Here is a 576,716-nt window from a genome sequence, read left to right as displayed (position 1 = left end):
TTATCATTATTATTAGTATTATTTTGCACTACAATTATTTTTATTTTTATTTTTTTAGAGTGGAAAGTAGAGGCTTTTTTAAAGGACAGCAGAAAAGACTTCTCCCGGAGGAAGAAGGGGACCCAAGAGGTGGAATCCGTGGAAGTGCGGTTGTTTCCCCTTTTTATAGTTCTTTCAGTGATGGAATGTAGGTGGGAAGGCCCGAAGGGTGGGGCATAGGTGGGGCAAAGTCTCAGTGTAGAATCTCAGTGGGACCTCCAATATGTTACCGCTGTTAACCGGTGACGAGTCCTTGCTTCCCCAGTGTTGAAGTATAACACCAGAGAAGCACGCCGAGGCAAGGTCAGAGTGGAAAGTAGAGGCTTTATTAAAGGACAGCAGAAAAGACTTCTCCCGGAGGAAGAAGGGGACCCAAGAAGTGGAATCCCCATTACAATTCTTAATACACCTTTATACCACAATTTATCATATCTCTGTTTGTATATAAGGTATGATAGCTGTGAATGGATAATTATGATTGTAATACATTCCACTATTGTCATGTATGTAAAACATAAAAAATAAAAAGATACCTATTGGTATTAAAAAGACATGAAAAATCAAAGTAGCCTGATCATTTAGAGATAAATGCTGAAATTATTTTTTTTGGGGGGTGCACCTTTTTCTGTTTATATAGACCCAAACACATTACAAAATAATGTCATAATATATTATATTTGATGAATTTTTTTCACGTACAATGGATATCTCATGACAAAAAAAGATCTACAACAACATATTGAATACTCATTTTCCATCAATTACATCACCTTATATTCCATACAGTGAACATTTTTATTAGTGAATTTGATGAAAGGGATGATGATCGAATACCTGGGTGACACAAAGCTGAGAAGGATAGCTAATATACTAACTAGATATAAAGAATGAGAGCATAGGGCTGGGGATGTGGTTCAAGCGGTAGCGCGCTCGCCTGGCATGCGTGCGGCCCGGGTTCGATCCTCAGCACCACAAACAAACAAAGATGTTGTGTCCGCTGAAAACTAAAAAATAAATATTAAAAAATTCTCTCTCTCTCTCTTTAAAAAAAATATTTCTTAAAAAAAAGAATCAGAGCATAAACAATTTTTAAGAATGGGAATTATGACCCCAAATTGATAAGAACTTTCATATCAAATGTAAAACTTCAAACAGCATACCTCCAGTGTCACTCAAGTGAGTTACACCCTGACTCTCTGGGAAGAGAGTGAAGGTAGGGCACGCAACTGACCTGTCCAGTCAGGCACCAGGAACAAACAAGTATAGTGAGATTACTGGGACAACATAAACAAAGAAAATTGGAAATGGCCAGCTAGAAATGTGTAAAAGGTCAAACTCAGTATAAACATATTTCCTCAAAAGAGCTTGGTCATCCAGTGTGTTAACAGGCAGTTTCTGAGGCAGAGCAGTCCTGTTGAGACTCTCCTTGGAGAGGGTGCAGAGTTTGGATGGTGGTGCTATCTGGGGCTACCTATCACAGCCTGCAAGCAGAGGCTGGCTGTTCTGTTTGTGGACCAGTCAGGAACAGAGACCTGGAGTGCTGAGGGCCATTACGAAGTAGGAATGACGCATCGAAATTTCCTTGCCAGCGTACCCCATGTTAATTTCGCTGTTGACCTTGCATGTGTGTTTGAGAAAGGTGACCCTGCTCAACGACCAGGGAGGATCCAGGATTAGGGTGTGTCCTGCAGTTTGAGGAAGTATCCCGCTCCTTGGGTTAAGGGCGTTCCCAGTTTAAGACCTTGGATTTTAGGGAAGTTCGATGTTGAGGATTATTGCTGCTGGAATTAGGGCATTCCTGCTGCCTGAGCTCCCGTTGAGCTCTCGTGAGATTCAGAGAGCACTTTTGGGAAGAAAGCCTCGTGGAGTAGGTGAATTGGGTGGGAGCAGAACTGGGATTGCCCGAGAACGTGTGTGGAGGCCGGTGTGAGTTCGGGAATAAAGAATTGCTGTTTGAATCTACAAAGCTGTGTGGTGGCTCGTGATTCTGTGCCCAGCCAAGACTGCGGCACTGGAGGTGGCAGTGCCTTCTATTATTTAGCACATTCTAAAAAATCAACCTAAAGAAAACTCAGGTTTATTATTGCTCACAAATCACTTCTCACACAGAGCTCTGATCTTATTCATTTAAAAAGTGATGGGTTTTTGTTTGTTTAATCTTCAGGTGTTTGGGAACCTGGGTGATATGGTCTCTTGGGTGTGTGTCTGTATGGCTGACAGAGGAAACCTTGCTGTTTTAACGTTGGGATGAGATTTCATATCCCCACTTGGATGTAAGAACAGTTAGAGGTGGACTTTGTGGACCAACAGGAAGGGGACTGTGTGTGTGTGTGTGTGTGTGTGTGTGTGTGTGTTCCTCTGCTTCTAGAATACAGATCTAGGACCAATCCTTCACAAGCCTATTCTTTGTCATTGTCATGTTTAGGCTCTGATGCACTGTCCCTGTTGTTGTCATCTGAGATGGGGTAAAAAGGGCCTACTGAGAGCTAAGCCTTCTGCTTTTGACAGCAACTGACAGGCCCCCTATGAAGGTTCAGTTCATGCTACTGTGGTCAGCCAGGCACTAACAGACAGTGGTACCATTGGTGCCTCTTTTTTGCCATCTTGGAGGATGTTTACCTTATATTTTATTAATTTTACAACTTTTCACTCTCACACTTCAATTACTTGCAGGTGTAATACATGACGGTTCTTCAGACATATACACTCTTCTCACAGAACTCTTCTTCCACATTTTTTATTGGTACATTATAGTTGTACATAATAGTGGGATTTGTTATATTTTCATACATGCACATAAAATAACAATATATTTTGGCCAGCATCACTCCCCAGCACTTTCCTCCTCCCTTCCAACCTCCCATCCCCTTTTCCTCTAGTCTATTGATCTTTCATCTATTTTCATGAGATTCCCCCACCTTTCATTTCCTTTTTCCTCTCGAGCTTCCACATATGAGATAAAACATATGACCCTGGAGTTTGGTTCATTTCACTTAAAATAATTGTCTCAAGTTCCATCTATTTGTCTGCAAATGACATTTCGTTTTTATGGCGGAATAAAACTCTATCATGCATATATACATTTTCTTTATCCATTCATTCACTGATGGACACCTAGGCCGGTTCCAGTTTGGCTATTGTGAATTGTGCTGCTGTAAACATGGATGTGCTTGTTTACGTGTGTGTAATGACTTTCATTCTTTACCATAAATAACAAGGAGTCCCACAGAACTCTTGCTAGAAAGCTTGAGTCAGCAATGATTTTGCCAGTAGATGGGGAAGACCCCTTGCTGGTATTATTTTTAATGAGAAATTCCTCCATCCTGATTGGACTAGAATTTGATGTGTCCTGTTTTTTCCTACATGTAATCTTTTATTCTCTTCCTAATTTACTAGTGGTCCACTAAAATGCATGCTACTTTCCTGTTTGATAAATTGTAAGTTCTGGGACTCTTGGGCCAACATTCTACACACAGTGAGATGCAGGCACAGCCATTCCATCATTGTCATTACTATACTCTTTGTCATCTTCATCGAGCACTCTGATAAGAAAAACCTGAGTGCATGCTATTTCTATTGACCCATAATCCTTTACTCTGAGGACTGAAATCAGTCACAGGCCAAGATACACAAGCTCAATATTGATTTTTCATCCTCATTCCCGGTCTCAGCCCAAAAGGCTTATAAGAAACCTGCACTTAATACCACTGCGTTTCAAGGTCAAGAATAACAATTCATTGATGGATCAGATACAGTGGTTACTCCAATTACAAGGAAGAGAGGGACAGGATTTCTCTGTTTCATCAATGCCATGGATTTATTATCAAGAACCAGAAGGTCATTAATAGACAGCTGATCCTAGCTGTTATTAGCACAAAGAAGGGTCAGGAGTTTCAACTGCAAAACCATCAGCTTCCTAATTTGTTTATATTTTTAAACATATGTGTACTCTTCTCAGTATAAAAAGCTAGAAGTTTTATGAGTGACTTACTGAGATTTGTTTATGAATAAAATAGACATTTGGTTAAAGGAAATTAAATTTTTTCAGGCTAAAATCATTGAAGCTGTACTTTGTGTATCATTTTGTTACAGCAGACATCAATTATCTCTTAAGGAGAAGCTGAACATGCCAGACGGTCCTTTCTTAGCCCATCTCCAATCGGAGGTGCAGCAGCCTTCTGTCCACCATATGTCCTTGTTAGGTATGGTCAGATTTAATAAGAACTTGTCAATCCCTTCCTACCTTGTTTGCTTATTAAAACATATGGCTCTGCATTTAACTGGCAACAGAGATACTCTGTGTTCCAGAAACTTACCTGGATGCTTAATCTTGAAACTCACTGTTGCTCCTTAATAATTGAAAACTGTGGGAAATGAGCACTCTTTGTGAAAAATCACCTGGAGAATAGTAGTGCTCCAGTCAATAGTTTTTAAACTTTTTGTGTGTGGGTTTTGTTTGTTTTATGTTGTTGTTGTTTTGTACCAGAGATTGAACCCAGGGGCACTTAACCAATGAGCAACATCTCTAGCCCTTTTTATTTCTTTTTAAAAAATCAATTAATTAATTAATCTTAATTAAGTATGTATGACAGCAGAATGCACTTTGATTCATTGTACACAATTGCAGCACAGCTTTTCATTTCTCTGGTTGTACATGATGTAGCGTCACACCATGTGTGCAGTCATACACATACCTAGAGTACTGATGTCCATCTCATTCCACCATCTTTCCTGCTCCCATGCCCCCTCCCCAACCCTCCCACCCCTTTGCTCAATTAAAGTTCCTCCATTTTTCCCACCCCATCCCTGTTATGGATCAGCATCCACTTATCAGAAAGAACATTCAGCCTTTGGTTTGGAGGGATTGGCTTACTTCACTTAGCATGATATTCTCCAGCTCCATCCATTTACCTGCAATGCCATAATTTTATTCTCTTTTAATGCTGAGTAATATTCCATTGTGTATATACACCACAGTTTCTTTTTATTCATTCATCTATTGAAGGGCATCTACATTGTGTTGCTTCCATAGCTTATTAGCTATTGTGAATTGAGCTGCTACAAACATTGATGTGGCTGTGTTTCTATAGTATGCTGATTTTAAGTCCTTTGGGTATAGACGGAGGAGTGGAATAGCTGGTCAAATGGTGGTTCCATTCCAAGTTTTCTAAGGAATCTCCAGAAATTTACTTTTTCTTTTTTGAGACAGACTCACTAAGTTGCTGAGGCTTGCTTTGAACTTGTGACCCTCCTGCCTCAGCCCCCTGAGCTACTGATATTACATCACCACGCCCAGCTCAAACTTTGTTTTTAAATAATAGAATCCTTCTTCAAACCATGTTTTACTTAGAAGCCCAGGGTCAGGAAAATGGGATCCTAGGAAGGGATGGGCTCTTCAGAGCACATTTTGGAAACCATTACTGGGTCCTCTAACATCCACCACAGACATGAGAGCAAAAAGCCAGAGTGGCACCACCAGGCAGGACCACTGGGTCCCCACAAAATTGCTTTGCTGCACTGTGCCTTGACTGAGCACCACTACATCTCACTCTGGCATTTATTGTAGTGGAAAAAACTGCAATAGTTACTGTGAGGCTGTTAAAGATTTTTCTCCCCAGGGGGAAAATATTTCCTATTCTTTGTAGAAAAAAAATAATTAAAATTCTTCAGAGTTAATGATTGGTTTTCTGTTGTGAATGACCTGATGCATTCTTTCCCCTCTCTGCCCTTTTCTAGCTATTAGAAAGTTTAAGAACAGCTCTGTAGGCCACACACAGCAAGACCACTCCAAACTCAGCTCCATTCAGCTCTGCTCACCATATTTCCTTTGCCTTCACTCCTGTGCCATGGCGCATCCTTGTGTGTTGTTCTACTGTATAGTTTAAAACCACCCCAATTCTTTCAAAACACTACTAGATGTAAGAAAATTCCGTAATAAGAACCACTACCAACTCAAGTCATGTGCACAGAAAGGGAACCAGAACAATGAAGATCCAGATCCAAAGAGGACTAGGAACAACGTGTGTCTGAGCTAGACACACAAATATTGAGGTGAACATGATAGCTGTTCATGGCTCTCGAAGGTCAAGGAGTGAGTAAATTTCCTCCGTATTACTCCAGAGAATGACCTAAAATCCCTGATGTCGTTACTGAGGCAACTCTCAAACAAGGGCTGGATCTCCCAAAGTGGTGAGTTGCTTGTCAAAAGAGAGTTCAAGTGGAGCCCAATCTCCAAAGCTGGAACTCAGTAGTGAAGTGTGGTGGCCAAATGTGTGTGTGTCCTGGACCTTTTCCCCACCCCTACCACAACTGACTGGACCATGGCCAGACCCTGACCTAGGTGGATTCTCTCTGGGGAGCTGTAAGGTGCAAGAGTGAGAGCTGAGGTGCCCAAAGACGTGCAAAGGAGGATTTGGACCTCTGCTTCTCTCTGTGTCTGGGGCAGACCATCTTCAGCAAGGCTCTTAAGAGAAGCAGAGGTCAGAGACTGCAAAGAGACAGGAACTGCCTGTGGACTTTCCACTCCTGGGAGAGCCAGGTATACTCCCTTCAGTTCCTGCCTCCTGGTCCTTCCTTCACCTCTAAACAACGACAATCCTCTTTATTGAAGCTGTCTTAGAGTTTCTGTGTTTTGCATCCCAGAAACCCCCAACTAAGATCCCAGAGAATCCCCAGTAGCTCCCAAAGCTGGACAATCATCAGACTGCTCTGAGTAAGCTTCCTGGCACCAGGCCCTGAAGACTGAGTTAGGGAAAAATGAAACCCCCAGGAATTTGCATTTTTAAAAGCTGTCCCTCGATTCCCAGTCATTTTGTTTCTTGGCCATTTTAGAAACCACTGAATAAGGTATCAATCAAGGGTCTTTGTTCCAGTAAAATTCCCAAACTTTGGTTTAGAAGTTGATACAAAGCAGCCATCCTAATAATTCTCTTCCTACAGAAAGAAAACTAAAAAATCCAACCCAACCACCACAAATTCAGTTACTAATCAGAGAAAAATGTCAGCCACCCTCCCCAGCCCCCCACTGGTATGCAGTCTCCAGAATGAGTATTAATAAGTCAATATTGATCAGCACACACGACAAACACAGGTCCCAGAGTGCTGTGCCAAGGTATTTTAACATCTGAATCAGCAGCCTAGATAATGAAATGGAAAGTACGCGTATTCAGTTTAAGAGTAAGAATAACTAAGCATGCCTTAGGTGCCTCAGTTTTCCTAAAGGAAGGAGCAAAAGTTTCCTCTTCCTAGTTTACACTTGTTACAAAACATGGCTTTGCCCTGATATATAATTTATTGATTCAAAATATGATACTTTCTAAAATTATTAAAATATTCAATTATTTACCACTAATACATAGTTAAAGAATTCCTCAAGTTTCAAATAGATTCTATGCCTATATAAAAAAGGCTGAATCAATCTGTGATCACTGAGGTGAGGCCTTCCCCAAACAGCAAGTTTCATTCCATCAGGGATAGGAAGGCAGAGGACATGCATTTAACTACAATAGATGGGCTGTCTTAGTGTCCACAGCCGCTCTGTGTGCCACAGACCCTTCCCTCTTCCAGTGCTCACCTCGGGTACAAGGCCCCTCACTTGCCACCTGTTCAGGTACCACCTGTTCTTGTACCCGTTTTGATTCAAATTCCTTTCTCCTTTCCAGTTACAGAGCTCTTCCTTCTTCTGGAGCTTAAAGCTTGTCCTCCTCTTAGTTTGGATCTCTCTAACCCACCAAGCACAATTCCTCTGCCAAACTTTATCCACACAGTCCAAGTCCAATCCCACCTTTGCTGGCTGTCTGCTGTTCTCTTGTTTTTTTTTTTTTTGTTTGTTTTGTTTTTGTAGTGCCAGCAGTTGAACCCAGAGCCTTGAGCATGTGAGGTAAGTGCTCTACCACTGAGCTGCATCCCTAAACCCTGTGTCCTCTATTTTTAAGCCTGGCCATCCCATACCCAATGCCTATGCAATTTAAGACCTGTTGTCTATAGGATGGTGACGATTCTGGGAATAGGAATGCTTATCCACTGTTGGTAGGAATGTAAACTAGTATAGCCACTATGGAAATCAGTATGGAGGTCTGTCAAAAACTAAAAATAGAACTATTACATGATTCAGCTATACCACTCTCTGATATATTACCCAAAGGAACTGAAGTTGGTATATCACAGAGATACCTGCATATCCATGTTTACTGTGCTACAATTTGCAACAGCCAAATGATGGAATCAGCCTAACAGCCCATCGACAGAAGAACGGATAAAGAAAATGAGGCTTATATACACAGTGGAGTATTATTCAGCCATAAAATAGAATGAAATTGTGTCATTGCAGGAAAATGGATAGAACTGGATGGAGATCATCGTATAGAGCAAAATAAGTCAGGCACAGACAAGAATCACATGCTTTCTCATAGTAGAAACAAAAAAGAAAGAAAACAAAAAGAGAACATGAAGGTTTAACGGAAACTATTAAGAGAGAGGGAATTAGGGAATAAAGAAGTGGAGGAAATGACCAAAGTACCTTATATGTACATACAAATATGCCATAATTAAGCCCAATTTCTGTAAAATTAATTTGCACTAATTTTAAATTTATTTTTTACATACATAACAATAGTGGAATGTTTTATTAAAAGGCCAATTTGTTACTCATCTCAGTTCCATTTTTTATTTTATACTGCCCTCTGCTGCTCAACTCATCCAACTGCACTCTGAGTTCACCTGTTAGGAGACCTCCCCGGTTTTTCAGTTAAGTGACAAAGAATCAATACAGGCAGCAAGGAGCTGAGATAATTTGTATCTGTCTTTTGTACTTTTAGTATTTATAATGCTAGTTAATTAAAGTTATGTATATCTTCCACTAGGGGGTACCAACCCATAACTTTGAAACAGGAAGCCTGCTCAATGCAGTTCTTAATGAAAATTGAAGTCCAGGCACACTGAATTTTAAAAAACTTTTCTGAACACATGCTGTAATTTTATGAAGCAATTTAATTTGACTCTTTTTAAATGAAAGCTGCCCCATGGGCAGAGTAATAAGCAACAATCTTCAGCAGTATAAACCTGTATAAGGGAATTTCAATTAAAAACCCAAGTTCTGTTACTGTAAGATAAATAGTCATATATTAAGTGAAATAAGTACAAACACTGAGAACTGCCAGGCAAGTGAAGTTATTTTTACTTTAACAAGAGAAATAGGCATGCTAGACTAAATTTGGCTTTAAAACAAAAGCTTTTAGAAAAACAAAAATAAAGGCAACCCTGATGCTCTAGGTCTCCTTGCCTAAGTAGAACAGAAATCTCCTATCTTATAAGAGGAGAACTGCAATACAAAAATTGGTTTGAGGTTGAAGTCTTTTGAGTTTTTTTTTTTTAGGAGGAAATATGCCAAGGTGGTTTAAAATGAAGGACACTGGAATTAAACTGAATTTTGCATCCTCACTCTGCATACCACTATGAGAACTTGGGCAGCCTCTATTGCATTAGCCTAAACCTTGGTTCGCATCAGTACACTGGGTATGACAACTGAACTGACCTTTTGGTTTGTAATGTGAATTAGATGAGATAAAATATGTCAAGTGCTTAAAGAATGGTTCGTGCCAGGCACAGTGGTGCACACCTGTAATCCCGGCAACTCGGGAGGCTGAGGCAGCAGAATTGCAAGTTTGAGACCAGCCTCAGCAATTCAGCAAGGTCCTAAGCAACTTAGTGAAACTCTATCTCAAAATAAAAAAATAGCAACTTAGTGAAACTCTATCTCAAAATAAAAAATAGCAACTTAGTGAAACTCCATCTCCAAATAAAAAATAAAAAGGGCTAGGGATGTGGTTCAGTGGTAAAGTACCGCTGAGTTCAATCTTCAGTATCAAAAAGAACTTTTTAAATGACCGGCTTACAGAAGGTACTCAATAAATGTTAACTATTCAATGAGTCATTAAAAGGAAGACCCCTTGAGATGACTAAAAACAGAAAGAAGTCTTATATTGAAAGATACATTAACTAAAATTTTGGCAAACACACTCATACAGAAAAGTAATTATGAGATTAGAGAAATTAAGCAATTTGACCAGGGTCACACAATTATTTCTTAAATCTAAAATTTTACCTTCCTTTAATGCAGGACCAGTATTCCCCAATGCTACAGCATTCATCTAGTATCTGATAATTTACTCGCATTGACTAAATATAATTTCTTTGTAAGCAATTGGTTTTTATGGCAAAATTTTGGTGAAAGTAGTATATTCTGTACATTGCTATGGCAGTTTAAAAACTAGTAGTATTTTTAAAGTTTGACTTTTAAGCTCCTTTCCTCCCTACTTTCAGAAGTTTTAACTTAAGGAAAAAAGTCTAAAAGAAAAATTCTAATCATAGAAATGCTCAAAACCACATTTCTTGGAGTACTGAAAAATAGAAAATAATCTACACATTCAGCAATATAACAGCAGTGAAATATGATAGGACCATGAGTTATGGAAGTATTTTATTATAAAGACAGTTTGGGGATGTTGCTCTATGATGGAGCCTTTGCCCAGCAGGCGCAAGGTCCTGGGTTCCGTCCTGAGCACTGAAAAGTAATGTGTGTGTGTGTGTGTGTGTGTGTGTAATAAAAACACAAGAGAAACATGACAAATATTGATTTCATTCCTTATCGTTCCAAAAGTAGGCAATTAGACAAGTAGAATGAAATAATATAATAATTGTATTTTATCATAATTATAGCCAATTAAAAATTAAATATTTATATGGATGAAATTCAAAAGATAAAATTTTAAAACAAAGTGATTTTATGAGCACTTAGTTTAGAAATGTCTTTTTCGTTCCTTTTCCCTGTTAATAATACTGATACAATAAAAAAAATTGTTCAGAATAAATGAATTTGTTTACTTTTTTCTTTTCTTTTTGCATACTGGGGACTGAACCCAGGTCCTCACCCATGCTAGGCAAGCATTCTATCACTGACTACATCTTCAGTCCTTTTAAAAATGTTTATTTTGAGACAAGGTCTCACTAAGTTGCCCAGGCTGGCCTTGAACTTGAGATTCTCCTGCTTTAGCCCTCTGAGTTTCTGGGATAATAGGTGTACACCACCATGCCTGGCTTGTTTCTTTACTTTATTGGTACTGAAAAAGTTTACATGATCCATGGATCCTTTAATAGCATGATAGCATGTATAATAAAATGAAAGACATAAGGTCAAAACCTTCATCATACAATGAACTCTGAGGGACATGACAATATGTATCAGTCTTTAACCTCCCAGAACTTGTGAGTCAGTAGAGGAAATATGAACAGTCATCCCTTGTTCCCTGGGAGGATACCAAAATTTGGAGATGCTCAAGTATCTTATAGAAAATGGTACAGTAACTGCATATAACCTATGCACATTCTCATCTCTAGATTTTTAATAATATCTAATGGAATGCAAATGGTTGGCATACTATATTGTTTAGAGTAATAACAAGATAAAACTATACATGTTCAGTACAGACACAATATTTTTCTTCAAATATTTTCAATCTAAAATTCAATGAATCTGCAGATGTGAATCTGAGAACACACAGGCCTCAGCACTGCTTCACCTCCAAAATCTTTAATATCCCTCTCATACCAGTGCTTTTTCCCTTCCAGCTTTTATGCCCCATGCCCACTCACGTCACCAGTCTACTGGTCCCATTGTTTTCTTCTAAGCCACCAGCTTAGTTTCATTTTCTTTGTCATTGGGTTTATATACTAAGATCTGTCACTTGAGCCATCACTCCACAGGACACAATGTCTTGAAGCTTTATGCTTTCAATCCACCTGCCCTGAAAACCCTTATAAGCTGGGTTTGTTCAGACATTTGCTGTCTCCAGTCTGAGCTGTAGGATTCCCCTAGATCAAATTGCCAGTATCCCTTTATGTATCCCTGGCTGGTTCCTTCTCCCAGTCCTCCTCCTCTCAGTGCTTCCTACAGCCTATGCTTCCTTACCATCATCCCCTCTGCCACACCCTTCAGCCATGATGTGCTTGGACCCAAAGCAATGAAGTTAGTGATCATGGATTGAACTTCTGAAAACCATGAGTCCAGAATAAATTTTCCTCCTCTAAGTTGCTCATGTCAGGTCTTTTAGTCACAGCAATAAAAAGTTGACTAACACTCCTACTCCATCACCCTAAATGCTCCCACAGAAATCAAAGTCAATGGCTCTTTCTTATTTCTTATCTTACTTGAACCCTCAGTTAATGTGCTTAATCCTGTTGACCATTCTCTGTCTTGAAATACTCTCCTCTTTTTTACTTTGGAACTTTGCATTACCCTAATTTGTGGAATGAATAAACTAATGCCTTTAGGTACCAGGGAGAGGAGAAAAGAAAGACAGGCACTGAGCTGGACAGGAAGGCTTATACTTTTAGGGGTGTGGTGGCCATGCAGTTGGTGGACTTAGGATCTGCTAGATAAAGTTGTAAGAATTGAATTCCTTCTTGGAGACTGTATCAGGCAAATTGGCAATTCAATGATATAAGGTGGGTAGAACTGTTCATTATTTTATCTTATTGACAGCAACAACAAAAAAGGTGAAATGGAGAATGAATCATATTATGAGAAATTATTGACAATGTTGGATTTTCTTTCTTAGAGTATAAGAAGTGAGATTCAAGTCACTTGGCTTTCCCTCAGTATTTTCTAGTTGCTAAAGCTTCCAATCTGCACTCATTCAACAAAACAGAATCAATTTTCCATTATTAAAATGATACTAGTTTTTAATTTTAGTGTGACTCATGTAAAGCACAATTTGGCTATATACTTTGATTATACATTGGCTATTGGCTACTTTGATTGTTTCTCACTCCTAAGCAATATATACTTATATTATTTATATACTATCAGGCTGCAAATGCTTTGAGGTCCAGGATCCTTTTCAGTCTAATTCTCTTCTGTCTTCTGCATTGTCCAGCACTGGGAAGATGCATTTAAAAAAAAAAAAATCCTATTGTTTAATGAAGATTTTAACTTTCCAAGTTTCAATGGATTTTGACTGATTCCTGAATGCAATTTATTATGCTAATTATGGAAGTACTATAGAGAAAACATTTAAGTTATTTGAATTTTATGGATTAGAGGAGAAGTATGAACACTTCACTACCTAGGAAAGATGTAACACAAAATGAAATGGCCCCTGACCCCCAAGTGTATGTTGTACCAACCTAGACACAAAAGCCAAAATCCCAGGCAAGCCTCAGAGTTAATTGGAGTTCTTATATATCCATAAATCCTTGTAGTTAGTTCCTCCTTAGGCCAAACATTCCAAACGTCCTTGACTGTGGATAGTGGCTAGGTCCCGTAGGACCTTGGATCAGGCCTTTCTCCAGTCAGGCAAATAATCTGAAAAGAAAAAGAAATCACATGTGGTCCTGCTCATTTTTCTCCCTGGTGGTTTTTCCACCAGCTAGAAAGATATTTAAAGGCTGTGAACCTCTCCAGTCTTTTTCAAGGGTCATTTTATTTTTAGAAAACTTTCCACCTTTCCTAGTTACACAGCCAGATTGGCATCTGGCATCATTTTCCCACAAACAAACAAACAAACAAACAAACAAAAAAAAAAACTAGAATTTGAATGCAGGCGTTGAATGTGAAACAGATTTGCCATAGCTTAATTCCCTGGGCTCTACAATTTGTGGCTGGAAACTGAGTGAAAGGGGGTCGGTAAGTTAACCTACAAAGACATAAGGATCTACAGTCACCCCTCCTCCTAAATATAAAGGGATTACAACCTGAGATCTTCCACCCTCAGGCACCACGGTGCAATCTTTCAGTGCAACTTTCTGCCCGAGGCTGATGCGCTTGTGATTTCGGGAAAACTGGCTCAGGACTTGCAGTCAACCTGAAATGCAGAAGGGAAGGTGATACCTAAGCAAGGTATGAACCACTCAGAAGTAGCCTGAGGCCGCCACTCACCTCTGGAGAGGAGAAGCAGGCGCCGGGACAAAGCTCGACGGAGAGGAAACGCGAGCCTGGGCCAGCCAGGTGGGGTGAGGGACGTCCGCCCGCTCACCTCGGAAGGGGCGGGGCGCGGTTCCCGGTTGCCCGCTGGGGCGGAGCGGGCCCGGAGCACCTGGGGTGCGGCGGAACTGAGAGGTCTGGTCCTGAAACCTGGAACTCAGTCTCACCTGTGTGAGTCTGACGGAGACGGAGGCGGGGCCAAAGCCAAAACTCACCTGAGCAGGCGGGAAACCGGATCGGGCAGTAGCCCTCGGGCTAGCCCAGCGCCGAGAGGGAGGAGCCCCGCGGCTGGCCCCACCTGAGCTACCCTTCTCTGGTCGGTTCGTCGCTCCCTGCGCCGCCGCCATGACCTGGAGCGCCACGGCCCGGGGCGCCCACCAGCCGGACAACACCGCGTTCACGCAGCAGCGCCTCCCCGCCTGGCAGCCGCTGCTGTCCGCCAGCATCACGCTACCGCTCTTCTTTTGCGCGGGCCTGGCCTTCATCGGCCTGGGCCTGGGCCTCTACTACTCTTCCAACGGCATCAAGGAGCTCGAGTACGACTACACTGGCGACCCAGGCACCGGCAACTGCTCTGTGTGCGCTGCCGAAGGCCAGGGCCGCGCGCCGCCGCCTAATTGCTCGTGCGCCTGGTACTTCTCGCTGCCCGAGCTCTTCCCGGGCCCCGTCTACCTCTACTACGAGCTGACCAACTTCTACCAGAACAACCGCCGCTATGGCGTGTCCCGCGACGACGCGCAGCTGAGCGGGCTGCCGAGCGCGTTGCACAACCCGGTCAACGAGTGCGCCCCCTACCAGTTCAGCGCGACTGGCCTGCCCATCGCGCCCTGCGGCGCCATCGCCAATAGCCTCTTCAATGACTCCTTCTCGCTGTGGCACCAGCGCCGGCCAGGCGGGCCCTACGTCGAGGTGCCACTCGATCGCGCCGCCATCGCCTGGTGGACCGACTACCATGTGAAGTTCCACAACCCGCCGCTGGTGAATGGCAGCCTGGCGCTGGCCTTTCGCGGCACCGCGCCTCCGCCCAACTGGCACCGGCCGGTGTACGAGCTCAGCCCAGACCCCAACAACACCGGCTTCATCAACCAGGACTTCGTGGTGTGGATGCGCACCGCGGCGCTGCCCACGTTCCGCAAGCTGTACGCGCGCATCCGCCAGGGCAACTACACCGCAGGGCTGCCCCGGGGCGCCTACCGTGTCAACATCACTTACAACTACCCAGTGCGCGTCTTCGGCGGCCACAAGCTCATCATCTTCAGCAATATCTCGTGGATGGGTGGCAAGAATCCTTTCCTGGGTATCGCCTATCTGGTGGTCGGCTCCCTCTGCATCCTCATGGGTTTTGTCATGCTGGTGGTCTACATTCGCTATCAGGACCAGAATGAGGAGGACGACGACGACGAGTGATGTCTCCTTTCAAAAACCCCTCCTGCTTGCCAAAAGTCTTGTGGGCTGCTTTTGGCCCAATCTCAAGCTCATCTCACCTTGCCACCTGTTGTGGATGAGCGGCGCAGAGAAAGGAATTAACCCTTTTTTCCCCAGGGGCTGCCAGATTCCTGCTGGGGTGTTTGGGCTGCAGAGTGCAAATACTCCTTCATGATTTACTAAGCTGACAGTTCAGGTTCTTAAATTCTCTAGCATTCCAGAGTGGAAAGAACCTCAGACACTCCTTGTCAACCTCTATCAGACCAAGGGATGATATCTAGCGGTATTAAATAAATCATTAAGAGCAGGCAGCCAACAACTGGCTCCTGAGTTGCATCAGTCCGGAGCTTTTGCCACTACAGTACAGGTGGTTTCTTTTTCTTTCTTTCTTTCTTTTTTTTTTTTTTTTTTTTTTTTTTTTTTTTTTTTTGGCAAGGGATCCTGGACGGCTGTAAGGTGGGATAGAGAGTGGGGCCCACTTATATCCTGCAGAGGCAAGGAGGGGTGGGGAGAACATACACGTTATAAATGTAAGTAGATTAGGAGGCTCCAACCCCAGACATTCCAACACAGTAAGACTAGGTTGATCCCCTCCCTTGACGCTGCCTTTTAACAAGCTCCTCAGAAGATTCCTCAATTCCCTCTAATATGGGGGTCATCACACTGAACTAGTTGGGCCTAAAGCGGTCACCTGAGTTCAGTTTTTCAAGAAGTAATTTGTTCCCAGGAGCAGTGACACTCAAAATGTTCAAGTTTGGTCTAGCACACTTGTAAACAGTGGAAGCTCTTGATTTGTGGAATGAATGAACAAAATTACTATCTCTAGAAAATGAGTTGGCATACATATTTACAGGGCAGGAAATGATGTCCACTCATTTACTGTTTGAGTGTAAAAACAAATTGCCATATACTGTGTAGAGACTTCTGTTTGAGTGTAAAAACAAATTGCCATATACTGTGTAGAGACTTGAAAAATGCCCGGCCAGTTTGTACAGCTCAGAGGGGATGTTTTAACCTTAGAATAGGAGAGCTGGAAGGAATATTAGAGGGAAAACAGATTCCCTAAAGTCACATCTGTGTCTCCTGACTTGCTCAGTCCTCTTTGTCATCTGAATTTCTCTTTCCATGCTTAAGGGGGAAAGGGGTGGGGTGCTAAATTTATTTTCTCAAATGAAACTTTTGTTTCTAATAATCATGTTTGGATAGAATGTTGAAGAAAAAATCTTATACGTAAACTAGAATCTTAGGATTAATTTGAACCTTTGAGATCATGCTAAAATCATTCTGTTGACTATTGATTAACTAAAATAAACCAATATGTTTAAATTTATTTTAAAAAGTAGCATATTTTTATTTAAAAATTTTATGGCAAAACAACTTAAACTGGCAAAAGTGATATATCATTAAAGGTTTTATTTGCTGAGAGCAAATAGTTATTTGGCATTTATCAGAACTCTCCAGGGCATGCTCTATTACAGCTATTCTCCAGCCAGTACTGTTCTGATTCCTTCAAGACAGTACAAGATCTTGAAGAATGTATTGTTTTTAGTAGTCAAATATTGAATTGTATTAAATAGTTTACATTGCTTTTATTATACTCTTCTAGTTCTTTGACAATTACTGATGGATGGACAGCATGCATGTATGTCATTGATATCTGCCTTGGATATTCTGTCCCATTATTTTTATATATATACAAGAAATGCTTCAGTAATTCCAATGTGTTAGCTTCCCACCTTCTGAATGTGACACACTTTGATTGTCAAATCAATTATTGTGATTTTAGGCTGTGAAAACGTGTTCTTCTAGTAATTTTTATTTATTATGAATATTTGAGCAGTTCCCTAACCCAGTCCTCCACTATGTTGGATAAGAGAATTTACAATTTTTTTCTGCCAGGTAGTTGAGAGAAAACATGTATTTTGCTTTTTAGAATAGTCTATTACTATACAGGTTTAAATTAGAGCACAAAACTTAAGATATTCTGATTAATGTTAATGAGTATAATTCCATGCCCTATTTTCTGGGTTTTTGAAAGAGAATAAAGGTTATGTTTGTCTTTCCTTTGTTATCAAGTTTGCTTATTTCTGTTGAACTATGATCTTAAAGGTACACACAGTACCAACCATTTTCCCCACTTGTTAATATTGGATTTATATTGCAGCAAGAAAATCATCTTTCAGAATAAAGTTCCAAGTGAACTCAATCTTTCATTGTTAAGGTCCTAAAATAGAATTTGACTTATATCAATATCATGTACATGAATTAGATGATTCTCAATGATTATTTGAATTTGATAAATGTGATTGGCATTTTTAAAAAATATTTATTTTTTAGTTATAGTTGAATACAATACCTTTATTTTATTTATTTTTATGTGGTGCCGAGGATTGAACCCAGGGCTTTGTGCGTGCTAAGCAAGAGCTCTACTACTGAGCCATGACCACCTCAGATGTGAGTGACATTTTAAAAATTTTAGTGTTAGAAGTTATTAAAGAATGTGATAATAGTCTTGCTTCTACATTTTACTCAAATCATGAAATGCAATTTTTTTTTTTTAATGTATTTGGGACTACAAAGCAGCAGAAACTTTAAGAGTACAACAGTCTAGAGGGTTGGGGCTATTACTCAGTGCTAGAGTACCTGTCTAGCACTCATGAAGCCCTGGGATTCATCCCCAGCACTACAAAATAAGTAAATAAATAATTTTTAGAAATGCAGTTATCTCTGTACTGTGTAGCATTTTGTCTGGTACTTCGGGGCTCTGATTGGGATTGAATTTCCATGTTGCCCAGTAAACATTCCCTAGCTACAGGTATGTTTTCTAAGAATGGGTTAGGAAAGAGTGAACTTCACAATTGGACTGGAGATGAGCTTTGTAAAATAAAAGTACAAGTAGAAGAGAGTAAAGTAGTCAGTGAGAAATCCCAAAACAGAATCAGATCAACTAAACAATATGCAGGCTACACAATTGTTAGAAATCAAAGACAGGCTGGTACAGTGAAATACTCCTGTACTTTCAGCAATTTGGGAGACTGAAGCAGGATGATCACAAGTTATAGGCTAGCCTCAGCAACTTACTGAGACCCTGTGTTAAAATAAAAATGTTTTTAAAAGGCCTGAGGATGAAGCTTACTGGTAGAGCACTTCCCTAGCATGTGAGGCCCTGGTTTTAAGCCTCAGTATAAATAAATAAATAAATATCAGCAAATACCACACACACACACACACACACACACACACACACACACACATCCATATATGTGTATATATGGATATACACTCACTTTTCAGTTTGCCCTCTTCCCGTCATTGGTGACCTCAATAATCTTGGATAGCTCTAATAACTTCTCAAGAGAGGTTTGTTGATAGAGCTACAATGTCATCAACCAGTTTCACATAAACCCTTGGGAACAAGTCATCAGTTAATATGATAAAAATAAATTCTCTCTTCCTTTATTTTTATTGGACATTTCTTTGCACCCCAAGTTTATTATATTTTTTCTTTACATAAAAATTTAGTTAATTTTAGATGGTGATTTTTAAAAATTAACTTTATTATTATTTTCTCTAGGAGACTTCTCTTATTTCCCTTCCAACAAAAACAGGGTTGTTTTTAAAGAGTCATTAAAAAGGTCTTAGCAAATCTGACTGAAACATATTAAGGTCCCAAAGAGATCTGACATGACAGCAGCACTTTATAAAGAATTTGCAAAATTTCTAACAATTTTCTAATTATTGATGCTATGTGTACAGGTGTCCTCCATGATTTTCCTGATAAAAATGTGTATTCAGGAAAAAATATTTCCCTGCTGCTTTGCCACCTTGTGTTAGAAGGGCCATTATTAGTAATCCTCATGTCAATTAGGTCATTGGACCAGGCCAGCATTCCTTTATTTAAAGTACCTGGCCAGGTGCAGTGGTGCAGGCCTGTAATCCTAACAGCTCAGGAGGCCAAGGCAGGAGGATCATAGGTTCAAAGTCAGCCTTAGGAATTTAACATGGCCCTAAGCAACTTAGCAAGACCCCTGTCTCACACTAAATAAATAAATAAGGGGCTGGGGGTATAGCTCAGTGATTAAGCACCTCTGAGTTCAATTCCCAGTACCCTCCGCCCCCACCCCCCCAAAAAAAGGTACCTGGCTATCCCAGCTCACATAGGACAGAGAAAAGTCCTGAGGTGATAGAATCAAACATAGGCAGTTTAGACAGTTTAGAGGCTCTAGAGAGAAAGGAGAGGAAGAATAAAAGGGGAAGATGCACAAGGCATTTTTCTAGGCCGAAGGGTACCTAGAAGGTGAGGGATAGGCTGCTAAGGAAACCCATCCCGGAGGGCAGAGCTCACCAGCTGGACTCTGATGAAAAGGCTTTCAGAAATTCAGTAAGTGGATAGTGGCTCACCTCCTTCTGAACCCCTCAGCTTGTCTTTTTGATCAATTCGAGTGTGATTTATCTTTTTCCTTAGAAGCAAAAGGTATTACTGTCAAGAACTTTAGCTAATAGACTTGCCCTCCACATGGATCTCTTAACTAAGTTCCCATTAAAGTGGTGAAACCTTACATTACTGATGAAAACTGTAAATGATGTGTCATTAATAATGGTACTTTGTTCTTCTAAAAGTCCTTTGTTCAGAAAGTCCAAGGTGCTTAACACTATGTGGTCTCATTAATCTTATCCATCAAAACTCATGAGTTTTAGACAGTCCTCAAGACCAGCAAATGAGGTAGAAAGAGATTCCTTCCTATTTTGCTCAACTTTATTCAAAATGCCATAAAAATATGTAGTATTCTAAAAACCAACCAAAAACTTAACTTCTGGATGAAGCAGTGTGTCCTTGAAAAGAAACACTTGAGTATTTTTAAAGGAAGACTGGATTGGTTTCTTGTTATGATTTTAGTAAGTAAAAACACATTTCCCTTTTAAAAAATATTTTTTAATATATTGTTTAGTTGTTGATAGACCTTTATTTTATTTATTTATATGTGGTGCTGAGAATTGAACCCCATGCCTCACACATGCCAGGCAAGTGTGCTACTGCTGAGCCCCAGCCCCAGCCCCACATTTCCCATTTTTGATAAAACACCCAATATGGGAGATGCAACATTTCCTCTTCATATTAAGTGATAGAATGCAAAATATTCTTTTCCTTTCTCCTTTTTTCCTAGTCTTTGAAGATTAAGACTTATGTGTTATTTCAACATAATTTTTTCTAACAACTGAACTATGGAATTTCTCAAATGTTTCTTAATAGAGCAAATTAGCTCATGTACTCATTTTTATGAATCTTTAAAAACATTACTGAATATACATAATAAGTGGCAACTCTTCTTGTCTCCAGCCCTATTGTCTCTTTAAATTCACATTTTCCGGGCTGCAGATGTGGCTCAAGTGGCATGCGTGCAGCCTGGGTTCCATCCTCAGCACCACATACAAACAAAGATGTTGTGTCCACCAAAAACTAAAAAAAATATATATATATATTAAAAAAAATTCTCTCTCTCTCTCTCTCTCTCTCTCTCTCTCTCTCTCCTCACACTCTCTCTTTAAAAATAAATAAATTAGGGCTGGGGATGTGGCTCAAGCGGTAGCACGCTCGCCTGGCATGCATGCGGCCCGGGTTCGATCCTCAGCACCACATACCAACAAAGATGTTGTGTCCGCCGAGAACTAAAAATAAATATTAAAAATTCTCTCTCAAAAAATAAAAAAATAAAAAATAAATAAATAAATAAATTCACATTTTCCAACCACCTCTTGGACACATTTGAATGTCCTGCAGACACCACATATTCTTGGAAGTCAGTACTAATCTCAGTGGCCTCTCCTCCAAATCCATCCTTCCAAGTATGGTACCAGATGCTTAAAATGACTCCTCCTTCCCCGGAATCACTCAAGCCAAAAACCTGAAATGCCTGACTGACTCCTTCCTCTGTTTCTTCCTGCATCCAACTGTTTTGACGTTCTGTTGCTTCAACATTCCAAAACACTTTTAACCAAGTTCCTCTTAATCTCTCTTCTGGCCCAGGGCTTTGTTATTTCTCATTCGAAGGTTGGAGGAGCCTCTTAACTGGGTTCCATTTGATTCTCTAATCAGAGCTACAATGAACTACCAAAACACAAACCTCCCCATGGTACCCCTCTACTTAAAATTACTCATGTCTGTGTTCAGCCTACAGGAGGAAGTCTAGACTCCTGAGCAGGAAGCATGGTCTTTTTCCAAATCTTCATGCATTTTTTCTTTAACACCCCACCAAATTCTAGCCACATTGAATAACTAGATAAGACCAGAACACAATGTCTCCTCATGTCCTTGCTTGCACTGGTCTTGTCCATTCACCTGACCACTCAATTCTACTCATTCATTCATTCTTTTTTTTTTTTAAAGGTCAACAATTTTTCTTTTTTCTTTTTTTTTAAAGAGAGAGAGAGAGAGAGAGAGAGAGAGAGAAATTTTTTTTAAGATTTATTTTTTTAGTTTTCAGTGTACACAACATCTTTGTTTGCATATGGTGCTGAGGATCAAACCCGGGCCGCACGCATGCCAGGCCAGCGCGCTACCGCTTGAGCCACATCCCCAGCCCTCATTCATTCTTTCTTGAGGCTTGGCTCAATGCTCACATCCTCTATGACATCCCTCTGCAAAACCTTCTTGTGTCTTTTACATCCTGTCTTCAGCCTCTTCTATTTCCTGTCCTTAGCCTAGTCCTCCCCAGTGCTTATTTTATTCCTCTCTTAAAGCACTTACCACTCTGCCAAATTGATTATCTATATAACCATCTCCATATTCAGACTGTAAATTCTTCAGGATCTGAGATTTTTCTTTCTCATTCATTTTTATTATTGCCAATACTGAGTGTCATGACTGATGCATGGTCAATCCTCAAACATTTATTGAAAGACAATTAGGAAACTGATGATTCTCTTACTTCCCTACCACTGAAAATCTTGTTTTTCACAGTATAGTTCATTGCATAGGAAAAAATTCAGGAAGCATACAAGAGGTAGAGATGGCACTCTAAATGTTTGAAAATTTTAGAATATGGACTGCTGGGAATGTTCATATATTCTTAACAGCACGGAAACACTAAGCTTAGAGTTTCCATCTGGATAACTAAATGTACAATCATGGTTTCCTCCATAAACTAATTTGCAGAAATGAATAGCAGATGGATTACATTAGTCCATTGATAGTGGGGATAGTTACTTTATGCTCAAAGGTAATCAATGTCTTTCCTATTAAACTGCAGTATGTTAATGGAATGTTTACATTTTTGTGGTGCTTCTTTATAGAGGAGCACTGTACTATTCTATAAAATGTAAATGAACATTGCTTTCCACTGCTGGGTAATTACCCCAGGATCCATTTAAACAAAAATACCATTGTAGAGAAATAACTACAAAGAAAGGCAAAAGTGGATGGAATAGCAGTTTCCCATTTGCTGGCTGGTGTTTGGTTTATAACATTTGGCACATCTTGATATCTACATAATAGTAGTTTTAAAACCATAAATAATATTTTACAGAGGTCACACCATAGTTATTTAAGTTCAGGGGTTTATTTCCCTGAGCACTAAGTAGCTATGAATGAATTATGTTTAGTCTGATCTGCCACAGAAGGACCATAAACCTCCAAGTCATAGCAAACCATGGAATATTGCTTCAATACGTCAGGAAAATTGTACATGTAAAAGAATAATGCATGATAAGGGAAAGGTATTTCTATTTTTTTAGAGTAATATATGTTCCTGGGCAGGAGCTATAAAATTTTGTTATGTTAAACTTTCCTCTGATTCTGGAAAACAAGTTAAGAAATGGCTTTGCATAGTCTTCCCTAAGCCAGCCAAGCAGGCTGTGGAAGCAAAGAAAGAAATCAGGAAGCAGAGTGTGGCCCTGAAAAAGGAATAGCCTCTCCTCCTGAGTTCCCTGAACCTCAAAACCACGAAAACAAAGAAAAGTTGAAAGATCACAGAGTACTTTTACAAATCCCTCATTCCCCCAGCATTCTTTTCCAGGGGCTCCAGAAAAATGTTTTTGTAGATACTAGGAAATGTAGAAACAGTTTTAGCATTAAGATGCAATCCACTTTTAAAATCAAATCTAGTTAAAATGCTTATATAAAATTGTTGAGCACTTACCACATGCCAGACTAAGTGATTTCCCTTGGTTTTCACACTTCCTCTTTACAACAACCTGAATAGTATTCCCATTTTGCAAATGCAGAAATAGGTTTGGAGAGAATCTGGTCCAAGGCTATAGAGCTTGTGGGAGATGGCTGGGATTCCAGTTGGGGGAAGTAAGACTCCAGAAACCTCCAGGGTATTCAGAGTCAGGGGAGACAATGGAAATAGCTGAGGTTTGTCAGGCACTTTTGCAGGCAACCTTCTAAGCATGTTGCCTACATTATCACATTGTAATCCTCACAACAATCCTAAGAAGTAGGTCCTATTATTATCTGCATTTCACAGAGGAGGAAGCTGAGGCTCAGAGAGATTAAATAACTAGCCCAAGGCTGCACAGAAAGTAACTGAAGGCAGGCATTCCAACCAGGTCCCCTGGCTGAGGGGCAAGCTAATAATGTTAACTATGAATTGTCAAGACTAATCCTATGAAAGAACAAGAACAGTCTAGATGGTTGTGGGAAAAAAATGGGGGTTGGGGAGCTCAGAGGTGCAATGGATCCTCTCTTGACCTACCCCAAAGGAAGAATTCCTATAAGGCTTTTGGCCAGAGTGATTTTTATGCAAGGATAGACAACTAGGCCAATGGAACAGAACAGATCCATAAGGAAAAACACAGGAAAGCTGTCATTTAGGAGTATGGTAATCTCTGAGAGAGGAGGACAGAATAGTATTCTATTTCTTAAGCTGGGAGGTGGATACAGTGGTATCTGTTTTGCTATTATTTTAAAATTGTCCATATATTATATGCAGCACTACTAGTACTGAAAAAATACTAACAGCCTGGACATTTTCCTCTGTTACAATCTGTGGTGGGGTTCTGAGACTACATTTCATTACAAGTTTAATTTCTCATTTCTGTACTGTTTTCAGTACTATTACAGACTAAATTTACCCACAAAGTTACAATAACTCATTCTTAAGCATTCATTACCTCGTTGAGGAGATTGGGAATTTTTAAATTTACCATGTTTTTTTAATTTAATAATAAAAATGACATTAGGTAGACTACTGCCCAATACACTTCATTTTAATTCAAAGTTAAAAGGAACAAAGACACGCCTGCTGGTCAGTCCCTTGAAATTCCGGTGAGGCTGGCATACCAGGTTGGTGCAAACACCATCTGAAGGAAGCAAAACTCCGGCCAGCACTAGCGTGGAGAGGTGGCTTTTGTGTTATAGGATGCCGCCAGAGGACCGACACCTTATTGTCTTTCATCAGAGCAGAAAGCAGAAGGAAATCTAATTCCTTTGCATGTCCTAGGACCTCACATTTTTGCTGCACCCGCATGCCCCAGGTTTGAAAGAGAACATTCCCTAAGGCTGGGAAGAGAAAACTTCAATGATGCCAGCTGGTCCCCTGAAGTCACTTCATCGGGGTCTCGCTGACCCTGCGAAGGACTGTGACCCAAGCTTGACTGCAGAGACGGAACGCAGTGTTTGTTTCGCAGGTTGCTGCAGTTCCAATCCGTAATTAAATACTGATGTGCGCTACTGCCCTCTTCTGGACAGAGACAGAATCTTTAATATTTAACTACCATGGGATCTAATCCAAGTGGAAAGAAAAAAGTCTGATTTTAAGAGATTGTGTGTGTATATATATGTGAAATATTAAAGTTCTTAAGAGTAATAAAATATGAATTGGATAATAATTCTGTGAGTTTTAACACATTCCAATTAAACAATTGAATGAGAAACTGGCATGTTTATCTTTAATTTTTATTCAAATATATAATATTTTTCAGTATGATTCTAGTGGTTATTGCTAATTTTGTTTTTCCCCCCATAAAAACTTTTTTCAAAAAAATGTGTTAGTTTTAGAGCTATGTCATAAAGAAAATACTCTTGACTCTAATGTTGGAAAAGTATAGGTCATTCAATTTGTTGCAAGCATAGGAACAAAAAAAAAAAAGAGAAAAGAACTGATAATATTCTTCTTTTAACCAAGTATCTTTGCAAAATAGGCACATATATGTCTTTTTATGTTAGAAATTGCATCTTGCGATATGGTGGCATACACCTGTAATCTCAGTGACTTGGGAGGCTGAGGCAGGAGGATCACAAGTTAGTGAGATCCTGTCTCAAAATTAAAACTATAAAACCATAAAAGGACTGGGTATATGGCTCAGTGGTTAAGCACCACTGGGTTCAAGCCCCAGTACAAAAGAAAAAGAATTGAATTTTTTAAAAATGAAAGACTGATAAATATCAGCAGGTGCCTTTCCCAGGAACTATATAAAATTGCTTCACAGCTTGATGGACTGCGTGATAAACCCTGCCAACAGCCACTCATTTTGCAAAGAAAGTCTTGAGACTCTAGAAGCAAAATAAGTTTGCTCACCTGGAAGTCTGTGAATTGCTTTTACTGAAACAGTCAGTCAGTCTAAGCAAAATGCTTCACATGTGGATGATTTTGCACTTTGCATACTTTTCCAAGGTTGATATTTAATTGGACAAACAGAAAGTTTTGTAAAATATTTATTTTAAGAGATTGTATATGTGTGTGTGTGTGTGTGTGTGTGTGTGTGTGTGTGAAATTTAAATATTTTGTATAGGTGAGTCTAGTACCATGCTTTGATACCCAAACCATATTTTTTCCATTCTAAGTTTCACTTTTTTTTCCCCTTGTATTTTAACATCTCTGAAATCAGGGTGTGTCTCAAATTCTTGGCTTTTTATAATCCATGGCATCTTATAATTGCTGGCTCCCAGGCTCACTGTCAATCAGGTAACAGTCTTGAAACAGTTGTCATTGTACTATACTATCATGTTTTGGGGAAAAGATGGCATTTTATTCAATAAAATGGACATTGAACATTCCGTCTCTAAATGGACTTGGTGACACATACCTGTAATCCCAGCAACTCTGGAAGCCAACACAGGAGGCTTGAAAGTTGAAAGCCAGCCTTAGCAATTTAGCAAGGCCCTAAGCAACTCAGTGAGACTCTCTCTCAAAATAAAAAATAAGAAGGAGATGTGGCTGAGTGGTAAACCCCCCACTGGGTTCAATTGCCAGTACCAAAAGAAAAGAAAGAAAGAAAAAAACAGCTTCTGGAAAACTTGAGCCCATTTATTTTACACCTATTGCCCTTTTCATGACTGCACAAGCACGATACATAAAAATCTATCTAAATAAATTTAGAAGAAACCTTTTAAGCCAGGTGCAGTGTTCATACTATAATCCCAGAGACTCAGGAAGCTTAAACAGGAGGCAAGTTTGAGGCCAGCCTCAGCAACTTAGTAAGACCCTGTCTCAAAACTTAAAAATAAGGTGCTAGAGATATAGTGTAATAGTAGAGTTTTCCTGGCATGCACAAGGCTGTACAAGGCCTTGGATTCAATCCTCAGTAGCGCAATAAATAAATAAATACATAACAGCTGGGCAAGGTAGCCCATGCCTGTAATCCCAGCAGCTGAGAGGCTGAGACAAGAGGATTCAAGTTCAAAGCCAACCTCAGCAACTTAATGAAGCCCTGTCTCAAAATTAATAATGATAATGATGATAATAATAATAATAATAATAAAGGCTAGGAATGTTGCTCAGTGGTTAAGCGACTCTGGGTTCAATCTCTGGTATCAAAATAATAAAGAAAGAAAGAAAGAAAGAAAGAAAGAAAGAAAGAAAGAAAGAAAGAAAGAAAGAAAGAAAGAAAGAAGGAAGATAAAAAGAGCTGGGGGTGTAGCTTGTGGTAGAGACTTCCTGAGTTCAAACCCCAGTTCTGGAGGGTTGGGAGGAGAATAAACCTTTTAGATAAGGAACAAACATGTAAACATAAGAAATGAGCAGGTCATATTTCAATTCACAGCATTTTTTTATTTCTTAGTGGAACATAAAGTAAAGGCATATCTTATGATTGATGGCATCTTAAATTCAACAAATCATATAGTATCTAGCAGGGCAGTGGGAAGAATTCTTCTGAATTCAAAACCAGACTACATAAAATGGAATTAGCTGAAAAGGTATATTCACTCAATTTGTGCTCCCTGTACCATCAATCAATTTTGAGAAGAAAATGGAATCTCTCACTCCTCTGATGTACCTGAATATTAGAAGAATAAAATAATGTGCCAGATGCCAGTGTGGATCAGCCCCTCAGCACTCAGCATCTCACTATAATTATTGGATGCAGGCCAACCAACCTTCTGGATCATGAGAAGGGTAGGTGAGGGGGGCACAGATCAAAGCCAACACGTAGCTCATCTGCAGCCCATGCAACATACCTCACTGGAAGGATGCACAGGGGGATAGAGTGTCAGAGGAGTGAGAATATTGAAGTGTCTCTCTCAGTCCCTGAGGTCTCCTTTGGACCAGGAAGCTTGGCTGGGCAGGCATACATCACTGCTGAGTATTACCTCTCTCTGTGCACTCTCAATACGAGTTGTTTGAGAGTGTGTGAAGTTGATGACCAAATATAAATCAAAGTTATTTCTGTTGACAGGAAATAAAGTTCACCTATCAGACATACTCAGAGCCAATATCTGCTTTCATGTTTTTCAAAGTTATAGGGAAAAGATGTCTTCCATTATTGTAAATGTGTCAGAGCTGAGACTGAGCCAGTTCAGTTCCCTCCCAAGTTTGCTTCTCAGCCAAGAATGGAAACCATACTGTGATAAAACATAGCCGAGGGCAAATTCCAAATAAAAGCCTCCCTGTCTACTTGGACTCAGCTTGGATGAAGACTCCCTTCAGCTCCACCCTCTGCCACCCTGCCCAGGAATCAGGTTTTTGTTTTTTCATCAAAAATTGTTTCTTGTTCCCCACTAACCAACTCCACCTCTTCATCTCCCACCCTAAGCTCCATTTCAGCAAAGCCCAGGGAATCAGATTTTTTTTTTCTTTTTTGTACACAGACTCCTAAGCCAATGTTAAAGCTCTATTAGAATAAAATGTACACACAATTAGGTGAATAGTAGGTTTACAGAGGGCCCAAGCATGTAAAGGCATTTCTAGTTCCACATTCTTGTGAATTCTTTTGGCCCTTCATAAAACTAGTCTTTGCTCTGGACCCACGTGTCAGAGCTGAGTCAAGCCAGTGAGTCAGGAGGCTCATGAAGGCCTCTCTACAGGTCTTCCTGCAATGCATGCCACTGTCCCTCAATGCACCTTGCTTTTGAACACTATCTTGCCTGCTTGCTTTGTGCAGTGTCAGGGTCTGTTGGTCACTGCATACTTCCTGGACCTAGTAATCCTTATTAGTCTTAAGAATTCCTTCCATCTATGGAACATCTCTTTTTCAAGTTCCAGGGGCTCTTATTTGGAGCTCTGTTAGGTCTTAGTCTTCTAAACTCATCTCAACTTGGGCAAACATTATAATACACTCATGTGGCAACACTTGGTTTTAAGTTTTTAAATGATCCTAATTTGGGGGAGAATTAGAGGTGCTCTGAGAGGCAGAATTGTGACATGGACCAGCACTGGTTTGGGAGGTGGTGATTCTGGGAGATGGTCCATTTTCTGACACTGCCTAACACTGTGACCTAGATGAGTTATTTAACATTCTATGCTCCCTCCTCTAAACCCAAGGGGTCAAACCAAACCATTGGTTTCCTTCCCTGTAGTAGAATGCTACAGTTTAGGATTTAGGTGGAAGTTTTTACAGTGGACTGGATATAAGACCTTTTGGATTTATTTAATGTTGAAAGATTACTCATTTCCCCAAAATGTCTTCTGCAGATTATTTCCATTTTCATGTATCGTTTTGCTATAGTGTGGGAAAAGTTCCTGGTCAAACAAATTAAAATAACATTTCTTCCCCCACAAGTTTTCTCAAAGCTCTGAGTGTGATAAGGTGTTTGTGAATCTCCTTGAAGGAGAGCAAGGGTATAGGGCTGTATAAACATATTTGAATAAGTGCCTCTTATTCAGTCTTACACCAATTTCCATCTTGCAGAGTTAGCATTCCACACAAAGGAATGGTGCTCCAGGGATGGTTTCTCGAAAAGAAATGCAATTCTCAAAATTACAAAACCTCACAGCAGAGAATATCCCTGTTATTTTCTACTGAGAATTTGGAAAAGGTAATGTACTGAGGTTTTTATTGGACTTGATTCTTTCCAATGTCAATGTCAACGTCCAACTTTTTCTTTTCTTTTTTAATAGCATGCTTATGCTACTCCACAACATGTGCTAAGAGCAGAGCACTGGATGTCTGTACTTCAATTCCAGCCCAATGCATCCAACTCTTCCCAATGCATCCAATGTCTTCTTATTCTCCTTGAAAACAACACAGACTCCTCTAAAATGCAAACCAAGCCTGTGCCATGGACCCCAACAGGCAAAATCTAAGGAATTCAAGTCTTTATGTTTCATTGCCAGGCACTATTCCAAAGGGTCATAGATCTTTGAGATCTATGGGGGGGGGGGATGGGAAGGGGGTCGAGGGAGTTAAAAGATTCCAGATGGGACCAGAGTAGCCGCTCCAATTTCTTCCACTTCTGTTGCTCATTCAGGGTGTGACCTGTACAGGTCACTAAATCTCTATGTGCTTTCAACTCCCCATTTATAAAATCTGGTCAATACATATTGATTTCTAGGGTATTTTAGAGGTACCAGGATTAAAATCACTACAGAGGGCAAATTTGCAACCTGATTTTTGTGTTGTTATCCGTGAAGACTCTGGACACCACTCAGCCATCAGAAAGTCACAAAAGATGGGAAATTGCTGAAACCAGCCAAGTCAGGCTCTCTTAGCTCTGGAACCCCTGCTACTCCATTCATCTGTACATTCACATGAGAGAATATCCAGTTTATAAAGGCAAATACTCAATTAGCAGACCAGCCATGCTATTCTAACACAGGTAACAAGAACCCAAAGCTTGCAAAGCAAACCCTGTAAATTTAAACTACTGTAAAATTATAAAGTTTAACATAAAAATGGGAAATCTTTAAATAGCTTTTTTTTGTGCAATGTTCTTAACAGACAAGACTGCCACACAATGGAACTGTGTGACTGCTAGCAGCAGGCACTCCAGGAAGATAAAATAAACTGGCTTTATGGACCCAAGGAATTGATTTTTAATGAGATTCTGTTTGGCTGTAATGGCATCCTGAGAGGGTGATCCAGTTTCTGTGGCCTCTGGTACACAGTTATAAGGTGCAGAGCAAGGACTTGGTTAAACAATGCCTGTGCATTGTCCCTTTTAGCATATGAGATTAAATAAAATAAGGATGCTGTTGTGAGACATTCTCCAGAAAGTGCATGTGCACAAATGCACCCTACTCTGTCTTTAAATGCTTTTCCTAAGATATTCTTTGCTTGCACATTCTGAATTTTAGAGAGCTAAATCCTTTTACATTTGCATTTCTCTACCACCTATAAATTATTACATAGACTTGAATTATTCTTTTCTATAATGTGTGTCCCTGCTGACATTTGTGTTTGCATATAAACAGGCATAGCAGCGCATATGGATAGAGATATACACATGGCTACAAATGACAGGTACTATGAATGGAGAAGGCAGGGTAGCATCTTGGTGAAGCTTCAGTTTGGAATCTTGCCTCTGCCCCTTCCTAGCTGTGTGTCCTTGGGCATGTTAATTAGATTCTCTGAGCCCCAGCTGTATCTTCTACAAATGTAGACAATAATATCTGTTTTTCAGGGTTGCAGTGATGATTAAATAATACAGAAACTCAAAAAAATCAGATGAATCTTAGCAATATAATGTTAAAGAGAAAAAGCAAATCCTCAACGATTATGTACAGCACATTTTTTTCATAAAGTTAAGCTAGATAACATGGAATTCTATTTGTTTATGAGACCACAGAGCATTAACAAAATTATACATCAAAAGAAAAGGAATGATAAACACAGGGATCAAGATGATGTCTGGGGAAGAAGGTGAAGAGTGGGAGGAAGAGGGTGAGATAATAGGTTACAGTCAAGGTGTTCACATTTGGGCAGTGGGCTTCTGAGTATATATTATAAACTTAATAATGGATTACACAAAACTAGTCATGCATAAAAATGAGGAAAGTGGGTCATGACCCTAGGAATATGACTAATCCAATTCTGTGCACTGACAAGTCAAAGAAAAACAGAAGAGTAAGCGAGATAACATGTAATAAAGTGACTAGCATAGGGCATGGCCCTTAGTAAGCACTCAATAGCTGGCTGGGTATTCTTACCTATATCCAAATATACTCTCCTTCTTAATTAGCTTAACCGCCCTGGCATCATCAATTTCCCCTATTTCCTGATTTTCTCAGTTTTCATTCCCTATTACACCATCTGTATTTCCCCAATCCTTAACTTTCTTATTTTTAAAAACCTTGGGATATGATTTATATGCAATAAGTTGTACAGATCTTAGTGGTCAGCTTGATGCAGTTTATCAATTGTACTCACAGCCATGACCATCATTTGAAACAAGATATAGAATATTTCCATCACCCCCAAAAGTTTGTATGTCTCCCTCCCAATCAGTTACTCCCCTGCCACAGGAACCTGCTTTCTGACTTCTTTGACTGTCGATTAGTTTTGCCCATGTGTGGACCTCTTAAAAATGAGTCACAGTGCCTCTATTTTTCTATATCCAACTTCCTAAAACCAACATAATGTTTTTGAGATTCTCCATGTTGCTGGGTACCAATGGTTCAGTCCTTTATTCTGATATAGGAATGCAAATTTAATTCTCCTTCCTTTCTCTTTTGGATGCACATTTGGTTTGGTTTTAGTTTTGAGCTATTATGAGTAATGCTGCTATAAGTATTTTTTATGATTATTTTTGTGGACACCATTTTATTTCTCATGGGTGATAAATACCTAGGAGTGGAATCACTGAATTGTAGGGTAGATGTTTGTTCATCTTTATGAGAAACTGCTAGTTTTCCAAAGTGGTTAAATCATTCCAAATCCTTAATTCTATAACATCTAACTCCAGTTAGGAAACCATACCAACAAGGATCCATTTGTATCAGGTCCATTTTTGTTTTTGTTTTTTACCAACTTTAAAAGGAGTCTGAAGCCAGGCAACATAAATTTAAAAAAAATATATGGATGGGCTGGGGTTGTAGCTCAGTGGTTGAGCACTTGCTGAGGTTTGATCCTCAGCACCACATAAACAAATGAAGATAATATATAATATATATTATATATTTATATTTATATACATATAAATAGATAGATAGTCAGATATATGTAAATGGCACCAGATGAATTTAGACTTGTCTGATGGTAGAAAGGTACAAAACCAGAACAGTGAGAAAGCACTTCCCTGCTGATTCAGACCACAAAAATGAATCATTTTTAAGAATACTACTTGGGTGAAGTTCGAGCCTAAATTATATGTTTTCTGGCTGGGTGGATGCCTCTTTCTGCTCTTGAGCTCAACAGCCAGACCCAATAATCTTTTGGGGAAAGGGTGGGTGACCGATGGTAGGGATATTAATTGCTTTCCATTGGCTAGTTGATTTGGTTGTAAAGAGAAATGCCTACCCTAGTCCCAAAGAGCTTACATCTGTTTCTCATACAGCTCAGCCACCCATGCTGCTTCAGCCAGCCCATACTGCTGGTCAGGCTACCTCTTTATTGATTTTTTTCCCCTGCCCTTTTAAAAAAAGATGAAAGTTCCTAAAAGCTTTTTGCATGCAAATGTGTGTGTGTGTGTGTGTGTGTGTGTGTGTGTATCCACGTGTGTGTTGGTGACAGCAATGGCTTTGGTTAACCAATGAAACAGCAGCTAGGTAAGCCATCCTGGGTTGTTCCTGGGTTGTTTTTTGGAATCAGTGGCTCCAGGGGTACATACCTGCAGTGGTAGAGCTGGCAGAAGTATAGCAATTAAAATGTGATGACAACAACTTAAAGATAATTAGTTGACAATGAGATTAGACCTCATGAACCCCTTTAACACCTCATGGTTTGAGATCAGAATGAAATACTTGGAGTTCTCTTTAAAGGGGCATCTTGTCTTATTACCAGAAGCTTAGGTATAGCCAGAATACTTTATATTTCTTTGATGTATATTCCATTGTTTTCTAAACATCAACAATGATACCCCAAAAGGATAGATATTTTTATTTTGTGAAAGTCAATGGATTAAAAGATTTGTGCTTTTATTAACAATCCTATTGTTTTCTTTCCCCCAACAAACTCCCACTCTCACCTGGCCTGTGAGACCGCGACATTCAAACTTTTTCTTTTAAGCCATCCCCTTTGTCCTCACAGATTACATGGATTGATAAAGTTTTCTTGTGATTTTTGTTGAAATTTCACCAACTGAAATTTTAGTGGCTGAAGAATTCCACCATGTGAGTTCACAAGTGCACCTGTATTTGGATGAACCTGGGATATTTCAAAAATCTGCTGGCCTCAGATGCCAGAAACCATATGATAGGTTTTATTTTTCTCAATGGGCCTCACTAAATGTGTAATAGATGGAAAGATTTATGCTGACATTTGTGGTCTTCTAGATTGTATTCAGTCCTGCTCTACCTCCAGAATAGATTCCATTTAAACCACTTGAAGTAAGTCCCAGAGATTCTGTTCTTTGTTCTTAAATGTTACTCAGGACAGAAGTTCAGGTGCTTTTTCTGGGACGCGATCGCACGATGACATATTCAATTCAAATATCAGACAACATCCTGACATTTTAGAAGGGTGGACATTAGCTTTATTTCTATCATAAAACTATAAACATCAGTTGTGTCATTTAGGTATGGAGTCAGTTCACGATTTAGACATTCCAAACACTTATTCGATGGGGAATCTTCATATTTATGAAGCTAAGATTATCAAGTTTATCCACTTTCAGGAAAGTGGTCCTTTCCCTCTTCTGGGACCGAGGTCACAGACCCACTTGAGACGATGGTGAAATCTGTGACCCTTCTGATACAGGCAAGGACTCTAGTCATTGACACACTTATTGAATTTCTGGGGATTTAGGAATTCCAGATTAAAATTCTCGTATCTATAACAGAGTGATAATTTTAATCCTCCTGACATGTCAATGGTTATTCATTTATCAAATAAATGAAAAGAAAATTAACCAGTTATAAATAGTAAACAGATCATATTCAAATTGAAACTTTGTTTTCTTTTTCGTGGTACAGAGGACAGACCCCTAGGAGGTTCTACCACTGAACCATATCCCTAGCCCTTTTAATTTGTTACTTTGAGGCAGGGCCTTACTAAATTGCTGAGGCTGGACTCAAACTTGTGATCTTCCTGCCTCAACCTCCAGAGTATCTAGGATTTCAGGTGTGGGCTATTGCACCTGGCTTAAATTGAAAACTATTTGAAAGAACTTAGTTTCTTAGTTAGAAATCTAAGCAGAGGAAAAAAAATGTTCCTTGTTATAAAGGTCAAGTGTATAAGTGGGCATTTATTGAAAACATTGATTGACCAGAAGCTCTAGGTAAAGTGTCTTTCACAGTAAAACCTAAACAACTCCTTCCACAGAAATCAGCAGAGAAGCTGGTTTAAAATGCTTGTTCCTAGGTCTGCCTTAGCAGACTAAGTCAGTATGTCCTTTGATGAGAGCTGGGTCCCTGCATTTCAGTTTAGCAAGATCTCCAGGTAACTCTAATGCACAGTTAAGTTTGTGAATCCATCTCCTCCACTCTTGGTCTTAACGTTACCTCTTTTGCAAAGCACTTTACTTATATAGGTATCATTAGTCAGTCAATGTAAATGAAGATCTTCCATAAACGCCCAGAAAATGCTTTTGGTAACTCCAATTTGGGTAGTGAATGTCAGCAGAGAGCCCAGTGGAAAGCAGCTGCAAACAATTGTCACTCCACTCCACTTACCATCAGAGGAAGGCCACTTTAGATCGGCCCATCACATCGTTTCATTTTTTGGTACTTAGTCATTTGTTACAATAAAAATTAAGTTACAGGAAAGGAACACTGTGACAGGATAATGGACTCCCACTCAGAAGAAACCAGCCTGCCTCCAATTCATCACGGCATTTATAGTGCATTAGAAGACATTACGGTGACAACATCGTTCCTTTGGGGCAGGAAGAAAAACCAGATTGAGAGGGAAAGAAAAATTTACTTCATGAACTTGGCAAAAAGTGAAATAAAAATAGAATCCAGGAGGGGTTTAAATGGCCATGTTTAGCAAAGGACAAGAAAAGAGCTAACAGTCTCGGAGGCGAACATTCCAGTATGTTGAAAAATTAAGCTTATTTCACCTGGTAACACACGAGTAGCTGGAGGGTTAAAATGAAATGGTTGCTTGAGCAATAACAGCAAGGCATAGAGAAAATGGGCAAAGTTAGGCAATTTAAAATGATTAAAGGCCACAAAATATTTTGCAAATATAAAGTCCTGGAGAGAAGCTTAATAATAATATTTGTCCTATGGACTGGGCCAAAGATATCTATATTGTCTGGGTATTTTAATTGGAGGATTGAAGTATCATTATAAAATCATAAGAAATTGATGTCTGTGTTCTCATAAAGGTAAAAATGGTCATTTGATGTTGGAAAGTAATGTTTTAAAATGAAGGAGCTAAAAGAATGTGGCACTGGGTAGGTATGTCTGCCAATTTAGACCTGGGAATTTAATAACTTTATAGTATTTTTATTACTATACCCTGCACCATGTTAAGCCTGGGAAAAACTGAGGGGCACCAGCATCTTGGTATAATGGGGGAGAAATCTTAATTCTGTGATTTTTTTTAAGGTAACCTTTTTTTCTAAACCAGACTCATATTAAAATAACATTATTTCATAGATCCCAGATAATTGGGGGGGTCCAGTTTTCCCCTTAATAAATCTTTAATTCACTTAAGAATCTATTTGAACAAAAAACCTGTGTGGTCTCATTTTCTCTCCCTGTCAATCTGTGTTATTTCCAGGGTGAAAGGTAATTTTGACGATAAACATGGTTTCCATCACACATTTCTAATTTTAACCTATTTGTCTCTGTTTGATTTACATCGGGTTGAGAGCAAATTAACTATTGTGAGCTTTTATTGAAAATTAATTAGGTGGCTAAAGTGCCCATGGCAGAATCTCTGCCAGGACACATTTCTCTCTGGGTCGCCAGCCTTCTCCAGTTAAAACACCTAGCAACTTAAAAAAAAATCCATAAAACGAATGATATAATTAGTTCCAGAGTGGAACTTAATCTCTTTGAAATCAGATGCTTTCTTCTAGTGCTGAAGTGCCATACTATAGCAAGCATTTTATGGTATCAGGGGATTTTTCTAGGGGGAAAGTGTAGCTCATTCTAGCTGAATCATCTCACGTGACTTACAAAAGGTGTCCTTGTGGTACTAAATATAGCCACGTCTCTGGTCTAATTCCTTAGTCAAGGCAAAGAGAAAGAGAAAACTGGATTTATAATATTATAAAGATAAAAAATAAGTGACCCCAGTTGGAAAATAGATTCCATGAAAGTGTGAGTGTGTGTGTGTGTGTGTGTGTGTGTGTGTGTGTGTGTGTGTTGGGTGAGAGAGGGCGGGAGAGTGCACGCGTGCTTACACTTAGACCAAGTCAGGATGTAAATGTGATTTATTGTAAATAGTTCCACAACATTAAAATGAGTTTTTATTTTCTATGTATGCTGCTTCAAAGAAGAGCTCTGTGGGCTCATAAAAATGCAGAGAACAAATAGGGGCCTCTAAGTCCAATTTATATGCCATGCCCACTGTGCACTGAGACACATATAATCTGTAAAACGTCAGCTTCAAAGTTCCACCGAGATCGGTGTTAACCCTGACCCCTGACCTCACTGCCTCTGGCTGGGCCTGCGTGCTTTCTTTACCAGCTGTTTTAGATAAATGTGTCCCATTTTTAAGAGATTGTCTCAGCGTTTTTTACATGAATTGTGGTAATATTATTAACTCTCACTGGAGAAACCACTTTTTCTAAGAGGGCTTTCCAGAAGAAGCAATCATTTCATGCCCCATGCAGGGAATAGCGGATTAATAAATATGTCATTGTACTGAAAATATTTAAACAACACTGGGAGAAAAGAGCAAGGCACACAACAAAAGGAACGCATATTAGTAGTGTTTCCTGTCAAAATACACAGAGGAAGCACTTTATTTGGACCATTCTCTCCATAAAGAGACATGGCGGGCCAACATAAACACAGTGAAGGAATCTGGTTTATCCCACTTTGGAGATTGGAGACCATCAGCTCAACCAAAGTTATGAGACCAAAACCAGGTTTTCTCTCTCGAGACTACTAAGTGAGGCCATTGACAGAGGCAAGCAGATAAACTTAGCAGATCAATATTGCACTGTTAAGTGGTATATATGGTTTCTTACCCAGTTGAGTGGAACAGTTCACTCACTAGAATCAATAAGTAGAAAATCCACAGCCAACATATATAAAATTTTAGCATAAAGGATTTATACAACCAAGACAATAAACAATGGTTTCAGCCAGTCTGGGGAAATTTTTACATAAAGTAAATCCTGAATTAATGTTTCCTGAGTGCTTCCTGGAGGCAAGATAATTCCAGAGGCGGAGTGAGTTTAAAGATACAGAAAAAGGATAATTTCTACTAACCCAAAGAATTAACTTTCAGGGATCAAAAAGCCAGTCAAACTTCACGTCGATGAACATTATTGTCAGGAAGAAGGAGATGAGATGAAACAGAAGTTCTAATAGGAGGCGGCTCATGTATGGTGGGCTCCCCTGCAGGAGATAGGCTCTGCAGTCAACTCAGAGATTCAGATTAGCAACTAGGAAATAGAATATCATTCTATTTGCTAAGGTGGGTCATGGCAAGAAGCAAAAGAAGGAAAAGATTAAAAATAAAAACAGACCTCTTTTCTGTATGAAGCATCCAGGAGCCAATTGTATTGAATCCTGCTCAGCGTTTACCAGATCTCAGTGTCTATCGTAGACACTGATACCCATTTTGACCAGTCGAATAACTGTGATTTGCAATACACTCAAAATCACAAAACCCTGAAATTATCACAACCCCTTCAAACCACATGCATTTGAAATAAGATCTGGGGTCTTATTTCACCATTAAACTTTATGCACTAGGGCAGTTTGGAATTCTTTCATGTGTAGAGACTGACATCATTTTGAATGACTAAGCCCCAATTAGTATTTTTTAACATTGAAAAGTTCCTCCAAATAGATCTGACTGCCTAAAAACACTGAAGAAATCATTTTGAAAGGGAGGGTATGTTTATTCTAGGAGATCATATTATTAGAAAAGTTGGCACTCTCAAATGTGTTACCCAAAAGTTTTAAGTCTAGACCAGGTGAGAAGACTGTTTTTGAAACTGATCCTATAGAGTTGTCCCTTTTAAGTGGCTACTTTCATGAACCAGGCAGTATTTATATATTATTATAAAGATAATACCCTTGCTCACCCCACATCTGTTTTAAGAATTAATTAATGTTTGCCACATACTTTGAGTTTTATAGATGAAAGGTGGGATGGAAATGCTAAGTAGTATTATTATTTTCGTTTGTATTTGAACCTGCCTCTTATAAGACAAACTTTTTTTTTTAAGATAATAATCTCTTCTTTGGGGAGAAAGGGCAAAAACTGCCTCAAACACCATCACAGCCTCACAAAGAAGACAGGTGTGATTATTGGAATTTGGCCTAAAGAATAGATTGAAGTGGAAGCATACTTCAAAAGCATGTATTCTCAACTCTCACCTCTCCCGGGAGCCTCACAGGTGTCAAGTTCAATCTGTAATGTAATCCCTGCTGAGACGTGGCCAAATGTAAAGGCCAGGACCAGTTGGGTACTTATGTGGCATGTAAATAACAACCCAAACCCTGTCAATTAACCTCTTTGCTGCTAGATTTAAGTAAGGTCCACAATCTGCTTACTGAAGAGAAAGAGAGTCCCTTAATCCTGTCATGCGGTTAAAGGATGATATTGAGAAATTGCTTTGGCTAAACCAGTTGGCTAAATTGTTTGAGAGGAATTGGTGTGTTCTGTTCCAGTCTAATCCTGGTCAGCATAGTGAGACAGGCTGCCATGAAACTGGGACTGGAGAAAGGACAGAGCTCACACACTTCTCATAGGCAAGGGATGTTGTCTAGTTCTCCGTGTTTTTTCTGTGTCCCCATCTGTGTTAGTCATCTTGATGTCACTATGACAAAAATACTTGACACAGGCCACTTATGAAAAAAGGTTTATTTAGCTCACAGTTTGGAGGTTCAAAGTCCAATGGCATAGAGCAGGCTCCATGGCAAGAGCCACCCCTTGATTGCTCCCCCTCATGATGCAGATAGCAATGGTGAGGACAAGCAAGTGATTACACCTAGAACAAGGAGCAGAATGGACAGAGAAGCTGGCCTTGCTTCCTTTATGACAACTCTGTCCCAAGAACACAAAAGGTCACAGGAGAATTGACTTCTAGCCCTGATGTTCTAAGGATTTTCCACCAGACCTTACCCTTTAGAGGTTCCACCCCCCACACACATCAGTGCTGCCCCCTGGGGATCAAGATTTTAATCACAATGGACCTTGACGGGCTCTAGCTGCACTCAAATCATAACAGCATCTCTCTTAGTACCTGGCAGGTGGCAATGCAGAGCTGGTGACGAAGTAATAAAGGAGGCAGCCATGTTGCTCTGATGATAGGAGGTGAAGGGTATGCCTGTGTGCACCAAGAGGACCTGATCCCCCCTAGAAAAGAGGCTGAAATCCCTAGAGGTCTATGAACCTATCTGTTGGTAGAGATGCTCATATGGCAACAGAAACCTTAAAATTAACTGTTTTAATTCTTGCACAAAACTAAAAGATTTCCTATAAGCTTCCCACCATCAATGACTTTGATCTCAAAAATTCACATTATACAATTGTGAATATTTTCACATTTATTATGATTTTTTTAATGTCTTCACCTATAAGGTTTGAAAGACATAAGCTCATTTTTTTTTTCAAAAAAAAATTCTAATTACTTAATTTTCTTGAGAGTTTTGGGGATTTTCATCCAAAGCTAATCAGGATTATTCTGGGATGTTAGCAAATGTTTTTAGAATCACTGACCTACATCCACATGACAAGCCATCAGGGAGACTGAAAGCTCCTTAAAGACAGAAATATGTCTTTTTCAGCTTCCTTAACTCCTTTAGCATAGGGTTTTGCATACAATAGAAACTCCACAGTTATTTGCTGAAGGAGGAAGAAAAGAAGGGAGGGAGGGAGGAAATTTTGTGTGTGTTTCCCTCACTTTCAATATCTAGATGTCATGTTCACCAGGCATTTACTGTAGTCCAGTTACCATGCTAAGCACAGATCATACATTATCTCATTGAATTCTTCCAACAAATCTTTGGAGAGAGCACTACAACTCGACCCATATTACAGAAGAGGAAACTGAGCCCTAGAAAGTTTAGAAAATGTGCTCAAAGTTGTATAAGTAGTGTGGCAGGGTCAGATGAGAAACCACGTGATTAGGCATTCTGTGAGAGGCCCAGGTGAACCACAAACTGCTTTTACCATGGCCCTGAAATCAAGGAGAGAGGGAAACACAACAGCAGATTTTCATGTGTTGGGATATGGGCTGTGTATAAGGGAATTTACTCTTTTCTTTTCTTTTTTTTTTTTTTTAAGAGAGAGAAAGAGAGAGAGAGAGAGAGAATCTTTAATATTTATTTTTTAGTTCTCGGCGGACACAACATCCTTGTTGGTATGTGGTGCTGAGGATCGAACCCGGGCCGCACGCATGTCAGGCGAGCGCGCTACCGCTTGAGCCACATCCCCAGCCCGAATTTACTCTTTTCAAAAGCACTCACACTGCTCCCCCCCCACCCCAAATTAAGGACTAAAGATTCTATTAAGGACCAAGGATTCTAAAAGTTTCCAAATTCCATTGCAGCCAAGGGGGAACGTTTGGCAAGGCATATTAAGTTTTCTCTTAGTGTTTTTGACCCCTATCAACCTGTCTCTGGCACATCTCCCCTTTGCTCAGGAGTAGTAAAAACCAGTCTTGAAACTTACCATACAATTTCAGGTTTATACCTCACACATTCCTGCCTGGGCACAAGTAACTTGGAGCATTGCAAACAGTGGGCAGTGAAGTGACCCTTAGAACTAGTGTCTAGAATATGCAGAACTCTCTAAGAATCACTTAAACTGGGCACATAGAATGTCTATAATCCCAGCAACTGTGGAGGCTGAGGCCGGATATCAAGTTTGAGGCCAGCTTCAGCATCTTTGTGAGCACTTCAGCAATTTAGACCCTGTCTTAAAAATTAAAAAAAGGTCTGAGGATGTGGCTCAGTAGTAAAGCATCCCTGGGTTCAATTCCCAGTACCAAGTAAAGAAATTAATTAACAACAACAACAACAAAAAAAAATCACTTATTATCAATGGGCTGTAGAAATGGCACTCAACAAGTTTTGTTTCTAGATACCTGAAAAGATGAGTCTAATGGCGTGTGTTTTATTGGTCCAAAAAAAAAAAAAACTTTTTTAAAGGATATTTAAAAACAGACAAAGCGATTTTCTTTTCCAAGAAAGCATTACTTTAAAAAATGTTCTCTTCCTCTTAGCTCAGGGCGGGACTAGTGTGTTCCCCTTTGTCCAGCAGAGGTCACTCTTGCCCACCATACTTTTTGCAACGCTCCCTTGCTTGGCTACTTTCTGTGCCAGGGGATTTTGTCTGTGAGGCTGCATGCAGAGTGAAGAAAAATGGGCAAAGACATTCAGGCCTGAGAGACTGAGGAGAAAAGAATCTGTGGTTTTGGAGGTGGGGTTGCAATGTTTGGGAAATGGATACTTTAATAATGACTCTGTGTATGAAGAGTAGGCTCCAAGTCTGTACTTTAAACTTCTCAATTGATTGGATGAATTGGTCAGTTCCTATTGCAAAATGATGAGCTTAGCTCCACTCTTGCTGTTAAACCCTCACATGCCCCTCTCCCTCCCCACCCTCCTCCTCCTCCTCCTCCTCCTCCTCCTCCTTCTTCTTCTCCTCTCTCTCTCTCTCTCTCTCTGTGTCTCTCTCTGAACTGGCGATTGAACTCAAGGGTGTTTTATCACTGAATTACATCCCCAGGCATTTCTATTTTTTTCTTCTGAGATAGAGTTTTGCTCAGTTTCTAAGGGTCTGACTAAGTTGCCAAGGCTGGCCTTGAACTAGTGATCCTCCTGCCTCAACCTCCCAAGTTGCTGGGATTATAGGTGTACACCCCTATGCCTGACCTGTGTCTCTTTTCTGTGTGTTGTTATGAGGCTGGGCAAGTAGGGAAAGAGGAAATCAAGATGCATGTCCAGGTAGTTCTCAATCAGGTATGCCATCACAATGTTGAGGCTGGCCTCCACGAGCCATTAACTTTATTAAAGCAACAATGGGCAGTCCAACCTTTGGGCATCCATAGTGATTGTCCAATTTCAGGAGGAAGTTAGTCTTCAGCAGTGGCAATTCCTCCTTTAGGGACTCAGAGCAAGTTCATATAGGCTGTGGGGACCAGGTCCTGAGTTTGTGTATCTGTATGAAAAGGTGCTGGTGAGAGATGTGGTCTTCCTACCTCCTGTACAGCATGGCTGGCCTTCCTCTGAAGCCATAGAGCAGACCAAGTCAGAAATACACCAGCCAGGTTCTTATATGATACTGTAGAGAGCAGGCATGGGGTCGCAGTAGAGAGGAAAGCCATCTGTTGATGATGGGACTTCATCAATAAAGACGCAAAGCCCCATTAAAAATGAAGCATTCTTTTTCAACTCCTCTGTTACTTAAACACTAACTTTCATTCTCCTCCCTCTCTCTCTAATAGGTTACACTTTAAAAAATACATATTTTATTTTTTAGAGCAGTTTTATGTCCACAGCAAAATTGAGCTGAAGCAGAGTTCCCATGCTCCCTGCCCCACACTGGCACAGCCGTCCCCATCCCAGCCCCCACCAGAGTGACACATTTGTTTACCATGAACCTTCACCACCCACAGTCCACAGTTGACATTAGGGTTCACTCTTGGTGGTGTACAGTTTCTGGGATTGGAAAATGTGCAAAGGCATGTGTCACCATCACAGTATCACACAGAATAGTTTCATTGCCCTAAAAATCTTCTGTGTTCTGCCAGTTTATCCCCCCCTCACCCCTAACCCCTGGCAACCACTGATTCTTTTACCATCTCCATAGGTTTGCCTTTTGCAGAATGTCATATAATTGGAATCATATAGCACGTGGCCTTTTCTGACTGGCTTCACTTAGTCATATGCATTTAAGATTCCTCCATGTCTTTTCATGGCTTGATAGGTCATTTCTCTTTATTGCTGAACGATATTCATGGTCTGAAAATAACAGTCTATCTACTCACCTAGTGAAAGACATCTTGGTTGCTTCCAAGCTCTGGCAATTATGAATAAAGCTGCACTAAACATCTTTGTGCAGATTATTTTGGGTGGATATATTTTTGCGTGTGGGTGAAAAGAGTTTTTAGCTCATTTGGGTAAACACCAAGTACTGCAATTGCTGGATCAAATGGTGCTCTTCAGGGCTGGGGATGTGGCTCAAGTGGTAAACACCAAGTACTGCAATTGCTGGATCAAATGGTGCTCTTCAGGGCTGGGGATGTGGCTCAAGCGGTAGCGCGCTCGCCTGGCATGCGTGCGGCCCGGGTTCGATCCTCAGCACCACATACCAACAAAGATGTTGTGTCCACCGAGAACTAAAAAATAAATATTAAAATTCTATCTCTCTCCCTCTCTCTCTCTCCCTCTCTCTAAAAAAAAAAATTAAAAAAAATGGTGCTCTTCATACTTTTTTTTCATGTTTCAGTTTGTCAATACTTTACCTTCAAAATTGTAGAACAGATGGCTTCTCGAGTTTGGAGTGGGTGTGGAGGTGGACTGCCTGCTTCCCTTGTTCCCTGGATCCAGCATTCATTTCTGGAGAAGGGTGCTGTGTGTGAGCCATAACTGTCAGGAGGAAAGCAACTGCAAAATAGAAGAGGCTGTGGTCTCTTTGAGCCTCTTCATCTGGGACATATGAGGGGATAAGTGGTTTTACAAGTGGTTTATTCAGAATTAGACCACACCATGTGCAATAAAATATACTGCTTATAATTCTGGGGTTTCCAGTTGCTTGTAGCCCATATACATGAACCATTGAATTAGTTTCAACTTCACATTCCAGAAAAAAAACAATACTGTGTTGCAGTGGGAGTGGGGGTGGTACCTTATAGGATAATTTGGTGGTAAGTTTGATTCCCAGCATAACAGACTAATTCTTAAAAGAGTTGGAATTTCTGAGGTAAGTCTTTGCCCCTTTTGACCAGATGGCTTTCCTTATCTCCATCCCTCCAGATGGTGCCACTGGTGAGGGCACTAGAAAGTCAGAATGAAGTTTGAGAGTTCCTGGCCAATAAACACCGGCCCCGCATTTGCCCCTCCACAGGCCGAGGGGTGCCAGCCAATATCTCAGCTTTGTTTATGCCACTCTGGTCTCCCTATCATTAACATCCTTTCTCTGATTGGTGATTTTTTGATTTGCAGCAAATAGTTTTTCAAAAGCTAAACCAACTTGGGATTATCTTGGTGGTTAAGATATCACATTGAAAGTAAAAATGCAAGTTTCCCAGAAACTCCAGGTGGACAAGCTCCAGAGATGGATGAGGAGGTACTCCACCATGTCCAATCACCGTTATAGGAGTGCAGAGAACGTTAGGAAGACAGGCATGGGTGGGATTTTGATTTTAGGTGAGAAGTCATGCTGTCAGTGGATATAGCTCCTGAGAACCAAGGTATGTTTGACTCTTGTCATTAGCACGCCCATTTCTAGGTAATGGACCCGCCCCCCCCAACTATTCAAGTTAATCCTATAGCTGCACAATTGTAAAATGACACTGAATGATTTTGTCTCCTCTAAACTGATGAAGTAGCCTGTGTTTGGAACCCAATTTAGAATTATAGAAAAATGAGGTCCATAGGGACAGGGAGATCAGCCTATTAGTGCCAGCATCTCAAATAATCTCTACTGTCATCTGCAGTTAACTTTACCCCCTCTTCTGGAGGGTATCTCAATGCCTCCATAAGTCAGATGCTCTGTGGCTTATTTTTCACATTCAATTCCTTTCATTCACCCATCAAACATCTTTGATCAACCAGCTTTCAAATTTAGGGATGCAGACTTTTCATTTAAGTAAATTCTTGAGGGGCTGAGGTGTATACAAACATATAGAGAGACCTAGTAATAATAATTAAATACTTACTTATGTTGTGTTCTTATAGCATTTTTTAAAGTATAAAAATGAGGAGAATTTGATTTAGGAGGATACTTTCTTTCTGGAAAGTCATCTTCAATTTAGTTCATTAAAAATATTCAAATGCCACCTCTTACCAGACACTGTATTGGAGAGAACCTATAAATGAATAGGACATAGTTCCTGCCCTTACAGTGGCCAGTCAAGGAGAGAGATGTAGCATTTCAATGTGACATAGGGGGCTCAGCATTACACTAGCAGGTGTCATCTCAAAGCTGCTTCTCAGAATAACCAGGAGGACTCAGGTGGGTCAATAATGGGGCCAAAAGTCACCTGTGCCTCAAAGGACATGAGCAAAAGTCCTGACATGGCTGGTATCTAAGGGGAAGGAGGAGAATTGAAAAGAGATGAGGATGTAGAGGTAGCTGAGAGAAATTCTTGGAGTTTGCACTTCTCACTGTAGATAACGGGGAGCTGTGGCAGGGTTTTTAAGCACAGATTTAAAAAATAAAATAAAAGCCTCTAATGGTGAGGTGGAAGGTCATCACTTGGAGAGAGGAAGACCAGATGCAGGGAATTTATTGAGACGGCTTTGTCAAAAGTTCATAAATTATGATTACTAACCAAGCTTCATGAGAAAATTCTCTTCTGTATGCAAACATATTGCAAAACTAAGAATATTCATGTGCCGAATCAAAGCACGTGGGGTGGGAGACCCAGTGCCTTGTTGTATGTCAGGTCTTGCCTGGATGCTCTCCCTCACACCACTGAGCATCTCTAAGATCAGGCACCACCAACCTCTGGGTGTGATTTTGGAAACAGAAGAATCCCTTTTCCACCTCCCCTTCTAGATGATGCTTCTCAGTGATGCTTAAAACCACTTTAGTGTGGGGATTGAAAATAAAATACTTGCATGACTTTTAATATTTTCTTCATATTTATTAGGTTTCTGAGCAAGGCAACAGACAGAATATTATGATGTCAGAATCTGCACTGGGAATTTCCTGTTGGCCCCTCAGATGCATCCTCTGCCTTCCCAGGATCTGTTCCTGGCCTCAGGAGGCTGATGACTGCAGGCTGTACTGCTGGATTCCTTTGCTGAAGCCCCTGCTGGATTCGTGTTAGGTCCCCTTTGGTTTAGGCATGGGAACCAACCCATATTGATGATAGTCCCTGGGCTCTCACCCATCCCTTCCTTGTTCCCATTGCTTATCCACATATCTCTAAATAGCTCCTTCCCTTCCTTATTTAATTCTCCTCAATTAACTCTTGTAGAGAGTCTCCTGCCATTCCCCTGTTGATATGGGTCCTTTCCTACATTTGCACCACAGTAGAAGTAGGATATTGAGCCCCTGAGAATAAGGGTCAGGAAAGGAAGAAATATAGAAAGAAGATAGTGGGGTCACAGGTGACCACCTTCCCACCAATCAAGGACTTCCTGACTGCACATCTGCTCATGCCCCTCATTTGCCTGATGCTTATGGTATCTAAGGAGAAGCTGGCCTCATAGATCTGGTTTGCATTTATGTTTAAAAAAAAAAAACTCTGAGTTGACTTGCATGTGCCAATCTGTAATCCATAACCACTCCATCAATAGTTATTTCTTGTCTTAGCATGTAACTTAGTAGACTCATCACATGGAGGGAAACAAGAAACATACAGACGTCATCTTAAGTTGGGTGCATGGCCGAGTCTTCAAGGGTTAAGAAACTGCCACACGCTGCGCTTCACGTACAGTAGGTTTACCAGAGTTTTTCTTTTGTGCTTAAACAATGAAGTAGTTGGTGGTCTGCTGGCTACAGCCTGTTACACATTCCTTGGTTTCATTAGGATAGCCATAAGCCTCAAAGACCCACCCTGATGTCAGTGGCAGGTTTTATAGAAGGCTCACAAGTTCCTTCTTGTTGTATTCGGGGATATATAAAGTGTGAGGCATAATAGGTAGCAGGTTGGAAGACCCGTTGAGGACCAACACAAGCCCCGATTCCTGATGTGAATATTTAATAACTCCTCATTACAGGCGAAGGCTGACTACCAGATGCCTGCTTCAGTGGCTCCAGAGCCCACTAAACCTCGGAATTATTCCAGGAGCAGATGTGTACTTTGCAGTTCCCTCTGCCATTCAAACCCTGGAGGTTGAGACGTGCCCAGTTGACTTTAGGAACTCTGGTGAGGAGCATTTGCTGGAAACATCTATCTTATCTGCTATTAGGCCATCAAGTGGCTAATTACCTCTGATACAGTAAGATGAGCACAGTGAGGCTAAAGGAAAAATTCAAAGCAAACTCGACAGCGTTGCAACAAACGTCTATGCTGTTATCGTGTTGGGATTCCTCCTACCCCATTTTTGGACAGGGGCCCCCGGGGCCATCACCGAGGCTTGAACCATGGTTAATTGGCATGACAGTGACCTTGCTTTGCACTCCTGAGCTGAAAAACTCCATCCCAGGTTGTCAGGTTCTAGATGCCGTGGATGGTCCAGCTGTGTTTTGCCTGCAGCTGGTCTGGGAATTGAATTGCTCTGAATCTCCACGGCACATGAAGTTTCATGACAGAACTCTCAGGCGGCAGACTTATGCCTCAGCTCCCTGGATCTGTGGGAGGAAAGGGTCTCTTGCTGCCTTCCACCATCTGTGCCCGTCTTTCCAACATGCTCCATTGCCCCAAACTGACAACAGCAGAGGACGGCTCTAATGTTGTGCTGGTTTTAGTACCCTGGGCTCCCTGTGCAGAGAAAGCTAATATTTCAGGAAAAAACGCCTTTTAAACAATATTTTAATATACAGGATGAATCTGTTAAATTGGCCTTAAGAATCCAAATCTAAGAATGTTTGAACTGTAGGTGACAATTTGAAATATTTTGGGTTTCTTTTTAAATTTCCTGAAATTGATGTTTTTTTTTTTTTTTTTTTACCATATCCTGCCTAAAACCCTGTTTTTCACTCTTAAAATAAGATGTGAAAACCATTAATCTATAAGGCCACCCTTGCCTTATCTGAATATCTGCCCCTAAGCTGTAGCTCCTCTGGCTAGTTTCACTTTCTAGAATTCACTAAGCCTCCGGGGTTTTGAAAGTGCTGTTCTCTCCACTGGACTATGTTTTCCTTTTTCTTCCTTCCTCCCCTTTCAGATTTTAGCTTTAAGATAATGTCTTCAGGAAAGCCTTCCCAGAGCCAGCCTAGGTCAAATCCCCCTTGGTTTCTTAGTTGCCTACGCTTCTTGGTATAGCCTGTTGTCACTGGAAGCAATTAATTCTTGGTGTAATTACTATTCAGTGTCTTATTCCCTTTTAGACTGTAATCATAAGGAGGTAGTGGGTGCTATATTCTCAATGCCTCTCCAAGTCTGGTATATAGACTGTCTAATTGTTAATTTAATTATTTTAAAATGCATGCTCATTATAAAACAACTTACCAAAAGTGTAGAAAAACACAAAGAAAATTAAAGTAACCTATAACCCTATCTCCCAGGAATAACAACTATTAACATTTTGGTATATTTTCTAATAGTCTTAAAAAAAAAAACAGATGTGATATAAATAAGCATTACCTACCAAAAGCCAGATCCTATAACTGTTTAGAAAAGTCCTCTTAAGGTGAACCAGGCTCCCCTTATTCAAAACTGTCAGTGGGAGAGAACTCCAAGCAGAGATTTTTGCTGTCTCTGAGGCTAGTGAGGCCTGGGACGTGTAATTAAAATCCAGCTCCTGGAAATATCTGGAAGAATGTCACCTCACTATTTAATTTTTCTTGCTGCTGTTGGTTTCTCTTCCCCCTAGTTTATATTATAGGAGACATTTTCCAGAACTGTGGCACTAGATTGTCAATTCTTGGTTCTGTTGGGAAGATGGAAGTGGCTGGAAACTGACTGAGAATGATGGGATAATCCTCATTTTCAAGTAACAGAATGATTTCTTTGCACCACATGCCTGAAAGTTTATCTCATAGAACCCATTTCTATCAACAGACCAAGTCCACAGAATAGGCAGCATTATGAATTCTGTCTGTAAGTGACAAGAATTGGCTTAGAGATGTCACGGGGCTTGCCCATGGCCACACAGCTAGTAAGGGGATGACTCAGGGCTATAACCAGAACTGCCTGGGTCCAAAGCCCCGTCTCTGAGCCACTTTACCACATTGCCCAGAGTGTTCCACCAAGTAATCAGTAATGTGAATGGACTTGAGGTGCCTTAAAAACCCATGAACCTGTAAGTAAGTTTTGTGTTTACACAGATTTATATTCTTTCTGGGATGAAGATGTCTTCATTTCATCAGACTTATTGGGAACAAGAAAAATAAATACTCATCTGGATTAACAATTATACTAATATTTGTTGATTGTTTACCAAGTACTGTTCTATGTACTTCATGTGTATTGAATCTTTGAATCCTTGCAATAACCCTGGGAGACAGATACTACTATGCCCATTTTTATGGTTGAAGAAACTGAGGCAAAGAGAGTTTGTTATTTTCCCAAAGTCACCTAGTTGTCCAGTGTTGGAGAGTCTCACCCAAGCAATTCACTCCAGAGTCTATATGTTTTTTTACCCATGAAAACAAATGCCCTTTTTGCAAACATATGAGTACTAGTGTGCATTTTCCTGCTACTGAACTTGGGTCATGTGTCTCTGTTGAAGTATATAATCAATGTAATGGTTTTCCTTCTCCTGGGAAAGGAAAAGTTAATGCTACATTAAACTGATGGTAGATCTTACAGTAGAGGACAGAGGACATCCCAGAGTAGAAGAAATAAGCAACTCTCGTGAACCTTGCTTCAGCTTGGAGAGAAACAGCCCTGTTTTCTCCCCCAATGGACCAATCATATTACTGATTCACATCTATTTTACCAAGAATGTAGTCCCTCAGGTATGCTTTTAAACAATCAAAAAAAATTTTTTTTTCTTTGTGATTCTGGGGATTGATCCCAGGGTACTCTACCACTGAATAGGCCTTTTAGAATTTTATTTAAGGCTGGATCTCACTTTTGCCAAGGCTGGCCTTGCAATCTTGCTGTCTCTGACTCCATAGTTGCTGGGATTACAGGCATGTGTCACCATGCCCCTGGCTGACAATCAAATTCTTGATGGATCGGGCTCTGAATTAGAAGAGGGCCTTTTTGATGGGGGCAGGGACTAGACATGAGAAGGATTCCATAAAACCATGGTATGTATGTGGGATGAGGGGTGTCAGAGTTTGCATCCATGTCTGTGATGTCTTTGTGAATACATACTTCAATTACCCAGACAGGTTGAAACATACTAAACTTGTACATATGGATGAAAACAAAAGCAACCTAAATTAGCCAATACTTTCTCTGCCCTGTTTGAGAGAATGAGACGCGACCTAAGTCCTTCCTCCATGGTTTTCTGGTATTACTGCATTTGAGGACTAACATACACTACAGTTTTCCCTTTACAGATGGAAAAACAGAGCTAAGGGAACTGGGCTCCTTGTTTGGCAGATCTTAGGGGACTGGATGTAAAGCTAAGAAGAGTTATGACTTTATTCTCCCTGCTGAGGAATTAGCATTTTCCTGATTAAGTGACATTGAGACCAAAAACTAAAATAACAGTCTCAAAGATGAGAACTGAGTCTACCCCAGGGTCCAGATGAGGCGAAAGACAAAACAGGAAGCCTACGCACTTGAAGCATGAGGCTTTGGCCGGCACTCACGCAGCCTCCCGGGTCTCGGCTGGGCTGGTGTGGGAGAAAGACCTGGAAAATGCACCCTAGGCTGGCTCTGGAGAGAGGAAGAGCTTGTACCTTTTTTCTTTGAATGTTAAAATCTTGGCAGTCTCTTACTTTCAGGTCCATTAAAATTCAGGAAAGGAAAAAGGAAAAAAAATGAAAATAGTTTCTAAAGAAGAAAAAAAGACAACAAACACACCCACTCTTGCAAAAATAAAATCCCACCCCAAAACGCCTTTGTGAAAATGTTTTGAGCTTTGAAAAACAGAAGGGGGTTGGAATGTCAATGGGGGCATGGGGTTACTAATGTGGCGTTCCGACTGGCTCCTGTGTGTATATACGTGAACTTTGCTTCAGCTTGGAGAGAAACAGACCTGTTTTCTCCCCCAATGGAGTGGAACCTAGTTCTATGGATGGGCTATGTCCCTGTGTGTGTGGATGTGGTGGGGTGGAGTGCAGGGGACAATCTGTTCTCAGGCAGTGCCTCCAAATAAGAGCCTCCTGCTCTGAAGCAGTTGCCTTTCCAACCCCCTCTCCAATGCAATCAGCAGTCCCGCCAAATCCTCCCTTCAGTCTCAGATTTCAGTTATATAAACTCTTCTAATCAAACAGTCTCCTTCCAATTCAGAACAGGGCTATTCAGAATAGCCATTTACACAAACAGCTAGTGGCTTATGTAACCCGAGCCCAATACACAAATTATGAGAAATCTGCTCATTCATTCAGGAGCTCAGGTGAACAACAGCAGGCTAAGTCTGTAGTTTGGATCTCACCTACTAAGGCAGAATTTTGTTCAGGCAGCTAAAAGTTTCCTTACTTCTTTTACCCAGAGAAGTCGGTCCTTCATGCAGTCGATCTCCAGGTTCAAGAGCACAACCTCCCCCTCCCCAGAGATTCCTGAGAACCACCTTCTGTTCCAATGCTATTGAATACTTCTCAGAGGAAAGTGCCATGTCTGGTTGGCATTTCCATTGTATTATGTTGAAGGCATCTCCCATTTCAGAGTATTCAGATTATTTCCAGTGGGGCTATTATAATTATTCTGTGAGGAATGTTCTCTTATATAAGTATTTATGCTACTATTCTCACAAATTCATAGCAATGGAATTTTTGAGTCAAAGATATGCCCGTTTTGATGGCTTTTTTTACTTACTGCCAAAGTACTTTCCAGAAAGGTGAAAGGAATTTACACTCCGACCAGCCAATGCCCAATGCTCTAATCAAAGTCATTTTGACATTTTTTTAAAAATGATTAAGTAGGAAAGAAAAAAAACTTTTGAAAACTGCTTTCCTTAGGAAAATAAAATGCATATAGGAACATTTTGTTGATCCATCTGTCTAGTCTCTCATTTGCAATTAGGAAAAAAAAAATCTTGGGAGGGCCAAAAAACAACTGTGTCCTAGTGGACTGACATGAGGGTTTACCTTCAACCCAATATCATAAATCCTCCAGATGTTCTTTCTTCCCTTTGCTCTTTCCCCCTTCCCTGAAGACTGCAGCCACAGCCTCTGGTCACTAATCCCTCAAGAGCACCATGAGAAGAGGTGGCCTCTAAAGACACAGCAGAGCAGAACTTGCTAGAGGAGGAAAAAGGGGGCTCAGGTTCCATGCTGTCAGCAAAAAGCTCCAATAAACAGAGTGCAACACATTAAGCCCTTGCTGTTAATATGCTGTCTAGACTTTAAAAGATTGCTTTTTTCTCTGTCTTCTAAGCTTCAACTTTTGACCTTGCTTCTGTCCTTGTATCCAGAGGAATGACTAGAATCAAGCATTTCTTCTCTCCAAGGGAGCCCAATTACCTGTCACCCAAGCTGCCTCAGTAACCCAGTGTGGCCGTGTCCCTAGTCTCTTATCCACTATGTAATGAACAAAAAAAACTTGGGGACACCTGTCCCATGAGGCCGACAATGAAGGTGTCCTCTTTCCTCTGGGACAAGGTAAATGGAGAGTCCCTGCAGACTGCAGCAGATGCCATCTTTGCTGGCTGTGGATAGAATCCTGGAAGGCATTTTACATTTTTAATTTTAATTAATACATAAAAAGTATACTACTACTAATAAGGGATTATGAGGTGCTTCCATTTGTACACAATTTGGACTGAGGAGCGCTGAGGAAATGTGGATGCTACACAGGGTAGAAACAAAATTATTCTGAGCCTTTTTAAAAATTATATATCTCACCCAGGAAGTTTCTCCATCCCCAGGATCTCCATTGCTCTCAGGCTAAGGTCTGGCTGCTCAAGTCCTTCTCTAGGTAATTTTTTTTTTTTTTTTGGCCAGGGAGATTGAACCTGTTGGGGCCAGGGTTTGGGGGTGTAGAGGGAGACACAGATTCTATCACTGAGCTACATCCTAGCCCCTTTTATTTTCTATTTTGAGACAGAGTCTTGCTAAGTTGCTGAGGCTGGCCCCCAACTTGCCATCCTCTTACCTCAGCCTCCCGAGTCACTGGGATTACAGGAATGCACCACTGTGCCTAGATCTAACATGCCAAGCATTGTAATGCACTAGTATAAAAAGTTCTCATTGAATTCTTACAATTTCAATCTTACAAAGTATGGACTCTTACTATCGCTTCTGATATAAAAATGAAGAAACTGAAGGATTAAGCAATTAAGAAACTTGTTGAACAAAACAGAGCTAATAATAGCCGTCTCTTAGGAACCATAAACCAATATTCTTCATTGCCAGTTAATTCAAATTATTTTGTTCTAGAACTTTCTTCTCAACCACCAAAACCAAAAAATTCAAAATTAAGATATCTTAAGTCACTTGTCCTCTTACTCTGTCTGTGCCCTGTGAGGTGACTACATTAAATTTAGGCTGATAATGGTTACAACAGATTGAGGCATTACCCATCTCAGTAGCTTTATAATTGACTTGAGCTTTCACTGTGAACAGATTAGTAGTGGTGGCAGCCAAGGGCATACAAAAACAATATGTTTGTGGAAGGGGACAGTGGTGATGGGAGGTGCTTGGATAAGGTGGGTAGAGTACACTTGGAGAGGAGGAAATTCCCCTATCATCAACCAGTGGCTTGCTCAGCACATAGGACAAGACGGAGCCTGCATACAGTGTTTAAGTCTTTGTCAGGAAAGGCTGGTTGTTTGGTTGTTTGCCTTCATGAGTAAGAGAATTCAGAGGACCATCATCCTCTGCCAGCAACGGCTAAACATCATGCTTAGTGGGAACCACATAATTCCACAGTCTATCCACAACATCTAGTTTCCTTCCATATTTTTGTGATTAAAGAAAGCAAAAGGAGTATAGCATAGTCAGTCGCCCCACACAAATCTCTTATCACCCAGCCTGGCATAAACCGATTGAAATATCATAAACCCACATCAAGTTGTCACATCCCTTCTATTTGACTGATCCTCAACATCCCACAAATACTTTCCTCTCCCAATTCTCTTTGGGGCCAGGGAAGTTTATATTAGAAGATGACTTGTTGGAAGGTGTGGCCAAGAAATAATATAATCTTTGGCTTGAAGATGTATATTTTGGTCCTGGAAAAAATGTATTTAAAAGATTTTAATGAGTCATGAAGGTAGTCTTGACACTTAGAACAATATTTTTCATGCTCTTTAGAATGAATGACTACACAGATGCAGAATGGAGGCCAACAAATGCTTTTTGGTTAGAAGAACAAGTTGGTATGCAGACTTAACCTGGTATAATTCACCTGCAGTTAAGACGGTGCTATTGTGGGGCCAAACCTTTAGCAGTGTATTGAAGGAGCTGCCAGATTCTGTGAAATGAATTTTCATCTTGCCAGTCAGTTCTATAAGCCATATTAGTTGACTCAGGTATTTGGCTTGTCATTCAAAAACATTTCCACTCCTGAGATTATACCTATTTCTTCCAAGAACTTATATTTTCATCAGAGCAGGTTGTTTTGCCTTGCTTAATTTTATAAGCTGACTGAAGGAAAAAAAAAGAGAGAGAGAAAAAAAAAACTTTCTTTTGTGTTTTCCTGCTCTAGTAACAGAGCAGGGGATACTTGCTCATATGCTGGTGGAGTTCTCTCTCCCAGGAACTCAAAAAATTTATGAACATTTTAATGCACCCCATGTTGCTCGCCTTTTGAACTCTTCTCAGTGGACAGAGAAGGAATTCTGTGCTCCAGTGTCTTCGTGTCACACCACCTCAGCATCACAATGTGCCCTTCTTGATTCCCTCCAGTTCAGGTTACAAAATGGTGAGCAAGATGTTCCAATATGGCCTCATGTTGTCATCTCCACTTGACAGGAAGCAGTTCTGAGCCTCCAGGAGGCAAAATGAATTTCCCAAGTCTACAGTGCAGGAATCAGTAGAGAAACAGAAACAGATTTGAAGATATTTGTTTCCCAGCAGAAAGTTCCTGAGGTAGACAACAAGACACACACGTAATTACAAGCCTGAGTGTAAGTGCCTCTGCCACTGACCATCCTGTGAGCCACACATTCTTTTTCAGGACTCAGCTCAAAACAAAAATCCAGTGCAGAGCCACTGAAATGCAGTAGAGAGAGGATTCCCTAGTGCAGACTGGAGGGTGTGTGTTCACTGTGGTCAAGGCTGCCTTTGATGTAAAAGGCTTAGGAAAACATGATTAAAATGAAGGAGTGGAAGCCCAGTCATCTGGTAAGTGCATGAACCACCTCTGAGAACGTGTGATTCCTGTTGGGAAGGGAGCTTCCACCAAGAAAGTTCCACTCAGAGGAACAGCCTTAGCCCAAGGTTTGGCACCCCTGAAGTTCCTGCCAGTTTATCAAGTTTAGATCAAGAAATGCTGTGGACTCCTTGAGTGTGGCCAGGAACTAGCTTCCAAGAGTAAAGCATGAAAGAGAGTTGAGGGAGTAACTTTACAGACAGTACCTTGGCCAGGCAATCAAGTCTAACATCCAGGGTAGTAAGTCACATTGACAGGACGGACCTCCTGATATAAAGTGATGAAAATAGCAAAACACTTCTGTACTTCTGTGGTCTTCCCCACCCCAAATCCATAACACCAGCCTAATCATGAGGAAAGCAGCAGATAAGCCCAAGCGAGGGAAATTCTACCAAATACCCAAGCCAGCACTTCTCAGGACTGTTAAGGTCATCAGGAACAAGCCAAGTCTGAGAAAGTTGCCCAGCCAAGAGGAGCCAAACAAGACATAATGATGAATGCAGAACCCTGGATGGGCTCCCGGACCAGAAAAGGACAACCATGGACACATTTGTGAAATATGGATAAAGAGTGGCATTAGGGGTAACATACCAATCCATGTTTGTTTCTTAGTTGTGACAAATGTACCATAGTAATGTTAAGATCATAACAATGGAGGAAATTGAATGAGAAGTACACAGAAAACTTTCTATACTATCTTTGCAATGTTTCTATAAAACTAAAGCTAAAAGTTTAGCTTTAGACTAAACTTTTAAAGTTTAACTAAAAAGTTTCTTCAGGGCTGGGAGATTTCTCAAAATATACTTTTCTATATCATTTTGAGGCATGGCACATGAATGTGTTACCTGCTTTAAAATATGCATGCACCCTGGGTCTATAGCCTGCTTCAACATATTGAATGAGGACAATGACAAAGGGGAGGCTTATTAGGCAAAATGCTAATTTTTAAAGAATACAGCAAGCGTACCAAATGAGGGCCAGACATGTGGGTATAAGGTTGCCAGTTGCAAATGCAGTCCCCCACGAGGAGCTGCTTGTGGCTGCCTGTCTGGGCTGCTGGATTCTGAGTGTGAAGTTTTGAAAAAGCAATTTGGCTCCAAGGGGCCTCCTGAGGGTTAGCTCTTTTGCAAGCCTCCGGCCCTTCCTTTCTGGGTGCTTATTTTCCATGACTGTTTAATGACAAGCAGCGCCTCTCATTCGCTCTGCTGCATAGATACTGTGTCAGACAGGAAGGGAGGGTTGTATATTATAGATCTGAGTCCTAATAAATAAATTCAGAGGCCAATATCATGCTGCATAATGGAGTGTGGGAAAAGAGCAATAAAGATCAGGCAACAGAGCCTTCCCAGGAGGCCAGGGAAGAGGGCAGGAGTTGGAGAGAAGCTGAACTTGGGCCAAATGGTAGGAGCCAAAGATGAAGTTGCAGGCTGCAGGCAGTGGAAACTGTGCTAAGCTCATCACAGCTGAGGTCTCAAAGGCAGGACTCTGTCTAGAAGCTAAAGAAATGGGCTACAGGAAACGCTGTCACTTCATTTTAAACCCAAACCCAAATTCAAACCTTTGATTCTCACCCCTTTGATGTCTGCCATTTTATGGGACTGGATGGTGGAAGGTGTTTGGAATCCCAAGGTTGGAACCATCTTTCTTGCTGTGTAGCAGCTCTGCCTGTATTATGGGGTTCCATCTTCTGCTACCTGCACCCTTTCCTATGTCAAATAGATAGGCGAGACTACTTGATTTCCAAGTCTCTTCCTTTTCTAAAAGCCTATGAAACATCTTGATTATGGGGAATTGGATTTCATAGTTTAAACCTCCAGAGTTGAACTGATAAGACTTTAAATAAGAGATGGACTGGTTGATGTAAAATTTAAAAATGAGAGTCAATGGCTCTTTTTTAAATGTTAAAAAAAAAAAAGTGTCCTGACAGGCTGAAAATATCTCCCAGGTTTTCCAAGTCTCTTAAATGGTATTGGTGTGAAACTGGCCAGTGGGAATTAAATGTGGAAACAGGAATAGATCAGTTAGATGAATCTTTGAGGCTCAGATTTCATGAGCTCATGAGTGCTCCTTGGTCCTCTGAGAAGACAATTTATGCAAGAAGCGGAAAGCTTTTTGTCCATGCAAATTTTATTTTCTCAAATACTGCTTATCCATTGTAGAATTAACAGTATTTGCTGAGACTATCTCATGATGCCCTTCAGGTAGAAGTAGAATATTTTATGCAATCATATCTCCCCATGAGGAAACCTGTCCAAAGCTCAAATGATTCACGCACAAAAAAGTTCACCAAGTTGTTCATGTCTGAATTCAAAATTCTCAGGAGACACATTAGCTTGTTTGATAAACCAGAAAGAACAGTGTTTTTGTGCAAGAGTTTTAATTCAGGAAATATGAGTCTAGTCTGTATCTTTTTAAGTCCACGTATGAGAGAGTTTTGAAGTAAAATGCCATGTATTGTCTTAAAAACAGTTAAAAGACACACAGGAGGATTTTACCAGAAAAAAAAATGTTCTCTTTAGTACCATAACTAAATAAACAACAAAACTGTACACAATCAAGTAAGGATAATAGAATTAAACAAGATGCCAAGCAACTAAAAATCATGTCAAGAATATTTATTTGTGAAAATCATTTTCAATGGTCCTGGACACACCAATTTTTATAATGAAGACATAGTAACACATCAAATTGTGTAGCAAAGAGCAGTCCCCATGGGGAGGCTGAGAACCCGTCTGACAACTTTTCTGAGATTAGAAAAGGGGAAAATATCACTTTACAGTCTGTTTTTCAGAAGGCAGGCATCAGCACTCTGGAGACAAGGACAAGACCAGGCAGTGCATGGGGAGGGAGCATTGCTGACTACCTCCTAACCCTCTCCATCCCAGACCCCAGAGAACTCTTAGATAAAATGGAAACCTCGGGGCCATTTGAATGATAAATATTCCTCCAGGCTACCTTTAGTAAAAAGTCTCTTGGGAAGATATGTACCTGAGGCTCGTCCTCCCATGGGGTAAATATTCAAGAAAATGATCCAAGGAACCTGCAGGAAGAAGAAAGATGGAAGGTGGAACTTCAGGGGCTGGGGATGGAAAGGGGGTAATTTCTAGGCCAAAGAATAAGAAGCTCAGAAGCTACTGCCTAGGCAGCTGTGATCTGAGCAGTGAGGGTCTCCAAGGCAAGTCCTACCCCGGGGAGCAGAATGTTAGCTACAGAATCAACACCTGAGAGATGTGGTCAGCAGAAACCCAGATCCCAGCTAGGAGTTGCCCCAATATGTCCCCATTCCTCCTGTGAAGAATATGAGAAGCAAAGGAGAAAAAGAATGGATGGGGGGGACGTCAGGGGAGTAAGGCATGTCAAAATTTCCCTAAGAGGCAAATGAAGGTAATAGGGAGAAAGATTGAGAGAGAGGAAAAGGAGGAGGAAGAAGAGGAGAAAAGGAAAAATTAAGCAGGGGTGGGAGTGCAGAGTTAATGATGGTACCTAACATTCAAACACAAATTCAATGATTTTATCTAAACTGTCTCCCATAAAGTTAACTTAATGGGACATTCCTAGAGAAGCAAGCATCTAAAGACAATTTCAATATCTAAGTGCCTGCGATCCATTGCAATCTGCCAGGGGGTTGTTCCCACTCATGGTACCCTTCCGGCTCCCCAGCTCTCTCAGCCCACTGCTGCCGACCCACAACCTACCTTCTCCATGCCTCAGTCCTATTTTCCTTCATTTCTTTTAAAGTAATCCAAACCCTTACCTTGGTCCTAAATTTAAAGCTCAATTCATTTTTTTTTAAAATGACCTGCCATCACAGCATGTAATTTTTATAAATGTCTGCCCAACACTAATAGCACCAAGTAATGAGATTCAAATCCCCAAAGCAACATTATTCTGCCAACCTTCTTCCCCTTCCCCAAGACTTACCAATGTGGGATATCTGCCAGGAAAATACGATAAAAATTGGTAACAGGAATAAATAAAAATAAAATTTTAAATGAATGTGTCTATGCCTGCTTTGGTTTTGTCCTTTTTAGTTTTAATCCTTTCCTTTCTCACTATTCTCCTATCATTGTGATAATTTTGTTTTGGCCTCCTCTGTTGATAACCTCTCTCTCTACCCTTTCCTTATGCATTTTCCAGGCAGGAGATTGCCTTATGCCATTCTTACAAGATCCTCTCTTGCCTTCCCTTACATCCTTCTGGCTGAGCTTTTGTCTTTTGTGTTCTGTGAATCCCTGAATTCCATGAATCCCTGCCTTCCCTGCCTCGGTTTCTTTCTTGCAAATCTTTCCTGGGTTTTCACTGTCCCAGCATTTCCTTCAGAAGGCTTCCCCAGGGGGCCATGTCCTTTTTGTTCCTTGAGAAATCTCTTTAACCCTTACATGCTCTGCTCTTCCTAACTGACATGAGGGATGATTTGGAGTCTCCTTTTCCTTTGTCCAATCCAGTAAGCTTCCAATATTGGCTTCCTTGACTATTTGGTTCAATAGCTGTGTCTCCAGCTGGGGTGATCCAAAAAGTTTCCTTCTTTGGTATATACCTCCTAGCAGGATTCTGCTATCTGACAGAGGAAGTGACCTTAGATGACAACCAGGAGCATTTACCTTCTATGGTGGGTTATTATATGCAATAGGAAGTTGGAATTGTTGTTTTGAAGAGATTTAGTTTGGAATGAAAAGGATGCTATAGTTTGAATGTATTTCCCAAAAGTTCACATATAGGAAATCTGGTCCCTAATGCATCTATTATACCACAGTGCTGAGAAGTAACATCAAGTAACATCAAGCGATGCAACTAGTATGTTAGAAGTAACATCAAGTAATAGGTTAACAAAGCTCTAAGATATGAAGAAACTGATCCATACAATGACTTTGGGAAGTGATTGGGTCATGAGGGAGAGCCTCAGGGATTAATGGATTTATGAGTTAGTGGGTGACTGGGTCATCTGGGAGTGGTTTTGTTATAAAAGCAGGCTCTTTCTGACATGCTAACTTCGTCTCACTGTGTGATCCCCTCCCCCATATTATGATGCAGCAAGAAAGCCTTCACCAGCTGCTGGTACCGTGCTCTTGAACTTCTCAGCCTCCAGAATCATGTATTCAAAAAGACTTCTATTCTTTATAATTTACTTACCTTCAAGCATTTTGTTATAGCATCAGAAAACAGAAGACAGAGAGGATGATGTGGTCCCAGAACTATCTGCTTTTTCAGGGTTCTTGAGGACTATGGAACATCTCCCACCATTAACCACTGAGCTCAAAAATACTGATGCCTTTGCACCAATAATTTTTATTCCCTTGGTGAGAGGAGTATACTCAAGCCCAAGGAACATAGGCAGGTAGCAGGTTCTCAAGTGTTACATAGTAAATCCATTCTAACATTACAAACTCCTAAGCCCTCAGATTCTCTTCTCAATATTATACCACAGCGCCTTTGACATCTCCACCTCATTTCTCCCAACCATTTTCCACATAGTCCTTAAATAACAACGACAATATGACTTACAATGACTCTGTCATAAAGTTGAAAAGAATGACATAATTATCTTAATTATTACAGTCAAAGAAAACTATAACTAGAATGCTATTTTTGTATGTTTCTATTTTTAGAAAAATCTAACGATGGGTAAAGATTCTTCTAAGTAACATCAAGTAATACAACTAGTAGGTTAACAAAGCTCTAAGATATGAAGAAACTGATCCATACAATGAAAACATTTTAAGCACTCTGCTTCTGGCTGATGGGGTGGTGGAACCTGTGGGCAGCTAGTACTCTGCTTACCTGTGAGGCTAACTCTAATTCCTCACCTGGGTAAGAGTGGCAGAAAACTGTTGTTAAGGAGAAATCATGGACCAATAGAAACAGAAACAACTCCAGGTTTTCAGATGGAGTCATTTCAGACAAAGTCTTTACCAAAGCTTAGCACCTGTATTAGTCAGCTTTGTGTCTCTGTGACCAAAAGACTCAACAAGAACAACTTAGAGGAGGAAACGTTTATTTTGGCTCAGGGTTTCAGAAGTTCAGTCCATGGTGGGCTGGCTCCAGTGTTCTGGGCTCAAGGTGAGGCATAATATCACAGTGGAAGGGTGTGGTGGAGGGAAGCTGCTCAGTTCATAACAGCCAGGAAGCAGAGAAGCTCTGCTCATCAGGGATGAAATATAAACCCCAAAGTCATGCCCCCAGTGACCCACTTCTTCCGGCCACACCCCATCTACCTACAGTTACCACCCAATTAATCCATTTAAGTGGATTAATCCACTGATTAGGTCACAGCTCTCATAATCTAATCATTTTACCTTGGAACATTCTTGCATTGTCTCACACATGAGCTTTTGGAGGTCACCTCATATCCAAACCATAACACCCCCCTTGCCTTGGTGGGAAGGAGGTAATCTAAAGGACACAATGCCTGGGCTGGAGCTGGGCCTGGGGTCAGTGGTACAACGCTTGCCTAGCATGTGCGAGGCACTGGGTTTGAATCTCAGTATGGCATAAAAAAATAAATAAGATAAACATATTGTGTCCATCTATAACTAATAAAAATATTTTTTTAAAAAAAGAACACAATGCCTCTTTTGCTTCTGGAGCATCAGGAATACTGGTTTCCACACAATGTTTGGGAGATTTACATTAAATGATTATTTGTGACTTATCTGAAATTCAAATGTAACTGGGAATTCATATTTTATCTGGAAACCCTAATAATATATGACTACCTCAGAGCACAAGTCATTCCTATGGTGGTCCAAGGACAACTACCCATCTGTAACAGTAACCTATAACACACCTATGAGAGATTCAAATTCCTTCTCAGCTCCAAAGCCAAAGGAGGCTTATGAAGTCCAATTTCTGGACTTTGCCAGCCACAGTTTGGGCTGTTTACTTCAGGGACACTGATTAAGTCATATATTACAAGGAAGCCTCCCATTGCCCCTAATTCAAAACAGCTGGACCCGTTTTTCCTGCCAGCCTCGTCTCACAGTGGGAGCCTGGGGATGGGACAGTGTTTGGGAGGAGGGCAATTGGGGGACAGCTTTAATATTAAGCAAGGACATCTCTTAATGCCTTTGTGGAAATGCTCTTTATAGAGCATCAGGTTACAAAGCCTCAGTCAGGGGGTGAGGAAGGACAGAGTATAGAGGGGGTGCTGGAGAAATCACCGCAACTTTTGAGGATCAAAGAATTCAGCCTGTCAAATGCTGTGAAGAAACAAGCTCACATTTTCCCCCTGAGGGCTGAGACAGAAAAGGCAAGGTTCTACTAAAAAATTTTAGGATTTTTTTTAAAGCTGTTCAAGTATGTCTGTGCATATATGCTTTGCTTCTATGTAAGCTTTTCTTTTTCCCCTTGATATTTGGGAAGCCAGAGAACATTTTGAGGGGGACAGTTATGTTGGTCATAATCAGATGAATTTGGCCATTTTGGAATGTTCACAAACTTTCATTTGGTGATCATAAATCTGGTGAATGTGTTTATTTTCCAAAGCTTAGTCTAATAACAGAGAGGATGTTTTACCTAAATCTATGAGGTGGTGAAGGGCTGGCTATGTGCATGCATGTAGCTGAGCCATGCTTCCTGTTTCTTGTTTGCTTTTCTTCTCAGAAGCTTACCTGCACCACACCAAGTTGGGACTAGGGTTGAAGGCAGGAAAAGGCTGAGAAATGGGAAGAAGATTGCAAAGAACAAGGTATATGCACTTCCCCTCTTTCACAAATATTTCAAGGTTTGCTTTTTGGAGAGAACCCAGATTGTTTTAACCTCATTTTCCAGTAGACAAAGATTCTATGAACAGAAATGAAAGCAAAGTCAAGGTAAGCACACGGTGAGATGAAGCGGACCGGTTCAGAGTAGTTCCAACTTCCTGTCTATTGACCATAAACATGACATTAGTTATGCCAGAGAAAGCAGAAGATAAAATCAAGACACAATCTTCATGTGGCTCCCAGGCAAACCCTATATTTGCTTTTGCATGAGGTTTACAATATCTGTTCTGGCCTGATAGATGTTTTAAAAAAACAAGAGTCCTTTCAAAATGTAGAGAGAAGTTTTTGAAGTACAGAGTTGCCTGTCGAGATCCAACCCTAGATAGCAGCTAGCTCTGTGAATGGGGTGCACGTCTATACTGCTCAAATTCAAGGGCAATGTTTTCATTCTTTTAAATGCCAGAATAATCTTCCATGATAGGCCCCAAATCTTTCCCATACCCATGAAGAAGATACTGTTATAATGCCCATTAGCTAGCAAGGAAGGAAATGGTGAAGATGCTCCTGCTGAGCTGACCTGAGCTAATCTGCAGAGAGGTCAGAAGATGTGGGAGCAGTACATGGAGAAGGCTAGACTCAGGAGACAGGGCTGCTCCTCAAGGTGCTAATGGGAACTCAAAAGATGAACCCAGCACCAACCTGCCCTCTATCCTAGAAGGCCCCTTTATTCCTTTCTTTTTTAAAAAACTGAGGTACAGCTCAGACATGAATCTAAAGTATAGACCTTGATATGTTTTGATAAATATGGCTCATCTAGCCAGCCCCAGATGAGAGCATAGAACAAGGTCTGGAGTTCTGGAAATACACAGCCCCAACCACAACATTCCATAAGTTACAACAGTTTCATACTTTTAAATGCCAGAATAACCCTAGTCCTTGGCTAGGCTCCAACTCTTCCCCATGAAGAAACAGCCAGATTCAATTAATTATGATTTTTTTAAAAACAACCTTAATTTTGTAACACCAGGCTATGCAAAACTGCTGAGGGCCATTACCAAGTAGAAATGACGCATCAAAATTTCCTTGCTAGCGTACCCCATGTTAATGATTTCGCTGTTGACATTGCATGTAAGGTGACCTTGCTCAAAGACCAAGGCGGATCCGGGTTTAGAGCTGATCCAGGTTTGAGGAAGTATCCCGGTCCTTGGGTTTAGGGCGTCCCGGTTTAAGACAAGGGTTTTAGGGAAGTTGGAGGTTGAAGATTATTGCTGCCGGGATTAGGGCGTTCCTGCTGCCTGAGCTCCCATTGAGTTCTCGTGAGATTCAGAGAGCATTTTGGGAAGAAAGCCTCGTGGAGTAGGTGAATTGGGCGGCAGCAGAACGGGATTGCCCCAGAGCGTGTGTGGAGGCCGGTGTGAGTTCGGGAATAAAGAATTGCTGTTTAAATCTACAAAGCTGTGTGGTGGCTCGTGATTCTGTGCCCAGCCAAGACTGCGGCACAAAACAACTGAGAGCTTTTTTGCTTTCACCTTTGAGTTGAGGCAACACCATCCATAGTAACAACAACTCAAGAGCTAGTCCTTTGGCAACCCAACCTCCTCTAAGCTTAGAAAGCTGCAAAAGGCTTTCTGGTGTGGAAACATAAGCATGAGTGATGAGCTTGGAAAAGTAGAGATAGAATTTGCTAGGCTCCCCATCCTTCAGAAGGTCTGCAAATGGCCCTTACATCTGTTCATCACTGCTTCCTGTTTCTTTGGTAACCCTTGATTTTTTTGTGATTCTTTTTCCCCTAATTCCCAGACTTTTGCCAACTTGGTAATAAAAGATGCCTAGGATCTAGATTACAAAATAATGTGGAGAGAAATGGCATGAGAACGCTGCAAACCACGAACCACATATTTTATTAGCCAGCAGAGTGTGTGAACTTGCTAAGAACTTTGTGCTGCAACCTTGGAGAGTAGATGGTAGAATCCCAGAGGCCCTGTTTGTTGTCTTGATGTCTCTTAAAATTCATACCAATTCAGAGAAGCAGTCTCGATTCTGAGACTGGAACCAAGGTTTTCTGTATCATTCAAAACTGGACATAGGTGTAGGAAAGGCTCTGAGCTTCTCCCAAAGCCAAGTGGTTACTGAACTGGGGGCAATGGAAAATGGAATACAACTGAAGCAAAATTGTACTGTTTTATTAAAAAGTAGCAAAACCTTAAACAGAGACAAGCTTCAGGGTAGAATCTTTCGTAATTCAAATAGTTAAATAACAAGTGCTCATTCAATGCCTTTTGTTCATAAATATTTGTTAAGTGTCTATAGCATACAGGATTCTCTAGAGAAGCAGAACCAATAGGATAGTTTTGAACATAGAAATCTGTTTTAAGGAATTGACTCACATGATTGTGTGATGGTGGAATGCTGCAGTCCGGCTGCAGCAAAATAACTGGGGGTTGACGAACAACTTGTGTAGATTGATACAGCAGGAGTGGGAGCCAGTTTTTGTAGGACCGGAGGGATATTTATACATTCCACACAGCTTATCTTAATTAACATAAACTAGATACAGCAGTCAACCAATAAGAAATCTCCACACTTAATGGTTCACTGGTGCCACCTCACAAACCACTCCCCCTGGCAAAATGCCAGGCGCCATCCAGACTTGTTTACAGACTCTAACAGTGGAAGTGAAAAATCTAGAAGCTATAGGTCTGCTGGGAAGGCTAGAAATTTAGATAAGAGTTGATGCTGTGGTCTTTAGTCTGAAATCCATGGAACAGGCCAACTGATTGGAAGCTCATACAGGGTTCCTGTGTCGCAATCTTGAGGCAGAATTCCTTCTTCTTTAGGAAATCTCAGTCTTTGGTTGTTAAGATCTTCAATGTGTTGGGCTGGATAAGATGCATTCACTTTATGGGAGGTAATCTACTTAAAGTTTACTGACTGTAAATATTCATCACATTTTTAAAATATATTTACAACAAGATGTAGACTGATATTTGACCAACCAACTTGGTATCATAGCCTAGCAAAGTTGACAGATAAAATTAACCATTACAGGATCTAATGTTTCAATTCTATGTCCAGGGTCTTTGGATGAGACACATGGGGGGAAAAAGACACAAGGATTAGTAAGAAATAACCCCTCCTCAGGGAGCTTATCATCTAGTAATACAGAGAAGATATAAACACCTTCCCTTCCCTTTCCAGAAATACAATCAACTAAATAATCTGAAAAACACTTACCAATGCAGTTTAAAATGTGATTTAAATAATGATTTCCAGTGATTACATAAGCTAAAAGAAAGTAATAAATGTATAGAATGTAGAAATTTAGAAGCCAAAAATGCATGGAAAGCAGGAACTCTAGGAGACTACTTGTCAAACCCTGGTGACCTGGATTTTTACTGTGGTGACACCTCGGGATAGAGACAGGAGATATAGCTCAGGACAGAACAGATAAGGAACCATAGAGGACTTTCAACAAAAGTGGGATCCTAATTAGAGTAGGACTAGAAAGAAGCTCCCTGTACAGAGGGGAATATCAAGGAAATTTGACATTGGACGAAATCTTAACTCCTACTACTACTCAAGTAGAAAAGTTAGTTAAAAGTAGTTCCCAGCTATAATTTTCATACACAACTGACAAAAGCAAGCACAAATCTTTTCTGGAGTTGTCAAATGCAGTCCATATTTCAAAGAATTCCCACAGATAAAGTGCCCAAAACATGACCTTACACTCGAAAATTATAAAACATATCAACAATCAAGGCACCAGAAAGAACATTTGGCATAATTGGGCCTACGAATACTTCAGATTCTAAAGTCACCTGATACAGAATAGAGGATAATTTTAATATATTCTAAGAAATGAGAGAAATATATGAAAATATAAATAAAGAACAGGAAATTACAAAAATGGAATTTCTAGAATTAAATTTAAATTAAATTTAAATTAAAAATTGAGTGAATCTGTTGTTAACTAGCAGAATGAACAGATAAAAAGAGAATTAGTGAACTAGTAAGGAGATTTGAAGAAATTATCCAGAATTTTGTTTGAGGAAACAAAAGAGAGAAAACATTAAAAAGTGGCTAAGAAATCTGGATGATAAATTGAGAAAGTCTACCATAAGTATCCTATGAGTTCTAATTATTTCCATAATTACTGAAAAACCTCAAAGCTGATAGCCAGGAAACCAGTGAATCCAATTAAGATAATTAACAGAAAACATATCTAGATATATAAATGGAACCAAGGATTAGTAAACATGTAAAGAAAGTCCTACAAACATCTAGTGAGAAAAGACAGAATAAACATAAAGGAGCAAGTAGTACTCAGTGGTAAATTGAAAGGCAGAAGACTGAAATAATATTTACAAAATATAGGGAAAAAAGTCAATCTAAAATTTTTATACCCAGAAAAACAAATGAATCAATAAATCAAGAACAAATATGAAATAAAGACATTTTCAGATGAACAGTAATAAAGAGTTGAATACCAAAGGATTCTCATTCAAGGAGAAATCTCAAGAATGTACTGTGGAAGAAACCGATTTGAAATATTAGAAAGAATGGTAAGCAAATACCTTGTGCAGAGTGTGTTAAGTATTGTGTCTATTTTGTGAAGTTAAAATAAAAACTAGAACTAAATATTGAACAGTAGTAATTAAATTAGAAAACAGATTATTGGAGTGAAAATGTTTTAAGTTCCTTATATTGCTCAGGAAGAGAAAAAAATATTAGGTTAGTATAAGTTAAATTTATTCATTAAATACCTCAAGTATTCACTGAGAGAAAAGACATACAGTATAATGTATGAATGTGAACATTCAGAGGGGAGAAAATAGAAGAAACTCAATCCAAATGTAAGGCAAGTAGAGAGGAAAAATGAAGTTAACAGAAGAAATGACAACTTGAAGGTACAAAATAAGGTAGTAGAAATAAAAGTATACTGGTAGTCAAAAATAATATAAGAAGGAAATCTAACTGTATATGCTGTTCATAGAGCTTCATTAGGACCAAGAAAGGTTGAAAGTTAACAGATAGAAACATAACTATCAGGCATTAAAAAGAAAATAAGGTTGGTATAGCTGTTTTACTCTCACACAAATAGATTTTTAAGGAAAAAACATACTATTTTGAATTTTCAAAATAGGGTAGAAAATAGGGTCATTACAAAATGATAAAAAGGTTGATACATTAAAAGATATCACAAGTCTAGGGTTGGGGATATAGTTCAGTGGTAGAGCAATTGCCTAGCATGTGCAAGGCCTTGGGTTCAAGGCCTAGTACTGGGATCAATCAGTCAATTAAATAAAGATACTACAAGTCTAAACTGTTTTGCCCTCGATATATAAGGCAAACATTGAGAAGATCTAAATGCAGACAAAAATAAGTGACATAAACCATAGGAGAAGAAAGGGAAAAAATATGCTAAATCAGAGGAGGAAGGGGATACTGGTTAATAAATCTGGAAATGTATAGTAGAGCCACTTATATAGAGGGTGCTGAGAGTCAGGAATCTGGAGTCAGCACAACAGCAAACTGATAAGTACTTAAGCAGGAAAGTGACACCACAGAAGTCGTTTTATAGGAAGAAAATCAGAAAGTTGGACAACGAGCTAGCAACGCAAAGATACGGCGCTGCGGATTCTGCAGGCTCCTGCTGGCTGTGCCCTCACTGTGCTCAGTGCTGAATTCTGGGTTTGAGATGGGGGAAGGAAGCGGTCCAGTTCGGTTCTCCACACCAGCGGCCACCATCTTGGAGAGCTGACGTCACCATCGCCTGTTTTCGACTGATCGGCGCAGCTCATTCAGCTACAGAACAGGTAATTTTAGGCTGCTGTTTGCCTGCGTCTTGCAGGCATACTGCTCAGGCTCAATGCTAAAGAACCCGCGGAAACTGCTTCTCGGAGCCTGCTCCTATCAGTACATACACCGAACCCGGAGTGGCCGAATTCCGGTTCCCGTTCGCCTGCGTCTCGCAGACAAACTGATCTGGCTCAGGGCTAAAGAACCTGCGGAAACCGCTTCTCGGTCCAGGTCCTGCTGAATACTGTGGAGGTAAATACCAACCGAGCCTTCATAGGAAGTGGCAGCAGGATTGAGACGGGGCTTGAGAGGGCCGGTCAGGACCCACCCGTTGCTTTGGTCACCTGGCAAAGGGAACGAAATGCTGCCATTCACATGGGATACCAACATGGCAGAGATCTGACGTCATCAGAAAGTGACGGAGGAGATAACTTCATTGATACCACGGGGACAGGTGTGTAATCCCCTAGCCCCCTCTCCACACAGCGGGGAAACCTCAAGGGCCCCTCCCAGCTCTCCCGTGAGTGCGATAGTCACACCGAGGGATTCAGGAATGGCGTGGGACCGCGGGCTACTACTCCCACCAGCGCAGACAACTGAGGTCTCTTGCACCAGCTCCTGGGGCGTGGCTACCGGAGGGCAAGCAAAATACGCTGAGGGCTCTCAGCCCCAATCTCCACAACCTTAGGGGCTGACGGATTGGCAAGCAGGGATAGGGTGCCCAGTTGTTCAATAAGATAGGGCTTCCATGAGCAGCAGACCTGGCGTGTAGCCAGTACTGTGGTGAGTGTCACCTGTGAACGGGGCCAGTGGCGAGGTGACTAGACACAAGAAACAGCCAGAGGCACTCAGGAGTGGAGACCCGCCTAGTCGGGGAGGAGGAGCTGCTGCACAGTGATTGGTTCCCGAGCACCGAGAGGAGAAGCTTGGCCCGGTGGGCACAGCTCCACCTACTGGAAGAGAAGTTAATCGAACTCTAAGACTATATTTTTATATTTTTTTTAAATTTTTAATTTTAACTTTTTTCTTTTTTAATTTTTTAAAATATTTTTTGTATTATTTATTTATTTTTTACTATCACTTTTTTATTTTTTTTTAATTTTTTCTTTTTTATTCTCTATTTTTTCTTTTGTCTTTTCATTTCTTTTCAATTTCCTTATTCCCCTTTCCTTGAATTCTATCTGTTTACTCTCATTCTCTCTAGTGACTTCTTCCCTTCCCTTCTAATACTTTTCCTCCCAAGCAATACGACGCTGTTTATGTCTAATTTACTAAATATGTATAGGTCAATGTTCCGAGGCATTATATAGTGCTACCAAGACCTTAACTTCCCCCAAATACTCCAGACCATTCTCCTGTTAATATGCCTCATCAGTAGAGCAAACTTCCAAGGTTGCCAAGAGATACTAACCTCAATACCATCACATCATTCGACCTAAATATAAGTCCCAAGACCAAACCGCAGACCGCCATCAGAATCCATACACAGTTTAGGAAACGAATGAATCTACATTAAAGTGCAACAAAACTCATCATCTCTAGTCATAGTCTCCCATCACAAAAGAGAGACCCCAGAGACACACAAAACCAAATAAATTTATAGGAGTAAACAGTAACTTAGCAGTCAAACAGAGCAAGAAGTAACATAAGCAGCATGAAAAAGCAAGGAAGAAAAGGAGTACAAACAATGCAGGACAGCCTAAATATACAGGAGGACCTAGAGGCATCAGAAAAATGGCCAAATAAAGAACTGAAAGAATACCTTAGACAGATGGAATGGAATCTTAGAGAGGATATGAGACAGCAAATTCAAACAATGAAAGAACTCATTGAAAATGAAATACACAAGCAAATAAAAGAAGCAAATAAGCATCTTTATCAGGAGATAGAGATTATAAAAAATCAAACAATAATTATAGAAATGAAGGAAACTATAACCCAAATTAAAAACTCAATTGAGAGTATCACCAACAGAGTGGAGCAAGTAGAAGCCAGAACGTCACATAATGAAGACAAAATATATTATCTTGAAAAGAGTCTAGCCAACTCAGGAAAGCTGGTAAAAAAAATCACGAGAAAAACATCCAAGAGATATGGGATAACATAAAAAAAACCAAACTTAAGAGTCATCGGGATAGAGGAAGGCATAGAGGTTCAAACCAAGGGAATGGACAACCTGTTGAATGAAATAATTATAAAAAACTTTACAGACATAAAAAAGGAAATGGATGTACAAATTGTAGATGCATACAGTACATGGAGCATACAAAATCACAGTAGACCAATGCCAAGACACATTGTTATGAAGATATCCAATATAGAGAACAAAGAGAAAACATTAACAGCTTCAAGAGAAAGGAGGCAGATTACATTCAGGGGTAAACCAATAAGGTTAACAACGGATTTTTTATCACAGACACTGAAAGCAAGAAGATCCTGGAACAACATATTTCAAACTCTGAAAAACAATGGATGCCAACCAAGAATTTTGTACCCAGCAAAATTAAGCTTCAGGTATGACAACAAAATAAAAATCTTTCATGATAAACAAAAGTTAAAAGAATTTGCAGCCAGAAAACAAGCATTGCAAACCATTTTGAGCAAAACACTACACGAGGAAGAAATGAAAAACAATAACCAAAACCAACAGTGGGAAGTACCCCAATAAGCCAGAGAGCAGGGGGAAAGCTAATCATGGAGAAACAAACCAAATTTTAAAAAAAAGATAAATAATCAATCATGGCTGGAAATATAAATCATATATCAATAGTAACTCTAAACGTAAATGGCTTAAACTCACCAACAAAGCGACATAGGCTGGTATCATGGATTAAAAAAACAAATCCAACAATATGTTGCCTCCAGGAGACACATCTGATTGGAAAAGACATACACAGGCTGAAGGTGAAAGGTTGGGAAAAAACATACCACGCACACAGTCCTCGTAAGCAAGCAGGGATGGCCATCCTCATATCAAATAAAATCGACTTCAAGATTAAGTTAATCAAAAGGGATAAAGAAGGACATTATATACTGTTAAAAGGAACCATTCACCAACAAGACATAACAATTATCATTATTTATGCACCAAATAATGGTGCTGCAACATTCATAAAACAAACTCTCCTCAAGTTCAAGAATCAAATAGACCACAACACAATAATTATGGGTGACTCCAACACTCCTCTCTCACCATTGGACAGATCCTCCAAACAAAAGTTGAATAAAGAAACTATAGAACTCAATATCACAATCAATAACCTAGAGTTAACTGACAAATATAGAATATATCAACCATCATCAAATGGATATACTTTTTTCTCAGCAGCACATGGATCCTTCTCAAAAATAGACCATATATTATGCCATAGGGCAACACTCAGTAAAAATATAGGGATGGAGATAATACCACGCATTCTATCTGATCATAATGGAATGAAACTGGAAATCAACGATAAAAGAAGGAAGGAAAAATCATACATCTCATGGAAAATGAACAATATGTTACTGAATGATCAATGGGTTACAGAAGACACAAAGGAGGAAATCAAAAAATTCTTAGAGACAAATGAAAATACAGACACAAATTATCAGAATCTATGGGACACAATGAAAGCAGTTTTAAGAGGGAAATTCATTGCCTGGAGGTCATTCCTCAAAAAAAGAAAAAACCAACAAATAAATGAGCTCACACTTCATCTCAAAGCCCTAGAAAAGGAAGTGCAAAACAACAGCAAATATAGCAGAAGGCAAGAAATAATTAAAATCAGAGCGGAAATCAATGAAATGGAAACAAAAGAAACTATTGAAAAAATTGACAAAACTAAAAGTTGGTTCTTTGAAAAAATAAATAAGATTGACAGACCCTTAGCCATGCTAACAAAGAGAAGAAGAGAGAGAACTCAAATTACTAACATACGGGATGAAAAAGGCAATATCACAAAAGATGCTACAGAAATACAGAAGACAATTAGAAATTATTTTGAAACCCTATATTCCAATAAAATAGAAGATAGTGAAGACATCGATAAATTTCTTAAGACATATGATTTGCCCAGACTGAGTCAGGAGGATACACACAATTTGAACAGACCAATATCAATGGATGAAATTGAAGAAGCCATCAAAAGACTACCAACCAAGAAAAGCCCAGGACTGGATGGGTATACAGCGGAGTTTTACAAAACCTTTAAAGAAGAATTAAAACCAATACTTTTCAAGTTATTCCAGGAAATATAAAAAGAGGGAGCTCTTCCAAATTCATTCTATGAGGCCAACATCACCCTGATTCCAAAACCAGACAAAGACACCTCAAAGAAAGAAAACTACAGACCAATATCTCTAATGAACCTAGGTGCAAAAATCTTCAATAAAATTTTGGCAAATCGGATACAAAACACATCAAAAAAATGGTGCATCATAATCAAGTAGGATTCATCCCTGGGATGCAAGGATGGTTCAATATACGGAAATCAATAAATGTTATTCACCACATCAATAGACTCAAAGATAAGAACAATATGATCATCTCGACAGATGCAGAGAAAGCATTCGACAAAGTACAGCATCCCTTTATGTACAAAACACTAGAAAAACTAGGGATAACAGGAACTTACCTCAACATGGTAAAAGCTATCTATGCTAAGCCTCAGGCTAGCATCATTCTTAATGGAGAAAAATTGAAGGCATTCCCTCTAAAATCTGGAACAAGACAGGGATGCCCTCTATCACCACTTCTATTCAATATAGTTCTCGAAACACTGGCCAGAGCAATTAGACAGATGAAAGAAATTAAAGGCATAAAAATAGGAAAAGAAGAACTTAAATTATCACTATTTGCAGATGACATGATTCTATACCTAGAAGACCCAAAAGGGTCTACAAAGAAACTACTAGAATTAATAAATGAATTCAGTAAAGCGGCAGGATATAAAATCAACACACATAAATCAAAGGCATTCCTGTATATCGGCAACAAAACTTCTGAAATGGAAATGAGGAAAAACACCCCATTCACAATATCCTCAAAAAAAATAAAATACTTGGGAATCAACCTAACAAAAGAGGTGAAAGACTTATACAATGAAAACTACAGAACCCTAAAGAGAGAAATAGAAGAAGATCTTAGAAGATGGAAAACTATACCCTGTTCATGGATAGGCAGAACTAACATCATCAAAATGGCGATATTACCAAAAGTTCTCTATAGGTTCAATGCAATGCCAATCAAAATCCCAATGACATTTCTTTTTTTTTATTATTTATTTATTTATTTATTTTTTATTGTTGGTCGTTCAAAACATTACATAGTTCTTAATATATCATATTTCACAGTTTGATTCAAGTGGGTTATGAACTCCCATTTTTATCCCGTATACAGATTTTCTTGTAGAAATAGATAAAGCAATCATGAAATTCATATGGAAAAATAAAATACCCAGAATAGCAAAAGCAACTCTAAGCAGGAAGTGTGAATCAGGTGGTATAGCGATACCAGATTTCAAATTATACTACAGAGCAATAGTAACAAAAACAGCATGGTACTAGTACCAAAACAGGCGGGTGGACCAATGGTACAGAATAGAGGACACAGTAACCAATCCACAAAGTTACAACTATCTTATATTTGATAAAGGGGCTAAAAGCATGCAATGGAGGAAGGATAGCATCTTCAACAAATGGTGTTGGGAAAACTGGAAATCCATATGCAACAAAAGGAAACAATCCCTTTCTCTCGCCATGCACAAAAGTTAACTCAAAATGGATCAAGGAGCTTGATATCAAATCAGAGACTCTGCGTCTGATAGAAGAAAAAGTTGGCTCTGATCTACATATTGTGGGGTCGGGCTCCAAATTCCTTAATAGGACACCCAAAGCACAAGAGTTAATAACAAGAATCAACAAATGAGACTTACTTAAACTAAAAAGTTTTTTCTCAGCAAGAGAAACAATAAGAGAGGTAAATAGGGAGCCTACATCCTGGGAACAAATTTTTACTCCTCACACTTCAGATAGAGCCCTAATATCCAGAGTATACAAAGAACTCAAAAAATTAAACAATAAGATAACAAATAACCCAGTCAACAAATGGGCCAAGGACCTGAACAGACACTTCTCAGAGGAGGACATACAATTTAATCAACAAGTACATGAAAAAATGCTCACCATCTCTAGCAGTCAGAGAAATGCAAATCAAAACCACCCTAAGATACCATCTCACTCCAGTGAGATTGGTAGCCATTATGAAGTCAAACAACAACAAGTGCTGGTGAGGATGTGGGGAAAAGGCTACACTTGTACATTGCTGGTGGGACTGCAAATTGGTGTGGCCAATTTGGAAAGCAGTTTGGAGATTCCTTGGAAAGCTGGGAATGGAACCACCATTTGACCCAGCTATTTCCCTTCTTGGACTATTCCCTAAAGACCTTAAAAGAGCGTGCTATAGGAACACAACTACAACAATGTTCATAGCAGCACAATTCACAATAGCAAGACTGAGGAACCAACCTAGATGCCCTTCAATAGATGAATGGATGAAAAAAAAATGTGGCATTTATACACAATGGAGTATTACTCTGCACTAAAAAATGACAAAATCATGGAATTTGTAGGGAAATGGATGGCACTAGAGCAGATTATGCTAAGTGAAGCTAGCCAATCCCTAAAAAATAAATGCCAAATATCTTCTTTGATATAAGGAGAGCAACTAAGAACATAATAGAGAGGAAGAGCATGAGAAGATCACCACTAAACAGGGATGAGAGAGGGGAGGGAAAGAGAGAGAGAAGGGAAATTGCATGGTAAAGGAAGGAGACCCTCATTGTTACACAAAATTACATATAAGAGGAAGTGAGGGGAAAGGAGGGGGAGAAATGAGAGAGAAATCAATTACAGTAGATGGCTAGGGAGAGAATAAGGGAAGGGAGGGGATGGGAGGGGAGGGAACAGGAGGGGAGGGGGGATAATAGAGGTTAGGAAAGACAGCAGAATACAACATACGCTAGTATGGCAGTAGGTAAAAAAGTGGATGTGTAACTGATGTGAATCTGCATTATGTATATAGGGTAAAAATGAGAGTTCATAATCTGCTTGAATCAAATGTATGAAATATGATATGTCAAGAACTTTGTAATGTTTTGAACAACTAATAAAAGTTTAAAAAAAATAGCAAAAAAAAAAAAAAAAGAAAATCAGAAAGTCTGGCTACTATCTGTAAGGTAGATTGGATGGGGGAGCTTAGCACCAAGGTGTAAACCAAGACAGTCATAATATCTTGAATTTTGAGGCATGGGATAGGGGATGGAAGGGTCTCTCCAAGAGAATTCCAGTTCTATGGAATTTTGTCATTTCCACAGACAAAATCAATAGGACCTACTGACACTGTACCATGGGTGGATTATTTTTGTCTTAGGAAGAAACTGTAGATAAATATGATTCCCAAAGGTGACCAGGTGAAAAGAAGCCTGGATCTTAGCTGATTCCTGGAACATTCCTCTTTATAAGTCTCAGAAACTAAGACCAATAGCTCCATTTCATTTGGGTCACAGGTTATTTCCATGTGGGCCCTTGGGGATGATTTTTAAATGTTGATTGAGGAGCTAGGGATGTAGCTCAGACGTAGAGCGCTTGTCTAGTATACACAAGGCCCTGGGTTCCATGCTCTGCAAAAAAAATTAAAATACCAGTTCAGGGCTGGAGTTGTAGCTCAGTGGTAGAGCACTCGCCTTGCATGTGGAAAGCACTGGGTTCTATCCTCAGCACCACATAAAAATAAAATAATGGTATTGTGTCCATCTACAACTAAACCATTTTTTTAAAAATTAAATTGAATGAAGCACCAAGTATGTGGCTCCAGAACCATTTTAAAACCTTTCTACATTTATTCTCCTGTAACCAATGTGGAGAAAGGAGCATAATCAAGTAGATCCCAGATTATGGCTATTCCGTGTCCAAAATTACCAAATGTTATTCTCCCTAAATACTTATGTATAGGGTATTTCATCAAGTGTGTCTATCTAAACTATTTGTTTGACAAACTCCATGAGTTTTTTTCCTGAGGTCATGAGAAAATAGCAACCCTTAAACATGGTATTCCAGCAAAGCTCATGTAGGTTAAATACTCCTCAAATACTTGGGACCAGAAGTGTTTTAGAGTTCAGATTTCTTTTAGATTTTTGATATGTGTATAAACATAATGAGATATCTTGGGGACAGGACCCAAGTCTAAACACAAAATCATTCATGTTTCATATACACCTTATAGGTTGAATGTAATTTTCTATAGTGTTCTTAATAATTTTATGCATGAAACAGAGTTTCATAGTTTCAAATTTTTCACTTGTAGGATCATGTCAGTACTCAATATTTTTGGATTTTTGGAGCACTTGGGATTGGGAATTTTCAAAAATAGAAACTTGTATGCTTTTTACTAGTTCTTAAAGAAACCCACTAAGAGTCACATTGGATTACTAGTGGATTTCACAGATTTTCTGTTTGGTAGAAATATATTATATTTCTAAATAAATATATATATATATATATATATATATATATATATATATATATATATATATATGGTTGTTGATGGACCTTTATTTTATTCATTTATTTATATGCAGTGCTTAGAATTGAACCCAGTGCCTCACACATACTAGGAAAGCACTCTACCACTGAGTCACAATCCCAGAATCCCTGGTAGGATTATTTATTAGCCAAGCCACCCACATGAGTCCAGCCTTGATTCTCAGTCTGATCCTCAGGAACAAACTGCACTATAAATACTAGGAGAAAAACTGGGTCTGCAGGAATGGTTTCCTCATGGAGCAGAAAAACAGCATTAAGTAAAACAGACTTGTTTCCACTTCTAACTTATTTATGACTCACTTTGAAAAAAAAAATTGGAAGACTTTTGAATGAACTGTGGGATGGGACTCCTGCTATATGGAAAAGAAAATAAGAAGTATTTTATAAACTGATGGCATTATTTTATTATGTCAAACTAATCATCCAAAGAGACCACTGGACCCTGATGGGGATAATTATTAAAAGAAGGCCTAGCCGTCATCTAATCTAGCTTTAAGATTATTATTTTTGGTAGGTGCTCCAATGTTTATCCGACTCATGCCTAACAAGTTGTTCCATTTTATGCCATTTATTACTCTGAGATTCTCTGAACACCACCTGGATATGCAACAGTTACAGTTCAACTCAATTCTGACACTACAAAGCACAGACCCTTCAGATTAAGACCTCAGTCCCATGAAGCTACTCTCACTTCAGATGCCAGACCCAAGTGACCAGCCACCCATATTTCTAAATGACTGGTTATAATTTAAAGGTTCCTACAACTCCTGCCTGGGGTTTGATAATTCACTAAAGCGACTCACAGAACTCAGGAAAACACTGTTCTTACATTTACTGGTTTACTCTAAAGGATACAAACGAATAGCCAGATGAAGAGGTACATAAGACAAGATCCAGATGCACCTGGATGCATTCACCAACCCAGAAACTCTCTGAATCTTATTGTTAAAGAGTTATTATAGAGATTCCAACATGGCAGCGGGCGCAGAGAGATCAAGTCTCTGACCTCTTCAGCTGTGCAGGCATAGGGAGTCGTAAACAACCTAAATCTGTTTGCTCAGGATCACTAGGCAATGCTGAGCTGACGTGGATCTGGGGCGAACAGTCTGGGCCTCTCAGAACACACACTGAGCCCGGATCAGCTGAATTCAAGCTCCCGTTCGCCTGCTTCCCGCAGACAAACAGCTGTGACTCAGCACTAATCCATCTAGCTGAAACAACTGGTCAGCCCTTCTGATCCTACGGAGGTAAATGCCTACCGAGCCTTCATAGGTAGTGGCCACAGGTTTGAAACGGGGCTTCGGAGAGACAGTAAGGACCCACCCGTTGCATTGGTCGCCCGGCAAAGGGAAATGAACTGTCGCCATTTGCAAGAGATACCACCATGGCAGAGAACTGACGTCATCAGACTGCGGCAGAGGAGATAACCTCATTGAAACCTGCGGCTATTGGTGTGTAATTCCCTAGCCTTCCCTCTCCACACATCGGGGAAACCTTAAGGGCCCCTCCCAGCTCTCCCGTGAGCATGATAGCCAGACCGAGGGAATCAGAGTTGGCGAGGGACCCGAGGCGCGGAACTACTGCTCCCAACAGTGCTGACAGCTGAGGTCTCTTGCACCAGCTACCGGAGGCGTGGCTACCGGAGGGCAAGTAAAATTCCCTGAGGATTCTCAGCCCCAAGCTCTACAAACTTAGGGTCTGAGGGAATGGCAAACTGGAAGAGTGTGCCCAGTCGTTCATGAAAACAGGGCTCCCGGGAGCAGCAGACCTGGCGTGTAGCCAGTATTGTGGTGAGCGGGACCCGTGAGAGGGGCCTGGCTAGAGGAAAAGTGGGAAGTGACTAGACACAAGAGGAGGCCCTAGGCACTCAGGATTGGAGACTCGCCCAGTCTGGGAGGAGCTACTGCACAGTGATTGGTTCCCGTGTATTGACAGGAGAAATTTGGCCTGGTGGGCACAGCGCCACCTACTGGAACAGAAGTTAATCAAACTCTAAGACTGCATTTATTAGTTTTTTTTTCTTTTTTCTTTTCTCTTTTTTTTTTTTGATTTGGGTTTTTCTTTCATTTTCATTTTTTTTCTTGTTGTTTTTTAAATTTTTTTCTTCTAATTTTAATTTTAAAATTATTTTAAAAAAATTTTTTTTTCTTTTTTTATTTCCTATTTTTTTTTCTTCTTTTGTCTTTTCATTTCTTTTCAATTATCTTATCCCCCCTTCCTTGAATTCCACCTGCTTACTCTCATTCTCTTTAGTGACTTCTTCCCTTCCCTTCTAATACCTTTACTCCCAAGCATCTAATAAATTTATAGGAGTAAACAGTAATTCATCAGACAAACAGAACAAGAAGTAACATGAGCAGCTTCAAAAAGCAAGGAAGAAAAGGAGTACAAACAATGCAGGACAGCCTAAATATTCAGGAGGACCTAGAGTCATCAGAAAAATGATCATATAAAGAACTCAAGGAACACCTTAGACAGATGGAATGGAACCTAAAAGAGGATACATGACAGAAAATTCAAGCAGCGAAAGAACACATTGAGAATGAATTACATAAACAGATAAAAGAAGAAGTTAAGCATCTCTATCAGGAGATAGAGATTATAAAAAATAATCAAACAATAATTCTAGAAATGAAGGAAACGATAAACCAAATTAAAAACTCAATTGAGAGTATCACTAACAGAGTGGAGCAAGTAGAAGCCAGAACATCAGATAATGAAGACAAAATATATCATCTTGAAAAGAGTCTAGCCAACTCAGAAAGGCTGGTAAAAAATCACGAGAAAAACATCCAAGAGTTACGGGATAACATAAAAAAACCAAACTTACAAGTCATCGGGATAGAAGAAGGTACAGAGATTCAAACCAAGGGAATGAGTAACCTGCTGAATGAAATAATTACAGAAAACTTTCCAGAAATAAAAAAGGAAACAGATATACAAATTGAAGATGCATACAGTACACCGAACACACAAAATCACAGTAGACCAACGCCAAGACATATTGTTATGAAGATATCCAATATACAGAACAAAGAGAAAATATTAAAAGCTACAAGAGAAAGGAGACAGATTACATTCGGGGTAAACCAATAAGGTTAACAACGGATTTTTCATCATAGACACTGAAAGCAAGAAGGTCATGGAACAATGTATTTCAAACACTGAAAGACAATGGATGCCAACCAAGAATTCTGTATCCAGGAAAATAAAGCTTCAGGTATGACAACAAAATAAAAATCTTTCATGATAAACAAAAGTTAAAAGAATTTGCAGCCAGAAAACCAGCATTGCAAAGCATTTTGAGCAAAACACTGCACGAGGAAGAAATGAAAAATAATAACCAAAACCATCAGTAGGAAGTGCCTCGGTAAAGACAGAGGGCGAGGGGAAAGATAATCATGTAGAAACAAACTAAATTTTTTGAAAAAGTATAAATAATCAAACATGGATGGAAGTACAAACCATATATCAATAGTAACTCTGAATGTTAATGGCTTAAACTCTCCAATAAAGCGACATAGGCTGGTATCATGGATTAAAAAAACAAATCCAACAATATGCTGCCTCCAGGAGACACATCTGATTGGAAAAGACATACACAGGCTGAAGGTGAAAGGATGGGAAAAAATATACCATGCACACAGTCCTCGTAAGCAAGCAGGGATGGCCATCCTCATATCGAATAAAATCGACTTCAAGACTAAGTTAATCAAAAGGGATAAAGAAGGACATTATATACTGTTAAAAGGAACCATTCACCAACAAGATATAACAATTATCAATATTTATGCACCAAATAATGGTGCTGCGACATTCATAAAACAAATTCTCCTCAAGTTCAAGAATCAAATAGACCACAACACAATAATTATGGGTGACTTCTACACACCTCTCTCACCATTGGACAGATGTTCCAAACAAAAGTTGAATAAAGAAACTATAGAACTCAATATCACAATCAATAACCTAGACTTAACTGACATATATAGAATATATCAACCATCATCAAATGGATATACTTTTTTTCTCAGCAGCACATGGATCCTTCTCAAAAATAGACCATATATTATGCCATAGGGCAACCCTCAGTAAATATAAAGGGGTGGAGATAATACCACGCATTTTATCTGATCATAATGGAATGAAACTGGAAATCAATGATAAAAGAAGGAAGGAAAAATCCTACATCATATGGAAAATGAACAATATGTTACTGAATGATCAATGGGTTACAGAAGACACAAAGGAGGAAATCAAAAAATTCTTAGAGATAAATGAAAATACAGACACAACATATCAGAATCTATGGGCCACAATGATAGCAGTTTTAAGAGGAAAATTCATCGTCTGGTGGTCATTCCTCAAAAAAAGAAAAAACCAACAAATAAATGAGCTCACACTTCATCTCAAAGCCCTAGAAAAGGAAGTGCAAAACAACAGCAAATATAGCAGAAGGCAAGAATTAATTAAAATCAGAACGGAAATCAATGAAATTGAAACAAAAGAAACTATTGAAAAAATTAACAAAACTAATAGTTGGTTCTTCGAAAAAATAAATAAGATCGACAGACTTTAGCCAGGCTAACGAAGAGAAGAAGAGAGAGAACTCAAATTACTAACATACGGGATGAAAAAGTCAATATCACAACAGATGCTACAGAAATACAGAAGACAATTAGAAATTATTTTGAAAACCTATATTCCAATAAAATAGAAGATAGTGAAGACATCGATAAATTTCTTAAGTCATATGATTTGCCCAGACTGAGTCAGGAGGATACACACAATTTGAACAGACCAATATCAATGGATGAAACTGAAGAAGCCATCAAAATACTACCAACCAAGAAAAGCCCAGGACCGGATGGGTATACAGCGGAGTTTTACAAAACCTTTAAAGAAGAATTAATACCAATACTTTTCAAGTTATTCCAGGAAATAGAAAAAGAGGGAGCTCTTCCAAATTCATTCTATGAGGCCAACATCACCCTGATTCCAAAACCAGACAAAGACACCTCAAAGAAAGAAAACTACAGACCAATATCTCTAATGAACCTAGGTGCAAAAATCCTCAATAAAATTCTGGCAAATCGAATACAAAAACACATCAAAAAAATTGTGCACCATGATCAAGTAGGATTCATCCCTGGGATGCAAGGATGGTTCAATATACGGAAATCAATAAATGTTATTCATCACATCAATAGACTTAAAGATAAGAACCATATGATCATCTCGATAGACGCAGAGAAAGCATTCGACAAAGTACAGCATCCCTTTATGCTCAAAACATTAGAAAAACTAGGGATAACAGGAACTTACCTTGACAGTGTAAAAGCTATCTATGCTAAGCCTCAGGCTAGCATCATTCTGAATGGACAAAAGTTAAAGGCATTCCCTCTAAAATCTGGAACAAGACAGGGATGCCCTCTATCACCACTTCTATTCATTATAGTACTCGAAACACTGGCCAGAGCAATTAGACAGATGAAAGAAATTAAAGGCATAAAAATAGGAAAAGAAGAACTTAAATTATCACTATTTGCAGATGACATGATTCTATACCTAGAAGACCCAAAAGGGTCTACAAAGAAACTACTAGAACTAATAAATGAATTCCGCAAAGTGGCAGGATATAAAATCAACACGCATAAATCAAAGGCATTTCTGTATATCAGCGACAAAACTTCTGAAACGGAAATGAGGAAAAACACTCCATTCACAATACCCTCAAAAAAAAATAAAATACTTGGGAATCAACCTAACAAAAGAGGTGAAAGATTTATACAATGAAAACTACAGAACCCTAAAGAGAGAAGTAGAAGAAGATCTTTGAAGATGGAAAAATATACCCTGTTCATGGATAGGCAGAACTAACATCATCAAAATGGCGATATTACCAAAAGTTCTCTATAGGTTTAATGCAATGCCAATCAAAATCCCAACGGCATTTCTTGTAGAAATTGATAAAGCAATCATGAAATTCATATGGAAAAATAAAAGACCCAGAATAGCAAAAGCAATTCTAAACAGGAAGTGTGAATCAGGTGGTATAGCGATACCAGATTTTAAACTATATTACAGAGCAATAGTGACAAAAACAGCATGGTACTGGTACCAAAACAGGCGGGTGGACCAATGGTACAGAATAGAGGACACAGTAACCAATCCACAAAGTTACAACTATCTTATATTTGATAAAGGGGCTAAAAGCATGCAATGGAGGAAGGACAGCATCTTCAACAAATGGTGTTGGGAAAACTGGAAATCCATATGCAACAAAATGAAACTGAATCCCTTTCTCTCGCCATGCACAAAAGTTAACTCAAAATGGATCAAGGAGCTTGATATCAAATCAGAGACTCTGCGTCTGATAGAAGAAAAAGTTGGCTCTGATCTACATATTGTGGGGTCGGGCTCCAAATTCCTTAATAGGACACCCATAGCACAAGAGTTAATAACAAGAATCAACAAATGGGACTTACTTAAACTAAAAAGTTTTTTCTCAGCAAGAGAAACAATAAGAGAGGTAAATAGGGAGCCTACATCCTGGGAACAAATTTTTACTCCTCACACTTCAGATAGAGCCCTAATATCCAGAGTATACAAAGAACTCAAAAAATTAGACAATAAGATAACAAATAACCCAGTCAACAAATGGGCCAAGGACCTGAACAGACACTTCTCAGAGGAGGATATACAATCAATCAACAAGTACATGGAAAAATGCTCACCATCTCTAGCAGTCAGAGAAATGCAAATCAAAACCACCCTAAGATAACATCTCACTCCAGTAAGATTGGCAGCCACTATGAAGTCAAACAACAACAAGTGCTGGTGAGGATGTGGAGAAAAGGGTACACTTGTACATTGCTGGTGGGACTGCAAATTGGTGCGGCCAATTTGGAAAGCAGTTTGGAGATTCCTGGGAAAGATGGGAATGGAACCACCATTTGACCCTGCTATTGCCCTTCTCGGACTATTCCCTGAAGACCTTAAAAGAGCATGCTACAGGGATACTGCCACATCGATGTTCATAGCAGCACAATTCACAATTGCTAGACTGTGGAACCAACCCAGATGCCCCTCAATAGATGAATGGATAAAAAAAAATGTGGCATCTATACACAATGGAGTACTATTCAGCAATAAAAATGACAAAATCATAGAATTTGCAGGGAAATGGACGGCACTAGAGCAGATTATGCTTAGTGAAGCTAGCCAATCCCTAAAAAACAAATACCAAATGTCTTCTTTGATATAATGAGAGCAAATATGAACAGAGTAGGGAGGAAGAGTAGGAAGAAAAGAGTAACATTAATCAGTGACATGAGATGGGAGGGAAAGGGAGAGAAGAGGAAAATTGCATGGAAATGAAGGGAGACCCTCATAGCTATACAAAATTACATATAAGAGGTTGTGAGGGGAATGGGAAAATAAACAAGGAGAGAAATGAATTACAGTAGATGGGGTAGGGAGAGAAGAAGGGAGGGGCGGGGAGGGGGGATAGTAGGGGATAGGAAAGGTAGCAGAATACAACAATTACTAATAGGGCATTACGTAAAATTGTGGATGTGTAACTGCCGTGATTCTGCAATCTGCATTTGGGGTAAAATTGGGGGTTCATAACCCACTTCAATCTAATGTATGAAGTATGATATGTCAAGTGCTTTGTAATGTTGTGAACAACCAATAAAAAAAAAAAAAAGATTCTTTAAGTGGAGCAGGGATCATGGTCCATGGGAGTACATAGATGGATCCCAGGTAGACCACAGAATCATCGAATGTCTGTTTACAGACAGAGTCCTGAGTTTCCCTCCAAAGATTCTTGAGATCCAGGACTTGGACCAACAATACTCATTATAACAAGCATCCTCTGTCCCAGGGGATTTTGAGGGACCCGAGGAAGGGACTACATGGTTCCTGCCTCAACTTAAGCCTTCTTTGTTATTCTTTACTATTCCCATATCAGTAAGAAAACCTAGTTCAAGAGCCAAAAACTAATTAGAGCTCAGTGAATTGTGACTCATTTTGCTACTTTGTCACTTTTTTAACTTCTGTTCCAATGCCAGTGCTATAATACAGAGATAAAGAGTGGGGAGGGCAGAACCCTGCAACCTAAGAGACAGGGCTGGTGTTACACCAGAGAGCACCAATGGGCATTCATGAGAAATTCTCATCAGCCAGATAACCAGAAGTTTACCCTTCAAAACATGGATCGGTCTCTGCCTCATCTGCCCCCCCCCCCAAAAAAGAGCATGCTACAGGGATACTGCCACATCCATGTTCATAGCAGCACAATTCACAATACCTAGACTGTGGAACCAACCCAGATGCCCTTCAATAGATGAATGGATAAAAAAATGTGGCATCTATACACAATGGAGTACTATGCAGCAATATAAAATGACAAAATCATAGAATTTGCAGGGAAATGGATGGCACTAGAGCAGATTATGCTTAGTGAAGCTAGCCAATCCCTAAAAAAGAAATACCAAATGTCTTCTTTGATATAATGAGAGCAACTATGAACAGAGCTGGGAGGCAGAGCAGGAAGAAAAGATTAACATTAAACAGAGACATGAGATGGGAGGGAAATGGAGAGAAAAGGGAAATTGCATGGAAATGAAGGGAGACCCTCATTGCTATACAAAATTACATATAAGAGGTTGTGAGGGGAATGGGAAAATAAACAAGGAGAGAAATGAATTACAGTAGATGGGGTAGAGAGAGAAGATGGGAGGGGAGGGGAGGGGGGATAGTAGGGGTTAGAAAAGGTAGCAGAATACAACAATTACTAATAGTGCATTATGTAAAATTGTGGATGTGTAACCGACGTGATTCTGCAATCTGCATTTGGGGTAAAATTGGGGGTTCATAACCCACTTCAATCTAATATATGAAATATGATATGTCAAGAGCTTTGTAATGTTGTGAACAACCAATAAAAAAAAATAAAAAAAAATTAAAAAAAGAAGAGCATGAGGAAAAGATTAACATTAAACTGAGATGAGTGGGGTGGGAGAAAGGGAGAGAGAAGGGAAAATGTATGGAAATGGAAGGAGACCCTCATTGTTACACAAAATTACATATAAGAGTTTGTGAGGGGAAAGGGAAAAAAAAACAAGGGAGAGAATTAAACAACAGTAGATGGGATAGAGAGGGAAAATGAGAGGGAAGGGGAGGGGGGATAGTAGGGGATAGGAAAGGTAGCAGAATACAACAGTCATTAATATGGTATTATGTAAAAATGTGGATGTGTAAGCGATGTGATTCTGCAACTTGTATTTGGGGTAAAAAAGGGGAGTTCATAACCCACTTGAATCAAATGTATGGAAGATGATATGTCATGAGCTTTGTAATGTTTTGAACAACCAATAAAAATAAAATAAAATAAAATAAATTTTTAAAAAAGAGTTATTATAAACTTTAATCTCCAGCCTCCACCTTCTCTTCCCTCTATTCACTTGGTCTTTAGACTAACCTCATCCTGAGATTACCTAGGGTTCCGTAAGTCACTCTGTTAGCATAAACTCAGATATAATTGAACAAAATTTCTTATGAATGACAGAAGGCACTCCTACCTCTCAGGAAATTTCAAGATCTGTAGCAGATTTGTGCCAGGAACCAGGGACGAAGACCAAATATTTCTTATACCATAGTTACTCAGTTTTCCAGAGAGGATAAATGGGAGTCACATCACTCAAGTGTAAGTATTTCAGTACTGTTGCCACAGTTGCTTGAGGAGGTGGAGATGCGTTTCTGGCTATACATCCTTAAGATTTTTTTCCCCAAGTTGAAACTCTTGCAACTGCACTGTAGGGAGTAGACTATTGAGTGTTGGTAGCTCACTGGCTTATGTATTAACCTAGATTCAAAGGGGTCCTGAGGAGACTCTGCACCTGGCCCATGGCTGCTGCCAGGCTCTCTTCTAAGCATCTGTAATATAGCCACATTTTCATTACAACATCAAACCTGTCAAACTAAGTAACAAATGAGATATTTTCCAAAATGATAAAATTAACCAGGAATGAACATTACAATGGGAATCTGTCTGCCACAGTAAACCATATGTGTATTCAGGGAGACAAAGATTCTTAAAGGTAAAATAAGGAGGATTGAATAAGTCATTGTGACACAATCATCCTTGGCTTTAAGGATCAATAACAAGGGTGTCATCAATCCAGAGCTGAACAGGCAATTGCTAGGCAGATGCCCTTGCAGTATTTTTTATGTCACATTGTGATGGCCTTTGTGCAAGGTTTTGGCTCTGGCAGAGTTCCTTGAGATAGCTCTTGTTATCAGACATATATGCATGAGATTCGCTGCTTCACAACCTCTTGACCTCTTTGTTGTTGTTGTTGTAAGGTTTGATACAGTGACTCCATTTAGACTCTCAGGATAAATGCCTACAAAGGCATGTAGGTCAATATTCAACCAGAAGTTGAAACTACAATTGAGATACAGAAAACAAAACCCAAGCTCATTGTGAGTTAATATTCAAGGAACCATATCCATGTTTCCCTTTAAGTGAAACATGTTTTATTTTTCAAAAGATACTCTATGAAATACTTTTATAATATGCCTATGAATCAAGCAAAGGCAAGCAAAAGACCTGACCTACATTTCCATCTCCCAACAGGTGGATTTTTGCCAAATTGCGCTTTGATGCGATATCATCAGTCTGCACTGACGATCATTACTTTAAAAATAGTAATGAAATTTGTTGCTATTTTCTAAAGGAAGTTAGAAGGAGGTTATTTTTTAAAATCATATAATGGTCTTTTTATAAAAATCTTGGAAGAAATTCCTGTTCTATTCTAGTGTCAAAAACAATAGTGCCCCACCCCCCAACTTTTTTTGGTACCAGGAATTGAACCCAGGGGCATTCAACCACTGAACCACATCCCTTGCCCTTTTTATTTTTCATTTTGAGGTAAGGCCTTGCTAAATTACTTAGGGCCTCACTAAGTTGCTGAGGCTGGTTTTGAATTCACAATCTTCTTGCCTCAATCTCCTAAATCGAGGGATTACAGGCATGCTCCACCACACCCAGCAAACAGTTGCACTTCTGAAGGTGGTATTTATTTTCTGAACAACAAATTACATAATTGACCTTTCATATTATGGCCAAGCATGTGGCCTGCTTATGAAGAATGTGAACTCATTTGAGCCCCAGTTTTGGCTTTTTTCTTATGTTCTTCCTGCTTTCTTTCTTTTCTTTGATCCTTACATAATTTTTGTTTATGTATCCTTAGAGTTTGCCTTATATTCTATATTGAACAATTTTGGTCTAAATAAGTAAATGAACTAAAATGGTTTGAGATACATCAGAGTTTCCTCTGGGGGTCAGGCCCAAGCTATGCTCTGTGGGGCTTTTACCCCAAAGTTACACCTTTGTTTAATTTCCTCCCCTCCTGTTCATCTGCTCCCACAGAGAAGTACTTCCCGCATGAATGACTTACACATGGATCTTTGTCTCAGGATGGCCTGAGACATCTCCCTCACCTTCTACCTTCAAATGACCACAGAGTCCCACTGACTTTACTTCCTGTGTATCTTTGGGCCTGACCGATTCTTTCCTTCCTTACTGTGCCCACCCCAAGGCTAACCCACCATCTCATTTCCATTGGACAGAAGCAGCCTGGATTTCAATTTCATCATCTACAAATCTGTTCTCCACATGGTAGCTAAAAGAGTGTTTCTCTCAATAAAAACCTAATCATGCTGTTTCTCTGATGAGAATTCTTTGGACTTGTCTCAAAGCCTAAACCTTTAACTGGGCTTGCAAGAGCCTCCTACACATCAAGACTCATCTTTTCTGCAGCTTTGTGTCTTCTCACTCCTCCCCATCCTGACCCTTCTCTCTCCAGCCTGCCTGACTTCTTTCTTAGCCTGACCTTAGGCCTGGGCTGTTTATGCCTTCCAAACACTCTCCCTCTCCACCTAACTCTCCACATTGTTTGGAGAAGCCATTGAGTTAACTTGAGGCCCTGCCAGATACCAGACCTTGAGATTGGCTCTGCCGCCTGTGGCTAAACAGACATTCTCAAGCTCTTAGCTCGAAGGCCACTTTCTCAGACACGCCCTTTCTGTCGACCCACACTTGGCTGTGACCCCTTGGGCTTTCTTGAGCTCCCATAGCACCTATACCAATCATCAGGTTCTAGGCGAATTGCCTGTCTGACATGTGCCTCTAAGCTGTCACTCAAGTGCAAGCTCCTAGAGAGCAGGTGTGGGTCTATCTTGTTTCCTGTAGCACCCCAGATCATAGCATAATAGCTGGCTTATAGTAGGAGCTCAATAAAGAGCTACATGAAGGAATTCCTCCCATGTTGGCATTATAAAGATAGCTCACATGGTCAGCACTTTTTGCTCCAGTCCCAGATGATGTAGACTCAGGTGCAAGAAGGAGTAGCCTTAACCAGCCCTTCACCCCCTTCTTAAACCATCATTTGCAGACAGTTTAGGTTCAGGAATAACCTAAAATGCTTTTGGTCAGAAGGTATATTTTGCCCACTAATTTTCATAACCCTATTTGTTTGAGAGGAAATCTCATCCAGATGTCTCAGACTCATTTACATTAAACTCATCACCACGTGACACTGTAACAGCTTTTGATGGCCATGAAGTCTTTTTTCACAAACTAGGCAGTTGCCTTTTGCCAGCTTTAAGTGAACGCAGGACCCCAGTTTGCATCTGGGTCCAAATTTAGATTCAGCAAGGACGGGGGAGTGTGAAGTTTGGCAACCCTACATTCTCCTGTCCCTGCTGAGGCACGGATGGGATTTTACAGAACTTGGAACGCAGATTTCCTAACAGTTCGGATGAATGTCACAATGCCATGGTTTCATCCACAGGAAGGACAATGAAACAAGACTCTTCTCTGTCTTTGTGATTTTTTTCGGCCCATTTTAAAAAGAAATGGGAGACAGAGTGAGGATAAGGAAGGAGTTTTGGAAGAATATGCAAACACACCCATGTGCACACACAGATCCATGCACATCCAAAAACTGTAACAACCTAATGATTCACTAGCACACCAGGGAATTTAAATGTGCTAAGTCCCTTGGCAGGCAAAGAGCCCCCTCTCCCTGTGCTTTTCTCTATCCACCCTTCCTCTCTGACATAAGGGTATTTTTTTGGCACAAAAAGACGGCTCCTCGTCCCGTTGAATTAACTCAGCACTGCAAAACTAATTCAAAGTGATCTGTAGGGATATTTTATGGCTCATCAAATGTGTGTACAAGGGTGGATCTCCGAAACAACTGGGAAATGTTATCTCAGAGAAGTGAGTTGCTCCCGCCTCTGTTCCCTTTGGTCTCTGTGCTCTTAACATGTTGCAATTTATGTGTTTAAAAGGCTGTTTCCACTAGTTGACTGGTAAGCCCCAAGGACAGGAGTCAGAGCCTTCTGTACTTGACACTTTTCTCAGTCCCTGGCATGCAGTTGCTGCTTAGGCAATGTCTGATGAACAAATGGAGGAAGGGGACCTGTACACTCACCAGAGTTTTCAGGTTACTGTACCACCGCCTAGATACAGGTGAATACATAATAGACATAAGAGATAGACATCGAGAATAAGAGAGAATGTGGAAAGAAAAGGAAAACCTCCTATTTCTGTAAGTAGAACTGGAGAATTTAAATAACTCAAGCAAGTGGTAGCAATCCATAAATTTAAGCATTTCTATACATTACTCTTTGACAATATTCCATTTTCATGTTAGCAGGCATTTTAGGGTGGCAATTCCTTGAAAACTGACACTTCTCAGCTTTGCAATGATGCCATCATGATAACTTCTACATCAGAGAAGTCCCTGCCTTTGGCACAATTGCAGATGCTCCGCAATTCCTTTAATTCCATACTGACTAAGACCTTAAGTTAACAACATCTGTATGTAAAGAGGGAAAGGACATCATAATTCCCATAATTCTTTAAATTGTGTTTTTTTCCACATGCGATTAGATTTCCTAAGTCATCCTGAAAGCGACATATTTGTTAGACCACAGCAGAGCTCTAACACAGAAGCGTGGGCCCCTGTCTGAAATGAAGGAAAGGATGATGTCATCCTCAGCCCACAAGGACTGAAGGGATTACAAGATTTGAAGTGGGATTTGGAAAAATCTCTGGTGCTGTGAATATTGGGGCTGCTGGCAGCCCCTTCACCTGGGAAGGAACGCCTTGCCCCCACCCCTCTGGTTATGATTACTGCCCTCTTAGCTCAGACGGTGACAGGTTACCTTTGGTCATTTTTTCCACTCCAGGTTTCAAGGGATTTGACTGTAGATCTTAATTTTTTTTCTGCTTTTATTCCAATCTTTTGGACATGATTTGAGATCATGAGCAATCTTCAGTGTGCAGCACTATTAAACGTATGGTGCACTTGGCAACTGAGGAGCTACAGTGGAGAAGCAATTACGGAGGCGAGGGGGGCTGCAGTCATTTGGGGATCACTTTGACCTTCGGAGGCCTGTACAGCTGTGTTTGGCTTACTAACTCATGTGTGACGGCAACCAGAAAGACTGAGAGTCAGATTCTTGCATCAAAATGGACCTAAATTATGGAGTATCTGAATTGTGAAAAGGGTCCTATTGGAGTTGTGTAGAAGGCACTTTCAAGCCAGTGAAATCTGTCAAGAACACGTGGTGAGTTTGAATTGTCTTAGCTTAGCCATTACCCTTCTCAGAATGTCCTGCTCTGTTTTCTCTGTGAGGGAGCCTCTGTGGTGCCAGGCACCCTGGTGCTACTTATAGTGTCAACTGTTTTGTGGCTAGCACATGAGGAGGGGGGCCAGCACCTGCACCCACAGTTCTCCCAACTCCTCCTTCAGCTTTTCAAATCTCTTGCCCTTGTTTGTAGTTCAGCTTTCCTTCCTAACTACTGCCCTGACACAAGATATAGAGACAATGGTCTGTCATTGATTTCTCTTCTGACTCCCTCAATTGTATATGGTCTAATCTCTATATTTCCAGCCTCATCCCATGGCATTCATAGTGCTTCTACTGTTATAATCCAACCTTGATTGATATGGAAGGATTTTGGCCTATGTATTAGTCTGTTTCCTGTTGCTGTAACAAAACACTCAAAGTAGAAACTTTATAAAGAAAATAGGTTTCTTTAGCTCACACTTCGGGAGGGTGAAAATCCTAGATTGGGTAGCCCCTTTGGTGACAGACTCATGGAAGATAGCTTCACAATGTTGACAACACATGTGGAAGAGATTTCATGATGAGATAAGAAGCCCAAGAGAGATTCAAGGGCCATGCTTGCTCTTTTATGACAACTCATTCTCACAATAACTCATTCCACAAAACCAGCATTAATCCCTTTCAAGAGGAGTGCCCCAGTGCCTAACCACCTTCCACAAGGTCTCACCTCTAAAAGGTTCCATCCCCCTCATTGACTCATCAAGGGAAAAACTCCCAATACATGAATGGCTGGGGGACACACTCAAACCACATCCAATCTGCAGCATTCCATGTAAGGGGATCACCAGAGACTCCTATACACTTATGCCTAGACCTTGCCTTGTTCATTATGGGACTTGGAAGTCACTTTATCCCCTTGACCTCATCTGTAAAATAAGTGACTGATTTGGACCAGTGTTTTTCATTTAGTGTGTCATTAGACTCACTAAGGCTCTCATGATGGGGACAGAATCCCAAAGCGACAGTTCAGACCCATGAATTGAAATCTTCAGAGAGTGATCACCAGATCTTCATTCTACAGCAGCACCCCAGCCAGTTTACCACCAGGTAAAGCTGGGGCAAGGCTGACAGGCATGGTCGTGAAAGCTGGAATTCAGCCTATGCTTTACTCACTGTGTGTCCTGGTGTCCGGGAGGCACTGATGGAAAATGCTGTGTGGACAGAGGTGACACAGAATGGGAGAGCAGTGTCTGAGATTGGGGCTTCTGATGACCTCATGGCTGTGGCTTGCTTGGTGCCTGGAAAAGTTTCTATACAAAGGTGCAGGATGCCCAGCTGGTAATGCCCTTCACAAGGAGGCTCTGTGCTAGAGTCTTATCAGCTCGACCTTGATCTTAGGTACACAGCTCCTGGGAATAAAGGAACTCTCTTGGTAGACAACCACAATATTTCACCAGCTCTGCTGCCCCTGAACCTACCTGCCTAAGGGAATCACAGTATTTGAAGACAATAACTTTAAACAATAGACTTTTTTGAGAGCTACACAAAGCTCCTAACAGTGCACTTTGCAACTGCAGAATGTAACTTCGGAATAAGCTGCATAACGTTGCTATCCCTGTAACTTTCCTGAATACAAAGAATAATGCTTGCATAGTCTGTAATCTAATAATGAGGTATATAAATAAAAGATTGCTGGCATAACTCTTTAGTCCTGCTTCTCCATCAGAAAGCAGTACTCCATCTGAGCCTAGCTATATCTTCACAATCTGTGTCTATGAGCCTTTATTTTTCTTATCTTCCTTTGCCCCTCACTGGAATCTACTAGATTGGCAGCTCTGGTCACAGCAATGCTGGATTATATGGTCACTATGGTCCCATCTATATATGATATTCTATAATATGACACTGTGGAATCTGAATAGTTCAAGTATGAAAGCTTCGTTACAAGGTCCTAACATTAAGTTTGCCCCCTACTGAGACCTTCCTGATAATTTCTCTTGGTGGTTATATTTGTCAGCTCAGGCTGCTTCAATAGAATACTACAAACAGGGTGGCTTAAACAACAGACATTTACTTTCTCACAGTTCTGGAATCTGGGAAGTCCAAGTTCACAATGACAGCCTGGTCAGGTTCCTGGTAAGGCCCTCTGCCTGGTTAGCCATGTGCTGCTGTGTCCTCACATAGAGGAGATGCACAGGGAGACCATCGCCTTGATGTCTCTTCTTATAAGAGTGCTAATCCCATTATGAGGGTCCCACTCTTAAGACCTAATCACTTCTCAAAGGCCATCTCCAAATGCCATCTCGCTGGGGTTTGGAGCTTCAAATATGAATATGGAAGGTATACAATTTAGTCTACAGCAGCAGTAATTGATCTTTTGGTATCATTTCAAAAGATGCAATAGAAACTTACTATGAAATTAACAATGCTTCAAAATTAGCTTATATTATTAGTTTATATTATTGGTAATTACAACTAAAAAATGTAAGTACACATGTAAAACCTTATTTGAAATACAGAAAGTTTCTGGGCTGGGGTGTGGCTCAGTGGCAGAGTGCTCGCCAAGCATGGGTGAGGCACTGGGTTTGATCCTCAGCACCACATAAAAATAAATGAATAAAAATAAAGGCATTGCGTCCACCTACAACTAAAAAAATATTAAAACAATAAAATAAAATACAGAAAGTTTCTTGTGCACATATAGATTTATGCTCTGCAGGATTTGATGACCTTCAGAATCATTTAAAAACTTTGTCTTTTGAAATTACATGCAGAACTGTTAAGGAAATTGTCATTACTTTGAGATTATGGGTCATCTTTTGATAGAAAGGGGTAATATCCAGGTTGGTTGCTCCCCATGTTCACCCAAACATATTGCTGAATAATTATTAATTATTTACAAAAATTATTGCCAAGTAATAATCTCCCCAAATGCAGAAACTAGGCTGGCCTCAAACTTGCATTCTTCCTGCCTCAGCCTCCCAAGTCACTGAGATTCCAGGTGCTTTGAAATACATAACACTTTTCTATTGTACACTTAAAAGTACCTTGAGAAAATATACTAGAAGGGAATCACAGTATTTGAAGATAATTCTTTTTTAAAAAGGAGTTCAGCAAATACTTTGTATCTTAAGTCCTTCCGTGCTTCTATAACAAAATGTCTTGGCCTGGGTAGCTTATGAACAACAATTTTTTTTTCTCACAATTCTGGATGCTGTTCCCAGAAATTGTTCAAAATCAAGGCACTAGTAAATTCAACTTCTGTTGAGGATCTGTTTTTTGACTTATAGAGGACACAATCTCACTGTGTCCTCACATGGTGAAAAGGGGCAAGCAGGCTGCCTTGGGGCTCTTTTATAAGGGCACTAATCTGTTCATTCTAACCACCCCCCCCAGGCAATACCTCCTAATACCATTACCTTGGGTTGGAAGGTCAACATGTAGATTTGAGGGGAGGGTTGTTTTAGTCAGCTTTTTCACTGCTGTGACTAAAAGACCCAACCAGAACAACCGTAGAGGAGGAAAAGTTTATGTGAGGGCTCACAAAGGTCTCAGTCCACAGACAGCTGGCTCCACTCCTGGGGGCTCAAGTTGAGGCAGAACAACATGGCAGAAGAGTGTGGCAGGGGGAAGCTGCTCACATGATGATCAGAAAACAGAGAGAGAGAGAGAGAGAGAGAGAGAGAGAGAGAGAGAGAGAGAGAGAGACAGAGACTCCACTGGCCAGATACAAAATATACACCCCAAAGCCACATCCCCAATACCCTACCTCCTCCAGCCATACCCCACCTGCCTTCAATTACCAATTACCACTCAATTAATCCCATCTGATGATTCATTCACTGATTGGGTTAAGGCTGTCACAACCCAATCATTTCCTCTCTGAACCTTGTCTCACATGTGAGCTTTGGGGGGATACCTCACATTTAAACCATAACATTATGCCCTGGGTCCCTAAAAGCTCATATTCATCTGACAATGAAAAATACATTTAGTCTATTCTCAAGAGTCCCTACAGTCTCAACAGTTCTGAGGTTGCTCAAAGTTCAAGTCTAAAGTCTTCTCTGAAGTTCAAGGCAATCTTCCATCATGAACCCCCATAAAATTAAAAGTAACTTACAAGTATCCAATATATAATGGCACAGAGTAAACATTTCCATTCAGAAAAATTGGGGCATAGAAAGAAGGGTAGGATCAAGCTGAAAACCAACTGGGTATACAGGTTCTGTAGTTCCATGTGTGGCATCTGGAGCACATGGCATTGTGATTTTTCTCTCCAAAGGGCTTGTGTAGCTCCACCCCTATGGCCTTGTTGGTTGCAGCTTAAGTGGCTTTCTGGTTGGCTTGTCTCTGCTCTATTCCTGCAGCTTTCCTAGGATGATGTCCCATGTTACTGGCATTTCTTAATCTCGGGGATCTCCATTGCAGCTTTGACTTTGCCCTCACATCTCCACACTTTGCCCTCTCAGGGGTTCATGCAGGGACTCTGACCCTGCTGCACCTTACCAGGCTTTTCTTTGAAATCTTGGTGGAAGCCTCCATGACCCCCTCACCACAACATCCTGCATTCCTGCAGAACCAGAACCACAGGGTTGACACCCAGGTCTGCCATCATCTTGAGCAGTAGCCAAGCCTCCAGGGACCCTGTCTGCATCAACCTCCAAGTGCCTGAGTGGCTAAGCACATTGAAAAAATCTCCTAAGCCCCTTTGTGCAAGAAGGGTGCCCCAATGGTCTCTTCTCAAGAGAATTTTTACTTTTATTTCCTTGAGTCTGAGATGGGTGTGTTCTTGCCAGCTCCTGAGATACCCTAAGCCACCTTTTTTTATTGTCTCTGGGAAAAGTCTTCAGCATTTCTTTAGGGGAAGTATTAAGATATTTCTTTAACAACTTCAACTTCCTTAGCCCCCGTTTTACTCCCATCTTTCAAGTCCAAGTTTTTCCAATCTTTTTGTTTTGCTTTCTGCTCCTGAATCTCACATTAAACTTGCCTAAAAACTGTCAGCAATACCCATGCCACTTCCTGTGTGCTATGCTGCCTAGACATTTTTTCTCCAGATTAAGAAGTCTATCACTTTTAAAATCAGCCTCACAGAAAGTCTCAGAATGTGGGGAAAATGCAGACAACTTCTTAGCCAGAACATAAGACAAATGGCCTCTACTCCCAATTCCAATAATGTCTTCCTTCTTTTCGTAAGCCCTGCCTTCACCATTCATAGTCCTATTGGCATTCTGGTCTTCTGAGCTCCCACCAGAATCAGCCATTTAGCCCCACTTACAACAATCTAAGCATTTCCAGTTTTCACTGCTAAGCATCTCAAAATTCCTCCCACCAATTCCAAAACACTCAAAAAGCTTCAGAACCACATGGTCTGGTTAGTCATAGCAACGAGCCCACTCTTGGTACCAATTACTGTTTTAGTCAGCTTTTTTCACTGCTGTGACTAAAAGACTCAACCAGAACAACTATGGGGGAGGGAAAGTTTATTTAAGGGCTCACTGTTTCAGAGGTCTCAGTCCATAGACAGCTGGCTCCATTCCTTGGGGCTCACAAGGTGAGGCAGAAAAGCATGGCAGAAGAGTGTGGCAGAGGGAAGCTGCTCATATGATGATCAGAAAACAGAGAGAAAGAGAGATCTCCACTTGCCAGACAAATATATATGTCAAAGCCACACCCCCAAAGCCCTACCTTCTCAAGCCACACTCCATCTGCCTTCAGTTACCATTCAATGAAACCCATCATGTGATTAATTCACTGACTGGATTAATGCTCTCACAACCCAATCATTTCTTGCCTTGTCTCACATGTGAGCTTTTCGGGGACACCCCACATTTAAACCATAACAAGGGTAGACACAAACATTCAGACCACAGCACTTTGTGGTTAAACATTGACTAAATTGATTAAGTTAAATACATATCTACTCTTCAAGCCTGAGTACTTTACAGGACATTAAAAAAAAACATTTTCCACTTCATAACTACAATTTGAAGGTTTCTGTGATTCCACATGTAAATCCCACTTTATATTCAAATGGTCATACAGTTTGATAATTTTCTTATTCTTCAGGGGATCAATGTCCAGGTTCAGGACCACACAGCAAATCAGAGACTATAGCTGTCCCCAAGGCAAGGCAGAGTCTATAGGAGGTGGGGAGCTGAGAGGGAAGAGCAAGGTCTTCAGAGCCAATCAGCACTGAGTCTGAATTCTGACTCTGAATTCCTCCCCTGCTGTGGCTAACATGCTATGGCAAACAATCGCCTGCCACCATCCTTATCTATAAAACAGAATCGATAATGCCTACTTTAGAAAGTGCTGAGAATTTAGTTAGATAATGTAGATGTATAAGTAATATAATATTATGAAGAATACCCAGTATAGCCCCTAGGAAACACCAGGTACTCAATCAATGGTAGCTCTTAACGGATTCATAATTATTATTTTAAAAGAGAAGTTTCTATCCATCATTTATAAATCCAAAACACATATCTGCTGCGAGGATTCAAGGGTCAGACAAAATTGAAAAGTACAGCTAAGAACCTGGGGCCAGGGAATCAGTTAGTGGAGGCAGGAAACATCAGAAACAGACCAAAGAGAAATTACTGTCCAGGAACTCATATTCAAGTGGAATCAAGTCTCCTGAATGGATTGAGGTGCATCAATCCAGACATGCATAAGGAAACAAGGAGAAACCAGAGTGGGGGCAAGAAGTGGAGAGCAGCATATCCCATCCTGGACAGAGTCAGGGGTCTAACCCTCCCTCCCCTCCTGCCACATAAGTACCCTTTCCATTGTGAACAGGTAGATCTACCCCAGGATGATGCAGCGTTATGGGCCCTGGGGGGAGGAGATCAGAAAGCTTTTTGTTTGCTGTCACAGGAGGAATAAAGACCTTCTAAAAGGATATGGGCTATTTTCTATTGTTGGTCACCCTTTACAGCTCCCTGCCTTGTTCCTAGATCGTCTTTACCTTCTCTGAGGCCCAGGATGCCAACCCTATCTAGTGCCTCTCCCAATCCCCTCTGCCCCCTTGCTTCTTGTTGGATTTGTCCTCTTGAGACTGTGGATGAGAGAAAATGCAAGTCTGAGTCTGCCTTTATTTCCTGCTCCATTTCCCCTTCTGTAGTGGCTTGACTAGTGTCCCCCCAAAGTTCACATCCACCTGGAACCTTGGAATGGGACCTTACTGAGAAATAGGTTCTTTATGGATATAATGAGTTAAGATGAGGTCAGGCTGGACCAGTGTGGGCCCCAAATCCAATCACTGTTGTCTTCATAAGAAGATGAGAGGATACACAGAGACAAAGAAAAGAAGGAAATGTAAAAACTGAAGCAGAGATTAGAGTGGCTTAGCCACAAGCCAAGGATTTCTGGGAACCACTAGAGGCTGGGAAAAGGCAAGGAAAGATTCTTCCCTGCAGCCTTCAGAAGAATTGGAGCCCTGATGACGACACCTTCATTTCTGACTACTGGGCTCTAGAAATGTGACAGAATCAATTCTGCTGCTTTTACTACCAAGTCGGTGGTAATTTGTTACAGCAGCTGCAGAAAACTAATACTAAGTGTTGACCTTTCTATCTTATATGCTCCCACCCAACACCAATTACAGCTTCTATTGGGCAGTCCCCTTTACATGGTGTCTTCATTTGGTTTCTTTCTCCCAAAAGGAGATGCTCAGAAAAGTGCTTGACTGAAGTTGATTTATTGCATGGGGAGTGGGGGAAGGCAGGAAGAAAAAGTGAGGAAAAGGAGAAGTGAGACAGAGGAGGGAGAAAACCCCCAAGAGAGGGGACCTTAGTGAACAGTGACACCAGTGAGCCACCAGAAGCTCAATTCTACTGGACTCTCTGAGGAACCATGGAGAATTCATCTCACATCTTCTGACCAGGAGTGGGGAAGCTGGAGCACATATCCCCTGACAACCAACCTGGATAGTGAAGCCGTCCTGAGTGGCATTCCTTCCCCAGCATTTTAGCTCTGTCATATGCAAGAGCTGATCCAGGGCCAGAAACTGGGGGAAATACTCAGGCAAGGTAGTGGAGAGGACTGGCAGCTGGGTGGGAAGCTGTCAGCAGAAAGGGAAGATCTCCTCACACAGATAAATTCAAATGCAGGCCAAGGGACTTCTGGGCAAAGCACCTCCAGCATCTTCTGCACAGGGCACCTGCTCCTACTGGGCTTCTTTCCCTCTCCCCTGATGCACCAGAGTGGGAGTTGGACTTCCCATGGTTGTGGGTGCCCCGTTGCTTATCTTTACCCTGCTCCTACCTCTACATTAAGTCATCTTTACAATAAATTGTCTTCAGGCTCTCAACTGCTCCTGTTTTCTATCAGAATGTTTTCTATCAGAATCTGACCGAGAGTCTAACACAGGGATTCCTCAGAAGGCCTTTGGCTCTTTACACTGAAGCTCATGGGCTCCCTTAACACCGTGAAGCCCATCCATCACCATGGGCCACGGAAACAATTATTCCAGGTGTGGAGGGACCTCATGCCTAGGGCAATTTGCTTTACCCTGGAGAATCCAACTTCTCTGTTGTTCCGTTGTTGGTGATGTTGGTTGTGGGGGTGCAGCTTATCTTTGAAAATTCAGAACGCTTTTTTTTTGTACCTGTAATAAGCTTAAATTTGAATTAAAAGTTTATCAAAGTAATCGGAGCCACATGGTAACAAGTAAAACAGTATAGAAAGGCTTCTCCAGTTTCACTCTCTAGGGGCAATTTATTTTAACTTCTATTTTTAGCTATTTTGGTGACAACATCTATAATTCTAGATAGGATGTCTATATTACTAATTCTTAATTTACCAGTTTAAACATTATCTATTGGCCCTCCAGGGTAATAGACAAAAACAATCACATTCCTTCTCTTCCCTCCTGCTCTCAATAGTTAATATTTATGTCCTTATTCTTTTATGCATTAACTTTGAAACTTTACACTATACATAATGTGCCTATATAACTAATTTTATTCCATCAATTTGATTTTTATCTTAATGCTTTATTATGAAATACGTGTATAAAGAATCATATAATATCATATATTTTTGTAGGTATATTATATATATGTATATGTATACATATATGTATATGTATACATATATATAATTTGTTGTATCTATATGTAATAAATAGTACTACCTTCTGTTTTAAAAGTGCACATAAATCTAAGCACAGTGGTACTTGACTGTAATCCTAGCAGCTCTGGAGACTGAAGCAGAAGGATCACGAGTTCAAAGCCAGCCTCAGCCACTTAGCTAGGCCCTAAGCCACTAGCAAGAACCTGTCTCAAATAAAATTTTTTTTAAAAGGGCTGGGGAAGTAGCTTAGTGTTTAAGTACCCCTGGATTCAATCCCGGTTCCAAAAATAAAAAGTGCACGTAAATGGTATTATTACTATGAACGTTTTTTTAAAAATATATCTTTATTTTATTTATTTATATGTGGTGCTAAGAATCAAACCCAGTGCCTCCCACATGCTAGGCAAGAGTCACAACCCCCAGCTCTGATCATTTTATTTTATAATTTTTCTTTTTTCATTAAACTTAATGTTTTTTAAATTTTTTGTATGTTGATACATGTGAGTTATTTTCCTTTCATTTTAATTGCTGCCTAAAATTCCTTCTTTGAATGCACCACAACTTATTTATTCAGGTCTTATTGATGGAAAATAATAATAATAACAACAACAACAATAACAACAAAAACACCGAGGGCCTACCATCTGCCAGGCATTTCTAAGTACTTTACATTGCTTAACTAATTAATTTGCCAGCAATTCCCATTTACTTGTGAAAACACTCAGGCACAGAGAGGAAGTCTCATGCCAAAAATCTCAACAGTTAATAAGTGACCAACTGGATGCAAAGCCCCCTTTCTCAGCCACTACACAGTACTTTTTTTGTGATCTCGATTGATTCCTTTGAACCATTGCAAACACTGCCGCCTCTTGGTACTCCTGTGTGAGAGGTACAGGAACATGGGGTACAGGCACCTTTGGTTTATCTAGACATGTTATCAAATTGTTCTTCAAAAAATTGCTCTAATTCACATTCCCATGAGCTTCTATGAACCTCAAACAGTATTCCTTGACCCCCTCCTTTATACAAATGAGTTGATTGCTGTGATCCAAATATGGTTTCCTTCCAAGGTACGGGTATTAGAGGTTTGGTTCTCAGTGTGGAAGTGTTGAGGGGTGGGACTTCAACAGGTGGGGTCTAATGTGAGATAATGAGGTCCTCAGGGTTTCTGCCCTCAGAAAGAATTAATGTCAGTCTCGTGAAGTTAGTTTCTACACAAATGGGTTACCATAAATTGAGGCCAGTCCACACAGTTGGCCTTTTCCTCATGCTGATTCTCTTCTCTTTTCTGTCACATTGTCATCTTACCAAGCAGATGCTCACCAGAGTCTAAAGAGATGAAGCCATCTGATCTTGGAATTTCATCCTCCAGAACTATGAGCTAAATAGACCTTTTTCTCTATAATGTACCCAGCTTTGCATACCATCTTCCTTCTTTTCTTTCTCCTATGTTCTATCTTTTTTTTTTAAGAGAGAGAGAGAGAGAGAGAGAGAGAGAGAGAGAGAGAATTTTTTAATATTTATTTTTTAGTTCTCGGCGGACACAACATCTTTGTTGGTATGTGGTGCTGAGGATCGAACCCGGGCTGCACGCATGCCAGGCGAGCGCGCTACCACTTGAGCCACATCCCCAGCCCTCCTATGTTCTATCTTGTTATTTCATTTTACCTTTTGCATAAAGTTATTGACACATATTCTATACTCTCAATCAACATTTATGTTTTGTCCATATGTTGACTCTAAAAGTTGGATGCCAATGAGCAGTATATATTTACACACATAACCATTTCAATATTGTGCAATGCTTAGGCAAGCAATGCCTTGGAATTTCATTTCCTTCCCTGAAGGTCCTATATTATCAAACCAGGACCACATCAAGTAAAAATTTCATATCATCAGAGACTAATGGAGCCACCTTCTTTACATACAGAAGTTGCTTCAAATTATATGTTTATTGAACAGAGAGATTTTAATAGTTTCTTCTATTATTGGAATTTCTTACTGTCTTTTTTTCTTTTCAGACTGTTTTCTATTATCTTTAAATATTATAGTCTTTTCTACTGAATGAGTTGACTTACCACCTACCCCAAAGCCTTCCATTTTGGATTCTTCTTTCCTGCCCCAGTCTGAGCTTGCTCTCTAGGCCAGCTATATTGCTCTCATCCTGGAGCCTTCTGTCCTTGCTTTCCTGGGTTGGAAAATGGTTTAAAATCTAGGTTGGAATGATTAGTTTATAGATTACATATCTTCTCTCTTTTTAGTTTACTCCCTTATTTTCCTGGAGTACATCCTTAAGTAACTTCCCACAGAAAGGAATATGAAAGATTGACTTTCAAAGTCCTCACAAGTCTGAAATGTTTCTACCCTTATACATCATTATTTGGCTCGATATAGAATTTTGGCCAGTTCTAAGTTGTGTCCAAAGGTGAAGAGGAATAGTATCTACCTGAAAGGTCTTAGTTTTCTTCCAGATTGTCAATTCAAAAATTTTGGAGCAGAGCTGGCAGATATTTTTTCCCTGAGTAAGTATCAACTGCCTGTGCTTTATGCACTAGGATGTTAGGAGATTGCAGTGTGTGCCAACAGGAGAAGTTGTCTAGTGTTCACTCCCGACTCTTGGCTATGCCTCTTTATTCTGAGCACATCACTTCTTGGTGGTCTTGTGAAGTACCCTGGCTCCAATCACATGCATGGACCTCCAGGAATACGTGTAGCCTCAACTCTCACAGTCTGTTTCATTCAATAGTCTTCTCCCACCCATTTTTACCATGCAGAAATCTGGTGACCATTTTCTATCCCTACTGTGCTTCCTATTCTTTCCATTTCGTAGTTATATACTTTAATGTTTTCATTTATTGGTTGTGCAGCCAGGAAAAGTTATTTAACCTTTTTAAACCTAATTTTCTCATACATAATATGCAAATAATGGCACCTTGTTATGATTGGTATGAGGATTAAAAGAGTTGACATATGTAAGGCACCAGAGCAGTACTCAGCTTTTGCCCAGCTCTATACAAGTTAGTTATCTTTATGATTATGTGGTGGGGTCTTGAGAGCAATAGAAAACAAGATTCAGGGGCCATAGTATTTAGATAATTTGCAGAGGGCTCTGGTCTCAAATGCAGGAAGCCCAGGAATGAGATTACTTGACATGCATAGATACGGTTTACTCTTTTTATCTCCCTCTCCCCTGAAGCAGTACTTTTTAAACTTTAATGTGCATCAGAGTTCCCTGGGAATCTTATTAAGATGCAGATTCTGATTTAGAAGGTAGGAAGTAAGCTCCGTATCTGCATTTCTAGCAAACTCCCCAGTAATGCTGATGGTGCCAGCAGTGCGCAGGTGTTTGTGTGTGCCTGTACAAGGGTGTGCACTAGATGCCAATATGAAATATATTCTTCCTGTAAGACGCAATTCAAAATGTTTGAAAACACTGTCCAGAGAAATATCTTGCAACTTTGCACTAAGCTGTCTCCACAAGAGATACTTCCCATGCCAGCCTCAGGAATCAGAGATATTTTATCCAGAAAGCAAGAATGCTCCACATTGCTCCTGATCACTCTGCAATAAAAGTCCCTCACAAATCCTTACAAATCCTCAGTTCTGTGTGTTGAGACCCCCCACAGTGCCTGTGATGGTACCTGGCATTATCTGAAGTCTGTGCTGGTTTTCCCAGCACTTTGGGGCTTCTGAGTTGGCGTCTCTTTTTGCAGACCACCAGGGACCTGACATCCCCACCCCTTCCCTGGGGTATCTGGTTTCATTCTTTAGCTACTGGTTTAAGGTTTCTCTTCCTTGGAAGACAGGGACAGCTGGGAATGTGGATCTCATCCTGTCTGGGTTTTCCCCTGACAAGTGGCGGTAATGGCAGGATATGAGGTGCTTGAAGACCACTCATGATTCTATTATCACAGACAGCAGAGTCAGTAACGGAAGGAACAGGTGCAGGGGACTGGGTTTCAGTTTGCAGGCAAGTGGGAACAGCCAGCAGAGCAGGCATGATAATCATGGATTTTAGGAAAAAATCACTTGGGAGAGAAGTGAATAGGTAGAATACAGCAGTGGTAAAACTATTTTGTGTGATACTACAATGGTGGACACATGACATTATGCATTTGTCAAAATCCGTAAAATGCAATCCAGAGTGAATCTGGATCTCAACTATGGACTCTGGTTCATAATATTACATCCATATTGACTGTAAAAAGAGTACCAGTAATGCAGGATGTTATTTGTAAAAGAAACTGGGGAGGGAGCATGTGGTAACTCACTATATTTCCTAATCAATTTTCATATGAATCTAAAGCTACTAAAAAATAGTCTATTAATTTACATTAATAAATTAGAGATCAAAACTGGCTAATTTTGATCTGGGCTATTGTGATTATCCAAATAGATAAAGTATAACAAGTACAAAAAAAAGTTAAATCCAAATAAACAAAACAACAAAAAAGCAGTAAATAAATGTCTAAACCATCCAACAACATCAAAACACACACACACACAATTACTAGTATCCTACATGTATATATTCTCTTCTCCCCAACATGTCTCCCCAGATGTGCCAGCTGCTCTTGAGGTCTGTGTCCTTGCAGACTGTTTTCTATCCATAGATATATGTAAGGGGAATAATATATTCTCCAAATACTGTCATTGTGCACCCTTTTGGGTAGGCTGCTCTCCCTTCCTGAACTGCATCTACCATTAAGGTTAAATCACGAGACCTGGGACCAGAATGATGGGGACACAGGTGGGAAGAGGAAGTAGAACCTATGCCATCTCACCCAGGGAGGGTACATCAAAAGAAGACAGCCAGACATTGGGTCATAGGGATCCTTACTTCCTCCCATCTCTGGGCTGAACCTTGGGATAGTGAGAGTGTAAAGACATTGAGATAGACACAAAGAGACCCCCAGGCCACTGGGGCTAGTGATGCTTACCCAGCACCTCTAGTGCTGCTGTGGTCAGAAGAAGTACCTCCTTCAACTGAATGCCACTCCTACATACACAGAGTGGGATGGAAACTTAGATGTTGATTTACTGAAGTGGATAATAGGGATATGGTTCTTATTATAAAAAGTAATATGTGCACATGGAAATAATCATTTAAATGGAAAGGTATTTTTTTAAAAAAGCAAAAATCACACTCCATTGCATTCAACCCAGCCCCATTTTTCATAAGTAAACAGTTTTCACTTGTTTTTAATATTTTTCCTGGTAGTCATCTACATACTTCAAATAGCATGTTTATACCCTCTCCTGGTTTACCAACTTTAAGAGGACACTATTGAATGTTGCTTTTAAAAATAAAAAAAAATTACTCACATTAAATTATCTTCTAACTTTAGCATGTTTTTATTTTTTAGTTCTGTTGACTATTTTTGTAACTGTAAAAATATAGCTTTGGGGGGACTCAGTGGTAGAGACTTACTGAGCTGGGTTCTACCCACCCCCGCCCCCGCCACAGCACCACCAATTTTTTTTTTAATTTTAAAAATATAAGTTCTTTTGATGCAGCAACTGTAAATAAATATGAGGAAATATGTGTTCTTTTTTTTCCTGTTCCATTCTGCTTCCACTAACTTCTGTCTGTATTACTATTTTTCTGTGACCAATATGGATAGTGTTTATATTCTCCTTTGTAATTATAATCAAGTCTTAAAAGCTTTATTTATAGAATGATTCTTAAAAAAAAAATCAAAAGAGCACTGATGATAATGATTGTGTAAATAGCATTCACTGCTGATTGGGTAATATAGCTTAGCCAGAAGCAGTATATCGTAAAGGTAAATCATGGGGCTCAAAATAGCTCTGCCACTTGAGAGCTGTAAGACTTAGTATGGTTATTCAATCTCTCTGTGCTTCAATTTTTAATTTGGAAAAAAAACATGAGATAACAGCATCTATTTCCATAAGACTGTTGGAAGATTAAATAAAAATAATCTATCTAAAGTACTTAGCACAATGCCCCAAAGAGGATAAGAATTTCAATAAAAGCACATATTCCTAATAATTCTTTGCTATCATCTAATAATTTTAGAAGTTATTATTATTAGGTGAGGTGAATGGATTCATTAGGAAAGTGTTATAATTTTTGTGTTAGTAAACTTGTGTCAGGCTAAGGGGGCCATTCTACATACCAAGTTGAAATGAATTATCCTGACACCTTCATCAGTTGAAAATCATCCCATAGATTAGCTTTGTTTTTTAGATCATGACTTTTTTTGTATTTCCTGACATTTCCAACTGCTTTTCTGTTTTCTTGTTCTTTCCCTCAATTTGAGAAGAGATTATAAAGTCGCTAACAAATTGCAAGAGACTTGGTTTCTGACTTTCCCGTTTTGGTCCCCTGTGACCTGGGTGTTTTCTATTTCCCAGATGCCTGAAAGAGCCTGTGTTCTACCTTTATGATATTTCCCCAACACACACCTATATTTATTCTTTTCTCCCCTTCCCCTGCACCCTGCCCCGCACATATAGAAAGCTTTTCATTCTGCATATACTTACCCTGTTTTCTCTGTCTGTCCATATCCCACTCCCTTCTCCACAGAAACTGAATAAGGTAACAGTACCCATCACCTTGCAGCAGGGGTCATTCTTGTCCTTTCACCTTTACTCATCCTTGGGGACTCATAATATACACCAGAGAGATAGATATCCTCTAGTGCTGGAAAGACCCAAAATGTACTCATTAATGCACTGGAAGTGATACAATATGAAACTCAAACTTGAATACATCAGATCCACAATCACTGTAAGGGACAAGGAAGGAGTATTGATGTTTTTTTATAAGAAATACTGGCTGACCATTCTGTATACCTTTGCAGATACAAATTAGGGAATGGGATCTGATCCAAAGCTCCTGGAATGTCTTAGGAATGAATATCCTGAGGGCATAGCTGAAGATTTTGCTTAATGCCAAACTTCCCTGATGACGGAAGGAAGGAGGGGGCACATAATAATAGACATAAGGCCTCCATAGGGAACTAGCGCCTGATGTTTCCCGAAGCTTTCCAACAATGCAAATGGTGTCGGTTCTCCTACGCTAACTGTGGTGTTCTAATAAATCACATTATCAAAGCCTCATAAATGGGAAAAAAAAAGTGAAACAAAAACAAGTGAAGCAAGCATAGTTTGCTACTCTAACATCAAAGAATCCCAAACCATAAATCCATAACATTCACTTTCAAAAGCAGATGATGAAAAAATATGGAATGAGTTTCTTAGATTTAATTTTAAAGCAGCAAAAGTATGTGAAAACAGAAGAGAAATGCTGAAAAGCAGAAACCAGAGCAGAGGGCACTTCATTTTAGAATTTTTAGTTTCTCCAGGGAGCAAAAGAGCTTAGTTCCTTGATGGCTGAAAAACCATAGGCAGAGTTTGCAAGCTCTTTTTTGTATTGAGTCCAATCATTCAACTCCAGTCTGTAAATCAGATACCCAGGGGGTACATAATACATTATTAAATTTATGCAAGAGCTCTGAGTTCATCAAAGAAAATAAAGAAAGGTGCTAAATGTCACAAGTGATCTTGCTGGCAATCAAACCATCCAATGTTAAATTGATTTTTAAATCATACAGTCTCCTTTTTTTGCAAAATCTCACTTGTAGTAGTAGACACTGTTCCATTTTTTTTTTTTTTGGTTTAACATATTTCATTCCTATTCTGATGATATTCCAGTTCCTTTTAGAGAATTGCTTTTCCCTATTGTGTGTAATCTTGGTGGGAAGTAGTGCCTTTATCCTGCTCAAAAGCCTTGCAAGCTAGAGGGAGCAGGTCAACCTTCTCCCAGACTGTCCGTGGAAGGGGCACATAAAAAGTCTGCAGCTCCAGTCAATGGGACAGCCTCTCTGGTCTGAGAATAGGATGCCAGCATATGAGTGGTAATGAGAATTTATTTTTCCTTGCTGATTAGTCTCAAGTTCCCATGAGTCCTTCCTGTTTTCCAAACCCATCATTGATCTGTCCCTAGTAGCCAACCAATGCATCTTTCTTTCTTTCTTTTTTTTCCCCTTACCTTAAGACCATTGGATTCTATTTCACTAAAAGAAAAAAATATTTTTTTAAATATCTATCTACATGTTTGGCATTAGGGACCCAGAGACATGGTTCTGGCCCTCAGACTGACTGTAGAGAAAACTCTTATGTAAATAGGTTATTATATTGCAACAGAGAAGGCACCATCACAGAAATGAACAAAAGTCACTTAGGGGATAGAGCGATTGTTCCACTGAGAAGGCAAAGCCTGAGTGGTTTTGAAGGACAGGTAGGAGTTTGTCTTTGCAAGAACGATGGGGCGGGTGTTCCAGCAGAGGAAACCTCACACACAAAGACACAGAGGTATGGAAGACAAAGTCAGGAGTGGGGACTTCCAGGAACGAGACTGGGGAAGAGCACTTGTGACAGGTGAGTTTGGATGGGGCTGAGTCAGCATCGTGGAAGACTGTATTCAGTGCCAGTGGATTGGTATTCAGTAAATACCCAGTGGAGTGGGTGAAAAGAAAATCAAAAGCATCTCCCTCAACTCCATGAGGTTTTAGAAACTAGTTGGGAAAAAGTAAAACTTAAAATAGAAAAACAGATGTTTCAAACTAGTCATAAATGACTTTTAAAGGGTGAATTCAGAAAATGTAAAAGTACTGTCAGGGCCATATTTACGACTCAAAACAATTATTTCAGATCTCATGGGACTCCTATTTTGATAATTTGCTCTATCAATCAGAAGAATATCAGTGACACAATTGGGAATTCTTATTAACTTTAAAAATGTTGACACTAGGAAATAGTTGAAAATTACCTTCTGCTGGGAGACAATTCTCCATGGATCTCTCAAATTTCTACACACCTTGCCAGTAGAGACACTGAGTGCCCTTTGTTTCAGACTTGCTATTTGAGGTGTGTGTAGTAGATGTCCTTGGAAGATAGATATAGTGTCCCCTACGGAGCAAAGGGCATAATATCAAACTCCTATTTGGCACTCGACTCTGGGCTAGGCCTCATGGGAAATCAGAACAAAGAATAAAACATTCCACTGTATGTCAGGAGAGGTGACAGACACAAGAAACTAGAGTGAAAGCACAAAATAATACAGTCAGGTATTACATTTCATGGCAAACTATGTCCTTTTATTCATATTATTTTGGTATTTAGTAAGATGTTTTGAATGCTGTCAAATTTCAAAGGAGACCAATATCAGTGAGGGCTCAATGATGCAGAGGAAACCTCGTAGAGAGTCTTGTAATAATTGGATGTGGTTTGTCCAAAAGTTCACGTACTGGAAGCTTGGTTCCCAGTGTGGTGGTATTGAGGTGGTGGATCATTTAAGAGGTGGGGCCTAATGGAAGGTAATTAGGTCACAGGGCCACCACCCTCACAAAGGATCAATGTTGGTCTCTGGGGAGTGAACCAGTGAATTAGTTGTCTCAAGAGAAAGTTCTCATAAAGTAAAGCCACCCCTTGGGCCCTTCTGCACAGGGTTGGTTTTCTTTCTTTCTTTTTTTTTTCCTCCATGTTGTGATGAACCTGTTCACTAGAGTCCAAACAGATGGGACAGCTGAATCTCGGACCTTTAGTTTCTAAAACTGTGTGCAAATTAACCTCTTTTTAAAATAAAACACTCAACTTCAGATATTTTGTGATAGCAACAGAAAATGGACTAATCCAGGAACATCAGCTGGGCTATACAAGATGGGAGGTTTATAAGAGGGGGATAGAGGGAAAACATTGTGAAAGTTAGGAATGAGGGTTAAGGAGCAAGTTGGCACATGTCACTGCTTCCAATGTCTCCTGTATTCATCCTCCAGGTGCCTAAGCTCCCTCTCTGTGAAGTCTGGGTAACAAAGTCCTTGAGCTGGAGGGACATTATACGGATGCTATGCATCAGCAAATGTGAAATCTCTTTTGTAGTAACAGTGCTTAATAGATAATACAAACAGACTGATTAAATCAACAATTATTAATTGTTGAGTCTTCTTTTCTCTGGGCTAAATGTCTGTGGGTGCTGTCAGGAGGTACAGAGAAGGTCCCAGTGCCAAATATTGTACTTTTTCCCAACAGTATCATTTGTCCATGCTCTTGAAGTGTCAGTTTCAGGATTCTCCAGTTATAAACTGCCAGGCAGTTTAGAGAGGGCTTCTACCTTCCTTGGTACAGGAAGATACTATATTTATGTGTCCAAAAAAGCAATGAACACATTAACTCTTATAATCCTGCCAATCAAAATTCCTTTTTCATTTTAACATGATTCATTGTTGCATTTTTTCTCTATTCTGCCCTCATGAGTAGGAATTTAAACTAGAGCTTCAATTTTCTATTTCCAGATGAGAACTGATGCAAATAGCAGAGGATGGCTGAGCAGATTAGCAGTGTCATAGATGTAGGGGGTGGTCACCTGTACTGGACCCTGTCACCTGACTGGGAAGACAGGCCATTGTCAACATCATGATTGATGGTCTCCTGGGGCAGCTGAGTCTTTGGCAACCACAAGTCCACCTCTTCCTCATACCCCTGCTCCTGACCAGTATCTCTTTCATACTTGACCTCACCTCCCAACACAGGACAGGAATTTCCTTCCAGAACGCCTACAGATGCACTTGTCTCCACCAATGCCCATCCTTTCCCCTTCCCTCTGTGATCCAAGGCTGTGCTTTGACTTTCTTGGTTATCACTCCCACATCCTGGGTTCGCTCCCTCCTATGTCTTTAACACTGCCTTGCGTACTGGCTCTGCCACCTCAGCACAAATATCCTTTCTTTTTCATAAAACCCACCTGTTAAGGACTGAATGCTTCTGTCCTCCCCCCATACGTATGAGGAAGCCCCAGCCCCCAGCATGGCTGTATGTGGAGATGGGGCTTCTACAGAAGTAATTAAGAGTCAATGAGATCACAAGTGTGGGTCTATGATCCCACAAGATTAGCATCTTTCCAAGAAGAGACACCAGAAAGCTATGCTTGTTCGTTCTCTCTCTCTCTCTCTCTCTCTCTCTCTCTCTCTCTCTCTCTCTCTCTCTCTCTCTCCCATATATATATATGGGCCTAGCAAGAAGGACACAGCGTCTATGGGCCTGAAAGTGAGCACTTACCAGGCTCTTACCATACACATGGTTCTAACAAGTTCTATTCTTTTAAAATTCAAGGCATCTGGGGCTGGAGCTGGGGCTCAGCAGTAGTACACTTGTCTGGCATGTGTGAGGCATTGGGTTCAATTCTTAGCACCACATATAAATAAATAATAAAATAAAGGTCTAAAATAAATAAATAAAATAAAGGCCTATCAACAACTAAAATAATACTAAAAAATAAAAATAAAAATTCAAGGCATCTCTCTTGGGAAGTATCCCCTAACCCTTAAATTTTAATTTGGATGTTGGCACACTCCACATAACCATTTTTTTTTCACCTGTTTCTCCCTACTAATCAATGAGCTTTTAGGAGGCAAGACCATGACTCATTTGATTTTATATTCCCAGTAACTAGTACACTACCTGACACACAGTAGGCCTTCAAGAGCTGACATGTGATAGGTCTCATGTTATAAAATGCATTTTGAATCCTCTCCTTTAGGCCAAAGAGATCTTTTTTCAAATCATAATCTATAAAAAGCTTGTAATTATGGTGGTCTAACCTGGAGGTGGGGAAATCCATTTATTTACGTGAAGTTGGGCAATAGAAAGTGCCACAAGCAGATGACAAACTTGCAGACATATCACAGAGTAAGTTTAGAAGCAAAGACTCTCAAAAAAACAAAAAAACAGCGAATGTGTTGGCAGCCCTGACTTGAGAGAAAACTAAGGGAAGTTATTTAAGCAGAAGGAAAATAATACTAGATGGAAACATGGTAATTCAGGAAGGAATGCAGCGAAGTAGAAAAGGTAAACATGTGGGCAAAGTATAATGACCATCAACTGCTTAAAACAACAATAATAATGTTTTGTGGGATCCAAAGTACGCAGAAAGGAAACACATGACAATGGTAACAATAGCCAAACCAGGGTAAGTGGGTGTCTTAGTGTGTTCAGGCTGCTGTAACAAAATACCACAAACGGGGTGGTTTCTAAACAACAGGAATTCATTTCTTACAGTTCTGGAAGCTGGGAAGTTGATGATCACAGCAGATCCAGTTCTAATGAGGGCCTACTTTCTGGCTCACACTGGTCTTTTCTTACTGGGTCTTCATACAGTGGAAGGGGTGAGGGGACTCTTTCAGATCTCTTTAATAAGGACACTGACTTCATGCATGAGGATGCTGCCCCCATGATCATTGACTCCAAAGGCCCCACCTCTTCATGCCATCATCTTGGGGGTGAGGATTTCAATAATGATGGGTGGGGGGACATACATATTCAGACCACAGTTATAGACATAAATGTCATTAAGCTTCTTTCATTGTCCAAGAAATACTACTGGAACCAGCTGACAGTAAACCAGTTGACAGTAAACAAGGATGCATGATTATAATCTCTGTGGAAACCACAAAAGAATAATTGAAGAATATATAATCAACAAGCAAATAGGGTGTGGAAAAATGGAATAATTTTTTAAGTACTAGATTAAAAAAGAGAGAAAGAAGAATAAAAAAACAGATGGGACAAATAGTAAATGAAAAGAAAGAAAGTAGATTTAAACCCAGATGGGCAGCCATGGTTGGCCTCTTGTTCAGCCCACTAATTTCAGAAAAGCAGGAAAGCCCACCTGGGGAAGCAACCCAGTTATCATGGAGCAGGTGTGCAGAGGGAGGTAGAAAGGAGACGCTTTGTACCCAAAGAGAACACAATGGAGGGATGTATTGTCAGATGGACTTTCCAGCCCAAGGACACTCCTGAACATGGAATCTCTGAGAGTGAAAAACCTCTGGTATCCTTACAGTAAACTCTCCTTCCTGAGCTAATTTCAGGCAGTTTTGTTCCAACCTTCTGTTGCAAACAAATGACCCCTGACTGAGACATCGGTCACGGTCAATAGGAACCGAGAAATATGGTCTCATTAGACTAGCCTCTGGGGAGAGAGAACTTTAGTGTCTTGGTCATGAAGCTTCTATCACAAGAATACTTTCATATTCCAGGTTCCTGTCATGATGATTTCTGTGTGGGTTTTTTTTTTAATGTATTCTAAAATACCAGATAATCAATCTTTAATTTGAATAGAAAGGTGGCATTGCTTATAATTAACAGAATATTGAAATGTCTAAAGTAAAAATGTTTCATGCTAAGAAAACAAAAGAAAAAACAAAGGCCTCTTGGTTGATTTTTCCATCATAACCATCTGGTTTTGTAATTAATGTCTTGCCAATATACAAATTTTTTTCTATGTAAATCTTTTACATTCTTGCTGCATTTTCAATTAAAGTCTCTGAATTAAAACTTTGTACCATGAGTCAGCAGTTAAAGCAAACATGTTTTTTCCATTTATCTTCCTTTGGGAAAACCCAGTCCCAAATGCAGAATGCCTGCCATCCTTTAGTTCCTTTCATCAATCCAGATGTCCATAATTACTTCAGGAGGTTACCACAGTGGTTTGCCCTGCCATCTGACACCATTTTTCCCATGATTACTACAATGGCTTCCCTTGCCTTTCACTGTTTGCTACAAATACTCCTTTTCATAGTGAAAAATATAACCTGTGGTCTGCAAACGCTGGATCTGAAGACACCTCATGTTCCTGAGTGGCTTCACACAGTGAGTGCCATTTCACATCCACGCCAGGACAGAGAGACTATCTCTTAACAGTCCATTTTGGATGTGGTCATTCTGTTCTGAACTATCTTGCAGAAAGTCAATATTCTAAGGAGGGAAGCTGAAGTTCTAAAGGTCATGTACACAAGAGTCATGAGGTGCACACAGACATTATTAATGATAATAACCTCCAAAGAGTGGCCCCAAAGCCATCGTGACCCTCATCAACATTTGGTTGGCCTTAGACAAATGGCCAGTGGGCCGTCTACTGCAGATGGATTACGAACGATGTTAAGTGCAATAGTGTCTTGTTGGTTAAACACCTGGGTCAGAGGGTCAGCCAGGTCTGCCTCTCTCAAAGAAACCCTCCAAAAGCAGCCCATCAACAGCACCGCCTTGAACACCTAGCTATGCTGTAGACATTCCTGCCTGCATGCACCAACACCTACACACTTACACACCTACACACCTACACACACACACACACACACACACACACACACACACACACTAATCAATTTGGTGATGATAGTATAATATAAAACTTCATCAAAAATGTTACCACAACTCAATGGATTGGCCCACTTGCCATTTAAAACTCTACTATAGGCCATACCTTATTCTAGGTATGGCCTATAGTATTTATTTGCCCACATTTATTTATTTGCCCTCGTTCTTTCTAATTATCTCCTCATAACAACTCTGCAGATAGGACATTTTTAATCCCTACTCAACATATGAGGAAACCTAGACTCAGAGCAATGAACTTGCCCCAAATCCTATGGCTAGTTATGTTTTCTTGCTGTGATAGATTTTTAGACAGCAAAATTAATACTGTCTGAGAGTACTTGCTAAGGATTTCAATAAAGAAGGGGAAATCCTGAAATGATAATGGAAAATAAAAATAACTTCTTTTTAAAAATTAAGTCCAAATAATATGAGTTCAATTATCTGCTGCTTAAAATCTTACTATTTCATACAATAGAATAATACTTAACTAACAGAGTTACCTATACAGAATTCTGAGCTAACGTGTCATCATTTCAGGCACACACATTTAAAATATTTTAGGGAAAGTTTCTTACTGTTCATATTCTTTGAACATCTAGCTCCCTGCCAATGACCTTGAAGTAAACTGGGTGCAAATGAATCTAACCATGTAGATTACATTCTTTTGGAATATATACAAGTTTATAAACTAAGGGGAAATAGCTTAGGAAAAAGTATATTTAGAGATTTGAACAAAACCAAATTACTCAGGAAAACATATAATACATATAATCTGCAAGAGTTCAACAAACTCCCAAACCCATCAAAACCAATGGCTCCCAAACAATCCAGGCCAGGCACGCCAGAGAGAGTGAGATGAGACTTGAAAAATTCAGACCCAATGTGTTTAGTACTGTATATGTAGTTTCCAGAATTTTATCCACAGGAGCCAAAAAAAAATTTAAAGTTAAAAAAACAAGACCCTATTGGTAGAGCCTGAGGAAAAAAAAATGAATAAGTGCATAAAAACTGATTATCTTAACAGACTTAGTCAGGAGAGATGTGGAATATATAAGAAATAATAATAATAATAATAATAATAAATCCATATTCTCTTCCCACTGTTATTGAAGCTGCTTGGGGAATTTTTTTCTGCAGGCCAAAGGAAAGTCAGTCTTTCTCTTTCCTTGTGAATCCTTCCAAAGTTTTCTGGGGACAGAATTATATTCACCTAAACCCTGACCTCAGGCCATAGAATCAGGCTTCTTATTAATAATAATCTTTTTGTTGTTTGATTTTAGAAATTTATTAATTCTGTAATTCGCCTTGTGTTGAAAGCTACTGCATTTATATCCGCAAGCTTATGGCTTGAACTAATTGTTTAGAAGTTTTTTCTCTCCTAAATTACAGGCTCATTTACTTAATCAATGAATGAATAATTAATTTTAGTGCTTTGGCAATAAACAAGGTATCATAAATAGAGGGTGTATTAGCCAGCTTTCCATTACTGTAACAAATACCTGAGGAAAAACAACTTAAAAAGAGGAACTGTTTAACTTGACTCACAGTTTTAGAGGATTCAGTTCATGATGGATTCACGAAGTTGCTGTTGGGCCTATGGCAAACTAGCACATCATGTCAGGAAGTGCCTGGTGGAGCAAGCTGCTCACTTCATGGTGGCTACGAAGCAAAAAGAATGACCCTGGTGTACCACTCTCCTCTTAAAGAGCACACCCCCAATGACCCAAAGCCTCCCATTAGTCCCCGCCTCTTAAAGGCTATATCTATCACCTCCCAATAATGCCAAATTGAGTACCAAGTTTTTAATATACAGGCCTTTGGGGGACATTTAAAATCCAAACTATAATAGAGGGTAACTGGGGGGTGAGGTGTGGGTGCTACTTTAAATCGGTGGTGGGATGGCATCTCTTGAGGAGGTGACACTTCAGCAGTCAGTCAGTGGATGAGGATTCCAGCCCCAGGGAATAATAAGTGTGCAGCCTCAAGGCAGTAGGGATCTTTATGTCATCCGAGAAGAGAAAGGTCACAAGGTGGTCATTTTTCTAAAATTTTCACTTGCAGTTATTTCAAATTTTTGTTTTTAAAAGACCAGGTTGGCTGCTCTTTGGAGAACAGACTAACAGGGGTGAGCATGGAGGCAGAGATACTATTTAGGAGGCTAAGCAGATGTTCAGGTGGGAGAGAAAACATGGATCTGCCTTTTGGAAAACCAGTAAGGTTGACCCCAGAGCCCAGAGCCTGGGACCTGTTACCTAAAGTTTTCTTCAAGGGTGGAGAGTGAAGATAGCTAGAAAATTCATTTTATTCAGAAGGCAATACCATAAATTATTATTTATATTCTATGTGGTGAGTATATTATTATTTGTAATATATCTGTCCAATAATCTAAATTGGGCATTTTTAACTCCATTTTTCAGACAAAGAAGTGGAGGCTGAGAAAGCCTAAAAAAATGACTTGCCCAAGGTCATGAAGATAGTAATTGATGAAGATGAGATTTGGTGAAGTCCCTGCTTTCTTTATAGAAAGGAAAAGAAAGGATAGAGGAGAGTAAGGGAGAAAGAAAGAACACAACAAGGGCCATCGGGTTGGGAAATGATACAATCATTACATGAAAGATATTGTAAAAATTATATCAGTGAAATTTCACCGACGGGGGGGGACTTAATATATATTAGAAATTAATTTTAAACATTAACGCAAATTTTGGCTGACTGCATATGATGATGAGAGATGGAAGAGAAAAAAGCTACTACAGTCAAACTTTCAGAAAGCAATAGATTAATCAGGTCATGGGGGGGGGCGGGGAGGAGAATATCAAGTAACCACCAAAGAGAAAGGAGGGGGAAGGGAGGGAGGGAAAAGTGTCCCCCTTCCACAGTAGGAAATCAAAACCCTTTCTGAAGAGGCCCATTTCCAGTGCAGTCTAAGCTCCAGGCGGCCTGGAAAGGCCCTCCACTTCCGACGCCTCAGGAAAGGGGACTACATTACTGGACTCAGTTCAATCTGCCCTTTGACTGCCTCTCGCTCAACTGAAGAGAATTTTGCAAAAAAAAAAAAAAAAAATTAAGAGCTTTGCCTCGTTCCTGTTACTCTGTTTTGTAAAGAAACAGTGACCCGGTGTGAGATCTCGGAGAGGTCAGGGCCGGGACCCCGGCTGGTGGGGTCCCCGCTGATTTCCAAACACAGGCCACCCACCCCCCACCCCCTACCCACCCCCGGGGCAGGGGCCCCAGGAAACCGCACGTCGCGTTGGGTTGGTTCGGATGGGAAGGGGCAGGTCGTCTGTGGAATCCCATCTCCTCGGTGGCTGGTGTTTTTGTTTTGTGCACCGCTGGTGTTTTCTGTTCAAACTTCACAAACGTCAGGGGGGTAAGGGTCCCAGATGCGGCAAGTCCCGGGGCCCCGGGAGACCCGTAGGGTCGGTCCTGGAGGCCGGGCAGACCGGGTCCCCGGCCAAAGCAAACGAGCCATGGCGCTGGCAGCCTGGGGACCGGGGAGGCCGTCTGCCTGCCGCTGCACTGCCTTCCTCCGTTTGCAGCTGCCGGTGGCCCAGAGCTGAGCCGCGTGCTCCTAGGCTCCAGCTCCCCCAGTCCCCAACCCCAGCAGGAAGCTGAGCAGCCCAGTCTCCCGCCCCTGGAGAACCCTGCCTCTTTCCCCAACTGGCAAAGGCAGAGAATAAACCAACTCGTGTCCCCTGGGCAGGGCAGCTATAACAAGTGCCTTTGGGGTAAACCCAGTGGGGAGTATAAACAAGTATAAGAGATACATACGACATATACTATTCATTATCTCATTAGTAGAAATCAGATATATCACGTACAACATACTTTGTCTTAATCCTCTCAACAAATTAACCTGAAACTCAAAAGGGCTGTCATCTGTTTAGGTCACACAGCTAGTAAGGAGGATGTTGAGAGTCAAACTCAGATCTCAGTTCCAAAACCCCTGCCCTCTCAATTTGTATTCATGAACTGAGTTGACAAATTGATTAAGCATCTACTAAGTGCCAGCAAAGGACAAAGACCATCAGAAGGTCAAGACTCTGAAAAGGTGATGGGGATCTTTGCTGCTTCACACTTTATATGGAATTCAAAATGAAATTTGGTTGTTTCTTTTTTAAAGATTATAACATTTGCAAGTCTGCTGAAATTAAAACAGCATATTTGACTTTTTTAATTTTTCTGATTGAAAAGTTCTAAATATGGTCACTGGTACTAAATTTCTCTGTCTTTTAATGCACACAAAAATACATACCTAGGTACTGCAGGCCTGGGTACGATGGAGGACAAGATGGAGGACATAATTCTCTTGAGGGAGCTTGAAGCATCAGTGCCCAGTGCCGGGCATTACACCTACAAGCACGCAGCAGTCTAAAGGGGATGCTGGTGGCCAAGCTTCACCCTTCTCCCCAGGGATCTGGTCTCCCAACACCTACTATGTTGTCAGACCCCAGAGTACATGGGAGGCCAGGGAGCAGGGTTGACAAAGTTTGTGCTCCCTGGAGTAATTAGGCCCAAGTTGCCTACAGGTGCTACACAGGTGGTCTCAAGCCCCCAGCAATGACCTAGGAAAAGCCCTTGGGAGTCCTCAGCTGCAACCAATCCTCCAGGCTGCCTGCCTTCTTGAAAGACTCCAGATTTCACTTATTAAACATATTAATCTGAAGTTAACAATTTGTGCTTGTTTCACTAAATGGCTGGGAGAGAAGAATGTGAGGGAAAAGAATTTGATCTGATGGGAAGGCTTAACCCTGATGGACTAAGTGGCCTCAGGATCCTGACTTTTAAAATAACTGGAAGTGGAGAGTCAGAGGGTAAACCTAAGTGGAGTTAAAGAAACACAAACAAAACCCATCCCCTTCTCACCCAGACCTGCCATGTGACTCTGAGGACATTGCTTACTGCAGTGACAGCATTTTAAACAGCTGCCCAGAGGGGTTTTAAATAGACTTGATGTAATTCAATGATTTATGGAGCATGGGTTACCAAAATATTAAAGTTCTGAAATATCCCCAAACCAAGACCATGGTCCCAGCATTACCCATTCCGAACCAAGCAATTCTCTGCTGTTGGACTGTCGTGTGGCGGCTCCTTCAGAAAAACTGTGGCTGCTCTGAAGGAGGCGCCAGAAAAAGATAAATAGCCTCTGATGAATAGAGACGACCTTCCACATAAAAACACTCTCCCAGTCTTCAACGATCTAGTCCACAGAAGGCACCAATCTTCAGGAAACAAGCCAGGCAATTATTATTAATTGGTATATCCAATCCAAACATTTGGGGGAAACTGAAGGGGACTATAACAAGAAATGAATCTGGTTAACGAAGAGCCCTTAAACCTCTACTTTATAAAATAAGACCCAATTATGCAAACATTTTACAGCCCTAATCAATAGTCCCCTCAAATGCAATGGTCTGAAATTGGACACAAGTCTGGAATTGGAGATCGCTGCCATCCTTCCGTTACATTCTCTTCATTACACAAGAACAAGCCTCCTTTTTTTCTAATCCTTGTGTGTTCCTCCAGCCTCAAAGAGAACACTCTGAACCAGAGGCAGGTCTCAGAGAATCCTGACAGTTTTGTTTATTTCAAAAATGATGAAACATGACAGGCTATCATATTTCGACTTGTAACCTGATCGTTTGCTTCAGGACTTCCTATTAAGATTAATTTGGAGCAGGGAAGAGCAAGGAGAAGGAGGAGGAAGGGGAGGAGGAAGTGGGTTCAGAGAAGGCAAAGAAGAGCTATTAAATGCTCTTCCTGAATGTAAGGGAACTGGATTGGCAACCTGGTATGTGCTTTTTACTTAGCCAAGGGCCAGGAAAAATGCTGAATGAATCTCTGTGTGGGTTTTTATCTTAATGTCCCTTATATTTTAAAATGAATATTTTGCTGAAAAACTTTACAGTATAACCCATTGATGATAATTCTTCAGGTGTGGATGAGAGCAGTAAGAAAGATCTTCTGTGTGTTCTGTATTAACAACACATCATCAGCACCATTAACACTGCCACCACCTCCACCATCATCATCACCACCATCACCACCTTCACCACCACCTCCATCATCACCACAGCCACCATCACCATTATCACCACCATCACTTTTACATCATCACCATCACTATCACCATCACCATCACCACTCTACCACCTTCACCACCACTACCACCTCCAATATCACCACTACTCTACTTCACCATCACCGTCAGTCACCACTTCTACCACTACAACTTCCATCACTACAACTCCATTATCACCACTACCACCACCACCTCACTCCAAATAAGGGTGCATAATTTCTCTGGGATAAACTTTGTATACCCAAAACAGTTACTTGCTTTCTTCCTCTCAATCAAAACCAATTAGACTGTAGCCTTCAACTTTTCTATTTTGAAGGAATTCAATTTCATCCTCAAAGTTCCTGAAACTGAGTCTCAGGGAGAGGGATTCTTTTGTGAAATTTGCCTGGTTGGTGCTGAGGTTTGTAGTTGGGAAAAGCCAAGATAATAAGGCAACAAAAGAATTCCTCCATCAGGTGGACTTGGGGGAAGTCATACAAGATTTTCTGCTCACAGACCTGGGCACAGAAGACAAAGTACTGAGAACTTTAACTTCACATAGAAACCAAACACAGAGAGCTCTTTTGAAAGATACTCAAGGTCAGTGGACCCAAGCTTCCTATCCTCACCAGCCAGAGCCTTAGATGGGACAGAAAGAAGGTTTTATATCAAAGGCTAATGTCCATCTATTGAGGGTAAATTCCTGGAACACTGTATTGAAAAGGATGTGTGTGTGTGTGTGTGTGTGTGTGTGTGTGTGTGTGTGTACACTCAACAAGAGCAGAGAATACAAATACCCTCCCCTTTCTCGCATGAGTACACACATACACATACACACACATATTAGTGATTGGTTGTAACTGTGTAGAAAAAGGAGGAAAATGGAGAACTTTCTACCACTTATCTTCCATCTCCATTGCTCCCCTCTCTTTTCCCAGATAGCCCATGAAGCTAGTAATTCTTCACTTACACTTATCACATCCTAATGCACTAGCCTCAGAGGCTTAATACTGTCTTCTGAAAACTTGAAAGTCCATTACTAATACATAGGTCATTGGTTCACATTACCAAACAAGACAAAAGCCTTATTTAAGGCCTTGAACACTACCTAGATGCACTCTCAGTGTCTTCACTACGCCTCTTAGCTTGAATTGGCTTTAATCTCTGAGTTGGTCAGCTTTCCATCACTGTGACAAAACACCTGAGATAAACAGCTCACAAGGAGAAAAGATTTATTTTGGCTCACAGTTTAAGAAGTTTCAATTCATGATCAGCTGACTCTACTGCTTTTGTGCCCATGGCAAGGCAGAACATCATGGTAGAAAGGGCGTGATCTATTCACATCAAGGAGGCCAGGAAGCAGAGAGAGAGAGGGGCGGGGAGAATCTCGTCCCAATATTCCCATCAAGGGCATTCTCCCAATGACCCTACTTCCTCCAATTATGCCCCACCTCCTAGAGTGTCCACCACCTTCCCCCATAGCACTGCAGGCTGGTGACTAAGACTTTCTCAAATGGTCTTTGGGGGACATTTAACATATAATCCATAGTAATATCCCCCAACTCACTTTCTGTATGCCACTAGCATGGCTATTAGAAGCATTAGAACTCCACTCATGGCCTCAAGACTCCACTAGCTTTAGTTGGGGGTAAAATATTCTCAGGGAAGTACTATGATTAGCTGAGCTTGAGCCATGGATCTTTCAGTGCATCAATTATAGAGGCAGAGGGGGAACATAACAGCTTTAGTCAGATGCTCATCCCTCAATTCATTATTATGGCCAGAGAGATGAAGTCCTACAGGCAGAAGACTGCTCCAGCTCATGGCCTATGGCTGGATCAAGAGGCGAGTAGAGGAGGATGACTTGATACCTGCAAAGAAGTGTTAGCGTAGAATAGCTATGGCTAAGCCCCACAGCCACAACAATATGAGCCTACTTCAGAAGTGATTTGAGGGCTGGGGATATAGCTCAGTTGGTGGAGTGTTTGCCTTGTATGCACAAGGCCCTGGGTTCAAATCCCCAGCAACCACCAAATTAAAAAAAAAAAAAAACAACAACAGAAGGAATTTGAAAAATCTACAATATTATGTTGCCCAACTATTAGTAAATATTATAATTGATAAATATTGTCAATAAATAAAATACTTGTTCTTGGCCCTGAAGACCCTGCCTGTTCTAGAGACTGTTGTGGCAGAGATGTTTCTAAGCTTTAGCCTAAAGTGCAAACAAACAACAACAACAACAACAAAATCAAGGATAGAGGTGGGGAATATTTATAATACAGATTCATGTTCCCATCCTGGAGATTGTTTTGCTATATCTAGGGCCCAGGATTTTATTCTGTTAAAGTCCTTTCCCCAGGGTAATCTTGACATTGCAGTTTCACAGAGTATACTTCCAGAAATACAGGTCCAGCACCTTGTTGGATACCATGACCCAAGGTCAGATGCATGGCAAAGTGCTGATGAGAGTGGAAGTGGGCACAGTAAGAAGATTCCAGCCGTTTCCAGCTACTTCACAGATGTCTCCTGCTATTTAATTGCAGGTTGAAGATAAGAATCCTCCTACACTCAGGACTTTGGTCCTAAAAAGCCTTTTCATCAGTCTTAAAAGCCCTAGGCATCCATCTCCTAGCTACCCTACTGCTTCCGGCTCCCAGGAATTCAAATTTGCCTTCCTCCCTACACAGAATACTGTGGTCCTCTACCCAGATTCCTCTTTAGGGCTCATGTCTCATTCCCCCAGCTGCTGAGAATATGGTGGGAGAAGACCCATAGTTGCTACCCTTGGACAGACCGCACTTCGTCTAAGGACATATTTCCTAGCAGCAGTCTGTACGCAGTGACAAGTCTCTCCATGCAGAGGCATAAAGGAGGCCTAGCTCCTTTCCTCGAGGCAGGATACCTCTGCACATCTGTGCTATTCCTGTTGCCATTGCAAAGCCTTGCTTCCAGGTGTGGGTCTCGAGGGCCTTTTGTGATTAACCTCCTCCATGCAATTTCCATTTCACAGTGGGCTTCCCGGGAAGCTGACCTAAGACCCAGCCCAACCACAGCACCCCATCCTCCACAATGGTGGCCTCCTTCCTCATTCCAAAAGTTACCTGTTACTGTTTTCAAGTAACAAATTAGTTCAGCTCCAAAGATGATGGAGATAATCTAGAAGACCTTCTAGGTTGTAAGTTTTCATTTCAGGAGAAAGGGAGTGATTATAGGGATGGACTTGTAGGGACAAAAGTTTGATACTTTGATCCTGGCCAGTCAAATCATCTCAGAATAGTTCAGGTTCTGTCCATATGTGAGCTGTTGCTTTCCTAGGAGGCCACAGGAGGCAGTGCAGGACCAGGAGTGTGAGGAGTCGGGTGTGTGTAGAAAAGGCGGGGAACTCTATTTTTCTTGGAATAGACAGGGATGGGGAGGACCTTGGGGAACTGAGGACAGGCCAAGAACAAATAAATTCAGCTCTGAGAAATGTTAAAAGACAAAATTTGGTTTTGTAGATCTTTACTAGTTTTATTTGTGATTTTAGAACTGAACAGTGGTCTGGACCAAAAAAATTTTCAGAATGCTCTGTGCCCCACCATATGGACCAAGAAACACACAGGAAACGGACATGAGGCAGACATATAGCCTGATTGATTACAGCTCACCTTGTAATTGGCAAAGATTCTGTATTTGTTACAAGAGTAGAATACAGTCTTTTTATGCATCGAGCTAGTTTAAGTTCACCATGTATGGAGAAACACTTAACAGAGGTGCCATAATGTACAGATGAAGCTCTAGCAAGGACTCTGGAGCCCTGGGATCTACTCCTGGCTTTGCCAGTTCTAGCAATGTGCAAGAGCCTCCTCTATGAAATGGGAGTGACTACCCAAATTTTCTCTCTCAGAATGAGATAACGCATGCAAACATCATGGAAAAGCTACTCTGCCTGTAGTCCTAACTCTTCCATGACCCTGAACCCTATACTCTCTGTCAACACTCCTAAAACCATGTAGAGCTGGAACCCAGTACTTTCTAAAACATTTTTGTGATGATAATTATGCCATTTGTTGGGCGCTTACCTGGTACACTTCTTGCTAATGTCCTCCATAATAGATCAGGGAGGAAAAGCCCAGTAGTTCAGGAATATTCTTGGTGACAACCTTGTGAGATGTTTGTTGTTTTACAGAGGAAGAACACGAGATGGGAGAGCTTTTCAACTTCCTCAGAGTCACATATTTAGCAAGGGAAGGAGTTAGGACTTGAACCAGCTGTCTGTTATCAATGCTCTTAGACACTAAACCAAACTGTCTGAAGAAAAAATGATTCCGACGACTACTTAACTATGTCATTTTAGGAGAAAACTGGGTTTTGAGTAGCTGGGTTGTGTTTCCCCTAGGTTTGGATAAAGGGTTAAAAATACAGGGTCCCGTCCAAAACACACTAGTAACTTTCCCCTTTTGTTGCATTCCAAACACATATGTACTTTCCGACTGCTCCAGGGGTTGTAACATCCTTGCAGAGGCTGCGGCTTATGACCTATCATCACCTTCAAGATCAGCCTAGAAAGTAAGAAAAATATGATGTGAGAATTTTTCTCTCTCAAAGCCAGTCTTAGGGAGCTAGCCATTTTTAGAGGAAAAGCAGGATTGTTGAAGGGCCAATTCACAGCGGGTTTATTTTAACCCTATGTGATGCAATAATAATAATATATTTATATAAAGTTCTGCTTAAGAAAAGGCTGAGGACAATTGGGAGTTGGCTGGTTTGGGTTTAAGAGGTGGCATGCAGCAAAACAACCAGATATAGTTCTTTGGGGGAAAAGAGGTCTAAAAAGAAAAGAAAGCTCCCTAGGTTTGAGAAAGGGCAATAAAGCATATGAAGGTGTGTGGTATCATGCCAAAAGCAAAAGAATATTCCACTAAAATCACAACCCCAGTCGTATGTTATTACTTATGCTCAGGTTGACAATGACTGGCACGGGGCATGAAACAAGAATGTCTGGTTCATGTGGCATCACTCTATGCTAACAGGAAATCATGTTCTTTTGATTCTGTTGATTGGTTTCCTGCTGAAGGCCATCCATGACAGAACAGAGTATACAAGACTATTGTCCAATTTCCATTTTCCCCAGTGCTTCTTGCTTTTTCTCGCAGGGGAAGCTGGCAGCCTTCATTTGATATAATAGGGCCCCAGTCAGGCACAGATAATGCCTGCAAGGCTGGTTGTAAATGTTGCATTTAGCAGGTTGTTTAGGGAAGGAAGAAATTATTGAAATGCAAACGCATACACAAGTTCAAACAACCCCAGATGAAGCTCCATTTGTTCAGCAGCAAATGCATAGACTTGACTCATTCACTGCCATGAAGATCAAGGGCCTGCCTCACAAGGTAGCAGACCTGCCTCCCACGGAGCCCCTTGGACATGTTTCAATAGACTGGCAAAAGGGAGGGGAAGAATGAGAATGAATATTGGCTGAGTTTTAGGTCTCCTTCCTTCATGGTTTCTAAGCCATAGCTTCTTGGAAAGTCACAGTTCTAGTAGAGTGGTTGGGCTTGAGGCATGTTGGTTACTCAACATCATCTACCAGCCCATGTCCGTGGGCATGTGTGGGATTCTCAATGATCATGGTCAGAATGTTTTTAAAATTTTTTTTAGTATTTATTTTATAGTTGTAGTTGAACACAATACCTTTATTTTATTTATTTATTTTTATGTGGTGCTGAGGATCAAACCCAGGGCCTTGCACTTGCTACTGCTGAGCCACAACCCCAGCCCCTCATGGTCAGAATTTTATATTGATGTATATCATGCATAGTTGCCATTGATTCAACTTCAGAATGAAATTTTAATCTCTTCTTTGTTTTTCTATTAGCTTAGCATATTGTCTGTAATAAAGTAACTCATTGGAAAATGATAAAGAAATGTACTTCATGTTAATAATGGACTTCAACAAAATCACAACTGCCAGGGCATCTCCATCGTAAGCATTCCTCTTTGTCTCTGACCAATCAGTGGCTGCCAGGCAACATATAGAATCTCTCCTTCTCTATAACCAGAGACATGATCAGCCCCAGAGGCTCATCTTGAACATCTGTCTTATAGCTCCCCACTGGCTGGGACCATCATGCTGCATACCCTGTTTCAAAAATAATTGTAGCAACAGTAATTATTTATGTCTAGGTAAGAAATCATAGGCCACATCACACAGCATATGGAGGGTTAAATTATAGATATTCACTCAATCATAGATTCTGCTGAGTCTGCCTTAATTCATCTCTGTGGGTGGCCACCCAGGTAAGAAAGAGTTCCTTCTTAGTCCTAATCTACGAAATCTAAATCCCTTTTGTCAGAGCTATGGGTACAATATCCCTGTTCCCCTTATAATATGTACACACTCGCACTGATCACACACACACAGTTCTAGATCAAAACCATACTCTCTGCAGCCATCAAAGCTCTGATTGGCTTTGGTGGGTGACTGAGGAACCATGGGGGAAGTGGCTAGGGCCCGTGGTAGAGTCTTAGAGAGGGTAACTAAGACCTCTCCAGCTGGATGAAGTTTCTTAGGGATGTACAGGAATAGGAGGGGGAATCTGAGCCAAGCCCCCTCCTGGCTCCTGGTGGGGCTGGGGAGTGACAGGGAACCTTGAGAAGCCAGCCTGGTAGATGACAGTGAGGAAGAAGGGGGGTGCTGGGGAGGGCTGGTGGAGCTGCACCTTCCTCATCTCTGGAGCTTACCAGGAGGAGCTGGTGACAGTAGGACTCCCTCTGGTTGGCATGGCTCCCTCTCACGCTCCTTCTCCTCTAGCCCCAGCCTTGCTCAGCCTTTAGCAGAAGGCTTCACGTTGCCATTCTTCATCCAAGTTTCCCTTTCTCTCCCTCCCTCCCCCACCCCTCCCTCCCTCTCCCCCTTCTTCTCCTTCTTTGTCTTCCTCTTCTTTGCTCTTTCTCTTTCATATTGTTTTGTTACTGTCTTTAATAAAGACCTTGCCTCAGGGCTGCCTGGCCCTGATGGACTGGTATGCAGCCCTTACCATAAGGTCAGCTGGAGAATGGGCTCTGAAGGTTTGGCCAGAAGGTAGGGTCAAGAGAGCAGCCAGATGGCCTGGGTGTCTGTGTCTGTGTGTGCGGGTGCGGGCGTCAGTGAGTGCTGGCCTGGGTTTAGAGAACACAGGGCAGCAAGGAGGCAAAACTGCCCTTATTCTCAGCAGGGGGCTAGCCAGGCAGCCACACGCCCAGTCCAGCCTCCCTCCATCTGGGCAATCTAGTTGCAAGAGTCAGCTCAGTGCCTCACTCTGGCTTCTTCAAGTTGCTGTGTGAGTCTGGGATCCTGGCTGCCCTGGCAGCTCGTGGTCTTGGTCCAGGTTCACCTTGGGTCTTCTCAAGTACCTACCTACTTCCTAGCCATGCCAGTTCCATTCTTGGATAAGGCTCTTCCCCAGATGTCCCAAAGATCTGGTCTCCATCACCTGGCTTGTGGGACTGCCTCTCCAGGGCTAGTTAGTGACAAGCCCAGCATAGAATTCAGAACCCTGGCTCTTGAGGAGCTTCTTGACTTTTTTCTGTTCCTCAGGATTGCCTTCCTTTGCTTCCCAAATGACTGCTTTTTTGGCTGCAAGTGTTGCTTTTTGTAAGAAATATCCTGCAATTCATTAGTCCAAGTCAAGCACAAGCGGAGCTAATCTAGTGAAAAGTGTTTTTTATTTGTTTTGCTTTTCTATTGGTGGTTTGAATTCCTACTGGACTCAGGACATTTCTTTTCCTGTTCCCAGACTCATTCTTGGAGTCTATGATTTAACTGAGATCTTCTACATTTACATTAAGGGACTCTAAACCCGAGGCTTAAAACACACAATAATGGGGGATCAGGAACACCAAGGGGTCCCCTCTCCCTCCTCCTTGTCCAGTCAGCTTCACAACCCTGCATGTTATTTCAGGAAAGAGGAATCACAGAGTAGAGCTGAGCAGCTGCAAGAGTCAGGACCCCATGACCAGTGGTTGGGTCCCACTCCTGTGCTCTCCCCTTCATATGCAGCTAAGGGTTCAAGTTTGCAGAGTCCTAGGCCTGAGCATTCTGAATGTATTTCTGGTAATAAGTCAAAAGGGTTAGATTCCAAGATGCCATCTGGTTCATTGTTCCTTTGTTGTTTTTCTCTTGTCTATTTAAACCTCAGCAGGGCAGGACTTAATATCACTCCCCATGGCATCTCTAGAAACTAGAACAGATCTGGAACTTTGAAGATCTCAACAAATATTTGTGAAATAAATGCATGAGCGATGGCTCCAACTCATACACTCTAGATTTCTGTAATCACTGTGAGAGTTAAAGGGGCAGGGATCATCTGGGCTGTCCCCATCTCCTCACCACCAAAGTCACCAGTCATCAATTTCCCAGCTCCATTCGGAGATGATTCCTACCTCCTTAATGTCCTTTATTTCTTGTCTTGTTTTTCTTTCCGTTCTTGCATGTCTTTAACTCCCCTACTAATAACACAAGTGACCCATTTCCTCTGCTGTTTCCAAACCACTATCCATGCCATTTTCCCTTCAGTTTGCCTCTGGTGAAAAAAAAAAAAAGAGAGAGAGAGAGAGAAATCCTTCCAGAAATGTGACTCAGAGCTAATCAACATAAATGTCATCCAAGACCTTCGGGAATTTCTCGACCATGAGTCACATCCCCTGTGCTGAGAACCTGGGCTTCAGTCAAGGCAGAAAGTTTCAAAACCAGTACCCAGAGACACCCCCGCCCCCACCTGCCCCCACCCAGCCCCTTGCCCATGGGCAGCAGGAATTTCTCCTTTTCCTTCTTTGTTGTTACTGCCCGTGGTCACCCTAGGTGAAGGCTTCTTTTGCCTTCTTCCCAGTGCACTGCCATCACTAGTGGGATGGACTTCAGGAACCCAGCAGGAAATGCCCTGCTGAACCTCCTCCCCAGCAGCTATGGCTACCACTGTCGATTGGGGACCTGGAGACATAAGCCTCAGCCGGTTTCGCCATGGGCTCAGGGCCAGGGCACCTCAGACTTTCCACTCCAGCTGGAAACAGGACATGAAAGATGCAGGTTAGAACGGAGCCAGGGCTGCTCCGGTTGAAGGTTTCATTCATGAATGAAAAAACAAAAACAAAACTAAACAAACAAACAAAAAAACACCCTTTGGTATTTAGACTACTCTTTGTTCTTTCTCTTTCCCTTTTTCATTTATAGAACAGGTCGAAGTGCAGGTATTTGAAAATAGGAAGGGAGGGAGGGAGGGGGGGAGGAGGCAGAGAGGAAGGATGGAAGGAAGGAAACTTAAAGCTCATCCAAGCGTATACAAAGGTGACACACACATGCCATCAAAATGGAAGGGAATTAAGTCTGTACTTACACATGACAGGCAGGGACAGGTTGAGAGATTTTTATCCAGGTCATGGGAAGGTCACTGACAAGTTTTTGAGGTCTCCAGTAAATAGGAAAATGTTGGGGCAGACTGAGCTTCCAGCAACCTTGAACGAGAGGAGCAGGGCACACAGAGTGAGGCACATGTGCTAGAGCCAGTCTGTTCCGAGGTTCAAACTACAAGAAGCCAATGAATGACCCATGAAAAAGGAATGATCCCAGGTCAGATGGGCCCTAACAGATCCTGGTGGAGGGAATGATCGAACTTGCAAAGAAGTCCCTCTCAGCAGTCCAGGGTATGGAGAGATGCTCACAGAATAGTAGCCGTCATCACTGAGCTCGGTATTGGAAATGGCCAGAGTCCCTTTCTGTCACCCAGCTGGGATTTGACCAAGTGCTGTCAGAACACACAGGACCAGAGGGAAGAGGAGGCTCAGCCATATCCAGGGCATTTGCTCTCCTGCAAGGATAGTAACAGCGACAGTGAAGGGCCACTAACCTCCTGATGGGGACTTTCTCATCTAGCACTCAGGGGATAGAGGAAGTTTTCTTATCTTGTGCCTGCCTGAAGATGCTTGATTTGTAAGTCAAAACATGGCTATGCATGTATGGAAACATTAAATGGTACCCATTCAGAGGTATTACTTTTTGTGTTTTTATGTAGCAATTAAAAATAAATTTAAATTAAAACATGGTTTTGTCAGAATGAAGGAGAATTTGCACATTTTCCCCGGGGAGGCTCCATTTCCTGCAACCCTGCAATACTAAAACAAACAAACAAACAAACCATGTGAGCTACTTAGCAAAGAAAGAAAAATTTCAGGCTCACAAACTTCCAGGAGATGTCAGAATAGGCTTTATGGACTGCTAGGACCAACTACTTAAACACAGAAGTAGTTCCAGAATCATGTCCAAGTGGTGGGATACTACTCAACCTCAGTTTCTCTCATCTGTAGAATGAAAATATCAACTTTCCCATTTACCTCCTAGAATTATTATCATGGTCAATTGAGAAAATACCTGAACAGATGTACTACCTACCATATGAGGCACCACATACCAAAAATTTAACACTTGTTTCAAAAATGTGTATTTTTTCCAAAGAGATTAAAACATTAGAGAGCAATTTGAGCATAATGCAAGTTTCTCACAGGCAATTTCATCTGTGAGAAAACTAGGTTAACATAGAAAACTGCACTAGGTTGAACAGAGCCTTGTCAGAATCCACAAAATGCACATCTGCACACACTTCACAATCTGCCCCGTCATTACCTTAGAGAAGTGTTATTCTAATTATCCTTACCAAGTGAGTTGTCCTACAAGATTGTGTTTTGCTAGTTGTTAACCTCTCTGAACACAAACATATATTCCTATTTATCTAAACACTACCCATTAGGCCCCACCTCCCAACACTATTACATAAAGGATTCAGTTTCTAGCACAAAAATTTTAGAGGACATATTCAAACTCTGGCACCCTGGGAATAAAAAAAATGTCTACAGATGGAATAACCTCAAGTGCTGAGAAGTCAATATGAATAGGCCTGAATAAGAACCAAGAAGAAACAGAAGATATAGAAAGATCAATACTTCTATAATTAAAAACCAAATAGTAAAGAATAGAAGGAGAACATCTCTCACAAAGAGGAGGTGCTGTCTGTACACAAAGACCTTGATGGAAATGCCAAATTCCACAGATGTGTCACCTTTTGTACTGCAAGTGGCTGCTTTGGTGGTTCCAAACATCACAACATCCCTACAGTTTCTGATGACTTTAGCTGTTGGGTTAAGCTCCAAGTGCAAATAAGAAAGCTGCGAAAAAATTTCCAGCAGGGATGCAGAAGTTAAAGAAGAGTGTACCCTGGATCAAATTTTCAACTTTGGTGAAACAGGTACCTGTTATAATGTACGCATCCAAAGACCCACATTTCAAAGACATAAAAGCAAATTTCAGAATTATAGGACTGAAAAAGATTGACAAATTTGATAACCTTTCTCCTACCTCTTCATAGTAACTCATAAGTTGCAATCCTGCCAACAGCTGGTTCTGCACACAAATTTCAGGTCTTTTGTTTTTGTTTTTGTTTTGTTTTGTTACCAGGGATTGATTGAACTTTGGGGCACTCAGCCACTGAGCAACATCCCCAGCCCTATTTTGTATTTTATTTAGAGACAGGGTCTCACTGAGTTGTTTAGCACCTCATTTTTGCTGAGGCTGGCTTTGAACTTTCAATCCTCCTGCCTCAGTCTCCTGAGCCACTGGGATTACAGGTGTGTACCATCACATCCAGCAAATTTCAAGTCTTTTGCAAGATAAAAAGCCATATTTATTGTAGCATTTTTATACTTCTAGATTATTTAACATGCACAGATTTGTGCTACCATTTTTATTAGACTTCTATCTTTTTTAATGCCACTGACAGTTTTCAGATACTATATCCTAGCCCTATTTTTCTCTAATCTCCCTGTGATTAGTTATGTTTCATTTTGTTTGTTTTATTTTGTGGAACTGGGAATTGAACCCAGTTCAGTTGAACCCACTGAGCAACACCCCAGTCTTTTTCATTATATTTTTATTTTTGAAACAGGATCTCACTAATTTGCCCAAACTGGCCTGAATTGAGATCCTCCTGCCTCAGTCTTCCTGGGATTAAAGGTGTGCACCACCGCACATGGCTGGCCCTGTTTCTGCACATGGCTGGCCCTGTTTTATTGTACAATTTTGGGTAGCACAGTGAGTCTTATCAATGCATGCATTTGTATGATAGCAGAACAGACTGTGGTATAAGGTAATATATAAAATTGCTTCAACAGGTAACATACCTGGATCTTTTAATTTCTACATGTTTCTCCCTCAGCCATTGGCTGGCTACTATAGGCTATAGGTGTGAACCCATAAATTAAACTTGTCTTTCCTCACTGGCCCCCCATACCAGAACCTCCCTTCTTTCCCAAACTCCTCTTCTTTCCCTGAAACCTTAAGGCTGAATTAAAGTTCTTGACAACTGTATTGTGCAGCTACTCTCCAGAAATTCCCTTTGTCCTCTAGCAATGCGCTCTTACCTCTTCAACTCCATGAATCTTGTCCTTGCTTACTTAAGGCCGCCCACTGGAACCCTGAATCTCCCTGTGGTTTTTACAGTCCTTCCCATTGCACAAGCACTTTCTCCCTTTCCCCATGATCATGTAGCACTGGCTGAATTGCCAGGACTTCATCCAAGCTGGGCCCTTTCCTGGGAAACCAAGGAGCAGCCTGGAAAACTAGTATAACTCTTGTGTGACCTAGACTCACACTCACAGACGGAGCCTCAGTTGTGGGCTGGGCAGTCTCCAAGCTACCCTTGGGCTGTTCTGGAAGCCTCAGACCTCCTGCAGGACTCTGAAGATCTGCCTCTTCAGGAGCAGCTGAGACCAGCCCTGCGGGAGGTGAGGAGAGTGAGATGGGAATCAGGCCCATGGCTACCTAGAAAACCACTTTTTAACCACTGCCATTTGCGAAAAGCTTTTCCTGGGGAATTTTATTATTCTTTCCTGACTACCTAACACATGTCAGAGTTTGGAGAGTTAAGGAAATACCCCACTGGGCAAGCTTTATTTTACTTTCAAAAAGGAGTTTCTAGCCCTTCCTGTTTCAAAACTCCAATAGCTTTGTCTATATAAGAACACTACTGTGTGGCTAGTTAAGACAACCCCAGAATGAAAGGTGTAAATTATGTCAGTCCAATGAGGTAGAAACTTTGAAACTGTTTTACTACCAAAGCGTCTAAAGGTGGCAATCAACAGAAGCCTCCTGAAATCTGATAGACTTTAACCCCCGAATTTCAACTGAATCCTGTGCGGTTTAGCAGCAGTTTTTAAGGGGATAGCACTGAAGTTGATGAGCCGTTAGGACAACTGCATTTGATTCCCACTTCATCTCCTGATCTGTTGGCATCTGGAGATTTCAGCTCTAAATCGCAGGCCTCAGTCACGTGAAGCAAACAGCCCCGGGGGCAAGTGAAAAGTCCTTGTTTACAGCCTGAAGGAAGTGGGTGTGTTGGGAAGGGGGTTATGGAGGAACATTTGAACAGAAGTGCTTTACTTTTAAGCAAGGCCAGACGTCTCACTAAAGGTCAGGGACTTACCTAGTGACATTCCTGCTCCAGAAGGTATGGGAGTCCTGTGGGTAAAGGAGCTCCAGTAACAAGCTGTCTGAGTTTGGCCCTTGTCACTGCTATCAAGTCACCTGACCTTCCTGAAGCCACTTTCTGTCCTCTATTTTCTTAATTGTAAAATAAGCATCATGGAACACCTGGAGATGAGAAATTAGGGATACAGAAAAGAAAAGATAGATGGAGTTTCAAAAGAGAAGTGCCCGGGAGCCTTTGGAATACAGGAAAAATCCATGAACCATTGAAATACAAAATAAGCATTCCTGAATAACTTGGCCCTTGTATCTGGCCTGTGCCCTTGACCTCTGCCCTTTCCTGCAAAAGTAACTTAAAGGCAATGCACAAAAGCCAGAACAACTGGCACAAATGGTGCAAATTTGCCCTGGCTCCATGTCTAGTTCATCCCCTAGCAACTGTCCTAAAATATTAACACCCCATACCAAGGGACTGCTGTATTTCCCTCTGGAAATGAGCCACATTCTCCCATGAATGCATATTTACCCCCCCCCCCGCCCCAATATGATTAGAATTGTAACTTTTGACCAGATAACCACAGAGAATATATTTTGAATGAAACTACACATTATTCTAGACTGTTCACAAGGCAGTTTGAGATGTTCAAAATAGTAAACATTTACTGGGTGCTTATTGTTTCCCATGAACTCTCCATTGGATTTTTATAATTTTCCTAATCTGACTCAAAAATTGCATATTTTACTCACCAAAATATCTTTTCCCTGAGATAGCCCATACTCTCCCCTGAATGTTTATCTGCTTTCCTATAAATAAGTCTGTGTCTCTAACTGGAGCATACTTAAATTCCTGTCTGTCATATATAGCAAGATACCCCTTCCTGAGTCTAGGTCTCCCTTTTTGGGAACTCCTTGGACCTCCTGTGACAGCCTACTCATGAGTCAGATTAGGAATCTTATAAAAACTCAATGGAGAGTTCATGGGAAACATCAGGTACACAGTAAGCACCCAGTAAATGTTTACTATTTTGAACATCTCAAACTGCCTTGTGAACAGTCTAGAATAATGTGTAGTTTCATTCAAAAAATATTCTCTGTGGTTATCTGGTCAAAAGTTACAATTCTAATCATAGTACCTTCATCACAGAGTAACAGTAAAGATCAAATGTGTGAATACATGTCAGGTACCTAGTAGGCTCTCAATAAATAGTATCTGTTATTGACCACCTCAAACTGTACAGGATTAGTTCTAAGATAACATGTGAAGAACACTTGAAAACGTTTGATGTTTCATAAAAAGATATAGCCCTCATACTTTTCTGCCTATTTGGGTCCAAGTAATAGGTTTTGGTTCTGATAAATGACTTGCTTTAAGCTCTGAGTTCATGAGGTCATACTTGAAAGAATCACAGCTGTGTGCTGGTTGTTTGTGTTAAAAGAGGAGGGGGAACACCCAGAGAGCAGAGACATGTACGAAATACACTTATACCCCCAAGAATTTGCTGGATGGCTCCTTCCCTCTGCAAGGGGCCCTAACCCAGGGCAGTGGTAAGCTCCAGCCTGCTCCTACCACCTGTGGTTGTTGTTTTGGCACCCTTACTCTCAACTCCCCTTTGTGTGACTCACTGTTCAGGTTGGCAATGGTGGGGGTAATTACACAATGAAAGTTGGCTAATGCTACAGTTTAGGGATCTTTTTTTCAGCCATTGTTTAAACATTAACTACCACATACTGCCAGAAAGTTTGCTTCTTCTTGTGAAAATCCTCTTTCCAGGGAACCTACAGACTGGGGACTGTCTGCCATTCCTGCTTCTGGCTTCCCTATAAGGGCCTGTTATCATCAGGCCCTCTGCAGAGCTGGGATCCTTCTGGTGGGCTTCCCACCTTTTGCCCAGGAGAAGAGGCAGCAAGAAAACTGTCTCCTTGTCACTTTATCTTCTCAATCAGCCCAACACTAACACACAAGCTGCAAAGATGTAGACAAATTTCTTTACTCATGCATTAGTACACTTTAAGAAAGATGTTGTAGCCTAGCAAAGTAAAAGGCTGAAGTGAAAGTCAACTTGGACTTTCTCTATGGGTCCAGAGCCCATCTCCATCACACCCCCGCCCACCCCCAGAAAAATGCTCTACCTGCTTCTACCTATAGGAAGAGATCTCACTGTAGAATGCTTACAGAAATCTGTTATTGGAAGGAATTTGTCTCCTACAACCTTCAGCAGGGTGGACATTAATGACACCTTTAGCTTCAGAGACAAAGATGATGCAAAGGGATATCAGTAATTTTGTTGATAAGGGTGGATACAAATTCTACAATTCAAGATTAGTTTGCAACATTCTCACTAGTCACAGAAAGACAGGATTGTCAATTTCTGTGCTATTAACCTCTTAAAGTAAGTACATCTCTAAAACACAAATAAAAATTTTTTTCCCCAGAAACAGTACAACTGAAACCAATGATTTTCAATTCTGATTACACCTTAGAATCACCCACGGAGGTTTTTTTGTTTTCTATTTTTTTTTATTTTTGAAATGCTGATACCTAGGCTCTACATACTGCTAGGTTTGGGCCCAACCACTGTTAGTTTAGACTCCCCAGGTAAGTCTAATCTGCAGTCAGTGGAAACCACTGGTCTAAATCCCACCTGAGAGTAGCATCCTCAGTGACCCAAGGACTTCCCACTAGGCCCCACCTCTTACAGGTTCCATTATCTTTCACCATCCTGGAGACCAGGTCTCCAACACAGGTACCTTTGTGGGACAGACCACATACAAATCATTGCCTAGTACAATGGGTCTCCATCTTTTTTTTTTTTTTTTTGGTCTCCATCCTTACATTAAGATACTCTTAATTATCAAGGCAAAGAATTGGTTTTGATAATTTTTTAAAAAATATTTATTTCTTGGTGTAGATGCACACAACACAATGCCTTTATTTTTTATATGGACCCGAACTCGGGTCCTTCCAGTGCTAGGTGAGCGCTCTACCGCTGAGCCACAATCCCAGCCCCTTTGATAAAATTTTTAAAGTACAAGTTCCCCTCTTGTTGAAGTAAAGGTCAAGGAAGGAAAGAAAAAGATTACCTGTCATTCTACCGTGCATAATTCATTCTAGTTTATCTAGTGATTCAAACATAAACTCAAAACTTGCTAACTGCTAGAAGACGGCACAACTGATTGAGGTTTTTTTTTTATGGTTTTAAAATATTGTTTATTATTAAAGTTTTTTGATTTTGTTACTTATTTTGTTATGTACTATTTAAATTGACATATAAAATTGTACATATTCTTGGGGTTTCATGTGATGTTTTTATTTTTTTTTATTTTTTTATTTTTGTACTTTGCTTTCGTATGTTCATCTTTTTTTTTTTAATTTTTTTATTGGTCGTTCAAAACATTACATAGTTCTTGATATATCATATTTCACACTTTGATTCAAGTGGGTTATGAACTCCCATTTTTACCCCGTATACAGATTGCAGAGTCACATCAGTTACACTTCCACTGATTTACATATTGACATACTCATGTCTGTTGTATTCTGCTGCCTTTCCTATCCTCTACTATCCCCCCTCCCCTCCCCTCCCTTCTCCTCTTCTCTCTCTACCCCTCTACTGTAATTCATTTCTCCCCCTTGTATTATTTTTCCCTTTCCCCTCACTTCCTCTTGTATGTAATTTTGTATAACCCTAAGGGTCTCCTTCCATTTCCAAGCAATTTCCCTTCTCTCTCCCTGTCCCTCCCACCTCTCATCCCTGTTTAATGTTAGTCATCTTCTCATGCTCTTCTTCCCTACTCTGTTCTTAGTTACTCTCCTTATATCAATGAAGACATTTGGCATTTGTTTTTTAGGGATTGGCTAGCTTCACTTAGCATAATCTGCTCTAATGCCATCCATTTCCCTCCAAATTCTATAATTTTGTCATTTTTTAATGCAGAGTAATACTCCATTGTGTATAAATGCCACATTTTTTTTATCCATTCGTCTATTGAAGGGCATCTAGGTTGCTTCCACAGTCTTGCTATTGTGAATTGTACTGCTATGAACATCGATGTAGCAGTGTCCCTGTAGCATGCTCTTTTTAGGTCTTTAGGGAATAGACCCAGAAGGGGAATAGCTGGATCAAATGGTGGTTCCATTCCCAGCTTTCCAAGAAATCTCCATACTGCTTTCCAAATTGGTTGCACCAATTTGCAGTCCCACCAACAATGTACAAGTGTACCCTTTTCCCCACATCCTCGCCAGCACTTGTTGTTGTTTGACTTCATAATGGCTGCCAATCTTACTGGAGTGAGATGATATCTTAGGGTGGTTTTGATTTGCATTTCTCTGATTGCTAGCGATGGTGAGCATTTTTTCATGTACTTGTTGATTGATTGTATGTCCTCCTCTGAGAAGTGTCTGTTTAGGTCCTTGGCCCATTTGTTGACTGGGTTATTTGTTATCTTATTGTCTAATTTTTTGAGTTCTTTATATACTCTGGATATTAGGGCTCTTCACTTGGAGAATGAACAACAGGTTACTGAATGATCAATGGGTTATAGAAGACATTAAGGAGGAAATTAAAAAATTCTTAGAGATAAATGAAAACACAGACACAACATATCAGAATCTATGGGACACATTGAAAGCAGTTCTAAGAGGAAAATTCATTGCATGGAGTTCATTCCTTAAAAAAAGAAAAAACCAACAAATAAATGATATCATACTTCATCTCAAAATCCTAGAAAAAGAAGAGCAAAATAACAGCAAAAGAAGTAGAAGGCAAGAAATAATTAAAATCAGAACTGAAATTAATGAAATCGAAACAAAAGAAACAATTGAAAAAATTGATAAAACTAAAAGTTGGTTCTTTGAAAAAATAAATAAGATCGACAGACCCTTAGCCATGCTAACGAAGAAAAGAAGAGAGAGAACTCAAATTACTAGCATACAGGATGAAAAAGGCAATATCACAACAGACACTTCAGAAATACAGAAGATAATCAGAAATTATTTTGAATCCTTATACTCCAATAAAATAGAAGATAGTGAAGGCATCGATAAATTTCTTAAGTCATATGATCTGCCCAGATTGAGACAGGAGGATATAGACAACCTAAACAGACCAATAACAATAGAGGAAATACAAGAAACCATCAAAAGACTACCAACTAAGAAAAGCCCAGGACCGGATGGGTATACAGCAGAGTTTTACAAAACCTTTAAAGAGGAACTGATTGAGTTTTATCTTTTTTTTTTTCTGTCTCCCATTCCTCCCCCCCCCTTTAAAATTCAGTGATCAAATTATGAAGCAAACCAGTAGAAAAGAATAGGAAAAACTCCTATTAATTCAGGAAGTTAATTAACTTCCGGGAACACTGATGGTTACAGGTAACCATCCACCAGTTTGCATCTGCCTTCACCTGGAAGATGGAGGGAATTTTCACACTTGCTGATACCCTTCCCAGGAAGATTTTCTCTGTCCTAGTTCCATTGACAACTGCCTCTGGGAATTTCTGAAACCATTGATCCCAGACTACAAGGAATTTTTCCTCCCAAGACTTTGGATTGGAATTCATTGAGTTCTTCACTGAGTTAATTAAGGTCTCCATAGGCTCCATACTCTTCCATGACCAGAAAAATCCAGAATCAGAGTGAACTTCCCAGTTGGGAGTTGGTGAGAAGAGAGAATGGGATTTGTCCCAAAGAGCCAGAAATGGAAAGAACCAGAGAGCTGAGATGGAGCAGTGTCTGGAGAAAGAACATAAAAATGAAGATTAAAACCCCAAGGTCAAGGACAGTAAGTAGAGCTGAAATGGGGAATATTTGCTACATTCAAGAATGGGATCCATTCACAGTGGGTACCATGGCAGAGGCTTCTAACTCAGTTAGAAAACACTGGGTTGGTGGAGGGACAGGCCAGTGTCAAAAGGAGGGTTGGAGGCTTGTCCAATATACACCTGGGCTACTCTCAACCATCAGTAGAATCTCCCATCTCTTTGAAAATTTATTTCATTTCCAGGAAAAAACAATTAACAAAACTTTCCTATCAGTGTGACAGTTGAAGTATAAATGCTGAAAACAGATTCATATTTGTGGAGACAAATCCAAGTGTTTTGTTGCCCATGTAAAATTTAAACACAACACCAAAACAAAAACATCTCAGTTTGGAATGCAGTCTGTTTGCGTTCTCCAAATGTTTTGGAATGGTTTGTGAGATATTTAAACCCAGCCCAAAGTATGTTTGGCTAGTTCTTAATTATTAAAATTTTGGGTAAATTTGAGGAAAATTGTCTCCATATATTTATGATTCATTTGCATTCAACAAATCAAAGCAATCTGTAAACGCTACTTCAAGAAATCTTTACAAAATCAAAAAACAGAATGTTCTATTTTACAGAGTAAACACATTTAAACACCAAGTTTTTCTCATTTAGTGGGATTTGCCTCCACCAAAGGGGTTAGACTTGGCAAACTACAACTTTCCCTTCCTACCAGATTTATTCTATCATTTGCTAAAAGCCACAAAATTACGCTGATAGGTGACATTTTTTAATGTATTCTTTTTTTTTCCCTTTTTTTTTTTTGGCAGAACTGGGGATTGAACCCAGGGCTAGGCAAACAAGCCTCCACCATGGAGCTACATCTCCAGTCCTATTTGTATTCTTGATTTGCATACAAATCCTTTTGCTCATATCAAACCAGTGTAGAAATTTTAGGAAGAGTTTCTGTTCTTTGTGTTATGATTTCAATCTCTTTCTCATGAGATTCTATAGCACAGGGTTGTTTTTGTGTGTGTGTGTGTGTGTGTGTTGCTCCCTTAGGAAATATGCTGAAGGACTTTATTCATTGACTACAGTGCCTGAAAAAGCAATAATTTATTTTTTCATAAGTTGTAATGATCATGCAAACTGCCTTGTTATGTTTAAAGAGAAAGTACATAAAACCCCTAAATGGTTGTTCATGATACCTAGCTCATTAACTTTATTTATTTATTTAGTCCTTAGTCATTACAGCATTTCTACTGGGAAAGGATAATATGTGAAATGCTGGCATTGCAAATACCAGTGAGGCTAAGTAAAAAAAATCACCTTAGTTGACCAGATGACCATAAACTTTTGTTTTTAGTCTCTTGGTTCCAGCCAGGGATCCAAGCACAAAAACAGTGGCTTAAATTCAAGAAATAATAAAAACTCATATGAGAAGAACAGTCAAAATCTGGAATGAAAGGAAGCACAAGAAAGGTATGGAGACCAGATTCTCAATCAAGGGTACATTCTATTCATGGGTACATTCTATTAAAATCAAATCCCAGGGGCTGGGATTGTGGCTCAGTGGTAGAGTGCTTGCCTTGCATGTGTGAGGCACTGGGTTCAATCCTCAGCACCACATAAAAATAAACAAATAAAATAAAGGTATTGTGTCCAACTAAAAATATATATTTAAAAACTCCAATCCCAGATAGTAGACTGATTTATTAGTTATTGCAATTGTGTGTGTGTGTGTGTGTGTGTGTGTGTGTTTAGGACTGAACCCAGGGCTTTATGCATGCTAGACAAGCACTCTCCCAACTGAGCTATATCCCCAGCCCACCTTCACTAATTCTTCACCTTTTTCTGGTACACGGCTTGTCATGAAACTTTGTAAAACATAACTTAGATCCTTTAAAATGAGTGTTACTGAGTCATAACAATATATAAAAGACAATAAAATCCACCTGTTTTTAAGTGTATCATCTGATGAGTATAATAAATATATACAGTTGTAGAATCACCAGCACAATGCAAATATAGAACATTTCCATTGCTCTAAAAAGTATCCTTTTGCTCCTGTGCCAATCTCATTTCACCATCTCCAGTCTCAGGCAATGACTACTCTGGTTTTTTGTTACTATAGCTTTGCTTTTTCTAGAATTTCATATAAATGGAATCATACAGCCTGTAGTCTTCCACATCTGGCTTCTTTCTCACTTAGAATGCTTCTGAGACTCGCCATGCTGCTGAGCGTATCAGTGGTTCATTTCTCTTTGATACTGAGAAGTATTGCACTGTAAGGAAATACTACGGTTTATTTATCTATTCACCAGTTGATAGATATTTGAATTGTTTTCAGCTTTTAGCTACTGTAAATGAGATTGCTATAAACATACATGTTCATATCTTTGTATGAACACATGTTTTTATTTCTCTTATGTAAATACCTTAGAATTGAATTACTGGGTCATATGATAAGTTTATATTTGGTTTTTATAAAAAACTGCCAAACTATTTTCCAAAAGTCTATACCATTTCACATTTCCCATCAGTAATGTAAGAGAGTTCCAGGTGCTCCGCATTCTCACCGACAAATGGCATTATAAGTATTTTTAATTTGAGTAATTCCAGTGCGTGTAGCAGTACCTCATTATTTTAATTTGCATTTCCCTAATGATGAATGATGTTGAGCATTTTTCTCCATCCTTATTTACCATTTGTATGTCTTCCTTGGGGAACTAGCTGTTGAAATTTTTTCCCATTTGTTTCTCATTTTCTATGGAGCTGTTAGAGTTATTTATATATTTTGGCTATAAGCATTTTATAATATGTATGTTTTACAGACATTTTCTCCAAGTCTATGGATAATGTTGCTCAAATCGTCTATATTTTTACTATTTTTTAGTCTGTTTCTTCTGTCAATTTGAGAAATAAATATTAAAAATTTTCTAATATCATATATACTTGTCTATTTTTTCCTTTTAGTTCTATTTCTTTATTACCGATTTTAGGATAGTATTATTTACAGAAAACTTACAAAGATACATACAACAAAGAGTTCTTCTATACCTGAACCCAGTTTCCCTGTTGTTAACATCTCAAGTTACAATGATTCATTTGTCAGGCTAAGGAAGCAACTTTAACTAGAACTACAGTTTATTCCATTTTACTACTTCTTTCCTAATGTCTTTTTTTCTATTCCATATCCAGTCCAGGACACCACATTACTTTTAGTCACCACATCCCCTTACTCTCTTCTGGGCTACAATTTCTCAGACTTTCCTTGTTTATGATGACCTTGACGGTTTTGAGGTATACTGTGCCAATGTTTTGTAAACCACTCCTTAGTGTGTGTTTTAGTCAGCTTTTTTTTCATCACTATGACCAAAATACCTGACAAGAACAGCATAGAGGAGGGAAAGTTTATAAGCTCATGGTTTCAGATATTCAGTCCATGCTCAGCTGACTTCATAGCTCTGGGTCCACGGTGATGCAGAACATCATGGTGGAAGGGCATGGCAGAGGAAAGAAACTCAGAATAGGGCCACCAGGAAGCAGAGAGCATTCAACTCACTAGGGACAAAATATAAACCCCAAAGTCACATGGCCAGTGATCCACCTCCTGCAGGCACACCTTACCTGCCTATAGTTACCACCCAGTTAATCCATATCAGTGGATTAATCCATTCATCAGGTTACACCTGTCATGATCTAATCATCTCACCTCTGAAAATTCTTGCATTGTCCCACACATGAGCTTTTGGGAAACACCTTTTACTTCAACTATAACAGTGTTGTTGTTTATCTAATGTTTTTCCCATGGTTAGACTAATATTCTGGGTTCTGTGGAGGAAAAGACCATAGAGGCAAAGTGCTGTTCTCATCACATCATATCAAATGTTCATGCTATCAAAGACTTGTTGCAGCTGATGTTAACATGGACCATAGGGTTTGGCCATGGGGAAGTTACCTTTTCCCTCCTTTGCATACTCTAAGTAATTCACTAAGCATAGCTGCACTCAAAGGGCAAGTGGAATATATATTACTTCAAATTCTTCTGCAAGAGAGATGTATCTCTTTTTCCTTATCTATTTATTTATTCAATCATTAGTATATCCATGTTCATTTGTGATTAGGATATAATCCAATACTACATTATTTATTTATTATTCAAATTGTTCCAGCTTTGGCCATTGGAAGCTTTTTTAGCTTGGCTCCAATTCTATCAGATGTTTCGTGTTTTTAAAAACTCTTATTAGACACATACACTTTTAGGATTATTATATATTCCTGATGAATTTTCTCCTCTCTCATTAAGAAACATCCCTTTATATATCTGGTATTATTTCTTCTCTGTGAATCTATATCCTGAGTTCCTGAGACAGTTTGTTTAAAAAGACCAGGAGGGCCAGGCATAGTGGTACATGACTGTAATCCCAGGAGGCTGAGGCAGGAGAATTACAAGTTCAAGGCAATCCTGGGCAATTTATGAGACCCTGTCTCAAAGTAAAAATAAAAAGGACTGGGGATGCAGCTCAATGGCAAAGTACCCCTGGGTTCAATCCCACACTACAAAGGTACGGAGAATATAAAGGAAAAAAGGCCAAGAGGTTTCTGGAAGGTCTTTTGCCCTGACAGATGAATTGAAATCAGGGTTATCCTGGTTACCTCAGTCTGAGAAGCTGCAAAGCAAAGCTTGAATCACCATCATATCAGAGCCTGTCCAAGGAGAAATCCCATTGGCAAGAAGAAGCTGAATTGCTTGAAAATGTTTTCAAATATCACAGTCTTGAATCTCCTCAAACCAACAGGAAATTAAAATTCATTTCAAACTCCTATATCAAGTCTCACAAACCAGAATGAGTCAAAAATGAGATGACGAAATGTCAGGGCTGATTTGTGAGGTTTGGACTGTGAACTTTTTGGTTACTCCCTGTCTTTTCTCTCCTGTCTTTCTCAGTTTCTTCTAAACTTTTCACAAATAATGTAAATCATTCCTGGCTATCTGTGCCCACGATTCCCACACACATTGAGGACATAAAACTGTCCCAATGTCTTTCTGTCATTTTTTCTTCACTCCTTTCTTTTCCTCTTCTCTCAATCTCCCCTTTCTTTCCTCCTTCTCATTAAACATTTAATTTCCAGGCACTCACTAACCCTAAAGTAAAGTATGGTAGTTGCTTTCAACCTTTTTATTATAACCAATAGTATGAAACACATTTTTACATCAAATCCACTGTATGTGTTTTCTCTCTCTCTCTCTCTCTCTCTCTCTCTCTCTCTCTCTCTCACACACACACACACACACACACACACAATTTCACTAAACAATTCTTTTTTTTTTTTAATTATTTTATTGTTGGTTGTTCAAAACATTACATAGTTCTTATTATACCATATTTCACAGATTGATTCAAGTGGGTTATGAACTCCCATTTTTACCCCGTATACAGATTGCTGTGTCACATCAGTTACATTTCCATTGATTTACAAATTGCCTTTCTAGTGACTGATGTATTCTGCTGTCTATCCCATTCTCCACTGTCCCCTCACCCCTCCCCTCCCCTCCCCTCCCCTACTCTCTCTCCATCCCCTCTACTATAAATCGTTTCTTCCACTTATATAATTTTTCTCTTACTCCTCCTTTCCTCTTATATGTAATTGTGTATAACCCTGAGGCTCACCTTCCAGTTCCATGCAATTCCCCTTAACTCTCACTTTCCCTCCCGCCTATCATCCCTGTTTAATGTTATTCTTCTTCTCCAGCTCTTCGTCTCTACCCTGTCCTTGGTTACTCCCCTTATATCAAAGAAGACATTTGACATTTGTTTTTTAAGGATTGGCTAGCTTCACTTAGCATAATCTGCTCTAATGCCATCCATTTCCCTCCAAATTCTATGATTTTGTCATTTCTTATTGCAGAGTAATACTCCATTGTGTATAAATGCCACATTTTTTTAATCCATTCATCTATTGAAGGGCTTCTAGGTTGGTTCCACAATCTTGCTATCGTGAATTGTGCTGCTATGAACATCGATATAGCAGTGTCCCTGTAGCATGCTCTTGTTAGGTCTTTAGGGAATAGACCGAGGAGGGGAATAGCTGGGTCAAATGGTGGTTCCATTCCCAACTTTCCAAGAAATCTCCATACTGCTTTCCAAATTGGCTGCACCATTTTGCAGTCCCACCAACAATGAACAAGTGTACCCATTTCCCCGCATCCTCGCCAGCACTTGTTGTTGTTGGATTTCTTAATGGCTGCCAATCTTACTGGAGTGAGATGGTATCTTAGGGTGGTTTTGATTTGCATTTCTCTGACTGCTAGCGATGTTGAGCATTTTTTCATGTACTTGTTGATTGATTGTATGTCCTCCTCTGAGAAGTGTCTGTTCAGGTCCTTGGCCCATTTGTTGATTGGGTTATTTGTTATCTTATTATCTAATTTTTTGAGTTCTTTGTATACTCTGGATATTAGGGCTCTATCTGAAGTGTGTGGGGTAAAGATTTGTTCCCAGGATGTAGGCTCCCTGTTTATCTCTCTTATTGAACAATTCTTATCTTTATGTTGTGCATTAGTCTTCTCAGACTGCTATAACAAAATACTATGGACTGGGTAGTTCAGATGACAGGAATTTATTTTCTCACAGTTCTGGAGGCCAGAAGACCCAGCTGCAGGTCCTTCAGGGTTAGTTTCTTATGAGGGTTCTCTGGCTTGCAGACAGTTGCCTTCTCACTGTGTGTGTGTGTGTGTGTGTGTGTGTGTGTGTGTGTGTATGAGAGAGAGTGCTCTTGTGTCTCTTTTTATGAGGACACTGATCCTCCTGAAGGCCTCTGGGCATATATGTGAAACATACAGAGAACACATGAGGAGTTTAAAGGCAAAGACCCTATCTTCTAGAGGCTCATGTTTTGAATGGGAGAGTGAGCATGGTCTCCAATTGCCGCAGCTGAGGTAGCGTGGGGAATATGCTTATTGGGAGCAGAGCAGAGGTTGTCCAGAGGCAGCAGAGATGCAGGATAGAGGAGATAGGATTTGAGGCACCCAATGGCCCTCATAAAACCATGTCCTTTGGACAACTTTCTATGGAGACACATCGTCAGGATGCCTGCCTTGCATCTGCAGACCCCCATAACCCTACTTCTGTGGATGAAAGGAGGAAATGCTTGCCTTCTTACTCTCAGTGAGCAGGATACTCCCTGCCTAGAGGTAAGCACCACCAATATGGCAGGTCAGAGCTGGTCAGTCTCTCATGTGCTAGATGGAGTGATATTCAATAGTTCCTGTGACTTGTACCTTACAATATTGAAATTATATTCTGCTGAGGCCACAAGCGGTTGGAGGGAGACAAATCTATGGGCCACATCTTTATTTACCTGTGGATGTGGCCAGACCAGACCTCCAAATAACCATACAATTTAGGGCCATTTTGACATGGTCAACAGGCTCTGGATGACCATGGCTCAACTCAGAAATACATGGGGTCAAAATTAATGAGCTCAACAACTATGGGTTTAACTCCCAACTCCAGCATAGTTGAGATACTTCAGGGAAATCACTGCAAGATAAGGCCAACCCCACAGAGCTGATGGAAAATTAACTGAGTTATATCTGTAAGGTGATTAGAACCGGTCTGGCACAAGGCACACTTTTTTTTGTACCATGGATTGAACTCAGAGGCACTTTACCACTGAGCCACATCCACAGCCCACTCACCCACCCACCCCCTTTTTTAAATTTTGAAACAGGATCTTGCTAAATTGCTTAGGGGCTTGCTAAGCTGCCAAGACTGGCTTTGAACTTGCAATCCTCCTGCCTCAGCTGCCCAGCCCCTGGGATTACAGACATGTGCCTCTCTATTGGGCATAATACACACTTGAAAATAGCAACCACTCTGAAAGCAGTATGGAGATTCCTTAGAAAACTTGGAATGGAACCACCATTTGACCAAGCTATCCCACTCCTCAGTTTATACCCAAAGGATTTAAAATTAGCATACTATAGTGAGATGGCCAATATTTATACCAATCAGTGTTTATAGCAGCTCAATTCATAATAGCTAAACTATGGAACCAAGTAGATGCCCTTCAACAGATGAATGGATAAAGAAAATGTGGTATAGACACACAATGGAATATTACTCAGCCTTGAAGAAGAATGAAATTATGGCATTTGCTTAAATGGATGGAGTTGGAGAATATTGTGCTAAGCAAAATAAGCCAATCCCAAAAAACCAAAGGCCAAATGTTTTCTCTGATATGTGGATGCTGATCCATATTGGTGGAGGGACTAGTGAAGAATGGAGGAACTTTGGATTGGGCAGAGAGAAGTAAGGGGAGGGGAAGGGATGTGGGGGTGGAAAGGATAGTGGAATGAGACAGACATTATTACCCTTTGTATACGTATGATTGCACAAACGGTGTGACTCTGCACCATGTACAGCCAGAGAAATGAGAAGCTGAGCTCCATTTGTGTACACTGAGTTAAATTTTCTGCTGTAATGTATAATTAATTAGAATAAAAATAAATAAAATCACATGTAAACTAAAGCTACCATTATTTCTGTTGATTAATTTTTTTCTATATTGGCTGATGTGCTAACTACTTGAGATAAGTTATTTAATTTGATCTTCACATCAACACTATGGAGCAGGATTATTGTCTTTAAAGATAAATAAACTGGGGCCTAGAAAACTTATTTAACTTTCCTAACCACAAGTAGCTAGAAAATGAGACTGTTGTGATTGAAAAGTGATGGTTTTAACCATTAAACCAGTTGATTTGTTTAATAATTTATGTATATATTATAAACATCTAAAATTATATGTATATATATTTGTTCTAGAGGCAAGTGTATAAATCCCTTCCTTATTACTCTCCTCCTTCTTCTACAGATAACTACTTATTAGACTGTTTATATTTATCCTTCCCTTTTATGAAACTATAATCATATAGTACATGTATTTTTATACAAACATGTACTCCCATTCATAGAACAATAGTGGTCAACTATGATATTTTTCACACCTTTTTTTTTTACTTGCCTCCCAAAATCATATACTGATCTTCATTCTGCCCTCAGTTGCAGAATACTCCACTGTGTACACCATGGTTTATTAACTAGTTTATTAACTAGTTTATTCCAGTCTTTTCTTTATAGATGGTGCTACAGTGAACAGCTTCATGCACACCCCTTTTTAAAAAATCTTTTCCTAGTATATTTCAGCATAGATCTTTGAAGGCAGGACCACTAAGTCACAGGGGGAATGTAGACATGTGTCTACTGGATCTTCTGCAGAATATGCACTCCTGTAGTAAAGTCCTATGTCCCCACAGTCTTTTCAAGAAACCATGTTTTCAAATTTGGGGATTTAAAAAAAAATAACTTTCCTTGACAGAGAAATTGTGTGTGTGTATGTGTGTGTGTGTGTGTGTGTTTTAAGTACTGGAGATTGAACCCAGGGATGCTCTCCCATTGAGGCACATCCCCATCCCTTTTTATTTTATTTTTGAGATGAGGCTTCACTAAGTCACCTAGACTGGCCTCAAACTTGCCTCAGCCTCCCAAATATCTGGGATTATAGGAATTGGATACCACATCCAGCAATTTGTATATCTTTAAAGAAATTTTGAGGAAAAATTAATACTACCCAATTCTTAGCAATCCCTTTCTTTGGAGTCATTTTCTCCTTAAATATTTAATGGTTAGTACCTCAAAGCCACTTATGTGGGGAGCTTTCTTCCAGGTGGTTTTGGGAGGGCTTACCTCTTGGTAGTACCAGGCTTCAAGTTATTATTGCAACTGAATCCATGATGTCTGCCTATGCCCTTATCTACATCAGGCACATCCTTTACCCTGCTTACAGCCACACTTCCTGCCCCAAAGAAACTCAGTCCAAAGTTGTATACAGAGCTGACTTTACTGACGGGTCTGGCAATGGAGAGGGATTCCCCTCACATGACAGCCACTGGTCTTCAGGGGAAGAAGAGACAATGCCAGTCTCTGGCTCATACCTCCATGGGGGAGTTCTCACAGCTAGAGCCTCAGCTTTCAACTTCACCAGGCTTGCTGGGCTCCTTCTCACATAACTTCCCCTCCGTTCCTGCCATCAGGACACTCAAACTTTTCACTTAATTAGGCAGAATGTTCATTTCTATCATCTAGCTCACTCTAATTCTACTTCAGACTTTCAATCATTGTTGCATTCAAAATAAGCCATCTTAGTGGTTTGACCACCAAAACAGTTTCAGCCATAAAAGGAATTCCACCAATATGTCAACTCATTTCTCTACCCATCAAATTTAAATGTATAAGGAAAGAAACGAAAATCACTTGTGATCCCACATTGGTATTTATCTATTGAAGGTATGAGATTCAAAACTTTTCTTTTCTTTTCTTTTTTTTTTTTTTTTTTTTTTTTGGTGGTGGTAGAGGGGACAGTGCTGGGGATTGAACCCAGGGCCTTGCACATGCTAAGCAAGTGTTCTACCACAGAACTACATCCCAACCCCCAGGTTAAAATTTTTTGTTGTTGTTTTAAAGACTCTTTGTCTATATGAAATATCTGAGTCACCCCCAAATCAGCAGGTCAGCACCACTCTGACTGCCCAGTATTGAGCAATTCCGTAAAAAATTACCTTTCCAGTTAGCAGGAATAACATGTTCTCCAAGGTGCTCTCCTACAAATGGAGCCCAGCCAAGATAACCCCATAAACATGACCCCTGGTGCTCCTCAAAGCACCTGATGGACCCTCCTCCTCCCACATATACAAGGACAGGGGGTACAACAGTGTTCCACAAAGGAAGGGGAGAAACATAGCAAGGGTCCCAGTCCAAAAAAAGGGTGGTACACTTGGCCTTCATTGTTAGTCCAGTCTGGTCCCAGCCACTCTAGGAGGACTCCCTTTGAGAAAGGCACTTAAAGTGTGTATGCTGGAGGATAAAACATAAGGTGTGGGATCCAATCCAGGGGCCTGTTTGCTTATCTGAGGGTAGTACTGTGTCTACTAACAGAGTGGTAGATACCAATGCCAGGGGCTATTCCCAGTGAGTCTAATCCAATTGGTATACAGCAGAGCTCCAGACACCCTTTCAAAGTTACTCAAGTGACTCCATTATGGACTTGGGGCTAACAATCATTCAACTTAATAGTGTTGAAAATCCTCACCTATCCCTTAGAAACTAGGATTAACATATTGAAGGAATTAACCTCAAGTCACCTAAGAGGCCAAGACTAGAGCCCTGATATCCTTCCTCCTGATATCCCACCCTTACCTTCCTTTAGAGGATGAGTCTATAAGTTGTGTCTTCTACCTGTCACAACTTGAGAGCTCCTACCTTCTCTCTGGTGCAGTTTTTAGGTACTCTACTTGCCATTAACATCTCTGCCATTACTGGTCCTTAACCTTTATGCTACCAACAGCCAAAAGTTTGCTCACCAATAGTTGAGAAGTCTTTTTCAACTAGTCGATATTAATCATTTGCTCTGGCTAAACCGGCTGAGTCGAAACCCAGAGCGGGGCTTGTTCTTTTTTGTAATTAGTGAAACTCCATGAGGAAGTACAGGTGATGTGACTTCCAGGCCTATTCCCCACGGGGTAGAACCAGCCTGAGAGCAGAGGGAAGATGAAAGTACACATTTCCCTCTGCTGATGGCCAATTACAGGGCCGACCTGTTGACAGCTGACGAGTCTGGTCCAGACATTGTAGCTCGAGCTGGGGTTTGGATTCTTTCAAACAATCCACACATAAGGAAAGGAAAATACCCATGTGATTTTCTCTGACACTTTCCCCAAGTTCCTTTCCCATTATTATCGTTACACATTCCAGAAAGAAAAACATTGAGTTGAGCATTACATACATTCCTCTCTGGAAGAAAACTAAGTGTTTGGATTTTATCATTAAAGTCCCTGTATACCAACTTACTTGGTAACCCTAGAAAATCTAGAAAAATTCCATGCCCTCCTTCCTCTGGCTCTAAATAGAGTTAATACATCGACTTCAAAGGCCTGCTAACTCTAGCATGGCTTTCATTTTCCTTGTTGATTATTGGATGGTCAAGAAAGATTCTCTTAAGTAAAAACCAGAGAGCTGGGATGTCACTTGGGTCCTGACAGGGAGCAGAAGGCACATTCAAAATGGGTGACTGAAGAGAGTTCATTAACAGATGATTTACAGAGATGTGGGTAAAACCACTAGGGATGAGGAAGCACCCCAGGGCTAACAACAGCACTGTGGCCTTTCCCATCCCCAGGCCTGAAAGGGCAAGAAGAGAAAGTGGTTTTAGGAAGGAATCTGGTGAGACCTGTCATTGTGGGAGCTGTGGTCTTCAGTAAGGAGTGCAGCTACCTCCAACCCCATCCCAGCAGGGAGAGATGGGGAGTAAGTACCCCAGCCTCATTCTCTCTGCCCCTGACCTCCTGCTGGGCCTCCCTTTCAGTGCATCCAACAGGAAAGAGAGGGCAAGAGAGCCCAGCCAGTGCAGTCCATAAAGGTCAACCTCCCAGGGCACAGAACAGGGTGGAGAAAGGCAGAGTGGATCCAGGGGACAAAAGGAGAATATCCCCCAGAGCTGGACAAACAGCTCCATAGTCCACCCTAAAATAACAAATCCCCATATAGTCATCTACAATGCACTCACTTCCTTCACAGTGTGTTATCATTTGAATAACTGGGAACACCTATACATATTCCAATTTATTATCACTGCTCTTATTGAAGCTAGAAAATTGTATTGCCCTTAGATGTCAGAGTTGGAGCAAACCAAACTATTTAGCCACTGTGAGACCTTGAAGCCCTTATCAGGCTGCCTCCACCTTTGGTGACTGCCCCACTGTAACACAAGAGGCCCCCACTGGAAATTCCAACAGCATAACTACAGTTGCTCTGCCTGCTCACTGTTGATTTTCCTCTCCTCAGCTCCTGCAGGGTGGAATGTCAGCTAAATGGCAGGGAGCCTGCTCACCAAGGGGCTGGCTGATTGCTTTGGAAACCCAGCCCTCTCCTGGAATTTAATAAAAACCACCCCAAAACACCCAGACACAAGGTGGGGGCACTGGTTCTTTAAATGATGCTTTTCTTTAAGGGGGGAAAAATCTATCTATGCCAGTAAGAAAAAGGAGAGAAAGAATCTAGTTTTACAAAGATAGAAGAAAAAAATGTTTTTAATTTGCAAACTGGCTAATTTCATTCCCTTGCACAAAACTCTTTGATGGCTATCACTGCAAAGGGAATGAAGTTCAAGTGCTTTTGCCTGAGAGCTAGCTTCAGCTTTTTCTACCAAACTCTCATTATTCTCCTTCAATTACCCTTCTTTCATCCAACTGGGTAACCTGGAGGATATTTTCTATGTGATTCCAGGTATATTCCCAGACACAGCTTTTCCATACTGTAGGCCAGTGAGTTCCTGGCAAAGGTGATCCTGTTCCTCAGGATACATTGGCCATGTCTGGAGATGCTTTCACTATGCTGAGGCAGGTGATGCTCCTGGGAAGAGTCCAGGGATACTGTTAAACATCTTACAGTGCCCAGGACCCCCTCCCCCCCAACAGCAGTTATGCAGTATTTTAGTCAGTGTTTTCACTGCTGTGACCAAAACACTTGACAAGAACAATGTAGAGGAGGAAAAGTTGATTTGGCGCTCACAGTTTTGGAGGTCTTAGTCCAAAAGATGGCAGAATCCATTGCTCTGGGCCTGAGATGAGGCAGCACATCATGGCAGAAGGGTGTGGAGAAGGAAAGTAGTCCAGGACATGACAATCAGGAAGCAAAGAGAGAGCTCTGCTCACCAGGGACAAAATACATACCCAAAAGGCACACGCCCAATGACCCACCTCTTCCAGCCACACCCTACTGCCTACGGCTACCACCTAGTTCATTCTTATCAGAGGATTAATGCAGGATTAGGTTAAATCTCTAATAACCTAATCATTTCACCTCTAAACTTTCTTGCATTGTCTCACACCTGAGCTTTTGTGGGGACACCTAATATCCAAACATGCTGCTCAAAGTGTCAGTTGTGCTGAGGTGGCGAAGTCCTGTTGGAAACTATGCCCAATTATTATTCAACTCTTCACACTGAAATCTCATCTATTCATCAGTGTCAAAGCGCTCACTGTCCAATCCAGTGGCCACTTCTCACATGTGGCTTTTAAGTACTTAAAATGTAGCTTGTCCAAACTCAGATGTGCTGTGTTGAACTACTGGTCAGGTTTATAAGGGTTGGTATAAAAAAATGGAGTGTTGACTGTTTCATTAATTTTTATATGGATTATACATTGGATGATAATATTTTGAATATTCTGCTTAAATATAATACATTATTGTGATTAAATTTACCTATTTCTTTTTTACTTTATTAATGTGGCTACTAGAAAAGTTTAAATTACATATATGGCACAATTATATTTCTATTAACACTGGTCTAGACAGAGATTGGCAAAAATTTTGTCAAGGGCCAAACAGAAAATGTTTTAGGATTTGCAGGCCACATACTGTCTCTGCCACAGGTTTTTCTCTTCTTCTTTGTCATCTTTATTTCTTCCTCCTCCTTTTAAAAATATAAATCTTTTAGAAATTAAAGTACTTTTAAGCCTTTAAAAAACATAAAACCTCTTTAAAATATAAAATCTTCTTGAGATATAAAAATCATTCTTAACTCAAGGGGTAAGAAGTAAACCTTGGCCCCAGAGATAGCAGGTGGCCATGGCTGTGGACCTATGGAGGTCAGTGAGATCCAGAAGCCACCCTCCTTGCCCTCCTTTCATAGTGGACTTCTTAGACTTCCCTACACCCTTCCTTCTACAAATTCTAGTATCTGCATCTCAGCCCTTTCTAAATCCTTGGCTCCTAGAGAGTTCATATCGTCTTTCCCAAATGTGGATCCTCCAGTGACTGGCATGGTGCCTCATGCCCAGCATGGCCCAGTGAGGGAGGCAGCAGCATACAGGGGGGGAGGAGCCCAGGCCACTTGGAGGTCTTGGCCCTGCCCTCCTTGACCTTCCACTTTCTTTTTCTCTAAGTGGAGCAAATGAGGAACCTAACTCAGAGAGTGAGTGTGAAGATTAAAGCCAAAATAAACAACAGAGTCCTTGGCCCTCTGCTCTGAGCATTGCCGTGCATCTCATTATATCATTATCACGTGTATGAGATTAATTATTGCAATTATGAAAACATTTGTTGAGTTATAGAGATGAAAGGAATGTGAAGATGATTCTTATTATTCTCCATGTTGTTAATGATTGTTCTTAAAAACCCAACTTTTTACTGAATTACATTATAAAGCCTGTAGAATTATGCTCTTCTATTTCCAAATATTTGATTGTTTTTCCAGGGAGTTATATCCATACATAAATGAGTATATGTTGGCAGCTCAGAATTAACAGGGTATTTTTTTTTAAGTTCTAAATTCCTTTCAAATGGGAATGAAGTGTTCTCCTGACCCTTCCTACACTCCATATTACTGTCGACATCTGCAACTAATTGATGATCTATAAGTCAAAACTGTGACCAATGCAAAAAACCTTTAGCTAAGCCCGCCTCGGCTTGGCTGACCCTCCTTAATATATTTCAGATTAAGACTAAAAAAGGCACCTTTTAACTGTCCAACCGAGCACCAAACAGTAGCCACGAGTATTTATCAAACATCAAATAATAACATGATCGGATAACATGCTTACCAGTGAAAATCTAATTTAGAGCTTTTTAAAAGTTTCATTTAAATTTTTAAACCCAGAGACATTTTTTGAGAGGTATAGAGAAATATATTGTCAGCATACAATTTAATTGAGTAAAGTAACTCTTTATGTCAACAAAATCAAATTATGACCATCTGAATACCTTTGTAGTAAATCAATGACATTAAAAAAGAAACCCACAAGAAAAGCCAGCACGGTATTCTGGTAAAGGATTTGGTACCTCCTCAAGCCTGTTTCCTCATCTGGGAAATGGGGGCAAGAAGAAGCTTCCTTACATAGGAATCCTTGTTAAGAATTAAGTAGGATTCAGTTAAAGGGAAATGGAAACTATGTTTCAAATACCAGTAACAAAGGGGGACAAAATACATAGTCTAGACTTAAAGTAACAATATCTTTTAAAATTAAATTAAATAGAGGTAGTAGAGCCTGGCTCTTTGTGTTTACCAACTGGCCTCATCTGTATTCTTCAGAACAGTCAAATAAATAAACCTGGAGCCAACTTCACAGCTTGTTGCTAATCACCAACTGCATTGAACTGGGGGCTCACACACCATGATTTGTTTCATCAGGCCCAATGTCTTAGTTCTAGGGCCAGTCCTCCCCAGGAACAGTCACAGATACCTTATCTAAGTTTTGGTTTTATTCTTCACAGAGGATGCTTCTCTTTCTGAGATGTACCATGGGATAGTCTGCATTTTGTCACGCCACCCTAAACACATGCTCCCCAAATTGGTAAAACTCTATCCAGACATTTTCATGAGATGTGATGAAGAAATAGAAATTTCACTTCAGAAATATAATTGTTTATTTAAAAACCAGATTTGATATAAAAGATATCTGTATTTTAAAATTATCAGTAGCCTTGAGAATGATGGTTGGATTTTAGATTTTTTTATTAATCTGTTGTTTTTAGATATACATGACAGTAGGGTATATTTTGACATATTATAGACTTTCTTTTTTCTTGACATCTGCACATCTCTAGCTCTGGGTCAGGTTGTAGACACCTTTTTCCATTCCAGCTGCCACTTCTCAGTGCTGGATGGCTAACCTATAAAATGAGGTGGGAGACACAAGATCCTCAGAGCCAAGCACATAGTCAGAGTGGCCGTATTCACCCCAAAGGGGTAAATTCCTTGGGCTGGATGACTGACACACGTTAGTTTCCCTTTACCTTTAGGATTCTGAATTGGTTCAGAGTTCAGGAGTGTACCAACCACCAGTCCACATTAAAGCCCTTCAGGCAGCTAGGCCAGCTCTGACTGAAGGCCAGGCCACCAAGAAGCCCTTGAAGGCCATACTCTGGATGCATTTGGAAGAAAAATGGTTTTCCTACACTTGAAGCTACTGATGGTTTGGCCTGTCCCCCTTCTGTGGTCAGGATAGGGGCAATCAAATATCAATAGTGACTGGCACCTCCATCTCCCCTCCTACCAAAGCACACACTGAAGCAGGGAAGAGAAAAAGGTGGCTATTGACTAAGTACCTCCGTGGTGCTTAGTGCTTTGTATATATTGTCTCATTTAATCCACCTCTGGAATTAGGTGTTTTTATCCCCATTGAATAGCTGAGAAAGTTCAGAGATCTTAAGTCTGTTGACTGAGGTCCTGTACATAGATCATAAGCCACAGAGACCAACCCAAGTTTGACCGGTACATTCAGATTCACCCCCAAAAGGGGGTGTGCTAAAATTGTTCCATAAATCCCAGACCTGACAGAGGGTCACCTCTATCAGGATCATTGCGACCATCTTTTTTCCAATGCTGAACACACACACACACACACACACACAGTAGAGGATGCCAGGGGGATATGGTTGCTTTGATCTGCTCCAGGTTCCTAATTCAGAGCCCTGGAGTCCTCCGCTCCGCTTGAATTCATCCTGAGCCGAGGGCTGGCCAGGTCTCAGAAACGCAGGGCCGTCCATCACTTGTGTCTCAGGCTTGCTCCTCAGAGAGCCCGAGTCGACCACAACCGCCTTGGCCCCGTTCCACTGTGAGGGAGTCACAAAACTGGCATTTAAGTCCAGAGCGGAAAAAACACCCCAAGCTTGTTCGTTTTTCTGACAGGTGCTGGAGCCCATGAAAGGTCAGATTCCAGCGCACAGTCACATCCTGGCTTAGCCGGCTCCAGGCACACAAAGGCCTGTCTGTCTCTCCAGAGCGCGGGGAGCAGGGACCCAGGCCAAGGGCTTAAAATGGCCGCCCGATGGCCCGCTCCTGCTGATCCATTCCTTCACGGACATTGGCCTAAATGAAGCATTGGGAAGCCCAGCTGCCAAAGATGTGTGAAACAGGCAGAATGAAGAAGAATGCGGGCTTTTTCTTCTGTGTAATTGCCAGAGATATTAACCCCCCCGGCAGCCCATGAATCCAGGCCCTGACTTGGCCTGCTGTGGCTCATTTGTAAGAGCCCTGGGACACTTGTGTTTCATGTTCAAAGCCTTGCTGGGCTGGAAAATTGAGTGAGAGCTGTCCCTCCAAGCCCTCTGCAAGGATTGCGGGAAATGAAGGAGTTTGTTCTCTTCCTCACCGATGCATCCGGGAGTGCTCAGGGCCGCAGTGTTGTTGGAACAGAGGGTGTGTGTTTGAATGCACGTAGCCACATGCCTTCAACCAGGAACGTTTATTTTTGCAGCCTTTATGAAAACATCCCCCGATTCAAAATGGCTCCAAGGACCCACGGGCCTGTATTTGAAGTCCCTTACCACCAGCGGTAGGCTGAAGTTCTTTCCATATCTCTAACCTTCTCCAAAGGAGCTCTAATGACCCCCCACCTTTCTAGTCACATGACTCCTTTCCCTTTCCTCCCCAGCTAACTTTGCACCAAACAGTGAGGCTGCTAGCAGGCAGGTAGTTACAGTAGCTACTGCACATCATCCTTGTGAAGATGATCTTGATCTTACAGTAAGAAGTGTAATTGAAAGTTCTTTTAAATAGCAAGCTCAGAGTACCAATAAAATTTTTTTTAATCTGCCTATTCAGGCAAATGTTTTTTTAAAAGTCATTTTATAGTCATTTCTTTTCCTACCACTTGAAAATTTCATCCTGACAAGGAACTTTCTCAGGGAGCTAAGCCACAGGCTGGAAACCGAGGCCTGGCCACTCATTCCAGCTGTGTCCTGGGGTCAACATGTTCATATTCAGAGCACCTGGAAGCCTCAGATTTCTAAGAGGGTGAGCACCACAAAAGACTGACAGCAGAGCTCTCATTGGGCCATCTCTCCATGTGTCTTGAAAGTGTCCCCAAACTCTAAGTCCTATCCTTGCCACATTCCATTGGTAAGACTCGTAAGTTCCACCAAAGTGTTAACTCAGTGAATTTTGGCTAGTAGCCTATGTGAAAAGGTAGGGTATCCTTGGGGCCTGTCACATGGTCACTTCATGATTAAGTCTCCCCTTCTCTTATCAAGGGACACAGACACTTTCCTAGTAAGCATGTTGATGGCTGCCCCATTATGTGCACACATAGCTAAGCTCTTTTCAGGCACGGCCATTAATTTTCCCATCACTTTATGAAGTAGATATGTTTTATTCCATTTTATAGAAAAGGAGCCTAAGGCTCAGAGAGGCCACCTGATAAGGTTAAGTCAGCACACAAATCTTTACCAAATCAGACTCCAAAGACTGTGCTATTAGCCACCATGCTACAATGCCTTGCAACCTAATGGGGCTATTAAGAATAAATAATTTCTGATAATCTTTTTAAATAGTAGAAAACATTTTGGTGAAAATGACTACCACTTATTGGGCAGTCAGTATGTGCTGGGCACTATTAGGAGCATTGTGTAAATCTCTTATAACATTCCTTCAGGGTAGGTATTCACATTCCCATTTTATATGTTAATGGCTTGATAGACACAAAAGACAAAACCAAACTCCCAGCTTCATTCAAGAGTAAGAGACTTTTTCAGCTCAACCACATACGACATAAATTTGGCAGCAAAAAAACTCAGGGCTAAGTTGTGCTGTCGTTGTTTACAATGAATCAAAAGGCATTCTGCTGTCATCTATACCTAATTAGAATAAATAGATAAATTCGTTAAAAAATTCAGGGCTACATTGCTCTTATTTATTATTATCAGAAATCATAACTATGGCGTTTCTTGAGCATAGAATGCCACATCACGTAGGGCTCCTTTCTTGGTAGGCTCATTGTCCCATGTGGGGGATGTCAGCTTTCCAAAAAATGTGATTCCTGTGATTTCCAGACTGCCTGGGGCTTCGTATGTGTGTGTATGTGTGTGCGCGTGTGTGTTTGCATATATCCCGCTATGTATGTCTGTCAAACTGCAGGGAGCTTTCCCTCATTTAAACAGCCAATTAAAACCCACTTTGGCACTTAACACACGTCACTGCTTCTCAGTGCTCAGCTGCCTTCCTGGCAGGCCTTTAATTTGATAAAGAGCTTCTAATAACGACTAACAGAGGCCCAGTAAGTTAATTAAACCCTGCCCTTTATTTTGCTTTCAAGGTGTGCCCTCCTCATAAAAAGCCCAAGGTTTGTGCTCGCAAATGACTTTAGACAATGTTCCATGCTTCAATGGGAAAAGTATGTCTGTCATGTCCTGGCAAGTTACAAGTAAAGTCTCAATTTCAGCACCATGTCAGACTTTCACGGAGGCCAGAAGCAGATGGGGAAAAAAAAACCCTCTGCACCCAAGAGTATGGAGGCCAGAGTTAGAAATGGAAGATGAGTTTCCTCTGAGAGTATTATGCTGAAAGATGGCCTGGCTGTCATATCAAACTCCATTATCCCATTTCTTTAAAGTAATCTGAGAGTCCAGATGGGTTGTATAAACAGAAGAGGAGGTTCCTGCGAGTTCACTCTCTTAATGAAGCCCGTATGTTTGACTCATGTAATAAGTATTTAATCATACTGATGAAATTTACTTAAACTTCAGCCACACACACTGTTGCCGAAGCCCTGATAAGGCCCTACATCACTTGAGTCAGCAACAGCGGAACCAGGTAGGTGAGGCCGAAAGTGTATGGCATCTCGCAGGGAAATGGGCTTTGGAGGGCACCACATGGAAAAGATAATGAGCCCTGAAAAGCTGGCTTGTAGACCACTGTCTCTGAGTCCTTGCCGTGGTATGCCACATCTGTCATGATAAGATGCTGAAGATATAACAGATCAAAAGGTACATTAGAAGCAGAGTTTCTGCTGCATGTAATAGCAACCCCAATAAACCAGCTTGAACAATCTGGAGGTCTTCTGAATACAAAGCAAAAGTCCTAATATATAGGGCCACAAAGCTGGCTCATTCAGAGCTTTCCCCACCTCTGTTCTGCACTCCGAGGTATGTGCAGTTGTCCTCAGGCCAGCTGCCTCCATGATCACAAGATACGCCAGCCAGTACCACATTACAGTCAATAATGGCGGTGGAAGAAGAGAGCCATTCATTCCTTCATTGATAAAGAATCTTTTCTTAAAGTGTCTCAGTCCCACTCCTGAACATTTTCTGTTCAAAAGTCAATTACTGGCAGTGGGATGGGATCACCATGATTGACTCTTTATCTCTGAGTGGCATTAGGGCAGTGTCAGACTGGAGCCAGCACATACCAGCTGGAGAAAGCTGATAGTGCACATCTCTTCCCAGTTCTGCCTTAGTGACCTCATGGTGGTGGCTTTAAAGTGGCCATGGTTGGACTGTTTACACCACAGGGATTGTCAAATACTACATATCAAGGTTTGGTTTTGTTTCCTGAAGATCCAAGTGATAAGCATTTACCAGTGCAGCACTGTGACAGGGTCACCTTGCTTATAGTTGGAGCCAGAATAAAATTGGGGTGCTTGTAGCTAGGAAGAAAAGTTAAGTGAGCTCAGAATGAGCAATCCACAATATCTGTCTGAGAAGGGCTTGGGTTGCCCACTGGTTTTTCTCTGGGAAAACATAGCACTCAGAGACTAAAGAAGATTGAAATAACTTATAAACAGTAGGGAAAAAAGTGGCTTCAGAACTATCCTAAAAGAACCTGCTCAGGTAGGAAGCAATTGTTTCATTGATTGGCTTCATTTTTCTGCAGAAAATTTAAAAACTTCTCTAAGAGAGATCTTGGTTTTCTTTTAGTTAAAATGGCTTTCACATTGCTATGCATTATAATCACTTAGAGTCTACTAACACGGCAGGCTTCTGGGATGTTCCTCTAGCAATCTAGCTCAGCAGGCTGGAGTAGGGCCCAAGACCCTGCACCTTTAACAGTCACCTTCCCCATCCCAGAGTGACCTAAATGTGAGTTATCTGAGAAGCACATTCATAAAGAAAAAGAAAATGCTTCCCTCAGGGGCCTAACCCAGAGGTTGGCAAACTAGTCCATGAGCTAAGAATGGTTTTTATGTTTGTAATGGTTAAAAATACCAAAAGAATACTATTTTGTCATATTAAAATAATGTGAAATTCAAACTGCTGTGTCTATAAATAAAGTTTTATCGGAACACAACCACACTCGTTTGTTTACATAATGTCTGTGGCTGCCTTCGTACTATAATGACAGAGTTGAGTAGTTGCAACAGAGATCATACAACCTGCAAAGCCTAAAATATTTACCATCTGGCCTTTCTGGAGAAAGTTTGCCAAGCCCTGGTCTAACAAGTTTCATTCAATTGAAGAACTAATGGCATGGAGAAGACTTGGTCTCCCAGTTCTCTAGCAGAAGGATCCCAAAGTTAGGCACATGCCAGGGGCTGCATCAGACACCTTGCAGTCTGGGTGTCAGTCTGAAACTCTGATGCCTTTGGCTCAAGGACTGACAGTCATGGCCAACTGTCTCTGTCTCGGACTGTGACACAGCCCTGGAGAGATGGATTTTGGAGATGCTAATGGTGTCTTTCCTAGTGACATACTCCAACCCATCCCAAACCGGTAACCATCATGCCATCACCCATGGAACCTCTACTCTATCCACACCTGTCTTTGTCCATTTTCTGTGGCCATAACAGACTACTAGAGACTGGGTAATTTATTTTAAAAGAGATTTACTTAACTCACAGTTCTGGAAGCTGAGAAGCTCAAGGTCACTGGCCACATCTGGTAAGGTCCTCATGTTACATCCCAGCATTACTGATGGCATCACATGGCAACAGCACGTGCAAATGCAGCAAAAGAGGAGAAACAACCTTAGTATGGAACAATCCCTTCTCGTGGTAACTAATACAGTCCCACAAGAATAAGAACCCCGACAAGACAGCATTGTTCTCTGCATGAAAACAGATCACTGGTGACTTGAACACCTCTCCAAGGTCCCACTACTTCTTAACATTGGGACATTGAAAGTCAAGATTCAACATGAGTTTCAGAGGGGACAAATCACGTAACACAGTGAGGTCAGAAGAGAAAGCGGCTACAAACTCACTCAACACATGGCTTCCCTCCTCCCAGAACTTATATTTCAGCTGAGAAGGAAATACAGAAGACTTCTAGGCAGGGCAAAGATAGCAGTGGTTCCATTTCAAGCTGTGGGACTTGGGCAAAATCAACACTTAACCATCCTAGGTCAAGGCTCTTGAAGTCAGGGTTCTCCACAAAAGAGGGACACCCCAAACCCCACAAAAGAACAACTTCCAAGGCTGCTGGCCTTGACTAATGGCTCTACAAGGTTCCATTCAAACAGTATTGTTGACAGAATGCTGCTGATGAGGACACAGAATATGAACCTTAGGAAGAGGGGGACGCAGAAGAGGGGACTACACAAGGATGAGGGATGAACACACAGGAAGGTGATATGGGGAAGGATCTTAAGAGGAAGTATAGGCTGGGTGAAGAGACCCTTGCTAGGGTTGCATCATGGTAGTTAGGCTACACAGATCGGGTCGTATTATAGAGGATGCAGGGCCAGAGTCCAAAATGTATACTTAATTCCAAAGGAAAAGGAAAACCACGGTTGGGTTTTTAGTGTAAATTTTTCATTTAAAAACATATTTTAAAAAAAGCACAAAAAAAGTAAATTTTTATTAAGGGTGTCCATCCATCTAACAATGCTTCTATATCTGTATTGCTCCATTCAGGCATCTCCTCCTGGCATATAATTAGCAGTAACAATAATCAGATGACTTATATTTTTATGAACTGTCATTATTTAAAAATCATATTTACATGAATTATTTAAGTTTTCCAGTGTCACTTGACGGGTATTATTACTATCATCCTCATTTTACAAAGGCAAAAGCAACAAGATCATCTATTAAGTAGAAGAAATTGCAGGGCTGGGGATGTGGCTCAAGCGATAGGGCACTCGCCTGGCATGTGTGTGGCCCGGGTTCGATCCTCAGCACCACATACAAACAAAGATGTTGTGTCCGCCGAAAACTAAAAAATAAATATTAAAATTTAAAAAAAGTACAAGAAATTGTACTCTAGCATTTATATCCTCACTCCATTATTGGTTCAGTCATTAAAATGATGCTTTAGATATATAATTTTTCATATAGAAACATGGCCAAAGTATATTATGGTGTTTGAGAAAATAGACCAGAGAAGAGTCAGATAATCTGTATTTTAAGGAAAATATCATGGAGTGGAAAACCAGAGTCAGGCCATCTGTGTACAAACCCTAGTTCTGACATTTACTGGTTATATGACCTTGGACAAGTCACACAAATTCTGGAAACTTTACTTTTCCCCTCTGCAAAATAGGTATAATATCTCATGTGGCTATAATGCAGATTAATCAGAAAATCTACATGTGGTAGCAGAATAATGACACCCCTCCTGAAAAGATGTCTATGTCTTTGGGATCCTGCTGTCAAGCCCTCCTCTCAGCCATGTCAATCCAGGTGAGCTGAGGGGTGTATTCGGAGCCTTTTGGGAGCAGAGGAAACCATTTACAGTTGGTGGCTGCCTTAGACAGGTGCCAGGAATTGGAAGGGTTGATGATATTTCTGCTTTGTCCCAAACCATATTCTGGAAAAGTTAAATTATTTTATCTAAATGGCCTGTATTTAACTGCTGTTTGAAATTTTTACTAATTCACTTAGTGCCCCTTAAATATCTGGATTCTCAACTACTGTCTTGGAAGGAGGCAGTATAATTTCCTTACTGAGTACATGAGCATTGAAATCACATGTCCAACTTTAAGCTCTCCCAATTACCAGTGATCTGATCTTAGTTAACCTTCCAAAAGTCCAGTTAGCTCTTCTGTGAAAGTCAAATGATGATGTGTTCCTGACAGGTTTTGAGAGGATTCAATGAGAAGATGCCAAGCACTCAGCACAGTACCTGACAGTAAGCACTCCAAAGTGGTAACACACAGTCCCAATTGCCCACAATGTGCCATCTCTCCAAGACAAAGGACTGCTACAACCACCACTGCAGCCATTCTCTCCTCTGCCACTGTTATGAGGCCCAAAGCATTCACAGGCTCAGTGCAGACTTGAGCACACACAGGTCTGGGAGGCCACAGAAGACCAGTGAGATGGCAGCCATGTGCAGCAGCCTGGCAAACTCAGAGAAGTATCCCTGGCATCCCAGGGTCCTGACATCTCCTACTGCTGGCTGCCACATGTGGAGCTGAAACATAAGCAGCCTGGCTTACATCATTTCTCTGAGGAGAATGCCAAGGGGGGCGCCGTGGGTGAGATTGGGTAGGTTTGGTGTGAGCTACCACTCTTCCTCCTCGTCACTAGTGAATGGCAGGGGGGAAGGGGCCTAGACTCACTGGGGGATTGGTCCAGGTGTCCTGCCTATGATTTTTCCATAGTTATCTACCTGATAACTGCCCAAGCACTCCCTGGGTCTTTGAGTGAGTTAAAGTTCTTGGCCAAGAACCCCTGGCTTTCACAGCTGGCAAAGCTGGGTGAACCCCTCCCGCTCTATCTTGGCTGTTTCTCTGCCACCACCCAGACCCCAAGGACACCATTGCTTTGATGTAACACAAGAACAATGCAGGGCACCAGGATCCCAAAGACATATGCATCTTTTCAGAACAACAGAGAGGTGAGTGGCCAATTTCTCATTTTCTTGGAGCAAAGAGATGACTTTGAAAAAAGTTCAAGGACCTTCATTGTATAACACAAACGAAGTGGGTCAAGGCATTGGTTACTTTGTAGCTGATCTGCTCCTATGGAAGGAAGCTCTAACCCCCTAGAGTCTGGTGGCAAGAAATCAAGATAAGACCGAGTGTTGGAAGGAAGGAAAGAAGGGAGTGGAGAAAGGAAGGAAAGAAAATTTGACCTTGTAGTTTTAAATCAGGTTTATTTCAGAGGGGCAACTAGCAAAGCCCTAGCAAGAGCACCACGGTTGGTACTGTGTCCCAGGAACCACATCAAGTACTGAAGGTGCCAGAAGAATGCATACGGCTAATGACCAACAGCCACCCCTCCCAACCCCCGACAGCAGGTGCAGGGAGGAGAAGGGACAACTGGAGCCTCTTTGTCTTTGTCATCTTAGACTATAGTGCCCACAAATGATGTGAAGCCCATTTGTTCTGGGAGGGAGAGAAAGAGGAGAAAAGGAAAAAAAGATTAGCTCACTCTGGCTCCATAGATCACTGGAAAGGAACGACCTTTCCGGGAAGTTGGAGCTCCTACCTGGAACCACCCTGACGGTGAACCTGGGTGTCCTAAGTCACCAGGGTTCTGCCAACAGCAGCCCCACCCACTGTCCCAGGGCAAAGGTGGGGGGTTGTTTTGCTGGAAGCTGAGACCGGGTACTTTCCCAGAGGACTCAGGGCAGGCATCTGCCAGACCAGGGACACAGGCCCATTTTGTGTGCTGCCCCTTGGGTGTGATTGGGAAGAGAGAACAGTAGTGGATGGCTGTCCCTGGACTATGCTAAGGCCTGGCATAGCTGGAATGTCCTTGGCCAGCTCTTTGTGAGCAGAGTCAGTCAGCAGATGAGTCTCATGATCAGATGACTTGGGCTTGCTGGAGTATTTTCCCTAGGTTTCAGAATCATATGAGGTAATTGGAGTGTCCTCGCTGTCCTTGTTAGATCCCTCAGGTAGCTCTCTCAGTTCTAATTGGTCTGCTGGTACTGAATTTGTTTAGCCCAAGTGGGCATGCCCAAGTGGTAGATGTGCCAAGGTGGAATTATAATAGTTTACCACATTCTCCCATCTGTCATAGAACAGGACGCATACACAAAAAAAAAGAACAGCGGGTGTCCCTTTTAACACCCCAGGTGGACTACACATATTCTTGACCCCCACCCTTTACCACCATCAGAACCACATCCCTGTTCACATATCTGCCATGGTCTTTTAAAAGGCTCTACTCCAACGTCCTTACTTCTGGAAAGTCTTCCATGACATCTCCCACCACCTCATGTCACCAAATACCAGAGGACCAATAAGAACTCTTCTTTCTTGCATTTGTTTAATAAACAACAATTAGGCTCCTGTTTGTGCCAGACGCTGTCCATACAGAAGAAACAAAGACTCGTGCAGTCCCTGTCCTCACAGGGCTTGCTTTCTTGTGGATTAGAGAATTCATTTAGATACAAAAAAATAAGATGGCCATGTTCAGCAAGTGTTTTGAAGGAGGTAAACAAGAAGATGGGAGAAAATAAAAAGGACCAAAATGAAGAAGCTACTGTAGAGGGGCTGACAAAGGTCTCCTTGACAAAATGACATTTCAGCAGAAACTGGAAGATGAGAGGAGATGGCTATGCATGGTGCAGAGGAGACATATGCGCAGAGAGAAGACCAGTGAGCAGAAGGGACAAACTCCACTGTGATTGGAAGACAGGCTCAGATTGCACAGGGTGGAGAGGTCATCCTGTGGGGAAGATGGAGAAGAAGTTGGGTGTTAGCTCCTGCTCAGGGTGCTCCAATAATTTGTTTTAACTCTCTCTCATTAGATGTGCTTCTGACTTCTTCCCATTAGTTTAGTTCCCTACCTTCCAAGTTGGGTGCAGATCCTTTAAGGGCAGGATTATCTTTGGCACCATGAGTTGTGGGTGGATGGGATGCACAGTTGGTCCATGACCACCTGAGTATATTTTACATCTGTCTGCCCACTCTCCTTTCCCTTCTCTTCCAAAGTTGTGGAAGAAGTCCTAGTTGGCTCCTCTTGAGGGAGAAAGGGGATGCTGAGCCAAGTGGTCAGAGGAACTGGCCTGACCTTCGTCCTAAGATAACCTTGGCACCTGAGATACAAAGTTCACAGGCCTGGAACTGCTTCAGGCTCTGAGAGACTGTCCAGCTGCTGAAAGTGCCAAGGGTGTTCAGTGAGACTGAGCACCTTTTATGGGCTCATACATGTTTTGCACACATGCCTGAAAATTGTGATCACTTTCTCCCTATTGTGTAGAAATTGTTACCTTATATAATAGCTCATAAAAATGAATGAAGTTAGGGGCTGAGGTTGTGGTTCAGTGGTAGAGCACTCACCTAGCATGTTCGAGGCACTGGGTTTGATCCTCAGCAACACATAATAGTAAATAAATAAAATAAAGGTATCATGTCCATCTATAACTAAAAAATAAATAGTTAAAAAAATGAATCAAGTAATAGCTGCTCATTCAATACACATGATCTGGTCTGCGGCAACAAGCACTGATTGGGCGTACACTTTTCTTTTTCAGTTAAACACGTTTCCACGTCAGGCACAGGGATGTCAGGAAGAACAATATAGCCCCTGCCTTCAGAGAGCTTATAGTCTAGTTAGAAAAAAATAGACTTATAAACAAATAAATAATACAAAGTATTCTATGATGTAGACACCAGTTCAGTTTACACAAAAAGTGATCAATTTCACCTGGGGAGGAAAGAGAGAGAGGGTGGCATTAGAAAGATTTCAATTTGTTAGAAAGAGATACTCACTGATGAGACAGAGGACATAAAGAGCCCTTCAGGTACAGGAAGCAGCATCAGCAAAGGGGCAAAGATGTCGGAAACCTAAGTTGCATTAACTATAAAAATATTTGACAAAGTTCAAGAGTCAGAGATTGGAGAAGAGGGGAAGTAGGTAGTGGGATTTGTGTGCTGGACTTAAGAAGTTGGACTTGACCGTTTTGGCATAGGACCGGGGATGGTAAGGTCATGTTTGCCTCAGGGAAGGATTGCTAGGTTGCCAGTGTGGAGACTGGGGGAGAGGGATTTGATCTAGGAGGCCAGGAAATCAGTCCGGGCATGAGTGGAGGACAGTCCTTTGCAGTAGCCAAGGGTTGAAAGAAAGGGAAGATTCTGGAAGTGTGAAGAAGTTGGAATTTCCAGGACTGAATGCTGCCTGGCTGAAGGAGAAGGAGAAGTGAGGAGTCGAGCCAGACATCCCTTGGGAGCAGATGATAGAAATTTCCCCAGAAGCAGAATAAAGGGAGGGTGTAGATTTGGCAACCAGCTAGAAAAACTTGAGTTTGACTTACTCAGCACCAGACTTAGACCTGGGCCACTGGGTCCCCCTTCTTGGCCCCATACTTGTGTGGCCCCATTCTAGCCTTTTCCTGGTCACCCCATTTTCCATGAGGAAAGGCAATTAGGTGGGGAAAGAAGACATGTATACCTGGACCCAGTGATGCCTCCTTCTAGACCTTGCTCCAGGTAATGGGGGCCTGGGAATTCCCTGCCCAAATAGCCCTGGCCTGTGGCCTATCCCTAGAACTGCCACCTCAGGATAGGTCCATACGGCTGGTATACGCACTCCTGGTCCCAAGCAGCAGCCATGTGGTGGTGTGGAGATGAAACTTGGTTGTGCAACCTGGGTTATCCCCACACAAGGCCCCTCGGACTGTGGAATAGAATAGGGGTTTGGGAAAGCATGGCTCTCCATTTGTCTTCTGCAAATATTAGAGACCGACCTGGAGGCTCTTAAGAGTTCCGAAATCTTCTCTTTTCTAGACTAGTTACAATACCAGCAACCCCACTCTACCCCACCCATGTGGGTCTGACTCAGTTTCCAGAGTCCTTATTATCTTGGTTACCCTCTTTTGAACTGATTCTGAATTTTGCAGAAGCAGGAATCTAGATAACTGCTGCATTTATTTCACAGTCAGGGAATATGGTTTTAATTACATGAACCAAATCCCCCAAAGCCTGATGATTGTACAGGTGACTCTCGGGTTTTGTAGGTAGGAGAGAGGGGAGCTACCTGGGTAAGGCTTTAGAGCTGCCAAGCTATAATTCAGAGGAGCAGGTGATGAACAAAGGATAGGGAGGGAGTCCAGTACCTGCATCTAAGATGATTCCAGTAAGACAAAGGTAAGGTCCATTTTGCCTGCAAGTCTGTGTTCCTAACCCAGACTCCCCTCCACTCTTCCTTTTGTCTCTTTCATGAAATCCAGTAGTACACCCTCTGCCTTTCCCTCTGCTCCTGTTACAACACAGCGCCTTCTCCTTAGGAGCCACAGCCATCTGGATCTCTTCTCTGTGTCTGGCCACCTTGTCAACTCAACATCCTTTTAATAATCTCATCTGAAAACATATCCTTTCTCATTTGCCCCTCAATTTTTCCTCCTCCAGTGACTTTTCTTCCCTCCACCTCACCCATTCTCTTTCTCTGAAGCATTATCATTATTACTTTATAGAACACTGGGGGATAGATTGCTCAGAAAATATGCACTGTAAAGTAAACACATATGGCCATGTCTCTGAATTGCTGGGATCTAGACCAGCTGTGCAACTTCACAGGCCCAGCTGTTTACCTGTGCACAACCCAACAGCTTTTGTGATGTGGATGCTGGCTTAAAAGCTACTCCATTACTGGTCAGGAGCTTCATGTGCAGTTAACTCTAGATCACTGAGATCAATCAGACAGCAGCTCTGGTAGATGACTGGGGTCTAGCGCCCCTGGCAAGGCAAGTAGGAACACTTCTCCAGCTCAAGCAAGGAGCAGATATAAATTCCAGACCTTTGGGAGTGCTTGACATCTGTGTCCCTGTGGTGTTTCATAAGCCCTGACAGCTCCTCACCATTGTTTTGGGGACGCCAGCACCCCATTGCCTTCCCTGGAAATGAATACTCTCTCCTGCTTCAAATCTTGTCCCAGAATGAAGGAGGGGAAATGATTGCACATACCAAAAAAGGTCAGACACCTGAAAGAAAAGGGCACACTGCACGTGTTTGCATGGCTTCCAAGAGCCCTCTGCAGTTCCTATCAATTGGCTCTTTGGTGTGCCCCTCAGGTGGGGAGAAGCCCAGGATCACTCTGTCAACAGCTCTATCTATAGCTGAATCCCCATCCTTCACCCTGGGCTCTACTTGCACAAGGCTCACTGACCTCGAGGCTCAGCTGTGAGGATCAATCATCTCCTTCCAGAATTCATCATTCAGCAGCTGTGGGCCCTCAGCTATTTTTATCACCCCAGGAAGCCGGTGGCCAAGGACACTCTGGGCTACCTTTGCAGGAGGTGTTGCTACAGAAACGAACAGCAGGTTGTCAGGGCAGCTGAGCCTCGGCTACAAGGTTAAATCCAAAGTGCCTGACCTGGAACAGGAGAGCACTTGATCTTCTTCCATTCTGCAGCAGTGAAAGAGCCCCAGAGGCTTATGCTGGGGAAGCAGATGTCCCATGGTGGGGACAAGGCCAGGGATACCACGGAAGGACTTAGGGTGGGAGGGGGAGGGAAACAGAGGACATGCTTGTGCTCCTGCCTGCTCATGGCATCCAGACACCTGGCCTCAATCACCTGCACAGCCCCAGTCCTTGCTGCATTCTCTGATGGCAACCCCGTCATTTGGGGGGTGCTTCCTATAAGCCAGACTCCAGGATGGGATTGGGACAGAATCTGCCCTGGAGTTGTCCCATGCCTAGAGGAGAAGATCAAACAGGGTGTTACTAAACTCTGATGGTCCCAGCACCCAAATCCTTTGCTTTGTTCCCAGTGAAAGAGCCAGCAGGGTGCAAGAGCAGGTGACACTGGAGTGCTTTATATTTGTAAAGGTTCATCTGATACCCTAAACAAGCTCCCTCAGCACAACCCTCTGAGGTAAGCAGTATTTTTAGTATGTTTAAAAATAGGCTGGACGGCTGGTTGGGCACCTGTGTGCTTTCCTGCTCACCAAGTGGGAAGAGCAGACCTCATTAACAGAGCGAAGGGCAGAAGTCCCTGATTCCCTGGACATCTCTCATCTCAGAAAAGGAAAGGAGGGAGTGGTGCTCACATAAGACCTCTGGGGCCTCTAGGAAGAGGGACAGCACACCCATGCACACACTCCTGGAGGAGCAGGGCGATGGGGAAGCAATGTCCTCCAACTCCTCCAAATTCCAAGGAGGGAGAGAAATGAGTATTGGTGTGTCAGAAACCAATACCATCTTGCTGGGGAGAAGTCCCCTCCATTGAGGACTAGCTGGGGGGAGTTGCTAAGGCAGCCTAACCAAGGTGCCCTTCCTGGTGGCAGAGGTGGAATGAGAATGGCTCCAAGTCACTTCTCTAAGTGCAGGAGTTGGGGGCAGGATTTGCCTCAATCCACTGATTCAGGGGGCTTCTGGCCTGGGAAGAGAGGTAGCAGCACCAGAGGCCCTAAGAGGTTTATCAACAGTCGTAGGGCCCGCAGTCCAGCTGGGCCAAGGACTCCTTCACAGCCCCAGGCTCTCTGTGACTGTCACTCCTGCCAGATACTCTGCTACTCTGAAATATTTACTTCCATAGCCAATCTCAAAATTGGTGAATCATCTGAAGAATAAAGTCACTTGACACTCTCATTACAGATGAGCAAGAAAGACAATTTAGCAATTTAGTATTAGATTTTAAAAACGTAACCTTGAGCTAATAATTTATGCTTTATCAAAGCAAAGAATGCCCAACAATAGTAGAATAGTTCAATGAATACTGTGCATCTTCTTGATGAAATCCTGTGCCATTAAATATTGGATGATATGGGAAGGTGCTAACAATACAATGCTCAATTTTAAAAGGTGGAGTAAAGACTATATATAGAGTATGATCTCAAGATTTTATTATTGTAACAGTTGCTATAAATAAAAGGCCCTTGTTTAAACCAATTCCTCATAAGCCATTTACTTGCACTAGAAGGGAGATTTGGGGCTAAATGTGCTGACAGGTGTGCAAAGCAACAGAAGAGATGATTTAGGAGGTGATGGTGGGGAGGATGAGAGGAGGGAAGCATGGAGCCAAGCAGGGGACAAGGAGCCTGGGGGTATGAATCTGAGACCTCCCAGAAGGAGGGTCTCAGAGGAAGAAATCTCAGATATCCTACACAGTGGGCTGTCCACAGGGCACAAGGTACCTGATATTCCATCTGAAGGTGTTACCCTAACTGTGTACTAAACCCCAACTCTGTCCCCACCTACAATTTTCAGTAAATTCCACTACATCAATAAGCATTTCACCTGAGTAGAGATTTAGGGTGGAAGCAAGGAAAGATTTTGTAACCATCTCAGTTCATGAAATATAGAACCACACAATACAATTAGCTGTAGAAATAGATGCCTCAAGGTAGGAGTAAGCTTATGAGGACCTAAAATCTCCTGGAGTTTCTAGAAACATTGGGAAGGACTTCTGGAAGGCCTGGAATAGGACTGGGCCTCTTTCTGCCTGAGGGAGGCTGGGAAATAAGTCCTCACTGATATCTGGCCTAGATATACATGTGGATATGCACATAATGTATACACACAGGATGAAAGAACAACGCTGGGTGTTTAACAGTGCTTAACTCCTGGCTAGTGGGATTGTTCTAAAAATTATTTTCCTTTGTTTTATGACTTGAACCTTCCAACTCTTGAATAATGAACATAGGTTTTATAATTTGGAAAAATATAATAAATATAAACACAAAGCATACATCATGGATACTGACCCTTCATGTAACCGAGGTCAGTGCTGGGTACCTGGGACCCTGCCTTTTTCCCATTGCCTATTTGAGGATCTGAAAATGCTTTCCTCCCCAGCCATCAATCCTCAAACTGTTCTCAGAAAAAAAAAGACAGGAAGTTGAGAGAACTTGTGTTCAAGATCCTTTCTCTGGATGATGCAATCGAACTGTCCACTGACCAGCACATGGAGATCACACGAAGCCCCAGGATGGAGCTCAGAGACATGCCAGACGATTTCCAGTCTGCAGCCCAGAGCCTTCTGCAGATCACAGTGTCAGGTCTGTGCAAACTAAATCATAACTACAGTTATTGGAAGGACAGAAGCAACTACCATGTTCTGCTTTCTGTGCTTTCCTCAGACATCCTCTGTTTCTGCACATCTCCTAAAAACTTGCAAGTACATAACATTCCACTCTGTCTTTTGTCTTTGAATATCTTTCCTTTCCTTACAATAGAGTAGAAGCCTACACTGTTGGAGTAGTACTCTTTCTCTTCTCTTTTCTTTTATTGAAAGGAAATTCTGCACAGAATAAACAGAGAAGAAAAGTCAATTGACCCATATGCCCACTGCTCTTCTTGGGTGGGCAAGGTAAATATTGGAGTTTAATATGATAATCCCTATTCATAATCTCACACTTGGAGTCTTTTTTCCATTGCCTATTTGAGCATCTGAAAATGCTTTCCTCCCCATCAATCCTCAAACTGTTCTCAGAAAAAAAAAGACAGGAAGTTGAAAAAACTTATGTTCAAGGTCCTTTCTCTGGATGATGCCATCAAACTTTCTTGATCAGCCAGTGTACGTTTGATAGCCATCTCCCTCTGCCTGTTCTATCTTTCCCAACGAAAAAAAAACAAAACAAAACTCTGTGATTATAACAAATATTAGAGGAATAGACAAGAATCTCTTACTTACTTTATAAAAATATTACACATGTGATTTTATATTTTATTTCTTTATTAAATAATAAATACTTATATTTTACTTTGTATATATTTTAATAATGGGCGTTTAAATAGACATTTATACATATATAAAATATATTTACATAGCATTGTATGTGATAATATGAAACAATGCTTTTTTTCAAAAGTTTAGTAATGCTTAATTCTTGTAGGCCTCAAATAAATAACCTTTGGTAGTATATAAGTAATGAAAATTTATAGAATCGGGCTTTGTTTGCATGTAAGAACTTAGCACTTTAGATTTCATAATCCCTTCTCAGCCCTTCCATTGGACCATAACTCAGAAGTTGCTTTTTTCCCTTAATGGGTACAAAATTGTAAATAGAAGAAAGGAATAAGTGCTCGTGTTCAATAGCCCAGTCAGGTAAAGATAATTAACACTGATTTTTTTATATGTTACAAAATAGTTAGAAGAGAAAATTTTTAATGTTCTTACCACAAAGGTAAGATAAATGTTTGAGGTGATGGATGTACTTATTATGCTTATTTGATCATTACATATTGTATACATGAATCATCACACTGTATCCCACAAAAATGTACAATTATTATGTATCAATTTAAAAAACATTTTTTCCCCTTGGGAGATAACAATCTAGACTTCCCTTTTAAACTTGGATTCATCTTGTTTGGATGCCTAAGCAGAGCAGTGCTCACATCTGTATAAAACAGATACTTACTCGAATCACCAGTTTGCCCTGCTAGTCCCCTGAGGAGATGATTTCTATCCAGACCCTCAAGTGAATGTACAGCGGTGGGAAGACTGAGCAGTGAAAATAAAGAAGTTTTTTTGCTAACCTTTCCCTCAAATGCCTACCCTCTTATCCTGGGGCTTCCCAGTTGGCATTCTGAGCAGTGAGTCAGAAGAAAGGTACTGACTGAGTAATGGAGTTTGAAAGAAGAGCAAGCCATATCCCCCCAAAGGCCAGAGTACAGAAGAAAGCAAAGATGAATGAAGGTACAGGAGAAGGCTCAGAGGCTGCTTCCCAACAAGAGAACCTCCTATCACCTCCAAGGGCACTGGAGCAACAGCCACCTGAACCTTTTTGAGTGATTAAAATTGATCCCACAGGGGCTGGGGATGTGGCTCAAGCGGTAGCGCGCTCGCCTGGCATGCGTGCGGCCCGGGTTCGATCCTCAGCACCACATACCAACAAAGATGTTGTGTCCGCCGAGAACTAAAAAATAAATATTAAAAAAAAAATTCTCTCTCTCTCTCTCTCTCTCTCTCTCTCTCTCTCTCTCTCTCTCTCTCTCTCTCTCTTTAAAAAAAAAAATTGATCCCACAGAGTTACAGCAAATGTAAAGTGCTTCCATCCCCACAGGCCTGGCAAATTTGACTTCCTTTCTTCTTTACTTCTAGAATCCTGTTTAGATTCAGTTTTCTCTTGGATTCAATGAAATCCCTGGCTTCTACGAAAAAAGTACCTCTGAGGGTTCCCTGACCCTTGTTAACTACAAAATAAGGCCCAATGGAGAGGGCCTCCTTCCTTTCTCACCCCCCTAAAATTTCAGGGTTGTTTAAAACACCATATTTTTCATTTCTAACTTAAGACTCATACAAGCACTAACCCTCTCTCCACTTTTACAGATGAGGACACCAAGGCTCAGAGAGGTTAAGAAACATATTTAGGGACACACAGGTACAAGTGGCAGAGGCAGGCTGGGTTTCAGGCCTGATTCCAGAGCCTGAACTCCTTCCTACAAGGGTGAATGCCCAGTTTTGAATATTATTGGAAAAATGAAAAGGGGGGTACAAGAGGCAGATATGAGGGGCTGGAGGAAGTGGGAGAATGAAGTGGATATGAGTTACCGTAAAGGAGTATATGAATGACAAGCACCCTTCACAGCCCTGTGTCTATGCCCAGTGCTGAGGAAGCACCAAGGTATCAGACCAGTGGCCTCTCAGCCACGTTAGCAAGGCCAGAGGAGTAAGGGAGAGGGCAGGGGCAGTGTCTGTGGGCCCAGCTGTGAGCCATCTTAGGGCTCAGCTGGGGGACTGAAAGCAGCCCTGGTGAGGAACACACTTCCTGGTGGTAGAAAGGCCTGAGAGCAGGACTGTCACTTTCAAATTATAGTCAGTCCATTTCACAAAAAACACACCACTGCCCAGCCAAGCGAACAACATAGTCCCTGAGTTTAAACGTGACTGTGCACAAGGGCTGGGTACAAGTTTCTTTCCTTGAGTTAAAAAAAAAAAAATAGCCTGCAAGGTGACATCCAGTGATTTTATTTGTCCTATAAAAGTGTAAATATTGGAAAATCTCTAAGATAGAAAAAAAATAACTACCATGAAATTCTGGTACAGCTTGTTGGACAATGACACAAAGGTTGTCAACACAAAGTCTACACACTCTCTGTCCTAGGCACTCTGTCCCCAAATAGCTCAGCCAGCCTTCACATAGCCCCCTCCCCTTCCCTGTAGCCCTCATCCCCTCACACATCTCTAGGGTTCTCTTTGCCATGTGCAGGACAACCTATAAACCTGTTCCTCCTTATAAGGCCCCATCACATCAGTATCACTCAGGAAGTGCCCTGGCAGGAAAATCAAAACAAAACAAAACAAAATAAACAGAGTTTCCTAAACTGAGGATCATTCTGACTTTTGTTATCCTCCATTGTAGCTAAGTATCAGTCTCTGTGCAAGTAAGAGAGTTTGGTGGCTTCTTTTTAGACTCCATAAGGAGTGGGCATTGTCACTGTGCCCTGGTCTAATCCTGCCTGCATGCAAAGAGAAATGCCTAGAAGGAACCAGGGATTGACAGAAAGGGTTTGGCTGAGACCCAAAGAAAATAAAATGATTCGACCCTAAGGAGGCAGACAGTCCTGATTTGGGGCACATGAGGTCCATGCCGAATGGAAATCCAACTGTGGCAGAGAATGATTGCTCAGATGGAGCAAATGTGCTGTGAAATCAGCCCTTGGAAAATCATCTGGAGTTCATCTTAGTGAAATCCAAAAACAATAATTGCCTCCCCCAGCCTGCTCCAGAGGGGCCTCGGGAGCTCCTCTTGTCAGAAGCCCGGAAAGCCGGAAAGCCGGCAGGAGTGAGGCCCTGGGTCTCCAACTCTGCCCTTGTTTATTTACAAACCTGCTTTTCTTTCCCACCTCAGTTCATCCTTTAGCTCTGTCCTCCTCCAACCCCTGGGGAGCCCAGGGCATCCATCACTCCTCTCACATGGCAGGCGGCAAAGACACAAATAAAAAGAGAGACAGTTAACTCCATGACTACCTGGCACCAGGATGCAAGCAGGAGCCCACACAGCTGGAGGGCCTGGCAAAGGGATCCTGATGTGCTCCCTGGGGAGTTCCTGTCTCACAAGTGGGAGGCGGGCAGACCTGCAGCTTTACTCAGGGACACTGCAGCAAGTCAGAGGGGAGAGAATCAGAAGGGAATTGCTGAGATTTCCTAGAAAATAGAATGACCCTTTGAGTTGGGTTTTGTTTGTCATAGTGGCCTCTGGGACTGATTTCATTTCTGCAAAATGGCCTGAACTGACTGCATTCCCAGAGGCACCAGGGGTTCAGCCCAGAGAAAGGCTTCACCCCCACAGGCCTCTCAGTCTTTCCCAAAGCTCTCTTACTGGAATCACTCTTACAACCCATGTTGACTATAGATTTCTGAGTAATGTAGGGATTAATTACTATGTGATGGGCAGGTTTAGGGTATGGCAGAAGATAGAGTGGAATGGGAAACTTTTCTGAGGACCAATGATTCCTATCCCCAGAGCCCCCCTCTGCCCTTGACACCCTCCCTGAGCCTAGTGCTAGTCCACTCTGGGTCTGTGATCTCACTCGAAGAACTCAGGTGGTAGAACTGAAGCAGAGAAGGTGGAGGGAGTCATGGGATGGAGGGGGAGGATTTTTGTAAGCTGCTTAGCAGATCAAAGTGACAACATGTCAAATTTTCCAAGCTGGTTTCCAAAGCATTATGTTAATGGGTCTTCCAGAAGCCCATCTTTCAACAACCTGAAAAAAGTTTGTCTCCCAACTTTTTCTGCCACACACAAGATGTTGTGTGGGCAATACAATCCCAAGAGCCAACCCACACTTGTGCACAATTCCCAGCAAACTGGCTACCTTCTACTCTTTTTTCTCCCATCCATGAAATCAAATCAGAATAAAAGTGAGAGTGAGGGGCATTTTTATGGGGCCATCTAGAATCTATTCTAGTTTGAAAAAAAATTAATTATAAATCATTCACAAATTTTGGTACTTTGTTGGAAGGACAGAAGACAGTGGTCTTTGTGCTCTTTTATTGAAACTGTGATGAGACAGAGAACTAGAGCGAGCACTGGGCTTCCTGACTGTTTGGTGTGACTCCCAGGCAGCAGGGTTCGCTGCCCTGATTTCAGGGGATGGGGAGCCTTTCAGTTATAGTGACCTAAGACTGGTGTCACCCACTAAACTATAGGAGTAGCTTTCTTCAGCCCTGGTAGTTGTAGACTGGGAAATCCCTCATCTGGTAGGGGTTGGGGTAATTGAAGTATAATTACATTGTCAAGACCCCCATGGTTATGGTCACATGACTCAAAAGAAGGCATGAGACCCTATGAACAGAGACATGCTGCTGGATCAGGTAAGGGCACAGATGAGGCTGAGGAAGTGGGGGCTGGCAGCGAGAGGCCAAGGACTCTGGTGGAACAAGAAAGGATAACATGGGAAATAATGCCTTCAGGAATTCCCAGGAAATAAGGAGAAGGATTCTCTCCGAATCTAGAACCTGCTTTCTATATTTGGGCTTCCAGAAAGCTGGCGAATTCTTTTCCTTTCCCTCCCTGCCTCTAGCAGAGAATGCAGCCAAAACCATGTGTTTCAGTGCTGTGAGTCCAACCAGCAGGGTGGTAAAAGCAGCGGCTGTGCCACACCACACCCCTCCTGCCAGCACCACACAGCAGCCCAGCCCTGCCCCTCACACCAGAGGGCCTTGGACCAATGATCCCACACCCATCAGAGGCCACGCTGGCCTATAGGCTGGCTCAGGCTCTTCTTGAGCTGACTTAGTATGTAGATGTGATTGAAACTAAAAATGGACAAGGGACATTTATACTCTAATCTTGGTTTCCTTATCACTCACCCTGCAGACAGTTCAGATGTGAAGAACATAAGACTGTTGTCCCCACTATCATGAAGTGGCTTTTCTGGTAGAGACACAAGGAAATACATTAAAAAACATCAATAGATTTAAAAACAGCTCTAGGATGACAAGGATTTTCGTCTGCTTTGCCTTCCTGGATTCTAGAATGGTGTTCAATTAAAGAATATGATAAACAAGGGAAAGTGTCCCAGTGCGGTACCTGTGAAGATACTATCTCCAATTAAGGTCACACAGAGGTAACCCTCTGTCTCTCTTCCGACAATGCCAACATCTTTCTACCTCTCCTTGGCACCTCTGCTGGGACCGTGCACCCTAGAAAGCCCTTTCTGCTCTTCGCATCTTATCCAAGAGAGTGGATAGAGGGGAAAGTAGGGCAGAGAGAATAGCGACACACACGCTGTCTATCTTGCCTTTTTCTGAATCCACATGGTATTCTTTGTCTGGACTAGTTCTGCAACCTGTGGCCAACTACAGCAACCTTCACTAATGACCTCACTTTCCTAGTGTGAAGGTGTCACTATAGCTAGATTGTGAAGCTGAAAGCAAACACTGTCCTCAGATGTTTTCTCCGCGCTCTTTCTGCTCCCTGGCTCCTTTGGGTGCTGAGTACAGAGCTGGTTTGTAGTACGTGCTTAGTAAATCAGAGCTGAATATGGCCTGGGGTTAGAGATGTAGCGTGGGTGGGATCCATGCAAATACATATTGAAAAATCACCATCTCTGGAAGAACAATTGTCAGGCCCATTTCCTGCTGTGGATGGAGCCAGGAGACGCTCAGGGCTTGGCAACCTGACAGCTGAGGAGCAGCCAGGGAATTTAGCAGGAGACAGAGAAAATAAGCCCTGTGGGTCTGGCCCAATCCCATCAAAAGCAGACTCAGGGCAGAGCCTCTTAGCCCGGATTCAGGGGCCGAGGTGGGGAGGGGGCTGGCTAGGCCTGCATAGGTCCTCTGTGAGCCAGAGCCTGTGAGAGGCAGAAGAGGTAGCATTACTTAGGAAGCTGATTGTTCAGCCTGAGGCCAGGCACAGCATGAGGGTCACAGTAGTTGTCACCTGAGAGGGACCACAGGCATGGCAGCCATGGCACCTGCCACACCTGAACCCCTCCTGTGGTTGAAACTGTTTGCCCTTGACCTAGGCTGGTGTGGGGGTGGGATAGCTGCAGAATGGGCCAGCAGTGGGCACCTGCCTCAGTGATGACCTGCCTATAAGCTAGTCATGGATGTGTGTTGTGGGCATTGTGGTTGTCACCCCAACATCCTTTCCACCCCCAGAAGACTTCATGGTCATTCAATTTCCCTTTTAAATTCAGGAATGAGTGTATGATTACATTTTTTGGCCAGAAAAAAATTTTTACACACAAGTCTTCTGGGGACTTCTAGGAACAGAAAGGATGACAAAGACATCTCATCTTTCTTTGAATGTGGTATGCCAATGTGATGCCTATGACTGGGGATGCCATCTTACCACCACCCAGAAGATGAAACCAACCCTGAGGCTCATAGAAGAGAGGGGTAGAAAGAACTTCAATCTTTGATAGGATAATTGTACCCTTAAAACAACCAGTCCTCAAACTTCACTCTTACAATAATCCAGTTCTAGAAATGTTTTCATTATGCAAGTCAGCACCAGTGGGGTTCCCATTACTTTCAGCCAAGAGCATCCTATGTGATGTAACCTGAAAGACAATCAGCTAAACCAGGGAAACCATCTCCCTCCAGGACCTGCTCAGGACAGGTGGCCTACGTGGTTCAGATGACTTAAACAGTTACCCAAACTTTTATTTTAATAGTTGTGAATTGTTTCAGCATGTTAATTTTAAAATGTAAACAGAATATCAAACCCAGGTCAAATTTCCTTCTAACATATAATATTTAGGTTAAAATGTGGATGATTTTTTAAGGATATTATTTTAAAAATAATAAGTACTAATGGGGTTCTGGACATGCTTCCTAATATATGGTGCCTTCACATTTAAGAAAACAGCAAAAGAAAGAAGGTTCCTCTCTGACCTTTTCCCTTTTCCTCTGAAGCAGGTTATAAGACTCTCATGTGAAGGTACCCCCACTACACCCAGAGGAGAGGAATCTCCTTATCTGGAAGGTATATAGAGACAGAGAAAAATCTGGACAAATGGGCTTGTTAAATCCTCCTCTCCCCAGTTATTACCATTAGATCACATCCCCTCTGTCCAATCATGCTTTCCCATGACTGTCCATTCTTCATCAAACTGAAGCCTGAAAATGTACAGTTCTCCCTCTTTCTTTGATCTTTATTTCTGAAAGCTCCAACACTGCATAAAACTTACTCTAAATGAAGTGTATGCTTTTTTCTGTTTACCTATCTTTTGTTATAAGGGCCTCCCCCAGGAACCTAGCAATGGGTGAGAAAAGAACTCTTTTCTCCCCTACAGTGCAAATGAGATGAAGTAAAATATAGTAAATGGCATGTGACTATCTGATATGTGGGTAAATAGGACAGAGGCTACTAGGGACCATTCAGTAGAGAGTGAGAGCAGAAGGGAGCAGAAATGCCAAGCACAAGAGACTTTGAATTCAACTCTACCAGTCAAGAACTTTTCACGCGTCATTCCTAGGCCAAGAGCTGGGGATCAGCAAAGTATAGGACATTTTCCTGGCTATTCTGGTACTTCTGGTCTAACAGGGAGATGGATATCAGCTAAACAATTTGACAACATGATTTAATTACAGTGTTGGTAGATTCTATAAAAGAAACAGAGAGGCATTAGTGTGTATAACAAAAAGGCCTGACTTCACCTAGAGGGAATGAGAAAGCCAGGGAGAGGGAGGGAAAGAGGAAAAACCTTGACCCAACTCAGTTCCAGGCCATGAGTATCCTTAAAATAAGCTCTGGCTTTAGAAGGTGGCTATGTCATTGTTTGCCCCCTTCAGAAACTCCCTTGAATACCCTGTCTCCAAGTATAGTCAGCATGTGACTATACTTGGGGACAGGGTATTCAAAGAGTAATTAAATTAAAATGAGCTCTTTAGGAGTGGCCCCTAATCCAATATAATTGGTGTCTTTATAAAAAAAAAGGAAATTTGTACACAAACATACATGGAGGAAAGACCATGTGAAGATACAGAGAGAAGACACAGGGATGATTTTTTTTTTAAGGAAAATTTAAAAAACAATAAGTACTAGTGGAGTTCAGGACATGTTCCCCAATATATGGTGCCTTGGCCATCTGCAAGCCAAGGAGAGGGACCAGGGAACAGATCCTACCCTCATGGCCCTCAGAAGGAACCAACCAGTTGGCACCTTGATCTTGGCCTTTCAGCTTCCAGAACCATGAGACAATAAATTTCTGTTGTTTAAGCCACCCACAGTCTGCGGTACTTTGTTAGGGAAGTCCCCAAAAACTAATATAGGGGCCCCAGTGACTTTTGGTCCTTTGTAATCATAAGAGCTCCACTGGACCTGACTTGAGTTTGGAAAGTGAGGTCTTAACAGGTCTGGCAATTCACTAGGGCTGTGTGGGCACAGCACAGCCCCCTCTGTCTCTTGGGCCTCATTGTTCTCCCCAGCCCCAGCCTCAACAGGACATGTGCAGTAGACACCCACCTTCCCTCCTGATGGGGAGCAAGCTGGCAAGGAGATCTCCAGCCCCTGCCAGGTTATGGGCTCCCTGATGTTCTAGCCCTGGATCAGTAGTAACAGTCCTGCAGGGAGGATGAGGTTTACTGCCAGGAAGAGAAACCCCAGGAAGCCAGCCTTTTTGCTTCTTGGGACAGAGGGGGCAGTGGGGTGGAGTGAGATTCTCTAGCCATGACTCATGCTAGGTTTCATGGGGAAGGGAAGTTAAGAGAGTCATAATGAGCATACTGAAAAGCAGTTAAGCCTATTTTCATGGCAGCATTACACAGAATTAAAAACTGCACAATTTGATATTTGCAACCACAGCTGCACAACAAAATGGGCAGCATGAATTTGGTGTCCTGAATCAGGTTGAATGCATGTGGCACATGAGCCTGGAGCCAGGGAGTTCTGAGATGCAGCAGAAAGGCCTTACTCTTCACTCTTCCTTCCTTTCACATTCCTCTGGCCCTTGAAATTACAGGGGTGTCTGCCCCAGGGAGGATACCATCAAGCTGGTCTGTGCTGGTGAGAGAACAGGGGCCTGGCTGGCTAGGCTTCAGAGCCCATAAGAGGGAAAACCTCAGGCTGTCGGGAAGGCAGTGAGTTTGTGGCCATGGCTAGAGCTGACTAGTTTTTCCACTTGCAGTGCTTCTGGGTCTGAGCAAACAGCTCCAGCAACAGAAAGAGTTGGATAGACAGCACTGAGGAAATCCCAGAGAAGTGGGGGGCCCAGCAGGGAGAAAAACAAGCTTTTTCAGAGAGGGCAGGAGATTGGCAGGTGCTAAGTCGGGGGTCTGAGATTCAGCCAAGAGCTTGTGCTACACACCAGGTCAGAGCTGGGAGAATCTCACCTCACCATCAGCCAGGGTGCTGGGGGCTGGCCCTGTACAGTACTTTCAAGCCAGCTGGTTGGTATCATTATGTCCATTTGACTGCTAGCATTTATTGAGCACCAACCATCTACAAATTGCAATACCAGCAACAGAGAAATCTTCAAAAACAGGAAGGAACAGATTATTCTTTGGCATTACTGTCTTTGAACTTAGATGATCAGTGACCATTGACTTCTCTATCCCCTCTTTCAACACAGTAAACAAGAGGTGGGGTATCATCACATTAAAGGGAGTTATTCAATCAACCCCTCACCTGTCCCTGAGCTCATCCAGTCTCTATTTGCTTTATGCTAACCTGGTTTCCAAAGGTATCCAATCAATACATGTTGTGTACCTGTCCAAGGGGACATAAAAAGCAGCCCAGGTTAGAGGACATGCCTACGAGGATTTGTTGCAGCCTAACTGAAAGAACACGCACACACATAAACTCTTACTAATAGCTCAGGCCTTATAGATAAGGGCCAGGTGAGGGCTCCGGGCTTTGAAGAACCAAGAAGCCACTGTTTGCTACTACTTTCCCAAGTCATTCTTGGATGATACCTTATCTTTCCCCTGCATGATGCTGAAAGGAGGAAACACTTTTAGAAAGGAGTACCATGAAGGAAACCATATCCTCCCTGCAGACTTTTGCTCTCTCACCCCTAGAACTCTGTCCCAGCAGGGAAAGGAATTCCAGAAATGCCAATGGAACTAGCTTACCCACCCTAGTAGTACACAGAACTATTTATCAAGGGCCTACTATGTGTCAAACAATCTTCACAATTATCCTGAAGATACAGATGGCATTTTTACAAATGTGAAAATACAGATAATGAAAAGATTAAGTTACCATTGGGCAAGATGCAATGCTATAGAGTCTGATGACAAACATTTTCTTCCCTGCCTGCCCCGAAATTGCTCCATGTTTGTGTAACTGCTGATTGTAACTCATTTCAATTTCAAGAATAATACATTTGGAGTGAGTCTGAAAGGGAGTTGAGCTGCTATAAATAAAGATTTGTGTGCATGTCTCTTGAGCAAGATCCAGTAATTTGTAAGGAGCCACAGTTCTACCTGGAATCCATTTTTCATTCAGGAGACAAGTCAGCATGATCTTTCTGTGTGCATCACAATGCAAGAAGAGTGAGGCCGTCAGCACTGCTTCCTTGAATCCTGCTGCGCAGGGCAATTTATTCTAAGAACTACACTGCAGAGCTGCAGAATGTGACCAAAAATAGAAATGCATGTTTTGCATATTTCATACCCTAATACTCGAACTTTGACTCTTTAGATAGTGGGCTGGGACCTGCTGAGGTTAATCCAGGGGACTGACACTCAATGTGTCCCACATTGCCTTGAAAGGCCAGCTAACCTTCAGAAAAGCACTTGCATGAGAATTTAATATTTTAAACACGTTAGTCTCATCTAATGCAGCTGAAGTTTCTAAAGCTAAACAGGTGTTCAGGACTAATGTGTTCTTCCAGGCTTGGGCCATGGTCAAGTCTGGGTTTTCACTTGATGTTTTGAAACAGTGAGGATGACTGACTAAGGAGATGTGATATAACCTTAATTAACAACCAGCTCACTGAGATCAACTCCTGAATATGATGGTGTGGGCCAGGGCCCTGTATGGTGAGCTAGAGGGTGATAAAGCCAAGCTAGGGAGGCAAGCAGAGATCCAATAGCCGAAATGAAGGCAGAAGCAGCGAAGAGAACAAAACCTATTTGTTCCCTTTCACAATCTGGGTCCCTGCTGGTGCCTCATTTGCTGACATCAGTCATGCATCCCTTAATGCTGTGCTTCACAAATGACCATCACAGGTCAGCAGCCAAATTAAAGTAGTGGAGTTTTCATAAACCAATTGTATTTCATTCCAAGGACTATCTTTTGTTCTTTAATTCTATCCTTTTCATTGTTTTATTGTTGCTGTTAAAATGTACTTTCTTTTAGGAAGTATTGGCAATATTAAATGGGAATTTGTTTTTAATGTTTTCACTTAACAAAATAAAAAGCAATTTGTCTAGGCTTGGGCATAGTCAAATACAGGTCTTAATGTTTTTACCAAAATTTGTAGATATTTTACTGGTTTAGAAACCTCTGCACTAAAATGTTATTCTCAGAAAACCTGGGTTTTAGGATGCAGACACTGCATGTTTAATCCACCACAGTTCAGTGAAAATGAACTTGCAAGCAGAAGCCCAAGTTCAGTGAGAACAGGGAGAGGCAACCCACTGAATGCCCGGAGAAAAGACTAAACTAGGAGTCAGGCGAAGTCCCGTCATGATCACCATTTTGCCATGACTCCCCCTCTCTCCTCTTCACTAAAGAGGAAAAAAGGATGAAAAGAAATCCCCGAAGGAGACAGAAGGAGAACTGGGCAGATTACAGTATGGAATGGATGTTTTATTATGGATGATTTACCACCCTTCAAAAGACATGGGTTATTACCAGGGCATCTCTTATCAGTGTTCTCTGTCTCTCCAAAGTCCTGAACAAGAGGAAATTGCCTCAAAATGAAGCTGGAAGGGTCTAGTTAGTACTTGTTGTTCCCCCACCTTCTCTATCTTTTGAGGCCAAATTAAACTTCTTTCTGACGCCTGTTTCTCCTTGCCCAGGCAGGCCCGGTCACTCCTGCTTCTGTGCCCCTGCATTATTTTATTCAGTCATCCAGAATAGCGCTGCTCATTAGGTATTTTAATGTATGTATGTATTTATTTATTTATTTATTTTGGTTCTGGGGATTGAACCCAGAGATGCTTTACCACTGAGCCACATCCCCAGCCCTTTTTATTTTTTATTTAGAGACAAAGTCTCATTGAGTTGCTTAGAGACTTGCTAAGTTGCTGAAGTCTGGCTTTGAACTTGTAATCTTCCTGCCTCGGTGTGTGCCACAGAGCCTGGCTCATTGGGTATTTTCAAATATGCCATTTGCTTCTGATTATGAAAACATAAAAGTCAAGATGTAGAAACTCTGGAATAATAACAAACTTACACAAAGCTCATTGTGCCTAGCCCTCTTCTATACAGGTTACAGATACTCCACTACCAATGCCTCATACACTCAAGGTTCTCCCTACTTTCAGAGCTGGGACCTGTTACTAGTTATCTTTCTACTTCTGGGGTCTGACACCATGCTTGCCACAGTCAATGCCCAATGAAAGAACTTTGTGTTTATAGGAAAGATACAGCTTGATTTGGATAGTTGAGGAGTTGCTAAATTTAGGAATATGGGGCTGGTCTAGATGATGCTTGGGAAACTTCTCTAGTTCTTCAGCTGTGGGATCCCATCATTCACTTGCATACTCCACAGTTATTTGGGGAAATTATATAGATATGTGTCAATATACTCATAATTTATTAATCAACAACTGGCTATTATGGGTGGGGACATAATTCTATCACCACCTTGGATATTCTGAGGTTATGTGGGCATGTACTAAATTATTTATATGTGTGTGTATATCCCAAAAGGATTAGCAAATTAGTACATTATGCCTATTTCAACACTTCTATTTTTAAACTAAACTATTTACTCACTTAACTAACTTTTGGCTTTTCCAACAGTTCTGAGCCCAGCAAACTGGTGTTTGATGAAGGAGGAAAAGTAATAAACCATGTTGAGGTTATTCTCCCAAGTAACTACTTTTCAAAAATATGCCCTTGCTTGGAAGGCAAAGTAGAACTGGAGAAGGTCCATAAAAATGCAATAATATGGTCAAGAAAATGAAATGGCTCCTCTGGACAGCCAAAAAGAAAAGAAAAAGAAAAGAAAGAGGTCTTTTTCCTGGAAAGATGAAGGATGAAAGAAAGGGGGGAAAGCTATAAAGTTGTGAAAAGCACAAAAAAAGATAAACATGAAAAGTTGGTTCCAAATTCCCAAATATTTTTCCTTTCTACCTTGAAGATTAAGGTACATTTGCACGAGTAAGAGGAAATATTACTCTTTACACATTGGGTAAGAGTGTGAAAAGGAGGATTCCTTTTTCCACAGTGAGAATGAAAGCTAGTGATTGGTTTGGGGATGGATGGATGATGAAATCATAATAATTTGTTTTTTTTGGTACTAGGAATTGAACTCAGGAGCACCCAACTACTGAGCCACATCCCCAGCCCTATTTTATATTTTATTTAGAGACAGGGTCTCATTGAGTTGCTTAGCACCTCACTGTTGATGAGTTTGGCTTTGAACTCGCAATTCTCCTGTCTCAGCCTCCCAAGCCACTGGGATTACAGGCATGTACCACTGTGCCCTTCAGTAATAATGAATTATTAAGAAAAAAATAGGATATAGGGGAAAATTAGTAGTTTCTTAAACTAATGATGCTGACATCAAGATTGGTAGTGGCAGATATGCCTCTACCAATCATGCCTCAAACAAAATGTTATGCTGAATGGACCACAAATCAATACATAAAAGTTTAAACTTACGTTTCCATATTTTCTACTGAGTTTGTGTATCAGATGATGAATTTGACTTTTATTCATATGCACAAATTATCCCCTCTGACCACTTTCGTGGCATCACTATTATACAAAACAATTATCTTCTAATAAAAGGTCTTATTTTCAGTGATGTGTGCTGATCCTTCCTAACAGACACTAATTAATTGGACACTAATTAATGTGTAGGTCTTTTTGACTGATCTCTTTTATTAACACTGACCTAACTTCTGCCTTCAACCATACACATTTCTAGTGGTTTAAAATCACTCAATTGCTACATGTTTCAGATGTGACTGCCATAGGAATAACTCCTTTATTCGTAAGCTCTTTATAGCTCTGGGCTGGAGACACTGAGTACTAGCACCTAGGTCCTGGAGGTGCTCCCTGAAGGAATATATATATTCTCAATGTATAAAAGGAGAATATTAAAAGTGTTGGGAACCTGTCATGAGTTTTGGTTCAGATTGTTGTTGCCATTCCTCTGGCTTCTCTTGACAAAGCCTTCACTTAGCAGATAATAACATTTCACCCTGCAGAACATGTGATTTATATTAATGTTGCAGCAATGCCCAGCAGGGCGGCCAGCTTTCCCATGGCTGCTGGATGTGTGTGGTGTTCATCCACAGAGCCCGGGCAACAGCATGATCTTCAGCTCCAAGGAAAATCTTGGAGATCATTGCCTTAAATGGTAATTATTCTGGCAAAGGTCCTTCATACCTTGCTGTAAATGTAATCCCACCAAAAGCAGAAAATGACTTTGTGGAAAGTCTTTCTTATTTTAAAAAATAGCTGTAGAAAAACAGACAGCTTTAGAAATGAAATATGTATGTTTTGTAGGCCATAATGAAATAAATTTTCAATAACTAATGATTATTTCACACACCCTTTTGCCTCTTTTGAAGTCTTTCGAGGATTCAACATCCCAAACCAAATACACTCTTACGTATTTCCAAACTATCTTTTTTCTCAGGGCTAAAGAGAAATTCCCATGAAGTACCATTCTCCCAGGATGCAGCACCCTGTCTGTGCCAAAGAGAAAACATTTTATAACTGTGTTTCTCAATATTAGGGTACATTATGAATACAAAATCTTAGTCCAAATCCCCTTGGCCATATAAAACATGTCACATAATTGCATTTTTGGTTGGGGAGGAGTGTTACAAAATAAATATTTCCCTGTTAGAACACACTGGGAAATGTTTGCTGACACCTACACTCAAGAACAGCAGGTTCCTTTGGAAGAGTTTGGCAAAGAGCAGGCCCCTCCTTAATGAGGTGCTGGAGTTGGTTGAAAATTAAATATTCATTTAATTTAAAAAAATCAAAATGGAGGCCTGCATGTGGGTGTCTGTGCCTTCTATGTTCCTGGTCTGCGAAATGTCCTGGGTCAACCAAGGATGGTGGTTTTTATTGAATTGCATCATTTCATTCTTTCTCTTCCTAAAGCAGTCTGTGGAAAATATTAAGACATTCTTTTTTTTTTTTTTTTTTTTTTCCTTTCTCAGAATTTGTTTTCCCCTACTGGAGAATTACTCTTGAAATTGTTGATGGTTACTCCATTTGGTTTCAAGAAATTCAGATCTGCAAGGGACACAGGAGTACAAATCAATAAGTGTACAAATTGCTAATTCCTCTTGGAGAGTTTTTTGCTAGACAGATCATTCTGGCTGCCCTGACATGCCCAGTTGTTCTACGAGCCTCATCTAGCCTGACCCCCTTTTCCTCTGGCTGCCAGGTGGAAGTGTGACAACAACAGTAACAGTGGGGCTCCTACTCTGGCCTCTCCCCCTCTCTGCCGGGAGACGGAGAGTCCTTATTCCCACTTACCCATGTGCTCTTACTTCCATATCCAATAATTCCTCTTCCAGCTCCTCTGTCATTAACAAAATCTTTCTCCATTCTTACACACTCAACCACTCTCACCTCACACAGACCTATCTATTTCGGTGACTGACCTTAATTTTTAAGTGGAATGATGGCTGCAAATGAGTTATTTTGCTGATATTTTCAACTCAGACTGCACACATTTTGTTTGTTATTATTTGTTGGATTACTACTTGCATTAAATCTTTTTTTTCACTCTTTCTTGAAAATTTTTTTTAGACATTGATGAACCTTTATTTTATTCATTTATTTTTATGTGGTGCTGAGAATTGAACCCAGAGCCTCACACATGCTAGGCAAGTTCTCTACCACTGAGCCACAACCCCAGCCCTTTCACTCTTCTTTTTTAAGCCTATCATTGCCTTTATTTTTAAACTGGATTTCTTGTAGACAGTATAAATAGTGGTCTTCACTTTTTAGAAAGTTTAATACTCCTTGTCTTCTAATTCATGTGCTTAGATTATATTTTATGTGCTTACTGATCTGGTTCAATTAAAATCTATAAGCTTGATAATTTTTTGTTCCATTTATACTTTGCTTTTTTATGATTACATTTCACTTCCACTATTTGATTCAGATACCTTTAAATTATTTGTTGCAGCTGTTCTAGGGATGATAATATATATCTTTAATTGATCAGAGTCCACCTTCAAATAATATACTGCTCACTTGTAATGGAAGGATCTCATAATATTTACTTCTCCCTCCTAGTCTTTGTACTATTATTATGATATATTTTATTTTTACATTTCCTACAGACACACTACTACTATTTTTACTCTTGACAGTCATTTATCTTTTAGATTAATTTATGAATTTTAACTGTATTTTAGTTTACCTTCATTTATTCAATTTGCAGTGTTCTTCATCGCTTTGCTTAGATGTGCATTTTGATCTTGTGTCTCATTTCTCCTGCTTGAAGAACATTCTTGTAGATGATGACTGTCAATACATTCTTAGCTTTTATTTTTTTGTTTCCTTCCTTCCCTATGTTCACCAGTAGCTTATGGGGAAAAGTGTTTCACCCTTTCCTCTGTAGATTAAGGCTTTTGTTCCAGGAGGGAGAAGGAAGAGAGAAAGTGGGGTTCATGCCATTCTGCAGATTTGCACTATGAAGAGTGTTCTGCCTCAGGATTCTGGCCATTCTTTTCTGATAGTGCCTGGTGGGGTCCATGGAGAACATCCAGAGTGGAGTCCCCAGGAGCTCCACTCTCTCACAGTCCACATTCATTCTCTATAGATTCTTTTCCTACTTCAGCTGAATTCTATTGAGCCCCAGTTAAGCAGGACTCAAGTCTGTCTTCTCCATAGCTCACATAAATTCTTAGATTTCAAGTTTTGCCTGCCCTGTTATATCAGCTCTCTGATGAATTTTTTTTAATTTTTATTTATTTATTTAAGTCATACATGACAGTAGAATGCATTTTGATATATAATACATAAATGGAATGTACATACATCAATCATATTGTCTATTCTATTCTGCTGCCCTTCCTATCCTCCCTACTCCTCCCCTCCTCTCCCATCCTTCCTCTCTATCCAATCCAATGTGACACACTTTTTTTTTCTTTTTCTCATTACAACATCATATATGTATTCTGTATAACAATGAGGTTCTCCTTCCATCTTCTGTGCAACCTCCCTTCTCCCTCTTTTTCCCTTCCACCTCTCTTCCCTATTTAGTGGTAGTCTTCTTCTCATGATCTTCCTCCCTATCCCATTTTGAGTCACCCCCCTTATATCAGAGAAGACATTCGGCATTTGTTTTTTTAGGGATTGGCTAACTTCACTTAGCATAACCTGCTCTAATGCCATCCATTTGCCTGCAAATGCCATGATTTTATTATTTTTTAGTGCTGAGTAATATTCCATTGTGTATAAATGCCACATTTTTTAATCCATTCATCTATTGAAGGGCATCTGGGTTGGTTCCACATTCTAGCTATTGTGAATTGTGCTGCTATAAACATTGATGTGGCTGTGTCCCTGTAATATGCTCTTCTTAGGTCTTTTGGGTCCGAGAAGGGGAATAGCTGGGTCAAATGATGGTTCCATTCCCAGCTTTCCAAGGAATCTCCATACTGCTTTCCAAATTGGCTGCACCAATTTGCAGTCCCACCAGCAATGTATGAGTGTACCTTTTTCCCGAATCCTCGCCAGCACTTATTGTTGTTTGACTTCATAATGGCTTCCATTCTTATTGGAGTGAGATGGTATCTTAGAGTAGTTTTAATTTGCATTTCTCTGATTGCTAGAGATGGTGAGCATTTTTTCATGTATTTGTTGATTGATTGTATATCCTCTTCTGAGAAGTTTCTGTTCAAGTCCTTGGCTCTCTGATGGATTTTAAAAGGTAGGAGATTTGCAGTTTTTCTAGAGTTTTATTATTACCATCATTGTTTTCAGGTGAAAGTAATATTCTTTCTCAATCTTTATATCCTGAATTTTCTATTTAACCCCGTATTGGAGACTGAACCCAGGGTGCTATAACTTCCTAAGCTACATCCCCAGCCTTTTTATTTTTTATTTTGAGACAGGGTCTCATGAAGTCGCCAAGGCTGGCCTCAAACTAGTGATCCTCCTGTATCAGACTTCCAGGCCTCTGGGATTATAGGCATGTGCCATCAGGCTCCATTTATATCCTGAGATTTTATTCCCCTTTTGACTAAATCACGGGGGCATTTCATTTCTCAATATTCTTTTCTCACCCACAAGAATGCCTTTAGTGACACAGGGTGAATAGAGATAATAATATTCTAATAAGAAAGTATTTCTATCACCCTTGAGGTACCATTCTTCCAAGGGACAGCTGTACTTTGTGGGGTCCTAGAGAACCAATTGGGGAAGAAGCCTGGATGCCTCAGCCCACTCCAGAAAGGGTGAGTAGATAAGACATGAGAAGGCAAGAGGGCCTTCTCAATTTTCAGGCCTTGCTTCAGTCTCCAGTGCTGTCTGACCTAAACAATTGCAACCTAGAAGGAACTGTCCCCTTTCTAGCAGAATCCCATGTGCAATGTCAGGATCTCCCTCTTTGCAGCTAGAGGATGGTGAGGATTGTGTTTTAGCTTGTGCAGGTGAAGATAACATGGTTGAGAAGCTTCACTTCCTGGAAATAGGAAATAGAAGCCGGAAGACACAATCTATTTCTACTTTACACTGTACCTGTTTAGGTGTCTGAGGTGCTCTGGCTTCCAGCTGGTTCATTTGATTTTTACCTCCTAAGGAGAGATAAGGCAAATAAATGCACACGCTCACCAAGTATGTATAAGGCTTATATGGCAGATGGGTGTGGAGTGAAAGTTGATTGACTGACTTTATATGAAGGGAGAATGATAGTAGATTGATAAAAAGGATATTTATCTCTGCTCCCTATGGTTTGCAAGGATTCTTGGGGTTAGAGAACCTCATCACATAGCAGAGTGTCTACTACATATACTCAGGGCTGTCTTTCATAGTAGATACCACCATTCTCATGCCTTCAAAGACTTCAGTGCTCTCTACATAGTTACCAGTGAAACTCCAAATAGATGTTGCTATAGAAGAGCATTTTGTTCCCTTGTTGGGTTTCCTCAATTCACATATGCATTCAATATATCATCTTAAAAATACCCCAGAGAGGCATCTATGCTTTACAGGTAGAAAATTGAAGCTCAGAGTGAATAACTAATACCAAGTTACTCAGATCTTATAAATGCTCTGGAGTATCACTAGGGTATCCAGGGCTTCCATGATGGTTAGAGACCTCCAGTGATGTTTTCCTTGCTTTTATCATTAAGCCCTCCTGTTAGAGTCTAAGTTTATATATCAGCCAGAGTTCCAATAACAGATAGATGAGAACTATTTTAGTTTGGATCTAGAGTGTCCCCAAAGTCCCATGTGTTAAAGGCTTGGTCTTCAGCTGGTGGCACTACTGGGAGGTGGTGGAACCATGAGGAGGTGGGGCCTAGTAAAGGGAAGCTAGGCCAATGGAGGTGTGTTCTCAAAGATATTGGGACCCTGGCCCCTCCTCTCACCCTCTGTTTCCTGGCTATAATGGGGCAAGCAGCTTTACTCTGTCATATACTTCTTGCCAAGAGACACTACCTCACCACAAAAGCAATGGAGCCAATCAGCCACAGACTAAATCTCTGAAACCATGAGCCAAAATAAATATTTTCTCCTTTTAAGTCGATTATCACATGCATTTTGTTATAGTGATGGAAAGCTGACTAACATGACATTTCAAAAAAAAAAGTTAAATAAAAGAACTTATATAATAAGTAACAAGCAAGGTTTAAAGAAATCACCAAGGGATAGAGAAGTACCCAAGTGTATTAGTTTGTTAGTGCTGCTGTAATAAAATGCCACAGACATCTACGATTAAAGATGGTAGATTAGAGAATGGTTGCGTTTCCAGTTGGTCTGTGACTTGGGATTCAAGCTGCAAGAATACTGGTTCTCAGTGAGAAGAATGAAAGAAGGAATCACTGAAATTCAGTATCAGGCAGTCAGAGTCTCTTAGAGACTCAGAAATTTGGGTGAATTGAACAGAAAACAAGACAGAGTATATTGGAGTCAAGCTGGTTGTGGTAGCGGCACTGGTACTGATTCACCACAAAGGAGAAGGATAATGCAGAGAGAAAAACACAACTGACACATTTGGTATGGAAAAACCTGTAAATCAGAGAAGCAGCCTCAACTTAGCTGATCCAGAGGCTGCATAGCAAGCCACTGTTGAAAACTGTTCTGTTTCTCAACTGCCTAACAGAGAGCTGAGACAGGAACCATCTTGAGGAAGCCATGCTGCAGCTTATGGCCGTGGGAGCCCAGTGGATCACAGTAAACATTGTCAAACTGTCCCAGAAAGCACCTACTACATAGCCTAGGGTGTACCTAGAAGAATGTGAGCGATGGGCACAGAGAAGACAGAACTCAGGGGAATTCAAGTCAGAAATACAGAGGGCAGTGCAAATCCACTCTGAGTCTGGCAGCTCATGTGACTAGCTGAAGAGGGTCAGAAAACTGAGCAGGTGAGTGTGAATATGCTCAGGGACTAAGCCTGGGAAGGCAGTATTCATGGAGAGTAGAGTATGTGAGACCTGTAGAGGCCTGCAGAGGGTTGGCTCCCCTGCCCCACAAGTACAGTTCTTAGGAGGCTCCTGAAATCCAGACTCCCAGCAGAGATTGGCATCTGCCTGAACATTGGAGTGTGTTGATCTGATCTCTCCAGTGCAGATACCACCCAACAATGTCCTTAAAGCTTGATTAGACCTAAGCCCCAGCTGCTAGAACATCTCTCTTAGAATTCTAAGAACCCCATCCTAGGAGTATGCATCAATCTGGTTTGTCCAGATGAAATAATGATTGACTACTTCCCATTCCACCCTACTTTATAATGGTGAGAAGAGTAGTTGAAAGCTACTTCAACAAGCTTCAGTTTTAGGCCACTCCAGCTGCCAGCTTGATGAGCAACACAAAAATAGAAAGGGTTCATAACTCCCACTCCTTGCTCCCTTGCTCTGGTTCCTCTGCATTCTCTCTGTTCATATTTTGAATATTCTAGATTGTCTTTTACTTTCATATTGCGTTTTTTTCTCTTAATGAACTGCATTTTTACAATCTTTTAGAACTATTTGGTTTATGTAACTCCTGCACCCACTACTCATGTTGTTGCACTACCATGGATCGCCTTGTTGGCAGCTACCTACTGCTTACTTTAGTGCCAGATCTAGTTCACAGCTATTTATTGTTTTTTCTATTGGCGCTTGCTGACCCCACCATTCCTGTTTGGGGTAATTATGGCTACAGATGTCATAGTAGGCACTAAGTATTTATTTTAATGCTGTATATTATTTCTTTGGTTTTTGTTATTATTTGTTTCCCCCTTTTCTGTGAGAGACTGGAAACTACAGGGATACTACAAGTTCACAGGGTAGAGACTCTACTGCTAAACTAAATCTGGTCAAGAGACAGCTCATCTGAATTCACATACAAACTAATCACACTCAAACTTCATGATACTCTAATACAAAGAATAGAAGAGACAAAACCCCAAAACTAATAACCAGTCTTAAGCAGGATCAGCTGGAGGGGCAGAGACTTCAGGTCCCCTACAGGGACTTACACTCCTGTAGCCAAAATAGAATTAGCATAAAGGCCATAAATATGAAGTGTCTTAGCCTAGATTACTCTAGGACACTTTAGCAAGAGAAGGCTCTGCCCTAAAAAGAGAAATCCATCTCAACAGATGCATAAAACCTAACACAGGAATATAAGAAATACGAAAAACAAAGTAACAGAATACCTCCTAAGGTTCATAGTTCACCAGCAACTGACTGAATGATCATTGAAGTGGATAAAATACCAGATAAAGAATTCAAAAGAATAATTATAAAATTGATCAAAGAATTTCAAGAAACCCAAAAATACAACTAAATGAATTAAAATAAGTCATTACATAATATCAATGAGAAATTCAACAAGAAGCTAGAAATATTGAAAAAGAACAAAACAGAAATCTTGGAAATTAAGGGCACAAAAAAAACCCAAATAAAATTTCCAGTTGAAAGTCTAATACAGTAGAAAAGATCTCAGAGCTGAAAGACAAAGTGACCAGCCTTAAACATTCAGACAGTATTAAAGCAAACAAGTAGCCATGACCAGAATATACAAGAATTCTGGGATATTAGGAGACCAAATTTAAGAATCATTGGAATTGAAGAGGGTGTGAGATATAGGCTAACATCATGAATAATCTCTTTTTAGGAGATAATAAAAAAATTTTCTAAACCTTGACAATGAGATGGACATCCAGATAAAGGAGGCATTCAAAACCTCAAACAGACAAGATCAAAACCTCCTCATGATAAATTATAAAATCCTCAAGAGAAAAGCATCAGGTCACATTTAGAGGCAAGCCAATCAGAATTATTTCTGATTTGTCAGCACAAACTCTAAAATCCAGGAGAGATTGGAATGATGTGTTTCAAGCACTGCAAGAAAATAACTGTCAACCAACATTTCTACATCTAGTAAAGATATCTTTCAGAACTGAAGAAGTAATAAAAACCTTCCAAGATAAGCAGAAACTAAAAGAACTCATGACTATTAAGTCAGCACTAGAGAAAATACTTAAAGAAATACTTCAGAGAGTAGAAATCAAAAACAAATCCCAGGCCTCAAAAATGAGCAAATCTCATTTGAAGAGTAGCTAAGCAATGAGAAACAGGACCATATTAAACATTAGAAATAAAATGGCAGGAATTAATAACCATCTCTTTATAATAACATTGAATATAAATGGTCTCAACTCTCCAAATAAGCCTATGTTAGACATAGGCTTTTAAAATTCTATCCTTGTTCTGTATATCAGACATAGTCTGGAAGAATAGATTTAAAAAGCAATACCCAGCTGTATGTTGTTTGCAAGAGATTCACCTCATGTGCAAAGATAGCCACAGGCTGAAAGTGAAAGGTTGGAAACTGATAAACCATGAAGACAGAGCCTGAAAACAAGAAGAAGTACCTACTCTTCTCATATCTGACAAAGAAGACTTCAAGCCAAAATTAATCAGAAGAGAAAAAGAAGGTAACTTCATATTGGTAAAGGGAGTACTCCAACAAGAAGATATAATGATAGTAGATATTTATGCCCCAAATGTTGGTGCGTCTAATTACATAAAACAGATACTACTCAAATTAAAGTCTCAGATGGACCCCAGTACAATAATAATGTACAATATACCTCTCTCATCAATAGGTAGGGCATCTAGACATAAACACAGTAAAGACTTTTGGGATTTGAAAAATAGTATAAATCAAATGGACTTAGCAGACATCTACAGAATATTTCATCCAACAACAGCCAAATACACTTTCTTCTCATCTGCTTGTGAAATCTTCTCCAAAATAGATCATAATAGGATAAAATTAGAAATCAACACCAGAAACCTCTTCAGAAACTGTATGAATACATGGAGTTTGAATGGTATACTTCTGATTGATGAATGAGTGATAGAGGAAATCAGGGGAGAAATTAAAAAACTCTTAGGAGCAAACAAAATAGTGATACAACAATATCAGAATCTCTGGGACACTATGAAGGTAGTTCTAAGAGGAAAGTTTATAGCTATGAGTGCCTGTGTACAAAAATCAGAAAGATTCCAAATAAAAAAACCTATTGATGCATTTCAAGGCCCCTGTAAAATGAGAACAAGTCAATTCAAAACCAGTAGAAGGAAGAAAATAATTAAGTTCAGTGCCAAAAATCAGTGAAATTGAGTATAAAAAAATACAAAGAATCAAATAAATGAAAAGGTGGTTCTTTGAAAAGATAAGCAAGATTGATAAACCCTTAGGCAAACTAACAAATAAAAGACCCAAATTAATAAAATTAGAGATGGAAAAGTAGCCATCACCACAGATATCACAGAAATCCAGAGGATCATTAGAGACTGTTTTAGAAACTTATACTCCAATAAAGTAGAAAACATAGAAGAAATGGCTACATTTCTAGACATATATACCTGCTAAAATTGAATCAATAGGACATAGAAAATATAAACAGACCAATAACTATCAATGAAATATAAGCAGTGGTAAAAAACCTTCCAACACAGAAGAGCCCAGAATCAGATGGACTCTCAGCTAAATTCTTCCAGACCTTCAAAAATGAACTAATCCAAATGATCTTCAAAGAAATAGAAAGGGATGTAACACTTCCACATTCATTCTATGAATATAGTATCACACTTATACCAAAATCAGATAAGGACACACCAAGCAAGGAAAACTACAAATCAATAACCCTGAAGAATTTTGATGCAAAAATTCTTAACATTAGAAAATTACATTTGACAAAATATTAAAAAGAATGTACATCATGACCAAGTTGGTTTTAGCTCAGAGATGCAAGAATGGTTTAACATATGCAGTCAATATACATAATTCATCACATAAATAGAATTAAGGACAAAAATCACTTAGTCATCTCAATAGATGCAGAGAAAACCTTTTCCAAAATTCATCACCCATTCATGATAAAAACATTGAAGAAACTAGGGATAGAAGGAACCTATCTCAATATTATAAAGGCTTCTTAGAAAAAATTGAAAGCCAACCTCATAGTAAATGGAGAAAAACTGATAGCATTTCCTGTAAAATCTAGAACAAGACAATGATGTTCATTTGTACCACTCCTATTTAATATAGTACTAGAAATTCTAGCCAGAGCAATTAGGCAAGAGAAGGAAATAAAAATAGGAAAAGAGTGTTGGCAAGGATGTGGGGGAAAAGACATTCAAACATTGCTGGTGGGACTGCAAATTGGTGCAACCACTCTGGAAAACAGTATGCAGATGACCATCTTCTCAGTGTATCCTCACATGTGCCTTCCTCTGTGCATGTACCTCCATCACATATGTGCTTCTTCCTCTTCTTAGAAGGAAAAAATAAGAGCTCATACTAACTGAATTACTTATTTAAAGACCCTATCTTCAAATGCAGTTGCATTATGAAGTACTGGGGCTAGGACTTCAACATATGAATTATGGAAGGAGGGACACAGTTGATCCCACAACAGCTTGTAACAATGAGGAGACTATTAATGCCCTATGACTCAAGGGGCAAGAGGAAGTGGAGATTACCAGAAGCCAGAACCCAGTGAGGATGGCTACATGGTGAAAGCCACTTGGAAGGAGCTGTGCATTGGCGGATGAATGCAGTCAACTCACAGTGGCCTGTCAGGGAGGGACAGGGGCAATAAACAGCCTGACTTCATTTTTCTCCCCACTCTTAGCTCCCACCAGTATCCTTCTCTGACTGAACACAATAGGATGCCAGAAGCAAGGAAACCCGGCCACAATCCACTTATGTCAGCCTCCAGGCTTGGCAGGGGTAGGGGAGAGTGCCAGATGTTCAGCATGGCTCACAAACTGAACATTGAATAAATTCTGCTCTGAAGTGTCTGTATTTCATGAGGGACACCTAATTGTTTGGTTTGTCAGTGATTCCTGGCTATGTTAAAAAATGAGAGGACACTGAGGAAACATTATTTACGGCATCTCCTGATAGTCTTTGGAGATATCATCTTGAGGGTTGGGGCCAAGAGAGTCTTCCACTTTGCTCCAATAGATAGCAGAGAAGGGTCAGGCATGATCTTCTGTCTCATCAGGCCCCTTTCTATTCATCAAGTCCAGGTTTGTCCCAGGTGCATGTGATCAGACCTCTAGGCCTTGCTATACCCTTCTCCTTTCTATTGGCCAACTCTCTCTTTTTTTTTTTTTGGTTCTGGGGATTGGACTCAGGGGTGCTTTACTACTGAGCTACAGCCCCAGGTCTTTTTATTTTTTAAGACAGGGTCTCACTAAATTGCTGAAGCTGATCTTGAACTTGAGATCCTCCTGCCTCAGCCTCCCAAATTGCTAGGATTATAGGTATGCGCCACAGCACCTGGCTATTGGCCAACTCTTAATTACCCTTGTAGAGATGTTCTTACTCCCAGAAACTTTTCCTGGACTCTTGTTTCTATTACTTTGGTTTCTAGTCTTTAATCACTCAGGTGCCCCTTCAAGGTAGTCCCAGTGTCACCTCATTGTAGCTTGACTGATACAGAGACTCACAGATGAAGAAAGCCCATCTGGGAGACCAAACATGGTAATAGGTTTTTGTCCAAATTTGAAAGCAAAATCAAAGCAGTCAGCAGGACTAAATGCCTTTCTCTGAATTCCCTGTAAGGAAAGGAGACTCTTATTGGGCAGTGTTATTTCTTTAGCCATGTGACAGAGGACAGTAGAAGGCAATAGGGTTATTATCCAAAAAATTAAAATGCTTCAAAGTTTTAGTTGGGGAAACTACATAGGTGAGGCTGAGGATGTTGATATCCATCCATCCATCTAGTGACAGCCCACAAGGGCATTGTGCCGGAGGCCAGGCAGAGGTGATGGTCACTACCTACAGTTCTGACAGCCAGGTACTAGAGACTACACATAACATGAGTTGTTAGCACTACTGTGGACACCTCTGTGGAATTTCCCTGAGACAAAGACTTTCTCCCTGTTCTTAAATACTACAGAAAACATAGGACCACTAAGGAGTACAGAGCCCATCCCAATAGTTCAGAACATGGGTCTTGGTATTAAACTTCTATTCTGACTCTTCCTAGCTCAGACACTGGATATTTATTTAGCTTCTCTGAATCTGTTTCATCATCTATAAGATGGAAATAATATGTTTTCCACAGGAGACTGTCGTGAGGGGAAAATGAACTAGTAATAGAAATGAAGTACTGTTACTTTGCTTATTTTATTGACAAAAGCACTTAAGGATCCAGGAGAGAAATTTCTGTGGGCTGGGTGGTCAGGAAAGGCTTCCTGGAGCATGAGACTCAAATTGGGCCTGGGAAGATGGGTTTGGGATTTCCACAGGTAATGGGTCAAAGGATAGGTCAAGTAATGACCCCCAAACACCAGCCAAACTAGAAAAATTCCTATGGTCTCTAGGCCCAGACCCTTGTTTCTATTACTTTGGTTTCTATTCTTCAATCAAGCTTCCTGGCTCAGGCAACACCCTTTCTGTGGCCTCTGTTTCCAGGTCTGGCTAATTCCCCTCCTGCTCAAAACCCCTATGATTTGCTACATGCCATGTGGCCCTCTAATTCCATCCCAAGGCTCCAGAGGTGCAGATCTGCAAACCAGCATGATTAGCCACCATTGCTGGCTTCCCATTCAGCATATAAATCTAGTGCCTGGGATTACCTCATGCCAGAAAACTGAAATCCAAGTCAGATGGTTAAGGCATTAATAGCAGCAAGTGTTGTAAAGACTCAACAATGTGAACCTTCCCAAAATGAACCATCCTGACCTCCCTCGCGCTGACAATGCGTGTGTGACATCATGTGTAAATGAGCCTTAAATTTGAACCAGGTGCCGAGAGCTGTCTGGCGTCTCCTGGCTGCTGTATTAACCACTAACATGCACAAGGGGATTCTGAGGCAGTAAAATGGAGCAAGACCGATGGCAATGACCAGGGCTGGATGCAGCAGCTGTGGCAGTGAACATTCAAATCACGCCCACCCTGTTGGGCCCAGAGTCCCCAGGTCCTGCGAGGCCTATTTCCGGAGTCCAGGGAATTTGGCTGCCTTTACTCTGAGACAAAAGCTCTCCATGCAAATCAAACCACTTGGACTTGCTTCTCAGACTTGATGTTGAGCTCTATTTTCATTTGCATCTATGAGGGTGGATGACAGCCTGCAGTAGCAGTTACTGAGAGTCAAAGCCTATTGCATGCAGGTAGAAGCAGCCCAGATGTATTTGGGGGAGGCACAACTCATTTCCAAAGAGAGAGTCAGCTCAGAATCCTTGTGTGCTGTGATTTTTACCAGGCTGGGACCTGGAGAGGAAAGTATGCCTTTGTCCATTTGGCAGCACAGACAAGCAGAGCATCTCCCACAGAAGGTCACATGATATAGGCTCTAGAGAGCACTATATAACATTTGGAGGAAGAAAATTAGGTGTGTAAAATAGAATTAGGGGTGGGGTGCCTCCAGCATTGTTAGCTAGAAGTCAGAAAGATATAAAGAGGAGTAAAAGAGAATCCGGAAGATCCGGTTCTTAAAAATTAAGCCTGAATAAAATTAAGGTTTTGTTTTCTTGTTTCATTGTGTTTTATTGTTCATGGTGCCCAACCCCACATTATTAACAGCTTGGTCATGTTAATAACCTGTGTTCTGGGGCTGAGGCTGTAGCTCAGTGGTAGAGTGTTTGCCTTGCATGTGTAATACACTGGGTTGGATCCTCAGCACCACGTAAAAATAAATAAATAAACAAATAAATAAATATATTGTGGGTTTTAAAAAATTTAAATAAATAACCTGTGTTCTAATCATCACTAACAGAAACCAGACACAGTGAGGACAGCAAAGAGGTATTCAAAGTGCTTCTCTCTTGATGGGTACTAGAAGCTCTATACATGCTGGAGGAAAAGGAGCTGGAACCAAAGAGAAGTGAAAATCTACATTCCATGGATCTTATGGGATTTCAGCTTCAAAGAACTCTTTTGTTGCTCAGGGTGTGCTCTCAAGTTGATGCCTACTGAGCACACCACACTGTACTATGAAGTCTCTGAGTTGGGTGGGGTGTGGCGGGGTGGGAGGCAGGTTCTGGATGGAGAATACAAAGGGGCTGGCAGATGTAGTCACTTTCCTAAAAGCCATTGTAGAGTGGTTAGACAAGTAAACATACGAGAATGTGTATATTTTACAATGTAAAGAAATTAAATGTAGCATCAAGATGTGTGGGGTGGATTTCCTGAATAATGGAGCAAACAGAGTTATTTAAAGTCATGGTCTGCCAATGGTACAGAATAGAAGACACAGTAACCAATCCGCAAAACTACAACTATCTTATATTTGATAAAGGGGCTAAAAGCATGCAATGGAGGAAGGATAGCATCTTCAACAAATGGTGCTGGGAAAACTGGAAATCCATTTGCATCAAAATGAAACTGAATCCCTTTCTCTCGCCATGCACAAAAGTTAACTCAAAATGGATCAAGGAGCTCGATATTAAATCAGAGACACGGCATCTGATAGAAGAAAAAGTCGGCTATGATCTACATACTGTGGGGTCAGGCCCCAAATTCCTCAATAGGACACCCATAGCGCAAGAGTTAACAACCAGAATCAACAAATGGGACTTACTCAAACTAAAAAGTTTTCTCTCAACAAAAGAAACAATAAGAGAGATAAACAGGGAGCCTACATCCTGGGAACAAATCTTTACCCCACACACTTCAGATAGAGCCCTAATATCCAGAGTATACAAAGAACTCAAAAAATTAGATAATAAGATAACAAATAACCCAATCAACAAATGGGCCAAGGACCTGAACAGACACTTCTCAGAGGAGGACATACAATCAATCAACAAGTACATGAAAAAATGCTCAACATCGCTAGCAGTCAGAGAAATGCAAATCAAAACCACCCTAAGATACCATCTCACTCCAGTAAGATTGGGAGCCATTAAGAAGTCCAACAACAACAAGTGCTGGTGAGGATGCGGGGAAATGGGTACACTTGTTCATTGTTGGTGGGACTGCAAAATGGTGCAGCCAATTTGGAAAGCAGTATGGAGATTTCTTGGAAAGCTGGGAATGGAACCACCATTTGACCCAGCTATTCCCCTTCTCGGTCTATTCCCTAAAGACCTAACAAGAGCATGCTACAGGGACACTGCTACATCGATGTTCATAGCAGCACAATTCACGATAGCAAGATTGTGGAACCAACCTAGAAGCCCTTCAATAGATGAATGGATTAAAAAAATGTGGCATTTATACACAATGGAGTATTACTCTGCAATAAGAAATGACAAAATCATAGAATTTGGAGGGAAATGGATGGCATTAGAGCAGATTATGCTAAGTGAAGCTAGCCAATCCTTAAAAAACAAATGTCAAATGTCTTCTTTGATATAAGGGGAGTAACCAAGGACAGGGTAGAGAGAAGAGCTGGAGAAGAAGAATAACATTAAACAGGGATGATAGGCGGGAGGGAAAGTGAGAGTTAAGGAAAATTGCATGGAATTGGAAGGTGAGCCTCAGGGTTATACACAATTACATATAAGAGGAAAGGAGGAGTAGGAGAAAAATTATATAAGTGGAAGAAACGATTTATAGTAGAGGGGATGGAGAGAGAGAAGGGGAGGGGAGGGGAGGGGAGGGGTGAGGGGACAGTGGAGAATGGGATAGACAGCAGAATACATCAGTCACTAGAAAGGCAATTTGTAAATCAATGGAAATGTAACTGATGTGACACAGCAATCTGTATACGGGGTAAAAATGGGAGTTCATAACCCACTTGAATCAATCTGTGAAATATGGTATATCAAGAACTATGTAATGTTTTGAACAACCAACAATAAAAAAAAAAAAGTCATGGTCTGGAAAGTGCTTTCAGAAAAGGTGAGTGTTGAAAGGTTTTGAGGGGAAATAAGAACTATGGTGGGGGATGGGGTAAAGAGCATGAATGGCTTGTGCAAAAATATGGAGACAGGAACCTGTGAAAAGTCCATTGAGATGCTAGAGGCCTTAATAGGATCTGAGATTTTCCAAAACTGCAGAAAAAGCTCCTCATGCCCACCAGAGCTAAGACTTAGAACATCATAGTATAGGTTTTTAGATGAGTACCCATGAAGGCTGAGTGCTTCTTTTTGCTTTTGGAAGATAATGATGGCAATAGTCCAGTGCAGAGAGGCAATTTATCTTTCTTTACCACCAGTTTTTATCATGCCTTGCTCCAAGGCCTTTAAAGAGACTGACTTTCTGCTTTACATGAAGTCCAAATTATGCCTGGCTCCCAGCACTCTCTGCAACTAGAATCCTACACTTCAGCTTTATTTCTCAAGTTGCTATTACATCTTTGCTCCTGGAAATATTTTTACTTGTCTTTTCCAAAATCTTCCTTGCATTTTCCTTTTATTTGTCAGTATTTTCTATCCAAGCATGAGTTCCTTCCTCTCTTTTTCATTTCTACTTTGGTTATCCTTCAATTTTATTTCAGCTGTTATATCCTCCACAAAATCTTCCCTATTTATCCAGAAGGCAGGGAGTCCCAATTCTATGAATTTTTCCAGCACAGCTTTTTTTTTTTTTTAAAGAGAGAGAGAGAGGAAGGAAGGGAGGGAGGGAGGGAGGGAGAGAGAGAGGGAGGGAGAGAGAAAGAGAGAGAGAGAGAGAGAGAGAGAGAATTTTTTAATATATATATATATATATTTAGTTTTTGGTGGACACAACATCTTTGTTGGTATGTGGTGCTGAGGATCGAACCCAGCACCCCGCGCATGCCAGGCGAGCACGCTACCTCTTGAGCCACATCCCCAGCCCACCAGCATAGCTTTTAATGACACCAAGATATCATCTTGGGGCTGGGGATGTGGCTCAAGTGGTAGCGCGCTCGCCTGGCATGCGTGCGGCCCAGGTTTGATCCTCAGCACCACATACAAAAAACAAAGATGTTGTGTCCGCCAAAAACTAAAAAATAATATTAAAAAAAAGTTATCTTGTCAATAAGCACCCATGAACAGCCTAATGTGCACATGGTGCATACAGTGGCCAAATCCTGCCCTGCAGGACACCACCATCCTAGTTAATATATCCAAGTTGCTTCCATTGGATTGTAAGTTCCAGGAGTAGTTTACTAGCTAAAACTCAAATATTACAATAGGTACATAACAATGTCATATACCTATATGTCAGGGAAATCCATCCATTAACGGGATTGGAAATTAAGTTCAAGAATTTTATTCCACCAGAATGAAGCCCTAGGTTGCTAGACAATGACCCTCTGAGTTACTGTAAGCAAGTTTTCATTTTGTTTTTCTAGAAAGTGACAGTATTGTAAAATGTTTAGTATCTGAATCTGGGAGTGATTAGACATCTTTGGGGGGATTTGATTGAAAGAAAAAAAATCTGGGGAAGTCATTTTTACATTGACATTAAAATGCATGAATATAACTCCATTTAGTCTGCTTAGCTAATAATAAGTAGGGAACTATTCTGGATGAGTGGAAGAAAAGAATTTATTTGAATGCAAATGAATGACAAATCCTTAGACAGAGACATGGAAAATCTAGTCTCCAGTATTTTATTTCTTTGTAAAATATAAATATTGTCATGTTATAATCATTACTGATGGACTTTTGGTATATCATATAGACTTACAAATTTTATAGTAGAAATGCTCTGTGTTTTTAATTCCCTAAATTCACTTGAAATGTTGGCAAAACTTTTGTAAATTTGTACACCAGGAATTATTTAGATTTTTTTTTCCTTCAAAAGGTCTCTACTGGGGAGAAAGCTAACAAAATCATTAATCTATTTTTGTAATCAAAGTATGTGACAGGGTGTGTGTGTGTGAGAGAGAGAGAGAATGTGTGTGTGTATGTTTCCTTCAAAATATAAGATAGCTGAAGTCAATGAGCATTAGAAATGAAGAAATCTTTGCTGAATTTTTAAAATGTAGACTTTGATATTTAGACTGGTAATTTATAAGTATTGGTCCATGAAAAAGTCTTTTTCCTGGCCCTTGATGAGAAAAAGAGTGTGTAGCAAGTTTTTCATAAATCTAGACCTGCTGAGCTTAAATAACTGTATTTTAATTTTTTAAAAAAATTTTTGGAGAGGATAGATGGAAAGTTTTTTAATGTCCTCAATCAACTTACAAAAGAAAAAGCTGGCAATCATATGAATGTCTAAAGATTTATTTTGAAGTTCTAAAGATTCAAAATAAATCTCAAGTCTGAGAAAAACCGACTTAAAGTACTGAGGGTCCATATAATATTTTTTAAAATTATATTTGTTGAGAGACGTAGACTGCAGAAATGGGCTCCTGACACTGTTTTTCAAGGGACTAAAGTTTCTCAAAGTCTAATGGATAAACCTTGAAACTCACTGTTGTTCTACTTAATATGCCTTTCTTTTGTCAATGATGTGACAATAAAACATGACTCAGAGGACACAAGCAGGCCCAGATGCTGTCTGGAAGATGTGACAGAATAGATTTAGGTGCCACAGTTTAAGTTAATAAAGTAGCCTTCAACACAGTCAGTAACAACTATGTACCTGCTATGAGTAGAACCTTAGAACAATTTTGTGGGTGGGAAAAACCCTACACAACCTTCTAACAGTTGGATATACTTAACAGTTAAACACAGAGCTTTATAATCTGAAGGTGTGACCTTGGATAAATCATTTAACCTCACAACTTCTATAAACTTTAACTTATCTATTAATTGGGGAAAACAACTGTACCTACTTCAAATTACATCCGACAATGTACTTGTCATAGTGCTGTCCATACATAGATGTGCTCATTTCAGTCATATTATTTTATTGAGACTGATGACCTTCTATTTATTTAAAATCCCACACGTTCTCATATTGGAACAGAGAACTAGGTAAGAGAACTAGCATGCTATAAAAATGGCCTTTACTCTTTCCTCATTGATGTGCCCTTTCCTAGGTGCCCCACTCCCTTGATTCCTGCTGCCACCATCCAATTAAAGCTATGACACATGGTTCTGATGCCAAACACACACATAAAAAACAGGTTGATAGAAGGCCAGTCCTAGGAGCCTGGTCTCTGTACTATCAGGCAGAGTTACAGGGAATCTAGGAAGATTATTCTAGTGGAAATGTTAGGAAGTGTAGAGAAGTCCTCAAGCCCAAACCCACTTTTGTGAAGGTTGGGTCTTCTAACAAGGGACATTTCCTTGCAAATACAGTTGAGGACTAATGGGCATCCATGAGAGGATATTGCATTGCTGGTAAGGTGTCAAAAGTTACGTGCACTTGGGAGGGTCAGCTTCAGTTGGCTCAATCACATCCCTACATGGGATGGTCCCACAACTTTCCAGATGTGCCAAGGACTCTCAGAAGCAGCAGGTGGCTTACTCCCCCCTCCCCTTGAATTCTGCTTTTTTTGAGGTTTCTGAATCATCTGTATAACATGATGCCGTTCTTGTTCTGTTACTTGTGACTCTGGATAAGGGTTTATATATGTAATTCTATTCTCATGAGGGCTTTTTGGGTACAGCTGACTTTACTGACATAGGCAACCTAGTTCAAACTATTTGACATTTCTGTCCTCACAGGCTGGACTCCGGCTGCTGGCCCAGCATCTCGGATTCTTTCCCTTGCTTTCCCCCAATTCCCAAATCCATGTTCTTTCTTATTCAGACTGGTTTATCTGTTTCTCCCACTTCTCCTGGGTCTCACCTTTTTTTTTTCTTTTTCCCCCAGTTGAGGTAGGAGTCACCTAATACAGAACCATATGAAAGCATACAGTTTTCAGGCATTTGTACACTCCCGTTGCTGTACAATCATACAAGACCTTACCTTTCATCCCCAGGGAGCTTTGGAGTTGTTCTTCTAACAAAGACATTAAAGACATGCTCCTTACCAAGAGAAGTTCTGGTGTTTTCTCCTCCTTGTACCCTGTTCTTCCATGGAGATGGTCTTTCAGCAATTGAAAAAAGATGCCATCAAACAGCTCTTTATCCTTTAAGACAGGGGATATAATCTATTTTTAAGTTAAAGTTGTGAAACATTTTCACAGAAGTTGCTACAGACTAAATTGTGTCCCCCATGTACTCCCAAATTCATACCAAAGTCCCAACCCCCCAATGTGATGTATTTGGAGATGGAGTCTTTGGGAATAAATTAGGGTTAGATTAAATAATTGGGGGGTAGTGGTGGTAAATAATAGTAGCTTTATGAGAAAAGAGAGATGCTCTCTTTCCACCATTGAGAACACAGCAAGAGGGCAGCCTCCTGCAAGACAGGAAGAGGATCTTCATGAGAAACTCAGTCAATCCAGTCAGCACCTTGATATTGGATTTCCCGGCTTCTAGAGCTGTAGGCCAATATATTTATTTTCATTGTACATTACCCAGTCTGTGGTAAAACAGGTAAAATAGTGTTTCTCCGAAGAATATCACACTGAGGTCACCTTCTCTCATGGGAATGGCATATAAGCAATGGGGACAATTCTCAATTCTTCAGAATCACAAGTATACTTTCTAAATGCATCAGAAAGTAAGGTTTAACAAATATTTACATAGCACAAATTTTGTGAACCTATTATGTTAGATATTTTCAGAGATGCTAAAATGTACATGACAGCTCTTATTTTGTTGTTAATTAAAACTGACACTGAGAGTTAAAGTGTTCAAATGTGAAAAGTTAAATAACAGAAGATTTAAAGATCAATTCCTACTTTGTTGATGGGAATATAAATTAGTAAAACCTTTAGTGGAGGGCAATTTACTAATACCAAAATTAGAAATGCACATATCCTTTGAGTCAGAATTCTAGTTCAATGGATAGAAATTTATCCTACATTTATATTAATATATGTGCTAAATGATATATTGTACAAAGATAGTAATGGAGGCATTTATATAAAAGAGCAAAGAGCAAAATTTTAAATGTTAAACTCCTAAGTATGTATTGATATATGCAATGATGGAATACTATGCAGTTGTTAAAAATAGGTACTACAGGGGCTGGGGATGTGGCTCAAGCGGTAGCGCGCTCGCCTGGCATGCGTGCGGCCCGGGTTCGATCCTCAGCACCACATACCAACAAAGATGTTGTGTCCGCCGAGAACTAAGAAATAAATATTAAAAAAAAATTCTCTCTCTCTCTCCTCTCTCACTCTCTCTTTAAAAAAAAAATAGGTACTATTATATGGATTGATACAAAATAATCTCCAAAACATAATGCTAAAGCAAAAATAGATATATGTGGAACTATATCAAACAAAAGAGCTTCTGCACAGCAAAGGTGACAATCAATAGTAAAAAGGCAGCCGATTTGTGTAAGAGCAAATATTTGCAAACCGTACATGTGATAAGGGCTTAATACCCAATATATAAGAGAAATCATTCAATTCAGTAATAATAACATCACCCCCACATAAGTAACTGGATTTAAAAATGGGTAAAGAACACGATGAGAAATTTCTCCAAAGAAGAATGGCTAACAGTTATAGAAAAGATACTTAACATCATTAATTATCAAGCAAATGCAAAACAAGAAAACACCCACAATGAGATACCACCTCACACCTGTACAGATGGCTATTATTAAGAAGATAGCAAACAACAAATGCTGGTGAGAATGGGAGAAACTGGAACACTTCTGCACTGTTGGTGGAAATATAAAATATTGCATCCATTGTGGAAAACATTATGGGGGATTCTTCTAAACATTGAAGATAGAACTACCACATGATCCGGCAATGTCATTTTTTGATTATCCAAAATAACTGAAATCACAATCTTGAAGAGATATTTCTTTTCCTATGTTCATTACAGCATTATCTGTGATAGCCAACAGGCTTAAGAAACTTAAATGTCTACTGGTAGATGAACAAATAAATGCTAACAATGGAATATTACTCAGCACTAAAAAAGAACAAAGTCATAGCATTTCCAGGTAAATGAATGGCATTAGAGAAGATAATGCTAAGTGAAGTTAGCCAATCCCCAAAACACAAATGCAGAATGTTTTCTCTGATATAAGGGGGGTGACTCAAAGTGGGGTAGGGAGGGAGAGCATGGGAGGAAGATTATTTCTAGATAAGGAAGAGGGGTGAGAAACAAAGGGAGGGGGAAGGAGATTAGCAAGGGTGGTGGAATATGATGGTCGTCATTATACAAAATACATGTATGAAGATTTAAAAAAAAAAAGATATTGTGCTAAGCATGGTGGCACTCATCTAATAATCCCAGTGGCTTGGGAGGCTGAGGCAGGAGGATCTTGAGTTCAAAGCCAGCCTCAGCAAAAGCAAGGTGCTAAGCAACTCAGTGAGATCCTCTCTCTAAATAAAATACAAAATAGGGCTGGGCTTGTGGCTCAGTGGTTGAGTGCCCCCGAGTTCAATCCCCAGCAACACCTCCCCCTGCCAAAAAAAGAAAAAAAATTGTGATTTCACATAAAAACATATTGTTCAGCCTTTTAAAAAAGAAGAAAATCCTGCCATATGCTACACTGTGGATGAAATTTGAGAACAATGCGCTAAAGTTAAATGAGCGAAATATGATGATTAGGGCATGGTTCTCCTATAAGAGACAACTGGAGTAGTGAAACAGAAATAGAATGGTAGTTGCCAAAAGATGAAAGAAGGGAGAAATGGGGTGTTGTTGGATGGGCACAGAATTTTAGTCATGACAGAAGAAAAAGTTTTATATATCATCTGCTTACAATGTGCATATAATCAACAATACTATAGTATACACACAAAAGTTTGTTAAGAGGTCAAACACATTAGCTGTGTTTTTTAAAAAATTATTTTTGTAATAACTAAAAAAATATTACACTAAGTAAAAAAGAAGTCAAAATACAAAGGATTCCATGTCATATACCAACATTTGCACGTGTCTGTGTGCTTGTGTATCTGTATTTGCTCTTTCTCTCTACAGACACACACACATATTCTTTCTATATATACACCTATTCTTTCTGTATATTCTGTGAATTCTTTCTCTCTGTATATGTATATGTATATATATCAAACATAAGAGTCATTTATCTCTCTTCATATGTGTGTATATATATTCTTATACATATATATACACACACACATATATATGTGGGGGAGGGGAGATTTTAAGCAGGCATAGAATATATTTGGAAGGATACAGAAAGCTGTAAAAGTGGTTGCTTCTAAGGAGGAAAAACTGGGTGCATGAGGCAGAAATGGGAGGGAGACAATTTTTTCAAATTTTGAATCTGTAAATGCACATAACACTTGAAAAATGAATTTCAAAAGCAGTATATAAAAACAAGAAAGATGGTATAAGTTACCAATGATATATATAATTTTTAATGATATATAAATAATTTAAAAAAACACAGCTAATGCGTTTGACCTCTTAACAAACTTTTATGTGTATACTATAGTATTGTTGATTATATGCACATTGTAAGAATCATAAATAAATGGTAGGTTGGAGTAGAGAATAAAGTATTTACAGAGGTAGGATTTAAGCTAGGCCTTGAAGAATAGGAAGCATTTGGATAAGTAAATGAGAGTAATATAGGCATTCAAGTGTGTTTGTGGAAGTTGGGGGGGGGAGATAGAAGTGCAAGTGGGGTTGAAGAGAAAAGGTTGATTATAGAAGCAAGGTAATGAACAGCAACTCAAGTGCCAGAAAGCAAAACAGTTTCAGGGTATTATAGAATCTTTGCAAGAAAAGGATGAAATATTGCTTAGAGAGAAGGCAGGGGAATCAAGGATTCAGGGTAATATAGGTAAGCAGTAGGGAGTCACGGTAGGTTCTTGAGCAGGGGAATAATATTATGAAAGCAGTATTCCCAGAAAAGCATGGATAGCAAAAGATAAAATGAACCAGAAGAAAGATATGTTCTAGAAGGCTGATACAGCACTACAGTGACTGAGCATTAGAGTCATCTGGGAAGCTTTAAAAATATCAATGCTTAGGTCGTCCCCACCGACCTTCATGGATTCTAACTTAATTAGTTGGGGTGGAACTTGGACGTAGTTGTTTTTGGAAAGTTCCCAAAGTGATTCTAAAAGAACAGCTTGAGTTGAGAATCACTGCAATAATCCAGGCACAAATAATTAAAGACTTGGATTCAGGTGGGGATTTGGCAAGAGGTTGGAATAAAAGTAAATTCAGGGGATATGATAAAAGCAAACAAGAGAGACATCTCAAAGTAAGAACTGATATGGTAACAGGTTGAAGGTCAAGAATGAAAAGATCATAGAGTCTATTAGGTTACTTTATGCATTCATTCAACAAATATTAAGCCACTCCAGAGTACCAGGCACTGCCCTTGGAGGAAATGAAGCAGGGTAGTGACATGAGCTGATATGCATTTTAAAATAACTATTTTGACTGTAGTGTGAAAATGGATTGCAGGCGGCAGGAATGGAAGCAAGAACCCCAGTGAGGAGGTTAGACGAAAACAGCGGGGCTGCTAGCAGCAGAGACTGGGGAGAGGAGCGGATTCAGACATGTTGAGTTTGAAGTGACTGGAAAATCCAAACAGAAGTGTTCTGAAGTACCAGAAATACAGAAGACAGATGACAGTTTAGGTTGTTCCTACTAATTTGAATGACACTGGGGGGGGGGTGCTGAGGAAATGCAGAGTAGATGACACTATGGGGATACTAGCAGCTTCACTAAATGAGTAGACTAACAACAGAAGAAACATTTCTAGGGGAGGGCTGCAGGGCTCTGTAGTAAGTCTTGTCTCATTTAACAGTTTTATTTGTGAATGGAATGAAGAAATGGAAAGATAACGAAGGATGTCAAGAAGCAGAGAATTGTCACTAGAATCAAGATTCAAAAATAGATATCACCTGCTAGAATGATGAGTGGAACTAACAAGATGAAATTTTACAGATAACTCTGTGTGTGTGTGTGTGTGTGAAAGCTTTGTTACTATAAAATATACCTGAGATTATCAATTTTTTTAATATTTATTTTTTAGTTGTAGTTGGGCATAATATATTTATTTTTATGTGGTGCTGAGGATAGAACCCAGGGCCCCACACTTGCTAGGCAAGCGCTCTACCACTGAGCCACAACCCCCCCCCCCCATTATCAATTTTTAAAAAGGGAAGGTGTAAGCTGGGCGGGGTGGCACACACCTGTAATCAGGGTGGAGACTGAATATAACATTAAAGCATTACCTATGTGTGCAGCTGCTGATTTTGGCAGGTCAGAGTCAATAGACAATAGACACTCCCTTTATATAAGATAGCATTGATTTTAGTAATAATATGGAAACAAGAGAAAATGCAGAAATGATAGGCAAAAGACAAAGAGAGGAAAATATATCACCAGATCAGGGAAACACTAACATCCAAACTAATGCAGCTAGAGAGCCCTGGGGTAGCTCTTCAAGGTCCAGACTGCCAAGTCCCTGTCAGAGTCCTCTCCAAAGTCTCATTCCCAGTGGGGCTCCTTAAATACAAGTTAAAACAAAGAAAACTCCATTCTAACAACTTGAATGACCTGATGATCCCCTCAAGGACACTTCATTCACCCAGGACTGGCCAGATCCCTGAAGGAAGGGAGTGAAAGACTTGAGATAAGTCAATGGTTCTGAGTTCTGTGAATGAGACAAACTCAGCTTTCTTTAGATGTTCCAATAAGGGTGTGCTAAGGTCACAAAAGGCACAAGGACAGGAAAATCTTCAATATTTTCCTTAGCCCTTTACTGAGGCAAGAGGATGGTAAATTCAAAGCCAGCCTCAGCAAGTTAGTGAGGCTTAAGCAACTAAGTGAGACCAAGTCTCAAAATCAAAAACCAAAAAGGGCTAGAGATGTGGCTCAGTGACTTAGTGCTTCTGAGTTCAATCTCACACACACACACAGGTTTATTTTGGCTCATAGTTTTGGAGATTTCTTTGCCTTTGAACCATGGCAAGGAGGTGCATGATGGAGGAAGCACATGGTGGAGGAAGATGGTCACCTATGGCAGCTGGGAAGCCAGAGAGAAAAGAGGAAGGGGCGTGGTCCCAAGGTCTTTGAGGGCATGCTCCAAGGAACCAGGAGACCTCCCACTAGGCCCCACCTCACTCCCAATAGCACCAAGCTGGGGACTAAGCACACAGGGGCCTTTGGGGGCCATTTAAGATTCAAGCCATAGCAGGGTATGTGTGTACATTCTTTCACATTTAAAATGTTTAAATCAACAGTATTGGGTTCTAGGAATCTGACAATCACTTGTAAAAGGCCTGGAGCTCTGGTTCCAAAAGTGTAATGCTATTGCTAAAATAGCTGATGTAAAATGTTGATAGTGTTTATTATAAAACAATAAAAATGACTTTTCTGGGAAGAACACATTACTAGTGAGAATAAATGTATTGGTCAGGACATTTGTAGAGTACTATTTTCTCATCAGAATGCTGCCTAAGTGGCTAAAACAGACTGAGAAGAGGAGAGTTATATGGGTGGAAGCCATGTCATTTGAGGGACAGTCAAGTAATTAAATTGTACCTGTATTTAGTGCTTAGCACCCTACTCAAGCTTCTCCCAAATATTCTCATTACCTGATTTGGAGAAACATGGTGTATTTTCCCTGGCAGAAAGAAAACCCAGTCTTTAAGTATGGAAAGTCTTCACTAAACTAAGGGAATTAAAAGTAAAATAAGAAAGAGGTAGAGATGGGATTTGTCCATAAAGGAAGTTTGAGTCCAATATCTTCTTTAAGTTATATACATGAAAACGTATATATACTTTTTCCTTTGTTAAGCAGTTTCACTTAGCAAGTCTATCTGAAAAGATTTAGTTAGAAAAAGCAAAGTTGTATCTGAGCATGTCTCAGACATGATGTCTTATTTAGCTTTACTACCATGGGACTAGCACAACTGCTAAGACATAAGCACTCAGTAAGTATCTGCTGAGTGAATTAGCCAATCCCTTTGCTTGTTTATGCATCAGCCCACAGATGAACATTAGATAAAATATATATACATTCAAACAAGAGAGAAATATTTCTCTGCAAGTCTGTTTTCTTTATAGCATCCCATGTTACAATGTCTTTTCAGCCATCTGTCCTCCGTTCCCCCACCCCTGGCAACTCAATTTTCCTCTCAACCCATCTACTTTGTCCCATGAGTGAATAAGGCTTTCACTTCCACCTGTCTACTTGGCTATCAGCCAAGATGAGTTTTCCAGCTCTTCATAATTGCTTGTCTTGATTGACAACCCAGGAACTAGGACTACAGGTGATCATGATAGTAAAAACATACATCAGATTGTTTAGGAAGAGAAACAAAACAAAAGGAAAGAATTCCGACTGCAGCAAGGAAACCACTTTCAAAATATCTTCACTCACCCGCCACCAATTTTTTTTTCCCTACCTCATTATAGAAAGACTATAGGAAGAGCACTAGAAGAAAGAATTATTTGTGCATTGTACATCAGAAAAATAAATTTCTTGGTACCATAAAAGGTTCTAGAGCATTCTAAGGCTAAACACAATGACATCTAAAATCCAGGCAGAAAAAATGTGAAGGAAGAACATAGGGCTAATTCTAATGCAGTCACAAAGCACCATTAATACGACAAGAAGAAAAACAGGTTAAAGTTAATTCAGTTCAGTTCATTTGTTTCTAGTATCTACCTTATGTCTCTGAAATTGTACTGGCAATGTCAGCACTGCAGACAGCACAAAGAAGGAACCCTCTCCACACCCTGCTACCCAAAGGTTATCCGGTAACCTGATCCTGCAGACTGTCTGTAGGGCAGAGAAAGAGGAGAAAAACCTGTTCACATTAAAAAGAGATATTTTAATTCATTAATATCTTACATACTATTCACTATTTTATTTGTGTTAAGATAACCTTATTCGTGGACTCGAAAATGAACCTTTCAATCTCAAATGACTATAGCACTTCTAAAGGGTGGTATACACATTTCAAATACAAAATAGTACTGAAACAAAGGACACAATGAGAAAGAAAGGAAACTTTCCTGTATGATCTATACTCACTTCACCAACCCAAGACTATGGGAAAGAGAAAAGTTCTTAAAGGTAGACGCTTCATATGTAGGGAAATAAGAAAAAAAAGAGATTTTGCAAAAATGAAAATGCTTTTAGGAGAACAAGAAGGCCAATGATTACCTCATAACCCATTAAAAGCATATAAAAAGTTTATCTGAAAATGGATTTTTTTGCTTTTCCATTGGTGACTTTACCAGGATATTGAGCTGAGGTTTACAAAATGCTGTGCTAGGAAGAAACATTATAATATAGTATCAAACAAAAAGGTTAGGTTGATTTGGTGGCTTGCTACCCAACAAATGCCATATACAGAACTGCCAGATAGTAGAAAATGTATGGTATGCTCATGACCAGCTCTATACCTACATTTTAGTGAATTTCAGATCCTGTCTCTAGATGGAAAAGGGTAGGGGGAATACAACAAAGATTTCCAGACCTTGGGTGTTTAAAGGGCCTTCACACAGTAAATCACCCCACTGCTGTCCTGTTTTCTCCCCAGCCAGACTGAAATAATACAGCACCAGCAGAGGTGTGAATTACCCCCATTCATCTTAATGGAGTGTTAACTTCAAAGACTTGTTTTAACCATTTAAATGCTAAGCTCATGAGTAAACATTCTGTTTAAAAATGTATAATTTAAACCTTGAACATATGAAAGTAATTTATAGTCTTGGTATTTCGTCTTTTAGTCTAGCAAACAAGTCTCCAAAAGTTAGAAAAGTATGTGATTTGTGCTTTACTTAGTTTTATTTTAAATAGTTATTACTTAATAAATTATGAACATTAAACCTATAACAAGAAGGTCCATATTTCCAGAAGAAAGGCTAAGGAGCACTTGAACAAGGTGTCTTGGTAACACCAGAGAAGGGCACACTGCTTTTACTGGCCACTCTCCAAACTCAGAGAATACTCCGTCTCTATAAACAGGTAACTATAAGGCAGAACATGAAAATAAAATGGAAATGAACACTTCCAAGAAACATTTTTCTTGATATTAACTAAGCTTTGTGCACAGCGTTCCACAGGTTATTTGTCCCTTTTGCCAAACCTCCCACCATACTATCCCGTGAGAGGTGACAAATGTATTAATTGATGCACAGCTGTCATCACACTTAAGATTTGCCCCAGGGGGGCATCCTTTGCATCTGTTGTAGATTTAGTTTTTCTTTTCTTTTTCTTTCTTTCTTTCTTTTTTAATTACTGGAGTTAGATTTATTCAAGCAGCTGGACACCTATGTCTACTTGGATTCATAATTTCAAAAACAGAAAGAGTAGGTACAAGTAGAAACCTATCAGATCGATGGGCTCTGAACCTTCATGGGAGGCCTTGCCTAGTTATGCCCCTGGGACTATGCTAAGTGCCTAGTTTCAGGAAGGCATTAGGATGAGAGTACAGCTGGGGTGGAACTGTGGGAAAGCACTAAAAAGAGTGCTGTTGGAGCCAGCTCCCCAGTGAGTGAAGGCTAGAAAAAGATTCTGAATATAATACTTGTATAAGATGGAAGATGAAAAAATTTAAGATATGTTTCCATGTCCTTCATTCAAAGTAATTTCATTTTATAGGTACAGACAAAAGGTCAGAGAAAGGGGACAAACATTTATCTACCGAGAAGCCCATTTTGGTCTGCATCTAGTTAATATATAGAAGCCATTTAGTCCTCTCAACACTACCCTCTGACAGCCATTAACTCCATTTTATGGATTTGAAAGTGGAGGCTTAGAGATAAGTGTCTTTCATCGAGATTTGAATCCAAGTCTTTCCAGTTTAAAAGCTTTACTTTTTCCCATTACACCATATGTTCTCAAGTTGCCAAAGCAGTATCTCTTTGAGTTTCTTTTTTGAAAGGCTCAGTTATCAACTTTGCAGCCTATTTTCTAGATTGGAAGAAAGAGGGCACCTGCAAAAATGTACATTTCCTTATATGCAAATTGGAATTTTGCATGCAATTCCCTATTTTACATGTGGACTAGGATAAGATTACATTTTTAGTGATACACCCTGGCTTCCATAAACTGCTAACCATGTGAGAAAAGCCCTAGCTTCTGGCTTCTAACCAGAAATTAGTCATGTCAACAGGAAAACTGCAATGATTTATAACCTACAAACAAAATATAATTTAAATGATCAGTATTTGTCTCTGTTTGCCAAGTAGAATGTTAACATGTTTTAGTGGCAGACTGATAAAGCTCAGAGCTTTCCAATCCACACAATAACAGGAAAATCCCAAAAGTTTTTGGATAAGATTTGGAGGTAGGGCAAAATACCAAGTGGAAAAATCTAACAGTTGTGATTGATGGTGACAACATTCACCCATAAGCTAAGATTCAACAATGTATATAAACTGAATATACCTATTTATTAAAACAAACTAATAACTGACTCAATATATTTAAGAACATTAAAAACTTCTGCTCTGTGAAAGAGACTCTTAGGAGAATTAAAAGAAAAGCCACAAATAAAATCTCTGCAAAACAATTATCTCATAAAGGACAGACATCCAAAATATACAAAGAATGCTTAAAAATCAACAATAAGAAAACAATCCAATTAAAAAAACAGGCATAAAGGTTGAATAGACACTTCAAAGAAAACATACTAAGGTCAAATAAGTATATGATTAGATGCTCAACATATGTCCTTAGGAAATTGCAAATTTAAAAAAATGATATAACACTACATACTTATTAAAATGACAAAAACTCAAAACAATGACAATACCAAATGCTGGGCAAGGATGTGGAATAACAGAACCTCTCATTCATTGCTGGCAAGAATGCAAAACCTTACAAACACTTTGGAAGGCAACTGGTGGTTTCTTAAAAAAAAAACGAAACAGGCTCTTACCATTGAATGTAGCAATTGTGGTCCTTTGTATTTCCCCCCCCCCCCCCCAAAGCTAAAAAACGTGTCCACAAGAAAACCTGTACCACAAAGATTTACAGCAGCTTTATTCACAATTGCCAAAACTTGGAAGCAATAAAAAGGTCTTTCAATAAGTGAAGTAACAAACAAACTGTGGTACATATGTACAATGGGATATTATTCAGAATATTATTAAAAAAGAGATGAACTATCAAGTCATAAGAGACATGGAATAAACATCATTGTACATAGTTAAGCCGAAAGAAACCAGTCTGAAAGGACACATACTACTATATGATCCCAACCAGATGGTATTCTGGGGGGGAAAAAAAAAACCAACTATGGAGACAGTAAAAAGACAATACAAACAGTGGTTGCTAGTGGCTGCAAGAATGAACCCGAAGGTAAACAACTGGCTTTAGTTAATAATGTTTCAAAATGGTCTCATTAAGTGTAACTAATACACAGGGTTAATAATAGGAGAAACTGCGCAATGATTCTGAAGACACAAAACTACTCTAAAAAAAAAGTCCACTGATTTTTAAAAAGTCCCCGTAAATGAAACATTGACTCAAAATACTTAAGAGCATTTTGAGTTTGTTTCTTATTTTAATTAAACTGCTATATTTCTACTTTCTCCTACACACTGCCATTATGTTCTGCTTTATTCTGTTAATGATTTTCATAAAAATGTATTTTTTCATCGAAGTGGCTTCCAGAATTATTCCTTCTTGCTTATGTAGGTAAATTATTCTTCATAAGTAGGAAAATATTCTTTCATTTTTTAATCCAATCAAACACGATGAGTGCTAAACTAAAATTCCCAAGCAAAATTCCAGAGATGAGCAAAACAAAGGCCTGTGGAAATAAAAAGATAAAATAACAATTAAGAGTATTTCATAAACCTCCGTTCTTCCCAATAATGTTTTTATAATATTTTGACTTTTTGAATATATATAAAATAGTATCAAATGACAAATTAGTTTTTAAAAAAGAAGTCTTAAAAGAAATAAAAACAACCTACCCCAAGCTTTTTCCATGAAAGAAAATCCTCTCTACTAAGTTTAAGATAAAATAGTCCTGGGAATACAAAAATCAAACATGTTGATGTACTGGCCCCTGTAAGTTGGAAGGGAGAAAAGAAAGATGTTGGATTCAGATGTGAGGTGGAGTAATAATTTTATCCATCTTATTATGTGGATTTTTTGGAAATGAAAAACTTACCAACTACACCAAAAACATTTCTAATGTCAGGAACATATATTGCAAGTAAAAGAATGATGATATTGAGTACTAGAGTAATCAAAGAATGGCGAATCCATGAGAATGGAAAATTGGAGAAAAACATCATCATTAAAGCTTTTCTGGCCTGTATAAGACAAAAGGAAATAGACTTAAGCAAAGAGGAAGCATCAAAGACAAAATATTTGCTTAGCAAAGCACATGTACAGTAACCATGATATTCTTGCCTCCAAACTATTTAGATTCCCAAACTATAGCATAAATTGTTTCAAGTGTTTATACTCATAAACTATGTGTTTATCACATAAAACTTTCTACATGAGCTCATAAAAATTATTTTGCATTAGTTCTAGAAAAAAGTTTTCATAGGCAATTTTTTCAGGTTGTATAATTTAAAAAACTACCAACAGTAACATTGTGTGATGAGATCTCAAAGAATCATTTTCACTAAAGTCAACAGAAAAACAAATGGTTTAAAACAGAAAAAGATCTGATGTCATGAAAAAGAAATACCACTTACTACTTTAACTTATATTATCTGTTTCACACATGTAAATATGAATAATTGCTCATTACACTGCCCACAGCTAGGCAGGCGGTCACATTCCACGAAAGTGTGCCCAACCCCTGTTGCACTCTTGGCCCTAACCTCTGCATAGGGAGGGACAAACAATCTTGAAGGCTCAGTTCTTACAAAACTCACTGTGAGATTCAAGACATCCATGCAGAGGCAGTTTTACCCAAAGCTTTTGTTTTCACTTTCTCAGAAATTCTTAAGATTCTTTTGTATAGCAACTAGATGCAGAATGAAAATCTGTTCTGCCCCTCAAGTTATAATTTTAGAGCAAGTCAAATATTTTGAGTAAGATTACACTAGCATGTCTATGTGAAAATAAAACTATAGTAAACCAGTAGGAGCTTATTTTTGCTGACTTGACTATTTCCTTTTCATGCATATTCTTTTGAAAGTAGAATACAGAATGGGGGGAATAAAACTTTAGAACTACAGTCTCTAAATTGGAAACAATGCTGTGGGAGAACGTAAATCTAAACTAAATCTCAGAAAGCACAAATTAGCTTCGTGGTTCACTGTTATTTTGGGGCTTTCATGGGGCCATATGCAAGTATGAGGTCTTTGATCAATTACTTGACAAATGAATAAGATATACAAGACTAGACATGATTCAAAGGTTCTAGTCTGCAAAGAATTAGTGTTGCCATATTAGAGAGCCACTACACTAAGCAACAAAATCTTTAAGCATACTTACAGGGAAGTGGATTAGAGGGACTGTCAAAAGCACAGCAAATAGTATGCATAACTTCACAGTCATGACAATAACATCATGTGGCAAGTATTTACTATAACCTTGTAGTAATTCTGACTCCACTTTGTCTGTAAATAAAAAAAAAACACTAGGAATCACATTATAAGCTATGTTCTAAGATGTCAATAATAGCAAAATCATTTTCCATAGCACTAATGGATCCTAATAGATTTAGATTCCCCATTACCAAATCCATCTCTGGCCTTTTCCCTATTCCATGAAATACAAAGACATTAGTTAAATATATTCTTGAAAACTACATTCTTTTTAAATTTTTTAATGAAATTAGAAACCAGAACAGGCAACACCTACAAAATTATGACAGTTAATGTGTTTAGAAATTTCTCTTTAGAACTTTTCTACCATCTGAGGGTTTGAACACTCATGTTGTTTGCTTATATAGTTGCTTTCTCATGTATTGTTGAGTTTGGTCCCTATGATAACAATATAAATAGGTAAACGTAAAACTGTAAATCACTTGCCTAAGATCACACAATATAAAGGAGCATAGCTAACAGGGTTGTACATCCAATATTTTTGGGGTGCCCAAGTTGATACTTATACAACAATACCATGATATTTCCTCATATCTTACAGTATTTTGTGCATATTACTAGTTTTTGTCAACAATTCATCTATAGATTCATCCTTGGTGAAAGAATGAAGTGTTAGGAAAATGGTTACTCAGAAGCCAGGGCAGCAGTCAGACTTTTTGCCTCATGGTGTTGCCATACTCACAATGTCTCCCCTCACCCCAAGTCAGCTGAAGAAGAGTGTGGGTGCTCAAGTACACTGCCACTTCAGTGTCAGTGGGCAAAGACTAGTTAGTACCTAAAACAGAATGGTGTGCACATGCCTGTAATCCCAGAGGTTCTGGAGGCTAAGGCAGGAGGATTGCAAGTTCAAAGCCAGCCTCAGCAATTTAGCAAGGCCCTAAACAACTTAGTCAGACCTTGTCTCAACATATAAAAGGCTGGGGGTGTGGCTCAGTGGTTAAGTGCCCCTTGGGTTCAATCTCCAGGTTGTAGAAAGGATGCTTTGGGGCAGATTAAAAAAAATCAACTATACCTTTGTTTTCAAGAAGCTTAAAATTTAAAGGGGAGAAAGACAAATTCACACATACATAATACAAATTATACATCCACATAAATACACATATTGGTAGAAGAAGGTCCAAAGAGCTTTGGTGATTCTAAAGTAAGACCACAGAGCAATGTTCAAATTTCACCACTTACTAGTGACTTTTCCAAGTCTCAGTTCCTACATCTTTAAAATAGGGACAATAATACATTGACCTATAGAGTTACTAGGACATTAAATGAGTCAATCAATATATGTGTGCTGGCGTTCAAAACTGTGGGAAAAGAGATTCTTTAGAAGAAAAAAACAGCACAAGTGGAAGTCTTCAAGTAGCAAAGGGAATGTATATCTGAGAAAATAAGAAGTCCATTCAGTACTGCAGTCACTGAAATATAATAAGCAGAAGTACAAAGAGGGAAGTTGGTGACAGGGCTGGAAATGCATGGAAGATCTAGGAATACAGCTCTGTGTAGGGTTTAGACCAATCTTGCATGTCACAGACTTGCAATAGTGATTCAGGAAGGAGACTGTATTATAATCTGAACGAAGCAAAGTATAGACTAGAAGGAAAGAAAAAGAAGGATAATAGAAGGCTACTCTCATAACCACTGAGAGGTAATGAACTAGACTAGTGATAATGGAAATGGGAAAGAAATGAGTTGTCTAAAGTATTATAGACGAAATTTATACAATGTGGGACTAACGGACTAAATAGGTGACTAAGAAGAGCCAGGAAATCCAGAAATCTGGATTTTATTTCCAAATCTGTGAGATACTTGGGAGTCTTTTGAGAAATATGGCAAACTATTTTATTTCCATTTTCTGAATCATAAAATAAGCCATTAACACTTCTTGCTTAACAACCTCATAGACTTTAAAAGGTCTGCTTATTATGAAACATTTGGGCAGTGGCCTAGTTCACCAGAGAACACTTCTCTTTCTCACCACATAATGCTTTAACATCTGTAATTAGAGTCAATATTATTAATCTTTGTATATACTTATAGGTCCCTTTAATCTTACAAAAGTTAGATATTAACTAAATCTTGGGAATTCTGAGTAAAAGGATTCCAAGTAACTCCAGAATCCTGAAGAATTAGATTATTATAAATTCAAAATATATGTCACTTGTCCACTTTCTACTTTCCCAGGATGAAAACCTTTCTTCCGAGTCAGTCATTCTGTATTCTTAGCTGAACTGTAACATATGTAAGCGATAGAGTACAACATGCTTCTCTAGATTCCAATAAATCTCTACTAATCTCAGAAAGGACCTGCTGGCAATCTCTGCAAGTTCTATCGCCATTAAAGTCAAGAGGCTGTCCTGTATAATACACACTGTCAAACAGGATCTGAAGCTTATTAAGATTATCATAAAGTAGCAGAAAGAATACTGGATTAGCATTCAGGAAACCTGCCTTTAATTCTGTGACAGGTAACTTCATCACTCTGGGCTTTAGCTGCTCATCTAAAAAATGAATCTAAAGCTTTAACTCCAGACTGGACCTTCTGATAAAATCTCAGGCTCAATTAGCAATTTCTTTCCATAAGACAGAGCTCTTGTTGAACTTATAGAAAGACACCATAAAAAGTTTTTCTTGCTTATGATTAATAATACTTAAAAGAACCACTGTGAAGAGTAAAGCAGTTTCTGCATCTTCCTGACTATGGAGAAGAGTTAATTTTTTTTTTTTTTTTTTGGTACTAAGGATTGAACCCAGGGGTGCTTTACACTGAGCTACTTCCCCAGTCCTTTTTATTTTTTGAGAAGGGTCTCACCAAATTGCTGAGGCTGGCCTTGAATTTATAATCCTGAGTTGCTGGAATTACAGGTGTGCACCACTACACCTGGCAAGAAATTACTTTTATACAATTGCATCTGTCTATACATATAGCTAGCTATCTGTCTTCTTCTCTATCATCTACCTACCTACTGTGTGATTTTTCTTAGATGTACATTTCTCCATTATATAAAATTTTGATACTTTGAAGAATTTGCATTATGGAGATGGGATTAAATCATTTTAGTTGATAAAAACATTTCATTTACATAACGAAATCCTTTAGGTTTTGCTTTTAAGCAACAATAATGGATGGATGAATGGTGATGGAGGGAGAGGGAGGGAGAGAGAGATGAAGAAGTGGGGAATGAGATATCTATATATATGGATGCCTGAAGCTTAAGTGAGCATGAGCAGTTTTACCGAAAGTTCACTTAATAAAAACTTGGGATGAAGAGAGGTTTTACAGCATAATCTTTGAGGAGGCAGCACAGTTAATAAAAGCACTGGATTTGGAAAGAAACAAAATAATTAAATCTCAACCCCATTATTCATCAGCTATAGTTATTGGCCTAATTATTCAATCTAAATAAACCTATACCGCCTTACAGAGTTGTTATAAGGATGAAGTTAAATGATATATGTAAAGTATCTGATACTTAAATGTTAGCTCAATAAATGTATTAGCATCAATCACTTCTCCACATCCCTTTCAATGTAAGCTTTGTTTCTGATAATTTAATACAACAGCTCCTAAGTACCTAATGATTCATACAATTAATGTAACTATTTCTCAGTCATCTTGGTATCAGTAAGGCCATTTGAGGTTTCTCTCAGGTAGTTCTACTTATCTATAGGGAGGAGAAGAAGGTCAGTATTTTTGGACACTTTTTTCAAAGTTGAAGATTCTAAACAATGCAGATTAAGTATCCGTAATCTAAAAATCCAAAATATGAAATGCTCTGAAAATTCTTTGACCAAAATCCTTCAAGCACAAAAGTCTGCAGATATTCTGAAATCCCCCAAACTCTGAAATCTGAAACACTCTGATCCCCAGAATTTCAGATAAGTGATAACCAGCAGTATTTGTGTCAGGTGGCAATCTTAATTTTTTAAAAATGCAGCTATTCTGCTACGCTAAATCTTTTAGAAACCCAAGAGGACCCAGCTATGATATTAATAATCCCAGCTATGATATTTTATTAAAACAAAAGTATTATGATTTCAGGTTTGTATAAAAATGAATAAATTGAAAAACCAAAAATAAAGTACATATATTTCAAGAAGTTTGCTTTTATTAGTGATGATCACAAATGCTTAACAATTTGTTTTCACTTTCTTTGTAGTGTGTCTCGCAGGGCACCATGCTCACATTGGAAAAAATGCTTTTCTTAAGGTGCACAAAAAGCTCTACTACTCTCTTCCTATATCAGTATAAAAATGCAATAGCAGATTTAGATATATGGGATGGCCATTATTGCTGAAATAACATACAGGCAGCAAGAAAATAAAGACTACAGAGAGCAATTATAATTTTCTCCCACAGAAAATGTCATAGTAATATGGCATATACAGAAAAGTTATATTTAAACTATTTTATTAAAAACAGAAAGAAGTACAGTACTAAAAGAGCACCTTAAATATAATGAAAGTTATAATAATAATGCCAGCAGTAGCTCTCATTTGTGAAGGACCATTATGTGAATTTTATATATAATTGATTTTTGCTTCAAAACAACTCTATGAAGTTATTCCCATATTACAGATTAGGAGATAAAGCTACTGCAAAGTGAAGTAACCTGTTCAAGGTCATATAGCTAGTTAAAGTAGAGGAGGTATGTGTACCACATTTGTTGGATCTCAAACAAACTAGCTGCATTTCTTTCCAAAGGGCTGAGGAAATGTAGCAGTATAAGCAAACATTATCACAAAACTTGTCAGACTTGGGAAAATTCCGTGCAATAAGAAAAGTGCCATTACTAGTCATGACATTATTAGTCATCACTGATGTCTACAAGCTGAAACATATTCACAAGACAGTCACACAAGAAATGATAGTTATTCACAGCTAAGTATTACCTAAGTAATAACAGCCATTTACTTGAAGACTTATAAAATAGAAGCATTCATAAACCAAAAAGTGTATGCAGAATTTCACAAATTGAGTGTAACTTGTATTACAATATGTTTTTATGTAAATTCAACAAGTATGCTTACAAATCAAACAAGAAAGCTTACAATTTTTATTCTTGTTCTAGAATTCTGTTTTACTTTTTCCTCAAGTTCTTATCAAGAGAAAACTACCCAACATAACAAGCAGGGAATTTTTCCAAAATATATAAAAGATACTTTTATTTTGTGAATTTAAAACTGTCTTTAAGAATAAAGGAGAAAGGTCATGGTGAATTACAGAATGTATATCTGATGAATTCTGGAGGCAGAAATATCTGACATCTAAGTGTAAAACTAAAATCGAGTGTAAAACTCTTTCCTTTTCTCAACTTGTTCTTTTGCAATTAAAATGATTTTACTCTCTCAACCCTAAAACTTCCGAACTAGAGTATAATATACTGAATATGCAATTTTAAAAAACCAAAATCATTATCTTTTTAGAAAGACATCAGTATCCCTAAACCTGAAATATACTTAGGTGTATAAGAAATTTTTCATATGAAGTCATTAATCTTTAATTTGATCCACCTTTCTAAGAGAAAGAGAATCATTTCTATAAGGTCCCTAGAACCACCCAACACTGCACTGAAATCTGGGTGGCCTGCACAAATTAACTCATTACTGAAAGGCAGAAAGAAAGTCTATAATCATGTGTGAGATCACTTATGTAATAATTTATTTTGTCATCTCTATCAAAGAATATACTCACTGGAAGTGGTAGTGTACGCCTGTAATCCCAGTAGCTTGGGTGGCTAAGGCAGAAGGATAGTAAGTGAGTTCAAAGCCAGCCTGGGCAACTTAGTGAGGCCCTAAGTAACTTAATAGGACTCTGTCTCTAAATAAAACATATATTTATTTTATTTTATTTAGAGACAGGTTTCTCTCAGGTAGTTCTACTTATCTATAGGAAGGAGAAGAAGGTCAGTATTTTTGGACACTTTTTCCAAAGTTGAAGATTCTAAACAATGCAGATTAAGTATCTGTAATCTAAAAATCCAAAATATGAAATGCTCTGAAAATTCTTTGACCAAAATCCTTCGAGCACAAAAGTCTGGGGTGCTGGGGATGTGGCTCAGTGGTTAAGAATCCCTGGGTTCAATCCCTGGCACACCCCCCCACCCCCACCCCCTCAAAAAAAACCCAAAATAGAATACACTCACCATAAAAAGTGAGGTAACCAAAGAGGGCAGATATAAAGTAAATGAGAAAACTTAAAGCAATTGCTGTATTGGTTACATTCTGCATTCTTTTCTTTGATGGGCTAAAAGACAAAAATGGCAAAGGTAAAACCAGTGATATGAATTATAGCTAAATAAACAAATGTCTCCCAAATTAGTCAAGAAGATTCTTCAATCATTCAAGACCTAATCTATTAATAACTGCACACTAGAATTAGTAATGTGAAGTCAGCATAGGAAGATTACATTTCCTGGAAACATTCTTAAGAATTAACTTGCTTTGTTTTATTTCATTTTAAATTAACACTTAGAATCTAGTGATGATATGAAGGGATTCATAAATGAGAGTGTCATTCAATCTGATGAAAGCCCTCCAGATAAAAAACAAAAATATTTAATACATTTAAAATACTCCAGGATTCTACAGTACCTTTGAAGTTCACAGTATATTGGCAATATTGAGGTATGGCAGAGAAATGAAAAAGCCATGGTTGGTATAGCGTAAGCACTCTGAAAAAGAATTTAAAAAGACAATTAAATGCTATTCTATTGAAAACAATTTCATTTGGCAACAGTTCTTTTAAAAAATCAATGTATTTCATCTTTCATGAGTCATTTCTTTATAAGATTTTTTTCTTTTCAGAGAGATATACCTATAGTCACCAGCAAATGTTTTACTTAGCTATACTAGGAAGAACATTTTTAGGCTGACTTCCCATACCATTTTGCTTTATTACAATACCGCTTCTACATTATTTAGGTAAGATAAAAATAGTTTAGGTAAAATAAATAATATTTAGGTAAGATTAAAAATTACACCTTAGAAATGTTCTCATTGCAATTCTTAGTCATTACCAATGTATGCACAATTTAAATACAACTTACTACCTTAAGCACTAGGCAATAATTGTTAATAATTTTAAATATGCTTTCACCAAAATGTAATCCATAATAAAATAATAATAAAGTGTTAACCATATCTTTGTACTGCAAGCATCTTTGATCAGGAGCTCTTTTAATAAGAATGAATGTCATTTATTCTAGACCTAAAAACTCTTTAAGATCCCATGGAATACACAAACTTAAATTTTGTTTTGTTTTTATTATTAGAATACTTAACAAGAGCCAGAGGGAGCTATCAAGGAAATAAGTTACCATCTAAATAAAAATATGGCCTTTTCTCTTTTATGCTCTAAAAATATTTTCCCTTAACTAGCTTTAGGCTCTTCAGCAAAAGAAGTTCCAGATGAAGACCTTTTTGGGGATATAATGCCTAGACTCCTAAAATATCTGAGAGGGGCTACGAGGAAGGAAGTTGTAGAGTTTCCTGAGGGTGGATTAGGGAATGAGAGTTTAATTCAAAAATTCTCTATTTCATACATTGCTTAATTTCCTGGCTTGTCAGTTACTCCACTTAGATCTTTAAGGCACAAGGAGGTCTTTACCACGCAAAAGATGTGGTAACCTCCCTTGTGGGGCCAGAGAGTCATTTCTCATTTACAAACTAGGAGATAAAGAAAAATTCTGCATGGAGGAGTATGCAGACTTCCACAGTATAAAGCTGCACATGAGTGGAGGGGTTCTACCATTTGGGACCTACAAAATGGTATTTTGGCAGAATTAAGACAGTGTAGAGGAAGAAACCTGCAGAAAAAAGGAAGACTTTGTGCTCCTCTACAAATATTTGTAAAGCAGAGACCATCCAGATCACAGTTCCTGCATCCTCTGCTGATGCTCAGGAGCTCTTACAGGCATTTTTGAGTATCCTACACCCCTTAGGCTCTTAGAGAAGGCAAGGGGACTTAAGTTTTTTAGTCTCGACTCCTGGCATCATAAATTTCAACTTTGGAATGTTGGTCAGAAGATATATTGGCAGTACTCAATTGTTGGTCCAATGATGAGGCTGCTTAGCTACAGACCAAAGTTCTACTCACAGGGGAGGAGTTTTTGATTGTAATTGGCTATTTAGCTTTACAAGTCCAGAGGGCAACAGGAAGTCTGTATCCACAGAGGACCTTATTGGCCAGACCAGACATTCGGTAAATCTGTTCTTTTAGGCTGAGGCCCATTTAAAACAGGCTCCATTTAAAGGCATGCCAAAGGGGGAAAAAAAAGGTGGCTGTTTCATAATGGGCCACCCTGTGTTAAATAATATTATTCTTCTGGTAGGCAATCCTATACTTAGCACATTCATGAAAATTAATTAGTTACAGGTACAAAGACCTAAGAGACCCTGTTACACAAATCTCTTAAAACTTGAAATGTGAAAAATCAACCAAAAGTATCTGTTAATAACTTACACACCTTTTTGGAGAAATGAAAGAGCTTTGGTTTACAATCATCTGTAGCATTTGAAATCTGTTTAAGAGTATTGAGGGGAAAAAGAGAAACCAACAGCTATTAAAAGTCAGAATACATCAACAAAAAATTAATTTTATCATTACTAGGCTTTCAAATCAAATTATTTCAAAGCAAAGTTCCAAAATGCATACAACCACTACTTTTTTATTAACAAGGAAAAAAATTATTTGCTTGCCTTTTCCCCCTTTTTAGTTTAAAAAGGCAAACAATAACAAAACAGAAACTATTACCTGGAAGAATTCCTCTGTATGATTTAATGTCAGAGGACAAGGGATGGCCCATTTTTTAATTATTATCTGTAAGAATAATATAATCAGTACTCAGATTATTTCTAATAAAATTCATTGATTTCAACTAGGTCAAAATTATTTTCATTAGTCTAAAACCATGCCAAACAGCTAACAGAAGATTCTTTGCTGGTAAGATTTTCCCCAGTTAGAAGGGGTCATCATTTAACAGTTACCTGTGGTAGGACTATGAGGGATAGGACAGAAGGTGTTTCACATGTGTTTAGTGGGGATCTTTTCCATTAAAGACTGGGGGTATTTCCTGTCAACTTTCAAAACTCCTACAGCATCAGTGTATTTTTTTTTAAGTGTGACTCAAAGGGGGAATGTGTTTTGTCAATGGTACAAAAATATGATTATTTGTTTCAGTAGCAGTCAGAGAAATATTAATAGCAGGTTTGGAAAAGGCACAGGAAGAAATATGTAGAGACTTTATGTAAAGGCGGACCTCAGGGATTTCTGATGAATATAAGTACTTTCACCCTCCTTACTTTTTCAGATTTGTATTATTTTTGGTGAATGTGGAGAAAGCTGGCTAGAATAAGAGCACATAACTAGGGAACTCCAGCTGGTAAAAATAAATTAAAGAAAAAACATTAAGAGAAACCCAGAGGGATGCTATTTCCCAGAAATAATCAATGAAAATGTTTCAGGATTTTACTCTTAATTGTGGCCATCCTGTTCCTGAACCTAAAGTTGTAGCTGTGTCAACATTACCATTGTTGCCGTTGTTTCAGGCACATAATTACTCTGTAAATGTTTGCTCCGGGCTGAATCCCAGCATACAAAGGGGCAAAGGAGAATAAAGGAAGTATTTGTCCTTTGCTGGAGACCAATAAGTAAACACTATTTCTATATGGTATTTATCTAGATTTTGGATCTTAGCAAATTAAATCAATACTTTATACCATGATAAAACAAATCTAAAGAAAATATACACTTTTAGGATTAAGTTAATGAGTGAACTAAAGAGTCACTCTAAAATTAAAAATCTCACCAAGGAAAAATAAGGAAGGGAAAAAAAATATAAGGATAAACTTGGCTAGCTGCTTTGACACTCCAAGGTAAGTTTTCAATACAAAATAAAACTCGATGATCAATTTACCAAGAGGAAAGAACAAAATCAAAAGCATAATCTCACCATTTTTTTTTTCCTAAAAGGTTTTCAAAAAAAGGATGAGGATGAGGTAATGGAAAAGCTGGAGAAGCAAGGTCATTACTGGTCTCTATCTTTTGCCATGTTGACACAGTTCCAAATTTAGTCTCTCACTTTTTCTCCTTACCAGCAGTGGTGCTGTTGGCAGCAAAAGCCATTTATTGAGCATTTGCCATGTACCAGGTATCTTTTTCCCCCTTTTAAAATAGAGATAAACTCATTAACAGCCTTTTATATTAATATAAGTTCACCTAATTTCTGTGCAAAGATCCACCCCAAACCCATGCCTGTGTAGTAGAATAGTGTGGCTAGAGATGATGTCCGACAAAGCAGCAGAAGAAAACAGAAATGCAAAGAGACCCAACAACAAACAGCAAATATTTATAAGGAGTTCTTGCTTGGGTTGAAGATAATACATGGTAATAAGATAACTCTTGGGGTTAGAAAAATGATTACTAGATTAAGTATTAAAAATATCTGTTCAATTGCACAAAAGGCCCTTCTTTCTTCCTGCTCCAAGTCCTTCCCAACTTTCAAGGCTCAGCTTATTTTACCTCCTTTCAAATTCTTCTTTACTCTAGCTCTCAGTGATTCTTCTCTCAATTCTTGTGACTCCTACTTTGAAGCAAATAAATAAGTATTTCATTAGGTAATACCTACGGTGTTTTCTAATAACTTAGTCTTATCTTTCCTCCTATGTTGATTGATCTCCCCTACTGGATTGACTAGATTGTAGTGACCATGCAAAACTTTCATACACTATCATACCTAACATAGTGCTTAATAGAAGAAAATCATTTAATTCTAAATGCTATTTATTTGACTATTGGTTTACTGAAATACTACTTAAAACACTAATCTGTACTTAAGAGAAAAACTTGAAAAGAGTGGTAAGCCATTTGTGTACTAAGATGGACCAAAAAAAGGTAGTTCTTTTTTTTTTTTTAAATGGTAAATCCATTTGGTTTCTGTCATTCCAAGCCATTACTAAAGTGAAATTTATTTTTAAAAATTTTAGAGGGGGAAAAATTTATGTCATATTTAAAAAAATATGGGTTAATATATATGCATGTATTTTTCCTAACTGCTATTTCAAAACCTAATACTTACTTTTGAATCTATAATAAATGTCAACAAAAAAGACCACTAAAAAAATTAGAGTGCATCTCATTATCCCATTGTAGACCAAATTTAAACTTTCCAGAGGTAAAAATCTGAGCAAATGGTTTGTAAAAGCATTACAATAAATACAGAATAAGGGTAGTATTTCTATATGACAGTTACAGCAGAAATCTGTATTGAATTAAAGAGTATTTGTCATGACAGAAATGAAAACTATAGTAGACATATCATATCAATACATTTCACTTACCTCAAACTATTGACTATGAAAACTAAATTATTCCTACCAATGCAAAGAGAAATGTCAATTATCTATATCCTACTGACATAATGAGAACTGTCAATTATCTATAAGGGAAAAAATTCACTGTTACCTACACTGATTCTCTTCAATACCTATATATTCATCATTTGCATACACAGGCACTTCTTTTTTTTAAAAAATGCATTTATTTATTTGTTTATCTATCTATCTATTTATTTATTTAATGTGGTGCTGAAGATTGAACCCAGTGCCTCACACGTGCCAAGCAAACGTTCTACCACTGAGCCACAATGCCAGCTCCTATGCAGGGCACTTCTAACTATGCAGAGGCTTCCCAACAATCAACTTATGATGAAAATATTTACTGTTTCTCTATTCGATATAGAGCATACAAAGTGTATGTTCAATTCATTATTTGTCAGACAACTGTAGGAGGGATGATTTTAACGTTGGTAAATTCAGTAAATGTAAACACTATCAAATACTTTCAGATTTAAGAGTATTCATGGAAAATAATTACTATATACAGTGAAATCAGGGTCATTTCCACTTCATTAAAGTAATTTAATGCTATTTTATCCCTGTGTCTCAGAAGATGGTTTAACCAAAGCTAAAGGCAATGCACCCGAAACTGTTTTGACAGTTTTGAAATCTGGTTCTGTAATATGGTTTAACTACTGATGTGTTTGTCTTGCTTATAGCATGACATCTGCCTTCTATTAATAAGTAAATAACAAAGAGAAGTTTAACCAAATTTATGAAGAGATTATTTGGGCATATATATTTTTGGGAAGCTAAATGTTAAATCCTATTTAATGTTTACTATTTAGATACTGACTGTGGAATAAAATGCTATGGAAATAAAAAAAGGGTTTAAAAATTTTACATGAAGATATTATCTTTATAAAAATGTTTAAGATCTGCTTTAGAATAATAAAAAGGAAACAAGAAATTTAAATTCTATTTTATCTTTATATTATTTTATAACTATCAAAATAAGTTAAATTTAACATCAGATATTTTCCTTTCATAATAAAAGTGACTAGTTTAAAATAAGAAAGACTATATCCTACATATAAAGAATAATATTTATTCCCAGTACTATTTTCATAAGAACTTATTTATACTGAATAACCAGGGTAGAGAGGAAAAAATTCAAGCAACCTGGTTCTTATTAGATATCCTTGGTAAAGTCCTAGAAACTCTTGTTTTATCAATCAAACAAAATTTCAAAATTAAGATGACTAGTACCAAACTGACTTTACAGATTAGAGCCGACTGTTTCTTCACACAGTGTTGTACATAAATAAACATATACACCTACACAAAGAATTCTATTCCATCTAGAGTTTTAACAAAATTGGTGTGCTCTTCTCTCTAGTTAACAGTAGGTGATACAGAATTTGAGATTCTACTCCAGCTAAGCTTCTTTAGAATGAATGCAACGAAGGAGATAATTCTGTGAAAATTATTAAATTCTTTTGTGAACAAAACTACTTTTAGTAACATAATAAATGGAATGGGCTAACTTCCCAGCACAAAACAGACTTAAAAGAAAAAAAAAATCATTAACATGAGTCCAATTTTAGGGAGGAGATAAGCAATGCATTATATTTTAAACTTACCACAAGAGCAAAGAACACCATAAAGAAAAATGATAAACTACTTGTGTAGCCAAGAAAGCCTGTAAAATAACAGTAAAATAAAAAGCAATTTATAAGGAAAGTGATCCTAAACGTACAGCTAAAGCTATACATCTTGGGCATGTTTTCTATTATAGTGCTTGGTATCTGGGGCTTAAGGCTCAGAATAACAACATTCCAACTATCTGTCACAGATCATTTATGTAGCTCTGTACAGCAGAATTGGAACTGGCTTACCACTAATGGTACACTGTAAGGAAAGGCTGCTCTTTAATGTTCCGCTGTAAAGATTTTATTTTAGTGGGGCAGACAAAATACTACTGCAAACCAAGTAATAGGTTAACTAGGCAGGGTTGAAGGCTGAACAACCGAAAATAAGGCCAAATTTAAATTATTCACCACCACCACCTTTCTGCTAAAAATATGGTACTATGAAATTTAAAAGCCTCTTAATGTTTCTCTCTCTCTTCTAAACAAATTATGTACTCTTCCATAAAGACTTACCTATTTTGGGAAGAAGAGCAAGAGGGAACACTATGCCAACACAAATAATTATTAGTAGTGTTTGTCCATCCAGATACCACGACCTATTAGGGAAAAAATTCTGTTTTAGCCACAGAACTCCAGTGTTTGTTCTTAGATGTGTGTGCACATATATTACAACCATCACGAAAGGCCTACTTCCTTTTGTTAAAATGTTCTTATGAGATCTTATTATTCTTATTAATGAATTTACATTTAGGTAATATACAAAAATAATTTTTAATTACCAAAATAACATTCCACTGAATATTCTGTGATGAAACTAAATATTGGGTATATAGAATTTTCTCCTGTTTCATAACAGTATTGCATTCAACAGTTCTCATGCAGGTGGAATTTTTTCTGTTTTAGATGATTATCTTAGAATAGAATGCCATTATAAAAATGCTACCGCTCTTCAACCACCAAAATTATAACTGCTTAAAAATAAGATAATAGGGCTGGGGTTGTAGCTCAGTGGTAGAGTGCTTGCCTCGCATGCGTGAGGCCCTGGGTTCGATCCTCAGCATCACATAAAAATAAATAAATAAATAAATATAAAGATATTAAAAAATAAATAAAATACAATCCTTAAAAAATCAAGATAATAGTCAATGGTAGTGAGAAGGGATGAGGTGTGCAAAAACCTGGTAAAAGTATAAACTACATAAATTACCTTTATGGAATGAAAATTTGCATAGATAATGAGAGCTTTCAAATGATTGAACACTTTACCACTTAAAAAAGACTATTAAAAATAAAGAAGCAATCAGAACAAAGATTTTTGTACAAGTTTATTGAAAATATTTAAAATGGTAAAAACTGGAAAAAAACATCTAACACCACTACAATTCTGAAATAACAATATGTTGAATATTCACTAAACATAATATGTGTATATATATGTGTGTGTGTGTATAGCATGATACTATTTTGAAAAAAAATATGGATGCATTAAAAATTGAAAGGAAGTATAGTGTATTGTTAGCCATTTTCTCTTGATGTTAGAAAAATGGGTAATTTTTCTTCTTTGTAGTTTTCTATATTTTTCCAAAGTTTCAGGATAGGGAATGAACTACCAGCTCAGAAAATATTACAATCTACATATAAAGATGTTAGAATAATGAGAGGGAAAAAAGATCAGCTAGTGTAATAATCCAGCACAGCAAATCAACAATAAAAACTGGATGTTCATTTTTAAAATGCCAAAACAATACACTTAAAGTACCCAAAGTAGATATTTCTATATGGTAGCAATATGAGCAATATTTATTTTCTTCTTGTTTGCATGTGTGTGTGTGTATGTTCTCTCTCTCTCTCTCTCTCTCTCTCTCTCTATATATATATATATATATATATATATAAATTTCTCAATATAAAATTCATGTATAGAAATTTCTAAAACTTAATTTCCCAAGACCTTAACAGATTTGTATGTAAAGGACAATGAAAGATGGGCAGGGGTTGTGGCTCAGTGGTAGAGTGCTTGCCTAGCACATTCGAGGCCCTGGGTTCGATCTTCAGCACCACATATAAATAAATGAAATAAAGGTATTGTGTCCAACTAGAACTAAAAAATAATATAACTAGTGAATATATATGAAGAAAAATCTAATCACTGGCTTTAATTAAAGAAATAATCACCTTGTTAAAATTAAACTAGTACAATGATTAAAAGATAATATTGAAGGATGTGTGTATGATGTATGTCCATCATACATGCTACTGATCTTGTCAATTAGTAGTCTCCTCTCAAAAACAATGGTAGCAGAATACAACAATTACTAATAGGGCATTATGTAAAAATGTGGATGTGTAACCGATGTGATTTTGCAATCTATATATGGGGTAAAATTGGGAGTTCATAACCAACTTGAATCTAATGTATGAAACATGATATGTCAAGAGCTTTGTAATGTTTTGAACAACCTATAAAAAAAACCCAACTGTCAATATGTAGCAAGTACAATAAAAATGTAGTGGTAATCTATTCTAAGATAACCATCTAACCCAGAAACAATTCCACTTGCAAGAGAGTTGTTGAATGCAACACTGTTATAATATTAAGAAACAGGAGAAAATTCTATATACTCAACATTTAGGTTTATAACAGTATATTTAATGGAATGTTATGCAGCTTTTAAAAAAATCTAGTAAAATGGAAAATGCTAATGATATGAATACAAACTATATGATTATTAACTATAAAGAGCTGGGAGAATTCAAAGAAAATAGAAGATTAGAAATTAGGCAGCAATATTATATATAATTTATCAATGTACACTTTTCTAAATTTTCTGTAATGAAGCATAACATGCCCAAACACATGCACAACAGTAATAAAATAAAATCCATGCTAAAATGGGAACTGGGTGTATCAAAGGGCAACAGGGATTTTTTCAAATCATTTAGTAGATGATCTTAGAATTCACTTTGCAATAATGCATCATCTTTCACTCTCAAAAGGTAGCCAAAGTCGTCCACTTTCATTTTAAATTAAGAAAGTGTTTTCTTCTACCTGGGTTTCAACCTCTGGCTTCTAATATGGACTTTATGATTCAGTGCACATCCTTCACATCTTAGTTTATGAGGAAGTCCTTCCTCTCCACAGTACTTTGAATCAGTCCTATTGGGTGCCACCAACTTCCTCTTTGATCATACTTTTTCGTTCCCTACCTACCCTAATTTGTGTCCTTAGGACATGCATGTGCCAGAAGAGATAACCTATGCACAAGTATTTTTAGTAGTCACATACCTGAACCTATGCTTGCTACATGTGCAAGTGCCCCTCAATCCTTTGTATGCAGGAAGTACAAAGAAAATACACATATTAACAATATGATATGAAAAAAAAACCAATATGAAATGATACTCAACATATCTCTTTTCTAGTCACTCTTAAAATTTAAGAACCAAATTGGAACTTCAAAATATCTCTCATTGAGGAACACCTGGCAACTAAATTTCTGAAAATGGCAAACAGCCCAAGGCTCTATATCAGACTCAGACAGTTGCAGTGACAGGAGAAAAAAAAATGCCCAAAGGAGCACTGGTGCAGACTCCATCTGTCAGTTCTGCTGTCCCTGATAGGTAACAATACTGCATTGTATATTTAAATGTCTGTCAAGAGGTATATTTCATATGTCAAGTGTTCTTACCATAATAAAACAAAATAAAAAATCATTATAAACCAATCGGACTCTTCAAAAGTAAAAACAAAACAAAATGACATGAAGGAAGAATTGTACAAAAGCGAGTATGCTAATCCCCAGAGTAGGACTCTTTTGCATAAGATAAAAGAAGCACTTTGAAATCCTGAACAAGAGTTACTTCATATTATTTCAGATCACAATTCATATATGTCCATAAAAGTCACATTACTGACCAAAGCACTGAACTGTGGGTCTGAAGATAACTTTACCTCCTCCCAACAGTAACTCAGAATTAGAGTTATGGAATGTCAGAGCTTGAAAAAAACTTAAGAGATCATCTGGTTCAGCAGCTTCATTATGTCTGTGAAATCAGCAACTGGATGACGATGATTTTGAGAGTAGCAATGGAAATAAATATTCTCTAGTCTTCAAAAATTACTATAAGTTTATGGTACTTTTCAGATACTACATCATTTATTTCAAGATCATGCTTTTCACAGGACTGAACTTTAAATTCTCTATGAGAAAAGGATTTTATTGTAAACAGAATTTTTCTATCCCTAGCTTGGCTATTGGTTATCATTAATCATTTCTTATCCTTATTAATTTATGTAAATAAAGGCAATTGTAAAGAGAGTGCTTTCTTTACCATTTGCTCATTAGAAATAAAGGCAATATAGTTATATAACACAGTAAAGTTAGTTTAGATTTCAAGTATAGGTCATAGTCAATTGTCTTAGCCTGAAAAATATAAACCAATAAAATTTCAAAAAGTACATATTAACTATTTTTTACATAAACCAAGATTTTAGAAAAATATATTAATCTATCTAACAGAACTCCTGTTTTCCTACTATGATCTAAATACACATTCTCTTTAAGCCAAAAGAATTAGAGTAAAAAGTTTTATACTTCCTAGAAAACTTGTTTGATCTGTTGATTTAATCCTGTATGATAAAAATGTTACAAGTATGAAATATAGAGTATAAATCCTTAGCAGTATTGTAAATGCTTTGGCATGCAGATGTTTTTTCCATTTTTTTAATGAAAACCAGATTTATTTATAAGTTGCTTTAATTTCATTCTCGAATGGAATGGAACAAGAGTATCATATGTTCTGAATTAGGATCTTACTCACATCCCATATAAATTATGTAACTCAAATGCAAGACAACTTAATTGTGTCAATCATATTCCCCTGACAAGATCATTAAATGTTAACAGAGAGCTTCCAACTTTTAACAGCCATAGATTTAAAGAATATAAGTTATTCTAAAAAAAAGATATATCATGAAAATTCAGTGTAAGTATTTATAGACCCTCATCGTTCCACAAAATACATGTATGAAGATGTGAATTTGGTGTCAACATGTCTTGTATATAGAGATATAATAAATTGTGGTATAAAGGTGTATTAAGAATTGAAAGGCAATAATAATAATAATAATTATAATAATAAGAGAGTTCATGTAAAAAAAATTTAAAGAAGTATTTATAGCTTCTGATTTTTAATAGTAATTTTTGAAATTAGAATATAATGAGTATAAAATTCTAAATAAAGGTTTATGTCACAAGGTTATGCCAAGCTCACAGATAACCCAGAAATAAGTATGCCTGAAAGATCTTCATTGGAATTTATAGTAAGTCAAACCCTAAAATAAAATCCAATCAATATCATATTGACCTCATAGAAAAAAATACTGCTATTTAACTCTATCTAGAAATAAACTGCCCTAAAAGATAGTAAAGTCGACTATAATATATTTGCTTAAACTATTTTTACACATTAACCTTTGACAATTTTGGTGTCTTTTAACCAATTAATATAGTCACTTATTAAGTGTTTCAAGACTTTGAAATTCAAAATAAGTGAATATTTATTATGGTGAAAACAACATGAGTCATTATGTGCAATTTTAAACATAAAAGAGATGATGCAAACTAGCCACAGTATTTTGAAGTATACATTTTTTGAAAAACCTGTTTCTGACACAAATATAACATTTTAACTAATTTTTTACTTATATGAGTGAGGAGAAATAAATTTTAATTTTTAAAACAAAAATTTAAAATAAACTGGAAAAAAACCAATAATGTAAATAGCAATTGATTTAAAATGAAGTTGATAAAAGGATCAGTTTAGAGATAGAAGACCTAAGATTCAAATAGTTTTGCCACATAATACTTTGTTTCTAAAACTACATTTCTCTTTCCATAAAGACGTATGACAATAAAAAATATAAATAGAAGTCACCAAATTCAGGACCAAAAAAAAAAAAAAAAAAAAAGGAAAACACATATGACAGACAACTATTAGGATTAACATAGATTAATGCTACATTCAAATTTGACTGAGCTTCCTGGCAGTTTGAGCAAAAAAAGAAAGAACATCTTCAATACAGTTACTATCAATGAAATTTCTTAATTCTCCACATTTACGCTATATTATATGCTTAAAGGCATGTATTTGTACAATATCTTATTTCACAATAATTTTTGTTAAGGCAATATTGGTAACCCAATGACACCAGGTAAAGAAATCTAAGGCTCAAAGTTAGGTAACATGGTCAAAAGAAGTTAAATGCCTGAGGTTATTAATATGAAATGAATAGAACATGCTTCATTCCTCTTGGTTGAGCATTCTTCATTCTACTTCATGTTGCCTTGAATTCTTAGCTTTATATTATCAAATAAATTTCTCACATAGAATTTGAATATTGGAAGCTATCCTCAGTATTCTTACAAGCAAATACAAAAGTGAATTTCAAATAACTATTTCTTATCAAACTAAGCATAAAATCAAAATGTAATGATATAAAGCTGAAGATAAATCAAGGTCATTGTATCAGATGTGACAATGAATGTGTAAACCTCATAAACTATAAAGTACTTTAGAAGGACATTATCTTCTTATGATGAGAAAATATTAAGGGTTTTTATGACCTTTTTTCCAACCACTTTTTCTTGATGATTCTTATTCAGATCTAAAGCAAAAACACCCTCCTTACCAATATGTATCTTCATTTGTCTAAGTAGAATTCCTTAATGGAAACTATGTTGTCAAAGCTAAAAACTAAATTTTGAAAACATTCCCTGCAATTACTGGGGCAAAACAACCAAATAGGGCTGGGGATGTGGCTCAAGCGGTAGCATGCTCGCCTGGCATGTGTGCAGCCCGGGTTCGATCCTCAGCACCACATACAAAACAAACAAACAAACAAACAAACAAACGTGTTGTGTCAGCAGAAAACTAAAAAATAAATATTAAAAAACAAAACAAAAAACCAACCAAATATATAAACCTAAAAGCTTGCTGAGTTTTATGTAGTGATTTGAAAACTGTATAAAATAACTTGACAATGAAAAGAATTTATTCTGTCTTTTCAAGTTCATTTTTCAAAAAAAAAAATCTTGCTCTATATAAGGAAAGGGAAAGCATAATTAATTTGGGGTTTTTTCCCCCATTAAAAAAAGTGATACATCAATATAGTCTATAGGACTCAGACATTTTTAAATAAAGGAGAAAGTATATTGTGTTTTGGTATTACTCACATTAATGTCAAAAAACAGGAAATGAAACAAGTCCTTATAAATAATTTTTTAATCATGCTGTATAATAGAAATCTCACACAGATATGTTTGTAACTTCACATTCTTTGTTACTATGATTTGTTGAGAAGTGACAGCAGAATTTTTCACTTTTTCGTGTTTAAGACCTTTATTATCAGTACTTTTAATTTCCTCCCTGCCCCCACCCCAATCTTTCATATCCTCAGAAATTTCTCCTTCACTCTTCTCCAAGAGTTCTCTCTGACCTGTCTTGTCCTCTCTCACACCCTGAAGGAATGCAAGGGCTTATTTGGTGCTTCACCAAATACACTACCGAGCTTTGTACGCAGTGGGTAATCACAAAAATATATGCAGAGTGTTTTCTCCTTTATTACTATCTACCCCACCTAATCTGCAAATGTCTAAATGACAAGGAATACATTTGTTTCACTTGCCACTACAGCTTAATAAATATTTATTGAATTAATAAATGAACGGACACAATGCAAAATATTTGTCTTACCCACTATAGTCTCCGGTCAAAAATTCTGAAATAGCAGCAGGAAGCTCTGTTTTAATAATTAAAAGATAAGATGACATAGCTGCAAAAAAAAAAGAATTTCTATTAAAATTCCATAATTTTTAACCATTTAAAGAGTAATCTCTCCAGGAACACAGATGTCCATTAGAGATGGGATGACATATGAAAGACTACTTCATAAGGTACCACCCCAAAGACATATATACCAGGAACAGAGATAAGTAATTTTGTAGACAAGAATAATTGGGTAAGTACATTAAGTATCCTTTGTTTATATTTCAAATCTAGAGCAAAAAATTTAGATAAAAGGGTCTTGATTATAGACCACTTTATAAACAAAATTTTGTTTGAAGTTTTGCAAAAACTCTCTTACACATTATTTCCCATCTAAGGCATCAGAGGTTAGTTTAGTAATTGACATAGAAACAGAAGTTTAACAAGTAGGCCAATAACTTTGATAATTTTTCCTTTGTTACTAGGGAGAAACACCCTTCCAGCAAGTCTCGTTCCCTCTCTCACTTGCTCTTCCTCTATTTGCTACCCACCCCCACACTATGGACACAAGTTATTATAAGGCAAATATAGAACAATCAATTATATTCAAAATTGTCCTCTTAAACAGATTAGAAAGATCCACTAGAAAGCATTACGTAAACTAAAGTTATAGAATTTCCAATTTTTACTCCACTTTTACTCATCTGCATTATGTAATCAGAACCTGAAGCTAGTAATAGTTCTCACATTTTATCTGACAGGATCCCAGAAATAACTAGTTTTTATATACTTTAATAATTATGTTATTGCTGATATAGCCATAAAAACAAATTCTATGAACCTTCCATTATTAACATGCCTATAGAATACAGAACTCATTTATCTACAAATTCTTAAGTTTAAGCTTAAATAATTAAGTATAAAAAATGCGGTTGATTTGGAGTTAGAACCTCAGTTTAACAGAGCAAGAATCTCTCTTCCCTCAGAGATTAAGAATATGTTTTAAAAAAATAGCTAATGAGGAAATGTTCATGATGAAGAAAGAGTGTACTCTGTGTGCACATTAAATTTATTACTTATTTAGATTTCAGGAAACATTTCACTTTCTCCTTGGACCTATAAAAACCAAGAACACAAATGAATGCCAAGTCTGAATGATAAAAATCTGGGGAAAATTTGATGAGAAGCTTCAATAGTTTAAGAAGAATGTGCATTTCTCAATTAATCTATTAGAAAACTAGCTGAATTTCTCCATGATTACAATGCCATGCGACCACTTTAACTTTAAAAAAAGGACTCCTATTAGTTTGTATGTGAATTTGTATGAAGATAGACCATCACTCACATTTTTTAAAGTAAAATAACATGCATCTATGGCAAAGTAAAATTTAGAATGGTTAAATAAATAATCACTTCTTTATAATAAAAATATGCATATACATATTTTTCAGTTCATGGGTGTTTCTTTTTCCCCAGAAGAAATGCAGCTGATGATTAAAACCTACTAAGATGTTTCTTCAAACTCTTTTACTTTAGGATACTACAACTGATTAGATGTGAAAACGTGTTCTATGTTATTCATATTCTCATAATGAAAAATGTCTTCAATTCAGTACATAACAGAAGCAAGGTTTACATTAACCTCCTCCACTAAAGGATTTGGAGTCTCTACCATATTTTATCTATTCCAAAGAACTATACACATGTGGTGAAATGATAAAAATCATGAGTTGATTTTTTCCAAAACTATCCTAAAACTAGAAAGAGAGAGAAATTGGAATAGAGAGAAAGAGACAGATATTCAAACAAGGAATGCAGACTTCCAACACAATGTAATTTATGATCTGCCCATCAGTCTTTCTTGCTTGGATTAATCCAACACCACATGCATTTCTAAAGTTTCAGACATTCATCTCTTTCAGTAATTTTCTATTATTTCTTTTGGATCTTTCATTGTAAAAAGCTTCAATGAATATGAGATCAGATTTCTTTCTAATATACAATCTGTCATTCTTTCCAGAATTTCTATTAGCCCCTGGCTAATCATTTGATCACTTTTATCCTCTGTTGTAGCCTTAACTCTTTGGCTTTCAAATGGGAGTCCTGTTTCATTAGATTCCAGTCTGAAGAATCATGTATATTTTAAGAAATATGAACTCACCAAACACATGTTTCTCTCTCTCTCTCTCAAAAAAAAAAAAAAAAAAGACTTCAGCTTACAAGACACGAATATAGTAAAACACGCAAACTACTGCTTCTTTCTTAGAGAACGCTGGCATATGTTTTAAAAGCTACAAAACCACAGAGCTTACCATGGGGGGAAAAACCCTACTGATTAAGCAAGTAAAACAAAGAAAGACACTACTCTATTCACTGTCAAAATTATTTTTTTTAACCACAAATAAACTTTCATGCAAGGACTAGTACCTTAACATATTATATTACATATAATACAGAGAAGAAACAAAAAAGATTACCAAATGCACATAAGGTTAGGAAATACATCTTAACTGCATCCACATAAAAAGAACAATCTGTTCAATAAAATGAGCTGGAAAAGTTTCAGAGATATAATACCAATTGGAAAGTTCATATATCCATTGTTTTTAACCAAAAGGTCTAATAGCTGGTTGCCATATCTTTTGTCTCATGTCTTTTATTAATAGCATAAGGAAATGTTTAAAGACTTATCTTAGAGACAGGTCATAAGCAAGAATTTGTAAATGATTATTGCTGACATTAATACACAGTGTAGACTCCCTAGTACAAGACACAACATGTTGTAGTCCAAATTAATAGCTGTAACAGGGTCATCCATAAGCACCACAGTTATGGTTAAGTAGTTCTGAACTCCATATCACCAAAGCCAGTATTAGTGCTAGAAGATATACCTTGATGACAGTTACTCAGCCATTACAAATCATTTAGTTTCACCACATTAACTAAATAGATATTCTTTTGTCTTTCATTTTAAACATAGCTAATAGAACTCATTTCATAGAAACTGCCCTGAGAAGGAAATTTAAAAATCTGTCAACTAATCAAAACACAGAAATTGAAAGCATTCTTTAAAAATCATGTGGAGAAACAACTGCTACATTAAAAAAGGACTAAAATAGGGTAAAATTAGATTAGGCTATAGTAAGTAGTAAGGTATTAATATTGGTTGACTTAATCATAAAAAGAAACACATGAGCTGAGCCATGGAAGGTTGAGGGAAGAGATGCAGGAAAAAAGTGGAAGGGGCTCAGCAGGGACATCCAAGAGAACAGCCAAACTTTTTGAATTCTGGATGCCTATTAAATGCCTGGCAGTATTCTAAATGATACAGAAGTTGCTTCCTCATTAACTTTCACACATACCTGAGAAGTAGATATTATTTATTTCACAGATAAAGATATAAAAGCACAAAAAAGCAATAATATTTAAGCTAGTGATAGCTGGTGTCTCAAGTTTCTTGGCTTGAGAAACTTGCTTAATTAGTATGATATGAGCAAGTGCAGGAGAAAAGTGAAGCAATCAACCAAAGTATAGCAAAAATGAAGAAAGTCTATCAAAAGGACCATGCTCCAGAATTCCTTTTGTATTCTTTTCATTAGCACTTAAACAACAAACTGCTGAGTTTAATAGTGGTTCAAAGAAAATAAAGATGAATGACATTAGTCAGAAGCTTTATCTACACTATAATTTTCATTTCACCTTGAGATGTATTTTCAACTTTGTAGCTGGTTTGGCAAAGTGATTAGTTCAAAATTCACTGTTTCATCACAGGACTTTATTGCATCTACCACCATGATCGGACTGCGTTCACAGCTATGATTATAGTTCTGAAGTTTCCTATTGTCATATATTTGAGATTTAATACTGCTTGGAAATCTAAAAAAATCAAAACAAAAATCAATCCCTCTGACCCCAAACTCCATACTCTTAGAGACTATTTTTTCACCAGCACTCTGAAAATGCTTTTCAATTTGTCACTAGTTAAACATACAACCTTAAGAAAGGAAAGACTTATTGAGCTTGGACCTAAGAAATCATTAGTTTACAAAGATAATTATTCATTTTGTTAAACAGTTAAAATACATGTGTGAAGAAAGGATTACTTACAGCTGTTTTAAAAATAGAATTATGTTTTCAGCACTTGGGGGGAGTTCAGCAACTTCTTACAAGGATTAGTCAGTCAGCCCTAAACAAACAGATGTACTATGGGAGGAAATAATAAGTTTGCCTTTCCATTTAAGAGACATCATTTTATTTCAAACTTGTTTTTAGTCATGGATAATAATGGGTTTATTCAACATGTCTTATTAACCTGGTGCTTCCACTAAATGTAGAAATACCACTGAAATTCTATCCTCACTTAAATCATATACAATTTCTCTGTTTGTAAAATATTTTTTAAATAAATACGAAAACAATGTCATTTCCCTAATTTGCGCAAAATGTAAATCAAAATATATGATGGAAAGTATTCCTCCACAACCTTAAAAAATACTTTGTTTTATCATGTATCAAGACCTTAAATTTAAACAGAAAGTGATCAGAAAACCTACTATTTTGAAAATCTCATAAACTTCAAAAGAAACCATTACTTGGGTTGAGATTCTGGCTCAGCAGTAGAGCGCTCGCCTAGCACAGGCTGGGCGGGACCCGGGTTTGATTCTCAGCACCACATAAAAATAAAGGGATTGTGTTGTGTCCATCTACACCTAAAAAATAATTTTTTTTTTTTTAAAGAAACCATTACTAAGAAATACACTGTTTTGTAAGCCTCTTTAAAATAACATGTTATTAGTAAATTTTGTCAGAGAAAGTAATTTCGAAAAAGACTTTCCTTCCGAATTTCCTGTACTTCTATTCTGAGTGAGTGTTTTCTAGAACTTTGCACAATTCTGCCCCAGCTGACCCAAAGTTGCAGTTTGACTACGGATAAACTGACCAGCAGATGGCGATGTAACAGCGTGCCCAGTCCCAATTTCCCAAGGGACAATAGGAATTGAAATCCAACAATACATCTAATTCTTACTACTTACTACTTTGACTATACTCCACCCTCCCCCTCCACCCCACCAAGAATAGAGAAAGAAAGTAAATTCAACTTGCTTAATATTAAATTTTAAATATGTCAAATACTGAGAATTTGGGATTTTTTTTATAGTTCTCAACTTAAAATGATTTTATTTATACTTTCCTGTTTATAAGATTTAGAAATTGTATTAAATGAGTATATAAAGGATTGGTGGGTTTCTTTTAAACCATGGATTCCCAAACTGATGGGGCTAATCAAATCTGCTAGAGCAAAGTTTGTGTGTTCTGTGCCAGAATAGAAAATCTGGGTCATTCTAAGCAATTTTAGGAAATTTCAGTAAGACTACTGTTTAGGGTTCTCTAATACATAACAACAATAAAATATTTAATCTCCTTTGAGAAACTGAGGCTTTAAAGGACTAAGAAAAGAATATGCTATCTCTGGTAGTCCTTCATATTTATAAAAACAAAATGAGTAGTTTAACATTCTCCCAGGAGCCACTCAAACTTCCATGTTCTGAGTTGGGCAAAATAAGAAATAAGAAATAACACAAATTGACTTCACTTTAATCATGTACCTGTAAGAATTAATAAGACTTTCTCTGGCTTAACTATAATGAAATGGGGTTTACTGTTTCATTTCTAGTGATCTTTTAGTCTACTAAATAGTCTTTCTCATGAGTTAAATTGAATATGAAAGTAAATACTTACCTTAATTTTTAGGAAAAGAATCAATGCAACATAGTAAGAGAAACTATCTTGAAACTACCTACACTTATTTTCTGCTACGATTCTTAATCCTTTTATGGTTAGCTAATCAAATTCAAACTCTCTAAATCAGGATTCTCTTGCCGAACCACAGCATTCAATATTAAAATTTCCAGACACCTCTTTTCTGACTCTGTCCTGGCAGCAATGGCTCTCAGCAAATGCTACTCAGTTTCTGCAAAAACAGGCTGCAGAGGGTTACCTCTGGAAACGGCCTGCTTCAGGGCCCTAATTTGTTACTGTTGAGAGGAGATCAGGAATCACTTTTAAGCAATATTTTACCATACGGGTCTTCATTTTCCAAAGGCAAAGCTTCTTATAATCCTAAAATAAGAGTTCTAAATTTAATGAGTTGCATTTTTTTCCATTGTAGAATTTAAAGATTATTGACAACAGTTGATTTTTTTTCAATCAATTTGTCAGGTCTCATAAGGGCCCTGTGACTAATACTTGGTGCCTGATTGATCTTGGGGGATTGAGATTTTCTGTGAAGCTCTGACAGTAGATTCTTTCTGAAAGAGACTATATGCTCACTTATATACTCTGTGGTCTTTTCTTCCTGGACAATCAATCATTTCACTTTTTCCTCCAAGGGATACTAAGCTGGATCACTAGCTTTCCCCTCTCTCTGTCTTTTATTTCTTGCTTTCTTCTTATAATAAATACTACTTACTGAATGCCAACTATGTACTAGTAGTTAGGATATAAATAAATTAGTAAATTACTTTTATTTATGAAATATGGAAATAGAGGGAATAACTGGGCCTTTGCTAAAAAATCATTGCAACAAAGATTGACAAAGAGCAATTTATGATGATTTTTGCCTTTTAAGGCCTGTCCCATAATTTTTTTCATAAATTCACCAAGGGCATCATATACTAAGAAGAATAAGAAACATTTAAATGTTACAAAGGATAAGAGTTAGGAAGCATTAATCTAAGATATTATCACTTAATTGAAAATAAAGATGCCTCCTCATTGACTGTTCCTGCATTAAAATGTTAATGCCTGAATTAATATGCCTCCCAGTGCCAAATTAGAATCCCAATGTTTATAAGAAGGGATTCTAAGCTCCATACTTTTTTTTTTTATTGTTGGTTGTTCAAAACATTACATAGTTCTTGACATATCATATTTCACATTTTGATTCAAGTGGGTTATGAACTCCCATTTTTACCCCGTATACAGATTGCAGAATCACATCAGTTACACTTCCATTGATTTACATATTGCCATACTAGTGTCTGTTGTATTCTGCTGCCTTTCCTATTCTCTACTATCCCCCCTCCCCTCCCCTCCCCTCCCCTCTTCTCTCTCTACCCCCTCTACTGTAATTCATTTCTCCCCCTTGTATTATTTTTCCCTTTCCCCTCACTTCCTCTTGTATGTAATTTTGTATAACCATGAGGGTCTCCTTCCATTTCCATTAAGCTCCATACTTTTCACCCCCAATAATTTAACCAAGAGAAGAGTGAATGAGTTCCTTCAGACACACACCTATCCAATGGCAGAGACTGGAGTACACAGAATTCAAGGTACTTCACTTTTAACCCAGTGCGCTGCCCATAAGAGTAAGCTTCAGATTCCATTATAATAAAGGAATATTGCATATCTGTCTAAAAATAAGAAAACTTTGTAAAAATATGTTTTTGATTATTATTCAGTGGGCTTTCAATAAATAAATAAACTTAAATGATGTGAAGAAAATAATGAGGTTCATCCTAGAAACTAAATAATGCCAGGCGTGATGGCACAGGCCTGTAATCCCAGAGGCTTGGGAAGCCAAAGCAGGAGGATCATGAATTCAAAGCCAGCCTCAGCAAAACCAAGGTGCTAAGCAACTCAGTGAGACCCTGTCTCCAAATAAAATACAAAATAGAGCTGGGGGTGTGGCTCAGTGGTCAAGTGCCCCTGAGTTCAATTCCCGGTACCACCACCTCTTCTCCCCACAAAAGTACGACGACTGCTTCTAAATTTTTTTCAAAAAGTTCTAAAATAAGCAAATCAACTAACTTGGAATTTGGAAAACTGATGATTTATATACCATCAAATTCAAGATTTTGAATTTGAACATTCTGTCAACTGACCAAGCCAGTTCTGTTTGAATGTTTTCAGGAATAAGAACACCTTAAAGGAGTATAGGTCAACCCTATTATCACACAGTTTAATTATAAGGGTATTTGCTATGGTCTGAATGCTTTCTATAAAGCTTATGTTTTAGAAACTTAATCCCCAATACAACAGTGTTGGGAGGTGGGGTCGAGTGAGAGGTGTTTAGGTCAGAAAGGTTCCATTCTCATGAACGATTTAGGTACATTGTAAAAGGGCTTAAGCCTACAAGTTTGATGTACCTCACCATGTGATACCTTCACCTAGCAATAGGGTCCTCACCAGATGTGGCCCTTCAATCTTGGACTTCACAGCCTCCAAAGCCAAAAAAGTTTCTGTTCACTTTAAATTACCCAGTCTGAGATATTCTGCTAAGGGAACACCAAACAGACTAAGATAGTATTCTAGATGAAGAAACCAAATCAACTACTTTGTAGATGTCTATTAGAACCAGTTTTGCCCTCTCTTTTTCATTATTTCATTTTAGCCTTTCAAATATGTGAAGCTAGTGATAGATGTAACATTCCCCTTTTTTCTTCTTGATAAATATATTCAAAATATTAGAAAGTACTTGGAGATAGCTCATACAAATCATTTTGGCTCCATTCAGTTCAAGAAAGGTTTATCAGGTTCCAGTATTGTGCTGGTTGCTGAGAGAAGAAAGAGAAAATGATACATAATCCTTGCCTTGGAGGAGATTACGTGAGGGAGAGAAGCATATTCGGAGATGTCAATCTAATAATAGCAAGTGCCAAATTAAAGTCATGTCTAAACAAGATTATGAAACAAGAAAGAGACCAGCTGGAATACACAGAAAGATATAAAATGGGCATTGTGGCAAGGTCATGAATTTGGAACCAAATTCCTAAACTGAAAATTCTACATAATTTGTTAAATAATGATTCAACCTAATCTAAACTGCCCCTATAAAAATTCCTAAAGAAAGAGACGAGTTTTCTTGATTTCTAGAGTGAAGTATAAAGTAGTGTGTGTTAGAAGAAGATAATTTGGTATGACATCTAAGAAAGCATTCTTCTCACTATTTTTTTTCATGAAATTCAAAGAATTAAATCATTCAGATTCAGGATTCAAAAACAATAGAAAACACAATTCATTAATGGAATGTTAATTTTTTCTTGACTAAGAAACTAATGAAAATATAACTAGATTGAACAATATTTAATGTGAAATAACTCAGATCTCTTCAATTAAACTTTACTAAGCTGTCATCTTAAAATATTTTAAACTGTTACTTATAAAGGGTAAGATTAAATTCATTTGAGCCCAGCACAGTGACCCATGCCTATAACCCCAGCAACTCAGGAGGCTGAGGCAGGAGGATTGCAAATTCAAACCCAGCCTCGGCAAATTAGTGAGGCCCTAAGTAACTCAGTGAGACCATGTCTCTAAATAAAATACAAAAAAGGGCTGGGGATGTGGCTTAGTGATCGAGCACCACTGGATTCACTCCCTAGTACCACACACACACACACACACACACACAAAAAAAAAAAAACCCAAACCAAAACAACAACAACAACAACAAAAAAAACCCACACAAAAACAAACTTCCTTTGACCATACAATCTTGTATAAGATACAAATCCATGTCAACCTTCCCTATGAATTGTCTTTTTACATTAATGACATTTATTTAGCATCCCAGTCAATGATAAAAGAAAATTAAGACACTGTTGAGCTCTCTATAAACCTCATTCCGACATATACATACATGACTCCTATATTTTGAATTTTTTTTTTAAAGAGAGAGCGAGAGAGGAGAGAGAGAGAGAGAGAGAGAGAGAATTTTTTAATATTTATTTTTTAGTTCTCGGCGGACACAACATCTTTGTTTGCATGTGGTGCTGAGGAGGATCGAACCTGGGCCGCACGCATGCCAGGCGAGCGCGCCACCGCTTGAGCCACATCCCCAGCCCCTATATTTTGAATTTAAATGTTTAATACATTCAGTCAACTATCTATAATTAATAGTAATTTTTATTTCTACATAGTTCTCAAAATTGGAATCATTTATAGAATCAGTTTTAATAGAAATTAAAGATAAATGTGAGAATGCTTTTGATTTGTTTCAAATTTATTTCTTAAACCACTTGATCATTTTTAATTTCTTAATTACAATGGGACAACTGATTGTTCACAGCTCAGAGAACACCAGTCACTATAAAGTACTGCCTGCCAATGGGGGTCCATTATGAGAGGATAAAAGTGAGGGGAAATATTTTGGAATTGTCTGGAAAGTTTTTCCAAAGTGTATCCCATCACTATCACAACCACAGAAAGCCAATGTTTTAGAGATGTGTCACAGACTTTATAAGAAGAATGCAATCAAGGTTTAGCTAGAACTGAAGTTAGAAGCCTTGTGACAAGCACTGCTAAAAAGGATTCTCATTAGGCCAATGCTCAGGGCTTCCGTAGATACTTCCCTCTACACATCACTTTCCCAGTTAGATGTATAGTGAGGCAAGCACCCAAAGAGAGACCATTATTTCTATCACTTATGTGCAATAAGTGGTACACTTTCAATTGCTTACCTCCAATATTCTGAATTATTATGGTGCCTGCCACCACCACCTATAAAAGAAAAAAATGTATTCAGAAGATAAAAGGGGAAACTATGTAAAATAATTAGTATTTTATTAAAATCCAAAAACTAATACTATAAAATAGATGCAGAAGTCATGATAACGAGAAACAAGAATGAATAAATTGACAGTTATTTGTAATACATAAAATTAATAAAAATTACATAAAAAGGCTTTCTTTAATAGTTTCACAGTTACCATAAAAATGTTTTTCAATTTTTTGGCAGTCATTTCTGAATAGTTAGACTTGTTAAAAGCTAGTAATCGGTGATTATCAAAGTTAAAAACCTGAAATTGAATCTGGGGAATCTCAGGGTCCCTTTCATATTGGTTTTACCACGCTACTTTAGCAGGACGACCAAGATAGCTTGGAGTGTGCTGTGCCAGTGTAGTCCTGCACAGAAGGAAATCATACACCTTCTGAGTATATTAGCTTGGCATACTCCTAGCTTTTGAAAATTCTATGCCAGGGATTAATAAAGTCTATAGCAGAAAACTCCAGAGCAAAAACATTCTCATACCCTGAAAATATAGACAAAATGTTTCAAGTGAAGTAAGCTGAGTGTAAGAAAATAGAAAGTAGTGAAAACTGTAGTCTATTGGAGAACTCCCCCTTCAAAATGGAACAGTTTTGCTACTCAGGTCTGGTGAGTTGATGATATGTGAGAACACGCATCCAGTGTAGCCAGATCTTCTGATTTTTAAAGGAAAATCAGAAATCAATGTTTTTCAAACTTTTATGATTATCAGCTGGCAACATATTAAAAATAAAAAAATTTTGATATGCCTGAGGACTAGTTCAGGCTGCAGGATTGCAAGTTTATGATCTTTGATAAGACCTCTAGGAAACTCAACGAACATTTTGTCCATCCCTGGTGATAAGATGTATTCAGAGGAAAACATTGCACTTCCATTTGAGCTTTCTGAGGACTCAAATCTTGGTGGACTGCAATCATCAAGGGATGTTTGGATCTATCTAACATCATTCAGTCCTCCATGAAGTGGGAACAGATCAACTGTCAGGCCCATCTCTATTAGGAATTCCATCAGTGACACAAAATTTGTCTGTCCTGGAAACAATCAAAGGTAAGGCCTTGGAGTCTGCAGAGAAGTGATATTGAGTTGAAAATCTGGCAAAGTGTCTTTAGGGATATGGTAATTACCATTCTAATGTTTTCCAGAGGGAACTCTGCATCTCAACCCACTTAAAAATTAGTTTCAAACTCTGTTATTTCTGAAAAGACTATTTTAAACTGTACACTATCTTCAGTACAAATTATACCTACTGTCACACACACATATAATATTTGAATGTATTGTCTATCATGAATATATTGTCTATCAATATATTGCAAAGAAGTAATAACATCTTAATAATTACTTTTCCATTCTTTAGCTGAATTTAAGCATTTAATATCTACAAAGCCAGATGAATGTGCCATCTTCAGTGCCTAGCCCAATGCAGGGCATGGTATCTATTCAATAAATATTTATCTGATAAGTAAATACATCAATTTAGAGACATTTTTTGAAATCTTCCTTAAAATTTCAAAATGTTTCAAAACAACTGATTCTCAGAATACTATCTTGTATCATATTTATATGAAATCTAGAGACAATAGGAAAGTTTCAACTCACTTGTGGAAGTGGAAAAGAAACACAAACAAATAATAATTCCTCATCCAAAGTATGCTCTGTCTAGTGAACCTGCCTATTATGAACTGGGTGCACATATTAAAGTAATATTGCAAAAGCTCTAGAGTTTTATGAAAAGGAGACTCAATACATTAATCTTCTTTTAGATTGGTGCTGCCCAAGGATGCATGAAATACTAATATGAAATGACAGTGATCAGTGATCACACTTAGATTCATGTTTACAGATCACATTAACTGGGGAGTTTTCTTATATAGTAACTTTTTTGGTCCTTATTCTTTGATTAAACTAGCTGTATTAAATTCATCACTGATTACACTAAACCTCTTGATTTTAGGAAAGAGAACCTGTTACCAGGGATGATGAATACAATCCTTTACCCTCAAGTAACATATTTCCTGTTTTGGGAAAATTTCAAGTTTTTAAGGTCTAAGCCATGAGGCCACCTATTATATGATTTAAACATTCCCTTTTATACTTTAAAAACAAAGTTAATTGGAATATAAGTACAAGTTTTTTTTCCCCCTCTCCATTATATAGTTGTATCTTTTTCCTCCCATACTCACTCCTTAGAAGTTAATTTAGCTGCATGTGGTGGCATACACCTGCAATCTTAGATATTTGGGAGGTTGACACAGGAGAATTGGAAGTTCAAGGCCAGCATGGGGGATCAATAACTTAGGTTAGCCATTTACAAATAAGGTACCCTTTTAGATTAAAAGCAAAAGAAACAGTATGTGAGGTGAGACATATGTTACTTAATTTAGCCATTCTGTAATCTGTATATATATTTCATAACATTCTATACATGGTAAATATGTACAAATTTTGGTTTTCAATTAAAAAAATACAAGCAAACAAAAATACAAAAACAGATTCATAAACAGAAAAATTTCTGTTTGGAACCAACATAAATATGGGTTCTAGAAGTATGATTAGCTCTTCAGGGGGAAAAAAAAGTACTATAATACTGATAGCAACACTCAACTCCTGATAATCTGTGAAAAAAGATAACGTTTTTCCCTAGCTCTGAAATGAGAATACCTATCAAAAATGAGTGCCACTAAATTTTGCTGTCATCTTTTTTATTCTAAGTAGGAAATGCAGCAGATTTATAATCTGTAGTCACAGGTTGTAGAATTGGCTTTATGTAATTGTTGATAAATAGGACCCTTGGGCTGGGGTTGTAGCCCAGTGTAGAGTGTTTGCCTTGCATATGTGAGGCACTGGGTTTGATCCTCAGCACCACATAAAAAAAATTAATAAACAAAATAATGTTATAAAAAAATGAAACCTTTTAACTGCTCTAGCCCTTAATTTTCTCACCTATAAATGATGGGGTAGTTAGGTAATCTTTCAGGATTGTTTAACTCTCAAATTCTATGATCCTTAGCTGGGCTCGGTGGCACACACATGTAATCTCAGTGTCTCAAAAGGCTGAGACAAGTTCAAAGCCAGCCTCAGCAAAGCGAGGTACTAAGCAACTCAGTGAGACCCTGTCTCTAAATAAAATACAAAACAGGGCTGGGAATATGATTCAGTGGTTGAGTGCCCTTGAGTTCAATCCCTCGTACCAAAAAAAAAAAAAAAAAAAAAAAGAATAAAATATACTAAAAGATTTAAGCAAAGAATTAAGTGTATTGATGTATTTTTAGTATTAATGCATTTTTAGTAAGGGCACATACACTGTTCTCTCTTCCTGCTCCCATCATTTTCTTTTCTTCTTTTTTAAAAAACTTTTGTTTCCCTTTATTCCCAAAATGTTTTTCTATTATATATACTTATCTCTTAATTTGAAATAGAAGGAGAAAATGCCTCTTTGGTTTTGGACACAATAAGAAAAAAATAAAATTACCTTTCCGGGTAATCCAAATGCAAAAAGTCCAAGATCTTCATAAGATGTTACAGCTGTTAAGAGAAATGATCATTTTCATTTTTACACAAACCATTTATGTATCAAGTCTTCAAGGAAACAAAGGTATTCTACTACAAACTAAGCAGAGTATAATTTTTAGGATTCAGGCCCATCAGAACTAGACATAAATATGAGGAAAAAATAAATAAAGGTAATAGAAAGAAAGGTGAACTTAATTAGGTATTTTATATAAAGGTCTTTAGAGCATTAATCTCCAGGATATATAAAGAACTAAAAAAATTAATACCAAAAGAACAAATATCCCAACCAATAAATGGGCAAAGGAAGTAAACAGATACTTCACGAGGAAGAAATACAATCCGTCAACAAATATATTTTAAAAAGTTATACTTCTCTAGCAATTACAGAAATGCAAATTAAAACTACACTGACATTCCATCTCACTCCAGTCAGAATGGCATTTATCAAGAATGCAAGTAACAATAAATGTTGGGGAAAAGGTACACTCACACGTTGCTGGTAGGGCTGAAAATTGGTACACCCTGGAAAGCAGTATGGAAATTCCTCAAAAAACTTGGAATGGAAACACCATTTGACCCAGTTATTCTACTCCTCGGTATATACCTCAAAGACTTAAAATCAGCATACATCAATGCAGCCACATCAATGTTTACAGCAGCTCAATTCACAACAGATAAGCTTTAGAACCATCCTTCAATAGATGAATGGATAAGGAAAATGTGATACATAAACATTAGCCATAAAGAAGAATAAAATTACGACATTTGCCAGTAAATGAATGGAACTGGAGATTATCATGCTAAGTGAAATAAGCCAATCCCCCCCAAACAAAATGCCAAATATTCTCTTTGATATTCGGATGCTAACAGACAATGGGCGGGCAGTGTAGAACAGAAATTCACGGCATTAGACAAAAGGGAATGAAGGGAAAGGAAGGGGGACAGGAATAGGAAAGACAGTTGAATGAATTGGACATAACTTTCCTATGTTCATATATGAATACACAACCAGTGAAACTCCATATTGTGGAATTTCACAAGAATGGGATCCTAATTAGAAAAAGTTATACTCCATGTATATATGTCAAAATATACTCTCCTGTAACGTATATCTAAAAAGAATAAAAGGAATAAAAGAAAAAAACAAACTCCTTTGTTTATTGTTAAAAAGTCTTTGATAAATTTCTTCATTAAATCTTTAATTTTCAACCCAAAATATAATCCACAATGCCTGTGATTTTCATGTCCTTTTATTCAACAGTGATGATTTCTCCTTTAAAAAAAATCACCAAGGACTCCTTTTATTAATGTATTTCATATTCTAAAAGATTTTGTCTCTCTAATGGCACATAATAATTATTTCCCATTTTTATTAAGCAAAAGTTTCTGATCAGTAATAAGGTAACCATTGTCAACACAGTAATTTTGGTTACCAACTAGCAATCATCTATGTATCTACCTGACATCCCCTCTGCATCTATTTTAAATAAAATGTATAGGCTGGTCATGGGTCAATTTGTGATTTCTCTTAAGTGTTCTGAAATACTGACAGTTGCTCAAACACTTTCAATATTAATTCTGCAAACTCCTAGTGGCTTGGGTTCACCTGTCCTAAAACTACTGGATGATCACACTAAATTTAAAGCAGAAGTAGTGACTTTTTTAAAATTAGTATCTCCCTAAATTGTCCAGGCTGGCCCTAAACTTTTAATCCTCCTGCCTCATCCTCCCAAGTAGTTGAAATTATAGGCATGTACCATGGGCCCTGCTAGAAGTAACAACTTTAGTAGGAATTTTTGAAGACCAGTGGTTTATAAGGACAGAGTCCTCCTAGAATATGTAGCAAATCTCAAGGTTGTTTAACCAATATCCAGGCTGTAAGAATTCAAATGGCATAATTACTTAATATCCCACTTCTCCCTATACAGTACTTGCATACACATTGTACAAATTTAAGTTTTCACTGCAAAAGTTTCCCCAAACTGGATATGTAAATAAAGTTAGATAAAGTATTAAAGTTGTACAATACTTTCAAAGACATTCACTTTTCCAGGTGTCTAGCATGATAATAATGTATTAACGGTGGGAAGCGACACTTTTATCCAACAATTAGTAGGGCATATACTCTTCTTCATCATAAAAGAACAATAAATTACATTATTATTTCACACATTCAAGCAATGTATTCATTAAAAAGATGAAAATTAAATGGCTCATAAAGGAACCAAATTACATCCTTAGTCCATATAGCTTCATGTTTAAGTTAGTAGTGCTACCATTTATATAATAATACTATAGTGTGAAAAGTGCATAAAAAAGGGGGAGGCTTGGGATGTGGCTCAGTGGTTAAGTGCCCCTACGTTAAACTCCCCATTTAAAAAAAAAAAGTCCATAAACTCATAGTGCTTATGCTAAAGAGAAGCAAATACTAAGGCATGGTACAATAATACACATCTCCCATTGGCCAAAGATATAGCTCATCATTTCCTAAACCCAGTTTTAATAAACTGTTCAAGATAAACATGGGTTTTCTTGTCAACTTCCACTTTATCAGCAAAATATTCATTTGTACTTTCATAACTAAAAACTTCCAGGTATATACAAATAAACATTTGTAAAAAATATATGACCTTTATAGATTATAATATAAACTCAGAAAGAAAATAGTACAATATTAAAAAATATGGAGTTTTAGTAATTAAGAAAAAATATTTCAATTTTAATCTATTATCAGGGTAATCAAAGGATTTGAAAAATCCTTTGAAAAAATTTTTTGGATGATACAGCTATTTTAAAAAATGGAAGCCGGGGGCAGGGGCACACACCTGTAATCTCAGTAGACCGGGAGGCTGAGATAGGAGGATCACAAGTTCAAAGCCAACCTTAGCAATAGTGAGGTGCTAAGTAACTCAGTGAGACCCTGTCTCTAAATAAAATACAAAATAGGGATGGGGATGTAGGTCAGTGGTTGAGTGCCCCTGAGTTCAATCCCTGGTACTGAAAAAAAAAAAAAATGTATTCACCTAATGCTAAACACAGTACACAAGTATAATTTAGTTTTGAATTTGGGATATATAATTTAATTACAAATAGAAATCTTTATGCTTTAATAGTCAAAGATTTCAATAATAATTTTATAAGGGTAGATTTTTGATCTTTTTAAATTATTTTTTTAATACCTTTATTTTATTTGTTTATTTTTATGTGGTGCTGGGAATCGAACCCAGTGCCTCATGCACACTAGGCAAGTGCTCTACCACTGAGCCACAACCCCGGCCCAATTTTTGATATATTTAAAACACAAAATTAAAAAGCAGAATTACGAAACTTTTAGGACTGGCATTTTCCCTCCTATGTGAAAGGCCAAAATTCTTTGCTTCAAATACACACATTTTAAAGTAAATATCATTATAAAAAGTAATCATTATTTTAATCAATAAATTTTTACTAGTCTGTTTTAACATTCTTAAACCTAATTGACAACATTATATATAGGCACAATTCCTTATACTTAACATTCCAGTCAGACTTGGTACATACATTAAACCAGAAAATTGTCTACACGTTAACATGCATCTAATTTGGCATTAAAAAGGTAATTTTATTAGATTTTATATTATGTGAACCAAGTCTCCAGAATATCTGTGATCTGTCACTGAGCCATGAGATTAAAGAAATATCACTGTTTTTAGCATTCTTATAATATTACAATTAAATGTGTTCATTCTTTTTTTCTTTCTTCTTGTTTTCTTTTTCTTTTTTCTTTTGGAAAGTCCCCTCTCGGAGATGCTGAATTAGTCGGTCTTGGGGTGGGACCTGAGATTCTACATTTTTATTTTCCACTTTTTTTTTAAATTGGAACACTACATTTGCAACATAATGATGGGATTTATTGTTATCCATTTGTAATACTCACAATATAACAATATATTTTGACCAATTCATTATTCTTCAGAATAATTTTTTATTTTTTTTTAATATTTTACTTTTTTGTTATACACAATACCTTTATTTTGTTTATTTATTTATGTGGTGCTGAGGATTGAACCCAGGGCCTCGCATGTGCTAGGTGAGTGCTTTACCGCTGAGCCACAACCCCAGCCCCAAGAATAATTTTTTTTCCAGGAATTTAAAGCAAGGAAGCTTTTCTGTTACATATGGGAATATATCAAATATCTTCTTTTCAAATGACTTATTTTGCAAGATTTAATCTGTTTGTAAGTTATCAAGAAAATACTCATCAAAGAGTTTAACTCATCAAAGAGTTTCACTAGGGTTATTTATTTATTTGTATATTTGTTTAGGGATGTGGGAATTAAAACTAAGACCTGATAGTACTAGGCAATAGCTCAACCACTGAGATACACCCCCAGCCCTGTTTTACTTTTAAATAGCAGAAAATAAGTATAGAATGCATATTTAGTAAACATGAAAACTAAATAGCTTTATTATGACCAAACAATCCTAATACAAAAGAATCTGAAAAGAATAGATATGCAACCTTCACTGTTCCAGGAAATATAATCAAACTAGTAGATTAAGGAAGACAATTTAAATTGCAACTTCAGACATTTTAGCAATCTCAAGCTTGCTCTCTGGTTCTATTATTTTTCAGTTTTATAAAAATATCACTAAGGACAACAAATTCTCAAACTGAAAGTAAAAACATAAAATTAGAAAAATAAAATTTTAAATGGAGACAAGTACAGTGCTCAAGTCCTAATTCTAGCTTTCCAGTCAGCATGTCTGGTTAGTCATTCAGTTCTGTCACTGTCATCAGACTCCTTTTATGTTGCAAAAATTAGAAGCACTTTTCCATGCCTGGACATCATGAATATGAATAATGGATTTTGGCTTAACTTTGAGGCTTTACTAAAATGTGTACACAGTCAGCCAAAGCTTTATTTCCACATCCTTGCTTTTTAATGGTTTTCTGGAGCATCTCAGCATATAAACCAAACTCCAATGAAACACTTTTTTAAAGTTCTGTTCTGTCACTTAAGCAATTTCTTAAAATGCTGGTAACAGAATAAACTGGTATTAATGGTTGGAATGCGATTTGATTTGAACAATCAGTGGTTAAAATGTTTAGAACATTTGACCCCTGGGAGCTTTTATATCAGGAAATAAGACTAAAATCAGAGAAAGATGCAAAGATACTTGTCACAGCATAGCATACACTAGATAAACAAAACTTAAATGCTCAATAACAATAAAGGGTTGATATACATTACAGTAGGCATACCTGATAGAGTAATATAAAGCCACTAAAAACTGTGTTTATAAAATGGCAACAGTAATAGTTTAGTCTTCATTCTTTTTTCCCTTCTTTTTCAGGTATTTTATACTACCTATATAATGGGGGTAGTGGAACTTTTTTTTTTTTTTGCTATTGGGATTGAACCCAGGGGCACATAACCACTGAGCCACATCCCCAACCCTTTTTAAATTTTTTATTTAGAGACAGGGTTTCACTAAGTTGTTTAAGGCCTAAATTATGGAACTTTATTTTTAAAAACCATAAAGTTGGGCATGGTAGCACACACCTGGAGTTTAGCTATTCAGGAAGCTAATAAGGAGGATTCACATGAGCCCACAGGTTAGAGATCAGTCTGGGCAATATAGTGAGATTCTGGCTCAAAAATAAAACAAAACAAAAACCCAGAAAGACCCCCACGATACTTGAGTGGTTCCATTTTCTCTACTCAATATCTGACAGATTTCATTTAAGCTGCAATTTTAATTTTCTCTAGTGTTATTAACTGAAGCATTTCTTGATCTATTATTATTTTTTGCTCTTGTATGATCAACATCTTATGAGAGATGTTTTAAGAGATTAAAAAATAAGATATAATTATCACCAATCACATGAATAGGATATTCCTAAAGAAAAGAAATAACATTAACTATGAAATTAATCCAGTCTTTTACAGGAATTCATATAAGCAGTACTTGGCACAAACTTTCTTAAATAAATAACTAAAAGCAATCATTAGTAATCTATTTTAGGAAATTATTTTTTGATATTAAAAAAATCAATGTTATGTTTTGAGGAGGCAGAGAGCTATAAATCTTAATCAAAGTAAACTGGGGAAAAATTTCTTCTTTAATGTACCATCAAGGCACACTTTAGTACTATTTTGGCTAGACCAAGAGTTTGGCCTCCACAGAAATCATTTGGAAAGCTGCTTCCCATGAAATAGTGGAATATTTCCAGCTAGTTACTCCAGTGTTCTGTCTGCTTTGCATTTTTTCCTCAATGAAATAGGACAATTAATAAACTCTGGTTAGAGTACAGAGCCCAAGTTTCAGAAGCAGCAATATTATCTTTGGATCTGGATGGAGGGACATGAGTTATTCAAACACAGTTTAACTCTCAGAAAGTTGGCCATTTGGAATGTGCCCTTATTATTCTGAAATTCTTTTCTTTCTTGTGTTTTCCATTATTTTCCTCTCAACTTTTTTCTAATAGTATCCATGGGGTCATTCATATTTTGAGTATTCAGTATGCAATTTAGTGGCCATTTCTGATCCCTCTTATTGTGTTTTTAATTATCAGTATACCAGCTGATTGTAGTATGATTTTAGAGTCCTATTTACAATAAAAGAAAACAGAATACTAAGATATTACCGTTTTTTAAGTAGCAATAGACGCTGTAATGCTGCATGGATAGAGAGGGTTCTGAGATCCCAATAAACTACTTATGCCTTAGTTTTAAGCTTTTATATTCAACTTATAAACATGAACAACTTCAAATGATCACGTAAACAAAGAAAATACTGTCAATCTTGATAATGTAAGGAAAGAATTAACACACTATGGAAATAGGGAGAGGAGAGTTGAAAGAAAGGATAGGAGCACAGATGTCAAGAAGGCAGAGTCGAAAATAGGATTTAAAGTTGATGGACCAAAAAAGAGATTACATGTGTTTTTTGGAGTTACAAAATAACCAATGAACAAACTATTGAGTAGAAACTAATAAAGATTATAAAGGAAAAAGGGAGATATTAGTGCATTTGAGCTAAATGCTTATTATTTGTAACAAACAGACTATCTCTTAAATCAACATATAACGAGGGTTATTATCTAGACTTGGAAAGACAACATTTTTAAATTAACTCTGGGAAATATAAGAGAGATGGGAAAGAAAGGGTAGGAAATTGCTCATACATAAGTGCATATGTGTGTATATGTTAGCATATAATACTTTTGATAAAAATAAAAAATTAAATTAAAAAATTTAACCCTAGAAGGACTCACACCCAATCCTTCCCTATGGCCCAATAACAAAAAGTTTAGCCTCTGTCAAGGAAGCATTTACTCCAACATCAAAGCACGTACAAATGATTCCTGATATAATTCCAAAATCAGGAGTAGAGCACCTGAGTAGAGCACACACAGTCGAACCCAGGGTTTCTCAACCTTGCCACTACTTTTTGGCCCAGATAATTTTTTTTTTTTTTTTTTTTTTTGTTAAAGGGGGCTGTCTTGCGTACTGTAGGAGTTTAGCAGTAATCCTGACCTTTACCCACAAGATGCCAAAAGTGCCTCATCCCTGCCATCTGCCCATCCCTAGTTATGACAATCAGAAATATCTTCAAACATTGCCAAATGCCCTGGTGGAGAAAAATCAAACCCAGCTGAGAATCACTCAATAATCAAACGGATGAGACAGGAACAGTAATGCACTGAAGACAGAGCCACATAATGAGCCCACTTGATTAACTGTGGTCTGTTGGCTCACTAATCAAAAGAAAATGAGATTAAAATAGAGTTTGGACAGCTGACTACCATTCCAAATGATCAGCAAATGTCCACAGTGAGCTATGATTTGGGAAACATGAATCTGTTATATTTCAGTTGTTTTCAGTTCTTGTGTGCCTCTCACAATGCTGAATGTTATTCATCTTGACCCTAAAGTGATCCATGGCCTTTCTATGACACCCAGACTAATTCTGGGCAAAACCAAACTAAATGAACCAAATAAAAAAATCCTAGCAACTGTCAGCTTTCCTGAGAAACGGTATGTCAAAAGTCCAACATGTCATGTAGATAGTAAATACTTTATCTTATAAACTATATTAAAAAAATCTATCTATCTCTCACACTGTTCCTGGGCTTCTCTGCTGATGCTGGACACTCCTTGAAATCTACTCAGCCATTCCAGTGTAGAAGCAAGCCTTGGAGTACGTGGGAGTTAACACTTCATGGGTCAACCCTTGGCCAATTGTGTTAAATGCTCCCCTTTCCATCCATTGAACAGGCAATTCTGGATTCCAACATGGCGGCGGGCGCAGAGAGATCAAGTCTCTGACCTCTTCAGCTGTGCGGGCATAGGGAGTCGTAAACAATCTAAATTCTGTTTGCCCAGGATCACTAGGCAATGCTGAACTGACGTGGATCTGGGGCGAACAGTCTGGGCCTCTCAGAACACACACCGAGCCCGGATCGGCTGAATTCAAGCTCCCGTTCACCTGCTTCCCGCAGACAAACAGCTGTGACTCAGCACTAATCCATCCGGCTGAAACAACTGGTCAGCCCTTCTGTTCCTACGGAGGTAAATGCCAACCGAGCCTTCATAGGTAGTGGCCACAGGTTTGAAATGGGGCTTGGGAGAGACACTAAGGACCCACCCGTTGCATTGGTCACCCGGCAAAGGAAAACGAACTGTTGCCATTGGGAAGAGATACCACCATGGCAGAGAACTGACGTCACCAGACTGCGGTGGAGGAGATAACTTCATTGAAACCTGCGGCTACAGGTGTGTAATTCCCTAACCTTCCCTCTCCACACGTCGGGGAAACCTTAAGGGCCCCTCCCAGCTCTCCCTTAAGGGCTCCCCCCAGCTCTCCCGTGAGCGCGACAGCCAGACCGAGGGAATCAGACGTGGCGCGGGACCCGCGACGCGAAACTCCCAGCTACCACTCCCACCAGTGCTGACAACTGAGGTCTCTTGCACCAGCTACCGGGGGCGTGGCTACCGGAGGACAAGTAAAATTCGCTGAGGATTCTCAGCCCCAAGCTCTACAAACTTAGGGTGTGAGGGAATGGCAAACTGGGAGAGTATGCCCAGTCATTCATGAAAACAGGGCTCTTGGGAGCAGCAGACCTGGCGTGTAGCCAGTATTGTGGTGAGCAGCACCCGTGAGAGGGGCCTGGCTAGAGGAAAAGTGGGGAAGTGACTAGACACAAGAGGAGGCCCTAGGCACTCAGGATTGGAGACTCGCCCAGTCTGGGAGAAGGAGCTGCTGCACAGTGATTGGTTCCCACGTATTGACAGGAGAAACTTGGCCTGGTGGACACAGCGCCACCTACTGGAATAGAAGTTAATCAAACTCTAAGACTGCATTTATTAGTTTTTTTTTTTTCTCTTTTTTTTGATTTGGGTTTTTTCTTTCATTTTCATTTTTCTTGTTGTTTTTTAAATTTTTTTTACACTTTTTTTAAAATTTTTTTTCTTCTAATTTTAATTTTATTTTTTTATTATTATTTTTAAAAATTTTTTTCTTTTTTTATTTCCTATATTTTTTTCTTCTTTTGTCTTTTCATTTCTTTTCAATTTTCTTATTCCCCCTTCCTTGAATTCTACCTGCTTACTCTCATTCTCTTTAGTGACTTCTTTTTTTTTTAACTTTTTTTTTTTTTTTAAAGAGAGAGAGAGATAGAGAGAGAGAGAATTTTAATATTTATTTTTTAGTTTTCGGCAGACACAACATCTTTGTAAGTGGTGCTGAGGATCGAACCTGGGCTGCACGCACCCCAGGCGAGCGCACTACCACTTGAGCCACATCCCCAGCCCTCTTTAGTGACTTCTTCCCTTCCCTTCTAATACCTTTTCTCCCAAGCATCAAATAAATTTATAGGAGTAAACAGTAACTCAGCAGTCAAACAGAACAAGAAGTAACATGAGCAACTTGAAAAAGCAAGGAAGAAAAGGAGTACAAACAATGCAGGAAAGCCTAAATATTCAGGAGGACCTAGAGTCATCAGAAAAATGGTCATATAAAGAACTCAAGGAACACCTTAGACAGATGGAATGGAACCTGAAAGAGGATACGAGAAAGCAAATTCAAGCAGCGAAAGAACACATTGAGAATGAATTACATAAACGGATAAAAGAAGAAGTTAAGCATCTTTATCAGGAGATAGAGATTATAAAAAATAATCAAACAATAATTCTAGAAATGAAGGAAACGATAAACCAAATTAAAAACTCAATTGAGAGTATCACTAACAGAGTGGAGCAAGTAGAAGCCAGAACGTCAGATAATGAAGACAAAATATATCATCTTGAAAAGAGTCTAGCCAACTCAGAAAGGCTGGTAAAAAATCACGAGAAAAACATCCAAGAGTTATGGGATAACATAAAAAAACCAAACTTAAGAGTCATCGGGATAGAAGAAGGTACAGAGATTCAAACCAAGGGAATGAATAACCTGCTGAATGAAATAATTACACAAAACTTTCCAGAAATAAAAAAGGAAACAGATATACAAATTGAAGATGCATACAGGACACCGAGCACACAAAATCACAGTAGACCAACGCCAAGACACATTGTTATGAAGATATCCAATATACAGAACAAAGAGAAAATATTAAAAGCTACAAGAGAAAGGAGACAGATTACATTCAGGGGTAAACCAATAAGGTTAACAACGGATTTTTCATCACAGACCCTGAAAGCAAGAAGGTCATGGAACAATGTATTTCAAACACTGAAAGACAATGGATGCCAACCAAGAATTCTGTATCCAGCAAAATTAAGCTTCAGGTATGACAACGAAATAAAAATCTTTCATGATAAACAAAAGTTAAAAGAATTTGCAGCCAGAAAACCAGCATTGCAAAGCATTTTGAGCAAAACACTACACGAGGAAGAAATGAAAAACAATAACCAAAACCATCAGTGGGAAGTGCCCCGGTAAAGACAGAGGGCGAGGGGAAAGATAATCATGGAGAAACAAGCTAAATTTTTTTAAAAAAGGATAAATAATCAAACATGGGTGGAAGTACAAACCATATATCAATAGTAACTCTGAATGTTAATGGCTTAAACTCTCCAATAAAGCGACATAGGCTGGTAACATGGATTAAAAAACCAAATCCAAGAATATGCTGCATCCAGGAGACACATCTGATTGGAAAAGACATACACAGGCTGAAGGTGAAAGGTTGGGAAAAAATATACCATGCACACAGTCCTCGTAAGCAAGCAGGGGTGGCCATCCTCATATCGAATAAAATCGACTTCAAGACTAAGTTAATCAAAAGGGATAAGGAAGGACATTATATACTGTTAAAAGGAACCATTCACCATCAAGACATAACAATTATCAATATTTATGCACCAAATAATGGTGCTGCGACATTCATAAAACAAATTCTCCTCAAGTTCAAGAATCAAATACACCACAACACAATAATTATAGGTGACTTCAACACACCTCTCTCACCATTGGACAGATCCTCCAAACAAAAGTTGAATAAAGAAACTATAGAACTCAATATCACAATCAATAACCTAGACTTAACTGACATATATAGAATATATCAACCATCATCAAATGGATATACTTTTTTCTCAGCAGCACATGGATCCTTCTCAAAAATAGATCATATATTATGCCATAGGGCAACCCTCAGTAACTATAAAGGGGTGGAGATAATACCTTGCATTTTATCTGATCATAATGGAATGAAACTGGAAATCAATGATAAAAGAAGGAAGGAAAAATCCTACATCACATGGAAAATGAACAATATGTTACTGAATGATCAATGGGTTACAGAAGACATAAAGGAGGAAATCAAAAAATTCTTAGAGATAAATGAAAATACAGACACAACATATCGGAATCTATGGGACACAATGAAAGCAGTTTTAAGAGGGAAATTCATCGCCTGGTGGTCATTCCTCAAAAAAAGAAAAAAACAACAAATAAATGAGCTCATACTTCATCTCAAAGCCCTAGAAAAGGAAGAGCAAACCAACAGCAAATGTAGCAGAAGGCAAGAAATAATTAAAATCAGAGCGGAAATCAATGAAATTGAAACAAAAGAAACTATTGAAAAAATTAACAAAACTAAAAGTTGGTTCTTCGAAAAAATAAATAAGATCGACAGACCTTTAGCCATGCTAATGAAGAGAAGAATAGAGAGAACTCAAATTACTAACATACGGGATGAAAAAGGCAATATCACAACAGATGCTACAGAAATACAGAAGACAATTAGAAATTATTTTGAAAACCTATATTCCAATAAAATAGAAGATAGTGAAGACATCGATAAATTTCTTAAGTCATATGATTTGCCCAGACTGAGTCAGGAGGATACACAGAATTTGAACAGACCAATATCAATGGATGAAGTTGAAGAAGCAATCAAAAGACTACCAACCAAGAAAAGCCCAGGACCGGATGGGTATACAGTGGAGTTTTACAAAACCTTTAAAGAAGAATTAATATCAATACTTTTCAAGTTATTTCAGGAAATAGAAAAAGAGGGAGCTCTTCCAAATTCATTCTATGAGGCCAACATCACCCTGATTCTGAAACCAGACAAAGACACCTCAAAGAAAGAAAACTACAGACCAATACCTCTAATGAACCTAGATGCAAAAATCCTCAATAAAATTCTGGCGAATTGAATACAAAAACACATCAAAAAAATTGTGCACCATGATCAAGTAGGATTCATCCCTGGGATGCAAGGATGGTTCAATATACGGAAATCAATAAATGTTATTCACCACATCAATAGACTTAAAGATAAGAACCATAGGATCATCTCGATAGACGCAGAGAAAGCATTCGACAAAGTACAGCATCCCTTTATGTTCAAAACGTTAGAAAAACTAGGGATAACAGGAACTTACCTTGACATTGTAAAAGCTATCTATGCTAAGCCTCAGGCTAGCATCATTCTGAATGGACAAAAGTTGAAAGCATTCCCTCTAAAATCTGGAACAAGACAGGGATGCCCTCTCTCACCACTTCTATTTAATTTAGTCCTTGAAATACTAGCCAGAGCAATTAGACAGACAAAAGAAATTAAAGGCATAAAAATAGGAAAAGAAGAACTTAAATTATCACTATTTGCGGACGACATGATTCTATACCTAGAAGACCCAAAAGGGTCTACAAAGAAACTACTAGAACTAATAAATGAATTCAGCAAAGTGGCAGGATATAAAATCAACACGCATAAATCAAAGGCATTTCTGTATATCAGCGACAAAACTTCTGAAACGGAAATGAGGAAAAACACTCCATTCACAATATCCTCAAAAAAAAAAAAATACTTGGGAATAAACCTAACAAAAGAGGTGAAAGATTTATACAATGAAAACTACAGAACCCTAAAGAGAGAAGTAGAAGAAGATCTTAGAAGATGGAAAACTATACCCTGTTCATGGATAGGCAGAACTAACATTATCAAAATGGCGATATTACCAAAAGTTCTCTATAGGTTTAATGCAATGCCAATCAAAATCCCAATGGCACTTCTTGTAGAAATAGATAAAGCAATCATGAAATTCATATGGAAAAATAAAAGACCCAGAATAGCAAAAGCAATTCTAAACAGGAAGTGTGAATCAGGCGGTGTAGCGATACCAGATTTCAAACTATATTACAGAGCAATAGTGACAAAAACAGCATGGTACTGGTACCAAAACAGGCGGGTGGACCAATGGTACAGAATAGAGGACACAGAGTCTAATCCACAAAGTTACAACTATCTTATATTGGATAAAGGGGCTAAAAGCATGCAATGGAGGAAGGATAGCATCTTCAACACATGGTGTTGGGAAAACTGGAAATCCATATGCAACAAAATGAAACTGAATCCTTTTCTCTCGCCATGCACAAGAGTTAACTCAAAATGGATCAAGGAGCTAGATATCAAATCAGAGACTCTGCGTCTGATAGAAGAAAAAGTTGGCTCCGATCTACATATTGTGGGGTCGGGCTCCAAATTCCTTAATAGGACACCCATAGAACAAGAGTTAATAACAAGAATCAACAAATGGGACTTACTTAAACTAAAAAGTTTTTTCTCAGCAAGAGAAACAATAAGAGAGGTAAATAGGGAGCCTACATCCTGGGAACAAATTTTTACTCCTCACACTTCAGATAGAGCCCTAATAGCCAGAGTATACAAAGAACTCAAACAATTCGACAATAAGATAACAAATAACCCAATCAACAAATGGGCCAAGGACCTGAACAGACACTTCTCAGAGGAGGATATACAATCAATCAACAAGTACATGAAAAAATGCTCACCATCTCTAGCAGTCAGAGAAATGCAAATCAAAACCACCCTAAGATACCATCTCACTCCAGTAAGATTGGCAGCCATTAGGAAGTCAAACAACAACAAGTGCTGGCGAGGATGTGGAGAAAAGGGTACACTTGTACATTGCTGGTGGGACTGCAAATTGGTGCGGCCAATTTGGAAAGCAGTTTGGAGATTCCTGGGAAAGATGGGAATGGAACCACCATTTGACCCTGCTATTGCCCTTCTCGGACTATTCCCTGAAGACCTTAAAAGAGCATGCTACAGGGATACTGCCACATCGATGTTCATAGCACCACAATTCACAATAGCTAGACTGTGGAACCAACCAGATGCCCGGATAAAAAAAATGTGGCATTTATACACCATGGAAATTACGCAGCACTAAAAAATGACAAAATCATGGAATTTGCAGGGAAATGAATGGCACTAGAGCAGATTATGCTTAGTGAAGCTAGCCAATCTCTAAAAAACAAATACCAAATGTCTTCTTTGATATAATGAGAGCAACTATGAACAGAGTAGGGAGGAAGAGCAGGAAGAAAAGATTAACTTTAAACAGAGACATGAGATGAGAGGGAAAGAGAGAGAAAAGGGAAATTGCATGGAAATGAAGGGAGACCCTCATTGCTATACAAAATTACATATAAGAGGTTGTGAGGGGAATGGGAAAATAAACAAGGAGAGAAATGAATTACAGTAGATGGGGTAGAGAGAGAAGATGTGAGGGAAGGGGAGGGGGGATCGTAGGGGATAGGAAAGGTAGCAGAATACAACAGTTACTAATAGGGCATTATGAAAAATTGTGGATGTGTAACCGACGTGATTCTGCAATCTGCATTTGTGGTAAAATTGGGAGTTCATAACCCACTTCAATCTAATGTATGAAATATGATATGTCAAGAGCTTTGCAATGTTGTGAACAACCAAAAAAAAAAAATAAAAAAAAATTAAAAAATCTTTTTTTTTTCTTATATAAGGATTGAACCAGTACTGGGGATTGAACTAGGGGGTCTTTACCACTGAGCTACATCCCCAGACCTTTTTTACTTTAAGACAGAGTCTTTTTTTTTTTTAAGAGAAAGACTGACATTTATTTTTTAGTTTTCAAGGGACACAACATCTTTGTTTGTATGTGGTGCTGAGGATCGAACCTGGGCCGCACGCGTGCCAGGCGAGCGCGCTACCGCTTGAGCCACATCCCCAGCCCCAAGACAGAGTCTTACTAAATTGCCAAGGTTGGTCTCAACTTGGTGATCTTCCTGCCTCAGCCTCCCAAGTCACTAGGGTCATAGGTGTGTGCCACTGTACACAGCAGGAATTTCCAAAGGTAATTTGACTAAGCATAACTTTTGCCTTGTATGTTAATTTTGAAACTTATAAAATGTAACTCCTCTATAGTTTTAGGACATTCATCCATTCATTACCCACATATCCAGCTTTTATAAAATGCCCTGTGTGTGTCAAGCACATGGTAGATGTTATAAAAACATGGTTAATGATCTGAATATAAACTAAATTTCTAAGAGTACAATTACCATGTAAATGCAGGAAGCTCTAAGTTGGTGTGTTACTTACTAATTTGTTTGGAATTTTGTCAAAAATTGATTCCTAAAGGGATGGAAAATATACACCAACATTTACTTTGTTTCTTCTTCTCTTTTATTTTATTGTAATGGCATTATATAATACATAGGTAGTACACTAGTTTTCTATGGCTGCTCTAAAAAACTATCATAAATTTGGTGGCTTAAAACAACAGAAATTTATTTTTTTCACAGTTCTGAAGGCCATAAGTCCAAATTCAGTTTAGCTGAGCCAAAATCAAGGTGTCAACATGGCACATTCCTTTTTAAGGTTCTGGAAAGACTCTATTCCTTGTCTCTTCCAGGTTCTGGTACTGTTATTATACCTTTATTTGTGGTTTTATCACTCCACTCTCTGCCTATGGTCACACTGCTTCTTCTGTCTGTGTTCTTCCTTCTATGACACATATGACTGAATTTAGAGCCTGCCAAGATAATCTTGCTATCTCAAACTCCTTAACTTAGTCATACCTACAGAGTTCTTTTTTGTCATATAATATAACATCCACAGGTTCTAGGAGTTAGGATGTGACTGTCTTTTGGAGGGCAATTATTCAATCCACCACAGGTACATTATAATACCTACTGATTTTTTTTTTCAGGTAGTAACAGGAGCATTTAGAAAATATTTACTATAAAAAGGGAGTGTTGAAAATTACTGCCCTAGACAGTTTTAAAAACCTTTGCTTTAAAAGACAAAACAAGTTGAACACAGTAGCTCTCCCCTGTAATCCTAGCTACTTTAGGGGAGGATCTTGAGTTCCAGGCCATTCTGAGCAACACAGAGAGACTTCATCTCAAAACAAAACAAATGGGAAAAAAACCCCACAAAACAAAATATGGACAGCAAAAGGCCCTTTCACTCCACATGTTCCATTACTAAAAATAAAAATCCTCATAAAAGAATTGTAATCTTCTATAGGAAGAGGAAGACAGGGGACTATATTCTCTTTCTCAAAAAAAGAGACTATGTTATAGGATTCAGAAAAGACCAAAATTCTCTCTGGAAGCAACAAGTGGTGAATTGCAGTATCTACCTTGAGTCTTAAACCTCTCACTGCCTCAGCAAAAAAACCCACATATTTTTTTCCTTTTCCTTGGTTCTATTTAATTACACATAACATTGGGATTCATTTTGACATAACTATATAGGCATGGAATATAATTTGCTCTAATTCAGTCCTGGGTACTTCCCTTTCCCTTCTCCCTCCTCCTGCTCCCTTTATTTCTTCCCCAGCTCCCTTCTGTTTCTTTCTTCTTCCCTTACCTCCCCCCACCTTTTTCTTTTTATGATGAAAGCACCTGAAATCTACTGTCTTGGCAAATCTCTAATAAATAATACAGTATTAACTATATTCAACACGCTGTACATTAATTTTTATATTTATGCATCATCTATGATTTCATAAACTTTGATCATCAACTCCTCATCCCTCCCCACCTCCCCAGAGCCCCTGTAAACTGTTCTATTCTTTGTTTCCATGTCTTTGACTTTTTTAGATTCCACATGTAAATGAGAAGATGCAGAATTTTTCTTTCTATGTCTTGCTTATTTTACTTAGCAAACTTGAAAAGATCTCTTTTTTTAAGGCTGAATAATGTTACATTATAAATATATAATTTCTTTATTCATTCATCTACTGACAGACACTTAGGTTCTTTCCACAATTTGGCTATTGGGAATGATACTACAGTTGACAGGAGAGCACTGATTATCTCTACAAGGTACTGATTTCATATCCTGTGTGCACATAACCCAAAGAGGAACTGCTGGATCCCATGGTTTCTTTTACCCAGTAGTATGTATTTTAAATTCCTCTATACCTTTTTTTTTAAAAAAATTATTTTTTAGTTGTACACAATACCTTTGTTTTATTTATTTTCATGTGGTACCTGAGGATTGAACCCAGGGCCTGCATGCACTAGGTGAGCACTCTACCACTGAGCCACAATCCTAGTCCCCTTTTTGTATCTTGATGGCTCATTTCTTTATTTATTGTATCAATATGTTTCAATGGCTTTTTTTTCATTCACTAATGAGGATATTTTGGTTGCTCCCAAATTTCACCAATTGTAAATAACACTGCTGTAAACATCCATGCATAGGTAGACAGTAAGTCTTGAATTCATTTTAGTAAATACCAAGAGGGGCATCACAGAGTAAGTTATGTTTGGTTTCACAAAAAACAAAGCAAAAATACAAAGAAAAAATGTATTCCAAAGTGGCTATAAATTTTACATTATCAACCTCAGATCAATTGATAAATACAAATCTCTTAAATCAGCACCACACATACAGTAAACTCAATATAAATTTTATCTTTGAAGAAAACAAACCTTGACTAACAAAGGGAATGGTATTATTTGTATTTTGCACCTTACACTCAAACTCCAGATGAATATACATCCTTTGAGGAGAATGCAAACTGGATTGCTCAGTCCTATTTAAAGTATTATTTTTCCTTCCTCTTTAGGATCTTATAATTTATATTCATGTTATGATTCAACTCCAATATAATCCTTGTGAGGGGTTATGGCATGATCTATCCAGTAGCAATAAGGAACAAGAATTAGATCTAAGAAATATTTAAAAATTGATTAGTAACTTGGTGACATATGAGATAAAAACTAAGTGATACCATTCACTGGGGTAGGTACACAGGAATAGAAACACATTTTGAGATGTCAGAGATGAAAGGTAAGTTTAACTTTGAACACACTGGGCTTATAATGCCTATAGAGCATCTAAATGAGAGTTCCAATTATAGCTGATATGGGTATCTGGAGTGTGGAGTGAAATCATCAATCCATAACTGGTCAACTATAACAGTTTACAGTATTATTCAGAGACAGCAAGGCATGAAGGTGATAAAGACTGTGGTGAGTTGAGACAACTATGTGAGGGATAGTGCAAAGGTGGGAAAATCAAATTAAAGTCCTAGTTGGGGGTGAAGAATTGTCAAAGAGCTGGGCTATTTCAGAGAATGAGAAAAGTGGAAGATGGTGGTGGCTGGAGAACTGGACATTTAAAAATGAGATTTTGGATGGCAACACCATTTTGGTAATGACATGATCAACCAAGAAAATATGACCAAGAAATAAATAGGCTGAGGTAGATAGAGGATATAATCATTGAAGAGATTCAAGAACTAAAAATATTATAATATTTGGCTACATGAACACAGAAATCATCTAAAAATATGATGGGGCAATATTGAAGAAACTAAAAGAAATGGGAGATTAATATTTTGGCTCTTAATTAAAATATTCTTGAAATGACAGGAGATGGTATAGGAGTATTTGGACAATAACAACATGGAGAGGAGTAGGTGGTATATACTTATGTGATTCAAAGTTGGGGGTTTAAGAGGAAGAAGATGGTTGAGAAGTAGATATGAGATATAACCAGGGCATCCATCCAATCTTCCAAATGGTATGAGGGACATGGAAGGAAAGAGTGAACAATGATGCAGTGTCCTCAGAGGAGCTGAGTATTTTCTTAGGTTAAGAAAAGGAAGAGAATGTTCAGAAAAGAATCAAGGACATGCAGGTTTTGCTGATTGTGAGTTCAGGAGCATAGTGGAAGGGTTTTAGGAGGTGGAGACAATAGGAAAATGAGGTCAGAAAACAGGCAACAGCTATAATGGATGAGTCTGGGAAATAAAGAATAACTGAAGTGACTGACATATTTGAGATAAATATTATGATACTATTAATCCAAATGGTTTTGAGGCATAGGATGGTAATAACAGTGCTTGGGAAGGCTTAGGGACTAGAGTAGGGGTTTGGGCCAGAAGCATACAAAGTTCTATAATTCTCATTCCCTTTTTCTAATAGTGATGTAGAGGCCAGAGGAAGGAAGCTGAAAGTTTAATTCCAGAGCACAAGATGTGTTCCCATGGAATGGCAATAAGCCAACTGTTTCTAAGATCGCAGTGTCCATGACACTTTGCAATATTTCAAGATTTTGTCCCAGTGAGTACACGTAATAGGAGCTAGCATTTATCAAGGACTTGAAATTTTATACACGTTATTTTATTTCATTTTCAGAACAATCCCAAGAGGAAAGTATTATCAGAGCCATTTTACATACAGCAAACTAAGGCTAATGAGAATAAGATACCTTATATGCCACCTCAGCTCCCAAGAAAAGTCTTGCTAGACCCAATCCTATATAAAATCCAAAACAAGAGAATTTCATGTGAAGAAATACTTTGGTTCTTAATCAAGATAAATATTTCTCTTCACTTTTTACCTCCAGACAAAGAAATTATTTTGTAAAGACTTAAAATACCTCTTTTTCTGGACGATTCCAATACAAACATTGTAACTAGTTTATGATAGTCCAACAAACCAATAGCAAAAATTAGCTACATTAATTCTCTAGACTTCTGCAAATGTATTAGGGAGGGAGAGGGAGCCTACCTCCAGAGAATTACAATGACTGAAGGAATTCAATCAATGGAAGACACCTGCATCAGTTCAGTACATATGAAGAACCATGAAAAAGTTAGTTCACAGACCAAAATAAGCTGCAAAAGTCAAAGAAAAAGAAAAAAGAGAAAGAGATGTTTTTACTTTATATGCCCAAGAGTTACAGAAAAGAAGAGGAGGCAGTGTTAGAATTTTAAAGTTAAATACAGATGAACTAAAAGGAGAGGGAAAAAATTAACATCATTTAGTAGCTCCATTAAATTGAATACTACTTCCCCAAATTAAATTTAATAAAACATTTTAGTTAAAGAAGACTTAATTGCCACAGAGCATTAATTTTTTAATAGAATTCATCAAAAGAACTTATTACAATGTTAAATAAACTATCACAATTCAATGAAAGTAATTTTCACACAAATAAGCAAAATTTCAAAATTAAAATTTTAGTTAAGATTCAGCAGGATATACAAATATATTTATCTAAAACTATTATTTGAGATGTGGTTACAAACAACTTTCTTCTTTGCATTGTTTCCTAGCATTTTCATCTGTCTACACATTCACCTATGAGCAGAGACATGCATCTGTAGGCAAGATGACCAAAGCAATGGTACATATTACATTTATGAACTATGAATCCTAGTTGTTTTTCCATTAAAAATCACACAGAGGGCTTGCTAAGAAATCTGTTTATAAAAAAAGATTGACAGGTGTTTCTGATGAATAGACAAGTTTTAGGAAAACAAACTTGAGCAATGGTTTTAGAACTATGTTCTGAAGAGTTAAAATTCTCCAAAAATATCTTTGGATTTCTTTCACCTGTTTAAATCCAGAATAAGTCAATTTTTGTTGTTGTTGGGTACCAGGAATTGAACTCAGGGGCACTCAACCACTGAGCCACATCTCCAGTCCTATTTTGTATTTTATTTAGAGACAGGATCTCACTGAGCTGCTTAGTGCCTCAATTTTGCTGAGGCTGGCTTTGAACTTGTGATGCTCCTGTTTTAGCATCCCAAGCTGCTAGGATTACAGGCATGTACCACCATGCCCGGCCCAGAAAAAGCCTATTTTTAAAATCTATTTTATGTATCTATTCTGCTTCTAAAAGTATGAAAGCCATACAACCAGACAGAGCTAAGTGAACTCTCCAATGTGGAAATTCAACTCCTGATTTTGGCATCAAAACTGATCTAATCCAAGGATAAAAGAGACTGAATAGATAAAAGACTAGACCAGACCAGGAACAATGGCTATAGGATATGTGTTAATGTCAAAAGGAAAACCTTATAAAGGTAGTTGTGTAATTCATATATTTTTATTATTGCAACTTTAAATAACTTATACATAATAAAGTTCCAAATGGAAAAAATATACACACATATATTGTATTAATTGCACATACTTCTGTCAATTAAGAAAAATTACCTTATTCGAGACTTGTAAGTAAAAATATCAAGCATATTAAAATAAATTCAAAGCTTTATGACCTTGCCTCCTAAAATCCTAGTTCTGCCACTCCAAGCTCTGTCTAGAAGACAGACAGAAGGCAGGGAAGGAAGTTATAGATCTGAGAAGGTATTCTCCTTAAGGAAATGATCAACCAAGGAGAAATAAGATCATAATGAATATTGTTGCTTCCCTGTAAGCATATGCTTTGAACACCTCTTAGGTGCCTCCCTTAATCTACTCTAACCCAGAAAACAACATTGTGCTTTGTGGTGGAAAGTAGTTAAAATGCTAGTCTCCTTCTTCTGTCCTGTGCTTGGATATTTCCCCATAGGACTTGGTCTATATAGCCTGGCATTTGAAATTTTTCATTTTGACCACTCTATGTATTAATGGAAATTAGATTTTGTGTGTGTGTGAGTGCATGTGTGCGCATGCTGCTGGAGACTGAACCCAGGGCCTGCATGCTGAACATACATTCTACTACTAACCTACACTCTTGGCTCTAGCAATTAAGATTTGAGATATCCAATCCTATATGTAAACAGAAACTCAGGGCACTGCTTCATCAAATGAACCAGCATGGTAATTTTACTCACCTGTCTGAATACACATACTAAGCAGGAGATGAACTGAGTAAGAACCCAGGAGAGCAACCATCAGCAGCAATAAACTAAAATATAAGGGAACACATAGTCAAATCTCACCAGAAGTGTTTCTTTCTTAATGGCATCTCATTACAAAAGCAAATTTCTTTACATTCATATGTTCACAGGAACTATCTCTGAGTTGTAGAAGTATAGTAGAAATTAAGAAGATAGTTTTCTACTCTTCTTTATTTACCAAGATTTATTTAAATGAAAACTACTGCTTTTAAAATTAAAAAAAAATGAGAAACAAGGTTTATTAAAAAAAAGAAAACTTCCTTATTTTACATTCTTGTCTGCTGACTGCTGGTTCAGCCATTCAATGATTTTGATACTTCCCTTTTGTGACTAGTTTTGTCCTAAGCCTAACAAAAAATTTAGTTATGAAATCTCACTGTCTTTGCTCTTCCCTCTCACCCTCCTTCCCATTCCAATGATGTGGACCTCCTTACCATATCTTCATCTATAATATTGAGACCATATTTCCTAGCATCTATTAAAAACACATTCATTCTCCAAATCAAACCAAAACAATTCAGCTAACACACTTCTAATGATGCAATTTGAAAACTGTGCAAACAATGTAATTAGTGGAGTCCTCTCAACAGCATTACAAAAAGAAACAACTACTTATTCTCAGAAAGATACTAGCAGGATAAGCTTTTAGCTATAGAGCTATCCCCAGGGGTTACTCCAATAGTTAAAAAAATTCTATCTTTGTGGTTCACTTAATACTTGTTAATAACAGTTTAACATCACCCAAAGGGACAGATGATATGATTCAATGAGCCCACATCTATGTTAGACTTTGATATATAAAATATAATTTCTCACAGTGAACCAAAAAATAAGTCCTATAATTATGACTTGCCTACAGTGTCTCATATATTTTTGTTTTAAAATTATGAAAGTCTGTGAACACATCCCACAACAAAAGCAAGATGGGATATTTAAAAGTTGATTTGTTTATCAAAAATTTTGGAATAAAAGAAAGAAAAATACCCAAATAAATCTCTATATTTTAAATTTTCCAGTAAAGTAAATCTACTTTTAACAGTAAAACAAAATAAACTTGAATTTCATGCATTCAATTTTCCATGGAGCTAGATGCTAAAGATAAGGTCTAGTTCTAAAGGATTTCAGGGTTTAGTGGGAAAGTAACAAATTGTTATAATAAATTATAATAACATTATGAATATACACAAAGTATTGTGGAAAGCACAGAAAGGCCAGAAAGCCTTCTATTTTGGGCTAATTGGCCTATGAGCTAAGTCTTAAAAGATGCAAAGGAATAGGCATAGAATACCTGGCTTCAGAAAGTGAAATGAGAGTACTTAACAATAGGAGAAAGAGAGGAGATGAAGAGAAATGAAAACAGTGTTTTATTTGCACTCAAAAAATTGCTATTTATAAGTAAGCTGCATAGCTGATGATATGGTTTGGACCTAAAATGTCCTTCAAAGGATCATGTATTGAAGGCTTAGTCCCAATGCAGCAATGTTGAGAAGTGGGGCTTTTGAGAAGTGATTGGATCATAAAGACTCCAACTTTATCAATGGATTAATTCAACTGATGGTCAAAATTGAATGGGATATTGAGACGTGGTGGAAACTGCAGGAGGAGGAACCTATTAAAGTAAGTGGATTTTTGAGGGGCATGCCCTTGTGGACAGTATACCCGTGGCGCTCCTCCCCCTGCTTCCTGACTGCCATGAAGTAAGCAGCTTCTCTCTACCATCTTTCCACCATGAGATACTGCCTCACCAAAGGCCCAGAAACAGTGCAGCCAGTAGACCATGGACTGAAATCTCTTAAATCACAAGCCAAAATAAATCTTTCCTCCTTTGTTTTCTCAGGTATTTTCACAGTGATGAAAAGCTGATTAACAGAGCTAACAAATTTTGGAGACCTAACACAAATGAGTAAACTGAATAAGCCACCTCCTAAGGTTATAAATGGGAATAGATCAAGTTCTGTGTTCAAAATTTGCGATGCTTTTGGATACAGACATGTACTGCATAACAACATTCTGGGTTGAAGAATTACATATAGAATGGTGGTCCCATAAAATTATAATGAATGTGAAATATTACTATTACCTTGTGATATCACAGCTGTCTTATCATATTGCATTCACAAGTTCATGGTTATGCTGGGGTAAACAAACCTCCTGCACTTCCAGTCATACAAAAGTGTAGCATATACTATTATGTATAATATATAATACTTGATAATGTAATAAATGACTGTGGTACTGGTTTATGCTTTTACCATGCTATAAATGTTATCTACAATGTATTCCTACTTACATTAATAAAACTTAACTATAAAAAACAGCCTCAGACATGTTTTTCAGGAGGTATTCCTGAAAAGGGCATTGTTACCATAGAAGACAACAGCTCCATGTGTGAAACTGCCCCTGGAGACTTCTAGGAGGGACAACATATGGAGGTAGAAGATAATGATACTAATTATCCTGACCCTGTGTAGGCCTAGGCTAATTTGGGTGTTTGATTTCAGTTTTTAACCAAAAATTAAATAGGAGAACAAAAAAATTTTAGGGAAAAAACTTAATAGAATGAGGATATAAAGAAAAAACATATTTTTTGCATAGCTATACAAGTGTTTGTGTTTTAAGCTAACTATTATCTTATTATCTTATTTGCCTATATTATTCAGTATTGTAACATGCTATCCAGGTTTATAGCACAGGAACAACAGGTGGAATACAGCCTAGGCTAAAAGAGCCAAAAAGTTTAAATTTTTTAAAAGTTTATAGAGTAAAAATGTTACTATAAGCTAAGGTTATTTATTATTGAAGAGAAAAAACTTTTTTTATAAATATATTTTAACCTAAGAGTACAATGTTTATAAAGCATACAGCAGTATACAATAATGTTCTAGGCCTTCATATTCATCACCACTGACTCACCCAGAGCAATTTTTAGTCCTGTAAGTTCCATTCATGGTTTTTGCCCTATACAGGGGCATTATTATTATTATTATGCTGGGGATTGAATCCAGGGCCTTGTGCATGTGAGGGAAGCACTCTACCAACTGAGCTATATCCCCAGCCCCAGGTGCATTATTTTTATACTGTTTTTACTGTATCTTCTCTATCTTTGTTTAGATACACATACTATTCTGTTATAATTGCCTATAGTATTCAGTATTGTAACATGCTATCCAGGTTTATAGCACAGGAACAACAGATAGAATACAGCCTAGGTGTGTAGTACCATCTACGTTTGTATTGTGTGATATTCACACAACAATGAAATTGCCTAAAAATTCCTCAAACACATCCCCCTCGTTAAGCTACAGATTAGCAACAAAGGTAGCAAAAAAAAATCACTAAAATCTCAGAAATAATTTTAACAGAAATTGTATAATTGTAGCTGCTGGAACCTAACTTTTTTCTTCTCAATGTACAATCAAAATGAAATTAAAAGAAAAAAAAACTCACCTAAATCCAAGGATACCTGTATTAGCCATAACATAAGCTAAGCCAAGGATGCCACTTCCCATGATGGCATTCATCAAATTAAAGACTGAGAAACCAAAGGAAACTCCTGGGGATACCTGTCTGTGAAGTCCCTGTAAGCACAGAAATTTAATAGTGTTAAATATCTGGAGAGTGAAGTTCAAATTTTGCCCAGTAAATCACTGAGAGGTTATGAAGGTCATCTCCCACAAACAAGAAGGCTTTGCAGGACATGCTAGTTGCTTAATCAGAACAGGTTTTCTTTTGTTTCCTTCTCACCTCCTAGAGATATAGCTTCAGGAATCTGGTTTCCTAGGAAAATCATCTCTCCCAGTACAGAGGCCAGGTAGGTTTCAGGAAGAGACATGACTAATCTTGTGACTACAAGATAGGAATGGGATGGGGACTGAGAGGAGGAACATGGACTCAGCTCATGTGATTCCTTAAGAAACCCTGAGTCAGCTTGTGGAAGTGCTGTCCACAACTGTTCTTCCTATTACTAAGGCTGCAAAATAAAATCTTTATTTTTATACTTAATGTATTTAGTTCTCCCAATTGGAACAATGGTTAGGAATACCTTGCAATGGCAATATAATAAATAGAAACAATTCAAGATTCTTTGGCAAGTATATCCCTGAGAATACCATGTCCCCAAATAGCAGTTGGGAGCAAAACTCTCCAAGAATTTCAGTTAAAAAGCGGAGGTGCAGGCTGTGGACACAGCTCAGTGGTATAACCATGCCATAAGACCATGAGTCAATATATTTAGCACCGCAAAAATAACTAAATAAAAAAAGGGAAATGTTATGTGTGCTTATTACCAGGCAACCTCCATTCCTTCACACTACAGATCTCCCTATTGAGATGTTCATAGCCCTCCAATAACTAAGTCAAGAAAAGAAACATCTCGTTACTCTTGCAAAGACCTCACAAAACTGGTGGAGGACACTGGAAGGCGACAAGGACACTAACAAACAGCGATGGTGGTTCAATCCTGTCGGGTGCCCAACCTCCTCCACTCAGTGCTGCATCTCTTCCACCTGAGCCGGTACAGAAAGAAAACTTAAACTTTTATCCCTAGAATGTGGGAGGTTGCGGCCACACTCGTAAGCCTGAGGATCTCATCTGAGTCTCCGCTGCTGCCTTTGGGACCCACTGGCAGGCTCCAACTTTATGCCTTTCCCCACGCCTCCCCGGTCTTTTCCAGTTCTTATTTGGCAGGCACTTAAGGGGTGCTGCAAGGCGTCAGCGCCGGCGCAAGAGCGGAGCCCACTTACGTTGCTTAGCAACGGGCTCAACTCTTCGGCCGCCGCCACCTCTTCAGAAGGCTGGGAAGAGACGAGCCAGCCCTGCTCAGCGTTGATGCTCCCCCAAAACGCCTCCATGCCACTCCTTGGTGGACTACCGGGTCCATCCGCGTGCCTCAACTCGTGCTCTACGCTCCAGGCGTTAATCACTCCAGAGGCGGAGTTACCGGCCCGACCCTTCCGGGTTCGGAAACCTCACTAGGGCAAGGAAGAAAGGAGCCACTCGTCGTGATTTGATGACGGTGCCCCTCCGCGGCGAACAGTGATGACGCCATCGAAGGCCAGCCAAACCATCTGCGATCCATTTTCGAGCCGCACCAGAGCATGAGGTGAGAGGGGTCTGGTCTTCAAGCCAGCTGCCAGAGCGACCCTGGAATTGGGAAGGTGCAATTGGTGAGGTGGCAGCCGCGGGACCCTTGATAGTGCAGCCCTGGGGCGGCACGTCGCCTTGGCCGCTGGATCGCGGAAGTGCTGCGAGGCCACCCTGCTGTCCGGTTTAGCTTAGGTTCGAGTACTGGGTAATAAGCAATCTCTTTAAAATGCTGTTTTACACCAACTTTTAGCCACATTTACAAATGGGACAACGGGACTCAAATTTACCAAGCATCACCCACCTGGTTAAAAGTGCTAGACGCAATTTGAATCCTGAGTGTGAGGTTTGACTTTGTCGCTTTACAGGATTCTGCTGCCGGGCCCTTTCCCCTTACAATTACTTGTTTGCTATTTTAGAAAACAAAGTGAATGACAGTGTTTAAAACATTCAGGAAAGCCCCCTTGTCCTTAAAATACGTTAGACTCTGGTTTGAAGTTAGGACATGTGGCAGTAAAGCACGGAAGAAAAACAACCTAACAATATACTGTATTAGGAACACAAGCACTAAGGTCAGTCTTACTTGGTTTTAGTCCTTGCTGGGCTACTTACCAGCAAAGGACTTTGAGTGAGTTAACTTACTTCTGAGCCTTCGCTTACGCGGGTCTTTTACAAAATGAGGATGCAACCCTACATACCTCCCGATATTTATAATATAGCATCTGATACAATAAGCACCCACAAGTGTATCCAGTAGCACTATATTGCTATTTTTTTTTAAGAGAGAGAGAGAGAGAGAGATACAGACAGAGAGAATTTTTAATATTTATTTTTTAGTTTTCGGCGGACACAACATCTTTGTTTGTATGTGGTGCTGAGGATCGAACCCGGGCCGCACGCATGCCAGGCAAGCGCGCTACCGCTTGAGCCACATCCCCAGCCCTACTATATTGCTATTGGTAATATCGTATATAATAACCATTTCATCTAAACATGACACTTTGAGTCAAATATCAGGCTTCCAATCCCAAGTGCATTCTGTAGATTCAAAGGCTTATTGAGTATAGGGAGGCAGATGGATCACTAATGATGTAGCATAATGTGGGATGAAAGTCCACATTTTTTACTATTTATAAAAGTCATATTCTGGAAAAGATAGTATACTTCTCCCATAGATTGTTTTATTTATGAGAATTTAGGTTATTTGCAACTAATAGTTTTATCTCAAAAGTCATTGTGAATGTGTTCATTTGTAGCTTTGTGGTATTTTTAAAATGGATGCTTTCTTTCTTTCTTTATTTAAAGAGTTGTATGGAGGCCATTTATATTCTCAAGAAGACTTCTGAAGGTGGAAAACTGTAATGCAACTGTATCAGAATTGCTGATCCCACTAGCATGGATAACAGTGACACAAAAGCTTAGGAAAGTGCCTGATATTTTCTTTTGGGGTCAAAGAAAAAGATTCTCAACCATGCCAGAAATAGAAGCAAATAAAAGAGACTCTGAGTTATTTTCACCACCTTCTGATGTTAGAGGAATGATGAAACTTGATAGAACAGCTTTTAAAAAGACAGTCACCATTCCAGTGCTTAAAGTGAGGAAAGAAATAGTCAGCAGATTGATGCGATCCCTTAAAAGGGTAGCACTGCAGCGCCCAGGCATAAAGCGGGTGATTGAAGATCCAGAAGATGAAGAAAGTAGACTAATTATGTTGGATCCCTATAAAATGTTTACTTGTGATTCCTTTGAGAAAGCAGAACTCAGTACTTTAAAGCAACTTAATGTCAATCCACAGATTTCTAAATATAGTTTGGAACTAACTTATGACAACTTTAAGTCAGAAGAAATCTTGAGAGCTGTGCTTCCTAAAGGTCAAGATGTGATTTCAGGGTTTAGCCGAGTTGGACATATTGCACACCTGAATCTTCGAGATCATCAGCTCCCTTTCAAGCATTTAATTGGTAGGTGAGTTGTAGTGATATTCATGTACTAGAAAACAAATGGCAAATTCTATTTTCATTTCTTAATTTTTTTTGAAATGCCCGATTATAGAAGCAGAACAGTTTATCATTTTAATTTTAAGCCAGATCTCCAGCCACATATCTTCTTCTGAGGGCCATTTTGGAATACCCTTTCCCGAGTCAGCAGTCTCTACATGCTGGTCCAGGTTTTTATGTACACCAATACAGAAAAATTTGTTCTATCTTGAAAAGAATTCTTCCTTTTGGTACACAAGACTATTAGGCCCTTGGTACAATATTCAGTACTAAGTTTCATGAATTTGAGTATTGTATCGTCAAAAGTACAACATTGCTTACTTTATGTGTTCGTTGATTCAACTAATTAAACCTCTTCTATATGTTACTCACCATACTTTTTTTTTTTAGTGTTCCTAGCTTTTTAGAAATAATGTTTATGTGTGTCCTGTATCTGTAGCTCCAGGTTTAAACTTGAGACCTTGATTCTTTAGGATAAAAAATAGAAGACTAATCAAAATTATCCTTATCCTTATAGAAATATTGGATGTCCATGCATTCTTCAGATTACTTAAGAATAAGAGTAATTTTCAGAACTTCTGGGAATTACTTTCAGCTTTAAAAGGTGTAGTATACAGTACTTTGCATGGGTAGAATTTTAGAACTGTGCTGTTAGGCATTTCCTTTGTTTCTAATTGATGAAAGGGATTGATAATGCCTAATGGTAACATAATAAATACTTAAGCAGATCCTTATAATTGTAACTGATATCAAGTGTAGGATTTCCTATAGTCATTGTCTACCCTAACTCAAACATTACTATCTCATTTCTACTTTTAACGTCTCATAAAGAGGCACTCAGAATTTAAAAAGAAAATATTTCCATACAGTAGTAATTTTAAACCTTTTATCATAGAACTTCAGAATTACTTTTTATTTTTAAAATTCATTCCTCATTTAAAATAAACTTGAATACTCAAAAATTGTGTTCAGTTACCTGAAGCAGAATAGAATAAAAGTAACAATTTATTAGAGTTAGATATTATTCAGAATCAGGTATCTAATTATTGGGAAAATTAAGACAAATTCTGATTGTATTTCAGCATATTTCTGTTACTGAGTACTTTTTACTAACAAATTATCTTTCCTTATACAATGAGGTACAGATAGATATATAGATTATGATAAACTTTTGAAGTGCTGACAAAAAACAGACTTCAGTTAAAAAGCATCAATATGCCATTTCTGATGTACTTTATGGCTTTTCTGCTGTGATATTACAATTGAAGTAAATAATGTTTTATTTAGATAACTCTAAAGAGTCTTATTGTTGTTGGAAACTTTGTTTTGCTGACGTAGATTTCCAAAGTGGAGGCACTGGTTTCAAACCCACAGTAAAACAAACATTTGGTTTGAGGCCAGTGGGGACAGGCAGATGTTTTTGCTGGTGTTTTCTGAGACCATTTGTTGCCAGTGTATTCGCATCTCTTCTTTCCATTCTTTTTTTTTTTTTTTTATTGTTGGTCGTTCAAAACATTACATAGTTCTTAATATATCATATTTCACAGTTTGATTCAAGTGGGTTATGAACTCCCATTTTTACCCGGTATACAGATTGCTTTATCACATCAGTTACACTTCCATTGATTTACATATTGCCATTCTAGTGTCTGATGTATTCTGCTGTCTATCCTATTCTCTACTATCCCCCCTCCCCTCCCCTCCCCTCCACTCTTCTCTCTCTACCCCCTCTACTGTAAATCATTTCTTCCACTTGTATTATTCTTCTCTTACCCCTCATTTCCTCTTATATGTAATTTTGTATAACCCTGAGGATCACCTTCCATTTCCATGCAATTTCCCTTCCCTCTCCCTTTCCCTCCCACCTCTCATCCCTGTTTAATGTTAATCTTCTTCTCAAGCTCTTCGTCCCTACTCTGTCCTTAGTTACTCCCCTTATATCAAAGAAGTCATTTGGCATTTGTTTTTTAAGGATTGGCTAGCTTCACTTAGCATAATCTGCTCTAATGCCATCCATTTCCCTCCAAATTCTATGATTTTGTCATTTTTTTAATGCAGAGTAATACTCCATTGTGTATAAATGCCACATTTTTTTTTATCCATTCATCTATTGAAGGGCATCTAGGTTGGTTCCACAATCTTGCTATCGTGAATTGTGCTGCTATGAACATCGATGTAGCAGTGTCCCTGTAGCATGCTCTTATTAGGTCTTTAGGGAATAGACCGAGAAGGGGAATAGCTGGGTCAAATGGTGGTTCCATTCCCAGCTTTCCAAGAAATCTCCATACTGCTTTCCAAATTGTCTGCACCAATTTGCAGTCCCACCAACAATGAGCAAGTGTACCCTTTTCCCCACATCCTCTCCAGCACTTGTTGTTGTTGGACTTCATAATGGCTGCCAATCTTACTGGAGTGAGATGGTATCTTAGGGTGGTTTTGATTTGCATTTCTCTGACTGCTAGCGATGCTGAGCATTTTTTCATGTACTTATTGATTGATTGTATGTCCTCCTCTGAGAAGTGTCTGTTCAGGTCCTTGGCCCATTTGTTGATTGGGTTATTTGTTATCTTTTTGTCTAATTTTTTGAGTTCTTTGTATACTCTGGATATTAGGGCTCTGAGGTGTGAGGAGTAAAGATTTGTTCCCAGGATGTAGGCTCCCTGTTTACCTCTCTTATTGTTTCTTTTGCGAGAAAAAACTTTTTAGTTTGAGTAAGTCCCATTTGTTGATTCTAGTTGTTAACTCTTGCGCTATGGGTGTCCTATTGAGGAATTTGGAGCCTGACCCCACAGTATGTAGATCGGAGCCAACTTTTTCTTCTATCAGACGCCGTGTCTCTGATTTAATATCAAGTTCCTTGATCCATTTTGAGTTAACTTTTGTGCATGGCAAGAGAAAGGGATTCAGTTTCATTTTGATGCAAATGGATTTCCAGTTTTCCCAGCACCATTTGTTGAAAATGCTATCCTTCCTCCATTGAATGCTTTTAGCCCCTTTATCAAATATAAGATAGTTGTAGTTTTGTGGATTGGTTACTGTGTCCTCTATTCTGTACCATTGGTCCACCCGCCTGTTTTGGTACCAGTACCATGCTGTTTTTGTTACTATTGCTCTGTAGTATAGTTTGAAGTCTGGTATCGTTATACCCCTGATTCACACTTCCTGCTTAGCATTGTTTTTGCTATTCTGGGTCTTTTATTTTTCCATATGAATTTCATGATTGTTTTATCTATTTCTACAAGAAATGCCGTTGGGATTTTGATTGGCATTGCATTGAACTTATAGAGAACTTTTGGTAATATCGCCATTTTGATGATGTTAGTTCTGCCTATCCATGAACAGGGTATATTTTTCCATCTTCTAAGATCTTCTTCTATTTCTCTCTTTAGGGTTCTGTAGTTTTCATTGTATAAGTCTTTCACCTCTTTTGTTAGGTTGATTCCCAAGTATTTTATTTTTTTGAGGGATATTGTGAATGGAGTAGTTGTCCTCATTTCCATTTCAGAGGATTTGTCGCTGATATACAGGAATGCATTTGATTTATGCGTGTTGATTTTATATCCTGCCACTTTGCTGAATTCATTTATTAGCTCTAATAGTTTCTTTGTAGACCCTTTTGGGTCTGCTAGGTATAGAATCATGTCATCTGCAAATAGTGATAATTTAAGTTCTTCTTTTCCTATTTTTATGCCTTTAATTTATTTCGTCTAATTGCTCTGGCCAGTGTTTCGAGGACTATGTTGAACAGAAGTGGTGAGAGAGGGCAACCCTATCTTGTTCCAGATTTTAGAGGGAATGCCTTCAATTTTTCTCCATTCAGAATGATGCTGGCCTGTGGCTTATTATAGATTGCTTTTTCAATGTTGAGGTATGATCCTGTTATCCCTAATTTTTCTAGAGTTTTGAACATAAAGGGATGCTGTACTTTGTCGAATACTTTTTATGCATCTATCGAGATGATCATATGGTTCTTATTTTTAAGTCTATTGATGTGGTGAATAACATTTATTGATTTACATATATTGAACCAGCCTTGCATCCCAGGGATGAATCCTACTTGATCATGGTGTATAATTTTTTGATATGTTTTTGAATCTGATTCGCCAGAATTTTATTGAGGATTTTGGCATATAGGTTCATTAGAGTTATTGGTCTGTAGTTTTCTTTGAAGTTTCTTTGTCTGGTTTAGGAATCAGGGTGATGTTGGCCTCGTAGAATGTATTTGGAAGTTCTCCCTCTTTTTCTATTTCCTGAAATAGCTTGAAAAGTATTGGTGTTAGTTCCTCTTTAAAGGTTTTGTAAAACTCTGCTGTATACCCATCCGGTCCTGGGCTTTTCTTAGTTGGTAGTCTTTTGATGGTTTCTTCTATTTCCTCAATTGTTATTGGTCTGTTTAGGTTGTCTATATCCTCCTGACTCAATCTGGACAGATCATATGACTTAAGAAATTTATCTATGCCTTCACTATCTTCTATTTTATTGGAGTATAAGGATTCAAAATAATTTCTGAGTATCTTCTGTATTTCTGAAGTGTCTGTTGTGATATTGCCTTTTTCATCCCGTATGCTAGTAATTTGAGTTCTCTCTCTTCTTCTCTTCGTTAGCATGGCTAAGGGTCTGTCGATTTTATTTATTTTTTCAAAGAACCAACTTTTAGTTTTGTCAATTTTTTCAATAGTTTCTTTTGTTTCGATTTCATTAATTTCAGCTCTGATTTTAATTATTTCTTGCCTTCTACTTCTTTTGCTGTTGTTTTGCTCTTCTTTTTCTAGGATTTTGAGATGAAGTATGAGATCATTTATTTGTTGGTTTTTTCTTTTTTTAAGGAATGAACTCCAAGCAATGAATTTTCCTCTTAGAACTGCTTTCAATGTGTCCCATAGATTCCGATATGTTGTGTCTGTGTTTTAATTTAACTCTAAGAAGTTTTTAATTTCCTCCTTGATGTCTTCTAAAACCCATTGATCATTCAGTAACCTATTGTTCATTCTCCAAGTGACGCATGATTTTTCCTTCCTTCTTTTATCGTTGATTTTCAGTTTCATTCCATTATGATCAGATAAGATGCATGGTATTATCTCTACTCCTTTATATTGTCTAAGAGTTGCCCTGTGACATAATATATGATCTATTTTTGAGAAGGATCCATGTGCTGCTGAGAAAAAAGTGTAACTGCTTGATGTTGGGTGGTATATTCTATATATGTCAATTAAGTCTAGGTTATTAATTGTGTTATTGAGTTCTATAGTTTCCTTATTTAACTTTTGTTTGGAAGATCTGTCTAGTGGTGAGAGAGGTGTGTTGAAGTCTCCCATGATTATTGTATGGTGGTCTATTAGACTCTTGAACTTGAGAAGAGTTTGCTTGATGAACATAGCTGCACCATTGTTTGGGGCATATATATTTATGATTTTTATGTCTTGTTGGTGTATGGTTCCCTTGAGCAGTATGTAGTGTCCCTCTTTATCCCTTTTGATTAACTTTGGCTTGAAATCTATTTTATTAGATATGAGTATGGACACTCCTGCTTGTTTCCGCAGTCCATATGAGTGATATGATTTTTCCCAACCTTTCACCTTCAGTCTATGTATATCTTTTCCTATCAAATGCGTCTCCTGTAGGCAGCATATTGTTGGGTCTTGTTTTATGGTCCATTCAACTATCCTGTGTCTCTTAATTGGTGAGTTTAAGCCATTAACATTTAGGGTTATTATTGAGATATGGTTTGTTCTTCCAGCCATATTTATTTATTAATGTTACTAAACCTGATTTGTTTTCCTCTTTGATTACTTTCCCCCCTTTACTGTCCTACCTCCCACTGTTGGTTTTCAATGTTATTTTCCATTTCCTCTTCCTGTAATGTTTTGCCAAGGATTTTTTGAAGAGATGGTTTTCTAGCTGCAAATTCTTTTAACTTTTGTTTATCGTGGAAGGTTTTAATTTCATCTTCCATCCTGAAGCTTAATTTCGCCGGATACACGATTCTTGGTTGGAACCCATTTTCTTTCAGTGTTTGAAAAATGTTATTCCAGGATCTTCTAGCTTTCAGAGTCTGTGTTGAGAGATCAGCTGTTATCCTGATTGGTTTACCCCTAAATGTAATCTCCTTCCTTTCTCTTGTAGCTTTTAAAATTCTCTCCTTATTCTGTATGTTGGGCATCTTCATTATAATGTGTCTAGGTGTGGATCTCTTATGATTTTGCACATTCGGCGTCCTGTAGGCTTCTAGGATTTGGGATTCTGTCTCATTCTTCAAGTCTGGGAAGTTTTCTCGTATTATTTCATTGAATAGATTGTTTATTCCTTTGGTTTGGAGCTCTGTGCCTTCCTGTATCCCAATGACTGTTAAGTTTGGTCTCTTTATGTTATCCCATATCTCTTGGATGTTCTGCTCATGGTTTCTTGGCAGTCTGCTGAGCTGTCTATGTTCTTTTCAAGTTGAAATATTTTGTCTTCATTGTCTGATGTTCTATCTTCTAAGTGATCTACTCTGCTGGTAGTATTCTCAATTGAGTTTTTAAGTTGGTTTATTGCTTCCTGCATTTCTAGGATTTCTATTTGTTTGTTTTTTATTACCTCTATCTCCCTGTGTAATTGACCTTTTGCTTCCTGGATTTGTTTATGTAATTCCTTGTCAAAGTGATCTTTCATTGTCTGATTTTGCTGTCTCATGTCTTCCTTGAGACTCCAGATCATCTGAAGCGTGTATATCCTGAACTCTTTATCTGACATTCCATCTGTTGCTGCTATTACCTCTTCTAAAGTTGAGTTGACCTGCATTGCTTGTGGTCCTTTCTTTCCTTGTCTTTTCATACTGCTCGCGTTTCTTTCTGCTTGGTGAAACTGTTGTTTTTTTGAAATTTTCCCCCTATTTATTAATATTGCTCTTGTATAGTTGGAAAATCTCCCTTGTAGGGCGGGTAGTGGCCGTGCTCCTCCTCTAATTAGGGTGATCTGTCTACCACGCTGGTTGGTCGCAGGTCTGCCCACCCTGCAGGCGCGGGTAGCGGCTCTGCTCTGCCCCCACTCCAATTGTGGTGACGTGACTACCATGCCCTCTGGTCGTTGGTCCTGATCTGGATGTGGGCGGCGGCTCTGCTCGGCCCCTACTCCAACTGGTGTGACGTGTCTACCACGCTGGCAGGCCTCTAGGCCTGTTCCGCCGGTGGGTCGCAGGTCTGCCTACCTTGCGGGCTCGGGCGGCAGTTCTGCTCAGCCCCCACTCCAAATGGGGCTACCTGACTGCCTCTCCAACGGGTCACTGGGCCTTTTCCGGACATGGACGGCAGCTCTGCTCCACCCCCACTCCAACCAGTGTGACGTGACTGCCTCGGTGCTACGTGTCGACCACGCTGGCAGGCTACCGGGCCTGTCCTGCCAGTGGGTCGCAGGTCTGCCTACCTTGCAGGCTCAGACGGCGGCTCTGCACAGCCCCTACTCCAAATGGGGTGACTTGGCTACCGCGCCGTTGGGTCGCTGGTCCTGTTCCAGGCGTGGGCGGCTACTCTCTTCGGCCCCAGCTGCAGTTGGGGTGTCGTGATACCACGCGGGCAGGTCACTTGGCCTGTTCTGTTCGCAGGCAGCAGCTCCACTCTGCCCCTCTGGCCCCCACAGCACCCAGCAGGACTCGGACCGAGACGCAGTTACCGCGGGTTCCCCAGCCCTGGGCCAAAGCAGCTCCGGGAGCCTAAACCCGGCCGCTCCAAGCTCAGTGCACGCTCTGCTAGGAGCAGGTTCCCAGAAGCAGTCTCTGTGGGTTCCCCACCTCTGAGCCAAAGCGGCACCGGGAGCCAGAATCTGGCCACTCTGAGCTCGGAGCACGCTCTCCTAGGAGCAGGCTCCAAGAATCAGTCTCCGCGGGTTCCCCAGCCCTGGGCCAAAGCAGCTCTGGGAGCCAGAACCTGGCCGCCCCGGGCTCGGTGCACGCTCTGCTAGGAGCAGGCTCCAAGAGTCAGTCTCCACGGGTTCCCCAGCCCTGGGCCAACGCAGCTCCGGGAGCCAGAACCTGGCCGCTCAGAGCTCGGTGCACTCTCTGCTAGGAGCAGGCTCCAAGGATCAGTCTCCGTGGGTTCCCCAGCCCTGGGCCAAAGCAGCTCCGGGAGCCAGAACCCGGCCTCTCCGAGCCCGGTGCACGCTCCGCTAGGAGCAGGCTCCAAGGAGCGGTCTCCGCGGGTTCCCCAGCCCTGGGCCAAAGCAGCTCCGGGAGCCAGAGCCTGGCCGCTCCAAGCTCTCCGAGCTCGGTGCACGCTCTGCTGAGAGCAGGCTCAAAGACGCAGTCTCCGCGGGTTCCCCAGCCCAGGGCCAAAACTGTTTCAGGAGTCAGAACCCAGCCGCTTCGAGCTCGGTGCACGCTCCACTAGGAGCTGGCTCCAATACGCAGTCTCCGCGGGTTCCCCAGCCCTGGGCCAAAGCAGCTCCGGGAACCAGAACCCGGCCGCTCAGAGCTCAGTGCACGCTTTACTAGGAGCGAGCCCCAAGGAGTAGTCTCCACAGGTTCTCTAGCCCTGAGCCTGCGCAATCTGTCTGTGAGACGCAGGCAAATACCAGCCTGAAATCACCTGTTCCGTAGCTGAATGAGCTCAGTAGAAAACAGGGATGATTACATCAGCTCTCCAAGATGGCGGCCGCTGTCCTCCGTGGTCCGAAAGGTGTCGAGAACCGAACTGGACCACTTCTCTCCTCCGTCTCAAAGCCAGAACTCAGCACTAAGCACGACCATTGCACCGCTGGCAGGAGCCCCCAGAATCCGCATCGCTGCACCCCTGCTCCGGCACCTCGCCGCAGGCTCCAGCCGCGGGGCGATCCGCCGATCAGGCAATGCGACCCTCCGTGCGGAGAAATCGCCCGCGTCCGAGCCCCTGCAGCCGAACCTTGCGCGATGGAAATCCCTCCACTAGATTCTGGAGCACCTCACTTTCGCTGGAAATTCCCAACAAGACAGCCTTCAGCTGTTTCACCTCATCTTTCTCCCGCACAGTGACGCAGCGCACGGGGGTGATGCACTCCCTTCGCCGCCATCTTCCGCTCCCCCTTCTTTCCATTCTTTACAATTCCTTATGGTCTACATTTTTTGCTCACTTGATGTACATTTGAGAAGATTTAATAAAAACATGGAAAAATAAGCCAGGTGCGGGTGGCCTATGCCTTTAGTCCCAGCTACTTGGGTGGTTGAGGTAGAAAAGATGGAAAGTATGACACCATCCTGGACAATCTGGCAAGACTTTGTCTCAAAAACTAAAAAAAGGCTGGAGACATAGCCGAGTGAGCACTGCTGGGTTCAATCCTCAGAAATGGGGGGAAAAAAAAAGTACCCATATATTTTTTGTATTAGAGACTGTCAGATATTAATTTTAGTAATCTGTTGAATTTTTAGAATTGTATGCAACATTACACACATTATAGTTTTAAATCTTTAAACCGAAGGAAAAGACAATTCATTTAATATTTCCACTAGTTTTTGTTCTGCAACCAGCAGGCAATTTTTATTATGAATTTTTCATCTTTTAGGCCAAGTTATTATTGACAAAAATCCAGGAATCACCTCAGCAGTAAATAAAATCAATAATATTGACAATACATACCGAAATTTCCAAATGGAAGTGCTATCTGGAGAAGAGAACATGCTGACCAAGGTACAAAATCTTTTGTTTTTTTCTAGTATGGTGTATATCAAGAATAATGTTTAGAATTGTAATAGATGAAAAAGATTTAAAGTATTTATAACATCAAATATTAATAAGTTGAAGATTGTGTACATTTATGTACTATTGATGGAATGATATTCACAGATAAAGCCTTTTCAAAGGAATTGGTTAAATCCAGTGGACTACTCCATCATTAAATATTTTTTATCTCTGTAATTGTTAAAATAAATTGCCCTTTGACAGGTTAACTGACAAAAAAAGCAAGTTGTAGGATAAAGACATATTTAAACCTTCCTGGTTACACCCAGAGATACTTTTAGTTGGCAGAGACTTGCAAAAACATTTCCAACTCTGGAACGTTTGATGAGGTTGGAAGGGCAACAAAAATACGTTCAAATTTGAAATTAAGGTCCAGGAAAGGCAGAGATAGAAGATATATTTTTACTGGATTTATATGTTAGGAACTTTCTAGTCTTTTTATTTCCTCAATAAAATAAGGGTATTAACACAATGGCTGAGTCATATTCCATGATTATAATTTTATTTTCTGTCTTCAAACGTGTCTGTGATAGACCCAAAAGAAACTACTTTTGTTCAAGACTCGGCACCACTGTATGTATTTAGTTTATCCATGAAAACTCAAATTTGGGAAAAGAAATAACAATATGGGAATGATTACTCTATAAACTGGCTCTCGTTTATAGACATGAAATTTGCAAAGTTCAAGTAACTGTCTAAAAATAGTAAAGTACCTCAAAACTTAATGACACAGCTACCATTGCCTCCCTTTTACTAACTGAAAACTATAAAAAAAGGAAAGCTTGTTTGCTATGCAGAATTGCTATCTACAGTTTAGTTTAGCTACTTATTCTAAAGATGTGTGTGTTGTGTTGTTTTAAATGATGTTTTTTCTATCCATTTATGACATAAGAGTCTAGTTAAACTAGTCAGCCAGTTGGCCTTTCTGAAAATTTCCTCATGTGATCTGGAAATGACTCCATGGCCTTTTGGGATTGAGGTAGATGACTATTTGACATTGATGACTTTCCTCATGAAAAAGTCCAATTCAAGATATTAACTGGCCCCAAGAATAGCATAAACACCAGAATTCTAATTAAAGTGCCTTTAAATGCACTGTTACTTCTCTAATAGTAGTAAATTTAAATGTGTGTGTGTGCTCATGTGACTAGGCATACCTTTCCAAAATCAGTGGCTGGAATTTAGGACCAAGCAGATTGACTAAAAATATTATATGACTTTTTCAGGTTCGGGAAAACAACTACACCTATGAATTTGATTTTTCAAAAGTCTATTGGAATCCTCGTCTCTCCACAGAACACAGCCGTATCACAGAACTTCTAAAGCCTGGGGATGTCCTATTTGATGTTTTTGCTGGAGTTGGGCCCTTTGCTGTTCCAGCAGCAAAGAAAAACTGCACTGTATTTGCCAATGATCTTAATCCTGAATCCCATAAATGGCTGTTACACAATTGTAAATTAAATAAAGTAGACCAAAAGGTGAAAGTCTTCAACTTGGATGGTAAAGACTTTCTCCAAGGACCAGTCAGAGAAGAGTTAATGCAGCAGCTGGCACTGCCAAAAGAAAGAAAACACTCTGTCCACATTGTCATGAATTTGCCAGCAAAGGCTATAGAGTTTCTCTGTGCTTTCAAATCACTTTTAGATGGGCAGCCATGCAGCAGTGACCTCCTTCCCATAGTACACTGTTACAGCTTTTCTAAAGATGTTAATCCTGCTAAAGATGTTCAGCAACAAGCTGGAGCAGTGTTAGGCATTTCCTTGGAAGCATGCAGTTCAGTTCATCTAGTAAGAAATGTGGCCCCTAACAAGGAAATGCTCTGCATCACCTTTCAGATTCCTGCTTCTATACTCTACAAGAACCAGACCATAAATCTAGGTGAGAAATTTCTGGAGAATTTAATGAAACTATAATACTTGTAGCTTTCTTTGGGATACACTATTAAATTTGGAAATTGCTTCTAGTTCATTATTTTGGTTCACACCCCTTGCCATTCAATTTTGACTTGTTTCTCCAAATGTTCAGTTAAACAGAATTCTATTTCATTCAAGTAATAAATCCACAGGAATGTTATTTCATATCTAAATTGGCCATATTACAATTCTTAAAAAATGCCTGTATTTTTTAATAGTACTTTCAACTGTTAAGTATCTTATCTAAAATAAGTTTTCTGCTTTTATTACAGAGTATGGCGAAGATCCACCTCTTAAACGGCAAAAGACAGATAATGTCTTTTCAGAAGGAAACACACAAATTGCTTCAAACACTTAATTGTAAATGTTTTTCCCATCTGCCCACTAGACTTATATGTAATGAAATACAACTTATGTGATTTCATAAAATTGTAGCATTCCTTTACTATTTAACCCTTATACTTTGCCCTGCTATTTTATAAACTGTCACCAAATTAAAATTTAACTAAATGTACTAACTACATTTTAATCTAAATTATACTATGTAATTATTTTATAATCAAAATTACTTCTGTTTATCCGTTAAATACACTTAAATATTGTCTGTCTTAGGAAGTCGTTTTTGAAGATAGAGTAATTGCTATCTACCTAGGAAGGTACTAATAACACATTTTAGTCATATTTAGTGAAAAAGTATAGTTATTTTACGTAAGTACTTCCCTAGTACTGGTTATAACTATAAAAAGTCATTAAAATATGATATTACTTAGAGCAGGGACACACAAACCACATTCTTCAGGCTGAATCTGGCCCACCACCTGTTTGTAGTATTGGTTCACCACCTTTCTGGCCTTCAACCTGAGATTCAAATGGTTGCATTTTGTGACATGTGAAAAACATGAAATTTGAGTTTCAGTGTACGTAAAGTTTTTTTTTAATATTTACTTTTTTTAGTTGTAGTTTAACATAATACCTTTATTTATTTTTTATTTTTATGTGGTGCTGAGGATCGAACCCAGGGCCTTACATGTGCTAGGCGAGCACTCTACCACTGAGCCACAACCCTAGCCTGTACATAAAGTTTTACTGGAACATCCCCTACTCATGTTTTCATACTGTCTATAGCTACTTTCTTAATACAGCAGCAAAGTGAACAGTTGCACCACAGTCTTACCGTGACACATCTTCATACTGTTGCTTACCATACTACAAATCATAGTGACATGGATGTAGTAACTCAACATTTATGCCATATATACAGCCCAGCCACAAACTTTTTTATTATCGGTACATACTTATATCAGGACAAGAAAAGTGACTTGGAATATTGTGCTTTGAAAGCACAGTGGAGTGTGAATTATTTCAACACTGAATTAGATGACAAAAATCTATAGCTAACTGAAAACAATACAATATGCGTTACTACCACCAGACAAAGCACTTGTCACAGTTTGATCTTTCCCAGAATGTTCTGTAGTTGAAACACATAGCATGTATCCCTTTCAGGAGTGAATTAGAACCCTTCTTTCTTGCCTAAATGCACTGAAATTCAAAACTGTTTTGAAACTCAACCCAAGAACTGTATGCTGATGTTAGGCTGGAAAGTACATGTATAAATGATGTTCATACCAACCCTTAATTAGACAGAATATATTGTAATTATAAAGAAAACAATATTTAAATGCTTCATTTAGTATTTTAACTCTTACCCTTTTCACTTAGAGTGGGTAAATAAATGTGTTATTATTTCATTATTTAAATCTAGGCTCACCTTAAACTTTTAAATGTGATCTCAAGTAAATTCTAGAAAATAACAGCCAGAAAACTCATTGGGTACAATTTTTAAAATTTTGATAACTTTTTAACAGATTCTTGAATTTTCTAGAAACCACTAGAAAATAACAGCTAGAAAACTCATTGGGTACAATTTTTAAAATTTTGATAACTTTTTAACAGATTCTTGCCACCTTAATTGGATTTTTCTTACCACCTGTGGACCACCAAAAGATAGCTTCTAAGAAAAGCTTTTAGAAGAAATATTTATGTATTCCATTCTTTTAATATCTGCTTTAAAAAGAAGGTAGTTGTTAGCAAAATAATTTCAATATAATGACTTTCTCAGAACTTCTCAGGATATCAACAAGATCATTTAGTTCATGTCATTTATGTCCCATAGAAGGTCAAGATATTTGTTCTTTAAACCCTCCTAGAAGTTTTATGAAGTCTGACTACCCAGACTTCTGGTTTTAGCAGAGCTGTTATTTATATACTTGACAGTTTAACAATTATCTCTAGAGTATGGACTCTGGAGCCTGACCACTTGGGTTCAAATCCCAGCTCTGCTATTTTTATGTTGTATTGATTCCTAGCAAGTTACTTAACTTGCATTTCCTCATCTGTTAAAATAGGGAAAATATTAGCACTGTTGTAAGGATTAGGTAATACATAAAGCAGGGAGAAAAGTGCCTGGCAAATATGTAATACAGTACTTTGTTGATCATTTCTGCTGTAGTATTACAAAATGTTAAAAGGCTGGGGATTAAAGAGTTGAAAGATTTGTAAAGTTTTGTGTTTGAGAGGAAATCATTGGAAGAGAAGGAGATAAGCCCATCAGTTTAGAATATTTCTGTTGTCATTAGGTTATCTTTTCACCATTCCATTTCATTTAATAGGTCAGTTAACTTCTAAGGCAGGCTCAAAGTCAGTCTTTAAAGCCTTTGAAATGTTTTTATTAGCCTTTGCAATGTTTTATTTGAATGATCTCTTTTTTTAATGCCAGTAGGGATTTAACACAGGGGTGTTCTATCACTGAGTTATACTCCCAGCCCTTTTTAATTTTTATTTCCCTTTTTAATTTTTATTTTGAGACAGGGTCTCGCTAAATTGCCAAGGCTACCCTAGAACCTGTGATCCTTTTGCCTCAGACTCCAGAGTTGCTGGAATTAGATGCAGACCACTATGCCTGGCTCATTCTCTTTAAATAGATTTTTTTTTTTTTTTTTTTGCAGTTGAGTGCAGCAAAGCCTAAACTGTGAGTTCAATGTTCTCACTATTCTTTGAACAGATTTATAGGTTGTAGTATCAAAAATAAATCTTCCATTGGTCATACCTAATAGATAAAAGGAATAGGACAGGCACCCTGGTAGGGTATAGCTAGAATTGGACTTAGATTAAAAACAAACCAACCTGTTCTAATTCTGGCTTTCTATTAATTTGTGCATATGATCTTGGCCTAGTCAATTTATTTAATGCCTTGGTTTTCTCATCTTATCAAAGACAGAAATGTAATTAAGATAAAAATGTACTCCTGAAATTAATCCCTATATAAGGCAGTGTTGTGACACACAAATCTTCCACCGTAATATATAACAAGTCTTGTTTTCCATAACTTTTGACCCATAATTGACTTCTATTGTGATAGTGATATGGCAGGAGATCATTTAATTTCTTTGATGCTATGTTCATATACAGTGGCCTATGTAAGAGATTTATATGAGGTATCTGAGATACTGCAAATGTCCATCCTATTCACAATCAAACTCTAAGCAAAACCTGGGTATAATAAAAGCCTTTGAAGTTATCAATGGAAAACTACATCAGAGCCTAAATTTACACATAGGTAAATTTCATTTTAAATGTATGTTTTCTAGTCTCTAACATTTCGACATAAAATGAGCTCACATTGGAGGTGAAAGGTGCCATTTAAGTATTAAGTTTTAGTAAGTAACTTCTTTGAATCTGTCATTAAAGCAGGTTAATGTTAATGCTGTGCTCTGGTTTATCCTGCATATGCCTCACAGCTGGGAACCATAACACCTTGATCAAGGTTTCCTTCACTTTTCACTGCTGAAAACAGGCCCTGAATTCTTAATATTAAGGGAGTAACATTATCACAGGTCAGGTTTTACTTGCCACAACCTGCTGGTAGAATGGAATATATCCACTTGTCTGGACTGGTATTAAGAAGACATTAGAAAAAAAGAAATTTTATGAGAAGAAATAATAGACTTGGATATTAACACTGAATGCTGTAATCAAAATGGCATTTTAAAATGTGTTCAAGTAAAACACTGCAATAAAAGAAAAACCACAAAATGTACTATAAAGTCTAGCTTTATTTTTAAAAAGATTTTACAAGTCTGTCAACCTTAAACATACATAGGTGAATTATTTATTCCTCTCATCAGATGAGAAGCAATGCCTCAATCCTGTCAGAAAAAAAATACATAAGTAAAAAATAAATCTTTTCACAGATAAGTATTTCCTATATTTCTCAGCTTAGTTCTGAAATTTTCTCTTTATAAATACTTTAACACAGCTGCTAGTGATAGTCCTGTTATGCAGCTGCATATGGCTATAATTTTACAAAGTCAGCTTTACTTTTTCTAGCCCCCTGGTTAGACTCCATGGTCCAAATCTTACAAATGAAGAAATAAAGGTTAACTGGGGTGCCAGAAAAGCCCACTGAATGCATCCTGTAGCGCTCTGTGACAAGCAAGAGAAGAAGTATAGCCTCCAGCAAGGTCCTGTGGAGAAGCAGCTCTGACGTGGCTTAAATACCTGGGGGGGGGGGGAGGGAAACAAAGTATAACACTGATATAAAAAGCACACACAAATTGGTAACATTTTACAAAGCATGAGCAAAACTGATTTCAATTTTAAAGAGGAATTCTGAGACAGAAATGTTCAGGCTTTTTATAAGTGGATCATTACCTGTCAAAAGGAAACACAGTACACATGGAATGTCTACACTACTACTTAATTACAGAGCAAAGCAAATTACAGTAATATTTAAAAGCAATTCTGAAGGTTTCAGATAATACTTGCTATTAATATGTTCACTGCTTCACAATTTTCAGGACTTATTTGTTGGCTTTTGTTTGGACACCTAACAAATGCTCTCTTTCTGGCATACTCAATAAATACACAGTAACAGAACACTACCATAGTACTAATATTTTTGCATAAATGCTTTAACGCAAACTCCTAAATATGTTTAAAAAAATGGGGTAGAGGAGAGAGAACACACTGGTTCCTTCAAAATCACGTATTCCAAAAGTATATTTTCTTCTTTGTAGGAAGGGAAACCTTAGAAAAATCACGTTCAAGAAATTTTTTTTTAACTCTTACACTGAGTCTGAGATCAAAATAATGTCTCAAATAATAAGTACAGAACAGTCTTTTGGCCTCAAAAAATAGACACAATTTTTCTTCAACTACAAGCAGTCTTTCAGCAATTAAAACTTTTTTACCTTGATGAAAATAGATAAAACAGGCCTAAAAAAAAAGGACAATCCTAGTTGGAGGTACAACTATTTAACACGACTACGAACACTACTGGAAAACAAATATTTATAGCATTGCTTTAATGTCTGGTTAGGAAACCACATTGTTTCTTCAGGTCTCAGGAAGTAAAGCAGCTTCGCCCATTTTAGAATTATGGGTGTAGCAAATGAATAAATCAGGTACCAGAACATTTTAATACTTTGGAACATTTTCTACTCATTCATTCAAACTTCCTGTGTGTCAAGATCTTAATGCATGAGCAACTTATATCTCTAACATAATAAGTTGGTATTTTATTTGTATCCATATTTAATAAGCTTGTGTGAGTGAAAAGTATATGGCAACATAAGAGACCAAATAGAAAAAGTGGACAAAATAAGATGCAGGTTAAGCTTCTGAAATTGGCTAGAATTTATTCATAATGCCACAAATTAATGTGTTAATTCTTTGCTACTCTGCCAAGAGTGAAACAAGAAAGGGGAAGGGAGAAAGGAATATTTATTGAGCAATGATTTAAAACTATTTTGGTACTATATTTATAGCAGGACAAAATATCTGCACATTCATCTCCAAAATTTGTATACTTATTTTAAAAAAATCACTATATGCTTTTATATGTAACCTTTATACACATATTACTGTAGTAAATTATTTTAATTATTTTGAAAAAATGTGCTTTTCATATTAAAATATTATAAAATATGTATAAATAGAAAATTCAAAGGATGAGACAAAAAATTTAGATAAAAGTTTTGATATTTCCCCACATCCCATCTTACATACTCTCCTAGGATGCATCACACTTTGAATAATACCATTATTAAGCAGTTACTGTCAAATATTAGACAGAGCCTTAGATCATGTTAGACTTAAATAGGGATTCGCCAAATCTATCATATGGTTATAAAGTTATCTACTTATTACCTTCCAGAATATAATAAAATGTCAACTGTTAAGATTTCTTATGCATAAGAAATGAGATATTAAGTCATCCCAAAAAACTTAAAAAAAAATCAACCTGGCTTCAAAAGGAACTTAATAACCACCATACAAATAAGAAGTGAGTAATATTTTTACAGCCAAATTGGAAATGAAATGTTCCATTCCTGACACAAGTTTCTAGTTAATTTTTAACTACACACCAGATGATGTTGCTTTCTTTCCTCAGATCCTCAAAAGGAAAGCACAGTCTTAGTTCCAATGGCTGTTCACTCATTGCAGAAGCCACACACCAGAAAATGTTTGTCAACTCTAAGAAGACAACTATTACAAAATGAGGATTGGTTTTCATAGCTGTGATTCAAACCACTGTACAGCTAACTGTTTTGATTAATCACATTTTGTACAGCTTGCTTCTGGGAAAGTTGAGTCATACCATCTCTGGCTTGGCAATTCCATCATAAACTTGTAGTGTGCATACAACTTTTTATATGTTATCCTGAGAAACCTGAAACAGCTGCACCGCTGGCAGGAAAACACAGGACCACCAGTAAAATATCCAAAACAGTTGCATCTTTTAATTTATGACTGTGCACTGTTTCCATAAAGAGTATATAAAACAGTTCAGCTTTTATAGGTAAAATGTAATAAACAGTCATACTCATAGAGGCCATAAATGTATTTTAATAGTTTATCTAAAATGATTAGTGTTTAAAAATAGTATTTCTTGAACAGTCATAATATAGAGCAATGAGCAAATATTTTAAAATTTGAGTTATTAAAGCTAAGTTGTATGATTCTAACTGCCAAAATCGAGTCAATTAAAATTTCTTTGCATAGCTCTGAAGAAAATACACTCCCCCTCTAGCAATCACTCACATTAAACTTGTCTGTGAGTATGAGTCTTTAAGAGTCCTGCCTATTTATATTGTTGTTTCAGATTTCTAGGGCTGCACAAAACTGTTACTGCTAAGTACTTCTAAATATTTTCACCATGGTAACCTATATTAAATTCCAATTAAAAAATAAAACAATTCATTCTTATTCGGTTGTGGGCTTTTATTTTCTAGGTACCTTATTTCATGTTCTTAAGCCCTTTAATTATTGTGGTATGCCCAAGTATTTTTAAAGATTTGTTACACTGAAACCACACTATGAGAATTTAGTATTTTTCTGACTTTTTTTTTTTTAACCCTAATCCTCACCTCTGTTGTTTGAATTCTTCCATGACCATTAAAAATAAATCACTGAATAGGATTCCTGGGGTTTCTGGCAGAGGTGAGTATCATTTCATGTAAACCATTATATAAGAGAATGAGGAGGAAGTCTTAGTCAAATTCATTTCCAAAATTTAAGCTCAGTTGGGTTTTGGAGGCTGGTGGTAATTGGTCTATGTAGCCAATCCCAGAACACTATTTCTGTTTTTTCATGGGTTTATTTTAAATATGTGTAAAGCTTATAAGCAAAAAACAGGAAAGAAAAAGTGGTTTGCTTAATTTTGATACCTGTACCTTATTTTTACTGAAAAGCAGACTAAACTCAGGTTTTTAATAAAAATTCATATCTTTATTTCTTAATAAGTTTTTCTTTTTTAAAAAAAGGGATGTTTTCAAAAGCATGCACATCTAATGTAATTCTTGGACAAAGGGCATCTTATGTTATAATTATGCTTTAAAAGTTTCCTTCCTTTGCCATTATTATCCATCGAAATTTGTTCAAATAGATTTTGGAGAAGCAGGGAAGAAAAAGGAGCAATGGGTCCTGAAAGTAAAGTAAGAAAGAACTAAGCATTAGAATCATACACTTGAAGGTTTATTCCTAAACTTTGATTGTCTACACTGCCTTTGTTGTTGTTGTTGTTATATATAGCAGCTTTTACTCCCAAAGAAGGTGGTATAATTTACACTTGGCTTCAGACAGACTTCATTTTCTCAGTCCCTTAACATAAGAAAGTGTCTCTGAGATTACTCTTTTATCCTTTCTTTTAAAGCCCTATATTGACCATCTGGCCCAAGTCTTGTCTCAGCTCATTTTAGTGCTATTCAACAATGCTTTGAGTTCTTAGCTAGGGCAGAGGGCAGGGGTTGTCATTCAATAATACCAAGAGGCAACATTCTTCCCCTCCAGTCATAACCTGTTCACGATAACCCTTGAAACATACTGGTTCTAGAGAATCTAGAATTCTCTAAGCAAGTTGAAATCAAAACTTGAAGTTCACATTAGTTCTCTCAACTTCAAATTATCAGGCCATATAAAGAGTTCAAAACTTAGATTGGTTCCAACTAAGAAATGCAGTGAACTCTAGAGACTAAGACTCTTTACAAGATGACTCATGTTCTCCTTCCTTCTCTCCTTTCTATCATGCGTTAAACACCAATTCCAAACATATCTGTGTCCCAACCCACAAAATTCAAAGATAGCTGTCCATTAAGAGAGATCACCTAGCTGCTGTCAGCTGTCAAGACCAAGAACTCTTGTAAGAAGTTCAGCCAAATTTATAAAATATTTACATTAACAACTTGAAGTATACTTCAGTGAAATTTAAAAACTACAGTGCCTATAAACCTAGTGACTTGGGAGGCTGAGGCCCTAAGCAACATAGCAAGTCCCTGTTCAAAATAAAATATAAAAAGGGCTGGTGATGTGGCTCAGTGGTTAAACGTCCCTGCATTCAAGGCAGGGGAGATTGGGGAGGGGCCAACAAAACAATAGGATACTCATATAATTATCACTAAAAATCAGAAACATTTCTAAAAACTAAGGTTAGTGCTTACATGTCCTATCTGAAACACAATATCAGAATAATAGATAAAACTGTCTACAGAGGGAGATGGATAATCATATATTCTAAGATAAATGGGGAAAGGCATTATAATTCAGACATATTTCCCATAATTCTGAGGGTGGTCTGGTTAAAGCACATGGTTTCATGAACTCCACTTTTAAAATGTAACAAATTTTCACAGATAGACATCATGTTATTCTTTGTTTTTTTAATCAGGTGATTTCAAATTTATACTAAAGGATATTAGTACAAACAATCATGCCAGAGATTTAGACCATGCAAACACCAAAGCTCAGATTTAGAAATTTAAAAAGTCATATGGTATTCTGAAGAAATGTATAACTGAAGAAAACTGCAATTTATTGCTATCAAATTTATGCACACTAGGTGTTTTAGGAGCTACCACTGAAGTTAAGGTTAATTACATAATACAGGATACTTCCTTGATTTAAGAGTGAACTACAGTACATATAGAGGATATAGGTATTTGAATGTAACGTACACTATGAACCCTATTGTTGGTAGTGTTGAATATCTCAAGTGATAGATGTCTAAAGATAGATTCTGACTATATAATACAAACAAACACAGGAATCAGGTGTTATGAAATAAACTTAACAGCAGCTAATAGACCATATGATTTTTGACAGATCTTATATACATTTTTCAAAATAAAAAAATGTTTATCTCAACAACAGAGTATTTATTATATGTTTGGCTAATTTCAGTACAGTACTTATTCATAGGGGTTGTGTTCCAAGAACCCCAATGGATGCCTGCAACTGCAGATAATACTGAATCTTATATATACTATATTTCTTCCTATACATGCATACCTATGATATAAAGTTAAATTTATAAATTGAACAAAGTAAGAGATTAGCAGTGCCTAGTAATAGATGAATTACAGCAGTATTCAAAAGTTATGAAAATATGGTCTCTCTTGCTCTCAAAATACAATTTTTGTGTTTGAGAGCACAGGAATTCTTCTGAGTTCCATGCCTGATTTGCAGTTTTGTTACCAGAATTAATCTGTACTTCCATGTCTCATGCCGTGGTGCCTTCTTTGCACTTTATGAATAGAGTTTCTACTGGGCATTTTCCTTCAGAAGAACCCTGTTTCATCACAATTGTAGATTTGCTGTTCAACTTTTCCAACTCTGTCAGAAATTTGGTAGTAGCTTTTTTAAATCATTAGATAGAGCCTTTCTCATAATTTTACATTTTTTAAATTCAAATATTTTCCTGAATCTGTGTAGCCATCTCACGTTTGCAGTAAATGACTTGAAACTTGTTTCAGAGGACCCCTTGCTGAAGTCTCCACATAAACTCAATGCTTTTCTGCTGCAAAACATTGACATTACTCAAATCCCTTTTTCTATTTATATTTTCCACCTGTAAATCTAATGCCTTTTGAGGTATAACAACAAAACTAGCACAAATTTCTTTTATCTTTTTTACAATTTCATGGATACAAAGATTCATTCTTACTGTAGACCTCAGCAACCTCGGCCTACAATTGTTTTTCTTAAGTCAAGACTATCTCCTTTTCCCTTAAAGAAGCACATTTCTCTTTAGCATATCCAAATAGCCAGCATCACTACTTTTGTATTTGGGGGCCATTATTAAGTAAAATAGGGTTAAACACAGGCACTGCAATATCATATCAGTTAATCTGATATCTGAGGTGAGTACTAAGTGACTAGTGGGTGGGTAGCATGTACAGTGTGGATACACTGAACATAGGAATGATTCACAATGGGTGAGAGATAGTGGGAGGGATTCTATCATGCTACTCAAAACAGCATGCAATTGAAAACTAAAGACTTTATTTCTAGAATTTAACACTAAATATTTTTAGACTATAGCTGATAACAACTGAAATTGTGAAAGCAAAACTATGGGTAAGCGGGGACTACTATACTATTCTTATATGCTTAGATGAAATTACATAGATAATGGTATAAATAATGTTTTTTACTAATTTTAAAACATTGTGACATTCATTTTTATAAATGTATTCAGGATAATAACAGAATGCAAAGTTTCACAAGAAACTAAAAATAGGAAATAATATAAAAGCCTAGATTTTGTGTATTCCAATAAGAAATAAGTGCCACTTCCATGGAAATACAACAGATTATCATAAAAATTAAATTTCCTATTGTAACATTCTTACTAGTGCCTGATTCTGGTTTGTTCAATGAAATTTTGCTAACATGTAATTCCATGTTAGTAACATGTATGTGCTAGAGTTTTCATCAAAGTCTTATAAAGGCAGGATAAGTAATTTATCCCGGGGAGACAAAATGCCAAAATTCAGATGTGTAGCTCATTCATTCTTAAAACAAAAACAAACAACTAAGTGCCTATTATATGCCAGGCATTGAAGCAACCCTGATAATAAAATAGAGCAAAGATTCCATATTCTCATGAACCTTATAATCCAACAGAAAAAAAGATGTTAAATAATGAATATTATGAGTGAAAAAGTCACAGATATATGAATGTGGATAAACAGGGAAGCCAACATAATATGATCAGAAAAGGTCTACTTAAGGAAATGACAGCTAAGCTTAGACCCAAAGGATGAAAAACAATTAATTACAAAGGGAAGGAGAGGCTTAGCAGTAATTCAGGCAGAGGTAAGACTATATATGAAGCGGCAAGGAGCCACAGTATGTATTGAATATGGGGATGGAGTGGGGATCCAGCCCCCCAAAAGGAGGTTAGAGATGCAGGCGGAAGATATACCAAAGTCATACCAAAGTCAGCTCCACAGGCCACGTTAAGAACTGTAAATTCTATTCAAAGGCCAATGAGAAGCCAAGTCATTATAAACATAGTAACTGAATTATCCTTACTGCACAATGAATTAGACAAAAACAGATGGAAAAGAGAAAATGGATTAGAGAAATTATAGAAAGACTCCTTAGGAGAATGTCTCTCTAGTCCAGGCTTGAGCCAATGGTGGCTTAGATTTGGGTGGTGGGAGTGGAAATAAAGAAAAGTACTGGTACAAGCAATATTTAGGGGTCAATGGAGTGTGTGGATATGGGAGGGAAAAAATAAGAAAATAGTATAAAGGTCAACTTCCAGGTATCTAGTCACATAGAAGAGGGAAGATGTTCTTACAAAGAAAACAAAAAATAGCAGTATTCTAGAAAACAAAATAAAAAACAACTCTGAGAATAATCACACAAAAAGGCAGGAAGAACAGTTTTATTTTGCTTACATTATCCCCTTCCCAAGGCAAGTATTGTTTAACCAGGAGAGGGATCTCCTTAGCTTGTGATGTCCCTTTGCATGGAAATGGAGAACAGCTCCCCCAGCCATAGATGGTACTGCCTGAATGAGCTGCATCAGTTATACCACAGCAAGATCAAAGAGACTGGTATGGCCAGAAGCAAAGAAAAAAGATGGAGGCTATAAATATCAGCTATGCACAGGAACTACCATAGTCCTCAGTGGCCTGTCGTGCATAGAATTCCAGTAAACTGTCTCTGACAAGGACTTTGACAGCCCTTTTGGCTACTGTAAACCTCCCTCCCCAGCCTGTATGACCACTAAGGACCCCACAGTTTTTGCCATGGTGGACTCCGGGGCTTGCTACACAGAGAAACCTAGCAAGTTCTCACTACAAAGGAAACCAACAATAAGTATAGCTGCAGTGACCCCCTTTGGCTTCTGTGGTTTTTTGCTCCAGATTCCTGAACTATCACCTCTCTGACCTTCTTCCACATAGCCACATTAGCCCAGGGATGCAGTACAAACACTGTTTGTAAATGCTTGCAAAAGCAATGATACCCACCTGCCACATGTATATTGGTCACAAGCCATCCGTGGGCTGTGTGTGGATTGTGTTACACATAGTAGCCTCTTGAGGGCACAGGCCTGGCACTGCAAACTTCCTGTCAAGGGATTGATCACATGATGCAGGTGTGCCTCCCCCTCTAGCTCTGCTTAAGATATCACACAGCACCTAAAATGGGTGTGACTTGCCAAAATGTTAATCAGTCTGCTGACCAGGAGACAACACAAAGCGAGACTCCACCCTTGAAACCTTATCACCTTCTGATGCCCCCATAAAAAATAAAGGAATTCTGGGCTCACATTCTCTTTTCCAGTGTTCTTTCCAGTGTGGAAGCTGACCCTTAAGGTCGCAGAGCCATCCCGCCCTCAATCTGAAAAACATGCCTGTGTTGTGTGATTTTTTCACCACTTTCTTAGTTTAATGTTGCAGGTAGCTCTTTTAAACCTAGTTTGTCTCGTCTGTGCTGGTCGTGGGTGAGATATACCCACAGCTAGCTCCTGAAGGTAGTTCACACTCCTGTCACTGGCCCTGACTATTGTGTTTATGCCTGTGGCTTGCCACCTGAATGTCTAAAAGATCTACTGGGTACCAGCAAGAGAGCTAAAATTCACAGCACAAAATTTCAGAAAAAGAAAAGAGAGAGAGAAAAAGAGTCCAGAAAAAAATTTTCAAAGAAATAATAGCTGTAAACTTTCTAACTCTGGGGAGAAAGATGAGGAGTCAGGTATATGAAGCTCAAAAATCTAGCGTCAGATTCAACCCAAGACATATTATATTCCAACTGTCAAAAAGCTAAGACAAGGGCTGGGGATATAGCTCAGTTGGTAGAGTGCTTGCCTCAAATGCACAAGGCCTTGGGTTCAAATCCCAGCACCACCCACACACGCACACACCACCACAACAACAACACATATACACACACACACACAAAAAGCAAAGACAAAGGGAGCATTTTGAAAGCAGAAAGAGAAAAGCAGATCTCTGTAAGATAATTAGCAAATTTCTCAGACTCCTTGCAAATAATAAGAGAATAGGATAATATATAGAAAGAGCTAAAAGGGGAAAAAAAAGTAAACCAGGAATATTTTACAAAGCAAAGGTGTCCTTCAGAAATGAGGAAAAGATAAAGATTTTTTTATATAAACAAAAGCTGATGGCATTCATTACCACTAGACCTACCTTATAAAAAATGCTAAAGGGTGGCTGAAATGAAAGGTCATTAATTGGTAACATGAAAACATATGAAAGTATAATACTCATTGGCAAAGTTAAATATATAGCCAAATTCAAAGTAGTCTAATCAGTGGTGGTATGTAAATTGCCTACAATTTTACTATAAAGGTTAAAATACATAAACATTTTTTAAAGACAAATGTGTTTTTTTAATACCTTTATTTTGTTCTTATTTATTTTTATGTGGGGCTGAGGATCAAACCCAATGCCTCACATGTACGAGGCAAGTACTCTACCTCTGAGCCACAACCCCAGCCCCAGCCCCATAAGCATTTTAAAAAGAAGAGGGACTACAATAATGTATTAATGGATCCACAATGTAAAAGGATATACACTGTGTCATGAAAACATAAAATATAAGGGTAAGTGCAATTGATAAAGAAAAAAAGTTGTTATCAATTGCAAATACACTGGTATAAATATGTTTTACATCAGCCTTTCACGGTAACAAATAAGAAAAAATTCATAGTAGATACATGACAGATGAAAAAGGAATGGAACCATACCACTATACATATATATAAAATCAAATCACAGAAGACAGCAAGAGAATAAGAATGGAACAAAAAGCCTACAAAACAATCAGAAAATAATTAGCAAAATGGCAATGGTTAATTCTTACTTATTAGTCATTATTTTAAATGTAATTAGTTTTTTTACACTTTCTGATTAAATGGCCCAGCATTATAATAGAATATTGTACCACAAATCACTAGTCCAGGAAAAGGTCAAAATACAAAATTTAAGGTAGTTTCTACTGAATGTGTATCACTTTCTCATCATCCTAAAGTAAAACAGTCATTATATTGAATGACTGTTAAGCTGGGGAAGGTCTATCTACACTGTTAAAATGTACCCAGTACACAAAAATGATCTACTGATTCAATGCAATTCCTATCAAAACTCTACTGACATTTGTCATAGCAACAGAAAAGAAAAATGCTAAAATCCATAGGGAACCACAAATAAATACTTAAATCAATCTTGGGGCAAACCGAAACAAAACTGGAAGTGAACATCATGCAATATTGATATGTTACTATAAAGCTATAATAATCAAAAAAGCATAATACAGACCAAAAATATGACATAGAGACCAATAGAATAAAATAGAAAGCCCATAAATAAACCCAAGCATATACAGTTAACTGATTTTCAATAAAAGTGGCAAGAAAATACAATGGGGGGAAAGTTTTTAAAACAAATTGTGATGAGAGAATTAGCCACATAGAATGGAATGCAATTAGATCATTATTTTACATACATACAAAAATAAACTCAAAATGTTTATTGAAGACTTAAATATAAGACCTAAAATTGTAAAACTAGTAAAAGAAAACATAGGAAGAAGGCTTACTGTGTCATGAAAACCATAAAATATAAGGGTAAGTGCAATTGATAAAGAAAAAAAGTTGTTATCAATTGCAAATACACTGTTCTGAGCAATAACATTTAGATATAACCCCCAAAGTACTGATAACAAAGCAAAAACAGACAAATAGGACTTCCTCAAAAGAAAAAAAATGTCCATATAGCAAATAAAGTAAACAATAGAGTGAGGACACAACTATGGGATAAGAGAAAATATCTGCAAACTATAAATCTGATAAGGAGTCAATATCCAAATCATATAAGGAACTCAAAACTCAATAGTAAGAAAAATCCCTAACTGAGAAATAGGCAAAAGACCTGAATAGATACTTCTCAAAAGAAGACATACAACTGGCTTACAGGTATATTAAAAACTCTTAACTTGGGGCTGGGGATGTGGCTCAAGCGGTAGCGCGCTCGCCTGGCATGCGTGCGGCCCAGGTTCGATCCTCAGCACCACATACAAACAAAGATGTTGTGTCCGCCGAGAACTAAAAAAAAAATAAATATTAAAAATTAAAAAAAAAAACAAACTCTTAACTTCACTAATTACCAGGAACATACAAATTAAAATCACAATGAGATATTGACTCATATCTATTAAAATGGCTACTATCAAAAAGATAATAAATGGCTACTATCAAAAACACAAAAGTCACTAGCAATGTAGAGAACTAGCACAAAAGTTGCTAGCAATGTAGAAAACAAGGAATGCTGACACATTGTTAGTGGAAAAAAATTATTGCAGCCATTATGAAAGAGAGGATGGAGATTTCTCAAACAGTTAAAAATATAACTACCATGATACAGCAGTCCAACTTCTGGGTATACATACAAATAAATAAGTATGTCAAAGAGATATGTTCACTGTAGTGAACTCCTATGTTCACTGTAGTGTTATTTAAAATAGCCAACATCTCAAACCAATGCATCAATGGATAATAGATAAAGAAAATTTTTCTTTCTCTCTCTCTCTCTCTCTCTCAAATGGAATACTATTAAGCCTTTCAAAAAAAGAAATCCTGTCATTTGTGTCAATATAGATGAGCTTAAAGGACTTTATACTAAGTGAAATAAGCTAGGCAGAGAAAGATAAATAATGTATAATCTTCACTCATGTAAAATCTTTTAAAAAGTTCAATTTATAAAAGCTGAGAATAGAATGGTAAGGAAGGATATGGGTAAAATGTCATAAAGTTTTGGTTATGATAAAGAAGTTCTAGTTGTCTATTTCTGCACAACATTATGACTATAGTTAATAAGAATGTATTGTGTACTTGAAAATTGCTTAGAGAATAGAACTTAAATATTCTCATCATAAAAAAGTATATGAGGTGATAAATAAGACTTAATCATTTATATATCCATAAACACACAAGTTGAGGAGGGCTATGTGGTGTGGCTCAGTCTTAAGAGTGCTTGCCTAATATGCTCAAGGTTCTGACCACTACAAAAGCAGCAGAAGCAGCAGCAGCAACAAAAACAACAAAACACCAAGTTATTCACAGTAAATACTACACCTTAATGAAGCTGGGGGAATGATGGTTGCCCATAAGCAGGGGAAGAGACACACAAAGGTGGTTTCAACAGCACTGATCATGAACCATGCCTTAATAAGTAGAATTCAAAATAGAGGCCTTTAAAAAAAATAGTTGAATATATTTTAATAACAAACTTACAGGAACAGCACAGAAGACAGACAACATTAAAAACATGCATTTGCATGTAGGACAACCCAGAAAAGTATAGTGAGTGAATGGATGGAATCTACTGTATGTTAAAAATGCTACAAATACCATTTACTTGCTGTCAATAAGAAATTTACTTGTTTAAAAAAATCCAAATTGCTGGCATTATCCAGGAAAATTTAACAGTTTTATTTATAATTGTTGTAAAGTTGAACTGCTGAAGCTTGTTCACTGAAATATTTTGACTTGCATTAATGCTTTACATCCCTGCATTTATATTAACAATTCAGATGCAAATGAAAATGGAAAAATGGCCAATATCTGATTTCTATTCCCTATTTTTCCACTTGGAATCATATACTTAGGTACCTTCTGACCACATGGGAAAAAAATATCTATGTGCAGAACTACCAATAACAGGAGGAAGAGGAAAAAAAAAACCTTTTTTTTTGAGAATGAAATGTTTGCTATTAGGTGAATTCTTAAGCACATGTTCCACATATTCAGCGTACTAGTTGGATGTCTTTTGGCATAATTTTCACATGTGTGGCATAGATAGCACACAGGTTGGTGTCTTCAAAAAGGCCAACCAAATAGGCTTCCTTTGCTTCCTGCAAAGCATCAATAGCTGTGCTGTGGAACCATAGATCTGTTTGAAGAAGAATGAAATTATGGCATTTGCCAGTAAATGGATGGAACTGGAGGCTACCATGCTAAGTGAAATAAGCCAGTTCCCCCCAAAACAAAGTCTGAATGTTCTCTCTGATATGTGAATGCTAACCCACAACAAGGAAGGGTATAGATGGGAAGAACAGAAGTTCAATGGATTAGACAAAGGGGAATGAAGGGAAGGGAGGGGAAATAGGAACATAATAGACATTAGAATGAATCAGACATAACTTTCCCTTGCTCATATATCAATACACAACCATTAACTCCACATTGTGCACACCCATAAGAATAGGAATTGGAATGGGTTGTACTCCGTGTATGTTTAATATGTCAAAACACACTCTACTGTCATGGGTATCTAAAAATAACAAATAAAAAGATGAACTTTATGATACATGAATTATAACTAAAAATGTAATATTAAGAAATTAGGTCAAATAAAGGGGCCCCAAATTTCTTTTTGGAATGATGAAAATATCCTAAAATTAAGTTTGATAATGGCTGCACAACTCTGTAAGTATACTAAAAACCATCAAAATGTATACTTTAAATAGGTGAAATTTACGTTTCTAAGTATTTTCTTCAATGAAGCTTTTAAAAAAGTACATAGGCAAATTTTGTTAATTTGATCATTAGACTTAAACCTGGAAAACAAAGAGAAATTCTTTGGGTATTTTCATTAACATTAACATTATATAGCATTAAATCATAACTTGCTTGAAAAATTGTTGAATTTACACTACTGAATCATCTCACTGGGAATTACAATGGTCAATTTCTTTCTGGATAATTGAATAGTCTCCTTCACTCAAGTCTTGCATGTATTTTAAGGGTTGCTTGATGTTGCTATAGCTTTTATTTCCTTTGTAAATCTCTCTCTTTTTTCCCCTTTTTGATGTACAGAATTTTACAGAATAGAATTACATTTATGTTGATTTTATGTTTCAAAACAAAATAAAAGGCATGAAGGTGTAGAAGAGGGAGAAGCAATAAGAATGGAAACAATTCAGCAAGAAAGTGTCTTATTATTACTATTTGTAACATATTATATATTTTCGATTTAATAAATGTTTCATTTGAGAAAAGATAATACATAGGACACAGTCTCAAACACATAGCCACCATCATTCCAGTCAACAATTTGCATGTAAATGTTGTGTGAACCATTTTAAAAAAAAAATACTTTATTTTTTAGTTGTAGATGGACACAATATCTTTATTTTATTTTTATGTGCTACTGAGGATCGAATCCAGGGCCTCGCATGTGCTAGGTGAGTTATCTACTGCTGAGCCATATCCCCAGACCTCTGTGAACCATTTTTAAGTTACCCTCAGTTTCACTCAAAATAACCACTTATAGTTACTATAATTCCATATGTCATAATTCATATACTTATATAATTATAGTCATTTATTGCAATGTACATTTAATATTGAAATATGTTACATTCATATTATTCTTTCTAATGTTTTAGTGGACTCTTGGTTTCTCTGTAAGGTCAATATGTCAACAATATAAGATGTGAAAAGCTATAGTTAGTAATATCAAATTTATTTTAAGAACTCTTTGAACCTTTCCCAACTCATGACCTATCTAGTCCCAAATCTATTCTAACAATAACAACACTGTTGACCTCTTCCTTTCCCCTTTTGATTTCCCAATTATGTAGATTCAAGTGAAGGCTTCATAGGGAAGCAGAGTCCTTCCTTCTTGTTAGTTTTTTTCATCACAAGATAATAGAGAAACTCAAGGATTCCAATACATACATATCAAATCATGGAGGTGGGCATGGTAGTGCACGCCTGCAATCCCAGCGGCTCAGGAGGTTGAGGCAGAAGAATCATGGGTTCAAAGCCAGCCTCATCAACTCAGCAAGACACTAAGCAACTCAGCGAGACCCTGTCTCTAAATAAAATATTTTTTTTTAAATGTGCTGGGGATTGGCTCAGTGGTTAAGTGCCCCTGGGTTTAATCCTAGTACAGGGGTGGGGGAGAAAATGTTTTACTACATATGTATAAATATATATATAATACATTTATATGGGCATAAACATATAAATACAGATCTATATTTCACAATTACTATATTTATCTAGTCAGTTTTATTTCAAAAGCTAAATTGCTATGTTATTTCCATCCTTGCTGCTTCTTTTCTCTTATTTCATGTTTTTATCTTCATTGCCACTAGTGTCACCTTACTTCAGGCTTCAGGTCTTTACTATCATTAGTAGTTTCTAGGTCTATCTACTAACAAGTTATGTTCTCTCCATTCCAACTTTTTCATGTTAACCAAACTAATCTTCCCAGGACAAAATTCTTACTCTCATGTAAGTAGACATTCATTGGCTCCCTGCTATATGAAGAACAAAATCCCAATTCCTTATCCTACCATTCAAGGCCTACTGTACTTGAGTCCAATCCACCTTTTCCAAACATATCACTTCCATATACTCTGAACTTAAGCCAAAGTGAACCACAAGGTTTTCTGTTATTCTTCATTAAAGTCTCATGACTACCCATTCCATACCTTTGGTTATGTTGTTTCCTCTTCGTAGATTGCTTTATGAACGACTTTACCACTGCCCGTCTTTCAAAATTATGGTTCAACTGCCAGTCATTCAATTCTGGACAGAGACCTGAGAAGTTTCCTCGTCCAAAACAGAAATGTTATATATACAGTATAACAAAAGCCATATAGTAAACTAATCTTAAAAGAAAACTCTCAGGTGCCAGAAACTACATAAGAACTAAAAATAAGAGAAGTAAATTTCCTGAAGTTCAGGATTGCTTTAGATATCAGTGATTCAACATCCGTAATTGGATAGGAGGAGGGCCTCAGTCCTGTCAGATACAGGAAGTTAGAACTGGGATTAGCTCCCTACATATAACCTAAATCCACAAAATTCTGTACCATCTGTGAAACAACTTGTAAAAAAGACTCTGCTCACTATCCTGGAGACAGTCATAAGAGAGCTTTTAATCATACATCTAGGGGCTTGAGTGGAAAAGAAATCAAGCATTAGACATCAGAATATATACTATTTCTCCATTCCCAAGATATTCAGAACAATAATTGGTCCAAGTTTAGTGAAGCCCACAGGAATCTGGCAGAAGCAAATGTGAATCTACTAGAATGCTTCCACAATTCAAGGTCTACAAAAATAATTCCCACTGAAAGAGGGTTCACAGCAACCACAACAAAATTTACAATGACTCACGAAAATAAGTCAGAAGACACAACTAATAAGATACACACACCAAACCACAGATAAGAGAATAATCAGGAAGAAAAGAGAAACAGAAAGGAACAGATATTATAAAGCAGTAAAATAACAATACAGGAAGAACAGAGAAGTCATAAGCTGAACTCTGATTAAATTAACCAATTTTATGCTCAAATATATATACTATAATGGAATATAACTATGCATGCAAATAAAAACAAGAAATTTGAATAAGATAGGACACACTCAAAGCTAGATTTTGTAACAATGATTTTTTCCATTCAAAGTAACTTTTCCTCAAAAGATCTATTTCATTTACTGGTATTTGAATAATGTCAACAATTTACAATAATTTCTAAATCAAACAATAAAAATCAAAGACAGTAGATAAATTTCTAAATCAAACAATAAAAAGCAAAGTCAAAGTCAAATGAATAAAGTAACTGATATTTTCTCTTAATAATGAAAATTTACATTTTTCAGCAAGTAAAAACAGGTTCAGAAAATACCTAGCTCAAGGGATCAGTAACTATTGCAATAAAATGTGAAAAAGCTCTAAGAGTTCTGGTTTAATAATTTCAAGTTTTTAAGAAGCATTTTTAATATTTAAGCCCACAGAAAACTTGTACTTTCTTTTAAAAGTAAACACACAACATTACTTTGACCAAAAAAAAAAAAAAAACTATGTCTATTGTCAGAAGTAATGTGCTAATGCAATCAGTGGTACCAAAAAATGAAACTTATCTGAAATAGACAGCTTTAATAGAGTAGTCATGTAATTAGTTAATATCATTTTGACCAAAAATTTCATGTGTAAAGAAAATATTTTCCTCTTATTTAAAAAACTGTAGATCTTTTTCACTATTCTGTTTTGCTTCCATACTACATTTTTTTTTGGCAATGCCTTCAAACCATGCATATGCTGGTATGAGATTTTAAATAAAAACACATTCTAATAAGTTACATATAATATTTCTCCAAAAATCATGAGTTTTAAAACAGTTTAGTTTTACAGAACCTGCTTTAATCTATTATATAATACATGATAGTGAAAATTAAGACTCCTATTTTATAACTCTAAGACTCTAAAGAAAAAAAAATTATTGAATTCAATTTTTCAAGAAATGTCCTAAATGCTATTTTGAAAGAAAAATTATTTTCATAGTTCATAATAGACTACACTCTTCCTATCTCTAGGTCATGCTCTGAAGTGGACCTGCTATCGTGAGTCAACAGAAAGTAAAAGAGAAGCAAATCCAAACTAGGCTTATTCTTGATATACCTCATTCCTAGTTGGCTTCCATTTGCAAAAGTTAGTGTTTTGAGAAACAAAAAATAAAATACTTCTATTTAAATTGAAACTAAATCTAAATGTCACTACAGAAAATATACTTCAAATGTTTTATAAAATAAATGAAAGGAATCATAGGTGAAGACAGGAAAGCGAGTACAGTAAGAGAAGTAACATAGAATTGTAAAACTGGAAGGAAAAATTAGAAATCATCTTGTTTTATTACCTCAATAACAGATAAAACAGTTGGCACAGCAGATTTGTTTTTAAAAAATTGATCTTCTTGAAAAAAATCCATTTACTCAGTGAATATGTCTTGAACACATATTATATACTCAATATAGGCTAGATGCAAGATGAAAAGAATCCTTGTTCCCAAGTAGTTGAAGTTTAGTGGGAAGAAAGACATGAAAAACAACCATTTTTAATTGTAAGAGAACTGGAAATTCAGAGAACTCAGAAGAATGCAAAAAACATAAATGTATTCATGTTTTTGACTGTTTCCTTTGCTGTGAAGAAGCTTTTAAGTTTGATATCATCCCATTTATTAATCCTTGATTTTACTTCTTGCACTTTAGAAGTCTTATTGAGGAAATTGGTTCCTAAGCCAACATGTTGGAGATCTGGGTCTATTTCTTCTAGTAAGTGCAGGGTCTATGGTCTAATTCCTAGGTCCTTGATCCACTTAGAGTTGAGTTTTGTACAGAGTAAGAGAGGGGGGTTCAATTTCATTCTATTTCATATGGAATTCCAGTTTCCCCAGCACCATTTATTGAAGAGGCCATCTTTTCTCCAATGTATTTCTATGGAGACTCTGTCTAGGATGAGATAACTATATTTATGTGGGTATGTCTCTGTGTCTTCTATTCTGTTCCAATGGTCTTCAGAATGGGAGAAAATCATTACTACCAGTACCTCAGATAAGGCATTAATTTCCAGGATATACAAAGAACTCAAAAAACTTCACACCAGAAAAATAAATAACCCCATCAATATATGGGCAAAGGAACTGAACAAACACTTCTCAGAAGAAAAAAATATGATTGGTCAACATATATATGATAAATATGATTGGTCAATATACACACACATATATATAGACTATATATATATTCAACATCTCTAGCAATTAGAGAAATGCAAATTAAAACTACACTGTGATTCCATCTCACTCCAGTCCGAATGGCAATTATAAAGAATACAATAAATGTTACAAGGATGTGCAAAGAAAGGTACTTTCATACATTGTTGGTGAGACTACAAAGTGCAACCACTCTGGAAAGCAGTATGGAGATTCCTCAGAAAACATGGAATGGAACCACCATTTGACCCAGTTATCTCACTCCTAGGTCTATACCTAAAGGACTTAAAAACAGCATACTAGAGTGATGCAGTCACATCACTGTTTATTGAAGTTCAACTCACAGTAGCCAAGCTATCAAAACAACCTATATGTCCTTCAACAGATGGATAATGAAAATATGGTATATATACACAATGGAATATTACTCAGCAATAAAAGAGAATAAAATCATGGCATTTGGGGGCTGGGGATGTGGCTCAAGCGGTAGCGCGCTCGCCTGGCATGCGTGCGGCCTGGGTTCGATCCTCAGCACCACATACCAACAAAGATGTTGTGTCCACCGATAACTAAGAAATAAATATTAAAAAAAAAAAATCATGGCATTTGCAGGTAAATAGATGGTGTTGGAGAAGATAATGGTAAGTGAAGTTAGCCAATCCCCCCCCCCAAAAGTCAAATGTTTTCTCTGATATAAGGTGACTGATTCATAGTGGGGTAAGGAGGGGGAGCATGGGAGGAATAGATGAACTCTAGAGAGGGCACAGGAGTGGGAGGGGAAAGGAAGGGGCATGGGGTTGGAAATGATGGTGGAACGTGACGGACATTATTATCCAAAGTACATGTATGAAGACATGAATTGGTGTGAATATACCTTGTATACAACCAGAGATATGAAAAATTATGCTCTATATGTGTAGAAAGAATTGTAATGTATTCCGCTGTCATATATAAATAAAAAAAAAGTTTAAAAAAAGAAAAATAGAAATGTTCAGGATCCATTTGAAAATCTGGGTTTAAATTAAAGAAAATATAAGCTTGCAATTTAACCTAAGTCACTATTTTTCTAACTGGCTTATCCAGAACCCCTGGGTTCTGATTAAGTGCCTTTGGGGCACTGTTGAAGTCGTATGGGGAGAGGTTCCAAGCTGTCATTGAGAGCTCGATACTGTAATAGTGTAGATATGCTTTTATCCACTTTATATTTTGGGGTCCCAATAAGATTTTGATTAAAAAAGAATAAAAGAATAAACAATTCTACTTCTTTAAAAAGTTTGGAAACCATATGCTATGGATCAAATTGTGCCCTTCCCCCAAATTCAGATGTTGATGCCCGAATCCCAAAAGTGATGGTATTTGGAAATTGGACCAATAGGAGGAATGTAGGTTTACACAAAGTTATGAAAGTGATTCTTATGATGGTGGTTAGTGCTTTATAAGAGATACCAGTATGTGTGCTCTCTCTCACTGCCTGTGAGGTCACAGACATTGTGGAGCGCAGAAAGCAGCCCATCTATCAGCCAAGAAGAGAGCCTTCAACAGCACCAAAACTGAACAAGATCTTGAATCTTCCAGATTTGTGAGAAATAAATTTCTATTCTTTAAGTTATCAAGTCTTTGGTTTTTGTTATTGCAGCTTTAGCAGATAAATATATTATTACAACACAACTTTAGAATCAAACATTTTATATTAAATTCCACCCCCTAAGTAGCAGTCTCAGAAAAAGTCAATGGTTGTTCATGGTTGTTATAAATTATCAGGAACAATTTACAAAAAGTACCAAAAACAGAGCTTAGCAAGTATATAGTAGATACTTGGTAAATGCAGTGAATTAGACCCAAAGACTAGAGAAAAATCTGACAAAATAACAAATTAGCAGAGGAAGAGTTAGCCAAAAAAAGAACTAGAAGACAGGAGAAAAAGGAAAAAAAAAAGGAAGCAGTAATACAAAGAAAATAAAAATGGCTTGAAGAATAAATGGTTCTGCAGAAAGGTAAAATAAAGACCCTAAGTAACCTATCAAATTTTGTAATTACAAATTCAATGTTAATTAACAAAATCAGATTCTAAGCAACAGCCAAGTTACACTAGGTTTGGTGAACTAATCAGAGATAAGGAAGTGGAAAAAATAAGCATATGACTTCTTTCAAAAGGTTGTCATTAAATAGGGCAGTAGTTAAGGAAAGATAGAGGGTTGATGAAGTGAGCATGCTGTTTCAAGATGGAAGTCTGACTATTGTTCATGTTGTGACGAGAAAGTTCTAACAAGAGAGGAGAAAAATCTGAAAGAGAGGTGGCAGCCAGTTTGATGGTGTAATATCAAAAGGCAAAGTAGACCATAGAACATAGGTAGGATTCACCTCAAATTCACAGTATGTCATTCTACCTTTAAGAATGGACAGAAGGAGTAAATGAGAGTACAAGTATAGGCAAATTTATAGTTAGGGTGTGTTGAGGGAACACAATTATACATATCCTTTCTCAGTGTAGTAGGTTGGTTAGTGTGAAATGGGGAAAGTGGAAGAGAAAAATATGGAAGAGTAGCAATCTGGGAAAGCCATTGCAGTTTAAAAGAAACAACCAACCACGGATGTGTGCAAAATCATTCTGAATGGCACCCATCTGCTCAGCTATGTGATTTTCTTCAGCTATATTCAGCAGAACTAATTTAATAATAATTCATACATTCTAGAAAATACTTCTAGTTATTCTTTGTATGCAAATGTCATAATATCACAATAAAAACACCAAAAATATTATGATCCTGACTCATACGGGGGTGGGGGGGGAGATGTGCTTACAAAGGAATTTTAGAATATAATCCCCAATGGCCCAGCTATGCCTTTCTTATCTTTGTAGTTACAGAGAATGACGGAATTTATTTAGCCTCAAGTCTGGCCCTATATTGGAAAGAGTTCCCTATAAGGAATCTAGTTTGTATTCAAATTTATTCCAAATAAAAACAACGAAAATACATATTATTAGAATTTTTTCATATGATGATCTTTTTTCCTAGCAAAGAGCTTTGAACTGAGATCAAATTACCTGATTCCTCTCTTACATAATAATAATTTTAAAAAAGATTTCAAGACACATTAAAGAGTCAAAAGGTGATTTTTTTTAAAAATGAAAAGGACTTCCTATCTCTCAAGAAAACATTTCTGAGCACAATAGGAAGTTATAGGTTTGTAAATATTCTTACTCCTAAAGAAGTCTAACTTGAAAAAGAAATTACACTGATAAGATTTGAGTGAAAAGCACTTGAGCAGACATGATGATGGGAAGAGGTTCTTAGCAGCTTTGAGACTTTGATTCATGTCTTCACATTAGTTGCTTAATTGCACTGGCTGAATTTTTCATTAGCTGACCAAATAGTTGTTTTATTGGCTTTGGGAAACTGCTATAATCATGTTTACTGTAAGATTTTTCTAAGCATTTATTTCCTCTGAGTAAACAGAGATTTATTCTCTTTAAAAGCATGAAAACTCCTTGAGTTCTCATTATTCATTTTTCTATGAAATGTATGTGTCAGTTCTAGCCAGAAAACCAGAGATAATTTCTCTTAAAAACTTAATGAGTTCTAGAAACCAAAATTAAAGTGCCTAGCTTATCAGAACTTAAATGACGTTTATACTTATTGTACAGAATTTTGCTGGTATAAATTGACACATCCTGCAGACAGAAAAAAAAAATCTCATGTTAGCTAATTTAATCACACATAAAAGATCTATCTGAACAAGAAACCACAGCTCTGAATTTTTTTAAGTAGTATAACACACCCAAATCAACATTGTTCTCATAGAGTATATTGGAATTTCATATCATTCCCTAATGTCCTCACTACCCCCCACCCCCAGTACCAGGGATTGAACCAAAGGGTGCTTAACCACTGAGCAACATCCTCATCCCTTTTTATATTTTATTTAGAGACAGGATCTTGCTGAGTTGCTTAGGGCCTAGCTAAGTTGCTGAGTCTGGCTCTGAACTTGAGATCCTCCTGCCTCGCCTCCTCAGTCACTGGGATTACAGGCATGTGCCACCTCATCTGGATGAAATATATATATATATATATATATATATATATATATATATATATATATATATATATATATATTCATATTCATATATAAATACTTTTTGGACTAGGACAATTTTCAATTTAAAACTGAAAATACAAATCCACTGTGAAGATTTTAAAATCAATATAAATATTATTGTTCCTATCCCTATATTGAGGCCAGCAGGCAAAACAGTGTAACACATGAATAAGAACAACATACTGGATATCCCTATCTCTAAAATGTCTATCAATGTGGTATAAGTGAAATCTATGAAACTCAAATATTTAATAAGCTCTTAATACCTTAATAAATGGATAGGAGAATCCTATAAGAGGATGATGAAGTGTGTCTATGGAATAATCATATATTTTTACATATTAATAACATTATTTAAAGCAAGTAAGCATGAAATAGCAATTGTTAAAGCACAGCAATAATGTAAAACAAGGGTGCTTTAACATTGCTGGAGCACAATAAGGGCAGTACACTAAGTAGAGCTTATAAGGAATGTAGGCATATATCTTTTGTACCCATAAGCTACATCGTACCTTTAATTTGCATATAACGAGTCTTTTAAATAAAAAACCAATATGTATAATCAAAAACAAATTCCTAAAACAATTTCCTCATTACCACTGTGTTTTCCTCTAAAAGGATAATACTTGCAGATGGTTGACAAAATATCTTTCAGCCTTATGCCAGGAACATGGAAATTTAAAAGTGTAAAGAAAACAGAAGATTAAGAATGACACTTTAGGGCACAGAAAACTGACTTTAACTTTTAAATAAATTTATGTTTTAATATGGTAGGTACAAAAGTATATGAATATAATTAGTTATATTTAAACTCTGATTTGATTACAAAAGGTTGAAAGAAGTTTGATGATGTGGGTTTTCCCCTAGCTTATTCTCTTTTCTTTCTTTGCTTAAGGGCAATAATTTTAGACTGCAGTGATCCAAAAAATATGCATGTTCTGCTATAACCATAATTTGCTGACAAAATATGTGGAATAGAAAGCTCTCGGTTTAACTTATTTCTAATACCTCTTGGTGACTCACATATTTCAGGGACAAAAGAAAAATAAGACACTGATAAGGCAACATAGCAAAAGATTTGGTCATCAGACTTAACTTTAAAATTTATCTTCATATTCATTTTCTTGTTTGCTTTTCATGAGAACCCAGTGAGGGAAGAAAGGGAGGAGTAAAAGAAAGTATCCTCAATTTATGGAGTATGTCAAGACTCAGAAATAAATGATCTGCCCACGTTACTGTCAATTCTGCCTACCAAGAGAGAGAGACAGAAATATGAATTCATAAAGTGATTACAGAATAGTGGTCAAGGAGACATAAGTATATTATAAAAGTGAATACATGGGAGGAAAAATGGGATACTAGTAAACGGGGGGGAAAGTTTCAGTTAAACAAGATGAGTAAGTTTGAAAGACCTGCTATACAGTATTGTACCTATAGATAATACTGTATTGTATACTTAAAAACAAAGAGGGTGGATTGCATATTATTTGTTCTTACGACAATAAAATAAATTTTTTAAAAAAGTGAATCCAGGGTGAGGACCTCAGGAAAAAAAAATGGTGAAGAAGCCTTCATGCTTCCATCACTCCAAAGATACACTGAAAAACAAATAAGCAAAATCTTTCAGAACTCTGAAAAATAATTAAAGGTCTACAGCAACCCAAGAGAGTGCTGAGTTAAGAAAAGGGTAATTTTAAAACAGTAGGAAAGTTCTGTGGCATTTTTGTTTGCCTTTGCTCTATACCCTCCCCAGCTCAGCAGTCTGGCTAAGCAGTGTGGGGCCACAGTCCCTGGTTCCAGAGAGCAGAGCAGATATTATTAGTAAATTATTCTGTTTGTCTGCTCTAAAGAGTGGAAGAAGAGACCAGGAAAATAATACACATTTTTCTGAAGTGAACATAGACCATATGTCAGACCACAAGACAAGTCTCAATAAACTTAGAGACTGAACTCATACAAAACACACAATGGAATGAAGCTAGAAGTCAATAAAAGAAAAAAACTGGAAAACTCATAAATATGTGGAAATTAAACAACACACTCTTAAACAAGCAATGGGTAAAAAAAAATAATCACAAGGGAAACTAGAAAACAGAGATGAATAACAGCAAAAGTAACATTCCAACATATGAGGGAAATTATAGCAGTTAATGACTATACTAAAAAAGATCTCAAAATCAATAACCCAATATTATACATTGAAAAATTAGAAAAGAGGGGGGCAAACTAAACCTAAAGCTAGCAAAAGGGAGAAAAAAATAATGGGGAAACATGATGGAAATGGAGAATAGAAAAACAATACAATCACTGAAACCAAAAGGTGGTTCCTTGAAAAGAATAAAATTGACAAACCTTTCATGTAAGTACAATATAACCTGGAAATTCTAATCCTCAGTATATATTCAAAAGAAATTTGTAAAATACCAGCATATTTATAGCATAATTAGTCACAATAAACAACAGGTATAAATAGTCCAAATGCCAATCAGTAAATGAATGGATCAACAAATTGTGGTATATTCATACAAAGAAATATTATTTGGCCATGAAAAAAATAAATTACTGAAACATGCTACAACATAGATGAACCTCAAAAACATTATGCTACAGGAAAGAACCCAGACATCAACAGGTAAAAATTGTATGATTTTATTTATGTGAAGTATCCAGAATAGGTAAATCCATACAGAGGTGGACTGGTAGTTATCAATGTATGAAGCAGAAAAATGGAGAGAAAATAATGCATGAGGATTTTACTTTGGAATGATGGAAATGTTTTGTTTTGTTTTTAGACAGAGGTGATGGTTGCACCACATTGTAAGTGTACTAAAAAGCCACTGAATTGTTAACTTTAAAGTAGTTACTTCTTGCATGACATGAGTTTCACCTCAATAGATTATTTAAAAGAGAAAAATGAATAGAAGCGCACTTTCATCCCAAATAGGGGATGTGGAATTCCTTCAACACATGAGACTTTAAGATTAGACATTACACATTTTTTTACGTATCATTATCACAATGAATAAAAACCTTGAGGGTAATGCTGAAGGGATTCATCATCTTAAGGAAAAGCACTGAAGAGTGGGACCAGAAACAGTGGGTAGGGGTTAATGTTATAATTTGGTTAAATTACAGGTGAAAAGCATGAGTTCATAAAACACTAATGACCTAATGGTAAAACCACACTAACTCAGATCCTGGATCAGATATTAATTAGGCTTCCCATTAAAAAAAAAAAAAAGATGACACACCCTACTTAACCTGAAGGAGGCTGATTTTGTAAAGGAGTATTTACAAAAATGAATACGTAGAGAATTCAAAGTACAGTTTAATGTAATCCATGGCAGCATCATTGGAACAGCACTACCTCAGGGATAAACAAACAAGTATAAGTACAGCTATGAGACCCAAAAAAGATAGACTCCTTTTATGGAGGGTTTTCTTGAAAACGTGTGAACGATACAGCCAGCATATGACAACCTGGAAATAAAGATCCTGTCTCATTCCCCACCCTTTCATTTCCTGCTGAGGCTGCCCACTGCCCATCTCTATTCCAAACTAAATGGCACAACATTGATTCATAGAGTCTATATAACTGAATATGCCAGGGTATTCACGGGTATACAGCAGGGCAGAGAAATGGTCTGTAGAGAAAGGAAGCACTCTATTAGTTCTTTGGAGGAATAACAAAAGATGGCCATCCTGAAAAGTATTCTCAGGTCACATGTCCCAGCTACTCAGGAGGCTAAGGCAGAAGGGCCACAAGTTCAAAATCAGCCAGGGCAATTTAACAAGACCCTGTTTCAATAATAATAATAATTATTATTATTATTATTATTATTATTATTATTATTATTATTATTATTATTATTATTATTATTCTCAGATGTAGCTCAGTGGTAGAATACCTCTGGGTTCAATCTCCAAAACAAAAAAGTCATAAGCTATTAACTTAGTTAAAAGGGGACAAAGATAATAATTCTGTTAACTTTGTGAGTGGATTATAATTTTAGAAGAAGTATAAACTATAATCTCATGGATAAACACAGGCTAGGTAATTATTGGGCCATATGCAATCCCTTTCTCTTGCCATACACAAAAGTTAACTCAAAATGGATCAAGGAGCTAGGGATCAAGCCAGAAACTCTGCATCTGATAGAAGAAAAAGTTGACTCTAATCTCCATCTCGTGGGGTTGGGCTCCAAATTCCTTAATAGGACAACTATAGCACAAGAGTTAAAATCAAGAATCAACAAATGGGACTTACTCAAACTAAAAAGTTTTTTCTCAGCAAGAGAAACAATAAGAGAGGTAAATAGGGAGCCTACATCCTGGGAACAAATCTTTACTCTTCACACTTCAGATAGAGCCCTAATATCCAAAGTATACAAAGAACTCAAAAAATTAAACAATAAGAAAACAAATAACCCAATCAACAAATGGGCCAAGGATCTGAACAGACACTTCTCAGAGAAGGACATACAATCAATCAACAAGTACATGAAAAAATGCTCACCATCTCTAGTAATCAGAGAAATGCAAATTAAAATCACCCTAAGATATCATCTCACTCCAGTAAGAATGGCAGCTATTATGAAGTCAAACAACAACAAGTGCTGGTGAGGATGTGGAGAAAAGGGTACACTTGTACATTGCTGATGGGACTGCAAATTGGTGTGGTCAATTTGGAAAGCAGTATGGAGATTCCTTGGAAAGCTGGGAATGGAACCACCATTTGACCCAGCTATTCCCCTTCTCAGACTATTCCCCAAAGACCTAAAAAGAGCATACTATAGGGATACAGCTACATCAATGTTCACAGCAGCACAATTCACAGCTAGAATGTGGAACCAACCTAGATGCCTGTCAATAGATGAATGGTTAAAAAAAAAAAGTGTGGCATTTGTACACAATGGAATATTACTCAACACTAAAAAATAACAAAATCATGGCATTTGCAGGAAAATGGATGGCATTAGAGCAGATTATGCTAAGTGAAGTTAGCCAATCCCTAAAAAACAAATGCCAAATGTCTTCTTTGATATAAGGAGGGTGACTCAAAACAGAGCAGGGAGGAAGAGCATGAGAAGAAGAAGATCACCATTAAGCAAGGACGAGAGGTGAGAGGGAATGGGAAAGAGAAGGGGAATTGCATGGAAGATGGAAGGAGACCCTCATTGTTATACAAAACTACAAAGAAGAGGATGTGAGGGGAAAGGGAGAAAAACAAAAAGAGAGAAATGAATTACAGTAGATGGGGTAAAGAGAGATGATGGGTGGGGAGGGGAGGGGAGGGGGGATAGGAAGGGGATAGGAAAAGCAGCAGAATACAACAGACACTAGTATGGCAGTATATATAAACGTGAATGTATAACCAATGTGATCCTGCAATCTGTACACGTGGTAAAAATAAGAATTCATACCCCACTTCAATCAAATATATGAAATATGAAATGTCAAGATCCTTGTAATGTTTTGAGCAACCAATAAAAAATATCTGAAGAATATTTAAGATAAATTGATTTATTTTAAGTAAAATTTATTTCATTTATAAGCATTGTTTCAGTTCATGTAAGATTAAGAGATATAAATTAGCTTTATTAGGACTCTTCATATATTTTAAAGAATCAGACTTAAATTTGCAATTAGAGCTTGAATTAAACTTCTGAGATAACTTAACATTAAGAAAAAAATAATTGTAGCTGAGTGGTGGCCCATGCCTATAATCCTAGCAACTTGGGAGGCTGAGGCAAGAGGATCACAAGTTCAAGGTCAGCCTTGGCAATTTAGCAGGACCCTGTCTCAAAATTTTAAAAAGGGGCTGGGGATGTAGCTCAGGAGTAAGATGCCCCTGGGTTCACTCCTCACTACTAGGGGGGAAATGCTATTTATATAAAACTGCTAGATTCATTAAAAAAATCTATTAAACCTCCTAAAAATGTAATAGATTTATAACTTTAATATATTACATAGTAATTTATATAAAAGTGACCACATAACTTTCTTCCAGTATAGCAAAGACAACACATATTGTACTATTGTATTGACTAATGACATAAAGTAAAACCACACAGAAAAGATAAAAATAGGAGGATTTTTTGAGAGAGAGAGAGAGAGAGAGAGAGAGAATTTTTTAATATTTATTTTTTAGTTTTCTGCAGACAATACATCTTTGTTTGTATGTGGTGGTGCTGAGGATCAAACCTGGGCCGCACGCATGCCAGGCGAGCATGTTATGGCTTGAGCCACATCCCCAGCCCAGGGGGATATTTTTTAAAACACACATACATGTAAATACTAACAAAAAGCTAATTTGCCATATTGCTAATAATAAATATATACATTTAAAATACAAATACAAGACATTCTATTAATAGGAATAGAAAGGGACGCTACAATCACAAAAGGAACAATCTTCTAAAAACATTTAATAATAAATCTGTGTCTAAAAAGTAACCACAAAAAGTCTAGAAAGAAAAATACTTGTAATATCTCTATGTATTATTCCTTTGTGTCAATTTCTTCTGGATAACCAGTCATTTATGAAACATGACTTCTTATGAGAGCTCTAAATTAATAAGGTTTTAAATTTAAAAATTAGTTTGAAAGTAGAAAGAAAAAAGACATAGGGAGGGAGGGAGGAAAGAAAGAAGGGGGGAGAAATCGTTCACTTTTATATCTCATGGTATTACCTTCTGAACATTTTTGAAGTTAAATTTCTCATAAATGTTCATGGTCAGCCAACTAGTCTCCTTTGCCTTCAGTTTTGTCACCTACACACCCAGCTCCCCTGACATATGCACCATGTCACTGTAGTTGTTATCTTTCTACAAGAGTAATTTCATCCTGCCACTTCCCTGGCTTAGCACCCTTTAATTAGTTTCCCATGACTTTATGTGTTAAAACCCAAACTTTTCAGAAGGACATAGAAAACCCTTAAATCTGGCCCTCCTTTCCCAGCCTCATGTCCCAACATCCTTCCACCTCTATCTCTCTAATTTCATACTCCACTTACACTTCTTAAAACACAATCTATTAGGTCAGGCTTCTGAGTCTTTGTGCATGATTCTCTCTACTACAGTGTCTTTCTCCTTTTAACCATCTGGCAAACATGGAGTTACCCTTTATATCCGTGTGTGTGTGTGTGTGTGTGTGTGTGTGTGTGTGTGTTTGCCTGATGTGATTCTCATTCTCCCTCCAAGACAAACATAATATGCTGTTTCTGAATTTTATCCCACACTTATCAAAGTTCTATTTCTGTATTTGCCATATTTTAAGGTATCTGTAAAATAAGCTGTTGGTTTAAAAATCCTTATGTCAGCTAGTATTTTCTATTTCTATTCTAACTCAAAATTTTTAACACTTGCTTCAAGTATGAAACAAATGAGTAAAACAAGAGAAAAAGAGGTCACAAAAACAATAGCTTTAAGACTGGATACAATGAAAACATATTTGTTAAATATATGACAACATATTTTGATAAAAATATGAAATAGAGCTTTATATTCTAACAAAAAGTAAATATGAATACTTCTTACATAAATTATTCATTATAGTTGAAAATGTATGAGATACCTAGGAAACATACATGCTTTCTAATATGCTCTACTTTTAAAATTTCTATTAATTTAACAAATTAACATTTAAAACATACCTTTCTGATAAACAGAAATCCTTTTACTAATCAATTTCAAGTGAGGCCAGGAATAATTAAAAGATGGAAAATTTACTACATTTAATCTTTTATCTAAGTAACTCACTTAAAAGTATGTTACAGCTGATATTTAAAACATTAAAATTTTTCTGTAAAATGCAATAAGAAAATAATCTTCCATGCTTTTAAAATACCTGCATCAAAAGCAGAAGCAGCTTTTCTAAATCTACAATTGACAGACTTCTCACACAGTACAATTAGTAATGTAAAATTAATTCTTAAGATTTCTAAAATTATTTATTTAAAAAAAATCTATGTCACAGTAAATCGTTTTTTCATCCAGAAATTACTGCAATAGGGCACCCTGGCTAACCATTGGTCATTTTCTTCAGGATAAGAGCCAATTTACTGTTTACTTTCTCAACACAACAAAACAGGGAACATTCTGCCTCCTTCGAAAGTTGATATGTTCTGCTTTACTCAAATTCCTAGGTCCAAATTGCCAGATGTACAAAATCATGAATTAATCAAGGAAATGCTAGCAACAAATGTAATGAAGCATTTTAATACAGTTGCATAGCTCCTCCAATAGCAAGACACTAGTTCTGGCTGGAAAACATAAGAACTCATTCTATGTGTACAACTTGTATGGGTAACATCTTAGAATTCTATAACACTGCAAGCACAGTTAGTCCATGACTAAATCATGCTTAGTTTATAATTAGCTCTAGAATTCTCACTAAAAAGACATAGTGCCATATAGCTTTAACCTTGTTTTAAAATGTTTCACCTAGAGCTCTAATCTCTAGAGTATACAAAGAACTCAAAAAGTTAAACAACAAAAAAGCAAATAACCCAATCAACAAATGGGCCAAGGACTTGAACAGAAACTTCTCAGAAGAGGATATACAATCAATCAACAAATACATGAAAAAATGCTCACCATCTCTAGCAATCAGAGAAATGCAAATTAAAACTACTCTAAGATACCATCTCACTCCAATAAGAATGGCAGCCATTATGAAGTCAAACAACAATAAGTGCTGGCAAGGATGCAGGAGGCGGGGCGGGGGGAAATACACTCATACATTGCTAGTGGGACTGCAAATTGGTGCAGCCAATATAAAAAGCAGTATGGAGATTCCTTGGAAAGCTGGGAATGGAACCACCATTTGACCCAGCTATTCCCCTTCTCGGACTATACCCAAAAGACCTAAGAAGAGCATAGTATAGGGACACAGCCACATCAATGTTTATAGCAGCACAATTCACAATAGATAGAATGTGGAACCAACCTGGATGCCCTTCAATAGATGAATGGATTAAAAAATGTGGCATTTATACACAATGGAATATTACTCAGCACTAAAAAATAATAAAATCATGGCATTTGCAGGCAAATGGATGGCATTAGAGCAGATTATGCTAAGTGAAGTTAGCTAATCCCTAAAAAACAAATGCCGAATGTCTTCTCTGATATAAGGGGGGTGACTCAAAATGGGACAGGGAGGAAGAGCATGAGAAGAAGACTACCACTAAATAGGGAAGAGAGGTAGGAGGGGAAAAGGAGGGAGACAGGGAGTTGCACAGAAGATGGAAGGAGAACCTCATTGTTATACAGAATACATATATGATGTTGTAATGAGAAAAAGGAAAAAACAGTGTGTCACATTAGATTGGATAGAGAGGAAGGATGGGAGAGGAGGGGAGGAGTATGGAGGATAGGAAGGGCAGCAGAATAGACAATATGATTGATGTATGTACATTCCATTTATGTATTATATATCAAAATTCATTCTACTGTTATGTATGACTAAAAAAATAAATAAAAATTAAAATAAAAAAAACATAAATAAAATGTTTCCCCTACCCTCTGACATACTTTGAAATTTTAAAAAATATATTCATATATGTATATATCTTAAATTAGGAAAGGATTCCCTAGCAATCAGCAACACAGAAGGCAAAATGTAATGCATTTATTTTCTTTGTGTAATTTTATACCTCTTATCTTTTATATCTATATAATTTTATATCTCTGGTAGAAATGTTTAGAAATAAAAAAGATAAAGTAAATGAGAACTCCTTCCATCTCTTCCCCACCCCCTATTTCCTGAAAATATAATTGATCCTAAAGATAGGATAGGAAAAACAAAAACAATTGAAACATTAGCCAGAAGATGACATATAAACTCTTTTACTCATAAACCATATGACATTTGCTCTAATTTCCATACCTGTAAAATGGATGTTTTCTTCCAGGATTGTAGTTAAGAATTAATGAAATAACACTTTAAAATTATGAAGTGTTTCAAATTTTATGACTATGATAGTATTAGTGAAAGCACATTTACTCATCTAATTTATAATTTTAGAAGTTTACAAAAGTTTAGAAATTTGACTCGGTTTTGCTTTTGCCATGTACCCTTCTGAACTATGATTCCAATTTAAAATACATGCTACTTACTTGCCATTTAGTGTTGAAAAGAAAAAGTTGTGTCACTGCTTTTTATTTTTCCATGAAATGAATTAATAGTTCTTATATTCACGTCTTAAAACATATCATTAATTTAAAAAAAATCATCTTGGCCTTTTTTTTTTTTTTTTTTTTTTTGCAGGTTGTTCTTGAATAGTACATTTGAAGAAAGCATTTCTCAATTTCAAAGTTTTGCTCTAAGGCTTTGTAATATTCATTTTTACTTTTAAAAGATTAAAATTTAGAATACAGGGTAGGGAAAGAGTATATTTACCTGGAGTCCACTGTCTATAATTAAGTGTAAAATTTGTCATTTAAAATAGTAGAAATTAAAAATGTCAAAAACATAATCTGTGGGAAGCCATTGTGAGCCATGTGTGAACTGATCTACGTTCAAGCCATTAGGCAGGGAAACCTAGTTTGGAGAACTCCCAGTCGGAATCCACCGTCTAGGCTCCGGGTTCTAGCTCACTGCTCACATTCTAGTGCAGCCTCAAAGATGAGAGGACCTACTAAGAGCCAAAAAGCCTGCTTACAACTACCCACACCCTGTTCTTTGTTAAGAAACAAGCACCCAGACAAGACTCCTCCCACACTGAAACCTCTTATCTACGAATCCCCTTTGGTCTGTACCGCTATAAATAAAGCAAGCGTAGGCTCCATCTTGGTTAGAAGGCGGACCCCTCTGGTAGACTTACCCTATCACTGCTCCCCGCTCTTTAAAATATATTTCTGGTCTGTGTATCTATTCCATGGTTCTACTTTCAAAGCTTTTATTTTGCAGCCAGTCCATCCCTCTGATGGGAATCCATTCCCTCACCCACACTGGACGTGAGCAAGAATAATCCCTGGGATTCATGAATTTTTTTTTTCCTTTAAATCAGAGGTTTCTTATCTAATTTACTATATTAGCCACTTTTGTTACTACAATGAAAGGCCCAAGGCAGGTAACTTGATAAAGGGTTATTTAGTTCACAGTTTGAGGTACAAGGTCATGGTTATCTACATCAGCTCATTTCTAGTAAGGACCTCATAATCAATAGTGGTGGTTGGCAATGGCGGGAGCGTGTGTTGGGGGAAAAGTAACGCCTCAACCAGGAAGCAGAAAGAGCCAAATGGGGCCAAACTTTTATAATAACCCTTTTGGGAGAACTACTAAGGAATACCATGAGAACCTCATTTCAATGCCATGTCCCCAATAACTTAAGGACCTTCTACCAGGCCTAATCTCCCAAAGGTTCTACCATCTCTCAACTATGCCAACCTGGAGGACCCAAGACTTTAATCACAACATATTCAAATGATACCATGCATGCTGGCTATTTAAATAATAATTGTGGTTAAAAATCACTTCCAAAAATTCATTCCTGCATTCATTTATAACCACATTACAGGTCTGGTATTAAGATCTTGAAAAACTTTATTATTATCACTGTAATATACATAAGTTAAAATGAAAAGATGAATATTAAATACTGGTAATCAGGATTACAAGTTTCAGAAACAAGTGACAACTGGAATATAAAGTATTAGAAATAAATGACCATTGGGAGTTCAAAATAATGACAGTGAAGTACTTAAAGATAAAGCTGAATGATGATCTGATATATAAAATATATAAATATATATTGAAGTTACAGAAAAAGAATGAATAGCATGAAGTTTTAGTTGTGATTATATGCTGGGGGAAAAAAAAGCATCAATATTTGGCCATGTTCCTTATCCCTATATTTTAGAAGGTTTGCTGATAAAGAAGCAAAATTTCTATAACCATCTATAAAGATGCTCTGCTGCTGTCATAGTTGCTGCCTACAGAGACCCTCCTACCCTGATGCCTAAATCACTGGCTTTATAAAAAGAACTGGGGGTTTCTCTTCTCTGTTCCCTTAATGATTTGATTAAAAACTTCCCACATAAATGTGAAGAGAATAAATAGATCATAATTATTTGGCTTATTCTTTACATCTAAGAAGACTGAAAAATAGGATATAATGTTTTAAAATAATGTGGATAGAGAACTTTTATCTGTGGCAAAAAGCTCATTTTGAATATGAATTTGAGAAACTTTTGCACTTAATTTAACAAATATGTTAAAAAGGTAAATTTTAATCTCCAAAGTAAATTGTAATGGTTATAAAATGGTCATTTTTAAATTATAATTTCATCTGTTTTTATTAATAAAAAATGGACTGATTCTTAAAATTTAATACAAATCATTAAAAAAAATCAAACCAAGCCAAGTAAATTTTATTATTTTGATAGTTGTTCCTGATTGTCTTAGGCACTGCTAGTAGAAAAACAAGTATCAGTACTATAGCAGAACTGCAAGACTACTATTTAAATAGAACTATTTTAATTAAAAACTAAAAGAGTCCAAGTTTTTCTTTAAAAAGGAAGGAAGGAGGAAGGAAGGAAGGAAGGAAGGAAGGAAGGAAGGGAGGGAGGGAGGGAGGGAGGGAGGGAGGGAGGGAGGGAGGGAGGGAAAAGGAAAGGGAAAGGGAAAGGGAAAGGGAAAGGAGAAAAAGGAGAGGAGTAACATTAAACCCCATTTCCTGTGGCTCTGCAATTGGTGAGGTCAACGTGAGATTTTGGCACTATAGATAAAGCTTACAGATCTTTATCAAGTTAGCATTTGGCTACTGGGCACTGCTTAAAGACAAGATGGAAAAAGTTCAGAATAACAAGTTTTTCTATGCTAAGACTACTAGAATAAGAATAGGAAACAATTGATGGATGAGGACAGATGTGCTTTTTTGGCTGAATTCTTTATGAATAACAACTTGATAATCATTTCAATCACAAAAGCCATTCCATATGAGTCTGTGTCGCTAAAAGTATTTTCATCAGATTAAAAATTTTTTTACTGCTGTGTGGAAAAGATTTGAACCAACACCTCTCTCCTCTGAATTACAGGGGCACCTTTCATTTATTGACTTTGACAGTATTATGTTTGTTCTTCAAAGTTAATCAAAGAAGCAATTAAGTAATACGGATAATGTTGTTATCCCTTAACAGAATCAATTCTTTGACAATGAAAATCCTTAAGGAGAACAAAGTTTTATTTCATCATTCTAGTTACAAAATGCAGCTTTACATTTTAAACTACTTTATTAAAAACATCTTACTCAGGAGTATTGGCCATTAATACAATTTAATGAGTTAAAGGGACTAAGAGGTAAAGGGGAAAATGAACATGCCAGAGAAATACTTTCAGATAAGGAACAAAGGAGTTGTACAATTGAATGAACTTTTGATTTGTTAAACTCGCCACTTTTTATTATCTAAACACCATGTAAAATAGTCACTACATACTATAAAAAGATGAGAACTAAAACACATACTATTTGAGTAATTGGGAAACTTTTAAATTACTAGTATTTAAACAAAGGCATTCCCTGAAGCATTAAAGAAATAATTCAAATATTAACACTAGGTGGCAGAAGATTATGTCATCCTCTTAACAATACATAGAATTTCAAATTTCTCAACAGAAGTAATAAATTACTAAAGTCTAAAACTCATTCTAAAAAAAAAACCTAAAAATGATCTTCTCCAAACTATTCTAATTTTGAGTCTTTTTAAAAATTTTATAATATTGAAGAGATATATGAGAAGGAGTAAGAAGAACTGAATTTTAAAAGCCTGTACTTTTAAATATCTCATCATATGTCTATCTGGTCACTGAATTCAGATAAATACTAAGAAAGTTTGATGGTAAACTTTTCACTTACAGGGATTTTCAAATCCAATATTGCATCTTACATTCTATAGTCTGAAAAGGGCAACATCTGTAAGGGTCAAAAATCTATGTATATGGAATATACCACTTCCTCATTTCTCCTCCTACCCTGCTTTGTACTTTTTTTTTTTTTTTTTGAGAGAGAGAGAGAAGGGGGGGAGGGAGAATGAATTTTAATATTTATTTTTTAGTTTTTGGCGGACACAACATCTTTGTTTGTATGTGGTGCTGAGGATCGAACCCGGGCAAGCACGCTACTGCTTGAGCCACATCCCCAGCCCTGCTTTGTACTCTCACTCCTGGCATTTTTCCATCATTCATCATTTGCTTTTAAAAATCTCTTCAGTTCTGCTATCTATTCTTGATCAACTATGTTCAGTTAAAAAACTTAAGTAAAAATATAATCAAACTGAACACAGCTGTAAACTACACAAAAAATAACTTTAGGTTTTTTGTTTACTAATTTTGTTTTTGCTTTGCTTCCCCTCTTCCATGCTATATCATATACACTAAGAAGGGACTTGTGAATTATCAACTGGGTAGCGATTATAGTACAATAAAATTGAATTTCTATCTTCTTTCTAGATTCTTTCCTTAAAATAATTAATGAATGAAATCTCATAGCAAACTATGTTAATATCAACTCAGTAGATTAGCAGATAAAGCAGATTACAGCATGTCTCCTTTAATTCTATTAACCTTTTTGTTCTAATTACTATTTTCTTGACCATTCTCACTTGTATCTAAAATTCTTTATCTTAATCAAGGAATTTAATATTATACTTCAAATTTTTGTTCCTGCCTTTGGAAACAACTCTGATTTTTACACTACAGAAGCTTCAAAAAAATCAGAATTCTTTGGGACTCCAAATTTCTTTTAACGTAATGTTGAAAAAGATGGTCTCTCAAGTTTCACATCCCTTTTTGAGGTAAAATTCTATGCTTCATTCCTTGATTCATTATACTCTCTAAATCTTTTACTAAGCAATATGTAATAAATACAAGAATGCCTTACATCTAAATTATAAAACAGGGATAATAAAAACTGAAAGGCACTCATAAGATTGATAAGTATCCCAATGAATACTGAAGAAAGTTCAAATGCCTCAACCTAATACAATCTAATTCTAACCTTCCCTTTCAATTTTATCTTCCACTATTCCTCTTAATGCAAGTAATTGTACTCAAGCTTCAATACTCATTATTTGCCCTCTTATGCCTTAATGTTTTCCCCTAAGTCCTTACCTGTTCATGTCTATATGAAAATCCTATCTATGCTCAGCTGAAATTTCGGGGAAAAAAAATCTAAGTTTTCCTGGGTCTCACCTACAGAATGGAAAGAATATACATTTGGAGTTAGACAGTTTTGTATTTAAATCCTACTTCCAAAGTTCCATGACTTTAGAAAGTTATTGAGCCTCTTTAAGTCCTGTCTCTTGTCTATAAAAACATACATATCCTCAGATCACAGCTAAATGAATTAATATAATATAAATGCTTACTACTGTTTCTGGCAAAGAGTAGGAACTTAATATTCCATGTTAAAGAGCTTGAGCTGTATATACTCAAATTTAGTTCTCCTTTTCCCTTGCCACCAATGAACCCCAATAGCGCACTATAACTCCTTACCTGTTGTTATGATTTGATAGTCACCAGTGCAATAATGTTAATAGGTGGGGCTTCTGGATCATGAAGACTCTAGCCATATCAGCTGATCAATCCACTGTTAGCTGAATGAACTATTTGGCGAGTGATATAAGTGTAGAAGGTGTGACCTCATGGAAGGAAGTCAGTCCTTGGGGGGTGTTCCATGGGGGACTATATATTACCCCTGGCCCCCTTCTCTGCCTGTCTCTATCTCTGCTTCCTGGCACAAACTGAGCAGATCTCTTCTGCTGTGCCTTTCTGTCATAATGTTTTATCTTGCCTCACTCCTAAAGCAATGGAGTGAGCTAACTACAGACTGAAATCTCTGAAACCACAAACCAAAATAAATCTTTCCGCCTTTAAGTTGTTTTTCTCAGGTACTCGTCACAATGACAAAAGCTGACAAACATGCTTAGAGCTCTATTTACATTCTACTTTACCTATAGTCACTTATTTATACGAATGGTCTATAAAGCTCTGAGAACAGAATCCAGGTCTAATATATTCTTTAATTTTTCACAAAGTCAAATAAGCCCATAATGCCCTCATAATATTTGTTAAAAAATTTAAAATACAGTAAAATAAGAGGGGATACTACCTCTTATTAAAGGAATAACAGCAACACATCTGGAAGTTGAAATCATTTCCACTCTTTCAATTAATGGAAAATGAGCTAAGTATGAAAATGAATCAGAATGCCAACTTTTATCAATGCAATATCTAAGTACCTTCAATACCAATACATTTCAATACCAATTATAATGAGGAAAATAGAGCAAAGGAGAAAGAGGAGAGGAGAAAAGAAGGGAGGGGAAGGAAAAGAAAGAAAGGAGAGGATGATACACAATTTCCTGGAGAGTGACTACTATCCATACAATACAATTTCTCTCTTTAAGACAAATTTTTTGACTACATATAGTGGCCCTAATTAACAATAATTTTTAAAGAAATTATAATTATGTAGATGACTTCTGAAGTTCATTTAAATATTCTAAATTCATTTAAAACCTCTCCTAGAGATATTAACCTGTTTACCACATGTTATACAGCCAACATGTGATGGAATGAGTTTTAGAACCTCCAATGTATGCCAACTCCACTGCTTCCCTTTAATTTATGCCTTAATTTTCTTACCATTTAAAATCTAAAACAGAAAAATAAGCATAAATATGAATGTATTAAGGTACATAAAATTCACTTTACCGGAATTCCTGTTAGGAGAAGGGACTTCTATATAGATGTCTCTGTTTTACAATGTTTTGATTCATAATTTCTCAACTTTATAATGCTGCAATAGCAATACACATTCAATAAAAAGCATACTTCAAATTTTGAAGCTTATCTTTCCACAGGCTATTGATACGTGGTATAATATAGTCTCTTTTAATGCTGGCTGTGGCAGCAAGCAGCAGCTTCCAGTCATCCACATAATTAGAAGTCTATTATACTTCACAGCATGCTGTGTTGATAGCATTCTCAGAGTACAGTTACTTAATAAATTACATGAGATATTCAAGACTTCATTATAATACAGGCTTTGTATCAGATAGTTTTACCCAACTGTAGCAAATCTAAGTGGCAAAATAAATTTAAGGCTAGGCTAAACTATCCCACATTTGGTAAGCCAAATGTATTAAATACATTTTCCAAATACAATGGAGTCAACCAATGATGGGTTTATCAGGATATAACCCAATCGCAAATCAAAAAGCATTTCTACTTACTTGTACTCTGTATTTGTTTGGAAGAAAACCCTTGACAACTGGAGACAATGCCTTTCCCAAAAGCCCTTAAACATGAAAGAAATTGCACTTCATGAGGCAAAACAATTTATGTTTCAGAAAGAGAAAAAGGAAAAAGGGACAGACAGAGAAGTGGTGAAATGAGCAAAGTGACATATGATTATAGGTGCAGAGAGGTGATATCTTTCCTTGTAATCCTTAAATCTTCAAGAAAATATTGGCAGACCTTATCAGCAATTCAATTAAGTGGAAAAGTTCTATATCCAAGGTATCAGAACTAGAGCAGAGAGATATACAGGAGCAACTGTCTTTAAAGAAATAAATAAGAGGGAGGGCGAGTAAATCATGTCTCCTCTGATTTAAATTCACATTATGCCTTAAATTCTTACTCATGATTTTCCCATAATTTTGTTAAGTGTGTAGATGAAATCATGGGGACCAAACTTATAACCCACTATTTTGTTCACCACAAAACATTAGTAGTCTACTCAAAAAACAATTAAATGCCAAAACTGTAAGGAAGAATTTAAGCAAATTTAAAGTAGGCTAAGCTAAACTATATACAACTATTGATCATTAGATCGATACACCTACTTGATCAAATTAGGAAGACAGGAAAAGGAAGAAAGGGAGGGAAGGAAGGAAGAGAGGGAGAGGGAGAGAAAAGAGATAGGAAATCTAAAAGACCTAAAAACAATATAAAATAAATAGAGTCTAAGGGATTGACCTTTCCATATTGTACTTCCTTATTCTACCAGTAAGTATTATCTCATTTTGTATGCAAAACAACCCTATAAGATAGGTGCTATCATTATATCCATTTTATAAAGGAGGGAATAAAGAAATAAAATGGTTTAAGCAACCTGCTCAGGATTATAAATTAAGCAAGGACATACCAGGATTTGAACTCAGGTAATATAATTCCAAAAATACTCTTCTTAACTTCTTGTAAAGTTTCTTTTTTGGGGGGGTAAGGGGTGCTGGAAGCAATGCTAGAGATTAAACCCAGGGCCTCACACATGCTAGGCAAATAGTTTGCCACTGAGCTACATTGCAGTCTCTATTATTTACAAAGTGACTTATAACTTCAAAATTTTGTCTTTAAAATTACTGTTACATTCACTAAATTAAATTGCCTGAAAATATGTAGATTGAACACAGAACATGAAATTATAGCATAACAACACTATTTACTATTTGGAAATAAGCAAGACCTCTGGGGCACATTGTTTTCAAAGATGAGAAATGATAGAGAACAAAATGAGAAATAACAAAAGAGTCACCTATCATGTTTGATTGTCTCTGGGAATTAATGTCTACAATGTAGAATAAAAATTTTAAGTAATATTAGGAATATACACATATATTTAACCCCTTAAAAGTAATAGTCTAAAGCATAAACTAAAATGCATCTAACATTTAAAGAATGAAAAATGAAACACAAATAGCTGAAATACCTATATACTCTATGATATTTCCTTGAATTATATTATTAGTCAACCATGTCTATAAGGAAAATGGAAAAAATAAATTTTCTAAAAACGGTAAGTTTCTTTTTTAAAAATGAAATGAAATGCTACACTAAGTGAAATTATAGTTCTGGGATGCAAGCCAACTTATGATGAATCAACACAGAACACCTATGGCATAATTTAAGGTTGCTATAGTCCTATAAGGAAAAAGAAAAACTGAACATTATTCTCTAAAAATGTGGGGGTTTTTTAAACTAAAAATGAAACACATTTTAAGAAATATGAATAAAAACTAATTTGTCAGTCTAAATTTAGACTGCACCACATTAAAAAAAGATAATAGGACTTTAATAAAATGAGAGAAATCATTTCCAAAAAAGTTAAGTAATAATAAATTCCTGACGTTTGGGGGTGGCAAAGTATTAATACAAAAATAACATTCTTGCATGCATTTGGTAAGAAAAGTTCTTTTTATCCATCTGCAACTGGAATCAATGCCATGGCAACGTGAAAGTATCTGTCTTTTATAAAGTTATAAAAGGAAACAAATGAAAAATACAATGGATCCCTGAAATGAAAAAATTCTTTCTTTTTTCCTACTTGATATTCTCTTTCAAATAAATTATGGAAAATAAAACAGTTTTTAGTAAAAAGAATGCCAATTAAAAAATAAATCTACTGAAAATCAGAAAAGTAACATTAATACAAAATACCTACTAGAGGTTCAACACTACTAGTTAAAGAAATATTGAAGCTGTAATTTTAAACACTAAAGTGCACTTATAAACCTAACAGGGACTGACTCTAGTCACCCAGTCCATATGGTAATAACACTTCACAAACAATGAAAACAGAAGCAGAAAAGTAGAAGAAAACAGGGAATTTCAATCTGGTGAAATAAAATACTTTAAGCCACTAACTGAATATTTTACAAAAATGATATATTCATATCTTAGAGCACCAACAAATATAAACAAATAATAATAACCCTCTAAGACAATTCTTTTGTTTTTCTCTTCCCAAATCAGAGTATGACAATCAGCACAGTCTCTATCTAGAAAGTTCATCACCTGTGCAAAGACTGTCTTTGAAAGAGATTTTGCTCTCTTCAGATAGATCACCAACTGAAAAGCAAGAACAAGGTGAAGAAAAAAGCAAAAAAGAAAAACTTCCTAGCACTTCCTTTCTAGATAGGAAAGCATAAGGGAATTGTACAAAGTAAAAATAATGATATTATGTGGAGCAGGGTGGGGTGCTTGATAATTAATGTAAAATTGATGAAAAGGAATATCTTTATAATACAAAGTTTAGAGCAGAGAAAAGTTAGTAAGAAGTATGAATATTATAGAATAGCATATAGTTAAGTACAAATATCCGATGGACAAATAACATGATTAATTCCCAAAATGATTAAATAAAAAACTTTAATAGTTGGCTGAGTAGCTAGGGGAGTATTAATTAATTCACCATTGTTTAGAAAAAACTGACTTTGGTATTTAACAAATTCTTTATCTTGACAACTAAGCAACTCTTCTTGGTGTGTCACAACTCCATAGGCTTGATATTAAAAACTTCCATAGATACATATGTACCCACATACATATACACATACTTTAAAGTGGGACATAGTATTCACCCAGACTGAGTTCATCAGTACATCATGAATACTAAGGATTTTAACTATTAAATGTGCAATTCAGATCTAAGATAATATATCTACAGGTAGATTTTTATATAAAGGACATTTTTTAAAAATAGAAGAAATATGATGAATAAACAAATTTTAAGTTATACTCCGTGCTATGAATGGGCTTTGTTACAGCACAATCTTTTTCAATCTACCTATTTTGGTCCAGCCCAGCAGCTGTGGCAAGTGGTAGTGGTGAATCAGAAGGAAAGGGCAGCTGTACATACTCTTTGGCAGCAGAATAAATGAAGTACTTGTCCCCACTGGCTTCTCTCCATGAGCCTCCCTTGACACAGTAGGCAACAAGAGTGAGCACTAAGAAAGCTGCCTGTTCATTCAGATGCTTGTTGCTGCTCTCTCACAGAGACTTATGCTTAAGTGGCACAGTCTGCAGGCTGGGCAAAATTCTGAAGGAAGCCCCATCTCAATGAAAGTTGTCCTAGAGCCATACAGACACTCAAGACAAAGCCTTGGGGGTATTTTTAAACTGAAGAGTATTCAATTATTCTCTAGGTTATTCTCTACCTGAAGTCAGGTGCCAAGTCCTATTAATTCAATTCTTAAAATGACTCCTGAATTCATTCTCTTGGTTCCAAGATCACTACTTATATCTCTATTGTTTGGGCTATTTTTAAATTCAGACTCTCAAATACAGCCTCCATATTTCTGCCTTCAACAATAGCTTTCTAAAATATAAACCTGAATATATCACCTACTTAAGCTTCTTTAAACAACTCCCTCTTGGTAAAGTGTATGTTCCAGAGTCCAGTCATGGAAATAGCAGTGATTTTTCAACCTTGATTTAGGACCAAAGGAAATAAAAGGTATCATAGAAAATATGGCAAGTAAGACTTTTCATGATACGATCCTATTTTATGTCACACTATGTTACAAATCCTGTGCTCTAGGAAGACTGAACTATGTATATATCCATAAATGGCACCATGTACTTTCAAATCTCTGAATCTTTCTCCCCTGATGGCAATGTCTGCTATTGAACTTTAAAAATAAAGCTGAAATTACTATTATCTCTATGATGTCTTTCTTTACTCTTGATAATCTTGTTACATAACAGTCTCCCTCTTCTTCAAAGCCATCAGCTCTTGAGGGATGAACCATGACCAACTGTTCCTCATAATTCTAACTCCTAAGCATGACTTCACTTAATATACTTTAGAAGAAAGATTCTTGACACTATCATAACTTTCTATGCTATACCTCTTAAATTCTCTTCAGTTTAAAAAGTCGTTTCAGAATCTTCTATGTCGTTAAGGTATTGCAGAATGAAGTAAGATGGGGTGGGGCACACTGAGACAGAAGAACAAAAACGAATAGGAGATATGCTCATACTTAGAAAGGCTTATAATCCAGAGAAGGAAAACAAACTCAAAAATAAAGAGAAAGATGACCCATTAGTAATAAGGATGTCTTCTTAAGAAATACTATAGAATGAACTGATAGTGTTTGTTAACAGTTAAAATCAACCAAACAACAGCAATGAAAAAAATGCAGCCAAAACGAAACACTGCTTCAATGACCTCTACTTTTAATTAAGGAAGCCACTTTTGCTTTACCAAAGCATGTTATATTTTTTTGACCTCTAAATGCAAACATTTTGGGTTTGAAAAGTGAAATGAAACCTTACACATTTGGCATTAGAAGGTTAGAAGTCTGTTTTAGGTTGAAAGTGGGTGGTTCCTATCAAAATGTTTCTTGGCTTGACAATCAGAGACCCTACTTATTTCAGATTTAATTATAAATCGACAGAAAAGATATGAAATGTTACTTTATGATTTAAATTTCAAGTCAGGAATCATGATGCACTCCTGTTGTCCCAGTTACTCAGGAAGTTTAAGTAGGAGGATCATTTGAGACTAGGAGTGTGAGTCAATCCTGAGCAACACCGTGAGATCTCATTTCAAACAAACAAAAAGTGCCTAAAAATAGAAATTCCTCAGATTTAACAGTTCTAACACTCACTGTTACTATTACAGTTAGACACAAAGCTAAAAATATAATTTAGGAAAAGAAAAGCCAATATTCCCCAAGCAAAGAAAAAGTACAGGTATTCAACAATCACATAGTTTTGTTTATATGTACTAGAAATTATGGGGGATGAGAGGCAAAAAACATGGCTTTAAAGGGAGTTTAGCAGGAACAGTATATTCTTTTCAACAAATGATATAGGGTTATCTATATGGAAAATGTGTACCCTTACTTCATACTCTACACAAAAGTTAAGTCAACATGGATCAGAGGCACATATGTAAGAGCCAAACTATAAACTTTTTGGAGGAAAAGATAAGAGGAAATCATGGCCTTTGGTAGATAAAAGTATCTTAGCACACTTAGCACAATCCATAAAAGAAAAAAAGTCAGTAATCTGAACTTAACAAAATTCAATATGTTAATGCTTTAAAAGATACCATTAAAGGACCAGGTTGTGCTCAGTGAAAGAGTGCTTGCCTAGCATGTGTGAGGCACTGGGTTCGATCCCCAGCACCACAAAAAATAAAATAAAGGTATTGTGTCCATTAAAAAAAAGACACCATTAAAAATGAAATAACAAAGCACACTCTGGAAAAACTTACAAATTATATATCTAACAAAGAACTGATATCTAGAACATATTTTTTAAAGAACTCATAACTTGTTGATAAAACACATGACCCAATTTTGAAATGGGCAAAAGATCTATACAGACATTTCACCAAAGAAGATATATGAGTAGATACTACGCACCACTAGTTATTGGGGAAATGCAAATTAAATCCATAGTAAGATAGCAATTTTCACCCACTAAAATGGTTAGAATCAAAATGACAGGTAATTACAAATGTTGCCAAGGATGGGGAAAAATGGGAACTCAAACTTGTGGGAATGTAAAATAGTACAATTTGGCAGTTTCATAAAAAAGTAAACATAAATTTGCTACATGATCCAGCAATTCATTCCTAAATATATACCCAAGATAAATGAAAACATCTATACAAATAATGTCAATATTCATGCAGCTTTATTTATAATGCCTAAATAATGCAAATGATCCAAAACTCTATCAACTAATAGTTGAACAAGTAAATAGATAAAGTACAGTATATCCATATAATGAAATATTATTCAGCAAGAAGAAAATGAAATATGGAAATATGCTACAACATTAACCTCAAAGACACAAAAGAAATCAGATCAGAACCCACATATTTATGATTCCATGTAAATGAAATTTCTGGAATAGGCAAATCTACAGACACAAAAAGGAGATAAATGTCTGCTATATCTGGAAACAAAAAAGGAGGGTTAATTTAGTAAATTAGCATGATGGATCCTTTTGGGGTGATGGGAAAGTTCTAAAAGTAAATTGTGGTTAGGCTCAAAAGAAAAGTATGGAACCTTATTTTTAAAAGTTGGTTATTTTATTCCTTTCTTCTGTGATGTCTCTCTGTGTGTCTGTCTGTCTGTCTGTCTCTCTCTCTCTCTCTCTCTCTCTCTCTCTCTCTGTCACAGTACTTTATATTTGCTATTTCATGGTATGCTTTCTTGAACATGAAGATTGCTCAGAGTGAGTACAGAACCTCTAAGGCACATGCGGCACACACACCTGACTCAGACCTTCCTTGTGTCCACAGCCTCTCTGGAGATGGAGACAGCAATAGTAACTCAGCAGAACAGGGAGTAGATAGTCAAGAACAACTTGTTGCAAGAAGGTAAGATTATATGGCTCCCAGAACCCCTAGAGAATGTTCCATTGTCCATCAGATTTAAGCATAAAATTATTAAGAATTCAAGATGACAACCACAGAACATTAAATTCTAAGTGCAGGATCCCCTTCTAATTCAGGACTACCTTCCGAGCATGGGGCCCTATATGACTGCACTGATCGCATAAACATGAATTGCTCTAGTAAATTAATGGAATCTAAGGAGGAGGATCATGAGAAACCCAAATTTATCTACACTTATAACTGGCATTTGAAGGCGGGAGGGCAGTCTGTGGGACTATGTCTTCAACCTGTGGGCTCTGATGATACCTCCAGGTATACAGTGTCAGAACTGGATCAAATAAGAGGACACTCAGTTGGCATCTGCTGGAGAATTACTTTGGTTGATATATAAGATACATCTAGTATCAGAAGCACTGTGTTGAGTAGTGTTTGAAAGCACTTTCACTTTTTTCCTATCTAATAACTTTTTGTAGGTAGAATCAGAGTAATTTTTGAGGTAATAATTTTATTTTATAGCTAAAGAAGACCTTTTAACTGCTAGGGATTTCTAACTAGAAAGCAGGGCCAAATGAATATCACTGTGATGTAAGTCCACAATCAAGACTAAATATCCATTGAAAGATCCCCTCTTACACTAAGTAATTCCAAGTGCTAAGTTGTTTCTGATTGAGCCTACTCTATGATCATGAGTCCTATAATTATTTGGTGTTTCTGTGATAATATAATGTAATTGTTCATGAAAGATATTAGATTCTGCCAAAATGCACGTCTAAAAACTATTAGATGAAATAGAAGGTAGTCCATGAAAAACCTATAATATCAATCTCAAAAACATGAAAGAAGCCAGATACAAAAGACCACATTACTACAACACTAATAAAAATATTAACAACCCCCCACAAAATATTAATACAGTTCATTTCAAAAGGTAAATTCCAAGGAGAGAATACAATAATATAGGATTTACAAGAAAGGAAGGAAAAATTAAATGCAACTTGATGGAAGAAGTTCCAAGAAAGGGGTAAGGTTGCCAAGTTATGAAAAGAAGAAGCGAATGTAAAAAGTTTGGGGAGAACTCCAAAAGCAGCACTTTCAAGATATGTTACTTGGTTGAGGATGGGGGAGAAGAATACAGTGAGAGGCATTAAACAATGGAGTGGGGGGGGGGAGAGGAAGAGTGGTGTTCTGATGTGTTAAAATGTCTGCATATTTGAGTTCAGTGGCTATTACTTGGTAATGTAACATATTTACCTACAGAGGAAAATCATATGCAAATCAAAATGACTTCCACATTATACATATATAATCATTCTACCATTTCCCATTCATGTATGAGTTAATTTGTGTTACAGATCTATTTTCTAGAAATGGGAAATGTAACAGGAGAGATTAAATTTCATCTACTGCCTCTTCCATAATTTTCCAATTGTTAACTTTTTAACTTCCCCATTCCCTGCCTTGCTTTACCCAATGTTATGGTTTGAATATGTGGTGTCCCCAAAAGTTCCTATGTTAATGCAAGTATATTCTGAGGTGAAATGATTAGATTATGAGAGCTCTGACCTAATCAGTCCATCCAAGTCTGAGTGGACTAATGGGGTGGTAACGTAGGCAGGTGGGGCATGGCCATAGATGGGTCACTGGGGGCATCAACTGGAAGGGTTCATCTATCCTGTAGCTATTTCGCTTCTTTCTCTGCTTTCCAGCACCATAAGATAAGCAGCTTCCCTCTGCCAGGCCCTTCCACCATAATGTTGTACCTCACCTTGGGCCAGAACAATGGAATCGGCTCACGATGAACTGAACCTCTAACATCATGAGCCAAAAAACAAAAAAAACAAAAAACAAACCTTCCTCTATGTGGTTTCAGTCAAGTATTTTGGTCACTGAAATGAAAAGCTGACTAAGACACCCAATATCCCTAAAACTGGACATCTTTCAATGACCACATTCATTGATCTCTTAGATTATTTTTCTCTATATGAGCTTATTAGTATTTTATTTGGAGAGTCAGGGAAGGGGATGTTGCTTCATTGGTTTTTACAGCACAGCAGAAAGATTTAACATATATTCTTTTTACTTAATTTTAAAAGTGGATGAATATTTCATTTATTTCTCAAATTTAAAAACTAAATTTAAATTTAGTGTCTAAATTTAGCTTTTCTCACCAAAGCTATAAATATAAAACAATGTTCTCTTACCCAATCTCTACCATAGTTTTGCTACTTTAAAAGTATAGAATACACTTTGTAAAAATGGGCACAAAATTTGAACAGGTCTTTAATACGGCACAAGTTTGGTAATATAAATTTGGGGGCAAATTATAACCTCTGTGTGACAAACCAATAAAGTATATGGCCAATAGCCCCAAAACAAATAAACGAAAAACAGGCTATGGTTACATCCTAAAAATTTCAAGACTGAAATAAGTGTTTTTAATTTATATAATCTATTAACCAAACAAGTTTACATCATTAAAAAGTGAAAACTATTTGAACCAGTGAGAGATGAAACACTTGTTTCCTCAAAACAAGCTTTTTCTTCTGTTGAAGTAGCAGTCATTATATTCATTAGAATGTAAGTGCCAGATGTTACAGTCAGTGAGGCATCAAATAGGCTTATGAATATATCCTTCAATCCAAGGACTTTTGCTAATGAAATAATTGGAAGATAATACAAACACAAAAATCAGCGAGGCAATTTACAAAAGCAACAGATAGAAAATGGACTAAAAGCCTAATAGAAAACTCGTTAAATAAAGTACAATATGGAATGTTTTTTAATGTTGCAATGGATAACGTGAATAGTCAAGAGAGATATACAAGTTATGAGAGGTAACAAAATGACAATGTAATGTGTTTTTGTAAAACAGACATTATATTTGAACATAGAAAAAGGTCTAGAAGGTTATTTTTCAAGATTATATCACAGTGGTTTTGAAGTACAGCCTCTAATCACCAGCATCACCATCAATTAGAACTTGTGAGAAATCAAAATTCTGGAGCCCCAATCTATCCCTACTGGAACAGAAACCCTGAAAGTAGAGCCCAGCAATCTGCATTTCAGTAAACCCTCCAAGTGGTTCTGACATACATTAATGTTTGAACACCAGTACTCTAGATATTTTATTGGATCCCTTTGAGATTCTGACAAAAAATATGAACTTTTTTCCAGAAAAGTGCACATTTGGACAAGTGCTCAGTTTCATGTACAAATACGGGGCAAAAGGTATCTGCAGTTAAGTATTATTCTCAAGTGGAATCTCCTGAGTCCAAGACTCTATACCTATAACAATTAAAACAAACACACTGCATATAAATTGCCAAAATTAAATTAGAAAAAAAAATGAATGAGCAAACTGTGAACCAAACCCTCATGTCTGGCATACCAGTATTTCCTCCAGTTTGTCTTCACTTGCTCAGATTCCAAAACCGACACAAACCCTCCTGGGTTTAACTTTCCAAATTTCTGAACTTTAATGAGTTTATATGATGAACTTGTGACCTTTGTAATAGAGAACTCTCACATAATCACTACTCCATTTCATTATCAATCTGTATTTCTTGCCCTTAAGAGAATCTTTTTAGAGGTTTTTTAAAAACTCACTATTTCAGAAACTACATGACATAGAACTCACGTCTTAAATTATATGCTTTGAGCAGATCCTTAATTTCCTTAAACAAGATCAAACTACAGAGACCTCAAGTTATAACTTTATTTTTTAAAAATCTAGAAATTAAATGATTTAATTAGAACCTCAGTCATTGTTCTGATTTTATTTCTCCAAATCAACTTTCTGTGGTAATGTATCTCCTACGATAATGAATTTTAACCATATATTAACGCTGTTCTAAGAAAAAAATATTCCAACTTTTTCAAAAAACACTGTATGCACACCTGCTATTCTCCTATCAATTTAAGCAGGAAACCATTTCTCCTCTACATCATGAGCAACAGCAAACTACTTATTAAAACATTAATCACAGTCCATTATATTCTGACTCACTGCCAAAAGTTCCCATTACATCACTGAAAATATCTATTAACCAAAACCTGCTTCTGACAAGTTACAGGAGTGTAGTGTTTAGAATTTTGTAATGTAAAAGTCAAGTTTAAAAAGAACAGTTATACAATTGATTTTGCAGTGGCAGCAAAAATAATTAATTTTTTTTCCGACATTTATTGCCAACGTTTGATTTAACTGGTGTTTCTACTGTAAAATTATTCAAAAATTATTTCAAACTTCACCTAGTGTTATTAGACACATTTACTATGAAAGGACTAAATACCAATGACTAAAATGTGAAAATAAAGAATTTTAAAATGTGCTGAATACACCACTGTATATAAAACTATATTGACTTGTATAAATATGGGCCTTGTTTAGAGCCATGTCTCACAGGAAATTGTTGCAAATGAAAACCATCCCTGTTTTCCATTCCCACTCTTCAGGATTTATGTTTTTATATTTAAAAGCAGTTATACAGAGAAACAAAAAAACATAGCAACATTACCTTCAAGTCAAAATAATGACTGCTTTGGGAATTCAGAGCATGTTTAAATAATTTAATATTATTGGAAGCAAAACTTAAATATATTTTGATTTTGTATCAACAGGACCAACTATCTAGTTTCCATTTCTTACCAGGTTATTTGTTTGGGGAGTGGTGACACTAGATTCCTAACTTAAGACAGTATCTCTCCAAACCAGGAGGAAGGGGGATAACATTTCATTAATAAAGTGCTAAAATAAAAACCACAGGATTTTATGGGTAATTATTTCCTAACAACAGAGACCACTTATGACTTATAATTTTATATATTTAAAAAAAAACAACAACTCAATAGTAGACACATGGTTATTTTTTCTTCTATTATGTTTCAAAGTTTTTTTTTAATAATGAATGCGTATTATCTTTAATGAGGAAAATCCAATGAACTTATTTATTTTAACAAATGCTCTTAAGACAGCTACATTTGACTCCAAGGTGATTGAGGGAGATCATTATGGAAATGTTTTACTTGTCCTAAATACTATATCATATTGTTTCTTTTGAATTTAAATGTATGTAATCTCTATTTCTGAAAACAGGAGTGAAATGTTTTTAATAGCTCATATGAAATCTAATGTTTCTTATGTTTTTATTATTTTAATGCTGTTTTGTTTAATTTTAGTTTGAAAAGTTCATGGTAGAGGATTTAAAAAAATTAAAAGCATGAATTGTATCTTAGTTAATAAGAAAACAGAAAAAGAAAACAGGTTTAGGTTATAATCATAGAATATGGTAACTGTATATTACTAAGGTACTTTAACCCAAAAGCTAACATGTTTTATATTTGGAAAGGTTAAAAGGATCACCAAGCTACACATGTCTAATAATTTCCTAACAACTCAAGCAACGGGTTCTTTTTCTTTTCTTTTTTTCAAAATAGAAATACAATTTCTACATATCTAATGAAAATAAAGTTATCGCTACATAAAAGTAATTCTTAAGAGAGATGAATCTTTCAGGGCACAACTCAAAATAGTTACCTGAATCCTAGTTTGTGAACCTAAGTTCTTGACTAGAGTAAGTGAAAAATGATTCAGTGATTATATACTTTATAACACCTTCAATTCACAGACTAATAGGCATGTAGTTAAAAGAAAGACCCATGTTCTGTGATTGCAATTATACTTTATTTTTCTACTTTATTTTTCTGTCTCCTTATTAACTAAGATATCATTCATGCTTTTAATTTCTGTGATAAAAGGAAATATAACTACAGATTCTACAGATATTAAAACAAAAATAAGATATTATGACTAAAGTTTTGACAATATATCTGAAATTATATGAAATGAAAAAAATTTTTGAAAGACACAAACAGCCAAAGTATGCTCAAGAAAAAATAGACAACTTGAATAAGTTAAAGACAAGGTTTCAACATCCATTCTCATACATCAATCAAACAGCATCCTAGAAATTCTAAAGAGAAAATTAATAAAGAAAACAGAACCAAAAGCATCCAAATTAAAAGGTAAAACTCTTTATATTTGAAAATGATATGATTTTCTAGACAAAAAATATTCAATGTCCTCCAACAAAAATTAGTAGAATTAAGTGAGATTTAACAAGGTGGCAGGTTATAAGAAAAATATACAAAATTGCATATCTCCAGAAATAAGCAATCACAAGTTAAAATTTTTTAAAATGATAACATTTACAGTAACATTTAAAAATACAAAATACTCAGGGAGAAGTCTGACAAAATATGTATACCTATACACTGAAAACTATTAAATATTGTTGAGAGAAATGAAAGAAGACCTAAATAAGCAAATAAATATACCTTATTCATAAATCAGAATATTGAATTTTTAAGATGCCAATTCACATCGATCTATAAATTCAATACAATCTCAATCAAAATCTCATCAAATCTTAAATGTGAAGACATTCTAGTAGCAATAAGCACACTTGGAGGCCCGATATTAGTTTCTAATACCATTCTCAAATAACAACAACAACAACAAAAACAAAAACAGGACTTAAAGAAATTACTGATCTAGGACCTGACCAGGAAATAATATGAGATGAGCAAGCAACTTACTATGTCAGAAAGTAAGGAAGTGATTGAAAAATAAAATGTGTGATAGTTTGTGTAATTAATAAGCACAATGATAAGAGACTATCAAATGTGCAGCAGAGCCAAATAAAACAACTTAAAGGTCAAAATTGGACTGATTATAACCCAAAATATAAAATAAACATCCACAAGTTTTAGTGACAGAAGATGAGTAAATAAACAAACAAATAAATGAGGTAGAAGAAACAAACCACCCAGGGAGAACTTCAAAGGATGTAATATATAGGTACCACACCCATGAAGTAGTACCTAATTCCCTACTGCTGAAGTGGGCTATGCATAGAGACTTCCTTCCACAGAGTACAATGCAGAAAGAGTTCTGACCATAGGGAAGAAACAGTAACTCTAATACAGAAAACTAACACTACCCCAGCCAGGTGATCAGGGTAAATATCAACAGTGAGAAAACATGTTGAAATTATGTTTACTTGATGTGATGAAAATGGTTCTTTATCCTGTGGTATTCCTCATACAAATGTACAACTCTGGTCTCATAAGGGGGAAAAAAATCAGACAAATTCCAATAAATGAACATTCCATAAAACATCTAACCAGTAATACTCAAAATTCAAGATCATTGAACACAGAAAAGTCTGAAAACCTGTCACAGCCAAGAGGAGCCTAAGAGAACTACTAAATGTAAGGTGGTAATTTTTGATGGGACCCTGGAACAGAGAAAGAATGTTAAGTAAAAACTAAGGCAATCTAAATGAGGTCGGGCTTTTAGCTATTAAAAATGTCTCAATATTGGTTTATTAATTACAACAATATACCACATTAATGTTAGGTATTAAGATGGGAAGTGATGTGTGATATATGTTAGGTATTAAGATGGGAAATGATGTGGGATATATGTACACTCTCCATATCAGCAACTGCTGTGTAAATCTAAAGTTGTTCCAAAATAAAAGGTTTATTTTAAAAAATCCTTGCAGACTTTTTGTAAAAAATGTGTAAGTTGATCCTAAGGTTTATGTGGAAATACAAAGAACTCATAATATCCAAGAAAAATTTTAAAAGAATGAAAAATAAAAGAACAAAATGGAGGGCTAATGTTCAGGTTTACTATAAAGCTATAATAATCAATAATAATAGTACTGGTACCATGACCAACAAGCAAGAAAATATAACACTTTTGGTACCATAATCAACAAATCAATGCAAAAAAATGGTGGAGACATGGATCCACTCATAAATGGTCAACCAACTTTTTTAAAAAAGAAATTCAATAGAGAAAAGACAACTCAATATCAGATGCAGTTTTTAAAAAATCAAACCAAATCTCTCACCATGTACAAAAATGAGCTACAAATAGGTCACAGACCTAAATGATGGTAAGTTCAACCCCAAAATTAAACATTTCTAAAAGAAAACAAATGAGAAATTGTGACAGTGGGATAAACAAAAATTTCACAGGTACAATACCTAAAGCATAATCCATAAAAGAAAAATTAGATAAATTAGACTTCATCAAAATTAAAACTTCTGCTCTTCTTTTCTTCGCTGCTAGGAAATTTAAAAGATAAATCACAGAGAATGTATTTGCAAATCACATATCTTACAAACAACTTGAATCCAGAATATAGAGAAAACTTTCAAAACTCAATATAAAAATAAACCACCCAGAAAAGAAATAGATAAAAGATTTCACCACTAAAGAGACATGACTGGCAAATAAGCACATGAACAAATTTTCAACATCACCAATGATCTAGGAAATGAAACATTAAAACAACAGTATATTACTATACATCTATGAGAATGTTTATAATTAAAAAGACTGACCATACCGAATATTACAGATTATCCGAGGCAACTATAATTCTCGTATACAATGGTGGGGTCATCAAATAGAATAATCTCTTTGGAACACATGTCATTTTTCTTAAAACCTTAAAATATATATATATGATACAGTAATTCTACTTCTAGGTATTTACTACAAAATAAAGAAAGCAAATAATGTATATCCAAAAAGTTATATACTAATGCTCAAATCAGCATTCTTGTAATAGACCAAAACTGGGCAGGTGGGGAGGTACTAGAAACAAATCTCCATCAACAGGTTACTGGGTAAACAAACTATGATACACACAATAGAACACTACTCTGCAATACAAAAGAATAAACTGTATACACTGACCATGAATGAATGAATCTCAAAGTAATTACTCTGAGTAAAAGCAGACAGAGTTTTTAAAAAAAACGCATCTTACTACATAACAAGAAGGTTGAAAAAGGCAAACTAGTCTATACAGAAAACACAAAAATGGTTTCTTGGTGGGAGAAGAAAGAAAGAAAGGAAGGAAGGAAGGAAGGAAGGAAGGAAGGAAGGAAGGAAGGAAGGAAGGAAGGAAGGAAGGAGGGAAGGAAGAGGGAAGGAAGGAGGGAAGGAAGGAGGGAAGGAAGGAGGGAAGGAAGGAGGGAAGGAAGGAGGGAAGGAAGGAGGGAAGGAAGGAGGAAGGGAAGGGAAGGGAAGGGAAGGGAAGGGAAGGGAAGGGAAGGGAAGGGAAGGGAAGGGAAAATTACAAAGTGACACCAGAAAACTGAAAGGTTATGGACACACTTATTATTTCAATTATGATGATGGCTTTGTAAATGTACACGTAGCAAAAGCTCATCAAACCCTGTATTGTAAATATATGCATTTAAAGACTCATGTTTACTTATGTCAAATATCCCTAAGTAAAGCTGTTTCAAAACAGAATGAAATTCATTGTATCTGAAATTACTATACAGGTCTATTGGACCTTTTTATTAATGTAAGAAACATTATGGGGTCTTAGTGATCTTATTTTAACTGTAGCTTGAAACATATTATTGTTTTATCATCCTAGGAATTATTTCAATTAATCCTACAGTGCTAAACTATTTTCAAACAGAAAGAATCAAAAGAATGATGGAGCCCTACACGGTGGCACATGCCTATAATCCCAGCTATTTGGGAGGCTTGCAGGAGGATCACAAGTTCAAGGCCAATCTCTCAACATAGCAAGATCCAGTCTCAAAATTAAAAATGAAAGGGTTAAAGGGCTGGGGATGTACCTCAGTGGTTAAGAATGCCTCTGGGTTCAATTCACAGCATCAAAAAAAAAAAAAATGAGGAAAAGTAGGAGGGCAAAGAGGAGAATAATGATGGAATGATCTAAAGAGTGACACGACAGTTAAACAAATTATGACTACAAATCAAATCTCTGTGTTCCTACAAAATTATTACCCAAACTATTGCATCATCTTTTAAAAGGATATAAAAGAAATTGGGCACACTTCTTCAAATTCTTTCTTAAGTTTTCGAAAAAGACCTAAAATTCAGATTATTGTTGTTGTTATTTTCAGCCCATAATGGCAAAAGAAAAAAAAAAGGCTAACATTTCACTATTATTAGATAAACCATAACAATGCAAAGAGAGAATACTCCTCTAGACTCTACTTATAATGATAAATATAATCATGTACTTAAAATCTCAGGTAATATTTCAGATGAAAAGTCAACGAGTTGTTCTTGGATAGGCAGAATTAATATTGTCAAAATGGCCATACTATCAAAAACACTATACAGAGTTAATACAATTCCTATTAAAATTCCAATGACAGCCTTTATAGAAATAGAAAAATAGACATGACATTCATTTGGAAAAGTAAGAGTTCCAGAAGAAACAAAGCAATACTTTGCATGAAAAGTGAAGCAGAAAGTGTCACAATCAATACCAGACCTTAAATTATATTACAGAGCTATAGTAACAAAAATTGCATCGTACTGGCACCGAAATAGACATGAAGACCAATGGCACAGTATAGAAGATGTAGAAACAAGCCCACATAAATACAGTCATCTCATACCAGGCAAAGGTGCCATAAACTCACACTGGAGAAAAGATAGCCTCTTCAACAAATGGTACTGGGAAAACTGGAAATACATATGTAACAAAATGAAATTAAACCCCTACCTCTCACCCCTGCACAAAACCCAACTCAAAGTGAATTAAGGACATAGGCATTAGATGAGAGACCCTGCACCTATTAGAAGAAAATGTAGGCCAAACTCTCCATCATGTCAGCTTAGGAATCGACTTCCTCAAACAAGACTCCTAAAGCACAATAAGTAAAATCAAAAATTAACAAATGAGATGGTATCAAACTAAAAAGCTTCTTCACGGCAAAGGCAACAATTAATAACAAAGACAAAGGCTACAGAAAGGAAGAAAATCTTAACCATCTGCACCTCAAAGCATTAATCTCCAAAATATATAAAGAACTTAAAAGACCTAACACCAAAAATGCAAATAACCCAATCAATAAATGGGCAAAGGAACTGAACAGACACTTCACAAAAGAAGAAATCTGAATGGTCAACAAATATATGAAAAAATGTTCAACATCACTAGCAATTAGAGAAATGTGAATTAAAACTACACTGACATTCCATCTCACTACAGTCAGAATGGCAATTATAAAGAATACAAGTAACATTTAAGTGTTGACAAAGATGTGGGGGGGGGAGTACACTCATACATTACTGGTAAGAATGAAAATTTGTACAATCATTCTGGATAACAGTATGAAGATTCCTCAGAAAATGTGGAATGCAACCATAATTTGACCCACATTTCCCACTCCTTAGCATAAACCCAAAGGACTTAAAAATCAGCATATTATAGTGACAGGGCTATGTCAATGTTTACAGCAGCTCAATTCACAATAGTTTAACTATTGTGCCTTTTAACTAGTTTAACTAAGTGCCTTTTAACAGATGAATGGATAAAGAAAATGTGGGATATATGCACAATGAAATATTATTCAGCTATAAAGAAGAATGAAATTATGGCATTTGCTGATAAATGGATAGAACTAGAGAATATCATGCTAAATGAAATAAGCCAGTTATCCCAAAAGACCAAAGGCCAAATGTTCTCTCTGATATGTGGATGCTAACATACAATTGGAGGTGTACGGGGGTGGTAGAGGGGTGGGTAATAGAAGTTCATTGGATTAGTCAAAACAGAATGAAGGGAAGGGAGGAGGCATGGGAATAGGAAAGACAATAGAATGAATTGGACATAACTTTCCTATGTCCATAGATGAATACAAGACCAGTGTTGCCACACCATGTACAATCACAAAAATGGAAAGTATACTCCATGTGTGCCTAATATTTCAAAATATACTCTAGTCATGTATATCAAAAAGGAATAAAAATTTTTTTAAAAAAAGAAAGAAAAGTCAATGAGTTACCTTTGGGGGGGCAGGGGGGAATAGTATCAAAACTAGGACTTTGCAAACTAGGCAAGTGTCATACCACTGACTTACATCCCTGGCCCTTTTTATTCTATCTTGAGACCAGGTGTTGCCAAACTGCCAGACAGTTCTCAAACCTCAGCCTCCCAAGTATCTGGAATTACAGGCATGCACCACCTCAGCCTCCCAAGTATCTGGAATTACAGGCATGCACCACCACTCTTGGCTACCAATACATTAATTATACAATTTAATCATATTTAGTAAATCTCAAGTATTGTGCAACCACCATAACACCCCAATTTCAGAACATTTTCCTCACCCCAAAGCAGATCCCTGATGCCCATCTGCAATCAATGAAATGTATTATTTTTAAACACAAAAGGAAGCAATATTGTGTGCTCTATAGTCCACAGTATAAGATCTAAGTTATTAAAAAGGATCAATTTTAGTTCACAATAATTTGGGACAAGAACATTGATCATTTTGCTAAAAGGACATGTGTCAACATTCTCTCACCTTTTATGTTTGTAAACTCTAATTTACTTGATACCATTTAAAGTAAATAAATACTATAGTCCAATGTATATGTATAGATGTCTAGAAAAAAAGATGATATAAGATGAAATGAACAATTAATTGTACTGATCCTTCTTATTAATGTTCATAAGCCTAAAAATGAAAATCTTTTACAATTTTGAAACAGAAGAGTTAGTGGTTCTTCCTTTATCCAAATTAAAAGCTATCAAAGTTTTCAAATGCATTAAATTTTGACCATGAAAGCATAAAAATACAAACAATGATAAACTTGAGGTTATTACTGATATATTTGAAATCCCGAATCCATACTGCAACTTGTTGATATAGAAATACAAGCAGAACCAGAAGTAATAAAAAGTTTATTAGAGAGAACAGTTGGGGGCTCAGCATATACAGGATACGTATATATGTTCAAGCTCCAAGAAGTACTCTCCTGCAGTCAGTCACTAGGACACCAGAACTTCTAAATACACTTGCAACTGAAAAGATTCCTCTCACTAGCAAATCCAAGTCTTTGAATCTTTCTTCCTCTCCCTCTCTGGGTTGTAAAGGTGGGAACAGGCAGATGAAATAAATGGTAAGAGTTTTATTGCTTCTGCTTCCTTTACTTTCAGTTCTTTCTACATTAAGTTTGAGGTAATATTTATGACAAGAGATCTAAAAGTTGACTGAATTTTCTCTAAATTTAAAGACAGCTAATCAATGCAGGATATTTTTTGAACATTTAGAAAGCAGAAACTCTGATGCTAAACTCACAAATTAGCAAAGTAGCTATCTTGCAGGACTTTATCACAAGGCAAGAACAGGAGAGACTAAGCAGTTAACAAAAGTAACACAGAAATGCCATCTATAATGGGTAAAGAGGTTAAAACAAAGCCAAAGAGGACAAATGGTGAGATTAAAACAAAACAGATGAGCCCAAGATAGTTAAGGTTTTTGAGTTTGATGAAATAGGAAAGATGTTGATTAAAGCCAAAGGAAAAATGTAAAGACAAACAAAAAAAGAAAATCATATTGCAAACTCTAAGGAAACATAAACATTGTATGTGACCCAGATAAAAATAATGTTTATATACTCAACAAAATAGAAAATAGTATCAATTCAACTTCGAAAGTATGAAATAACTGTACTAAAATATAATAGGGCAAGTGATATTATGGTAACAAAGTATTTTAGAATTCTTAAATCTTCATCTCTCACATTAGAAGGCCAAGAGACAGGTATAAGAATGAACATCAAGAACTGCAATATTAATTTTGTTATTTAGAAAATATAAAGAGTAAATACATAGAAATACAAGCAGAGTAGTAAAGAGTAGGACAAAAGGCTAAGATTTAGAAGCTGGAGGGTGGTAAAAAAAATTATGTTAAGGCATGTAGAATCAGGAATGGTGATAAGCCTTTAAAAAGTACCTGAAATAGCATCTTGCTTTCAAATAAACACAAAAGCTATACAGAACCAACCAGCATCTTGTTCTACCCTGAAATATTTCAGAATGAAAAGTAAACTCTAGTTTGTCAACTGGTCCACATTTTGCCATCTTATTGGTAATTTTCCTTCAAAAGCAGTATTCTCTAACAAATTTCTTCATAAATTAAAAAAAAATAACCACTTATGTTTGTCCTAGCCTTCCCAAGCACAGTCACTTGTTTTCCAGTTTTAATAACCACTGTTCTTTTTACCCTCTATATAGGATTCACTTCCTGATCATTACTTACATTTGTGCTCTTTTTTACAAGTCTAAATCTCCACATTCTTAAAATATATGACCAAATATAACAGAAAACTAATTTTAATGACTGAATGAATTTATGAGATGTTACAGTCAACACAGGAGCTACCTATAACACAAGAAGCCCATTCTCAGAAAAAACTCCATCAGACAGTTACATATCTAAGCATACTGAACAGCCAAAGCATATCTTTTTATTAGCACATCTGTGACCCTGTACAACAAAATTATTTTTTGTAATAATCATCAAAGCAGAAAATAACAATAATGCAGAAAAGACAGCAAGATTTCTCTTTTGTTTGACTTTGTATAGTACCAGTAAAAAAAATTATTGTAAAATAAAATTTACATCACAAAAGAAAAAAGAATATGCATAACAACAAAGCTGATCATTATGTACAACTATACAATGCACCGATTTTTAAATATGGGAAAAAATTCTAATTTTCAAAAAAGTGCCCAGATGTCTGCCTTATACCCCCTGAAAGAAGAAAGTATGATATTAAAATACATATTAATTATATTAATTTGTTTTTTAATAGGGCAACATTTATAAGCACATAGGAGATTGCCACGCTGTAATCTCTATTTTGAGTTTCAACTTCTGAAAATCTTTCTGTGAGTTCATTTAAAACTATCTTTGGGCATGTTCATGTTCAATAGATGATACAGTTAAGATCTGTCAATTTACTTTGCTCATGGTTGATTTAAGAATATTTTTTATTAATTTTATTTCAAAGGTTATGTATCTTCTGCAGTCTGGAAGAGCTTAATAAAATTTTTATTTCACAATGAATTTCAGATACAATATTGTTCATGATTTTGTTTCTACAGTATTGATTCTAGCAACTTTCAAATGTTTCCACAGTTGAAAAACTTTTAACACAAATAAAAGCTATAAGAACTTAAGTTCTGCTTCTTCATCTTTATTATCACTGGTATATCACTGTTTTGAGATCTATTGTTTAAACTCAGAAATATGGAGTAGCACAGGAGTTAGAAATAGAAATTTTGCCAGAAAGGAGTTAGAAGAATTCCAAATGTTACAAACTTACTTTTCGGTGAGACTAAATGTACCTGTGCTTGCAGGATAGGGTCTGGGAAGGAGGAGCTTGGGGCTGACAGTAAAACTGGGAATTCTCTGAATTAACTTCTGTGTACAATATAATATTATTAAAAAACAAGAAGTAAAAATGTGCTAATTGAAAGGTGTGCTAATTAAGTGAAAAAGTTAACTACAGAAATAGTTTAGAACTTGAACCAACAACAACAAAATTGTAGAAAGGAAATTTGAAAACTGACATTGTTTAGAACTGCCAGTAATGGCGATTTTAAAAACTGACTTTTACTCAGTTTATTATTTTTCAAATTCCCTACAGACAATGCAACCCATCGTTGCCTCCCCAGTAAACACAGCACATTGGTTCAACTAGTTGCTCAGACAAAAACCTTAGAAGTCACCCTCTATTTTTCATATCCCCAAAACATCAAAAATTCTTGTCTCTCCTATTAAAATTATATCCATAATATGATCACTTTCTTGTCAACCATACTTGCTACCATACTAGGACAAGCCACTACCATCATACTCAGGTTTTCACCTTTCTCCCCTAACACCACCCCTGCCAACTTTCCTGAAGCAAGTTTCTTGAAGCAAGTTTAGGGGGTTTTAGGCATGCCTCTGTTCAAATTTCTCCTATGACTTCCCATCTGCTTCAAAGTAAAATCCCAAAGGTTGACCATGATCTAACAAGCCCTATAGCATCTAACTAGGTCCCAGCCTGGCCCCTTACATAAAAACTTGCTACCTGTCTGACCTCCTTTCCTACTATTCCCCATATTCATTTCTCCTCCAGATATGTTCCACTATTGCTACCCCTTCATCTCATTGAGGAAGAGGAAAAAAGATTCAATGATTTGGGCTTGCTAGTGAGAGATAGGAATCTTTCCAGTTGCAGGACATATTCACTTCTAGAATCAACTGCACACATATACATTCTTCCCTCAGGGACTTTGTACTTACAGTTAGTTCCTTGTAACTCTTCCTAGGAAATAACATGGTTCACTTTATATCTTTGCTAAAACACCATCTTATAAAAGACTTACTACCTACCTATATAAAAAATGGCGTCCTTCTCCAATCACTTGCCTATCTAAAATATGGTACCCTGTTCTCAATCACTACCAGTGCCTTTATCCCGCTGTATTTGTCTCTAAAGAACTAATTATCACCTACAATGACTAAATTTATATGTCAGTTTGCACAAAGCCTGCTTAGACAGCTGATAAAACATTATTTCTGGGTGTGTCTGTGAGAGTGTTTTCAGAAAAGATAAGCCATTTGAATCAGTAGACTAAGAAGACTGATTCACACTAATGTGATCAGGCATCACCCAGTACAGTTGAGGATCAGAATGGAACAAAAAGGTAAAGAAGAGCAAATTCACTCTCTTCTGAAGCTAGGATATTTATCTTCTACTCTCAGACATCAGAACTTTAGGTTCTTAGGTCTTTAGACTCAGGGACTTATAATCCCCTAAATTATCTCCACTTCCACCCCACCAGCTCATTCTGAGCCCTTTTGCCTCACACTGGGACTCACATCTATAGCGCCCATGAGATGGCCAAGCCTTTGGATTCAGAATGAATTATACACAGGCTCTCTTCATTCTCCAGCTTGTAGACAGAAGCATATCATGCTTTATAAGGCCTCCATAATCAAGTGAGCCAGTTTTCAAAATAAATCTCCTCTATGTATTCTATTGGTTCTGTTTCTCTGGGAAATTCTAATATACCAATTAAATTCAATAATGGGAGGGAGCATTTATTGGGGATTGAATCCAGGAGTGCTTTACCACTGAGCAATATTCCAAGCCATGTTTTAAAAATTTTTAGATAGGGTCTCCTAAGTTGCTGAGACTGGCCTACAACTTGCAATCCTCCTAACTCAGTCTCCCAATTCACTGGGATTCCAGGTATATGCCATCACACCTGGCTCAATAATATATTTTTATTGTTGGTTTTACACCAAAATAACATAAACTTTATATTAGTAAGCATTCTCTTCTGTTTTATTCACTGCTATTTTCTTGGCACACAAAAGAGTAATTGGAACTTTATAAATATTTGCTGAGTGATGAGTAAATGAGTAATGGGGATAAAGTAACTGCTAAAGAATTGATTGTTTTCTCAGTTAACTTGAGCTGAATACTATGAATTTTCATTTCCCAAAGGAGACAATTATATATTGAGTCTACAAGGTCTAACGAAATTTTATAGTGATTTGGGAGAAATAATCAAACTCCAACAATAAATTGAACTTTCTTTTTTGAGATCCTGTAAAAATTTGATTTAAAACTGTATTTCACTGTAAGAATTTATTTATTTAGTGCTGGTTTTCTTTCTGAAATTAATTTTGGAAAGCATCTCATTATATATATATGCATATATATATGTATATATATTTAAATCAGTATTATGATTTAATACTCTTAAAGTCCTAACTTAAAAAAAAAACTATTCTGGAATCAATTGCATAATTACATTTCCTCAGTGACTTTGCAATCTCGTGAGCATTTACTCTAGACTAAACAGCCTCATTCAGCTGCCCTGTGTCTGACTGTTGATGAAAGAAGCTTGTTTGACAACTGCTTCAAGCAGAAACATATTTTTTTCCATGATTGCATAAAAGATTTAAAACTCACCAGACTAGAGCCAAACTAGAACTTTAAGCACAAAGATTCATGTTTATATATGAGTTGATTTCTAATTCAAATACCAACCAAAACAGATACTAAAGACAGTTTGCTGTCACAGACAACAAAAAAATGTTAATTTAGTAATATTTTCATAATTAAAATTCAGCATAATTTAAATTACAGGATACACACACACATTGGAGTCTCTAAACTGTCTAGTTTTCAATATCCTTTGATTTTTCTGATGTCTCTGAGACCTTCTATAAAACTAATATATAAACTTAAATGAGGGGCATCAAAAATAAAGTAAAACAAACATGTTTTCCACATAATTAAGCAAGCCATGTATTATTAGTCAATAGGTAAAGACCTTGATCAAAAAAAAAAAAAAAAAAAAACAAGTATAACAGCACCATATTCTCTCAAGGAAATTTTAGAATGTAAAGTAACAGTTTCCTACCTTAAAAATTACAGTTTATTGATAGGAATAAGCACAATGATAATGGTAGCAGACAATGGAAATAGTCACATTAATGATTGTGCTGGTGATTATAAACTCTATGGATTTGTCAAAACTCAGAAATATATAATTAAAGCAGATATTTTATTATATGTAAATTATTGAATGAACCTTATTAAATACATTCTAATAAGAGGTAAGATTTTCTAGGTAGTATAGTCTGTCTTCAATTCTGTTTTATTGATAGAAATCTGAACGAATTTCCTGAACTAGCTGGGATTCAGCCTTTCTTAAACGCTACTGTAAGTAAACACCTATCTAGAAATATAAAGAATATTTGCTATTGAAAAAGCTTTTAAATAACAAGTTGAACAAGTACATGGACATATAAAAAATACTCAATAAAAATAAAGTGCAAAAAACTAAAATATTTAACATCGGTTATGATACATATATTTCTTCAATGTGATTTTTAAAATATTTCTTCTGCGTGATAACAAAAATCACTTAAACAGTAAACATGATACTTAATGATGAAATGAAGCATTTGGAGAAAAATCAAAAACAAGAAATTGTAGCTATCAGAATTATGTAGGCCCAACACTCCAACAATTTGGCTTAGGCTTAAAAACTTAGTAAATGGGATGGTATCAAACTAAAAAGCTTCTTCAAAGCAAAGAAAACAATCAAAAGCATGAGGAGAGAGCTACAGAATGGGAGAAAATCTTTGCTAAATCTTTATGTGAGGTGCAGACCTCACATAAGACATTAACTTCCAGAATACACAAAGAACTCAAAAAGCCTAACATCAAAAAACAAACCAAATAACCCAATCAATAAATGGGCAACTGAACAAAATAGACATTTCCCAAAAGAAGAAACATGAACAGTCAACAAATATATGAAAAAATGTTCAACATCTCTAGCAATTAGAGAAATGTAAATTAAAACTACACTGAGATTTCACCTAACTCCAACCAGAATGGCAATTATCAAGAATACAAGTAACAATAATGGTTGGTGAGGATGTGGGGAAAAGGGCATACTTATATTTTGTTGATTGGACTGCATATTAGTGCAACCACTCCAGAAAGCAGTATGGTGATTCCTCAAAAAACTAAGGATGGAACCACCATATGATCCAGTTATCCCACTCCTCAGCAAATACCCAAAGGACTTAAAATCAGCATACTACAGTAACACAGCCACATCAATGTTCATAGCAACACAATTCACAATAGCTAGCCGTGGAACCATCTTAGGTGCCCTGTAACAGATGAATTGACAAATAAATTATGGCATATATACCCAATGGTATATTACTCAGCAATAAAAAAGAATGACTTTATGACATTTGCCAGTAAATGGATGGATTAGGAGACTATCATGCTAAGTGAAATAAGCCAATCCCCAAAAGCAAAGGTCAAATGTTCTCCCTGATATGTAGATGCTAACAAACAATTAAGGGGAAGAAGGGATAAAAATTCAGTGAATTAGACAAAGGAGAATGAAGGGAAGGGAGGGGGCATAGGAATAGGATAGACAATGGAATAAATTTGACATAACTTTCCTATGTACATACATGAATACACCAGAGTGAATCAACACTGTGTATATCCACAAGAATGGAATCCTAATTAGACTAAGATATATTCCATGCTTGTATAAATGTAACAAAATAGATTCTACTGCCATGTACACCTAAAAAGAAAAAAGAAAAAAAGAAAAAGAATTATATAACATTTGATCTAAAAGTTCTAGCCAAATACAACAAAATATGAAACAGAAGTCAGAAATATAGAATTAAAAGAAAAATTCATTTTTTTCTATGACTGTCTCACTATTTAAACCCTAGAGAATCACCTAATGTAACTAGTAAAACCATAAGAGTTCAGTAAAGCTGCTAGATACAAAACAAAAATATACTTAATATCTTTCATATATGTCAGCAAAAACTACTTAGAATAATGACAACAATTTTATCACAAGAGCATCACATGCATAACAAAAATTAATTTCCATAAAATAATGTGATTCACGAAAACTAAATAATTTTAAATGACTGTTCATTACAAAAGGAGTGGTGTTTAGTTATTATCTACTGGATAAAAGAGATGGCTGTATCTTAGTTAAGGTGTTGGTGGCTCCTGGTTTCTTTTCTTTCATTAAATGCTTTATAATACTTTAACATAAAAATTTTCAAATGCACATAAAACAGAGTGCTTCAATGCTTTTTGCCAATAAAGTTTACCTGGAAGGAAAAAGGTATAAAAATGCTTAAAATATTTTGAAAGGGAAGAGTAGCAAAGGAAGACTTACCCCATCCAAGAATTCTGACATGGTTCCCAAGATTCCCACCCCTTCATGTAGATGCCTTGCATAATTTCTATTCCTTGTAGAACTATGATATGATAGGTTTCCCTCCTAAGATCATACTATATAGCAAAAGTGGGGTTGCAGATATAATTAAATCCCCAATAAGTTGATCATTATTACCAAAAAGGAAGTTGCATATGGGTGCTACAGTTTGGGTCTGAAGTGTCCCCCAAACGCTCATGCATTAAAGGCTTGTACTTCAGCCTGTGGTACTATTAGAAGGTGATGGAAGCTTTAGGACATAGGGGTTAGTAGAGCAAAGTTCAGTAATGGTGAGCATGACTTTGAAGAAGATATTAGGATTCTGGAACATTTCTCTCCCTCACTCTTTTTGCTTCCTGATCACCATGAGGTGAGTAGCTTTGCATCACCATGCATGCACCACAGGCCATAATGAAGGCTCAAAGCGACTGGGCCAAGTGACAATGGACTGAAACTCTAGAAACCACAAGCCAGAATAAATCTTCTTTTATTTGTTTGTTTATAATAGTACTTTTTTTCCTTTTTTAAATGTTTTTTTTAAATTTTATTAGTTTTTCTTAGTTACACATGACAGCAGAATCCATTTTGATAAAATTATATAAGCATAAGATATATCAACTGTATTATAATCTAATATATATTGAAATAATTAAGTTCCTCTGGTAAGTTACAGTCTGTTTTGCTGTAATATGGCATAGCTCTTCTGAAAATTACCTTACTATGCAAACATATGCACTAAAAGCTACAGGATACGGGCTGGAGTTGTGGCTCCGTGGTAGAGCGCTTGCCTAGCACGTGGCAGGTCCTGGGTTCGATCCTCAGCACCACATATAAATAAAGGTATTGTGTGCAACTACAACCAAAAAAATAAATAAACATAAAAAAAAGAAATAAAATACACACAAACAACAACTACAACAACAAAAGCTACAGGATATATAGGGAAAATTGGTTAGCAGCACATCATATGAACATTATCAATTATACACTTTGAAAAACAGAAACAGTAGTACTATACACTTCTACATAGTTAAATGATTTAGAACAATCATTATAAGAAATATAGTCCTTTATACAAATATTAATAACGACATATTTGGGGGTTTATATCTTATGTAGTAAAATATATGAAAACAACAGCATAAATTTGTTTTCTGAGAAAAGATAAATTATATTAATGTTCTTACATATTAAATAATGTAATATCGCTTGAAGGTAGACTGTAATAAGTTAAAGAAAATACAAAGACTGTAAACCATAAGGCAACCAATTAACACAACAGAAAACTACAAAGATTTTGGTCCCTGGAAGTAGGATGGTGCTATAATATACAATTAAAAATGTGAAAATGGCTTTGTAGTTGGGCGGTTAGCATAGTTAGAAAAGTCTAATAAAATGTTATAAAAAAAAGAAAGAAAGTTGAGAAGAAAAATCTCAACTTGAAAACCAATAGATAGAAAGACAGAGACAGAGACAGACAGACAGACAGATGGACCAACCACAGGAAACAAGAAACTTTAAAATCAGAAACAAATGAAAAATGCCCACTATCATCATTGCTATTCAACATTATTCTGGTAGTTCTTACAAGTGTAACAAGGTAATAAAAAGAAGTACTACAAATACTAGAAAGTGAGAAAATTTGGGTTTCATTTTTCATAGATACTTTGATTACATAAATAAGAAATCTAAATCTAATCAAAACAGTGTAGGTAGTTTCCTAGATACAAAAGTAAATATACAAAAATCTACTACACTTCTATCACAACAGAAAAATCTTTAAAAATAGCAATTAAAATAGCTTAAAAATATGAAGTATCTAAAATTATTCTAAAAAAATAGATGCTTTACAAAAACATTAAAAATATTTTATTGTAGAGAAATGAATTACAGTAGATGGGGTAGAGAGAAGATGTGAGGGAAGGGGAGGGGGGATAGTAGGGAATAGGAAAGGTAGCAGAATACAACAATTACTAATAGGGCATTATGTAAAATTGTGGATGTATAACCGACATGATTCTGCAATCTGCATTTGGGGTAAAATTGGGAGTTCATAACCCACTTCAATCTAATGTATGAAATATGATATGTCAAGAGCTTTGTAATGTTGTGAACAATCAATAAAAAAAATTTTATTGTGAAACATTAAAGAAACTTTTAAAAATGAATTCATTTAAAGTTCATTAACAAAAAGTTCATTTTGAGGGGCTGGGGTTGTGGCTCTGGGGTAGAGGGCTCGCCTAACATGTGTAAGGCCCCGAGTTTGAGCGACAGCACCATATAAAAAAAATAAATAAAGGTATTGTGTCCAACTACAACCAAAAAATAAATTTTTTGAAAAGTGCATTTTGATATCCTAGATATCAAATCTCTCCAACTTAATGTATAGATTCAGTAAAATTTTGAAATTTGACAACTTAACCCTAAAATTTACATGAAAGGGCAAAGGCCAAAGATAAACTTATAAGCAACAAGACAGTTTCATGTTTCCTGAAAGATATCAGAACTTGGACTAGGGCTGTGGCTCAGTGGTAAAGTGCTTGCCTGGCATGCGTGAAGCATTGGGTTCGATCCTCAGCACCACATAAAAATAACATAAAGATATTGTGTCCACCTACAATTAAAAAATAAGTGTTTTTTAAAAACAACAAAAGAACAAAAGGAAAATTTCTTTTAAAAAAAAAATATATATATATCAGAAATTTTCCTAAATTTGTAACTCATTGGATCAGGAAAAGACAAGGCCAATGGAACAAAACAGAAGATACAGAAACAAATCTTTACAACACCATATTTTACAAAAAAAAACATACTAAACATATTGTTTCTATATTATTACAGAAATAATAAGGAAACAATAGTACTCTAAGATATCCTATTTCGGAAGATATGGTAGAAAGCTAGGTAACATCAGAAATATAATGAAATAAATCGGGAATTAGCCAAATCTGCCCTGCTGCCTATTTTTATATTTGTTCTTTTTAGTTACACATGACTGTAAAATCTATTTTGATATATTTATACAAGCATGAAATATATCTTATTATTCTAGTTATAATCTCAGTATTGTGGATATAAAATCTTTATTTCATGTAACTTGATTATTTCAGGTATTTTGTCACAGCATTAAAAGCTAACACACATACCTGGCAAGCCTGGATTAAACAGGTAAAGAAGAAGAGATTTGAACAGATTTTCTCCTGCTAGCCTTTAAGAAGATGAAAGCTACCAAGAGATCTACATCTGAAAGAAATTCTGTCAACAACATAAATATCTTGAAACTGTGACAGGACCATAAGACCTGCTAACACCTTGGTTGCAGTCATCTGCAAATTGAGTAGAGGATGCAGCTTACCTATGCCAAGACTGACCCATAGAAACTGTTAACAAATGAGATATTAAATGGATACTATTTTGAGTCACTAAGTTTACAGTAATGTGATATACAGAAGTAGAGAATAAATACACTATTTAATATTAGATGTAACATTAAATTAATAATAATAATGTGACATTAAAAATTTGAAATACATCAATGGAAACAAAGAACAGATAAGAATAAATCCTAGTATACTTACATTTTTATAAATGGCAAAATAATAACGAGGAAGAAAGGAAGGATTATTAAAATTGTTTTCTGGGCCAACCAATTTAACATGTTGAAGAAAAGAGAGTACAGATTCTTTCATATCTCTTTATGAGTAAATTCCAGATGTAGTAAGCAATTAAACATAAAAATTAAATTCACATAAAAATGAAAAAAATAAGTATTAATTTTATACTGAATTAGGACTTTCTAAATGAAAAAACAGGAAAAATTAAAATTAACAGGACTACATTCACACATTTGCTCAGAGATTTCAAAATACTCCACATCATACACAATATACTAGAATATTTTTTTTAATTTTAAGAAATAATATAGAAACAATACTACCCAGACTAAAAAGGGGACAAAGGACATTTAAACAATCCTTGCAAAGGGAGAGAAAAAAGAGAATGAAATTACAAGGAGGGAGGATTGTTTCAATAAAGACAAAAACCCTACAAAGAAATGACACAGCATGTGTTATACCACAAAAATGTGTGAAATACCATGAGGTTGTTAAAACTAAGTATGAGAGATGCAGAACATAGAATTATGAAGAAAGATGGGGTCAGAACATTAAGGTGATGATGAGCTATTGAAGGCATTAATCACAGAGACTTGAAGGATTTATTGGTTTGACAGTGAGGAATGGCTTAAGAAGGAGACATGGTTCCAATTATTAATTTTTAGGACTAAAAGAATAATCATAAAATTATCTTGCAAGGTTACTAAAAATGAAAATCTTCTGTTTTTGTGGACAATACTCTTTTCTATTCCCTTAATAGTTAACACTTTTCACTGCTTTATCAATAATAACAGTAATGGAATTGTAATAGTTTTCTACAAGGAAGAATAAATTAACAGCAGCTAATAGATATCAAGTAAGAATTTTGCTTTTAATAATCATCAAATTTTAGTTAACTGAGTTTAATTAAACACTATCCTAACCACCACAACTTCTTTCACCATTTCACAAATCATTATTATGATTAGATAACAATAGCTAAATAACCTTATCATTTGATGACAGAATATTAAATCATCACAGTTTAAATTTATTTTTAAAGCTATCATGCTCGGTGAGTCCATCACCACTTCAGCGCGAGCAGTAAGGCCGCAGCCCAAGCTGCCCGGCTCCCTCGGCCCCTTCTCCTTCTCCTCTCCGCCTTTCCGCTTTGCTTCTCCCCAGCTGTCTCTCCTCCCACGCTCAGTCCCTAAATCTAGATATCAATTTCTTTCCCCCACCCCGCCCGCTCTCCTGCGTGTCTGGTACCCGGCCCGCGCGGCCCCGAGGCGCTGCCTCCCCTCCCCCAGCCCGCACCCCCTCCGCGGGGGTCCCGAAGGCCACAGCTGAGCCGCCACCACGCGCCGCCGCTGCCTCCTCCTCCTCCTCCCGTGGAGCACCATAGAGCAGACTCTTCACCGCGCAAGTGAGCTGCCCAGTTAAATGAAACAGCTGATGAGTGACAATTTAAAATCTAAGTGATCCAACATGGCAGCGGACGCGGAGAGATCAAGTCTCTAACCCCTTCAGCTGCGCAAGCATAGGGAGAAGTAAACTGTCAAAATACTGTTCGCTCAGGACCACTAGGCACTGTTGAGCTGAAGGGGATCCCGGGCGAACAGTCTGCCCCTCTCAGAACACACCGAGCCCGGATTGGGCTGCATTCTAGTTCTGGTTCGCCTGCTTCTAGTGACTCAGCACTAATGATCCCGCTGAAATAACTAGTCGGCCCACCTGAACTCACAGAGGTAAAAGCCAACTGAGCACGATAGTCAGACCCAGGGTATCCCTCTGCTGACAACAGAGGTCCCTTGTATCAGCTACCAGGGGAGTTGCTACCTGAGGGCAAACAAATTCGCTGGGGGTCCTCAGCCCCAAGCCCTACAAACTTAGGGTTTGAGGGAGGCAAACAGAAAGGGTGTGCCCAGGCATCCATGGAAACAGGGCTCCCAGGAGCAGCAGACCCGGCGTGTAGCCAGCATTGTGGCGAGCTTCACAGGTGAGCGGGGCCTGGCTTAGGGAACCACAAGAGAAGGCCCTAGGCACTCAGGATTCGAGACCCGCATAGTCTGGGAAGAAGAGCTGAGGAACAGTGATTGGTTCTCACCCATCAAGAAGAGAAGCCTGGCCCAGTTCCCACCTACTGGAAGAGAAGTTAATTGAGCTCTATGACTGCATTTAATATTATTATTATTTTTTTAATGATTATCATTGGTATTTTTTTAATTTTATTTTCACTTTTTGTTGTTGATGTTGTTGTTGCTCTTCAACTTTCTTATTAATGGTTTCAGTTTTTTCTAATTCTTTTTATTCTATTATTATTACTATTATTTTTGCAACTTTAATTTCCATTTGTTTATTATCATTATAATATTTTTTTTGGTTTTAAATTTTTATTTTTTCGTTTTTTCTTTCTTTCTTTTCACTTTTTTTCTTTTGTCTTTTCATTTCTTCTCAATTTTCTTATTCCCCCTTTCTTGAATTCTACCTGCCTACACTCACTCTCTTTAGTGACTTCTTCCCTTCCCTTCTAATACCTCTCCTCCCAAGCATCAAATAAATTTGTAAGAGTAAACAGTAACTCAGCAGTCAAACAGAACAAGAAGTATCATGAGCATAAAAAAGCAAGGAAGAAAAGGAGTACAAACAATGAAGGACAGCCTAAATATTCAGAGGACCTGGAGTCATCAGAAAAATGGCCATATAAAGAACTCAAGGAACACCTTAGACAGATGGAAAAGAACCTTAAAGATCACATTGAAAATGAATTACATAAACAGATAAAAGAAGAAGTTAAGCATCTTTATCAGGAGATAGAGATTATAAAAAAAATCAAACAATAATTCTAGAAATGAAGGAAACGATAAACCAAATTAAAAACTCAATCGAGAGTATCACTAACAGAGTGGAGCAAGTAGAAGCCAGAATGTCAGATAATGAAGACAAAATATATCATCTTGAAAAGAGTCTAGCCAACTCAGAAAGGCTGGTAAAAAATCACGAGAAAAACATCCAAGAGATTTGGGATAACTTAAAAAAACCAAACTTAAGAGTCATCGGGATAGAGGAAGGCACAGAGATTCAAACCAAGGGAATGAGTAACTTGCTGAATGAAATAATTACAGAAAACTTTCCAGAAATAAAAAAGGAAACAGATATACAAATTGTAGATGCATACAGGACACCGAGCACACAAAATCACAGTAGACCAACACCAAGACACATTGTTATGAAGATATCCAATATACAGAACAAAGAGAAAATATTAAAAGCTACAAGAGAAAAGAGGCAGATTACATTTAGGGGTAAACCAATAAGGTTAACAATGGATTTTTTATCACAGACGCTGAAAGCAAGAAGATCCTGGAACAACGTATTTCAAACACTGAAAGACAATGGATGCCAACCAAGAATTCTGTATCCAGCAAAATTAAGCTTCAGGTATGACAATGAAATAAAAATCTTTCATGATAAACAAAAGTTAAAAGAATTTGTAGCCAGAAAACCAGCATTGCAAAGCGTCTTGAGCAAAACTCTACACGAGGAACAAATGAAAAACAATAACCAAAACCATCAGCGGGAAGTACCTCGGTAAAGACAGAGGACGGGGGGAAAGCTAATCATAGAGAAACAAACTAAATTAGAAAAAAAAAAAGAGATAAATAATCAAACATGGCAGGAAGTACAAACCATATATCAATAGTAACTCTAAACGTTAATGGCTTAAACTCTCCAATAAAGCAACATAGGCTGGTAACATGGATTAAAAAAACAAATCCAACAATATGCTGCCTCCAGGAGACACATCTGATTGGAAAAGACATACACAGGCTCAAGGTAAAAGGTTGGGAAAAAATATACCACGCACACGGTCCTCGTAAGCAAGCAGGGGTGGCCATCCTCATATCGAATAAAATCGACTTCAAGACTAAGTTAATCAAAAGGGATAAGGAAGGACATTATATACTGTTAAAAGGAACCATTCACCAACAAGACATAACAATTATCAATATTTATGCACCAAATAATGGCTCTGCGACATTCATAAAACAAACTCTCCTCAAGTTCAAGAATCAAATAGACCACAACACAATAATCATGGGTGACTTCAACACACCTCTCTCACCATTGGACAGATCCTCCAAACAAAAGTTGAATAAAGTAACTATTGACCTCAATATCACAATCAATCAACAAGTACATGAAAAAATGCTCTCCATCTCTAGCAGTCAGAGAAATGCAAATCAAAACCACCCTATGATACCATCTCACTCCAGTAAGATTGGCAGCCATTATGAAGTCAAACAACAAGTGCTGGCAAGGATGTGGGGAAAAGGTTACTCTTGTACATTGCTGGTGGGACTGCAAATTGGTGCGGCCAATTTGGAAAGCAGTATGGAGATTCCTTGGAAAGCTGGGAATAGAACCACCATTTGACCCAGCTATTGCCCTTCTCGGACTATTCCCTGTAGACCTTAAAAGAGCATTCTACAGGGATACTGCCACATCCATGTTCATAGCAGAACAATTCACAATAGCTAGACTGTGGAACCAACCCAGATGCCCTTCAATAGATGAATGGATAAAAAATTGTGGCATCTATACACAATGGAGTACTATGCAGCAATAAAAAATGACAAAAACATGGAATTTGCAGGGAAATGGATGGCACTAGAGCAGATTATGCTTAGTGAAGCTAGCCAATCCCTCAAAAAGAAATACCAAATGTCTTCTTTGATATAATGAGAGCAACTAAGAACAGAGCAGGGAGGAAGAGCAGGAAGAAAAGATTAACTTTAAACAGAGACATGAGGTGGGAGGGAAAGGGAGAGAAAAGGGAAATTGCATGGAAATGGAGGGAGACCCTCACTGTTATACAAAATTACATATAAGAGGTTGTGAGGGGAATGGGAAAATAAACAAGGAGAGAAATGAATTACAGTAGATGGGGTAGAGAGAGAAGATGGGAGGGGAGGGGAAGGGGGATAGTAGAGGATAGAAAAGGTAGCAGAATACAACAGTTACTAATAGGGCATTATGTAAAAATGTGGATGTGTAACCGATGTGATTCTGCCATCTGTATTTGGGGTAAAAATGGGAGTTCATAACCCACTTGAATCTAATATATGAAATATGATATGTCAAGAGCTTTGTAATGTTTTGAACAACCAATAAAAAAAAGATAACACTAAAAAAAAAAAAAGAACAAGAATACATTAAAAAAAAAATCTTCCCAGTACTAAGTCCAAAGTGGCAACAGGCTATGAATTTATGAATTCTTGTGATTGTAAGTACAATGATTATATTTAGAGTGACAATGAATCCCAAACTGAGATCAAAATGTAGAATTAATATTCAACCCCACCCCATACTAATTAACTGGAAAAATATGTACAAATATTTCTAGGCATAAATTTTATTTACTTCAGTGTCTACTGTTTGTTGTGTAGAATGTCCAATATTCAAACAATACTTAGAAGAAACAGACAACAAATCCATCATCAAGACATAACAGTCAAGAGAATCACACCCAGTGGTGGATCCAAGATGGTGGGCTGGAAGGAGGCTGCATTCTGTGTCACTCCATGACCTGAGATTCAAGTAATGGGAAAACTGTTTCTCTACAAGTTATTATAAAACCCCCAATAGCTGGTCCCAAGCAGGAATCATAGCCGCCATGCAGCACAAGTTCCCTAGCCTCAGCATCAGCGCAGGACTACCAACCACTCACCCAGGTAGGACCACCTGCCTCTCTGTACCCGAGCAGGACCACCAGCATCAATACCCACTCAGGACTCCTGACCATCCACACATGCAAGAATCCCGGCCACCACTCTCACGCAGGACACCCTGCTGCTTATCTCTGGCCACCACTCCCATGTGGACCCCCATCTACCAACCTGAGGCTCCCCAGGTCGCCTCCATCTTGGGACACTGCAACCACTACCATAGTCCCCGACATGCGGTAGCCTTCACCTGGGATACACCACACAAGGTCTGGAGACAGCCACCATCCAAAACACTGCACACTATATCTCTAAACATGCCACCCAACCAAACACGACATTGCTGAAAGCAGTCACTTGCTTCTTGAGACACCTTTGTAGCCATCTTTAGTTGAGGCAACTCCCAGCTTGGAAAACAGGCTGGGGTGTAGAAGCAATATCAAGGTACCTGTAGTCCCATCTCTCCCGCTCCCTGGCAGCTGCTAACCCAGCGCAGTGCTTACAGCTATGCAGCTGATCCATAGCTAGCAAAACCTGGTCCTGAATTGCCCAATACAAAACAGCTCTTTGTGACAGGTGCACAGCCCCCAGTGTGTAGCCCACAAGACCTCCAGAGAGAGAGGTTCCTGATTGGTAAGTAGAAAGGGAGGGGGTAAATGAGATACAGTTTAGAGACTAAATTAGAGACTAAATTAGAGACCAAGAATCATAAGGCCTACAGGTGAGATTAGAAGATAAGACCAGGCACCCACATCACACAAACGGACCCCAAAGGACATCCTTGGGGTGCAGTCTCCCACTGGGGACTGGCAAGTGCTATACCCCACATCCAAGAGCTCTACCCCCAAGACGAACCCTCCCACCCTAATAACCTTCACCATCCTGAAGGTGGAGATGCCAGCAAACAACAGAAAACACCACCTATTGTATGTGGAGGGAAGCAAGAAAGACATTGATTTCAACAAAAACAATCCTTGTATCTTCCTTAAAGATTTTTTATTTTTTTTCCTCTTCTCTCTCTTCTCCTGCCTTCACAATCCCAACATCTGAGAAATCAAGTGCTTTTCATGAAGACTAAGATGTCTGAATAGTATATTACAGATGTGTTGTATATTCTTTTCTCTCCTACTTTTACATCTTATATTTTTCTCAATATTTGTTTTTTGTAATCTATTGTCTTCCCACTTACTTGTCTCCCCCAAATCATTTTCTTTCTCTTCTCCAGCTACTAATCAACTTCTCATTTTTAATATTTATTTTTTAGTTGTAGTTTGACACAGTACCTTTATTTTGTTTATTTATTTTTATGTAGTGCTGAGGATTGAACCCAGGGCCTCACACATGCTAGGCAAGCATTCTAATGCTGAGCCACAACCCCAGTCCCTATTCAACTTCTTTAGATTCCTCTTTCACACTGCCTAAGACCTAATAATTCTATATCCTCAGTTCCTACCCCCTTAACATCTCATCCTACACCTCACCCGGGTTCTGACTTTGTACACCAAATGAAACTATAGATGCTTTTGCAAACCCACTGTTTATACTGTAGAAAATAATTGAATCTTCCATTTCTGTATATTGTAATAAAACAGGAAATGTCTTAATAGCAGCTATTTGGTTTAAGGCTGTGTGTTGTTGTATTGGGATCTGTTAATAATGTTCTCCCCTTTCAAAGAGAGGTATTGCAACCCTGTAGGGGGACACTATAAGCCCATAGGGTAAAAACTGTAATGCCTCAGATCCACAGTGCTAAAAGGGAAGATACATGGACAACATGAAAAAACGAGGGAAGAAAGTGCCACAAACAAACCAAGATACAACATTATACAACATTAAACCAAGATACAACAAGAGAAAAAATGATTTTAAGATGTACAAAATTAAATGTTCTGTGAATTAAAGGATGATTTCAGAAAGCAAATACAGGCAGCAAAAGATCATTTCAATAAAGAGCTACATAAGCAAATATAAGAAGCAAAAGATTACTTCAAAGATAGAGGTTCTGAAAAACAACAACTGGAAATACTTGAAAAGAAACAAACAATAAACCAAATTAAAAGCTCAATAGAAAGCACCATCAACAGATTAGATCACTTAGAAGACAGGACCTCAGACAGAGAAGACAAAATTAATTATAATCTTGAAAATAATGTTGACCACACAACGAAGATGGTAAGAAACCATGAGCAGAACACTCAAGAATTATGGGATAACATAAAAAGACCAAATTTAAGAATTATTGGAATAGAGGAAGGCATAGTTATAAACCAAAGGAATGAACAATATATCCAATTAAATAATAAAAAAATTTTCCAAACATGAAGAATGAACTGGAAAAATCATATAAAACAGGCTTACAGGAAGCAAATGTACAAAATCACAACATGTCTACACCAAGGCACATTGTACTACATAATAAGGAGAGAATTTTAAAAGCCACAAAAGATAGGAATCAGATTACATATAGGGGGAAATTAATTAGGACCTAGGCAGATTTTTCAACCCAGATTCTGAAAGCTAGAAGATACTAAAACAATATATACCAAGCTCCAAAAGAAAATGGATATAAAAAAAATCTTATATCCAGTGAAACTAAGCTTTAGATTAGATAATGAAATAAAAACTGCCCATGAAAAATAAGTTAAAATAATTTACAACTAGAAAGCCTGCACTCAGAACATCCTTAGCAAAATATTCCATGAGGAAATGAAAAACAACACTGAAAAAACAGCAAAGAGAGGTATTACACTAAAAGAAAAACCATTCAAAGGAGAAGGCAAGTTGAGTTAAATACCAAAAATAAACAAAAATTTCTGAGAATACAAGTCATATCTCAATAATAACACTGAATGTTAATGGACTAAATTCACCAATCAAAAGACAAAGACGGGCAGATTTGATTTTAAAAAAATAAGAAGATACTAAAACAATATATACCAAGCTCTGACCTGCTTGCCTTCAAGAAACTCATCTCACAGGAAAAGACATCCATGGACTGAAGGTAAAAGGCTGGAGAAAAAAACATACCATGCCCATGGACTGCAGAAACAAGCAGTGATTTCCAGGCTCCTATCAAATAAAGTAGACTTCAAGCCACAGTTAATCAAAAGGGATAAAGAAGAACATTTCTTACTGCTTAAGGGAACCAAACATCAACAAGACATAAGAATTATGAATATAGATGCCCCAAACAATGGAGCATCTATATTCATCAAAGAAACTCATTCCTAAGTTCAAAAGTCAAATACACCACAACACAATACATCTGGGTGACTTTAACACACCTCTTTCACCACTGGATAGATCTCCCAAACAAAAGCTAAACAAAGTAACTATAGAACTCAACAATATAATCAATAACTTAGACTTAACAGACATATACAGAATATACCATCCATCAATGAGTGAATATACTTTTTCTCAGCCTCACATGGATTCTTCTCTAAAATACTCCATATATTACACCACAAAACAATGCTTAGCAAATACAAAAAAGGAGAGATACTTCCTTGCATTCTATTAGATCATAATGAAATAAAATTATAAATCAATGACAAAATAAAACATAGAAGATACTCCAACACCTGGAGGCTAAATAATATGCTATTGAATGAACAATGGGTTGCAAAAGACATCAAAGAGGTGATTTAAAAATTCTTAGAGGTAAATGAGAACACTGAAACAATACATCGAAATCTCTGGGACACTATGAAGGCAATACTAAGAGGAAAGTTCATTGCATGGAGTTTCATTCCTTAAAAGAGGAAAAAGTCAACAAATAAATGACCTAACATTACGTATCAAAGCCCTAGGAAAAGAAGAACCAACCAACACCAAAAGCATAAAAGACAGGAAATAATTAAAATTAGAGCTGAAATCAATTAAATTTTTAAAAAAAATTAAAAATTGACAAACAAAAAGTTGCTTCTTTGAAAAAATAAATAAAATTAATAAACCCTTAGCCACACTAACAAAGAGAAGGAGAGAGAAAACTCAAATTACTAATATCCATGATAAAAAAGGAAATATAATGACAGACACTGCAGAAATACAGAAGATAATTAGAAATTATTTTGAATTTTTGTACTCCAATAAAATAGAAAATATAGAAGACAAGTAAACAGATCAATTTCAAGCAATGAAATAGAAGAAGGCATCAGAGCCTACTAACCAAGAAAAGTGCAGGACCAGATGGATACACAGCTAAGTTCTACAAGACCTACAAAAAAGAACTAATACCAACACTCCTGAAATGATTTCATGAAATAGAAAAAGAGGGAACACTTCCAAACTCATGCTATAAGGCCAATATCACCCTGACTCCAAAACCAAACAAAGACATATCAAAGAAAGAAAACTTCAGATCAATATCTCTAATGAACATAGATGCAAAAATTCTCAGTAAAATTCTGGTAAATAGAATACAAAAACATATAAAAAAGAAAGTGCACCACGATTAAGTGGGGTTCATCCCAGGGATGTAAGGTTGGTTCAACATTCGGAAATCAATAAATGTAATTCATCACATCAATAGACGCTTAAAATAAGAATCATATGATCATCTCAATAGACACAGAAAAAGCATTTGACAAAATACAGCACCCCTTCATGTTCAAAACAGGCACATGGGATAAGAGGAACATATCTCAACATTGTAAACGTTATCTATGCTAAAACCCAAGCCAACACAACTCTAAATGAAGAAAATTAAAAGCATTCCATCTAAAAACTGGAACAAGACAGGGATGCCCTCTTTCACCACTTCTATTTAACATAGTTCTTGGAACTCTAGCCAGAGCAACTAGACGAAAGAAATTAAAGGGATATAGATAGGAAAAGAAGCCAAATTATCACGATTTGCTTACAACATGATTCTATACCTAGAGGATCCAAAAAATTTCTTAGAGGTAAATGAGAAGGAGAAACAATCAGTGAGGTGAATAGAGAGCCTACAGAATGGGAGCAAATTTTTTCTACATGCACATCAGATAGAGCACTAATCTCCAGGATATATAAAGAACTCAAAAATCTTAATACCAAAAAAACAAATAACCTAATCAACAAATGGACCAAGGAAACTGAACAGACACTTCTCAGAAGATGATATATAATCAACCAAAAAACATGAAAAAGTGTTCAACATCTCTAGCAATTAGAGAAATGCAAATCAAAACTACTCTTAAGAAAGTACACATATGATGACATGAATGGTGTGACTCTAATTTGTGTACAACCAGAGATATGAAAAATTGTGGTCTATATGTATAATATGAATTGTAATGCATTCTGCTGTCATATATAACAAATAAAAATAAAAGATAATTGAAAGAAACTACTCTAAGATTCATTTCACCCTAGTCAGAATGGCAGCTATTAAGAGTACAAACAACAATAAGTGTTGGCAAGGACGTGGCGAAAAAGGGACACTCATACATTGCTGGTGAGACTGCAAACTGGTGCAACCATATGGAAAGCAGTATAGAGATTCCTTGGAAAATTGGGAATGGAACCACCATTTAACCCAGTAATCCCACTCCTCAGTTTATACCCAAAGGTCTTAAAAACAGCATACTACAGGGACACAGCCACATCAATGTTTATAGCAACACAATTCACAATAGCTAAACTGTGGAACCAACCTAGATGCCCTTCAGTAGATGAATGGATAATATGTACACACACACACACACACACACACACACACACACACAATGGAATATTACTCAGCAATAAAAGAGAATAAAATCATGGTATTTACAGGTAAATGGATGGAGCTGGAGAATATCATGCTAAGTGAAGTAAGCCAATCCTGAAGAACCAAATGCTAATGTTTTCTCTGGTATGTAGCTGCTGATCCATAATGGGGATGGGCGGGGTGGGGGGGAGCATGGGAGGAATTAAAGAATTTTAGAAAGGGCAATGGGGAAGGAGGAGAACAGAGGGGGCATGGGGGTAGGAAAGACAGTGGAATGAGATGGACATCATTACCTTAAGTATATGCATGAAGACAAGAATGGTGTGACTCTACTTTGTGTACAACTAGAGACATCAAAAATTGTGGTCTATATGTGTACTATGAATTGAAATGCATTCTGCTGTCATGTATAACAAATTAGAACAAATAAATTTTTAAGAAAAAGAGAGAATCACAACCAGAGGTATTAGATCTCTTACAGACATTTAAAAATATTGAATTGACAATGTTAAAGATTATAGTGGAAAAAAACAGAAAATTTAAGCAGAAATCATAAAAAAATAAATGAATGGAAATGTTAGATATAGAAATCACAATACCAGAAAAAATTCCTCTGGTGGGCTTATCAGCACAACAGACAAAACAAAAGAATGAGTGAACCTGAGGCTAAGATGAGAAATTATCCAAATCTTTGGAACAGAAATTTTTAAAACTATATAAAAGCACAAAACAGAGGATACAATAGCTGTTTCAGAAAAAAAAAAGTACCAAAAGTTCTAACATTACATGATTTAAGAGACTAAATGATCTTTAAAAACATTTGTTAGTAAAAACCCAGTATTATCACAAGTTTGGTTTGAAACTCTGCATTTTGTTTTCTACAAAATCTAAGAGACTGTTGCATTTAAAAATATTAGTTTGTCACTAAACAGAAAAAAAATTATTAGTTTATGTTCTTGGGCACAAGATACATTAAGATGCAATCTGGTGACACCAACAACTGAAAAGGATGATGACAGAATTTCACATTTTGTGTACTATTGAAGCAAAATTGGTAAATTCAATTTAGACCTAAGAATTAGGATAATAAATGTAATCACTATGGAAATCAGAAAGAAAATAGATAATATATATAATTGGGAATGAGCAAAAAATTTAAATATTTTACTACCAAAAAAAACCAAATAAATAAAATAAATAACTGAACACAAAAGAAAACAGTAATGCAGGAAATACAAGTATGAGAGGGGGTTATATATCTTATTGAAACAAACATAAAAATGACAGAAAGCCTTCATTTTTAGTAATTCCTTTAAATATAAATGAAGAATTTCTCCAATCAGTGATAGAGATTGGTGCAACAGCTTTTAAAAAAAAAATGTTCTAACAATATTCTGTCAAGAGACTAACTTTTTAAATCAAAAGACACAAATATGTTAAAAGTGAAGGATGGAGGGGCTGTGGCTCTGGCTCAGTGGTAGCGTACCTGCCTAGCATGTGTGAGGCACTGGGTTTGATTCTCAGCACCATGTATAAATAAATAAAAGTCTAACAACAACTAAAAAAAAAAATTTTTTTTAAAGTGAAGGATGGAAAAAGCCAGTGGACCCAAATAGTAACCAAAATAAAGGAGAGTGAGCTATATTACTATCAAATAAAATTGATTTTTAATCAAAAGAAGTTATAAGACAAAGACCAGATATTTATATATCTTCAATACTTCAAGAAGATTTATAAATATAAACCTGTATGCACTTAATAACAGATCATGAAAATATATGAGGCAAACATTGTCAGATTTGGTGGGAGAAATAGATCATTCTATAAAAATAGTTAAAGACTTCAACATACTCCCCTTTTGATTTAGATATAGAAACTAAACAAAGGATTATCAACATTAACAATCATTAGTCAAATTAAAAAAATGACAAAATTAAAATTACTAAAATCAGAAATGAGACATTACTACCAATTCAAGAGCAATGGATATTCCAGATGACATGAAAAATCCCTTTAAACACAAAATCTGTGTTAAATCACTAAGAAATAGAAAATCTGAATAGACCTACAAATAAAAAGTAGGCTTAAAGAGTAATCAAGAACCTTCTTATGAAATGTTCTAGACCTGATAAATTCAAAGGTGAATTCTACCAAACATAAAAAGAAGAACTAACACTAATTCTTCTCAAATTTTTCAAAACACTAAAGAGGGGGCAATACTCCCTGATTCATAACCTAATACAAAAGCCAGCTAAAGACACTGGGGGATGATGTTGGCTAAAAGTCAGTATCTTTGATTAATGCAAATGAAAAAATCCTCAACAAAACGCTAAGAAAACAAGCTTAACACCATACCAAAATGTTTATACACTGTGAATAAGCAGGATTTATCTCCAGGATACAAGGCTGATTTAACGTATGCAAATAAATATGATACACTTTATCAACAAAATGAAAAATTAAAGGTACATAATCATCTCAATAAATGACAAAGAAGTATTTGACCAAGTTCAATGTCAATTCATGATAAAAACTCTCCACAAAGTGAGTTCAAAATGAAATTACATCAACAAAATAAAGAACATTTATGAAAAGTCCACAGTTTGCATCATAATCAATAAGGAGAAACTTTTTCCCTAAGACCCAGTACAAGACAAGAATGCCTATTCTACACAGTACTGAAAAGACTAGTAAGAACAAATTATACATGAAAAGAAATAAAAGGCATCTGAATAAGAAAGGAAGAAGTAAAATTATTGCTATTTATAGGTAACATGGGCCATTATGTAGAAATCCTAAAAAACTAAACAAATAACAACAACAAAAAAAAATAGTACTAGTGCTATGGTCTCAGTATAGTTTGAGTATATCCCCTAAAGTTAGTGTGTTGACATTTAATCTCCACTGTAAATTTTTTTTTTTTAAAGAGAGAGGAGAGAGAGGAGAGAGAGAGAGAGAGAATTTTTAATATTTTATTTTTTTTTAGTTCTCGGCGGACACAACATCTTTGTTGGTATGTGGTGCTGAGGATCGAACCCGGGCCGCACGCATGCCAGGCGAGCGCGCTACCGCTTGAGCCACATCCCCAGCCCCACTGTAAATTTTTAAGAGGGTGGAAACTTAATCCAACTGTGGGGTCTGGAGGCAGGGTCACCGGGAGGTGATTAAAATTAGTTAAAGTCGTCAGGATGGAGTCCTGATAATTAAAGACTGGTGGCTTTATAAAAAGGAGGGAAAAGACCAAAAAAGACATATTCTCACACTCACTGTCTCTTACCATGTGATACCCTGTGCCATTTCTCTGCCAGCCAGAAGACCATCATCAGATGCAGCCCCTCAGCCCAGAACCTCCAGATACATGGCTAAATAAATCTTTTTTCTTTATAAAGTTACTCAACCAGTAATATTCGACTATTAGAAACAAAATGAAGACAGAAAATTAGTACCAAGAAATTAGGCTGTTATTACGAATACCTAAAAATATGGAAATAGCTTTGGAATTGCTAACAGACATAGGTTGCAAGAAATTAAAGGAGCAGGCTTAGAAAAGGCCTATAATGCTATAAATGGGCATCACTGGTGATTCTCATGAGGTCTCAGAAGACAAGATAACTACTCTTAGATGGAAATAAGGGTTCTAGTGGAAATTGTGTAGAGGACCTAAGACTTAGTGGAAGGCTGAAATTAAGAAGATGAACTAGTTTATTTGGAAGACAAAACTTCAAAACAGGAAGACATTCAGGCTGTGGTATAAGTATTATTGGCTACTTTTAGTTAGGCTAACAGTGAAATTGGGGAATAATAGGAAACAGAATGGGAAGATTTGGAAATTCAGAGGTTGGCCAGAAAAGGAAAGAAGAAAAAGAATGCTTTTGTCTAACTCAGAATATAAATCCTTTTCTCTTGACTTGGAATGCAGGGATCTTCCTATCTTGCTGCTGTCCAAGGCATACTTCTGTCCATATGTTCTGAAAAAAATGTACTTTGTATAATATTGGATCTGTCTGCCTCTTTCTTCAGTCTATTGGCACTTTCTGCCTCTCTTTAGTATGTTGATTCTCATACAATGGGACAAGGTTTCTATAAAATACCATGAAGTGGTCTATGGCTGCTGGCATTCACATGTGTTCACAGCTTTTGCCAGCAGCAAACCTTTGTGTTGCATACATGGTGCTAATTCTACAGGCATATCAAATGCAAGAGTATGGGGTCATGGAAGCTGCCACCAAGATTCCAGGAAAGCCTGGAAAAGTCAGACAGAAGAATGTCACAGGGTTGGAACCCATGCAGAGAATGCCTGATGAAGTGATTACCAGTTGAGTTGTAGAGTGGAGTCTCAGTGGAGACTCCAATAGGGTAAAGCTACCAGGAGCAAGAATCACACATCTGGAAAAGCCACGGACATGCCAAATATCAAGGTAGCCATGTGAACCTGCAAAGCCTTATGAATGGGGCTACCCAAGGCCTTTGGGGCCATTTGCCTGCTGCAGCATTAACAACATTCCAGATTTCCTAGAGCTTTAAAATTTAATGTCTGCCACACTGGGTTTCACTCCTCCTTTGGTCTGATTATTCCTCTATATTTGCCTATTTCTTCCTTTTGGATTAGGAGGGTTTACCATGCACCTATTCCACCACTGTAGGCAAGTAACTTGTGTTTTTTGTTTGTTTTTGTTTTGTTTTGTTTTTACAGAGGCTCACAGCTAAAAGAGTTTGCCTTGAGTCCCAGAGGAGACTTTGGACTTTGACTTTTGAGCAATATTGGAACAAGTTAAAACATTGACCCATGAAAAGAATGCACTTTGCCTTGTAAGGTGGACATGAGGTCAGGGGACCAAGAATGAAATACTATGGTTTGAATGTGGTTTGTAATCAAGAATTCATATATTGAAGGCTTGGTACCTATTATGGCAGTGTTGAGTCAACTCTGCCATAGTCAAACCTAGTGGGAGGTCACTGGGGTTGCTGCTCTCAAGAGAGCAAATTGTTGGGAGTGAGCCTAACCTGTGAATCACTCTTTGGCTTTCTATTAAGCAATGTGATCTCTCCCTCTTTGCTTCCACCAAAATTCAATATGCCTTACAGAGGAATGAATGAAATTTGGCCGTTACCTTACACCATATGCAAAAAAAAAAAAACCACCAAAAAAATGAACCAATGGAGCTGCCTGTTCTTGGACTTCAGCCTCCAAAACAGTGAGCTACATAAACCTCTTTTCTTTAAAAGCATGCCACCAGTGTTTTATTATAGTATTGCAAAATGGAGAACACAACCAGCAAATAAATTCAGTACTTATATAAGCAATATAGAGGATCAACATGTACAAATCAGTTGTCTTTTTTTATACCCAGAGCATTTAATCCAAAAATGAGATTGAGTTCCACTTACTATAGCAGCAAAAATAATAAAATACATAGTAATAACCAAGGAGGTAAAAAGTCTGCACACTGAAAACCATAAGACACTGAAGAAGACAAAAATAAATTTAAAAATATCCCATGTTTATGGAATGGGAGAATTAATATTGTTAAAATATCTTTACCACCAAAAATGATACACAGATTCAACACAATCCCTTTCAAAATTCCTATAACATTTTTCACAGAAATGAAAAATTTGAAAATTTGTATGGAATCACAAAAGACAATAGACAAAGCAGTCTTGAGGGGAAATAAAAGAAACAAAGTTAGAGGCATTGAACTTTCTGATTTCAGATACAGTAATCAAAACAGTACAGTACTAGTACAGAGACAAAACAAATAGAAAGCCCAGAAATAATCCCAAGCATATATGGTCAACAAAATTTTTACAAGAGGAGGAAGAATACATAAAGGGAAAAGGTGAGTTTCTTCAATAAATGGTTTTGAAAAAAAAATGATTTATCTTCTTGCAAAAGAATGAAATTTGACCTTTACCTTACACCATATGCAAAAAAAAAAAAAATGGATAAAACTCAACATCACTAATCATCAGAAAAGTGAAAATAAAAATCAGAGTGAGATATCGCCTCATACCAGGTAGGATGACTATTATGAAATGGGAAATAAATAACAATAGTTGGAAAAGATATAAAGAACAGGGAATCCTAAGGCATTGTTAGTGAAAATGTTAGTTGGTAGAGTCATTATAGAAAACAGCATGAAGTTCCTCAAAAAATTAAAAAGAGAATCAACAAATGACCTAGCAATAGCTTTTTCAGGGTATGTACTCAAAGGAAATAAAATCAGTACCTCAAAGACAGATTTGTGTTCTCATGTTCATTGCAGCATTATTCACAATAGCCCAAATATGGAAGAAACTTCACAGAGTCCATCACAAATGAATGGATAAATCATGGTGTGTGTGTGTGTGTGTGTGTGTGTGTGTGTATGTGTATATATGTATACATATATATAAACATATATAAAATATTGTAAATATAAATATATATTATAATTATTGTGTTAACTTTTTGTCACTATAACAAAAAACAACTTTGAAAAGATTTATTTTATTTTGGCTCATTTATTTTGGTCCATGTCTCCTTGAATCCATGCTTTGGGCCTGAGATGAGACAGAACATTATGACCTAAGAACATGGAGAAAGAAAGCTGTCCAGCACTTTGACAGCCATGAAAAGGAAAAGAGAAAAGAGAGAGAAAGGACTAAGGATGTATCCCTTGGGGGCATGCCCTTAGTGACCTATTTCCTCCATTACGCTCCACCTCCTATACCTGCCAATACCTCCATATAGTACATCCAGTTATAAACCCATCAATGGATTGATTGATCCATTGATGAAATCAGAGATCTCATGATTGAAATACTTCCCCAAAACCCCACTTCAGAAGTTCTGCTGCTTTGAAGATCAAGCCTTCAACATATGAACCTTTGGGGAACATTCCAGATTCAAATCATAACTAGGGATAAATGGATAAGTAAAAGAGGTATATACATACAACCTGGTATTGTTCAGCTCTAAAAAGCTGTCATATACACTCAACATAGCTAACTCCTGAGGACATTTTTACTAAATTAAATAAGCCATTCACCAATAACAAATACTGTATGATTCCACTTATATGAGATACTTAAAAGTAGTCAAAAAAAAATAAAAGAAGACCAAAGGGAAATTCAGTTACAAACATCAACAGAAAATGAAGTTGAGATTAAAATGAAATCGCCTCTTTTGCCAAGAAGTTCCATTCCTATAATATGTTACCTTAGGAAAATGTTCTTAAATACAGAAGAAACTTTATGCAAAAAACTATTTATAGAAAGAGAACATTTGATGATAGAAAACTGGAGAGAACCTGACATCTACAAAAGGCAAAAGGATCTGTAAGCTACAGTTATATCCAATGGGACATATGGTATAACAAAAGATTATGAATTAACATAATAACCTAAGGATTTGCTTGTGCTTTAATATGAAGAGTGGAAAAGTGGAAAATGAAAGTAAGCTGCCATCAAAATTAACTATAAAAATTAGTTTTAATACATGGAAGAAAATACAACAAAATGTTTAAAAAGCTATATTTGTATGATGGGACCATAGATTATTTTTCTTTCTTCTATTGGCCCATCTGAATTTTTCAGGTATGTTTTATATTTACATAAGAAAAATGTGCTGATGCAGCTTATTTTTTTTAACTTTATTTTTGCCAGAAAGATTTCTAATCCTCTTACAGGAAAATAAAAATCATATCAAATCAAAAAAAATCACAAAAACAAAAAATGAAATGGTTGTTGTGGGAACCAAGAGGAAAAAGGAATGGGGATTTATGAATATGAATGAGAATCTACTTCATACTACTGAACTGTACACTTAAAATTTAAGATAGTATGATTTATGTTATATGCATTACACCACTATAAAAATGGAGCTTAAAAAGAAGTTTAACATGTGAAATCTGAGTTTCACAATGAATTCACAAAGAGGTAGTATTCAAAAAGGGTATTTGAAGAGATAATGGTTGAAGTATTTACAAAACTAGAACAACAAAACAAAGATTGAAGAAGCTCAAAGAAACTTTTAACATACCTGTATTTTGCCAAATACCTACAGAAACATAGTAAATCTTGCTTCTTCTCCTTACATTTTTTTGGGGAGGATGTTAAACCCAATATTTCAATCTTTATTATTTGGAGTATTCAGCCCTGTGTTGTTCAATATGATAGCCAACGCCAACATCTATCTACTTAAATTTAAATTTAAGTAAATGCAAATTTTAAAATTCAGTTCTTTGATTACACTAAACATATTGCAAGTGCTCAGTAAAAATATCTGAGGACTGTCTATCAAATGGACAGTACAGTTATAGAGCATTTACATCACTGCAGAAATTTCTATTGACTATGCTAATTTACAGCATTTATATTTAACTTGTTATATGGATTACGATTTTTATCTATTATGCTATTTGTTTTCTAATTGTCAGATTTTTTTCATTCTTTTTTGTTTCTTTTCCTGCCTTCCTTTTCATTAAGTACTTTTATGATTCCATTTTCTCTGATATTGGCTTGCTATTATGTCTCCTGGTTTTATTAAACATCTTTAACTCACCAGTCTCTCCAGATAACACTATACTATTTCAACTACAAGTAATAACATTTACAACAACAAACTTTCTTTTCTTTCCCTGCCCCTTCCATCTTTTGTACTATCGTGGTCACATATTTTACTTCTCTATATATAGTAAAATACACAATGCACTGTTATTATGTATGACCATTTCCATGATCTCTCAGGTGTTTATTTTTATGAGAAAACTGAAAACACAAAATCCTGTGAAAGACAAATTGCTATTTTAAATATTTTATCTTCACTGATATTAAAAGTAAACATTTTAAAAGAAATTTAGAGATACTTAATTCAAATTCTTGGTAATTTAGCAAGAGATTTTTAAAAATCAATGTGTACACCACATCTAACATTTTTACATCATAAAATACAATATTCTCTATATTTGATAAATTTACTACCTCAAGGTGGGTTTTAGGTTTTGTTTCAAATCTCACAGACTTGACACCTACAGGCTAAGGGACTTCAAAAGAACACAGAGTTAAAGACGTCTAGGCTTAAGCTCTATCCAACATTAGGTAAGTAAACAATACATCATTTTAATTGTAAGTTTATCTTGGAATCTTTAGGATAACATGTAGAATGATATGCTTCAAGTTCAAGATTTTAATTTTGAAAATGTATGTAGGTTTTATTATTTATTTCATCTTTCCTGTTTCTGCTGTTAGGGTCTTTTGTTTTGTCCACCAATTACTTGGCCTCACTGTACCCATTATTTCCTTTCGTATAATATTCTTTAGACTATTTTCTTCTATTAAGAAACAAGAGATTATGGATCAACCTTCCATTCAACAGTTTACATTGAAAAGCCAGACCAACAAATTACTTACTCCATCCAGAAATATTTGTGTCTGTATCTTTCAAGAATAGAAATATACATTTATTTCCATGAGACAGACTGTGACCATTTCCATCATTCACAGTAGTCATGATTCCAGATTTATTTCCAAAATGGATGCACATAATATGGCAGGTGAGCCACTGGGCCAGATCTACATTATACCTTTTGACAAAATATATTTTGTGGGCTGGGGATGTGGCTCAAGCGGTAGCGCGCTCGCCTGGCATGCGTGCGGCCCAGGTTTGATCCTCAGCACCACATACAAACAAAGATGTTGTGTCCGCTGAAAACTGACAAATAAATATTTAAAAAATTAAAAAAAAAAAAAAAAAATATATATATATATATATATATATATATATATATTGTGGCTCATGTCTTATAAATGTAGTTTCACAGTAGACAGCAAACAGTGAATAAATCTATCCTTATTTCATGGCAAGGAGCCCAACTCATATTTTTACTGACTTACTACAGACTAAGTTAAGACCCAGTTTAAAAAAAAAAAAACATGGTGAGCTGAAAATGACTACCCACTTCAACATGCCTGCCAAGGACAGCCCTAAGAATACTACATTCCAATTCTCAAGAAACCTAACACTACCGCTAGAATATTAATGTACTAAATAAAATTTAGTATTAAGCACTGCTTATTTTAAAAAAAAGAGTTAAGTTCTATAAACTCAAAATCTAAGAATGTTTAAGAGTGAATTAAAAATATCAGCAAGAAAGCCCTACACTTCAGTTCCTCAATGCAAAGTTCTTTTAGACACTTACCCAAGTCTTCCCAGCATCTCAAGCTCAGGAACTTTTGGTCCACATGTCTCTATTTGCAGTGGTTGGTATTCATAGAGCGCTTCTTCAAGCTTATGAATAGGTGCCAATGAAATATGTTGACCCTATTTCAAAAAGGAAGGAAATTGGTTGTCTTTTAATATTACTTTCATATTGTTAGTTAATTGTAGTCATTTCAAATATGGACTAAATTGCTCATATTTAAAAATAATATCCATTAGGAGGTTTTTCAAGATAGTGAAATACAGAAAGTTGCTGTCCTGGCTGCTCCATAGCATAAAACCAAGAAAGCAGATAGGCAGCTTCTCAGCAGGGTGTTGAATAAAAAAAGCAGAGGATGAGGGAGACTTTACTGGAATTTAATATTGGACACTCAAAACAGATCAAGGACTCAGGAGGTTGGATATAATAAAATAAGGAAAAACTCTCCAGCACTGCAGGTGTTGCCATGGCCAGAAGCACCACTGGAAGCAGTCCCTCCATAAGCAATTTGGAAAAATAAGGGAATCATAGAAACCTGCATTTTTAGGAAGACTGAGTTATCTCTGCATATGGAGAGTTTAGAGATCAAAGACACTGCCGGACTAAACTGAAAGATGGCTGCACAATATCCTTGGATGAGAATGAAGCTGCCATCTCTCCAGGCTGCATACATAGGACAGAGGAAGGAAACATTTTGCAGCCATGGTGCAGGGGGACAGCAGCAGAGGGAGCTGATTCCTGGCAAACCCAGGTTTGAACCAAAACACAGGACTGGTAAACTCACATTGCATGACACAGAGTGTGCCTAAGTGAGCAAGAGAAAATCAAATGTGAGAGGGGTTTATACAGAGAAACAACTGGTCATGGAAACATATCCAGATCTTCCCCTCCCCCTCCAATCCAGGTGCTTATGGGATGCATTAGGAGAGGTGGGCTTGGCTAGGAATTCAGAAAGTCTGAGGCAGGAGAGATTGAGTTTGGAGACTGAACCTGAGACCAGAAAGCATGGGGTCCACAGATGACAGAGTAGAACTGGTTGCTCCACCACCTGAGTGGAACCCAGGGGCGATCCCAAGGGTAGAGTTTTCCAGCGTGAACGAGCAAGTGCTGGGCCATGGAGGAGTGCTGATTTAAAATCTCCAGACCAACTGGCATTTAGCAAACAGCCTGGAGCCTACCAAAGCCAAATTCCTGCCTCCAGAGTTACACCTATAGGATTACCTCTCTCACTCCAGTAACCACACCCTGAAGGTGGAGCAAGCATCATACTCCAGAAAACCTACATAGCTCTGCTGAGAAGGGAAGCTGAGAATCTTCTGAACTCCAAAGGAAACAATTCTTTAACTTTTCATTGAGATTTTTTGTTGTTGTTGTTCTTTTTTACTTTTCTGTTTAATTCTGACTTTAATGGTGGAATAGTTCATGGACATTTATACAATTTCACAGTTGTTGTTTTGTTTTTTTCTCCTCATTTCTAGCATTTTTGAAACCAGTCATTTTTCAGGGACCAGTTTTTTGAGGATTAGGATGTTTGATTCATATATTTAAGTTTTGTTTGGTATTGTTTAATTTTTTAATTTTTAACTTTTCAAACACCAATTCTGTCCTCTCCCTGCCTACCATTTGAATTGTGAACTCTTTTGCAAACTTACTGTTTTTATTGTAGGCAATAAGTGATCATTTCTATTTATTGTGACAATGCTATAGACATCATAACAAGAACTTTTTCATTTAATGCTACATATTATTTGCATTAATTATTATTATTATTTGTCTTCCCAAAAACAATGAAGTACTGGAAACCTTCAGGGACACTACAAGTCTACAGGGTAGAAATTCTACAGCCTTGGATCCATACTGTTAGATGGGTAGCCACACAAACAGCATAAAAAAATCAAGGGAACAAATTGACCCAAACAAACCAAGATACTTCAATAACAGAATTCATCGATGTGACAGTGGAAGAAACATTCAAAGGAGTTTAGAATATACAAGTTAAACTAATCTATGAGAAAAAGAACACTGTAAGGAGTGAAATCAGAGAGAAAATATAGGAGATGAAAGATCACTTCAATAAAATAAAGCTGACCATGAAAATAAAGATAACCATGGAGGAAAGCTATGAAGAGACTATCAACAGAACTTCCAAAAAATATGGGATAACCTGAAAAGACCAAACTTAAAAGATTTATCAGAATACATGAAGGCATAGAGATACAAACCAAAGGAATACACAATCTTTTCAATGAAATAATACCTGAAAATTTCCCAAAACTAAACAATGAAATGCAAAATCAAATACAGGAGGCTTGCGGGACCTCAAATATACAAAATTACAACAGACACACACTAAGGCATATTATTATGAATATGCCTAACATACACAATAAGGATAGAATTTTAAAGGCTGTCAGAGAAAAACAACATGTCACATTTAGAGGAAAACCAATCTGGATCTCAGCTGATTGCTCAACACAGATCCTCAAAGCTAGGATGTCTTGGAATTATATACCAAGCTCTGAAAGAAAATGAATGGCAGCCAAGAATACTATACCCATGAAAATTAAGTTTCAGAAATTATGATGGAATAAAAGCCTTCCATGATTAAAAAAAATTAAAAGAATTTACAACTAGAAAGCCTTACAAACATTCTCAATAAAATATTTCATGAAGAAGAAATGAAAATAAAAGTGAAGCAGCAAAGGGAGGAACTACACTAGAAAAATAGTCAACCAAGGAGAAACTAATTCAAATTAAAAGCTAGAAATAAATCAAAATGACAGGGAATAAAAATCATTTCTCAATAATAGCACTGAATGTAAATGGCCTAAACTCATCAAATCAAAAGACAAAGACTGGCAGATTGGATTAAAAAACAAGGCCCAACAATATGCTGTCTCCAAGAGAGTTACCTCATAGGCAAACACATCCACAGACTAGAAGCAAAAGGATGGGGAAAAGCATCATTCACACAGATCTCATAAACAAGCAGGTGTTTCTATCCTCATATCAGATAAAGTGAACTTCAAGCCAAAGTGAATCAGAAGAGACCGAGAAGGTCATTTCATACTGCTTAAGGGAATTATACATCAACAAGACATAATAATCGTAAATATTTATGCCCCGAATAGTGGAGCATCTATGTACATCAAACAATCCCTTCTCAATTTCAGGAATCTAATAGACCACAACACAATAATACTGGGAGACTTTAACATGCCTCTCACCACTAGAAGATCCTCCAAACAAAAACTAAATAAAGAAGCTACAGAACTAAAAACTACAATTAATAATTTAGACTTAAAAGATATATAGACTATTTCATCCATCAATAACTAAATAATCTTTCTTCTCAGCAGCACACACATTCTTCTCTAAAATAGACCATATCTTAGGCCACAAAGTAACTATTAGCAAATACAAAAAAATAGACATAATACCTTGTATTCTATTAGATCATAATAGAATGAAATTAGAAATCAGTTATAAAATTAAAAATAGAAGCTACTCTAACACCTGGAGACTAAATAGTACTCTATTGAATGACCAGTGGATAGCAGAAAAAAGTAAGGGATGAAATTAAAAGATAATTAGTGCAAATTGAAGATCTGCACAACGGGAGCCTCTTCAGGTAGACTCCTATGCCCTAAAGACGTGTTCCCATCATTTATTTTTTTTTTAAAACACATCCGTGTTTTCTCATTCAACAAGATCTTTCAGGTCCATATTATCTTTTTCCAATCCCATCTCTGGAATCAGCCCTTTCTCCAATCCATTATCTTTGTATTATAGAATGGTATTCAGAAATAAAATCTAGGCACCAAAAAAAAAAAAAAATAGCCATTAGAGCTATTCCATAGGTATAATGCATTACTTTTCTGCAACCCACATTAAATAATTTATAGTCACTAACATAGCTTTTAAAGGACGAAAACCAAATCCATCAAGTTCAAATTTAGCTTTAAGCAGTGCAACTGTTCAATGTAGAACTCAGCAAAAAATATAAGCGTAGTCCATCCTCACATTTTCCTATTTTTATTAAATAGTTTGGTAATCAGCGTTTTCTTGACAACCCTAATTAGGAAAGAAAGCTAACACAATTATTCCCTGAAACATTTGCCACATAAATGTCTTGTTCTCCAAGGACTTTACAATGGAATCAATTTACCAAATATTTATCTATTTTGTATATATACAAAGTAAGAAAATTTTATACTGAGAGCTAAATTGAATTAAAACACCTAGGTATTTTTCTGAGAAGAAAGAAATAATGGTTAACTAAAATACAAAGGTCTAATGACCATATCTAATCACTAGTATACAAAATAAAATACAACTCAACCATCCAACATCATTACATTAAGATTTACATATGTATCATACTTCTGGGCCTAGAATTCTAATTTATAAAAATCTTTTTTTATATATAGTGCATATTTTCTGATTCTAACTCTAGTATTATTACTTACCAATTTCTCATCTATTTCTCTATTTCATAATTCTTCTAAAACTATTTGGGTAGTTATTAATTCCCTTATTTTCTCACTTATAATTTTTTTCTGCTATTACCTCCTTTAGATTCTTCTTTTGTCCTAAATTACTATGTTGGATGCATATGACACACGCTATCCCTTATTTTTAAAAGGGGAAGGAGGGGAACAAGACATATTTAAAAGTCATAAAATGGAATTGTAGCAATGAGGAACAATCACTGAAATTGTTTGCACTTGGGGCTGGGGCTGTGGCTGTGGCTCAGTGGTAGAGCGCTTGCCTAGCATGTGTGAGGCACTGGGTTCGATCCTCAGCACCACATAAAAATAAACAAATAAAATAAGAATGTATTCTGTCCATCTACAACTCTAAAAAAAACAAAAAAATGGTTGCACCTAACTTTCGGGCTTTCTCTTCAACACGTTCAATCCCATGCAGCATCATTCTAGCTAGTTTAGTCATATTAATGGCATCACTGACATTGTGATCTCAAAATCCCTTACCAGAAAATGGACAAAGGCCTTGAAAAGACATTTCTCCAAATATGGTATACATGTAGCCAATAACTACATGAAAAGATGTTCAACATCACTAGTTATTAGGGCAATGCAAATCAACTCCATGATGAGATATCACTTCATACCTATAGCTATTTAAGATGACTACTTTTCAAAGGAGAAAATGGAAATAAGCAAGAAAAATCTGAACTCTTAGGAACTGCTGCTGGAAATGTAAAACGGTACAGCCACTATGAAAAACAGTATAGCAAGTCCTCAAAAAATTAAGAACAGAATTACCAGCAATTCCACTTGTGGATGTACATCAGAGAGAAGTCAAAGAATAGTTTCAAACCCATTACCCTTTTATTATAGAATAGTATTCAGAAATAAAATCTAGGCACCAAAAAAAAAAAAAAGCCATTAGAGCTATTCCATAGGTATAATGCATTACATTTCTACAACCCACATTAAGTAATTCATACACTCAAGCATGTTCATAGAAGCAAAATTTACAATAGCCAAATAATAATACACTGGTAGAAGCAATCCAGTATATATCGAAGAATGAATGAATAAATAAAGTGTGGGGTATATGTATAAATATACATACAATGAAATATTATTCAGCCTTATAAAGGAAGAAAATTCTGACATATGACACATGGATAAACCTGAAGACCTTATGGTAAGTGAAATAAGCCTGTCATAAAAAGACAAATGTTATATAATTACAGTTAAATGAAGTTCCTAAAGCAGTCAATTTCGTAGAGACAAAAAATAGAAGGCGGTTGCCAGAAGATAAAAGTAGGGCGAATAATAATAAGTGGAATATTTTGAGTAGTAATCTGACATTCCTGTTTTCAAGCATCATATTCATAGGTTGCTAGGTACTAAATTATGCTGTCATATTATACAAAAAGTTCAGTTATCATTGTCATGTGTAAGTTAGGAGAGATGAGGAAGGCAGTAGAGAAGGGAAAAGGAAAAAGAAAAACCTTAAACAATTAAAGAAACACACTCATTAAAACCCCATTAACATTTCATTCAACCAGGATGGCTGGCACAGAATAGGTAGCTTCAAGAGCTGGAACATATTCCAGGGAAGAAAATACTTGAGAAAGATAATGTTTTTAAGTCATTACAGCAAAAAGCAACACAATAAAACTAATCACCCTCCCTAAATATTAACAATACCCAAGTGACTAAAGTTATGCTATCATATAATTCAAAATCTTCTCTGAATTTTATAGACACATAAAAAAATCGTCTAATAATATTCATTGTTTACTCTGCACCAGGCACTTATTCAAAGGTTTTAAATGAATTATCTCATTAGCATTCAAAATAATTTCACAAGGTAAGTACTTTAATCCCTACTCTCCTAGTAAGGAAATGGGACTAAAACATGTGACTGAACAAGCTCATTCCTAGTTAGTGACAAGTTGAAGATCAGAAGCCAAATCTATTAAATTCCAAAGTCTGTGTTTTTCCCTTTAACTCCCTGATTTTATGAATATGGAAATTAATATCTCCCAAGTATAAATCTTACTAAGACTGAATAGTTATAGTCAGACACTAATCCCTGTTCAGTGAAGGTTCTGCCACTCTACACTGAATGTTAATAACTTATTTATAGACAATATAATGTTTGCTTAAATTAAAAGTATAATGTCAAAAAGTGAATCATAGATGGTTTAGATCAAATTTTACACAAATTCTAATAGCTCAGATACTTAAAATACCATAGGAGTATTAAAAAATTATAGGTTGGGGATACAGCTCAGTGGTAGAGTGCTTATCTAGCACACATGAGACCTTGAGTTTAATTAGCAAGAAAAGTAGAGTGGGGTACATATAAATATATGAGATAAATGAGATATTTACAGAAAAATAAATATTACTTGGTGGTTATTCTGTTTATCATTAAGAAGAGTAAAATAAAGTTCACATATGATACACAAATTGGCCTTCTAACATTCAATCTATCCCCCTTCCAGCCAAAGAATAAAAACCAGTGTGAGATATAGATGGTAAATTTCTGAGATATAAAACCTAGGAAGAACTTAGATAACATCATTTACCCTCACTGACATAATTAAGATTTTTTTAAAATCACCAACAGATCAGATTATGTCCTAACAACCCCTGAGAAAATTGTTATGAGTTTTAATGACTGAAGGCAAAAGGGTGTTCAAAAAGTCTGTATAGATGCAAAATATTATTGAATGTAATATTTCCACCAACACAATATGATATTTTTCTAAATGATCAGTAAAAGGAAAATTCAGATTAAGGAAGTCATATTGTATGAGAAACTTAGTCATACAAATAAATAAAATTTATCTGGGTGCCATATGGTACTTAAGTGCTACAGAAGATCAGAAGTGAGGCTAAGTACTTCCTTTTCCTGTGGGAGCAGCTGGATCTACAGGAGCCTGGCCTTCTCCTCTCCTGGCCATGGCTTGTGCTAGACCCCTGATATCTGTGTACTCTGAAAACGGGGAGTCATCTAGCAAAAAATCTCACTTTGCCTGCTGTGTTCAAGGCTCCAATTTGATCAGATATTGTGAACTTTGTTCATACCAACTTGCGTAAAAACAACAGACAGCCTTATGCTGTCAGTGAATTGGCAGGTCATCAAACCAGTGCTGAGTCTTGGGGTACTGGAAGAGGTGTGGCTCAAATTCCCAGAGTTCGAGGTGGTGGGACCCACCATTCTGGCCAGGTTGCCTTTGGAAATATGTGTAGAAGAGGCTGCATGTTCACACCAACCAAAACATGGCGTCTTTGGCACCCTAGAGTAAACAGACCCAAAAGTGATACTATCTGCTCTGCCTTGGCTGCCTCAGCCTGACCAGCACTGGTCATGTCTAAAGGTCACCGAATTGAGGAAGTTCCTGAACTCCCTTTGGTGGTGGAAGATAAAGTTGAAGGTTACAAGAAGACCAAGGAGGCTGTTTTGCTTCTTAAGAAGCTTAAAGCCTGGAATGATATCAAAAAGGTCTATGCTGGCAAAGGCAAAATGAGAAACCAAACCGTCATTGTATATAGCACAGGGGCCCCTGTATAACGAAGACAATGGTATCATCAAGGCCTTCAGAAACATTCCTGGAATTACTCTACTTAATGTAAGCAAACTGAACATTTTGAAACTTGCTCCTGGTGGGGCGTTTCTGCATTTGGACTGAAAGTGCTTTTCGGAAGTTAGACGAACTATGTGGCACTTGGCTTAAAGCTGCTTCCCTCAAGAGTAACTATAACCTCCCTATGCACAAGATGATCAATACAGAACTGAGCAGAATCTTGAAATGCCCAGAAATTCAAAGAGCTCTCAGGGCACCATGTAAGAAGATTCATCACAGAGTCCTGAAGAAGAATCCATTGAAAAACCTGAGAATCAAGTTGAAGCTAAACCCATATGCAAAGACTATGCGCAGGAATACCATTCTTCAACAGGCCAAGAATCACAAACTCCGGGTGAATTAGCAGCAGCAGCTAAATCAGATAAGAAAGATCAGAAGGGGGCTGCAGGCAAGATGCCTGTAGTGAAGAAGCAGGGAAAGAAGGCTGTTGGTGTTAAGCAGAAGAAGCCTGTGGGGAAGAAGGCTGCACCTTCCAAGAAACCAACAGCTGAAAAGAAACCTGTTGCAGAAAAGAAAAAGTCTGCTGCATAAACTCTTAAAAATCTGTTTTATTCCATAAGTTTAAATAATTTTGGACACTTTATTTTGAATAAAGAGCTGATCAAAGATATAGTGACAATAAAAAAGAAAATCAGAAGTGAGGAAGATTAATAAAGGTCAAAAACTGCAACTTGAGCTAGACTTCAGAAACTGAACAAGCACCACAAATGCAAGGCAAGGGGGAGGACAGTTATACTATCAGAGCAATATGTATGTTGTTTCTCAACAAGTAAGAAAACTTAAGTAGAGAACAGGTATATGGGGAAGGGAGGGTGAGAAGAACTTGAAATCATACAGAGAGCTTGAATTACAGCCAGAAAAGACTCTATAGCTAATTTGAACTTCACAAGGTAAGAAACCAGAGCCTTCAAAACAATACTGGAATATCTTGTTTCTATCATATTGACAAATAAATGATAAAATGAACATTTAATATCACAAGAAAGTGCAAAGTAAGATGCTCATGTACATTGCTGGTAGGAGAGCAAATTATGGAATTGCTTTTTTAAAAAAAAAAAAAGCAATTTAGTAAACTGTTAAACATTTTGACCTAGTAATTTCATTTGTAAGAATTTATGAGAAAAAAATCAAAAATATAATAAACTTTTATTCATAAGACTGTTCACCATATTTTATACTGTGATAAGCCAAAAGGAAACAATGTCCAAACTATATTGGAAAACTTAAGTAAACATATGTTAAATAATAATATAAAGCAGAATGTAGCCATTAAAATAGTTCAATGAAAAATCATAAAATATTAAGTATATAATCAATATAGTCTATTTTTTATATCTGCATAAGAAAACAATGTTAATGGTAGCTATCTTTAGGTGATAAAACTATAAAATATTCATATTTTCATCTTTATTGGACTATTTTCTAGATAGGCCAAGTGGGTATATTTCATATTTACCACCATATAAATAAAATAAAAATATCCTAGGGACAATATTGAATAACACCATAGAGGAACGAACTGAAAAGCCATACTTCAAGACAACCAGTCTGTTCTCTTCAATAAATCAATGTACAAAGTATGGGGTAGGGTGGGTTCTTCTAGATTAGAAAGAAAATTAACATAGTCTTTAATAAACATCATAAGAATCCTTGCTTTAAGTATTGAATTGGATAGAGTAAAATAATGAGATATCTGGGAGACAACTAGGGATATTTTGAAAATGTACCGATATCAAATGATATTATAGAATTGTTGTTCATTTTTTTTATAGTAATTTCTGAGAATGTCCTACACAGGAACAGGTCAGAGGGAGATGCAGGCTGAAGAAGTGAAAAGTAAAATTTCATGAAAACTGTAAATTAAACTAGTTCAGAAAAAAATACAAATCTATGAAAAAATATGCCAGAATATTAAAGATTATTGAATCTAGGCATTAGGCATGAGTATTCATTAGTCTTCTACTTTGATAATTCTCAAATTTTTCATCACAAAAATTTTAAAATAGATCATGGAATCTTTATTATTTTTGAAAAAAAAAAGCTATGCATGTACAGCAAAGAAAAACAGAAAAAACTGCCAAAGAAAGAACCAGAATGGTTGCTGGATTGTGGCTTAGTGGTAGAGCACTTTCCTAGCATGTGTGAGGCACTGGATTTGACTCTCAGCACTGCATATAAAATAAAGGTTCATTGATATCTAAAAAAAACTATTTTAAAAAAACAAGAAAGAACAGAATGAAGCAGGTCAAATTTGCAGCTATTTTAGTAATTAAGGGTGAAGAAATATAGTTCAAATTTGAATAATAACTGAGCTGAAAAGAAAAACTAAAGAATAATGATTGTTATTAAAACTAAAAGAATTGGTAGCAATCTAGTATATCTGAGGTGGAAACTAATATGGGAAAATCAGAGAGAACTAACTAGTAGAAACAGGAAAATTAGGAAAGGAAAGTCTTGAGGACAAAGATTTTTTTAAAAAGATAAAATGCAGACTGGGAGAAATTATTTGCAAATCAATTATTTTATAAATAAATTTTATTCAGAATATATATATACAGAACTCTTATAACTAAATAATAAAAAAATAACCCAATTTAAAAATGGGCTAAGGCTTTAACAGACATTTCACCAACAAAGAAATACAAATAGCTGATAAGTACATGAAATAATGCCCAATATCATTAATCTTCAGAAAAAAAGATAAATTAAAGTACAATGAAATACATGGCTATAATTAAAAGAACAAACAATAAAAAAGTATTGGTAAGGATGTGGAGAAATTAGAACCCTTTTACATAATAGATGAGTATGTACACTGATATAGCCACTTTGGAAATTAATTTAGTAGTTTTTATGAAATTTACAAGTAACTTTATTATATGGCTTAGTAATTCCACTTATAAGTATCTACCCAAGAGAAATAAAAACCTATGATCACACAAAGATTTATACATGAGTGTTCATATAAGCATTACTTATAGTAGCCAAATAGTAAAAATAATCTAAATTTTCATCAACTAATGAATGAATAAACAAGATGAAGTATAGTCATACAATATGAATATGAATTTGTTCATTCAATGATCATATAATAATGTTGAATACAGTATTATTCAGCAATAAAAAACATAAAATGCTGATACATACTACAACATGGAACTACTTCAGAAACTATACAAATTAGAATTTTTAAAAAGCCAGCTGCAAAAGACCACATATTGTATAGCCTCAACTTTTATGAAATGTCCAGAAAGGACAAATCTGGAGATAGAAAGCAAATTAATGACTGCTACAGGCTAGGAACATGAATGTGTCATTACTCAAAAGGAGTATGAGACACATTTTTAGAATAATGAAAACATAACAAAAAATGTATTATGAAAGTAATAATCCAATGATTTACTAAAAACCACCAAATTGTACATTTTAAATGAGTAATTTTATAGTAATTATACCTCAATAAAACTGTTAAGAGTATAAGATGGTCCATTCATATCAACTCAAGATTGTTGACTGCAAAAAATCCAAATAGAAATGTTCAGTAAAGGCAGATGGAAATAAAAACAAACCCAAAAGAAACTGTACAATCATGAGCATCAAAATGATTGTCAAAGTCACAGAATAAGTAAGACTGGGGGAAGAGAGAATGTATACAGAGTGGTGTCTGTCGTAGCGTTGAGTCCTAAAAAATACTCACATTAAGTAATTCAAGTATATTCTGTTGACTTTCAAAAGCAGAACATAAAACTTAAGCCCTTTCCATTTTTATTATTGTTGCCACATGAATAATAAATGAGGCTTTAAAGGTAAAAATGTCTTTAAAGGAACCGCAAAAAGTTATATAATCTTAGCTAATATCCACACTGAGGGAAAAGGGGAGATGCGTGTAAACTGTACATTCAATAATATAATTAATGTTTTTATTCCCCTGGAATATACCAAAAAAGAGCCCCTGTTTCTCCTAAAAGATGCAGCTTAGATTCCTAGCATCTGCTGGTCAAAAGTATAAGCATATATGGAAAGTTTCAAAATTCAGCTCATTTCCATACAGAAAAATAAACTTTTGAATAACCATGCAAAGGTTGTACATGGCTGTTTTCAATAATCTGAAATATACTGCTTAATTTTTCTTACTCAACAAGTTCAAAGACTACTACAAAAAAAAGAGTTTGTAATTTACTAAGATTTATGTTAGATAATCTATATACTGCAAATATTACCTTTATTCTCCCCCCCCCCAAATAAAGGAAAAGCAAAGACTAACTTTACAGTAAAGCAAAGACTAACTTCATGGTAACTCTAAACAACAGCTATGTTAAAATACACATGACTAAAATATTTCAAATAATAATACTAAAAAATACATTGTATTATTGTCTATTAAAAATAGCAATGGAAATAGTCAATTAGTATCATTAGTATATAGGTTGTTTATATAAACAAGAATAGAAATACTAAACATAAAAATAAAGTTCTATTCCAATCAGTATATGGTTTTCTATTAAGTTACCACAGACAAGGTTGACATTCATAATAGTAATTTAGGTTGATAGGTTAAATGATTCTGATTTTTATCTGAAAATAGTTTAATACAAGTTAAAATTCAGAACTTTTTCTTCCTCAATGACTCATTCACCAGGCTAGCCTCATCTTCAACATATACTAATAAGCCCTTCAAGCTTCTGAAACTCTTTGTGTAATTAGCTTTTAGCATCTTTCCCATAAGAAGGTAAAGTGTTCACTGTCATACTTTATAGCATAATGCCTTTTACCAAAGAGCTGCTCAACGTTTTGCCGAACTAAAGAACAATATAAATGTGCATGTGAATGGTCAGCTAAAGGATCCTAGCATGAACACTAGAGCAGGGGTAAAATGATCAGGTTTTCAAATTCTATAAATTTAAGAATGTTTTTGCTAAGCATAAACTATTTGAATTTCATTATCTACATATACTGTGAAGCGTAAATACAAATAAATCTCCACCTTTACTGTTTTTGCTTTCATTTACTCATTGTAGTCAGTGGTTGCTTTTCATCTATACACTGGAGATATACTTTCTAGCCATTTAAGTACTCATTTTAACAAAATTCCAGATAATAAAACACTGTAAAAGTATTCATCACCCATTCATACAACAAATACTGATCATCTACTATGCCAAGAACTGAAAAGTACATCAGTGAAAGAAAGCAAACAAACAAAAAAGATAGAAGTCCCTGCACTAAGGGAACTTATATTCTAGTAAATCATGTTACAATGAGATTATGCCTTCTACTTTTATTTTTAGGATCCTTTAAATTAAAAACAAAAAAAACAAAAAACAGGGCTGGGGTTGTGGCTCAGTGGCATAGCCCTTGCCTCACACAGGTGAGGCACTGGGTTTGATCCTCAGCACCACATAAAAATAAACAAACAAAATAAAGATATTGTGTCCATCTATAACTAAAAAAAATTGTTTTAAAAAAAATGACAGTGGTGGTGGTAGTTTTCATAAACTTCTCATAATGTTAAATTCATCAAATTCTGTAGAAGGTGTTACATTTTTAAATGAAATCAGAAATCAGAATATTCCATTGTTATAGCATGATTAAATCAATAGATTCTAGGGACTACTTACATAGAAATAGTTTACAGGAAGCTTTCTAGAAAATCAACTGAGGTATTTCTGAAATAATGTTTCTATTTTGGTAAACATCCTAAAAATTTAAATACGTTTGAGCACATATGTTGTGAGTTTGTGTATATACATACATATATTATATGGATGTAAAATTTATTTAATTGTGTGTGTATGTATGTATGTATTTGTACTGGGGATTGAATCCAGGGGTGCTTAACCACTGAGCCATTTCCCTACCCCTTTTATATTTTATTTTGAGACAGGGCCTTGCTAAGTCCCATATATAATTTTTTAATGGGTTAGAGAACTTCAAGAATATACCTGGCATTGTCTACAAGCTGCTCATTCTGAGTCACATTTTTTTGGTAATTCAGTTGTTTTCAATTTATTTTAGGAACAAGCAGAGCAATTTTTATACTATGCTGTTCCGGTCACTCTAGGGTGATGTCAGCCTATCATCACTGTAACAGCTGCATGTAATAACTTCCTGGTAGCACATAATTTCATGGGAAGAACAATTCATTCCCTCTACCCCCAAAATTGCTTTCTCTAATTTCTTTCAAAATTAACAGTAACAATAAAAGGACAAATGAGAGGCAAGGCTCTGTGTGTTAAGAAAAACTATGTACTTACCCAGGCATTGCCTTTAAACTGGAATGAACTGAGGTAAAACATTTTATTTCTCAAAGCTGCATTTTTATCATCTATAGTAGCAGCTGAGGGCAGGGGGGTTGGGAAGACTGGATTATCAGGTCTAGCCACTCTGGTATCATGACCACAAAGTAGAAATAAGCCACTGTTTCACAATGTATCACAAAAATTAACAGAATTTTCCTCAAATTTAATATGAATTAGTGTGATTCTATACACAATAAAGAAACAACCAGAGTGGGGGAAAAAAGCACACTAATCCCTGGATTCCCAACTCTCTACTAGAATCATACAACAACAAGCAGTTTTGGAATTGGTGAATAATTTTTCAAAATTATTATGGTTGGCTCTTTCAAGCATTCTAATGACTTACCCCCACGAAGAGGTTTTATAAGCATTCTTTGTCTTTTAAAATGAGGTGGTGACCAATTATCCAAAATGACTTTTTTCTAAAATTTTTCCATTCCTCCAAAGACTACAAATGGAACCACCATTATGACCCAGCTATCATTTATTGCTATTTATCTGAAAGATCTAAAATCAGCATACAGAGATGCATGCATACCAATATTTCAGGCAACACAATTCAAAACAGTTGAATTATGGAACCAGCCTAGGTGCCCATCAACAGATGAATCGATAAAGAAAATGTGGTATATATGTACACAATAAAGTTTTATTCAGTCATAAAGGATGAGATAATGTCCTTTGTAGGTACATGGATGGAACTAGAGAACATCAGGCTAAGTGAAATAAGCCAGCCAGATTCACAATGTTAAGGTTCACATGCCAAGGATCTCATATGCAGAAGCTAGAGACAGAGGGAAAAAGAGGAATTTTGGGGGTGGAATATGCACTCATAAAAACAAATGGAAATAGAGTCAAGTCAAGAAAGAGGATCAGAGTGAGGGAGGAGGGGAACATGTGGGGAAGTGCTGGGGAATGAAACCTACCAAATTATGCTATATCCACATATGAATATACCTCAATGATCTCGTTATTTATATAACGCATGAGCTAAAATAATAATGATAATGGTGACAAGGAAATCAATAGAGTAGAGCACATGGATGGGGCAGAGAGAAGGTACTGGATAATGGAATTATGTTATGTGCATGTAGGCATGTAGCATAACAAATCCCATTATTTTGTATAATTATAATGCATCGATTAAAAAAAGGGTTTTCCAAAATATGAAAATGTTTCTTATTGTATATACTGGCAACAGCATCATATTTTCTGGCTCATTTCCATTCAAATATGTGAGATATGCTTTAAAACATCAAAAAATAATTTCTATAATTATTTAGCTGGGGCTTAAGTTTCTTTTCATCATTAGAAATCAAATTACCTAAAGAGCTATATAGTAACTTGGTCAAGCTAAGTCTCCAAAAATATTTCTAGTAAACTGGCCCTGGAAACTTCATCAACATCTGTTCACTACGTGAAATAAATTTTTTTTAATTTATATATAACATCGGAGTGAAATAACTTTAATGATTTGTTAGGCAAATTCATTTGCAATCTCCTCCCAAAAAATACATCATTCAGAGCTCAACACAATTCACAGAAAAATGTTCTTTAATAATATTTCAATTCCATTTGTAGAGCACTTAGTATACCAATATATACTATTCCTTAAAAGGTTTAAAAATAAATAACATATTTAGAAATAAAAAGATTATAAAAAATATAAATAATACCTACCATTAAAATATTATTATAAAAAATGGAAACATTAAATCTTCTCAGATAACATTATTACAAACAAATCCTGGATATTTACAAAAGCATTGCTGCTAATTTAAAAAGAAAAGCAATGCTATAAATTCCTTCTGTATTGGCTTAGAACCAGTATGGCTCATTTAGAAACTAACTGCAACAACATATTTGTTGACACAAGCAATTATTATTTAGTAAGTCATGGGTCTCAAACCACTGTCTCCCTCTGCTATATCCTATTTTGACTATAAGAGCCTCATGCAAGTTATCTCCCTATCTGAAAAATGAAAAATTAAACATAGAAAAGGACTTAAATTAGCATCTCTGCCTTAAATAGTTCTATACCTTGAACATCCAAAGAGATCCAAATAATACCTAGAAGGGTCATAAGTTATGCAATTGACTTAATTCAACATGGCTATACAGTGATTCTACTCAGGGTAAAGTAAATAATGGTCAAATAAATAGCTCATAAAATATACTATTCATTGTTTTACGCATATTTTATCTGTTTTTATAAATCTAACTCAGCTAGTTTTTCCTCTAGCATAAAAACACATCACTGTTTCTTCTATGGAAAACCAAATAAAGTAATTGGCTTGTATTTGAAATCCATGTTGTTTCAAAATGTTCCTTATTAGGGGAAGAGAGGCATTCTTTTTTGCTATTTTTCACCCTGGTCTGTTGTTTTCAACTTCAACTGAATTCAGGTAAGTTAAATGTACATGTGATAAGACTCCACTGAACACGACAGATATTTGAATGTTTATTCAATTGAATTCATGGAAGAGAGACATAGCATTTGAAAGCTGTAGCCACCTTTAATTCCAGGTACTCTGGAGGCTAAAAGGATCTCAAATTCAAGTCCACACTAAGTACACTTGATTATTTTATTAAATTATAAGATAAATGGAAACAGGGAAATATGCCAGAGGCTTAAGAGAAAGATAGGGTTAGGGTCAAAGGAAGAAATTTTGTTTATTTTGATTTGTTTTGGTTGTTCTAGGTTTATTTTTTCTTAAGACACTGATAAATGATGCAGTGTTGAAAAGTATTATTTTTACATTCTTTCTCTGATGCTTGTCTTGCTACTGAACTACCATTTGCTGCCAAAAGGACATAGCGTCCAGCAAATCATATCTGTTTCTAAAAAAAGATCAGAAAGGAAAAACATCAAGGAGACTATCTGGAGAGACAAACCTGTTTCTTTAAAAAGAATCTGTATTAACTATAAGAAAAGTAGCATTTGCCAAGTTTTTTAAAACAGCTTTTCAGGCACATAGCATTTTTGCTTTATTTTCTTTGGTAATTACAAAAGTAATTTCCAAGAAAGAATTCTCATCTTAGCATAATAAGTAAACTAGTAGTTAGCCAATGATAATGACAACTTATATATAAATTTAATTTCTAATGCAATAAAGTATACAAATTGCTCCATTTAAAGTTCTTTACATATACTATTATTATGTAAGCAAAACAAAAATATCAGGTAAGATCTGTAGTCTTTAAGACAGAAACATTTTTTTAGTGAAAAGATAACAGATAGCTTCCTTTATATCATTGTAGAGAATGGATAATTTATGAGAGCCTATTTTATTTAGACCTGAATTCTTTATGATTAGTACAGTGCTTGGTACATATTAGGAATATTTGTTTTAAAAGTAAATGGATGTTTTATAATGATTTCTCCAATCCTCTGCTCCAACCAATCCCCCCAAAACTATAGAACAACGCTCTTGATTCTATATAAAGGTCATTTAACTATAAAGAGTCATTATTGTGCAACTTCAGTGTAGAAAATATGTAGAAAGCTAATCAGGTTGTAATTGACTTTATCTTTATTTGTATAAAAGAAACAACAAATATTAATACCCTAAACATCCCAAAATTTCCATTCCCAAATCAAACAACATACACATATCACCACTATCACCACCACAACTACCACTCACAAATTACTCTACAAACAGATCCCAACTCTAAAATGCAGAACAGAATATTTAGGATACTGATTCCCTTTCACTTGCAATTCACATGAACTGTCTTTTACTAAATTATATAGATATAGAATATGATTATTAATAGTGCTAGTCCATCTAAATGACACAAAAAAATTTGTTGAATACTTACTATATATACACTATATATTCATTTGAGATAAGTATGTTTTATCTATTTTATAGGAAAAGAAACTGACAAGTCTAAGCAACTTCCCCAAGCTTTAAACCCTATACTGCCGGAATCCAATAAGCACAGGACCACAGTTTGAAAATTCATTTATTAAACATTTAGTGGTTGTTAGGCACTGTGAAGGAATAATAAAAAGTGTATCACCAGAACTGACCTTGTTTTCAAGCAATTAACAATATTTATTTGAATATACATTTATTAATCATAAATTATAAGGAGCTTATTTATTTTTTAAATATCAGTATATAAGTTCTTTTTAAATGAGTTAGCCCAGTTCATTAAAACCCATTATATTTATGTTCAACAACTTCTTAACACATTTAAAATTGTGTACAAATTTCATCTGTACTGACATATGCTTCATCCTTAACAGATAATCTCTCTTAGAAGTTCAGTCTTCTCATAACAAACAAAAATTATTTATTTTTCAAATAACATACAAATTAATGGCTTATTTGTGAATCCCTACAAACTGCACATACTTTGAAATATGAAGTAGCAATGTACAAGTAAACTACCTTTCTGGAAAATTATATATTCTAATAAATTCTTTAAATCACAGTTCACTATATTTAACAGATCATTATTAAAAATTAATAGGTTTTTATGTTTATGATATGAATTTCACAAGCACTGCATAAGAAATCACAAGTCTTTCTAAATTTTTCATCTGTGAACACATGTATGTGATCATAAGCAAATACAAAGCACCCAAACTGTCACATCATTTGTTTTATTTTAAGAGAAAACTAATTTTATCCTTTAATCTTTCTTTCATAAATAAATTAAACTACATGAAAGTAAAGAGTGATACATTTATTAAAACAATATCCTAGAGGACAGAGAAAACAACTGATATGGGAAGAGTTTAATGAACACAGCTTTGAAACTGTTCTGGAAATCACAGGCTTAATGAAAGTACTAACATTCTTTCAGTTGCAGACAGGTGCTGCTGCCAATCAGCTGCATTTGCTGAAACACATTCTAAAGATTATTAATTAATCTTTATACTGAAACCAATGGTTATCTGTCATTTTGCTATGATCACCATTTTTTTTAAGTCACCAAAAAAAGATAAGAAAGAAACAGCCATCAAACACAACTCCGGATAAGCTCTGCATCTGTTTACTTAGTTCTGTCATTTCCTGATATTCGTTATATTAAGCTCAAAGCTTCCACTGCCTGAAGTCATGGGTCTTACAGTCTCTCCACTATTTCTATTTATCAAAAATATACTAAAATATTTCTAAGATATTTGGGGGGAAATCATAAATAAATAAATACACCTTTTTTTTGCTACTGTTTGTAAATAAACCCAATAAGCTCTGAAAAAAATATGATTTGTGAAGGCACTGTTCTTCATATCACATCTGCACTCTCATTTGAATGCACCCACACTCCTGGCCCTCACTCCACATACCTCTGTATACTTTGTTCTACCACCATGTTATCCTACCTTCGCTATATAAACATTGTTTCAGAACACATTCAGAATTTAACAAATATTACATAGTTTATGTTTCTGAATCTGGGCAATTTGATTAAAATTATTCTGAAGATCTTTATAAATACTCTGAAAAGAGTGCCAAAGAACATATTTTAAATCCACTTGAAAACACAAACATATATAGTAAATGAAAAATGTATTTTATGATATTTTTCCATTCTTTTGATGTTTTAAGTTAACATTAATTCTTAAATCTCAAATACCACTATGTTCTACCATGTTTTTAAAGTCACTTTCATTCAACTGTACATTCCTGTGACCTCCACAATGACCTCTACAAAAGCAGTTGTGCACTTTACTGTGGTGCAAATCCTCATAGACAAGTTGAACCTGTTCTTTTTGGCTCTAAGCCCTTGTGCTGCACACACAGCTGAGATTTATTATAAAAGGGGAACTAAGGGGCATTATTTCACAACATTTATCCTTCACATATAGCCAAGTATAATCTTTTACAACCTTTGAGAGCTCTTAAATAAACAGATCTTCTCTTAATCACACAAAGTGTATTTATCACCAATCAAATGGCATATTGATTCATTTTACACTAGGAAAAAGCAAGCACACAAAGCATATATACTAAGAGTTGTAAAAATTAGTTTCTTAATATCTATTCAAAAATAATAATAATTTTAATCCTGAGACCTTAGAACAATTACTGCCTTGCTGTCTTAGCAAGGTCAAGGCAGCAAAATAATTAATAAAAACCTGTCTGCAAGTATCTGTACTTTAAGAAAATAGATTTAAAAAATATGCCTACTGCTATCTTCTTCATAGGTATTATAAAACTATGTCAGAAGCTTTTTATAATCTTTTGTGTTTTCTTTTTAATTTCAAAGTTCAATTTTAGTTCAGGATTTCTCATGGCATTTAAGAACATTTTCCTTTCTCACAATTTTGACTTGGACTCATACACAAAACTACAGGCTACTTTTCAATTCAAAATATCTGATACCCTAGGGAAAGAGGAATTTCACAAATTCTAAGAATTATCTCTATTAACAAGAATTACTACACCATTTAAATTAATTCTTCAGGATTTGCTTTAAAAAAAAGGAAAAATAAAAAAAAAAACACATATAACCTCAAAAGTATTCTATCATAAAAATCAGGTTCAAACTAGTTTATCAGCTAATTACTTAACATTAAGGACATGAAAATATGTTAATTCTGGTGGGTAGTTCCTTGCCCTAAATACTTCTGATTTTTTTCATTAATATCAAATATACAAACAATTGAAAAAAATGCTTTAGATGTTTTCCAAGTTCAATAGGTCAGTCGCTAAAAAAATGAATTATTTTAAGGCGAAAAAATCTAATGATATAATTTTAGGAATTAGGGTTTCAGGTAGTGAGCAAAATGAGCATGTTCATAAACAGAACAAAATACACTTTGTCATTGCTGAAGAAAGAAATTTCATTAAACATTTTAAGCAACAGACACATTATTCTAGCTCTTAGGATGTTTTAAATAATTTATATCACTTTCTCTATGCAGGAAATACACTTAGAAGTTTAAGAGTTTGGACATTTCTTTATTCATCGCTAAACTAGAAAACATTTTTTCTTGTAACATCTTGTCTTCCAGAAAAAAAAATTATGTTAAATTTTAAGAGTTTTGTAGGGATGATATTTTTATATATAATTGGCATGTAAGAAACATTATTTACAAGTTATACTCATAATAATAATCTATACTATGTGAGGCAATATAAAACTTGACAACCATAAAATTGAATCAAATGTTTTTAAAAATGCCTCAGGATCTGACCTTACATTATGTTCTCACAAAATGTCAACACTGACAGTATTTTTTAAATGTCTAAGGCCTCTAATTCATTTTAAAATATTTGTTCTTCAATATTTCCATAATATCCAAAACTACTCCTAGTGAACTCATGAGATAACATTAACCTCCAAATAACTTAAAGCAGCTGTAAGTATATTCTTACCCTCCATTTCTTTTTATTCCTCAAACAACAATACCTTTCCTATCAATATATTTTCTTTCCGGCAAGAACACAGGCCTAAGCTCTTTTGCATTTAACTTCCCATATACTATATGTTTTTAGAATAATACAGTGTTAAAAGCATGGGCTTTGAAGTCCAAAAAAGTTGAATCCCAACTCTGCATGGAGCAAGATGCTGGATTTTTATTTATTTATTTTTAACAAGGCTCAGTTTCACTTGTATTTGTATTTAAAAGGATCAAAAATATATATGCTTTGGGGCTGGGATTCTGGCTCAGCGGTGGAACGCTCACCTAGCACGGGTGCAACCTGGGTTCAATCCTCAGCACCACATAAAAAATAAAGGCATTAGGTTGTGTCCATCTACACCTTAAAAATATTATATATAGATGCTTTAAAAACATAACAGTCAAGTGCCTACAAAATGCTGCCAATTATATCATCATCATCATCATCATCATCAGGAAGAAGAGGAAGAGAAAGAATATTCTGTATCATCACCACAGGCTGTATTTTAATACTCAATTTGATAAATCACTACAAATAATCAACATATTACTGATACACTTTAAAAAGGTTAAATGTTTAACATCTTCCTGCAGAAACAATGTTATGAATGATGGTAGAATTCCAGATTGACAATACAAAAAGCACATTAATTAGCTTAAATCCAGTGTAGGGTCCTGGAAACAAGGGAGGAGGTAATACAAAGAAAAGTTTGCTTTCTCTTTCCAATGTGCCAGACTAGCCTTAGGCAAACTTTTGAAATTACTTACATTTTAACTTTTTCTTATTTTGTCTTTAAATACTTATTCAGCACCTAGTGCCTTTCCCAATCATCATATGTTCTAACAATACAATATTACTGAGCTTCTAATTGAAAACATCCCACTAAAGCTTACTATGAATCCTAATGCACTCCCTGATCTTAAGTCACCAACCTGCATCAACCACAATCAAAACTTCATTTCAGCAAGGTGTTAGTAGGAAAGAAATTAAATTGCATGATTTTACTTAGTGAACCATCTGGTTTTTATTATATTATTATTGCTTTTCAAAGGGCATTTATAAAACATTTTTCTTGAACAAATTACAAAGTAGATGCCTTTAAAAACAAAGACTAGGATATTCCAACATGGCGGCGGGCGCAGAGAGATCAAGTCTCTGACCTCTTCAGCTGTGCAGGCATAGGGAGTCGTAAACAACCTAAATCTGTGTGCTCAGGATCACTACGCAATGCTCAGCTGACGTGGATCTGGGGCGAACAGTATGGGCCTCTCAGAACACGCACTGAGCCCGGATCGGCTGAATTCAAGCTCCCGTTCGCCTGCTTCCCGCAGACAAACAGCTGTGACTCAGCACTAATCCATCCGGCGGAAACAACTGGTCACCCCTTCTCATCCTACGGAGGTAAATGCCTACCGAGCCTTCATAGGTAGTGGCCACAGATTTGAAACGGGGCTTGGGAGAGACAGTAAGGACCCATCCGTTGCATTGGTTGCCCAGCAAAGGGAAACGAACCATTTGCAAGAGATACCACCATGGCAGAGAACCGACGTCATCAGACTGCTGCGGAGGAGATAACTTCATTGAAACCTGCGGGTACAGGTGTGTAATTCCCTAGCCTTCCCTCTCCACACATCGGGGAAACCTTAAGGGCCCCTCCCAGCTCTCCTGTGAGCACGATAGCCAGACCGAGGGAATCAGAGGTGGCACTGGACCGTGGCGTGGAACTACCGCTCCCACTAGTGCTGACAGCTGAGGTCTCTTGCACCAGCTACCGGGCGCGTGGCTACCGGAGGGCAAGTAAAATTCACTGAGGATTCTCAGCCCCAAGCTCTACAAACTTAGGATCTGAGGGAATGGCAAACTGGAAGAGTGTGCCCAGTCGTTCATGAAAACAGGGCTCCCGGGAGCAGCAGACCTGGCGTGTAGCCAGTATTGTGGTGAGCAGCACCCGTGAGAGGGGCCTGGCTAGAGGAAAAGTGGGAAGTGACTAGACACAAGAGGAGGCCCTAGACACTCAGGATTGGACACTCGCCCAGTCTGGGAGGAGCTGCTGCACAGTGATTGGTTCCCGCGTATTGACAGGAGAAACTTGGCCTGGTGGGAACAGCGCCACCTACTGGAAGAGAAGTTAATCAAACTCTAAGACTGCATTTATTAGTTTTTTTTTCTTTTTTTCTTTTCTCTCTTTTTTTTTGATTTGGTTTTTTCTTTCATTTTCGTTTTTCTTTCTTGTTGTTTTTTTAAACTTTTTTTACAATTTTTTTTAAATTTTTTTCTTCTAATTTTAATTTTAATTTTTTTTATTTTTCTTTAATTTTTTTTCTTTTTTTATTTCCTATTTTTTTCTTCTTCTGTCTTTTCATTTCTTTTCAATTTTCTTATTCCCCCTTCCTTGAATTCTACCTGCTTACTCTCATTCTATTTAGTGACTTCTTCCCTTATCTTCTAATACCTTTCCTCCCAAGCATCTAATAAATTTATAGGAGTAAACAGTAACTCATCAGTCAAACAGAACAAGAAGTAACATGAGCAGCTTCAAAAAGCAAGGAAGAAAAGGAGTAAAAACAATGCAGGACAGCCTAAATATTCAGGAGGACATAGAGTCATCAGAAAAGTGGTCATATAAAGAACTCAAGGAACACCTTAGACAGATGGAATGGAACCTTAAAGAGGATACAAGACAGCAAATTCAAGCAGGGAAAGAACACATTGAGAATGAATTACATAAACAGATAAAAGAAGAAGTTAAGCATCTTTATCAAGAGATAGAGATTATAAAAAATAATCAAACAACAATTCTAGAAATGAAGGAAACGATAAACCAAATTAAAAACTCAATTGAGAGTATCACTAACAGAGTGCAGCAAGTAGAAGCCAGAACGTCAGATAATGAAGACAAAATATATCATCTTGAAAAGAGTCTAGCCAACTCAGAAAGGCTGGTAAAAAATCACGAGAAAAACATCCAAGAGTTACGGGATAACATAAAAAAACCAAACTTAAGAGTCATCGGGATAGAAGAAGGTACAGAGTTTCAAACCAAGGGAATGAGTAACCTGCTGAATGAAATAATTACACAAAACTTTCCAGAAATAAAAAAGGAAACAGATATACAAATTGAAGATGCATACAGGACACCGAGCACACAAAATCACAGTAGACCAACGCCAAGACACATTGTTATGAAGCTATCCAATATACAGAACAAAGAGAAAATATTAAAAGCTACAAGAGAAAGGAGACAGATTACATTCAGGGGTAAACCAATAAGGTTAACAACGGATTTTTCATCACAGACCCTGAAAGCAAGAAGGTCATGGAACAATGTATTTCAAACACTGAAAGACAATGGATGCCAACCAAAAATTCTGTATCCAGCAAAATTAAGCTTCAGGTATGACAATGAAATAAAAATCTTTCATGATAAACAAAAGTTAAAAGAATTTGCAGCCAGAAAACCAGCATTGCAAAGCATTTTGAGCAAAACACTACACGAGGAAGAAATGAAAAACAATAACCAAAACCATGAGTAGGAAGTGCCTTGGTAAAGACAGAGGGCGAGGGGAAAGATAATCATGGAGAAACAAACTAAATTTTTTAAGAAAAGGATAAATAATCAAACATGGCTGGAAGTACAAACCATATATCGATAGTAACTCTGAATGTTAATGGCTTAAACTCTCCAATAAAGCGACATAGGCTGGTATCATGGATTAAAAAAACAAATCCAAAAATATGCTGCCTCCAGGAGACACATCTGATTGGAAAAGACATACACAGGCTGAAGGTGAAAGGATGGGAAAAAATATACCATGCACACGGTCCTCGTAAGCAAGCAGGGGTGGCCATCCTCATATCGAATAAAATCGACTTCAAGACTAAGTTAATCAAAAGGGATAAAGAAGGACATTTTATACTGTTAAAAGGAACCATTCACCAACAAGACATAACAATTATCAATATTTATGCACCAAATAATGGTGCTGCGACATTCATAAAACAAATTCTCCTCAAATTCAAGAATCAAATAGACCACAACACAATAATTATACGTGACTTCATCACACCTCTCTTACCATTGGACAGATCCTCCAAACAAAAATTGAATAAAGAAACTATAGAACTCAATATCACAATCAATAACCTAGACTTAATTGACATATATAGAATATGTCAACCATCATCAAATGGATATACTTTTTTCTCAGCAGCACATGGATCCTTCTCAAAAATAGACCATATATTATGCCATAGGGCAACCCTCAGTAAATATAAAGGGGTGGAGATAATACCATGCATTTTATCTGATCATAATGGAATGAAACTGGAAATCAATGATAAAAGAAGGAAGGAAAAATCCTACATCACATGGAAAATGAACAATATGTTACTGAATGATCAATGGGTTACAGAAGACATAAAGGAGGAAATCAAAAAATTCTTAGAGATAAATGAAAATACAGACACAACATATCGGAATCTATAGGACACAATGAAAGCAGTTTTAAGAGGGAAATTCATCGCCTGGTGGTCATTCCTCAAAAAAAGAAAAAACCAACAAATAAATGAGCTCACACTTCATCTCAAAGCCCTAGAAAAGGATGAGCAAAACAACAGCAAATGTAGCAGAAGGCAAGAAATAATTAAAATCAGAGCAGAAATCAATGAAATTGAAACAAAAGAAACTATTGAAAAAATTAACAAAACTAAAAGTTGGTTCTTTGAAAAAATAAATGAGATCGACAGGCCTTTAGCCATACTAACGAAGAGGAGAGAGAACTCAAATTACTAACATACGGGATGAAAAAGGCAATATCACAACAGATGCTACAGAAATACAGAAGACAATTAGAAATTATTTTGAAAACCTATATTCCAATAAAATAGAAGATAGTGAAGACATCGATAAATTTCTTAAGTCATATGATTTGCCCAGACTGAGTCAGGAGGATTCACACAATTTGAACACACCAATATCAATGGATGAAATTGAAGAAGCAATCAAAAGACCACAAACCAAGAAAAGCCCAGGACCGGATGGGTATACAGCGGAGTTTTACAAAACCTTTAAAGAAGAATTAATACCAATACTTTTCAAGTTATTTCAGGAAATCGAAAAAGAGGGAGCTCTGCCAAATTCATTCTATGAGGCCAACATCACCCTGATTCCAAAACCAGACAAAGACACCTCAAAGAAAGAAAACTACAGACCAATATCTCTGGTGAACCTAGATGCAAAAATCCTCAATAAAATTCTGGCGAATCGAATACAAAAACACATCAAAAAAATTGTGCACCATGATCAAGTAGGATTCATCCCTGGGATGCAAGGATTGTTCAATATACGGAGATCAATAAATGTTATTCACCACATCAATAGACTTAAAGATAAGAACCATAGGATCATCTCGATAGACGCAGAGAAAGCATTCGACAAAGTACAGCATCCCTTTATGTTCAAAACTCTAGAAAAACTAGGGATAACAGGAACTTACCGTGACATTGTAAAAGCTATCTATGCTAAGCCTCAGGCTAGCATCATTCTGAATGGACAAAAGTTGAAGGCATTCCCTCTAAAATCTGGAACAAGACAGGGATGCCCTCTATCACCACTTCTATTCAATATAGTTCTCGAAACACTGGCCAGAGCAATTAGACAGACGAAAGAAATTAAAGGCATAAAAATAGGAAAAGAAGAACTTAAATTATCACTATTTGCAGATGACATGATTCTATACCTAGAAGACCCAAAAGGGTCTACAAAGAAACTACTAGAACTAATAAATGAATTCAGCAAAGTGGCAAGATATAAAATCAACACGCATAAATCAAAGGCATTTCTGTATATCAGCAACAAAACTTCTGAAACGGAAATGAGGAAAAACACTCCATTCAAAATATCCTCAAAAAAAATAAAATACTTGGGAATCAACCTAACAAAAGAGGTGAAAGATTTATACAATGAAAACTACAGAACCCTAAAGAGAGAAGTAGAAGAAGATCTTAGAAGATGGAAAAATATACCCTGTTCATGGATAGGCAGAACTAGCATCATCAAAATGGCGATATTACCAAAAGTCTCTATAGGTTTAATGCAATGCCAATCAAAATCCCAACAGCACTTCTTGTAGAAATAGATAAAGCAATCATGAAATTCATATGGAAAAATAAAAGACCCAGAATAGCAAAAGCAATTCTAAACAGGAAGTGTGAATCAGGCGGTGTAGCGATACCAGATTTCAAACTATATTACAGAGCAATAGTGACAAAAACAGCATGATACTGGTACCAAAACAGGCGGGTGGACCAATGGTATAGAATAGAGGACACAGAGACTAATCCACAAAGTTACAACTATCTCATATTTGATAAAGGGGCTAAAAGCATGCAATGGAGGAAGGATAGCATCTTCAACACATGGTGTTGGGAAAACTGGAAATCCATATGCAACAAAATGAAACTGAATCCCTTTCTCTTGCCATGCACAAAAGTTAAATCAAAATGGATCAAGGAGCTTGATATCCAATCAGAGACTCTGCGTCTGATAGAAGAAAAAGTTGGCTCCGATCTACATATTGTGGGGCGGGCTCCAAATTCCTTAACAGGACACCCATAGCACAAGAGTTAATAACAAGAATCAACAAATGGGACTTACTTAAACTAAAAAGTTTTTTCTCAACAAGAGAAACAATAAGAGAGGTAAATAGGGAGCCTACATCCTGGGAACAAATTTTTACTCCTCACACTTCAGATAGAGCCCTAATAGCCAGAGTATACAAAGAACTCAAAAAATTAGACAATAAGATAACAAATAACCCAATCAACAAATGGGCCAAGGACCTGAACAGACACTTCTCAGAGGAGGATATACAATCAATCAACAAGTACATGAAAAAATGCTCACCATCTCTAGCAGTCAGAGAAATGCAAATCAAAACCACCCTAAGATACCATCTCACTCCAGTAAGATTGGCAGCCACTATGAAGTCAAACAACAACAAGTGCTGGCGAGGATGTGGAGAAAAGGGTTCACCTGTACATTGCTGGTGGGACTGCAAATTGGTGCGGCCAATTTGGAAAGCAGTTTGGAGATTCCTGGGAAAGATGGGAATGGAACCACCATTTGACCCTGCTATTGCCCTTCTCGGACTGTTTCCTGAAGACCTTAAAAGAGCATGCTACAGGGATACTGCCACATCGATGTTCATAGCACCACAATTCACAATAACTAGACTGTGGAACCAACCCAGATGCCATTCAATAGATGAATGGATAAAAAAAATGTGGCATCTATACACAATGGAGTACTATGCAGCAATAAAAAATGACAAAATCATAGAATTTGCAGGGAAATGGATGGCACTAGAGCAGATTATGCTTAGTGAAGCTAGTCAATCCCTAAAAAACAAATACCAAATGTCTTCTTTGATATAATGAGAGCAACTATGAACAGAGCAGGGAGGAAGAGCAGGAAGAAAAGATTAACATTTAACAGAGACATGAGATGGGAGGGAAAGGGAGAGAAAAGGGAAATTGCATGGAAATGAAGGGAGACCCTCATTGCTACACAAAATTACATATAAGAGGTTGTGAGGGGAATGGGAAAATAAACAAGGAGAGAAATGAATTACAGTAGATGGGGTAGAGAGAGAAGATGGGAGGGGAGGGGAGGGGGGATAGTAGGGGATAGGAAAGGTAGCAGAATACAACAATTACTAATAGGGCATTATGTAAAATTGTGGATGTGTAACCGACGTGATTCTGCAATCTGCATTTGGGGTAAAATTGGGGGTTCATAACCCACTTCAATCTAATGTATGAAATATGATATGTCAAGAGCTTTGTAATATTGTGAACAACCAATAAAAAAAAAATTTAAAAAAAATGGGAACTTCAAAAACAAAAAAAAAACAAAGACTAAAAACTATTCACTTATTTTATATCTTGCTTAATGTTTGTGTATTTTTAATATATATATACAATGTGTCAGCAGAAATTATCTGAGCCGAATTTTTTCATCTCTACATTTTCCTATTAAAGAAGAACAGATTCTCAAAGAGCACTACCACGTTTCCCAGTTACTTAATTAGAGTAGCATCAAGATTTCTATAATGAGGAATGGGAAAGTACAAAAAGGATATTTGAGTGTCTAAAAATAAAGAAACTCAGAGAATCTCAAAAGTAGGCAAGATACTAAAGATCATCTCCAGTCCTACTAACCACTGCAATTTTTAATCTTCTCTTTAATTTTCTTGCCTATGGCTAAACACAATCTACCAAGATAGGTCAAAGCACCAAAATAGTCTCTAATTAGGTCCCGATCTTCAAATAAATCCATTTAAGCATACATCTTAAGGGTAGGGCTATGGTTCGGTGAAACAGCACTTGCCCAGCTTGCATGAGGCCCTGGGTTTCCTGGCAGAAAGAAATAAAGAAGAAAGGGAGGAGAGGGGAAGAGAGTGGAAGAAGGGAGGGAGGGAGGAAGGGGAGAGAAAGAAGGAAGAAAGAGAGAGAAAACGAGGGTACATACCTTAACATTCAACAACTCTATTAAATAAAACTATAGTATTTGTGTCACGAAAGTTGAACTTGATTCCCTTTTCCATAGAACTTTCTAGGATACATGATTCTTACAGAGGACATACATGTCCCTGCTAAGAAAAAAGTACTGACATCAATCACCATGATAATACAAAGAAGTACAGATGCGGAAGTACTTAGGCAACTTCTTTAACTATAATATTTCAATCAAGAAAACATCAGTTTGTTTAACTATGAGTTCATCCAATGCTTGGGCTTTGCATTACTGTTTTCTGTTTCCAATAATTCTAACTGATGGCCAGACTGAAGTTTGGATTTTCATGCATTTACTGAATAATATTTGCTTAACAAAAATTCCCCAAAAAAGAATGGAGTTACTTTTAGGGTTCCTATTATCTGTAAAATGTGATTATTCTTTGACTTTAAAAGTCACTAATAGTTTTTAACTGACTGAAATTATTTCCAATTAGCCTATTTATAACTTAGAACACATGATTATCTCTTAGTTCACAGAGGACTTAAAATTCTGGCAGATTCTACATCACTTTAAAATTTAATCCTAGGTTTCAATCACATCCTTGTTTTATTTTGTTATTGTTAAAGATTCTTTATTTTTTAAAAAAAGCTAACGTTTATGAAGGATTTAATAGGTTAAGTCTGGGAAAAATTCATTTTTTATAACTGATAGCCTCTAAGATGATTCAAAGAATCATCTCTGAGCACTTCATTATGTTATACTCACAAATACCACATTGCAATATACATTTCAGGAATGAATAAGGTTATCTGTCCAAGTCTCATAAGCATTAAAACTCACAAAACCAGATTTGAACACACCCAGTCTGACACTGAAGTCATTATCTTTATCTGTTATAAGGAGGCAAGAAAAAAAACCATCTTGCTTATGTCATTAAACAGAATAAAAAGAGATGACTGTTATTCCCATTACACCCCATTCTCAACTCAAATGCTTGTAATGAAAAAGTACAAACCATTACTACAAGGAACACAAGGAAATAGTTTGATTACCTTTAATAAAGCAGGGAAAACTGCTAGAACTGGTAATAGCAACGAAAGTGTATTTTCAACATCATTTACTATTTTAAGGATAGGAGGACTTGTAACAGAAATAGGTAATTATATTTATAGATCTAATTTCCAAAACTAAAGTTAATAATACAGAAATAAAAGAACTATTTTACATAGCCCTACCAAAACCAATAATCATCACCCCCTCAAAAAAAAATAAGTATATTACAATCGCAAGCATAGGAGCAGAGCTCCTAACGAGGATAATACAATTGGTTCAAGGTACAACATTACTTCCTGTATCAAATACTTTACTGGTCTCTCTCCTACTTTGATGGTTAATTCAAGAGAATCTTTGGTGCAATGGAAAAAGAATTAAACTAAAAATCTAGAGACATATACTCACTCTGAATTCCATTGTGTTTAGTGAATATATGAGTGAAAATGGGGAAGAATAATATAGACAAACTGCATACTTATATGCAAATGTATTTAATAGTATACAATGTTCTTCAACCTTAAGATTTTAATAATTACAGCTATCGTAGAAATCTAGACCCACAGGCAGTTTAAAACACCTTGATAGGTGCTAGAGATGTAGGTTAGTGGTAGTGGTAGAGAACTTGCCTAACATGTATAGGCCCTGGGTTCAATCACCAGCACCACAGAAAAATAAATAAATAAACAAACAAACAAACTCACTATGTTGGCTTGAAGCATATGCTAGAAAGTCCATTCCTATTGATAATGCTCACTTTTAGAGCAGAATATAACTCAATGAAACTACGAAGTTTTGAATGAATGTCTGTCATTTACTTGCATTAATTGCACCATTCAATTTAAATTTATATTATCAAAAATTATTTGAAAGGAGCTCTTATTTATCTTATGAAAAAGTAAGCCCCAGAAATGAAAAATTCCAACAAAATAATCTAATTGTGTTTATATAACATGAATGATTTGCTGTTTCTCCAAAATAGCATGTAAGAAGCCAGTACTTCTTAAATGTGCAAAGTATTTCCATGTGCTTCACAAGAAAACTATCCAAAACAAACAATGTTTAAGAAATTTCTTATTACTTTATTTCATAACCATCTGTTTCTTTCCCCCTTCCTCCTATTCTCTCTTTCTGGTCCTACTCACCTTCATTATATCTACTGCCTTCTTTATATCTATTGCTTATAGTAATACTTTTAAAAGAATAAGGCTGCAAAATTAGATATCCAGCTGGGAATTCTAGTTGTAGCTATTACTTGGCAATGACATAGTCCAGAGTCAAACATTTATCAACATGCACTCCTAAAGAGACTCACACGTGTCTTAACATAAACATTAACTATGCTATGGTATCTTCTACTAGGCTTAAAGATTATCATTCAGTATTCATCAAAAAAAACCACATTTAATTAAAATCATGTAATCATTGAGGACAGCACAGTGGCTCATGCCTACAATCCTAGGTACTCAGGAAGCTGAGGCAGAGAATCATAAGTTCTGGGCCACCCTGGGCAACTTTAGGAAGGTCCTGTCTCAAAATAAAATAAAGGAGTGGGAATGTATCTCAGAAGGAGGAGAAAAAGGAGGAAGTGGGTGGGTGAGAGGGAGAGGCAAGGAAGCAGGGGAGGAAGGAGAGGGAGAAGAAAAAGACCTTTGATTGCTATAAGTTTTATGTTTTATATGGCACATACAGAGAAAATAGGTATGGATATAGGTGTGTGAAATTTCATTAGGCAGGAAGGGAAAAATGAAAACAACAGTATAAACCAACAAATAAACTAAAACAAAAAATTATCAGAATATTATCATTCCTACACTAGAAAAGATGCTTAAGTAATCCCTTCTTAAGCTACGAAGGCTGAAGGAAAAGGCATCCTACAAAAAAACTGACTTTAGGCTAAAAGTATTTTTAAACATAAAAACCCAAAATTACTTATTTACACTAAAGCCCAAAACGGGTGAAAAAAATCACAAAAGTTGAAAACCTATGGACCCTTAAATTGTAAAAAGACAAATACAAAAAGAAAAACTTGAAATAAGCAATGGAGAAGTGATGTTTCACAAAAAAAAAAAAAAAAAATAGCTACTCTAGAAGCTATGGCAGGAGGATCACAAGTTTGGGTTCAGACTGGGTAATTAAGATAGACCCTATCTTGAAATAAAAAGGGACTGGGGTTGTAGCTCAGTTGTAGAGTGCTTAGCACAAGCAAGGCCCTAAGTTCAGTCTCTAGCACCATCATTCATTCATTCATTGATAAATAAATAAATAAATAGGAGGAGGAAGAGGAAAAGGAGGAGAAAAAAGATGTCATGTAAGTCAGAAGGTAGTAAAATGATATATACAAAGTGGTAAAAGGAAAACATAAAACTTGGCCTGGGGATGTGGATCAAGCGGTAGCGCGCTCGCCTGGCATGCGTGCGGCCCGGGTTGGATCCTCAGCACCACATAAAAACAAAGATGTTGTGTCCGCCGAGAACTAAATAAATAAATATTAAAATTCTCTCTCTCCCTCTCTCCCTCTCTCTTTAAAAAGAAAAAGAAAAAAAAAAAGAAAAACATAAAACTAGTTATTCTTCAAACCTGAGGCAAAATAAAAACTTTTCTAGATAAACAAAGAAACATTAAAAAGTATTTTTAATGTTTCTTTGTTTATCTAGAAAAGATTTTGGGACTCAAACTAAAAAGTTTCTTCTCAGCAAAAGAAATAATCTGTGAGGTGAACAGAAAGCCTACATCCTGGGAGCAAATTTTTACCCCTCACACATCAGATAGAGCACTAATCTCTAGGATATATAAAGAACTCAAAAAGCTAACCACCAAAAAAAAAAAAAAAAAAAATGACCGAATCAACAAATGGGCCAAGGACCTGAACAGACACTTCTCGGAAGAGGATATACAATCATTCAATAAATAAATGAAAAAATGCTCATCATCCCTAGCAATCAGAGAAATGCAAATCAAAACCACTCTAAGATATCATCTCACTCCAGTCAGAATAGCAGCTATTATGAAGACAAATAACAATAAGTGTTGGCAAGGATGGGGGGAAACGGGTACTCTCATACATTGCTGGTGGGACTGCAAATTGGTGCAGCCAATTTGGAAAGCAATATGGAGATTCCTTGGAAAACTAAGTATGGAACCACCATTTGATCCAGCTATTCCTCTCCTCAGACTATACCCAAAGGACTTAAAAACAGCATACTACAGGGACACAGCCACATCAATGTTTATAGCAGGCACAATTCACAATAGCTAAACTGTGGAGCCAACCTAGATGTCCTTCAGTAGATGAATGGATTAAAAAATGTGGCATATATACACAATGGAATTTTACTCAGCATTAAAAAAGAAAAAAAAACATGGCATTTGCAGGTAAATGGATGGTGTTGGAGAAGATAATGCTAAGTGTCAGCCAATCCCCAAAACACAAATATCAAATGTTTCTCTGATATAGGGAGGTTGACTCATAGTGGGATTGGGAGAGGGAACATGGGAAGAATAGATAAATTCAAGATAGGGAAGAAGGTTGGGAGGGAATAGGAGCAGGTAGGGGAGTAACAAGCAAGGTGGAATGTGATGGACATCATTATACAAAGTACATGTATGAAGACTTGAATTGGGTGTCAACATACTTTATATATAAACAGAAATACAAAAAGTGTGGTATATATGTGTATTAAGAATTGTAACGAAAAAATAATAATAATGTTACCTTAGATTAGGTAGAGGGAAGTAAAAGGAGGGGAAGGCAGGGAATGTGGGGATAAGAAAGATGGTAGAATGAAACAGACACTATTACTGATGAATGTATGTGACTGTATGACCAATGTGATTCTACAATATGTATACTCCAAAAAATGAGAAATTATATCCTATCTATGTATGATATATCAAAGTATATAAGTGCATCTAATGTCATGTATAACTAATTGAAACAAATTTTAAAAAGAACTAAAGGAAACAATTTTTAAAGAATTAAATCAAAGTCTGATTAAAATGACTTATCAAATATAGAATATCAATAATGAGACATAATTTTAAAAAGAACCAAGTCACAATTCTGGAGTATTTTTAATAATACTTATATTGATTACAAGCTGAAATTATATTTGGGATTTATTGGGTTAAATTAAATATGCTATTAAAATTTAAAATAATAATAATAATTTAGGATAAATTTTTAAAAACCTTTTTTGTAAAAATATTAAAGGAATCCTTCAGGCTAAAAGGAAATAACAACAGGCAGTAATTCAAGTTCTTTCAAAGAAAAAAAGAGCACTAAAATGGTAATTACATAGATAAATATATAAAACACTAAACGAAAACAGTTCTCTCCTATTAACTAAGTTTAACTGGAAAAATTATAAAACTGTGTGGTTGATCTTACAACATATAATATATATGACAATAATAGCACTCAGGAGAGAAGAAGAAATGAAGCTATACTGAATCAAAGAATCTATATATGAATGGTACACAATTAGTATAAGCTAATATGCATCTAACTAGACTAACCAAAAAAGAAGAGAAAATATCAGAAATTTTAAAAGTACTATCACTAAAATTCTTGATAATCATTCAAAGAATTTTGAGGAAATATAACAAACTTTATGTCAATAAACGATACCTGAGATAAAATCTCAAATTCTTTGAAAAATACAATTTACCAAAAAGATAAATAATACTGCATAGCTTATATCACTTTTTAAAATTGAGTTTATTAAAAATCTATATATAGGGAATGGGGTTATAGCTCAGTGGTAGAGTGCTTGCCTAGCACATGTGAGGCACTGGGTTCAATCTTCAGCACCACATAAAAATAAATAAAATAAAGGTATTGTGTCTGTCTCCAACTAAAAATATATATATATTTCTAAAAAAAATCTACATATAAATAAACTACAGTTCCATATGGTTTCACTAGTGAATCCTATAAAACATACATGGAAAAAATAACACCAATTTCATACAAATGCTTTCAAAATAGGGTAGGGGACTCTACTTCCAACTGACACCAAATATCCTGAAAAACACCATTTCTATCATTAGTGGTAAAAACATTACCAGTATTATCCTCATCTTACAGCCAAACAAAGACATCTTTATATGCAAATAAACCTACAGATCAATAACTGTCATGAATATAGACATAAAAACCCTTAATAAAAACACCAGCTAACTGAATCTAAGTATATGTACTAAAAGTAGGCATTGGGAAATAAAATTTGAAATAAGTTATTCCTTTAAGACACTTATAGTTTATGTTGTAAAACATAAAATATTTAGGAACAGATCTGACAGTAAGACCAACCATTGAAAACTTTAAAACACTGCTGAGATAAAGAAGTTTCTAGTGCAGAAATACATGACCCAAGAACAGGAAAACAAAATTTAGTTAACGGAAGTTGACCTAGAGATGAAAAAGATGGTGAAAGTAGAAGACAACAATATTAATACAGCTAGAATAAATATGTTTCTCATGTTCAAGATAGAGAAGGAAAAAAAAAAAGCATCAAGATGATGTCATCATCGTAACCTTCCACCAAGGAGTAGCCCCTAACTTTTTGACAACAGCAGGGCCTAGAAGCAGATACATCTCATAGCAGGCGTCCCAAAGAGAGTGTGAGGCCCACCCTTTCAGCCCCAACTCTATAAGACATTGCTTCCATGTTGGGACACCTCAATTATTATCTCCGTTTACCTCGGCTATTGCTGCCACCACCTTTGGATTCAGTAGCATACATTGAGGGACAAGAGCACAATATGTATGCCCAACATCAACGTGAGGAACAGATAATCTGCACAGGTACAAGAATGTAGGGTAGAATCAGCGGCCACCATTTTGGAGAGCTGAAGTATCCACCGCCACTCTCCGACAGATTGAAACAACAAAACAGGTGTGTGTCACTCAGCTCAGCCCCCATACATCGGGGGATTTCACATAAAATCTCTCCTAGGCTTTCCGGGGGAGGGAGTATCAGAGTGAGCCTGCATAAAGACTAAGGGAAAACTAGAGGCACCTGACCTTCAACCCCCCCTCCCATCAGCAGCCAAAACAAAACCTGTCTAGCCAGCGCTGGGGGAGGGGCAAGCAGAAAAAATCAAAACCACAGAGTGCCGGGGATCCCCAAAGCCAACTGTGTGACCCTGGAGATCCAGGCTGTCTGATTCGCGCGGCCTGCCCCACGGCTACAGAAGGCGTGGCACCGCAGAGAAGGGATTAACTAGCAAGCAGGGAGATAAGTGCCTGCTACACAGTGGAATCCCGCCAGCCAAGCCCGCACTGACCCGCGGGCTGAGTACGGGATTTCAGACGGGGAAGGAAGCGGTACAGTTTTATCCCCCACAAGGGAAACAAAACAACAGAGTGCCGGGGTTCCCAATAGCCACCCTCCACACCCAACAAACGGCAGGCCCAGAGTACACTTTGAACTGCCAAGAACCATCACTCAGGGGAAATCTGGTCTAGCAGGAAAAAACAAGACTAGCAGGAGAAACCAGGGGACTAGAGGCAAGGCCCTCGCGACTGAGCGGCTGGAAACTGCAGGCCCGCCAGCAACAGTTCACCCACTGCCCACGTAACTGGGCAGTAGGAGAACACCCGCCCGCTGGCGACTGATCATCTGCCCGCGGCCTGTGATACTGGGCGGCTGGAGACCACCCGCCTGCCACGACCGGGAGCTGAAACCAAACAGAGACAGTCCAGTCACACCCCCCCATTAGGACACCCCGGCAAGGAGACTGGGGCCCGTCATAGCAGAGTAGTGTTCTCACTGGAGCTCGGACGTCGGAATTCCTTCCCAGCGGAATCCACATTAGCAGGCATAGTTTAACAACACAAAGGAGAGACATCAGAGTAATACAGAAACAAAACAAATCTATAGAAGAGAGGAGAAACACGACAATCAAATAGAGCTAGAAAGTAACGTGGACAACATGAGAAAACAAGTGAAAAAAGGATTACAAACAATGCAAGACAACTCAATTCTACAGGAGGACATAGAAACATCAGAAGCAGGGATAGGGAAAGAACTCAAGGCATCCCTAACTCGAATGGAAAGGAATATTAGAGAAGACATGAGACAGCAAGTCCAAAAAATACAAGTATATTTTCAAAATGAATTAAACAAACAAATTCAAATGGCAAAGAACGAGCTCTACCAGGAGATAGAGATCTTAAAAAAAATCAAACAATAATCCTAGAATTGCAGGAAACTATAAACCAAATTAAAAACTCAAACGAGAATATTACAAATAGACTTGATCAAGTAGAAGTCAGAACATCAGATAATGAAGACAAGGTTTATCAACTTGAAAAGAATATAGTCAACACAGAAAAGATGCTTAAATCCCATGAGCAATCTATTCAAGAGATATGGGATGTCATAAAAAAACCAAGTTTGAGAGTCATAGGGATAGAAGAAGGCACAGAGATTCAAACCAAAGGAATGGACAGCATATTAAATGAAATAATTCTAGAAAACTTCCTAGAGATGAAAGATGGAATGGATTGCCAAATCCTGAAAGCCTACAGGAACCCAAACATTCAAAACCATAATAGACCAACTCCAAGACATATAATTATGAAGACAGCCAACGTACAGAACGAGGAGAGAACATTAAAAGCTATGAGAGAAAAGAGGCAGATTACATTCAGGGGTAAACCAATTAGGTTAACGACCGATTTCTTATCACAGACATTGAAAGCGAGAAGATCCTGGAACAATGTATTTCAAACGCTGAAAAATAATGGATTCCAACCAAGAATAATGTATCCAGCAAAACTGAGCTTCAAATTTGACAATGAAATTAAAATCTTTCGCGATAAACAAAACCTAAAAGAATTCGCAGCAAGAAAAACAGCTCTGCAAAGCATTTTGAGCAAAACACTACAAGAAGAGGAATTGAAAAATAGTGCCCAAAACTAACAGCAGGAGGTATCTCAGTAAAGGGGGAGGAAAATAACCAAAAAGTAAAACTAGCCAAACTAAAATAAATAAAGAAAGAAGCATGACTGGAAGTACAAATCATATGTCAATTGTAACCTTAAATGTTAATGGCCTAAACTCACCAATCAAAAGACATAGGCTAGTAACCTGGATCAAAAAAACAAATCCAACAATATGCTGCCTTCAGGAGACTCATATGATAGGAAAAGACATACACAGGCTGAAGGTAAAAGGTTGGGAAAAATCATACCACTCACATGGCCCTCGGAAGCAAGCAGGAGTGGCCATACTCATATCGAACAAAATCAACTTCAAACCTAAGTTAATCAAGAAGGATAAAGAAGGACACTATATACTGTTAAAAGGAACCATCCACCAACAAGACATAACAATCATCAATTTGTATGCACCAAACAATGGAGCTGCAACGTTCATAAAACAAACTCTCCTCAAGTTCAAGAGTCAAATAGACCACAACACAATAATTATGGGTGACTTCAACACACCGCTCTCGCCATTAGATAGATGCTCTAGACAAAAACTGAATAAAGAAACTATAGAACTCAACAGCACAATCAATAACCTAGACTTAACCGACATATATAGAATACATCAACCATCATCAAGTGGATACACGTTCTGCTTAGCAGCACATGGATCCTACTCAAAGATAGACCATATATTATGCCATAAGGCAATTCTTAGTAAATATAAAGGCGTGGAGATAATACCATGCACCATATCTGATAATAATGGAATGAAATTAGAAATCAATGATAAAAGAAGGAAGGAAAAATCCTACATCACATGGAAAATGAACAATATGTTATTGAATGATCAATGGGTTATAGAAGATATAAAGGAGGAAATGAAAAAATTCTGAGTCAAATGATAATACAGACACAACATACCGGAATCTATGGGACACAAAGAAAGCAGTTTTAAGAGGGAAATTCATTTCTTGGAGTTCTTACCTCAAAAAAAGAAAAAAACAACAAATAAATGAACTCACACAACACCTCAAAAACCTAGAAAAGGGAGAGCAAAACAACAGCAAATGTAGTAGAAGACAAGAAATGATTAAAATTAGAGCAGAAATCAACGAAATTGAAACAAAAGAAACCCTTGAAAAAATTGATAAAACTAAAAGTTGGTTCTTTGAAAAAATAAATAAGATAGACAAGCCATTAGCCATGCAAACGAAAAGAAGAAGAGAGAGAACTCAAATTACCAACATATGGGATGAAAAAGGCAATATCACAACAGATACTACAGAAATACACAAGATAATTAGAAAGTATTTTGAAACCCTATATTCCAATAAAATAGAAGATAGTGAAGATATCGATAAATTTCTTAAGGCATATGATTTGCCCAGATTGAGACAGGAAGACACACACAATTTAAACAGACCAATAACAAAGGAAGAAATAGAAGAAGCCATCAAAAGACTACCAACCAAGAAAAGCCCTGGACCGGATGGGTATACAGTGGAGTTCTACAAAACCTTTAAAGAAGAATTAATACCAATAGTTTTCAAGCTATTTCAAGAAATAGAAAAAGAAGGAGCTCTTCCAAATTCATTCTATGAGGCCAACATCACTTTGATCCCAAAACCAGACAAAGATACTTCAAAGAAAGAAAACTACAGACCAATATCTCTAATGAACCTAGAAGCAAAAATTCTCAATAAAATTCTGGCGAATCGAATGCAAAAACATATCAGAAAACTTATGCACCATGATCAAGTAGGATTCATCCCTGGGATGCAAGGCTGGTTCAATATACGGAAATCAATAGACTTAAAGACAAGAACCATATGATCATCTCAATAGATGCAGAAAAAGCATTTGACAAAGTACACCATCCCTTTATGTTCAAAACACTAGAAAAACTAGGGATAACAGGAACTTACCTCAACATTGTAAAAGCTATATATGCTGAACCTCAGGCTAGCATCATCCTAAACGGAGAAAAACTGAAGGCATTCCCTCTAAAATCTGGAACAAGACAGGGATGCCCTCTATCACCACTTCTATTCAATTTAGTTCTCGAAGTACTAGCCAGAGCAATTAGACAGATAAAAGAAATTAAAGGCATAAAAATAGGAAAAGAAGAAATTAAATTATCGCTATTTGCGGATGACATGATAATATACTTAACAGACCCAAAAGGGTCTACAAAGAAGCTGCTAGAGTTAATAAATGAATTCAGCAAAGTGGCAGGTTATAAAATCAACACACATAAATCAAAGGCATTCCTGTATATCAGCAACAAAACCTCTGAAATGGAAATAAGGAAAACCACTCCATTCACAATATCCTCAAAGAAAATAAGATACTTGGGAATCAACCTAACAAAAGAGGTGAAAGATTTATACAATGAAAACTACAGAACCCTAAAGAGAGAGACAGAAGAAGATCTCAGAAGATGGAAAAATGTACCCTGTTCATGGATAGGCAGAACTAACATCATCAAAATGGCGATATTACCCAAAGTTCTCTACAGGTTTAATGCGATGCCAATCAAAATCCCAACGGCATTTCTTGTAGAAATAGACAAAGCAATCATGAAATTCGTATGGAAAAACAAAAGACCCAGAATAGCAAAAGCAATTCTAAGCAGGAAATGTGAATCTGAAGGTATAGTGATACCACAGGTCAAACTGTACTACAAAGCAATAGTAACAAAAACAGCATGGTACTGGTACCAAAACAGGCAGATGGACCAATGGTACAGAATAGAGGACACAGAGACTAATCCACAAAGTTACACCTATCTTATACTTGATAAAGGGGCTAAAAACATGCAATGGAGGAAGGATAGCATCTTCAACAAATGGTGCTGGGAAAATTGGAAATCCATATGCAACAAAATGAAATTGAATCCCTTTCTCTTGCCATCCACAAAAATTAACTCAAAATGGATCAAGGAGCTAGATATCAAATCAGAGACACTGCGTCTGATAGAAGAAAAAGCTGGCTCCAATCTACATATTGTGGGGTCGGACTCCAAATTCCTTAATAGGACACCCATAGCACAAGAGTTAATAACAAGAATCAACAAATGGGACTTACTTAAACTAAAAAGTTTTTTCTCAGCAAGAGAAACAATAAAAGAGGTAAATAGAGAGCCTACATCCTGGGAACAAATTTTTACCCCCCACACCTCAGATAGAGCCCTAATATCCAGAATGTACAAAGAACTCAAAAAATTAAACAATAAGATAACAAATAACCCAATCAACAAATGGGCCAAGGACCTCAACAGACACTTCTCAGAGGAGGACATACAATCAATCAACAAGTACATGAAAAAATGCTCACCATCTCTAGCAATCAGACAAATGCAAATCAAAACCACCCTAAGATACCATCTCACTCCAGTAAGATTGGCAGCCATTATGAAGTCAAACAACAATAAGTGTTGGCGAGGATGTGGGGACAAGGGTACACTTGTACACTGCTGGTGGGACTGCAAAATGGTGAGGCCAATTTGGAAAGCAGTATGGAGATTCCTGGGAAAGCTGGGAATGGGTCCACCATTTGACCCAGCTATCGCCCTTCTCGGACTATTCCCTGAGGACCTTAAAAGAGCGCACTATAGGGATACAGCTGCATCAATGATTATAGTGGCACAATTCACAATAGCTAGACTGTGGAACCAACCTAGATGCCCCTCAATAGATGAATGGATAAAAAAAATGTGGCATCTACACACAATGGAGTATTATGCAGCACTAAGAAATGACAAAATCATAGAATTTGCAGGGAAATGGATGGCATTAGAGCAGATTATGCTAAGCGAAGCTAGCCAAGCCCTAAAAAACAAATGCCAAATGTCTGCTTTGGTATAAAGAGAGCAACTAAGAACAGAACAGGAAGGAAGAGCATGAGGAAAAGACTACAGTAAACAAAGACGAATGGGGGGAGAGAAAGGGAGAGAGAAGGGAAAGCATATGGAAATGGTAGGAGACCTTCAATGATACATAAAATTATAAGAGGTTATGAGGGGCAAGGGGCAGGGAAAAAAAGGGAGAGAATTGAACAACAACAGAGGAGGTAGAGAGGGAAGATGGGAGGGGAGGGGAGGGGAGGGGGGATAGTAGGGGATAGGAAAGGTAGCAGAATACAACAGTCACTAATATGGCATTATGTAAAAATGTGAATATGTAACAGATGTGATTCTGCAATCTGTATTTGGGGTGAAAATGGGAGTTCAAAACCCAATTTGAGTCAAATGCATGAAAGATGATATATCATGAGCTATGTAATGTTTTAAATAATCAATAAAAAAAAGAATGTAGGGTAGAAACTGTAATATTTCAGACTCACGGTGAAAAAAAAGGAAGACACATGGACAACATGAAAAAAACAAGGGAAGAATGTACCCCAAACAAACCAGATACTATAATAACAGAACCCATAGACAGCAAAGTTGATGAAATGTCAGAGAAGGAGTTCAGAAGGTTCATAATTAAAATGATCTGTGAATTAAAGAATGACCTAAATGAGCAAATATAGGTAAAAATTCATCATTCCAACAAAGAGATAAGAGAGCAAAAGGTTACTTCAACAAAGGGATAGAAACTCTGGGGGGAAAAAAGTCAGAAATCTTTAAAATGAAGGATATAATAAATTAAATAAAAAACTCAATAGAAAGCATAACCAACAGACTAGATCACTTGGAAGAAAGAAAGATAATGAAGACAAAGTATACAATCTGGAAAATAAAGTTGATCACACAGTGAAGATAGTAAGAAATCATGAAGAGAACATCCAAGAATTATGGGGCAGCATGAAAAGACCAAATAAGAGTTACTGGGATAGAGGAAGGCACAGAATTACAAACCAAAAGAATCCACAATCTCTTCAATGAGATAATATCAGAAAATTTTCCAAGCATGAAGAACAAATTGGAAAACCAACTACAGGACACCAAATGTAAAAAAATTACAACAGATGTACACCAAAGCACATTATGATAGCATAAAGAATAACAATAGACTCTTAAAAGCTGCACAAGAGAAGAATGAAGATCGTATATGGGGGAGGTCAATTCATATCTCAGCAGATTTTTCAAGACAGACCCTCAAAGCCAGGAGATCGTGGAACAATATATGCTAAGCTCTGAAAGACAATGGATGCCAACCAAGAATCTTATATCCAGAAAAACTAAGCTTTGTATTTGAGGATGAAATAAAAACCTTCCATGATAAACAAAAGTTAAAAGAATTTACAACTAGAAAGCCTGCACTACAGAATGTCCTCAGCAAAATATTCCAAGAAGAGGAAATGAAAAACAATGATGAAAATCAGCAAAGGGAGGGATTACACTAAAGGAAAACCTAATCAGAGAGAAACCAAGTCACGTTAAATACCATATATAAACAAAAATGGCTGGGAATAAAAATGATGCCTCCATAATAACAAGGAATATATATATATATATTTTTTTTTTAGTTCTCAGCGGACACAACATCTTTGTTGGTATGTGGTGCTGAGGATCGAACCCGGGCCGCACGCATGCCAGGCGAGCGCGCTACCGCTTGAGCCACATCCCCAGCCCAATAACATGGAATATTAATGGCCTAAACTCACCAATCAAAAGACAGACAAGCAGATTGGATTTAAAAAAAAAAAAAGTCCTAACAATATGCTGCCTTCAAGAGACTCAACTCATAGGAAAAGACATCCACAGACTGAAGGTGAAGGGTTGGGAAAAATCATACCACTCACATGGACTGAGGAAAAAAGCAGGGGATTCCATCCTCATATCAAATAAAGTAGACTTCAAGCTAAAGTCAATCTAAAAGGATAAAGAAGGACACTGCATATTGCTCAAGGGAACCATACACCAACAAGACTTAACAATTATAAATATATATGCCCCAAATAATGGAGCATCTACATTCATCAAACAAACTCTTCTCAAGTTCAACAGTCAAATAGATTGCAACACAATAATTTTGAGTGATTTTGAGTAATTTTTGAGTGATGTTAACCCACCTCTTTCATCACTAGATAGATCTTCCAAACTGAACAAAGAAACTATAGAATTCAATAATACAATCAATAACGTAGACTTAACTGACATATATAGAATTTTTCATCCTTCAATGAGAGAAGACACTTTCTTCTCAGCAGCACATGGATCCTTCTCTAAAACAGACCATAAATTATGCCACAAAGTAACTCTTAGCAAATATAAAAAAGTAGAGATATTACCTTGCATTCTATCAGATCATAAAGGAATGAAATTAGAAATCAATGATAAAATAAGAAATAAAATCCACTCCAACACCTGGAGACTAAATAATATGTCACTGAATGAACAATGGGTTGCAAAAGACATCAAGGAGGAGATTTAAAAATTTTACAAGTGAATGAGAACACAGATACAACATATCGAAATCTCTGGGACACTATAAAAGCAGTTCTAAGAGGAAAGTTCACTGCATGGAGTTCATGTCTTAAAAGGAGAAAAAGTCAATAAATAAATGACTTAACATTACATCTCAAAGCCCTAGAAAAAGAACAAATCAACACCAAAAGCAGCAAAAGACAGGAAATAATTAAAATCAGAGCTGAAATCAATGAAACTGAAACAAAAGAAACTGAAAAAATTGACAGAATAAAAAGTTGGTTCTTTTTTTTTGTATTTTTTTAATTGATTATTTAAAGCATTACATAGCTCATGATATATCATCTTTCATACATTTGATTCAAATTGTGTTTTGAACTCCCATTTTCACCCCAAATACAGATTGCAGAATCACATCTGTTACATATTCACATTTTTACATAATGCCATATTAGTGACTGTTGTATTCTGCTACCTTTCCTATCCCCTACTATCCCCCCTCTCCTCCCCTCCCCTCCCATCTTCCCTCTCTACCTCCCCTGCTGTTGTTCAATTCTCTCCCTTTTTTTTCCCTCCCCCTTGCCCCTCATAACCTCTTATAATTCTATGTATCATTGAAGGTCTCCTACTATTTCCATGTGCTTTCCCTTCTCTCTCCGTTTCTCTCCCCCCATTCGTCTTTATTTACTGTAGTCTTTTCCTCATGTTCTTCCTTCCTGTTCTGTTCTTAGTTGTTCTCTTTATATCAAAGCAGACATTTGGCATTAAGTTGGTTCTTTGAAAAAAATAAATAAAATTGACAGACCCTTAGTCATGCTCACGAAGAGAAGTAAAATAACATATTAGATGAAAAAAATGAAATATCACAACAGACACTTCAGAAACACAGAAGATAATTAGAAATTATTTTGAAAATTTGTACTCCAATAAAGTAGAAAATATAGAAGGCATTACAAATTTCTAGAGTTATATAATTTGCCCAAATTTAATCAGGATGATAGACACAATTTAAACAGATCAATTTCAAGTGCCAAAATAGCAGACGCCATCAAAAGTCTATCAACCAAGAAAAGCCCAGGTCCAGATGGATACACAGCCAAGTTCTAAAAAATCTTTAAAAGAACTAATACCAATGCTCTTCAATTCATTTCAGAAAATTAAAAAAAGAGGCAGCACTTCCAAACTCATTCTATGAGGCCAATATCACCCTGATTCCAAAACCAGGCAAAGACACATCAAAAAAAGAAACCTTCAGGCCAATGTCTCTAATGAACCTAGATGCAAAAATTCTCAATAAAATTCTAGCAAATCGAATACAAAAACATATCAAAAAGATCATGCACCACGATCAAGTGGGATTCATCCCAGGGTTGCAAGGTTGGTTCAACATACAGTAATCAATAAATGTAATTCACAACTTTATCACATCAATAGACGCTTAAAGATAAGAATCATATGATCATCTCAATAGGCGCAGAAAAAGCATTTGACAAAATACACCCCTTTATGATCAAAACACTAGAAAAATTAGAGATAACAGGAACATATCTCAATATCATAAAGGCTATCTATGCTAAGCCCCAGGCCAACATCATTCTAAATGGAGACAAATTGAAAGCATTCCCTCTAAAAACTGGAACAAGACAGGGATGCCCTCTTTCACCACTTCTATTTAACATAGTTCTTGAAACACTCGCCAGAGCAATTAGACAGATGAAAGAAATTAAAGGGATACACATAGGAAAAAAAGAACTCAAATTGGCACTATTTGCTGATGATACATGATTCTATATCTAGAAGACCCTAAAATTTCCACCAGAAAACTTCTAGAACTAGTAAATGAATTCAGCAAAGTAGCAGAATATAAAATCAATATCACTGATAAATCCTCAGAAAGGGAATAAGGAAAACTACCCCATTCTCAATAGCCTCAAAAAAATAAAATAAAATACTTGGGAATCAACTTAATGAAAGAGGTGAAAGATCTATAGAATGAAAATTACAGAACCCTAAAGAAATCACAGAAGACCTTAGAAGATGGAAAGATGTACCTTGCTCTTGGATAGGCAGAATTAATATTATCAAAGTGACCATACTTTCAAAAGCACTATTACAGATTTAATGCAATTCTGATCAAAATCCCAATGGCATTCCTCATAGATATAGAAAAAGCAATTATGAAATTCATCTGGAAAAATAAGAGACCCAGGATAGCTAAAGCAATCCTTAGCAGGAAGAGTGAAACAGGTGGCATCACTACACCAGACCTTAAACTATATTACAGAGCAATAGTAACAAAAACAGCATGGTATCGGACCAAAACAGACTGGTAGACCAATGGTACAGAATAGAGGACACAGAGACTAACCCACAAAATTACATTATCTTATATTAGACAAAGGTGCCAAAAACATGCATTGGAGAAAAGATAGCCTCCCTCTTCAACAAATGGTGCTGGGAAAACTGGAAATCCTTATGCAACAAAATGAAATTAAACCCTATCTCTCACCATGCACAAAACTCAACTCAAAATGGATCAAGGACCTAGGAATAAAACCAGAAACCCTACATCTATAAAAGCAGTTCTAATAGAAGAAAAAGTAGGCCCCAATCTTCATCATGTGGGATTAGGCCCCAAATTCCTTAATAAGACTCCTTTGGCACAAGAATTAAAATCAAGAATCAATAAATGTGATGGACTCAAACTAAAAAGTTTCTTCTCAGCAAAAGAAACAGTCTGTGAGGTGAACAGAGAGCCTACATCTTGGGAGCAAATCTTTACCCCTCACACATAAGAAAGAGCACTAATCTCTAGGATATATAAAGAACTCAAAAAGCTAAACAGCAAAAAAAAAATTTTTTGCACATTTAACTCCATTGTGGCATCTGTGTCTCAGAGGACTCAAATCACAGCAATAACATGTCAAAATTTGTGAGAAGCAGCTAAAGAAATGCTTTAAAGAAAATTCTTATTATATGTCTATAATTCTATGAAATCAGAAAGTTAACAAATCAATAATCTGTACTTCTACTTTTAAAAATTAGAAAAGTAGAGCAAACTAACCCCAATTAAGAAAAATGAAGGAAATAATAAAAGAGGTATTATCAGTGGAATGGAAAACAGAAAACAAAAAAAATGATGAACAAGAACTGGCCCTCTGATTAGATCAATAAAACTGACAAACCTCAACCCAGACTTATAAGAGATTTAAAAAAAATGAAAAGATATAAATTACCACTATCAGGAATGAAAGAAGGAACATTGTAAAGATCCTACAGGAATTTCCCAACTTTACAGAGATTATATATGGTCTTCTTTATGTTCATAAAAAGCCCATCACTTTAAATTCTAGACTACAGGAGTCATATTAATACTTAGCTAACACACACAATCTTTTAAAATTATAATATACATGAAAGCCCTCAGCACTTGTAAGGTAATTTAACCTCTTTGAACTCAATACCATAGGAGTTATGAACCCTACACCAATCTAAGAAACCAACTTATGGGCTGAGTAAAAGCTTTAAACTCTCATGGCATCACCTGGAAAAGGCTCTGATAAGCAGGAAGAGAAGAAAACAGCAATATATTCTTAGCTGTACCATTGAAGATGAAGCCTAATAGGAGGTGCCAGAAGCTCTCTCAGTAAAAGTTAGAAGGGCTTCCAGGGCAGAAAACTGTTACAAAGAGAGAGGGCACTAACAGAACTTAAGAGTCTTATAGGTTATCTACCAATTGTACATGTTTAAAAAACTTTGTAGAGATTGTGACTATATTTCACAAAACAAAAGATTATGGGAGGGGAAAAGGAATAAAATGAATAATAGTATCACATTATTTACAATAACTTAATATGAATTAAAACAGAGTCAAAATAAGTACTAATACATCAGTTAGATGTCCCAAATAGGATGTTCCTTTTTTGATTCCCTCAAAGAATAAACAAACCAATTTTGACAGAATACAGGGAACTATGCTCGAAAATGGAAGGGGAAGTGCCAAGATCCCTATGGGGATCAAAAACCTAAGGTAACACTATAGAGAGAACAGTAAAGCACCCTATCTCTTCCATATTTGCTCCCCAACCCAGACTGGCTTAAAACCACATAAGCCTTCTGAATATATCCTGCATAATCCTCATTGCTAATGGAGACAACTATTCAAGAGACTTCTGAAGTCCCTAGAGACCCCAAACAAAACGCGAAGAGTCGCATGGAATTCATCAGCCATAGAGTAGAAGTCCATGTTATACTCTCTCCCAACCCCCATAACCAAGTTGCCATGGCTCTATGCCTTTTATTTATTTAGTTAGTTAGTTAGTTGTCAATGGACCTTTATTTTACTTATTTATATGCAGTGCTGAGAATCAAACCCAGCGCCTCAAACATGATAAGCAAGTGCTCTACCACCCAACCCCAACTTGGTGCCATTTTAAAACCAGACTGACTGCTAGAGTTTGTGTCAACTTGGGGGCTAGTCATGGTATATTTCCATTGTATTCTACCTGTGTTCTAGCAAGCTAATGTCAATAGTTACAATACCAAAACCCCAATTGCTTGAAGGCTAAAATCAGCAAAAACATCTTAGCTTAAAAATCCAAACAGCATCTGATCCCCTCAGAGAATAGGAATAATTGCACAAAGGGGAAAACAAGACAGTTGGCAACCTACATTCACCTGCACTCAGTCCAATAGGTGGCCAGGCATCCTTCTAGAAAATTTAGCAAAGAAATGGTAGGCCCAACTTTCTCCAGTATACTTGTAATTAGCCCAATGGCTACTTAGGTGGTAGTCCTGGCCTCCGGGAAAGCCCTCCACACAGCCTGCCAACTTACAGTGTCCAAAACCAACAATGAATAGAAAAACCTAAACAGAGTACTAATGAGCAATAAAATCAAATCCCTAATAAAATTTCAAAAAAGAATATCCCAGGATTGGGTGGCTTCCTTACTATTTCTAACAAAATTTTAAAGACAAATGTATGCCAATTCTTTTCAAACTATTTTTTTTTAAGTGTTTAAAAAAAAAAAAAAGAGGGGCTGGGATTGTGGCTCGGCAATAGAGTGCTCGCTTAGCACAGGAGGGACCTGGGTTCGATTCTCAGTACCACATATGTGTCCATATTTAAAAAAAAAAAATCATTCTCTCTTTCTCTCTCAAAAAAAAAAAAAGAGGAATTTTTCCAAACCATTCTATAAAACCAATATTACCCTGATGCCAAAACCAGACAAAGACACAAAAAGGGAAATTACATACTAATATCCCTCATGAATATAGAGGCAAATTAAAAAAAAAAAAAAAATATATATATATATATATATATATATATATATATATATATATATATATATATATATACACATACATACATACTGGCAAACCAAATCCAATAGCATATCTGAATTTATTCCAGGGATATAAAGACAGTTCAATATACACAAATAAATACATTTGCTACATCATCTCAAACAGAATAAAGAAAAGTACTTCAGGATCTTCAGACTAAAAATTCAGTATGAACCTAATATTTTGGATTCATTCACTCATCCAAAAATACTTCAAGAAGAACCATGATGTATATGACACTATTCTAGGTGCTACACACCTTGCTATAGGTTCACAGAGTTTATATTTAATGGTAGAGAGAAACATTAAACAATGTGTCTATAAAATATCTTCTAATAGTAATATATGTTTTAAAGAGTTAAAAGGTATAAAATAACAGGGGTAGGGATAAGAGAAAGATACTTTAGCTTGGACAATGAAAAGTTTAATGTTTAACACTACCTGTTAATACATCTGTTTCTTACCTTAAGTTTTTTGCTATTGCTTTTTTTCTCTGCTGGAATTTTTACTTGGCTAACTCATTTTCACCATTCACTTTTTGGTACAAATATCACTTACAGATGAGAAAGTGACTGATTAATATTCTGGAATTTATTCTAAATATATTGGAAAGGCAATGAAATACATTAAGGAGGTGATGTTTTCATATTTTTCATTGTTTATTTACCATCATCAATCCATCTGGGGAACCATACAAAGGTTACAGATTATAAAGAAGAATAGAGAGATATGATGGAAGATTACCACAGGAGTCTAAGAAAGACATGATGGTAACTAGCATAGGATAACAGAGATGGGGACAAATTGATGAAATCAGGATACATTTTTGGAGGTACAGCCAACTTACTATTGAATCATATAGATTTTCAAACTACTGTAGTTAGCAACTAAAAAAATTATTTTAAAGAGTTCCAAAAAACTTAAGATGAACTATTGCATCTTCTAGTTAAGATTAAGCCAGATATTGTTTCAGTATTATATATACAATAAAAGAAAGGGAACTGGAAAATAGCAGAAGCTACTATACATTTGTTAAAAATGGAAGCAATGTATTAATAACTTCAATGATAAAAGTATGATATATGTGACCTTATCTGTTGAGGTCAAACGAAGAAAAATAGCCCCTGGCCTTTAAAAATTAGAATATTATTTCTAATTAGAAATGTACTTTGAGTATAGACCAAGGACCCAAAGGACTTAAAAACAGCATACTACAGGGACACAGCCACATCAATGTTTATAGCAGCACAACTCATAATAGCTAAACTGTGGAACCAATCTAGATGCCCTTCAGTAGATGAATGAATTAAAAAAATGTGGTATATATGCACAATGGAATATTACTCAGCAATAAAAGAGAATAAAATCATGGCATTTGCAGGTAAACGGATGGCATTGGAGAAGATAATGCTAGAGTGAAATCAGCCAATCCCAAAAAGACAAATGCCAAATGTTTTCTCTGATATAAGGTGACTGACTCGTAGAGGGGTAGGGAGGGGAAGCATGGGAGGAATACAGAACTCTAGATAGGGCAGAGGGGTGGGAGGGGAAGAGAGCGGGCAGGGAGTTAGCAATGATGGTGGAATGTGATGGACATCATTATCCAAAGTACATGTATGAAGACATGAATTGATGTGAACATAATTTATATACAAACAGTGATATGAAAAACTGCTGTATATGTATAATAAGAATTATAATGCATTCCACTGCCATGTATTTAAAAAAATAAAATCAATTTAAAAAAATAAATGTATTTTGATAATGTTTTTGAAATACTGATTCCTATACACTAATTACACTCAACTTATAACAGAGGATATGTACCTGAAATGAACAGCTTTGTGTGTCATCTAAGCATAGGACTACATACTGAAAATCATTGACTTGACTAATGTTTTCAACTAAATTCAGCCATTTCAATATTGCATGTATTAATAATAGCTTTGAAATACAGGCATATAATGAAAAATGTCAACCAAAAAATCTGCAAAGTCTATCAGCCTGAGTATTGTAATGCCAGGGTAAAAAAGTGAAAATTCAGTTCTTCATTCTATGAGTTCTTACATAGTTTATTAGAGAATCTGACCAGAACCACAACATAAGCAAAACACAGTTTGGTTGTAAGTTACAGACAGAGTGCATCTAGAAAAGAATGTGCCAGCTTGGTTTTAAGTGACTACAGAGAAGTACCCAAGATACTTTCCAAAAGATAAAGAAATGTATTTATTTAATAATCTAACACATTTTTTCACTCATTCACTAATAGAATAGTAACTATGGCAAAACTATTCTACATTTTCTGTTACTATTATTTTTACTGCTTCCTGATGTTACATTAGACATTTGCAAAAAAAAAAAAAAATTCACCTCATGAAATTAAAAAAATAGTTTCAGTGAGCAAAATATCAAAAAAAGCATATATGCATTATAATTCACTAAAGGGTTGATGTAATATATAAACTCAGGTACTATTCTAATCAATTATCTATTTATTTGTTCATCCATCCCTCACTCAATTACCTAGGCTTCTAGCCAAGATTCATGAAAAGCTTATTAGGTGTCAGTTCTAGGAGCTTATAGATTGATAATGAGACAGGTGAACTGATAATTTTAATACAATGATTGTAAGTCTTAATATAAAAGAATGCTCAAGAGTTAATAATAATGGGACCATGGTAGCAAGAGAAAGAAAAATACAGAGAGCATAATTAAATAAGAAATGTTATTCTCTAAACTTGATACTGTATAATATTAAATTAAACCCTATAATCATTTCACAAAAAGTTAGTAACCTACAACCTTTGATTGGTTTAGTTTTATATTTTAAAGGAAACATTAGGAGAAAAAGAGGAAAATCTAAAAATGTTACACAGAATTTGTGAGTACAGACATACTAAATACATGAAGAATTAATATTTATTTTTTAGTTCTCGGCGGACATAACATCTTTGTTTGTATGTGGTGCTGAGGATCGAACCCGGGCCGCACGCATGCCAGGCGAGCGCACTACCGCTTGAGCCACATCCCCAGCCCCACTAGTTGACTATCTTAACTACAATTTCAAAATGCGGCCACATTTTTATACTACTATAATGACACTCACTATTTTAAAATAATTCACTAATAGAAAAGTTATATATTTTACAATAGCTCTATCTCAAAAATCTGGATATTAAACACATATTAAAACTAATATGACAAAGCATACAATTCCAAAAGAAATAACCGAATAAAATCTTTCTTTCAAATGAATAGCTAAAATTTTTTTTAATTTCAAATTAGTTTATCTTACAACAATCTAGAAGCTAAAAATGGCTTCTAAAAAAGTATCTATCTATCTATATATAGAGAGAGAGGGAGACAGAGAGAGAGAGAATTGTTTGCAGAGAAATACAAATTGATATTTGTTTTCCTATTCTATATCATCAAATATTTCCTTAATGAGACTAAGCATTTTCTGTTAAAAAATATTTTCCTAAATTACGAGATTAAAAAAAATACAAATCTAATATCACACTCATTAAAACTGTGTTTATACTTGCTAAATATTCACTTTCCTTACAATGTCCATATTTGCAAACATCTATCTACATCAGACATTGTTCTTAAACATCTGTACCTTTCCGTTTACTGAGAAATTAATATTGAATTATAAAGCATAATCTCTGAAAAATATCTTTTAAATAAGCAATTAAAATAAGGCTTACCATTTTGATACCTGTAGAAAATGTCACTGGTTTTATAGGTTTAGGTTTCTCAAGTTGCATTTCCAATTGGGTGGATCTATCTTTATGCTGAGCCAAAAGTAGAGCAACAGGGAGATCAGAACTCTCCTATAAGAAAAGTTCAAGTTCAATATGAAAGTTAAAAAGGACAAACTAAATAGGAACAAAACTTTTAAAGTAAGCCTTTTCCGTAAGTATTTGATATTGGACTAAATATTCACTTTCTGGAGAACACTTTACAGAAAATATTAACATTCCATAATAAGAAAAGGCTGTTGTAGACTCATAAATCAAAATAACCCGCAAACAAGTATTTTTATAAAATCCACATTAAAGACAATATAATAGGGTCATATTTCATCTAGCCACCAACTGTATTTATTTAAAAAAAAGAAGCTAATCACAAAAAGAGTAGTACAAAGTACTATAACTTAGATCAGATGTTTACCTAAGACACATTCTTTTTACCAGTGATTTCAGACCAATTTAAAATTGTTTCCCATTAGATTTCACCTAAGGCTGTTTGGAAATGATCCTTGCTCTATTTTGCACAATGGATCTATTGTATGTACAATCAAATGTATTTTTATTTTCTTCTTTACTAACTTTTAAAAATTAAATCTAAATTTTTTTAATTAAGTAACAAAATTATAAACATTTTTAATATCTTATATTGATAATAAACCAGGGTCAACATGTACACAAATCTACACACACACATATTTAATTAAAACAAGCAAATCTCTGACTGATTCTTACACGTACTGTTATTTATCCTGTTACACATGAAGACTTCTTACATGTTTAAAGTACTGCAAAGCTAATATCTAAACTAAGTTACATGCAAATTTTTTCTGACTTGTCAGTTAAATAATACCCCAGAAACATATGCAGAGGTAGGTCTAAAGAGAAGGTGATCTTTTTTTCCCTCCCTGTGACACATAAACACAGACACACATACACACGTGTGCGCACATGCATGTGCACATACACACACACACACACACATATTCCATATCTATAAACAAAATACGAAGGTACGCATTCTTATATCCTATACCAAGGTTATTTATGAAAACATATTGTTAAAATGGGCTATAGATAGGGTTGGAGGTATAGCCTACTCATAGACTGCTTGGAACATGAATGAGACCCTTAAGTTTGATCCCCAGCACTGCAAAAAAAAAAAAGGGGGGGTAGGGGTGTGGGAGTACAGATTTTTAAAATAGTCACCACCCAGAATTTAATTTTGAAGAAACTCTACAATTAATGTTTCACAATACCACTTAATAATTTTTAGGCACAAATGGAGCTAATATAATAAAAGCAATTATTTAAGGTTCCAGTGTGTAAGTAATTCAAAATAACAAGCAATTTAATTCAAGATTATCATCCTAGAATAAAGTTGGCATAACACAATTTTGTAACAGAAGTGCTTTACAAGAGGAATATCATGAGGATCACACTTCTAAAAGTAAATACAGCCTGTAATCTCAACACCTCGGGAGGCTAAGGCAGGAGGACTGCAAGTTTCAGGCCAGCCTCAGCAATTTAGTGAAGCCCTAAGTAACTTAGTGAGAGCCTAAATAAAAAATAAAAAAGAACTGGGGATGTAGCTCAGTGATAAAGCTTCCCTGGATTAAATCCTCAACATAAAAAAAGAAAAAACAGTTAATGGAAGTATACAAATTTTACTTATAAAATGTATCCTTATTAAGAGAGAAAATCATTGAGACCTACTTTTAGCAATAATGAAGGAGTTAGTGAAATACTGTAGAAAAATATGCTTGAATATCTACAACAAAGCATTAGTAATGCAGTAGTAACAGGACTATGAATCCCTGAAGCTATTTTAGATTTCCATTAAGCATTTTAAATTAAAAAACTTTTTAACTGGACTAAGACCTAAAAAGCCTTTTAAAAGCCATTCTACCTTTTCATATGTAGAAACTAACAGAGGAAATATAAATTATCTTAGCTAAAAAGTTAAATCATTACTCTCCAACTTATAATCAAAATGAAAGTATATGCTCATCCACAACTGATATTTATTCTAAAAAGCAAAACTTATTTATACGAAAGCAAGATAACATATTCACTTCAAAAAAAATTGCTAATTAAGCCAGTTTACTTCAATCCTGGTTTCACATTCATATAAAAGGAATAAAAATAAACATTCTAGGTATCTAAAATTAATTTTAATACTAAAGCATAGAATTTACTTTAAATCTAACTTAATTCTTTCTACTTTAGTACTAAAAACTCTTGAAGCACGAAACCCTTTGTGAGTGTTAAAACTAGAATCATGCATAACAACAAAAAATATCTATAGGGTAAAATAAACTATGTAAAAAATATATGCTCTGAGGAATATATAACATGTAAATTCCATCTTTCAAGTTATTTCATACTTCTTAGTATTACATTTTGCATTGAAAGTTTCCATAACCTATAACTGCCCGAAGGCACAATGTTTAATATTTAAAGAAACTTTAATAAGACTGCCTGTAATACTCATTAAAAACTTCATAATGACCATTTTTAAAAGATTATTTTAACTGACTTTAAGCAAGCCATCTGGCAAACAATATTTCTAATAAAAATCAGCTACTGCATTTGACAACAATATTAGCCCATACAAAATTTAAGACATAAACTGAAGAAAATTTTCAAATGGGAATATAAAAAGATTTAATATGACAGGACCTGATTAAAAATCTCTTTCCAAACCATTAAAAAAATTTAAATTTACAGTTAGGATTAAATAAATGGACTTTTTAGCCAATATTATGGCAAATGCTAAGCCATAAACATTAAGACCATAACATTAAAATCCTGTCACATAGAGTATAATGTAATGCCATTGCTCTTTAAAAGTTTAAAAAGTGGCTTTTGGCACAAGAACTTAACTCAAAAACAGGAGGAAAAAAAATTTAGTAAATAGTACTTGTATAAATTAGGTTCATGGAATAATGCTAAGATTCAAGGCTAGATATATTTACAAATACAATGCTAGCTATTTTCTTTCTTAATAAAATCTAACACATAAACACATACAGAAGAAGAAATACATTATTTAATAGGGTTCAAAAAGATATGAGAAATTTATATTAATATTTATAATGAAAACATTAATAAAGATTGAAATATTAATGTAATTAAGAATCTTTAAAAATAAATTTTAAAATGGAAACCAGAAATCCAACTACAGTGGTATTCTAAACCAATCTGTTGCAATTAATTGTACTAATGAATACAGCAAATTACTAAGAATTATTTAACCACTATGTTATATGACCTAAATAGTGAGCAAAGTATGTGTGGTAATGACTTGCAGGTGAAGAAAACAGGAAGTGGGGGGAAGGACTCACAAAAACCAATATTAACTCCAGATTATATACAATGTACATTGGCAGTTTCACATCATACTTCATGCCTCACTGAATTAAAGGGGAGCTTCATGCCAACAGCAGCTCAATGAGGCAGCAAACTTTAGTACTTTTAAGGACAAAAAGATATGCAAGAATGATTGCTATGCAAAGCTAGCTAACTTCAAAATGAAATCTGAAAACCCTTTCTATTAATGAGACATAAAATACTAAAAGTATATTTTCATGTAATCTCAAATTTCTATACTTGGGATTAATTCAACTATCTATAAAGACAAGCATTATTCCCCAAAAAAGTATTTTCCTCTTTGTATAACATGATTGGGGAAGAATCTTTCAATAAAATAACTATAAAAATTAATATTTACTAATTCATCCTTTAAAATTTTCAATTTCTTACCAAACACATCTACAAAAATGCAAAACACAACAGGTATCATTTCAGCTTCTAAAGCCATACTTTCCACTTAATAACTTTAAGAAAGAATTAATGAAAGTTGCTAGGGAAAACACCATTATTCTATTTTATATGCTTCTGCCCTCATTTTCAGAACAATATTCACATTCCACTCACAGAAATTAGATAAGATTTTATGATAAACATTTTCTGTCTAAACCTCATTAATCTCTTATTTTTCCTTTCTCATCTATTTCTAAAATTAAGTAATTTTGCTTTCTCTTTTTATTCCTGATTAACTGGATTAGATGTTTTTGGGGACAAAAGCACATGTAACAATACATGCATATATATTTATCTCACCATAGAATAACAACATATCAATTAGATGTGATAAGTGTGTTAACACTGAATAAATAACTCATTATGTGGACAAAAATGGGAAGGGAAGAATATAAAAAGACTTTCCTAGAGAGGGAGGCCTTCTAGTTTGGGATGTTATCAATGTTATACAGGATTATAAGCATCAGAGTTATAATACAGTATCAAATCTATAAAACACATCACAAACTTTACTAATTATTGCTATTATAACAACAATTACTTACGGAGCTGACTGATAGAAAACACCAATATGGTAACAACACTTCTTCCAAAAATATTGTTTTCTCATATAAAATATGAAATCAAGTTATATCAGAGTAACCAGAGTTATTATAAACCTTAGCACAAAGCCACAACATTCAAAAATGAGCTACTAGAAAAATCAATATTAATCCAGGGAAAAATACTACAAAAACAATGTGTTTTAGTTAGTAAGTTTAGAAACATATAAACAATCTCTGAAAAGTATACTTGTTTAGACTGAGAGACTCAAGAATCCTATGTTTTTTCTCACATGTGAAAACTAGAAGAGAGGACCTCATGAAAATAGAAAGGAGACAAGTAGAGCAAGGAAAGAGGGCTGGGGGAAGGAGGAGAGAAGACAGAGGAAAGGTAATGGGAAATGAAATAGACCAATCTATACTATGTGCATGTACAAACGTATCACAAAGGATCTCACTATTACATGTAATTATAATGCACCAGAAAAATTTAATTAGAAAAGAATATACTGCCTTATGTCATTTATCTTTTTAAAATACTTTTTCTAGTAGATGGACACAATGCCTTTATTTTATTTATTTTATTTTCATGTAGTGCTGAGGATCGACCCCAGTGCCCCACATGTGCTAGGCAAGTGCTCTGCCAACTGAGCTACAACCCCAGCCCCTACCTTATGTCATTTATATTACTCTCATCCGAAAATAAAATGGAGAGTCATGAAAAAGGTGTTTTTTTTTTTAAAGGAAGAAGGAAGAAAAGGAATTTTAATGTTCTTCTTTAAAGGCCCATAAATAGTACCATGTCCACATCTTAGGCAAATCACTTCAAATCCTTCATGGCAGGTGGGAGAATATAAATAAATAAGCATATGAGTGAGATAAAATAATAGTCATTTTCATGATTCTTATTGCTAAACTCTCTTTGGGGTAGAGACTAGGTATGAAATGAATTTATACTGTCCCAAATTTTGAGAGAATTTTTTTTCCAAGCACATACTATGTAGATTAAAGATGGCCATAATCCTCTCCCCAGAAGTAAGATCTATATCCCTTCCTCCTGAAACTGAATAGGCTCTTTTACTAATAAATATGATGAAATTGATCCTGCACAAATTTCTCAACCCAAGTCTTAATACATTAATAGCTTCTACTTTTTTACATATATTTATTTTTTAGTTGTAGATGGATACAATATCTTTATTTTATTTATTTATCTTTATGTGGTGCTGAGGATCGAACCCAGGGCCTCGCACATGCTTAGGGGAGCACTCTACCGCTGAGCCACAACCTCAGCTCCTACTTCTACTTCTTAATACATTACCAGCCTCTACTTCTTTATTCTTAGAATATTCCCTCCTATAGTCCCAACTACACAGCTATAAAAACCATGTAGGGAGGTGCCCTGAGAATACATGGGAGGAGAACAGCCCCAGAGACCCATTTGAATTCTCGTCCCACAGAAATATGAGTATAAAAGAATGTTATTCTGTTGATAGTGGTTTGTTTGGCTTTTCTTTTTAATTTCGGAGAGAGTATGATTTCTTATTCAGCAATAGACTTAATGATATAACAAATAATCACCTAAACTAAATGTAAACCAGAGCACACTGTGGAAATGCCATTTAAATGTCATTATCCAACACAATAAATAATAAAGGTATATCCTGAAGACTAATTTTTTTAATCACAAGCAATATTAATACATACCAGTTCATCTAAAAAAGCCTGCTTATTTTTCCTTTTTAGAATCTGCTGCAGTTGTTCTTCTTTTTGTATAAATAGTCTTCTTTGTTCATTTTCCTGCCGTTCTACCTCTAAAGCTTCCTCCAATTCTTCCTGTTCACGAGTCTAAAACAGAAATTTATATATGCTATGGAATACACTTAGCAACCAACAGCAATCCTACAGCACATCCTGATACTTTATTTATTGCAAGCATAAAACAAACTAGGCACTTATTTTTTAATAATGCAGCAATCTTCTTAGAAGGAACTAGAATTCATTTTGTTTCATGTGAACATGTTTCTATTAAAAAGAATGACTGACATCTAGCACTATACAAATACTTAAACAAAGAACATTAAGCCAAGAAGCAGAACTGTAACATAACTGTAACTGTAACTGTACTTAACAATTAGGGTTTTTTAACTTATGATTATTACAGACAGTTTAAAGTCATTCACTTTAAGGGATTTAACATGATCTTTATTTTTTCAATTCACATATTAGGTAAACTACCCCACCACCACCCAAAAAAAAAAAGTTCCCATGCAGAAAAAAGTGTTTATTTATATACTTTATTTTTAGTTGTTGATAGACCTTTATTTATTAATACGCAGTGCTGAGAATCAAACCCAGTGCCTCACACGTGCCAGGCAAGTGTCCTACTGCTGAGCCACAGCCCAGCCCCTACTTATATACTTTAAATTCAGTATGTGCAAAACTAATTTAAGTATCTGTTCTCCTATTTTTTTATTTCTTCTAGGAGTACAACAATATCTTGAGTCAATTCAATCTCAAAGTCATCCTTCTTTACTCTCTCTACTCCCTCATTCTCTTTAAATTAAATCAATTGTTAAGTCCTATGAATTCTCTCACACATCTTACAAACTTCTCCACCTCTACTACCAAAGTCTCTACTCTAGCTCAGGCTTCCAACTCAAGAAGCATAAATAGCAATAAATGTAAAAAGGTTATATTAACAGTACATGGGAGGTATTTGTGTTTGCAATTAAGAATGACAAGTTTTTGTAAGGTACACAGGTATATAGTGAGAACACAACTGACAGTGAGATAAATTCTCCTTGGAAGTAACAGCAGAATAAGAAAGGGTTTCATACACAGTGCAACTGTATCCCCTATAAAGATATGTTAGAGACTGCAATGGTTAATTTGAATCGTCAACTTGATTGGATTAAGAAGGGCTGGTGATTAAGGGGCTTTTGGGTGTGTCAATGAGGGATAGCCAATTGAAGTGGAGATCCTCCCTAAGCGTGGCAGCACCATCAAATAGGATGAGGGCTTGGACAGAATAAAAGTTGGAAGAACAAGGAAGCAACAGCAGACGCTAGCTCGATTCTTCTTGAACTGGTTCTTGATTGCTGCTGCGATCATCTGAGTGTATCAGACTCTCACTCCTTCACTCTTCCAAAGTGGACTCTGCCAATGATTCTCCAGAAGCCTTCAGTTTAGGACTAGGGTAGCACCATTAATCCCTCTTGTTCTGGGGCTTCAACCTCTTGGACTGTGCAACCACTCGTTTTCCCAGCTCTCCAGCCTGTATACAGCCATTGTGGACTATCCAGTTTCTGGTCACATAAGACAACCAACCTAATAAATCCCCCTTTTATGATTATACTTCCTATTTATTCTGTTCCTCCAGAGAACCCTGACTAATACAGAGACCTAACTCCTGGTACCCATAAATGTGACCTCATTTAGAAATAAGATCTTTGCTGATATAATCAAATTAAGATAAGGTCATACTAGAAATCTGGACAAAGACAAGCATGGAAGAAGACCTTGTGAAGACCTGAGAAAGGCAAATATTAGAGTGATGTATCTATAAACCTAGGAATGACAAAGATTGCTGGCAGATTCCTGAGCTTGGAAATAGCAAAACAGGAGTCTCCTCTAGAACCATGAAAAATACTAACACCCTGAATTTAGATTTCTAACTTCCATAATGGAGCAAAGACAAATTCTTGTTGTCGTAAGTCATCCAGTTTTTGGTAATCTGTTACAAAGTTCTGGGAAAATAATACATGGAAGTCCAGCTAAGGACTTCAAACAGTAAGTATTTACTCCCATTGACAGTAAATAGCCATGTAAGCAAAGAGAAAAAAGGAGGAAAGACAAGAAAAAAAGCTGGAAGCTGGGATGCTTCGTAGGCCTAGTCATGAAGAATGAGGGTAGAAAAAAAAAAGCTTGAGATATAACTGAAGAGGAAAGCAGAGGGTCTACTGTACCACACTAAAGGAACATATACCATACTAAGGCAGCTAGAAGACATTAAGAAAACCTGAGGAATGGGTTTAGAAAGATGAATAGAAACAGTAAGGAATACAGATAACAGGGTTCAAGACTGACAAATAGAAAGACTAGTCAGAAGAATATTCCAATAATCCAGATAAGAAATTGTAAGATCCTTAAATAAATAATAATAGAATCAGAGGAGGAACCAGATTTAAAAAATGGTAAGAAACTGATGATCAGCAAAACCTAAAGAGTGACCAGGTTCAGCCTGAACATTTGGATAGATTCACTATGATAAAGAACATTGTAAGAGACAAAGCAAAATTAGTTAATTCAAAAACTGTCACAAGAGACAAAGAAAGACATTCTATAAAAGGACCAACATATAGAAAGATGTAACAATTTTAAACATATATGCACTCAACATCAGAGCACCTAAATGTATAAATCAAACACTGACAACTGAATGAAGAAATAAATAGCAATACAGACAGTAAAAGACCTCAACAGCTTACTTTCAATAATAAATGCAACATCCAAACAAAAGATCAAAAAGTAAACGCAGGACTTGAACATTATAGACAAAATAGATGAACATTTAACCCAACAGCAGCAGAATAAATGTCATTCTCAAGCATGGATCACAAGTCACCCAAACACACCTTAATAAATTTAAGAAAACTAAAATCATATCAAGCATGACAAATACTTTATGATTCCCCTTATATGAGGTACCTAAAGTAGTGAAATTTCATAGAATAAAAGAGTGAAATAGTGATTGTCAAGAGCTGGGGAGTGGGAATGGAGAGTTACTAACCAACAGACCTAAAATTTCATAAAACAACATGAACAAGTTTTTAGAGACCTGTACAATTTTTAAGTGTATTATACAAGTACTCAAATGATAGATACAATATTAACTGTTCTTACCATACAAAATATAGTAAAACTTTTTAACACTTAAATAAATTGGAAAGCAAAGATAAAAAAAGGTTCTGAAAATACTGAATTACAGGTGTCTATGATACATCCAGACAAAAATAACTATTAATACCACACATATTACATTTAAGAGCTCAGGGGGAAAAAAACAACTTATCATAAAGGGATAACTCAAAGAGAATCACTAAAAGGAATCTATGTAGAACCTATATTTAAGAGACAGGAAGGAAAGAAAAGGTTCCCAAGAGAACGAAAAAGAAAGATAACAGAATGAGGAAAATAATGATATGACTCCACACAATGCAAGAGTTCTAATAGCAAGGGAAGAGCTCTAAGGAATTTCTCTAACAAATCCAGGGAATTCTCTTAAGATGCTGCTATGGTGTCAGTAAGTGTCCTCCAAACACCAATATTTGATGTTACCAATACTTGATTCCCAGTCCCTGGTGCTACTGGGAGATAACAGAACCTTTAAGAGGTATGACCTAGTTGGAAGTCTTACAGTCATATGGTGGTATGCCCTTGAAGCGAATATTGGAATCTAGCCCCTCCTCTTTCTCTCTTTGCTTCCCAGCTTCCTTGAGGTAAACAGTTTCCTTTGCCATATGCTCTCACCATGAAATACTACCTTGCCACAGGCACAAAAGCAATGGGACCAATCAATTATGAACTGAGTCCTTCAAAGCTGAATACAAAATTAACCTTTCCTCTTCTTAAGTTATTTCAGGCATTTTGTTACAATAACAAAAAAGCTGCCAATAACAGATGTCTGAAGATAATCTAATGAAGGAACTGAGTAAATGAGAACCCAGGCCATCCCTCATTCCATAGTCATGTCAACTGGAGTATTCTGAGTAACCTTTCATGGAGATGGCAGGGACGGACCATTTCACCTACTAAAACCTAAAGACAACTGAAGTTCTTATGTGTTCTAGGTCTTTTCTATTCCTCCAGTTTCAACTGTCTCTCTCTTGACTTTGATAATACAGAATTACTTATAACTCTCAGGACTTTCCATGATTAGCCATACCTTCTTGCCTTTGCTTATGATTGCTTTCTCCCTGGAATGTCATTGTGCTAGCCTCCCTAACCCCACTCATCTCAACTTCCTCACCTGGGTAACTTCTACTTGTCCTTCAGAAGTCTATCAGACATTTTTCTTGGAATGCCTTTCCCAGTCTTACAGAATAAATCAAGTATCTCTACTCTTTGCTCCCTTAATAACAGGCATATAATTCTTTCACAGTGATCCAAATATTGTGAAATTACCTGATCTATTGAGAATGAGGGTATTTACTTTTGTATTATACCTTATGCTTACCAGATGTGTAACAAATATTTTTAAATGAATTTTTGCCAAATTATTAGACATTCTACATAGCAATCTCTGCTATGCATGAGAATCTAGAAAACTGAAAATGAAAATTAAGCTAATCTTAACTAAGATTTATTTCAAGATTAGATCACCACAGTTTAGTTTTTCCATGCTTACACAGATGTTAAATGTCAACAAATAAGACCTGCTCAGTAAAAAATTCAGTAATATTTTCTCCATCAGAAATGAGTCATTTTATGTGCCTAATCAAGCAAGAGATCTTTGTACCTTTCTTTTTTCATACATCTCTAATATTTTTGGAATAATGAGAATTCAACATTCAGAGACACAAGCAAGTTACTACCTCAGATTAGAAAAAGACATAAATTAGCTCATGCTCCATAGGTCACTTCAGGGCATGTTCAAGCAATGATGTATGTTAACTAGCACCATTCTAAAAAAAAAAATGTGGTCCTGAATCTGTATGTTTCTATCAATACCAAACTGTCATATAAGCAGGACTAACAAGTATGATACTCTGCACAGAATGATCAATTAATAAATGATAATGAATTATTCACAAAAATTTATAACATAACCACGTGTTAATCATTAATACAGAAGAAAATAACAGTATAAATAATCTCATTGAAATATGCATGAATAAAGTTATCTGTTTTAGTCAATAACCTATATTCCCAGATAATTAAAAATTCCTACTTTAAAGAAATACAATCATTCTAGAATTAGATTATTCTTTCATTATAACTCTCAATACTATTTCCTAGCTCAAAACTATGGGACTAAAAAAAAAGGAAGGCCCTCCCACTATTGAGGTATCTTTTTAAGAAAGCTAAACTGGGAATGAGAATGTAATATCAATTCCATGAGAATTTTATGGCAGGAAAGAAGTATCTAAATGAAACACTATAAGATTATAAAGAAGCCCCTTCTAATCACAAAATGAAAGCTACATGATACAAATAAACTTGTGTTATTTTAGTGAAGAAGGTATGTCAAAAATAATTAACCTCTACTTTCCCCCATAACTAGAATGTCAAGTTGCAAGATAAAAATGATCGCTAAATTTTATAAATTAGACAACTGCATCTGTGAGCAAGTTATTCTTTTTCCTTTATAGAATAATTTTAATAATCAATTATAATTACTAAAATATTTAAAAACAAATTTTGATATAGATTAACAAAGCAAACCAAAATTAATTTTGTATGTGGTAATATTACTATATTAATCAAACCAAAAAAAAGTACCTAATAGAAAAACCAAAGTTAAGCTTAGGTAACACATTTATTCCTCCAGTTTAACTATAAATTTGTTTTAGTTTCTAATAAATGGTGTCTTTATCTCCATCAATATCTGTCTGAGTTCACTCTACTATCCCCTGCTTTAGATGAAAAAGAAATTAAAGTTCAAGGATAAACATAAGCTTCCATTATTTTGTGACCATTATCCAAATACATACTTATCAGAGAATCACAAAGACAGATAAAACTAGCATTTACAACCACCTACCTTAAGGATTTATTTTCTTAAGAAAGCACAGTTTCACATAACACTGTCAGATTGCTTTTGCTACAGTAATGTGTACATGCCTTCCTACATGACTATATAACATATCAGTATTCTGACATAAATTTCAATTCAATCCCTTATAAATACAAGTGGTATTATAGAAATATAGCCTTCTAAAGTATCATGTGAAAGCAATTGTTCATAATAAAAAAGAAAAAAGAAAATACATAGCAACCAACCAGCTTTAATTTATTTTTCTGAATGATATCTTTGTTTTCCTTCTGGTATAGTTCCATTTTCTTTTTGGTGTTTTCCAAATCCACATTGTTGGTCAAGTTGAAAACTGAATCAGAAAGAAAACAATGTCATGAAGTGCAGTTTTAATGTAAATCTTGAGTAGATAATAAAAAACAAATATTCACCACAGTGACTTTTTAATTCATTGAGTTATCATTTCTTTATACCACTATTTATATCCTGATCCTATTATAGAAACTATCTCTAGTTAGCAACTGTAAGGGTTTTTTTGTTGTTGTTGTTGTTTGGTTGATTGGTTTCATTTTGTTTGTTTGTTTATTTTGGTACCAGGAACTGAACCTAGGGGCACTTTACCACTGATCTACATTCCTAGCCCTTTTTGAGATATGGTTTAAGTTCATTAGGGCCTCACTAAATTGATGATACTGGCTTTGAACTTTCAATCCTCCTCCCAAGTTTCTGGGATTACAAGCATGTACCACCATGCCTGGTGGCTACTATGTTTTCTTAGCCAAATATACAGACTGTCAGACTACAGAACAAAATATCTAAATATCAGAATCAGTCCAAAAAAACCAAAGTAAATATTTGCTATAATCATATTAGATTTTATAAAAATAAAATCTAATGTGATTATAAACTTAAAAGCATATAAAAAGGATTGCCATTTTTAAAAAAATTAAAAAAGTAAGTCTAGGATCTATTATACTGATGAGATTAATACTGAAAAGAATCTGTGCCTCAAAATAGAAAAATTGTCCAAAGAAGTTTCAAAAATCATATATTTGTATAACTTATATCAAACAAGAAATCAGCTTTTATTCACTTTGCAATTGTCTCCAATATGGCTAGGCTCAAGCTTTAATTATTTCCCATGTAATCCTAATCTAGAAAGTATAAAACAGAAACGAGTTGAAATTTAAAAGGGAAAGCAAAGGATAAAACTGGCACAAAACTTAGACTAAACACAAAAAACTATACCCCCCACCCAAAAAAAAAAAACAAGAAATGGGCAAAAGAACTAAATAGACATTTCTCAAAAAAAAAAAAAAAAAAGAGAGATACAAATGGCCAACAAATTATAAAACAATGTCCAACATCCCTAGCAATCAGGGAAATGCAAGCCAAAACTACACTCCAGTCAGAATGGCAATTATCAAGAACATATATAATAATAAAGCTGATGAGGATGTGGGAAGAAAGGTATACTCATACACTGTTGGTGTAACTGCAAATCAGTGCAAACACTGGAAAGCAGTATGGAGATTCTCAAAAGACTGCGAGGAGAACCACCACATGGCTCAACTATCCCACTCCTTGATATTTATCCAAAAGAACTAAAACCAACATACTCTAGTAATACAGCCACATCACTGTTTATGGCAGTGCAACTCACAATAATCATATTATAGAACCAGCCAGGTGCACATCAACAGATAAAGGGATAAAGAAAATGAGGTATATATACACAAAGAAGTTTTATTCCACTATAAAGAATGAAATTATAGCATTTGCCATAAATAGATGGAACTGGAGAATATCATGCTAAATGAAATAAACCAGACTCAGAAAGTCAAGGGTCTAATATTTTCTCTCATATGTAGATGGCAGAGCAAAATAAGGGTGAAGAAGGGAGAGGAACACTACAAAAATGGGAGACCAGTGGAATGGACCAAATTACGCTGTGTCCATGTGTCAATGTACCATAGTGAATTCCACCTTTAGGTACCCCATAAAGTACTAACATACAAAACCAATAAACAGATGAGAGGGAAGTCCAGTGGAGCAGAGGAAAGGGGGACAGGGAGGGGAGGAAGAGAGAGGGTACCAGAGACTAAAATGGAACAAATTATGATTCTGATTATGTCAAAATGAACCCCATTATTATGTATAGCTATAGTGCACTAATAAAAACATTTTTACGTTCCTTAAGAGAAGCCACTGATGCATGTTTAGACATTGCTAAATTTTCAGTGAGTTAGAACTGTCTTTTTATAATTTCAACTCCAAATAATCTAAATTATAAATCTCATACTCCCTCCTTAATTTACACACACACAGTCAAAAAGTTACTAAAATGCTCTAAACAAAAACAAACAAACCTGCCTTAGCACACATATGAACTTACATGAAGGGTACCATCCCAATACCCCACCCCTGAAAGAATCCATATCATTAAGACTATCCAGTTTCAAAATTCAATTCATACCTCCCTCAGCTTCCCCTGTAATCTTTCTCTACCCATTATAAGTGTGTCTACCCATTCTCCAATTTAATCACCATTGCTTCCTGCTTCTAATCCTACCAACAAGATGGAAAATTCTGCTCAATCCCCTTTGTTTCTATAGACTCTTTCTCATCTCACTCTTTCCTTGAAAGTCATACTGGAAGATCAATATAGAGTCATCTGTTTTGTTGAGTATGGTCATAAACAGACTCAAAAAGACCAATTTAATCCATAAAAATATAATTACCACCTCAAAAAGCTCACTTATTTCAGAATACCAATTTATCATAATCATTATTAAAAACCCAGGTTCGTTTAGATATGTAAACAATGGTATACTTATTCTTAATACATAACAATTTTTAAACCAGGCAGGAATTGAGAGATAATGAGCAATAATACCCACTAACTACTTCCCCAACATTTTAAACATGAAGTAGAAAAGAAAACAGTAATGGAGATACGCCATGGAATCTAGCTACTATTCAATGTGGGGCATTCCCCATTAATCACACCCCAGGTCCTGACACAAAATGATCAAAGAAGGAAGCTCCAACAACTACCCTCTGCAAGGTACCATGACCTATTAAATAATATAGTGATTCCACTGTCTTTGTCGATCACTCACAAAAACTTCCCTTTACATATAATAGGCCATTCTCTGAGCCACTGATCTCCATCATACTCATCATCTACCAGATCCAACCAATGTAGCTTCCCTCTCATTTGTTCATTTGAAGGACTTCCTTTTCAAAGTTTTCCTTAAAGAACACACTTTATACAGCAAATATCCATGGACCACATATGACAAGCACTTGACCTAATCACCTCATTTAATCCTCCTAACAACCTTATAAGATAGGTTCTGATGTTATTTACACTTTACAAATAAAGTTTAAAGATATTAAAGATATTTTTTAAAAAACTTTACAGCCAGTTAATGTGGGACCAGGATTTTAGTGTAGTCAGATTCCAAAACCTAAATTTATATTTATACCACTTCTCTAAACGAAAACCATTACTAGTCCAGTTCAGCATTCCTCTGCATCTGTATAGGCTCCATATTTCTGTATCTGTACTCAAACCCTTCCCTCTAACCAAAAGGGACATTTTAGTATTAATCTCAAGCTGAAATCACTATGAATATCCAGATTTGACTGACCTTTATATACCCAGCCTAGCGTCCAGCTATTCCTCAAACTCACTGTGCAGTTACTCTCTTTCCATACCCAAATTATTGGAATTAATAACAACAACACATTACCTAAATTCAGTCTGATGGCACATGTTCACATTCTACCTTGTATAATTGTTTTCAATGTATATTATCTTGTGTGACCTATTAGAATGTTCCTAGAGAGCAGATTCTAGCCCTTACTTACATTTACTACCACTCCTTCAATTTCTACTATATTCCAATTGGAATGGCAAATATCTAATTTACAATAATAAAAGCTGGTTAGTATGTGGAACAACAGAAACTCTCATTAATTACTGGTGATAATGTAAAATGATATTGCCACTTTGATAGGTTTTATTTATTTTTTAAATATTCTTCTAGTTGTAGATGGACACGATGTCTTTAATTTATTTGTTTATTTTTATATGGTGCTGAGAATCAGACCCAGTGCCTCACAGGTGCTGAGTAAGCTCTATATCACTGAGCCACAACCCCAGCCCAGCAGATTTTTTTTTATAAACATAAATAAATACAGATATCTCATACTAGACAAAGGCACCAAAAACATACATTGGAGAAAAGATAGCCTCTTCAACAGATTGGGAGAAATCTTTACCATGCACACATCAGACAGACCACTAATTTCCAAGATATATAAAAAACTCAAAAACAACACCAAAAAAAAAAAAAATAATAACCCAATCAATAATGGGCTAAGGAACTAAAACGACACTTCACAGAAGAGGATATACATTCCAATTAAAACCTATATGAAAAAAATGTTCAACATCTCTAGCAACTAAAGAAACACAAAACTAAAATTTCATCTCATTCCAGTCAAAATTGCAATTATCAAGAATACAAACAACAGGACTGGGGTTGTGGCTCAATGGTAAAGCACTTGCCTAGCATGCGTGGAGCATTGTGTTTGACTTTCAGCACTGCATATAAATAACTAAAATAAAATCCATTGCTCTGGGCTGCTCTCCCTTCTTGAGTGAGCCAGGAGACAAGGCGCGCTGAATTGGATCCTCAATAAATCCTCTTCTGCAATTGCATGAGTCAGTCTCTTGGTGGTCTCTTCCTCCGACTTTTCGCCGGACCCTTACATGTGGTGCTGAGGATTGAACCCGGGCCGCACGCATGCCAGGCAAGTGCAATACCGCCTGAGCCACATCCCCAGACCCCTAAAGGATCACTGGGCAATGCAGAACTGACGTGGATGTGGGACGATCAATGTGGGCCTCTCAGAACACACACTCAGCCCGGATCGGCTGAATTCAAGCTCCCGTTCGCCTGCTTCCCGCAGACAAACAGCTGTGACGCAGCACTAATCCATCCGGCTGAAACGACTGGTCGGCCCTTTTGTTCCTACGGAGGTAAATGCCAACCGAGCCTTCAGAGGTAGTGACCACAGGTTTGAAACCGGGCTTGGGAGAGACAGTAAGGACCCACCCATTGCACTGGTCACCCAGCAAAGGGAAACGTCACCATTTGCAAGAGATACCACCATGGCAGAGAACTGACGTCACCAGACTGCGGCGGAGGAGATAACTTCATTGAAACCTGCGGCTGCAGGTGTGTAAGTCCCTAGCCTTCCCTCTCCACACATCGGGGAATCCTTAAAGGCCCTCCCAGCTCTCCGGTGAGCCCGATAGCCAGACCGAGGGAATCAGACGTGGCACGGGACCCGTGGCGCAGAACTCCCGACTACCGCTCCCACCAGTGCTGACAGCTGAGGTCTCTTCCACCAGCTACCGCGGGCGTGGCTACCGGAGGGCAAGTAAAATTCCCTGAGGATTCTCAGCCCCAAGCTCTACAAACTTAGAGTCTGAGGGAATGGCAAACTGGGAGAGTGTGCCCAGTCGTCCATGAAAACAGGGCTCCCGGGAGCAGCAGACCTGGCGTGTAGCGAGTATTGTGGTGAGCAGCACGCGTGAGAAGGGCCAGGCTACAGGAAAAGTGGGGAAGTGACTAGACACAAGAGGAGGCCCTGGGCACTCAGGATTGGAGACTCGCCCAGTCTGGGAGGAGGAGCTGCTGCACAGTGATTGGTTCCCGGATGTTAGCAGGAGAAACTTGGCCTGGTGGGCACAGCGCCACCTACTGGAAGAGAAGTTAATCAAACTCTAAAACTGCATTTATTAGTTTATTTTTTCTCTTTGTTTTTGATTTGGGTTTTTTCTTTCATTTTCATTTTTCTTTCTTGTTGTTTTTTAAATTTTTTTTTACAATTTTATTTTAAATTTTTTTCTTCTAATTTTAATGTTTTTTTATTATTATTTTTTTAAAATTTTTTTCTTCTTTTGTCTTGTCATTTCTTTTCAATTTTCTTATTCCCCCTTCCTTGAATTCTACCTGCTTACTCTCATTCTCTTTACTGACTTCTTCCCTTCCCTTCTAATACCTTTCCTCCCAAGCATCAAATAAATTTATAGGAGTAAACAGTAACTCAGCAGTCAAACAGAACAAGAAGTAACATGAGCAGCTTCAAAAAGCAAGGAAGAAAAGGAGTACAAACAATGCAGAACAGCCTAAATATTCAGGAGGACCTAGAGTCATCAGAAAAATGGTCATATAAAGAACTCAAGGAACACCTTAGACAGATGGAATGGAACCTTAAAGAGGATACGAGACAGCAAATTCAAGCAACAAAAGAACACATTGAGAATGAATTACATAAACAGATAAAAGAAGAAGTTAAGCATCTTTATCAGGAGATAGAGATTATAAAAAATAATCAAACAATAATTCTAGAAATGAAGGAAACGATAAACCAAATTAAAAACTCAATTGAGAGTATCACTAACAGAGTGCAGCAAGTAGAAGCCAGAACGTCAGATAATGAAGACAAAATATATCATCTTGAAAAGAGTCTAGCCAACTCAGAAAGGCTGGTAAAAAATCACGAGAAAAACATCCAAGAGTTACGGGATAACATAAAAAAACCAAACTTACGAGTCATCGGGATAGAAGAAGGTACAGAGATTCAAACCAAGGGAATGAGTAACCTGCTGAATGAAATAATTACAGAAAACTTTCCAGAAATAAAAAAGGAAACAGATATACAAATTGTAGATGCACACAGGACACGGAGCCCACAAAATCACAGTAGACCAACGCCAAGACACATTGTTATGAAGATATCCAATATACAGAACAAAGAGAAAATATTAAAAGCTACAAGAGAAAGGAGGCAGATTACATTCAGGGGTAAACCAATAAGGTTAACCACGGATTTTTCGTCACAGACACTGAAAGTGAGAAGATCCTGGAACAACGTATTTCAAACACTGAAAGACAATGGATGCCAACCAAGAATTCTGTATCCAGCAAAATTAAGCTTCAGGTATGACAACGAAATAAAAATCTTTCATGATAAACAAAGTTAAAAAGAATTTGCAGCCAGAAAAGCAGCATTGCAAAGCATTTTGAGCAAAACACTACACGAGGAAGAAATGAAAAACAATAACCAAAACCAGGAGTAGGAAGTGCCTTGGTAAAGACAGAGGGTGAGGGGAAGGATAATCATGGAGAAACAAACTAAATTTTTTAAGAAAAGGATAAATAATCAAACATGGCTGGAAGTACAAACCATATATCAATAGTAACTCTGAATGTTAATGGCTTAAACTCTCCAATAAAGCAACATAGGCTGGTATCATGGATTAAAAAAACAAATCCAACAATATGCTGCCTCCAGGAGACACATCTGATTGGAAAAGACATACACAGGCTGAAGGTGAAAGGATGGGAAAAAATATACCATGCACACGGTCCTCGTAAGCAAGCAGGGGTGGCCATCCTCATATCGAATAAAATCGACTTCAAGACTAAGTTAATCAAAAGGGATAAAGAAGGACATTATATACTGTTAAAAGGAACCATTCACCAACAAGATATAACAATTATCAATATTTATGCACCAAATAATGGTGCTGCGACATTCATAAAACAAATTCTCCTCAAGTTCAAGAATCAAATAGACCACAGCACAATAATTATGGGTGACTTCAACACACCTCTCTCACCATTGGACAGATCCTCCAAAAAAAGTTGAATAAAGAAACTATAGAACTCAATACCACAATCAATAACCTAGGCTTAACTGACATATATAGAATATATCAACCATCATCAAATGGATATACTTTTTTCTCAGCAGCACATGGATCCTTCTCAAAAACAGACCATATATTATGCCATAGGGCAACCCTCAGTAAATACAAAGGGGTGGAGATAATACCATGCATTTTATCTGATCATAATGGAATGAAACTGGAAATCAATGATAAAAGAAGGAAGGAAAAATCCTACATCACATGGAAAATGAACAATATGTTACTGAATGATCAATGGGTTACAGAAGACATAAAGGAGGAAATCAAAAAATTCTTAGAGATAAATGAAAATACAGACACAACATATCGGAATCTATGGGACACAATGAAAGCAGTTTTAAGAGGGAAATTCATCGCCTCGTGGTCATTCCTCAAAAAAAGAAAAAACCAACAAATAAATGAGCTCACACTTCATCTCAAAGCCCTAGAAAGGATGAGCAAAACAACAGCAAATGTAGCAGAAGGCAAGAAATAATTAAAATCAGAGCGGAAATCAATGAAATTCAAACAAAAGAAACTATTGAAAAAATTAACAAAACTAAAAGTTGGTTCTTTGAAAAAATAAGTAAGATCGACAGACCTTTAGCCATGCTAACAAAGAGAAGAAGAGAGCGAACTCAAATTACTAACATACGGGATGAAAAAGGCAATATCACAACAGATGCTACTGAAATACAGAAGACAATTAGAAATTATTTTGAAAACCTATATTCCAATAAAATAGAAGATAGTGAAGACATCGATAAATTTCTTAAGTCATATGATTTGCCCAGACTGAGTCAGGAGGATTCACACAATTTGAACAGACCAATATCAATGGATGAAATTGAAGAAGCAATCAAAAGACCACAAACCAAGAAAAAAGCCCAGGACCGAATGGGTATACAGCAGAGTTTTACAAAACCTTTAAAGAAGAATTAATACCAATACTTTTCAAGTTATTTCAGGAAATAGAAAAGAGCTCTGCCAAATTCATTCTATGAGGCCAACATCACCCTGATTCCGAAACCAGACAAAGACACCTCAAAGAAAGAAAACTACAGACCAATATCTCTGATGAACCTAGATGCAAAAATCCTCAATAAAATTCTGGCGAATCGAATACAAAAACACATCAAAAAAATTGTGCACCATGATCAAGTAGGATTCATCTCTGGAATGCAAGGATGGTTCAACATACGGAAATCAATAAATGTTATTCACCACATCAATACACTTACAGATAAGAACCATATGATCATCTCGATAGACGCAGAGAAAGCATTCGACAAAGTACAGCATCCCTTTATGTTCAAAACATTAGAAAAACTAGGGATAACAGGAACTTACCTTGACATTGTAAAAGCTATCTATGCTAAGCCTCAGGCTAGCATCATTCTGAATGGACAAAAGTTGAAGGCATTCCCTCTAAAATCTGGAACAAGACAGGGATGCCCTCTCTCACCACTTCTATTTAATTTAGTCCTTGAAATACTAGCTAGAGCAATTAGACAGACAAAAGAAATTAAAGGCATAAAAATAGGAAAAGAAGAACTTAAATTATCACTATTTGCGGAAGACATGATTCTATACCTAGAAGACCCAAAAGGATCTACAAAGAAACTACTAGAACTAATAAATGAATTCAGCAAAGTGGCAGGATATAAAATCAACACGCATAAATCAAATGCATTCCTGTATATCAGCGACAAATCCTCTGAAACGAAAATGAGGACAACTACTCCATTCACAATATCCCCCCAAAAAATAAAATACTTGGGAATCAACCTAACAAAAGAGGTGAAAGACTTATACAATGAAAACTACAGAACCCTAAAGAGAGATATAGAAGAAGACATCAGAAGATGGAAAAATATACCCTGTTCATGGATAGGCAGAACTAACATCATCAAAATGGCGATATTACCAAAAGTTCTCTATAGGTTCAATGCAATGCCAATCAAAATCCCAACAGCATTTCTTGTAGAAATAGATAAAACAGTCATGAAATTCATATGGAATAATAAAAGACCCAGAATAGCAAAAACAATGCTAAGCAGGAAGTGTGTTCAGGCGGTATAGCGATACCAGACTTCAAACTATACTACAGAGCAATAGTAACAAAAACAGCATGGTACTGGTACCAAAACAGGCGGGTGGACCAATGGTACAGAATAGAGGACACAGTAACCAATCCACAAAACTACAACTAACTTATATTTGATAAAGGGGCTAAAAGCATGCAATGGAGGAAGGATAGCATCTTCAACAAATGGTGCTGGGAAAACTGGAAATCCATTTGCATCAAAATGAAACTGAATCCCTTTCTCTCGCCATGCACAAAAGTCAACTCAAAATGGACCAAGGAGCTTGATATTAAATCAGAGACACGGCATCTGATAGAAGAAAAAGTTGGCTATGATCTACCTACTGTGGGGTCGGGCTCCAAATTCCTCAATAGGACACCCATAGCGCAAGAGTTAACAACTAGAATCAACAAATGGGACTTACTCAAACTAAAAAGTTTTTTCTCAGCAAAAGAAACAATAAGAGAGATAAACAGGGAGCCTACATCCTGGGAACAAATCTTTACTCCACACACTTCAGATAGAGCCCTAATATCCAGAGTATACAAAGAACTCAAAAAATTAGACAATAAGATAACAAATAACCCAATCAACAAATGGGCCAAGGACCTGAACAGACACTTCTCAGAGGAGGACATACAATTTAATCAACAAGTACATGGAAAAATACTCACCATCTCTAGCAGTCAGAGAAATGCAAATCAAAACCACCCTAAGATACCATCTCACTCCAGTGAGACTGGCAGCCATTATGAAGTCAAACAACAACAAGTGCTTGCGAGGATGTGGGGAAAAGGGTACACTTGTACATTGCTGGTGGGACTGCAAATTGGTGTGGCCAATTTGGAAAGCAGTATGGAGATTCCTTAGAAAGCTGGGAATGGAACCACCATTTGACCCAGCTATTCCCCTTCTCGGACTATTCCCTGAAGACCTTAAAAGAGCATGCTACAGGGATACTGCCACATCGATGTTCATAGCAGCACAATTCACAATAACTAGACTGTGGAACCAACCCAGATGCCCTTCAATAGATGAATGGATAAAAAAAATGTGGCATTTATACACCATGGAATATTACGCAGCACTAAAAAATGACAAAATCATGGAATTTGCAGGGAAATGGATGGCACTAGAGCAGATTATGCTTAGTGAAGCTAGCCAATCCCTAAAAAACAAATACCAAATGTCTTCTTTGATATAATGAGAGCAACTATGAACAGAGTAGGGAGGAAGAGCAGAAAGAAAAGATTAACTTTAAACAGAGACATGAGATGGGAGGGAAAGAGAGAGAAAAGGGAAATTGCATGGAAATGAAGGGAGACCCTCATTGCTATACAATTACATATAAGAGGTTGTGAGGGGAATGGGAAAATTAACAAGGAGAGAAATGAATTACAATAGATGGAGTAGAGAGAGAAGATGTGAGGGAAGGGGGTGGGGGGGATAGTAGCGAATAGGAAAGGTAGCAGAATACAACAATTACTAATAGGGCATTATGTAAAATTGTGGATGTGTAACTGCAATCTGCATTTGGGGTAAAATTGGGAGTTCATAACCCACTTCAATCTAATGTATGAAATATGATATGTCAAGAGCTTTGTAATGTTGTGAACAACCAATAAAAAAATAAAAATAAATAAAAAATTAAAAAATAAAAAAATAAAAAAAATAAAATCCATTGACCACTAAAAAATATTTTTTAAAAAATACAAGCACAATAAATGTTGGCAAGGATGTGGGGTAAAGGGTACACTCATACATTGCTAGTGGGGGTAAAAATTGATGCAACCACTCTGGAAAGCAGTATGAAGATTCCTTAGAAAACTTGGAACAACATAGCAGCACAATTCACAATAGCTAGACTGTGGAACCAACCCAGATGCCCTTCAATAGATGAATGGATAAAAAAAAATGTGGCATCTATACACAATGGAGTACTATGCAGAAGATAGGAAAGGTAGCAGGATACAACAATTACTAATAGGGCATTATGTAAAATTGTGGATGTGTAACCGACGTGATTCTGCAATCTGCATTTGGGGTAAAATTGGGGGTTCATAACCCACTTCAATCTAATGTATGAAATATGATATGTCAAGAGCTTTGTAATGTTGTGAACAACTAATAAAAAAATAAAAATATAAAAAAAGAAAACTTGGAACAAAACCACCATTTGACCCAGCTATCCCAGTCCTCAGTTTATACCCAAAGGACCTAAAATCAACATACTACAGTGACACACAGCCACATCAATGTATATAGCAGCTCAATTCACAATAGCTAAACTATGTTACCAATCTCGATGCCTTTCAACAGATAAATGGATAAAGAAAATGAGATATATATATACACACAATATAGTGTTACTCAGACTTAAAGATGAATAAAATTGTGGCATTTACAAGTAAACGTATGAAGTTGAGGAATATCTTGCTAAGCAATATTAGCCAAACCCAAAAAACCAAAGATCAAATGTTTTCTCTGATCAGTGAATGCTAATCCATAATGGGGGTGGGTGGGGAGAGAATGAAGCAACTTTGGATTGGGCAAAGGGGAGTGAGGGGAGAGGAGGGGTCTAAGGGTAGAGAGGATAGTGGAAAGAGATGAACATTATATTACCCTATATACATGTATGATTGAAGGAACAATGTGAGTCTACATCATGTACAGCCAAAGAAATGAGAAGTTATGTTCCTTTGTGTACAATGAGTTGAAATGCATTCTGCTGTCATGGATGACTAATTAGAATTTTTAAAATTTTAAAAACATTCTACCATATAACCTAGCAATGAAGCTTCTAGGTATTTATCCAAATGAGTAGAAAAATATGTCCACACAAAATCCTGCACAGACATGGTTATGAATATGTCCTTCAGTAGGGGAATGGATAAACTCTGGAATATCTCAACAATGTTCAGTGCAAAAAGAAATGAGTTAAAAAAACATGAAAGAAACTTAAATTCTTTTCATTGGTGAAAAGAGCCAATGGAAAAAAACTACATACTTCAAGATTCAAACTATATGACAATCCAGGAAAGGCAAATATATGGAGACAGTTAAAATAAATAATTAATTGATTCATTTAAAAATTCAGTGGTTGCAAAGGAATAGCAAGGGAATAGCAAAGGAGGGGAATAACAAGCAAAGACCAGAGGATTGTTCAGGCAAAGAAACTACCCTATATGACACTATAATGGTGGATAAAGGTCACTCACTTTACATTTGTAAATCCATAAAGTACACAACAGGGAGAGTGAGCCCTAATGCAAATCATGGATTTTGTGTGATGATGATGTATTAAAGTAGGTTTGTCAATTTTAACAAATGTGTACAATGAGTTGAAATGCATTCTGCTGTCATGGTTGAAGACATTGATAGCAGAAGAAGCAGTATCTATGTGAGGATAGGGGCTATATGAAAACTCTGTACTTTCTGTTCAATTTTGAGATGAATCTTAACTGTTTTAAAATATTTTTAAAAAATAAAACAACTTCCCATGTGGTAAGAACATAGGAAATACTTGAATTATTACAAAAGTAAAAATAAACTAGTATTAACATGTATTATTAATTTTATAATTTTATATGTAATTAATAACATTTATAATTACAAATCTGAACATAGCAAAGTAAGAAGATTCAAAACTATAGAAAGAAATAATCTTGGTTTCTTATGGTATTAAGCTACTGAAAAGTGAACATAATCACACTGATATCCTATGAAAGAACTCTACTAGAATCCTGAGTAGCTTAAACAAAAAACAAAAACATCATTTTTTGGTAGGCTAGATAATTTACTACTGATTTAAACTTTCCATTAAATAGATCTCAGAAATAAGTGAACATTAATACTAAGCGAAATGTATATGTTTATTTTTTTTTAAATATTTATTTATTTTTAATTCTCAGCAGGCGAACACAACATCTTTGTTTGTATGTGGGGCTGAGGTTCGAACCCGGGCCGCACGCATGCCAGGCGAGCGCGCTACCACTTGAGCCACATCCCCAGCCCCTGAAATGTATATGTTTAGATACAATTTATTTTATGCTTATTAAAAATATTGTGATTAATTCCAATAAAAGTAACATAGCCATTTTTTCACTTAGAAAGCAAAGGTAATAGCAATATCATAGAGGCCAATTATTTATACAGAACACAAACATCTTCCTTTAAAAAGTAAGAAAAGAACCACAAATGTGAATTACTATCTTAAAAACTTTTTATGTGAAGCAGAACTCACTCATACCACAAGGAATCAGGTTGATATAATAGCTTGAAGAAAAAGGAATAGAGGCTAATTTTCTATAGCAATCATTTGACCCTTTATCTGCTTAATGGTTTACCTCAGATGTTGACCTGTCTGTAGTCAAGTATTAAAAGCAAACAAAAAACCTATTGTATTTGCTGAAAGATTTAATGTTATTTAAGTACAATTTTAGAGTCTTTTTTTTGACACCCAGAATTTATAATTAAAGGCCTTAGGGCTTTCTCACCCTTTTAAAAATAAGTATTGTCTTCACCAAAAGAATAACCTATTTATTATAAAACTAAGAACAAACCTTTGAGATAATCCCTGGGACCAAAAGGAACAAGAACTTTTATGTATAATTGTCATAACCACAGGGGGGGAAAAAACAGTCTATTGTTAGTACCATAAGAAAATTTATCTTCGTATGTGCCCCTTCTACTGTAAATTTTTATGCCATTATTCAAAATTGTAAATTTTAAATTTTTATAATTATGATTTGAAAATATTCATAATAAAATTTATATAATGAAATTATTTCATTCCAATTAATGAATCCTCTAACACTGACAAACCACCCCTCTTTTTAATCTTCTCACACTAGACTTAAATATTTTCAATACCACCCTTCTACCTAAAAGATCAAGGTTAAATTTCTTCAATATCCTTTAAAAAATTGCTCCAACCAACTTTCTTTTCTCTCATCTCTGACTATTCAACAGCACCCCATGTTCTAGACTGAGACTACTAACTTCTCTTTTTAGCCTACCAAGTACTTTTATGCACTTGTGAGAAAAACCTGTTCTTAAAATTTGGTTCCATTATTTACTAGCAGGCTCTCTGTGCCTGTTCTCTATCTATATGTAAAATTTGGTTTAAAAAATGCATATCTTGGGGCTTGGGTTGTAGCTCAGCAATAGAGTGCTCACCTAGCACATGTGAGGCGCTGGGTTCAATCCTCAGCACCACATAAAAGTAAATAAATAAATAAAGTTATTGTGTCCAACTAAAAAAAAATATTTTAAAAAATGTGTATCTCTTAGAGTTGAAAAAATTATATAAGGTGTGTACAGTTAGTCTGGAACTTATAGGTACCCATTAAATTAACATTTTATAATTTAATTAATAGACAGTCAATACAGATGTCACAAACATCAACTAATCATCTTTAAAAGTATGAATAAAACAACATAGACAGCTACTAACCAAGATTTCTTTTTTTGTACTGGAGATTGAACCCAGTGACTCATGCTTTCCAGGCAGGCACTCTACCACTCATCTATACAACCCAAGCCCTAAACCAAGATTTTTAAAGGAAGTTTTATTTATATAACAATCAGAACAAAGCCACACTATTAAAATAAAACTTAAAAAATCTAAAAGACTAAAGATGTTACCTCATCTTTCATTTCTGTATGCTTGCCATCCAAAAAACAAAACAATAAAAAATACTGCCTATTCTCCAGATTTTATTATCTTGATTAGTATCATGAAACTTTCAAAGTCAAAATATTTCATCTTGTCTACTCTTTTTAATTCACTTCCTACATTAAATCAGTCATTTGAATATTCTGTTTCAAAATATTACCTTTGTCTGTCACCCATCCCCCATTAATTTCTACTTATTTTTTTCATTATCATTATTTTTATCATTATCCAAATTACTGAAATGGCCCCTAAAAAATTTCATTGGTTTTGCTACTAGCCACAAGTAAAATCCCATTTTGTCTCATTAGCCCATATGTATGTAACATGTATAAAAAACTGAATACAGTATATAAGAGTTAATATAATTATGTAATATATAGTTATATAATACAAATATAATTTTAACACTTATTAATATAATATACAAGCTCTAGATTACAAATTCCAACCTATTTTAATGCACCTGTGTCAATTTCATTAAACTATTTGCAGAACTAAAATCTTGGGACTTTAATGGGTTACCCTAACAGCCAAGTTTACAAACTTCTCCTTTTTTGTAATTTTTATTTTTAATTGGCAAGAACTGTATATGTCCATGGGGTATAATAGCATGTGTATATGTATGTATGTACATACATACACAAACTATACATACATACATACTATATATATATATATATATATATATATATATATATATATATAAATGGGGTATTATATCAAGTCAACTCACATATCTATCACCTCACATAGTTTTTTGTAATGAGAACATTTAAAATTATTTTAGCAATTCTGAAATATACAACACATTAACTGAAGTCACCATGCTGTGCAACAGGTTTCAAAAATTTATACTGCTTATCTAACTGAAATTTTGTCAATATCCACCTCCACCCCACCCGCTTACCACTAACTCATGGTAAAACACCATTCTACTGTCTACTTCTGTAACTTTATTTTAAATTCTACATATAAGTGAGATCGTGCTTTATTTTTCTTCCTGTGCCTGACTTATTTCACTTCACACAATATCCTCCTGATTCATGCTTGCCACAATTAAGAGGATTCTCTTCTAAGTCTGAATAGTATTCCATAAGACATACACACCACACTTTAACCATATATAGAATAATGGACACTTAGGTTGATTCCATATCATATCTTGGCTATTCTGAATATAGCTGTTATGAACACAGGGATGCAGAGAGATCTCTTCAACATACCAATTTTAATTCTTTTGGATTGAATTCTTTCGAATGCCCCAAAGAGAAATTACACCACATAATAATTCTATGATTAATGTTTTGAGGAAGGTTCATATTGTTCTCCGTATGGTTGTACTAATGATATTTTTATTAATAGTGTACAAGGGTTCATTTATGGTCACATCCTCATTAATACTTATCATTCATCTTTTGGATACTAGAGGTGTGGTGATATCTCATTGATTTGCATTTCCCAGGGTAGTGATGTTGAATATCATTTCATAAATCTGTTGATTGTATGTCCACTTTCAAGAAATGTCTATTTAAGACCTTAGCCCACTTTTTAATTATTTTCTTTCTTGCTGTTCAATTGTTCAAGTTCCTTGCATCTTGGAGATTATCTCCTTCTCAAGTTAACAAATATTTTCTGCTATTCTGGACTGTCTCTTTACTCTGTTGATTGCTTCCTTTGCTATACAGATGGTTTTTCATCTGATGAAACCCATGTGTCTATTTTTGCTTTGGTTGTCTACAATCCTAACCTCTCCTTAACCCAGATCCAGCTTGTTTTACAAGCTTCATTTTCAGTCATATCCCATGCTTTCTCTACTTGTAACAGACTCCTTGCTCATGCTCCACCATTTTATATGCCTTTCTGTCTCTGTGCCTTTTTCTTTTGCTACAAAGTTCTTCCATTGCCTTTCTACCTGACAAATTATTCACATTTTTTATTTACTTTTAATATTTTTTTAATTTTCAAATGACACAATAACTATACATATTTATGGAGGACAGTGTGATATTTCAATATACGTATATAGTATGACTACTGTGTAATGATCAGATCTAGGAAACTGGCATATCCATCACGGTAAATATTTATCATTTCTTTGTGTTGGGAACATTCAAAGTTATCTCTACTAGCTACACAATCATTATTTACCACTGTTATCCTAATATACTGTAGAACATTAGAAGTCATTCCTTCAATTCAACTGCACTCCTGTACCCCTTAACCATCCTCTCCAATTTCCTTTCCCCCACAGTCATCACAGGTTTCTCTTAATCGTTTAAATCAAACTCAAATATTATCATGTCTCTGAATTTTACTAAATATACCTCTATTTACTAATGCTGGGTTAATTGCTTTCTTATCTTTATTCCCACAGCATTTTATAAATACCTATAAGATTTGTCACATTAAATTATAGCCATTTGTTTACATAATTACCTTCCCATTTAAAGTCTGAACTTATTGAAGAAACATGTATTTTCAACAGTAAAGTAACTCATATGAAACAATAAATGTTTGCTAAAGTGAGCTGAGTTCAGAAAATAAAGTAAATCCATGAAGCTAGGTCCCAAAAAGCAATACTTCAAATAATAGTGGAACCAGTCTTTAACCAACATCAGGATTTATAGTTGATTTCTTTGCATAGTCTACTAATCATATACACATTCATATTCATTCATTCTTTCCCTCCTTCTCTGTTCCTCTCCCTTCACCCCCATATCTATCTCTATACCTTTCTCTTTCTCTCCCCAAATAACTTAAAATGCATATTAACAATATTGTAAGTATAAAGTCATTCTCTAATTTAATGACAAACAGCAAAAGTCTAGCCATTAATTGGAGTTTGCCTTCTTTCTTATGTAAACAATAACTTTCCTCTACATTGCTGAGTTTCCATTTTTTAAAAAAGTGAACTGAGAACAAGAGAAGCTAAATCCCATAGTTTTGTGATTTTTTCCCAACTTATATACACTTATTTAATTAACATAACTGCAAAAATAAATGCAATTGGCACAAGGAAGTTTGGTTAACAATTCAAAAAACTCTTGATGTGTAACTAAACAGGTGAGAGAAATACAGAGATATACTTGAGGACAGCTTCTAATGGGCAGCATTTACCATGTATTCATTATGCTCAGGGTATCGATCAGTACATTTTATGGAAGGTCAGAGGAATGTCAGTTAATGAGATAATTAAGCAGAAGTTGGTTAAAAGAATTTCCAAATACTTTAAAATGAAGACAGTCCCTCATGAACTGTACATAATAGCATAATCATTTTCTAATTAAATGTTCTAAGCCATAGTTCCCCCTTCTGGTAAAGAAAGTATTACATATTGCATATCACAAACATTCTGACTTGCTCTTGCCTTTTGATCCTAGTTCCCACTTCTGAACATGAACTCGTTTCACCCAAAGGTCCCAGGTTATCCATGCCTCCAAACTAATTCATCTCATAGCAAAAATGTATTTTTTTAAATCACAGCTCAAGAATCTATCCCTTATCCGTTCCTTCTATGTCCATCAGTTTATGACTGTAAGGTTGGAATTGTAAATATGCATTCAACTTGCCCTGCAACATCTATAATCTCATTTCCCTTTGTTACCTAACAGATTTTTGACTAATTATATCGCCTGTAGAATATATATGTAAACTGGGTTTCATCCTGATTGCTATCCAACTGCTTGTCGTATACTTACTATCTATATATAACCAGATTTATACATACTTGCCCAGTACTTCCAGATTTCTGTTAGGCATATCTTCTCAATCCATATCCTAAATTTGCTTTGTCACCCCCAAATCCACCATCTTCTCAATTAAAATTCATAGTAACTCACGCTTGCTAAGATTATATGCAAATGAGTATAATTAGAATGAAAAAGCAGTGACTCTACAGCACTAAAAGATACCTAAATCATATTCTATATATGCTTCTGTTCTGGCATAACAAATGAAATTAGACATTTTAGAAAAGTTTTGATAATGAGTAAAACAAAAAGACTTTTTGTATTTTCTCAGAAAGGATACTTTAAAAGAATTAGAATACTCATTCTTTAGAAATTTATATTTTCTAAAAATTTACCATACATAAACCTTCTGAAGAATAACCAATTTTTGGTCTGGGGATGCAGCTCAGTGGTACAGCACTTGGGTTTAATATGCAGTACCACATAAAACAAAAAAAAGAAAGAAAAGAATAACCAATTTTATTATCATATTTTTAATAATAAAGATTGTAATTATATTTGACTATCAAGTTTTAGTGAATAATAAAAAAGCAACTGACTCTCATACTCTCATTCTAATTTTCATAGACTACAACCTTTGTGCTATTTCCTAACCTACACTTTAAAATAATTATGAATACTTTTTTTAAAAAACATTAATTTTTGAATCAATATAACTTCTAGACTTTTTTTTATTAGTTGCTCAAGACAATACAATGATCTTGACATATCTTACATTTGATTCAAATAGGGTATGAATTCTTATTTTTCCACATGTACAGATTCTAGACTTTTTAACATCTCTAAAATTTCATTTAAGAAAACAGAAACAATCTTAGAATAGTTTTGATTTGCATTTCTCTGTTAGCGATGATGAACATTTTTTCATATATTTGTTGATTGATTGTACACCCTCTTCTGAGAAGTGTCTGTTCAGATCCTTAGCCCGTTTATTCAGTGGGTTATTTGTTTTTTTGGCGCTTAGTTTTTTGAGTTATTTATATACCTTAGAGATTAGTGCTCTACCTGATGTGTGAGGGGTAAAGCTTTGCTCCAAGATATAGGCTCTCTATTCACCTCACAGATTGATTCTTTTGCTGGGAAGAAACTTTTTAGTTTGAGTCCATCCCATTTATTGATTCTTGCTTTCAATTCATGTGCCAAAGGAGTCTTATAAAGGAAGTTGGGGCCTAATCCCACATGATGAAGATTAGGGGCTACTTTTTCTTCTATTAGATGCAGGGTCTCTAGTTTTATTCCTAGATCCTTAATCCATTTTGAGTTGAGTTTTATGCATGTTCAGTCAGAATGGCAGCTATTATGAAGACAAACAACAATAAGTGTTGGCAAATATGTGGGGGAAAAGGTACACTCATATACTGCTGGTGGAACTGCAAATTGGTGCAACCAATATGGAAAGCAGTATGGAGATTTCTTGGAATATTAAAAATGGAACCACCATTTGACCCAGCTATCCCTCTTCTGGGTCTATACCCAAAGGACTTAAAAACAGCATACTACAGGGACACAGCCACATCAGTGTTTATAGCAACACAATTCACAATAGCTAAACTGTGGAACCAACCTAGATGCCCTTCAATAGATGAATGGATTTTAAAACTGTGGCATATATACACGATGGAATATTACTCAGCAATAAAATTGAATAAAATCATGGCATTTGCAGGTAAATGGATGGAGTTAGAGAAGATAATGCTAAGTGAAGTTAGTCAATCCCAAATAACCAAATGCTGAATGTTTTCTCTGATATAAGGAGGCTGATTCATAGTGGGGTAGGGGTAGGGAGGGGGAGCATGGGAGGAATAGACAAACTCTAGATAGAGCAGAGGGGTTGGAGGGGAAGGGAGAGGGTAGAAATGATGGTGGAATGTGATGGACATTATTCTCCAAAGTACATGTATGAAGACACGAATTGGTGTGAATATACTTTGTATACAACCAGAGATATAAAAAATTGTGCTCTATATGTGTAATAAGAATTGTAATGCATTCCATTGCCATATATAAATTTTTAAAAAAATTATAAAGACTGAAAAAAAAGAAAACAGAAACAAGAGTTTTGTTTTTGTTTTGTTTTGTTTTGCAAAAGTATCCTTTTGACTAATCAAATCAGCAAGAAAAGGCACTAAGATTACTCAAACCTCTGATTCCAGAACATTGTATATCAGAAAGCTACTTCAACAGTCCACAGCTTTGAAGTATTTTCAAACTACTGTGTCAATAGAAGTATAAATAATGATAAGCAACATATGACTTTAGTTATCATGGATAATTACCAAAAAACCTACCAAAAAAATCATAACATTATTTCCTTTTGCTTAAACTATTATTAACATACAAAGAATACATATAGACATTGTCTTCCTTCCCAGCTAGAATATTACTATCGCTACTAATAATTTTTTAAGATAAATTACTAAAGAATATCCTTTATTTAAGTATGCCTTCAGTTTGACAAATATAATTTAAGTGGACAAGAGATTCAATTAGGTAAAATTAGTTATCACAAAACCTGTTAAAAGACTTTTAGGTAAGACATTCTCCTAAGCATCTAAATGATAAAAGCACAAAGTCTCAGGTCTCAAATTAAAACATACCAATTTCCTCCACTTCTTCTAGGAAATCATTATATTCTCTTAGACTAGGAAAATCTTCTTCTCTTTTATTGTATCTTAAAGACAAGAAAACATCAACATGTTACATATATTTGCATTCAATATTTTATAACTAGTTTGCTTGTTCTTAACCTCATTCATATATGACATATAGAAAATGACTGTGTACTGTGTAAAATACTGTTTTCTGGACACTAGGTTTTTAACTAGACCAAGAATGCTATTCTCCTTCCTGCACTCTTGCTGGAAATCAAACACAAAGTCTCACATATGATAGGCAAGTACTCACCCTCTGAGCCATACACTCAGCTCAAGAAAGTTGTTCTTAAAATTCTTATGACTATAGAGAAGAAGCAGAATCAGGAGAGAGAGGTATAATATGTAAAATCCTTATAAGACTTCAGGGAAAGAAAAATTAATAGGTTTGGGAAATGAACTTAAACAAGGTGTATCACTGGAAATTATGAAATAGTTTACTTGTTGCAAATAGATTCACTAGTTTCCAGAAAATGAAAACTTAATTCAGGGACTTCTATTTTTTTCTTGACAGTAAAGAATGCTATATCAACCAAACACAGTGACCACTTGTAATCCCAGCTCAGATTAGAAGCTGGAGGCCAGCCACAGCAACTCAGCCAGGCCCTAAGCAACTTAGTGAGATACTGTCTCAAAATGAAAATAAAAGGGGCTATGGATGTAGCTCGATGTCCTTGGGTTCCATCCCAATACAAAACAAAACAAAACAAAATGCTAAATCAGAAAAGCCTACAACTATTTTAACATATATAAAGAATTATAAAACTATAAGGAATTAAACAATAAAAAATCAGAATCTAAGAGACTACCTCCTAGAAGCAATGTAAGTAATAAAGCAACAGCTAGGGAAACTGACAAAGTGTTATTGGTTAGAGGCCTACATAGATGTGACTTAAATACTGGTGACCTGGGTTGAAAAGTATACCACCAAAATAAGAATTTAAACACTGGGCTGAGCTTAGTGATAAAGTACATGCCTAGCATGCTCAAGGCTCTAACACACATTTAAAAAAAAAAAACTTTAAAACAATTATTTTAACGTCAAAATCAATCAAGTCCCCTTTATAAAAAGGCAGATAAAATAAAATTCAAATACCATAAAATACAAATATTATAACCAATATTATAGAACAAACACACATACATAACAAATCATAGCTAACATAGGTGTTTCTCTAATAGATTTCAAACCTCAATTTAAATGTTACCTCCTCAGTTCTTACTTATCACTGATAGCTATCAGTACTCAATCACTACTTTATAGCATTTTTCTCAATTTATAATTACATAATTATTCTGCCTATTTTATTTTCTATCTCTTGGTTATACTATGCAACTACATGGTAAGCCTCATGAGGACATGGTTCATGGATAGATATTCATCATTTTGTACCTATTGCCTAACACACAAAACACACTGCATACAGTAGGTATTTTACAGTTATTAATTAAGGAATAAATGGCAAATGGATAAACTGTGAAGCTTTCAGTTAAGAGGCTCTTTAACAAAGGTTAGAATAACAACATTACTCAGTTCTCTAAAAATATAATAAATTTTTGTAAAACAAGTACACAGATGAATTTATAGTTATTCATTTGCCCATCTGTTCACAATTATACCATGAAATAATGATAATAATTAGACTTTAACAACTGCTAAAGTCTTCTTTGTTGGCTTAATCATTTTAACAATAATACTTACATCTTTAGCACTTTTTTTCTGATCTCAACTTCCTTGTCAACAGTGGGATCTTCAAAGAGCTGTACCCTGAAGTTGCTCTTCCGAAGTGGAGTGCCACACTCAGGACAGTTTCCAGCTCCTCTCACAAACAGTAAATCCACACAGCTTTCACACCTGTAAGGAAAGAAATAAAATTACATTTAAGACAATGTTCAAATCGGCAACAAGTTTGAATAGTTTGCCTTTTAGAGGAATTAGGGAAACATGAACTCTTCATTGCTACTTAATGTTATCAAAAAAAAAAAAAAAAACTTTTGGAAAATGACCATTTTCATTTGGAGCTTACTTTTCTGATACAGATGTCCCAAGAGATACCAGTTGAGTTTTACAAATTAAAGAAATTTATAAATTAAAATAAGTTGAATAAAATGCTAAGAAGATTCAGAACAACAATGTCAAGGAGAAGTCAATGAGCAAAGTAAAAGACTTTATGGTCACTTCTATCCCCAATTCAATAAAGGTTGAGCATCCCAATTCAAATATCTGAAATCTGAAACATGCAAAATCCATAACTTTTTGAGCACCAACATAATGCAAGAAGTGCAAAATTTCATATTGTAAAATTTTGTTTCATGCACAAAATTATTAAAAATCATGAATGATATTGCCTTCAGGCTATGTGTATAAGATATATATGAAGTACCAGTTTTGTGTTTAGACTTGTTTCTCATCCCTAAAGTGACTTGTGATATATATGCAAATATTCCAGAATCAAAAAAAAAAAAAAATTCAAAATCCAAAACACTTTTGATTGGTTCCAAGCATGTCAGATAAGGGATACTCAACCTTATTCACTCTTAGACCTGGGCAAGAGAAGCCTCTACCAGGAGATACTCCATATACGACAAGCACTTATTTTTCCCATTTGCAGCCACATAATGAAATTTTATAAAAGTTCTGTTTACAAGAGAGAGGTGCAAACTGAATGAGGCCCCACAGGCCAGAGACAAAAGAACTTAGAGTCCCCTAATATGTGTAGAAAGGAGAAAATCATCAGAGCTTCTGCCATGAGAAATCCTAGAAAGAACATCTGTTTATAAAACTTTACTCAAAGTTGGACACCCTAAATCAACCAAAATTAATGCCTAGACAAATGATATTTCCAAGATACCTGCATCCCCTCTACCTTTTCTTCTTTCTTCTTCTTGGAAAATACAGTTTTTGAGCTGGAAAAGTCAGGAATTAGAAGTGAACCACTCTATAACCAAATTTCTGAAGAACTGGTAGGATCAGTTCAAATATTATTTTAGTTGGGTCCAGGCATCACTGGATTACCCCTGCCCTAATCCAACCGATCCATGCTACCACTTAGGAGAGAAGGTTGGACACCAAGAGACAGCAGCTACTTTAGCCTTGAGTCTTGAGGGTATAGGCTAGCAGGAACTCAACACGTATCAGGTGAACTTGGGCTGGGTCAAGATGTAGCTTAAATTATAACTTTTAAGTATTCATATATCTTGATAAGTATTCAAACACCGTATCCTCCAACTATAATCTTACCCAGTTACATGTGTGTTAGGACTCTTTTTATTTTTCAAAAATAAAAATATATATATATGATACACACACATACACACACACATACACACACACATATTTAGTTGTATATGGACACAATACCTTTATTTTGTTTATTTATTTTCATGTGGTGCTGAGGATCAAACCCAGTGCCTCACATGTGCAAGGCAAGTGCTCTACTGCTGAGCCCCAACCCCTGCCCTTTTATTAAAAGCAATATTTGAAATTATTTGTGTTTTCTGTCTCCCCAACTAGGATATATTTCATGAAGGTATAACTTTTATCCTTAGTGCCTCATAGTAAGTATTAAATAAACTTTACTGAATAAAGAAATGAATATGTGACAGAGGAATAAAAAGGTTCTAATTAATAAGGGAAAAGGTGATTTCTTCTACATATGTATTAATTTAACAGATAAGAGAAATCAGTGAAAAGGGAAAGTAAGAATTTTTAAGGATATTAGCAAACTACCAACATTAACCTCAGCATATCTATATCTTAATAGTGTCATCTAAAAATAGGAGAAAATAATTTCAGAGATCATAGCTTTCATTACCAAGATAAAAACAAAATCAGAAACAGAAAAGCCACCCTAAATTTAGAACACACAGGAGTCAACACTTCATTATTCCCTGTAGTTAGAAGAAATTAAACCCAAATTCAGAAGTTAAAAACAGGCATGTTTTATAACTATATTAATTAAAGATCTTTATAAGCAGGGAGCCATATGAAATATTCAAAAGTAACTGAACCACAAAAAAAGTTTCATATTTCAAGGTTCTGGAGTCTAGATGTAGTTAATAGTTCATTTATTTAGAATATATGTAGAATAATACTTCTAAAAGTAATATTGTATATAAACATAATATATTACTTGCTTCCAAAATTAGGTATACATTTCCACTTTTTAAAAATCGGTCATAAACCAAGCATAGTGAAGCTGGGAAGCTGTTTCTGAAGCTGATGCGGGAGAATGGCCAAGTTTGAGGCCAGCCTGGGCAACTTAACAAGACCCTCAAACTAAAAAATAAAATGGGCTAGGGGTGTAAGAGCTCAGTGTTAGAGTACTTATCTAGCATGTGTAAAGCTGTGAGTTTATTCCCTACCTCAATAAAAATAAAAATAAAAATCTATTTTGCCCGGCTTTGTGGTGCAGGCTGTAATCCCAGCAGCTCAGGAGGCTGAGGCAGGATGATGGTGTGAGTTCAAAAACAGTCTCAGCAATTTAACAAGGTCTGAAGCAACTTATGAGACCTGGTCTCAGAATAAAATATTAAAATGGCTGGGGATGTGGTTCAGTGGTTAAGTGACTCTGGGTTCAATCCCTAGTACCTAAAGAAAAAAAAATAATCTGCCTAAAGTCAATGTAATGTAAACAAAATTGTGGGTTGGATGGTTCAGTTGTTAAAAGTGTGTGCTTATCAATGGATTCAATTCCCACCACTCCAAAAAGAAAAAAAAAATCAGAAAGGGAAATATTTATATAGGAAAATAAACTAAAAAATCTTTAGGAACTAAAGGTGTAGCTCAACGGTAGAGTGGGTGCTTAGCAGATGGGTTCAAATCCAGGGCCTCCAGCAAATTGAGTACAAGTTCTATCACTGAGCCCTAGTCCCTCCCTTTCTGATTTTAACTGGATATTTTCTGATGTTAACTGAATATTTAAAAGGTTATTTTTAAAGTTCAAACAATATAAAATTATACAGAGAAAAAAAGTTCTAATTTATTTTGTTCTATATCTCGCTTCTAACAGAAAACAAACTACTACTAATTTTAGTGTTTATGTTGCCACATTTTTTGTACATATTTATAAGTTATACACATGAAAACTAGTCATATGGAGAAGTTGATAGTTGCTAGTTCATTTTATCTGACAATAGTTTTCCTTCCTCCCAGAGTACTAGGAATTTTGTCAAACTAAATCTTGTGTTTTACAGAACACATAAAAATTTGCAAAAAAAAAAAAAAAGTATAAATCATCAGTCATTATCCATTCCAAGAACATTTTTATGGGTTTATTTGTTTTTAAAAGCCAGAATGATTACCTTCCCTTTTTCTGACTTATTTTATCAAAATATTTAATTGCTTATATTCCCTGAAGACATTTAATCATTTTGTTTGCCATAATTTTGAAAAACAACTACATTCTTTGCAGAATTTAAACAGTTATTAAGATAGATTGACTTAGAAAAAGACAAATAATTTGTTACAAATACTATACTTAAGGCTTTCAGTGAAGTAACATATACAAAACTAATATACTTGGCTTTGTGGGGAATGTAAAGTGAATAACACTAACTTCATGCATAAGAGCTCATATATTGTAGTGGAAATAGAAAAGAAAATGACCCTATAATCTGTTAGGCAACAGGCAAGGGCTCAACAAATTATATCTACTGTACTCTCCTGGCCAATGAATGTTAATACATCATACTCAAATGCTCTAAGCCAAGGAAAGTTTTTGAACTATGTAGACTCTACTGTTTCATACCCACACTTTCTGCCACAGAGGAATAGCTAAAAAGGGCACGTGGGGTCACAATGCTGGATGCTAAGTTGCACATTTGATAAAGGCTCAATGCCCCATCAAGGAAGGAAAGTAAAAATTCAAGAAACTACAAGAAACAAAGAAAACTAACAACTGTATGAATGGTAAAGGAACATTCTATGGCTACCAGGGGCATTCTGGACCTTGGAGACTTGACAGAGAACCTGCTACTAAATCAAACAGGAATGCATCCCTATAGGAACTATTACTATGATTCTACCTCAGAAAAAGAAAGGCAAATTGAATTAATACTGATTTCCAGAAAAATAAGGCATGCCTTTGGGTCAAAGGAATTAAATATATATTTGCATAAGTAGGTCAAAGAACAATGTCTACAATGATCTGAAAAGGCTATTAAAATGTTTCTCCATTTTCCAACTACATACTATACATTTCAACCAAAACAACATGTAACAACAGAATCACCACAACAGCAGTTATGAGAATCCAGCTGTCTTCTCTTAAGCCAAATATTAAGAGATTTGCAAAAATGTAAAACATGCTACTCATAATTTTTTTGTTTTGAAAATAGTCTCACAAAAATATTTTAAATTTTCATTATAGCTATTATTCTAGTCTTTCCCATTTCTTAATTCACTTTTCTATTTCTCTTGATTAGGAATGTTAACATGTGACAGTTTTATAATTTTTAATAAATATCTTCAAATTTTCTCAATTTCAACTTCCAATATCACAAAGATTAACAGATTTTAAAAAATCAAAGTTCTCTAAAAGCTCCTAGGGAGCCTCAATTTTTTTAAGATTATAAACACACTAAAGGGGCTATTGATGTACATTGTTTGCCTACCATGTATAAGACTCTGGGTTCAAACTCCAACATCACAAAAAAAAAAGTTAAAAAAATAAAAAACTGAGACCAAAATGTTGGAGAACCACCACATTTTGGGATTACATTAAAGAATGCAATCATAATTTAAGAGATCTCCAAACTACCCAAACCATCAAGATTCTCTTATTTATTAGTATAAAATAACATTTTAAATTTTTTGCACAATATTATTCTACTTCTCTTTGTATGTTTTATTTTGCTATCCTACCTATTTCTATTGACAGAAATATTAGAGGTCTGTTCAAAGTATCACTTTTAAGAAATTTGGATTTCAAAGTTCTGCTATTTTTTGTTTATCAGTCATTTTCTTTATCCAATTTTCTTAGTTATATTTTGTTTTTACTTCTCAGTTTAATACTTTTTGCAAGGAATGGGGAAGCAGAGCTAGAACTGAACCCAGGGCCTCATGAATGCTAGTCAAGCATTGTACCACTACATCCCCAGCCCCAGTTTAACACTTTTTAATTATTTTGTTCTTCATAACCACAATGAAGTTTGTACTTTTCTATTACTTAAAGAATTCATAAAAAACACAATTCATTTTTTAAAAAACTATTTTTTCTAGGTCAATAGCTATCAAGCATCCAAACAGATGACTGTTTAAATAGAATAAAATATAAAAACTAGTCAAGCTACTATTTCAGTCAATTAGTTCCTCAAATATATAATCTAAACAGCTACCTGGCTAGTTGGGTACCCTCAGTACTGTGCCAGGTACTTTGTCAAATGCATAGTCATATATTAGTTGGGACCTCAAATGTTGAATGAGTGCAAGAATATATATTCTAGTAAACCAACAGTCAATAATAGCAAAACAATAGACTGAAATTGTAGAAATGTGCCATTACAAAAAAAAAATTTATAAACTACAATGGTAGACTGTGAGAGCACACTATCATTCTCCCTGCCTCAACAAAAACATCCACCCAGAGAATAAAAGATCCACCCAGAGAAAGTAGGGCTGTTAAGGCAAAACCTGCATTTATTTTATGACAGGCAATGCTTAACCTGAAATAGTCCTAAAAATTTAATGTTCTCATTTTTGTTTCTAGAAAGAAAATTATATTAATGTTTATTCCACATTTACTATAACATTTTCAATTAATCATCTTAAAAGCCCAGCAGACACTAAGAAAAAAAATCAATTTAACAGAAATCTGTCTCCAGATTGTTTCAAAATAAGTCATTTCAAATTTGTAAAATTTTAAATTTTGCTGAATGACAGGGACAATTTTTTTTTGGGGGGGGGGCAGGGGTACCCAATGAGGTATTACATCCCCAGCCCTTTTATTTTTTATTTTAAAACAAGGTCTCACTAAGAGACTAGCCTCAATCTTGCAATTCTCCTGCCTCAGCCTCTTCAGTTGCTGGAATTTCAGGCATGTGCTACCACACCCAACGGAACAATTGCACTTAGTAGTAAAATTAAAATGGGAATGTTTTCCACATTATAAAGAGGGAAAATTCAAACCTCTTATCAATGGTCACTCAATAATCAACTAAATGAGTTACTACCATAAAAGAACTAAAACCAGTAACTTACACAGCAAATGTTCAAAAAATAGTAGCTACATCTCCACATTTATCCACTCCTTTCCACCTGGCCAAGAGTTCTCAAATTGTCTAGAGGGTCACTGAGAATATTTTCTGCTTTTCAATTAAATATCCAGCAACTTCCAATATCCTAAATTCTGATATTTATACAAAATTACTGCATTTTCCCCAGTTTCATTGATATCAAGGGTATACTGTAAAACAAAGTGTTTCTCAAAAACCACTGAACAATTACTTCTAGGGGGGAAAAACTTTTTTTTTTTAAATTTCAAGTGCCAAGCATTACTTCTGACAGAAGTTCTTGTAGAAAAGATTTAAAAAAATACATGAGTATAGGAGGATAAATTGACTAACTCCATTAATAAAAGCCAATCCAAGCTGCACACAGTTACACACTTATAATCCCAGCAATTTGGGAAGCTGAGGCAGGAGGATTGAAAGTTCAAAACGAGCCTCAGCAACTTAGCCAGGCCCTGACCCATGTCTCAAAATAAAAAATAAACAGTACTGAGGATGTTGCTCAGTGGTTAAGCATCCCTAGGTTTAATCGCCAGTACCAAAAACCAAAACAAAACAGCCTCCTGACTTGGATAATTATTTGAATACATGTAGTCAACAAATAAATAAATAAATGTGTGTGTGTGTGTGTGTGTGTGTGTGTGTGTGTCTCACTAAATTAGACTAGGACCAAGGATGCAAATGTCTAGGTATTTAGATATCAGTAAGCACATCACTGATAGCTAGCTGGGTTTATATCATCAAAACTGTGTGTGTGTGTGTGTGTGTGTGTGTGTGTGTGTGTGTGTGTTGGCTGGGGAAGAAACCAGGATACCACCACCAGCCCATATTATCAAAATTTTGAAGAAACATTTGATTCTGCCAAAAACACACCATACCTATACAAAGTCATTGGTTCCCTTCGAGAATTTAGAATAAAATAACTACTTCTTCAGACCTGCTTATTGGCATCTTGAAATTCCAGAGATAATACAGAGATTTACCAATGGCTTTGAACAAAGGAAAGAAAGCAGGAACAAAATATTTGAGTATACATTTCTCAAAAAAATACACAAATATCCAAAAAGTACATGATATGATATTCAATATCATTAGCCATTAGAAAAATGTGAATTTAAACAACACTGTGATGTCATTTCACATCCACTAGAATAAAAAAAAAAAAAAAGAGTCAAACTCGATGGCATAAACCTATAATCCCAGTGGCTTGGGAGGCTGAGGCAATCTGACCTGATCACAAATTCAAGGTCAGCCTCAGCAATTCAGCAAGACCCTGCCTCAAAATAAAAACTAAAATACAAAAAATATCTGGAAGTGTAGCACAGTAAAAAAGTAACCCTGGGTTCCACGTACACACACACACACACACACACACACAGAGAGAGAGAGAGAGAGAGAGAGAGAGAGAGAGAGAGAGAGAGAGAAACATATGTTGGCAAGAAAATGAAGAAATCAAAACCCCCAAACATTGCTGGTAGAAATGTAGAATGATTCTGTTGCTATGGAAATTGGTGGTTCCTCAAGAAGTTTGGGGGTTCCTCATGATCAAGCAATTCTCCTCCTAAGTATATACCCAAATGATGTAAAAACAGGAATTCAAACAAGTATGTGTACAAGCATGTTCACAGCAGCAATAATCACAATAGCCAAAAGGAACAAGCAATCCTAATGTCTACCAACAGACACATGGACACATAAATTATGATATATACATACAACTGAATTGTTACACTATTAAAATCATATGCCAAGTACAAAAAAGTCAGACACAAAAGGTCACATATTATGATTCCATTTCATTTTTGTGAAATACACAAAAATAATGAAATCCATAGAAATGGAAGCCAGATATGGCTACCAGGAGCTGAAGGGAGGAGGGAGTGGGGAATAACTGTTTAATGGACATGGGGTTTCCTTTTGTTATGCTAAAAATGTTTTGGAACTAGAGAGCACTGGTGCTTGCATAACACTATAAATGTAAAAATGCCACTGAATTATATTTTTTTAAATGGTTAATTTTATGTAATACAAACTTCACTCTTTAACTTTTTTTTATTAGTTGCTCAAGACAATACAATGATCTTGACATATCATACATTCGATTCAAATAGGGTATGAATTCTCATTTTTCCACGTGTACAGATTGCAGGATCACATTGGTTATACATCCATGTGCATACATACAGCAATCCTAGTGTCAGTTGTATTCTGCTGCCCTCCCTATCCCCTCCCATCACTATTCTCTACCCATTCTACTGTGACAGTTATCTCTTCTCTTTTTTTTCTTCCCTTCCCCCTCACACCATCGTATATGTATTTTGTGAACCCATGAGGGTCTCCTTCCGTCTTCCGTGCAATTCCCCTTCTCCCTCCCTTTCCCTCACTCCTCTTTTCTTTGTTTCATGGTAATCTTCTTCTCATGCTCTTCCTTCCTACTCTGTTTTGAGTCACCTCTCTTATATCAGAGAAGACGTTCGGCATTTGTTTTTTAGGGATTGGCTAACTTCGCTTAGCGTAATTTGCTCTAGTGCCATCCATTTCCCTGCAAATGTCATGATTTTGTTATTTTTTAATGCTGAGTAATATTCCATTGTGTATAAATGTTCACTCTTTAACTTTAAAGTGAGGCATTGTGGTACACACCTGTAGTTCCAACTTATTCCAGAAGCTGGAAACTGGGCAATAAAATGAGACCCCTATATCAAAAAAAAGAAAATTCAGCAAAATTATTCATAGTGAAAAATCAAGTTTTACATATTCGTTTACAATTCTGAACAAATAATAATAATAATGAATATCCTAGATTCTTACTCTAACATCAGCTTTCTACAGGGGATATCTTTTGGTTGCCTCCCAAGCATCCAGGCAACCTTTCCCCTGTTACACTAATTAAATTATAAATTTCCCAGTCATGCAATTTGATGGATTGATCCTACTACCAAATCAAGAAGTGGGCAATAACTAGCCTAAGCCATTTTCAGAGATAAGCAAGGAATCTAACATGCACCATACACAGAGATATTTGCTGAATCCAAGTGAAAATAAATAAATAAAGCTTCCTTTTATCTTCTTTAAGTCTACAAGAGAAAACATCTATTCTGTTTATCTGAAAGCATCTCCTGTACAACAAACCTACAAAGATTGCACTGGAGGGAAAGGGGGCATATAGAGAAAGAAAAGAACCAATGGCAACATTACAGAGCTACTAGACCAAGCCATACCTGAAGATCACCTTATCTATGGCTATATTTTTCAGTAGTAAGTCAACAGATTTAACCCATCCCTTTTTCATATTTTACTTAGAGACAGGGTCTCTCTGAGTTGCTTAGGGCCTCACTAAGTTGCTGAGGCTTGCTCTGAACTCTCAATCCTCCTGCCTCAGCCTCCCCAGCCACTGGAATTGTAGGTGTGTGCCTCCGAACAGCTAACAGATTCTTTAAGATGGTTTGACTTGGAGCCATGGGTATAGCAAGTACTAGCATGTGCAAGGTCCTAGATTCTATCAACAACAACCAAAAAAAAAAAAAAAAGTTAAATATTTTTTCTCTGATTGTTTATTTTGGGGGGAACGGGGGTTGAACTCAGAAGCACTCTACCACTGAGCCACATTCCCAGTCCTTTTTGTATTTTACTTAGAGACAGGGTCTCACTGAGTTGCTTAGTGCCTCACTGTTGCTGAAGCTGGCTCTGAACTTTAGATCCTCCTGCCTCAGTCTCTGAGCCGCTGGAATTACAAGAGTGCGCCCTGCTGATGTTTAATGTTTTTAAAGATAGTTTGAGCTGAGTTTTCTATTATTTGCAAACAAAAGAATCCAAAAAATATACCATCTATATGACCTTAAAAAAAAAAAACCTGCATTGCAATCATAATCCCTGAATTCACTCTTGAAAAAATGTCATTCAAATGAAGAGTATGTGAAAGCACTATGAAAAGCTACCTAGATGTACTAAAATCATGCTATTAAAGACTTTATTCTATAATGCATTTAAGTGATAGATTCAGCATTTTCCATATAAAAGTCTTCTTTTATTATTATCATTTTTTTTAACGTACCAGAGTATGAACCAGGTGTGTGTTACCACTTAGCTACATCTCCAGCCCTTATTTTGAGACAGGCATCTGGCTAAATTACCCAAACTGGCCTTGAACCTGCAATCCTTCTGCCTCAGCCTGCCAAGTGACTGAGATAATGGCATGTATAACCATCCCTGGCTAAAGGTTAGTCTTTTTACTAAATAAAAATTTTTTGTTCTACATTAAATTTCTTTGAAATAATTCTTAATCAGTGATCACATAAGTTGGTTTTCTTATTAAAGATGTAAGGACATGTATAGATACAATTAGAATATTGGTAATCAGAAAACCTAGATTTCTACCCCATTTCTGTCCCTCACCATATAGAAGTATGTTGAGAAAGTCAAATTATAACTTATAAAATATCTAATGTTTCTCTGAAATTTAATAATTCTAGATAGTATAGATAATGTATATATACACATATAACCTACAATGTGCTCCCTTTTTTTATTTCAACTCTAGGAATTCAATATTTTTTTAATTCTAATATTACATAAGGATCTACAATTGCTGATTTTATTTAAAATATGCAAATTAAATGCCTTCCCTTCAGAAAAGTTGAATTTCCCCTTGGATATTTAAAACATTCTACTTATACACAATTATTTTGTTATGCTATCACTGCTTAAAGGCTATAATCACCAAATCATCTATAATTTATTTTTCCTTACTGCAAATAATACCAGGTCCAAAGGTCAAATGACTAAAGTTAATCTGCAAATAATCTATTCTCTTTGGAAGTTAAATATGCTAACAAATCAACCAGAAAATTTAGTCAAACTTGACTTATTCCTTTGAAGGTATGAGATTTGTTTTGATAATGATCACTCTCATTATTTAAACAAAGGCTTTCCTAAAGAAAATTATAGGCTAAAAGTACTAAATAGGTTTTTACTTCTTTCGTCTTAGCATGCAGTCTGATGGATTTCCATAAATTATACATGAATCATTATTAAATAAAACTAGTAGTTTACTATCACCCCATCTTCTATTAATTTATTTCATGATATATAAAAATATTAAAAATCATACTTATTAATGGAGTACCATGTTTTGAAACATGTTTACATTGTGCAATAAAGTGTATCCTACCTATCTCCTCACTTATCATTTACTTATGGAGAAAATACCCAAAATCCTTTTTTCTAGTTTTTTGAGATACACAGTATACAATTTGTATCTAGTCACTCTACTATACAATATCACAACAGAACTCCTTACTCCTATCAAACTGCAAATTAGTACCCATAGATCAACTTTTCCTCACCCCCTGCCCCACTTTCCCCAGTCTCCATTCTACACTCAACTTCTATGAGACCAACTTTTTATACTACAAACATGAATGAGATAATGGAGTACTTGTCCTTTTGTGTCTGACTTACTTCATCACACCTTTTTTTTTAATAATCTGAAGTAACTACACTTGGCATTACTACTTTGGATGATAACAGGCATTAAGTCTATAAACAAAGGTATAAAAATCTACTCCCTTATTGTCCACAACATATACCACTGTCACATGAGGTAATACACCAGATATGGTAATTTTGTGAAATGTTTTTTAGATGAAACATTTCATTATAAAAGTTTACAAAATAGTCTGATTTTAAAAGTTAACATTTTACTTTAAAATGTTCTTAAACATAAAAACTTTAAATAAATAAAACATTGTTTCAGAGGAGCTCAACAAATTACATACATTGATTTTTTTCTGAATGGGAATAAATACATTTTCTTTCAATATAACTAATGTTTATCAGTTTAGTTTTACATATCACCTATAATTACAAACTATTATATATGAAAAAGACTTCTCTTCCATACTTTAATTCTATCAAGAATAGCATAACATACATTATGCTATATATAATATAGAAGGATCTGTAATAGATGGCATTGGCAATACAAAGATAAATAAGACCTCTTCAAAAGTTTACATAATACAATAATTTTTTCCCAGTGCAAACATGTTATTTTTAGCATTTTAAAAGCACTGATACAATGCCTTTAAAAAAATTTAAAACAATATATGCACACAAACACATTTATGTAAACACAGATACATGCAGGATACATAGAGGAGGCATGATTCTTCTAGAAGAAAATACGAGTATTTTCTTTCTCAAAGGAGAAAAGACACTTTTGCTAAGAACTTCATTGCTTAAAGAAATTTTTCATGCCTGGACAACATAACAAGACTCTGTGTTTTGAAGAAAGAAAAAAAAATATCTGTGACTGGGGATATAGAGCAGTGGTAGTGTGTGTTCTGAATATGAGTTCAATCCCTAGCATCAAAAAATAAAATAAAATAAAGGCCTGAGTTATGTATTATTTTCCCTTTTTTAGAGGTGGCAAAACAAAATGACCAGTCCAAAGTCATAATTTTAAGTGCAGGCCAGAAATCTGCCACCTAATTTCTAGGCATCTTGGTACCATATGAATAGAATGATACAAATCTAGCCAAACCCCAGTTTCAGAACCAGAAAATCTTGCAATATTATTCAATGTGTGGTGCTAGACTATCCAAACCATCAGGTAATTACTTAAATTCAGAATGCTTAAATTCATCTGACAGTGAATTAATGAATTATAACATTTATGTCACTCTATGTCAAGTCTAAGTATCAGACCAAATTCAACTATCATTACCTATAAACATCTTCTGGGCACTTATTATATATATAGTGAATCTGCCTTTAAAAAGCATAAAATATGAAGGTATACTACAAAGAAATATACTTTGATCTCTTTAAGAGGTATATTATAAAGTTAGGAAAATAGAACACCCATAAAAAGTACAAAAGAATAAGGTGTGTCTCCTAAGTGTCAAAACAGTAGTAGATTCACTCCTTGACCAATTAATTATTTATTGAGCAATGAAAGGGAAGAGAGAACAATGGTTAGGGTCACAGACTCTGGAGTCAGTATGCCTCTTTATCTTCATTTGTTAATAAGCCTGCAACCCTAGGTAAGTTATTACCCTCTCTGTATCTGTTTCTTTGTGGAAAATAAAAATAATTGCATGGTTGGGAGGGACCATACCTCATAAAAGGAATTTATATCAGTTAATATGGGTAAAATGTCTGAAAATGCACCAGGAACATAGGATGCTCTCAATAAACATTACATTAGCTATTACTACTACTTAATACAATGATAGCTAAGGATCACACCAGTGAAGACTCAGGAAAAAGACTGATTTGAGCTCAGTCTCAAAGAATTTGAGAAGTACAAAAAGTTGATATTCCAGGCAGAAACCACAATAACAAAAAAAAAGTATTAATACAATCTATACACAGAATAATGATAGACTATTTTGACCAAAAAAAAAAAAAAGAGAGAGTTCATATAAAGTAGTCTTTCTTACCCTTTTCCAACAAAACAATTTTTTGTTTGTTTGTTTTGAACTGAGGACTGAACCCAAGGGTGCTTTACCATTAAGCTTCATCCCCTGACCTTTCTATTTTTCTTAATATTTTTTAGTCATAGGTGGACACAATACCTTTATTTTATTTGTTTATTTATATGTGGTGCTGAGGATTGAACCCAGGGCCTCACACGTGGGAGCTAAGTGCTCTACCACTGAGCCACAATCCCAGTCCCTCCTTTCTATTTTTTATTTTGACACGGGGTCTTGCTAACTTGCTGAGGATGACTTCTGCCTCAGTCTCCTGAGTTGCTGGGATTACAGGCATGAGCCACACCTGGCTCAATAAAATATTTTCAACCTGCAGAGAAGGAGGACTGAAAACATATTCTCAAATGGTTCCCCATAAGGTCAACATTTCTTCAAGGGGCTGGGGATGTGGCTCAAGCGGTAGCGCGCTCGCCTGACATGCATTCGGCCCAGGTTCGATCCTCAGCACCACATACAAACAAAGATGTTGTGTCCACCGAAAAAACTAAAAAATAAATATTAAAATTCTCTCTCTCTCTCTCTCTCTCTCTCTTTAAAAAAAAAAACATTTCTTCAAACTATCATATTTTATTTTCAAAAAATCAATAAAAGTTCAAGCTCCATAATATAGTCCTATTTATGTTGAAAAAATCCTCAAATAATTATCAGTTATTCAATCTCTCTATTTTTTTCATACCGTTAAGGTAAAACTGATAGTCCAAAAAGATGTCTACAGATTTAAGTAGCACCGACACAGCAGCACAAGTCAAGGAATAAATATACTACTATTAAAGAAGCATGAAGGATAAAAAAAACTATGCATATGAGGGAATTTGACAAAGGAAAAAAACTACAAATCATTGTGGAAAGTAATACTATTCATTAAATGCTTGAGATACCACTGGTTTTCTAGATAAGGGGGAAAACCAGATCCTTATCTTTTACACTACAGACAAAAAGAAATTTCATATGAACAAATGACCTAAAGGTAAAAAAATATATATTTTTATGAAATTACACGAGAATATAATTATAACATCAGGGCAGGGGTTTCCTTAAGGTGATTTTAAAACTTTAAGCCATGTAAAGGAGACTGATAGATTTCATTTTATTCCAATTTAAATCTTCTATATAAGATGAAGAACACAATACCGTTCAGAAAATTGCCACAGAATGGGAAAAAATATTTTATTATACCTAAATATTCAATATACATGAAGCAGTTATACAAAATAACCACAAACAATGTTATAGAAAACAATGAATAGACAAATTACACCTTGCATATCCACTTTCTTCTTAATAGTAAGACCATCAGGAAGAGTTTATTAAGGATTTTACTTACTTTGCTTACATGAAAAACCTTTAAAAGAAGGGGACAAGCTACAGCCCTAATGCTGCAGTTGACTTCCTGGCTATAATTGATATCATCCTGCACTAGATTCCCCTCATATCCTACTAGCACCTGGCTTGTGAGTATAGGAACCCAGACCCTATCTCTAAAGGTCAAACTCCTGGTCATCATTTCTTTTTCAGGCTGTGGCTGCTATACTTCTACATTCAGTACAATGCACTGGGCCTGGGAATACCAAGAGGCATTCCAGTGGATCCCTTGAGTGCCAGACATATTCTTGTCCGCCCCCTTTTTGATGATGATCAGCCAATTACCCTTACCAGGATGATGACTACTTTTCTTCCCTCATGATCTTTTTGGCAGAAGGAGTCTAAAATGACCAAACAACAGACATAGCTTCATGGAGCCCTCTTCTCTGTCTCCTAGTAGAACATATCCACTTCTGGCAACAAGGACTTTTAAGCCCACACAGTCTAAAGTTACATGGATGGGAAAGTATAAATTCCCCAAATGAGGACACTACTGCTTCTACCCATTTGTTCTAGGATTCATGAATTTTGCATATTGAGAATACCAAATATAACAGATACCTGCTGAGGGCCATTACCAAGTAGGAATGACGCATCTATTTCCCTGCCAGCGTACCCCATGTTAAATTTGCTGTGACCTTGCATGTGTGTTTGAGAAAGATTACCCTACTCAAGGACGAGGGTGGATCCAGGATTAGGGTGTATCCTGCAGTTTGAGGAAGTATAGTATCCCAGTCCTTGGGTTTAGGGCGTTCCCAGTTTAAGACCTTGGGTTTTAGGGAAGTTCGATGTTGAGGATGATTGCTGCTGGAAATAGGGCGTTCCTGCTACCTGAGCTCCCGATGAGCTCTCGTGAGATTCAGAGAGCATTTTGGGAAAAAGGCCTCGTGTAGTAGGTGAATTGGGTGGCAGCAGAACTGGGATTGCCCCAGAACGTGTGTGGAGGCCGGTGTGAGTTCGGGAATAAAAAATTGCTGTTTGAATCTACAAAGCTGTGTGGTGGCTCGTGATTCTGTGCCCAGCCAAAACTGCGGCATTTGGTGGCCCGTACGCGGAACGTCTGAAACTTGGAGGTAAGTGAATTGCTCGCCCCTGAGGGAAGGCGAGAGAATGGGTGACCATTTCAAAAAACAATGTGTTCTTGTTTTGATTTATTTCGTTTTTGTTTCAAGCTGCCTGTCCCTAGAAATTTCTCAGGCAAACTGGGAAAAATGGATGGCTCAAAGTTTGAAGTTTGTCAGCCCGGAGAAAGAGAAAATTGATACAGCGAATTTTTATTCAGTTTTTGTTTCATTCAGTTGCGGTTTTGTTCTGTGTTATCTTATTGGGTTGCGTTATCTTTATAGAAGATTAGAAATTAGTAAAAAAGAAACCGAAAAGGTGTTAAGTAAATTGTTAGAGATTCAGACCATGGAGAAAGACATTTTAGATCAAGCAAAAGAGAAGGTCTCTCGAGCTAGTCAGACAGAGGAAGAAAATTTAAAGGAAAGGGGGTTATTAGGAAAAAGGCCACAACAAGAGGCTGTTACTAACTCCGTTTTATTACCAGAGGGCGTAATTCAACCAACAGCCCCACCGATGGAAACAGCTGAGTGGCCCTCAAACCCCGTAGTTGATAAGTGGGATCCTGAGACAGGACCTCAAAGATTAGCATGCACTGTACTTGAACAGGTAGGAGGGCAGCGAATTCACCGTGCTTTAGATTTTAAAACACTGAAGCAGTTAAAGGAGGCTGTAACAACCTACAGTCCCCAAGCTCCCTTCACGGTAAGCATGGTCGAATCCATTACTAACTTGGACATGACGCCAGCAGATTGGGCTAGCATGTGTAAATCTGTGCTAAATGGAGGACAATATTTGTTATGGAAAGTTGCCAATGAGGAATTTTGCACAGAGACAGCTAGGCGAAATGCAGCAGCCGGTTACCCTCAAAGAAATCTAGATATGCTTTTAGGAAAAGGACCTTATGAGGGTCAATGGCAACAAATTGAATATGATCCTGCTATATATGCACAAATTGCTGCAGACAAGGGCATGGAAGTTAGGGCATGGAGGACTTTACAAGGACATGGAGATTCACAAGGTCAGCTATCTAAGGTAATACAGAGACCTAATGAACCTTACGCTGACTTTGTAGATAGGCTTATTCAAACAGCCGCCAAAATTTTTGGGGATACAGATCAAGCAATGCCATTAATAAAACAACTTGCTTATGACCAAGCAAATCGTTGCTGCAGAGAGGTTATTAGACCATGGAGACATGAAGACTTAAATACATATATTAAATTATGTAGAGATTTTAATGAACAAGGGCAAGTCTTGGCAGCTGCAGTACAACAGGCTTTAGATGCCAGGCTAGAAACATGCTATAATTGCGAACAAACAGGACATTTTAAAAGGAGTTGCCCTGTAAGAGGAGGTTTTAACAAAACTAGAAATCAAAGGAATAGAATACCGGGAACTGCTGGCACGGACTCCCCCCAGCCCCCAGGACTTGGATCCAGCCCTGATTTTTGTGCACGTCAAAGAGGCCAGCTCACAAGGCCTTGAAGGAGCTCACAAGGCCTTGAAGGATTTGTGGTGTCTGTTTTCATATTATTTCAGCCTGTAATGGTCATGTGGGGACGCCCTGACCTGCTTGGGTCTGATAAGGTTCCTGGTTGAAGGCTCATTATGAGTCGACATGAACCACCTGTTTTCCCCTCCTCCTTGCTCCCGCCTACTAGTGGCTTTCTATTCTATCTGAAAGAAATATATAAGTATGAGCTGAGATAATAAAGTCAGATTCCCCCTGGATGAAGGACCTCGGACTCCTGTGTCTTTTTAATCCCGACGTCTCCCGCCGGACTCGGCCCATTCGCCGAACGCGTGCGGCACCGGGTATTTGCCCACGATGCCGTAGAGGGAGACATTGGGCTAATGAATGCCGTTCTCAAACCACCATAGAAGGTACTCCGTTATCAAAAAACGGACAAGGATCAGGTATTTACCCACGATATCGTGGAGAAAGGCATCAGGCTTCATTGCCAAAAAATGGACTGAGGGGCCCAATGCTCTCCACAACCACAAATATACGGGGCAGTGGAGGAACCCAGCAACACCATCAGGGTGGTGCCCAGGACACATTGTCCATTAAATCCCTCATCAGACAAACCCGAGGGAGCGCAGGGTTGGACATCTGCGCCTCTGCCAGAGCAGTATTAACTCCAGAGATGGGAGTTCAAATCATTCCTACAGGAGTAAAAGGACCTCTTCCCCAAGGAACAGTAGGCTTATTATTGGGACGTAGTTCATCTACATTAAAAGGACTTATGATAAGTCCTGGGGTAATTGATCCCGATTATGTAGGTGAAATAAAAATTATAGCTACTTCTCCAGGAGATATATCAGTAATTTCACCTGGAGATAGAATAGCACAGTTGTTAATAATACCCAGCCTACATAATAAGTTCTCTAGTCATAATGTAGAAAGAGGTTCTAAGGGATTAGGCTCCACAGGTGTAGATTGGGCTATGTTGTCTTTAAATTTAGATTCTCGCCCGATGCTAAAACTAAATATTCAAGGTCACGAGTTTAATGGGCTACTGGACACAGGTGCTGACCTCAGCATCATATCTCGTCGAGAATGGCCAAAACATTGGCCATTACAACAAGCCACTCAAACGCTTCGAGGCCTAGGAGTGGCGACTAATCCCCATAGAAGTTCTATGGTATTAGATTGGAAGGATCCTGAAGGATGTGAAGGAACTATACAGCCATATGTTTTGGATCACCTTCCTATTAATTTATGGCGACGAGATGTCCTGGATCAACCAGGTTTGATGTTAACAAATAACATCAATTCTAATGCGCCCACTACTAGGACTAGACAAGGTGTTAAGAAAGAAAAAAGATTAGGAAAACAAGAACAAGGTTTAGCAGCACCAATTCAATTAGATCAAGGAACAGACAGACATGGGTCGGATTTTCAGAAAGGGCCACTGAGACAATCAAAATTACTTGGAAATGAGAAAGACCAGTGTGGGTTCCTCAGTGGCCCTTGACTAAAGAAAAGATACAAGTAGCCCATGATCTGGTCAAACAACAATTAGCGGAAGGACATTTACAACCTTCCGTATCTCCCCATAATACTCCCATTTTTGTCATCAAAAAGAAATCGGGTAAATGGAGATTATTGCAAGATTTAAGAGCCATTAATAATGAGATGGTTATTATGGGACCTGCTCAATCAGGGATTCCTCAATTGTCTACTTTACCAAAAACGTGGCATGTTTTAGCCATAGATATTAAAGATTGTTTTTTTTCAATTCCAATTCATCCCGAGGATAGTCCACGTTTTGCATTTACTATCCCTGCATTAAATCATGAAGGTCCTGATGAGAGATATGAGTGGAAAGTACTCCCTCAAGGAATGGCTAACAGTCCAACTATGTGTCAAATCTATGTTAATAAAGCAATCCAGCCACTTAGAAATCAAAATCCTGAACTAAAAATATTTCACTATATGGATGATGTATTATTAGCACATAAAGATAAAAACATATTGCTGGAATGTTATGCCACACTTACGAACTTATTAAAAAATTATAATCTAGAAATAGGAATAGATAAAGTACAATTAAATTTACCAATTAATTATTTAGGAGTTCTATTATCCTCAACCATGGTCCGTCCACCGAAAATTCAAATACGAGTAGATCAACTCAAATCACTCAACGATTTTCAAAAGTTATTGGGAGACATAAATTGGATAAGGCCTTATCTAGGCATACCAACAGGAGAGTTGGGACCTTTATTTGATATTCTAAAGGGTCCATCAGATCCAAATTCACCCCGAATGTTAACTCCTAAAGCTAGAAAGGCATTAAAAATTATTGAAACATATATGGAAAATATACATCTAGATAGAATTGATATGTTTGCCTTTATTATTTATTGTACTACCAACAAAATATATTCCTACAGGAGTATTTTGGCAAGAAGGTCCATTATTGTGGATACATTTATCTTATTCTCCTAACACTATTCTTACTAGGTATCCTGAGGCTGTAGGACAATTAATACTCAAAGCAATAAGAGCAGCAAAGGGAGTGTTTGGAATTTCTCCCAATAAAATTATTACTCCATATACTATGGATCAAATTGATGAGTTAGCTAATGAGCTAAATACTTGGGCAATAATCATGTGTAAATCTAATGTTTCATTTGATAATCATTTGCCATCGAATCCTTTGTTGTCTTTTTGGTTTAAGCATCCTGTAGTTTTTCCTAAAATGACAAGAAAAACCCCTATCATGAATGCTACAAATATATTCACTGATGGGTCTAATAATGGTACAGCAGCCGTAGTTACCCCTGATCAAACTTTTACATTTTTAGTACCCAAACAATCAGCTCAAAAGGTAGAGCTTAATGCAGTTTTACAAGCTTTTGTGATGTTCAAAGATTCTGTATTTAATTTATTTTCTGATAGTCAATATATAGTTAATGCTATTAATTCCCTTGAAGATGCTGGTGGGATTTCCCCTTCCTCTACTGTTTTTTCTTTGTTTTCCACTATACAAAGTCTAATATGGGACAGAAAAGATCCATTCTTTATAGGACATATTAGGGCACATACAAGATTGCCTGGAGCCCTTACTTTGGGCAATGATTTAGCAGATAAAACTACACATGACGTACATATTTTCTCTACATTAGAAGAAGCTACAAATTTTCATAAAAGGTTTCATTTTTTTTTTTTATTGGTTGTTCACAACATTACAAAGCTCTTGACATAACATACTTCATACATTGGACTGAAGTGGGTTATGAACCCCCAATTTTACCCCAAATGCAGATTGCAGAGTCACATCGGTTACACTTCCACAATTTTACATAATGTCCTATTGGTCATTGTTGCATTCTGCTACCTTTCCTATCCCCTACTATCCCCCCTCCCCTCCCTTCCCAACTTCTCTCTCTACCCCATCTACTGTAATTCATTTCTCTCCTTGTTTATTTTCCCATTCCCTCACAACCTCTTGTATGTAATTTTGTATAGCAATGAGGGTCTCCCTTCATTTCCATGCAATTTCCCTTTTCTCACCCTTTCCTTCCCATCTCATGTCTCTGTTTAATGTTAATCTTTTCTTCCTACTCTTCCTCCCTGCTCTGTTCATAGTTGCTCTCATTATATCAAAGAAGACATTTGGTATTTGTTTTTTAGGGATTGGCTAGCTTCACTAAGCATAATCTGCTCTAGTGCCATCCATTTCCCTGCAAATTCTATGATTTTGTCATTTTTTATTGCTGCATAGTACTCCATTGTGTATAGATGCCACATTTTTTTTATCCATTCATCTACTGAGGGGCATCTGGGTTGGTTCCACAGTCTACCAATTGTGAATTGTGCTGCTATGAACATCGATGTGGCAGTATCCCTGTAGCATGCTCTTTTAAGGTCTTCAGGGAATAGTCCAAGAAGGGCAATAGCAGGGTCAAATGGTGGTTCCATTCCCATCTTTCCCAGGAATCTCCAAACTGCTTTCCAAATTGGCCGCACCAATTTGCAGTCCCACCAGCAATGTACAAGTGTACCCTTTTCTCCACAACCTCTCCAGCACTTGTTGTTGTTTGACTTCATAGTGGCTGCCAATCTTACTGGAGTGAGATGGTATCTTAGGGTGGTTTTGATTTGCATTTCTCTGACTGCTAGAGATGGTGAGCATTTTTTCATGTACTTATTGATTGATTGTATATCCTCCTCTGAGAAGTGTCTGTTCAGGTCCTTGGCCCATTTGTTGATTGGGTTATTTGTTATCTTATTGTCTAATTTTTTGAGTTCTTTGTATACTCTGGATATTAGGGCTCTATCTGAAGTGTGAGGAGTAAAGATTTGTTCCCAGGATGTAGGCTCCCTGTTTACCTCTCTTATTGTTTCTCTTGCTGAGAAAAAACTTTTAAGTTTAATTAAGTCCCATTTGTTGATTCTTGTTATTAACTCTTGTGCTATGGGTGTCCTATTGAGGAATTTGGAGCCCGACCCCACAATATGTAGATCGGATCCAACTTTCTCTTGTATCAGACGCACAGACTCTGGTTTGATATCAAGTTCCTTGATCCATTTTGAGTTAACTTTTGTGCATGGCGAGAGAAAGGGGTTCAGTTTCATTTTGTTGCATATGGATTTCCAGTTTTCCCAACACCATGTGTTGAAGATGCTATCCTTCCTCCATTGCATGCTTTTAGCCCCTTTATCAAATATAAGATAGTTGTAAGTTTGTGGATCAGTCTCTGTGTCCTCTATTCTAAACCATTGGTCTATCCGCCTGTTTTGGTACCAGTACCATGCTGTTTTTGTCACTATTGCTTTGTAATATAGTTTGAAATCTGGTATTGCTATACCGCCTGATTCACACTTCCTGTTTAGAATTGCTTTTGCTATTCTGGGTCTTTTATTTTTCCATATGAATTTCATGATTGCTTTGTCAATTTCTACAAGATATGCCGTTGGGATTTTGATTGGCATTGCATTAAACCTATAGAGAACTTTTGGTAATATCGCCATTTTGATGATGTTAGTTCTGCCTATCCATGAACAGGGTATGTTTTTCCATCTTCTAAGATCTTCATCAACTTCTCTCTTTAGGGTTCTGTAGTTTTCATTATATAAATCTTTCACCTCTTTTGTTAGGTTAATTCCCAAGTATTTTATTTTTTTTGAGGATATCGTGAATGGAGTGTTTTTCCTCATTTCTGTTTCAGAAGTTTTGTCGCTGATATACGGAAATGCCTTTGATTTATGCGTGTTGATTTTATATCCTGCCACTTTGCTGAATTCATTTATTAGTTCTAGTAGTTTCTTTGTAGACCCTTTTGGGTCTTCTAGGTATAGAATCATGTCATCTGCAAATAGTGATAATTTAAGTTCTTCTTTTCCAATTTTTATGCCTTTAATTTCTTTCGTCTGTCTAATTGTTCTGGCCAGTGTTTCGAGAACTATATTGAATAGAAGTGGAGATAGAGGGCATCCCTGTCTTGTTCCGGATTTTAGAGGGAATGCCTTCAACTTTTGTCCATTCAGAATGATGCTAGCCTGAGGCTTAGCATATATAGCTTTTACAATGTCAAGGTAGGTTCCTGTTATCCCTAATTTTTCTAATGTTTTGAACATAGAGGGATGCTGTACTTTGTCAAATGCTTTCTCTGCATCTATCGAGATGATCATATGGTTCTTATCTTTAAGTCTATTGATGTGGTGAATAACATTTATTGATTTCCGTATGTTGAACCATCCTTGCATCCCAGGGATGAATCCTACTTGGTCATGGTGCACAATTTTTGTGATGTGTTTTTGTATTCGATTCGCCAGAATTTTATTGAGGATTTTTGCATCTAGGTTCATTAGAGGTATTGGTCTGTAGTTTTCACGAGAAAATCATCCAAGAGTTATGCGATAACATAAAGAAACCAAACTTACGAGTCATCGGGATAGAGGAAGGTACAGAGATTCACACCAAGGGAATGAGAAACTTGCTGAATGAAATAATTACAGAAAACTTTCCAGAAATAAAAAAGGAAACAGATATACAAATTGAAGATGCATACAGGACACCGAGCACACAAAATCACAGTAGACCAACGCCAAGACACATTGTTATGAAGATATCCAATATACAGAACAAAGAGAAAATATTAAAAGCTACAAGAGAAAGGAGACAGATTAGATTTAGGGGTAAACCAATACGGTTAACAACGGACTTTTCATCACAGACACTGAAAGCAAGAAGGTCATGGAACAATGTATTTCAAACACTGAAAGACAATGGATGCCAACCAAGAATTCTGTATCCAGCAAAATTAAGCTTCAGGTATGACAACGAAATAAAGATCTTTCATGATAAACAAAAGTTAAAAGAATTTGCAGCCAGAAAACCTGCATTGCAAAGCATTTTGAGCAAAACACTACACGAGGAAGAAATGAAAAACAATAACCAAAACCATCAGTGGGAAGTGCCTCAGTAAAGACAGAGGGCGAGGGGAAAGATAATCACGGAGAAACGAACTAAATATTTAAAAAAAAAAAAAAAGGATAAGCATTCAAACATGGATGGAAGTTCAAACCATATATCAATGGTAACTCTGAATGTTAACGGCCTAAACTCTCCAATAAAGCGACATAGGCTGGTATCATGGATTAAAAAGACAAATCCAACAATATGCTGCCTCCAGGAGACACATCTGATTGGAAAAGACATACACAGGCTGAAGGTGAAAGGATGGGAAAAAATATACCACGCACACAGTTCTCGTAAGCAAGCAGGAGTGGCCATCCTCATATCGAATAAAATCGACTTCAAGACTAAGTTAATCAAAAGGGATAAAGAAGGTCATTATATACTGTTAAAAGGATCCATTCACCAACAAGACATAACAATTATCAATATTTATGCACCAAACAATGGTGCTGCGACATTCATAAAACAAACTCTCCTCAAGTTCAAGAATCAAATAGACCACAACACAATAATTATGGGTGACTTCAACACTCCTCTTTCACCGTTGGACAGATCCTCCAAACAAAAATTGAATAAAGAAACTATAGAACTCAATATCACAATCAACAACCTAGACTTAACTGACATATATAGAATATATCAACCATCATCAAATGGATATACCTTTTTCTCAGCAGCACATGGATCCTTCTCAAAAATAGACCATATATTATGCCATAGGGCAACCCTCAGTAAATATAAAGGGGTGGAGATAATACCATGTATTTTATCTGATCATAATGGAATGAAACTGGAAATCAATGATAAAAGAAGGAAGGAAAAATCCTACATCACATGGAAAATGAACAATATGTTACTGAATGATCAATGGGTTACAGAAGACATAAAGGAGGAAATTAAAAAATTCTTAGAGATAAATGAAAATACAGACACAACATATCGGAATCTATGGGACACAATGAAAGCAGTTTTAAGAGGAAAATTCATCGCCTGGTGGTCATCCCTCAAAAAAAGAAAAAACCAACAAATAAATGAGCTCACACTTCATCTCAAAGCCCTAGAAAAGGAAGAGCAAAACAACAGCAAATGTAGCAGAAGACTAGAAATAATTAAAATTAGAGCGGAAATCAATGAAACTGAAACAAAAGAAACTATTGAAAAAATTAACAAAACTAAAAGTTGGTTCTTCGAAAAAATAAATAAGATCGACAGACCTTTAGCCATGCTAACGAAGAGAAGAAGAGAGAGAACTCAAATTACTAACATACGGGATGAAAAAGGCAATATTACAACAGATCCTACAGAAATACAGAAGACAATTAGAAATTATTTTGAAAACCTATATTCCAACAAAATAGAAGATAGTGAAGACATCGATAAATTTCTTAAGTCATATGATTTGCCCAGACTGAGTCAGGAGGATACACACAATTTGAATAGACCAATATCAATGGATGAACTTGAAGAAGCCATCAAAAGACTACCAACCAAGAAAAGCCCAGGACCGGATGGATATACAGCGGAGTTTTACAAAACCTTTAAAGAAGAATTAAAACCAATACTTTTCAAGTTATTTCAGGAAATAGAAAAAGAGGGAGCTCTTCCAAATTCATTCTATGAGGCCAACATCACCCTGATTCCGAAACCAGACAAAGACGCCTCAAAGAAAGAAAACTACAGACCAATATCTCTAATGAACCTAGAAGGTTTCATGTTAATGCTAATACTTTACAAAAGCGTTTTAAAATAACTAAGGAACAAGCCAGGCATATAATAAAACAATGTCAAAATTGTGTGACCTTTTTACCACAAGTTAATCTTGGAGTCAATCCTAGAGGACTGATACCTAACCATATTTGGCAGATGGACGTCACACACTTGCCAGAATTTGGAAAATTAAAATATTTACATGTTACAGTTGATACTTCTTCTGGATTTTTGATGGGCTCCCTTCATGCCGGAGAAAAAACTAAAGATGTTATAGCTCATTACTTACAAAATTTTGCCACTGTGGGTGTTCCTAAACAGTTAAAAACTGATAACGGTCCTGGTTATACATCTGCCTCTTTTAAACAATTTTGCATCATTTGGTATTACTCATATAACAGGAATCCCATACAATCCACAGGGACAAGGCATAGTTGAAAGAGCTCATCAAACTATTAAAACGTACCTATTAAAGAAAAAGAGGGAATTGGTAAGGGGTATATATCCCCCAAAGATAAACTTAAAATAACCCTTTTTACTCTAAACTTTTTAAATTTGGATTCATCAGGACTTAGTGCTGCGGAAAGACATATGTACCCGAAAAATGTACGTAAGCCTAAGGTACTTTGGAAAGATATTCTAACAGGACAATGGAAAGGTCCCGACCCAGTTATTGTCTGGAATTGGGGTTCCGTGTGTGTTTTTCCACAGGGAGAACAGCAGCCGATTTGGATTCCAGAGAGATTAACTAAAGCAATTTCTACAGAAAAAGAAGATGATTTGACTCAAATCCATAACAGCTGATATCCAGAGCTCCAGCGTGGCTATTCTTACATCTGCGACAGTGATTAACCACGGTGCTTTTTTCAATATCTATTTTATTATTGCATTTTTCCCACATCGTAAAGTTCTATTTTATTTTTTGAGCTCATACAAACCTAGGTTAATGTTTTTCTGATCAGTTTTATTTTTTGACTGTGTTTTATTTTTTGACTGTGGAGTTCTTAAACATTGCAATGGAGATTTCACCTAGGTATAGCTACAAGGCCTTTATTTACTATTGTCTTATGTGTTGTATGTTGTGTGCACATTTCTGTTTTGTGTTGTATGTTTGTATGTGTGTATGTCCATATTTCATTTATGAGGAGCGCTCATGAAAAAATGGATCCGAATTTTTTTTATTCACGTGATTTAAATGGTTTAATTTAAATTAGGTAAACAGCTGTTAATGATTGTTTTTAAAGGTGGTTAACAGATCTGTTTGCTTACTAATTTAAATTAGGTAAACAGCTGTTAAGGATTGTTTTTAAAGGAGGTTAACAGATCTGTTTGTTTACTTTCACCTTTCCTTTTCATTATATTTAATAATTCTGTTCAGGATAATGTCTCTTTAGCATCATTGCCAGAATTCCCATCTCCATCCCAGTGCCGGTGAAGACTAAGATAAAACCAAACTACAGCTTCTATGATAGCCATCACAGTAAACTGTATAAACTGATGCATCAATGAATATAACTCAACAAGTAATGCTCAATCAAGGACTTGATTTACTTTGGGAAGAAATGGACATATTGATAGACTCCTCCGATTTGAACTGCCTGCAGAACTTGCCTGGACTATATATCAGTTGCATGCACTGTGAAATATCGTCTGGTGCAGTGAATTGCGGTACTGCTGGCATATCTTTGCTGTTGGTGTCACCAGTGATGCAATTTCCTTGCCAGCGCACCCCATGTTAATTGTGGTAATGCTGGCATATCTTTGCTGATGGTGTCACCAGTGACGCAATTTTTCCAAAGGAGCCGTCAATTGGCTTGGTGTCGTGGCATTTCTGTATCCTCCTCCCTTCTACTAGTGATGGTCTAAAATTTGGGGGCCAACAGAGGTGAGGCAAAGAACCTCACCTCCCCACTGGCACCAAGGCTAAATTTGGGGGCCAACAGAGGTGAGGCAAGAACCTCACCCCCCCACTGGTGCATAGGCCTATCCACAAGCATGGCTGAATGCTGGACCGGTAGTCAGTGACGGGTTGATCTGATTGCAGTGGATTCAACCTAAGACAGGAGGCTGACGCCTAGAGGTCAGTTTTCCCATGACGGGTAAGAACCATATGTTGAATTGGACAACCTACCAGGCACGGTCCTTAAGCCACATTGCTTGTTGTTTAATTAATCAGAAGGGGGGAGATGCTGAGGGCCATTACAAAGTAGGAATGACGCATCGATTTCCCTGCCAGCGTACGCCATGTTAAATTTGCTGTGACCTTGCATGTGTGTTTGAGAAAGATTACCCTACTCAAGGACGAGGGTGGATCCAGGATTAGGGTGTATCCTGCAGTTTGAGGAAGTATAGTATCCCAGTCCTTGGGTTTAGGGCGTTCCCAGTTTAAGACCTTGGGTTTTAGGGAAGTTCGATGTTGAGGATGATTGCTGCTGGAAATAGGGCGTTCCTGCTACCTGAGCTCCCGTTGAGCTCTCGTGAGATTCAGAGAGCATTTTGGGAAAAAAGCCTCGTGTAGTAGGTGAATTGGGCGGCAGCAGAACTGGGATTGCCCCAGAACGTGTGTGGAAGCCGGTGTGAGTTCGGGAATAAAGAATTGCTGTTTGAATCTACAAAGCTGTGTGGTGGCTCGTGATTCTGTGCCCAGCCAAGACTGCGGCAGATACCCATATAATAGTCTGGCAATGTCTTGGCTGGGCACAAGATCACGAGCCACTCACAGCTTTGAAGATTCAAACAGCAATTCTTTATTCCCGAACTCACACCGGCCTCTACACACACGTTCTGGGGAAATCCCAGTTCTGCTGCCGCCCAATTCACCTACTCCACGAGGCTTTTTTCTCCAATACTTTTTGAATCTCACGAGAACTCAACGGGAGCTCAGGTAGCAGGAACGCCCTATTTCCAGCAGCAATAATCTTCAACCTCCAACTTCCCTAAAACCCATATTGTCTTAAACTGGGAATGCCCTAAACCCAAGGACCGGGATACTTCCTCAAACCTGATCAACTCTAAACCCAGATCCGCCCTGGTCCTTGAGCAAGGTCACCTTACATGCAATGTCAACAGCGAAATTCCAAGGCAAGTCCATTTAACATGGGGTACGCTGGCAAGGAAATTTCGATGCATCATTCCTACTTGGCAATGGCCCTCAGCAATAGTCAAGTGTTTTAAGATACATAAAGGATTATGGAGAATGGTACCGATCCTTGCAGAAGATCACCTCCAATCTGGCACCTCAGATGCATTTTTATAAATCCTTTGCTCTAGCAATTCATAGGATTATGGATAGAGCAGCATGAGTTAGAATCAATGAATTAGTGCACTTGATCCCACTACGATACATTCTTTCCTAGACAGCACAACTCCTGGTAAGAGACAAAATGACTCAAGATCCCATATTGTAGATCAAACATTCTGTAAATCCTCAGTGATGCTAGCTGTAGATTTATGGGCAGAAAAAGGAACCTTGTACCCAGAATACATGTTAATCTTAAACAATGTGAACTACACAGCCCTTTCCAGGGTGGAGGAAGGTATAGTTTTAAAGGCTTTCACTTGACCTTTCCCATTATGACAACCCTTTTCCCACTGGGCAAGAAGCCATTTTGAGAGTTCTGCCAATTACTACGTATGTTCATCTAGGAACCAAGGAAATGACTACTGGGTAAGAAGAGAAACCAACTAGAACTAGATCTGGGCCAGGATTCTTTTTATTATACTTATATGACTCCCACAACTCTCTCCTCACAAGCATTCTAACAAGGAGGAGGCAGTAGCAGTTTGAGTACCCAGATTCCAAATTCACAGTGAAGAGCCAATAATCCTTCATAGGTTTGCAGCCCAAACTGAATCACTGAAGGTATCTAGGCAGAGCAAATATGAAACAGTAACTGGGCTAAAACCACAGCAATAATGAAAGTATCAATAAAAGTGACTCAGATCTTATAAACACTCAAAACAGCAAGATGCAGTGGTGCACAACTGCAATCCCAACTGCTCAGGAGGCTGAAGCAGGAGGATCACAAATTCAAGGCTAACGTGCAACAAAGCAAGATCCTATCTCAAAAACATCAGGAAAATGCACTTGTGCACTTTTTGTGGGAACATAAAATAGCATAACCACTGGAAAACACTAGGAGGTTCCTCAAGAAATTAAAAATAGAACCACCATTTAATCAAGCAATCTCACTTTGGTAAATATTCAAAAAACTTCAAAATAAGATCTCTATGAAATATCTGCATACCCATGTTCACTGTAGCATTAACACAAATGGCCAAAAGGTGGAAACAACCCAAACATCCACTGATGAATGTATGAAGAAAATGTGATGTGATATATGTGTATATATACATACATACATACATAAAAAAATCAAGCAGCCTTAGAAAAAGAAAGAAATCCTGTCACATATTAACAACATGGATGAAACTTTCGAACATTACACTAAGTAAAATAAGTCACAAAAAGACCAATATTAATATTCCTCTCATATTAAATACCTAAAGTAGTCAAAATCATAGAAACACAAAGTGAAAAAATTGGCTGTCAATGCCGGGGAAGGAAAAGGGGAGAATACATGTTTAGTGAGTAATGAGTTTCAGTTTTTGAACCCAGGGCTTCATATATGCTTATGTACCACTGAGCTACAACCCCAGGCTAAAGTTTCAATTTTATAGAGATTTTATTCTTCTAGATGAAGAAGTTGTAGAGATCTGTTGTACAATAATGTAAGCATACTTATTATTGAACTGTATACTTAAAAGTGACTAAGATGACAAATTTAATGTTATGCATTTTTTTTAATATTTATTTTTTAGTCGTAGTTGGACACAATATCCTTATTTCACTTATTTATTTTTATGCGATGCTGAGGATCGAACCCAGGGTCCCACACGTGTGAGATGAATGCTCTACTGCTGAGCCACAACCCCAGCCCAAATGTTAAGCATATTTTTACCATGATAAAATAAATATACAAAAAAGAACACACATAAAACATTCACTCATATAAAATGCAAAACTAAATAAAATACTGGTATAAAAAACAGCAATATGTGGCAAATTATAGTTCAGTAATAAAAACTAATATTTGTACGTAATTCAAGTTTGAGAATTACAAATTACAAATACCTTCAAAGACAACAACCATATTTATGAGCTGATACATGCACTCATATACAATGCAAAACTAAATAAAATACTGGTATAAAAACAGCAATATGTGGCAAATCTATAAAGAAAAGAAAAAGAATGGCCAACAAAATTTAGAGAGGTAGTCATCTCTATGGGAGGAGGAAGAAGATATGACAGAAAAATAATAAAGGCTTTCATATCATTGGTAATATCCTATTTCTTAAGTGTACAGGTGTTGGAATTATCATTAGTCATTAAGCTATTTATAAACATTTTTTAAAAACTTAGAAGTGTAAATTCAACATTATAATCTTGGAGATCAGTGTAACTTTTTGAAAGTTACTTTGACATCACTCACATTCTGATATAGAGAAAGAAAAAAAAAGAATTTGTAGGAAGCAAATTATAGCACAGTGATTTCAAAGCAGAGATATGTCATCAATTATACCTACTTGAATCTAGACTGAGCCACTTACTAGTTTTATTACTTTAGGCAAGTTACTTAAAGTCTCTAAGCGTCAATTCCCTTATCCATAAAAAGTGGATATTAACAGGACCTAACAATTAGAGTTATAAAGATTAAATGAAATAATGAATAAAGAGCATTCAGAACTCTGCCTAGGACACAGTAAACATTTCTATAGGAGTAGCAGTATGTTTTACAACTTTCCTAGATTATTCTAAAATCCCCTACCCCAACTGAAAGATTTTGTTGTTATCCTGAAAGATTAGAAAAATCCTGTTCAGATATAACTTTAAAACCACTGGAATTTTTCCTTGTATTTCTGTAGGTCATATTATTTACAAAGACCAAAACAAAACTTTAAAAGGTCAACCAAGGGCTGAGGTTGTGGCTTAGTGATAGAGCACTTGCCTAGCACATCTGAGGCACTGAGTTCAATATCCAGCACCATATAAAAAAATAAAGTTGTGTCAATTTACAACTAAAAAATAATAATAAAGTCAACCAAATCTTTCTAAAGTCAACCAAGGATAATGTTATTAAATATGCAACTCTCCAAAATTACAAATACCTTCAAAGACAACAACCATATTTATGAGCTGACACGTTCTAGAGCACTTAACAAATGGGGAATACAATAATATTATACATTCAACCTTGAGCAGGAATTAAGCTAGCCATAATTTTAAAAATTGAACTGTTCTTGCCTCTAAGATTATTAGGAAAAACCCAGAAGGGTCTGATAGATATAATTACTGTTTGGATTTTATTCACCTCCCCCTGCCATCCTCTATGTTTTACATATCTTAAGTCCCCTAAAATAGGCCCCCAAACTGGTCTATATTCTCCCACAAGTGTAGGATATCCAAGAAAGATCCCAGAAGACTGAACTATACTGAAAACAAATACTGGGCCAGACAGAGCAAGATGTGTTAGACTCCAGGCTTAGGGGAAGAGTTTGCATGTTCCAGAAACTCTCAAAACCCTAAGTCACAAATCCACAAAGCACAAGGGTTTCTTATAAATATTACCACTGAAATGCTCCTTCCTCACCTTCCAGAATGTAGTTTAGGTTTATATTGCATTTCCAATCCTAAAGTGCACTGTTAACACCTCAAGAAACATATGGAAACCATTTCCCTGATCTGTTCCTATATTAAAAATGTTTACTCTAAAAGAAGCAGATCTCTGAACCCAAACCTTAACTTATTAAAACAGAAACTCTCAAACTTGAATTACGTACAAATATTAGTTTTTATTACTGAACTATAATTTCCCACATTTTCTGCATATTCTCTGAAAATACTTCCTATTTCTTAAAGAGTATTTATTCTGTCATTTTTATCATTTTAAACTTTCAACTATAATACAGTTGAAGTTCTAACGAATACTTAATTCAGTTTTAATAATTATCAAATTATTAAACTATATTATTAAACCTCCCAAAAATGAATCTAAAGTCATATGGTGAAAAGTACTATTCACTAAGCTTTTCAATAAGATTTTTAAAATGACATGGATTCTCAAAAAAGGAGGAGGAAACAGTCTATATTATTTAACAGATTAAATCCTTTTACATAAACTGATATCTTCTTTGGAAATCTGAGAAACTTGGAAAACTGAGAAATTCATTTTAAAAATAATATTTAAGTCGTATTTTTACTTTTATACATCAAAATTTTATGTATTTCCAAGATTACAAGTTTAAATTTTATAGAGGCAAATTTAACGATTCCACACTGAATGAAGGTTATATAGCCCATCTCTGCTAGAATCACAGTCATTACAAATAAAAGTTCAAAAATTTTAACACAACACAACATGTGTTATTGGCAAAAGATTTTTTTAATATATATATATATTTTAATATTTATTTTTTAGGTGTAGATGGACATAACACAATGCATTTTTTTTTCTTATATTTTATTTACATCTTAGTTTTTGGCAGACACAACATCTTTGTTTGTATGTGGTGTTGAGGATCCAACTGGGGTCGCACCCATGCCAGGCGAACGGGCTACCGCTTGAGCCACATCCCCAGCCCCATGCCTTTATTTTTATGTGGTGCTGAGGATCAAACCAAGGTCCCGCCCGTGCTAGGCGAGTGCTCTACCACTGAGCCACAATCCCAGGCCCAGCAAAAGATTTTCATATTCAATCTAATCGTAAGTAGAAGTCATCAGCAATAAACTACTCCAATTATGTCTGTTTTCCATTGATCATTTTAAGAAAACTCTGCTTCTTAAAATCTTCTAAAGATTTTCTTGTTTAGCTTTCTTGCCACTAGCTTCTTCAACACTGAACACAGTATTAGCCTGCTTAGTTATATTCCAAACTCTAGTTACAACTTTGTGAGCTTTTAATAAAATTCAACATCCCTCCAAGATAAAAAAAAAATCCCTGAATAAATATAGTATGATCATACCCCAACATAATAAAGGCTATATATGACAAATTCACAGCCAACATCATATTGAGTGGGAAAAAACTGAAAGCATTTCCTCTAAAATCAGGAACAAAGCACTATTACCTACAATGTCTCCCTGACCTAAATGACAAATCTCCAATCCTGTAAGTTACACTTCTTTTTCTCCCAATTATAGCTTACTCCTAATTACACCTCCTTTTATATCCAGCCTAAACTCCACTTCATCTACAACCATTTAATTTATTTGTTTACTGAATATATCCTGCCTTATTCCAGAAAGAATTTCACTGAATCCTCAAAATTCCATTCTTCACCTAATTATCAAAACCGAAATATGAGGCATTATCTTAAACTACTTTTTTTTACTTTTTTTTAAGTTGTCAATGCACTTTATTTATTTGCAGTGCTGAGAAACAAACCCAGTGCCTCACACATGTTAGACAAGCACTCTACCACTGAGCCACACCCCCAGCCCTTAAATTACTTCTTGAATAGAATCACAAAATCTTTTCAATTTATCTCCTAAATCTGTCTCAGGCTCCCCTACTTTCCTTAATCCAATTCTAATGACTTAATGTCCTTTTCACACTGATTAATTCAACACAAAAAAAAAGAAACTAAAAATATGATTTCCAAACTAAATAGTCCACTAACTTGTTTGTATGTAATAAGCTTTATCTATTCATTAAACTATGTGACAACTAGCCAGCAGTACAATTCAAAAGACAGTTCACTCTAACATCTGAGAGACTGATAAGAAGGCTTCCTTAGCAATCAGTTTTACTGCAGACATAAAGTCTTAAAAAGGAAAAAGAAAAAATATACTGAAAACAAATGGTTCCTCAAGAAAAATAGAGCTACTACAGTACTGTGTAATTTAAGTGTGTAAGTATATATATAATCATGATATTTATTCTCTATTCTGAACCTGCAAATTTTTTTTGAGAATTTTAATATTTATTTTTTTAGTTATCGGCGGACACAGCATCATTGTTTGTATATGGTGCTGAGGATGGAACCCGGGCCGCACGCATGCCAGGCGAGCGCGCTACCGCTTGAGCCACATCCCCAGCCCCTGAACCTGCAAATTATATGAAAAAATGTTTAACATCTTTATACATCAGGGCAATGCAAACCAAAACTACACTGAGATTCCATCTTATTCCAATCAGAATGGCTATCATCAAGAATACAACCAACAATAAATGCTGGCAAGGATGTAGGGGATTTAATTTGGTACACCCACTATGGAAATCGATATGGATATTCTTCAAAAAATTAAAAGTTGAACTACCATACAATCCATCTGTACAATTTTATTAACAATGGTTCCTGATCATTGTTGTTCTAAATTGCAGATAATAATAGGCTTAGAGAAATTTGGGTATTTAAAAAAAGCATTAAAATCAGTATATTTTAGGGACACCTATGTTTACTGCAGCACAAACTTAAAATAGCCAAGTTATGGAATCAGTGTAACTGCCCATCAATAGACAAACGGATAAAGAAAATGTGACACATATACATAATGGAGTTTTATGCCGCCATAAAGAAAAATGAAATTATGTCACTTGCAGAAGAATGGAACTGGAAAGCATCATGTTAAGCAAAATAAGCCACACACAAAGACAAGTATCAAATATTTTCTCTCATATGTGGAGGAAACTAGAGGGAAAAAAAGAAAAAAAAAGGATGCCATGAAAGTAGAAGGTAGATCATTAGGACAGAGTATAGGGAGGAAAGAGAGAAAGCAGGAGAGTTAGGTGAAATATTGGGAAGTAATATAACTGACCAAATTATGTTATATGCGTGTATGAATATTTGACAAGGAAACCCACCATTCTGTATAATTAATATACACTGATAATTTTTTTAAAAAAACATTATTGGAGTAAATAACATTTACACATAAGCTTTTTATTTACATATATGCAATAGTTTTAACATATATAATACATCACTAACAACTATTACACAATTATAGTATTATGTAACTTGGATTTTACTGAAATTAAAAGTGAGCTTCAGTCAGCCCCATGATGCATACTTGTAATCCCAGCCACTCAGGAGGCTGAGGCAAGAGGATCACAAGTTCGAAGACAGCCTAGGTAACTTCACAAGGATCCTATCTCAAAATTGAAAAGAGGAGGGCTGGGGTTGTGGCTCAGTGGTAGAGCACTCTCCTAGAACGTACAAGGCCCTGGGTTTGATCCTCAGCACCACATAAAAGTAAGTAAATAAAATCAAGGTATTGAGTCCAGCTACAACTAAAAAATAAAAAATAAATAAATAAAATAAAAAAATTGAAAAGAGGAATGTAGTTCACTAATAGTACAGGACCACTAGGTTCAATCCCCAAAATTGCAAAAAAAAAAAAAAAATTAAAAGTGGTTATGAAAAGACAGTACTGTGTAATAGTAAAATCAAGTATTGTCCATGCTGGGCAATGAGCCAGGAATCTCCTCAAACTATCACCAGCACCTGCATTAAACATAAACCCAGACAGTAAACAATTGTTAAAGATAAGCACATGTGACTATACGTAAGACCTTAAGCAAAGCTAGTTTACATAAAGCAAAACAATTTATTAAATGACTATACCTAAAGCAGCTCTTTATTTTGAAAATAAGCAATTCAGTCACTTTTTCCATAACTGTGAATCTAAAAGGTATATTAAAATGGTATACCCTACCAGGTGGATTAGTAAGGATTTATCAAACTATGCTTATTCTAACAATGCTTCCTGGTCATTGTAGTTCTAAATTGCAAATAATGATAGGTTTGGAGAGAGAATTCTGCTCAATTACTACTCAAGATAGAATTTCTGAGTTTTCACTGATTGATCACTTACAATAGATATGAAAGCATATGATACACACAACACATTCATAAAGTGGAATTCAGCCAAGTCAAAGTCAGATAGCATTAAGGTCTCTAACCTTATTCAATCACTGCAAAGACCAGAATACAAAATGCTTTACTGTCATAGACAACTAAGACAAATCACTTAACCACTTTGTACCATAGTTTATTCATCTGTAAAATAAGAATATAAATGAGATGAGATTAAGATCCTATGATGTCAACAGCATTAACATGTGTACACATGCTGGAAAATAAAAATCCATTCCTATTTTATTTACTTTAAATGATATCGGTTGTAGCTCTGCATTCAATAAAAAGTAAAGTACTAATGTGCAATGCAGCAATGGCCATTTCATCCACAAATTAACAATTAAAGATGAGTGAAAGTTCAGTGCAGTTGCGTATGCCTGTAATCCCAGGTGCTCAGGAGGCTGAGCAGGAGGATCAAAAATTCAAAATCAGCCTCAGCAATTTAGGGAGGCCCTAAGCAATTTATCCAGACCCTATCTCAAAATAAAAAAGAGCTGGAGATGTGGCAAACCGTTAAGCACCTCTGAGTTCAATCCCTGGTACCAAAAAAAAAAAAAAAAAAAAAAAAGATGAGTGACAAAGATTAGTGGGCCCAATTGAACCTCAGTAAATTTCCTTTAGCTCCAATGAGAACTATGCAAATTAACTCCTAAGAATTTTTTTAAGTTCACTTATTTAGTTTATGTGAACTAGAGGCCAATTTGAATTTGCAAAGTTTCAATGCTGTTACATCTGTTAAAAAAAATCTATTCTTTCATCCATTAAAATAAAGAAATAGTACTAGATGATTTATAAAGTTCCTTTCAACTGTAAACATGGAGCCAGTGTGGTGCTGCACACCTCTAATCCCAGCAACTCAGGAGACTGAGACAAGAGGATCATTAATTCGAGGCCAGCCTCAGAAATTTAAACCCTCAGCAACTTAGCAAGACCCTGTCTCAAAATTTAAAAATTAAAAAGAACTGGGGGAGTATCTCGATGGTAATAAGCTATCTCTATATAGCAACTAATAAACTAAACAGCAAATTGGTACAGAAGATACATATTGAGTTCTCTTTTTGTATTTTACTTGTATAGATTTACAAAGCTGAGTAAAAATTTCTGACCAAGTGGTAGTCACAATTTATTTTTTGGTGAAGCACACAGAAAACTTACAGAAAAACTCTCTTACCACACACTGTCTTAACATACTTCCCACCATTCATTCACTCTCTCTTGATAATTCCTTTGAAACTCTTTACAATCCATTATTCAGTACCTTTTAAAAGAAACACACACACACACACACACACACACACACATGCACACACACTAAAAATCTTCTCATGAAAGGTGCTGGGGCTGTAGCTCAGTGGTAGAGCGCCTGCCTTGCACATATGAGGCACTGGGTTGGATCCTCAGCACCACATAAAATAAATAAAGATATTGTGTCCATTCACAACTAAAAAAATAAAATAAAATAAGAAATCTTCTCATGAAAATGGGACTTGCTCCAGGAGTATAGTAATTACATCAAAAAATTCTATAGGAGCTGGGCAAAGTGGTGCATACCTGTAATTCCAGCAAATTCAAGATTAACCTCAGCAACTCAGCAAGACTCTCTCTCAAAAAGTAAAAAGAGCTGAGGATGTAGGTCATTGGTAGAGTACCCCTGGGTTCAATTCCCCAGTTTAATTTTTAAAATAAATAAATAAAATAAAAACTATAGCATTTTTTCCTAATTAAGCATAAAATTTCTAAACAAAATTGGTCTCCCAATTGTTAATTCATTGACACAAACTGAAGCAACAATTTGCTTTGTGATAAGAAAATAGATTTCTCATATAACAGAAAAAAAGACAAAAAGAAAAATATAATCAATAAAATACAGGGAAAAAGATTATATATAAATATGTTTTTCTAAAATTACTAAAATTCATAAAACACCAGGATTAGTTTTGGGGGTTTTGTTTATTTGTTTTTCTGCAGTCTGGGGGATTGAACCCAGGGGTTTGCATATGCTAGTCAAGTGCTATTCCAGAACCACCAGAACTGGAATTCATGAGTTCACAGATCTAGTTTGATTCCACAGTTAGTCAGGATATTATTTTATGCATGCTAAAAATTGCCAACCCACACAAAAATAAGTTAAATAGTACATTTAAACAAAACAATTATTTACAAAACAAGATATAAGAAAGAGAAACTGCCCATAAAACCTTTAATTATGAGTGATATTCAATAACGAAAGAAACCTAATACTGAGGGCAAAAGATAAGATCATTCTGTAACTATGAATATGCTTAGCACTAGTAGTTCACAAAATTTGTTGAATGAAAAAATAGTGAAGGTCACAAATGGAAAATACAACATTAAAAAGAAACATACCCAAAAAAGGAAATACAACCTACACAAAGTTTCATTAAAATACTTGAAAATACCTACGAAAACTTAATAAATATTGATATGAAATAATTTCTTTAGTACTATGATAATTTAAGCTCAGCTCCTTAGTGCTAACAATTGCTAAAAATAAACAATTTATAAACATGAAAAATTGATAATCTGAAATTTTAAGGCAGCTGGTACTTTCTTTTCATCAATTATTAAGGACTTTTAGGTGGATTATATTTCACTTAGAACTCTGTTCAAAGAGTTTTTACTTTTTACTTTTTTTCTTTTGGGGTGCTAAGGATTGAACCCACATGCTAGGTAAGTGCTTCACCGCTGAGTTATAGCCGGAACTCCAAAGAGTTCTTTCTTTTAGTTAAAACCCAAAGATATATATTTGGTATTGTGATTTAAGGACCAATTAATTGTCAAATGATTAGTGACCCCAGATGACTGAGTTTGACTATTCCTAGAATCTGGTATATGGAAAACCTTCTGTAATGGAATCATTTCCACTCTTGCTTAACCTCATTTGCTTCATGTTTTAAATTAAATAAATACATCATGACACACATTATATAGATTTTCTAAAGCAGTTATATTTCATAAGAATCTAACAAGAAAAAAGAACAATGGGCTAAAAGAGTTGAGAAAAATTCATTTTCTTGCAGCCAAAATGTAAGTATGTCCAGTTATTTACTTTGTGCTACTTAGGAGAATGTGCATCTACTGAATGAGAACACCCAGACTATCATCAGGAAAATCAATAAGAACCTGGTAAGAACACAAAAGAATGACTCACCTGTGTGGAATCCATTATCCTTTGAGAAAAGAAAGCCCAAGTCTGATACCAGAGGGCACAATGTACTTTCTACCAGACAAGAGAATGATTTTTTTCCCTCTCCTGTTTTCCAGCTGCCTAAAGAATAGATCTCATACTAACTGTAATGTGATACTTTTAGAGAAATAATAGGTGGATAAAGTACTTACAAACAATAGCTATTTTATACAATTGTATTTCTAAATGTTGTTTCAGATTTATATTACTCAAAATATGAAATAATTTTAATCTAAAACTTGAACCTATGTTTTTGATTCAGACTGGAGACTTGCTGTTAAACACAAATATAAAAGACAATAAAGTATACCTGCGATTCCAGTGAGTTAAAATTAATAGAAGGCTGGGACTGTAGCTCAGTGATAGAGCGCTCACCTGCCATGCGTGAGGCACTGGATTCGATCCTCAACACCACATGAAAATAAAAAAAGGAATTGTATCCACCTACAACTAAATATATATATTTTTTTAAATTAATAGACCCTTTGTGAAATCCTGTGTTGCAAAGAGCTGAGGGAGAATAAGCACTTTCATACACTGATGCACTCTTTAATAAATGAAGGAAACACTATCAAAATTTTATATTTCTAAATTTCTATCAATGAAAGAAGCATCCATACAAAGTAGTAAATGTAAGTAGTAAATGCTGATATTCAAGTTCTACCATTAAGTGAAATTGTACTATGATTCCATTTGCACAAATTTCAAATTAATGACCACATCATTTCATTAACACATAAATTTGTATTATATACTTGAAATACTTATGTTATTTATTGCACAAAAACAGTATACAACTTTAGTCTTTTACATTTTTCTCTCATTTTTCTACCCAAAATGGCTTCAATTTTTTATTAAATAAAATCTAATTAGAAAATTTACGTCTAAATGATATTATCCTAGTAGAAACTGCTTCTATGAGTAAAAAAAAATTCCTTTTTTAATTGTATTATGACTACAAATATCTGAGCTACTGATTGATTTGATTTGATTATCTAACAATCTATTAGAGAATTTATCAAGCATAAAAGTTTGTTTAAAATTCTAATTTATTTAATTTGTATCTGATTAACAAATGCAAAGGTTAAACAATAAACAGTATGGCATGGCAACAATTATTTTTCTTTTTTTTTTTTGTTGTTGTTGTTGTAGATGGACTCAATACCTTTATCTTATTTATTTTTATGTGGTACTGAGCATTGAACCCAGTGCTTCATTCATTCTAGGCAAGCACTCCACCACTGAGCTACAACCCCAGCCCCCCAAAATTGTTTTTTTTTTTTAAACAAGGTAAAAAGAATAGGAAAAATCTTTTGAGATGGTGTTGGTATACCTTCTTTTCAAAACATTAAGAATTGGCAGGAGCCAGGTGCAGTGGTGCATGTTTTCTTCATATTAAATGTTACCAAGAAAACTATGAAAAACAAATAAGTGGATTCTGCCCTAGTTTAATGAGTGATGATAATAAGCAGTCGCCCCCAAACAATCTCTCAGAAAATCTAGGGTTTCAGACATAGTTGAAAATCACTGTACTACAAGATAATGTGGGGCCTATGGGTCAGGAATTAAATACAGCCACAAGAAAACATGGTGTATCTTTCTAGCATCAATTTTCTACAGAGTTTGGGGGAGGAGGTATAGAATTTGGAAGGCAAATAGTTTTTAATATTAACATGGAAAATATTATATTTTTAAGGTCAAAGAAAGTTTCAATCAGACTTTTAAAGTGACACTTCTAGTTGCACCTCCAGACAAGCTAGGTGTACAAATAATGTAACTATTAAGATTATTTAAATTTTTTTTGAGAAGCATGAAAGAGAGAGTACAAGAAATCACTAAAGAAATTTAAGCAGAAGTGTTACTGTTAGATTTTACGTAGCTTTTCAAAACAAATTTTTTGCTTTCTTGTGTTTTCTTAACTTAGGTTTGGAGGTAGAAAAGTACCATGGTGAGCAATGTTCAGATTAAAATTGAAGCAGAATGTCCTCAGCTAGGAGACAATTGAAATAGAGGAAGACAAAAAATGACATAGAGGGAATGAGATAATATCTGTGATTTGAAAGTTATTTAGAAGATAGTGGGGGCTGGGGATGTGGCTCAAGCGGTAGCGCGCCCGCCTGGCATGCGTGCGGCCCGGGTTCGATCCTCAGTACCACATACCAACAAAGATGTTGTGTCCGCCGAGAACTAAAAAATAAAAATATTTAAAAAATTCTCTCTCTCTCTCTCTCTCTCTCTCTCTCTCTCTCCTCTCTCACTCTCTCTTTAAAAAAAAAAAAAAGAAGATAGTATATACAGAACTTGATGATGCTTAGATATATGCCAAGTACATATAGTATGACTCAAATTTCTGACTTGGCTATATGATAAATTTGTTGGTGCCATCACCTTCTACCACAGATGGCTCCAGTAACACTCATCATAACTTACTATACTACATTGTAACATTTTGTCTATCTTATATATATCTATGAAACCTCAAAGCAAAAATTACTTCTTATTCAACTTTATATTACAAACTCCAAGCACACAAGAATGTTAAAAGAAAGTTTGAAATAAGCAAAGACAAGAATCAGTACACTCTCCAGGGGCAGAAAAAAAATACTGGGAAGTCAGGGAATACATGAACAGCTTTCCCTATTTCATTTTCTCTGTTCCTGCCTTTTTAAAATCTACATATTTTGGGGTTGAGGACAGAAAGAGAACCTCTGTGGCTAAGCAGCAGCATTTCTCAGACACCACTGAGATAAAAATTTAGAAAGTACAGGGTTGGTGAAGTAGCTCAATGGTAGGTAGAACACTTGCGTGGAAACATGAGGGTCTCTTGTTCTAGCTCCATTACCAGGAAAAGAAATTTTTTTAAAAAAATATAATTGGTCCTTATCAACAGATTTCACATCCACAGATTCCATTAACTTCTGATAGAAAATATATTTTTTAAAGAATCACATCTATACTGCATGTATAGGACTTTTTCGTTCTCATTCTACCCTAACTACTTGTATAGCATTTACATTAAATTAGGTATAAGTAATCTAAAGATTATTTATATGAGAGGGTCACAAACAATTACTATGCCATTTTATATAGGGAATTTGAGCATCCATCAGTTTTTGGTATCCTAGAGATTCTAAAACTAATTCCCATGGATACCAAAGAACTATACTAACTAAAAACCAAATTACATTTTGTCTCCCATATTTTTCTGATATAATCTAAGAGTAACATAGGTGATATTCTAGTAAAACAAATCTTGCCATAAAACCACAAATTCATTGCTACCGTTGGGCTCAAACATTTAGGAACAATTCTGTTCAATAATATTTTCAAAAGAGAATGTAGTATAATTTTATCAGACAATGCATTTCAATGTCATATCTTAACTGACAACCAGAAAATAACATTCTGCTTCTGTGTTTGTGTATACATATGTTCAAAAAAAATGTGCTAAGACATTATAATATCTGGAATTACATTAATTGTCATATTGGCTTGAATACAATTTATAAATTGATATAACCTGAAATAATCACCTAAAACTGAACAAAGAGCTAAATGAGAATAAGAAAATAAAAGATAAGTATGTATTTATATCTCTTAATCACCAATCCCTTCATATACAAAAGAAACTAATTATTACATGATTAATTTCAAACAGGAAATTTCTAGCTTCTTGGACTCTGTTATGCATGTCAACAATTTCTTCAATAGCAGAAAGCTGCATATGATTTCTTAAGACTGACAAGAAAAATAGCCTGATCACTTAGTGAAATCTGGGAGCCAGTCAATTGTGAACTCAAAACTGATGATAGCTCAAAATCAAATTCTGATCCAGATCAACTAGTGATATTAATGCTTTAAACAAGCCATAAAGAACTTGAAGAGATACACCAGGCTACAGAAACTACAATCAAACTTTCTATTACTATTACCTCCAAACAGAAGTACAACTATTTCTGACCTTTGGGGGAAGTCATACATTTTAATAGGAAATTAATTAATTAATTATATGGCTCTATTCTGTAAGACAGAGTTAAATCCCCAAGACTACAGCTTTAGGCCACAGTGTGTAACCAGAATGAGATATGAATGATCTCAATCAATCAAGATATCATTTTCCCAGTAACACTAAACTTTATATTTTATTTTCATTTTAATTGATTTCCAATTGACCAAAATACCTCCCACTGACATCAAGATTTTTTCATCATCTAACTTATCTATTAAACCATGAGCAATCTATAAGACACTATGAAATATAAGAACATACTATTGAAAGTAACCCCTAGGTAATCAATTTTAAACATTGTCTCTTTAGTAATGGGAGAAAAATCACTTCTTAACTTATGTGGTATGTAAGTTCAGAATTTCATGCAATAAAGTATGTTCCAACAGAAATGAGACATTATCTAACATTATCAAATAGTAACTTTCCCTGACAACTTCCAAAATGCAGAAGTTCTACTTCGAATGTTTTGATGTAACTCTTTTTAAAATAAATGTCTTCAACAAAATGTATGTTGGTTGTGTCAGGCTAAACAGAATCAAAACATTTCTCAATGATATATTTCTCATAAACAGTGCTATATGTAAGTCAACAAAACTGAGGCCTTCATATGTCATAGTGCATGAATTGTCTATCAAATCATCTCAACATCATAAAGAAATAAAAAGTTACCATGTGTGATGGTACCTGCCTGCTCTCCCAGCTGGTTGGGACAATAAATCAAGAGGATCACAAGTTCAAGGCCAGCCTGAACAACTTAGCAAGACCCTGTCTCAAAATAAAATTTTACAAAGGAGCTAAGGATATAAGATCATTAACAGAATACTTACTATCATGTGTGAGGCCCTGGGTTCAAACTCCAATACCAAAATAGTTTTTTAATAAATTAATTAAAAATATATTTTTAAGAAAAAAGAGGAGGGGTTGGGGGTTATAGCTCAGTTGGTAGAGTCCTTGCCTTGCATGCACAACACCCTGGATTCAATCCCCAACATCACAAAAAAAAAAAAAGAGGCAAATATATGTGTCACAAGCATTATTACACAATTGCATCACTGCTACACATAGATACTTAACACAAATTTGTTTATGTGTTCAGAAAAAATAATAATTTAGAAAACAGCCCCCATTTCAGCAGCCTCTCCTCCTGATAACTCTATCTGAATTCCGAGTTAGCATAAAATGAGAGATATCATTCTGCAGTCCCCTCTGTTGAATTGTTTCAGTCCCCCCCACCCAGGATGAGCATTTTACTAGACTATACATATGACAAGTGTTAAAAGTAAGTCTTTTCAGGGCTGGGGATGTGGCTCAAGCGGTAGTGCACTCGCCTGGCATGCATGGGGCCCAGGTTCGATCCTCAGCACCACGTACAAACAGAGATGTTGTGTCCGCCGAAAAAAAACTAAAATAAATAAATATTCTCTCTCTCTCTCTCTCTCTCTCTCTCTCTCTCTCCCCCCCCCCTTTAAAAAAAAAAAAGTAAGTCTTTTCAATGCAATGTCAAAACAAGTGCCAATTATTTCACCTGGTGTTCAGCTGAAGAAATACTGATTTGTTCCTATGCTAAAGAGAAACTGACTGTGCTAGGTTTAATGAAAAATCATTCATCCACATGGACAATTTCTGGTCTTATTGTAAAGACAAACTTTTAAAAATAAAAATTTTAAACTAGCTTATATATAATTATGATCTATGACGTAAAAGCAAACAAAATTGGAATTAATGGAAAGACAAAAGTTTAAAACCAAACAATAGAACTACTTTTTAAAATTTTTTCAATGGGAATTTTAGAACTCAAAAATGTAGTTGTAGAAATAAAAATGCACTGGATTGATTCAAAAGTAGAATGAAAATGAAGAAAAGATTTACAGAACTCAATCTAAATAACAGAAAGAAAAAAGGATTTATTAAAAAAAAAAAAAACTAAGGGGCTGGAGCTGTAGCTCAGTGGTAAAGCGCTTGCCTTGCATGGGTTCGATTCTCAGCACCACATGTAAAATAAATAATGAAACTGTGTGTTCATCTATCACAACTAAATAAATATTTGGTCTGGGGTTGTGACTCAGTGGTAGAGAGCTCGCCTAGCATGCATGAGGCACTGGGTTCGATCCTCAGCACCACATAAAAATAAAAAATAAAGATATTGTGTCTAAAAAACTAACAAAATCTCTTTAAAAATATCAAAAGACCAAACATATGGTTAGAAAGAAAGAGAGAGAGAGAGAGAGAAAGAGAGAGAGAGAGGGAGGGAGGGAGAGAATCCTAGAAGAAAAAGTTAAAGCAGAAAAGTTTTTCAATACATGATTATCAAAATATTATCAAACTAGATAAAAGACAAAAATTTAGAGATTAAAGAATATCAGTGAACCACAAACAGTATAAACCAAGAAAACCATGCCACGACATCTCACTGTCAAACAACTGAAAACAAAAGATGTAGGGGAAAAAAAATCTTGAAAGCATCTAGATAAAAACAATACAAATTCATACAGGGAATGATAATACAAATTTCTAGTGATTTCTCATCAGAAACTACACAAGAAAAAAACTATAAAATCTTCAAAGTACCAGAAGTAAAGAACTGTCAATATAAAATTGTATATGCAGCAAATCTATCCCTCATGAACAAAAGTGAAATAAATCCTCAGATGACAGAAAACTAAGAAAATTAACTACCAGCAAGTCTACTCTAGCATAAATGCTAAAGGAAACTTGTTGGGCTGATGCAAAATAATACTAGAGGAACATCAGGATCCACATAAAAAAATAAAAAGCAAGGGGAATGGTATGTAAATATAAAATATAAAAACATATAATCTGGGAAATTAAATGAATGAAAAAAAAATGTACCATGAAAATAGTAAGTTACTTTCTTAAGAAGTACTGCCTTAGCTAAAATGTCTATTTCAGTATGAAGAAAATAAACTTCAACACAGAAGGTATTACCAGATAACAAGGATGTTTAATAACAATGAAAGGAAAGATTTGATGGCACACACCTGTAATGCCAGCTATTCAGACTGGGATTACTCACAGTCTGACAATAATAATTCATACAAGTAAATTTGAAAACTGATCCTTCCCGAATATAACTTGGGGATAACTGAGCACCAGAAACTTGATTTTAAAAAAATTAAAACATATGTCAAAAAAACCCAACCTAAAGCTGGATGCAGTTATACACACTTGTAATGCCAGCAATTTGGAGTCTGAGGCAGAAAGATCACAAAGTCTAGGTAGGTCTCAGCAGTTTAGCAAGACCCTGTCTCAAAATAAAAACAAATAAATAATAAGGAGTGGGGAGTGTAGCTCAGTGGTGGAGCTCCCCTGGATTCAATTTCCACTTCTGGTGGGGGGATGGGAAGGGTCTGAAAAGCCTACAACATGCTACCATCATAGTGTTGAAAGACTGAATTTCAAAGAACAAAGAAAGAGATTCTAGAACTATGTTAAGACTAAATAAACTGGGCACCATGGGGTATACCTGTAATCCCATGACTTGGGAGACTGAGTCAGAAGGATCACAAGTTTGAAACCAGCCTTAGCAACTTAGTAAAGACTGTCTCAAAATTAAAAAATAAAAGGAATTGGGGAGGAGAAATCAAATCCAAGTACTGCAAAAAAACAGTGAGACTAAATAAATGAAGATTGTAATCAAAGAAATAAGCCTGTCCTATTTACAGATAATAAAACTGTTTGTAAAAATCCATGGGGATCCTATAAGTAAACTGTGAGAATAAATGCTAAAATGACAATTTTCGCCAGGCCTAGTGAGTGGTGCACCCCTGTAATCCCAACAACTGAGGAGGCTGAGGCAGGATGATGGAAAGTTCAAAGCCAGCCTCAGCAACTTAGCAAGGCCCTAAGCAACTTAGTGAGATCCTGTCTCAAAATAAAACATAAAAAGGGCTGGAGATATAGTTTCACTGATGAAGTCCCTCTGGGTTCAATCCTTGGTACTTAAAAAAAAAAAAAAAAAAAAAAAAAAAAACGACATTTTTCCCCAAATTCAGTGCAATCCCAACCAATATTCCAGCAGGCTTTTTTCTAAAGTTGACAAACTGATTCTAATATTTACATGAAAATTCAAAGGACCTAGAATAATCAAAGGAATTTATAATATAAAAACAAGATTTAAAGACATACACTATCTGATTTCAAAATTTACTAGAAAATTGCAGCAGTCAAAACAATCTGGTTGTAACAGCAAAGATACATATAAATCAATGCAACACAACAGTGGATTCCAACTTATTGGATCCACACATGTTTGGTCAACTGATTTTTAACAAAAATGCTAAAGCAATTCAATAGAAAAATTGACAGTTATTTCAATAAATGGTGCTAAGTCAACTAGATTTCCCTGTTGATCTAAAAAAATACAAAAAACGCATCCTTGTAGAAATAGAAAAGGCAGTCATGAAACTCCTCTGGAAAAATAAGAGACCCAGAATAGTAAAGCAATCCTTAACAAAAAGAATAAAGCAGGCAGCATCACTATACTGACCTTAAACTAAACTACAGAGCAACAGTAACAAAAACAGCATGGTACTGGCACCAAAATAGACTTGTAGACAAATGGTACAGAAAGAATAGAGGACACAGAGACTAATCCACATAATTACAGTTATCTTATATTAGACAAAAGTGCCAAAAACATACACTGGAGAAAAGATAGCCTCTTCAACAAATGGTGCTGTGAAAACTGGAAATCCATATACAACAAAATGAAATTAAATCCCTATCTCTCACCATGCACAAACTCAACTCAAAGTGGATCAAGGACCTAGGAATTAAACCAGAGATACTATCTATTAGAAGAAAAAGTAGGCCCTAATCTCCATCATGTCAGACTAGGCCCCAACTTCCTTAATAAGACTCCTATAACACAAGAATTAAAATCAAAAAACAATAAATGGGGATTGGGGAAATAGCTCAGTTGGTAGAGTGTTTGCCTAGCATGTACACAGTCCGTACACAGTCCTGGGTTCAATCCCCAGCATCACCACCAAAAAAAAAAAAAAGAATCAATAAATGGGATCAATTCAAAAGCTTCTTCTCAGCAAAAGAAACAATCAGTGAGGTAAATAGAGAGCCTACATCTTTGGAGCAAATCTTTACCACTCGCACATCAGATAGAGCACTAATCTCTAGGGTATATAAAGAATTAAAAAAGCTAAACACCAAAAGAACAAATAGCCCAATCAATAAATAGGCCAGGGAACTGAACAGATACCTCTCAGAAGACGATATACAATCAATCAACAAATATAAGAAAAAAATATTCAACATCTCTAGCGATTAGAGAAATGCAAATCAAAACTACTCTAAGATTTCATTTCCAGCCAGAATGGCAGCTCTTAAGAATACAAACAATAAGTGTTGGCGAGGACCTGGGGAAAAAGGCTCATACACTCATACATTGCTGGGGGAACTGCAAATTAGTGCAGCCAATATGGAAAGCAGTATGGAGATTTCTTGGAAAGCTAGGAATGGAACCACCATTTGATCCAGCTATCCCATGCCTCAGTCTATACCCAAAGCACTTAAAAACAGCATACTACAGGAAAACAACCACATCAATGTTTACAGCAGCACAATTCACAATGGCTAAATAACAGAACCAACCTCGATGTCCCTTAGTAGATGAATGGATTAAAAAAATGTGATATATATATATATATATATATATATATATATATATATATATATACACACACACAATGGAATATTACTCAGCAATAAAAGAGAATAAAATCATGGCATTTGCAGATAAACAGATGGAGTTTAAGAATATAATGCTAAGTGAAGTTAGCCAATCCCAAAAAACCAAATGCCAAATGTTTTCTCTGATATAAGGAGGCTGATTGATAGTGGGATTGGGAGGGGGAGCATAGGAGGATTAGGTGAACACTAGATAGGGCAAAGGGGTGGGAGGGGAAAGGGGGGGCATGAGCGTAAAAAAGAAGGTGGAATGAGATAGAATATCATTATCCTAAATACATGTATGAAGACACAAACGGTGTGAATATACTTTATTTACAACAGAGATACGAAAAATTGTGCTCTATGTGTAATATGAATTGTAATGCAATCTGCTGTTATATATAACAAATTAGAATTTTAAAAATCAACTATTACTTCATACCATATGTAAAAACTTAAAATGGATTTCAGACCTAAATAAAAAATCTAAACCTGTAAAATTTTTCAAATTAAAGATATGCCTACTATACAACCTAGCCATTCCACTCCTAGGTATTTACCCAAGAGAAATAAAAACATACATCCACACAAACTTCATAGCAGCTCTTTTAAAATAGACAACAGGGGCTGGGGTTGTGACTCAGTGGTAGAGCGCTTGCCTAGCATGTAGGGGACTGGGTTCGATCCTCAGCACCACATAAAAATAAAATATTGTATCCACCTAAAACTAAAAAATAATTTTAAAAATATTTTTTAAAAAATAAATAAATAAAATATACAACAATCAGAAACAAGTCAAATGTCCATTAACTGATAAATGGAAAAACTATGACTTATGTATATAATGTGATATATAATAGAATACTACTCAGCAATTAAAAGATCAACTGTTGAAACATGGACAAATTACAAAATAATTCAGCTAAGTGATAAAAAAGAGTACAAACTATATGACTCCTGTAAAATTATAACAAAAACAAACTAATCTATAATAAAAGAAAACAAATCAGATGTTGCCTGGGGATGGTGGTGGAGGAAAGAATGAATTACAAAAGGGTACAAGGTGATTTTATCCATTGATAGAAGTATTTATCTAATTGTGGTGATAGATTACACACCCTAGTCTAAGTTTGCTGACTTTATTATACCTGGATAAAACTGGGGGGGGGGGGAGGAAATAATTTATCAACCAAAACTACAAATGTACACCTCACTTTTTGTAAATTATCCTACTGAGAGTTGGGTATTTTGCTCATCTGGTCAAGTGCCAGCCTAGTGAGCATGAGGCCCTGGGTTTGATTCCCAACACCAGAAAAAAAAAAAGAAAGAAAGAAAGAAGTTTGTACTATATATATACTCACAAGCATATGGATGTTCATGAAAAATTATAGTATTAAACATCCTGGAAGCAACCAAAGCTTCCATTAATATATAACTGATTTTAAATAGGTTGCTTTGGTGCAATCCTATATCTCAGCCACTAAGGAGGTCATAGGAGGATTCCAAGGTCAAGGCCAGCTTCAGCAACATAAAAAGACCCTGTCTCAAAATAAAAAAGGGCTGCAGATGTAGCTACCTAATTCAGTGGTACAGTAACCCTCAATTCAATTCCCAGTGATGGAGTGGGGGGGGGGTGTGAAGGTGACAGCATAAGATTTAATGCAATGTTTTTCTTAATTCCAAAATTGATCCTAACCACTATACCAAAAATCTCACTCTGTAAGCATAATCTAGGAACTAAAAACCCATAAGTAAACATGGCAATTTGGATAAAAACAGTATTAGTATACAGAATACGATTAAGAAGCACAGGTTCAATTTTGGGTTCTATCTTTTGTTATGAAAACAAAATGTTGAGGTCTACAGAAGTAGTACAGCAGGTGCTTTCCATGTTTTTCACCCAGTGTTCAATCCCCAGAACACTCCTCCAAAAAAAAAAAACAAAACAAGTTGGTATTTACATATGTATAGAACTCTCTTCTGTGAAGTATTTTATTCATCAATACACTTTAGTCATATGTTTTCAATAATTTCTACTTTGTTGTATACTAACTTCTGCATATAATACTTAAATTTTAGTTTTTAATTCCAAATAATACAAATTGGAAACATATAAACAGGAAACACAAATAATATATTTTTCAAGGAGAAATTACAAACACTAAACTTAAGCTGTTAAGTAATTTACTGACACCATTCCTACCATGAAGTGCATGATTTTGCATTTAGTTGCAGCACATTACATAGATCGTTTTTTTTGCAATTAACCTCTAAAAAGAATTAAATATTAATGGGTGTGCCAGATACAATTATGAGAAATAAGACATTAATAATCTGAATAATGAAGAAAGAAACATCTATTGCAACACTATATCTTAGAAATATATTTAATTTGCCTCAAGAGCAAGAATGTATTGTCTAGGGGCTGGGGATATAGCTCAGTTGGTAGAGTGCCTGCCTTGCATGCACAAGGCCCTGGATTCAATCCCCAGGATCACAAAAAAAAATAAATAAATAAATAAATATATATATATATATATATATATATTTTTTTTCTAAATTTTTGCTTATCAACATCAACTTAAGAACTCCCTTTGCTATCAATTGATTAGGTATAAAGCAAATATAGACAAAGAACTTACATCTGATAACATTTTCTTGATAATTTTAAGATACCAATTAGAAATTTTCAATAGTAATTAGCACTTTTAGAAAATTAAGTAACAGGGGCTGGGACTGTGGCTCAGCAGCAAAGTGCTTGCCTAGTACGTGTGAGGCCCTGGGTTCGATCCTCAGCACCACATAAAAATAAAACAAAGATATTGTGCCCAACTACAACTAAAAAATAAATTTAAGAAAAAAAAAGAAAATTAAGTAACATTTAACTCAGCAAAGTCCTATTCCATAAAATAAAAACTATACTTTATATAATTTGCTTCTACTTACATGCAATATTTTTGTCAAAATGTTTTTTTAAATTTTTTTTAACATTATCTTTTGGTATCTTTAAAGTAAAATTATTTTAAAATAAAATTAGACTGGGGATGTAGTAGGCATAAGGACCTGGCTTCAGTCTCCAACACAAAAAAATTAAGAGAATAATAAAACTAAAATTAAAACACAAATATTCAAAATTATATTCTTAATGCCAATATGTAGAAAAAGACTCCTAAGTAGTTCTCATGTGTTTTTCAATAGATCTCAAAAACACGGCATCTTACATGTCACACTTTACCAATCCTACTAATTGGTGAGGCTTTTCCCCTATAGCTCCTACTTCAAACACTCTACAGTAGCAAGAAATAAGACTGAATAAAACAACAGATTTTGGTAACATCAGAAACAGAACTAAAATATAGCATTTGTTTAGAAACAAGTTAGTGATAGCTAGAAAGTGAACACTATAGAATTATTTATGAAGAAATTATACTTAACATTGCTGGATTTCAGGACATACATATTTTAGTGGGATGAACTATTTCTAAGTAAATCAAAGTTTGTGCTAGATACAGTTTGCTTCAGTTGCCTGAAATTTGAATAGGAGGCTCATTAAATATATATAAAGTGATGCAGAGGCACTGCAACATATTGATGGAGGTCTCATTAATTTTCAATGATAAATCCACTATCATATTTATGTTCTAAAGAAATTTTTTGAGGTATACAATCATTTGTCTTCATTTCAAAATTCTGTTTCACATATTCTAACCTAGTATAAGGAAGCCTAACTCCAAAACACTTCTAATAAAGCCCATTTAATTTGATATTTAGTCTTTCTGTTGAGAATCTGTTTGACATATATATGTGTATAATTTATCTTAATATGTGATGTGAAAAATGAAATATGAAAACTAAAAATACTGTCAATCTCAAAATCATTTTCATAAATAATATATTAGGCTTTCTAACTGACATCTAATTATAACTCAAAACACAAACACTATGACACTGTTTAGATATAATTAATCAAAAATAAAGATGTGGCAAAATATAGCATGGCTGAATCATGATTGAATATTTAAACTTTTGTTGTTTAAGCTAGCATCCTAGAACTAGAATATAAACAAAAAATTGTTCTAAGTATATCAAAATGACTTTGGCAACATTGCAGTATTTTCATTTTATACATAAAATGGGTTTGAGTTGCAACCTTAATAAAAATTTTATTTAGAAAATGTATGATAATTTAATTGATTTAAATTTAATAATTTAAATTATTATTCATAATTTAACTGAATAATAACTAACCAGGATTTATTCAAAAAGAACAGAGAGGAGCTACACTGAAGTTTTCCCATCTGTTAAAAAAAAAAAGGAAGGCAGGTATGGAATAAAACAAGAGAAATGATTGCTAAGCTCCATCCAATTTTAAATTAACTGAGTCTTCCAACTTCCTATCAATCCTTTAGATAAAATAAACAGTGCTTTGTAACCTGTACTTTTGTATAAGCTTGACAGCCAAATCAAACTTTCCTAAAGGAGCTAATATTTAGAGCTTTCCTCTTCAGTGGCTGATCTGGACAAAACAATTTACGCATTTGGAACCACCCAACATTTTGTTCCCTTGATACCAACCCTGCAAAAATTTTCATCAATAAAGATGTACCCACCAAAATGATTTAACTCCCCAAAGGCCCCTTTCTTACACCAGCAGAATAGCTATAATCAGGCTGTAGGATTTCAGGTTTGTTTCTTGTTTCTTTAACAAATAGTACTTTGTTTAAATAAAGTATTTAATAAACAACATAAAGCCTACTCTCAGTACCATTATTACAAAGAATTTTTTTATAACTCTAAAGTTTCCTTTTCTTTCTTTAAAAAAAAAAAACCAAAGAAAAAAACAACCACTAATCTCCTTTTAATGACTCAAAAGAGCTAAAACACTATGAAATTAATGGAGGCAGAAACCATGTCCCACGTTCTTTATTGTATCTCTAATATAGTGTTTTCAAAACTCTTCAAGAACAAGATTCACCGGAAAAGGTAGTACAAAATGCAGGTCTTTCCTCAAAAATATTTCTAGTAAAGCTCAGAAATTAGCATTTTTAACAAACACCTCAGATGATTCTTAGCATGAGGCGAGTTTGAGAATAAATGGCTGAAAAATTTATTGAGTGTATGAGAAAGACTGCAAATTTATATTAATCAGTAAACACCAACAACTTATAAAATATTATTGAGCTTACTTTTTTTTTAAATATGTGTAACACATTTGAAACTTGAAAAAAACCATTAAAATCGCTAGGTTTAATTTTTACTCAGTTATTTTAATGCTGTACACTATCTCAGGGTTTAATTGTTAAGTAAACAAGAAGTAAATTGCCAAAAAGATTCTGGAAACTCAACCTAAAAAACTGTTCCAATTTTTTTTTTTTTTTGCATTCAGAATAGCAAAAATAAGTCTCTTGTTGTTGATAATAAGTTTATGCTTAAATTTACTTCATTTTTAATTTACTTGAACTACACTTCAACTAATTCTCATGGCAACATGTGGCATATACTAATAACAAAACCCACTGCACAAATGATAAAACCAAATCTCTAAGAGAATGACATTTTTGCTAAATGTACACAACTAATAATAAGCAGCAAACCTAGGATTCAACTCAGGCAGACTATCATCAAATATTTGATTTATTAGATACAGCATTCTATGCCCACCACAGAACAAACACAACCAGAAAACCAATTAATTGTTTTTATTTAACAGGAAACTGTTATGGTTTGGATGTGACATGTCCCCCAAAAGCTTGTGTGAGAGACAATGCAAGAAAGTTCAGAGGACAAATGATTGGATCATGAGAGCTTTAACCCAATCAGTGAAGGAATCTCCTGATGAAATTAACTGGGTATGGCTGAAGGTGGGTAAGATATGACTAAAGAAGGTAGGTTACTAGCAGTGTGCCTTTGCAATATATATTTTGTATGGGGCAAGTGGAGTCTCTTTCTCTCTGCTGCCTGATCATCAATGTAAGCCACTTTCCTCCCTCACACCCTTTCACCATGATGTTCTGTCTCACCTGGGGCTTGAGGAATGGAGCATGCTATCTATGGATTGAGACCTCTGAAACATGTGCCCCAAAATAAACTTTTGCTCCTCTAAAATAGTTCTTTTCAGGTCTTTTAGTTAACAGCAGTGAAAAAGCTGACTAAAACAGAAACTAATGTGCTACTGTTTTAGGTTCTTACAGAATGAAATAATTTTCATTTTAACAAATAATCTTTAAGATCTAATAGTTTCATATTACCTGTTTGAGTCTTAGGACACAAATTTGATAATATAACTTACAGGGAGAGAGATCTTAAAGAATGTCCATGAAGCAAAGATCCTCTGAAACTTTCTGATGCTTTAGGCAAAACCTCACAAAAATTTCCTCCAAAATAGAAAGCTAGATATGTATTCATGTATTGCTTAATGGCAGGGATATGTTCTAAGAAACCTGTTATTATTTAATCCTTGGGTTGACACCACAGAAAACACTTGCACAAACCTAGATGGTATGGGTCAATCACTGAACATGGCCTCTTGATGCAATCAAAAGACACAGCAAACCAGACAGAGAGGCACATGCTTATAATCCCAGCAACTCTGGAGGGTGAGATAAGAGAATCACAAATTTGAGGTCAGCCTCAGCAACCTAGTGAGACCCTAAGCAACTCGTCTCAAAATATATTTTGGGGGGGGGGGAGGCTGGAGATGTGGGTTGGTTGTTAAGCACCCTGGTACAAAAAAAATAGAGAAATACAGTAAAGGAGATATATGAGGCTGCTGCTGGCATAACGCAGCACATTGTTTTAAACATTTTTTATAAGTAGAAAGCATATACTCTAAAATAATGATAAATTAGTATAATAAATATATAAACCAATAACATTTGTTTGTTATCACTGTCAAGTACTGTGGGCTACACATAATTATACATGCTAATACTTTATATGACTGGGAACACAGCAGGTTTATTTACACCAGCATCAACTCAAAACATGAGTTTTTTTTGTGTGCTGACATCATAATAACTATGATATCATTAGGTGACAGGAATTTTTGACTATTATCTTATAGGGATGCAGCACATGACTGTATATAAAATAAATTTTTAAAAATAATTTTTCAGTATAGACAACAAGTAGAAAAGAGAAGAGTTGAAACAGGGCTATATATATATATATATATACACACACACACACATACAAAAAAGGAACACTTTAAACAATATAATTAAGAAATGCTTTATAACCACACTTTTAAAGGACTATAACTAAAAAGTTATACTGAATAAGAAAAGGAATTGAAATCAGTATATATTATCATACTGCATTTTTTGAGATGGTGAGGGTCTTGTTGATGCTACACAAGTACTTTACCCCCAACTTCACACTGCATTTTTTTAAATATTTTTTTAGTTGTCAATTGACCTTTATTTTATTTATTGATACATGGTGTTGAAAATCGAACCCAGTGCCTCACACATGCTAGGCAAGTACTCTGCCACTGAGTCACAACCCCAGCCCCACACTGCATTTTAAAGATTAAAATATGCTAAGAATCACTCTTCATCATATCAAAAAAATACATACAGTACAGTCATGAACCAATCCAAATAAAGTATTCATATCTATACATATCCTAGAGTTTAATATTCCTAGAGTTTTAGTAATGATATCTGGTCAAAGGAAAGACTACAGTTACTGACTACAATAAATTTCTCAATAACTATTAAGTTACCCAATGTATCATGATACAGTGGCATACACCTACAATCCCAGTAGTTACTAAGGAGGCTGAGGCAAGAGGATAACAAGTTCAGGTCTAGCCTCAGTAACTTAGTAAGATCATGTCTCAAAACAAAAATAAAAAGAGATAGTGATGTAGCTCAGAGACAAAGCACCCCTGATTTCTATCTCCAGTACTAGGGTGGGGGGGAATTACCCAAATGTTTGACGAGGACTGCCGGACAGCTTACAATTGACTAGTCTATGGCAAAACTAAAAACTAGACTTTCTAACTAGTGCTTCAGTATTCTTTCAACTTCTCAATCTGTCTCTGGACTATTAAAATACACAGAACCCCATGTCTTCTGTGGTAAAAGCAAAACTCACCTCCTTCAGGAGATGTGCTTTGAGATCTTCATCGTAATTACCATTCAGAAGATATGAGCTATTCCACAGATTTTACTAATCAACTTCAAAATACTCAATTTTTTAAAAATTCTTAGGAAAGTATTAGAGAAGGAGCTGACATAGTAAAAAGGTAATCAGAACTACAACAGAAAAAGACAAGCTAAAGAGACACAAGCAACTGCCAATTTTGAGCTTAAAAAGAAAAGGGAACATGTGTACAAAGACTTGAGAAATCTGCAAGACCACAGGAAGAAATAATTACTTAAAAATATAAGGCCAACCTTTTCCTAACAAATATGGTTAAGTAACTCATGCTAAACTAGTATTCCCACTATAAGCAACCATAAAACAAACATATTATATAAGAAAATTGTTTATACAGGCATTAGACAACAGGCAGTATAAGATATCCAACTCTGAAAGATGGGCAATTCATGGGGCTGAGGGTATAGGTCAGTGGTACAGGACTTGCATACCATGCTTGAGGACCTAGATGGATCCCCAACAATGCCAAAAAAGAAAAGAAACTTACAATATAAGTACAATGCCTCAGCTTTCTACCTGGGGACAATTTCCATGACTATGGCCCAGCAAAAAAAAAAAAAAAAAAAAGTTTAAGAAAGGCACAGCAGTTGTCCTTAACTAAATGAGCAAAGATTAGAGGTCAGGGTAGTTACTGTGATTGAAATCCACAAGTCAGAGGAGTGATATGTGTGTGGGTTCAATATAAATTCCTGGCCAAGGATTAGGATGCATTTGAGAAAGTCAAAACCAATCAAGGCTTAAGAGAGTGTCTAAGAAAGAAATCCAAACTAGAAGTTAAGGAGTACTGGGTTTACTTCAGAGTTCCTACAGGCCAGAGCAGAAAAACCACATTAACATGCTCAGAGATACCAAAATGAGATACCAAAAATGCCTCAACTAAGGTAAGCTCCATATCCTAGAATAAGACTACTTTCTCTAGACTCACCCTAACAAAGCACAAATTCAAGTCCCAAGAAGTTTTGCAAGGAATTAAAGATTATAAGTTTCAGCTTAGAGATACAGCTCAGTGGTGGAATGTTTGCCTAGTATGCATGAGGTCCTTCATTCAATACCTAGCAAAGCATTTAAAAAAAAAAAAAAAAAAGATTATAAGTTGGAGGTTGAGTTGCACTAAAGGAAGGAAACTCAATAGGTACTCCACAGATCATTCTAGCAGAGTGAAACAAAACCTACACGTTTGAGGTACTCTGCCAGTATTGATGCTCCTCAGCTCATCATAATTTAAAAATACCATCAGTCAATAAATGCAGTCAAAAATGCATTTATTTGGTTCTCAGGGTTGAGCTTTTCCAGCAAGTGCATGTGTGCCATGGTCTCAGTCAGCATGTCCATGAGTAGGTCTTGCTGCAGCTTCAGGATCTGGCTAAGTTACCCAATCTAACCTCAAACTCCCAAGCTCAAGTGATCCTCCTACCTCAGTCTCCTAAGGAGCTGGGATAAGGCATGTGCTACTGTGCCCAGCTTAACTGAGGTATAACTGACATAATAAACTACATATATTTATGATAAAATGCATTTATTTGATACCTCTAAACTACTGGACTCAAGGCTTTATCAACACATGCTGCTGTAGAATAGGTTCTCTACCATTGTGATGGCTGACTGGGAGCTGCTGCTTGCTGCTGCCACCCAGCATCTTAAGAGAGTATCATACTATATATCATTAGTCAAGGAAAAGATCAAATCTCAAAGTACAGTTTCCACTGAAGGTTTTCATACTACTACTACAAAGTCAAAAAATCATAAGTCATACTGTGATAATCTGGGGATTATCTGAAATTGAACTACCTAGAAGAATTTTTTAAAAACCAATGCTCTTCACAAAAAAGATAACAAAATCCAGTATTTCTATAATGCATCATCTACAATTAAAAAGTATTAAACAATGGGTTTGGTGGTACATGCCTTGTAATTCCTCCTATAAATTCCAGCAACTTTCAAGGCTGAGTCTGGAGGATTACAAGTTTGAGTACAGCCTCATCAGTTTAGTGAGGCTCTAAGCAACTTAGCCAGCTCCTGTCTTAAAATAAAAAATAAAAAGGTTTGGCGATGTAACTCAGTGGTGAAGCATCTCTGGGGATTAGATTTCCAGTACCAGAAAAAATAAAATAAATAGATAAATGTGAACTATAGTAAAGAAATAAGAAAGCAGTCAAAGGAAACCAAACACCTTGGATGAGTGCCCTTTCCAAATGTTTCTTGCAGGGGTTCTGTTTCCTAATATGCACAAAGGGACTAAATATTAGTTATAATGAATTAATACCAATTAATTACTATCAACAAATAAACTGAATCCTAATCTGATAAACTTCTAAATATAACTAACAATTTGGAGGAAACAGGAAGACAGAGGAACACATCAAACAATACCAAATAGATGCAATAAGCAAAATTCAGGCTCTTCAAGGATAACTCCAGCACAAACTATTCATACCATCAATGCATAAGAGAGAGGGGGAGGAAAAATAGGAGCATAGAAAAAAGTAAGAAAGAGAATGAATTTAAATAAATATGACAAAATACTAATTTTCAGAATGGTAGGTAAATTATTTTGTTTATCACTTTGTGTCTTTTATATATATTTAAAATGAAAAAATATATATTTAGTAAAACTAGATGCATGTACAGTTTCCAGAGAAAAGTTTTACCAGGAATAGCTAGAGCAGAAATAAATTATTAAAGACTGTAGTTAAACAAAAATTTAATAATTAGCCTTTAGAATTCTATGGAAGGCCTATTTCTTGAAATAGGAGAGCATGCTAAAGAAAAAAAAAACATGCTCTTTTCTTCATCTGATACAAAGTTCATACTTACGTTGAAAAAAGAAAAAAAATAAATCCAATCTTCTATGTGCATATAGTCAATTATGGTAGACTGAACTGATATATAAAAAATATATATACTTCTTCAGTTGCTAGAAACTAAGGGAGAAAAATATTTGCATAACGTCTTATCTCTTTATTTTCTCTCCTTCCCACTACTGTATTTTTTCCATAAACAGTATTTCTAATTAGTCTTTCCAAAAATCATATTTTTATCTCACTTTATCACTTGCTTCCTAAAATGTCTTTACTACTTGAAGACCTGAGCAAAAAAATAATAATAATAAGTTAACAAAATCATGCAGAAGCCAGTCTTCAAAACTGACTGACTACCCCTGCCTCACAGTAAATACCTCCAATGTTTCAACAAGGTTAGTTAGTGTAACAAAATGCAGCTGAAGAGGATGGACTGTAAAGTAGATGCTTAGCATGCTCAAGGCTCTGGATTCCATCCCTGACATCACACACACACACACACACACACACACACACACACACACACACACACACAAATCCATTGCAGAAATAATGGTGGTAAGTCACTTCTGCCACTAGGTTTTAAAAGATTCTATGGCTTTCAGTTCTCTCGCCCCACCCCCGCCTTCTCTCTTCCCCTCTCTGCTTCCTTCCCGTCTCCCTACTAAACAAGGATACAACAAAAGCAATTTCTAATTTAAACTATTATTTTATAATTGTCCAATAAAATGCCTTTTCTTAACTGAAATCCCATAATCTTCCTCATTGGTTAATTTCTGCTTGGCCAGAAAATTACACTCCATAACCATCCAAAAGAACAAACTCCCTTTCCATTAGCACCTGGCACAGGAATATAGAGAAAAACCAAACCAAACTTTTCTAAAAACCTAATAGTCTATCTACAGTGTTTGCCCTTTTTCCACACATTCCACTTGATTACTTTTACTATATTTCTAATCTTAAAACTATTCTCACAGCTAACAATACTATGTAAAGCAAAGGAAAATAAAGATTAGTTAGAAAAGGCAATCAAATTAAAACCCCCTATAACAAAACTATAGCCATCATGCAATTTATGCATACCTAATGACCTTGTCCACCATACTGTAGATCATCCCCACCACCCACAGTGGTGCATACCTGTAATCCCAGCAATTTGGGAGACTGAGGCAAGAAGATTACAAGTTCAAAGTCAGCCTCAGCAACTTAGTGGAGCTCTCAGCAACTCAGTGAAACCTTCTCAAAATAAAAAAACAAAAAGGGCTGGGCTGTGGCTCAGTGGTAAAAGGCCTCAGGATTCAATCTCCATTATCAAAAAAGAAAGAAAAAGAAACTTTACGAACGGATAGAGATGTGGCAGTAGAAAAGCCTGCCTTGCTTGGCAAGGCCTAGGTTTGGCACCCAGCACCAACCAAAAATTTTTTAAAAAAGTAATAAAAAGAAACCTTTCAGAGAAAATACAGGAATATAATATGTGCTCACCATTATATAGTACATTTAATCCAAAAACGTGTGGGTTTTTTTTCAGAACCACTTTTACTGAACCACATTAGACCAAGAAAACCTGACAAGAACCCCTTTGATCAATTCCTACACTTATTCTTCAAAATACACATACAATCTCCCTCCCTTCACCACCACCATTCCACCAAAATGGACACTCTAGAGTCATACTTAGTGGGCTCCAGATCTCACAGGACCCACTTAATAAGGGGTCGTGCGCAAACTTGGTCTTCCTTCCCTGTGAGATGGGAATGATATCAATACCTACTTCATAAGGCTGTTTTGACAATTAAGTGAGATAATTCATGGTAAGAGCTCAGAAAAAATGCCTGGCATGTAATTTCCACTCAATAAATGTCAGCCATTATTTTATATACAAAAATAACTGCCTAGAGTCTTCATTTTCTTCCTTTTAATGATTAAAGTCCAACTGAATCCATCAGGACAAGTGAACTTACAAAGTTTTCCTATTTACTCATACAATCTATAGCAGCAATATAATCACTCAGTGATTATAAGCTTTCATAACATTTTTAGTCTTTTCAATAAAAACATTTCATGTGAAATTAAACACTCCAATTCCCCACACTTTTAACCAGGAATGACTAGAGCCCAGCTGAAACACGAAGTTTGGAAATGCAGTCGGGATTTTCACTAACTGGGGGGTAGGGAGGATCCGCAGTTCAAAGCAGGCCAGAGCCGCTTAAGGCCAGTGGTTACAGGCCATTTAAACGAGCGACCGTTCTCTTTGCCCATTTTTCTCCTCAGTTATTAAATTAACGACGCCCTTTACTTTCCGGAGCCGGAGCCGAGGCCAAACATCTCCCGGTTACTCTCCTCCCACCCGGTGTCTCTCCCCCAACAATTTACTGCCACCAGACTCACAGAGTGTGTCCGCACACGTTCACCATCAGCTTCAGGGAGGGGTTCCGGTATTTGGTGGTCTTACACCGAGGGCAGCCCTGATCGTCCATGGTGTCTCCTCTACCTACTGACTCTCCTGACTCTACTCTGGACACCAACACCTCAAGAACCCCCCAGACCCGTCGCCAAGTGGGTTCCTACCAACAGGCACCTAACCGGGACCGTCCCTTCGCGAAAGAGCACCGGCTAGGAACTAGGTGCTACAACAGAAACGTTCCGGCAGCGAGTTCTCAAATCCTGTTCCTCGGATTTGGTCTGAACCTTAGATAAGGCAGCTCAATAAGAGGGCTTTTTCAGTTATATGCTATGCGCCTAGTTGCACTTTTCAAGATACCCACAATTGGGAAGATAAATTCCATATTTTTTTCTGTCTGGAAACAATCAAGATTTATGCCTGTGTACTATTCAATAATTCAGAGTAGTAATTTCTTTCGGAAAACTAGATAGCCTGTGCTTTATACTTATCCCTTATACTTGCATAGCCACGTAAGCTCAGAAAATTATATGTGTTTTCAGATATAAAGTTTGGAAAAATTACCTAGACCGATAGTCTTTGCACCAATATCACAAAGTCTCACGAAATGTCATAATATTCCTATAAAAACCTGACATCTGTTCTGCAGAGAACTCTCCCTCGAGGCGGTCAAGCATGCTTAACGGTATCACCTGACTCAAATAATCTACTCCTCGCATCAAAGACAATTATTTTTCTTAAGTATTTCCCGAAATACTTAAGAAATATATATGTGTGTGTGTGTGTGTGTGTGTGTACATACACACGTATGTATACATATTGCTTTTGTTGTATCACAAGACCTGCGAGGCGAGTCTCTTTTTAGAAATTTTTTAAATATTTTTTTCAAGTTGTTGATGGATATTTATTTATTTATTCATTTTTATGCGGTGCTGATAATCAAACCCAGTGCCTCACACATGCTAGGCAAGCGCTCTACCACTGAGCTACAACCCCGGCCCTCTTTTTAGAATTTTAACCCACGCTCAAAGCATTTTTCAAGAAGGTAAATGGAAGTGTGTAAACAGCTCAATTAGGTAAGTTCATGAATAAGGCACACATCTTATTCATCTCCAAAATAAACATTTGTTGATAATTAATGAATAAATAAAATACATGAATTGATGACTATTAAATAACAGCATAGTGTTTTTGGTTTTGGGGGTTGTTTTGTTTTTGTTTTTGGGGTACTGGGGATTGAATCTAAAGGTGCTTAACCACTGACCCACATCCCCAACCCTTCTTTTATTTTCATTTTTAATATTTACTTATTTTTATGTGTTCTTTTTAGATATACATGACAGTAGAATGTATTTTGATATACATACTTTGGAGTATAACTTATTCTAATTAGATCCCATTCTTATGGTTTAATGTGATGTGGAGTTACACTGGTTGCATATTCATACATGAGCATATGAGAGTTATGTCCAATTCATTCTTTCCTATTCCCATCCCTCACCCTTCACTTCATTCCCCTTGGTCTAATCCAGTGAAATTCTATTCTCTCCTTACCCTTTACTGTGTGTTAACATCAGAGAGAACATTTGACCTTTGGTCTTTTAGGATTGGCTTATTTCATTTAGCATGATAGTCTCCAGTTCCATCCATTTACTGGAAAATGCCATAATTTCATTCTTCTTTATGGCTGAGTGTATATATATGCCACCTTTTCTTTATTCATTCATTCATTGAACAGTACCTAGGTTGGTTCCATAGCTCAAGCTATTGTGAATCCAGCTGCTATATACATTGATGTGGCTATGCCACTGTAGTATGCTGATTTTAAGTTATTTGGGTATATACTGAGGAGTGGGATAACTGGGTCAAATGGTGGTTCCATTTCAAGTTTTCTAAGGAATATCCATACTGCTTTGCAGAACAGTTGCACCACTTTGCAGTCCCACCAGCAATGTATGCATGTACATTTTTCCCCACATCCTCATCAACATTTATTTTTACTTGTATTCTTGATAATTGCCATTCTGAATAGAATGAGATGGAATCTCAATACAGTTTTAATTTGCATTTCTGTAATTTCTAGAAATGTTGAACATTTTTTCATATATTTGTTGACCAGTGATATTTCTTCTTCTGTGAAGTGCCTGTTCAGTTCTTTTGCCCACTTATTGATTGGGTTATTTGTTTTGTTGTTTTTTTGTTTTGTTTTGTTTGGGTTGTGTGTGTGTGTGTGTGTGTGTGTGTGTGTGTGTGTGTTAGTTACAGTTTTTGAGTTCTTTATATACCCTAGAGATTAATGCTCTATCTGAAGTGCAGGTGGCAAATATTTTCTCTCATTCTGTAGGCTCTCTGTTTACATTCTTGATTGTTTCCTTTGCTGGGAAAAAGCTTTTCAGTTTGATACCATCTCATTTATTGATTCTTGATTTTACTTCTTGTGCTTTAGGAATCTTGTTGAGAAAGCTGGTTCCTAAGCTGACATGATGGAGAGTTGGGCCTACATTTTCTTCTAGTAGGCACAAGGTCTCTGTTCTAATGCCTAGGTCCTTGATCTACTTTTTTTTTTTTTTTTAGTGAGAGAGAAAGGGGGGAGAGAGGGGGGGAGAGAGGGAGGGAGGGGGGGGGAGAGAGGGAGGGAGGGAGGGGGAGAGAGGGAGGGAGGGAGGGGGAGAGAGAGAGAGAGAGAGAGAGAGAGAGAGAGAGAGAGAGAATTTTAATGTTTATTTTTAGATTTTGGCGGACACAAGATCTTTGTTGGTATGTGGTGCTGAGGATCGAACCCGGGCCGCACAGCATGCCAGGCGAGCGCTCTACCGCTTGAGCCACATCCCCAGCCCCCTTGATCTACTTTGAGTTCAGTTTTGTGCAGGGTGAGAGATAGGAGTTCAATTTCATTCTGCTATGTATGGATTTCCAGTTCTCCCAGTACCATTTGTTGAAGAGGTCATTTTTGATTTTGAGACAGGATCTCACTAGGTTGCTAAATTGCTGAAGCTGGGTCTTGTAATCATCTTTCTTTGACCCAAATTCTATCAGAAGTAAGCATGCAGAAAAGTTTTTTCAAAATAACCCATATAATAAATATTAATGAATTTTAACTCTTCATAACACTTTTGCTCTTTTCAATAAAACTATAGCCAGGCATGGTGGTACACACCTATAATCTCAGTGGCTTGAAAGCCTGAGGCAGGAGAATTGCAATTCTAAAACCGGCCTCAGCAATTCAGCAAGACCCTGTGTCAAAATTTAAAAATTAAAGGACTGTGGATGTAGCTCCATGATAAATCATCCCTGAGTTCAATTCCTAGTACCTAATATAGAAAAGAACAAATGGAAAGGAACTGTGCAACTCCCACTCTTTTAAAACAGTGAAACCAGTAGGCAATCCATAGGCTGAAAATACAATTAGGATTTTCATCAGATATAGAGGAAGAACCTGATAAATAGCCAGACATCACATCTGGGAAATAGCAGGCCAAGGCAGGGTATGGCAGCATAGAGTTTTACATTAGTACACAAACATTAGTGATAAACCTAATAAGTAAGCAATATTATCTCTTTGATCATAATTTTATTCACTAACAGGAATAACCAGCAGGTGTAGTGGCCACATGCCTGTAATCTCAGCAACTCAGGAGGCTGAAACAGGAGGATCATAAGCTCAAGCCCAGTCTCAGCAATTTAGCCAGTCTATCTGGAAATAAAACTTAATAATAAAAAAATAAACTGTGAATATAGCTCAGTGGTAAAGCACTGCTGGGTTTGATCCCCAGTACAAAAAAAAAAAAAAAGAGTTAACCAATGAATGCTTACTAAATTAGGCAGCACAAATGTACTGACCTGGGGGCTTTTTAATACTGCTATTACTTACTTTAAAAGACCACATCCAAGCCAGTTACATGATTCAGAGTGACGTTCTCCAGATATAAAGGCAAACTTAAGATCTTTATATGTTTAAATAACAGGAAACTTTGGTGGAAAAAGAAATGTGGTTCTTGAGAAAATAAAGTCTTTAATAAATATAACATTGAGAAGTCATTCATTCAGTTGGCATTGCAGTTTATCAGTACTGGAACTGTTTTAATCATGTCTTTCAAAGGAGACCCCCAACCTTGTGAATTGAATTGCTTTTCCTTTCTCCTAAACCTTAAAACCAAGGAAAGAACAGAGCACCTACCTGTAATCCCAGCAACTTGGTAGGCTGAGGCAGGAGATTGCAAGTTTGAGGCCAGCCTGAGAAATTTAGCAAGACCTTTAGCAACTTAGCAAGACACTGTCTCAAAAATAAAATAAAATTACCTTTAAATTTTTTTAATTTAATTTTTTCCAAAAAAGGACCAGGGATGTACCTCAAAGGTAAAATGCCTCTGGGTTAAATTCTTAGTACCCAAATAATAATAAAAATAATAATAGAAAAAGGAAAGAAAACATTGAAGATTGTGTGGGAGGAAACTTCTACCAGCTTTACCATTTTACCATGTTGTAAACTGCTAAAGAGAGCATGACAGCAACAGCTGACTTAGAACTCTTTCATATATAAGTTTTACTCAGGAACTACAGGCAGTAGAAAATAGTGTTTATAGATGGTCTCTAGCACTAAAAGAACCAGATTAAAATGCTGGCATCTTCACTTACTAGTTACAGAACCTCAAGCCTTAATTCTCCTAGTAATAAATTGAAAATACTTTTAAAGATTAAATAAGGTATTTCATCTAAAGTGCCTAATATAGTGCCTAAGAACAGTGATAAAAGTTTAACATTATTAATAGTAGTATTGATGTATTAGCAGTAACATTAAATAATGGAGCAGTGTAAGGTAATAGGCAGACCCTCACCTTCTTTCATATCAGACAGACTTGGCTGGGCTTGGTGGTGCATGCCTGTAATCCCAACAATCGAGGAGGCTGAGATAGAAGGATCAGAAGTTTCACCAGAAGTTTCTCAGTAATGGAGTAAGGCCCAAAGCAATTTAGTAAGACCCTATCTCAAAATAAAAATTGTTTAAAAAGCTAAGGATGTAGCTCAGTGGTAAACTGCCCCTGGGTTCAATCCCCAGGACCAAATAATAGTAATAAATTAAATAAATAAATCAGACAAATCTGCATTTGAGCCAAATTTTTTATCCCTTACCTCAACTTGCTTCCTCCGTGTAATATGCTTCAAGGATTGCTATATGGTTAAATTATATAACATGGACATATATAAAGTCCCCACTACAACATTTGGTGTATAACAGAAACTCTGAAACATCATCATCAGTGGCAGGGCTCAATTCACATAGAAGAGTCAAGAGAGTTTTGAGGAGAAAATCGCTGCTAACAACAGGTTTCTGATTCAAATGGAAATACAGCCTGGGTAGAAGAACCATAAAACTGGGTTAGGGGATGTAGTTCAGTGGTACAGCACTTGCCTACCATGTACAAGCCCTGGGTTCTATCCCCAGCACCAGAATAAAACACATATATAATTTTAAAAATCAGCAAACTATTACGTTTCCTACATTTCTGAAAATAGCTGCAGGGACCAACTGAACCCATTATTTCTCTTCCTAAATTTGCTCATCCTCTAGCATTCCCAACTCAATTAACAGTAGATTCTACCTTCCTTAGCAGGGTTTCTTAAATGTAGACCTACCTGTTCAGCCTCAAGGCTATGCAACCACATCTGGCTTCTCTTGTCTGAAGAGCATATTTATAGCTTTATTTCTTAATTAGGGATAGCTTTTGTTCTCCAATTCTTATGGAAAATAGTCTGTACCCAGAAGCCAGTGTGGTTTTACTGGGCCAAACAATCAATCACAATGCTGGTCCTCTGGCCCAGAGAGTCGTATAGGGCTCTTATTGGACCAATCAGAGATCTGCTATGGAATTTTTCAAACTGTCAGTAAGGGAAAAGCAGAAGAGCCACTTTGATGGCCATGAAAAAAAAAAAATGTGAGCTGGGAGCTACTGGGAGCTGGAGTCCCCACCTTCTGAGAAAAGTTTCTTTGAAAACTAAATCCATGAGAAAGGCAGAGACAAGTAGAGTAACACAGTTGGTCCTCAAATCCAGCCAGCTGCACTCCTGTCCTTCCCATTGTGTGCTATCAAGATTCAATAAATTCATCTTTTTTGCCTATGCCAGTTCAAAGAGCTTCTGGCTCCTGGGAAAATTCATATCATCACAAAAAAGCAAGAGTGCTGCTATGCCAGGAGATGATTAGAACCTGGCATTCGATCAGTCTCTGCCAGGATGTCTTCCCTCCACAATCGCCCATGTGACTCACTAGGTCCCCTCTGTCTCAATTACAACATAGCAGTGTTCTACACAGCCAGATCTGTTGGTCACTGAATTCTCAAGCATTATTATCTAAGGCTCCCTCTTCCAGTCTTAATTCTTCTAGCACAAATTTGGAAAACCCCAGAAAAGAATTTTGATTATTTTGGTTTGAGGCAAGTGCCCATCCTAGACCAATCAATGGGGGCTATGAGATGATGCACAGACACAGCTCTTTAGGCTAGCAGGAAAAGATACAGAAACAAGCAGCTTGGTTTTCTGATGTTTTTCACACTCTCGTAATTCCAGCCTCAGCTCTTTTCCCAAATCACAACACAGGTAACACTGCATGTCATGTCAACACAACAATGTTGCCAACAGAGAAAGCAGAAACAGGTATTCATCAACTTAAAAAATATTGTAGTTGTAGATGGATACAATATCTTTATTTTATTTATTTATTTTATGTGGTACTGAGGATCGAACCCAGGGCCTCACACATGCTAAGCAAGCACTCTAACATTGAGCTATAACCTCAGCCCATTATTTATCAATTTTACAAGCCATTTGGCAAAATAAGTACCCTGAGATAAACTCCATGCACAGTCTGTTATCCCAGACTGTGCAATATAGCCATGTTTGAGTCCATTTTGAACTGCTGACAAGAATAAGCTCTGAGGCTCCTGCTGCAAATAAATAAATCCTAGAGATTTATTTTATTTTAATTGGATTTCATTTCTGACCCTATAAGCATCTCTTCCTGTCATTGATGAAGGCCTGTCATAAAAGGTCACTGCTGCTTCTGTGTAATCTGTTGAACTTTTTTTTTTTTTTTGGTTGTTCACAACATTACAAAGCTCTTGACATATCATATTTCATACATTAGTTTGAAGTGGGTTATGAACTCCCAATTTTACCCCAAATGCAGATTGCAGAATCACATCAGTTACACATCCACAATTTTACATAATGCCCTATTAGTAATTGTTGTATTCTGCTACCTTTCCTATCCCCTACTATCCCCCTAATCTGTTGAACTTGATGTTCTAGAATACACAGAAAACATACAGAAGCCCAATATGTGCTTTTCTAAGTCAATGCACTATATTTGATTGAAACTAATTCTGAAGCAGATTCCTATGACCTGATATTGGATAATCCCTAATATAACCAAAGGTATTTAAATTAGGCACATAAAACTGAAGTCTCCTACTTTGCAAAATTACAAGGATGATAACATTTACTAAGGATTAATTATATATCAGGTGTTTGGGGGCACATCTTATTTAATCCTGCAACAACCTTGTCTACTTTTTATAGTCAAGTAAATGGCAGAGTTAGGATTAAATCTATGTCTAAGTTGCTGGTTTTCAAAACCCTGTACTTCCCACCAAACCATACTACCTCCTGTCTACTTTCCTCTGATACACATGCCTTAAAATTTCAAGGAACTAGCTGGGCACAGCTATACAGAATACAACCTTGTATTCCCAGTTCTCAGCAGACTAAGGCAGGGGAATCGCCAAGTTCCAGGCCAGTCTTGGCAACTCAGCAAAACCCTGTATCAAAAAAATAAATTAATTAATTAAAAAGGACTGGGGATGTAGCCCAGGGATAAAGTGCCACTGGGTTCAATCCCCAATATTGCAATAAATAAATAAATATTCAAGAAACTAAATGCAATGTGTATCCTATACTAGATTATGAAACAGAAAGCAGACATTAGTAGAAAAACTACTGAAATCCAAATAAAGCCTAGAATTTAACAAGTAGTAATGTGCTGATGTTAATTTGTTCAGGCAAATGTACCCTTCTAATCTAAGATGTTAACATTAGAGGCAACCATGTGAAGAGGAAGTGGGAACTCTATGTATTTTTGTGATTTTTCCACTAAGGCAAAATTATTCCAAAATAAAAAGTATGATTTAAAAAATTAAAGAAAAATTTGAACCTCAGGTATTGTCCTGAAGCTTGATACCTAACTGGATGTTTCCAAAAGAGTAGAAGCAAGTGGTTTTTCCTGTGACTATGAATTTTAAATCTACCAAAGACATCACTTCTGGCTTCATCAGATTAGGTTAATATAAAAACAAATTAAATACTATGTCAAATGACATCTTGGTTGACCAGCAATAAAATGCAGCCCCACAGTAATAAAGAAAACCTCTCATCAAGCTGATCATGACAGCAGGTGACCTAACCAGCTGTTTATAATGTGCTGCAGTAGGCAGTTATGGCTAGTTGGGAAGCAGAAAGGATGCAAGGCCATCCTGAAGTAAAGGTTAGGATGATGTCATTAAAAGGTTGGATTCTGAGAAAGAGCAGCAGCTGCCAGATCCAGTTGACCCACAGTAGTCAGAGGCAGAAATGGGTTTATCCCTGAGTTAGGACCTCAAGCAAACCTTGAAGAAGAGAGACAACTGAAAACAGCAACAGACTGCACCCCACACACTCAGCCTCAGACCAGAGGGCAATCTTCCATCTATTTATGTTTGGAGAGAGCTGCTGATCTTGCACTGATCTCCTCCACTACACCACTCATAAAGTAAAGAATGGTGTTTCTTCCAGAAATATCATCTTCAGGAAAGGAACTATTTATCCAGAAACTATCCATCCCCAGCACCCAGGTGGGGGTGGGGCAGTATTTATACATTTATATTAAAAATATTCTAAGACTTAAATTTCCAGACTGTTATAATTCTAAGCTTAGATCTCTTTTACACGACGTATCCAGGATAAACATATGGCTTAATATTCTGTATGCTTAATTACATCATGTTCATCCCAGTTGGATTGCCAGTCCTTCAAGTGATAAGGTTAAGCACATTTAAAAAAAAAAAAAAAAAAAGGTTTCTTCTTTTTGCCTTTTCAGTGGGCTGCTCACACCATTTACTTCAAAGTTTTCAAACATTTTCCTCCTTTGAAATTTTAATTTACTCTAAATGCTTGCCCCCACAGAATATTCTCCAGTTCCATTCAATCCTGGACCCTTTTGAATAGAAATCCTTGACAAAAACATCAAGGGGGTGGGATTATGGAGACATACTGAGAAGCTTCTGAATTGTCCTCTGAAGTTCTGTCATCTAGATGCTGAGGGTGTCTCTTTGTTCAGCCGTCCAGACCATAAGGCCACACAACTAATGTGCCCTCTGGAATCACAGGATCTTTCTTTGAAAGAGTTGTCCAGTTTTCAGGGTACATTAGGTAACTGCCCGTACAGCAGCACAGCCAGAAAAGAATGTCGGTGCTTGCCTTCAGGTATAGGTGCCCGGGGGTCAGGAGCAGAGGGAAAGGCAAGGGGTGGAGTAGGAGGCGGGTGATCGACAGGGATAGACACAGTGTCTCCTCCTCCCTCTGAATGCGAAATAGCCAATGAGGTGGCGCGGCCAGGCCGGCCCGGCCGCCAGTGCCATATAGTATGCAGCAACCGGAGAAGTCACGTTGGGGGAACAGCAGAAAGCAGCTATCCGTTTACACTACTTTGCTCTAGCAGCTATCTTAATGGTGACTGCGTGGCCGGGGGGAAACCTGATCGGCCAGATCCAGCCGAAACCGGGAGGGAGGGAGTGGGCTTTCCGGAGGGGGGGAGGGGGAGGGAGACGAAGGAGGAGGAGTAAGAGAGGGGAAAAGAAAGAGGAAAAGAGTGCGAGGGAGTGAGGGAGGGAGGAAAATAAACAACAAAAAATGTCCTCTTCCTCCCCCACCGGGCAGATTGCAAGTGCGGCGGACATCAAGCAGGAGAATGGGATGGAAAGCGCCTCGGAAGGGCAGGAGGCGCACCGAGAAGTGGCGGGGGGCGCGGTGGCGGGGCTGAGCCCCCCGGCTCCAGTCCCTTTCCCCCTGGAGCCGGGGGACGCCGCGGCCGCCGCCGCCAGGGTGAGTGGAGAGGAAGGGGCAGTGGCGGCGGCGGCCGGAGCGGCGGCGGATCAGGTACAACTCCACTCGGAACTTCTGGGCAGGCACCACCACGCCGCCGCCAGCACCACCGCACAGACCCCGCTGGCCTTCTCGCCGGACCATGTCGCCTGCGTGTGCGAGGCGCTGCAGCAGGGGGGCAACCTGGACCGCCTGGCCCGGTTCCTGTGGTCTCTGCCCCAGAGCGACCTGCTACGTGGCAACGAGAGCCTGCTGAAGGCGCGGGCGCTCGTGGCCTTCCACCAGGGCATCTACCCTGAGCTCTACAGCATCCTCGAGAGCCACAGCTTCGAATCGGCCAACCACCCGCTGCTGCAGCAGCTCTGGTACAAGGCGCGCTACACCGAGGCCGAACGAGCCCGCGGCCGGCCGCTGGGCGCGGTGGACAAGTACCGGCTACGCAGGAAATTCCCCCTGCCCCGCACCATCTGGGACGGCGAGGAGACGGTGTATTGTTTCAAGGAGAAGTCGCGCAACGCGCTCAAGGAGCTCTACAAGCAGAATCGCTACCCTTCGCCCGCCGAGAAGCGGCACCTGGCCAAGATCACCGGCCTCTCCCTCACCCAGGTCAGCAACTGGTTCAAGAACCGCCGGCAGCGCGACCGGAACCCCTCGGAGACCCAGTCCAAAAGGTGAGCGCCAACTTTCCTCCTCCTCCCCCTTCCTCTCCCCCACCCCCTTCCCGGCTTTCTTTTCCTCCAAGTGCTCGCAAACATGGCGCTTACCTTCCCCACCAGCCGGGTCCGGCTGCCCACCTCTCCCCGCCCCCCACCTCGCTCCCAGACCCGGAGCAGGGGGCGGCTGTAGTAAGGGGCGGAGGGAACCTCCCTCCTCACCCTCCCCCTCCTGCCCCCAGAAGTTTCTCGTCGCCTGCCTAGGTCTCAGTCCCCGCCCCCACCTCGGCTGGTCACCGCTGCCCGGCTTCCCACCCCCATTCCGCTGGCTTTGAAGTTGCCACTCTCTCCTTGGGTTCTGGCCGGGCGAAGGAGGGGCGTGCGGACGCTGGCAGGGCAACTCTCGCAGCCGCTTGAGGCCCGCGAAGGCAACCGAGCGCCGGCCGGGTCCGCACCTCCGCTGGGTCACACCCGGCCTGTCGTGCGCACACTCAGTATCCCCGGGGCTCGGCGGCCCCCGGGTCGTCCTTGGAGGTCAGCTGGGAAGCCCTGAGGGGAAGAGAACATTAGTGGGGGCTGGCGACCCAGAAGGGGTCTGAGGACGTCGAGGTTTTAACGTGACAGAGTTAATCATTCACCCTGCCGGTTGTGGTTCCTTTCGAGACCGCCGCAACGTGGGGTGCCGGGGCGGCTCGGCTGTGCCGTGTTTTGAAACCTGATTCTGAACAACTTCGGATCGGGTTTCAGCGCGGTAGGGATTGCAGGGCTGCTGGGCCCCTTTCTGGGCCCCCTAACTGCGTGGCTCTCTACTGGTACTGTAGTTGGGAGGTGGGGGACTGGCTGGCATAGGCGGACAGCGGGAAAGAAGTAGGGGCGCTGTCAATTCAGCCCATCCTTGAGCTCCCACCCCGTTGGGCTTTAACTTTTTGACTGACAGGTTTTTTCCCCTCTCCAAAAGAAATACCGGGTTTTCCACCTCTTTTGTGTGTCCTCCGGGAGTTATACACTTGGGGTGTGTGTGTGTGTGTGTGTGTGTGTGTGTGTGTGTACGCGCGCGCATGTATGTATATATTGTTGGATGAGGTAAAGTAAGGAAAAGGTCGTCTAAAGAGATAGCATCTCCAGCCCTCCGGGGATTGGAGAGAAAGAATCCAAACTCTGCTCGAAGGTTATGCTCAGGGAAGGAATCTGGGAGTCGGGAAGCCAGCCCGTCTGGGCCAGGTGAAGGTGATCACCTGGCGCATTCCAGAGCCCGCCGCGGCCCGCCCTTATAGCTCCTGCCCGTAGAACCCGGTGGGGGCCCGACGGCTGCCGAGTGCCTCGCCCAAGGCAGAGAGAGAGGCTCCGTGTCCTAGCCCGGCCTCGCGGTAACCAAAACAAAACGCGCACCGAGACTATAGAGCACCCTTCCGCAAACTTGCGGAGGGACCCAGAAAAAGCCAGTTGGTTAGGCCACGCCACCTGCCCGCTAGAGGCCGCGGATCCCCGCGCCCAGGCACCAGCAGAATCTGCTAGGCAGGGGATCAAAGGGTGGTGAGCGGGCACAGTGCGCAGGCCAGCTGCCTTGCAGCCTCCCTTCCTAAACTGGGCGCGTTCCCCGAGTCTCCCTCTACCCCCAAGCCAGTCTACCAACTTCACCCCTCTCCCCCCAAACTCCACGCCCCACTCCCCTAGTTGCTTGGTTTAGGCCCCTCTCCGGATCTACCACCCACCCGCACCCCCGTGAGTCACCCTCGCAGACGGCGATGGCGGCTCAGCCTCAGCTTGTAAATCAAAGGGCTTTCCGCGCTCCTGGCCCCGCAGCCCAAAGCCTGGGTAATCCCCTCCCCTCAGCATGAAAGCGAACCGCGGGCCACTACTGGGATGTCAGATCATCTACTGGGCCAAGTCCCACACCGCGCTTCCAAACTGCCTCTGTCCTGCTTCATTTACCCAGCCTCTCTAGCCAAATGGGGGGAAAAGTCCACCACCAATCTCCAGCCCCAATTTGGTATCTCCCCCAAGTCTGGGAGCAAAAGATTACAGTCATGCCTGGAACAGGATTGAGGACTCTGGGAAGGGGACTGATAGTTACCAGGCCGCTGAATGACCCACACCCTTTGCCTCCCACCTCACCAGGGCACTGGATGGTGTTTGTTAAATAGGTCCCTATGGCTTCCTTTGGATTCAAAGGCGACTGCACATAACTGTTCTTGGGTTGAAAGTGTCTTTCCTACAACAAGGACAGCCTCTTTGTTGAATGAGAGAGTTGTCTGGTGGAGTAGAAGTTTGGGAGCAGGTGAGAAAATGGTCTCTTGTTAACTAATGGTGAATAAAGCTGAACACTTCACACCTTCTGCTCCTTTGGCAGTTTCACCTACCTCTAACACTAATCTGAATAGAGGGGAGGGGAAGCGTTTCTAAACAGGAAAAACTGATCACTTCATTTAATGAGATTTCCTGTGATATAAGTAGCAGCATATTTCCCAGTGAGGAATAGCATATCAGTGCTATAAAAAACAAAAATTCATAACTATTCTGTAAATTCTTCCAGGTCTCTGGCCTTTCCCTTAAAATATATTAAAAATGATTAGGATCTGAGAATTTATCTTTCCTGATTCCCTGGTCAGAAACTGCTGAAAGGTCTCATAATTTTAACAGGACTAGTAGATATCCTGCTGTGCTTTCCTTAAATACTGCCCTTAATGGGTTTAGAAGTTATTTTCTAAACAAATGGCACCATGTAGAATGTCATCCCCCTGACCTTCTGAATGTCTTGATTTTCTCTTCCTTCTGTACAGTGAATCAGATGGAAATCCCAGCACTGAAGATGAATCCAGCAAGGGACATGAAGATTTGTCTCCTCACCCACTCTCAGGTTCATCAGATGGTGTCACCAACCTCAGCCTTTCCAGTCACATGGAGCCAGTATATATGCAACAAATTGGAAATACTAAGATACTAAGCTCTTCTGGAGTTTTGTTGAATGGAAGCTTGGTACCTGCAAGTACTTCACCTGTCTTCCTTAATGGTAATTCTTTTATTCAGGGACCCAATGGAGTTATCCTTAATGGATTAAATGTGGGAAATACACAGACAGTGTCATTGAACCCACCAAAACTGTCTTCAAACATTTTGAGCAATGGTGTAGCCATGACTGACATACTGGGATCTACCTCCCAGGATGTGAAGGAATTTAAAGTCCTCCAGAGTTCTGCTGCTAACTCAGCAGCCACCAACTCCTATAGCCCCAGTGCCCCCGTGTCATTCCCAGGGCTGATACCCAGCACTGAGGTGAAAAGAGAAGGCATTCAAACAGTGGCTTCCCAGGAGGGAAGCTCCGTAGTGACTTTTACTACACCAGTGCAAATTAACCAATATGGCATTGTCCAGATCCCTAATTCCGGAGCAAACGGCCACTTCCTTAATGGGAGCATTGGATTCTCTCCACTGCAGCTGCCTCCTGTCTCAGTGGCAGCTTCACAAGGTAAAAACCTCATTTGGTACCATAATGCACCAGCAAATGTGTTGGGCTGCTGCTGAAAATGGCATATTTAGTGAGAGCTATAGATTGGTGTTACTATTCAGGTACCTCATTAACTCCACAGCTGCAGAACAACCTGATATAATTTTCCTTCACAACACCCATGTAATACACACAGCTTGCTTGATTTCCTTGCATTGTGGGATAAGATTTTATTTTCCAAAAACTGAATGGAAAATATAATTCATAAGTCTTATCAATTCTAGTTACAAAAATATGTCAATCAGTGCTTACAAAATAAGTAGTGGTATCCATTACTTGACATTTTTTAAATTAAAAATGAATAAAACTGCTAAGAATGTAAAAATGAGTTGAGCAGTTGATAAGCATATATATGCTTTACCTAAGCACTATTCAACAAAATTGTTTTAAATGAACAAGCAAAAAAGACTATATCAATTTTGTTTGAATCACATTCCCCCTATAATTAAGACTACAACTTAAAATGACTTAAAATCAGAAGAATATGTGATTGGATTTCTGTTACTCAGGATATATACTCACCCCTAAATGTGCAAGTTTATTTATGAAAACAACTATAAGTCTTATTGATATATATTTGTGACTTTAATACTAGTAATCTGCTAGAGAAATCACTGATCTCAAATTTGAGAAAGCCTAAGCTAATATGCCAGTTTTTCACTGACTTTAACCAAGTCTGGATCGTTTGTCATTGTAGAGAAATAAGAATAGTTAGAATTTGACCATGGAGGTTACATGGTCCCTTGAATTCAAGAGTGGAAGATGTTGATGCATGTTTCCCTTTTTATAAGCAAATCTGAAAGTACAAATTTTTAATTAATTGCTGGCCTTCAAAGTCAACTTTTCAGCTTTCTATGATTTTACCAAAAAGAAAAAAAAAATAGGGCTGGGGTCATGGCTCAGTGGTAGAGCACTTGCCTTGCATGCTTGGGGCCCTGGGTTCAATTTCAGCACCACATAAAAATTAAAAAATAAAAAGTGAAGGGGAAAAAAAAAGGACCATATCTAACTTTTTAAAAAAAGAAAGAAATTAGTCAATTTATGAACAGTCCTGTTGTTTCCACAGCTATGATCTACTTCAGCTTATTGGAAGCACTAATGGGAAAATGATTGTAAATTTCTTTGTTTCTCTTTAAGCAAAATGTTAGTCAGACATGACAGCCCTGCAGCATACTGTTCAGTGTTCATTGTTGCAGCTAGGGCCAAAATATGAAAGCCACAGAAAAATTCAAAGTGTTTAGTTTTACAATAATGTGGCTCTAACCCCTTTTCCCTCTTTAGGCAAATTTCCAAAAATAGGTAACATTTAAAAACAAAAACTTTTAACAAAAAGTGAGTATGTATATTGGAAGAAAAGAAAAGTTTAAAATGTTTGTTAGTTATAGTCTAGAAAAGTGCTACCATAGAAAATTATTATGAACTAATATCTAACTTTTTAAATGTTCCATAGTTATTATTTTTTTAAGTGGGACATTTAATAAGAATAAAAGTGTATACAACCAAAGATTATTAAAAATTGTGCCCTACATATGTAATAAGAATTGTAATGCATTTTGCTGTTTTATAATAAAAAATAAGAATTTAAAAAAATAGAATAAGAGTAGCATTTTCAGTTACAATAGCTGAAAGACAGGGCTGTCAATCCTTAAACTGTCTGTGAATTGAGGGTATGAGTTTAATTAACTAGAAGAGTCCAATGAGCAAATTCCTTTATAGTAGTGTGTATTACAGTTCTTAAGAAAGCGTTTTGGGGATATGACTTCTCAAAAACACATAGAGCCTTGTTTCAAATGTCTAGATAAGGTAAACTTAACCTTTCTATTATTAGGGTTTAAATGAGAAAGTAGATTATCTGTATCTTTTATTTATTAAAAATCTGAAAAAAAATAAGGGGTTTCTTTTCTTACCATCATTACAAAGATTTACTTTGTACTTTGGAGTTTTAATAATTTTAAAATTAATGTTTAATAAACTCAGTTGCAGTTGTACTTAAAAATCATTTTTAGATTATATCTGCCTTTCCCCTTTTTTTTTGTATATAGTATAGTTTTTATACTTACAGAAGTATTATTTTACTTGTATTCAATAGCCATTGGGAAAATGTTTCATGTGTTATGTTGTCTCTATTAAAAAAATTGTTTTTGCACATATACACTGGTAAATAATTTCACAAGCACGCATACACAAAGTAAACATCTCTTTCAGATGGTTTTTGCAACCTACAAGAATTTTAGAGCATACGTTGAAGCCAAATGTTTTCATATAAAAGCACTTTTTTTCTCATTTGTAGAGCCTAAACAAACATTCATGTTAGGAAATAGCCCAAATATACCTAGAAATGTTTTTTTTTTCTTTCTTCTTTTTCTTTTTCTTTCTTCTTTTTCTTTTTCTCCAATTTTTTATAGTTGTAGATGGAATGCCTTTATTTTATTTGTTTCTCTTTATGTGGTGCTAGGCAAGCACTCTGCCACTGAACTACAGCCCCAGCCAGAAATGATTTTCTTAACATCAGTATTTCTGTGATGAAATTTTGTAGCAGTTACATAGGACTTCAAATACACTATCTGTGTCTGCACCTCCCTCTCTCTCTCTCTCTCTCTCTCTCATTTAAAGACATTTCTTGGCATTAGGGTGCTTAAAAATGTTTGGAACACATATAAAGAGCCTCTGTAATAATTCACAATTATTCTAATAATTCAAGAAGAGAAATAATTCAGGGGAATTCCCTAATTTAACATTAGACCATTTTCACAAATACTGAAGAGCTGACATCTTATTCAGAGGCAGGGTAAACAAATAGCACATCTGAATTCTGTCACAAATGCATCTCTTGCCCCAAATGCATCTCTCCTTCAATAGCAGTATCTAGGGACCTAAATCATCTGATTACCATCATTTCTCTTTTCCCGTGTAAAGACTGGGGGGCGGGGGGGGGCTTGGTGGAGATATATATATATATATATATATATTTGATGAAGGTGGGGTATCCAGTTCATCTACACTGCCTGAGTTATCTGATTTGAACATCTTCTAACTTTTCCACTTACATTTCTTTTTCTTTACAGACCATTATAGTGACAGTCTCAAAAGATACAAACCTTTTAGAGACACATTAGTTCTGATCCTTTATGTTAATATGTATTTTTAAAAGCAGATTTCAGTGTAATCATTAATTTTTCCTATCACTACAACACTGAAAATTGAGAGCTGGCCCAACAACAGAAGAAAAAATCCTTTTGAGTGTTTTGTTGACTTCACATTACTTTATGGCTAGTTTGGTGAAAGTCTGCAACTTGTCTGTACAGGTTTATGTGGTTGACTTGTAAGCCTCAGGGAAACTCATTTTATGTGGTATTTTCTACATTTCCATTTTATGTCAGTTATTGAGCAGTCCAAAGCAAAGGCATTTTATTTTGCATTTATGCTTTCTAGTTGTACTGACGGTGCTAGCAATAATTATCAACTAATTAACAGATATCAGTTGATAATAATGAACCAACTTGATATATATATATATATATATATATATATTATATATATATAATATTTTGACATATATACATAGATATATAGTTTTTTTAACTTAGCATAAAGCTATAGTTTCAAGTGCTGAATGAAGGTGATTCTGAACCATGATTGGGCTGCATTATTACATAGAAGTTTCACTTTGCTAGACAACTATTCCTGAAGAAAAAAATCACATGGGTAAAGAAGTGATTTTTTTCTCTTTCCCTGTCACTTCCATCAATGCTAATCATTACTTTATTTTTTCCTAGGTAATATTTCAGTAAACTCAAGCACTTCGGATGGGGGCACATTTACAAGTGAGTCTGCCACAGTCCAGCAAGGAAAGGTTTTCTTGAGCTCTATTGCTCCCAGTGCAGTGGTATACACTGTTCCTAATTCAGGCCAGACTGTAGGATCTGTGAAACAGGAAAATTTGGAAAGGAGCCTGGTATTCAGTCAGTTGATGCCTGTCAATCAGAATGCACAAGTAAATGCAAACCTGTCTTCTGAAAATATCTCGGGGAGTAGCCTCCATTCACTGGCCTCCTCATTAGTTAATGTATCCCCAGCTCACAATTTTTCCCTGACTCCCCCTACACTACTAAATCCCACAGAGCTAAACCCTGACATTGCTGATAGCCAGCCAATGTCTGCACCTGTGGCAAACAAATCTACTGTGACATCTGTCAGCAACACTAACTATGCAACTCTTCAGAACTGTTCCCTTATTACTGGCCAAGACCTATTGTCAGTCCCTATGACTCAGGCTGCCCTTGGAGAAATAGTTCCTGCTGCTGAAGACCAGGTGGGTCATGCCTCCCCAGCAGTACACCAGGATTTTGTCAGAGAACATCGTTTGGTTCTGCAATCAGTAGCTAACATAAAAGAGAATTTCTTACAAAATTCTGAGAGTAAAGCAACAAGCAGCTTAATGATGCTGGACTCCAAATCCAAGTATGTCCTAGATAGCATGGTTGAAACTGTCTGTGAAGACCTGGAAACAGACAAAAAAGAGCTTGCCAAGCTCCAAACTGTCCAGTTGGATGAAGATATGCAAGACTTATAAACTTTATCCCCAAACCCTTTTTTTGGCATCAGCAGCAAATCTTTTCATGAAGCCCTAAATCAAAACATTTTCCCATTGAAAGGAAAATATCTACTTTTGCAAGTAAATGCATTCAAGAAACTTTGGATTGATCTGCATGAAGATCAGTTAAAAATACAATCGTAGAACTTTATTACTGCAGCTTTTTTGTTCACACAAAATGTTCTCTTTTAAATAGATGGAGACAAAGGAACAAGATGAAACGTATCAAGTCAGAGTATATCATTTAGTTGGCAATATCATTCTAAGGTCAAAATAGAACTTTATAGTTTTTTAAATTAAAAATGCATACACCTAACAGAATTAAGTATAGCTAAAGACTGTTAGAAACAATGCAATTGTTTTTGTTTACTTTTACTCCATGGGCATTGATAAGGTTAAGAAACAAATGGTACTGCAAACTATTTTAAGAGTGTTTTTTTTAAGGTTAAATAGCTTAAAACATTATACATATATATATGTATGTGCATACACACATTTCTCTTTCAGCGTTTTTGAGGAAGTCTTGGTTAAGTCTCTACACATTTCCAAATATTATTGCTAACAGTTCATTGTGGCTGAGGAAGTTTGAACCTCCACAAAAACTCTGAAACACTTCAGTATGAATGTAAATATATCAGTTCTGTAAGTAGGATTTGAGTAAGTACGGTGAATTTTATTTATACTGTGTATGTTTCTCTTATACTTCAGGCGTTATAAACTGAAAAGAAAAATGTTTTCTTACTGTTTAATTTATTTTTATTGTTTGAACAGGAAGTGAACATCATTGTTTCCAACAAAGTTTTACTTTTTTGTAGAATTTTAAAAACAATGATTTTTATCAGGAGTCTATTAAGGTCAATATTAATAACACTGAAACAGGAACTCTAACTCCCAATATTGGAATTTTGGTACTTTTTTTCATACCTTTGTTCTTTATTTAGCAACACAATTCATTTAAATATGTTTTATATAGAATTCTATGTGCCTTTTTACCTTGTGGCCTTTTTATTAGTAGTGAGGTACAGAAGTGTCAACAAAAGCACTGATGATTCTTTTCTACTATCTAACAGGGTCAATTTCATCCCAATTGCTTTAAGTCTGGAGAACTTAAGTTTCACTAAATAATATGTGTTATGATTATCATGCAAATGGATCAATTATTATTGATGATTTTCATTACAGTGAAAATAAACTGTAGAAGACCATGTAAAATCAATTATGCAGCCAGGAAAACAAAAATTTTAAAGAAAAAAATATGTATTTTTTTTTCCTATTGAGCAAAATTCTATCCCATCGAAACTTCATTCTTAGTGTTTTGAATCAGTTCTTACACTATAACACATGACTGTTTGCACTATATTAACAAGTCTTTTGTAAAAGTAAATTTTGGGGGTTTCTTTAAGTTTGCTTGATAATGTTTATCAGGACTCTGAATGCAAGATGTAATAATGCAATTCATTTATATAGTGAATAAAGTTACCTCTGGCCTCTAAAAAGCCAGAAAAGTGAAAAATGGTCTCTTCAGTGAGGACTTAAAGTTGTTAAACATAAAAATGTTACATCTTGTTTACTTTAAGATGTGGACAAAGCGTCCTCTCTAGAGCTCTGCATGCCCATCAGCAGAGCATATTGAATAAGGGCCATAGAGTACTTAACTTTTGCTATTATTGCAAATGTAAATCACAGGCATAGATGAAAACACCTATGAAGAATTCTTCTCCCTTCATTTTGATAAAGAACTTACTACATCTTTCTTTTTTTTTTTTATGAAATTGGTGACTATTCCTAAGCTGCTGAAACTATGTTTTTTGCCTTGGTTTTTACAAAGTCAGGTGTTTTAGAGCTCTCTTCCATTCTACCACTACTTATACAGCTTTCTTTTTCTTTGGTTCTGTGTTATCAAGATTAATTACATGGCTCTGTACTGTAGTGTACATAAAAATGATGTTTTCCATTTGATTACTGCAACTATCAAGAGTTTGTTAATTATTTAAAACTACTCATCCAATAAGGGAGATAAGCAGGTTTTAAAAGTTATATATGGCACATATGTAACTGGAAAAATTTTATATGTCTTCCAAAAATATAAGCCTTTTATTTAGAGTTCTTCTCCCCTTATGAAAAAGATAGCACAAAACTTAAGACTTACCTAGGAAACCCCTTTATATTTTCAACATGATATAATAATAACCCTATAATTATTCTAGGTAGCTACACAATATACCAGGTTAAAAATCAATGCACATTGTAAAGAACTTATTGTTCTTTTCTATTCTTTCAGTAAAGTAAGGGCCAGTTGGCATGTAGCCCATGTATATGTGAATGGAATAAGATAAACCCCATGATCTCCTTGCACAGAATTGCAAATTTTTTGTTTTTTTATTTTTATTTTTTGCAATATCAAGGGCCAGACTCAGAACCCTTGGAGTTCATGTGGCAAAATATCCTTACATAAACCAATGCTTGAAGATGCTACAGATGACCCTCTAGTGGCCCTGAAGAAGAATTGGAATGGGGCAAATAACCCTTCAAATCCCAACCCCTGCTGCTGGCTTTTGGGATTTTTGGTGTGAGCCTATCTATGCACTCTATCAGCCAGAATTTGGCATTTTGCTCTTAGTCATATCTAGTAAAGGACAGTCTGTTGTTTAAATAGAAGGTGTATTTGTTTCTTAAGCAAGAGCACCTGGGTTATACTGCATTATATCTCATGTATAATTATAGTAAAGACTCTGAATTAAACACACACTCTAGTGCCTTTCTTATGTTGTGAAAGGCAGGTAGATGTTTTAGCCATAGATTAAAAAAAAAATAGTTAAATTGCACACTGACCTTAAATCTCCCTGTATGTGCCCTTGTATCTTGCATGTTAAAAGTTGGATAATTGGGCATGTGTAGCAGCAACCTGCCCTGCTACATCCTAGAGAGTGTGCTTTCTTACATAGCCACCAGTACTTAACATTCTTTAAAATGTGTTAACAGATCATCTCATATAAAAATAATTCAGGAAAACTGTAGGGAAAAGAAATATATTTTACAAAAGATGTTTCAAAGTCATCCTACTTCTTAGATGATAGGGTCTAACAGTTATTTTGTATCTAACTGATACATTTCAAGTTAATTAAATATTACCACCATACATTTTATTAGTCAAAATTATATAGCATGTGATTCTTTTGGCTTTCAGGGTTCTCAAAATTTTTTATTCTTTTGTTGCATGTACTATATGTTCAGAGGCAATCAGTTATGTACTCAAAATGGTTTTACTGTGCCTTACACAAAGAAACTCTATACAGAATGTATATCATGGGGTGGGGGAACAGAGTCTTTACTGCACTGTTAGGTGATGGCACACAGAGCATGTCCCAGAACATTTCTGTGCTTAATTACCCAACCAAAGAGATCTAAAGTATGTATGTTGTACTGTAATGGGGGTTTATGCCTGGACAATTAAGTGTTTTATTTGTTTTCTGAAATGATGTGAACTTATTTTTCTAAACACTATGCTAAATAAACTTTATATTTATACATATCCTGTGCTGAAAAAAAAAAAGTTATTTGAAGAACATGGTGTTTTTAAATGTGAGTAACCCATCTTACTAGGCAAGAAATGGGAAGTAATATTGGCTTTGTCACTGAAAAAGCAGAGAAGAGTACGAAAACACACGCATAAGCATTTCAAAGACTGGCAAATACTTATGAGACCAGTTGGAGACATTTTGGAAAATAATATCTGATCTTTGTACAGAATTATGCAATTCACTTAACTGTACCACACACTCAGAGCTAAACTATTACATTTTAGCCTTAGAAGGGAGAAATGTGCCTTACTCATTTTTCTGTCCCAAGAGCTCAGTGTGGTAGCTGGCATATAGTAGGTATTCTGTATGGGGATAAATTGAAAGTCTGTTCCCAAATCAATACATTACCCATCCCTAGGGCACGACCAATAGCCCAAGTCTGGTTACACCAGTTTGAAAGTTACGGGCAGAACTGCATTGCTGCTGAATGTAGAAGACCTAGGCCTTGGTAGAGTTTGGTCCTAATTTTAAAATTCTGTGACATCTGACCTACAATGCCCTTCACTGAAAAAGGGGAGATTAAAAGTAGATTGTACAAGTCTATTACAAAACTAGTTAAAACATAAGATTGATTTCAGATAATTATGTCAGTACAAGTTTCAGATAATTATGTCAGTACAACTGTACAAGTCTATTACAAAACTAGTTAAAACATAAGATTGATTTCAGATAATTATGTCAGTCATTTTTATATTTTTGTTATTCTGCTCATTTATCTAGCAACTTTGTGTCCAGTAGTTAAGCCAGTTAAATGAAATAGTGTCTTGGTAAATGAGTACAGGGTCAGAATCATGGAATTGTTACATTTTATAACATTTTACTCAAATATTTTTAAACATTTGACAAAGTAGCTGCCCCGTTTAAAACTTTTGTGGCTCTTAAGAAACTAGCAAATTAAACTTGCCAATGGGAATTCAATGCCTTCAGCTATGCAGTTCCATTCCATTTTTCCAGTTTTCCAGAAGGAATATTTAATGTGGAAATTTACCTTTGCACATCACCATTTCCAGTACAAGAGACAGTAAATAAACAAGATGCATTCAGATAATGGTCAGTGCTATAAAGTCAATAGTAAAGAGTATATGGAGTTGAGAATAGGGAATGGTAGAACATTTCAGCAGAGATGTTTGAATGATGAGAGGGATGCCAGCCAGCAAGACCCACAAAAGAGCATTTCAGACATGGAAAAGCAAGTGCAAAGGCCCTGAGGGACAAGCAGACTGTCTGGATTGCTGTGTTAACTAGGGGTCCTGTGATAGGAGACGTAGTCAGAAAGGTAGACAGGGCCTAGTTACAAGTAAAGCTTTATGGGTCTGTGCCAAATAGTTTGGATATGAGTCTTGAGAATCTACCAGTGGCTTTTAAGCAAAGAGTAATATAATGATTTACCCTTTAAAATGTCATCATGACAGGGATGTAACTCAGTGGTAGAGCCCTGGATTTGATCTCTAGCACCGCAGGGGACAGGGGATACATACACACAAAGAGAGACAGGGGGGCCTCTTTGGAGAATGGACTTACCGTATTGCCCTAAGATGAGCTGTCTGACAGGAAATGCTTCAGTACTTCAGGAGCTCTTGAACAGCACCTAGGGCAGTTTGCTCCCAAATGTTTCCATTTACTATTTATTTTTTAGTTCTCGGTGGACACAACATCTTTGTTGGTATGTGGTGCTGAGGACCGAACCCGGGCCGCACGCATGCCAGGCCAGCGCGCTACCGCTTGAGCCACATCCCCAGCCCCCCAAATGTTTCCAGAATTTTATGATCTCCCAGCTTTAGATCTACTCTGCCTCTTGCTGTTTTTTGAAGCTGCTGAGGGTGACTGTCTCAGCCTGAATCTGTCCCTGAACTCCAGCTGGTAGATCAAGCTCCCCAGTGGATACTTTCAGAATGTTCTCATCTCCTCAGGCTCTATCTGTGAAGTATTAAGCCATTGCCTTCTCCCCAAACCCATTACCTACTGTCTGGTCCTCATCTTAGCAGCATTATTCACCTGGTTTGGCCAAGCAAAAAAGCTGGATGCACTATGGAGTCTTCTCTCCCTTTCTCCTCTCCTCCATGAGATGACAAGTCTAGGCAAGTCTGTGGTTTAACAGTCTCTTGAATCACTTCCTTTCTCTCCATTTCTAGGTTTACCTCTATCATTTAAGCCATTATCATAGCTCGACTGAATTATTGCAGGTTTCCTACCTGGTCTCCCATTGTCTGCTCCTTGTTTTGGTCACATTACAATAAGGCCTAGATGGAACATTTAAAATTAAATACTTATCCTGGACTAATTTTCCAGTTTAAAACCTTCGATGACACTCCATTACTTATGAAATAACACTCAACCCAAAACAAGTCCCAAGATCCAGACCCTGCCTCTCTGTCTAGTCACATTTCTAGCCACATGAAACTTCCTCAAAGAGACAAGATTTTTCCTGGCAAGGTGATGCATGCCTCTAATCCCAGAAACTTGGGAGATTGAGGAAGGAGGATCACAGGTTTGAAACCAGTCTCAGCAACTTAGTGAGACCCTGTCTCAAAATAAAAAGGGCTGGGGATGTGGCTAAGTGGTAAAGCACCCCTGGGTTAAATCCCCAGTACGAAAGGAAGGAAGGAAGGAAGGAAGGAAGGAAGGGAGGGAGGGAGGGAGGGAAATCTCTCTTTTCCTTTCCTTTTTTGCCATACTGAGGATTAACCCAGGGCTTTGTCCATGCCAGGCAAGTACTTTACCACCAAGATCTTTTATAACCTACCCAATCCCCAAGACTCACTCAGTGTCACCTCTTCCAAGAAGCCTTGTCTTCCCCTCATAAGTAAAACAGTATGATTAGATAGGGATTTATAGCTTTCTTTAGTGTTACTTATTATACCAGTCTAAGGATGTGTTTGCCTCTCTATGTTTTCATCTTTGTTTTCCCAGCATTTAGT

General features: G+C 37.1%; 5 protein-coding genes, 2 long non-coding RNA genes and 1 pseudogene across 15 annotated transcripts; 4 read left to right on the top strand and 4 right to left on the bottom strand.

The window, feature by feature from the left end:
- The first annotated feature begins 13,917 nt into the window (after window positions 1–13,917).
- Window positions 13,918–15,790, top strand: TMEM30B (transmembrane protein 30B). Its single transcript, XM_081292410.1, has one exon. The coding sequence runs from the start codon at window positions 14,363–14,365 to the stop codon at window positions 15,422–15,424; it is 1,062 nt and encodes a 353-aa protein (XP_081148536.1). The 5' UTR covers window positions 13,918–14,362; the 3' UTR covers window positions 15,425–15,790.
- Window positions 15,791–125,610: 109,820 nt separating this feature from the next.
- On the bottom strand, window positions 125,611–131,918 carry LOC308646275. The gene is made up of 3 exons (XR_014021347.1): window positions 131,456–131,918; window positions 130,506–131,122; window positions 125,611–126,646 (listed from the first exon to the last, which is right to left on the bottom strand). It is a non-coding gene; the product is annotated as an uncharacterized lncRNA (long non-coding RNA).
- Window positions 131,919–221,537: 89,619 nt separating this feature from the next.
- On the bottom strand, window positions 221,538–286,214 carry SLC38A6 (solute carrier family 38 member 6). 3 transcript variants are annotated; one of them, XM_081288972.1, is made up of 16 exons: window positions 286,082–286,214; window positions 284,787–284,917; window positions 281,274–281,347; window positions 258,863–258,915; window positions 255,301–255,340; window positions 244,832–244,910; window positions 237,590–237,672; window positions 237,068–237,126; window positions 232,843–232,908; window positions 232,556–232,609; window positions 230,682–230,761; window positions 230,234–230,334; window positions 223,984–224,108; window positions 222,698–222,842; window positions 222,498–222,592; window positions 221,538–222,331 (listed from the first exon to the last, which is right to left on the bottom strand). In XM_081288972.1, exons 1-16 carry the CDS (start codon window positions 286,187–286,189, stop codon window positions 222,251–222,253), a joined length of 1,374 nt encoding a protein of 457 aa, XP_081145098.1. In that variant the 5' UTR covers window positions 286,190–286,214; the 3' UTR covers window positions 221,538–222,250. The 3 variants fall into 3 exon arrangements, with proteins under 3 accessions (XP_081145098.1, XP_081145099.1, XP_081145100.1); XM_081288973.1 differs by having other exon boundaries at window positions 244,832–244,877; XM_081288974.1 differs by lacking the exon at window positions 284,787–284,917 and having other exon boundaries at window positions 286,082–286,211.
- Window positions 286,215–286,292: 78 nt separating this feature from the next.
- TRMT5 (tRNA methyltransferase 5) lies at window positions 286,293–304,359 on the top strand. 4 transcript variants are annotated; one of them, XM_081288968.1, is made up of 6 exons: window positions 286,293–286,440; window positions 287,727–288,382; window positions 288,936–289,022; window positions 297,926–298,050; window positions 299,328–299,979; window positions 300,287–304,359. In XM_081288968.1, exons 1-6 carry the CDS (start codon window positions 286,436–286,438, stop codon window positions 300,370–300,372), a joined length of 1,611 nt encoding a protein of 536 aa, XP_081145094.1. In that variant the 5' UTR covers window positions 286,293–286,435; the 3' UTR covers window positions 300,373–304,359. The 4 variants fall into 4 exon arrangements, with proteins under 4 accessions (XP_081145094.1, XP_081145095.1, XP_081145097.1 ...); XM_081288971.1 differs by having other exon boundaries at window positions 286,439–286,504; XM_081288970.1 differs by lacking the exon at window positions 286,293–286,440 and adding an exon at window positions 286,520–286,629.
- Window positions 304,112–562,651, bottom strand: MNAT1 (MNAT1 component of CDK activating kinase). Of its 2 annotated transcripts, XM_081288978.1 has the most exons (9): window positions 562,434–562,651; window positions 497,203–497,255; window positions 488,033–488,185; window positions 486,277–486,350; window positions 464,641–464,744; window positions 458,344–458,484; window positions 452,228–452,353; window positions 397,489–397,610; window positions 304,112–304,574 (listed from the first exon to the last, which is right to left on the bottom strand). In XM_081288978.1, the coding sequence occupies exons 1-9, from the start codon at window positions 562,437–562,439 to the stop codon at window positions 304,454–304,456; spliced, it is 900 nt and encodes a 299-aa protein (XP_081145104.1). In that variant the 5' UTR covers window positions 562,440–562,651; the 3' UTR covers window positions 304,112–304,453. The 2 variants fall into 2 exon arrangements, with proteins under 2 accessions (XP_081145104.1, XP_081145103.1); XM_081288977.1 differs by lacking the exons at window positions 497,203–497,255; window positions 562,434–562,651 and adding an exon at window positions 551,322–551,541.
- Window positions 404,922–406,233, top strand: LOC308646274 (large ribosomal subunit protein uL4-like; annotated as a pseudogene). Its single transcript has one exon. The product of its transcript is annotated as a large ribosomal subunit protein uL4-like (transcript).
- On the bottom strand, window positions 554,899–560,984 carry LOC308646276. The gene is made up of 5 exons (XR_014021348.1): window positions 560,636–560,984; window positions 559,071–559,148; window positions 556,170–556,238; window positions 555,512–555,567; window positions 554,899–555,028 (listed from the first exon to the last, which is right to left on the bottom strand). It is a non-coding gene; the product is annotated as an uncharacterized lncRNA (long non-coding RNA).
- SIX4 (SIX homeobox 4) lies at window positions 561,219–573,718 on the top strand. 2 transcript variants are annotated; one of them, XM_081288966.1, is made up of 3 exons: window positions 561,219–562,136; window positions 564,899–565,584; window positions 569,400–573,718. In XM_081288966.1, exons 1-3 carry the CDS (start codon window positions 561,274–561,276, stop codon window positions 570,194–570,196), a joined length of 2,346 nt encoding a protein of 781 aa, XP_081145092.1. In that variant the 5' UTR covers window positions 561,219–561,273; the 3' UTR covers window positions 570,197–573,718. The 2 variants fall into 2 exon arrangements, with proteins under 2 accessions (XP_081145092.1, XP_081145093.1); XM_081288967.1 differs by having other exon boundaries at window positions 561,224–562,136; window positions 564,899–565,128; window positions 569,400–573,717.
- Window positions 573,719–576,716: the final 2,998 nt, after the last annotated feature.

Source organism: Spermophilus citellus (assembly GCF_964194105.1).
Source record: "Spermophilus citellus genome assembly, chromosome: 4".
In the NCBI taxonomy this organism is placed as follows: domain Eukaryota; kingdom Metazoa; phylum Chordata; class Mammalia; order Rodentia; family Sciuridae; genus Spermophilus; species Spermophilus citellus.
The sequence above is the reverse complement of the archived record's forward strand: the minus strand, read 5'-3'. Positions and strand labels throughout refer to the sequence as shown.

Coding starts and splice junctions, on each gene's coding strand:
- SLC38A6 (XM_081288972.1), bottom strand. CDS start 286,189: ATGGAGGCGTTTTGGGGGAGCATCAACGCTGAGCAGGGCTGGCTCGTC. Junction 230,762..232,555: donor TCTTTCATTTCTCCAAAAAG/GTGTGTAAGTTA, acceptor ATTCTTTTTCAG/AGTGCTTACGCTATACCAAC. Junction 230,335..230,681: donor ATATACTGTGAACTTCAAAG/GTACTGTAGAAT, acceptor TTTGTCTTTTAG/CCCATCAAAGAAAAGAATGC.
- TMEM30B (XM_081292410.1), top strand. CDS start 14,363: ATGACCTGGAGCGCCACGGCCCGGGGCGCCCACCAGCCGGACAACACC.
- SIX4 (XM_081288966.1), top strand. CDS start 561,274: ATGTCCTCTTCCTCCCCCACCGGGCAGATTGCAAGTGCGGCGGACATC. Junction 562,137..564,898: donor TCGGAGACCCAGTCCAAAAG/GTGAGCGCCAAC, acceptor CCTTCTGTACAG/TGAATCAGATGGAAATCCCA. Junction 565,585..569,399: donor CTCAGTGGCAGCTTCACAAG/GTAAAAACCTCA, acceptor ATTTTTTCCTAG/GTAATATTTCAGTAAACTCA.
- TRMT5 (XM_081288968.1), top strand. Junction 289,023..297,925: donor ATTACTTTCAGCTTTAAAAG/GTGTAGTATACA, acceptor TTCATCTTTTAG/GCCAAGTTATTATTGACAAA. Junction 299,980..300,286: donor GAACCAGACCATAAATCTAG/GTGAGAAATTTC, acceptor CTTTTATTACAG/AGTATGGCGAAGATCCACCT.
- MNAT1 (XM_081288977.1), bottom strand. CDS start 551,410: ATGGACGATCAGGGCTGCCCTCGGTGTAAGACCACCAAATACCGGAAC. Junction 488,186..551,321: donor AACGTGTGCGGACACACTCT/GTGAGTCTGGTG, acceptor CTTTCCTTACAG/GTGTGAAAGCTGTGTGGATT. Junction 458,485..464,640: donor AGAAAAATAAATTAAAGCTG/GTTGGTTGCTAT, acceptor TTTCTGTTTTAG/ACTCGTGAACAGGAAGAATT.